Here is a 576,716-nt window from a genome sequence, read left to right as displayed (position 1 = left end):
TTGACTTACGAAATTTTAGGGAGATTAAGGTGGTACAGCTGGATCATATGGTAGTTCTATTCAATATTTAGGAATAGCCACACCAACTTCCATAGTGGCTGTACCAGTTACTCTTCCCACAGTGAATGTAGTTGTTTCTTTTTCAACATCCTCATCATATTCATTCCCATTTTATAGCTGCTCTGACTAATGTGTCATTGAATCTCAAAACAGTTTGCATTTTCTTGATGACTAAGCATGTTGAACATGTTCCACATGTAGTTTTTCTTGCTATTTATTTCTATTTTTGTTTCACTGTGATCTGACAAGATGCTGGAGATTGTTTAATTCTTTTGTATTTGGTGAAAGTTGATTTGAGGCAATGAATTTGCATCTCACTTCAGTGAAGATTTTATAGACAGCTTAGGAGATGATTCTGTGTTGGATGTAATATTCTGTAGATACCCGTAAGCCCATTTGATATTTTATAGTTTATTTCTGAGCTTTCTTTGCTGGTCTTTAGTGTGACCTATCTAGAGATGAGAGCAGGGCATTGTAATCACCCATTGTTGTCTCAGTCCCTTTCTAACATTTCAGTTTGTGTTATGAAACTGGAGGCTTCATTGTTTGTTGTGCATAGATTTACAATTGTTCTATCTCCTAGGCGAATTGCTCCATTTGTTAATATGCCATGACTTCTTTATCTCCTCTGACTGGTTTTAATTTGAAGTTTACTTTGTCAGATAACAGACTGACTGTGCCAGCTGTTTCAGTCACTTTTCACATGAAAGATTTCTTTTCCCTTTGCTTCTCAGTCTTTGGGTATTTTTATAAGTAAGATGCTGTTCTTGGAGGTAAGAGAAGATTTGGTCTACATTTTTGTTTCATTCAGACATTCCCTGCCTTTATATTGGTGAGTTTAGGCCATTTGTACTTAAGGTTGTTTAAGAAATATTTACTGATTCCCCTTATGTGCTGAATGTTTTTCTGCTTGGCTAGATTATTTTTTGTTTTTCAGTTTCTTCTTTGCTAATATCAGAAGTCTGTTGGTTAACTGTGTTGTACATGGTAGACTCATTAGCTCTTCATTGTTCCATTCCTCTTTTGAAATTTATTCTTTCTTGAGGCAATCAAGGCAATTTTTCTTTTTCTTCTGTGTATGTTATTTCTTTATGTATTTTTTTTTTTTTTGGGTGCTGGTTTGGTGATCATGGAATGCCTTATTTTTTTTGTTTGTCTTGAAATGTTCTTGTTTTCTTTTCAATTAAAAATTGAATTTAGCTATCTTGGTCAGTAGTTATTTATTTTTAGGGATTGAAATGTAGATCGTTCAATAGTTTCTAGGCTTTGAGGTTGCTGGTGAGAGATCTGATTTTTTTGATAATATTTTTTTATTTAAATTTTCAACAAGCTTGTTTTAAATGTCAATCCCAGTTCCTTCAACCTCCTCTGTCCCTCTCCCATCCCCCACCCCATCCACTATCTGCTCCCCAGAGAGGGTGAGGCCTTCCATGGGGGGAATCTTCAAAGTCTGTTATATCATTTGGAGCATGGCCTAAGCCATCCCCCACCACCAGAAAAGCCAGGAAACAAGGAGAACCCTAAGAGAGACATATATGGTCCCTGGAGAAGGGGAAAGGGACAAGATCTTCCAAGCAAATTGGGAGCATGGGGGAGGAGGGATAAGGGAGTTAGGATAAAGAGAAGGGGAGAAGAGGAGGGGAGAGGAGGACATGAGGGAGCAGGAAAATTGAGTCAGGGAAAGAATAGAGGAGAGCAAGAAAAGAGAAACCATAATAGATGGACTCATCATAGTTATAAAGAGAAATCTGGCACTGGAAATTTCGAGGAATCTACAAGGATGACCCCAACTAACAATCCAAGCAATAGTGGAGAGGCTACTTTAAATGCTCTTCCCCTATAATGAGATTGATGACTATACGCCATCCTAGAGCCTTCATCTAGTTGCTGATGGAAGCAGAAGCAGACACCCACAGCTAAACACTAAGCCGAACTCCTAGAATCCAGTTGCAGAAAATGTAGTACAACTACACACTATTCAGTAGAAAAAAAAATGGAATCTTGAAATTAGCACCATCCTGAGGAAAGTAGCTCAATCACAAAAGGACAAACATGGTATGTACTCATTCATATATGGATTTTAGACATAGAGCAAATGATCACCAGCCTACCATCCACATAGTCTGAGAGATCTGATGTCATTCTAATATTTTTGCCTTTGCTTCCCCCTCCCCTTTACAGCAGTTAGCATTGTTTCTTTGATTGTGTTTTGTTATCTTGACTGTGATATGTCATGTAGAGGTTCTTCTCTGGACATTTCTGTCTGTGGTTCTAAATGCTTCTAGTATTTGAATGTCTATTTCTTTTTTATTGTTGGGAGATATTTGTCATAATTTTGAATAGATTTTCTATGCCTTTTTTATTTACTTCAAGTACTCCAACTTATAAATTGTTAAGTTTGGTCTCTTGATTCTCAGTTGAATCACTCTCCTTGTACTCATTCCATCCTGTACCAGCCCATGCATGCCTCCACTTGCTTGTCATTTTATGTTCCAGCCCTTCTGAACTCTAGTTGCCCTCTTTGAACCTTCCTTCACCCAGAGTTAGTGGTTGGTTCAATCCTTGACCTGTGCTTATTTCCAGAGATCAGACCCTTGGGTACCTCAGGTTTTAACAATAAAATCCTTCTTTTGATGGTACCTGAGAGCTCCTCTCTAAGACAAATAGTGTGACAAATAGGTTTTTTTCTCTGTAGCTGACCTATCTGCCAGAGGAATCACTGTCACACTAAACCCAAACATTTGATTTGAGGCTTGTCAGAATTGTGTCCTTGTCTGAGGGTACAACTGCCTGGTTTTCACCTAGTTGCCTTTTTGTTCTCCTCCTCTGCCAGGGACCTGTGCTGCAGGGGCCATGTTCACTTGCTTTTTTGCACCATACATTGGCTGTTTCCCACTATCTTTTCACTCCTTTGTGGATTTCCAAAGCTTTGCCTCTGTTTCTGCCATAAGGATGAAGTGTATTTTAAGTCTTCTGAATTCTTCCTCTGCTTGATTTACAGGCAGCCTAGAGTCCACCACCTTACCTGAAAGTCCCAGTGGTTTGGTAATTTGTCAATGGATATTGAAAATAGGCCTTCAATTAGATAATTAGTGGTAAATAAAAAGTTAATTTATTAAAATACCTTAGAAGTACTTTGCTCTACCATGAGCTCAATGGCTTTTAGGATGCAACTGGGGGCTTGATCTCCCATCACTGGTAATCTCTTTGGAGATTCTGGATGCCTTATAAAGGTTATTTGGAAGTTGTCGGTATCATTGATGTGGAGTGTAGCTACTGACATTTCAATCTTCTTTAAGAGAAAAATGACATTTTACTGGGATTATAGAATAGACCATGTGGCCCATTTGTGGATTGTTTACTAACATATACTAATTCTAGTTTGTGAGTCTGCAAAAGATTATGAGATATTTTCTTTTGCTAAAACTGATAATAAGTCTGAGTGCCCATCATAATTTACTAAAATACATTTATTTATATTTAACCCAGTTTTCTGAGATCAGTTGAAAGCACAGCTTTGCAAATTCTGTCTATACATTAAATTTCCAGTATTTCAAAGAACTGTTCCTCTTAGAAATTATTCTTTTTCTTCATACTTCAACCTGGAGTTCCTTCTTAGTTTCCACCACTCTTCTTTTTTTACTTTACTGAGCAAACAGGTTTAGTTGGGCATTTTTTGAGATTCCTTTATCTTCCATCATCAACCTTCAGACAGTAATAATTAACCTGAATTTTGTGTTTATTTACTAAATGCATGCTTTATTATGCCATTGTATAAATGTATATTCACAGTGGAAGAATTAAATTTTTTATCAAGTGTGCAAACATTATATAAATGATGTATTTTATATATAATTTTTGAAACTTGTATCCGAGATTTAGCCATAAATTTGCATTAAAATAGAATTTGTTTAGTATTTAATGACCACTGTTGGCTTTATCTCCTTTTGCTGGGTTTGTACTAATTTCTGTCATGAAAAGTTTCTGTTTTTCACACTAATGCCAAAAAAAAAGAAGTTGCTAAAAGTAGAGCATCTAACGGCAATAGATACCTGAACAGAGGCTATCTTTAGAAATGGGACTGCCAGAGTTGCTTTTACAAAGCAGTCCTGAATTGGTTCCACCACAGGGATGAATGGGTAACAGTCTGGGATTATGCTCCACAAGACATACCTATATGTCTGTAACCTTAAATTTTTATGAGCCTGAAGCGAAGTCACAGGTCAGATTCAACTTTTGCAGATTTAACTAGCTTCAAGGACCTTGGGTCTGATTAGGTTCACAGGTCCTACACCCTGGCCAAGGTATCTGTTCCTACAGTCAGGCCTTCATTTGCGGTTTCAGCTGCTCCTGGTACTTCACGATCAGGACTGCCTCTTCTAAGAAGTCTTGAATAAAATTTAGGCTGCATACTGCCTTCTCTAGATGTTAATGTATGACATTGTTGTGCTAATTCACTCAACATAGTGTACCATACTTCTCACGGTATACCACTGTCTTTTCAGTTGCTGTGACAAAACACCATGGCCAAGGCAATTATACAGAAAGGATTTAATTTGGGGCTCACTGTTCTAGAGGGTTAGAGTTTGTGACCATTATGGTGGGGAGAATGACAACAGGCAGGCAGACATGGTCCTGGAGCAGTAGCTGAGCTCACACCTTGGTCTACAAGCTCTATGCAGAGAGAGCTAACTGGAAATGGTGGGGGCTTTTTGAAATTTCATAGCCCGTCCCCAGTGAAACACCTTCTCCAAGCAGTTCCATCACCTGGGGACCAAACACACTTATGAGCCTATGGGGGGACATTTATATTCAGGGGCACAACATAGATACCTTGGTTTTGAGATTTTTCACTAGTTAAGTTTGACTATGGTATATAGTGAGATATTTACTTTGTCCATACCTGTGGCACTGACCACGCCCATTGGGGGAAGGGGCCCAGAGCTGGAGTTCTCTCTCTTGCTTGCAGCATGGGGATAGAAGAGCATCCAGAGGCATCCTTGGGACCAGGAACCTGCTGGTGTTCATCTGTCTATGTTGTAAGTTATTTCTCTCTGAATAAACATTTATTCAGCCTATTTGTTTCTCCTGATCCTTATTAAACCACAATAACGGTATGAGGACAGTCAAGTCTCATGCTATTCTGTGACAAGTGTCTTGGTGCCTACAGTTAGTGCCTTGAGACTGATGGCATTGCCCAGGAAGGAATAACTTCTTGGTTGATTGGTTATTCCAAGCTCTACTCTTCTTTAGACACCACCACATACTTGGTCTTACTAATGGGGTCTCACATCATTTTTGCTTATTTTTCCTCTCAGTTCAGCTCTTCTCTTCCTGTCAGATCCTTTTCTGACAAAATACAGTGCCCAAATTCCTAAGAATAAATCCCATTAGTCTTCTGTCTTGAGTAAACACCTTCTTTTGTTTCTCTGTTTCTTCCTTCTTTCCTTCGTTCTTTCCTTTGTCCCTCCCTCCCCCCTCCCTCCCTTCCTCCCTCCCTCCCTTCCTTCCTTCCTTTTCCATTTCTTTCTGAAAATACTTGAGAAGACATGCCCAGATAGGACAAAATCAAAACTAAAGCTCTTGAGACCCCCAATTCAAATGTATCATATTACAGACACCTCCCTGAGTTTCATGAAGAATGATTTTCTGTGAATAGTCATCAACAGGGGCTTTAAAGTCTCATTAGGAGAGAAGGCTCATTAGGGAGCCCTTGTGGGTGGAGTTACTTTGTCCTCACAAGTCTGTTTTGACTTTTCACACATCTTCATAGTACCATGTGATGGAAGAGCACCTGCTTGCTAACTGTTTTAGTAATGGGAGAAGCACTGGCCCTTTAAGGCACATAGTTCTGGATGAAAACTGGCCTTCTAATTTTGTTCTTTCCTGGGTCACAATGCCAAAGACAGGCATTTCTGACTTTCTGGCACCCAGTAGAGTGTGAGAATACACTGATATAGATACTGTTCCAGAGAAGAGAATTAGGAAAGCAATTATGACTTGGGTATTGACTGTGTGGTAGATACTATCTTATGTACTACCTGTCTCTTAATGCAATGGCTCTTTGTGAAGTGTTTTCAGCCATTTGGGGACATGATGAACATATCCAGAGATTTTTTTTTTTGGTGACAGTGACTTTAGAGTGGGTGAGGTCACATGTGATAGGTCCCTGCTTGTTTTTACCAAATTGACACAAGCTAGGATCTCCTGACAAGAGGGGACCTCCATAGGATCAACCCTCATAAGAGAAGACTCTTTTTGTAGGAGATGGGTGTCAACAAAAATATCCCATACATCCGTAGATTTGTTCCTTATTCTGCCATCATCAGAGAAGCTTCCTCTTATAGCAGATGGGAACAAATACAGAAACCTACAGCCAGATATTACAAAATTCCTTGAAACATACAGATCTAAATGAGGTATCTCCATCAAATTCCTTCCCTCAGAGGTTGAGGAACCCCTTGAAAGAGGAGGCAGAAGGAGACACCAGGAGAATAAACTCTCTAAAACAATTAAGCAAAGTTCCTATGAACTCACCTGACTGAGCAAGTAATCACAGGGACTGTACGGGTCTGCATCAGGTTCCCTGAAAGTATACTATACTTTTCAGTTTAGTGCTTATATAGGACTCCTGATTGTGAGAACTGGTAGGTTTCTGATTGCTGTGAGAACATAAAGATGGGTGGGTAGGGAAGTAGGGAGAATCTGGGAAGAGTTTGGAGAGGGTAAAACATGATATATTATATTAAAAAATAGTTTTTATACTGTAATTTAACGACAGCCTTTCTCCTTTCCTTTCCCACCTACCAAACCTTCCCATAAATCTCTCCCCAGTCTCTTTCAAATTCATGACCTCCTTTTTCATGAATTGTTATTGCATGCATACATGTATTTGTATGTACTTTTGTACTCTAAAATATAACCCGGAGTTCATATGTTATTTGTATGTATGCTTTCAGGGATGATCATTTAGCACTGGACAAACAATTGGTATGTTCTTCCCTGGGAACTGCCCCCAGCGTCCCTCAGTTGCCTGTAGTTCTTTGTGTAGGCTTGCGGCCTCATGGCTTCCCCTTACAGTTTGGCATGTTCTTTGGTGTCCTACTTCCTTGTTCAGCTCATGTTTAGGCAGTCATGTTTAAAGTTTACAGGTGCAGCGTCTGCACCCATCATCTGCACCCATTATCTGACCCCTCTTGCCCAGTGTTCTCTCAGCCTTAGTCATGGGAATGTTTTGTAGCTGTATCCACTGGGACTGGGATCCACAACAGAAAGAAGGGGGGAAAAAGAATGTCTGAATTCACACTTTTGCTTTCCTGGGGCTGCTGGCTACCCTCATGGTTACATAGGGCGGCCTTCTGGTATTCAGGCAGAATGACCAGAATGAGTTTCATGAACTTACTGAGAGTCCTTCTAGGGTTCTATAGAATCCCTACTCACCTTGAAAACTGATAGTTTTGCATTCACAGCAGTATTCCTGTTACACCTCTAAGTTTGTAGAATGGGGCTCTGTTGTAGATGTTAGAGAGGCCAAAGAAACACTTTGACCAAATTTCCTCATACTGTCTCAAGCCTATATTGAAATATCAGAGAAGACAGTTTTGTTCACATATTAATATTAAAATGAGTGTCATTTTGGTATATGTGTACTAGCTGGTTTTGTGTGTCAACTTGACACAAGCTAGAGTCATCAGTGATGAAGGAACCTCAGATGAGGAAATGCCTCCATGAGCTCCAGCTGTAAGGCATTTTCTCAATTAGTGATCAGTGGGGGAGGGCCCATCTCATAGTGGGTGGTGCTATCCTTGGGCTAATGGTCCTGGGTTCTATAAGAAAGCAGGATAAGCGATCCTGAGTGAGCAAGCAATATCCCTCTATGGCTTTTGCATCAGCTCCTGTGATAGGGGATTTCCTTTTGTATATATGTTTCTCTTATTGGTTGATAACTAAAACACTATTGGCCAATAAGGCAGAAAGATAGGCAGGACTTGGAGATGAGGAGAATTCTGGGAATTCTGCCAGAAAGAGATGACATGTAGCTGCTAAAGGAGTAAGAGGTCCTGACCCTTTTCCAGTAAGATAAGTGCACGTGGAAATACTTAGATAAATAGAAATGGATTATTAATTAAGACAGAGCTAGCCAATAAGAAGCCCTAGTCTTCTGCCCACAGTTTAATAACTAATATAAGTCTTTGTGTGTTCATTTGGGGCTGAAGTGGTGGGACCTGGTGAAACAAGAGAAAAATCTGCTTCTAGAATCCTGTTTGAATTCCTGTTCTGACTTCTTTAAGTGATGAACAGCAACATGGAAGTGTAAGTTGAATAAACCCTTTCCTCCACAACTTGCTTTATGGTTATGATGTTTTGTTACAGCAATGGAAACCCTAACTTAGACAGTATGTTAAACACTTGTCTCTTCTTTCCATCTATCACCTTTCAGAATTGGAGATAATATTCGGGGCCTCACACCCAGCCTTCAAATTTGTCTTAAGCATGCTTTATTCGATCTTAAAAATAATCAAAATCAAGGAGATATTCCTCCACATGAATGATTTTTTTTTGTAGTGGGCCAAAAATTCTTGGTGTAGCTTTTGCAAGTAATGATTAAGAGAGATAGATAAGAAAAATCTGCCAGAATTGATTTATTTCATTTGGGCTTCAATCACCATACTTAACTTTCCATTTTCCCAGGGGATGCAACAGCAATGAGTGCAGTTCTAATGAGCTGGAACTTTCCTCTTGAGTTACTTTGTGGCAGGTTGTTTGCATCTAGCTTGGGGAGCTTGTAAATGAGATTAAATGAAAGAGACACAATGTCCAGAGAAATATTTAGATTAGTATATTAAAACGTACCTGCCTCTTCTGTTTTAAAATAACCACCCATGACAATTCTTGTCCTATTTGTTGACAAATTGTTCCAAAGTGATTTAGACAGGAGTCAGCAGCATGCACACTCTAATTGGCTGCTCTTGCCCCAAAGGAACATTACCAAAACCTTTTCCATGGCTCATTACCATGAACCCAACATTTCTGTGATTCTCTTCTTAATGCATTTGGCTTTGTAAGCATATTAAAAGCCATGAGATACATACATATGCTAAATGAGAGTATCTTTGCTGTTTTTGGATTGAGAAAGAAAGATGAAATAAAAATGGATTTAGAATTGAGGCAGTGGGTAATGAATGATGACTATTCAAGGCCCTTTTGTTCCTTAGTTATAATATATCAGTCCTGGACTTTGCCCTATCTAGCATCAGTTGAAGGGCCGATGATGGCCATTTGTCCTTATGCCCCCTGACAACCATTTGTTAACTTTAAAAACAAAAGTGCTAAAAATCTCTTAAGACCTGTTACCATGTTACAGATGGTTTGTATTAGTATTTGTAGTGGCCTGTCCTTGGGGTTCTGATAGGCTATGTCCTCAGCTGCTGCCACTAAGAGCACCACCTATGCATATTCACTATGTTCCCTTTTAATGGCCCTGCCCATCTTCTCTCTCTCTCTCTCTCTCTCTCTCTCTCTCTCTCTCTCTCTCTCTCTCTTTCTCTCTCTCTCTCTCTTTGTATATCTGTCCCTGGAGACTGGTTTTCCCCCCTCCCCTTTCCCTTTTTTACAATTATTTTTCCTTAATTAAAAGCCCCTCTGCTTAAATGGTATCTTTCTCTCTCGAGCCACTTTTTTAAAAAAATAAATTTTTTTAATTTAATTTATTTAAATTAAAAACAATCATTTTACATACCAAACCCCAGTTTCCTCTCCCTCCAGTCCTCTCATGCTTCCCACCAAACTTCCATCCCACCACAATCCACTCCCCAGGGAGGGTGAAGCCTTACATGGGGGATCATCAAAGTCTGATACGTCATTTGAAGCAAGATCTAGGACTTCCTCCATGTGTCTGGACTGTGAGAGTATCTATCCCTTCATAGGAAATGGGCTCCCATAGCCCATTTGTGCACTAGGGATAAATAGTTGGTCCACTGCCAGAGACCTCCCAACTAACACCCACATTCAGAGGGCCTGGTTCAGTCTTATACTGGTTTCCCAACAGTCAGACTGGGGTCAGTGAGCTCCTACTTGCTCGGGCCAGCTATTTCTGTGGGTTTTCCCAACATGGTCTTAACCCCTTTGCTCATCACTCCTCCCTCTCTACACCTGGATTCCAGGAGTTCAGGTCAGTGCTTAGCTGTGGATCTTTGCTTCTGCTTCAAACAGCAGCTACTGAATGAAGGCTCTAGGATGACATATAAGGTAATCATCAATCTCATGATCAGGGAAGTGCATTTAAGGTAGCCATCACTATTGCTCAGATTGTTAGTTGGGTCCATCCTTGTAGATCTCTGGACATTTCCCTAGTGCCAGATTTCTCTTTAAACCTATAATGGCTCCCTCTATTATGGTATCTATTTTCTTGCTCTCCTCTGTTTTTTCCCCAACTCAATCTTCCTGCTCCCTAATGTTCTCCTCTCCCCTCCTCTTCTCCCATTCTCTTTCTCCTAATTTCCTCTTCCCTTGCCCTGCTTCCAATTTGCTCAGGAGATCTTATCCCTTTCCACTTTTGTGGGGGATCATGTATGTCTCTCTTAGTGTACTCCTTGTTTCCTAGCTTCTGTGGAAGTGTGGATTATAGACTTATGATCCTTTGCTTTATGTCTAAAATCCATATATGAGTGAGTGCATACCATATTTGTCTTTTTGTGACTGAGTTGCCTCATTCAGAATGGTTTCTTATAGTTCCATCCTTTTGCCTGCAAATTTTAAGATTCCATTGATGTTTTCCTGCTCCATTGTGTAAATGTACCACATTTTCTGTATCCATTCTTCAGTTGAGGCACATCTAGGTTGCTTCCAGGTTCTGGCTATTACAAATAATACTGCCAAAAACATAGTTGAACAGATGTCTTTGTTGCATGCATGTGCATATTTTGGGTATATGTCTAAGAGTGGAATTTCCGGATCTTGTGGTAGACTGATTCCCATTTTCCTGAGGAGCTGCCATACTGATTTTCAAAGTGGCTGTACGAGTTTGCACTCCCACCAGCAGTGGAAGAGTGTGCCCTTTCTCCACACCCTCTCCAGCACAAACTGTCCTTAGTGTTTTTGATTTTACCCACTCTGACAGGAATAAGATGGTATCTCAGGGTTGTTTTGATTTGCATTTCCCTGATGGCTAAGGATTTTGAGTACTTTCTTAAGTGTCTTTAAGCTATTTTAGATTCCTCTTGAGAATTCTCTATTTAGTTCTGTACCCCATTTTTTAATTGGATCATTCAGTGTTTGTGTTTGGTGACTAGCTTCTTGAGTTCTTTGTATTTTTTGGAGATCAGGTCTCTGTCAGATATGGGGTTGGTGAAGATCTTTTCCCATTCTGTGGGCTGCCATTTTGTCTTGTTGACTGTGTCCTTTGCCTTACAGAAGCTTCTCAGTTTTAGGAGGTCCCATTTATTAATTGTTGATCTCAGTGTCTGTGCTACTAGTTTTATGTTCAGGAAGCATTCTCCTGTACCAATTTGTTTAAGGGTACCTCCCAATTTCTCTTCTAAGAGGTTCAATGTGGCTAGATTTATGTTAATGTCTTTGATCCATTTGGACTTAAGTGTTGTGCATGGCGAAAGATATGGATCTATCTGTAGTCTTCAACATACCAGCATCCAGTTATGCCAGCACCATTTGTTGAAGATGCTTTCTTTTTTTCCATTGTATAATTTTAGCTTCTTTGTCAAAAATGAGGTGTTCACAGGTGTGTGGTTAATGTCAGGGTTTTCAATTAGATTCCATTGGTCTACATGTCTATTTTTGTGCCAGTACCAACCAAGCTGCTTTCAGGACTATAGCTCTATAATAGAGCTTAAAGTCAGGAATATTAATGCCTCTGGGTTGTTTTGATTATCCTGGGCCCTTTGTTTTTCCATATAAAGTTGAATATTGTTCTTTCAAGGTCTATAAAGAATTGTGCTGTGAGTTTTATGGGGATTACTTTGAATCTGTAGATTGCTTTCGGCAAGACTGCCATTTTTACTATGTTGATCCTGCCCATCCAAGAGCATGGGAGATATTTCCATTTTCTGGTATTTTATTTTTATTTCTTTCTTGAAAGAGTCAAAGTTCTTTCTAACCAGGTCTTTCACTTATTTGGTTAGCATTACCCCAAGATATTTTATGTTGTTTGTGGCTATTGTAAAAGGTAACTTTCTCTGACTTCTTTTTCAGCCCCTTTATCATCTGCATATAGTAGGGCTACTGAGTTTTTTTTTTTAAGTTAATCTTGTATCCTGCCATTTTGCTGAAGGTGTTTATTAGCTGTAGGAGTTTTCTGGTAGCATTTTTCAGGTCACTTATGTAAACTATCATATCATCTGCAAATAGCAGGACTACTGAATTTTTTGAGTTTATTCTGCTAGTTTGCTGAAGGTGTTTATCAGCTGTAGGAGTTCCCTGGTAGAGTTTTTTGGGTTGCTTATGTAAACTATATCATATCATCTGCTAATAGAGACAGTTTGACTACTTCCTTTCCAATTTGGATCCCCTTGATCTCCTTTTTTGTCTTATTGCTTTAGCTAGAACTTCAAGTACAATATTGAAGAGATATGGAGAGAGAGGGCAGCCTTGTCTTGTTCCTGATTTTAGAGGAATCGCCTTAAGCTTCTCTCCATTCAGTTTGATGTTAGCTGTTGGTTTACTGTTTGCTTTAATTATGTTTAGGTATTTTCCTGTTATCCCTGATCTCTCCAAGACCTTTATCATGAAAGGGTGTTGAATTTGTTGAAGACCTTTTCAGTATCTAGGGAGATGATCATGAGGTTTTTCTTTTTCAGTTTGTTTAAATGGTGGATCATGTTGATAGATTTTCATAAGTTAAACCGCCCCTGCAACCCAGGGATGAAGCCTACTTGGTCATGGTGGATGATATCTCTGATGTATTCTTGAATTCGGTTTGCCAGTATTTTATTGAGTATTTTTGCATCAATGTTCATGTGGGATATTGGTCTATAGTTTTCTTTCTTAGTGTTTCTTTATGTGGCTTGTGATCTAAGGTGATTGTGGCCTCATAAAAAGAGTTTGGTAATGGTAATGAACCTTCTGTTTCTATTGTGTGGTCAATTTGAGGAGTATTGGTATTAGCTCTTCCTTGAATTTCTGGTAGAATTCTGCACTGAAGCCATCTGGCCCTGGGCTTTTTTTTTTTTTTGTTTTTCAGTAAGACAGCTTTTGATGACTGCTTCTATTTTGTTAGGGATTATAGGTGTATTTAAGTTGGGGGTCAAAGATCTGGCAGGTAGGAACTCAAGATGGTCCAGCAGGGATAGGCAGATTTCTGTCTGGGGCCCAAAACTCTGGCAGAGGACAGGCGGTGGGGGTCAGAGATCAGGCAGGCATGGACTCATGGTGGTACATCATGGATAGGCGGGTCTAGTGTGCTCAGAGCAGCTCCAGGAAGTTCCCTGAAGGTGGCAGGATTGTTGGATCCAGCCTCTGTTCCAGTGCTCAACCAAAGCAGTGGGACAGTGGGCTAGATAGGGCACAGGGTGGGGGGAGGGCAGGCTCTTCGCTGGATTGGGGGGTTGTGTATCAGAGCACCTGGAGTGCTGTAGCTGGGGACAGGACACATGAGAGAGTGAGATTCGGGGACAATCCAGGGAGTTCCCAGGGAAGGGTGTGGGGGGATTCAACCCAAAGTGGTCCCAGACTCACCTCCAGCAGAGGCCAGGCCATAATGGTCAAAGATCTGGCAGGCAGGGACTCAGAATGTACCTGTGGGGACAGGTGGATCTCTGGCCAGGGCCCCGGAGGAGGACTGGTGGTGGGGGTCAGAGATCAGGCAGGCAGGGACTCAGGCAGTTATAGTAGGTTATTAAGGAGACTATTGATGGCCTAAGATAATTGCTTCTGGTCTTGCAGCATTTTAACTTCTGCCATTGAAGTTCTTATTAGTCAATTAATCTTCACAGTCTTCTTTCCAGGAATTCTCATTCTCAACATTATAAAATTACCTGCATATATGTTTGTAAAGAGTTACATATAGTAGCAGATTCATGCATGTGCCCCATGTAGAAATGTTGCTTAGGAACAGCTCCAGGAGTCGCCTATGGCTCAGTCTTTCTCACAGTCTTCCTTGGCCTTTGTTCCTGTTCAGGGCCAGTCTGAATCTAGGGCCCCTCCAGCCTAGTCTAAGTGACATTTCCTTTTGCCTCCTTGTGTTCAACACCAAATAGTGTTTATTAGTTCAGGCTTTTCTTCCCCAGTTCTTCTATAGCTTTAGCTCCTGTCAAGATTGGCATAAAGGAAGACCTTTGAGCTGTGTTCCCTCTATAGTGCATTCATTGGTCAATGATAGTGCACAATACCTTGGTCAGCTTTGTTTGTCCATGTCATAACAAGAGTAAAATGTGTGTAGATTCTCAACTCTCAGCTGTCTTGAAGATAGCATATTAACAAGCATTCTAGGCACAAAGGAGAAAAAGTGATACATCATATGCACTAAATCCTTCTTTGTTAGATGTTCACCTTTATACATATTATACTTCTTTATTCTCACAAAATATCATGAGGAAATATATTAACCCCATCTCTAAAAATCAGAAAACAAATGAGCATGGTTATGCAGCTGCAATTCTTTAAAAGCATGTTTTGTTTCTCTCCATCATTCATGAGCATCTCCTGTCATCATACCTTTTCAGTGACACTCAGGTTTGTCCCTTCATTTCTATTCTTGCTAAAACTGCCCTGAGTTGCATCTCATTAACTTTCACCTCAGGGACTTCAGTGGCTTTTCAAGTTGATTTCTGCTCTATGCTGTTTTCCTGTTCATTCTACCTTATATCCAGAGGTATTTTTTTCACAAGTACAAAAACTAATCTTTCCACTTTAGAAGACCTTACCCTCACATCTGCCTCATTTCCTTTTTGACAATAAAGTTTGAGAAACATCAGTATGTGAGAAGCCTTCCAATATCCAATCTTCCTTCCTCCCTTCCTTCCTCCCTTCCTTCCTCCCTTCCTCCCTCCCTCCCTTCCTTCCTTCCTTCCTCCCTTCCTTCCTTCCTTCCTCCCTCCCTCCCTCCCTTCCTCCCTCCCTTCCTTCCTTCTTCCCTTCTTGCCTCCCTCCCTTCCTTTCTTCCTTCCTTCCTTCCTTCCTCCCTCCCTCCCTCATTCCCTCCCTCCCTTCCTCCTCTGTCTCTCTCTCTTTCTTACATCTTTCGCTCTCCCCCTCCTTCCTTCCTTTTTGTTTGGTTAAGTGTTGTCTTCAGGCATCTTACATAACAGCCAAACCATGCTCATTCCTCTCTAGAACACCCCTGAGCTGTCTAGCCCCTGTACCCAGCCAGTTCTCTCCTTCCTTCTTACCATATCTGCTTTAATAGACTGTCTGAATCTCTCATAGCTACCAAGAGCCTTGAGACTGTTGTTGCCTCTCACTCAAGGTACTCTATCCATTCCCAACCTCTCAGTGTTTATATTTGCATGACTTTTTTTAACATGGTCTACCTTTCATGGCAGTCACTTGTGGGCTTGTTAGTCCTTTATTAGACTATTAATAGAACCCCAGATCTCAGAGTATGGATACTGTGTCACACATTTAAACATAATGTATTACCTGTCAGTTCTCCACACATGTTGGACACCAACAGAGTGTGTTGAGTTTGCAACAACTTCATCTGAAATTAATGTATATTTAGAGAGATTTAGAGAAAAGCCTCCGAGGACTCATTTGTATTTTTAGTGACCTCCTATCAGAGACATCTCTAAATTTGTAAAGTTGGTAGATGTGACCTTTGAACCACTTTTACTGTTATGCTAAGTATAATATGGCCTAACCTTAGTGAGGATAGGAGGCCACTGAAAATGCCAACTTTATTTTTTATGTAGCTATATTATTTCTTTAACAACAGGTTTAATCTCTTAGCCTAAGACCTATTGATATCAAGTGACAGAATATACTCAAGTGAGCTTAAAAAAGGAAGAAATTTAATACAATTGTATAAGGATTATTATACAAGCCCAAAGTAGGAAGGATAGCTAGGCTACCAAAGCCTATGGAACATATCTTAACAACTTTCTCTCTTGGAATTCTGATGCCCCATTCTACTTTTTTGTGTGTATCACTTTCATCCTCTTATCTGTGGACTGGGGAGTTGCACTGTGGCATACAGGTATCATAATATCTATACATTACTTTAAGATGCATCAGTAAGTTATGGTGTCCATATGTATGTGTAAATACACATATGTGTTTACATGCACGTGCAGGCATGAAATGTGTATATGTACAAAGTTAATTTAAAACTGAAGGGCCATATATTTACATCTGAACTTTCCAGTGATGTACCCCTTCTGCATTTGGGAGTTAGTTGGCAATGTACATTTGCTTGTCAACATTTGAAAAAGCTTAACTAGAAATCCTTACTTTATTTCAGTGTTTGCTACCTCGGGTCAGCTCTAGATAGTTTGAAAATTAGCACAGTGGGCATTAGAGCTGGCTTTTTCTGGTGAAATATGTGATGTTCAGGATGTGAGATTATGTAGAAATGCATAAATAACTCTTCCTAACAAAAGATCTAGGCATATCTTTCTCTGGGGGCATTTTGTCACAGAGGTCAGTTTTGTTCTGTGTATGGATTCTATCATCCAGTTGAAAGTAGAAGTTTAGCAGAATAGTGAGGCCATTGCTTCTGTCTGTAGTGAATGGATCTCCATACTTGTGAGTGGCTGACTTATTTAGGCAGGTGTGCAGTAGGGGTGCAGCCTGGTTACTGTAAAACTGATCATACTTCAGCCTTTACGTCTGAAGGAACATAGCCATCTTAGTTTAGTCTCTGTTTTCTGGAAAAAGCATGGATTGGATTACCCTGGGCACAGTAGTCTGGTGTAATCACTGGTAGTCAGTCTCTGGGTTGTGTAGTAGTCAGCAGTGCTGAGGAAAGCCTCATAGCAAGAGGCATGGGTGTGTAAACCCTGCAGGAGGGTAAGCCTCACAGAGGTATTGACGGCAGACATGCTTTGAGAGGCCCAATGTTGGAATGTGAATTGGAATTAAAAGTTAACATGTATCTTTCATCAAAATGTGTAGTATTCCTCAAAGGTAGGAAAAGTCTTACATGCAGTAGAGTTGACTGGAAAAATAACAAAGTAGTCCTTGATTGGAATTACTTTTCTTGGAACAGTTTTATTGTAGGGGTGACTTTCTTCTTGAAGTGGGGAATGTTGAAAGGAATGTTAGCTAGGGAAGGCAGGGATATGGATTTTATTCATGGGGTAATGGGGTCTAGTGGGCAGAAAAAGGAGGTTGGGTAAGGAAAGGAGGGAACAGGATTCAGTTTACAGGCAAACTATTTCATATTTATATCCAAGGGTAGCTCTGCCTGCTTATAATTCAAACAACAAATAATACCCAATTAAAATGATGTGTTTTTTTTCCTCTATGAAGAATGCCTGTGACATGGAGTGTGACTCTGGCAAGGCCATGGAGCACAGCAAGTGTTTGTGGTGCAAAATTTGTTTTGACTAGACAAACAAGGCTGTTTCTATGGGCCATCTGCTGGGCTGTATACAGCTTGTTACTCAGAATCCTTGTTTAACCTGCATCTATGAAAACAGGGTTGCTAAGCAAATTAATAGAATAATGTTCTGTTGATTGAGACTGAAGGCCTTCAGTAAGAGACAAGTGCCTTCAAACAAAGGTTGTGCAAATTATAAGCATTGAGGCAGTGGGTGTGTTGTCATGGCTTGCTTTCCTGTGACAGTGGTCCTGAGGCTCATCAGGATCTTTTCAAAGCTAGATCTTTTAAGAGATAATCTCTTCTAAAACTTTGTCTAATGACTTTTCTCCCTTTTGACAATGATGTGTTAATAGATTTTATTACTATAAATCCAAATGTCAGCAAGGTTCAGAGATTGTACATAATGGCTGGAGGGAGGAAAGTGGGGACTTTTTAGGAAGGAAAGAAGAAGGAAGTTGGCAAAGACATTGGAAAGGGGTAAGAACAGAAAGGGGGGAGAGAGGAAAGAGATTAGAAACAATGATGGACAGTTAGAAATCATGGAAAAGACAGGCAATGAAAAAAGAATTACAGAAGGCCCAAGAAGCAAGAAGAGATAGATGAAGGGTAGTTCCAGAAGAAGGAGGCTTTTTGTAGGGCATTATGGGAGTCTATTGAGAATAGTCAAGCTAGGGAACTAGAGAGATGGCATAGCAGATAAGAGCACTGGCTGCTTTCCCAGAGGTCCTGAGTTCAATTCCCAGTAACCACATGGCAACTCACAACTATCTATAATGGGATCTGATACATTCTTCTGGTGTGCAGGCATCCATGCAGATAGAACACTCATAAATTAAAAGTAAAATAAAATTAAAAAAGAAAATCATCAAGCTATTAATCACAGGGAGGTTAAATATGAAATACACTTAAGCTCAGAGGAAAGAACATCACTTCAAATTCAGCCTTCTTTTCCACCATGTGAGGTAGGAGAATAGTATTGTGAGCGTTGTCTATACAGATATGCTCTGGCCTCCATAGATAATTTATTAGACTGTCTCTCCTCAGCATAGACTTTAGCAGCCAGACTTCTTGTAGACAAAGTAATTGGTATTGGCTGGTTTGGAACAACTTTGGGTCATGTTCCTGTATTGTTCCTTTTCCTCTCTGCAGCCTTTGTATTTTTCTGATCCTCTCTTTGTCTCCCCTAGCTCTCTCTCTCTCTCTCTCTCTCTCTCTCTCTCTCTCTGTCACACACACACACACATTGAGAGAGAGATATGCTTGATGAGACACTCAAGTCTCTACAGTTCTGCAACTTACATGCATTGCGAAAAAGCCTCCTTTTATAGTCATCTTGGGACAAAGGATATTCCCCAATTTCCATCCTGTCTGATAGCTGTGACATAAATAGCAGATATTATGTTTTTCTTAAAGTAACTATGGTTAGAGACTCAATGGCAGTTTTTACGTTATTATCCCCCCTGGACACAAAGTTGAGGACAAGGCAGAGAACAGTTCTCTTTGCCCATTAAGATTGATTTCCTGGTCACGCGTTTTCCAGGGAAACTTCTGCATTTACTTGGAAACAGGAAATAATGGCAAGCTCTCTGATTTTCTTGCCAGCCCTGAAAAGCTAGACATCTTGTTGGGTCAGGGTTATGTTAGTGGCTCCTTTTAAGACTACTCTGCATTCTGCATTCCTTGCATCCTACCTGGACTTTGGGAGCCATTATGCTAATGATGCTTATTTTCTCTCCTCACTTCCCTGTCAAAGATTTTTCCCTGAAGCAGATTTCATTATAATTTTAAAAATACCATCTGTCTGTCTAAGAGTTTTTCATCTCCCTTTCATACAGATTTATATCTGATTTCTTTCATGTGGTTCTATTGAACTTCCCCAGGTGCGAAGTAGCCACTATACGGATTCTAGCCAGAGTTGTGTTTTTGAAAGCACGGATGTGCTACTGTTGGAAGAGTTTGTCACTATTAACCTTGGGCTTTTGCTGCGGTAATTACACTCCATTAATGGTTTATCCTGAATGGTACTTGCATAATCTAAATCTCATCCTCATGGATGCACAGTTCATTGCTTTAAAACCCTGTATCTTCAGCACAGCTTATGGGAGGGATTTCAATTCTCAAAATACCTTATGGGGGTATCCTTTGTGTTGTGCATCTGTGTGCTTTGCAGCCTGTACTGTTCCTTATGTGTGTATTATGGGAACACCAATGACCTATGTATTGTTTCATTGCTTCTAGCCAATGCTCACCATGGCCCTAGACATATTGCTGATTGTCTTTTCAGCTAGTAACATGTTGGTAACAACATCATAGCAATGAGATGCTAGAAAAAAATGTCTCCAGAAGATTTTCTTTAGTCTGGTGTTTTTAAACTTTTGGTGTAATTTGTTTCCTCTTAATTTTCACTGTGTGATAATTAATTTATTCTTATTTTAATTATTTTTATAATTTCCACTTCTCTCCGACACACACACACACACACACACACACACACACACACACACACATTGTGTTGTAATGGATTAAAAAATGAAAAGCACACACTGTTACACTATTGTTTGATTTATGTTTCTGCTTTATCCTTCCATTCAGAATGTTTGTAATCCAATGAATACAGACTCATGTCTTTTCTTTCCCCACCAAATTTCATTAAGATACAACACAAATAAAAGATTTACTTTCCTGGTTTAAACAAAGCGTACTGCATGTAGATGTATGCAGGAGTCATAATAAACAGTGCACAGCATCATTTATTCACTCACAAAAATGTTTTGGAGTACCTTGTATGCCCATTACATTAAAAATAAAAGTCACAAAATTCACATAAAGATTTCTGTTATACATGGTATTGTAGAAAGGAGAAGAGACGAGAGCTTGCTAGATGGAGACTCAAACCAGTTAGTGAACATGAAGAAATCAGACTGACTTTGGTACCTGAGGGTACTCAAGTCCTGATAGATGATCAAGGGATGGGAAGCCCTTGCGACACTTAGATTAGGAAGATGGAAGGCTATTCTCCTATCCATTTCCATCCTTTAGAAAAGTTATTTGAAACTGTCCCTTGCAAATAGTATAAAAGGCCATCCAATAGCTGGTGGATACCTATGACTGTGGAGGAGTTATGATGTTTGTGAAGGGATAAGATGTCTTGTAGCATCATTTATCTCTTCACTATCTCCATTAGCTAAGAGTTTTACCTGATGAAAAGACATGACTGAGTGGTCATGGAGGGCTGATTTTTCTTTACACTGTACTAGGTTCTGGGTGCTTGATGTCTTTCTTTCAGGAGCTTAATTTCATGGATAGATCCAGAATTAGAAAAGAATAGTACATCACTCATGTGCCTTTGAAAGTGATCAACAAAACACTAGTTTTACATGCCTTGTCACTTTACTCAGTTTTCTGTCTTATTTAGAATCTCAGAAAGACCTGCTGGTTGGACTGTTGGATTGTTTCCCTCAGTGGATTCTTTATCTCTCTCAATCTCCTTTCTATGTTTATTTCCTTTTGATTTGGTTGTTTTTAAATTAGATCACAAGTTAATGATTTTCATTATGACACTTCCTTCCTTCCTTTCTTGCTCCCTCCCTCCCTTCCTCCCTCCCTCCTTTCATCCCTTCCTCCCTCCCTCCCTTCCATCCTTCCTTCCTCCTCCTTCTTCTTTTTTCTTTTTTTTAAAGTTTTTGGAGACAGTTTCTCTGTAGCTTTGGAACCTGCCCTGGAACTTGCTCTGTAGACCAGGCTGACCTTGAACTCAAAGAGATCCACCTGCCTCTGCCTCCGGAGTACTAGGACTCAAGGTGTGTACTACCACTGCTAGCTTCATTATGACGTTTTCATGCATAAATTGTTTCTGTTGATGCTCTTGTCCCATGTTTCTCCTGTCCTCTATTCCTTCCTCTGCCAAGAGCTCCCTTTTGTGCTTTTGTCTATATTCCATTTCCCTTCCTTTCTTTTTTTAATGAATGCCTTAATTTTTAATTTTCATGGTCCCCTTTCAGGTTTCATACTCTATATTCCCATACAAGTATAAATGTAAAAATTAAAAGCCAGGATACTCTTGTGAGAGAGACATGTAGTATTTGCCTGTCAGAGTCTGGGCAGTTCACCCAATATAATTTCCAGATTAATCAACTTTTCTTCAAATTTCATGATTTTATGTTTCTTACTAGCTGTGTATAATTCCATTGTGTAAATGTATGACATTTTTATTATTCATTCATTTATTGAGGGATGGCTAGGAGGCTTCCATTTCCTGGTTGTTGTGAATAGAACAGCAATAAACATAGTTGTGTAAGTATGTGATAAGTATCAGAGTCTTTCAGATGCATGCACAGGAGTGGCATTGTTGGGCCACATGTTCATGTATTTGATGAATATCTAATCTGGTTGTATATTTTTTTGTCTACTATGAATAGTACAGCAATAAATATGGATGTGACTCTGTGACATGTTGACTCAGAAACTTTTGGATATATTACTGAGTATCATATAACTAGGTTATGTTTGACTTTCTAACAGCTTCAAAGTTTTAGGTCATAATTATTGTATTTGATCTATTTTCATGCAGGGAAAGAGATAAATCTCTCTCCGGGTGAAAATCAGTTTTCCTAGTACCATTTGTAAAGAGGGTAACTTTCTACAATGGATGTTTTTGACACCTTTGTGTTGCTATGACTTCCTGATCTTATTTCTAGATCACCTTTTCTATTATGATGCTGTTCATGTTCTATAGCTCCATAATGCAGTTTGATGTAAGGAATATGGTTTTTCTACCCACTGCCGCTGGTCTTGTCCCGCCGCCGTGCCAGCCCCAATTAACACACAGAGACTCTGTATTTGAAATAATCCTGTTGGCCAGTTACTAGTTTCTTATAGGGTAGCTCTATCTTAATTATTAACCTGTTTCTATGTATTTCCATGTGGTCTTACCGAGAGCGGAGGAATGGCGGTTCTGTTCTCTCCAGACTCTCCATCTTGACCCTCCTTCCTACTTCCTATTTCCTCCTTGTCTCCTAGTCCCTCCTATCTTCCTTTCCTATTGGCCAACAGTGCTTTATTCATTAACCAGTATGAGAAACATATACAGAATGACATCTCCCATCAGTTTGATATCAAGTATTATGATTACTTCAGCATAGTTCTTTCTGCTAAGTATTGCTTTAGGTATGTGGGGCCCTTCATGCTTCCGTATGGATTTTTCTTGGTTATGTGAAGAATGGCATGGTATTTTGATGATAATTTCATTGAGTCTTCAGATTGTCTTAGCAGTAAAACCACCTTCACAATATTTTCTGCCTGTCCATGTGCAAGGGAAGCCTTTTCATTTTGAACATCCTTTCAATGTCTTAAAATTTTCACTATGGGAATTTCTCACTTCTGGTTAGATTCATTCATAAATATATATTTCCCTCTAAAACTATTTTCCCTGGTGTTTCCTGCCTGTTTTGTTTTTCAGTTAGTGTCATCTAGAAAAGCTACTGAATTTTGTGTGTTGATTTTATATCCTGCTACTTTGCTGAAATATTTATTAGGTCTATGAGTTTTCACATGGAATCTTTAAGGTGTTTTATGTATAGACTCAGGTAATGGGGATGGAGATGGGGACGGTTTAACTTCTTCCTTAGCTATTTATAACTCATAGTATTTTCTTTTTATCTTATTGCCCTAGCTAAGATTTTGAGTAAAATACTGAATAAGCAGGGATGGAGTGGGACATTCTATTCATTCTTTGTTCTCAGTTTTCCCCTACTTAGTGAAATGATAGTTATAGGTTTGTCATGTACAGCTTTTATTATGTTGAAGAATACTTAGTTTCTTTAGAAATTTTATCATATAAGGATACTGGAATCTGTAAAAGGTCTTCTGATGAATATAATCACATATTTTTGTTAATATGCTATTAAGTATTAATTCTATTTATATGCTGAATTACATATACTGATTTGAATATGCTGATCAAACTTTGCATTTCTAGAATGAAGCCAACTTGGTGATGTTTTATTGCCTTCTTAGTGTGTTGTGAGTTTGATTTGTTATTCTGTAAGGACTTTATTGTGAATTTTGCATCAATGTTCATCAGAGAAATTTGTCTATAACTTTCTTCTTTTGTTGTTCCAATGTCTAGTTTTGGTACCAAAGTATTCCTCACTTATTAAAGTGAGATTACTATTATTCCTTGCCTGTCATTATGTGGAACAGTTCAAGGAGCATTAGTGTTAAACATTTTGGTCTCTCTTTTTCTTTTTCTTTTTCTTTTTTTTAAGATAGAGTCTCACTGTGTTGTAGGCTGTCCTAGAACTATGTAGATAAGCTATCCTCAAACAGAAGAGATCTGCCTGCCTCTGTCTCACAAGTTATGGTTTTATAGGCATGGGCCAAGCCATCATATCCAGATGTGTTAAAGGTTTCTTTAAAGGTTTGATAAAATTCAGCAGTGAATTCATTTAGTTCTGTACTTTCCTTTGTTGGTGGGTGTCTGTGTCATCTTCAGTCTCCTCAGTTGTTGTGAATTGATTTTAGTTTGTTTACATATTACAGATTTAATTTTTCAGGTCACATGTTCCTAGGAAATTATTAATTTCCTTTAGATCATGCATTTCCAAAGTGTGGCTTCAGGATACCTATGGATGTAGCTACTTATTCATAAATTTATTTAAAATGCTATAGTTTTGTTTTCCAATTTGTTTTTCTAGCAACTCAATTACATGGGTCTGGAGCATGGAATTTATAGATGACATCATTGTGCTGTGGTGTTAAAAGGTTCGGAATCCCTGCTTCAGCTTTTCCAGGACTTTTAGAATATGGTTTTTCTACTCCCCAGAGAGTCTCTAATTTCTTAAGAATCTGTCATATTTTCCTGGTTTTCATCTCATTCGCTATTGAGGCATTTCTCCCTTTTGTTTAGGTAAGAGTTATCAATCTTATTTATGCTTTGAAAGAATCAACTCTGTTTGACAGATAATGTGTACTGTTCCCTTAGTCTCACTTTCATCTATAATCTTTCTTATTTCTTAACACCCTACTGCTTTTGGGTTTGGATTATTATTCTTTTGCCAGGATGTAGCAATGACTTGTTAGGCTGTTTGAGACCTATTTTTTTTTTAAATGTAAACACCCATAGCTATAAATTTTTTTCTGGGAACTAACTTGGCTGTATCTCAAGGGTTTGGGTAAGTTTTGCTTCCATTTTTTTTTATTTGACTGCAGGAACATTTTAATTGGTTCAATTGCTCAAGACAGCATTGCTCAGAAACCATATATTTGTGCGTTCCTTGCTATTGATTTCTAGTTTTATTGCACTATCATGTGAAGCTGTTAAGAATGCATGCTCTGTTTCTATTGGATGGAATAATCTGTCAAGTTAATTTGATTATGATACAGGTTAACTCTGAGGTTTATTTGTTGATTTTTATTTTGGATGTGTGATTAGAGGTGACTGTGTGTTATTGAAATGAATATTACATAATAACTTATATCTATTAGTATGTTTTTATATAGTTGAATTCATCTTCTGATGAATTGTTCCCTTTATTAATATGTAGTGGATTTTTAGATGTCTTCTAATGATTTTGGTTTGAAGTCTACTTTTTTAGGCATCAAAATAGCTATGACAGCTTGTCTTCAGTTTCCATTTACTTGACAGATTGTTTGCCATTCTTTGTCTCTTCAGTGTGTGGATATCTGTGTTGGTTCATTTTATGTCAACTTGGCATAAATCTTCTGAGAAGGGAGAACCTAATGTGAGAAAATGTCCCAACAGTTTAGCCAGAAGGCAAACCTGTGGGGTCATTTTCTTGTTTGATATTGTATGGAATGGTTTAGCCCACTTTGGGTGGTGCCATCCTTGGGCAAGTATTCCCAGGGTATATAAGAAAGCAAACTGAGATAGCCACAAGGAGCAAGCTAGTAAGCAGTACTTCTCCCTGGCTCTAGTTTCGGCCTCTGGGATCTTCCTTGAGTTCCTGCCTTGGCTTCCCTCAATAATTATGATTTGTATGCTGAAAATACAAATCTCTTTCTCCCCAAGTTCTTGTAGTCGTGAGACTGTCTTCCTTATATGTGTATAGAGATCCTTTCTAGAGCTGACTTGTTGATCATGAAATAGCTTGTATTTGTCTTAAAACGTCCTTATTTCTCATCAGTTTGAAATATTTTTACAGGATATAAATATCTAGGTATCTTAGCTGACAGTTTTTGTTGTTGTTTTGTTTTGGTATTTTAAGGATTAGAGATATATAATTGCATGCTTTCTTGCTTTGAAAGTTGCCAATGAGAGATCTGATGTTTTTGTACTGTTTCTTTCTTTGTAAGTCAGCTCTCATTTTTCCCTGTTACACTTCTAATACTGTTTCTTTGCTGTGTGTTTGTGTGTGTGTAGATGTGGTGTATGAGTATGCATGTGAGTATGTGTTTGACTGGTGTGTGTGTGTGTGTGTGTGTGTGTGTGTGTGTTTGTGCGTGTATGCCAGTGCAGGATATAAGCTATTCTGCTTTGTCACTCTCTACATTGTTTTTGGAGAGGACAGCATTACTTATTAATCTTTTGACCAGGCTGGCAACCAGCAGGCCCTTGCTATCAACCTATCTTCAGCCTCCAGCCCATAGTGCTGGGGTTACAGGCATGCGTGGCCATGCTCAGCTTTTTATGTGAGCGCTGGGGACTGATTCATATTTAGGTCCTTATGTCTGTGCAGCAAGTACTCTTACTTACCAGGCCACCTTCCTAGGCCTGGTTAAGAGTTTTGCATTGTGACTATAAATTACTGTGGAGATGAGATCAGGAGTGTTCAGGACAGATTTTTTTGATGCCTCCTGGAGGGCATCACCCTATCTGTGGAGTACATGTGGGGGGGGAATGGGATGGGAGGGTGGTCGGGAGGCATGGGAGGGTGGCAGAGAGGGAGGGAGGGTGGGAGAGGGAACTGGAATCAATATATAAAATAAGAAAAATAAATAAGTAAATAAAGTTAAAATGACTGTGAAGACTTCTCTGGTCATTTCTACTTGTGGTTTGACATGACTTCAGTGCTGATATCCTTTTTGTTTTCTCTAGGTGTGGGGAGACTTCTGCTATAATTTCATTGAACAAACCATGTGTGTATTTAGAGATCATCTGAGATCCTTCTTCTCCTGTATGAATTCTTAGGTTTTTGTCTTTTGAATATGTCCTCTGTTTGCATGTATGTACTAGCTGATTATGGATGCATGCTTCCAAGCAGTTGGCAGTCTGTCCAGTGTCATTACTCTCCAGAACAGCCTTTGACTGAATGGTACTATGTAAGATTTTCCTGAGAATGATTGCCCTAATCTAGGGTATACTGAGTGGCCCCTGGCATTTTCTTCTCCCCACTTTCTGTCTTTATGCTTCTATAAATGGTCCTAAAGATGGATCCCCAGATACACTACCCAGCAGAATTTTTCCACAGCGCCCTGGACTAGTCCCTTGTACCTACCTAATGAGAGTTCTTTATTGGACCAACTATCCGTAGACTTTCCCCTGCCAGCATGAATCAGTATGATATATGGTCCTCAGTATACATGATGCAGAAGGAATCATGTGCAAAAATTCAGATTACCAATGGCAGAGGATTAAACTATGTGCTGCTCTCTTCTAAGTGCAGGTATGTAAGACTTCACATGTGCACAGCATGAGGTGAATCTTCCCTCAGGCCTGTTGATATTTCTTTGTTATTTTTCTTACTGATTTTATTTCCCCACAGTTAAAGACCCTAATTTAATATATATGTTAAGATTACTTATTTCATTAAATGTGTTAGCTATTTTGCTTCACTGTGGCTGACATGCCCAATGTGAACCACTTAAAGCAGAAAACATCTTATTTTGGCTCATGATTTCAGAGGCTTCAGGTCCGTGGTCAGTTACTGTGCTCTGTTTCAAGGCCTGGGGTGAGGCCTAGCATCATGATGGTGTGATGTGCAAGGGATAAAAGTGAAAAACAGGAAGGGACCAGAACTTGATACCTTTAAGGGCCAGCCCTGAATGACCTACTTCCTTTAGTTAAAAGCTACCTCTTGAAGTTTTCAGAACGTCCCAAAATAGCACCACTAGCTGAGGATCAAGTGTTTAAAACATGAGCCTGGGAGAGGGGTGGTGAGCATGTCATATTCATATCCTAAATGTGTTTCTGTAATCTAATAACTTTGTCTTATTGAACCACTTTATGGTATGAACATTGAACCAGGAATGAAAGCCAGAATCTCAGATGGTGAATCATTCCAGGTGGTCATGGAAGAATTGGTAGGAGGTTTTAGAGAAACAGATTACTTTTTCTCTTGCATTACCAACTTTTATGGTTACCATTATTGTCATATATCTAGTCTTACCCCTATCTTATACCTAGCTGTGGGTTTTTTGTGTCCTCATCCACAAAGTTCACATACTGGAAGTTAAATCCTTAATATGCTAATGTTGGGAGATAGACTATTTGATGACTGGACCAGTTATTTGAGGAGTTGTTTCTCCATCTGGAGTCTGAGCCCTCCCACTCTTCTGGCATATGGCCTCATACCCTCTGCCTTATAGCATGGAATGATGTAGTAGAAATGCTTTGCTAACACAAGTTTTCCAAGCTTAGATTTTGCACATCAAATATGCAAGAAACCAGCTCCCATTCTTTATAAGTCACACAATCTTATCTTGATGCTCAATCACAACAGTGCAGACTGTACTTTAATAGTTTTTTTTTTTTGTCAGACATTGGCCACAGAGCACCTGTATTTGAAATGTTATAAAAGTGTTTGGGTTTATTCTTTTTTGTTCACCCAAAGCTGAGCACCAGATGTGATTATCTGCTCTTGTTGAAACATGGGCCTATAGTTAATTCTTCATTAAAATACTGGTTATTTAAAATATTTTTGATGATTTATTACAGGAATGTGGATCATCCTCTTATGCCTTCCCATCTACTCCTGGGGCTGTGGTAGGAAGTTCTCCTTGGATTTATGTTCTCTACCCTTCCTTTCTAATAGGTCATTTCTCCAGATCCTTGCACTAAAGTAGTGACCACGTGAATCTTGTCAGCAAAAGTAGAAATTGCAGAGTTTCATGGGCAGATTTAGATGCTTTTGCTTTTGTTCTTTTCCCACCCCACATAGGACATTTAGAGGAGCCACTTGCCAAATTAACTCTCTAGGACAGCTGTTAGCCTAGCCTCAAAAATGGTTCTAAATCTATTATAACAATATTGTTATCTTACTTCCAGAACAGTTCAGAACCTCCATGGTTATTTGTACTCTTGAAATTCATAGTTATTGACTGTGGCCAATCATACTAAATGCCTGATATCACATACAGAGAAAGACATAATTATAGAATTTTTTTTCTGAGAAGGGATCTATAATTCAACCTCTTAGGACTTACACTGGAAAACATTCAGTATCCTCTAACACCTTTAAAAAGAAGGTTATAGTCATTGGAACCTTTTATTGTATTGACCCACTTTCAGATTAAACTTGAGAAAACTTAGTTTTCTCTACCCAAGAAATAGGCTAAACAAATTCCTTATGCTTTGACACAGTTACACTCTTTCATTTATATAATAAGTTCTTTCCTACTTATTTCAGTATGTTTTGTTTTATCATTCCTGGTATAATGAGATCTTTCTGAAGGGATGACTTATTTTGATATTGTTTTATTATTGTGTTTCTTGTAAAAATATAGTTGGGAAATATTTGCTGAATAAATTAATGAATTAGGCAGGATGGTATTTTCTTAGATTTACACTAGCTGGGACATGTCCAGAGGGGAAGAGGGGCAGGTCAACCTTATTCACTGTATGGAAGGGAAAAGAAATTTCTTTGGATGGAACAGAGTCAAGGACAGAAACATTAATATGTCATTTGTGCTAGTTAATTTTCTGGTGCCAAAAGTAAAATACCACAACATGGGTAGATTTTAATGGAAAGAAGTTCATTTGGGTTTGTGGTTCTAGAGGTCAAGGTTGGGTATTACAGAAGGCAATGGCCACCTTCCTATCAGTCTCCAGAGTAAATGTAAGTTATCACAGACATCTGTATGAATGCACATTTCTTCTCATTCCCCCTCCTTTTTATATAGCCACTAAGAGTCATTCCTGAGGACTCTGGCCTCACTTATATAATCATGTCCTAGAGGCCTTTACCCCTAAATGACAGCCTAGAATAAGTTTCTACTCCTTTAATCTTCACAGTGCAGTTATACGCCAATGTATAAAGTCTTGAAAGATGCACTAAAATTATATCCAACTGAATAGTAAGGTTTATCAAAAGGACAGTGTCCCAGGAGGAAAGCTTTTGCAGATGGCAATGATATTTCAAGTATTCCCTATGCAGGTTCTTGGGCTATGCTTTATAGTGAGGTAGGTGCCATTAATTCTGAGTGAGAACTAAATGAATATAAATTAAATATCAATTGCTCTGCTACCACTAGCATTTGCAGTGAGAGAGAAGATAGCATTGTCATCTTCTGCAGGGGTTGCAGACGGCACCTATGTGATAGCACTGAGCAGTTCTGGAGGTGGGCAACATCTGCAAGGCTGCTGTGACAGTGATTCCGAGGAGTTAAAGCTCCCACGTTCTTCAATGGCATGGCTATGATGCACAGCACAAGTTCAGATGAGAGGAGAGATGGCATGGCAAGCTGAGATGATGTTCCACCCATTGACACCAAGCAGCCAGCTGACTCCCCTCCAGGTGCTCAGAAATGTGGAGTATTAGAGAATATGTACTATAGGGCATCTGTAGAAGGGAAAGGGGAACTGTTAATTGGATTGGGTTTCCCTCTTTCTGTCTATTGCTGTTCCACTTTCTCCCTTTCCCATGGACTTGTGAACATGAATTGATAAAGACATGTTTATTAGAGATGGAATTCTCTCCTTGTAGAACTAGAATTACAGTTAGACGAATCTCTGTGCTTTTAGACTAGAGATCCCACTTTATAACTTTATTCCAGAAAAATACAACAATTTACTAAAATACAACAAAATTTCTCCATTGGCCACAGTTAATAAAAATATTTTCCTGAAACTTCCACCGCCTTCCTCATTCATCCAAAGAAATACTGAACTGCCATTTTGGTTGGACATACATATATCCACATAAGGGAACCATATGACAAGGGGTTTCCATACTTTATCAGGAAACCATTTGCTTTAAATAATCTCTCCAGAGCCTTAATTTCCTCCCATCTTTCCTGCTTGAATTTGTTTGTGTTGTTAATTTTATCTAGCTCTATTCCCTCAACAATTGAGGGTCTAATCTAGATGACTTCCCTCACATCTGCCACACTATCTGAGTTTTACTTAAATGTGATTCCCCTGTAACTTTCCCTTTCCTATTCCCTATACCAGGTGTTGTAGGCCATGCAATCCAATTTTATTCTCATCAACTTTAGTTTGCTCCCAGCCCGGAGAGCTTCAGTTTTCTCACAGAGCCTGTTTCCTTGGGTATCTTAGCTGAGAATGTTAAATTCTTCCATCTCAAGGAATTGCTCAATTGTTCTGCATTCACCAGGCTTGTCAAGCCCCATCAGAGCTAGTGAATCAGAAACTAGACACGATGGACTTTATGTTACAAAAGGCACACAGCCTTGCATTCTCTGAACCTGTGTGCTGTGAATGTTTCTGGAAACAAAAGAATTTTACCTTGCAAGTGGGCATATTGATAAGCACCCAAAGTTCCCCTCTTTCTCACCTAGGATGGTTAACATACTCTGCCTACAAATGAACCAAGTTTCAAGTACCAAATTATCTTCTAGTCAATGTCTTATTTTTTTCCCTGTATGATCAATAATTTCTATCAGACATGAAGCCAATGAATCTGGCCTCCCTATTGTTAATAATTGTTTGTCATATTGAAATGCCAGATTATCAGGTAAAAGCAATGGTTCCTTCTTTAACCCCACAAATAGACCTTTTAAATTTTGAAAATATTTAGATTAGAAATCTGTTGTAGGAGGTTCTGGAAGCTTAGGCAGAAAGTGGAATCTTTTTCTTTTGTTAGCATCTACTATGGCTACAGGAGCAGACAATCCTCACTTATGACTGGCTTTTATGTGATATTGCTCAGGCTTTTCACCTGAAAAATATGAAGCACAAATAAAGTTATAAGAGTTGTATGTATATGCATACATGCATGGTATCAAATCTTATTCTTGATTCCTAGTGAGAATTAGAAGGATTGAAGATGAAATCACTTATGGGGACAATATACTCAGGTGTTTGGTCATTCTGTCCTGTTGAAGTCATGCTAGATGTAGACTTAAGACAAGCCAACCTGCCAAATAAGCTCTGTTCCATCAAGTTAGACTCAAGGTTAAGGAATGAGCCAATGAAAGAACTGTTAAATGACAAAGGTTAACCTTATAGCAATAACATATGCTTTTGTGGCCGTTATCCAAGGGAAAATATTAAACAACCCAACCTCCCTACAGCGTATGCATGCTAGAGGAGAGGGCAGGGACCTGGAAAAGTAATGAAGAAGTCATAGTTCTCAAGAGCCATGGGAAGCCTGGAGGTCTGACAGTTTCTAAAATGGAACTTTTAATGTTCCTTCAGGCCATGTATGTGCAGGGGGCACTAAGTTAGCTACTGGACAATTTCCTAACATGTAAACTGAGGAGTTTATTTCTTGTTCCCAAGTGGCCAATCCTCACTGACAAGTTGTGTTGTACTCAGTGACCTAAGAACTTTCTAGGGATGATGCCCAAGTTAACTGTAAGAGGAAACAACCAATGTTCAATCTTAATTGTGCCCCACAACAAATATTCCTCACCTAAAATCGAAACAATGTGTTCATGTGAGGACATCTTATAAGATATCCAGGGGATCTTTTCTCATCAAGTGTTTGAATTCTTACAGTGCTACTTATTCTAACTTAGTCTTTAGTATAGAGTCCACAGGTGAACGCAAAATCCCTTCTTGTCTTCAAATGTACTAATCAACCACCTCCAAAATTATATATGATTCAGTATTCAAAACAACAGCTCCTCACAACTTCTCAGCAACTTTTATGAATTTGATGTCAGTTTATAATTTTTCTTCTTGCCTGAGGAATAGAAATGATTTAGGTTTGACTGTTCCATAATTGATCTTAGTTTTAGAGTTCTACTTTACTGCCAGAAGAATAATTTCATTTTTATAGCTTTTGTAGATGTTGAGACATTTAATTTTATAGACAAAAATGTTCATTCATTATGGGTTAAGTTACATGATATCTTTATACATGTATATATATCAAAGTGTTTTTTTTTTAAAGAGAATCTTGATTATAAAATCAGTTCCAGAGTCAACTTATGCAAAAGTAACTTCTGCTGAGGAAATTCCATTTTTTTTTAATATAGTAACACAGGTTGTTTCATGTGTTCCCAAACAATTATAGGTAAGATGTGTACATCATTTCCTATCAACAGGGATGTGGGATTTCCTGAGCTGGTGTCATGGTCTGCTTTCACACTGCCACTGCAAACTCGACAAGCAGTCTGATATTTTCAATCATCTAAACATTAGTTATACCCCAATCAGCACTTTGCCTTGAAACAGGGATAGATTCTATTTTTCAATGTGTTTGACAGTATTACAGAATAGACCATTTCATTTAGTCAACTGTTGGTCCATTTGTGATTTGTAGCTTATTAATTTCTGGGAGACAACATTGCACTAAATTATTTTGTCCGTCAGTCAAACTTTCACAATTGCAAAGATGATAATTTCAATATTCAAAATCTTCTAGATTACTGATTTTTGATTCATGCTTTATGGTGTGGTAATTAAGCAAATATTTGAATGGCATTGGATAATGGAAAGACTTGTGTCTACCTGGGACTACTCCTTTATAAATCTGTAGTTAGTCAAGATTGTATACCCCAGTGTATGATCTCACGTGCATGCCATGGGTGATCAAATCTTGCAGATATTCATAATTAACTGGTCAAAGTGCTGAGTCTTGTAAACTCAGTGCTAAGCAGGCCATTCCTGTTATTCCCTTTAAGGCTCAGGGAACATTTCTGCAGAATGATGTATTAATTTTCTATAATTGTGATAAAACCCCATGACCAAAACAACTTATAAAAACAGTGTTTACCTAGGATCCTTGTTCCAGAGGAATAGAGTCCATGGTGGCAGAAGCATGGCTAAAGCATGCCTCATGTCAGCAACAGCTGAGAGCTCACATCTGCAAACACAAGCAGGAGTAGAGGACCACTGGGGATGGTGGGAAGCTTTTAACACTGCTCCCTGGTAATATTCCCCCTAACAACGTCACACCTTTTAATCCTTTCCCGAAAGTTCTATTATCTGGGGACCATATATTCAAACATATGAGCTTATGGTGTCATTCTCATTCAAAAGTAGTAGGGAGTAGAAATCTTGTAAGAATTAAGAGATAAGTAGGACTATTGTAAAAGACTATCCTTTGGACATGACAAAGCTTTTGAGTTTATGAAATCATCATAGTTATATGCACAGTCTTTCACAAGATTGGGTCCATTAACATTCCCTTATAGATGGAGGCCCAACCCCTTCTTTGTAGAGAGCAAAATGACCTTTTGAACACAGGATAAGCAAAGTAAATTAGACATGCACTTTACCTCTTCAATGAAATGAGATGCTTAGCTTCTTGGAATGCCAGGAATGATTTAGATTTGCAACCCAATGATCCTTTGCTGTCTCATGAGACAGGTTCTGGCCATGTCTCCCAGACTTTACTTATCCCAGACCCTTTTTACCTAAATCTTGAGCATTGCTTTTAGACCATAAAACACATCCTTATGAGATGTATAATTTATATTTTGCTACAGTCTAAGTGACTTTTTTGTTATCTTATAGGGCCAGGCCAATCCTGACACCCATAGTCATTATGTTTAACTCAGTCATTCTCCTTGTCTTGAGCATTGTTTCTAAGCCAACAAGAAACCATTTTACAGATGAAGCCTTATGTGTTTTATAAAGAGCTTCAATGTAACATCTCTTAAATTGTTGTGTACTTGGGACTGAGTTAATTGTTGCCTGAACAGGCTTTTCCAAAATTGAGCTATACTTAAATATGGCTAAAGTAAAATGATCTGGGACTCTAGTCCTGATCCATTGCTGGTTACAACAAAATCATGCTGAACTGAGTTTTATTCTTACCTCACCCTGATTGTTTATCCCTACCTGCTGTAAAGCCTGCAGGGAGCCATCATACTCCTTGCTATTGGCAATAACGATTTCTGGGGAAGAGGAAGTCTTTTTTTTTTTTTTTTTTTTTTTTTTTTTTGGTGGTGTAGCTGAAGGCTAGTTATTTATGCTGCAGTGAAGAACTTTCTACCCATGTTCATGTCTGGAACTTTAGTTAAGCATACCTACAAAGAGACATGGAAGTGGAAGAAGAACCTGTAGAGAAATGGTTCGGTGGAAGTGGGATAGTGGGGTGCGGGGGATGGAAAATAACAGGACACGAATAAGATCAAATATGCCATAGACACATCTGAAGTTGTCAAAATAAATATCAAATTAAAAAGCTTGCAAGCATTGTTCCCTTCCTATGTTTTGAATACTATTTTTTAAGATGAATTTTTATTCATGAGTTGTTTTTTGCTGAATTTCTGCTATGTTTTCTGTTAATGATCATGACAGTATAAGAAAAGGTATTTAATATGCTCTGTTTCTGATACATGGTCAATGAAATGATTAATTGCCTGTACTGAGATTGAGAAGACTTGTCATGTTAGCATTTTAATGCAGGGAGTTGAGCATTACACCAGGGAAAGGGAGAAAAAATATCAGCCAGCATAAGCATTGATGGGAAGGAAGCTGTGTTACAGGAGATAGAAGCATTTCGAACCACTTTTTGGTTATCTTTTTGGTCATTCACTTGGTGTTCCTCTGAGACTTTCTGGAAGCATTTTGCTGAATTATGCATTAATTTAATGTCAGAGGAACAACTACATTTTGGGTTTTGTAGCCAGATCAGAGTCATATGCTGGCAGTTTAGAAGAGGAATAGATTTAGAAGTGTCTTAGATGGGGGAAAAATTACCATGAAATATATTTAAGAAATGATTTAGTACAGCATGTAGCTGTCCTCTCCAGAATTCTTAAAGATAGCCTATTTTTGGAACTTTTCTAAGCTAGGGAAGACGGGTTATATTCAGTTCATTAGACAAGGAATTTCTTGATAGAAATGTGACTGTATGTACCAATTGGGGGATGGGAAGGATTGAGATGGAATTACTGGGCAGTCTACCTTAAGCATCAATGTTGTAGCTGGCAGAGAACTCTGCTAAGATTAACACATGCACAGTAGACTACGAAGGCACAGCTGAGGGAAAGGTCTGCAGGAAGCTGCTGTTCTGTGTGTGCTGACTCACCCAGTCATATTCCACATGGCCCCAGAGCCAAGGACTGAGCAGAGAAGCTAGGTGTAGAGTAGAGGGCAGTTGAAACATAGTATGCTGATAATATCTTACTAAAGACATTTGAAAGTAATACCGCTGCTTCACAGGTGCCTTCCAAGCATGTACAAATTTCCTCTTGTCAAGCATTAACTCAAATGTTCACATAGAACTGAACTCTGGGGAGGGCAGTTCAAAGCTTACCCAAGCGGACACAGTGAGGTCCAGCAAATCATTGCAGTTCTGAAAGATGTGTTCAGGGAAGCTATTCCCAAAGATCATGAATTTGAGCCAGCCTGGGCTCAGTTACAGTGTGGCTCATAAATTTAAGGTTAACCTGAACTGTCAAAAATAAATTTTGAAAGAAAGAAAACCTGCTAACTGTGTCCTCAGAGAGGATGGAGTGTGGTGGAAAGAATTTCAGTATTTTTTCCCACTATAATGATAACAAGGCCATGACCATATATACTTATTTTTATAGTTGTAAACCATAACAAACAATTATCCTAGTGCCTATCTAAAAGTTACTGGATAAACATATGTCAAGTGAAAATTGAGTACATTAAAAAAAAAGGTTTATTGTAATTCTAGTTATGTGTATGTGTGTTTGTATCTCTGTGTCTGTGTGGAGGCAGAAGAGGGTGTGAGATCTCCTGAGGTGTAGAGTCAGGGATTTATTTGTCACCTATTGTGGTGCTAGGACTGGAATCAGGCCCTCTGGGACAGCATCAAGTACTCTCAAACACTGAGACATCTCCTCAGCCCCATATTGAATGATTTAGAAGTTTAATTTTGGCTATTTCTGTGTTGGCATCTGCCTCAGCTCTCAGCATCATATTTACCCTGTAGTATCCTCTGTATTTCCTTTGACAGAAAATCTGAAAACCCCATTTTTAAGGATCCCTTTACTCTGCCAATGGGAAGAGATGATTAAGAGCAAAAGTTGGGAACAAAGGAAAAACGTTGTGTAAAGATGTGTCACTGTGATTGGTTTAATAAAGAGTTGAATGGTCAATAGCTAGGCAGGACTTCTGGGAAGAGAGAAAAGGAGATGAATCTAAGTGTGGGAGAGACACCAGAGGACACAGAGAAGAAACAGGAGGTACAAGATGGGAGAGGTAAAAAGTCATGAGGCAAAATGTAGATGAATAAAAATGAGTTAATTTAAGTTATAAGAGCTAGTGGGACAAGCCTAAGCTATAGGCCATGCTTTTATAATTAGCAAGTCTCTGTATTGTTTTTGTGCATTGGTAGCTGAAAAAAAATTTTGTTTACAGAAAAACGTTATTTTCTTCTTTCTTCAGCAGCTACAGGAGCAAACAACCGAGGGTGCCAGAGATAAAAGAAACTAGAAATGAGTTTTTCAAATCTTTATTTGCTCCTTTGAGATTTTCTTCTTAATTGAAAATAGATTCTTCTCTCATACAATACATCTTAATCACAGCTTTCCCTCCCTCTGCTCCTCCAAGTTTTCCCCACCTTCCCTCTCCCCAAGATCCACTCCCTATCTATTTCCTTTCAGAAAGGAGCAGGCCTCTAAGAGACAACTAAACATGACAAAACAAGGTACAATAAGACAAGACAGAATTCTTCATATCAAGACTGGATGAGGCAACCCAATTTGAGGAAAGGAGTCCCAAGAGCAGGTTTGTCTCCCACTGTTAGGCGTTCCACAAAAACACTAAGCTAACAGCCAATACACAGAACCCTGGCTGTCTCTGGTTTACTATCAGGAGGTATGTGGCCTCTCACCTTCCCTCTCAGTGACACAGTGCTCATTGGTTCTGGATAACACCATTGTCTTTTCTGTCCCTCAGCTCTGGGGATGGTAGTGGTTCCCTGTCATTTCTGACCATCCTTTCCCTTTTCTCCAAAATGTTCTCAACATTTTCATAACCGAGTGTTCCTGAAACAGATCAAATGTCTCCTTCAGGGCTGATTACTCAATCTCTCATTCTCAGCATATCTAGCATTTAGGAGTTTCTGAGTTAATTGTTGCCTAATACAAAAAGAAGATTCTCTGATCAAAGTTGAGATCAACAGAGGTGTGTTTAGCAAATGGCCCTTTAGCAAATTGACAATAATAGGTTCTAATCTAGAGCCTGTTAATTTCCCAGCTAGGGGCTTTTGAAGGTTAACAAGACCAGGGATGAATTACCCCCTGTGGAGCAGTCCTCAAATCCAACCAGAGAGCTCTTGGTTACCCTGTAACAGCCATGCCCATATTGTGTCGGTGTGTTCTTCTTACCTACTAGGTCAGGCTTATGGCATGCAGGGTTGGTCCGGTGCTGGGGAAAAGAATGTTGAGGTCTTTTTTTTTTTTTTTTTATTCTAGCAGTGTGCGTAGACCTTTTGGGCAGTATGAAAGCTAACCCAGAAGGAGGAAATTTCCTACTCTATTTAAGATTGCTTACTTTAAGCCCTACATCTTCAGCAATAGGCTATTATTGTATTACTATGGTAGGTAACTGTTTCTTTATGTTTTACATAGTTCTTAATGCACAATGCCATGTCCTTAGATGGCAGTGAAGTAAAGTTAATTAAAAGTAAGTACAATTCTTGGCTCATGCTTGAAATGTGTTTACAAACTTTCAAAATAGCAAATGAAAAATGTAACATTCTTATAGTGTAAACTGAGTAAAAGAAAATTTTATTATAACTAGAAAAAAGTGATTATAAAAATAAAAAAATTCTTTTTTCAGAGGCACCTAAAAATAGAAAAATTAAAAAGGTGACAGTTTTGCTGGGGTAGACTGGTCTCAAAATTGAGATAACCTCTTTTTTCAACTACCTCTTCCTGACCATTTATTTCATTTATATCTCCAAAGTTGCTTTGCTGCTTTAAATATGAGAAGACAATTAACCCCAGTGCAGCTGACAGCTCTTTTCCTGATGAGCCGTTCCTCCTCTTGATAGGTAAACTCTACTGGTAAATATTTTAGGCCTGAGGCTGCCATGCTTGGTCTACATGGGAAGTATCTTCCATTTTGTGGGCTTGCTGGCAAGGAATCTTTCATATGAATATGCAAAGATTGCACTCCTGGACTAAAAGAGCCTGTCTATTAAGATTATGCCTCAGATTTTAGAATAAAGCTTCCTACAGAACTAATCCTAATTTAAAACTGACCCTCAGCAATAGCAGAGACTGCGCATTCTGTTCTGCATTAAAAAGAAGATAACACCTAACAGCTTTTAGTCCTCATATTTGATATTTACTTAACTACTGAACTACTTTTTAACTCACAAAATTCAGACTCTAAAAAACAGCAGCAGCAGCAGCAGCAGCACTGGGGTTAAAGTCATGTGCCACCATGTCCAGCTTTACATTTTGTCTATTATAAATATTGCCACAATAAAATGAATGTGCAAGTATCGTTGGCCATTCTGACTTAGATTCCTTTAGGTATATTCTCAGGAGTGGAATAGTTGTTGCTCATTCTCCTTTGTCCTTTTAAAGCCAATGCTGATTTTCACAGTTGCTTGGTTAATTTATATTCCCTCAACACACTCACAAGCATTTGTTATTGTTTTATAAATATAGGCATTATGATTGGGAAGAGATGGGAAACTATGAAGTTTTGATTCACATTTCTTTGCTGGATAAGAGTGCTGGATAAACATTTTTTTTTTCATGTACTTATGGAATGCTTATTTCTTCTGAGAACTACCTATTAAATTCTTTTGTTCATTCATTTATTGGATTATTTATGAGGATTCTTTGTGTTATGTTTTGAGTTATTTTTATGTGTTTTTTTTCCACTGTCTGTTGAATAGCTGCTCAAGATTTTCTCCCATTTTTTTCTCTGTCTTCACTCTGAAGTGTAACACGAGTAATACAAACCCAGAGACAGATATTGGGGTTCAAGCTGAAGACCAGAAAAGCAGAGAACTAAACCACCAGAGAGTTTTACTTCTACTAAGGCTGGGGAGTTCCTGTCCTGAGCATGGTTGGAGACTAATTGCCACAATCTGAGACCCTGATCCTATTTTTTATTTTTTTGCTGCTTAATGCCTAACATTTAAATAATAATTTAATGAATTCCTTATAAACAATAATGAAATGCTATTTTTTTATTTTACATATTGATCCTAGTTCCTTCTCTCTCCTTCCCTCCCTCCCCCCTTCCCAGACCCTTCTCATTCCATTCCTTCCCCCCAACTCCACAAGGAGGGTGATCCCTTCCAGGAGGAATCAACAAAATCTGTCAAGTCATTTGGAGTAGGGTCTAGGCCACTCCCTCTTGCCTCTGGGCGAAGGGAGTATCCCTCCATGAGGAATGTGCTTCCAAAGTCCTTTCCTGCACCAGGGATACATCATGGTTCCACTGTCAGAGGTCCCTGGGACTGCCTAGGCCTTCTAACTGAGACCCATGTTCAGGGGGTCTGAGTCGGCCCAATGCTGGTTTCCCAGCTATCAGTCTGGGGAGTCCATGAGCTCCCCCTTGTTCAGGTTAGCTGTCTTTATGAGTTTCTGTAGCCTGGTCTTGCCCCCATTTTCTTATCACTCCTCCCTCTCTGCATCCGATTCTAGTTCTGCTCAGTGTTTAGCTGTGGGTGTCTGCTTCTGTTTTCATCAGCTACTAGATGAGGGCTCTATGATGCCAGATAAGGTAGTCATCAATCTCATTATCAGGGAAGGACATTTAAGGTATCTTGTCCACTGTTGCTCAGATTGTTAGTTGGGGTCTTCCTTGTAGGTCTCTGGACATTTCTCTAGAGTCAGTTTTCGCTTTAAACCTATAATGGCTCCCTTTTTTATGGTATCTCTCTCTCTCTCTCTCTCTCTCTCTCTCTCTCTCTCTCTCTCTCTCTCTCTCTTCCTCTCCTCTATTCCTCTCCTGACTCAATCTGATCCTATTTTATATACCTCTTGTGCTGGGATTAAAGGTATGAGCTCTGTTTCTCTTTTAGGCTGATTCACTATTGTGTAGCCCTGGGTGGCCTTGAGTTTACAGAGATCCATCTGCCTCTGTCTCCTGAGTCCTGGGATTAAAGCCAGGCCACCACTGCCTGGCTTCTATGGCTGTGGCTAGCTTTGCATTCTGATACTCAGGAAAGCTTTATTAGATCATAAACAGAATACCTCCACATTGGAGGAAACTCCTTGTTGGGTGGAAGTTATTATTTTGTGAAATCCAATTAAAAATTCTCTTTACATACAGGGGCTTTGCCTCCATTTTTGTCTGTGATCACATTTATTCAAGTGCCTGATCTCCTGGTACTGGAGTTATAGACCATTGGGAGGCACCATTCGGGCACTGGGGATTGAACCTAGATCCTCTGGAAGATCAGGAAGTGCTCTTAATAGCTGTGGGGTCACTGAGATGGAATAGTTACATGTGTTTTATGAAGGATGTTTGGAACAAATCTAGAACAGTGAGTACGTCTACAAAATGGACAGGAGATAGACCGCAGGGAGCATGTCTTATTAAAAACATTCAGGTAAAATAACTGGGCATGGTATATGGAAAGAGGAGGCTATCATATGGGGCATAGTGGAGGCAGAGTCACAGCAGGACCTGCCTTAGAATCACTGAGGGCCACAGATTTCTAAGTGTCTTCTGTGTCATGATAAAGGGACTGAACTCTAGTATAAATATCAAAGTTAAAATAATTAAAAATGCATGCCAAGTGACATGAAATTTATGAATTACCTAACCTGGTAAAACTTCAGAATGTAGAAAGTGTTAGTTGCTTCTAAGATTCCTGTCAACCCTTTGACAAAACATTTGTCTACCTTATAACATGTGACAAAAGGTAAGGTCATGCTGACTGCATCCTTACTTTAAACACTTTACAGTGACCAAATAAATACTTCTGGATTTGGTTCAGTCTTCAAAAATAGAATACTGAGAATTATATATGTCACTGCACTTTCCATTTCCTGGTGTAAATTTTTCAGCCATATGTTGAAATTTGATTACCTCTATTTTTCAGTTTGTTGAAGTTTTTCCAGAGCTTTTGATATAACAGAGATAACAATTGCTTGTTTTGATGCTTTTCTGCATTCAAAAGCAGATACCCACTATGCATGCTTTGAAATTTTTCATCAGGTTTTGAAACAGGAGCTGTTTAATGGAGGTTTCAGATTTGTATATAACAGTGTAAACCAAGCTTTTGATGGAGAGAAATGAACTGTACATGAAAGGCTGGCAAAGGACTGACTTCATTGCTTCACCTGCTGACCTCACTGAAAAAGAATCTTCTCTAAGCCAAGAATAATCATGCAGATCATTTATCTCAGCAACACTATAAGGAAAACAAAAGAGAGAACAACAAAGCCTGTGGCATCTGACAGGAGTTGCTCATCACGTTCTGGCATGCAACACCAGGCCAGATGCCTATGTCCAGCACATGCCTAAATCCTCAAAACTCAGCAGAATACAGAATTTCTCGCTTTATTAAGAGGTAATTTTTTGAAGGTTAACAAACAACTGACGCTTTACTTTTAAAATGTAAAGTTTGGGTTTTATTCTTACTTTGAATGTTACCTATAGGCAGAAGAGTGTTACACTGTTAACTGAATTTTAGGGCAAAAACTGGAAATTTTCCTTTACAGTGTACAGGAATTACATGAAGGTAAATTCAGATAATGTCAAGTTCAAAGGCTTAATTTGAATGTATTCATTAATTTAAACATAAAACTTTTATGAATATCTGATATGTGGTACTGGGTATTATTTAGGGTACAAAAATAAAAATGACAGACATATAGAAATATAGACAGAACAGAGATTCCAGAACTAAACTTCCACATCAGCAGCCCTGATCTGTGACAAGGCTGTTAAGACTATGCATGGGGAAAACAGTCATTCAACAGATGGCATTGGGACATTCAGATAGCCACATACAGATAATTGGAAACAGACCCATATCTTTTTCTGCATATGACAATTAACTCAAGTAATTGGAGACATACATTTAAATCTTGAAACAATGAAATTACAGTAAGAAAACAGAGAAAAGACTTAGGATATTAGACAGGAAACACAATTATAACAAATGGGGCTCCATGGAATTAAACAGCTTCTGCACAACAAGAGAATAATAACAGAGGGAGGAGATAATACAAGGTTAGAATAATGTTCTTTGCAACAAGGGGATGGTATTGAGATTATATGGAACTCAAACAACTCAACAGCAAAACATGAAATAATCCAATTAAAAATGGGTACCATTTCAAAGGAAGATATCTATGTAGACAATGTGTTCTTGGGGCCAAGCTTCACTGGGGAAACTAAGATCAAAGTCACTCACAATGAGCTATAATCTCACCAGTAAAAACCAGCTGCTATCTGAAAGATTAAAGGTAGAAAGCACTGCTGAGTGTGTGGAGGGGAGACTTGTATACATTGGTGGGAATGTAAACTAGTGTAGCCATAATGCCTAACAGTGTGGCAACTGCTCAATAAATAAATAAATAAATAAATAAATAAATAAATAAATAAATAAAATAGAGTTGCCAATGGCCTAGTAATCCTTCTTACATATGTATCCAAAAGAAAAGCCAGTATTTTGAAGGATCATATAAATTCAATACAGACAGTCCAATCCACAATAGCCAACCTAAGCATCTCTATCAACTAACACATGGGAATAAAACGTACTACCTATATACAAGTGAATGGTGTTCTCCAAGGATGTGAGCCTGTCACTGTGACACAATGGCTAGAAGGAGAGGCCATTGTGTTAACCTAAGACAGACACAAGTACCACATGGTGTCACTCAAATATGGAATCTAAAAATGTTGATCTTTTGGCGGTTGAGAATGAAATGTAGGTTATCAGATCCTGGGGAGTGTGGTAGGGGAACCAATGGGGTGGGATAGTTGGTGAATAACAAGTTATAGTTAGAAATGAAAAATGTTCTGTGTGTTGCTATATGTTTCTTCCTCCCAAAGTTAGAAGAAAGGATTTTTGAGGGTTTTGACCATACTGAGGTGAAAGATGTGTGAGGAGATATATAGGCTTATTTAATTTTAATATCACTAAATATACATATGAAACAAAATATCATCTTGTAACCAGTAACACATACATTTCTAGGTGTTGGTTAAAGTAATAATGAGAAAGAAGTAAATATTAATTTAAAACACTGGGAATGAGTTTTGATTTTAGAGCTTGTGTTTGGTTATGGGTTTTGCAGGTGTTAACAGGAAAAAGGTTCCATGTAGAGAATGTAACAAGGATGAAGTTTCTTTTCTTGCTAGGCAGTGCTAAAAGTATGAAGTTTATTGGATAATGGCTGACATAAAGTTCTATTTGTAGAAATACATTTTTTGTCAGTGATATAGAAATCCTGATCAATAGCAGATAAAATTTCTCTCCATAAAATACTGGAAAGTCTTTTAAAAATACAAGTTCTTCCCACCTTCTCCATGGAATCTTTGCTACTCAATTTCCTGATTATTTCTAGTTACCTTTCCTGATCCTGCCTACAGGAAGCTGACACACTCTTTGTTAAAGATAAACTGACTTGAAAATAGGACTTTTGAGCTCATGATGTTTGGGAAATGTGTGTTGGCAGGTCAAGGGTTACAGAAGAAACCTTTGCAGAGATTTTGTGGCTCAGAACTTAAGTTTAGCTTTATGAAGGTGAATAAAAACCATTGCAAAATAAGATAAGAAAATAATTTGATTTAGAATAGGTTAAGAAGAAGGAACCTAGCCTTAAGAAAAAAAATATAATCTCACCTAGACAAGGACAACTGAAGCAGTTTTTCTAATTTATATGAAAATGTGATGTGTCTTAAATGGGTTAGCATTCAATTCACTTTTACACAGTGATGACTCATTCATTTAAATTATGTCCAGAAAAGCAGCATGATGATAAGAAGTGCTTTGGGATCTTCATGGAGTTCTAGGAAAAATTCAAAATGTCACCTTTGTATATGGGCAACGAGTTGATGTGGGTCTGAATACCAGAGGAAGCAGTCACATGCCTATTTTCCTGACTTTTAGACTGTTAATTCAGTGTTTGAGCTATGAACTGCATTAGTGTTTTAAGGTATTCCTATGCAGATCTGTGGCCCACCACGTGGTGCTCTGTAACCCAGCCCAGTACCTAGCTGCTGCCTAACATGGCTGATCTGAGATCTGACTATAAGCTAGGAAAGGTCTCCATTTCACCTCACCGTGTGCAGTTATGCTGGGAGGATCATTTGTATTGGGCAGTTTATGGGTCAATGGAAAAGCCTGGCTGAACACCTTTGTTTATGCTAACTGAACACCAGTGCTTATGGGGTCAACTGATGCTCAAGTGTCCTTACTCTCAAGGATTATTTCATTTGACACAGTGATCTCTAATTATATTTGTTTTTATTATAAATGCCATGATTTTATTTTTTTTCTTTAAGGCTGTATAACATTCCATTGAGTATATGTCCCATACTGTGTTTATCCATTAGTCTGTCAATGAGAAGTAAGGTTCTACTTCCTGGCTGTTGGGAACAATGCAGCTAGATATGTAGACGTCTAAAAATGTCTGTGGTATATTGGATTTGATATCTTTGGATCTGTATTTCAGTTTCATAGCTGGGAAATATGGTAATTCTATATTTACTTTTTAAAGGAAACTACACTGATTTCCATAGTAGGAATACCAGTTTGTTTTTCTTCTGGTAGTAAATAAGGACTCCGTTTTCTGGTAGTAAATAAGGCCCACATTTATTGCCTTATGTTTCTGTGATAGACATTCTGTCTGCACAAATAGACTCTTAAAGCAGGCTTCATTTGCATTTCTGTAATGGCTAAAGATCAACAAATGAAGTTTGAGGAGGCAAAATTTATCTATGAAAGAGACCCTTATATCAAAATGCTCCAGAATGGTCAATATTAATTTCATATGGGATTACTCACCGTTTATTTAAAATACCTTATCTTACTGTGTGCTGTATGTAAGGCAGTTTGTTTAGTAGGAACCCATTTTTAAACCATTTTACACCAATTGAGGCCACACATTTTATGTCATGATCTATTACACTATAATGGATGTGAGCCCATGAGATGGTCTTTCCCTTCTTATGATGCATAGTGTCCTCTTTTACCTTTCTATTCTAGTCTCATCTATTTTGTCAAAAGCATGGCTTGGGCAGATCTTCACCTACATACAGCCTTTCTCCCTCAAAGTATCTCATTGTATCAGCTGCCAACACCTTGGGGTACCCCTTTGACTTTGAAAATCCACTCTCCTTCCCTTCCCTGTCCTCCATTTCCAATTTCCTAGGTTTGTCTTCTGCTTAGGGTCACCTGATGTGGTCTCTTAGTCTTCTCTTCTCCCCTTCTTAGGGACCTGGGACCACAGAGATGCAGCCTTCCTTCCTCCTGTGGGCCTTCCCAGACTCCTCACTCTGCCTGAGACCATCCCAATTCCTTTCTGTCAGCCCAAATTACCTAGAAACATGTTCTACCAGGGCCCCCAGTAACAGCACCTGGCAGGGACTCAGAAGCACTCCCTATCAGGAAACCAACAGCCACTATATTCTTATTATCTAGCGAAACCAATAGAAGCCAGGGAATGAAAAATTCACCAAAGTTAGACCAGATATCGACACCTAGAATTACAACCATCTCAAACTCAGGTGTGTACATAGACACTAGCATAAATACACAATAACAACTAGGGTAATATGCCTCCAGTAAAGCTTTGCAACCCTGTCATAGTCGGCTTGAGAAATACAATATAGCTGAAGCACAAGGCAAGGACTTCAAAGTAGCTATTACAAATTTGTTCAAGGACCTTAAAGAGGTTATGAGTAAAGACACTGATGAAATCTATGAAAACAAAAACAGTGGGATGGAATGAAGAAAACAGTTCAAGGTATGAGGTGGAAATTAAAGAAAACCCAAACTGAGAGGAACTTAAACAGAAACCCCCGAGGCAAGCCTCTGTGGTTATATTTCGCTTATGATCTAACAGAGCTTTCCGGAAGATCAGAGTTCAAAGGTAGCCACACTAGTTAGCCATAAAAGCTGAGCAGTGGGGGTGTATGACTTTAATTCCAGCAATAGAAAGAAATATAAGGTGGGTGGAGACAGGAGTAGGTAGTATTCAGTCTGTAGTCACAAAGAGGACAAGATCGCCCACTTTTGGTCTGAGCCTTGGTAGGAGTAAGAACTCTCTTTAGTGGTTGGCTGCTTTGCTTCACTGATCTTCAGCTTGAATCCCAATATCTGTCTCTGGGTCTTTATTATTCATGCTACAAGCTTCCCCAACAGAATACAAGTGATGGAAGAGAAGATTATCTTGGGCACTAAAGGCAAGATAAGAAGTGGATGCCACAGTCACAGAAAATCTTAACTATGAAAACATCCAGCCATAAAACATTCAGGAACTATGGGACACCATGAAAAGACCAAATCTATGAAAAATAGGAATAAAGGAAGGAGAAGAAACCCAGGTCAAAGGCACAGAAAATGTTTTCAACAAATGAAGAATTAGTTTTCTCCAATAGCGTCTCAATTTGTATACAATCCACTCTTAAAACCAGGCCCTATGCCCAGCAGTAGATGAGTAGATGGCAACACAAAATGAACTCAGTGACACATTTGGAGAGTATTTGTCCCATAATACTTTGTCAGAATCCTTCTTCTTCTTCTTTTTCTTCTTCTTTTTCTTCTTCTTCTTCTTCTTCTTCTTCTTCTTCTTCTTCTTCTTCTCCTCCTCCTCCTCCTCCTCCTCCTCCTCCTCCTCCTCCTCCTCCTCCTCCTTCTTCTTCTCCTTCTTCTCCTGCTCCTCCTCCTCCTTCTCCTCTTCATTCTCCTCCTCCTTATCTTCCCTCCTACCTCCTCTTTCCTACTCCATCCTCCTTCCTCCTCCTTCTAACCTTACAGGTCCTTTGTGTATATACTATGCTTTCCAGTTTTGTATTTTTTATTTTAATTTATTTAATTTAGAAACATATCAATTATTTTACATATCAATCCCAGTTCCCTTTCCCTCCCATCCTCCCATGCCCTCACCACCCCCATCCCACCCCCATTTACTCCCAAGGGAGGTGAGGCCTTCCATGGGAGATCATCAAAGTCTGTCCCATAATTTAGGGCAGGACCTAGGCCCTCTCCCATATATTTAGGCTGAGAGAGTATCCCTCCATGGGGGAATGGGCTCCCAAATTCCATTCATGCACCAGGGATAAATATTGGTTGAAGTGTCAGAGGCCTCACTGACTGCCCAGGCTTCCTAACTGATACCCACTTTCAAGAGGGCTTGGTTTGGTCTGATGCTGATTCCCCAGCTTTATGACTGGGGTCCGTGTGCTCTCACTTGGTCAGGTCAGCTGTTTCTGTGGGTTTCTCGAGCATGATCTTGACCCCTTTGCTCATCACTCCTCCCCATCTGCATCTGGATTCCAGGACTTTGGCTCATTGTTTAGCTGTGAGTGTCTGTTTCTGCTTCTTCTATCAGCTACTAGATGAAGGCTCTAGGATGGCATTTAAGGTAGTCATCAATCTCATTATAGGGGAAGGGCATTTAAGGTAGCCTCTCCACTGTTGCTTAGATTCTTAGTTGCAGTCATCCTTGTAGATCTCTGTATTTACCCTAGTGCCAGATTTCTTTTTAAACCTATAATATAATGGCTCCCTTTATTGATGTGTCTATTTTCTTGCTCTCCTCCATTCATCTCCCCATTCAGTTGTCCTGATCTCCCATACTTTCCTTTCTGTTCTCTTATTCCCTCCTTTCTCCTACCTCTCCCCTCCCACCATGCTTCCAATTTGCTCAGGAGTTCTTGTCCATTTTCCCTTCTCCCTGGGTCAGTGTATGTCTCTCTTAGGGTCCTCCTTGTTTCCTAGTGTTACTCAGAAGAAATCTTGAAATTTGCAGGCAAATGGATGGAACTGGAAGAAACCATCCTGAGTGAAGTAACCCAGACACAAAAAGACAAGCATGGTACGAACTCACTCATATATGGATATTAGACATAAAACAAAGGATTAATAGCCTAACAGCCTACAATACACACCTCCAGAGATGCTGGGAAACAAGGAGGACCCAGTTTTGTGTTTTTATAGAACTTTTGTGTGTAGAGTGGGACAGAAATGGATATATTGATTGAAAAAAATCAGAATTATTACAAGTTCCTCTCAGTTACTTGGATTTTTTTTTTTAATTGGAAGATTTGTTAATTCTTGGAATGGAGAAATTTTCCCAGTGTTAGTTGCAATATTTTGCTATAATCAGTAATTATGACTAAGGTGACTTAAGCATATATTCAACCTATGATAATGAAGCTGAACTTCACTTTGCAATGAAGGGGAGTCATCAAAATATTTATATTTCAAAGAATATATTTCAGAGACTTTGTACTTTAACAAAATAAAGTCAGTTAGATATTAAACTAGCATTGTGTTGATTAAAAAATATTAGTTGAAGAATGAAAATCTTTAAAATCTTCAGGTAACACATAACTTCTCCAAATTATAAGATACTCAAATATTCATCTTTTCCACTGTCTTTATAATTGTAATATTCATAGAAAATAGAGTTGAAATAATGAAGAGAATGCTAAGTCACATGGACATTGAAATAGAATGGCTATTGTCCCAAGTCTTTTGAATCTGGGTTGTCTTCTATGATATTTCATTTCTATATAGGAAGGAGCAGATTGGTATTTTTTATGGAGGGAAGATTTGCTGGGACAAGTTAGCAGACCCTGTGAAAACCTATGGTCATAAGAAAGCATTAACTCATAGTCTGTTCTACTCTTATTAAAAAATGATCCTGGAATACATTATAAAAAAATGCTAGAATAGGTAAATTTATCACTTTTCTTTCCACTTGAGTGTAATGTCTGGTTTAACAGAAACATGTTTGTGCTTCCATTACATATAACTTTAATGATGATTTTTATTATTAATGGAAGTGGGTAAGTAGATTAACTCAGGAAAGAGTTTTTGTGGTATTTAGCTTTTTTGTTTTTAAATAAGATATTTATATTTTCCTTGAGGGTGGATATCACCAATCTTTCTGAGTAGCAAAAATTGAAGAGTGTAATAGTGAAATACTGTGCCATCTATTCTTAGCTTATAACCTCATAAGAAAGTGTGTCTTTGAAAGCTGTCAGAAACTAGATTTCTTTTCAACAGCACAAATGATCTTCATTGGAATCATGATTCTGAAGTAACTGATTCTGTGGAGGAGAATATTTGGGTCATGCCCTCACTTTTAGCTATAATATGAAGCAGACAATAAAATACCCTAAGATTTTGGGGCCACCTTTTTTTTTTTTTCTTTAAACAGGGACTCAAGAAGAAAATGGTGTTTGCTTAAAATTACCATCACTAATTGTTAGGAGTAGGTTTTCTGCCAGCCTGGTCACACCACCACACCAGCCCCAATTAACACACAGCGACTCTGTATTTGATATACGGTTGGCCAGTTACTAGTTTCTTATTGGCTAGCTCTGTCTTAATTATTAACCCATTTCTATAAATCTAAGTATTTCCATGTGGTCTCATCTTACCGGAGAGAGGGTTTGGTGTTCTGCTCTCTCCAGTCTCTCCATGTTGACTCATCCCTACCACTTCTGGAATCTTCCTTGTCTCCTAGTCCTGCCTATCTTCCTTTCCTATTGACCAACAGCACTTTATTCATTGACCAATAAGAGAAACATATTTACAGAATGACATCTCCCATCATCTCCTCTTTTCTGTCTAAAATATAAAGAAAGATTTTAACTTTAACATAGCAAAATATATAACAAAAAAGTTATCAAATAAGAACCACAATTAACAATATTTAGTCTATTAACATTTAGCAATATTTAAATATTTTATCATCTATCCTATCTTTATGAGTCTAAAGTCCTATATGTAATTTATCTTTAATCCTAAATAAGGAAACCTATAACTATAACTATCTGTCTTCGACTCCACCAAAGACCACAGAAATATATATAATTTCTAGAAATGACAGAGACATCTCACTGCCTGGTCAGTCACCCGAAGTTCTTCTGTAATATTCCATCTTCAGCCTATAGGCCATACTCTTTAGCATAGCAGGGAACTTTAAACTGTCCATCTGTAGTGGCAATTTGTCAGCATTTTTCTCTGTGTCCTGCAGACTGTCTGGCAGACTCTTTCATGAAGCAGGAATCCTATAGCAATGTCCATCTTGAATCAGCAGTCATTTTTCCTGTGGGTCCTGAATGTCCAGTTTATACAGCATAAAGTCTTCAGTCCAGACAAGAGCAGTATCTTGCTCAAATGGCTAGTCTTGCCATATTGAAAGCAATCTCCATAATGCGTTTCTTTGATATCCATCTTCCTTTCTGCCGCAGGTGGTGTTGCCAGGAACAGTTGTGCTTCACTGTTAAGAAAATCCCTAAACCATTTTAAATGCCATATTCTATAGGTCTTTGAAAGGTTTGAAGAATGCCTATCTATCTCAAATATATCTCTGTATGTCTAGAAATCTTAACTAACTTAACTAATCATAGGTAATTATCTAAAATCTGTGTTAAATTATATATTATATTTTAAATGAGCTATATAAACACAGTACCTAAAAAAGACAAGAAATATACATATCCCAAAATTGACCTTTAATTGTATCACTAACTGAAAATCCATTCCAAAACAAAGTATTCATATCTATACCATATGCCCTTTTTACCTTTAAAAAGAGATTGGTTGTGGTTATTAACCATTTATAACTAACCCCATTTAAATGAAAACAAACATTTATAAACAATATTCGGGAATTTTGGCATTGTTCTTTCCAAACTGCTTCCTGCTGATAAGGGGTGCTGTCATTGGGGATCCTAAGAAGATGCAGAAATCCTGCCTGTAGTCTGCAAGGCTGCATTGTCCCATGGACATTGCTTCAGGGGGTCTTGCTTGATCAAACCATGTTAGTCTGGAAGGAATCCACAACTTTTCATTTTCTGTGGAAACAAAAATAGAAATCCTTGATGGGAGATGTCGTTCTGTATATAGTTTCTCATACTGGTTAATGAATAAAGTACTGTAGGCCAATTGGAAAGGAAAATAGGAGGAACTAGGAGACAAGGAGGAAAGAGGAAGTAGTAAGGAGGGGTCAGGATGGAGAGAAGAGAGAGAACAGAACTGCCGGCCCTGCTCTCAGGTAAGACCACATAGAAATACATAGAAATGGGTTAATAATTAAGACAGAGCTAGCTGATAAGAAACTAGTACCTGGCCAACAGCATTATATCAAATACAGAGTCTCAGTGTGTTATTTGTTGCTGGCGGGGTGGCTGGACAAGACCTGCAGTGGGTGGAAAACCTTACTCCTTACAAATCCTTTTCCTCAGTAACCTGTCTTTGAAATTAAATTTTGAAGTCAATGCATTTTTAAAATATATAAATTGAATTAATTTAGCAGCATTTATTTTAACAGTTGTTGTTATTTCCTCAGCAGTCAAAAGATACAAAGATAATATAATACTGTACAGTATCCAGATTCTCTCCATCTTTATGTGGCTTTTTTTTATTACTCTGTTTCTTTTATATTTTTATTGTTTCATTTTTTGAGACAGAGTTTCTCTGTGTAACTCTTATTTGCCCTGGAATTCACTCTGTATACCAGATTTTGAAGTCACAGAGATCTGCTTGCCTCTCTCTCCAGAGTGCTGGGATTAAAGGCCTGTGCCACCACACCCAGTTCCAATCTGTCTTTTTAAAACCATTTAATTTTTTTTCTCTCCCAAGCCTAGGTATATTTTAAAATACACTGTAAACCTTTAGCGGTTTTTCTTAATATGAATCTGTCTTTTCTGCAAATCTTTATCTTTTTGTAGCCACGAGTCTTTTATCTGGTAAACAACAATGTTGCAAAAATGAAAGCCACTGTTGTTTCAGCCACAGTCTATCCAAGATGGCAGTCGATACTTTTACTGCTAGAACTGAGAGCTGTGCTCCCTGCCTTGGTCTTCGATGCCATCCAGTAGCATGCTGCCGGCTTGGGGATGTGGTCACTGTCATTGCCAGCTCTTGTACACACCATTCAGTTGTTAGCAGAGCTCTTTAAAAGCCTTGAGGTTTTTTTTTTTTTTTTGTTTTGTTTTTTTTTTGTTTGTTTGTTTGTTTTGCCACTTATCCTTGTCAGGAAACTTCCCTTAAAGGAGCTGCACAAATCTTTGCTTGTCTCTCGCAAAACAGAATTCAACTGAGAAACATGCTGCTATCAAGAAGCCTTGCTTGTCTTTGTTCTTTTGTTTCTAAAACCATTTCTTTATCTTTCCTTAGTTTTAAGTGGAAGTTCTTATTAGCCACGTTGTGGTGCCATATGTTACGAGTAGTTTTTCCCCACCGCCCGTCCCACCACCATGTCAGCCCCAACTAACACACAACTAATGGCTGATCTGGCTGTGATGCCAACACCGGTGCTGGCTGGGAGACAGTGCAAAGGACTTTTGTGCTGAATGACACTGAGTGGAGAACTCATGGTAATGTGAGTGGCGGGTGTTTTCGGCAGCCCACAGACCTCATTAGGAACAAGTACAAACAGGGAAGTTCTCCGGTTTATGATTCCCTAAACAGGAAGAAGACAGCGTGACCAACAGCACTGTGCAGTCTATTATCAGCCAAGTATAGCAGCTTCTTTTAAGAGCCACAATTGGAACTGAAAAATGAACAGATATATATCATCCAGCAGTTTGAAAGAGGCCACTTCACAAATGTTCTCACTGAGTTGATGCTGTATTTGTCATTAACCCAGCACACCAAGGGAGAGAGAGATAGAGAGAGAGACAGAGAGAGACAGAGAGAGACAGAGAGAGACTGTTATATTAGAAAGAGCAACACTTTTGAAATAAAGCAAAACACTTTAATTTTATCCTTTGTTCCTAAGACAACACCTTACAGTCTGGATCTACCTATCTATACCACACCAGCTTCTACTTCTTGAATATTTCTCAGGAAAGGACAACTAAAATGACATTAGCCAGTCTGCTCTCTGAGTATTTAGGAAAGACATGGGGAGGAAGTTCTCAGATCAAATGAGCTTCTTATTCTCAGCAGGGTCTTGGGACCCTTTGGTCCTCTGCCAGGGCTTCATTGCCCTATACTTCTCCCACTGCACAGCTCCATCCTCCCCCTTATCCCTTGAGTTCTTGTTATCTTCAATGCCTGGGTCTGTTTCTCTTCAGCCATTTTACTAACGGTGTCCTCCTTGACTCCCTCTTGCTTGCTTGTTGAAGCACTTTCTCGAGTGCCCTGTGCCTTGGGACTACGGTCTTTTATTTATATATTTATTTATTTACTTATTATTTTACATGTCGAACCCACTTCCCTCTCCCTCCCTCCCTGTTACCCTCTCTGCCCCCTCACATGCACCCTGACCACCCTCCCTACCATCCCCCACCCCCATTCCACATGTAAGGCAATGCAATCCAGGTGGAGTCATGTAAATCTGTCAAGTCATTTGAAGTAGGAACTAGGAATTCTCCCCTGTCTCTAGGGTAAGGCAGTATCCCTCCATGAGGGATGTGTCTGCAATGTCCTTTTGTGCACCAGGTATACATCCTGGTTCCACTGTCTGAGGTCCCTTAGACTGCTCAGTCCTTCTGGTTTAGATCAATGTTTGGGGGCCTGAGTCTGTCCCATGCTGGTTTCCCAGCTATCAATCTGGGGGCCCATTAGCTTCTCCTTGTTCAGGTCAGCTTTGTCTATGTGTTTCTGCAATCTGGTCTTGTCCTCTTCCTCTGCATCTGGATTCTAGTTCGACTCAGTGTTTAGTTATGGGTGTTTGCTTCTGTTTCCAACAGGTACTAGATGAGGGCTCCATGATAGTGAGTAAGTAAGTTGTTGATCTCACTATCCGGGAAGGGCATTTATGGTAGCCTTTCTACCATTGCTCAAATTGTTAGTTGGCGGTAGTCTTGTAGTTCTTTAGACCTTTCTTTAGGTTCAGTTTTCTCTTCAAACCAACAATAGCTCCCTCTTTTGTGTTCTCTCTCTGTCTCTGTCTCTGTCTCTATCTCTCTCTCTTCTGTTTCCTATTCCTACCCTGACTCAATCTTCTAGTCACACATGCTTTCCTCTCCCCTTCCTTTCTCCTACTTTTCTCTCCACTCACTACCCCCCCCCACTTCCCATGTGCTATGGGGGAATTGTCCCTTCCCCCTTCAGTGAGGGACTTTCTATGAATCTCTTAGAATACACCTTGTATCCTAGTTCATCTGGTGGTGTGAATTATAGGCTGGTGATCCTTTGCTCTAAGTCTAAAATCCATATATGAGCGATTACATGCCATGTTCCTCTTTTTTGTGACTAGGTTACCTCATTCAGAGTGGTTTCTTCTAGTGCCATCCACTTGCTTGCAAATTTCAAGATTCCATTATTTTTTTTTCTACAGAGTAGTATTCCATTGTGTAGATGTGCCATATCTTCTTTATCTATACTTCAGTTGAGGGGCATCTAGGTTGCTTCCAGGTTCTTGTTAATAGAAATAATGCTGCTGTGAATATAGTTGAACACATGTCTTTGTTGCATGGATATGGATTATTTGGGTATATGCCTAAGAGGGACATTTCTGGGTCCAGACTGATTCCCATTTTCCTGAGGAACCGCCCTACTGATCTCCAAAATGGCTGTATGAGTTTGCACTCAAACCAGAAGTAGAGGAGTGTTCCCCTTTCTCCACATCCTCTCTAGCATAATTTGTCATTGGTGTTTCTAATTTTAGCCATTCTAGCAGGAGTAAGATGGTATCTCAAAGTTGTTTTGATTTGCATTTCCCTGATAGCTAAGGATGTGGAGCACTTTCTTAAGTGTCTTTCAACCTTTTTGATTTCCTCTATTGAGAATTCTTTCTTCAGTTCTGTACCCCATTTTTAAGTAGGGTTATTTGGTGTTTTGTTGATGAGTTTCTTGAGTTCTTTGTATATTTTGGAGATCAGCCCTCTGTCGGATGTAGGATTGGTGAAAAGCTTTTCCCAGTCTGTGGGCTGCCATTTGATCTTGTCCACTGTGTCCTTTGCCTTAACAGAAGCTTCTAAGTTTGAAGAGGACCCATTTATTAATTGTTGCTCTCAGTGTTTGTGCCCCTGGAGTTATGTTCAGGAAGCAGTCTTCTATACCAATTTGTTCAAGGGTACCTCCTACTTTCTCTTTTAAGAGGTTCAGTGTGGCTGGATTGGCTGTTGAGTTCTTTGATCCATTTGGACTTGAGTTTTGTGCATGGTGACAGACCTGGGTCTATCTGCAGTCTTCTACACACCATCATCCAATTGTGCCAGCACCATTTGTTGAAGATGCTTTCCTCGCCCCATTGTATTCTTTTAGCTGTTGTATTGAAAATCAGGTGTGCAAAAGTGTGTGGGTTTATATCAGTATTTTCAATTCAATTCCATTGGTCTACCTGTCTGTTTTTGTGCCAATACCAGGGTGTTTTTAGAACTATAGCTCTGTAGTAGAGTTTAAATCAGGGATGGTGATGCCTCCTGAATTTCTTTTATTGTATAGGATTGTTTTGGATATCCTGGGTCTTTTGTTTTTCCATATAAAATTGATTATTATCCTTTCAAGGTCAGTGAAGAATTGTGGTGGGATTTTAATGGGGATTGCATTGAATCTGTAGATTGCTTTTTTCAAGATTGCCATTTTTACTATGTTTATCCTACCTATCTAAGAACATGGAAGATCTTTCCATTTTCTTGTATCTTCTTTCTTTCTTTAGAGCCATAAAGTTCTTATTATATAGGTCTTTCATTTGTTTGGTAAGCGTTATCTCAAGTTACTTTATCTTGTTTGTGGCTATTGTAAAGGGTGATGTTTCTCTGATTTCTTTCTCAGCCTCTTTTTTGTATGAAAAAGTAGGGCTACTGATTTTTTTTTTTTTTTTTTTTACTATATCTTGTATCCTGCTAGTTTTCTAAAGGTGTTTGTTGTCAGCTGTAGGCGTTCCCTGGTAGAGTTTATTGGATCGCTTATGTTAACTATCATATCATTTGCAAATAGAGACAGTTTGACTTCTGCTTTTCCAATTTGGTTCCCCTTGATCATCTTTTGTTGTCTTATAGCTTTAGTTAGAACTTCTAGTACAATATTGAAGAGATATGGAGAGAGAGGGCAGCCTTGTCTTGTTCCTGATTTTAGAGGAATCGCCTTAAGCTTCTCTCCATTCAATTTGATGTTGGCTGTTGGTTTGTTGTATATTGCTCTTATTATGTTTAGGTATGTTCCTGTTATCCCTGATCTCTCTAAGACCTTTATCATGAAAGGGTGTTTAATTTTGTCGAAGGCTTTTTCCGCATCTAGGGAGATGATCATATGGTTTTTCTTTTTCAGTTTGTTTATGTGGTAGATATTGTTGATAGATTTTCATGTGTTAAACGATCCCTGCAATGCAGGAATGAAGCCTACTTGGTTATGGTGGATGATTTCTCTGATGTATTCTTGGAACTGGTTTGCCAGTATTTTATTGAGTATTTTTGCATCGATGTTCATCCGGGATATTGGTCTATAGTTTTCTTTCTTACTCATGTCTTTGTGAGACTTGGGTACCAAGGTTATTGTGGCCTCATAGAAAGAGTTTGGCAACAAACCTTCTGTTTCTATTGTGTGGAACAATTTGAGTAGTATTGGTATTAGTTCTTTCTTGAATTTCTGGTAGAATTCTGCACCCTGGACTTTTTTTGGTTGGAAGGCTTTTGATGACTGCTTATATTTCGTTGTGGGTTATAGGTATATTTAAGTTGTTTGTCAGTTCTTGATTTATTTTTGGTAAGTGATAGTTACCCAGAAATTTGTCCATTTCCTTTGAATTTTCAATTTTTGTGGAATACAGATTTTCAAAGTATGACCTGAATATTGTCTGGATTTCCTCTGTGTCCATTGTTATGTTCCCCTTTTCGTTTCTGATTTTTGTTAATTTTCATGTTCTTTATCTGCTTTTTCATTAGTTTGGATAAAGGTTTGTCTATATTGTTGATTTTCTCAAAAAACTAACTCTTTGTTGCATTGATTTCTTTATATTGTTTTCCTGGTTTCTATTTTGTTGATTTCATCCCTCAAATTGATTATTTCCTGGCATCTACTCCTCCGGGGTGAGGTTGCTTCTTTATGTTCTAAGGCTTTCATTTGTGCTGTTAATTCTCTTATGTGACTATCCTCTGTTTTCTTCATATGGGCACTTCATTCAATGAGCTTCCCTCATAGCACTGATTTCAAGGTGTCCCATAAGTTCAGGTATGTTGTGTCCTCATTTTCTTTGAATTTTAGAAAGTCCTTAATTTCTTTCTTTATTTCTTCTTTGACCCAGGTGTGGTGCAATTGAACATTGTTCAGTTTCCATGAGTTGGCTGGTTTTCTGCAATTTGTGTTATTGTTGAATTCCAATTTTTAAAGCATGGTGGTCTGATAAGGTACAGGGGACTATTCCATTTTTTTTTTTTTTTTTTTTTTTTTTTTTGTATCTGTTGAGTTTTGCTATGTCACCTAGTATGTGGTCGATTTTAGAGAAGGTTCCATGTGAAGCAGACAAGAAGGTAAATTCTTTTGTGTTTGGATGGAATGTTCTATAGATGTCTGTTAAACCTTGTTGAGACATAACTTCAGTTAGTTTTTTATTTCTTTGTTGAGTTTCTGATTAGTGGTCCTGTCTAGTTGTGAGAGTGGTGTGTTGAAGTCTCCCACTATAAATGTTGAGGTTTTATGTGAGGTTTGAGTTTTAGTATCATTTCTTTTATAAATGTGGGTGCCTTTGTATTTGGGGCATAGATGTTCAGAACTGAGAGTTAGTGTTGATGAATTTCTCCTACAACGAATATGAAATGACTGTCTTCATCTCTTTTGATTAATTTTGGTTTGAAGTCTAACTTGTTAGATATTAGGATAACCACACCTGCTTGCTTCTTGGTTCCATTTGATTGGAAGATCTTTTCTCAACCCTTTACCCTGAGGTAATGCTTATCTTTGAAGCTTAGTTGTGTTTCTTGTATGCAGCAGAAGGAGGGATTCTGTCTTCATATCCATTCTGTTAGCCTGTGTCTTTTTATAGGTGAGTAAGAGTGAGTAAGGACCATTGATTGTTGATGCTTGTTTGTTTTAGATTTGTTTTTTGACAGTGGTATTGTGAATATATTTGTCTTGCTTTACCCTTGGTTTTTGGTGTTGAGATTATCTGTTGCCTACACCTATGTGAGCGTAGTGAACTTCCTTGGGTTGGAGTTCTCCTTCCAAAACTTTCTGTATGGCTGGATTTGTAGATACGTATTGAGAATACTGGCTTTGTCATTAAATATCTTGTTTTCTACATCTATAGTGATTGAGAGTTTTGCTGGGTATAGTAGCCTGGGCTGGCATCCATGGACTCTTAGTACTTGTAGAACATCTATCCAGGACCTCTGGCTTTGAGGGTTTCTATGGAGAAGACAGGTGTAATTTTGATAGGTCTGCCTTTATATGTTACCTGTCCTTTTACTTCATTGCTCTAAATATTCTTTCTTTATTCTTTATGTTAGGTGTTTTGATTATTATATGTTGAGTGGCCTTTTTTCTTTGGTCCAACCTATTTGGTGTTCAGTATGCTTCTTGTACTTTCATGGGCATGTCCTTCTTCAGATTGGGAAAGTTTTCCTTGATGATTTTGTTGAATATGTTTTTGGTACCTTTGAGCTGGGCTTCCTCACCTTCCTCTGTGCCTATTATTCTTAGGTTTGGCCTTTTCATGGTGTCCCATATTTCCTGGATGTTTTGTGTTAAGGATTTGTTGGATTTACGATTTTCTTTGGTTGATGAATCTATGTCCTCTAGTTTATCTTCTGCGCCTGAAATTCTCTCTTTCATCTCATGAATTTTGTTGGTTATGCTTGTGTCTGTAGTTCCTAATCATTTGCCCAGTTTTTCTATTTCCAGCATTCCTTCAGTTTGTGTTGTCTTTATTTTCTCTGTTTCAGTGTTCATGTCTGGAACCATTTCCTTTACCTGCTTAATTGTTTTATCTTGGCTTTCTGTACTTTAAGAAATTTGTTCATTTCTTCCACTTTTTTGTTTGTTTTTTCTTCCATTTCTTTAATGGATTTTCTCACATCTTCTTTGAGGGCCTCTATAATTTTTTTTATTTTATATAACCAAGTCCATTTAAATGAAAACAAACATTTATAGATAATATTTGGGAATTTGGGCATCGTTCTTTCCAAACTACTTCCTGCTGGTAAGGGGCGCTGTCATGGGGGATTCTAAGAAGATGCAGAAATCCTGGCTGTAGTCTGTAAGGCTGCTTTGTCCAGCTGTTTTGAATGTAGGTTCACCTGGTACTCTGTTTCAGGGGGTCTGGCTTGATCAAACCACATTAGTGGAAACAAAAATAGAAATCTTTTTCCCCAGTAACTTGTCCTTGAACTTAAATTTTGGAGTCAAAGCATTTTTTTTTAAAATTTAATTTATTATTTTACATGTCGATCCCAGTTCCCTCTCCCTCCCTCCCTCCCTCCCTCCCTTCCTTCCTCTCTCCCTTCTTCCCTCCCTCCTTCCCTCCCTTTTACCCTCTCTGCCCTCTCACATGCACTCTAACCACCCTCCCCTCCCATTCCCCCACCCCAATTCCATATGTAGGGGAATGCTATCCAGTTGGGGTCATGAAGATCTGACAGGTCATGTGAAGTAGGGACTAGGGCTTCTCTCCTGTCTCTAGGATAAGGCAGTATCCCTCCATGGGGGATATGTTCGCAAAGTCCTTTTGTGCACCAGGGATACATCCTGGTTCCACTGTCTGAGGTCCCTTAGACTGCTCAGTCCTTCTGGCTGAGACCCATATTCAGGGGGGCCTGAGTCAGTCCCATGCTGGCTGGGGAGGGCCTCTATCATTTTTATGATGATAATTTTTAAGTTGTTCTCTTCTGCTTCATCTGCTTTGTTGTGTTCCAGTCTATTTGTTGTAGATTCCCTAGATTCTGGTGGTGTCATGCTTGTCTTTCTGTTGTTAGGTATTTTCTTGTATTGCCCTCTTTCCCTAGCTTCTTCCAGTAGGTGTTGGTTGGCTCTCTCCCTCTCTCTATGGTACTTCCCCAGTGGGCTTAGGTGGGTAAGAGTTTCGACATCTGTAGCTCTGGGTGGTCCAAGCTCTCTAGGAGGCATCTCCATAGGCAGGGGCCCTGCGATGGGTGTCAGTGATCAGGCTCCAGCAGACGACTGGCGATGGGGGTCAAAGATCCTGAAGGCTGGGAATCAGGATGTTCCTTGTTCCTGTAGGCAGATCTAACCTGGGCTTAGCAGGAACTCAGAGTGGTCCAGCAGAGATAGGTAGATGTCTAGGAGGGGCCAGGAACTTCAGTAGAGGACTGGCTTTGGGGGTCACAGTGCAGGCAGGTGGAGATTACGGGTTGTCCTGCGTGGATAGGCATGTCTCCTGTGTTCAGAACTCTCCGGGAAGTTCCCAGAAGTTGTCTGGATTGTTGGCTCCACCTTCTGTCCCAGTGCTCAACCAGAAAGGTGGGACATTTGGCAGGGTAGGGCACAGGGTAGGGGGAGGCCAGGCTGTTGGTGGGTGTGTGTCAGAGCTCCAAGAGGGCTCTCTATGGGGACAGGACACAGGGGCAAGGGGATCCGGGGCCAACCCAGGAAATTCCCAGAGAAGGGTGTAGGGGAGAGTCCACCTGAATTGGTCCCAGACTCACTTCTATTCAAGGCGTGGCAATAGGGGCGTCTATGGTCTTTCTAAGGCTTCTAATTTCTTCCCAGTCTCTCTGCTAAGCTCCCGTGGAACAGAAAGGAAGCAATCTGGAATGCATTCTTTTGACATTGGCCTTGGTAATCAGCATGCTTATCTAGTTCTTTCTGGAAATATTATGTTATGCCATGATGCATAGAAGACTAAAGATCGACAGTTGACACCACACACTCTGTTGTGTGGCAAAGCTTGGTCAGTCTAGGTGCCTACTCACTCTCACCAACAACTATTTTCATAGAGCATAATAATATATCTGCCCATAGTTGTTAACCAAAGAGTAAATGAGTAATACATAACTTTAATGAATAAAACTTAAACCTTCAAATTTTACTTAAAGTTAATCACAGTATACTTATTTTTAAATTTGATAAAACAGTTTTAGATTTTTCTCAGACTTAACTTTGGAACCATAGTAGTCAAAACTAATATTCACACTGAAATTTTATCTTGGTTCATATTTTATGTCTAAACTTTTTTAAAGAGTAAATATATATATATATATATATATATATATATATATATCCACAATCTAAATGTATTTGTCCTAATGTATATTTAAGTATCTATTTTTGAAGTGTGACAAAATTGGTATTGACTGAAATGTCAAGGGGAAATGACATATAGTAGAGAACTCTTCTTAGTAATTCAATATGGAGTTTTTATCTTAGGGGGGAGATATGTTGTCTAAGACAGATGAACGTTGATCTAGAGGACAGTGTATCTGTGCTAGAGGCTGAGTGAACTGTGCTTAGAAGACCCAGGAAACAGAAAATGTGACCCAGGGGTCTGAGGAAAGAAAACCAGCCTGAGACTCAGGTCTTTCAGCAGGCTGGGGCCCAGGCAGGGTGCAAGGGATGAGATGAACCATGCTGCCTTGTGCATCCTGCATGTAGCGAGGGTTGTGATGGGTCTTCCATGTGACACAGAGAGTGCAGAATTTCTCCAACACTTGAATGGTTCAGTGAAATGGCTAAACTGTCCCATAGGAAGATTTCTTTCCACCTGGCAGGAGTGGTGATTGCAGCAGACTCTTACCAATACCTATTATGTGCCAGATGGTGTTATTTTGCATAATTATTAAGACAATATTTGTTGTTTTCCAGTCTAGATCACAGACTCTGAATTAGCTTCCTTTTCTGGGGTGGGGTGTATATAAATTGGAGTACTCAAGCTTGGGTGTAGATTCTGATGTCGCTAACTGTAATTTCATCTTTCTAAACCCTGTGTAGTTACCTCCCATAATTCCAAAGGCATCTAAAATTAAAGATCAAAACAAGCAATTTTATGTCATTTTTAAATACACTTGATTAATTACATACAGTAACTCAAGAATACAAGAGGAAATTCAAAATGTTTTGAAAAGTAGGATGCCACTGTGATGAAGTTAGACCAGCACACCAGAGGAAATGAAATCTGGCAGAAGAGTGGGAGGTCTGTGTGTGTCAGAGTGCTTTTGTTTTCTAGTTGGTGTGCAGAAATAATAGCCATCTTCTATTATTACATAGATTATAAGAGATGATATAGAAACCTATGCCATAGTACTCAGATAGGCTAGTTGTTAACTGTGAGCATGAGTGTTAATCTGGAAATAATGGATGCCTTTAGAAAGTGCCCTGACAGCACTGGGGAATCACTGCAGTTTGTGACAACTATATTTAATCTTTTATGTTCAATGACAATGCAAATGCAATTTTTTTAACCCAGTGATATAAAGATTATAGGGACCAAAGCATTATACTTTTGGTTTTAGTGTGTTCATGGAAATTAAGGTATTTATTCATCATTTTTGAATCACGAGGAAAGCCTCATGAAAAGTTATCCAGAAGAGTTAAAACATGATGTACCAGAGATTATTCTGTATTAAGTAGTTATTATTTCAACACTAGTAGAACCACTTGGAAGAGCAATGAGTACCTTAAAAAGTTGATAAATGTAATAGAAGTCATGGAAAGAACTTGAGAATGTGTTCTCATAGTCACTGCAGTCAATGTGCAGTCCCAATATGTACAGTTCTTTAGTTTTACTACAAAGTGTATTGCTAAAAAAGTACACTCTGTAAGCCAGGTCTAGATAAGGGTTGTTTTAGACATGTAACTCCTTTGGGTTGTTCTTTTGTATAGGGCATTTTGTTTCATTGCTTTAACTAAAATTGCTTATAATACTGGAGGTCATAATTATTACATTTATAATGTCAATGTGCTTTCTTCCAATCACAATGCTGCAACTCCTTTGTGAGGAACAAAAGGGGCCCATATGTAAAGAAGTAGTTTGGTTAAGTGCTGTTTGGGCAATCTGGGAGTGAGGCCTATGTCCTATCTGACCAGGAGGGCTTGTTGAAGTTGAAGTCCCCACCCAGGCTGCTGCTGCACAGTACACTCAGTTACTGTGAACTACAAATGGTATATTGCAATCAACTGATGGTCCTTAGAACTGAAGATGAATACTTCATTTGTAGACTTTTCTTTCTCCTTCCTTCCTTCCTTCCTTCCTTCCTTCCTTCCTTCCTTCCTTCCTTCCTTTCTAAAGCATTGACTATTGCTCTTTGATATAACACGACAAATTTGAAGTCTGTTTTTTCTGCAAGTCACAGAGCCTGTCTTTTAAATTTTTACTCTTTTTAAAAATCAACATTTTATACATATTTTTGGAGTGTATTATGATAGCTTCAGGGATATAAATCATGTTTAATGATCATATCAAGATAATTAGGATTTCCATCTCATACGGTGATCATTTCTGTGTATTGAAATTTTTGAATTACTTTGTTGACATCCTGGATTATTGAAACTGTACTCACTCTATGGCGCTATAGAACATCATTGTTAATTTATTTGTTTAAATGTGTTGGTATCAGATAATAACCTTTATATCTCTTCTTGTTCTCCTTTCTGATCTCCACTAATCACTATTAACCCTCTTCTTCTAGAACAATTTTCTAAAGTTTCTCAAGATAAGTGAGAACATGCAGCATTTGTCTCTCTTGATTACTTTATTTTCCTTGAAATGATATCTTCTGCTTCAATCCATGTTGCTCTAAAAAGAACTCTGTTCCCTTTTTATTGTGCAATACCATTTCATTATGTTTATATATTACCTTTTCCTTATTCATTTATTCATTGATGGACACCTTGCTTAATAAGAGAGATATTGCTGTAATCATAGGATAACAATGGGTGTGGGAGTGAAGGCATCTCCTTTATATTTGAATATTTTTGTCTAGTACTATTTCTAGATTATAAAGTGTTTTCAGTTTTTTTTTTTTTTTCTGAGGAACCATCATACTGTTTTCTATACTGGATACACTAACACATTTCAAGTAACAGTGTCTGCGAATTCCCCTTCTTCCTATTCTCAATAGCTATTTTATTTTTGTCTTTTTGGTAATAGTTGTCATAACCATGTTCAATGATATTTCACTGTGGTTTGATGTGTTTTTCTGATGATTAGTTACATTAAGCATTTTTTTTTATGTACATATTGGTTGTTTGTAGTCTCTTTTCCAAAAACGTCTGTTTAGATCATGTGTCTATTTTAAAATGACATCCTTGATGTTGACCTTTTAGAGTTCTTTGGATTTTCTAGCTATTAATCCCTAGTCAGATGATGAGTTCATGAGTATTATTCTTGTGTCTTCACTCTTTTGACGGCTTCCTTTGATGTTGTACCATTTATCTACATTTGCTTGTTCCCTGTGTTTTGGAGGCTCAGCTCTGCATATTTATTGTCATGAGGTATTGATATATTTTCTCCAGGGTGTATGAGGGTTTTAGGCCTTATGTACAGAAAACAAGTCTCTGATCTGTGTAAAGTTGAGTGGTGTGATAAGAAAGAAAATGGAGTTTTAGTTCTTAGCAGCATTGTTTGCTGAAGATAGTATTTTTCAGTATGTGTTCTCACACATATCAGTCCATGAATGAAGTACCCTGTTTCCATTTCTCTCAATCTATTCCAAATGCAAGTGCATTTAATTCAGATATATGGCATATTATTGATTTGTGGCTGATTAGGTGCTTATTGTCTCATTTCTAGGTTATGAAACATTGATGGGCTATTGTGTTTGCTTTTCATATATATATTATATATTATATATAATATAATATATATATATATATATTATATAACCAAGTCCATTTAAATGAAAACAAACATTTATAGACAATATTTGGGAATTTGGGCGTCGTTCTTTCCAAACTACTTCCTGCTGGTAAGGGGCGCTGTCATGGGGGATTCTAAGAAGATGCAGAAATCCTGGCTGTAGTCTGTAAGGCTGCTTTGTCCAGCTGTTTTGAATGTAGGATCACCTGGTACACTGTTTCAGGCGGTCTAGCTTGATTGATGTGTTTGCTTTTCTTACGTTGCTAAACACCATGGATTTATAGGACAAAAAGCAGCTCCTAGAGTCAAGGCCTATAGTTATCTTTTTTAACTAAGAAGAAATTCAATTTTAAAAATAAAATTGATTTTGTAATTTGGCAATAAAAACCAAGTATATTTTGGTAGTATAATATATACACGTATATATATATACATATATATGCAGTGATTAAATTGAGCTAATTATTATGGATATCACTTCTTATGAATTTGTTATTTCCTTTCTTCTTGTTTTCTTTTTCTTTCTTTCTTTCTTTCTTTTTTTTTTTTTTTTTTTTGAGCAGAGAACACTTAAGTTAAGCTCTTAAATAACTTAAATTTTTTGCTGATAACCAAGATGTTGTAGATCTGGTTTAATGTGCTCCTCTAATCCATGTCAAGTAGTCAAAAATATTGGTAAATATTTTTCAAAAATGTATGTATTGTCACTAACTATAATCACTACTTTGTACATTATGGGCTTGTAATTCTTAATAACTGTTTATGTTACTAATGAAGGTGTGTCTTTTGTATCCACAATTCAAAAGATTTCAAACAAATCAAATCCCCGATCATTGACTACTTTGTATAATGCTCCATGTAAATTCTGGCTTGCATTCCTTAAGGGGCTATGAAAATTTTACACCCATTTATCATTATCTGTTTTAGTTATTGATTTATTTTTGTTGTTTTGTTTTAACCTTTAAATTTTGTTTTGGGTGGTTGCAAGGGAAAAGGTTAGAAGTGAGGGGATGGGGAGATGAGTACAGTCAGGATGCATGGTGTGGAATCCACAAAGAATCAATAAAATTAATGAAAATAAAAGCAGTACATGGTGTTGGAAAGAATCTATACTAAGGGATTCCAGGGGTGAACTGGAAACTTTTAAAGAATAAATAAAGCCACTATTAAAGGAGAGAGAGAGAAAAAAGAATTCATATTGTACATGTGAGATGGTTCAGTGGGTAGAGATGCTTGCGATCAAGCCTGATGAGCTGAGTTAGGTCCCCAGGATTCATAGGTGGAAGGAGACAACTGACTCCCCTGACTTCTACATGCATTCTGTAATGCTCCTAACTGCCTTTACAACACTCAACAAACACATAAACAAGTAAATAAATGTGTTTTATAAAGTTCACATTGGGTATAATTAAGGTCTGAATATAGGCCTGCTGACAGAATGCCCCCTGGTTTCATGGCTGACTGGGCACTGCCTTGATCAGGGTGTTAAGGGCTTGTGGGTTTCTCCTTTATTCTTTTCATTCACTTTTAATTAATCTTACTCATTCTTCAACAGTCTGATGTATTTTGGCTGTGTCTCCCAGCTGAGCCCCAGTGGAAAGATGAATCTGAAGTCAAATATGGATTGTGACCTTCTCAGGCACTTTCCTGAGGTGGTAGAGGCACAAGCTAAACAAAAAAAGTTACTTTCAAATTGTATTTTAATTGTTTCAAAACAGGATTTTTGCTTATTTTATTATCAGACAAATTACACTAAACCTTAGTGAGCTTTTTCTTCCTTCCTTCCTTCCTTCCTTCCTTCCTTCCTTCCTTCCTTCCTTCCTTCTTCGCTCTCTCCCTCTCTTTCTTTCTTCCCTTCCTTCTTCCCTTCTTTCCTCCTTCCTTCCTTTTTTTTTTTTTTTTTTTTTTTTTTTTTTTTTCAAGACAGGGTTTTTCTGTGTAGGTTTGGTGCCTGGCACTCACTCTGTAGTCCAGGCTGGCCTCGAACTCACAAACATACACCTGCTTCTGCCTCCCCAGTGCTGGGATTAAGGGTTTTGTTTCTTTTACAATCAATTCTAGTTCAGTGTCTTTAGTGGTTGAATATGATTTTAATCTTTCTGATTGAAATAATTTAAAATAGCACTTTGATCAGTCTTATGAAATGTAGTAGGAGCTGGAGGAGGAGATGTTGGAGGGAGTTCTAAAAACTTATCTTGAATGACAGAAACCAGTACCACAGATTGACATCACTTTTATGGTTTTAATAGTTCATTTTTGCTTTTCTGTAGGGTTATTTTTTTTTGGGGGGGGGTTGTCTCACAGCAATGCTCAGTTACCAGTAGTTCTTGCTATCAACACTCGATAGAGAACATTGACACACAATCTGACCTACTACCTCTTGGTTAATCAGCACTATCTTGTCTTTGCATTAGTTTCTTGTGCCTCATCTATTTTTATCCCATCATACACATAGGACAGGATCTTGGAAGAGTTAAGGGACAGATTATAATAAACTATACTATCTTAAATTATCAAGGAACAAACACATAAAATGAGAAAACAAAACAAAAACTTGAACAAAATATAACTTTCTGTCTTGACTGCTTGAAAAAAAAAACAAAAGAACCATGTTCTTCACAAATCAGCTGGCCTTTCTAAGGAGGTAAGTATGACACAAGTGTTTTATTTTTCTTCTTATCTTGTACCATCACAGCCCAAGCTTCTCCCCTGGGCCCAGCTCTTGCTGTGAGTTCTCTTATCCTTTATTTTTCCATGAACTGTGTTGAAGCACAACAGCCTGTTTCAGGTTGCAACACTTGAGGTGCTCTGCTGCTGGATCCTGTGGCATTTCCTCTTCTCTTCCATTGAATTTATTCCAAGACACCACTTAAACATGTAGGTTGAATGCCAAGCAGTCTTTGCTTAAATAAAAATGTTGACCAAGCTGTAGTTCTCTGAATCCTTTCTGGTATCTACAGACAAATGCCATTTCCCTCTTTTTTTGAAAACTCACTGTCAGGGGCTGGGAAGAAGGTTCAGTTGGTAAAGTGCCTGTTTTTCAAGCATAAGGACTTGAAGTGGAAAGCTCAGGTCACAAGAAAAGAAGTCTGGCACAACACTGTGTAATCCTAACTCTGGGGCGAGCAGAGATCATTCTAAATCTTATTGATCTCAAGCAGCCTAGCCAAATGGATAATCTTTGGGCTCAGTGAAAGATCCTCTCTCAAAAATCAGGGAAGGATCAAGGAAGACACCTGACGTTTGGCTTTCACTTGCACAGGGACATGAAGGCATGCACATCCACAAAAGAGGTCCAAGATGGGTTACTCAGGACACACATAAAAAGCATAACATTACAATTGCATATATTTACTGTGTATGGAATTTATCATATATACAGAACACATATCTCAAGATAATATCAGTTAATACACAAGATTGAGGCTTAGGAAAAGTAATGGAAGGACATTGGTCTCCTTCATAACACTACATGATAAATATTTGTTTAAATTTCTAGCTACCATGTATTTTGTTAGAGAAATCACTATGCTCACACTTAAGCCTTGTGTGTTACTCTAGGCAAATAACATTTACAGCCTAAGCATATGTTTGAAGAGCACAAAGTGGGCCAGCATCATTCATAATTTGGTTGCTTCATTCAGAAACAACTCTCAATGCATAATTATCCTTCATGAATATTTTAATAGGCCATAAATTACCCTTAAAATGATAAGAATATTAATTGACTTTCCCCCTCTCCTGTCACAAAACTTTAGGGATAGCATTGAGGAAAGGGGTCAGTTACTGTCATAATCATTTGCTGTGTGCAATTGAAATAAGATTTACTGTATACCATCCAGTGTTAGTTTTTTTCCCCCAAAATTTATTGTCTTTTACACACTTAGAAATTGTACACTTGTATCAGTGATAACATAGCATCTATATTCAGCTACAGGCTATGCTAAGACACCATTCCATTCATGTAATAAATGATTCATTGACTATGCTTCTCCTAATGAATTTTACATGAAGAAAATAAGGAGTTAGTTTAGAATACTCATGTTAGCTCCAGTAGACACCAAAGACACTATATATATATATATATGTAATTTTCTTATTTACATATCAATCACAGTTCCCTCTCCCTCCCTCCCATGCCCCCAATGCCCCTTCCATCCCATTCCCCCTCCCACTCCACAGGGAGGGTGATGCCTTTCAGGAGGGATCATCAAAATCTGTCAAGTCATTTGGAGTAGGGTCTAGGTCCTCCCTCCTGCCTCTAGGGCACATGGGGATGTGCTTCCACATTCCTTTTGTGCACCAGGGATTGATTCCTCTTGGTTCTACTGTCAGAGGTCCCATAGACTGCCTAGGCCATGAGACCCATGTTCAAGGAGTCTGAGTTGGTCCAATGCTGGTTCCCCAGCTATCAGTCTGAGGGGGCATTTGGTCCCCCTTGTTCAGGTCAGCTGTCTTTGTGGACTTCTGTGGCCTGGTCTTGACCCCTTTTCTTATCACTCCTCCCTCTCTGCAACTGGATTCCAGGAGTTCAGCTCAGTGTTTAGCTGTAGGTATCTGCTTCTGTTTCCATCAGCTACTAGATGAGAGCTCTATGATGGCATATGAGTTAGTTATCAATCTCATTATCAGGGAAGGGAGTTAGGAGAAAGAAGGGGAGGAGAGGAGAACATGTGGGAGTAGGAAGATTGAGTTGGGGGACGAACAGACCAAAGACACACTTTTTACAGTGATTTTCTATGGTCACCTTATTTTCTGCTCCAATCAGTTAGGGGTTCCCTTTCTCCAATGCCAATGTTTTTTAGAATAATATTTTCATTAATTATTAGAAAATATCATACCTCCTCTCCGAACTGTTCTGTATATATCTTTTCTACCATCACCTACCCACTCAACTTTCATGTTGCTTCTTTTCCCCAATCAAGTCCCATTTATATTGCTGCTTTTCCCCAATCAAGTCCCATTTATATTGCCTAAATACTCCAGAGAGTAAGATCTTCCTGCCCCAGAGTGTGGTCAACAGATCCCTTATCAAGAGAGGAGATAGAACACAGTGGTTAAGGAGTGGGGGGGGGGATGGAACAGAAAAGGTCAAGTGAGGTGAGGGGATGCAGGGCAGTATAGAGAAGGGATATAAGCTAACTTCCCAGCCTTTAAAATCTGCATTTTTGAATTATTTTATTTCTAACATTTTATTACATTGGTTTATCATTTTCAATTACTGCATTTAAGATTATTTGTTTTCAGCCAGGCATTAGTGGTGCATACATACCTTTAATCCTGTCACCTAGGTGACAGAGGTAGGCAGATCTCTGAGTTAAATGACAGTTGGCCTATATAGTGAATTCCAGGATAGCCAGGGCTACACAGAGAACCTCCTGGCCAAAAATAAAAATATTCAAAACTTCTGATAGTAGAATGTTAATCTTTAATGGCATAAGATGTCTCTTTTATCTGTTTTTTTTCCTCACACAATGTATTTTGATTGGCATTTCTAATCTTGGCACCAGTGAAGCAGAGACCTTAGGGTTCCAGAGGCCTACTATCCAGCTAGTCTGGCTGAAGTGATGCAATAAGGTAGAGCATCACTTAGGAAAACACTCAACACCAATTTCTGACCTCCACATATAACTCCACACATGTGTGCTCTCCCATATACATGTACATGCACACATGTACAAAGAGAGAGCATGAAGGTAGTATATATACATATATATATGTATATATACTACATATATATGTATATATGTATATGTATATATGTATATATATTGTTTACATTTTTTTCTATCTTTCACATTTTCTATTTTCTTGTACTTTGTGCTTTGTGTATACATTTCATCTAGGTACACAAATATTCTGGTAAATATAAAGGAAGAAAGAAACCAAGGTTTACACCTTGAATTTTGAAATTATATTTGTTTGGAAGTAAGATGTTTTAATCTTCAAATATATTTCATTTATGTTACAAAATCTACCTGGACATTTATAGTCTGAAATGGTTATGGTCATTTCTGAATCCATACTGGATGTTTAGGACATCTTTCCTTGTGTTTCTAGATAGCTTATTTTACCCTATAAAAATTAGTCTTCCTCACACTGGGGAGGGCCTATGCCCTGCCCCAAATGATGTGAGAGACTTTGATGATCCCCCCATGGAAGGCCTCACAGTTTCTATGGAGCAGAAGAAGGATGGGTTGGGGGTGGGTGGGAAACATGGTACGATGGGAGGGAGATGGAACTGGGATTGATATGTAAAAATAAGAGTGTTTCTAATTTAAACTAAAAAAAAAAAAAAAACAACTTAGTCTTCGTGTTGGGTATTGGTGACTCATGCTGCCACTAGTCCCAGCACTCAGGAAGCAGAGTCAGGTGGATCTTTTTGAGTTCAAGGCCAGACTGGTCTACAGAGTGAGTTCTAGGACAGCCAGAGCTACACATGAAAACCCAGTCTGGAAAAACAACAATGAGTCTTCAATTTTGAAATTTTTCACACTTTTAAATCATTTTGGGTAATTTTAGATGTATAAGAAAGTGATAAAAGATTAGAGTTAACATCCATTTCACACCTGGCATTGATCATTAGAATAGCAGAATATCATTAGTAATAATTTCATTGAATCTTTTTCTTCAAATCATGTTTGGTTCTAGCCTGGGTCCCTGGGCTACCCATCCTCTAGTTCCTGGCCATCCAGGCAGTGGCAGGTGTTGGCATTCTCTCATGACATGGGCCTCAAGTTAGACTAGGCATTCGTTGGGCACTTCCACAAGTATTGTATTGCTATTACCCTAGCATTTCTTTCAGGCAGGACAGATTGTAGGTCAAAGGATTTGTGGCTGTGTTGGTGTCACAGTCCCGCTGCTGAGATCTGGGAGAATTTGGGAGATGATGCGGAAACCTATTGCTGTGGAAATTCCTTGGAATCTTCTAGAGTGACCCTAGCAAAGACTTTTAGTAATTCGGAATATGAAGCCCCAATCAGCCATCTTCTCTAACCAAGCAAGCCTTTCGAGCTCTGGCTGGCCTCATATTTATATACATTTGCCCCAGCCTCCCATGACGGGCATTACCAGTGTGCACCACCACTTTCCATCTTCCACATGGTTTCCATCACTTTTTATCTGATATGTTTCTCATGATTAGACTGATTATGGATTTTTATGAGGAGAATACCAGAGATAAAATATTGCTTCAAGATCATGGTATGAATGTTCACTGACCACATGACACATGAATGATGTTGTTTATCTGAGGGAGTGACAGAGGTAGAAAACAGAGAAAAGCTAAAGCTTCCCTCTTATTCTACAATGTAAAACCATGGGAAACCTGGTTAACTTTCATTTTGACTTTTATGAAGACAGTTATAAAAATCTTAACTGGAATGTTCTTTAACTAAATTTCATGGTACATTAAAAAGGTAGTTCATTAAATTAAGTGCTGCCCATCCCACTGGTTTAGGATGTCTTGATACAAGAAATCTATCAATACCTTATATGCCATCCTAGAGCCTTCATCTAGCAGCTGATGGAAGCAGAAGCAAATACCCACAGCTAAACACTGAGCCAAACATGAATCTAGATGCAGAGAGGGAGGAATGATGAGCAAAGGGGTCAAGACCAGGCTGGAGAAACCCACAGAATCAGCTGACCTGAACAAGGGGGAGCTCATTATACCTCCCAACTTTGCTGCAGGATATTTGATCACACTGTGAACCCTGAGATTGTGTTACTGGAAAAATCTATTTCTAGTTGTGCTATGACCCAGACCTAGTACACACTTTAATCTAAAGCCATTCTGCTTGAATATTGTAAACAGGATTAAATAAAGTCAACCTTAAGTTAAGAGGAAGAGCAAGCAATCAGTTGACAGGAAGTGATCATAAAAAACCATAGAGAGTTAAGAGGGAGTCAGGAGGACAGATGGAGAGATACACAGGAAGTAGAAAGGAGAGACACTCAATCTTAGGAGTTTTATTTGAGATAGTGCAGGAGAAAGTTCTTTCTGGGACATCAATGAGGAGGAAGGGCAGTCAGGTGATTTCTCTGCCTCTCCATGCTAGTAGGTTTTCATCCTAGCATCTGGATCTGGTGTCTTTATTGGCAAAATTAAATGACTGAGCCTGGTATTGATGGCACTTGCCCTTAATTGGAGCACTCAGGTGGCAAAGGCAGATGGCTCTTTGTGAGTTTGAGAGGCCAGCATGGTTGGTCTACAGAGTGAGTTCTAGCACAATCTCCAAGCAATACAAAGAAACCCTGTCTCAAAAAACCAAAAACCAAAACCAAAAAAAAAAAAAAAAAAAAAAAAAAAAAAACTAAAACAAAACAAACCAATACACCTTTCTCCTACTGTTAGACTTCATTTCCACCAGGGAGAAACAAGAAAGCACTGGTTGTGTTAAGCTGTCACTTCAATACTCAAATTTCTTTTTAAATTAAGGCTTTGGAAATATGTTATAAAATTTGATTTATTAAAGTACAAGTCTGACATATTTACAAGAAAGAAGTTGTAAGACAATTAGTTTTCAAGTTTTAAGTCTGTCTTTTGGTGTTTTAACATATTTGAGAAACTCAAGTATATTGAGTAATTGTGATTTGAATGTCTAAAGGAATTTGATTAATTATGTATGTAAGTGGTACTAAAATGCTTTACAAAGAATATATCTGTTAAATTTCAGAATTATTCTACAATATTTAAAGAACAAGCAATTGTGAAACTTCTATTTCAGGCAAAAATTCAGGAATAAAGTAAGATTTCTTAAGTAATCTACTTGTAGGTAAAGCTGGGTTTTAAAATATATGAGTTTAATATGGAGACATAAAAGTAATAAAGAATACCTTCCTGTTATAAGAAGTTTCCCGCCAGCCTGGTCCCACAGCCACATCAGCCCCAAATAACACACAGAGACACTGTATTAGATATAAAGCTGTTGGCGTGTTACTAGCTTTTCTTATTGGCTAGCTCTGTCTTAAATATTAACCCATTTCTATCAATCTAAGTGTTTCCATGTGGTCTTATCTTACCGGAGAAAGGGCCAGGACCTCTTAAGTTCCTACATCTTGACTCCTCTCTACTACATTTTCCAGAATACTCCTTGTCTCCTAGTCCTGCCTATCTTGCCTTCCTATTTGCCAACAGTGCTTTATTCATTAATCAGTAAGAGACACATATTTACAAAATGACATCTCCCATAATCTTTCCATTTATAAAAACCTACTTTTACATCAAAATACCTTTTTATTATAGATTGTATTTCAATAATTTGGAGTTGAACTATGAAAATTGAATAACATAAGAAAATATCTTATCCCCTTTGCCTCTTAGAAATAAAAGATAAGGGAAAAATCTATTAAAATCTATTAAAATAGATAGCAAAAGCTAAGACAGTCAGACTAGTTCTGAGAGTCAGATGTCCATGGTAAAAAATAAAGCTGGAATGGACTTCACTGCCAGCAGGTATCATGGAGAGATGGAGGAACAGTTCTGAGAGTAGTCAGACTAGAAAAGCTGTGGAGGAATTGATTGTGGGTAAGAGCTGGCAATTAAAAACTTAGTTGTGGAAATAGGTTTTTGAGGTACCTGCTAGGCATCTAAACGGAAATGTCAAGCAGAGCAGTGCACATAGGACCACAGAATAAGGGTCTTTATTGGCTATGGGTGACACTGCCAGTCTTGTGAGGAGAGACTTTGTGAGCTCCACCAGGGAAAGAAAAACACAAAACAAAGCAAAGGAAAGCAAAACAAAGCAAAGTAAACCTGTTTAAAACAAAACAAAAACCTACAAAAAGCAGTGAGAAGAAAAAGAAACATCTATGTGGCTTGTTAGAGCCATGGGAAGATGATTTACAGTCTACATGACCTCCAAGTGTTTCATCTTGCTGGCTGGATTGAAATTATAATTCAATTTTTTGAGACAACACGGATTATTTTGATGTGTTGGGAAGTCTCTTTATCTAGAGACTGTTAAGCTCCTTGTGGTTGTGGACTTGTGCTGCTGTAAGTTAACTTAAGCAACTTTTATCATCTTCTGTTAGAATTAAAATGCTCTTCACACATGGAACAGCGCAGACAGACCTCAAGTTAGTTGACTCTTGCCTGAATCTTGTAAAAACATTTGAGACAAGAGTCTGTGAACCTCTTGCTTGAGAAGCTGCATGTGTAAGACCCTCAGAATGAGGAGTCTTCCAGGTTCTGTCGATACCCCAAGAACTCAATGTCCAGTCCAGTTGCTGCAAAACACAAGAGGCTTTAATGAACAGGAAACGTTTGGGCAAACGGGCTCCTCCAGCACGCAGGCTAGGGAGAAGCCCCCTCCCCCGGGCCCAGGTGTTTTTAAAGGCAAACCCACAAGCTTAGGGAGGGGGTGGGACCCTCTGTCTATTGAGTTTGTGACCCTTGGAGGCCGGATGGTCTGCTATTAGGGTCAACAGACTTTAGGGCCTGAGGATGTGCTAATTAATTTTCTCTGGCCAAACCGGAGTTGCAGCTATCTCTTTGTTTCCTAAGGACCCTATTCACCACCTGTTGACTCAAAGGAAAGGAGGGGCAGTGTGAATTCTTGTCATCTCAGGGCCTGGTGAGAGGAAGCTAGCAAATTTCAAGGAACAGATCTTGGTTAGCTTTCCAGGTCAGACCGTCCTTCATTTAACTTCACTTTTTGGTCTTTCTCATGCATGTCGGTGGAAACTCCACATGGGTGTTTATGCCTTTTATTATCCTTTCTATTGAACTAGGTGTTCTTTTATGTATCTCCATCAGGTGATTCTTGTTTTTTCCTTAAGCTTCATCCAGAATAGAAATCTGTTGAGTACTTCAGGAACATTAGTATAAGTTTTCTGATATGTGAATTTCAGGGTTTAGTGTGGTAGGCCTCAGAGTTCTAACTAGTGCTCTGTTTGCTTGTCATCATTTTCCCCAAACTATACAACTTCCCAAGTGAAACCTGGGGATCTGGATGTGGTCATAATAGTGAGTATATTTAGTCTTAATGCAATCCATTTTGTTTGGACAACAAACTTCAAAACTATATTTTGGATTGAAATGGAATGATATCATTTTATCCCATTTATTTCCTCTCTCCAGCCCCTCCCAGGTACCTTCCTTTAATCCCTCCCATGTTTCCTCCCCTTTCAAGTCAATAGCCTCTTTTCCTCTGATTATTGTTACGTACATGTGTGTATGTGTATGATCAAATGTATAAATACAATCTGCTGAGTCTGTTTTCCTTGCTTATGTCTATAGGATTTCAGGGCTGAGCTATCTATTAAAATCATTTCATGTATAAGATGCTAATCATATCAGCCCCCTCCAGAATAGTGCATCTGATTTTTAAACTTAATAATAGGGTCTTGTTCTAATCCTGTGAAGTTTAATCTTATTAGTTCAATCAAACCTATCATCTGGCAAAAAACTTTTACAGCTTGGCTATGTCCTAGTGCACAGCCAAGTTGGTACTACCTGACACCCTGAAGGCATAGCTGACATAGTGGTGAAGGTATTGTCACACATGTCTGTCACTTAACACTTACCACATCAGAGCAGTCTTCATGACAGCCCTTGCTTCCCTGCAGGCAGTGTGGTATATGAAGGACAGAAATGTGGAATTTTAATTCTTGTTCAACCATACTAGATGTGTAGGCTTGACTCTGGCTTTCTATGTTGTTTTCTTTATCTGTTAAGCAGGGATAGTGAGTAATGCCTTGTAGAATTGTCAAGGGGAAAAGTGGAACATATACCATAAACCAATCAGTGTGGTGCCTGGGTAGGGCTTGAATAAGCATTAAGATTTTAGAAATTCCTTTCTTCTGAGTAAACTGAGACCTGGGAGGTTTATTTCACTTCCCCCAGGAGATCAGAAAATGCATGAAATTTAGTTAACAGTTATGAGTAATTCCCACTCTTGGCATCATCTAGGTGGATGATGAGACAGTTATTTAAGACAATTTCACTTCAGTTTTTTTTTTTTTGTTTGTAAAAGGAGAATTTTGTATCTTCATTTAAAAATATTAGAAAATGTGTATTTTGTATAAAATTGTCCTTTCTAACTCCACAATGAAAAATTTCCTTCCTTTGCTTTGTCTTTTTTTCCTGTTTCTTGGTCTACCTCCTCCTCAAATAGAGAAACTGATTTTAAATGGACAATGTGTGTTAAGCATCTAGTTATTTAATTTGCAACCTGTGGCTTTTGGGAGGAACTTATACAGGAATTAATCCCTATATAAGAGTAACCCCAGTAATACTTTTATACTTACACATACCTATGTACCTACATATACCTATACATATATAGAGCACATATAAAATAGATGAGTGTGTCTCTTGAATAGAAAATAGTAATTTGGATAAATATCTAGAAATGAGTTATCTTGATCATATATAGATTTATTTCTGTATTTTTTCATGAACCACGGCATTGATTTTCATAGTGGCTACAAAGATTTGCAGTCTGCATTCTCATGAATAGTTCATGAGGATTCCATGTTCCTCTCATCCTTACCAGAATTCATTGTCTTTTCTTATTTTAATCTTAACCATTCTGACTTGGGTAAGATGATAAAGAAATGTATATATACATATACATGTATTTCAAATATATACATTACACACACACACGCACACACATGCGCACACACATACGTACGCACACACACACATTCTTCTGTGAGATGCTATATTCAAACTTATTGGATTGGATACCATGGGATCATTAAGCACAACAAATGCTGATGAGAAAGTAGAGGAATTATGACACCCATTCATTGTCTGTAAGAAAGTAAAGTGGTGTGGTACAAGTACTTTTGAAAATAGTTTGAGCTGGGCATTGGTGGCGCACACCTTTAATCCCAGCATTCTGGGTGCAGAGACAGGCAGATCTCTGTGAGTTTGAGGTCAGCCAAGTCTACAGAATGAGTTCCAGGACAGGACAGGCTCCAAAACAATACAGAGAAACCCTGTCTCAAAAAAATCACACACACACACACACACACACACACACACACACACACACACACACAGAGAGAGAGAGAGAGAGAGAGAGAGAGAGAGAGAGAGAGAGAGAGAGAATACTTTGGTAGTTCCCTAAGTTATGATATTACATACCATGCTATTAATCTTTTCTACCCAAAGATACCTAAGAGGTACTAAAATATTTATTTGTACCGGTATTTTTATTGACTTCATTATTAGTTTTCTATACGGCTATAAATTATAAGTGCCCGAAATGTTCATCAAAAATTGAATTAATAAATCAACAAATCATAGACAATGCTACCGAGCAATGGAAAAGAACCCATTTTGAAATATACCTATTCATATAGGATTTGAAAACATTCATGATGAGGTAAATAAGTCAGAAAAAAGGACACAGTGGATGTCAATCTGTGGGTTGTGACCTCCTTGGGATTTTTCACAGGGGTGGCCTAAGACCATCAGAAAACACAGATATTTACATTACAATTCACAACAGTAACAAAATTACAGTTATGAAGTAGCAACAAAATAATTTTATGGTTGGTGAATCACCACAACATGAGGAACTATATTAAAGGGTGGAAGCATTAGGAAGGTTGAGAACTACTGATCTAGAGACTATAAACTAATTTTTACTGATACCAGCAAGCAGTGCCTGAAGACAGGACTGGTGAAAAGACAGGAAGTCATCAGAGGGAGGGGTTGCCAATTTAAGGGATGAAGTTATAGTTAATAACTTCATTGTGTTGATGGCCTCAGAGATGTATACAATTGTGAAAGTCTGACAAATTGTATACTTGTAGTGTGTTAAGTTTACTGTGCGTTAACTATATGTCAATCTAATAGCTAGAGTAAAATTAAAATAAGTCTCTTAAGTTTAAAATGTAGAAGATAAAAGAGGATACATTGTGGTGTCTTAAACACACATGTCATTGTGTTGGTCACAAGAAGTTGGTCACAATAATGGTTAGACACAGAAAATTAAAAGAGGGAAAGGATTGACTGTGTCCTTCTAGAAGCATAAATATATTGGTAAATACTACCCATTTATGACAGCTGTGGCCAGAGAATCTGAGAGCTAACTGTAGGTAGTCAGAATCAAGTGATATGAAATTAAAGTATCCTGCTGACATTGACATGGCAATATTCACTGTATGTAGCATGTGCCATAAGAGTATTTCTTAATCCATGCAGTTCAATGGTTGTTTAAATTGTTTATATATTCTATCAATTTACATGAGTAAGATGATCACTCCACTTTATAATTTGAAGGATGCTGTGTTTGTACTGGAAGAAGTGAAATATGCCAAGAGGTAAAAAATAATCACCAACGCCCATGTCAGAGCTCTCTGGCCATAAACAAACTCTGTTTTGTTTTGTTGTTCAGTTTAATGAGTATAGTATCTGGTTACTTATTAAAAAATAACTGCCCCCCTAAATGACCTTATTCTATTTATTTGAATCTATATCATTCAAATTCACCTTTATGGGTGAAGTCTGTGGGCAGTGGACAGTGAGATAAAAGAAATAATCATTTTTTGAGGATGTAGGTAATGCTAGCTGTTATTGATGATGATCATACACTGTTACTAAGATATGAGCATCTAGGGGATAGCAATTAATACAGCAACTGGCAAATGATCAAAGTGCAGAGAATTAGTAACTGTGACTTACAGAGCCCTGAGTGAGAAATCTACATCACACTTCACTCCAAAGGCTCAGGTAGAAGAATGGATGGAAAGATTGTAAGAAACAGAGATCATGGAAGCTTGCTGTAAACTAATGCCCTCTGGACATAACTCACAATATCTGTATTCCCTGCATAATAAGATCAAGCCAGTCAGCACTCCAGTATAGAGACAGAATTGCCTCACAAGGCTCTACTCCTAACTGAAGAGCTATTGGCAGTTGATAACATCTAGTGGATAGAGAATCAGTTTCTACAACAGTGTGGTCCATGGCAGGTTGCCTATGCTCAAGCAGATGGCCCAAACTCATATGTATATAGACATCACTAATTTAATTCAGCGTAATATAAAAACAGAAAAGAGAAAGAGGAGGAATGAAGGTGGGAGAGTGTAGGAGGAGTTCAGATGGAGTGGAAGAGAGGATATGACATAAATGCTATATATATATATATATGCATATATATATATATATTATATATGAATAATTTAAAAACTGAAAAACAAAACAATAAAAAACAAAATGTTAGCATCAGGTAGTCTAAGCATTTTGACATGCTGTTCAGAATGGCAGAACTAACAGGATGCTAGCTAGTTTCTTTAGTATAGTTTGTGACTAACAAAATATTTATTTTAATTAAGTAATTAATTCTACATCCTTGACCACAGTTTCCCCTCCCTCCTATCCTTTTATTCTCTATCCCCTTCTCTCTCTGCCCCCTATCAGTCAATACACTCCTCTGTTTCTCTTCAGAAAGGGGCAGGCCTTCTATGGGTATCAACAAAGCATGCCATATCAAGTTGCTGTAAGACTAAGCATTTCCCCTTGTATTAAGGCTGGGTGAGGCAATTCACTATGAGGAATAGGTTCCCAGGAGCCAGTCAAAGTGTTAGGGACAGTCCCTTTTGCTACTGTTAGCAAATAGACCAAGCTACACAAGTACCACCTATATGTATAAGTGTATATATATGCATATATATACATATACACATATATACACAGATATATAGGTGTGTGTTTAGAGGGCTCATGTAGGTCCTATGCATGCTCCCTCGTTCAGACCCTGTTAATTCCTGTAAACCAGGTTAGTTGATTCTATGGGTTTTCTTGTGATGTTCTTTCCCCCTTCTTCCTCCTTTATAGTCTTTCTTCTCTCTCGTAAGTAGGATTCTCTGAGCTCAGCCTAATGTTTGGCTCTGGGTCTCTGCATCTGTTTCTAGCAGTTACTGGATGAAGGCTCTTTGATGAAAATAGGAGTAGTCACCAGTCTGATTACAGGAGATGACCACTTCAGGCTACATATCCACTATTGCTATGAGTCTTAGTTGGGGTCATTCTTGTAGATTTGTGGGATTTTTCCTTGCATCAGGTTTCTACTTGATCCTGAAATGCCCCCACCCAGCCCCAGCTTTCCAGTCATCTCTTTCAGATTTATTTTTGAAGTGTGTGTGTGTGTGTGTGTGTGTTGTGTGTATTTGTGTGTGTATGTTATGTGCACTTGTATGCAGGTGTCAACAAAAGTGAGAGTTGATTGGAGCACCCTGGGGCTGGAGTTTCTGGAGGTAGGATTGTGAGCTGCCTCATGTCAGTGCTGGGACTTGAGCTCATACCTACTCTGCAAGCACTGTGTACTCTTAACTGCAGAACCATTTCTCCAGCTCCAGCCCCAACTTTATGACTTTGAAAAAACTGATCCTCAGTATTGGAAAACATAATTTTCATATATGGGAAAATAGCATTAGTTAATTCTGCATCACATTTAGAAATTAAACAAATTCCAGTTTTGTTTTAAAGTGTTTGTTTGCCTGTCACTTCTCTTGTACAGTTTGCAGTAGATCACTACTTAAATTAAAAAATAGTTACTGTTAAGTAAAGTAAAATCAGAACATAACAAATCCTTACCAACACAATTTAGAAATATTAAGAAGTTCTAATTACTATATGAATAATTTAAGTGTGGATATTTTTCTTTAGACCTTATGCACTTGGCCAGAGGCATAAGTATCTTATGATATAAGTAGGTCTTGTATAATAGATGAATATTACATGTTAAAATATACAACGGAAGAATGTAGCTCTTTTCCCACCACCTACAATCCATTTCCTTTAATTGCTGAAACAGAGTCTTGGTGCAATGAAAACAATATTGTAATCCTAAAATTGAGGTACTGCTTGCCCTCTTTGAGATCTCCTGGCCTGGGGGTACTGTGGGCAGGTTGACTCATCCCAGGCAGACCAAACCAAGCAGAGTCTGCTGACATTTATCTGCTAGTCCTGCCACAACATAGGGGAGAGGTGAGCTTGGGCCCCTGTCTCAGGCCCCACTTCTGCTTACCCTCTTTGGGATCTTCTGGTCTAAGGATTGCTCCAGGCAGATCAAGACATCCAGACTCTGCTGACATCATGGTGCTAGTCAGGTCTCCACCCACTGGAAGAGGGAGTGTTTCAGGCCCATCTGCACCCATTGTGAGACTAATTAGAGTATTTGAGCTGCTTGTACCCTCTGGAAAAAAAGGAGAGGAAGAGACCCCACCTTCATCCACTGGAAGAAGGGGTGGGAAGTTGACAATATAAAAGCATATTCAACAACAGAAAAGCCAATATGATGCCACCAGAGTCTAGGTACTCTACACCAGCAATGCCTGAACATCCCAACACAAGTGAACCAGAAGATAATGACCTTAAAAGCAACTTCATGAAGATGATAGAGACCCTAAAAGAGGAAAAGACAAAATACTTTAAAGGAATGGAAGAAAAAAAAAACCAAAAAAATTTCAAGAAATGGAGGAAAAGATAAACCAAAAATTGCAAGAAACAATTCAAACAGTGCAAGGTTTGAAAGCTGAAATAGAGACAAAAAAAAAAAAAAAAAAAAACAAAAACAAAAAACAAAACAAAACAAACAAACAAAAAAAACACACACACACAGTCTGAAGGAATTATGGTAAATGACCAGGAACTATAGATGCAAGCATAACCAGAAGAATATAAGATATGGAAGAGAGAATCTCAGGCATTGAAGATACACAAGGAGAAATAGATTCATAGACCAAAAAAACTTAAGTCCAACAAATCCCTAACACAAAATATCCAGAAAATATGGGACACCTGGAAAAGGGAAAACATAAGAATAATAGAAAGAAGAAGGCGAAGAAACCCAACTCAAAGGTATAGAAAACAAATTCAACAAAATCACTAAAGAAAAGTTTCCCAACCTGAAGAAAGACATGCCAATGAAAGTAGAAGAAGCTTACAGAACACCAAAGAGAGTGGACCACAAAAAAGTCCACTCCTCACATAATAATCAAAACACCAAAATACAGAATAAAGAATTTTAAGAGCAGCAAAGGAAAAAGGTCAAGTAAAATATAAAGATAAACGTATGAGAATTACACCTGGATATCGCAGTTAAATAAGGATCAGAATAAACAAATAAGCCGAATAGATGTTTATTCAGGGAGAAATAACTTAAAACCTAGACAGATGAACACAAGGAAATTCCACCCAATGCTCTCCTGTCCGAGTTCCACCAGCAAGAGAGCTTTACCCGGCTCTTCCTCCGACCTCCTTCCACAGGTCACTTCCGCCCATGGCTCCACCCCCCAATGGGCGTGGTCAGTGCCACAGAAGGACTATCTCACTACAATTCCCCTTTTAGTCTAAAGAAAAGATTTAGGATTAATACAAAACTATATACAAAACAGTGAATAACAAGTGTGCTCTAAGAAAAGGAAAATCGAGAACAAAATGACCTACATATCTAGTCCTAGGGTGAAGGCGTAAAGGAGTTTACAATAGGTGTCCTAAGCTGGAAAACGTAAGTCTAGTACCTAATATATCTAACTAGGAAGAGAGAATAATAGTTGTGATAGTTTAATCTTCAACCTCATCAAGACCTGAGAAGGAAAATAACGATACTAGAGTAGACAGGAAGTGTGTATGGACAACTTCCAAAAGGTGCAGCAAGGACAGAAACAGCAAGCCACCTGGACAGTCACCCTAGGTCTCACAGCAACAATGGTACACCCAGTTTTGGCTAAGGCCAAGAGAACTTGACAGACCACAACAATAGCAGGGAGGTAGAATGGCTGTCTTACCCTGTCTTGGCAAGGTCCAGCAGTCTTCTATATTTGTCTCCTGCAAGCACATAGGACTGCATGTCCAAAATCAGTGGTCAAGGTGGGGGCAATTCTTTGCCCAACAGGCCATTAGCTGAGGGGAGAATGAACTCCAGCAGGAGCAACAACAGTGTCCAACATATTTTCGGGAAAGTGCACGGTGCTGTCAGGAGCAACAGTGTCTCATGTCAACGGAGTACTAATATTAAAACATTTAAATGCCATGTTCTGCATGTCTATGAATTGATTGAAGATTAAGCATCTATATCTGACTAATCTCATAGGTACAGGAAACATGAGTGAAGATAATCTGGAATACTCAGGAATTTAGGTGAAAAACTGATTAAAACTTCCCTGAGTAAAGCAGGAACAAATACTGAATCAATATAGCTATATACATACATACATACATACATACATACATACATACATACATACATATATCCCTAAAATAGAGGTAGAGTAGAAATGTCAAGACAAGAGGTAGAACTATAAAGGGCAGCATGATAAATATCCCAAATTGTATCAATATACAAAATGTCTTGAATACAAGAAAAGTATACAGAATGAGGTAACCCAGTCACAAAAAGAGGAACACAGTATGTACTCACTCATATTTGGATTTTAGACCTAGATCAAAGGATCACCAGCCTATAATTCACACCACCAGAGGAACTAAGATACAAGGTGTATTCTAAGAGATTCATATAAAGTCTCTCACAGAACTGGGAAGGGACAAGTCCCCCAGAGCTCAGGGGAAGTGGGGGGGGCAGCGAATGGAGAGAGAAGTAGGAGAAAACAAAGGGGAGGAAAGGAAAACCTGTGCGACCAGGAAGATTGAACCTGGTTAGGAATAGAAGACAGGAAAGAGAGAGAGAGACAGAGACAGAGAGTGAGAACATAAAAGAGGGATCCAATATTGGTTTGAAGATAAAATTGAACACAAATAAAGGTCTAGAGAACTACAAGACTGCACCCAAATAACAATTTGAGCTTCCGTGGAAAAGGCTATCATAAATGCCCTTCCCGGAGAGTGAGATCAACAACTAACTTATCCATGGAGCCCTCAACTAATGCCTGTTGGAACCAGGAGCAAACACCCATACATAAACACTGAGTCGAACTAGAACCCAGATGCAGATGGAGAGGACAAGACCATGGGGCAGAAACACATACAGACAGCTTACCTGAACAAGGAGGAGCTAATGGCCACTAGACTGATAGCTGGGAAGCCAGCATGGGACTGACTCAGGCCCCCCTGAATATGGGTCTCAACCAGAAGGACTGAGCAGTCTAAGGGACCTCAGACAGTGGAACCAGGATGTATCCCTGGTGCACAAAAGGACTTTGCGAACACATCCCTCATGGAGGGATAACTGCCTTAATCTAGAGACAGGAGAGAAGCCCTAGTCCCTACTTCACATGACCTGTCAGATCTACATGACCCCAACTGGATGACATTCCCCTACATATGGAATTGTGGTGGGGGGATGGGAGGGGAGGGTGGTTAGAGTGCATGTGAGAGGACAGAGAGGGTAAAAGGAAAGGAAGGAGGGAGGGAGGGAGGGAGGGAGGGAGAGGGAACTGGGATCGACATGTAAAATAATAAATTAAATTAAAAAAATGCTTTGACTCTAAAATTTAAGTTCAATGACAAGTTACTGGGGAAAAGGATTTCTATTTTTTTCCACAGAAAATGAAAAGATGTGGAATCCTTCCAGACTAATGTGGTTTGATCAAGCCAGACCACCTGAAACAGAGTACCAGGTGATCCTACATTCAAAACAGCTGGACAAAGCAGCCCTACAGACTACAGCCAGGATTTCTGAATCTTCTTCGAATCCCCCATGACAGTGCCCCTTACCAGCAGGAAATCGTTTGGAAAGAACGACGCCCAAATTCCCAAATATTGTCTATAAATGTTTGTTTTCATTTAAATGGGCTTTGTTATATAAAATAAATTAAAAAAATAAAAAAGAATATTTCATACAAGTATGTATTGTAAGTTGAACATATTCTTCTCATATTCTCCTCCCTTCCCCCTTTGCCCCTTCCACTCTTTCTAGTTACCTTTTTTGTCCCTCCTTCCACAAAGATGCACCTGCACACACATACACACACATGCATACACACACACACACACACACACACACACACACACACACACACACACACAGACGGAACTAGGGCCCATATGGGGCTGGGATGGAACTGCAATCTGGTTTGTAGAGTACTTGACCATCATGCACAAGGCCCAGGGTTCCATCCTCATGCTGTGTAAAGTCGGTGTGACAGTGAAAACCTCAGGATTAACCTCAGCTCCATAGGCAGTTTGAGGCTAGGCTGAGCTACATGAAACTCTGTTCTCTGTCCTCTCTCACTCTTCTCTCTCTCTTCTCTCTCTTCTCTTCTCTTCTCTTCTCTTCTCTTCTCTTCTCTTCTCTTCTCTTCTCTTCTCTTCTCTCTCTCTCTCTCTCTCTCTCTCTCTCTCTCTCTCTCTCTCTCTCTCTCTCACACACACACACACACACACACAGGAGAAGAGACAGACACAGAGAGAAACAGAAAGAGAAAGTGAAGTGAGAGACACAGAGACCCAAGCAAGGAAGTTGTTTCTTTGGATCATTAAAGATATTTTAAAAGTTGAAGTAGAAGACTATTGGCCAAGTTCTGAAAGTATTGGCTGAGAATCAGGAAAGTTTACACCAGGGAGACAAACAATAAGGTAGCAATATAACTTTTGTTGTACAAAATTAAATTGTATTGAATAAAAGAGTTGTGGGTTCTCAAAAACAACAACAACAACAACAAAAAAAAAACAAGAAAAGTATACATACATAAGCATAAAACATCGTAAGTGGAAAGATTTCACACAATATAACAAAATATAAACTTAATTTTACATAGCTTACCACATATAAGAATACATAACAATGTAAGCTGTAAAATACTATCTCATTCTTACTCAAATTCACAAGAAAATAGGCTAATCTACCTATATCCCATCTAAACCATACCTTTCCCAACCTTTCCCTATTCCTGTCTAAAAGATAAACACGAGTGTAAGCATCACCTTCCATACCTAACCCTAAATAACTAAAACCAACCCAAAGACGATGACTATTATCCCAAAATTCCAAGGTTAGGGAAAGGGGGCGTCGTTATCTTAAGGTTACTTCCTGTTGAAATGGGACGATGATTGCTCCAATGGATCCTGTAGGAAGAAAATTTTTAGCAACCAAATTTCTCAACAGAACTGGCTGTGACATATGTAGCTAGTCACTGTGTGGCAGAAAATTCTTGACTGTAGTTCTATTTGAAACTCTGGCCTGGGTGTAATAAGAAGTTGCACCATTACAGCTAGCTAGTCATGAGTTGTCTTGAGCAAAACAGTCTCAAACAGGTTTTAGGGTATTGTTTGTAGTTCAGATGCATCAGGTTGAGTCAAGTGGAAACGATGATTTGGGGCTCCATCTTCTTTCCAGAGAGTTCAAAGACTGCTGTTAGGAATCGTTATTATTCCTTGTGGAAAAGTTACACATCAGTATTGAAGTAAAATTTTCAAGTTTTAAGGTATGCATTAGGAAAAGACAACAATAAGCATTAAAAATATGTGAGAAAATTAGGATTTCAAAGAGAAAATTGTGTATAAGAAGTGAGTCCCCAGATTTTGTTTTCTTCTGCCTTACACCAATTGGCTTCTTGATTTAAGGCAGAAACCATGAATTTAATCTTAACAACATGCTTGAATTTAGAGAAGGAAAGCCAAATCCAACTCCAAAGCCAGCATTGGTTTACATAAATTGGGACTTCAGGAATACTAGATAGTAGAGAGAAATAGATTTCTGTATAGAAATAGTTTACTACAATTAAATATATATGTATATTTTTTACCATATATCAGATTCTGCTTCATTAAGTGATTGTTTCTGAAGAGCTGTCTTCTCTTCTGTAGGTACCTACATGTTCAGTATTTTTTGGCTGTTTTATGATAGGTTTTCTCTGTTTTCCTGTAAGAACAAGAACAGAACACTTCCCCTACCTTTGAGAGGCCTCTGCACACCTCATGGGACCTAATTTGTTGGATGACTTGTCATTTCTCTTCATTAAGATGTTTCTCTTGTTCAACTCGGATCTTGATTAACTTAGATGGTATCTATAGTTTTTCTTTTCAAAACCCCTACCCAACGTAACATATCCTGCTTTCCATTCTGAGGTCAATACATCCTTGAAGTACACTGGCTGATTTAGTTCAGAAGTTTTTTCTATTGTCCAGTGTCTTTCTGCAGCTGTTTTTCCTTTTTCATCAGCATTAAGAAAGTTTAATGTTAATAAAGCATTACGTAATCTGTGTTTGGGTGTTTTGGTTCCTCCTGCCTGTTTATGGAGCATTTCTTTTAAAGTACGATTGGATCTCTCAACCACTGCTTGTCCTGTAGGATTGTGTGGTATACCAGTTATGTGCTTTATCTTGTAATACTCAAAAAACTCTTTCAATTTGCTGGAGACATATGCTGGAGCATTGTCAGTTTTTATTTGTGCAGGTATGCCCATAATGGCCATTACCTCTAATAGGTGTGTGATAACAGAATCAGCCTTTTCAGAGCTCAGAGCAGTAGCCCATTGAAACCCTGAAAATGTATCTATAGTGTGATGTACATATTTTAATTTTCCAAATTCTGCAAAATGAAACACATCCATTTGCCATATTTCATTCCTATGTATACCTTTAGGGTTACTGCCTGGTGGTAAAGGAGTTTGGTTATAGAATGAGCAAGTAGGACATTTCCTTACTATTTCCTTGGCTTGTTCCCAAGTGATAGAAAAATCCTTTTTTAAACCTTTGCTGTTCACGTGGTGTTTCTTATGAAACTCTGAGGCTTCTAGCACACTTCCTATCAATAAATGATCAATTTCATCATTGCCTTGTGCTAGAGAACCTGGCAGACCCGTATGGGATCTAATGTGAGATATATATATATATATATATATATATATATATATATATATGTGTGTGTGTGTGTGTGTGTGTGTGTGTGTGTGTGTGTGTGTGTGTTATATATATGATGAGTCCTCTTTCTGATAGTATCTTGTAACTGTATAAATAATGAAGTTAATTCTGTATTGTCAGGAATAAATTCTGCAGTCTCAATGTGTAAAACGACTCTCTCTGCATATTGAGAGTCAGTAACTATATTGAGGGGTTCTTTAAAATCCATAAGTACCAGGAGAATGGCATACAATTCTGCCTTTTATACAGAATTTTAACGGCTTTGAACCACTTTGCTATTTTTTCCTGATTTATATCCTGCCTTACCTGATTTGTTTGCATCAGTGTAGAATGTACGAACTCCAGAAATAGGTGTTTTTCTTACAATGCGTGGAAGGATCCAAATCGTTTTCTTTATGAATTTGATTCTCTCAGTTTTGGGATAGTTGTTTCTAATCATTCCCAAAAAATTACTGCAAGCTCTCTGCCATTATTCGTTATGTTTCCATAAGGAGGAAATTTCCTCATTAGTTAAAGGTACTATAATTTCTGCTGGGTCCCTTCCTATTAGCTGACAAAGTCTTAATTTACCTTTTATAATCAAGTCAGTGATCTTTTCTATATATGTTTTTAGTTTTTTATTCTGTTTATGTGGTAGGAATGTCCATTCTAATATGATATCTTCTCTCTGCATCAAAATCCCTGAAGGATATTCTCTAGAAGGTAATATAACCAGAATAAAGTCTAGGTTTGGATCCACACGGTCCACATGTGCTTCTAGTATCCTGTTTTCTACCCATTCTAATTCCTTCTCAGTTTCAGCTGATAGTATTCGTGGACTATTCGAGTCCTTATCTCCTTTTAGGGCCATTTTCAGGTTTTTCAAATCATGCCCTTCTACTCCAATAATGGTTTGCAGTGGAGAAATCTCTCCTAGTAATTTTTGAAGATCATTAAGAGTCTGGTAGCGATCTCTTCTGATCTGTACTTTTTGTGGTCTAATTTTCTGTAGACCTATTTTATATCCTAAGTAGTTGATAGACTCTCCTTTTTGTATTTTTTTTTCAGGTGCAATTTGTAATCCCCTGCGAGGTAAAACTTCCTTTACTTTCTCAAACATTTTTTCTAATATTTCTCCTTTAGAGTCAGCTAACAATATATCATCCATGTAATGATAGATTATGGATTGTGGAAACTTTTTATGAATTATTTCTAGTGGTTTTTGTACAAAATATTGGCACAGGGTGGGGCTATTTAGCATTCCCTGTGGCAAAACCTTCCATTGATATCTCTTCACCGGTTGAGAATTATTGTAATTAGGCAAATTTCTCTTTATCTTGTTCTTGTAAAGGTATAGTGACGAAGCAATCCTTTAAAACAATAACTATAATAGGCCATTCTTTGGGTATCAAAGAAGGCAAGGGCATTCCAGGCTGTAGAGAGCCCATTGGCTGGATAACTTTATTGATGGCTCTCAGGTCTGTAAGCATTCTCCATTTACCAGATTTCTTTTTGATCACAAATACAGGAGAATTCCAAGGGCTGGTTTATTCCTCGATATGTCCATCATTTAGCTGTTCCTGAACCAGGCTTTCTAAAGCTTCTAACTTCTCGGAGGTCATAGGCCATTGTCCTACCCAGACAGGTTCCTCTGTTAGCCATTTTAAAGGTAGGGCTTTTGGTTCCTCTGTTTGTTCAGCACTTGTATTCTGTTTTTGTACAGCCTGGATATTTGGTATCTGTCTTGTATAGTACTTTATAATATTTTTTCCACAATCATGAGGTCATTTATGGTTCCTATCTTATACTGGAGGAATGTTAATCTGTGTATTCCATTGCTGTAATAGATCACGACCCCATAAATTTATCACTACATCAGCCACATATGGTCTCAACCTTCCTTTCTGTCCTTCTGGTCCTATACATTCAATCCATCTCGTGCTTTGTTTTACCTGAGACAGGGTTCCAATCCCTAAGAATTGAACATTTACCTCATGCAGGGGCCATCTTTGAAGCCAAAATTTATTAGATATGACAGTTACATATGCCCCTGTGTCCAGTAGACCGTCAAACAGTCTATTATTCATCTTAACTATCAATCTAGGCCTATGACTATTTATAGCGATTTGCCAAAATATATGTTTTTTATTTCCTTCTGTCATGTTTGATTCAACTTCCGACACTAGTTTGTCATCCAGAGCAGTATGAGTTTTTATAATAGGCACAGAATTTTCTAATTGTCCTGTGGGAGATTGTCTTCTGCTGTGACTGGGAATTTTCGGACCACCTGTGACGTGGGGGCCTTTGAGAGGCCCCCCAAGGAGTTTCCCGATGGTAAAGGGTTTCCTTGCTTGTCTCTGGTGGATCTACACTCATTTGTCCAGTGTCTGCCTTTGCCACACCTTCTACATAACCCAGGAGGCTGAGGCCTTCTGTTTGATTCATTCCTGGGAGTGTTATTTCTAGGGAAGCTTTGCCTACAATTTCTTTTTAGATGTCCTATCTCACCACTGTTATAACATCTGACATGTTGATATCTCTTCAAACCTTTGGAGATGGCTTCTCCTACCCAAGCTTCTAAGTCACTATAGTAAGGAACTCTGTTATCTTGATGTCTTCTCTGACCTTTAGATATGGCTTCTCCTATCCATGCTTCAGTCTTATTGTCATTATACTCAATGTTGCCTGTATATAGGACCCATTCATCCAAGGGTGCTGATCGCATTTTTAAAGGCCAAAGCACCTGTTTGCATTGAGTATTCACATTCTCATAAGCTAAAGATTCTATGAGTATTCGCCTAGCATCTATGTCTGCTACCTCTAATTGTACTGCCCTAGATAATCTTTCTAGAAAGACACTAAAGTGTTCTCTAGGTCCTTGCCTTATCTTGGTATAGGGTTCTATCCTCTCTCCTAATTCTCCTAATTCATGAACCTTATCCCAAGCATTCAGAGCTGCTTTACTGCATAGAGACAAGATATGTTCATCATAGGCAGCTTGGGTTTCTGGGTCAGCATAAAGACCCTCACCAAGAATTTTATCTTGGGGAGCTTTATAACCTTTCTTTAAGCCCTGAAGTTCAAGAGCTTTTGCTTCCCCTCTCCATAAAGCTGTCCATTCTAATTGAGAGGAGTTTTCAAGGACAGCTGATATTAATTGATCCCAATCCTTAGGGGTTACCTTGTTATTCCTTGCCCATGATTCTACTAATTGCTTTACAACATAAGGTGAGTGCATGCCATAAGAGACTACTGCTTCCTTTATACCTTTTAAATCTTTCATACATATTGGTTCCCACTGATATGCAACGACACCTTTTGGGTGTTTTTTTGTTGCTCATTTTTCATTAATAGATACAGGGAAATCTCCCCTGACCCTAAATGGTGTGGAAAATTTTAAGTCTTTTTCATGCCCTGTTACCTGTAGTTCTTCTGATGTATCAGACTGAAGGTCTTCTAAAGCCTGAAATCTATTCACCATTGTTTCTTTGAGTGTCTGAACTTCTTGAATCAAATAACTTTCTAGAGACTTCATTGCATCAGTTTCTTATTTTCTCCAACTACAAATGATTCCATGTTTTTAATCTTCTCATCCTTAGATATTATCTGAATGGCACGTAAACTGCCTTCCAGAAACAATGTTCTGTCTGCTAGCTTGCCATTATCCTCAGACATGGAAGAGATTCTATCATCTAGTCTTTCTATCTGATGTTCCAGTTTTTTAAACTTATTAGTAGCTTCCTCTGACCAGTAACAAGTAGTTTCTGCTAGTGTGTTTATGCATTGCATTGTTTCTGTTCTGGTTATTGAGGTATCTGACATGAAAAAATTCTGTTCTTTTACTTGGTCATTTTCATGTTCCATGGTTTGTGTTCTACCTGTCAGCTCTCGAACGCCATCTTCAATATTCTGAACCTTTCTTTCTATACTTTCTATGCTTTGAATTCTATCATTTTCAATGTTTTGAATCCTTGTTTCTATGCTTTGAATTCTATCATTCTCAATGTTTCGAATCCTTGTTACTAAGTCTCTTATGGGTTGTACAAGTTCCTTATTGTTTGCTGTAATCTCAAACAATTTCTTTAAGAATATCATGTTAATGATGAAATCCATTGCTATTACAAAATAAAAGTACATATTGGTCCAGTCATAAGTTTCTTCTGCTAAAATCCCTTCTATATATGAAGTAAAATAATTCCTAAAGTCCTGCATTATAAAAATATCTGCCATAGTTATGGAACAATTGATCTCATATATTATATCAGCTTAAATTACAAAGGAATACTTCTTACACTTGACTTCTCATGGAAACTCTGAAAGCCAGAAGGTCCTGGACAGATATTCAACAAACACTAAGGGACAACAGATGCCAACTCAGACTACTATACCCAGCAAAGCTTACAATCACTAGAGATGGACAAAACAAGATATTCCATGACAAAACCAGATTTAAAAAATACATATCCTCTAATCCAGCCCTGTAGAAAGTACTGGAAGGAAAACTCCAGCCTAAGGAAGTTAACTACACTCACAAAAGCATAGGCAATAGATAATTCCACTTTACCAAAAGCCATAAGAAAAATGTGGGGCAAATCCACACACAATACCACAACCGAATCCAAAAAAAAAACAAGAATTAACAATCAGTGGCCATTATTTTCCCTCACTACTAATGATCTTAACTCACATATAAAAAGACAAAGGTGAACAGAATGGATATGAAGGCAGAATCCGTCCTTCTGCTGTATATAAGAAACACCTCAACTTCAAAGACAGATGTTACCTCAGAGCAAAGGGTTGTGAAAAGATTTTCCAATCAAATGGACCCACGAAAGAAGCCAGTGTACTTATCATAATTTCTAACAAATTAGATTTCAAACTAAAATCAATCAAAAGAGATGAAGAAGGTCATTTCATATTCATCCCCAGAAAAATCCATCAGGATGAAGTCTTAATTCTGAATATCTATGCCCCAAATACTAAGGCACACATGTTCATAAAAGAAACATTACTAAAACTCAAATCACACATAAAACCTCACACAAGGATAGTGTGAGATTTCAATACCCCACTCTCATTAGTAGACAAGACCACCAGAGAGAAATTGAGCAAAGAAACAAAAGAACTAGCAAAAGTTGTGATCCAATTGGGTTTAACAGACATCTACAGAACATTCCATCCAAACACAAAAGAATATATCTTCTTCTCAGTACCACATGGAACTTCTCTAAAATCAACTACATACTCGGCAACATAGAAAACCTCAACAATGCTCTACCGCCAGCCCTTGGCTAGAGGTGAGTCTGAGCCCAATTTGGGCAGCCTCTTCCCTACACCCTCCCCTGAGAACTCCCTGGATTGGCCCTAGATCCCCCTGCTCCTGTGTCCTGTCCCCATCAAGAGCACTGTTGGAGCTCTGATACACCTCCATACAAGCCCACCGCTAGCCTGCCCCCCACCTGTGTCCTGCCCTGCCCAATGTCCCATCGCTCTGTTTGAGCACTGGGACAGATGGTGGAGACAACTTCGGGGAACTTCTGGGAGTGGCTCTGAACAAAGGAGATATGCTTATCCACGTGGGACCACCAGTAATTTCCACCAGCCTGGTCTCTGACCCCCACTGCAGGTCCTCTACTGGAGTCATGGGCCCCTCCCAGAGATCCGCCTATCTGTGTAGGACCACATTAAGTTCCTGCCTGCAGGATCCTTGACCCCCATAGCAGGGCCTCTGCTAAAGAAGCCTCAGCTAGAGAGTACCAGGCCCAGGCTAGATCTGCCTATAGGCACAAGGAACATCCTGAGTCTCGGCCTTCAGGATCTTAGACCCCCATCGCAAGTCTTCTATGGAGCCTGATGGCTGACCCCCATCCCTGGGCTGCTGCCTTTGGAGAGACCTCCTAGAGAGCTTGGACAACCCAGAGTTACAGACATCAAACCTTTGACCCATCTAAGCCCACCAGAGAAGTACCATAGAGAAAGGGAGAGACCTCACCAACACCCACTGGAAGAAACTATGCGAAGACAACAATACAAGAAAACACCTAACAACAGAAAGACAAGCATGACACCACCAGAATCTAGGGAATCTACACCAAGTAGAATGGAACACAACAACAAAGCAGATGAAGCAGAAGGAAACAACTTAAAAATTATCGTCATAAAAATGATAGAGGCCCTCAAAGAAGATGTGAGAAAAATCCCTTAAAGAAATGGAAGAAAAAACAAACAAAAAAGTGGAAGAAATGAACAACTTTCTTAAGGAAAGTAAAGAAAGTACAGGAAGCCAAGAAAAAACAATTAAGCAGGTGAAGGAAATGGTTCAAGACTTGAAAACTGAAATACAGAAAATAAAGGCAACACAAACTGAAGGAATGCTGGAAATAGAAAAACTGGGCAAAAAATCGGGAACTACAGACACAAGCATAACCAACAGAATACAAGAGATGGAAGAAAGAATCTCAGGCAGTGAAGATAAACTAGAGGAAATAGATTCATTACCCAAAGAAAATAGTAAATCCAACAAATCCTTAACACAAAACATCCAGGAAATGTGAGACATCATGAAAAGGCCAAACATAAGAATAATAGACATAGAGGAAGGTGAGGAAGCCCAGCTCAAAGGTGCCGAAAACATATTCAACAAAATCATCGAGGAAAACTTTCCAAATCTGAAGGACATGCCCATGAAAGTACAAGAAGCATACTGAACACCAAATAGGCTGGACCAAAGACAAAAGACCCCTTGACATATAATAATCAAAACACCTAGCATACAGAATAAAGAAAGAATATTAAGAGCAGCGAAGGAAAAAGGACAAGTAACATATAAAGGCAGACCTATCAAAATTACACCTGAGTTCTCAATGGAAGCCTTCAAAGCCAGAAGGTCCTGGATAGATGGTCTACATGTATTAATAGTCCACGGATGCCAGCACAGGCTACTATACCCAGCAAAACTCTCAATCACTATAGATGGAGAAAACAAGATGTTTAATGACAAAACCAGATTTTCCCAATACTTATCTACAAATCCAGCCCTACAGAAAGTATTGGAAGGGAAATTCCAACCCAAGGAAGTTAACTATGCCCACAAAGATATAGGGAAGAGATAATCTAACTACACCATAAAGCAAGGGTAACAGGACAATATTCACAATACCACTGTCAAAATAAATCTAAAACAAACATGCATTAACAATCAATGGTCCTTACTCACCCTCAACATTAGTGGTCTTAACTCACCTACAAAAAGACACAGGCTACCAGAATGGATATGAAGACAGAATCCATCCTTCTGCTGCATACAAGAAACACACCTAAGCTTCAAAGATAGACATTACCTCAGGATAAAGGGTTGGGAAAAGATCTTCCAATCAAATGGGACCAAGAAGCAAGCAGGTGTGGCTATCCTAATATCTAACAAGTTGGACTTCAAACCAAAGTTAATCAAAAGAGATGAAGATGGTCATTTCATGTTCATTGCAAGAGAAATCCATCATCACAAAGTCTCAGTTCTGAACATCTATGCCTCAAGTACAAAAGCACCCACATCCAAAGTAGGAACACTACTAAAATTCAAACCTCACATAAAACCTCACACACTTATAGTGGGAGACTTCAACACCACTCTCACCACTAGACAGGACCACCAGTCAAAAACTCAACAAAGAAACAAAAGAACTAACTGAATTTATGTCTCAACTGGTTTTAACACATATCTACAGAACATTCTATCCAAACACATAAGAATATAACTTCTTCTCTGCTCCACATGGAACCTACTCTAAAATCGACCACATACTAGGTGGCATAACAAACCTCAACAAATACAAGAGAATTGGAGTAGTCCCCTGTACCTTAACAGGCCAACATGCTTTAAAAATTGGAATTCAACAACAACACAAATCGCAGAAAACTTATAAACTCATGGAAAGTGAACAATGTGCAATTGCACCACACCTGGGTCAAAGAAGAACTAAAGAAAGAAATTAAGGACTTTCTAATATTCAACGAAAATGAGGAAACAACATAATCAAACTTATGGGACACCTTGAAAGCAGTGTTAAGAGGGAGGTTCATTGCACTAAGTGCCCATATGAGAATTAACAGCACAACTGAAAGCTCTAGAACAAAAAGAAGCAAACTCACCCTGTATTAGTAGACACCAGGAAATAATCAACTTGAGGGCTGAAATCAACAAAATAGAAACCAGGAGAACAAAAATCAATGCAACAAAGTGGTTGGTTTTTTGAGAAAATCAACAAGATAGACAAATCTTTATCCAAATTAATGAAAAAGCAGAGAGAGAACATGCAAATTAACAAAATCAGAAACGAAAAGGGGAACATAACAACGGACACTGAGGAAATCCAGACAATTTTCAGGTCATACTTTGAAAACATGTATTCCACAGAAATTGAAAATTCAAAGGACATGGACAAATTTCTGGATAACTATCACTTACCAAAATTAAATCAAGAATAGTCAAACAACTTAAATAGACCTGTAATCCGTAATGAAATAGAAGCAGTCATCAAAAGCCTTCCAACCAAAAAAAGCCCAGGGCAAGATGGCTTCAGTGCAGAATTCTACCAGACATTCAAGAAAGAACTAATACCGATACTACTCAAATTGTTCCACACAATAGAAACAGAAGGTTCGGTGCCAAACTCTTTTTATGAGGCCATAAAAACCTTGGTACCCAAGCCTCACAAAGACAAACTAAGAAAGAAAACTAGAGATTAATATCCCTGATGTACATTGATGCAAAAATACTCAATAAAATACTACTGGCAAACCAAATTCATGATTACATCAGAGAAATCATATACCATGACCCTGGATTGCAGGGATGGTTTAACTTATGAAAATCTATCAAGTGATCCACCATATAAACAAACTGAAAAATAAAAACCATATAATCATCACCCTAGGTTTTGAAAAAGCCTCTGAAAAAATTCAATACCCTTTCATGATAAAGATTTTGGAGAGATCAGGAATAACAGGAACATACCTAAACATAATAAGAGCAATATACAACAAACCAACAGCCAACATCAAACTGAATGGAGAGAAGCTTAAGGTGATTCCACTAAAATCGGGAACAAGACAAGGCTGTCCTCTTTCTCCATATCTCTTCAATATTGTACTTGAAGTTAGTAACTAAAGCTATAAGACAACAAAAGGAGATCAAGGGGATCCAAATTGGAAAGGAAGAAGTCAAACTGTCTCTATTTGCAGATGATATGATAGTTTACACAAGCGACCTAATAAACTCTACCAGGGAACTCCTACAGCTGAAAAACACCTTCAGCAAACCAGCAGGATACAAGATAAACTAAAAACAATCAGTAGCCCTACTTTATTCATACAAAAAAAAAGAGGCTGAGAAAGAAATCAGAGAAACATCACCCTCCACAATAGCCACAAACAACATAAAGTATCTTGGGGTAACACTTACCAAACAAATGAAAGACCTATATAATAAGAATTTTGTGGCTCTAAAGAAAGAAATAAAGAAGATACCAGAAAATGGAAAGATCTCCCATGCTCTTGGATAGGTAGGATAAACATAGTAAAATGGCAATCTTGAAAAAAAAACAATCTACAGTTTCAAGGCAATCCCCATTAAAATCCCACCACATTTCTTCACTGACCTTGAAAGGATAGTAATCAACTTTATTTGGAAAAACAAAAGATCCAGGATAGCCAAAAACAACCCTGTACAATAAAAGAACCTCAGGAGGCCTCACCATTCCTGACTTTAAGCTCTATTACATCTATAGTTCTGAAAACACCCTGTTATTGGCACAAAAATAGACAGGTAGACCAATGGAATTGAATTGAAAATACTGATACAAACCCACACACTTTTGCACACCTGATTTTCAATACAACAGCTAAAAGAATACAATGGGGTGAGGAAAGCATCTTCAACAAATGGTGCTGGCACAATTGGATGATGGTGTGTAGAAGACTGCAGATAGACCCATGTCTGTAGCCATGCACAAACTCAAGTCCAAATGGATCCAAGACCTCAACATCAATCTAGCCACACAGAACCTCTTCAAAGACAAATTGGTATAGGAGCCTGCTTCCTGAATATAACTCCAGGGGCACAGACATTGAGAGCAACAATAAATGGGACCTCTTCAAACTTAGAAGCTTCTGTTAAGGCAAAGGACACAGTGGACAATATCAAATGGCAGCCCACAGACTGGGAAAAGATTATCCCCAATTCTATATCTGTCAAAGGACTGATCTCCAAAATATATAAAGAACTGAAGAAGCTAGTCAACAAAACACCAAACCACCCTATTAAAAAATGGGGTAAAGAACTGAAGAAAGAATTCTCAATAGAACAAATCATTAGGGCCGAAAGACACTTAAAGTGCTTAACATCCTTAGCTATCAGGGAAATTCAAATCAAAACATCTTTGAGATACCATCTTACTCCTGCTAGAATGGCAATTTATGCTGGAGAGGATGTGGAGAAAGGGGAACACTCCTCCACTGCTGGTGGGAATGCAAACTCATACAGCCATTTTGGAGATCAGTATGGTGTTTCCTCAGGAAAATGGGAATTAGTTTACCACAGGACCTGGCAATCCCCCTCTTAGGCATATACTCAAATGATCCACATCCATGCAACAAAGACATCTGTTCAACTATGTACATAGCAGCACTATTTGTAATAGCAAGAACCTAGAAGCAACCTAGATGCCCCTCAATTGAAGAATGGATAAAGAAGATATGGCACATCTACACAATGGAATACTACTCTGCAGAAAAAAATAATGGAATCTTGAAATTCGCAGGCAAGTGGATGGCAGTCACAAAAAGAGGAACATGGTATGTACTTGCTCATATATGGATTTAGACCAGCCTATAATTCACACCACCAGAGGAACTAGGATATAAGGTGTATTCTAAGAGATTCATATAAAGTCCCTCACAGAAGGGGGAAGGGACAAGTCTTCCAGAGCATGGGGAAGTGGGGGGCAGTGAATAGAGAGAGAAGTAGGGGCATGAAAGGGGGAGGAGAGGATAGCACTGCGACTAGGAAGATTGAGACAGTGTAGGAATAGAAGACAGAAGAGAGAGAGATAGAGAGAGAGAGAGAGAGAGAGAGAGAGAGAGAGAGAGAACTTAAAAGAGGGAGCCATTATTGGTTTGAAGAGAAAACTGAACCTAAAGAAAGGTCTAGAGACTTACACGACTGCTGCCAACTAACAATTTGAGCTTCCGTGGAAAGGCTAGCATAAATGCCCTTCCCGGATAGTGAGATCAACAACTAACTTATCCACCATCATGGGTCCCTCATCTAGTACCTGTTGGAAACAGAAGCAAACACCCATAAGTAAACACTGAGTTGAACTAGAATCCAGATGCAGAGAAAACGGACAAGACCAGGTTGTGGAAACACATAGCTTACCTGAACTAGGAGGAGCTGACGAGTCCCCAGACTGATAGCTGGGAAGCCAGCATGGGACTGACTCAGGCCCCCCTGAATATGGGTTTCAGCCAGAAGGACTGAGTAGTCTAAGGGACCTGAGACAGTGGAACCAGGATGTATCCCTGGTGTACAAAAGGACCTTGCGAACATATCCCCCATGGAGGGATACTGCCTTATCCTAGAGACAGGAGAGCAGTCCTAGGCCCTACTTCAAATGACCTGTCAGCTCTACATGACCCCACCTGGATGACATTGCACTACATGTGGAGTTGGGGTGGGGAGATAGGAGGGGAGGGTGGTTTGGGTGCATTTGAGTGGGTAGTTAGGGTAAAAGGGAGGGAGGGAGAGGGAACTGGTATTGTCATGTAAAATAATTAAATAATAAAAAATAGAAAACTTCAACAGAAAAAAAAATAAAAATAAATCTGGAACAACCCCTTGTATCTTATCAGATCACTATGCTTTAAAGTTAGAATTCAACAGCAACACATATTACAGAAATTCTTCAAACTCATTGAAACTGAAAAATGTGCAATTTTACCATTCCTGGGCCAAGGAAGAAAAATAAAGTAATTAAAGACATCCCTGTAGTCAATGAGAATGACGAAACATACTCAAACTTATGAGACACTTTGAAAGCAGTACTAAGAGGAAAGTTCATTGCACAAAGTGCCCACCTGAAGAAACTGAAGAATAGTCACTAGATGTTGAAAAAGTCTTTGACAAAATCCAACACTCTTCATGATAAAGGTCTTGGAGAGATCAGGGGCAACAGGAACATACCTAAACATAATAAAAGCAATACACAGCAAACAAACATCCAACATAAAACTAAATGGAGAGAAATTCAATGACCTTCCTCTAAAATCAGAACAAGACAAGGCTGTCCACTCTCTCCACATCTCTTCAATATTTTATTTGACGTTCTAGCTAGAGCAGTAAGACAAGAAAGGAAGATCAAGGGGATACAAATTGGAAAGGAAGATGTCAAACTTTCAGTATTTGCAGATGATATGATAGTTTACATAAGTGACCTGAAAAACTCTACCAGGGAACTCCTACAGTTGATAAACATCTTCAGTAAAGTGTCAGGATACAAGATTAACTCAAAGGAAAAAATCAGTAGCCCTACTATATACAGAAAATGAAAAGCTCTCTCGTGCCCTTGTATAGGTAGGATCAACATTGTAAAAATGGTAATCTTTCCAAAAGCAATCTACATATTCAATGCAATCTCCATCAAAACATTCAGTTCTTCACAGACCTTGAAAGAATAACACTCAGCTTTATATGGAAAAACAAAATACCCAGTGTAGCCAATACAACTCCGGAGGCATCACCATCCCCTACTTCAAGCTCTATTAAAGAGCTGTATTCCTGAAAACATTGGCACAAAAAAAGACAGGCAGACCAATGGAATCAAATTGAAAACCCTGATGTTAACCCACACACCTACAAACACCTGATTTTTGACAAAGAAGCTAAAATTATACAATGGAAGGAGGAAAGCATCTTCAACTAATGGTTCTGGTGAAACTGGATGATGGTGTGTAGAAGACTGCAGATAGATTCATATGTATCACCAAGCACAAAACTTAAGTCCAAATTTATCAAAGACCTCAACATAAATCCAGCCACCTGAACTTCTTAGAAGAGAAAGTGTGAAGTATCCTTGAATGAATTGGTAGAGGAGACTACTTCCTGAACATAACACAAATGGAACACAGACACTGATATTAACAATCAATTAATGGACCTCCTGCAATTGAGAAGCTTCTCTATGGCAAGGGACACAGTCAACAAGATAAAACAGCAGACCACAGAATGGAAAAAGATGCTCACCAACCCCACATCTGACAGAGGGCTGCTTTCCAAAGTACACAAAGAATTCAAGAAGGAAGTCACTAAAACACCAAATAATCCAACTAAAAAGTGGGGTACAGAACTAAATAGAGAATTCTCAATGGAGGAATCTAAAATAGCTGAAAGACACTTAAAGTGCTCAACATCCTTATCCATCAGGGAAATGTAAATCAAAGCAATTCTTGTTCCTGTCAGAATAGATAAAATAAAAAACACCAAAGGCAGTTTAATGCAGGAGAAGATGTGGAGAAATGGGAACAGTCCTTCACTGATGGTGGGAGTGCAAACTTGTACATCCACTTTGGAAATCAGTATGGCGGTTCCTCAAGAAAATGGGAATCAGTCTACCACAGGATCCAGAAATAAAACTCTTAGGCACATACCCAAAGGATGTACACTCATACAACATGGACATCTGTTCATAGCAGCATTACTTGTAATAGCCAGAAACTGGAAGCAACCTGGATGCCCCTCAACTGAAGAATGGATAAAGAAAATGTGGTGCATTTACACAATGGAGTAATAATCAGTGGAATAAAAAATTGAATCTTGAAATTCACAGGCAAGTGAATGCAATGAGAAGAAACCATCCTGAGTGAGGCAGTCCAGTCATAGAAGGACAAACATGGCATGTACTCACTCATATATGAATTTTAGACATAGATTACCATCCTACAATCCACACCACTAGAGAAGCTAGGAAGCAAGGAGGACTCCAAGAGAGAAAGACATACATGGTCACTCAGAGAAGGGGAAAAGGATAAGATCTCCTGAGCCAATTGGGAGCATGGGGGTAGAGGAGAAGGAATTAAGAGGAAAAGAAGGCAGAAATATGAAGGGACAGGAGGGCATAAGGGAGCAGGAAAATTGAGTTGAGGAAAAAATGCAGGACAGCAAGAAAAGACATACCATAATAGAGGGAGCCACTACAGGTCTAAAGAGAAATCTGGCTGACAAATGTAGAGCTGGATAGCTCTCTTGGCTTTCTCCTTTAAGAGCAATCTAAACTCCCTTAAACCCATCTTCACATGGCCTCTCACCCTTTCCTACTGTCTTATTCTAATGATTGCTCTGATATCCTGCAGATAACTACTTCTGGTACCCAAATTTTCTCTATCCAGGCCTAGTTCTTTTTATTTCTCATGTTAAAGTCACATTACTTTTGAAAAGTGGTCTCATGATTTTTTTCTTGACATGATAGTATGTGTTATTCATATCATGATTATAATGTATAAATAGTTTATAGATGGTAGAATTCTAGTATATAAGCCATTATACATGGTAGCATTTCAGCAACCTACAGAAATATATATTACAAAGGACCTTGAGGAAAGTATTATGATTGATTTGTTTGTATGCATACAAGTAAGATACGTAGCAAATGTATGTGGATATAGCCTCCTACAACAAACACAAACACACATATTCTCTCTCTCTCTCTCTCTCTCTCACACACACACACACACACACACACACACACACACACACACACTCAGAGGATTTCCAGAAAAGTACAATGTTACACATACTTCAGGAAGTACTTATGGCATCAAGAGAAACTCTTACTTTCCTTTCATTTTTATTCTGTCAGAGAGTTGTTCCCATGTTACCTTATGAATGCAATAATGTGTTTGCAGACTTTACCCCAAAACAGCTATTTCAATTTAAGTTTATGATCACTGTCATTTTAACCACCATGCTTAAAACTTTCTTTGTGAAACAGGCCCCAATATTCTCAAAAGATGTAAGAGCCATACACCCTAGTGCCCAGCAGCTACTTCTTTGTCTTACTAGAACTGAAAGTCTCTATTGGATCGTCTGGGACTTTATGCAATGGAATCTTTATACTACTACGTCATTCTTGGTTAAATAGTATTTTGTTTCATGCCTGGATAATACCACTTTGACTTCTTTTGTGGTATGTCCGTCCCTTAGTCCATCAGTGCTGCTTTCATGGAGTTGACTTGGTAGTTTATAAATAAAACTTTATGTTTCAGAGTTCTGGGGACTCAGAAAACCTGAATCAAGGCATTGTGAGAATTTGTGTCTGTTGGGGGCTCTCTCCTTGCTTCAGTGACCTTGTCTGGTTGCTGTGTCTTCACATAGAGGAAGGAACAGGAGACCACTATGAACCCTCATTTATACATGTATTCCATTCACAAGAAGAATCCTCATAATTTAATCACTCCCATCTCTAATATCATCACATTGGCTGTCAGGTCTCAACATACGAAGTTGAGAAAATTGACATTGAGTACAGGGTAGCCTCCTGCTATGTGCTTATGATATACTCTATAGTTATTCCCTCAATGTAATACTTAGCTCTGTGACAGTGTCAGTTTTGATAGTTTAGTAACTGTTCTCATCTTGCTCCCTTAGGCAACTTCAGAGATAATTCTAGTGCTTAATAGGAATTTAAAAGTTCAGACATCCAGATTCTAGGACCCTTTAGGTTGGTTAACTTGGCACACTCCAGTTGTTTTGTGTATCTAACTCCTTTTCTATGTTCAAGAAGCTCTGTATTTTGGTAAATTTATCTTCTCTAGAGTGGTAAATACCCCTAGGAGGTTCTTCACTGGGACAAGGTTATAGCTTTATATCTGGTTTGTTTGTATTTAGAATGAGATCTTGAGTGTTGTACATCTGCAAGCATTCAGAGCCAATGACCTTGATGTGAAAGAAGACAAATGAATGACAAATAACCACATAAGAGGATACAACATACTCTGTGTCACTGTGAAAATGAAAAGAATAATGAGATGCCAGTAGGACCTGTTAGCAGGTCAAACACACAGCACTAAGGCTCCCAAATGCTGGTGGAGGTGTGGAAAAAGAGAAATCTTTTTCACTGTGGCTCAGAATGCAAACTTAGAAGGACTACATTAGCAGGCAGTTTGCCAGTTTCTTATGAAATGGAACAGACTTCTGATGCATGATCCAGCAATCGTGGTCCTTGTTCTTTACCCAAAGAAACCGAAAATGATGCCCATACAAAAAACATCACACAGCTGAGACTAGCTTTGTGTGTGTGTGTGTTTTCCAATACTTGGTATCAAAGAACATGGTCTCAGTACCTTAATGAACTTGTAAATTATGATACATCCAGACAATGTAAGATCCCAAACTAAAAAAGAGCTGATCCTATAAGTTATGGAGAGGCATAGGAGAAATATTAAGAGGGATAGTGATAAGTTCAGTAAGTCATTTGATAAAAGCTACATAATTCCAACTTTATGATAATCTAGAAAAACCAGTGGCTGTCAGAGGTGAGAGATTTTCAGAGATAAGCTGGAAAAGCATCATGACATCTTGGCTTTTAGGACCCTGAAGATTTCTTTATGGTATTAGAATGGCAGACACATTCATTATTCATTTGTCCAAGTCTGTAGAAGGAACCACATAAAGAGTATCCTAATGTAAACTGGATCTTGGAGGAAGGAGAGTGATGGATTAAAGTAGGTTCACTGTGACAATTGTGCTACTAAGGTAGGGATGTTGGCTGTCGGAGATTACATATGTGTTAGGGAAGAGGATGCCTTGGAATGTTCTGATTACTGCTTAATTCATTTGTGATCATAAAATTGCCTCCAAAATATGAGTGAGTTAACTACACAATAGCCTGCACAATAGCTGACCCTTTTCTGTTCTTCAGAGAAGACAAGCATTTCTGTCTTTATGTATGCTAAGGTTTTAGCCCAGAGCTCATACATGTTAGGCACACGGTACACCAACAAGCTTCATCTTCTGCTCCTGTGGTGACAACTGCAACTTTGGTTTTGGGATAGGTGTTTTTAGTATATGAATAAAATTACTTCTATATTGTCAAGACCTTGAGTTGTGTAACTTTTGCAATGTTCCTTTGTTACCACATTTTCTGCCAGATTCTGTCTCTTAGTCTGATCTGTGTTGCTCTATTTGTTCTTTGCAGAGCTGGCTGCAAATTTGGAAAATACTACTCCTCATATTTCGTACTGGCTTCTCTACTCGTCTGTCGTTTCTGCCTCTTTCATGGTTTTGCCTTTCCACATCTGCTTCTTTTATCTGTATTCTACACTTCTGCCATCCCACATTCCTAAAGACAGCTAGTTATAATTTCCATCAAGGCTCTGGCCTTGACTTTTTTCTGTTTCTCATCAAAGGCTGTGGGATCTTTTGGATTCTGAGAGGCAGCATGAGGAGACACCAAATGTAGGGTAAACTGCCTGGATCCAAAGTAGGGGAATTGTCTCTGAGCCCTGGAGCCCTCTGTGTCAGTACATACTGACAACCATGCTAGACTCTAATTTCAATGCAACAGTTGTTAACAGATATCATAGCATGTACACTGCCAATCATTCTTATAGCCACACAAATTTGGCAATAAGTATAGGCTCTGGTTGACAGAGTTGATTGGTTTTTAATAAGCACATCTATTGTTACACTACTTTTTAATATTTGGGCCATACTCTATAGGACAATTTAATACATAAAAACTGAATTTGACTTGACTTATCTTGTACAGAGGCTTTCCTGGAGCAATTAACATATGAGAGAAAACTAGAACGTCACACACTTCTTTCTATCCATTTTCTGAAATGGAATATGAAACCTAATTTGAAAAGCAACTTGAAGGAATTGCATGCTATGTCTACCTGCAGTTATACAAAAGCTTTGTCTCTCTCCTTGTTGGCTATCTCTGTTGTCATGACAACAGTCCTTTCACAGCTGACTTGGTGTATTTGCTGAGCAAAGATAGAGCCACTGTTTATGAAAATGTTTATTTAAGAACAGGTGTCACTAATACAGGACTCACTGTCAAATATTAATAAAAGCAAAATGAAATATTGTTTCATATAATATTAGGAAAGTGTTAGAATACTGTGTTTTTTTGTGGGTTAGTTGAATGTAAACATAGCAATTAATTACAGGGCACCATTGAGACTTAGTCCTGTAATAAACCTTAGAAGAATCTAGTTTAAATTCTTAAGTTTTTGTAATGGCAAAAATCCCACCCCATTCTTCATGAATGTACACATATAATTTCTTGCAGAAAACTTAATAGATATTTATGTTGTCATCATGAAAAATGGAGATCTAATATAAGTGAACATAATATTCTTTCTGATTCACAATCTTGTTAATGAAATAAATACATTTTTCTCATAATGTTTCTGTTGGGCTATATGATTTTTATGATAATGCACCCTTATATCAAGGGAGATAATCCTAGTTAAGTAAAGTAATTGAGTTTTCACCGCAATCATGTACTTGTCTGTTTATGATAACTAATTATTTACCAATGCAGATAAAAGCAAAGTTGAATTAAATAGAGCTGGTCTTCGAGGTATAAACTGAAGAGCCCTTGCTGATGATTTTTACAAGCTCTCCTATTCATCCTTAAAAGCTTCAAATAAAATTCTTCTTTCGGAATTACTTGAAAGAAAATGGCCAGAGTAGGGGCCTTCCAGTTTCAAGGGAACTCAGTCATTTATGCAAAGTGTTAATGAATAATTTGTGAGCCAGCTGCAGTGACTCTGCCCACAGTGACTCTGTCCTTGAACTCCCATGACACTTCTACTCTCACAATATGATTATTGTCAGGTTGTTCTTTCCAACACTTCCCGGGGTGAAGCCCTTCCTTCCCTAGCATTTTTAAGGCATGTCTCAACTTACCAAGCACTATTAGAGTTGGCAGTTCCACCCAGAACTCCACAATTGACTGTCAGTTGCGGTTATCAAATCCTATCTGCCGTGTCTTGCCATTATTTCCAAGCATATTTTCTTTTCTTTCATAATTGTGTATAGCTGGGTGGTGATTGTGCACACCTTTAATCCCAGATGAGACAGGTGATTCTGTGAGTTCGAGGCCAGCCTGAACAACAGAGTAAGTTCCAGGGCAGCCAGGGCTGCTACACAGAGGAATACTGTCTTGACTATAAAACAAAACAAAAAGGCTTTCATTGACTGACATTTTATACATGAACTGTAGGATCTGGTTAATTATCTCATATTAAAAAATAAGGCCCATCTTTTTCCAAAGTAGAAATGAAAAGAAAAGTATAGTGTGCAGATTTGGAAAATGGTTTTGGATCAATGGCAGTAATTTACAACAAACTTATTGAGTATAAAGAACCACTGCATTATCTGAAATTTTGCTGTGGATGGTGGTGTGGATACAAGAATTGGAAAACATTGAACTTTGGTACTGTGATGGTTGGCTTTGTTAATGTGACACAAAACTAGACATATCTGGGAAGAGGGGACCTTAGTTGAAGAATTGTTTCCATCAAATTGGCCTGTGGCAAGCCTATTGGACATTTTTCTTAATAACTACTGATGTGGGATTGCCAAGCTCACAGTGGGGTGACACCCTGGGACAGCTGGCCCTGGGTTGTATAGGAAAGTGAACTGTACAAGCCAGAAGAATAAGCCACTGTGCAGAATTCCTTCACTATCTCTGTTTCAGTCCCCACCTCTAAGTTACTGCTTGAATTGCTGTTCAGAGTTTCTTCAGTGGTGAACCAGAAGGTATAAGCAAAATAAAACCTGTTATTTCCTTAGTTGCTTTTGATGGCCATGGCTTTTACTATAACAATGGAAATAAATAAATCAATCAGTCAGTCAATCAATATATATATGTGCAATTATATGTTAAATATTTAGTTGATAGTTGAATTGTAATTCAAAACTCAATTTAGCAGATACTCTAAAAAAGCCATCAATATCTATAACCTGCGGCTATGTATCTGCCATGGTCACATCAGTATTTATCATATTTAACTTAGTAAACTCTTCTGAGATTTGAAGAAACAAAAACCAAGTGGATGTGAATATATGTATGGGAACTGTATAAAATCTAGTACTTCAAAAATGAGAGATGTAGGACTCCAAGCCCAGCTGGAATTCTCTGCTCTGAAACTTGAGGTTATTTAAATAAACTCTCTGTACCTCACTTCTGGTTGTTATTAGATAGAAACAATTCCTTCTAATGCAAAGAGCTTAATATAAACATGGTTAAAATACATTGTATTTAGTGGAAATTTAAGAATACTGTGATAACATTTTGTAAGATTAATGTATCCATGTGATGAAAATAAAATTCCATCACTAATTTTGATGTTATTAATTCAAATAGCTTATTTTTCTTTTGAGACAAGGTTCATATAGCCTAAGCCAGATCTTTATATTCTATATAGATTTTGTAACATAAACTATGTGTATTCTATTACTTACTGCCCAGTAAATCTTAAGATGACAGATGTAAATTAATATGGTCAGTAGCTACTAAAATATTTCAGATGAGGTCAATAGACTGAACTAGGGTTAAGTGAAGTGTTCCAGGGCAGTTTGGACAAAATACCTCAATAACAATCGATGATACTACTTTGGGGATGTTTCTTTTATTCTCTAGCAGAATCTCTGTTCTCATCTTCATATATATTTGTGGCAGGTGTTGATATGCTGTCAAACTAAGGAATCACAAAAACAGAACACATTTTTGTTGTGTAAATACTCATATCATTGCTGGTATCATCTATAATTGCACACATACCATCTTGCTGAACCCTGTTACAGATTTCATGTTGACCTCCTAGAAGGTTCTATTCTTATCTGTCATCATCAAATTGTTTTCCTGCTTTGTCTGCTAGATATGAGAGACATACTTAGTATGCTATCTGTGTTTCAATTTGAAAAGTAAATTTAATCTTTGAAGTTGAAGAGCCATGAAAAGAATTAATAAAATTCCTTCTAACGAAATGTCTGTGCAAATGGTTGGTACAGACTAGATGAACCGACAGTAAAGAAAAGGTCAACCGATTATATTTTAATATAAATGATCATTTGCACTTATGGAAACTAAAAAGGCAGAGACAGCATTACAAATAAGTTTTTTTTTTTTTTGCTGAGTGCTTTTGATTTTGCAGAGGATGTAATTTATTTGTATAGACTATCTCTATATACATATAATATTTATCTATTATCTACTTGTTTGTCATTTATTTATACATATTTCTGTCTCCATAATGACCTTAATAATAACTGGATTAACTATAAAGACATAACTTAACAATTAGATATATTTGGAATTATTACATTTACAATATCATTAAGTAATTTTTAGTGTGTTACATAATTTTTAGTTAAAGTATTATAATTGATGCTATTTTGAGGAATAGATTAGTACCAACTTGCATATATCTGATGAAAAAGAATGTTCATTTTAAAATGAGATGAAATGGAAATAATTGAACTTTTATTATTGTTGAATATTCCTCTTGTCTCTTTTTAGCAGTAACATTAGGTTACAGAAATAATTATTTTACACTTTGTGGTTTTGTTAAGTCTTATATTCTAAGCAGAACACTTAAAAACTTCAGTTCATTTAAAATTCTAGCATTGACTTCTACTTTTAATATTTCATTAAAAAAATTAAATTATTATTATTTTATGTGTATGGGTGCTTTGCCTCCATGTATGTCTGCAGACCACATGCCAACCTGGTGTCTAAAAGCCAAGAAGATTTTGGACCCACTGAGACTGGAACTACAAACTACTTTTAGCCACATTGTAGATGTTGGGAATTGAACCCAGGTCCCTAAACTGCTGAACCATCTCTCTAGCCCTAGAATTGGCTTTTAGATAGACACATATTTCTTTTCCTGGATGGCATAGTTGGATGGTAGGAATGTGAATTTGAATTGCTGGTAAAGAAAAATAACAGATTTTTCTTAAAGCCTAAATGGCTCCCTCTATTATGGCTTCTCTTTTCCTGCTCTCCTATATCCTTTCCCTGACTCAATCTTCCTGTTCTGTCGTACACACCTCTCCTCTCCTCCTCCTAACTCCCTCTCCCCTCCCCCAGGCTCCCAATTTGCTTGGGAAATCTTGTTCCTTTCTTAGGGTCCTCCTTGTTTCCTAGTTTTTCTGGTGGTATGGGTTGTAGGCTGGTAATCCTTTGCTCTATGTTTAAAAACCATATATGAATAAGTACATAGCGCATTTGTCTTTTTGTGACTGGGTTACCTTGCTCAGGATGGTTTCTTCTATTTCCATACATTTGCCAGCAAATTTCAAGATTCCATTTTTTTCCCCACTGAGTGGTACTCCATTGTGTAAATGTACCACATTTTCTTTATCCATTCTTCAGTTAAAGAGCATTTAGGTTGTTTCCAGGTTCTGGCTATTACAAATAATACTGCTATGAACACAGTTGAGCAGATATCTTTGGTGTATGAATGTGCATCCTTTGGGTATGTGCCTAAGAGTGGAATTACTGGATCTTGAAGTAGACTGATTCCCATTTTCCTGAGGAGCTACCATACTGATTTCCAAAGTGAAAGTGACTGTGCGAGTTTGCACTCCCACTAGCAGTGGAATTGTGTACCCCTTTCTCTATACCCTCTCCAGGATAAACTATCTTTGGTATTTTTGATTTTAGCCATTCTGACAGGAGGAAGAGTTGTTTTTATTTACATTTCTCTGATGGCTAAGGATGTTGAGCACTTTCTTAAGTGTCTATAGGCTTTAAGAGAAATCTGGCACTAGGGAAATGTACAGAGAGCTACAAGGATGACCCCAACTAAGAATCTAGTGGAAAGGCTACCTTAAATGCCTTCCCTAATAATGAGATTAATGACTACCTTATATACCATCCTAGAGCCTTCATCCAGTAGCTGATAGCAGTAGAAACAGACACCCACAGCTGAACACTGAGCCCAACTCCTGGAAACCAGTTACAGAGAGTGAGGAGTGATGAACAAAGGGGTCAAGATCAGGCTGGAGAAACCCACAGAAACAGCTGACCTGAACAAGGGTGATCTCATGGACTCCAGATTGATAGCTGGGAAACCAGCATAGGACCAACCTAGACCCCATGAACATGGGTGTCAGTTAGGAAAACTGGGCTATTTATGGTACTTCAGATAGTGGATTGGCCCATTACACATAGAGGGATACTCTCTCAGCCTAGACACATGGGGGGGCCTAGGCCCTGCTCCAAATGATATGACAGACTTTGAAGACTCCCCCTGGAAGACCTTACCCTCCCTGGGAAGCAGATAGGGAATGAGGTGGGGGTTGGTAGGGGGAAAAGGAGAGGATGGGAGGGTGCAATAACTGGGATTGACATGTAAAATAAGCTTGTTTCAAATTTAAATAAAAAATACACAAAAAAAAGAAAAGAAAAATAACAGTCTATACTTGATATCGAGGCACAGAATGAGGAGTTAGTCACTACTCACAAACCTGTATTATACATTTTGGATGGGGATTGGATGATGGCTGTGCTTGGTGTTTGCCCTGCCTCAGGAAGTTCTGAGCTAAATAAAATCCACATGCTCACAGATACATGGCTGTTGACTTGTAATCAGCTGGAGAACTTTACCCTAGCCCAGATAATCCTTTCTCTGCTAATGTTAGCAGTGACACTGGATTGGTGATGGTTAGCAGAATATGTTGAAAAGTCTTTAGGAAGGGGAAAAAATGACTTCCCTATCCAGGCATTTGTTCTGGGGACAGAAATATAAAATAGAAGAAATAAAAATTGCAATTGCATCAGTGTCCTTACCTACAACAGTGCAAAGAATTTACAGCTTTAAAGGAGGAGAGAGAATGTTAGAAAAATAAAGCATCAAGCAGCCAGAACAGAGTTAAGACTTCACCTTGGAATTCAGGTTAACTTCCCCTGGGAAAGAGCAGTTTCTACAAGTTGGTACAGGTCTCAGTGTGAGCCAAGGAAACAGCATTGTAAGAGTTCAGGCAGGGGAGAGGGTGATGGGTTCAGCCTGGCAGTTAATAGCTAGGGCAGATGAACTTAGTGCTAAGAGGCTGTGCTGTAGGAAGTGAAGACAGCTTTTCTGAAAATAGAGGTGAGGAGGATTCCAGAAAGCAAAGAAGAAAGCAACTTAGGGTATTTTTAATTTGTGTTTCTGGAGCCTAGACGTATGATACTCCTGCAGACAGAGACTTACTTAGGTCACAGTAAAGAAAACCAGAACCAAACAGGAAGTGGATCATTAAGCATTGTGCAGCCACTAAAGTTTTCTTCCTTATGTCTTCATTCTTTAGCTTATGGATTTTCATTCATGTTTTACCAAGGGCATAGCTATGTACAATAATTATAATGTACCATCACAGTCCAGAGCTTTACACTTTAGAAGAATTTTAAGATGAGATAGGTCATTTTTTTTTTCAAATACATCCTAGATTTCAACTCTGATGTGGTAATCACACAAAAGTAAACTAACAAGCAAACAAACCAACCAACCAAAACAACAACAACAACAAAACCCAAACACAATCCTAATGTACTTAAGTCTTTACAAGGCTTAAGGGGCTCTGCACAGGCTTGACTGGCTAGTAACTGGAATGTTTTCAAGATGACTGCTATGATCTAGGGAGAGGTACTGACATTATCATGCACTTACTAAAATGTAGATAATCTAGTAAACACCAGAATGTCTGAGCAACCCTGTAAACGAGGGCTGCAAAATTCCAATTGAAGAGAGTAGAAATTAATGTTTGAGAAAAGAACTAGAATATACAGCTTGTGCTTTTAATAATGGAGAATCCAGAAAGTTCTACTGCAAATGTCAGTGCTGTCCACTAGAGATGCTACAGGTGTGATTTAATGAGGCTCTTTGAAACACTATTTCATTCGGTTCTTATGATGATATATTATTTACGTTTTATTATAGCTTACCTGAGGATTCAGATAGCAAAGTCAGCCACAAACTTTAGAAGCCAGGCACACACCTTTAATCCCAACAGTCAGCAGGTGGTGGCAGGCATCTTTAATCCTAGGACTCAGGATTATGAGGTAGATGAATCTCTCTGAGTTCAAGGCCACCAAGGAATATACAAGATTGAATCAATCTGAAAGAGTACTGATCACATGCCTTTAATCTCAGCACTAGAGGGGTATAAAAAAATAGAAGCAGGGTCTTCAGTAGTCAGTAGGAGGCATTCATTCTCCAGCCACATTAAGAATTGGAATGTAAGAGCTCTCTGGTATCTTGGCTTCTTTGCTTCCCTGATCTTCAGGTTGAACCCCAATATCTATCTCTGGGTCTTTTATTAATTCGTGTTATAGGTTCTTATGATGATTCTAGGGTATAGACAGTTAATTTCATATAATTTTGTATATGTATGCATGTGTACACATGGATGTACCAGGCCTTTAGGGGTAGGGGGAGTGAACCAAACCAGCTCCCAAATCATGTCACAGAGACTTAGTATTAGTTATGAATGTCCAGCCTTAGCATATGCTTATTTCTGGCTATCTTTTTTCCTTTAACATAAATTAACCATTTCTTTTCCTCTGTGTTTTGCCTTGGGCTGTTTACCTTTCTTTCTGTATGTCCTACTCTGTGTTTGCTGCCTGGCAGCTGCCTGGCTGGCCCCAGGCCTATCCTTCATTCTCTTCTTCCCTTCTCTTGTTCTTTATTTCCCATTTTTTTCTTTCTGCTGTGCAGCTCTACCTATCCCTCTCCTCCCTAGCTATTGGCTGTTCAGAACCCATATTTCCTGGTGCTTTGGTCTTGAAGTGCCAGTTTGCAAAATTTTTTTCAACAGAGGAAGAAACAAGAGCAAGCACAAGTGGACCTTCACCCTTAACTACCGCTGTTGTTCCATTGGCCTCACTCACACTTAATATTACCTTATTATTATTATTTTACCTCTTTCTCTAGTTCCTTTCATTTGTTTCAAAAGTTTCCTCTTGAGGAATGTTCTTTTGTTTAAAATAGTCTCAGGGTGCCATCTCCCAGACATGATTTTAAAAGCTTCTCTTTAAAGTTCAGAGTCCTAGCAAGGTTACATCTTGTTCTTGGAGTCATCCCTTACTGAAGATTCAGAGCTGACTGCTCTTTCCTAGTTATGGAATGTGTTTATCTCTTGAAGAGATTGGCAGAAACCCCAAGTCCATGCAAGATGTCATTCTCATAATTTTTCTTTTTTCCTTCAACCATTTTTATAAGGCTCCATTTTCTTCATCTTCTTTCTCAAAATAATACAGCACAACATGGTGAATGCTGAAGACCATAAATTTAGTATGCTTTTTGTCCATATTTGTTTCTGTTTTAAAAAACGTATATTTATGATTATTTTAAACAAACATGCAATGTTATTTTATATAGCATTTACTTATATTAAACATAATGTAAAATGTTATTAAAAACATTGTGTGTATGTGCCTTTATGTAGGCATGTGCACATGAGTGCTGTGCCTGTAGAGGCCAAAGAGAGGGCATTGGATTCCTTGAAGATGGTGTTATAGGCAGCTGTGGGCAGCCCAGTGTAGTACCGGGAAACAAAGTTAGGCCGTAACTATGAACCACCTCTCCAGACTTTCAAACAGAAATTTAATAATAAATATCAAAGTAAGCATTTAAAAGATCTCAATTTTACTTTCTTGTAACATAGACATTGAAACATAGACTCTTATAAACAAAACCATTTGGGTATCTTCAATAAAAATATTTATTGTTATTGTTTGTATGGTGTGTGTACATGGGCATGGTGTACATGTAGTGTTAGAAGGCAACTCTGTGGGGTTGTTTCTGTTCCTCTATCTGTTATGTAGGTTCAGGGGATGAGACTTAGGTGTCAGGCTGGAGTGGCAACTCCTTTTAACCTACTGAGCTATCTCATCACATACACCCCATTTTAAAAGACAAGATTCACATAGTCCAGACTGGCCTGATCTTACTATGATCTTAAACTACTGATCCTCTCATCACCACCATCCAGGTATTAGATAATGGACATACATCACTGTATCTAGTTTCTGTGGTTTTAGGGATCAAACCCAGGACTTTGGGTGTGCTGGGCAATTTCACTTTTCATTTACTTATTTGTGTGTCTGTTCATGCATATGTGCATGTGCACCACGATGTGTGGGGAGGTCAGAGGACAACTTTCAGGAAGTATTTTTTTTTTTCCTTTAACTATGTGGGTCCTGAGGATCCAGTGTAGGTTATGATTCTTGGCAGCAATTGTCTTTACACATTGAGCAATCTTGTTGGTCCTCAAGATTGTGCTACATTTGTTTGTTTGTTTGTTTGTTTACTGTAGCATGTGTGTGTTTGGGAACACATGTGGAGGTCAGAAGACAGGTTCCAGGAGTCAGTTCTCTTCTTCCATCATGTGGATCCTGTGGATCAAACTCACATTTGAAAGTTCCACTACCAGGTGAGTCATCATCATCTTGCCAGCCTGGGGTCCTCACTATTGAAAGTCCTAAGAGTTCTTGCTAGCAAACATGGACAAAGCTCTGACATTGATCTTTTGCTCTCAGCTGATGAGAAAACATACCAGGCAGAGTTGATGAGATAAAACAAGTTTTGCAGCAACTGTTATAGTTTGGAGTTTCATCAATGATTTAAAACCCAATTTCATTTCCATCAGTGACTCATATGGTCTAATTTTTGTCCCATTTATTAGACTTCCAAATCCTTCAAAGATAAAAATAACCAGTCAAGAAATTTTAGAAATCTCAAATTCCCCAACTAATCTAATCAAATAAATTCTACCACCAAAAGTAATCAGGGAAAAAATACAAGATGTTAATTTTAGCTGTTTAATTTGGGCAATTTCTTTAAGTATGTGTAACCTTCATGTTATTACTTTGGTCTCTATAAATTAGGTTACAGATCTCATTTGAAATCAAGTCTAAAATTCATTATCTATGTATGAATTTAATATTCTTGATCTATCTCCATTCTTGTTGAATAGAGTATATATAACTGTTATTCCAGCTGGTAATTAATACCTTTATAATTAAGTTCACAAATTCATTACAAAGTTGTAGAATATTTTATAAAGAGGATCTGTGATAAATTTTTGGCATTTATCTCTTCATATTCTTTGCTGCAGACCTGGTTTAATATCCATAGCTCACACATGGAATGGAAAGTCATGTTCACATCATTGACTTTATATCCTATGATATTGCATATGTGGAACATCAGATAATGGTGAAGAGGAAGAATCTAGAATTCTAATATAGTAAGCAAATGGACTCAAGTATTATTTAAGCAATGCTAAAGATATTAATCTTGGCTGGGCCTCTTGGCCCAACAAGAGATAACATACATATATTAAGCTCCATTGTAGCTGTCAATGCTCACATAACCAGGCTGTTTACAGTGAAGTATGAATTAAAGTCCTATAAGAATCAGTGAGGGTGGACAATGACTTATGGGTTGGGCTTGAGTAGCTATATATAGTTGTATTTGTTCTCAATTAGTACACAAAGAAGAAATAAGCTCCCATGTTGGTTAGACCATCACATTGTGATCTTCCTTTGATATGGTAGTTTATCCTTTAAGCCAACTGTCCTAGTTGCTGGTGGTTTGAGTGTCAATGACCCCCACTCCTGCATTGGTTCATATAATTGGATACTTGGTCTGCAGTTGGTGGAAATATTTGGGAAGGATTAGGCAGTATGGTTTTGTTGGAAGAGGTATGCCATTCTCAATTCTGTTTGTGGATCAGGATGTAAGCGCTCTACATGCCGGCCCATATGCTGCCATGCTATTCTACCCGATGATGATGAAACTCTAAGACCCCACTAAATGCTCTTTTCTATAGGTTGCTTTGGTCATGGTGCATTTTCATAGCAATAGTAATGAAGTAATGAAATAATGAAGAAAAACTTAAATGTAAAAACATTATATTTCAATGTAACAACTCTAGGTTAAAAAATGCAGTCACTTAAAATTGTGATACAATTATAACCACTAGGCTTAGTTAAATCAGTTCTATTAAAATATTTAAAATATTCTTCATTAAATTTGTTCTTTGATAATTTCATGTATATAGATGGTGTATTCTAACCACCCTCACCTCCTACCTTCTCTTATCTCCCTCCCATCTGTGAAACAGTCCTTTCTAACCTACAAGTAAGTCCCTTTCTCATGTTCATGTCTTTTGTTTTAAACAAGGTTGTCTGTGTGGCCCTAAGTTTGGAGCTATCCATGAAGCCTGGTATGATTACCTCTGGGCTATAACTAAAGAAAATGAGTACCTTTAGTCTAGTAATCCATCAGCAGTTAATAGTTCAGCAAATTAGGGTCCCAGGAGCTCATTTTCAATCCATCATTAATTCTTGATAAGCAGCGTCCTGTGTTAAGGACTAAGTTAAAACAACCTTGCAGTTACCGTGAAATCATCTCTCTAATGGCTGTGGCACACTCTGAAGATAGTACTTTGCAGCCTTCTCTGTATCCTCTGATTCTTGTATTTTTTTTCTTTTCTGCTCCCTCTTCTGAGATGTTCCCTGAGTCTTAGAGTGGGTGATATAAATGTTTATGGTTGAGCACTCAACATCACTTCTTCTCAGTATCTTGAGCAATCAGGAGTCTCTGCATTCCACACTGTCTTCCGTAAAGAGATACTTCTCTAAGCTGGGGGTAGCATTTATCTGTGGTATAAAGATAAATCTTTAGAAGGCATTTTGCTACTGCATCAATTTATTTGAAAAACAGTAGCAATTTCTTCACTAAGGCCTACCTCCCCAGTATAGGATTTTGTCTGAGTTTATAGTAATTATGGAGTGGGCCTGAAATTCAAGCCGGGAGTGCCTGATTACTCCCACATTGTTGCGTTGCTACAGCACCAGCGGACACATATAGCTTAGAAATTTGACATTATAGTTCATAGGATTCACAGATGGCCAAGATGACTGGTGCTTTTTTGTCTGCAGAAGCCTGTGTAGCAACTTCTGCCATCATGAAAGCTGGCTAACCAGAGTGGACAAGCTTAACCAGGGGTTGCATGGGGGGCAGAGAAAGAGCATTAAACAAAATGGTGTATTAAAAAGACATATGGCAATCTACTATATTATGAAAGCTTTAAAAATGTAAGTTAAGGACCTTACAAGCTCTGGGAAGCTGGCTAGGTTTCCAGTGCCAGACATGAGTTCTCTACTGTTGAGTGGGTCTTACGTCTAATTAGACAGCTGTTGGTTACAACTGGTATGTGAGTGCCATTTATTGCACCTTTGTGCACACCATGGCATGCTGTTAACTGTCTTGGTTTGTATGTATTGTAGCTGGGCATGACTGTTTTATTGCATCTTTCTGTTGGCAGCTTAAGTTGTAGAACTATAGAAGCTAGACTACAGGGAAGAGGCTTTTAGGTTAGATCCAGCTTGAGTGATCTGAGTCCTATGTCCTAAGTCTAAAGTGCCTTCTGCCACAGGGCCTGCCCAAAGCTCCTGAAAGGCAACAAGGATAATCTACATTGTTTTGGGAGTCACTAGGACTACCCTGACTAACCATTTGAAAGGAGATTTTTACCTGCCTGGTACAAGGATTTTGTTACTCCATGGTCCTAATTGGGAGCATTGTCAATCTAGTGGCTTAACACACACACACACACACACACACACACACACACACCTTAACTTCCTTACAAACATTTCATAAGTAGGTGTCATATATTTGGCACTGGGATTTTCATTTAATATACTGGTATATAGGTGCAGCCATATAATATATCTTTAGCATTACCAGCCACAACACACACACACACACACACACACACACACACACACACATATATATATATATATATATATATATATATATCACATTCTAATGTAATATACCATCCCTAATCAAAGAAGCCCCTCTTTATAGCAAATGGAGAAAATCCCATAAAACCACAACTGGATAAAATGCAGTGATGAATGGATCATGGGGAGCCCGGCACCAGTGGATACCACAATCACAGCCCCTGTGTCTGTGATTCAGGAAACAATGTGAAAGAGGGAGCAGAAAGGTTGTAAAAGCCAGAATGTCTGCCGTGAACGTCTCTTCTAGAAAAGGCTGCACAAACAAGACCAGAATTGACAAGATCAAGGAACTGGGTTAAGGAAGGAGGAAAATTTCATTGTCTTCTACTCCTAGACAAAGACTTACAGGCAACTAGTAAGACTTAGCTTCTCCCAGAGATGAACCCTTCTTGTTTATTCAATGCATAGTGGTCAGCCTTGAATCCGTATTTACACAAACAACAAAAGAGAATAAACAGTGTGTGTGTGTTTGTACATACACATACATAACAACATTCAAGGAGAAAGAGGCTATCAACTTGAGAGTGTGGGAAGGACATGAGAAGAGCTTAAGGTTGGTTAGCTAGGAGGGACAGGAGGGAGGGATGGGAGGGAGAAAGTGATGTAAGTTCATTTCAATTAGAAGGACATTAAATAAATTAAGAATATAAGTTAAAATAGAAGGGGAATATATATAAGTATTAGCAATTGCAAATGTGTCCATTCAGAGTTATAAAAAATGAATACTTAGCAGATGAATTCAATATAAACTGCTAAAATTGGATTTAATTCTCTGTGCCTTTTATGAAATGTTTCTCTTATTCACTTTAAGAACAAAACCTTGGGTAAAAATTCCACTCAAACCCCTGTGACTCCTTTATTCCAATGCATACGCAGAGACAGAATTCTGCTACTTAAGCTCACACTGACTGCTAAGGATTCATTCTGCTTGTGGCTTCTTATTCTTTGTGAGTAGCCTGCTGTTTTTGAGCTTCATTCTTTTACAGGAGAAGAACCCTCAGGGTAAGGGGCAGAACAGGAAGATTGCTATCACTACCAATGGGAGGCCAGCTGAGTCTACATTGGGAGTTCCAGGTCAGCCAGGGTTACATAGCAAAACTCTGTCTCAAAAGCAAAATTCAATGTTGCAACCTGAGGCTGTACTTGATCTCCTTATGCCCGGATGCCCCATGAGATTACTACTGGCTAGCATCACTGTTTGTTTGCTAATTTATCCTCTCTCATGAAAACATATTGTGGGTAAGAATTTCTTATTTATCAATAGAATTGTGCACACTATAGAATTTAGCACTTTTATTAATTACTAGCTCTCAGGCACTTTCTTGTATTTCCTAATTATGTGAAATTATGTTGCCAAGTTATAAGGCTAAAGATTCAGACTAGCAGATTTTAGGATTTCAAATATCAGTAAAATTTCCCAATAAATTAATCCCAAACATTAGCATAATGTTGCATTTAAAACTCATTATAAAAACTGTGCAATGTCTGCCATCATTGAAAGGACAAAATGTTATGTCCTTTTACATGATGATCTTTTGTTTCAATACTAGAGTGGGTTTCTTTCGCATAGTGATTGGCATGGTATAAAATATGACACTGGGGGCCTAGGGAAGTAGCTGGGTGATAACGAACACATATGCTTAGTGTGCAGAGCTTTGGGATGATCCCTTGTGCTACCAAGAATTATACAGAAGCTGGACATGCTTCCATATGCCTGTAATGCAGTACTTGGTGGTGGAGGCAGGAAAAGCATGGTTCCAAGGTTTTTCTTAAACTGTGTAGGAAACTGGAGGTTTAATGAGCCATTCAAGACCCTGTCTCAAAAACCCAAACTAACCAACCAACCAAAGTAGCAAGCACATAATGTGAGACACCAAGTACTGTAATGGGTCCACTGTCACAAGGGACTGTACTCCATGGATTTTCAAGAAGTCTATTTATAAATTACTTCAGGTATTTTTTAAGCTCAGAGGTTAACTAATGGGTACTAAGTTACACTTAATCAGAACAAGATGTTTTGGGTTTCCGCTAACAGGGTAACTTTAGACTACAATAATATACCCATCTGTTACATAGAGCTAGATGAACAAATGAGAGGTGATTGAGATTTACATAATGTATATATCATAACATCATGTTTTCCTTCATTATTATAATTTTATGTGTGAGTTAATGTCTTTAAAAATCAGCTTGTCCTATCTTACACACACACAACCAATGGAGTACACTTACTTGGGTGGGACTATCCCAGATGGGCCTGTTTTGTGTTCCCTACAGCACCTTGCACTTTCTGATTTCTTACACATATCGTGACAGCCACAATTTCTTTAAGCTTTAATTCCTTTCTTCTCTCCTTAGTCCCTTCAGGGACATAACTGTAGACTGTAGATTTCACTCCTCCCTGTATTCCCAGCATTTAGCACAATGACTGTTACACAGCCAATTGTCAGGAAATACTTAATTGGATAAATTGAATTGATCATATTTAGGCCCTCAACAAATACCTCTTGGATGATTAAAACTCAATTATCTTAGAGAGAGCTCATTATTAATAAAAGACAAGGCTCACACTGAAAACAGTAATTTCAGCTGTGCTCTGGTTGAGGATTTAACTGCATCTTCCCCTGAGCTTTCCCCACAGAGCTCATGTTCATGCCTCAATCTTCCAGGCCCTTCACTTGGGAGTGCTACATGGAAAAGCAAGCTTGTGGGTTTGTTTCTGTATGTCTAAGCCACAGAACTCGCCTAAGCTAGTTATCAAGTTTTCTCACATCTCAGTTTCTCTTCTTTGAACGTATGTCACTGTGCATTGCCTGCTGGTGACCCGCAGAGTGGACACTGTTAGTCACCTGCACTTGTGTTTCCCTCTGTGGACCTGCATCTGACAGGGAAGGTGACAAACAATGGCTCCCTCCCAGTTCCAGTCTCTCCACTTTCAGTGCAGTGGGTTTTAAATTTGTCATCACAACACTGTAGCAAATATCTTAACTCAGCTTACCGCCCCCACGCTGGCCTCAGCTTATGTTGGTCACCATTTTACAAGGTGCCTGTGACTAAGCTTGCTTTTTCTCAGTCCCATCTAGGCTTTCTCAAACCCCTTTAAGTGAAAAAAGAAAGAACGCACGGGATTTCAGCATGTCTATCCCTACTTTTTCCTTTCTCCTCTTGCTGAGTCTGGATTCCTGGGCACCCTTATTCAACATACCACATCATTTTTGTTTAACTTCAAGGCACTAGGTGAGAAGCATTTCCTTTCCTGATGTCCTTGGATTCTTGCTGCTCTTAGAAAGGCATTTTTTGTCCTGCTTGCCAATGTACTCCTACACTGCTGCCCTTGGTCTATCTGCTGGTGCTCTCTGCCCCTGCGCTATTCATCACAGTATCCTTTCCCACTGCTTCCCTGAGGATCTGCCTGAGATCATGCCCATTCCTTCTCAGATCCTTCCAAGATTTTAATGTTATTTCTTCCAAATTTCCACTGATGCTGATTTCATAGGGTCAGGGATTTAAGATGAGGAATAACACTGGAGCAGATTTTACAAATGCCTCTTTTTCGGACATTCCCTCCCCACCAGTCCTTGGGTTATTGATATCAAGGGATCTGTTCCTTGATACTGTGGAGCTGGGTGAGTTAGTCCAGGGTTACAGAGGTCAGTGGTGATGTATGCATCAAATACACCATTGGGCTCTGGCTGCAGGGCAGATGCTGCAGAGAGAGAGAGAGAGAGAGAGAGAGAGAGAGAGAGAGAGAGAGAGAGAGAGAGAGAGAGAGAGAAACATAAAAGAGGGAGCCATTATTGGTTTGAAGAGAAAACTGAACCTAAAGAAAGGTCTAGAGTCTTACAAGACTGACTCCAACTAACAATTTGAGCAACCATGGAAAGGCTACCATTAATGCCCTTCCTGGATAGTGAGATTAACAACTAACTTACCCACCATCATGGAGCCCTCATCTAGTACCTGTTAGAAACAGAAGCAAACACCCATAAGTAAACACTGAGTCGAACTAGAATCCAGATGCAGAGAAAAAGGACAAGACCAGGTAACAGAAACACATAAAGAGAGCTGACCTGAACAAGGAGGAGTTAACAGGGCCCCCAGACTGATAGCTGGGAATCCAGCATGGGACTGACTCAGGCCCCCTGAATATGGGTCTCAGCTAGAAGGACTGAGAAGTCTAAGGGACCTCAGACAGTGGGACCAGGATGTATCCCTGGTGCACAAAAGGACCTTGCGGACACATCCCCCATGGAGGGATGCTCCCTTAACCTAGAGACAGGAGAGAAGTCCTAGTCCCTACTTCAATTGACTTGACATATTTACATGACCCTATCTGGATGGCATTGCCCTACTTGTGGAATTGTGGTGGGGGGATGGGAGGGGAAGGTGGTCAGGGTGCATGTGATGGGGGAGAGAGGGTAAGAGGGAGGGAGGGAGAGAGAACTGGTATCAATATGTAAAATAAAGAAATGTATATAATGTTGTAAAGTGCTGCCCTTACTAAAGATTCCCAGATGCCTGAAATGTTCATATTTTTTATACTATGAAAGAGTATAACCAAGGTTAAAAATAATCAAGTAAAGGAAAAAGATAAGGAGATGAGGAGGGCATGATGGCTCTCTCACTTAGCAGGGGAACAATGCTCTTGGGCAATACTTGGCTGACCACTCTTCTGCTTTTTCCAACATGAGTCCACAGTGGTCTTCTCTGGAGGTTGCAGGCCTCAACACATACCCAATTTACTGGTTTTTTGCTCTTAGTTTTCACCGCCTTCAGAATAGTGAAAACATAACCCTCTGTTCATCTGTTCATGTATTTACTATTTCTCTGTCTTTCTGTTTCTCTGTTTCTTCTCCTCATGCTAGGACCAAACTGAGGGCTTTGTGCATGGTAGGTAAGTGTCCTTCCACTGAAGTCCAGTACTTACTTTCAGCAGCTCCAAGGGACAAAACTCCCAGCTGGGAAAGCTCATACTAAGTGTTGTAGATCCAGTTCTCTTGTGGTAACACCCCAGTGACCTCACCAGCTACCACACAGATAGGGAAATTCCATGCATTTTTCTTCTCTGTTCTCATGGTTACTATGGCCTGTGGCCCTCACATTAGGTGATGGGCAGGTGAGAAATTGGCCTCCCAGCAACAAATGAGTCATGACTTGTACCTGTGGTCATGAAGCAGGCAAACAGTACAAAAAAAAAAAGGTTGTAACTGGTTGTAAGAGAGGGTGAGTAGGAAGGTCTCAGGTGGAGGAGCTTATCAGTGGAATTTGGCTTTCTAGAAGGGAGAATAAGGGTGCTGCCCTTCACACCTTTCTTATGTCCTATTACCTATGCCCCTCATCTGTGACCAAGGTGCTATTTCACTTACGCATAATTCTGTTATTACTATAACTACTAATATATACAGTATCAACCATGCTTCACATTTAACCTGTTTTAATATGACCCATGAAAGCGACTTAAATAAAGTTAATCAAATTGCAAAAAATATTTCCCTTTAAATATACATTAAGTTTCACTTTCTATTTATGAGACTTGACTTTTTAAAAACCCCATCCCACTCCCATGTCATCCATAGTCACATAGCTGACAACTTAAATGGAACCACATGGAATCCAGATAGAAACTTTAAAAAGAGAGGGGCTCAAGGGTGATGAAGTGAAAGCTGTCAGTACCCACAGAAAGAACTTCTGGTAGGATTTTCCAGCAACTATGGAAACAGGTGGCTAATATTTGCTAACAGAAACACTACCCTATACATGTACCCTTATTCTCTACCTGGAAATTACTTTCCCAAATAGATTCAGTTTCTTATGTGGAAATGGATCTTTCTTTGCTATTATGGCTGAGTGAGCTTATGCCTAAATTTAAGAAACACTGTGCATAATGACAGCTGAACAAAGGGGGGGGAATAGCTTTAATAAATAATAAAAAACAGTTATTTTTGCCTATAAGAAACAATTTATTGGCAGCAAAATTTGAAAATCTAGATTACATATAGGAATGACAAAATCTTGGATAATTTTTGAGATATTTGGGAAATCCTATTTAGAACAGGAAGTAGAGCAAGGAGAAAACCACAGGCTTTGTTTTATGTAACACCAAAGCTATCAAAACTTTCTAAGTTGGTGTGCTCACTATTTAGGTAATGAAATGAAAACAGGAGCAGCAATAAGTCTAAAGTAATTGTTTTAATAAGCACCAAAACTCTAAAATTAGATTTCTTTGGCTGTAGGAAATTATATAAATATTTTGAATCAAACACATCCAATATAGTAATTGGCTTTGCAATCCAAGTCTACTTTAAACAACATATGTGCCTTGTGAATGCAGTGTAAGCTCAGGGTACCCATGCTTTATACTTTCGCTACTTCCCTGGAACTCAGGCCAAGGCTTGTGTCCACCAAGGCTACAGCTAGATGACAGCAGTAGCAGCAGATTTCTTGACTGGAAGCAGGGCAGTGAACATCTGTCATTGTTATGAAGGGATAAGAGGAATAAATCTACTGAGACTGAAGGAGACTGGACCTAAAGATGAGAGGCTTAGTCTTTTCTTTCATAAAATTCTCTAGCTTTTAACAAAATAGAAACTTTTGTCTCTAACATTCTTTAGATCTTGGATTTTCAATTAGTAGAACTTACCTCCTTTTATAAAATAGAGGGGATTGTGTCCCTAAGTTGTGTCATTTTACATAATAGGACATTGATTTTTCTAGTGCTATAGATAATATATTGTCATCTGGTCCTCGGCAACAATGCCAAGAACACAAATGGAAAGGGTGGCAGCTTTAATGACTACTGTAAGGCAAACTGTACATCTGTAAATAAAAGCATGAAACTGGACTTCTGTTTTATACCAGATAATTCAGGGGATATAGACAAAGACATCAGAACTGGAATGATAAAAGTCTTCAAAGAAAATACAAGAATTGATTTTTTTTTTAGTCTCCATAATGTCTTGAATAGGTTGCCAGAAATCCAGACAACAAGGGACAAATTATCTAAAAAGTTCTACTCATCAAAGTCAACAGCCAAGGTAAAAGAGGGAAACATCTGTAAATCATGTTTCTGAAGAATGACTCATTTCCAAGGCATATAAGTAACATACAGCTCAAGAAGAAAATCAGAAAAAAATAAAAAAAGTAAAACTAGGTACAATCTGATTAAAATATAGACAAAGGACTTGAACATGCAACTCATTTAGACATATAAATGGTCGTAGATCTTTGGTTCAACATGAATGGTGACCAAGAGGACATCAGTCAACATGACATGTTGACAATAAGCCCATTAATATGTATATGTATATGTATATATTTGTTACAATCAGTTTTCCTTCCAGCCTGGTCCCACAGCCACATCAGTCCCAAATAACACACAGAGATGCTGTATAGATATAAAGCTGTTGGCCTGTTACTATCATTTCTTATTGGCTATCTCTGTCCTCTGTCTTAAATAATCCATTTCTGTCAAGCTAAGTGTTCCCACGTGATCTTATCTTACTGGAGAGTGGGTCTAGACCTCTTCGAGTGGGTCTAGACCTTTTCTCTCAAGCCCCTACATCTTGACTCTCCTCTTCTAAACACACACACACACACACACACACACACACACACACACACACAAATTTGATTACTTTTATACCACGTGAGTGTGAAATGGTGCACCCATTAGCAGAAACTTGGGCAAAGTTTCCTCAGAAATGAAAACTGGAACGCCTTCTTATCAGCAATCTCAAACTTGGGCATGTAAGCAAAAACTCAAAATTATGATCTGGAAGAAATATTTTCTCTCCTGTATTTACTGTAGCATTACTCACAATGACCTGGTTGTGTTTGTTATGCTTATTGTCCCCTGAATTATGATCGGTGGGATGTTGATTTATAAATATATGCCCACAAGCACGTATTTTCATTCATTGTGTCTGAGTATGAAAGAAATGAAGAAGGGGCTATTGCAGTATGCAAACACTTATATAACCTTTGAGAAGGCACCTCTCATATAAGGTTAGTTTCCTTAAATAAGCCTTAGTATAGGAAGGTTAACCTTCTTTCCAAGGGTTGGTGTAATGATTAATGTTAATTATCAGCTTGGCAGTATCTAGACTTTCCAGGAAGAAGGGGTTTTGGGCATGCCTCAGAGGGATTACCTTGATGAAGTTAACTGATGTGGGAATGTGTGTCTTAAGTGTGGTTAGAACCATTCCACGGGCAGGGACCCTGGACTGTATTAAACCGAGAAGGAAGCTGAATGTATACATGCAATGCTCTTTGTTCCTGACTCTGAGCAGCTGCTTCATGCTGCTGTTGATTTTACTTCCCTGCCATGATGAACTCTTCCTTAAACTGTGAGCCAGAAAAAGCCTTTTTCCCAGAAGTTGCTTTTGTCAGAGTGTTTCACATAGCAACAGGAAAGAAAGTAAGACAAATGACAACAAGGAAATGCAGCATTTATTTGTAATGCTTGACTGGTGATTGATAGACTGATCCAGATAAGCATCTGGATTTGTTGTGTTGTCTTCAGCTGTGCAGCAGAGTTCTGAGGGAATGAGTGGAGGATGCATTTAGCACAGGAGAGTGGAGTTGTGGATTGTGAGGATGGATTTATTATGACACACAGGAGGCAACAGAAAAGCAAAGAGCCCCAGAGGGACCAAGGTTAGGAAAGCTGCTTTTAGAGATGATATGTTTGAGGTAGATGGATTTTCTGTTTGATAAAAGAAACTTATGGAGTCTAGTAGATATGAGTCTGGTTGTGTACACATTGTCTGTATTGCAGAGTTCATACTCTGAAGCTTAGTTTACATGTCAGAGTTGTGAGGCAAAAGGAAAATTATTCAAATACATTTTATATGACATTCTAGGTATTGGCATAATCCTCAAATGATATCACATATTATATAGCTATTCTTATCTGTCAGAACTTTATTATGAGGCTCTATGTTACAAATGAATACTTCTGACTTGGGGCATAGGGAAAGAGACAGGGAGGGTACATGCAACTTACACAGTACCAGAGTAATCACTATACTGTGTGAAAACAGAGGTAAGTTGTTCTTTGCAGAGTGGAGGACTTAAGGAAACTAAAAACTAAACTAAAAATGTAGAAAAAACAATTGATATAGAGCTGCCAAATATGGAAGTGAAGAACTTGTGCCTGTCCCACAGGCCTCTGTGACTCCATATAATTTCTCACATGCATCCTCTTTGCCTCACTGTGACCTAATACTTGAGAGAACACCTTCAGGGATGAAAGGTTTATTTGGGCTCATGGTTTAAAGACTTTTGTCCATACAGGTTTGTCTCTATGCCTTTGGGTAGAGCATCATAGAAAAAGGAGCATGTTGGATGTGGATGAGCTTCAAGGGAACTGGGGACCAGATGAAACCGTCTATGTCACCCTCTCAGTGATTTACTCCACATAGGCACTGCTCCTTAAAGTTTCCAGCCCTGCCAAAACAGTGTCACTGGCTGGAAACCAGATAGAATGAAGCACAAGAGGCCGAGAGGGCATCATTCTGGTGCTACTATCTTACAGAGAATGCAGAACTGAACTTCCATCTACCCTGGTCCAATGATACAGTGAAATTTTGAGAATCTCTTTGGATGACAATAATAAACACTTGGGCTCCTCTGTGTTTTGATATATAAGTTATTTCTTATGTTTTCATACATTGCTTTTGATTTTTTTCAATTTCCAAGTAGTGGGTGTTTTTAGTAGGTGCTTATAATTTATATGTGAGAAATAGATATATTCATTAGACAAAGTCACAAAAGACAAAAAATGAGAGTTGAAGACAGCATTTAGAGTTTTGATAAATGGCATTGGCTTCACATTGAGAAATCTTTCAGAATGACAGATCTTTATCAGGGACTGGATCAAACTAGAGTAGATGGAGAAAATGTGCTTTACACAGCACTGAGGAAGGAATGAGCAAGAACATGTACCAGCTTTGGGGGTATGTAGGAGACAATGTGAGAAAGGAGAGTTGAACATGTGCTTGGACAACCTCCAAAGGGTACTTAAGCAGCCATCTCATCACCAGTGAAAAGACTCTGGAAACTCTGTGTTACAGAATGTCAAGCTAAGGAGGCATTTTAGAGAGGGAATAATTCAGTTTGTGCTTGCTGTAGCTTTTGTTAATGCTTAACAAAAATATAGTGCTAAGGAGTGGGGCGCTATGAAGAGACAATCATTATTCAAACATATTTTGTTTTATGAGGAAGAAGGTGAATTTTGGGTTAGCTATTTAAGAAATTCAAGGTAAGAAAGTTTTGCCTAAATCTTACAGTCCCAGAAAGAGTAAGTCGGGTGTTTAGGATACTGAGGCAGCTTATGAACCCTGCTTCCTTCTACTCTGCAGGATTGGCTTGTGTTCCAATTTCTCACAGATCTCATTGTCTTTAGAATCCTTTCAAAATATATAGGGTCTTCAGCAATCGCATAATCAGTTGCAGTATCAGCAAGATCCTTATGCCCCACTCACATCTACAGTCAGGCGTTTCTATCAGATGGCTTAAAAATTTAAGCCAGCAAAAATGCTAGTTCTGGATTTAACAACAAACAAAACAAAAAACAAAAACAAAACTACAAACAGACAAACGAAAACATTCCAAATTGTTTACCTAAAATGCAGTGATAAAATAACAGCATTTTAGAATATCCAATGTCATTTGATTCTTATCATGATTTTCTGAGACAACTGGGCAGTTGTTTCTTGGGAAAGTGAAAGTCCAGAGTGACTGTTTTCTCTCTTTACAGAGAGGAGTGGGAGCATGTCCCAAGTCTATGTGTATCAGTCTCTTCCATATGCGCTCTATTGTGTGTTGTATTTGTATATCAGTTTCAAGCTGTTTGCAAACTTCCCTTCCTTTCTTACAAAACCAAGACTCTATTTATTCTTTAAATTGGAGGTGTTACACCAATATGTAAATAATATCTACACTTAAATGAAATAATTATATGTAGGTAAATTTCACTAGTGTAGTTATCCTGAAAGGTTAACCTCAAGACGTGCTTGATGTCAGTGGCATTTAAGAGAAAGAATAGGCTTTCCTGGGGGTCTATCACATGGTACAACATATCAGGAAGAGTCTTCAATAAGGGTTGCTATAAGTGGGAACAATCTGAAAGTTCAAAACCAATTTTAGAAATTATTTTATCAAAATGTTAAAATAAGACATAATTTGCAGTACTTGAATCATTTTGCAAAGGCCTAGTGTTTTATTTAGCTGAGGGAGAAAATGGTTATTTTACATCATAATTAACCTCACACATGGCCAACTGAGATTTTATAAAGCAGTATCCTTTAAAATTTATTTTTCTCCAGGATTAGAAATATACATAGGCTTGTGAACACACACTCATATGTATGCTTAATGTCTGGCTACCTATTTGTTTTCTGTCTTCCTATCCATCTCCTTCTCTACCTGTCTTTCTGTGATAATTTGTATTTTGCACATAGATAAACACAACCTATAAAAGCTACTGCTGCAGAGTTGGCCTTTCAGGTTTAAAGGATATTTAAATATTTAATTTTACATATTTAAATTTATTTTGAGCTGATAACATTCTTGCATATTTTACCACAAATATTTGACTGATCATGAAATAACCACATATTTGTCAGATGGCAAAATTTCAAACTAAATGTTTAAAATAGACAAAACATATGGTATTATCAGAAGTGTAATGTGGTATGGTCATTTTGGAATGTTGCTTCCAGCATCTACTATGACAACATACACAAATGTTAACACACACACACACACACACACACACACACACACACACACACACACATCCAAATAAAAGTGTATATTTTGTCAAAGTATAAGAATTTTAACAGCACAATTCATAGTAGCCCCAATCTAGATTTGCCCAACTCCAACTCCCTACTAACAGAATGGATGAATAAAGTACATTATCATCTCATAATGAGATCTTATAAAGCAACAATTATGAGAAAAACTAAGAGTCCTTGCATATATTTAGACCTAATATCCAGATAGAGTATAATCTTTTGAGGTAGTTCATTTGAAGGGTGTTCTGGAGTGTCATTGTTGTCCTACTTCTTTTTAAAAATTGTTTCTATTAGTTCTTTGAGAATTCCATGCACTGTGTTTTGATCACATTCTTCCCCTTCTGCCAACTCCTCCCAGATCCTCTCAACTTCCCTACCCACCCAGCTTCATATTTTCTCTCCATTCTTCACACTACCCATGGAGTCTAGTTTTTATATAAACTTTATTTAAATTAGAAACAATCATATTTTAGATGGAGTCTAATTTTTTTTATTGGCCAACTACTCATGGGTGTGGGGCATGCACTGGAGTGTGGTGTATAACAGGTGTGACTCCATTGAAGAAAGCTGACTTTCCCTCTTCTGCAAGCAATCAAATGCCAATATCTCCTCAGCTAGAGGTGGGATTTCATGCCTACCTTCCTTCCTCTCTGGGGATTTTGTCTGTCTTGAGCCAGTACAATGCTTGTACATGCTGTCACAATCTTCATGAGCTCTCATGTGCATCTGCTCTGTTGTGCATGAAAACATTATTTCTCTGAAGTCATCTACAATCTCTGGCTCATATAATCTTTTTGAAACTCTTCTTCTGTGATAATCCTGGCCATGACTGGAAGTGTATGATATAGACATCTCATTTAGGGTTGTGTACTCTGTGATCTCTTATTCCCTGTCCAGTGAACAATTGTGAATCTGTGGGTTAACTGCCATCTACTTCAAGAATCAGACTCTCTGATGAGGATTGATAATTGACCTATGTGAATATCAATAAGTCATTAGTTTTAGTGCTCTGTTCACTTAGCTGAAAAAGAGTAGTAGGTTTTTCTTTGCAGCCAATGACAAATGTAACCCTGCATTCTTGATCTCATTTACAGAGTCAGATATGTGCTGTGGTCCTTAAATGCACTCAGAAAGTGGTGGGTTAATTCTGTAACATTCATGTAACCATGTTACCACTGTGCATATCTTCCCAGGATAGCAGAATGTAGCTCAGAGTTTCATAGCTGGGTGCAAGCCTGTAGCCACCAACTAGACAGATGATTAATTCAGTTCATTGGACATGTCTGTGTCTTTGCTATGTGGGATTAATACAGGAATATATAAACACAAGAACTACATGGCCTGAGAACTTAGCCAGCAGGATAAGGCTGTGGCCTAAAGTAAGAAAATAGAGAAAATATGCCAAATTTTTGGAAAAGAAGTCTGAGGCTTTCTGTTCACAGAAGCTGTGGAAATAGAGGAAAGTGTTACCACCTGAGAGAAGAGGTGATTTGAGAGAAAGAAATTTAAACTTCCTCATTCCTGGTTTGGAAGATTCTAGCTGGGCTTAAATGAGCCACCGATTTTGGAATGTGTCTGCTGACCTTGATAAATGGATTCTGTCAGAAATCCTTGCTTCTACTTCATATTTCTATCTCTGTTAGATGAAACCTTGAAGTACATCTTGCTCTAATACTGCTCATTTTCACCTTAGTATTACTCAAGTCCTATTTTAGCTCAGTTTTCTTCAAAGTTACACAGCCATTAGTCAATCAAAATGCACTTTCTTTTGGTTTCATACAGAAACATATAGAACTTGAAATTTTTTGACCTGAAAAGTAATTTCCCAGAGGTGAGAACTTTACCCCAAATAGGACTCAAGAATATAAATGTGATCTGAGGACTCCGTTGAATTCCTGAGGCCTCTTAAAAACACACCTTCTGCTTCTTTGTTGACTAAGTTTCACAAAAGAACTTTCACACTTCAAATGTTTTCTATTAGTATCCAAATTATCACCCAAGAAGCTTGCTTTCTCTGCTAAGGACACTGAAGGTCAGAGTGTGTGTCTGCCTGTACTTTTGAGCTCAGTGTCCCCTACAATGCCTGCCCAGTCAGGTTATGGTGACGAGATTACTTTCAGGTCAGGTATTACATGTCATGTGTTTCCTAAATATTAGGAAGTAAAAAAAGCATTAAGAATTTGGGTCAAAGAAAGACTTTTTAGAGGGAGCTTGATAGACAGTATATATTTCTTCCATCCATAATTGAGTCATATGGGGATCTGTGGTAATATATTGTTTATGATTTAAGAAAGCCACTGGAGATCAAAATGCAAAGCTAGCCACAGCCATAGAGCCAAGTGGTTGTGATACACATCTTTAATCCCAGGACTCGGGACACAGAGGCAGACAGATCTATGTTAGTTGGAACTCACATTAAGCTACATGAAATTGGTCCAGTCTAAAAGAGAAACAACTCATACAAAGGAACTCTCAGAACTTAGGGTCCCATGCCTTTAATGCCACTCTAGAGAGGTATATACAATAGGAATATGACATTCAGTATTCAGTTACAGAGATTTATTCTCCAGCCACACTGAGGACAGGACAGGTAAGAGATATTGTCTGGCTGCTTAGCTTTTCTGATCATTCAGCTTGAACTCCAATATCTGTCTATTGGTTTTTATTATTTGTACCACAGGGAGATTGCTTTCCTAAAAAAGGTTGCTGTGGATATTGTCCTTGGAGATTGTCAGTTTGTGGAGAACAACCCTCTATCTTAGCATCAATCTAGAATGTTTGGGGATTTCCATGGGATCCTCCATGCCAACAACTCAATTAACTACAACCCAGTCCTGCCACAGGAAGTCTTCCCTGGCTACAAGAGATGGCCAGTTGAGACTCTGCATGTCCCATTAGTAGAATCTTCACTGAGGTCACCCTCATAGATTACTGGAAATTTCCCCTGCACTAGGCTTCCACACCTCCCAATTGCCCCCCCCCCCAAATTCCAGTTGTCTCTCCCTGTACTCTCTCTTCCATTCTATCTCCTCTCAACCTGATTCCCTTCCTCTTCCATCTCTACCCCCCTGAGTCCTCCCATAAAATCTATTCTATTTCCCCTTCCCAGAGAGATCCATGTACCACAACTAGGCCTTTCCTCTTTAGTTAACCTCTCTACATGTATGGATTATAGCCTGGTTATTATTTACTTATAAGTGACTACATATTATATTTGTCTCTTTGTGTGGGTTATATAACTCAGGATGATATTTCCTGAAAATTATATCATGCCATTTTTTTTTAACAGCTGAGTGATACATGATTGTGTAAATGTATCATATTTTCTCTATTCTTCTTTTGAGGGACATCTAGTTAATTTTTTCAGTTTCTGACTATTATCAATAAAGCTGCAATGAACATAGTTAAGTAAATGTCCTTGCAGTATGGTGGAACATCCTGAACTTTGTGTATATGCTCAAGAGTGGTATAGCTGGGTCTTGAGATATATTGGTTCCAAATTTTCTGAGGAATTGCCATATTGATTTTCATAGTGGCTGTACAAATATGCACTACCACCAGCAATGGAAGAGTGGAGCAAGGGGAACAATATTGTCCTTTGTGAACACAAAAGCATGTATCCCATCTCATTCATGCATACCATACTGGCTGTGAATAACTGAGATGTACTAGGTACAGAGAGACATGCTCCACACACAATTTTATATAGAGTTTAAAGCTAAAGTCCTAGAAGCAGTGATTAAAACTTAAAGTGACAGCCATCAGAGGCCAAGAAGGTGTAGGTTTGAGAAGATGCTACCCAGAGGTTGCATAACATTAGTCAGGCAAAAGAAATGAGACTCTAGCAAAAATATTAATTCTTGAAAATGGCTAGGCTCATAGTTTATATATATATTACATATATATAAAATTATAGATTTTATATATAGATAGAATATATAAATATAGTCACTATAAAAATATTGTAGATACCTAGATTGACCTAGCTATCAGTAATGTACATATACCAAAAAATGTGATATATTTTATCAGCAGATTAAGATATATAAGGAACGAAATAAAAATGATTTGATTCTCGGACATAAATCATATTTCCATCAGACTGAAAACTGTGGTTCATCTATAAATAAAATGTTCTTCAGAAATTAAAATGGATATTGTCAACTATTTTCATTCTGTGCTCCTTGGAACCTCAGGGTTTCATCCGATGGTTTGGGGGAGGTTCTGTGTGAGGGGAGTGATAATAAAAGAAAAAAAAATGATTTGATTCAGTTTCAAAGGGGCCTGGTGGTTAAATTATTACCCTTGCAAGTCAATAAAACCAGGAGACAAGCTTTGTATTTTCCTGAACAATGATAGTTTGATTCTTTTAGACAAAGTGTGATTAAATGAGCAAAGAAAGAGCTTTTACAGAAAGCCATGTCTGAAAAATGCATAACACTTTTGGGGGGGGGCTTGTTTTTTCTTGCACTCAGCTAAGGTAAAACACCATTTACCAGAGACCAAGCAATACTTCATTAGCAATCTATAATAAATACATTGAGATGAGTCAGAAACAGAAACTGAATGTGAGTCTTGGGCTTTTATTTACTTATTTTTCTGATTACTGAACCATTCATAGCAAGGGATCTGAATGTCACAATAAAGAATCTGGATTTTATTTTGTAATGAGGAGTTATCGAAGGCTTTGTAGACATGAGTTAGATTTTGTCTTTTTGTATAAACAGAAGATAAAGGGAGGCAAAAAAAGGCAGGGTTCAATCTGGAACTACAGTTTGCAATATAAGGACAAGAAATACCGAAGCCCTAAGACAAGACAGTAGAAGTCAGAGCAAGAGGGAGAAGTGTGTGTGAGAGCTGCAGTGAAGACAAAGTGAGTATTGATTTAGTGTTGGCAATCAAGGGAAAGTGAACTGTGAAAGGTGCAAAAATGCTTTCAGCCTAGGGACTTGGGAGGATGGTGTCCCCACAAAATATACTTAGTTAACTTAAAGATGAGAGAGGTCAAACTTCAGTGGTAAATGGGAGTCCTAAGTATGGGAATTGTCAATATTGGGGGTGGGTACTGAAAGTTATGAACACAGATGGCTTCATAAGGGGAAATAATTAAAGTAGGAGGAAAATCCATAGACTATGTTTAGGATGGTGCCAGGAGACAGAGATCCGTGGGCACAGGAGCTGAAGAGTTTCTACTGAGCACAAATGAGAGCTTTGATGAAAGAGGCTGTTGAAAAATTGAGTGCTGTACAGGAAGATGGAGAAGAGAAAAAGCCAATTAATGGATTTGTTGGCTCACAGCACATGGCTGACCTTGAGAAAGCAGTCAGTGTATGTATGAGAATGCCTGTTGGGTTTCAGAGAAAGAGATAGGAAATACGGGAAGCTGCAGGTGTTTTTTATTTGTAAAATTTGGCAGACGAATAAAGAAGTAAAAACACTAAGGAAATGTGTTGCTTAAGAATAGCACTGCTATTAAAGTCAGGTTGGAGAAAGTCCAATGGGAGGATGTGACTCAGGAAGCAAGAGGGTGACTGAGTCCAGGTTACAGCTCAGCTAAGGCGGGAAACAGGGTCTCCAGCCTTGCTCCTCCACATGGACAACAGCAAGCCCTTTGCTTGGGCTAGGCCTTCCAGGAGCACAGAAATCAGTATTAGTACAGACACTGAAACCTTCAAACTTCAGAGAAAGTCTGATACATACATATATACATAACCTATGAAATGCAAGATTTACTTCAAGTAGAGGAATGCCAGGTTACTTTTGCCTAATGAATCCTAAGGTTTATAATAAAGAAGTCAACAGGTAAAAAATGATTTTGTGTATTCTAATTTTATGTATTTTAATTAGTTCTTTGAGAGTTGTGTACAACATATTTGGATCAGATTCACCCTGTATCTTTCTAACATTTCAGAGATCTCCCCCAACTCCTTATTCATTCAAATTTGTGTCCTTTTTAAAGCAATTGTTTGTATTTTTCCCATCATAATATTTTTTATTAATTATTTTTTGTACAACATAACCTGATTATACTAGCTTCACATTCTTTCCAGGCCCCTACCCCCAACCCTGCCTTGCCAGTGCCGAAAAAAAAAAGTAAGTCCAATTTGTATTGCCCATATATTACAGGAGCACGGTCAAACTCCCAGTGGCATCCCCTTAAAGGAAACTGAGTGGGGGCATCCCTCTACCTCCTGGCTCAGGCCCTAGTGCATACTAAAAGCCACCAACTGTGAAGAGCAACACGGGCAAATTTTCACTCTCTACAATAGCATCTTGTCTGGACTGTTTCTTTTTGTTGTTGGTTTTGGGTTTTAGGGGGGTGGGGTGGGGAGAGGTTGTCACAGAAGTCTTCAACATCTCTCCTCAGTTATGCAGTCATTGACAGCACTGCAAAAGAAGCTCCCTTTCCCAAAGCAGCCAGCATTGGCAGCACATGTTATGGACATCTACATAGTTTCTGGAGGTAGTGTGGACTGTGGCCTTCAACATGGCTTCTGGGGGCAGCATGTACCACCCTTCAAGACCAATTTGTGCTGCTTGAATATTCCTGGATAAGTGGTCCTTTACTGGAAGTTGCTTGACTTAGCAGGGGCTATACTCTTAGAGAAAACTAACTGTCTCTTCCTCTCCCAGCTGCTAACAATTGACAATAGTGCCATGGCTAGGTATGGAATTATATACCCAACTCTTCGTGTTTAGGTTTGGTCTGGTGTTGTTCATGCTGTCATAAGTGCTGTAATTGTGTATGTGCAGGTGCCCCGTTGTGTCTACAAGGTATCTCCTGAGCATGTGTAAGTCTTTTATTCACTGTACCTTGACCAGTTGAGACTTCTGTGTTAATCATCGTCCATTGCAAACAGGAGATTCTCGGATAAGGATTGAGAGACACAATGAATTGCATGCTTAATAACTTCCTTTATGATGTGTGCTATGTCAAATTTACTCACAAAACATTCTAAAAATGTGTATATTTTTTCTTTTTTAGCATTGTGGAGAAAAGCCTCTCCAAAGACAATATTTGATATTTATGATTTGAAATCATAATAACACAATATTATATATTCACAAAAACATATCATTAAAATATTTAATGTAATTAATTACATTAGCAGGAGCATGGCTTTAAAATGGGAGAATTTTCCTTTATTCCTTAAAATGACAAAGTACACAATAGAAGTTGTGAAGATTTCAGTCTCTGTACTAATAATACTCATGTTTGCTTGCCCTGGATATCTGACCCAAATGCAAAGCTTGCAATGGTTCATGCAGGGCTAGGCTGGGACACTCATTGTTCCCCCTTGTAGTTGGGTTGTGACCCAGATTTTCTGCCTATACCAGTACAATATAGGCTTTTGTAGACTATTATAAAGTGTGGACTAATGACATTTATTCAGCACTTGGGACTGGTCTGAAGTCCATGTCCTATAGAATCCATGGCATCTTATGTAGATTCTTAGTCCTTTGGTAGGGAGTCAGATACACTTTAGGAAAATAAGGGCAGTTGACCCTTCTCAGGTTCCCTGGGACCTATTCCCTTACAGCCTTTAATGACCAGTTAGCAGACTATCAAACAGAACACCACAACCAATGAGTAGAAACCTGTGTAAAGAGTATGGTTTTTCCGCCCGCCGCCTGGTCTTGTCCTGCCACCACGCCGCCAGCCCCAAATAATGCACAGAGACTCTGTATTTGATACAATGCTATTGGCCAGGTGCTAGTTTCTAATCGGCTAGCTCTGTCTTAATTATTAACCCATTTCTATGTATTTCCACATGGTCTTACCGAGAGCGGAGGAATGGCGGTTCTGTTCTCTCCAGGCTCTCCATCCTGACTCCTCCTTCCTACTTCCTATTTCCTCCTTGTCTCCTAGTCCCTCCTATCTTCCTTTCCTATTGGCCAACAGTGCTTTATTCATTAACCAGTATGAGAAACATATACAGAATGACATCTCCCATCATCTTCTCTTTTCTGTCTAAATAAAAAGAAGGGTTTTAAGCTTAACATAGCAAAATATATAACACAACAGTTATCAAATAAGAATCACAGCTAACAATATTTAGTCCATTAACATTTAGCAAGATTAAAAGAAACTATTCTGTCATCTATCCTATATTTGTGAGTCTAAAGTCATATATGTAACTTATCTTTAAGCTTAACTAAGGAAAACTATAACCATAACTATCTGTCTTCAACTCCATCAAAGACCACAGAAGGATAATATATAAACTCTAGAAATGACAGAGACAACTCACTGCCTGGTAACCCGAAGTTCTTTTGTAATCTTCCATCTTCAGCCCATAGGCCATAGTGTGTCTGGCAGATGCTTCAGCAAAGCAGGAATCTTTAAACTGTCTTCTTGTATTGGCAGTTTGTCGGTCACTTTTCTCTGTGTCTTGCAGACTGTCTGGCAGTCTCTTCCATGAAGCAGGACCATTGTAGCAATGTCCATCTTGAATCAGCAGTCACTTTTTGGTGGGTCCTGCATATCCAGTTTATACAGCATAAAGTCAAGCAGTCCAGACAAGAGCAGTATCTTGTTCAAATGGCTAGTCTTGACATATTGGAAGTAAACTCCATAACGAGTTTCTTCAATGTCCATCTTTCTTTTTGACGAAGGTGGTGTTGCCAGGAGCATTTATGTCTCATTGTCGAGAAAAACCCTAAACCATTTTAAATGCTATATTCTGTAGGTCTTTGAAAGGTTTGAAGAATTCCTATCTATCTCAAATACATCTCTGTGTATCTTGAGAACCTAACTTAACTCTAAGCTTTGACTATCATAGGTAGTTATCTATAATCTGTATGTACTACATTATACATTACATTTCTAAATGAGCTATATAACACAATACCTAAACAAGAGAAATATATATATCACAAAATTGACTTTAAATTGTATCAATAAATGAAAATCCATTCCAAAACAAAGTATTCATATCTATACCATAATTCCCTTTTTACCTTTAAAAAGATATTGGTTGTGATCATTAACCATTTATAACCAACACCATTTAAATGAAAACAAACATTTATAAACAATATTTGGGAATTTGGGCATCGTTCTTTCCAAACTACTTCCTGCTGATAGGGGGCACTGTCATGGGGGAATCCTAAGAAGATGCAGAAATCCTGGTTGTAGTCTGCAAGGCTGCTTTGTTCAGCTGTTTTGAATGTTGGATCACCAGCGACTCTGTTTCAGGGGGCCTGGCTTGATCAAACCACATTACTCTGGAAGGAATCCACAGCTTTTCATTTTCTGTGGAAACAAAAATAGAAACCCTTTTCCCCAGTAACTTGTCCTTGAACTTAAATGTTGGAGTCAAAGCATTTTTAAAATATATAAATTGAATTAATTCAGCAGCATTTGTTTTAACAGTTGTTTCCTCAGCAGTCAAACAATACAAAGACAATATAATACCATACAGTATCCAGATTCTCTCTGAGCTTTCCATCTTTAAGTGGCTTTATTATTATTCTCTTCTATTTTATTCATTTTTTTTGAGACAGGGTTTCACTGTGTAACTTTTATCGGTCCTGGAATTCACTCTGCATACTAGGTTCACTTTAAAATCACAGAGATCTGCTTGCCTCTGTCTCCTGAGTGCTGGGATTAAAGGTGTGTGTGCCACCACACCCAGCTCCTCACTCTCTTTTTAAAACCATTTTATTCCTTTTCTCTACCAAGCCTTCGTATATTTTAAAACACACTGTAAACCTTTAGAGGTTTTTCTTAATATGAATCTGTCTTTACTGTAAATCTTTATCTTTTTCTGGCCACAAGTCTTTTATCTGGTAAACAACAAAATGAAATTCATAGTTGTTTCTGCGACAGTTTATCAAACATGGCGGCGGCTATTGTACGGCCAGCAGTGAGAGCTGTGCTTACTGTCTTGGTCTGCATGCTGCTGGCTTGGAGATATGGTCACTGCCATTGTCAGCTCTGATACACACCAATAAATTATTAGCAGTGCTTTTTAAAGCCTTGCAGTTTTTGCCGCTTATGCTGAGTCAGGAACCTTCCCTTAAAGGAGCCACGACCATTTGTAAGGAGTATGGTTTTTCTGCCTGCCACCTGGTCTTGTCCCGCCACCGTGCCAGCCCCAAATAATACACAGAGACTCTGTATTTGATACAATGCTATTGGCCAGGTGCTAGTTTCTAATCGGCTAGCTCTGTCTTAATTATTAACCCATTTCTATGTATTTCCACGTGGTCTTACCGAGAGCGGAGGAATGGCGGTTCTGTTCTCTCCAGGCTCTCCATCCTGACTCCTCCTTCCTACTTCCTATTTCCTCCTTGTCTCCTAGTCCCTCCTATCTTCCTTTCCTATTGGCCAACAGTGCTTTATTCATTAACCAGTATGAGAAACATATACAGAATGACATCTCCCATCAAACCTGTGACCCATTTTGTTCAACAAAGCAAACAGAACTTCAAGGTGTGGCAGGGTGTGCAAACTACAGCATGTCTATGCTCATAGGGAATGTTATACCCTGTGGGCAAAGGTGGCCACCATGACTTCTTTAGCAAGCAGTGTGAGGCACACAAGAATGCCTCCCAGCAAATAACTAGATATGTAAGCATAGAATAAAATATGGAGCCAGTATCTACTCTGTTAACAAGAAGAATACTGACACCATTTGGAGATGATTTATGACACTTTTTAAAAAACAATCTCATCTATGCATTCAAGCAAATGCTTTGTAAGAGAGAGCCCCCATTTCCCCAATGCTCTTTAAAAATTAGATACTAAATGCTTTCCAATTTTCAGGATCTTCCATGGAATGAAAATTTGAAAATAAAGCAGAAAATTGAGAAAATTGCCCCCTCAAGCCAAAACCAAACCAACCAACCAAACAAAAAGCAATAATGATGAGACGGCATTGTCCACCAAACTATGTTCTACTATACATTTGAACTTTAGTATGTGATGGTCTATACAGATTAGATTCCCAGCTCTATAACCACTTAGTTGCCCCAGACTTGGCCCTAAAAGCACTTTCAGTACACAACTGAAGGGTGGCATGAAGTCTTAAAGTACGAAACACCAACCAGGCTTACTGACCTTGGAGAGAAACCCACCAAAGATACTATAGTAAGAATTATTCTCCACTGCAAGATTCCTGTACAAGAGTTCTCCTGGATTGAGAGATGACAGGTCTGTGCAGTGTGTCTCATGTTTATGTCTCACAATACTTGAGGATCTTGTTTAGAGATGCACACCACCAAAGCACTCACAGAGATCTCTCATGACTGAGATGATGTCAGAACATGTTTACCATTCTACAGTGAAGGTTTTATTTCATGTTTTTGTTGCCTTTAAGGTCAATCCTTAATATCTATCAAAATAATGGGAAGGATACCAAAAAATATTTTCACTCCTGTATACTGCTTACTAAAACAAAAAGTTAAATATGACCCATCTCTTTTCCTATGAAGCAGTTTTCAATGATTTCAGTGTTGAAATATTTATTCATTAATCAATCAACAAATCAGTTACCAATCAATAAATATTTATTCATTTACAAACCCATTCATTTTTTAAGTTGGGAATTAGCACATTTCCAGATCACTATACTTACCTTCTTATTAAAATTGTAAACATCAACGAATATTCAGCACCTTTCTCTTTAACATAATGCTCTGCAGGCAATGCAGTGTTCATCCTTGTTATGTGAAATTGTACCTGAGAGCTCAACAGAGCATCCTGTACCAGCTGTAGATCTCATTGCATCAGAGTGGCATGTGACACTGTGTGCCACAAAGAACACAGAGATCTGTCAAGTCGGTATTATATAAAATCAAGCTCAAATGGAAAAAATTCAACCGAACTCTGCCAAAGCCTTTAATATAGAATGCAACACTATTCTATTTTAATTTGTGCCAAGGTAAGAAGCCCATCTCAAAATCTGCAGCCTTGCAGCACAATGCCATCAAACCTAGTATGTGCTTTAACTTACACTATTTTTTCATGAGATTGATTGTTCACTTGAAGAATGGTCTAAATACTGTATTTTTTCCCATAAACACACAACTTGAAAATCCCTGGCACAATCTTACATCAGTATTTTAATATAGAAGTCTTTGTATTTTAAATAGCATTATTAGATCATAAGAGAGTAAGTCACTAACATTTTTTTATTTATTTTATATAACCAAGTCCATTTCAATGAAAACAAACATTTATAGACAATATTTGGGAATTTGGGCATCGTTCTTTCCAAACTACTTCCTGCTGGTAAGGGGCGCTATCATGGGGGATACTAAGAAGATGCAGAAATCCTGGCTGTAGTCGGTAAGGCTGCTTTGTCCAGCTGTTTTGAATGTAGGATCACCTCGTACTCTGTTTCAGGGGGTCTGGCTTGATCAAACCACATTAGTCTGGAAGGAATCCACATCTTTTCATTTTCTGTGGAAATAAAAATAGAAATCTTTTTCCCCAGTAACTTGTCCTTGAACTTAAATTTTGGAGTCAAAGCATTTTTTTAAAAATTTGATTTATTATTTTACATGTTGATCCCAGTTCCCTCTCCCTCTCTTCCTCCCTCCCTCCTTCCCTCCCTTTTACCCTCTCTGCCCTCTCACATGCACTCTAACCACCCTCCCCTCCCATCCCCCCACCACAATTCCATATGTAGGGGAATGACATTCAGTTGGGGTCATGTAGGTCTGACAGGTCATGTGAAGTAGGGACTAGGGCTTCTCTTCTGTCTCTAGATTAAGGCAGTTATCCCTCCATGGGGGATGTGTTCGCAAAGCCCTTTTGTGTACCAGGGAAACATCCTGGCTCCACTGTCTGAGGTCCCTTAGACTGCTCAGTTCTTCTGGCTGAGACCCATATTCAGGGGGGGCTGAGTCAGTCCCATGCTGGATTCCCAGCTATCAGTCTGGTGGCACATTAGCTCCTAGCTCCTCCTTGTTCAGGTAAGCTGTCTCTATGGGTTTCTGCCACCTGGTCTTGTCCTCTCCATCTGCATCTGAGTTCTACTTCAACTCAGTGTTTATGTATGGGTGTTTGCTCCTGTTTCCAACAGGCATTAGTTGAGGGCTCCAGGGATAAGTTAGTTGTTGATCTCACTCTCCTGGAAGGGCATTTATGGTAGCTTTTCCACAGAAGCTCAAATTGTTATTTGGCAGCAGTCTTGTAGTTCTCTAGACCTTTCTTTGTGTTCAAATTTAACTTCAATCCAATATTGGCTCCCTCTTTTATGTTCTCTCTCTCTTTCCTGTCTTCTATTCCTAACCAGGCTCAATCTTCCTGGCCGCACATGTTTTCCTTTCCTCCCCCTCGTTTTCTCCTACTTCTCTCTCCATTCACTGCCTCCCCACTTCCCCTGAGCTCTGAGGAACTTGTCCCTTACCAGTTCTGTGAGGGACTTTATGTGAATCTCTTAGAATACACCTTGTATCCTAGTTCCTCTGGTGGTATGAATTATAGATTGATGATTCTTTGATCTAGGTCTAAAATCCATATATGAGTGAGTACACACTGTGCTCCTCTTTTTTGTGACTGGGTTACCTCATTCAGGATGGTTTCTTCAAGTGCCATCCACTTGCCTGTGAATTTCAAGATACCATTATTTTTTTCTGCAGAGTAGTATTCCATTGTGTAGATGTGCCACATCTTCATTAACCATTCTTCAATTGAGGGACATCTAGGTTGCTTCCAGGTTCTTGCTATTACAAATAGTGCTGCTATGTACATAGTTGACCAGATGTCTTTGTTGCATGGATGTGAATCCTTTGGGTATATGCATAAGAGGGGGATTGCCGGGTCCTGTGGTAAACTAATTCCCATTTTCCTGAGGAACCACCAGACTGATCTCCAAAATGGCTTTATGAGTTTGCACTCCCACCATCAGTGGAGGAGTGTTCCCCTTTCTCCACATCCTCTCAAACATGAGTCATCATTGGTGTTTCTAATTTTAGCCATTCTGGCAGGAGTAAGATGGTATCTCAATGTTGTTTTGATTTGCATTTCCCTGATAGCTAATGATATGGAGCATTTTCTTAAGTGTCTTTCAGCCTTTTTGATTTCCTCTATTGAGAATTCTTTCTTCAGTTCTGTACCCCATTTTTTCATAGGGTCATTTGGTGTTTTGTTGACTAGTTTCTTGAGTTCTTTGTATATTTTGGAGATCAGCCCTTTGTCGGATATAGGATTGGTGAAAATCTTTTCCCAGTCTGTGGGCTGCCGTTTGGTCTTGTCCACTGTGTTGTTTGCCTTACAGAAGCTTCTAAGTTTGAAGTTGTCCCATTTATTAATTCTTCCTCTCAGTATCTGTGCCCCTGGAGTTATGTTCAGGAAGCAGTCTCCTATACCAATTTGTTCAAGGGTACCTCCTACTTTCTCTTCTAAGAGGTTCAATGTGGCTGGATTGATGTTGAGGTCTTTGATCCATTTGGACTTGAGTTTTGTGCATGGCGACAGACATGGGTCTATCTGCAGTCTTCTACACATCCTCATCCAATTGTGCCAGCACCATTTGTTGAAGATGCTTTCATCCTCTCATTGTATAATTTTAGCTGTTTGTCAACAATCAGATGTTCATAGGTGTGTGGGTTAATATCAGGATTTTCAATTCGATTCCATTGGTCTACCTGTCTATTTTTGTGCCAATACCAGGCTGTTTTCAGAACTATAGCTCTGTAGTAGAGCTTAAAGTCAGGAATGGTGATGCCTCCTGAAGTTCTTTTATTGTGTAGGGTTGTTTTGGCCACCCTGGGTCTTTTGTTTTTCCATATAATGTTGATTATTATTCTTTCAAGGTCGGTGAAGAATTGTGGTGGGATTTTAATGGGGATTGCATTGAATCTGTAGATTGCTTTTGGCAAGATTGCCATTTTTACTATTTTTATCCTACCTATCCAAGAGCATGGGAGATCTTTCCATTTTCTGGTATCTTCTTTAATTTGTTTCTTTAGAGCCACAAAGTTCTTATTATATATAGGTCTTTTACTTGTTTGGTTACACCAAGATACTTTATGCTGGTTGTGGCTATTGTAAAGGGTGATGTTTCTCTGATTTCTCTTTCTGTCTCTTTGTCGTCTGAAAAAAGTAGGGCTACTGATTTTTTTGAGTTTATCTTGTATCCTGCTAGTTGGCTGAAGGTGTTTTTCAGCTGTAGGAGTTCCCTGGTAGAGTTTATTGGGTCGCTTATGTAAACTATCATATCATCTGCAAATAGAGACAGTTTGACTTCTTCCTTTCCAATTTGGATCCCCTTGATCTCCTTTTGTTGTCTTATAGCATTACCTAGAACTTCTAGTACGATATTGAAGAGATATGGAGAGAGAGGGCAGCCTTGTGTTTTTCCTGATTTTAGAGGAATCGCCTTAAGCTTCTCTCCATTCAGTTTGATGTTGGCAGTTGGTTTGCTGTATATTGCTCTTATTATGTTTAGGTATGTTCCTGTTATCGCTGACCTCTCCAAGACCTTTATCATGAAAGGGTGTTGAATTTTGTCGAAGGCTTTTTCCACATCTAGGGAGATAATCTTATGGTTTTTTTTTCTGTTTGTGTATATGGTGGATCATGTTGATAGATTTTCGTATGTTAAACCATCCCTGCTTTCCATGGATGAAGCCTACTTGGTCATGGTGGATGATTTCTCTGATGTATTCTTGAATTCGTTTTGCCAGTATTTTATTGAGTATTTTTGCATTGATGTTCATCAGGGATATTGGTCTGTAGTTTTCTTTCTTAGTTGTGTCTTTGTGAGGCTTGGGTACCAAGGTTATTGTGGCCTCATAAAAAGAGTTTGGCAATGAACCTTCTGTTTCTATCTTGTGGAACAGTTTGAGGAGTAGTGGCATTAGTTCTTCCTTGAATGTCTGGTAGTATTCTGCATTGAGTCCATCTGGCCCTGGACTTTTTTTGGTTGGAAGGCTTTCGATGACTGCTTCTATTTCATTGTGGGTTATAGGTCTATTTAAGTTGTTTGTTCTTGATTTAATTTTGGTAAGTGATAGTTATCCAGAAATTTGTCCATTTCCTTTGAATTTTCAATTTTTGTGGAATACAGATTTTCAAAGTATGACCTGAAAGTTGTCTGGATTTCCTCTGTGTCTGTTGTTATGTTCCCCTTTTCATTTCTGATTTTTTAATTAGCATGTTCTCTCTCTGCTTTTCATTAATTTGGATAAAGGTTTGTCTATCTTGTTGATTTTCTCAAAAAATCAACTCTTCTTTGCATTGATTTTTTTGTATTGTTTTCCTGGTTTCTATTTTGTTGATTTCAGCCCTCAAGTTAATTATTTCCTGGCGTCTACTCCTACATGGTGAATTCGCTTCTCTCTGTTCTCAGGCTTTCAGTTGTCCTGTTAATTCTCTTATGTGACTATCCTCTGTTTTCTTCATATGGGCACTTAGTGCAATGAACTTCCCTTGTAGCACTGCTTTCAAGGTGTCCCATAAGTTCGGGTAAGTTGTGTCCTCATTCTCGTTGAATATTAGAAAGTCCTTAATTTCTTTCTTTACTTCTTCTTTGACCCAGGAGTGGTGCAATTGCACATTGTTCAGTTTCCATGAGTTTTCAGGTTTTCGGCTATTTGTGTTGTTGTTGAATTCCAATAACAACATATGGTCCGATAAGATGCAGGGGAGTATTCCTATTCTCTTGTATCTGTTAAGGTTTGTTATGCCACCTAGTACATGGTTGATTTTAGAGAAGTTCCATGTGGAGCAGAGAAGAAGGTATATTCTTTTGTGTTTGGATGGAATGTTCCGTACATATGTGTTAAACCCAGTTGAGACATAACTTCTGTTAGTTCTTTTGTTTCTTGGTTGAGTTTCTGATTTGTGGTCCTGTCTAGTGTTGAGAGTGGTGTATTGCAGTCTCCCACTATAAGTGCATGAGGTTTTATATGAGCTTTGAGTTTTAGTAGTGTTTCTTTTACGAATGTGGGTGACTTTTTATTAGGGGCATAGATGTTCAGAACTGAGACTTTGTGTTGATGGCTTTCTCCTGAGATGAATATGAAATGACCGTCTTAATCTCTTTTGATTAATTTTGGTTTGAAGTCTAACTTGTTAGATATTAGGATAGCTACGCCTGCTTGTTTCTTATTTCCATATGATTGGAAAATCTTTTCCCAACCCTTTACCCTGAGGTAATATCTATCTTTGAAACTTAGATGTGTTTCTTGTATGCAGCAGAAGGATGGATTGTGTCTTTGTATCCATTCTGTTAGCCTGTGTATTTTTATAGGTGAGTTAAGATCATTAATGTTGAGGATGAGTAAGGACCATTGATTGTTGATGTTTGTTTGATTTAGGTTTGTTGTTGGCAGTGGTATTGTGCATATATTAGTTCTGCTTTACTCTTTGTTTCTGGTATATTTGGATTATCTGTGTCCTACATTTTTGTGGGAGTAGTTACCTTCCTTGGGTTGGAGTTTTCCTTCCAATACTTTTTGTAGGGCTGGATTTGTAGATACGTATTGGGAAAATCTGGTTTTGTCATTAAATATCTTGTTTTCTCCATCTATAGTAATTGAGAGTTTTGCTGGATATAGTAGCCTAGGCTGGCATCCGTGTTCTCTTAATACTTTTAGAACATCTATCCAGGACCTTCTGGCCTTGAGGGTTTCCATTGAGAACTCAGGTGTAATTTTGATAGGTCTGCCTTTATATGTTACTTGTCCTTTTTCCTTCGCGGCTCTTAATATTCTTTCTTTATTCTGTATGCTAGGTGTTTTGATTATTATTTGTTGAGGGGTCTTTTTTCTTTGGTCCAGCCTATTTGGTGTTCCGTATGCTTCTTGTACTTTCATGGGCATGTCCTTCTTCAGATTTGGAAAGTTTTCCTCGATGATTTTGTTTAATATGTTTTCGGCACCTTTGAGCTGGGCTTCCTCACCTTCCTCTATGCCTATTATTCTTAGGTTTGGCCTTTTCATGGTGTCCCACATTTCCTGGATGTTTTGTGTTAAGGATTTGTTGGATTTATGATTCTCTTTGGTCGATGAATCTCTTTCTTCTAGTTTATCTTCTGCGCCTGAGATTCTCTCTTCCATCTCTTGAATTCTGTTGGTTATGCTTGTGTCTGTAGTTCCCGATTTTTCACCCAGTTTTTCTATTTCCAGCATTCCTTGTTTGTGTTGCCTTTATTTTCTGTATTTAATTTTTCAAGTCTTGAACTGTTTCCTTCACCTGCTTAATTGTTTTTTCTTGGCTTTCTGTACTTTCCTTAAGGAATGTGTTCATTTCTTCTACTTTTTGTTTGTTTTTACCTCCATTTCTTTAAGGATTTTCTCACATCTTCTTTGAGGGCCTCTATCATTTTTATGATGGTAATTTTTAAGTCATTCCCTTCTGCTTCCTCTGCTTTGTTGTTGTGTTCCGTTCTAGTTGGTGTAGATTCCCTAGATTCTGGTGGTATCATGTTTGTCTTTCTGTTTTTAGGTGTTTTCTTGTATTGCCTTCTTCCCATAGCTTCTTCCAGTATGTGTTGGTGGGGTCTTCTCTTCTCTCGATGGTACTTCCCCGGTGGGCTTATGTGGGTCTGAGATTCAATATCTGTAGCTCTTTGTGGCCCAAGCTCTCTAGGAGGTCTCTCTGAAGACAGGGAACCAGGGATGGGGTCAAGGATGAGCATCCAGTAGAAGATGCCAGCAGGAACTCACCGTTGTCCTGTAGAGATAGGCGGATCTCTGGGAAGGGCCTGGGACTCCAGCAGAGGACTGGAGGTGGGTTAAGAGAACAAGCAGGTGAAAATTACGGGTGGTCCCGCGTGGACAGTCAGGTCTCGTTTGTTCAGAGTTGCTCTGAGAAGTCTCTGAAGTAGGGTGGACTGTTGGCTCTGCCCTCTGTCCCAGTGCTCAACCAGAGTGGCAGGACCATGGGCAGGGTAGGACACAGGGTAGGAAGGGCAGGCTTGCGGTGTGGATTGGTGGGGGTGTATCAAAGCTCCAAGGGTGCTTTCGATGGGGACAGGAGACAGGAGCAGCAGGATCAGGTGCTAACCCAGGGAGTTTGGGGGTGGGGGTAGGTTGTAGGGGAGAAGCAGCCCCGATTGGGCCCAGACTCACCTCTGGCCAATAGCTGGCCGAAGAAGACAAAGGCTGAGCTTAAACTTTGGAAGGTTTTGCAGGGTAGTGTATCTCACTGGAAACTGGAACCCTCCAGCTGAGGCCTCTTTCTTTAGCAAAGTCACTAACTTTCAAGGCAAAACCCATTCATTCCTGTGGATGGAGATGTTGAAGGATCCTCGGAGGACTTTGATTTTTCCACTTGAAAGTGAGACCTTCCTAAACCTGGGCTTATCTTGTGAGTGCTTCCTTAGTCTCACCTTTTCCTACTGAAGGATTCAGGGCAATTTTAAATGGAATTAATTATCGATCCACAGCCTTGTACAAGAGAAGTTGATAGGAATCTTTCACACTTTTCACTCATAAATTACAATGTTGCTATTGAAATGTCAGGTTCAGGTGTGACTCCTTCAGTAGTAAGCACTAAGAACAAGGAACATGAGGGAGTTATATGACACTCAAGAACTCACCAGCTCCCCATATGGCCAAGACAAGAGGTGAAAGTGCTCTTAGTTGAATTAATAGTTGATTTAATTAGGTGGTTAAATGTTAGCTATTAGTTATGGATTGAAAAATTTCCCTAAACTTTAATTTCTCATATCCATTATGCATTTTATTACTTTTAAAATTTCATTTACTTTAGAAATATAGAAATAATTTTTTAAAATGTATTTTCATAATACTTGGTTTTGTTGAGCCTCCTCCTTCATACACATCTTTAATAGTGACAAACAAGAAGATGGATAGACTTCAATTTCCATTTTTTCAGATTTTTCATTAATAAATCAAATCATAATGAGTCCATTAAAGAACAATTAAATTATAATGTTTCTTTGGTTTCCCTGGCCTGTTTCCCCTTGCTTTACTGCCTTACCACCATCTCTTTTACATTTTCCTTTAATATCTTCAAGGCCCTTTAAATCCATCTGCCCTTTTTTGAACTCACAATGTGCACTCCATGGAAGTCAGCTTTGAATGTGGCTCCCAATGATCCACCTTTCTTGGTCTTCACCTCTCCAATTGTAGCAGTGCTGTTCCGTGCATTGCATGGCACAAGTAACACTGCCGTTTCTAGAATTAGCTTTAAAAAAATCCTGCAGTTTCCAAATTGAGTGCTTTTTTTCTACTTTCTTCCTGTCTCCTTTGAATGTTTTTCACAGAGGAAAGAAAGGCAGAGTGATGTGAGAAGTCTTAAGGGGAGGCTTGTGCTGTAAGGAATGGAGGTATCTACCCAATAATTAAAGAAATCCAGAGCCCAGGTAACAAACCTGATAGAGAGCTTGTGAGTAGATTCGTCAGCTTTTTTTTTTTTTTTTAGCTGATTTTTTTCCTGCCTGGTAGTTTGAGCTCAATGTTACTAAGGACAGTTTGCCAATCACAATTAATCTGTGTCAACATTTCTGATCTTCAGTCTGAGAGATGGTGAAATACCCATTGTTTTAATGACTTGTTTTTTTCACTAATTACTTGATATTAATAGATAAATGATATACTGATCCATCTCTTTATTTTCAGATTCCCAGTCTCATTGCAATAATAGCATTCTTTGCTCATTTGAATACACCAAGGTCCTTTGACTCATCCAGGGTACCATTTTGCTCATCATTCTATCATTCTGACAGTCAATTATGAAGTTCTATTATGTACTTGTTGTATATGGAGAAACTATATTTTTGTACTAGGAAACAATAAACAAAATCAAGAAAAAAATTGTAAGGGAATTTACAAAGGTTTTGTTTGGTATTAGTGATAGATGATGTGAAGAGGAAAGCACAATGAAGTCAAAAGTGGTGCTGGTTGGGGTTCATTCATGTGGAAGGGTCCAGTAAGCATGTTTGGTAAGTTGTTATTAAAAAAAACATAAATACAGGAAATCATGACACCCACAGAGATTAGTGAATAAGGGTGATCCAGACTGGGATTTATTGGAGCAAGGTCCTATAACATGAATTTGTTTGATTTGATGCTAACACATCAAGAAGACCATGTGCCTGTGGTAAAGGAGAACGAGGCGTGTGGTAGAGAGTGCCACTGATTATGGTCTTGGTTACTTTTGTATTTTGTGATAAGAAACCATGACCACACTAATATCTAGAAGAAAATTTATTTGTAACTTACAGTTTCAGGGGGTTAGAATCCACGACCATCACTGAGGCAGCATGGCAGCAGTCAGTGATGCAGGCTGCTGGAGCAGTAGCTGGGAGAGCTACAAGCACAAGACAGCGAGAGCCCACTGGGAATGTCATGGGCTTTTTAAAACCTCAAAGCTGCCCCTAGTGACATACTTCCTAGTTCTCCTCAAACAATTCCATTAACTGAGGGACCAAGTATTCAAATACGTGAGTTTATGGGGGCGGGGATTCTCAATCAAACCACCACAGAAGTAATGTGTGATGACAAAATCAGACTTAGATCATAATAGGACTATTGTGGCTGTGGTGTGAGTGTAGATTTCAGTGGAACAGAAAGGAGAAGAAAGGATTGAATCAATGGTGGTGCCAAGGATCAGAGTTATAGAACTAGCTGTGGTTCAACAAGGTACATTTTAAAGTATATTGTAACATGATAAATAAATGACACAGAGACTGATATTGGGATTCAAATTTCAAGCTGAAGATCAGAAAAGAAAAGCAACTGGGCACTAGCTTTTACTCTATCTCAGACTGAAAGGCAATCCTGGCTCCACCAAACCTCCCGCTGAATCCTCTCTTCAGCATGGCTGGAGAACCCTAAGACTTGAGTGTTTTCCTATCCTCAATGTGGCTGGAGAATGAATGCCTGATACTGACTCCTGAAGACCCTTCTCCTATCTTATATCTCCCTATTGCTGGGATTAAAAGTGTGTGATCCCAGGTGTTGAGATCTTTATGTGAACTTTTTCTTTTTAGCACTGGATGAATCTTACGTAGATCTGTGTGGCCTTAGACTCATAGAGATCCCTCTATCTCTTAATCCTGAGTCCTAGGATGAAAGGTGTGTACCCTTACCTCCTAGCTTCTGGCTGCTGGGATTAAAGGTGTGCATCACCACTGCCTGACCTCTACAGCTTGAGGCTGACTTTGCTTTTTGAAACCTCAAGCAAGCTTTAATAAATCATAAATAATGCATCACCACAGCATGTTTTGAAGGTAGCATAACCAATTAGAGACAGATTGATAGTTTGTGTCAAAGATGTCTTCCAGTGATGTCAAAATGCTCTGTTGACCCTGAGAGAAGGTTTGTATCAGTTGAGTTTGGTTCTTTTGCTTACATGGCAAGCCCACCATGCTTTTATACAGCCCATAGTATCACTCCCTTCCTGCTGAGATAGCTTTCCAGAACTCCTCAGTGGACTCTACAGAACCCATTAAAAATGACTACTCTGATAATACAGCCAGAATCCTGCTTATAATTTTTCTTTTAATCTTATGTTGACCCAGGTCATATTTTAAGTTACATTCTTTTTAGTATACTGTTAGTAATTTTAATATGTAAATGATGAGTGCTATGGTAGATCTTATGTGGTTTTTTTCTTTTCTTCTTCTTTTTTTTTAATGGGTTGCTTCTTATCCCATACTTTTTGTGGGTTACTTCTTAACTTCTCATGGCAGCCTTATAACATATTTTTTTTTATTATGACAGTTCCACAGTTAACAAAAATAAGAGTCTGAAAAGTTAGAGTATTATCCTCACATAACCATAGTTAGTATGAGGTAGGAAGAGAAGTTGTATATAGTCTTGATACTAAAAGCCTCTGTTTAGTAGAATTGCATTGAACCATTTTGTTCTTTGTTCTTTCACATATTTTGCTGAAAGTAAGATGTCCCTGCTTTATTTTTCAGTCATCTTATTGAAGTTCCATATGAGGAATAAAAATATTTATTTAATAAGGTTTCACAATAGATTACATCATTTCTACCTGCACACTAAATAATTCAAAATCCACAGTTATAAATGGTAGGAATATAAATTGATACAACAATTTGAGAAAAATATAGCTGTTCATCAAAGAATTAACAAGTAGAATTTCCATATGATATAGCAATTTCTCTTCTAGGTTTATATCCAAACATATTAAAGTAGTTCATTGCAGTGCTATTCAAGACATGGGATTAATCAGTGCATATGTAGATGAAGAAAAAGTTGTTTATTACCTGTTAGTTTGACTTTGAAAAATTCCTGTATTTAAGGACAACGAATAAGCTTGGATGATGTGAAATGAAAGAAACCAGGAACAAAAGCAGTGGATGACCTCACTTGTCTTTAGAGGTCTTTAGCTGAAAGCTAAAAGAGTGGAACTCATGAAAGTAAAGGGTGGAATGGTTATTGTCAGAGCCTAAGGTAAGATACTGCAAAGAGATAGAAAACTTACCCAGAAGGGACAAGTCCAAGGGTTAGGATAATTTCCAGATTCACTTGTTTTAACCCAGATTCCAACAAACAAACAAACAAACAAACAAACAACCGAAATACGGGTTTTCTATCACATGGTGGTCCTAGATTTTCATTTACACGTGTGCATATGTGCATGTTGGTCAGTAAGAAGGGAAAAGAATGTTTTAAGAAAGAGGCAAGGGAAAATGAATAAATGGAATACATCTGGCATGGAAGTAAAAAGAAAGGGTCCTGGGAAGGAGGACAAGAATGAGAGGGTGGTAGAAGAGTACGTGAGAGGGGAGCAAAGGGAACAAAGTGTTTGTGGCAGTGCCAGCATGGAACCCATTACATCACTTGCTCATTACACATCAAATAAAAACAGAAAAACAAAAGAGATGTACATTTTCTCACTAGAAATATGAAAAGCACTTGGAATAATAAAGATGCAAATTAGCTTGGTTTAGCCATTCCATAATGTAAAATTATTCCAAAACTTTACGTTACATATGATAAATGTGTACAATTTTGTTTGACAATAAAATAGATGGATAAAAGTCCAAATAATTCAAAAAGAAATAGGCACACGTCTTTTTGTATATATAAACATATATGCTTTTCACTGTTACAAAACTGATGGCTATGGGCCTGCAGTCATTTTAAGAAATAAAGAATCTCTTGCTCCTTATAGAAAAGAAATACCTACTGTGATGGATTAATATCCAGTAAACAACTAATAAAAATTGCTCTACTAAGTATTTATTTCCAAATAAGCTAGTTTTCATGGGGAACTGGTATGGGGCTAATCGCAAATGTCAATATTGAAATAAATGCTCCATTTATGAGTGAAGAACATTGAGTAACTGGACTGATGGGCTAATATGACATTTTCCATTGGGCTGCCCACATTCTAAGTTGTACTGTCTTAACTCCTGCTGGACTAATTTATATTATGAGCTATCAAAGCTCCAGCACCCAGGTATTTTTAATAGCAAATATAGATCAGAAGTAAAGAACATCTGTGCCTCTCTATATTTTCTTACGTGTCTGATTTTCTATTTTGAAATTTACTGGAAGTGTTATTATAGTGCACAGGTAATGACGGTAATGCCGTTATCCCATAGTTCATTTGCGTTCCCTTTGTTATGAGATGAAATTTAACAAGGACTTTATACTCCTTGGAAGAAAATCATTATTATTGTGTTGTTGTTGTTGATGATGATTGCAATGTTTTCAGTATTTTCTTCCTTTGTACAATAAAGAAAACCTGAAGAATAGATCTGTCCTCTTGTCTCTTCATGTCTGTCTGTCAGTTTGTCAGTCAGTCATATGCATTTCCATGCAGTTGAATTTGACATTGAACTTCTGATTCTCATCCTTCTTAGTGTTAGCACTCCAACAGTGCAGCCTGATGGACATTAGGACCATTGCATACTCTTTCATCACAAATTTAGAATGTGGAAGTTATGATTTTTTTATGACTTAAAAAGCAGGGAGTGTGTTGTTTCTTTTTTATATCTGATAGCTTATACTTGCATGCTTGGATTACGTGCCAGGCATTAGTCAAACTATTCTGCATATACAGACATTGTTCTGCTTTTTATACATGAACAGAGTTTTGTTTTCCATAGAACTCACTACCCTGTTTTACATATACAGACTCTGTCCCAAGCCACTAATCTGTTTTTCATATACAGTCACTGTTCTAACAGTTTAGCATAGATTAATTCACTTAAAATCTATGCCAACCTTATGAAATACATAAATATTCCAAGGACAAAGAACAAAGCTGAGGAGCACTGCCATGAGCTTGTGACCAGTAGAATCATGTAGTTTCTTCTGAGCTGAAGCAAGCTGCATTGGGTCCCACAATCTATTGTCTTGGCATTTTCAATAATTTCAAACTGGAAAATATGCAATTTTAACTTGTGTGATGACCTAGGAGATGATTACTGTAATCAAAAAGGCACAAGAGCAAAAGATAAACATCAAATCCAGCAAATTATGTAGCTGCCTAAGGCAATAAGAACTTAGACTTTTCATTGCCTCTAACAAGTGGTCTGACCACAGATTCCATGTCATTAACCCAACATTATACAGGTGATCCAGAATAATGATTCACTTTCTGAAAACATTGACCCAGTGTCAGCTGAACACTTTTATATTTAACAGAAGTAATAATTCTAGGAGGCAAAGCTGTTTCACGAACAAATGAGGAAACTAAGGAACTTGGAAGTGAAGAAACTCAAAGGTGCTCAGATCTCTAGTCTACTTTTCCAAGAAAGATTGTCTTTCTTATCAATCTTTCTATTTTCTTGGAAGTCCCATAAGACTTCCAAGTTAATCTCCATAGTTGGAGATTAACAGAGTAAGTAAAGACATATACAGTGAATATATATACATGCATATGTATATATATTTTGCTTTGGGAAACTACATTTTATAATAGACAGCTCTTAAAGTAATTAGCCATTTTTGTTACTGTTTCAGTGAAAAAGATTATCATTTTGCAATGTATAATTTTTTTTAGGTCTTTGAGAAAGCTTTGTTAATTTTCTGGATGCTATAATTTCAGATTAGAGCACTGAACACTTTCAAAGCAAACTTATTAGGAAGGAATTTGAGGTACCTTATACTTTTGTTAGCATTTTGACACAAATGGACATGATTTGATTTTTGCTGTGTGGTCATCATTGCATCATGGACTTGTCCAGGGTAATAAAATAGTTTGTTTTTCTCAACAAATAGAATCAGACTGCTTCTTGCCTTTTAATGACAAGTGAATTCTACATTATTGAAATAACTTCATTTCTACCCATTTTTATACTTAAAAATATTAGTTTACCTGCTCTTAATAATGTGACTCATTTTTTTTCTATATGCCCTATATTATTAAGATTGGCTGGTTTAATTCTATTGCATAGATTGGAATTTCTTTCCATGGCAGGCTTTGTTCCATGAGTACAGACTCAGAGATGAATCAAATCCAGACTGTGCTTTGAATAAAGTCATTGGGACACCAACATGCAAGTAAAAAGAGTGACCACACAGAAGAACATGCAAGGATTGGTATGGGGAAAAGTAAGAGGAATATGCAGGCCCAAATTTATTTCAACTGGTTGGTAATGATGGGGCTATCAAGGTTTGAGTCATAGAGAAAAACTGTTTAACTAGGCTGCAGATGCTTCCATAGTGAACATCTATGAATATTCTTGTGACCATCACAAATCATACAGATGAATTAAGTGCAAAATATTGTTACCTTTTCAGATAGACTCTTCTGTTTAAATGTGAAGAACAAAGAGGCATAGAACCAGGCTCTTCAACCTATTAAAACACATACTAGGAAAACTGGTTACCAAGTGAAAAAATGAGACGTGTTATACATGAAGTTTTTCTTGCATGTGATTATATCTATGCAACTTCAGAGGGTTTCAGTGTTCTTCCCCAGCAGAGATAGACCTACTTTTGCTGGCTGATTTTATCCAGTGTCATGCCTTTTTGTGCTCTACACCTGTGCATGTAATTCTGCATTCATATCTGAGCCAGTACTCACTTCTGGGCTGCAGAAGGAGTGTCAAACATCTCTATTAGAATGCTCATGCTTCCAGTAAAAAAATTCAGAACCTAGTCCTAAGCCATCCATCACTTAACCTTATTCCCTAGGAATAGGCAGACTCGAGAGCCTGCACAGTTGCTCATTTCAACACCACCTTGACATTCATGCCTCCTTTCCCTCTATATTGTCTTGTATTCCTTTGACGATACTAAACACCACTTTAGTTCTCCTAATGATCCTCTCCTGTATTTTCTTGCTTTCTTTTGAGTGTTACTGCAGGTTCCACCTAGTGTGACCTTATTATAATAAACACAGTTTTGCTCTTCATTTTTCCAAATCAGAATGAACTTTAAATTTCTCTAGGAGATGGAATGGGACTGTCTGTATCATGTCTTGGACTGGATCACATGCAAAGTTCATTTCTGAATCACTGAGTTTCTGTTCATCTTCTAGGACTCTGAATGTTACTGCCCTAGAGAAGTCATTCTTTACACATTGCTGTAAAGTAGATCCCCTTGATAGACTTTATCTAAGAAACCTGTGAGCTTCAAATACTGTTTATTTCTTTACTGTCAACTGTAAATAGAATTTCTGCCTTCTCAGTCCCACAGCTGTTTAGTCCCAAATAAACATATTGAGGCCTATACTAATTATAATCTGTTTTGTCAATGGCTCAGGCTGCTTATTGGGTGCCTCTCTCTTAATTATTTTCCCATGTGTATTAAATTATTTACTGCCATGAGGCTGTGGCTTATCCGTAATACTCTGGTATGTTACTCTTTTGGCAGCTACCTTGCAGCGTCTCCCTCGGGCGACTGCTGCTCTGCCTTTCCTCTTCCCAGAATTCTCCTAGTCTGATAGCCCTACCTACATTTCCTGCCTGGCTACTGATAAATCAGCATTTATTCATCAACCAATAAGAGAAACATATATTCACAGCATACAGAAGGGCATCCCCCATCCATCCACCTCTCCTCATAGGCTATAGACTTCTTGAAGATCAGGCTGTGGTCTTTGTCATTTATCTCTATCCCTAGTCCCTTGTGCAAAAGTTGATATTCAATACATAATTAATATGTGAGCTAATCAAAGCTTTAACACTGTCAGCTTGAAGCTATCATTTGCTGGACTCATCCAGCTTCTTTATCTTTCTTTGGATGCCTTGTTTTCCTCCCTTTCCTGTCCTAACACTCTCTTCCTTAGTCCTTCCACTCAATTCTGATTATCTTCTCCCTGTTCAGGGGCTGAGATAGTTTCTAGTGAAGTGCCACCACTAATGGAGCAGAAGATGGGGAGGGGAGAGGTGAGGTGTGTGGGAGCATGCATCTGAAGCTCTGCCAACATCACTGGCACGAGCCACACATGGGGTTTCTTTAACTCTCTTAACTTAAATTTGTGTCTTACTTTATACAGGCTCTATTTGTTTTACAATTAAAAGTATCTGCTAAATGTAACTTTGGGACTTGCACATAAACCCTGAAAGCTCTGATATGAGTATATCTAAATGTGAGTAGGCGGCTTTATTTGAGTCAGCTCAGATTTTTTTTAAGCAATCCTTTTCTCCCTCTGAGAAACACCTCCCTAAACACCATTAAAACACCCCCTCTTGCTCCTGACCATCTCCATGTTTTGCTCTGCTTGGCAGTGTTTCTTACTCCCATCTCAGTTCTACTTCTATAGGGGCTACCATATGCATTTCGGATGGGAAAATTCTGTATTGCTTTAGGCTGTGCTGAAGCTGTCCTCTGTACTTCCTTATATGCTGTGGAATGTGTAACATCTCTGGACCTTGCCCTCTTGCTGCTTACAATAGCATAGTCACAGGGAAAAGGTGATCCCTGGTCATTTTTCTCCTAATACCCTTCTTCAAGTGCAGAATGAGTATGTCGAAAATTTTCTGCTCCATAATAATAGGTAAATACTCCTTTTTGTTCACCAATAGCTCTATTTGTTAAATCTTCTTTGTGCCCTGCAGTGTTTTATCTGATTGTGATACATCAATGAATAGACCAATCCTTTGAAATCTATAGTGCTTTATTTTCCCTATCACCTCACTTGTTTTTCATATCTGTGTCTGAAAACAAAACAAAATAAAACCAAGATTGTTCTCATTTAATGCACTATTAAATTGCCCCCAGAATGATCAGATGCTTTCTTGTTCAAAAGTTATAAGGGCATTGCTATTTATTCCTTAGTAATAAGGAACAAACATTTCTATCTGAGAGGATAGATCAAAACATTGACCAAGATAATAAGAATATATTTTAACCTTTGCTCTCAAATCTGAGCGACCAGTGCTTAACAGATAAAATATTAGTGAAGTACTAATATCTAAAAGAGTGGCTCCATTTGCTATACAAATGTACAATTTCCCTGGGACTCCTAGAAGCAGTATTTTTTTTTTGTTTGTTTGTTTTTGATGTGTTCATCTTTCTTTTTCTTTTCTTTTCTTTTTTTTTATTTAAAATTGAAACAAGGTTGTTTTACATACCTCACCAATTCCCTCACCCTTCCCTCTTCCCCTGCCTTCCACCAAACCCCAGCCCATTCCCTTTCTGCTCCCCAGGGAGGGTGAGGCTTTCCATAGGGAGTCTTCGAAGTCTCTCATATCATTTGGGACAGGGCCTAGGCCCTCCCCCATGTGTCTAGGCTGAGAAAGTATTCCTTTATGTGGGATGGGCTCTGAAAGTCCATTCCTATACTAGGGATAAATACTGACACTTTATTAGAGGGCCCATAGACTGCCCAGTCCTCCTAACTAGCACCCACATTCAGGGGGTCTGGGTCAGTCCTATGCTAGTTTCCCAGCTATCAGACTGGGGTGCATGAGCTCTCCCTTGTTCAGGTCAGCTGATTCTATGGGTTTCTCCAACCTGGTTTTGACTCTTGAACCCATTGCTCAAGTGTAGTATCTGTTCTAATCAGTGTTTATCTTTCATTCATGTTTAGATTTACCTTATTTAAAGACATCATTAAATGCTACCAATAGCCAAAGAGAGGGTCTATCAAATTCACAAATGACATCAATCTCATTATAGGGGAAGGGCATTTAAAATAGCCTTTTTCCTATTACTTACATTCTTAGTTGGGGTCATCCTAGTATATTCCTTAGTGCCAGATTTTTCTTTAAACAGAAGCAGAGACCCTCAGCTAAGCACTTAGCTGAATTCCTGAAATCCAGTTATATATAGAGAGGAATGATAAGCAAAGGGGTCAAGGCCATTCTGGGGAAACTCACAGAAACAGCTGACTTGAACAAGTATGAGCTCACAGACCACAGACTGACAGCTTGGAAACCAGCATAGGATGGAACCAGGTCCCCTAGACAAGGGTGTTAGTTAGGAGGCCTGGAATAGCATTTATAGCTAGTGTACGAATGGACATTGGGAGTCTATTCCCCATAGAGGGATACTCTCTCAGTCTAGACACACTGGGGAGGGCCTAGGCCCTGCCTCAAATGATGTGATAGACCTTGATGATCCCCCATAGAAGGCTCTCACCCTTTCTATGGAACAGAAGTGGGATGGAATGGGGTTGGTGTGTGGCATGGGAGAATGGGAAGGAGAGGGAACTGGGATTGATGTATAAACTAACAGTTTTCTAATTTAAATTTAAAAAGGAGGAGAAAAAAAAAGAAAGCAGGTTACTTTGTTCCCCATCCACAAATGTTTTATACGCAGATTTCAGTATCTCTAGTGTCTAGAAATATAACATCTATGTACACAATAGTCTTATAAAATCTATACATTAGCTTAATTTTCAAAACAAAATGACATCATCATCATTATCATGATTGTCATTGTCCTCCATTTCTAAACGGAGGCACTGAAGCACTAGGGGCGTGATGGACTCAAATCCAGGAAGTACAGTACCTGTGTATGCAGATATATACTCTCGTAAGTAACCAAGCACTGTTTTGATTGATAAATTGCATGTTGTATTTAATGTTGCAAGAGTTATGCAATTTTCCAGTTTTTCAAGATTTTATTTATTTTATTTTTAATTGTGTGTGTGTGTGTGTGTGTGTGTGTGTGTGCATGTGTGTGCTTGGGTGAGAATGTAGCTGCCCAGCCCATGGAGGCCAAAGGTGCTGAACTCCCTTGGAGCTGGACTTACAGGTAGTTGTGAGCCACCCTGTGTGGGTTCTGAGAATCAAACTCAGGTCCTCTGCAAAAGCTGCTCATGTTCTTAACTGTCAATATTTTCAGCCCTATGGCTTTTAATGCAAAAAAAAGTCAATAAAATACTCACAAATGGAATCCAAGAACGCATCAAAAAGATTATTCACCATGATCAAGTAGGCTTCATCCCAGAGATGCAGGGATGGTTCAAAATCATATGGCTTACATCTGTCAAAGTAATCCATCATATAAACACTGAAGCAAAACAAAAGACACGATCATCTCATTAGTTGCTGACAAAAGCCTTTTGTAAAATTCAACATCCCTTCATGTTAAAAGTCTAATCTTTCCATATCTATTCAATATAGTGCTTGGAAGTTCTGGCTAGAGCAATAAGACCTAAAGAAGATCAAGGAGATACACATAAGTAAGGAAGAAGTCAAAGTACCTATATTTGTAGATGATAAGATAGTATACATAAGTGTCCCCAAAAATTATATCAGGGAACTCCTACAGCTGATAAGCATCTTCAGAAAAGTAGCTAGATACAAGATTAACTTAAAATAATAACCAGTAGCCATTCTATATACAAATGACAAATGGGCTGAGAAATCATGGAAACATACTTCACAATAGCCAAAAATAATATAAAATATCTTGGGGTAACTCTAAGCAAGCAAAAGAAAGATTTGTATGACAAGAACTTTAACTCTTTGAAGGAAGAAATTGAAGAATATATCAGAAGATGGAAAGATCTACTATGCTTATAGATTGGTAGGATTAACAGTAAAAGTGGCTATCCCACCAAAAGCAATCTATAGATGCAATAATATCTCCATCAAAATTCTAATTCTTTACAGATCTTAAAAGAACAATACTCAACTTCTTATGTAAAAACAAACAACAATAACAACAACAACAAAATAACCCCAAAACCCAGGATAGCTAAATCACTCTTGTACAATGAAAGAACTTCGACAGGTAGCATCATCCTGGGTTTCAAACTGTATTATAGAATTGTAATAATAAAAGCTGCATGATATTGCCATAAAACAGGAAGGTAGGTCAATGGAATCAAATTGAAGACCCAGATGTAAATTCAAACACCTATGGACACCTGATTTTTGAGAAGTCAGAATATAAAATGGAATAAAGACAATGTCTTCAAATATGGTGCTTGTCTAACTGGATGTTGCTATGAAGAAGAATGCAAATGGATCTCTATCTAGCACCCTCCATAAAACTTAAATCCAAGTAGATCAAAGGCATCTACATAAAATCTGATACACTTACCTGAAAAAAGAGATATTGGGAAGTAGTCTAAAATGTATTGACACGGGAGACCACTTCTGAATAGAACACCAATAGTGCAGGCACTAAGATCAACAATTAATAAATGAAACCTCATGAACATGAAAGGCTTTTGTAGGGCAAAGGACACTGTTAATAGGACAAAATAGCAGCCCACAGAATGGGTAAAGATTTTCAACAACTCCACATCTGACAGAGGCTAATATCCAAGATTTAGAAAGAACTCATGAAATTAAAAACCAAGAAACTAAATTAAAAATGGAGTATAGATCTCAACAGAATTCTCAACAGAGAAAACCAAAATTGCTGAGAAACACTTTAAAAATGTTCAACATCCTTAGTCATCAGGGAAATGCAAACCAAAATGACTCTAAGATTCCATCTTCTCCTTGCCAGAATGGCTAAGATAAAAATACAAGTAACAGCTCATGCTGGCAAGGATGTAGAGCAAGGGGAACACTCTTCCACTGCTGTCAGAATTGCAAACTTATATCAACTTTGGAAATCCATATGGCATTTTCTCCAAAAATTGGGGATCAATCTACCTCAAGACCTAGCTGGGCATATGTCCAAAAGACAATCTATCTTATCTCAAGGATACTTACTCAACTATGTTTGTAGCAGCTTTACTCATAATATCCAGAAACTAGAAATAATCTAGATGCCCTTCAACTGAAGAATGGATAAAGAAAATGTAAAAGAGGGATCCATTATTGGTTTGAAGAGAAAACTGAACCTAAAGAAAGGTCTAGAGACCTACAAGACTGCCACCAACTAACAATTTGAGCAACCTTGGAAAAGCTACCATAAATGCCCTTCCTGGAGAGTGAGATCAACAACTAACTTATCCACCATCATGGAGCCATCATTTAGTACCTGTTGGAAACAGAAGCAAACACCCATAACTAAACACTGAGTCGAACTAGAATCCAGATGGAGAGGATTGTGGAAACACATAGAGACAGATGACCCGAACAAGGAGGAGCTAACGGCCCCCAGACTGATAGCTGGGAATCCAGCACAGGATTGACTCAGATCCCTTGAATATGGGTCTCAGCTAGAAGGACTGAGCAGTCTAAAGGACCTCGACAGTGGAACGAGGATGTATTCCTGGTGCACAAAAGGACCTTGCAGACACATCCCTCATGGAGGGATACTGCCTTAACTTAGAGACAGGAGTGAATTCCTAGTCCCTACTTCAAATGACTTGATAGATTTACATAACCCCACATGGATGGAATATTGAGTTGAAGTGAGAGAGAGCCCTATTAATTCTCAAAAGAAATTAGTAAATCCAGAATGAGCTAAATTTTTACATATTTAAATATATAAATATTTATCTATATATATTTATACATATTTATATCTGCATCTCTCTATATTTAAAATATTATTAACTACATGACTTACACAATAGAATTTCATGAAGATTCCTTTCTTTGTTCGTTTTCCATTTTATTTATAATTTCACACATTATCTTTAATCCTTTTGTAGTTTTATTCTTGGCTAACATGACAATGTTCTCTAGAGACTTCAACATTAGAAGCTACAACTGAGACATAAATAAATACCTGTAATTTCCTTGCCTCATTCTAGAAAGTGATTTCATTGTGATAGATGATTTAGAATGCCCTAGAATACAAGGCCAATATGATCTGACCTAACTAGTTGATTCAGTTGCTGTTTGCCCGGCACAAACATCAACAGCGTGATCTCAACTGCAGAATTCTTCTTTTCAATTACCTTTCATTCATTTCATCATTTTGTCATCTAGTTTGCAAACAAATTCTCTAATTTGTCATCCATCCCCATTCTAAAAGCTGTTCACATAGCTTAGAGACTATCAGGTTGCCTAAAAGACAGGAATACAAAAAACAATCCTATCTTCTGGAGAATATTTTCTTTGACTGACTACACTACTGAAACAGTTAGAAAATCCTCTTGGCTTCAGCTTTTGAGAACTGGGAGTGAAAAGGTTAGAAAAACACACCCATGTTTATAGCTTCAAAATGATTGATTCTATTCATTAAGCACACACTCATGAAGGTGGTGGAAGTGATCTTACAGGCCATCACTTGAAGTATCCATTGACATGAGAGATTCCTAGATATTGTTGAAATAGATTCAACAATTCAATGCCACAAAATTATGAACTAATGTAGTCAAATTTAAATGGAACCACGCAGAATGGAAATTCCTGTTGTCTGACACTGGAGGGCTATGAGCTGCCATCCTTCTTAGAGAAATGTTTCTCCATCTCTTCCATGTTTGTTTGCCCTTCTTAGCACTGTAACCCTGTATTTTACTGTGTGTCTGTGTTTGTGTGTGTGTGTGTGTATGTGTGTGTGTGAGGGGACATAGGGGATTCTACTGAATTCCCTCTGAGCCAATAATTATTTTGTGGCATTAAAATTCTTACTAGAAAGACTATTAGTTACTTTTATATCACTGTGACCATTTGTGACAGAAGCAACTTAGGGGAGGGTTAACTTTGATTTATAGTTTCAGAGATCATATATTCCATCATGGTGGTGGTGATGGAAAATACTGTGGTATAGATCTCAGTATCAGAAGCATGTGGCAGAAGCTCCTTACCAGGTACAGACTAGGGAACAAAGAGTGTGTGGAACTAGGATCCTGCCCCTAGGGATCTACTGCTGCCAGTTGGATGCCAGAAGAGGGTTCTGAGCCCCAGGAACTGCAATTACAAATGATTGTAAGCTGCCTTATGAATGTTGAGGATTGAAGCTAGGTCCTCCGTGAGAGCAGCCAGTGCTCTTCACCACTGAGCCCTCTCTCTAAACCCAGAATTTCAATAATTTTAATGGTTCAATAAATGAATACATAAATATGTGTGTGCATATGAACATATACTAAATTTTGTTCATGTATTCATCCATTCATGGACATTTTTCCCATCATTTGGCTACTGAATAACAGTGTGCTCTCAGTTGTCCTTTGAACAACAGTGTGCAATCACCTGTTCAAGTCTCTGCTCTGTCTTCTAGTATGCATCCTCAAGTGGAATGGCTGGGTGGTAGGGTAGCTCTTTGTCTGAGTTTTGAGGAATTGAAGAACTGCTTTCCACCGTGGCCCTGTCCTTATCATTTCTACAAGCAGGACACAAGGCCTTTTGAGAGTATAATAGATTTATGTCATTATTTGTCTTCTCTCCTCCCCACCCCCATCCCCATTATAGTCCTTCTGGTTCTTTTTTCAAATTTGTTTTTTTTTTTTTTCAAATTCAGTGTTTTTATTATTTTTTCTTATTTTACATATCGATCCCGGTTCCCTCTCCCTCCCTTCCTCCCATGCCCCCCGACCACCCTCCCAACCCACCCCCCCCCACTCCACAGGGAGGATGATGCCTTTCAGGAGGGATCAACAAAATCTGTCAAGTAATTTGGAGTAGGGACTAGGTCCTCCCTCCTGCCTCTAGGTTAAGGGAGTATTCCTTTTCCATTAATTGCTGTTAAATGCACATATCTATATCATCTATCTTTGTCCCTGTTTATATATTTCTAAAGATAACCTGCTCAGTTTGCAAAGTGTTACTCATACATTATGTTTTCAAGACTGACCACTTGAATTGGATAACCAGTTGTTGTGCTCTTCCCTGAGGAAGACTGTTTCTCCCACTCTTAACATTCCCTATAGTTCTCTGTGTAGGGTTGAGGCCTTATGGGCTTCAACCAACCCACTTAAGCATGTCCACTGATGTCATTTCCCCCCCTTTATTGATAGTAGCAGTCCCAATAATGGAAGTGGTTTTCCCAATGGTTAGTTATTTCTGTGCACTATGGGCCATCACTGGAAGAGATTTTAATGTCAGACTGTAACTGGAGCTTTACTGATTCTGAGCTTTTGAAATTCAGTCTGTTCAGTGTGTTATTGTAATTTAAAGAAGTTTCCTTACTCTGTACTCCTCTTTTTGCTTAAACTAAATCACTGTGCTTCCTGTTACTTATGAACAGTGCTTCTACTTAGCCTCCAGTAGAGAGCACTGTGTTCTGTCTGGCTTTCACAAACTTCACAGTCTACTGCAATGTTTATCAACTGTCTTTGTAGCTCACATCTGCTGTATTCCTACCTTTTGTTTTCTGGGTTTTCCTGTGAAGAGTGGAAATCAAGTATGACAAAGAAAAATGTGCAAAATACTCCTGTTTGGTTAAGTATAATAAATACAAAAGTTTTAAGATTTACTTTCTTCTCCACACTGCTTCAAATATACAATATTTAAGATGCCATTTATACTTACACTATCTTCCAGGATGTCAAAGTCACAAAACTCATAGGGTGGGGAGCAGCCTATAAAGTTATGGGCAGGAAGGTGAGGAACAAAGTTGAGTTTGCTTGGGATTACACATCTCTAATTTCACCCATCTATTTGTGTTCCCATTTTAAGACCTTGTAAGACAGAGGGAGAATTAAATGATGTGGTTTCTATACAATATGCCAGCCAATGTTTAGCACTTAGTAAAATCTCACTAAAGGTTAACGATCTTTCCTCAGAGGGATATTTTTATATTTAAAATGTAAATCTCTTTTTGTTCTAGTCTGAATTTCTCCTAGCTGGTATTTAAAGAACATGAAATATAGACATTTCATTTTTTTAAAATTAATGCCTGTGTTCAGTATAATAAGATAGCTTTCTAAATGTGCAGAAATTAAACTTAAACAAATGTCACAAGAAGAACAGAGTATTGACCATGCTGTCATTTAAATGTGAAGTGAGCACAAGACAGATGCTTGGTTTTCTATGGTCGTTGTATAGGATGCAGAAAGGCCATTTTCTCTACATTTATTTTCAGGGTTTCTGAAGCAGTGTGGAATTAAAAATAAAGTCACAAGGAATTAAAAATAAACTCATAGTGCATTTCACTGACAACTCTGAAGGTCTGAGTTAATATTCTTAAAAGAGCTATAAAGTTTTCCTAAATAATAGTTCAGCATAATTAAAATGAAAATTGCAGTAATATTTTCCCTCTGAGCAAGACTCCTTTGTCTGGTCTGTCAATGCATCATTGTTTTTTCTTCTGTTATTAGAGCTATCATTCAATCATTTCCCACTCTTAGGGTTAATTACAAGCTTCAAGGCTTGCTGTCAACACCATACCCAGTGTCCAGTGTCATGAATTATCCTTGACCAGATCATGAAATTCTGACAAAGGAGTATCTATAAGGCACAACAAGTTTTTTCTCCACTGGGTTGGAAAAGAAGTGCATTAAAGGGGTTGCATACAGTTTATCAGCTATGAGAAATCACCTGACTTAGGAATCTTCGAGGCTCTCATCTTCTTTTGTACTCCATTTTAGTGTGTCTTGCATCAGAACCATCAGTATAGATCTGGAAACTGGGTTTGCCCTCAGTCAGTGGGAATGACAGCTCCAATACTCTCAGAACACTGTCAGCCACGGTTATTCCGGCTGTTTATAACCATCTAGTTTCTGAATGTGGCCCACCCTGCCATCTATGTTTGAAGTATGTGCTCTTTATTCTTTTAGCACCAGGAATAGACTTCATGAGAAGGCAGTGATTTCTCAAGGCATTGGTGTCTGCTTCTTCTATTCTCAAACACATTTAAACATTCTGTTTATAGTTGTGGCAATAGTACCAGCCAATGTCTATGAAGTTGCACCTAAAGCATGCTATAACTCTAGCTTCTGCTTTAGGGGTTTGATAGGGTGTTTCTTTGGCCTGCTGAAAACAGATGGCTATTTCTAATCTACATTGTTTCATAATCCCAGCCTTGCAAAAGCTATGATAGTTTTATTTAATTTTGAGATGAGAATTTACTGTGTCTGTACTAGACTAGCTTCAAATCCTCCATCTTCCTCCTCCAGCTTTCCCAGCTCTGGCATTGTAGGCAGGCAGCACCATGACTTGCAAGTGTTCCTTGATCGTGGAAATGACATTCCAAAGTTAGACTCAGACTTTAATTAGCACAGAGAGCAGACATTGTCTCTGTTGGAAAGGAATGCTTTCTGGATAACAACATTAGAAACTATTGTAACTTAATGATAGGATGCGCAAAAGCATTATGCTACTATCAAATCATTCCCAAAACTCCTTAAAAATAACAACTCAATGGACTCTGCCACATTTTGTTTTATGTTTTGTTTCCCTAGATACTGTATTCTTATATCTTGAAGGTATAGCAGATTTTCATAACAACATCATTATTCCTTAACACTTACTTTACCTGAAGAATAAGAATGTGTGAATGTTTTCTGGATGGAGAAGTAAGCCTTATTACTCTGTGTTTCTGCAGCAAGCTGTGCAAATCCTGGCCCTTAGTGGAGTACAGTCAATAGCTGCTGAATGGCAGAGGTTCTTATAATTTCATGCCTTGTCAAGGCTTGAACTTCCTTTTCGGGCACCATTGCTTGATGACACTTGACAATTTGTTACATTGTTTTTGTTGGGACTTGAAATTCACATAGAATACCTAGAAAGGCAAGCAAGAGGTTTGGAGAACTGAGTGGGATGACAAGGGAGTCACATGAAACATGAAAGCAGAAAGATGGATGCCTGGGGTGAAAGGTTACAAGGCTAAAATGGGGAAGAAGGGAAGGGTAGAAACAATGAAATCAATTATTTTTGGTTGAGCCATTCTTCATAATAATAAAAATAGTATTGAAAATATTGTTGTTTTTTGAAACTTAAAATCTCTTCCAGGATGATTAATATTGATTTGAAAGGGAAGTATTAAGCAGGAAAAAACAAAAGCATAGGCAATACAGTGAACCAAGTGGTCATTGAAAATGTAGAGGGGGGTTTAAGTTGATGCTTAGAAGGTAGAAATGTTGGTTCTTGTCTGCCGATCAGAAATTATGAGTTTCCAATACAGGAAAAGAAGGCAATTGAGCTTAATCACATGTTACTGAAGAACAATAAAATTTGAAGTGGGTTCTATTAATAGAAGAAAGTAACCATGTGAGGTTATGGGCAAATGTCTTTGATTTAATCATTATATATACATATATATAATGCATTTTTATATAAAATAGATTAATGTTTAAATGTTATAACCATTTCAAAAATAAAAAGGAATAAAAAGCTGATATATTTCATACTATTTTAGCCACATCCTCATGGCTGAACATAACATAAAGCCATCTTATTCTTTCAATGCATTAATTAAGACATATATTTTAAAATATAATAGTGTTTTCATTGCATATGCATGATGATGATATCCAAGTTATATTTAAAGTGGAATGGAAAATGATTGAAAATAATCAAGAAGTATACCCAAGTATATGTATTTATTTTTGTACATATATGGCAGTTAAAACAAGTTCTTTTATGTTAATAGTTAAAAACAGCTTACCAACAATGACATCCTGGTATGTAAAGGATTTATAGGGACATGCTTTCATTTTAAGAGATGCCAGGAGAACACTTTTGCTAGTTACTTTACAATCACCTTGATGAGCCCTTTGAAAGCAGATGCTGCAGGAGGCTGATTGTATTTTAATTATTGGTTCTTTGTGAAGAATGGCAGAGTATCATTATGATCCTCTATCTCTCCTGACCTCTCACTGGGCCATAAAACCAGTCTTTCTCTTTTGTCATTTTTTTATTCTCATTTCAAGGTGATTGAGTCAGGTGATTGACCTGTCTCTGAGGAAATGTGATTTTGCTCAGGAGGCTTAGATGTATTTCTTTTCTGATGGTGATTCTCTTTGAAATTTCTTTGGACTTATATTTATCATTATACATTTTACTATCCCCAAAGCCTAAAACTTCATAACTGAGACAACAGAAACATGACAAATTTTCACACTACAACCCATACATTTTTTGGCATGTATAAAATTGCTTTGGTTAATACAGTATAGCAAATGCTGTCAATGTTTTGGATACACATCCCCCTTTGAATTGTATCCTGAGTAAAGTTCTTGACTGTGATGGGTGTTTGGTAATAACCATCAGTTTAATGGTACCTAGGTAGGAATTATCATCTAGTTAGGCATTAATGATACAAGAGCCAGCAGTAATTAGCTGAAGTAAAAGAGTCAAAAGCCCTGAAAAGGCTAACAACAGAGTTACTAGGGGGAACCTGGAAATTAGAATGGGCAGTTATTTATTTCAGTTTATATCCCCCTTTTGTTGCAATGTTTGAGTATATCCATATTATTTCTAATTATCCTTGAGTGGTTTGTATATAAACACTTTTAAAGGCACACGTGTAACGATGGGCGCCATTTGTAACGAGTAAGGGTTTTTCCACCAGCCGCCTAGTCTTGTCCTGCTACTGCGCCAGCCCCAAATAACACACAGAGACTCTGTATTTGATATTATGCTGTTGGCCAGGTGCTAGTTTCTAATCGGCTAGCTCTGTCTTAATTATTAACCCATTTCTATGTATTTCCACGTGGTCTTACCAATAGTGGAGGAATGGTGGTTCTGTTCTCTCCGGGCTCTCCATCCTGACTCCTCCTCTCCACTTCCTATTTCCTCCTTGTCTCCTAGTCTCTCCTATCTTCCTTTCCTATTGGCCAACAGTGCTTTATTATTAACCAGTATGAGAAACATATACAGAATGACATCTCCCATCACACATGATATTTCCTTGTTCTGTATAAAAGAGGTTGAGTATCCTATGATATTGTAGAACTATTTCAGCTAATGAATCTATCTGTTGGTAGATCTGCATATATTTGGATTTAACTGGTACTTTTCGTGATATGCCAATAGGCACTATGGTAGTCATTTTGTCTCCTACGCCAGCAAATTTATTTTTTATCTAACATAGCCTGTTGGGGATAAGAGGAGATATGCTATCTTCTGTAACTACTTCCGGCTGAATTCAGGACATTATTGCCAGGACCCAGGAAAGCTGCTTGGATGCTAGTCAAAGGCTGGGAGGAGATTCAGGAACAGGGCATTCATCAGAAACATCTGGTTAGCTGACCTAGCTGACAGAACAGGGAGCAATCATTTTGGTTGGACTGGTTCAGGTCAGCTTTCACCAAGTCCAGGGCTTGATGTCATTTGAAGCAGCTAATTTCTGGATAGTGTCTGCCAGACAAGTGAAAAACTCCTGGGATGGATATAGAAGTTAAAATTTAGGCACTTAAAGGAAAATCTTACATTTGGAAATTTAAGGCACATGGTCCTAGTGACTAGGGGAGGGGAGGAGTCCCAAGACCAGGAGAGAGATCACATCCTCAGGAATAGGCAGGTTGAAAAACTTAAGCTGTACTAATCTGGAGTCCCTTAGACCTGTGAGAGGTGGACCCAAGTCTTATAACTCCCTTGATTAGCTGAAGCTTGCATGAATTTGTTTAGTTTACAAAAAGGTAAAAGTTTTAGATATATTAGCATTACCACTATTTATATAAAATACACATTGTACGAAAAGCAGATAACAGGTGTCTGTAAAATAGCTGGAGTAGACTCATGCCTGCAAGTCATAACAAAAGCTACAGCTTTGGATTAAAAAGCATGAACATTTTTTCTTTCCAGAGAGCCAATTATGTAGATTTGACAGACAAGTTTTTAGCCCAGTAAGAAGCATCTTTGAGCTTTTGACTGAAGAGCAAGCAGTCAATGCTCCACCCGCTCATCAGAACTCCATTGATTGATGTTAAAACTCCTAGCATTTGAAATCTTAGTGTAATAAAAATGGCAAAGAAGGGGAAAGAAATACAAAGCATTTCCCATTTTTCACATACCTTAAATAACTTTCTTATATCTTTACAACTTACATTTACACATCTGAAATCAATTTTAGACCTTTAGAACTTACTAAAGCTTTCATATCCTCAGATATGTATATACCATAGAACACTTTCTTAGATCCTTAAAACTTGCGTCGATTTCAGATTTCAACCCTTTTTCATTCTACCTAATCATTTACCAGAGGCAGAAGTAGTTATTACTGAAAACAGTCATTGTAAAGTATGTTTCTTTAGGGAAAAGTTACACCTGAAATTTGTTTAACACTTAATATGAAGCCTGTTAGCAAGGCAAACCTGTTTGTCTTTCTCAGCAGGAGACCTAGTAGTTTTAGAAAAAGACAAAGCTTGAGTTTTATATATGTGATGAATTAACAAGGTGGTTGTAGGCTTTGGGGAGAGGACCTGGTTGCCTGCTGCTGTTAAACTGACAATGATACAGTTGGCCTAGCCATCAATGTCATCAGAGATCTGAGAAGACAAATTATAGCAAGAAGTATGATCCAATTGGCCTATGCATCTGTTAAAATGACAGAGATTTGTTTATTGCCTAGATGGTCATTCCAGGCTCCTTTGATCTTCATGGCTTCTTTTGGTAGAGGTCCCAGGGAAGCATCAGTCTTCAGCCACTAGGCCCAGAAGACCTGAGAGACTTTTCCAATGGAGGAGGAACTTGGGGAACTGACCTTGTCTAGGAAAATTGGTGAAACCAACTGTCCACCATTCTGCTTTTCTACAGTTTGGGCAGGGTCCTGGTGGTGGGCAAGGCATTGGTGCAATTACTCAGAGTCTTGAAGAAGTCCCTAAGCCCCAGAACTCCCGAGTGAAAGTCCAGCTTTTAGAACTTGGATGCATAATCTGAATGGATGTTGATCCTTCTAGTTGGGACTATGATCACTACCACAATTTTGAACTAAATTTGAAGCAAACTTTAATTAGCCACTTATAAGGAGAATGGGATATGGCTAGGATCATTCTGAGGTTCCCAGGAAATGGTCATGTGTCACATTTTCAGTGTCTTAAAAAGGGCTAAACCACAGGGGCACCATATTTCCCATGAGGTTGAATCAGGAGCAATCATATAAGCTGACATATTTCCTGCCTGTTTATCTCCTGCCTACATCCAATCAGGGACAAGTGTACATCCTGATGTATTTCCTGCCTACATGTGACCAAGCTCATCCTGTGCAGTTGAGTCAAACAAACATAGAACAAATAGGAACTTATTCTTAATTGCAAACAGAACTCTTAGCGTGTAAGAGGGCACATATGTACTATAGCAAACATGCATGCACACACACGCAAAATAAATGAGCAAATGAATAAATGCAAGGTGGTGAGTTCTTTAAGGGTGCTGTCTTTGCTTAATATTAGGACCCTTTTTAGTTCCTCTGTAAGCAATCTCTCACAAAGAATAATTCCATTCATTTCCTTAGCCTCTTGTCTTGTGAATGGGTCTCTTCTGCACATACACTCTTGCCATTGTAATACCATGAATAACAAGGCTTGCTTGTTATACAAGACTTTTCTGGGGAGACGCATCACACACATTTACTCACCGCAGATAAGGAGTTCATGACAAGCTCAAAGCATAGATAACGCCAAAGTCCAATTTGGTAAAGCAATGAGTTTTACTGGGGTTCCTTACAGGAGTATGGATGAGGGAGGGGTTAGTTACAGGAGTAGAAATGACTCAAAGATAATATCACCGAAGCCCACCAGCATGACTGACAGATTACAAAACTGGGGATCTGGATCACACTTGCATAGTCTGCAAGCAGCTTAACAGTTTGGAGAATGCCCCTTTCAAGTGACTCAGTTGGTTTACACCTCTTCTAGGAAGCTCATTACCAGGGATGTTAATTTGGTGTTCAGGAAGAAAGCTTTTAGGAAATTGAGGAGATCTTGAGGATAAAGTGTATTTTGTGAAGGAAACCCGAGAAAAAAGAAAAACCATACTGAATATACACACTATTTTCATGGGAAAAGAAAATAGGTCAGTGGCAACTTTGCCTACAGCCTGTCTTTTATTATAGGAAAGAGCTTACATCAAGGTAAGTGACTTATTAAAGAAATGACTTATTTTCAGCAACTTTTCTACTGTCAATAAGTTGATGGCTGTTTTCATAGTCTTTGTAGTGTGAACTGCCACTTCCAAAGCATATTAATTGCTTCTTTAAGAAAAGAAAAGAAAAGAAAAGAAAAGAAAAGAAAAAGGGTGGGAGAGCTGGCTCAGAGTTTAAGAGCACTGACTATTCTTCTAGAGGTTCTAAGTTCAATTCCCAGCAACAACATAGTGTCTCACAACCATCTGTAATGAGATCTGGTGCCCTCCGCTGGCATGCAGACAGAATACTGTACACACAATAAACAATTCTTTAAGAAAAAACATTAATTGTATACAATTTTTTTCACTTTTCATCTGGGAACATATTGAACTACATTGATAGAATTTAATTGTCCCTGTGATAGAGCTTATTTTTAATTAATAATTAGATCATTGCTGTTCATTGTTTATACACTTAAGTCACATAAATAATAATGATAATTATTTTTTATATATATTGTCAACATATGAGACATCTTTGTTCGTATTCAACCATATTGAACTTCCCTAAAAAGCTATCATGTTCTTCTGATTTATTTCCTCGAAGACTTTGCCACTTTTGCTAATGCCTCTATTTTTTTTGTAAATGCCTGTTTCATTATTTTTACTTAAATTGGAAAAAGCCTTCAAGAATGTAATTTCCATTCTAAGTATTTGAAAGATCTGTACCAATTTCTCTTTTAATCTTCACTTCCCCTGTTTTTGAAACAGAGGCAAATGATTCCTACGCTTGTGCATATTCTGAGGACTCTATTGGAAATCAATATCCAGTGGTGAGGAAGATTGTGCCAATTCTGTTTCTGACTCAAATTAAAAATAAAGAGGAAAAGTAATATATTTAAAGCAAACTTAATGGTTTGGGGAGTGGACATAATGTTAATCAACATATTTGTGCTTTGCTAGCTATTTTTTATTGAGTAAAACATTAGGCCTGATCAGCTCTTCTTCCAATATATTGGCGCTTGTGATATTTGTCAGTGTTTTGAGAATCTTGTGTATGATAGATTAAAAAAAAAAAAAAACCCAAACTACTCAACTACTCAAAATATAAGCACCCTTCTTCATTCTACAGAACCTGATTTGAAAATGAACAAGTAACATACTGTGAATTATGTTACATTTCTCAGACACGGGATGTCGTGTAATACTTAAAATTGCCAGTGATATACACCTGGCCTTTGCAAAATGCCTTTGACAAGGTGCTTTTCCAGGAAGCTGCAAAATAAAATCCTGTGTGACATCAGACGGAAGCCAGGGACACCCTGACATTAATTAGGTACTGGATCATGATCAATACTCCTCTCTAAAAGTATTTTGGAAGAGAACTGAGAGTCTGAGTCACCTAAACACAGAACTAGACTTTATATCTTATCCACACCATTTATTCAGTTTGACTGAGTGAGCTATAATTAACATTTGAATGTGTTTTACTGAAGAAAGTTTCTGGAATTTTGGGACAAATAGACTATTTAAGTTATATACAAAAAATATGTGATTGATATATGTAAAGAACTATGGCCTGGAATATTCTCTAAAGTCATTGCTTTTCACTGAGCAAATTCTTAAAAGATGCATCACTTGGCTCTCTACCAGATGATGGAAGCTGGCTCGCAGGAGTCATTAGGGGGCTCCTTACAGCTTGACAGATGGAGCAGAGCTATCAGATCACGTCTCAGGGCGACCACACACTTCATTGTTTCCACTATTCAAATTAAACTTGACTTTTTTTCTTCTTTAAATCCCAGGTGTCTTCATGTAAAACCAATACATTCTAGGCAAATGTGCACTTTGTAGTGACTGATGGATGGTTAAAGAATGTGCAGAAATTCTCTGGAGTTGTAGCACACAGATTTCCCCAAGACCTTATGGTAGAAACTCTGCATCAGAGGACAAATGACATTGTAGGGTGTGCAGTGGTGACATTACTCATAATGTGGATAACAGCAGCAGATGGCAGTGCAGAGTTCACTGGAAAATCAGCACTGTGAAATATTGTCAGTAGTTATCCAGTTATGAGTTGTGGGCATATCAACCTACCCAGCAGTTTTTAAAGGCAGAGGCCTCCTGTGTCTATTTTCTTGCTCACATTGCCCGTTTCTTTCTGATATTCATAAAAACTAAGAAGGTGATGATCACTCAGCACAGAATCTTTGGTGCCATGTCCAGTCTATGAAGTAGGTGTTGTTTTCTTAGCTCTTTTACAAAACACAAAACATTATTATCATTATTACTTACAAATCATGTATTTAGAAAAATACACTTAGTCTTTTAAGTTTCCAATGTAGTACTTGATATATTAAAACTATTTATTAGAAGCCTTTATATCATATGTATTAATTAAAAGTGCAAACAGAAAAGCAATGTTCTCTTAGCCTTAGTAACATAAAACATTAGGACACATATTTGCATGGAGAAATAGACCTCAGAGTCCAGACAAGAAGTGTGAAGCAAATATATGGATTTGGGTTACAAATTTGGGGACCACTGTCAGGGGTATAATAATTGAATCAAATAAGAAAACTATTCCTCACCTTTCCTTACCCATATTCCAACGTAGACAGAAGCCTAAGAAGCAGGAAAGAAAACTGCAAAAGAGCTCTGAGAAAGCATGCAGAGTGCGGAGACAGAGTCTTGGGACCAGAGTATTTTCTGGAATTGGGGGTGGTAATGATGCTACACACAGAAATGTGGTCAAGAGATACATGAACTGAAAAATGTCTATGGATTGTCAAGAACCTGATCCTGGCAGGTGCAGCTCACCTGAGCTCAGGATGGATAGATCAGGGTCAAGATGTGGCTGTGGTATAGAGGCTACAAGGTGGAATGAAGGTGAACAGACGTACAAGAAGTCAGATTATTGTGTTACTTCCAACATGGATGCTGTAGTTCCTTAGATGAATGTTGGTATTTAGGGTAGGGAGAGAGTCAGGTCTGAATTTTAGTATATTACCATAAGTAATCAAGTTGTTACAAGAAATTGATGATAAGTAGTGACTAGCAAAGTAAAGCTAGGGTTTTCATGAATGTGGTAGAACGTAGTCAATGGCCTGGCTATGTTTGTTAATGTTCTGAGGAAAGCAAGCAATTTTAAACAGCTGATGAATTTTATACTTAATTATATTTATAATTTATATTTATGTTTATAGTTACATTTATATTTAATTATATTGAATATCAGGCTACTAGAAATAAAGGAGTGCTAGGGAGCAGTGTAAACAAGTTCTCTAGAATTAAGTGCATGTAATCAATCAATCCTTGCCATTCCCATGAGGCATTGGCATCTTTGACATGGCTGGGCTCATGTCAACAATATGTATTCACTCAGTCACTCAGGATTTCTTCTGTTCTCTGCAGTCCCTTCTCCTCTAAGTAACGTCTTGCCTATCTATAGTCTGTTATCACTCCATTGGTTCATCAAATTGGGTTTTGCTGCAATTGTTACTTTGATCTGTACTGAGTTCCCTATCCACTGTGAGTGTGTGTGTGTGTGTGTGTGTGTGTGTGTGTGTGTGCGCGCGCGCGCATTTCTCCAGGAAAAGTCTGCCACACAACAGTATTTCAATCTATATGGATGTGAGAGAAATAATGAAATTAACCTGTGAAGTTGTCAAAGACTTACTTCCTGGTTTTGATGGTACCAGAAGAATAATTGCTCCTCACTTACTGAATTTCAAGGAAATTGATATATACTTACATAAAATATGAGAGAGAAAGAGAGAGAGAGAGAGAGAGAGAGAGAGAGAGAGAGAGAGAGAGAGATGTTTTAGCTCTAGAAAGGTACTCCATCCAGTTATGGCAGCACTATTTGTTGAAAATGCTTTCTTTTTTCCATTGTATAATTTTAGCTTCTTTGTCAAAAATTAGGTGTTCATAGGTGTGTGAATTAATGTCAGGATCTTAGATTTGATTCCATTAATCTACCCTGTCTGTTTTTGTGCCAATGCCGTGCACTAAGGATAAATACTGGTTCCGCTGCCAGAGACTCCATAGACTGCCTATGTTTCCCAACTGACAGCCACATTCAGGGGACCTGTTTTGGTCTTATGCAGGTTCCCCAGCTGTCAATCTGGAGTCTGTGAGCTCCCACTTGCTTAGGTCAACTGCTTCTGTGGGTTTCAACAGCATGGTGTTGATCCCTTTGCTCATCATTTCTCCCTCTCTGTAACTGAATTCCAGGAGTTTGGCTCAGTGCTTAGTTGATGGATGCATGAACTCATTAGAAGTCATTCTATACTGTGTTCATTTATCCACATATTAGTAGAAGTTTCACCCCTAGGATCTGTGACCTGTGGGTTCTTGGCTTGGAAACAATGCCGGGTATGGGTTTCAACATTTGGAGTAGGCCTTCAGTCCAATTGGAAAGTGGTTACTATTATGACATTTATGCCACCACTGCACATGTGGGCATGTCTTGCCAGGCCAGCCATTGTTGTAACTTCCAGAGTTCAAAGCTGGATATGATTGTGGAAGGACATTTCTATCCCATCTGGTCCCGCAGCCATCAGTCCCAAATGAACACACAGAAGATTATATTAATTATAAACTGTTTGACCTATGGCTCAGGATCATTGTTGGCTCGCTCTCTCTTAATTATTAATCCATTTCTATAAATCTGTGTATCTCCCCATGGTCTTGGCTTACCAGTGATGCCTAAGTCTCTGGTGTTTTCAGCAGCTACACAAGAGAGAGAGTTCCTGTTTCTTTTTGCTTATATCCTATTTCTGCCCAGCTACCTCACTTCCTGTTGGTCTGTATAGACTTCCAGACCTCTATGGTTAGCTAGTGGCAAGCTCCATTCTCTGACCTTCAGGCAGGCTTTATTTGTACAGGCAAGTTATCACCACATATGATTGATTATTGCTTTCCTTCACTGGTAGTGTGCATAGCACCTTTCATCATTATGAAAAGTAACCAGTAGGGATGAAGCTTCCAGGTGTACTAGAATAATTTTCCAATATTCTGTGACTCAAGTATGTGGCATCTTCAGCAATAAGGATCTTACCATCAACTTCTGGATGGGTAATGTAAAGCACTGACAATAGCTTACAATTTTTGGGAGTCAACAGAACCTCACTAATCAATACCTCCAAAGAAGGAAACACATTCCTGTCACTGGGAATTTTCATGTTTATGTCTCTGGTACCTAGTAGGGTGCATTATGACTCCATTCTAGGGTGATTTTATTTAACTCTTGTTATTTTCACCTAAAATCAGTAAACTACAGAAAGTAAATTACTTAGATTTTTTTGTGCCCATTATTTGAAATAGATACTTTCTAGAGTACATGGGAAGATTTGAAGCATGGAGCAGAGCACTGTGACCTATCACCCTTAAAAACCAGTAGCTTTCCTCCCATACATCTTAAGAAATTCTATACATCTACACATCACAGAATAATGGAGTCCTCATTTGTGGAAAATCATATGTATAATACGCACAGGTAGATAACACTTTAACAACATCCTTATTTTGGTCCCTATTTATCTCTTATAAAGAGAGCTAGTAAAATTCTGCATATCAAGGGTCTTCAGAGATAGGGACACACAAGAATAGATGGACCAATCTTAACTGAAAGAGAAAAAAATAGCATTTTTCAGAACTCTGTATAAGGTTACAGATGGTGTTTTTATAAACATTATGATACTCAGTCCTCATGATCAACCTTGAATGTTTGCATTTTACACTTAAAGTTCAGAGAACGGCATTAGTGTCACATCAGTTTATTTGTGGCAAAACCAGGATCCAAAATAAAGTATGTGTGGATGTTCAGAAGATGCATAAGAGCCCAAACAACCCTATGCAAAACAAATTACAATGGGAGCCCTACAATACTTATTCTCAATCTTTACTATCAAGCCTACTTAAGAAAACTAGCATGGGGCTGGCACAAAAATTGACATGCAGATCAATGAAATAGAACAGAGGAGACAGAAATAAAACCACAGAACTATAGCCACTCGATTTTCAACAATAATGTCAAAAACACACCTTGTTTTGACTTCAGTAAAGCGTACTGTAAAAACTGGATATCCCCCTGTTGAAGAATGAAACTCAGTTCACTGCATTACTCTACACAGAGATCAATCCAAAATGGATCAAAGACTGGGAGGAATGTAAGACTTGAAACTTTAAAACTGCTAGAAAAAAAAAGCCTATGGAAAATACTTCAAGGCATAAGCACGGACTTTACGAAAGATGCCAAGAGCACAGGAAATAAGCTGGCAGGTGGAATCGGTGAATGGGATTCAATAAAATTACAAAAGGTTTGCACGGAAAAGGAGGCAACCAGCAGCATGAAAAGACAGCCTTCTGAAGGCAAAGAAATCTTTGCCAACTACATAACAGACAGATTTTAATATTTGACACATAAAGAACAACAAAAATTAAACACCAAAATACAGAAGAGATACCACTTGTATATATTTAGAAAAGTGTATTTCATTTCCAGCCATCAGGGAAATGCAAATTAAAACTAATGCTCTGAGATTCCTTCTCAGTCAGTCAGAATGGCTATGACGGAGAAAACAGAAGGCCACAGATGCTTATGTCTTGCTCATCGTGTGTAGGCTGGTACACCCACTATGGAAGTCAGTTCCTCAAAAAATCCATAGAAACTAGCTGTGCCACTCAGGTATACTCAGCTTACCACAGAGATTTTTACACATCCATGTTTATTCCCATACCATATCCATAATGGCTAAGATATGGAGCCAGCCTAAATGTCATATATTTTAGTTAGCCACGAAGAAAAATGAAATAATGACATTTGAAAGAAAATGGAATGAACTTTAAATCAGTATGTTAATTGAAATAGCCAGACTGAGAATAATGTTTTTTATCTTCCTCTCATATGCAGACTCTAGATTTAATTTGTATATACACACATACACGTATGAAAGGGAAGATAGGGCTATACAAGGAAATGAAGACAGCTTAAGGGAGAGGGAAAGAAATAAAATTTAAATACAAAGAGAATAATGGAATTAATGTGCCAAGAAAGCAGAAAGGGGACTATTTGGGGTGGGCTGAGATGTACAAGAGGACTGAGGGGACATTGAGCTGGGCTATGTGGAGACATGTAAAGAGATAATTAAGTATGAAAATGCCACATTGAAGCATGTTACTTTGCATGCAAATTAAAAAGTAAAATAAAATCCTCAGAGCACTGAACTACAAAGTCAGCTACTGCATTAGCTTCCTCTAAGAGTGTTATATAGAACACTTTCAATGGTAATTGTCATCATCTAAAGGAGTTTCTGCTGATTGAGATCAAGAACTTCTGCAGTAGCATGAAGCTTTCATTTTGCTTTATTAGAGTGGCCTGAACATTTTCTTATGGAGTCTTTTCTTTATGGCTTATATTGTGTGGCTTTAATACTTTTCTACAGGAGTTTTTGTTTGTTTGTTTTTGTTTTGTTTTGTTTTAAACTGTGAGCCTCTGTTCCTCAGAGCTTGGAATAACTTAAAATTTTAGTGCTGAGCTGGACATTGGTTTTCACATTTCCTACTAATTAATCAATCCCAGATTGTCTATGGATTCTGTAGATTAGAAATATGAAGATAAAATCTTTGTAGCTTCTTCATTGAATGGGAAAAATTGCTTTCCTATTTCACAGACGTGGGCTAACTTGTTGATTCCCCTGTAGAAAGTGGAATGTGGTGAAAGTATCATTATACGAGGTCTTTGCTCTCTCTTGGAACATAAAAAATAATCCATCATAGAAGAAATCTCATATTCCCTCATAAAGGGTGTCTAGCCACATGGGAGGAAATTAAGTGATCTTCCCTGATAGCAGCCACCAGCTATGTGACATAGGACTGAACACTTATTAGACCTTCAGCACAATCAGGCCTCCACATGAGCACATCCCTATGAATGAGCCTGAAGAGCTGTAATTTGGGGAAGAAAACAATATTTTTCTTTTTTACAGTTGCTAAATTTTGGGTTGGTTTACCAAAACTGAGCTATACACACCTGATACAATACCTGATAATTTATAACAATCAACATCTCCAAGTTTAAGCTACTTCCAAATTATGAGAATTGCATGTGCTTCTTTTTTAATATTAGTTACATATTTTCACTGTAATATTTTATTAATTCATTGAGAATTTTATACAGAATATTTTAACCATATTTGCCTTCCATCCTTGCCCCACTCCTCCCAGACCCACTCTCTGCTCTCTGTCCCTCCCACTTAAACTTTTGTTATTATTATTATATTTTTAGAGGACTATCCAGCAGCAGTTGTCCTTACAATCTTTATGCCTCCTCTTCCACAACATCCCTTGACACTTAGACATAGGGGTTACATTGTAGATGTATCAAGAAGGGGCAAGAACCCCACTATCAGTTGTTTCTTGTATCTCGAATAGTTCTGGCTTTCTGTAATGGTCCCAGGTCAGCTGCAAAAAAGAAGCTTCCTTGATGAGGAGTGAGAGCTACCTTTGGGTATAAAGACACATATTTAGAATGCAGTTAGAAATTACATTGGTTTAAAAAAGAAACCATCCTGAGTGAGTTAACCCAGTCACAAAAAGAGGAACATGGTATGTACCCACTCATATATGGATTTTAGACATAGAGCAAAGGATCACCAGCCTACAATTAACACAGCCAGAGAATGATACAAGGAGGAACCTAAGAGATTCATACAAGGTCCCCCAAAGAAGGGAACAAGATTTCCTGAGCATATTGGGAGCAGGGGGCAGGGACAGTGAGTGGAGAGGGAGTTAAGAGAAAGAGAAGGGGAGGAGAGGAAAACATGTGGGACCAAGATTAATTTGGGGGACCAATAGACAAGAGCAAGAAAAGAGATACCGTAATAGAATGAACCATTATGGTTTGAAGAGAAAACTGACTCTAGAGAAATGTCCAGAAACCTACAATGATGACTCCAACTAACAATCTGAGCAACAGTGGAGAGGCTGCCTTAAATGCCCATCCCTGATAATGAGATTGATAACTAACTTATATGCCATCCTAGAACCTTCATCTAGTAGCTGATGGAAACAGAAGCAGACACTCATACCTAAACACTGAGCCAGACTCCTGGAATCCAGTGGCAGAGAGGGAGGAGTGATAAGCAAAGGGGTCAAGACCAGGCTACAGAAACCCACAGAGATAGCTGACATGAACAAGGGGGACCTAATGGACCCCTAGACTGATAGTTGGGAAACCAGCATTGGACTGATCTAGATCCCCTGAGCATGGGTCTCAATTAGAAGGCCTGGGCAGTCTATGGGACCTCTGACAGTGGAACCAGGATTATCCCTGGTGCACGAAAGGACTTTGGGAGCACATTCCCCATGGAGGGATACTCCCTTAACCTAGAGACAGGAGGGAGGGCCTAGACTCTACTCCAAATGACTTGACAGATTTTGATGACCCCTCATGAAAAGCTTCACCCTCCCTGTGGAGAATGGGATGGGAGGGATGTTCAGAGGACATGGGGAGGATGGAAGGGAAAGGGACTGGGACTGATATGTAAAATAAGAAAAAAAACCATAATAATTAAAAATAAGAAAAAAAAAAAAAAGAAAGAAAGTGACAACAGGAGATTCTTATTTCTTCTCAAGATTCCTTGACCTCACCAGCCAGGAATAATTGTCTAAGTTTATAGTATGAGGCATGGATTTATACCTATTTAATGTCCCTTAAATTCAACTAGTGGCTGTTATGCATACATTTTTGACTTTATATTTAGTCTTACCATGTTTTGTGTTTTTCTGTGTGCTATTTGTCGGATGGCTCTTCATAGGAACTGCGTGTTTCAGCCTAGCTTTGGAATACTATGGCTTTTGTTTCATGAAACTGTCAAAGATATTTGCATACAGAGTATCTGGGAAGACAGAAGTCATATCTCCTGGTGGGGCAGAAGAAAAGTGTGTTTTGTTTGATTCTCAACCTTCCTAATGCTGCAACCCTTTCATATAGTTCCTCATGTTGTGATGGCCCCCAACCATAAAATTATTTTATTGCTATGTGATGACTAAATTTGTTTCTGCTAAGAATCATCATGTAAACATTTGATATACAGGATAACTTATATGCTACCCTTGTGAAAAGGTCATGTGACCTACGGGTTGAGAACCACTTGTCTAGGACAATAAAATAATGATCCTCTTCTGGCCCAAGATTAGGCAAATTTGCTTAGAAAATATTTTTTTTTAGTTCAGAATTGCCTCATTTAGTGTTTCTCAGTTGTGCTAGAGACCCACTTTGTGAGCAGGGTTTACCTTGTTTTTTCCAATACCGTATCCCCTTCCAAGACTTAGAAACTGCAAAGATCCAATGCCAGTCTGGACACCATGCTGCCTAGTGTCCAGAAGTGGAAAGTCCTTTGTCTCTGATCCAGGTACCTCATGGCGTCTATCCCCATAAATGAAGCTGAACCAGACTACTTGTCAGCTTTAGCACTTAGTATTTCAGGTTCACAACACTGACATCTATTTTGAACTTAATATAGTACATACTATACTTTGTGAAGATTATATGACCTATTGACTCTTTCTCAGGGACAGATTTCTCTGAGCCTGTATAGTCCTTTGTAAATGTGTATTGTTCATTAGAATCTACATGTGGGTTTCTCTAGAATTCAATTATTTTATTCATTACTAATTACATACTAACAATTGAGTTTATATTTTATTAGTGACTATTAATTCAGAATATTGTGTATTGTGCTATATATGGCTTGCTTTCAGTAATTATTTAATTTTTACCTTTCTTTTGATATGTTTTCTGTTTGTATATTTGTGATTTCTCTATCTTTGTATTTTTAGAATTCTCATTCCTGAATATGCTTATTGACTCTTCTGTTTTTGATCTCTGATTTGTATGTTTCAGCCTTCCTTTATCAGTCCCTTCCCACCGCTTGACCTTTACTTTAATTCCAGCATTTTGTTTTGGAAGAAATGCTTAATTTGTACATTTTTACTCTTCTCAGGAGATTAGGCTTATAAATCTTGCTCTATATTAGAGGTTCAAATACACAGTAACTGAAAAATCCTCAGTTACTGAAAAATTCTGTTTGCAATTTTTTTTTATGATAAGGGTTATGGTGATGGTTTTTCACTTTTTCTGATGGTTTTTGTTTTTACACCCCCGGGGCTATGACCAGGGAGTCCAGCTGTTTTTGCAAATAAGTTTTGTACATTTTGGAGATTTTCTCTGTGTTGAATAGATGATCAACATTTGAAACTACTTCAGAGGCCTTATAAGAATCAGTGTTTTCTGTTTTCCATGTGAAATTTTTTAATGCAGGGTTTCATACAGACTAGGATTTAAATCTATTGCCAAGGATACTACTATTCCACTTTGAATGTTCCAGTTAACACTCTTGCTGAAATTTGATCATCTTGGGAAGTAGTAATAGGTGGGAAAAGGTGGGTCCACTAAGGCATGTTAGATCATGAGGGTCCATGCTTCCTCCTCCACCCTCAATACACTCATGGTTTCATCATTAACATGTTAATGAGTTACTTCGAGAGTAGGTGTGTTATGAAAGACACTTTGGCTCCTTCCAATTGTCTTCTGGCCATATGCTGTCATGTACTTCTTTAATACTCTGAACAATGTACACCAGGAAGAAGGTCACAAGATGTGGCCAGTAGACTTTGGTTCTGGTATCATTTATAATTAGGCTAAATCAAGCTTTAATTTTAATAAACTATCTAGCTTGCTGTATTCAGTTATAGCAACAATAACAGTGAAGATTAAGCTAAACTCCTACCAGTGAGATGTACAAAATATCAAGAGTGGCCTTTGTAGCTTTCTCTTGAGTAACTTTAATACACTTTTCTTAAAAGTCTTAATCCAGGAACGCCCTGGGTTGGCACCTGATCCTGCTGCTCCTGTCTCCTGTCCCCATCGAGAACACCCTTGGAGCTCTGATACACCCCCACCCATCCCACTGCCAGCCCGCCCCCCTATCCTGTTCCCTACCCTGCCCATGGTCCTTCCACTCTGGTTGAGCACTGGGACAGAGGGCGGAGCCAACAGTCCACCCTACTTCAGAGACTTCTCAGAGCAATTCTGAACAAAGGAGACCTGACTATCCATGCAGGATCACCCGTAATTTCTACTTGCTTGGCCTCTGACCCCCACCTCCAGTCCTCTGCTGGAGTCCCAGGCCCTTCCCAGAGATCCGCCTATATCTACAGGACAACTGTGAGTTCCTGCTGGCATCTTCTACTGGATCCTTATCCTTGACCCCATCCCTGGATCCCTGTCTGCAGAGAGACATCCTAGAGAGCTTGGGCCACAAAGAGCTACAGATATTGAATCTCTGACCCACATAAGCCCATCGGGGAAATAACATAGAGAGAAGGGAAGACCCCACCAACACATACTGGAAGAAGCTTTGGGAAGAAGGCAATACAAGAAAACACCTAACAACAGAAAGACAAACATGACACCACCAGAATCTAGAGAATCTACACCAACTAGAACGGAACACAACAACAACAAAGCAGAGGAAGCAGAAGGGAACGACTTAAAAATTACCATCATAAAAATGATAGAGGCCCTCAAAGAAGATGTGAGAAAATCCCTTAAAGAAATGGAGGTAAAAACAAACAAAAAGTGGAAGAAATGAACACATTCCTTAAGGAAAGTACAGAAAGCCAAGAAAAAACAATTAAGCAGGTGAAGGAAACGGTTCAAGACTTGAAAACTAAAATACAGAAAATAAAGGTAACAAAAACTGAAGGAATGCTGGAAATAGAAAAACTGGGGAAAAAATCGGGAACTACAGACACAAGCATAACCAACAGAATTCAAGAGATGGAAGAGAGAATCTCAGGCGCAGAAGATAAACTAGAAGAAATAGATTCATCGACCAAAGAAAATCATAAAGCCAACAAATCCTTAACACAAAACATCCAGGAAATGTGGGACACCATGAAAAGGCCAAACCTAAGAATAATAGGCATAGAGGAAGGTGAGGAAGCCCTGCTCATAGGTGCTGAAAACATTCAACAAAATCATCGAGGAAAACTTTCCCAGACTGCTGCCAAATAACAATTTGAGCTTCTGATGAAAGGCTACCATAAATGCCCTTCCAGGAGAGTGAGATCAACAACTAACTTATCCATGGAGCCCTCAACTAATGCCTGTTGGAAACAGAAGCAATCACCCATACATAAACACTGAGTTTAAGTAGAATGCAGATGCAGATGGAGAGGACAAGACCAGGTGGCAGAAACACATAGAGACAGCTTACCTGAACAAGGAGGAGCTAGGAGCTAATGTGCCACCAGACTGATAGCTGGGAAACCAGCATGGGACTGATTCAGGCCCCCCTGACTATGAGTCTCAGCCAGAAGGACTGAGCAGTCTAAGGAACCTCAGACAGTGGAGCCAGGATATTTCCCTGGTGCACAAAAGGACTTTGCGAACACATCCCCCATGGAGGGATAACTGCCTTAATCGAGAGACAGGAGAGAAGCCCTAGTCCCTACTTCACAAGAACTGTCAGACCTACATCACCCCAATTGGATGGCATTCCCCTACATATGGAATTGTGGTGGGGGGATGGGAGGGGAGGGTGGTTAGAGTGCATGTGAGAGGGCAGAGAGGGTAAAAGGGAGGTAAGGAGGAAGGGAGGAAGGGAGGGAGAGGGAACTGGGATCGACATGCAAAATATTAAATTAAATTAAAAAAATGCTTTGACTCCAAAATTTAAGTTCAAGGACAAGTTACTGGGGAAAAGGATTTCTATTTTTGTTTCCACAGAAAATGAAAAGATGTGGATTCCTTCCAGACTAATGTGGTTTGATCAAGCCAGACCACCTGAAACAGAGTACCAGGTGATCCTACATTCAAAACAGCTAGACAAAGCAGCCTGACAAACTACAGCCAGGATTTCTGAATCTTCTTCGAATCCCCCATGACAGCGCCCCTTACCAGCAGGAAGCAGTTTGGAAAGAACAACGCCCAAATTTCCAAATATTGTCTATAAATGTTTGTTTTCATTTAAATGGACTTGGTTATATAAAATAAATATAAAAATATGTATTAAAAAACAAACTGAAAAAATGATGGAATAAATAAAATATAAATATTTAAATGCCTGTAGGCATTTAAAAAATGAAAAAAAAGTGTTAATCCATGAAGTTATTGTATTATTCTGGTTCTGATACTTTCCTTCTTTAATTCAAACCTAGGTAAGAGAAATGTTTAAAAAAATTCAGTTTATTTTCTGGTAACAAATTGTTTGTTATTTTAAAGGTTTTATTTTTTATTAATTTTGAAATATTTGTAGGCATGTATGTCTGTATGTGGGTATGGGCATGTGAGTGTGAGTGCCTGAGGAGACCAGAGGCACTAAACCCTTAGAGCCGCAGTTAAAATCGTTGTGATCCCCCTGACATGGATGTTGGAAAAAGAAAGTGGGTCTTGAGAATAGCAGTAGAAGTTTGTCTTAACCACTGGACATGTCTCCAGCCCTTTGATATTTTTAGAAGCCTTACTCAGTTGTCATACTCTAATTGTTTTCTCTTATAATAACTAAATAGCATCACTTCTAAGTTGATTCTTAGAACCCGAATTTCCCCATATTTTCTGTTCTTTGAGCTTGTTAATACTAGGAGTCTGGAATGAATCCTGGAACAGGAAGCAGCCTGCTAGTCCTGACTTCTGATGCCTATGATGAGTATCCACAGAGAAAATGAGTCACGGTGATGTATTTATGAGGTGACGGCAAGGCGTTTGGTCTGGAAAACCAATGAACGGCTTCCATGCTTTGCTGAATTTGATCCCCTGCAACAATCTCAACCAGTTACTTCAATTTTAAAGCAAGATAGAACTAAGGATGGGATAGGCTGGGTTGATGACAATGTCTGACAACTGGATCATGAAGAGAGCTGTGGACTGAGCTATGGGGTCCAGAAGACCATATCTGTGTCACAACACATACTTACCCCATGATGTGTGGCCCTTAACAGGACAATTTCTTTGGCTCAAAATCCACATGGAGATGTTTCAAGCTAGAGATATCTAAGTTTATATCCCAGCTTTGCTCTTTAATTTATATATCTCTGAATATGTTATATAATATGTATTATATATTATATATTATTTTTATTTACTATTGAGTCATATTATCTTAGTATATGTTTATACCGAGTCATAAAATTTTAGTCATATTATTTTAGTAGTCAGCTTATCATTATTATATATAATAAATGCTTATTATATATAAAAAATGCCCACTCTGACCCCAGACCTTACACAAGTCTTCACAAGTGTCACATTTGTGACTTTTCTTTTTGAGACCAATCGAATTTGAACAGGATCATTTGTGTTTGGAACTAATGACTAGCCTTGTGAGCTCCTCAGTGGACACACAACTAAAGACAATAACTGCCTCTCTTCCATATACCATCAGTAGTAAATAGTTAACTAGGGAGGGTGTGGTATGGTTCATAAGCTCCCCCCCCCAATCCAGGAGTGACTGTTGATAAGTCCAGTCTTGTGGAGTTTTATTGCAGACAGCCACATGCCTGTACTGTCATGTGAAGATTAATTTGGATGTATGAAGCTGGAATATTGGCATCTAATCTGAATTTGGGAATTTTGAGTAAATACTCAGGGTAGTGGGATCTTGATAATGGAGCTAATTGTAGCTAATCATAGAATCTGCTTTCTTAATTATCACTCTGTAGCTGTGGTAGTTTGAATGTAATTGCTCCCCATAAGCTTATAGGGAGTGGCGGTATAAGGAGTAGGTGTGGGCTTCTTGGAGGAAGTGTGTCAGTCACTGTGAGGATGGTCTTTGAAGTCTCTTCTGTTGCCTGTGGATCAGCATGTGTTAACTCTCTTCTCCTTCTCCAGGACCATGTCTGCTTGCATGCTGCCTTGATTCCTGCCATGATGATAAAGACTAAACATCTGAACTGTAAGTGAGCCATCCAAATTAAATATTTCTCCTTTACAAGAGTTGCTGTGGTCATGGTGTTTCTTCATAGCAATGGAAACCCTAAGACAGGGCTTTAGTGTTTAAACATAGATATCTTTGCTCAGTTGTGGCATCTTGGACAGTTCTATAGGGCAAGAAGTTATGGGGCTTCAAGCTTGTATGGCTAAGTACCAAACCCTGGTTTTTGTTTGTTTTTGTTTTTTTCTTAGCTGGCCTAGAACTGGCTATGAAGATCAGGCTGGCCTCAAACTTGGTGCAATCTCTATGCCTCTGCCTCCCTAGGGATGGAATTGAAGCCAGCCCTGTTTTACTGTTCACTTTTGCAGCATCAGCTCACTCAGCTTTGGCTTTTTTTTTTATTGAAGTAATAACATTATGACTCCTTGGACTATTGTGGGGAGTAGCTTCAGTGGAGATGACTGTTGAGTGCTAGGCAAGAGTGTAACTGAATACATTGCATGCAATCATATTTGTAAACATTCACCATTGAAGATAGTCTGTTAGATTTTAAGGAAGAAATATTGCTGGAGGGCCCAAAAGTTATTATTTCTTCTATTTTTGAATTTTTGTGATTATTATTTCAGTAAAAATCTGGAAATAAACACTCAGTTAAACTACTACATAGATCTTTTCCCCCTCCTTTATTTATTTAATTTAGAAACAATCTTATTTTGCGTATCATATCAACCCCAGTTCTCTCTCCTTCCCATCCTTCCATGCCCCCACCCTCCCCTATCCCACCTCCCAACCCCTCCCCAAGCATGGTGAGGCCTTACACGAGGGATCATCAAAGTCTGACACATCATTTGGAGGAGGGCCATTTGTGCACTATGGATAAATACTGGTTCCACTGTCAGAGGTCCCATAGCCTGCCCAGGCCCCCTAACTGATACCCACATTCAGAAGACCTGTTTCAGTCCAATGCTGGTTCCCCAGCTTTACAACTGGGTTCCCGTATGCTCTCACTTGGTCAGGTCAGCTGATTCTGTGGGTTTCTCTGACATAGTCTTGACCCCTTTGCTCATCCCTCCTTCCTCTCTACAACTGGATTCCAGGAGTATGGCTCATTGCTTAGATCTAAATGTAGAATATGACACTGAGGCCTTACACAGGCAGTTATGGATGCCTTAGAATTCAAGCATAAATATTTGTCCTAAGAAATCCAAGTCTTTACAGGAAAAGTTAAAAATAAAATGGGAAGTGTTAGGAAAAATGCAGAAAACAAGTTGCACCCCACATAGAGCTGTTGGTGATAATAGTTGTTAGTCACACAACCATTTCTGAATGCTGGTGCTCTTGGTTAGTCTTCAGCAAACTACAGAGATCTGTAGCTTGAATTAGTATGTGTAAGTGCCAGCCAGGCTGGAGAGTTCCCTTCAATAGGTCTCTGGGTCCCAGCTGTTAAACTCTCAGGATGCCTCTGGCTACTTGAATGACACAACTTAGAGGGCAGCCCCTGTTTCTGAGGATTTCAAAAACTCACCTGTTCCTTAAATAGAAGGAGCAGATTTGCGTGACACCACTTATCAAAGCCTCCCTGACCATGAGCTCCAGGGACACCTGTGTCAACACCTGTGAAATATCCTGTAGATGCTAGAAGATGAAAGTCCCCTTCCAAAGCCACTCTCCTCAGCATGACCCAAATACCCTGCCCCATTCCATCTCATCTGTTAGATGATAAAAAGTGAAAATCAGGAATAATGCAAGCCTCCACTGTAGCATACAGAAGGGGCCTCATTTGCTCCTAACAGCAAAGCCTGTGGTGTTTCTATTTAAAGGTGAGATTCAAAATCTCTGGGGAAATGACTGAGAACCTAAAGATTTTTTGTTGTTGCTGTTTGGTTTATTTGTTTGTTTTTTTTGAGGGGTGGAGCTGGCAGTTTTTGGTATCACTTTGACCATTAGATTCCTTTATATTGAAGTATTGTCAGAGAATCAGGCATTAATAATTTCTTCAAGGTCAATTTCTTTCCTTTATTAATTCTTTCTGAAAAAAAAAATATATATGACACTTTCTGTAAGAGTGCTTTCTTCCCATCAAATCAGTCTACTAATGAACTCTTGGTTTACCAAGTTCCCTGACTGCGTGTAAATCTGCAGATGCTCAGACAGTGGGCCGTGTAAAGCTGATGGAGGGACTTCATTTTAGAACAGTACTGCTATCTCTGCCAGGCAATGAGGAAGAGAACAAGGCCTTGAGCCATAGCTATGGGGTCTTACAATGTAAATTTCCTGGCTTTGAGATACATGGCCAGTTCACAACCACCCTACAAATCTTAATAAGGCCAACATTCAAAAAGGAAAGAGAGGAAAATTAAGGGGTAGTGGCAGAAAATAGAGAAGCAATTCAGTGGTACAGTGCTTGCATAGTGTTGTTGAGGTCCTGGGTATAACCACCAGCACTTTGAAGATTAAAAACATCATAGTAATTATAGTTAGATCATAAAATTGCAGAGATAGCACTGGTCCGTCTAGGAATCACAGATTTTTTTCCTGTGAGCTATGGAAAGTCAATGAAGAGTTTTACTGATGCTGTAGCTGATGTTTGGGTACCCTACTGAACACAGTGTGAAGACCATATCAGAGAAGAGAAATAAAGTAGAAAACTGAGGTGAAATTGAGTTAGACATTTCTGTTTTGAATACCTTCATAGCATTTGTGAGCAATTGGTGGCCAGCATCTTGGCTTCCACATCTAAGATGGTATTGCTGTTCATTACATGCTTTTAACATTCTGCTTCTCTTCCTTCAACCATATTCATCAGGCAGAAAATCCAATATTTTCTATCAACTTTTACAAATATAATTTAATTATAATTCTTAATCTTTACATTTCATTTTGCCACATGCATAAGACTGGAATTCAATGATTGTGTGATACAAAAGCTGCCTGTGAGGGCGGCGAAGCCACTCAGCCACTCAGCCACACATTGAGCTTTCAGGGCATAGCCTAGCAGGGGAGCCTGCTGAGTGCTACAGGCCTGGTACCCCACTCCAGCTTAGACAATTGTCTTCCCCTGATGGGAGAATGACTGTTGTAGAGCTGCTAGCTGTGCAATTCAGAAACAAAATGTTCCTTAGGTGGTTCTCCTCCTCCTCCACCTCCTCCTTCACCTTTCTTTGTCAAGCTTGCTCTGCATGCATGTCTAGAACTGAGATAGCTTTCAATACAGTTTTTTAAAAATATGTAATGCATAAAGTGTTGGTTAGCAGCAGCACTGTGCTCTGAGAGGCACCATTTCATTTGCTCCTTGGTACACCTTGTCCCCTGTTAGAAAAGTCTAAAGATTAACAACTATAGATGTTTGAAAATAGTAATTACTGAGCAATGTTTTACATATTGTACTATGTATTTGATTTAGACCTTTTAATTTCATAAGTAGCACCATAAGATAAAAGTATTCTTATTCCTACTTTTCAAAAGAAGTCCAAATAAATTAAAAAAAAAATGTATTCAGGAGAATGCAGAGATTTCTAGCAGAAGTTTTTAAAGTTATCATTTTTGTATCTTAACTGGTAGGAGAAATGTGAAATAATCTCAATTCAGAGTAAAACCTATGAAGACAACGGACTGCCTTCCAGTTAATAAGAAAGGAAGATTTCATACAACATCACTTGAGTTATTATAGAATCTCATCTTGGACAAAGGTCATTAGAGATAAAATGGAACATTATTTGCTTGGCACTACAGGAATGATTGGAGCAGATCAGCATTAGTAGTCAAAATGAAGACAGTAACTAGTTTTTGCTGACTCAGCATCCCATCTCTGTGACTTATATCCTAGCCTTCAGACATCTGGAAGGCTCTTGCCTCTGTTAGAGACCAAGGTTTTAGAGTGGCATTGCCACCTCCTTATCACCAGCTTTTGAAATGTCATCCTTTCAGTTAGTAAAGCTTAAAGTGTTTTTTCAGCCTTCCCTTTTTGTATTTGGGTGAAATTATTGCCTATGTTTACTGAGGCAGATGTTATATGTTTTACATCACTACTGCCATCAGTCTTTAGGGGCTTTGTCCCTATGATAGTATAGAAAAATATTTTTATTTGACAGTTTATGGACTCTGACCAACTGGAGGTCAAAACTATGTAATCTATTGTTTATAAAATTAATAAATAATCTTAATTTGGAATAATTTAAGCATATTATCCAGTATCAACATTGTACTTTAAATGACAACATGTGTCTACCTTCAGTTGGCCTACATTAATGAAAATACTACAGTCTGGATGACATAAACAGTAAACTCTTATTTACCACAATTTGCAGAGATACAATTCAAAACAGTCACATCCGCATGTCTTCTGTTTTGTGAGGGCAGCCCCCTAGTTTGCAGTTGCTTTCCTGTGTTCTATGGTGGAAACACAACAGTACAGGTCCTTTACCCTATTACAAACACATTTGTCTCATTTATGAGGTCTACAATATCAAGATTGAACAAATACCTCACTTTTAATCACATTCACATGTAGTGAGATAGAGTGGCACTGACCACGCCCATTGGGGGTGGAGCCATGGGCGGAGTGACCTGTGGAACCCCTCAATATAGTTACTGACTCTCAATACACAGAGAGAGTCATTTTACACATTGAGACTACAGAATTTATTCCTGACAATACAGAATTATACAGTTACAAGATACTATCAGAAAGAGGACTCATCCTATATATATAACACACATCAGATCCCATACGGGTCTGCCAGGTCCTCTAACACAAGGCAATGATAAAATTGATCATTTATTGATAGGAAATATGCTAAAAGCCTCAGAGTTTCATAATAAACACAACGTGAACAACAAATGTTTAAAAAAGGATTTTTCTATCACTTGGGAACAAGCCAAGGAAATAGTAAGGAAATGTCCTACTTGCTCATTCTATAAACAAACTCCTTTACCACCAGGCAGTAGCCCTAAAGGTATAAATAGGAATGAAATATGACAAATGGATGTGTTTCATTTTGCAGAATTTGGAAAATTAAAATATGTACATCACACTATAGATACATTTTCAGGGTTTCAATGGGCTACTGCCCTGAGCTCTAAAAAGGCTGATTCTGTTATAACACACCTATTAGAGGTAATGGCCATTATGGGCATACCTGCACAAATAAAAACTGACAATGCTCCAACATATGTCTCCAGCAAATTGAAACAATTTTTTAAATATTACAAGATAAAACACATAACTGGTATACCACACAATCCTACAGGACAAACAGTGGTTGAGAGATCCAATCGTACTTTAAAAAAAATGCTCCATAAACAGGCAGGAGGAACCAAAACACCCAAACACAGATTACATAATTCTTTACTAACATTAAACTTTCTTAATGCTGATGAAAAAGGAAAAACAGCTACAGAAAGACACTAAACAATAAAAAAAAAAAAAAACAAAACTTCTAAACTAAATCAGCCAGTACTTCAAGGATGTACTGACCTCAGAATAGAAAACAGGATATGTGTTACGTTGGGGTAGGGGTTTTGCATTTGTATCTACAGGAGAAATAAAACTATGGATACCATCTAAGTTAATCAAGATTCGAGTTGAACAAGAAAAATATCTTAATAAAGAGAAATGACAAGTCATCCAACAAATTAGGTCCCATGAGGTGTGCAGAGGCCTCTCAAAGGTAGGGGAAGTGTTCTGTTCTTGTTCTTACAGGAAAACAGAGAAAACCTATCATCAAACAGCCAAAAGACACTAAACATGTAGGTGCCTACAGAAGAGAAGACAACACTTATGGAAACAATCACTTATGGAAGCAGAATCTGATATATGGTAAAAAAAAATATTTAATTGTAGTAAACTATTTCTATACAGAAATCTATTTCTCTCTACTATCTAGTATTCCTAAAGTCCCAATTTTTGTAAACCAATGCTGGCTTTGGAGCACACTTGTTATTCACTGTTTTGTATATACTTTTGTATTAAGCCTAAATCTTTTCTTTAGACTAAAAGTGGAATTGTAGTGAGATAGTCCTTCTGTGGCACTGACCACGCCCATTGGGGGTGGAGCCATGGGCAGAAGTGACCTGTGGAAGGAAGTCGGAGGGAGAGCCGGGAAAAGCTGTCTTGCTGGTGTGACTCGGACAGGAGAGGATCGGGTTGAATTTCCTGGTGTTCATCTGTCTAGGTTTTAAGTTATTTCTCCCTGAATAAACATCTATTCGGCCTATTTGTTTATCCTGATCCTTATTTACTGCGATATTCACATAAGAGATTTAGGCTCCAACATAGGAATTCTGGGGAGGACACAAGCATCCAGTCCAAAGCAATTTTCATCACACCTTTGATATGATAGAGACCCAGTAATGCTATTACAGATTAAAACATTGAATACAACCTAGTTTATTAAGTGGTATAATAGAGGTTTTTGTATCATGAAACATTTGTAATTTCACTGTTGTTTTATGTATTGAAAGAAGGGTTAGATGACTTCCCTATGTAAATATATTAGGAGTTATATAATGTTGTTGTAAATTATTAAATCATGATAAATAATGCTTAAAATGTACAATGTATCATCACCAGTACCAACAGCAGCACCATTAGAGCATCTGTTTATTAACCTTCTTAAGTTTAGGTTTAGAATATGCTAGGGAAGATACTCATATGAGAATAGCTAATAAATAAATTTTCAAATGAATGTAATTTGAGTATGCTTTACTCCTTTTGAAGATGCACCATTGATGTTGTGATTTGAAGGCTTTCCATTAATCCTGTCTGTTTTCAAACTTGGTTAGCAGCACTAATAGAATACAGAGATTCACATGAGAGGAATCCATCATTAGCTGTGCTCAACAACAGTTTTAGTCCTACCCCTAGACCTGTAAAAGCTTTGTTAAAACATTACTCGTAATATGCAATCCTTCCTTACACAAAGGTTGGTTTGTCAAATAAATCAGAAGTGAAATGGATTGCTATTCATGCATAAATGAATGGAAATAATCACTACCATGTCATTGTCCTCTACCCCTCCTCTTCCTTTATACATATGTATTGAAAATAAGAAAGCAGTTACATACTTAGACGCAACCACTATACTCCAGTAGATTTATGATTTTGGAATAGAGGAGTACATGCACTGACATGTGTGTTTACTCTTTTCTTTATACAATAAAAAGTAGAAATAAAGTATTCAACAATGGGAATCAGTTGATATTCTCTATACAATTATACACAACCATCAAATTATGTATGAAATAATAGTTTTGTCTATATTTGTTTAATGGTTACTATATACCACTTATTGCACTGAGAAAAATGTTTAATTTTAACCTTCACAACAGTTCAGTAACCACACCTGAAAGCCAAATGTTGAGTTGATAACTGAAAGCAGTCTCAGATCCAGGTGCGACTATCTATCTGGCTCAAACCTATCAGAGTTTAGTATACTTAATTACATAGATAAATTATTAGACTGTATTGTTAATGGAAATCATAGAAGGGTCTATGCATAATATTATCATGCTAGACATCTTTATATGTGTGGAGAAGTAAAAACTAGAAGGACATCACAAAGTGAAAACACCTGTTGATGGTGAGAGTGTGTGTTTTTATAATTAATGTTTTACTTTGTTTCCTGACTTTTGTGCAATAACCATGTATTAATTTTATAGTGGAAAAAGAAAGTTTCTTCCCCAGGTCCCAAGCTTGAAATGTTAATTGTAACATTATTTCTGATATCTTTGGGGATAGTTTGAATGTCAAGCAATAGATGAATTGTTTAGTGAAACATAACTAATCAGTCCAGGGGAGTAATATAAAATAAGTGATGGCTATTAGACATTCATAACGAATAGAGATTAATATAATGTTCTTTGAAATAGGAGAGAACAGAAAATGTCACTCTAAAAAGTAGTTTGGTTAATACTCTTATTATGATGTAAATACTTGTGTACACTGAAAGCACACAGTGTATAGGATAAAAAATGAAGTGTTTGCAGGACTGGAGTGATAAGAATATTTTCTTTTGTGTTTTACGTGTGAAAAGTATTGTCAAGTACATAATCTCTATGATGTGGTAAACTACTGGATTTGTAATAGCAGAGGTATCTAAGTGAAATGCTTGGTTTACTTTGCTTTGATTCAAAGATGTGTGCTTCACAGGCAATCAGATGGGTGTGGTTTAACTTTCAATATCAGCATCATCAGAAGTGATATGTCAGGCAGGGCTCCTGGTTTCCTTCCTCACTTAGCAGACCTATTCCTCCAGATTGCTGCCATCCCAAATTAGAAACAACCTGAGTAAAAGTTCCCCAGACAGGTTGTCTTGGCCGTTTTTGACAAATGGTGCAGACTACGTCCCTAGGGTCATGGCAAATGACAGGATGTGAAAAGTGAAGAGAAAATGCATCACAAGCACTCTCTTTTCCCTGGTTTGCTGAGTAAGACAAGCAGTGCAGAAAGCCTGCAGCTTCTAACTGCAAAGTTCCAGAGGGCATCCACAAAGGCAAAATGTGTCTCCTGCCCAGGGGTGGACCTGCCAGCTCAGCATGTGTCATGCCTCTGGGGTAGTGGAAGTCTGGCTACTTGCCCAGTTTTCCTTCAGAGCCCAGATAACAGAGCCAAATATCAAGCTGCCTGTTTCTGAACTGAATGACTTACCTGTCTCCTTTCTTCTCTCTCTAATCGGCTTCCTGCACAAAGGTTGTCACTGGTAGATACAAATGAATCACATTAGTTACTCAACTGAGTGCTGTAAGGGTGACCTTAGTGAATCATTCAAAGTCAGCCAGTTCTGCTTAGTTTGTGTGTATGCTGTTTACACATTTTAGCACCCAATGCCCTTTTTTTGTTCATAAATTATAATTGAATTGTAGAAAAGTTGACCTCTTTAGCTGCTATGACAAGTCAAGGACTGATTTTTGATGATTTTATTTCTCCCAATGTGCCACACCAGCCCCAGTGGAGACAGTGTAGCAATGGCTGAGAGAAATCTCAGTGGCTACCGGTCCAGAGGTTCACACCACACTTGGTTACACCTCCTGGGGAAAAGTGGTTCAGGACCCTGCAGGTGATTGCCAGACTTACAGTCTGGAACGGGTGCTAGGTGTTTGTTGTGCTATGATAGCTTTAATGCTTTTGATCATGGATGCTTTGGCCTGTAGCTCCACTGTTAATTAAGAGAAGCCCAGAAAACACTTAGATATAGTTTCAGGGACAGAAAGAGATACAGACCAGCCCTCAGCTACAAATCCCAGGGTGCCAGTGGAGACTTCAGGTGTCAGCCCAAGGCCTAATAAATTAACATACCTAAAGCTATAGGAATTTGCCCACAAGATGGCCCTGCCTAATTAGCCCGCCCACAGTAAAGCTGTTGTGGGATTTACTACTGAGTTTTTAGGGCCCCTAAATCAATAAAACAGTACAAGAGTTCTTATCAATGCTGTTAAAAGTTTACTGACCAGAGACAATTATTATTCTCTAAACTCAGTAAATTAAATCCCTGGTAAGCTGACCACAAGCAGGCCAAAATAAACATGAGATGTATTTACCATCTCATGCTCCAAAATAATTGCTGACATTTCTATAGTATGTCTGTAAATTTTAAACTGTGGCCAAAGATCTGTTCCTTGAACTTTCTGCATAAAAACCCGATGCTCTGAAGTAAAAATCGCAGCAGTTGTAAACCTCCTCGAGTGTGTTTGTGTCTGTCTGTCAAGCCGAAGCCACTCCTGACCTGTTCATCCGAGTCTTGGTCTCCCCGCAGACCTGCCGCCCACTGAAAGGTCTGCGGCACCAAAGCAAGGAAGAAGTACACTACATGAGCCAGGTGTTGCATACTAAGAAGTGGAAATCCAGAAGTTCAAAATATTTTCATAACTAGATATTACCTAGGTGGTCATGATTTCCCATGCCTCAAGTGTCAGATGTCTGAAGTGGAAATATGGTTGCCACATATATTTTCACTGACAAGTCTTCATACTGCAAACATTGTGGGGAAATCTAATCTAAAGATATGGGTTTGACATCTAAGGAATGCTAATCCCCTGTGGCTTTAACAATGGTATTGGATTCTGTACAGTCAAACAGAAGTGCTGGTTTCCTAGGTTTGGGATTGGCATGTAATATTAAGCAAATAAACACATGAAAACAGATTTAGGAATTATGAATGGATGTTATCAATGGAAAATCCTTTATACCTGCAAAATAAAAGAGTGGCTATAATCTTTAGTGGACTCTTTAATTCCTAATCATTAAAAAGCTGGGTGGCTATAAAATCCAAACCAATTCATAATAAGCATTTTTCATTTGTCTTATTAAACTTGCTTTTTTAGTTTAAAAAAATTGCACTGTTTGACCAACAATTATTTTTTACAGTAAGGAACTGTTCTCTTTTTAAACATTCACCATTACAGGGGAGTGATATAGATCCATTTCTAACTTCACAGTTGAGTTTGACAATCCTGAAAGGAGCTACTCTAGATTGTCACAGTAACATCTCAAAAGCCAAGATGAGGCAAATGTACGAGGAGGATTTTGTTAAAGTTCTTAACAGAAGCTTCAACTTTAGATAGAGCACTATTTCTATGAACTCTTTGAGAATTAGCATGCAATGTATACTAAACACATTTGCTCCTGTCTGCCAGTTTCTCCCATATCAACCTTGAGTCCCCACAGTACATAGAGTCCAGTTTATGTTGCCCAATTACTCCTGGCTGTGGCCTCTGCCTTAGAGTGTTAACCCACAAGGGGTTGTATCACTGAAGAAAACCTTTTCTAGAAGCGTATCAAATGCTAAAAGCTACCAGCTATTGATAGCATTTTGTTCTTACTTTCTTCCCTCCATGCTAGGATTTTGTCTGGCTTAAGCCTATGCAGGTTGTGTGCACAATGTTATACTTGCTGTGAGTATTATGTGAAACTGCCATGTTGAAACTAGAAAAAGCAATTTCCTTGATGTTATCCATCACTGCTACCTCTTACAATTTCTTTGACCATTCTTCTGTGAAGGTTTCTGAGCCTTGGATGAGGGATGTGATATATATACATACATACGTATGTATGTATGTATGTATGTATGTATGTAAGCCCGCTTAGCGTGTAGAAATTTAGAATTTGTCTCTTCTTCAAGGAGGGAGAAATACTTACAATGCATAGAGCAATCTGCATCATAGTGTGTGGCAGTGGTTTTGTTAGATGGTCTTGAAATAAATGCAATTTAAGAAAAGACAGGAGATATTTTGGAAAGTTATTATATGAGTCTTTCTGAATCTGTGTGAGACTATTTTTATCTTACTTGAATGCTGTTCATCAGACTCTCACCACAGTAAACTCATTTTGACAAGAAGCTTCAGAGAAAAGGGTGTGTAATGGGAGAGTAACATAGGAAAACATTCCCAACCTCGTTACTTAGTGGAAAAAATGTAAGTTAAAACCCCAATAACTTCCTGCCAAACACCTAACAAAATGACAAATATTAAGATGGACAACTTTCTTAAAGTGGCAGATCACTTGAGAGTAACCAAGAGATGTTCTAACGCTGTGGTGGGAGTCCCAATAGTAAGTTTTTACTATGGAAAATTGTTTGGCATTAGTTATTCAAGGACTCACCATTTATTTACTATTCCGACAATTTGATATTCTGTAGTAATGAACAGGAGGAGATGACAACCACTTTTAATGACATGAATGGGAATCACAATGTGAGACAGAGAAAACACCCTGCATGAATTTATGTATGTGAAGTTTAGAAATAGGCAAAACTAATACATGATTCAAAATGAGAAGTGGTGGGGACAATGCTTAGAAGAGAACTTGTAGCTTGTTGTTAATACTTCTTTCTTGATCTGTTTGTAGTTTTGGGGCAGTTCTTATTTTATGGACAGTATTCAAATTACTTACTTTGGTGTAACTTTCTCTACATTATTTTGTTCAAAACCTTTAAACAGTAAAACATAAAATGGTATTATCTTAGAATATGATATGGTATCTTAAATTAAAAAGGCTTTAGTGATTGTAACTGATGGAAACACATGAAATGAAGGATATTATTGTGATAACCACGATAGTAATAATGAGGAAGCTCATTGGTCTTTGGCTGGCATTATGATTCCTGCTTTTCATGAACCATGCTTTGGCCTAGATAGTCAGGCCTCCCTTTCTGCTTTGGTCTGCACCAGTCAGTGTTCAAATTAGCTCCAGGAAGAGTGTGAAGAATGTGGTCAGTATTTTGAATTGGGCATCCTGCATGGCAGTTAGCTCCAGGATCTAACTTTTTTAAAGTCAGAATCCCCCCCCCACACACACAAACCCATCCAAGTTACTCCCTCCCTACAACAAATCAAAGCTAGAGAAGTGTGTCATCCAAGAGCATATGGACTGCTTTGCCATCTTAAGTATCTGACCACAGGCAACCTTATTTAGAACTGTTTTGCTTTTGGCTTTTTGAGTTACAGTCTTACTATCTAGCTCAGGGTGGCCTTTAATTCATGATGATCTACCTGCCTTAGTCTCTCAAATGCTAGGATTATAGGTATTAGTCATCATGACCAGTTTTTGAAGCTGTATTTTGATGTCATTAGTCCATAGCAGAGAGGTAGAGTTATATGGTTTGAATGTTTATATGCTAGCAGCAGAGATTCTCTTAAGACCTAAAGTACATACCCCTTACTTTTCATATTGTACCTCTGACTTTTTAAGACAACAGATAGGAAACAATTGAGATCTTGAGATGGTTACTTTCTAAGAGAATTCCTAGAAAGTGGTTGACTATTTACCTATCATACTTTATTTGTTTCATAGAATGGAGACTCTTATTTTTTACAAGTCTTCTAAAGTGCCTATAATAACATAAAATTATACCTTTGGTGTTTTGGCCAAGAAATCATTCAAGAGATAGACCCATTCATTTGGACATTGGTCATTAGGCTCTTTGACTTTGGACATGCTAATGCTATTTCTGTCTGTGTTTTAGAGAAAAGAGTGAGTTATCCTGGTTACCAAAATCATTTTAAAATCCTTTAGGTAATGGCTGGGATTAAATGGTCATTTAAAATGTCTTCACCTCCTTAGAATTTATCAAACAAAAGACTTGTAAATTCCAAACACAATAGTTAATTTTTTTTTTCTCATGGAGAGCCCCTAAAGCTTCTACTGTTTTTGTGAAGTAACATTAATCTTAAGTACACATGGAATTACAGATACATTAGTTTAGCATATAGGTTGGCACCTCAAATTTGAAGATGATAAAGCGTCTTATAACTATCATTTAATTAAGCACTCCCAGGATTTTGGAGACACTAGTAGAAAGGATAATTATCCAATTATTCTAGATCTCTCTCTCTCTCTCTCTCTCTCTCTCTCTCTCTCTCTCTCTCTTTCTCTCATCTATTCCTCCCTGCCTCAATCTTCCTAATCTCACATGATTTCCTCTCCTCCTCTTTACTTTCTCCTAGCCTCTTCTCCACTCACTGCCCAAGGTCCCTTCTGTGAAGGAGCTTGTATGGATCTCTTAGAATCCTCCTTGTATCCTACTTTCTCTGGCAATGTGAAATATAGGCTAGTGATTCTTTGTTCTATGTCTAAAATCCATATATGAGTGAATACATACTATGTTCCATTTTTTGTGTTCAGGTTACCTCATTCAGAATGGTTTCTTCAAGTTCCATGCAAATTTCAATTCCCCCCCCCCCCCCCGGACAGAGTAGAATTCTATTGTGTAAAAGTGCCATATCTTCTTTATCCAGTTGAAGGACATTTAGGTTGCTTCCAGGATCTTGCTATTACAAATAATGCTGCTATGAACATAGTTGAACAGCTGTCTTTGTGGCATGGATGTAGATCATTTGGGTATATGCCAAAGAGTGGGATTGCTGTGTCCTGTGGTAGACTGTTTCCTATTTTCCTGAGAAACTGCCATACTGATCTGTACAAGTTTTCACTCCGACCAGCAGTGGAGGAGTATTCCCCTTTCTCCACATCCTCTCCAGCATGATTTGTCATTGGTGTTTCTAATTTTAGCCATTCTGGCAGGAGTAAGATGGTATCTCAAAGTTGTTTTGATTTGCATTTCCCTGATAGTTAAGAATGTTGAGCACTTTCTTAAGTGTCTTTCAGCCTTTTTGATTTCCTCTATTGAGAATTTTCTCTTCAGTTCTGTACCCCATTTTTTAATAGGGTTATTTGGTGTTTTGTTGACTAGTTTCTTGAGTTCTTTGTATATTTTGAAGATCAGCCCTCTGTCAGATGTAGGATTGGTGAAGATCATTCCCCAGTCTGTGGGCTGGGGTTTTGGTCTTGTCAACTGTGTCCTTTGCCTTACAGAAGCTTCTCGGTTTGAGGAGGTCCCATTTATTAATTGTCGATCTCAGTGTCTGTGCCCCTGGAGTTATGTTCAGGAAGCGGTCTCCTGTACCAACTTGTTCAAGGGTACCTCCTACTTTTTCTTCTTAGAGATTCAGTGTGGCTAGATTTTATGTTGAGGTCCTTGATCCATTTGTACTTGAAATTTGTGCATGGCGATAGACATGGTCTATCTGCAGTCTTCTAAACACTATCATTCAGTTGTGCCAGCACCATTTGTTGAAGATGCTTTCATTCTCCCATTGTTTACTTTTAGCTGTTTTGTAAAAAAATCAGATGTTTGTTGGTGTGTGGGTTAATATCTGGATTTCCAATTTGATTCCATTTGTTTACCTGTCTATTTTTGTGCCAATACCAGGCTGTTTTCAAGACTATATAGCTCTATAGTAGAGCTTGAAGTCAGGGATGGTGATGCCTCCTGAAGTTCCTTTATTGTACAGGGTTGTTTTGGCTATCCTGGATCTTTTGTTTTCCCATAAAAAAGTTGATTATTATCCTTTCAAGGTCAGTGAGGCATTGTGCTGGGATTTTGATGGGGATTGCATTGAATCTGTAGATTGCTTTTGGTAAGATTGCCATTTTTACTATGTTTATTCTACCTATCCAAGAGCTAGCGATCTTTTCATTTTCTGGTATCTTTGATTTCTTTCTTTAAAAACACAAAGTTCTTGCTATATAGGTCTTTCACTTGTTTGGTTAGCATTACCTCAATATACTTTCTGTTGTTTGTGGCTATTGTAAAGGGTGATGTTTCTCTGATTTTGTTCTCAGCCCCTTTGTCGTCTGAATACACTGTAGGGCTACTGATTTTTTTTTTTTTTTTTGAGTTTATTTTGTATCCTGCTAGTTTGCTGAAGGTGTAAGAGTTCCCTGGTAGAGTTGTTTGGGTTGCTTATATAAACTATCATATCATCTGCCAATCATGACAGTTTGGCTTCTTCCTTTCCAATTTGTATCCCATTGATCTCCTTTTGTTGTCTTATTGCTTTAGCTAGAGCTTCAAGTACAATATTAAAGAGATATGGAGAGAGAGGGCAGCCTTGTCTTGTTCCTGATTTTAGAGGAATTGCCTTAAGCTTCTCTCCATTCAGATTGATGTTGGCTGTTGGTTTATTGTATATTGCTTTAATTATGTTTAGGTATGTTTCTGTTATCCCTGATCTCTCCAAGACCTTTATCATGAAAGGGTGTAGAATTTTGTCAAAAGCTTTTTCAGCATTTAATGATATGATCATGTGGTTTTTCTTTTTCAGTTTATTTATATGGTGGACCACATTGATAGATTTTCTTATGTTGAACCATCCCTGCAACCCAGGGATGAAGCCTACTTGAGCATGATGGATGATTTCTCTGATGTGTCTTTGGATTCCTTTTGCCAGTATTTTATTAAGTATTTTTGCATCAATGCTCAAGAGAGATATTGGTCTGTAGATCTCTTTCTTAGTCATGTCTTTGTGTGGCTTGGGTACCAAGGTAATTGTGACCTCAAAAAGAGTTTGGTAATGAACTTTCTGTTTCTATTGTGTGGAACAATTTGAGGAATATTGGTATTAGCTCTTCTTTGAATTTCTGGAAGAATTCTTCACTGAAGCCATCTGGCCCTGGCTATTTATTTATTTATTTATTTGGGAGGCTTTTGATGATTGCCTCTACTTCATTAGGGGTTATAGGTCTATTTAAGTTGCTTATCTAGAAAGAAAACTTAAGAAAAATTTTTAAAAGGAGAAATAGGAATCAAGAGTTTCTTAACTGTTAAAGTAATTAAATCTATGGTTTCATGCTCCCAACAAGGAACTCTCTAATCCATTATTGGCTTATTATAGTATATTCCTTCCCCTTTTTGTAATTTCCTCTTTCTTTGAAATTATAATTACATAATTTCTTTCTTCCATTTTCTCAATTCAATCTCTAGTGTACTCCTCCTTGTTCTCTTTCAAATTCATGGCCATTTTTCTTAAGTATTATAATATGAATATATGCATGCATATTACTAAATATAATATTCTCAGTCTATATAATGCTACTCCTTTGTATGCTTTCAACTCTTACCCTTTAGTATTGGATGACCAATTGGTGTGTTCTCCCCTAGAAAATATTTTCTCCCACTTTCAGCATTGCTTAGTTGCCTGTAATTCTCTGTGTGGTGTTGAGGCCTTGGGTTTTTCTGGTCCACTGTAGCATGTTCATTGTCCTAGTTCAGCTGATTTAGGCAATCATGTTGGCGAGACTTTGCAAGTGTAGCCTCTGATATTGCTAGGAGACATTATCTCATAGTAGATTACCGATCCTCTATTTCCTATAGTATTTCTGACCTTTCTTTTGCAATGTTTCCTGAGCCTCAGTTGTGGGAGTGAGTTGAGCTATATGGAAACCTACTACCATAGAAACTTCCTAAAATATATACATATATGAAGAGAATTTAAGTGGAGTCACTATATAATGGTAGAGGCAATGCCACAACAAGACATTTCTGTCTTCAAGTAAAACCTCTAGTGCTAGGTACATATAGGTTACATCTTGTTGAGTCATTGGCCAAAGAAAACTTCACAGGCTACTTCCAAGGCATTTGTTGTTCCCCATAAGCTGATTAAAGGGCCTTATTGCTGAATAAGCCACTTACTTATATCATCAAACATGGAGAAATCCAGCAGGTTCCCAATAAGAAGTTTCATTCAGTAGCATTTACTCTACATTTTTTTTGGAGGAGGTAGCTAATCATCTGTATCATCTAGCTACAAATTCTGTACTGCACAACAGTAATATGTTTACAGGAGTTTGGTGAAATAATGATACAAATATTATAGGAGTTAATGACCACTTTAAAATAAATTAGATCTAAGACACACTTCATGAGATGGAACCCATATCTGACACTACTAAAATGGCCAAGAACCTGAGACTGGATAAGTGATAGGCACAGGAGAACACCTACTGATATTATTCAGCTAAAAGAAAACAGAAATACAATGACTCCTAATCACATGTTGTTATATTTGAAGATCTGTGCATCTCTCAATCTCAGAGAAGCTTTTTCTTGCAGTAGGTAGGAACCAACACAGAGAACCATACCTGGACAATATCAGAGAGTGGGAGGCTTTGGGACACTCAGTTCTAAATAAGGTGTCCTTACTAAGCTCTCCACCTCAAGGTTCAGAATTTTCTGTGAAAGAGTAGGAAAGATGGTAAGAGCCAGGTGTAGCATATTGCTTATAGACAAACAGGACTGATGAACATTTGAACTCACAGAGACTGTGACAGCACTCATATGATCTGGTTCAAACCAGACAATTCAGTGCTGAGAAGAGAAGTGGACATAAAGTACTACCCCTAACCAAGAGACTATCTGCAATTCACATCTGCTGGAAAAAAGGAAAATCAGTTTTCTCCAATGGAGTGTTACTGAGTGTATCAGTCACATTCCAGGCAAAGCAGAAATGTGCATAAATAGTTGGCCAGTACAAATCTGATTCCATGTTTATCTATGAACTTTTAGTTTTATTTTGGTATTTTTCATCTTATTGTTGTTTTGTTCATATTGATATTTTATTTTGAGAGAGAGTGCATATATGCTGGATGAGAAAGGAGGTGAGGAGGATATAGGAGAACTGGAGCAAAGGGAAAGGATAAGGTCAAAATATATGAAATAAGTTAAATAAATAAAACTTAGAAGACACATTCAGAAAAATGAGAATCTTGGCGTTGAATTTTCTGTAGTCATAATAAAAACTAAAAACATTAGAAGGTGCTTTCCCCACTATGGCACCTATTAATTTAACCATGATTGTGTAGGTTTAACATTCACAACAATATATAAAATGTGCACTTTTATTGGCTTTATTAGATTGACTTATCTGATAGGGGCTGAGAGACAATGGGCATTTGCATGTTGGTGAGGCTGAGGACCCAATAACTTCTCAGTTCAGGAAGCTGGTTGCCTTCGTGGTCCCATTCCAGTGCTTAAAGCTTGGAAGATTCTTGGAGTGGTTTGGAAGTCTGAAGAGGCTGGAGTCTAATGATGCTGGAAGATGGCATTAGTACCAGAGGCATTAATAATAGCAATGAACAGGTATCTAGTGATCAATAACTGACCAATAAGAAGAGAGGGCAGGTAGGCAGCATTGCTTTGTACCATGGCTACCCCAGTAGGTGCCACAGATTCTTTTGAGGTTATTCTTAGTTAATCCTTTTACAAACTGTCCTGAGTTGCCCGGAGACTCATACCTTAGTTGATTCTAGAGCCAGTAAAGCTGACAGTCAAGATTAACCATCATAAGTCCATCAATTTATAGTTTGACTCATGCCACACTTTATTTCTAACTGACATCAATAACAAGGCCATAATTCTGCCTTATTCTTTTGAAAAATAGGGTTAAATAATTGCCCAAACCAATTGCAAAGTGCTATTCTACCTGAGAGGAACATTCCCCACTGTCACCCTTTCCTTTAGTTTTACTCACCATGGCTGAAGAATGCAAATGGGCAAGCCAAAGGGATACTTTGCACTTAGAGTGTTTGTCCATATAGAGTGTGGACTCACAGTTGAAAGGGCTTCTTCCTTGTCAACAATGATGAACAATTTCTTGACTTTTTAAGCCTTAATATTTTAAATCCAATCCATAGATATTCATCATAGTCCTTACTGCTGTAATTTAAGAAAAGCAGTACGCTTGAGAAAAAAGACACCATGTGAAGGAATTTAAGCAGAGAAAGCTAGGGAGAAGAGAGATTTAAAAAAAATAGGGAAAGGGATCATAAAAGGGAGAATGGGGAGACCAGCCCTCTATGGACAGGGACAGCAGGAGAGAGGAAGCAGCAGGAGCAGGAGCAGCAGCAGTGAGGGGCGTGGGGGGGGTAAATAGGGGAAAAAATGAGAAGTAACAGGGCCCTTCTTAAAGAGAACATAGTGAATACGCACAGGAGGTGCTCTTAGCAGCTGCAGCTGAGGGCATATCCTATCAGTACCCCAAGGGCAGGCCAGTATAGATGCCTGGATATTGACAATTCTCTCTTTTATTATAAAAAGATGAAGAGTTAGAAAAGAGTAACAGATGAGGTGAGGATGTGGGATATTGTGTTCTCAAGACTATTTCCTGTTGACCTGGAGGCTGTCATTCATCTTTGGGGGACCTGGGTAATCTTGGATGCTAGCCACATTCTACAGTAGCTGGCTGTGTCACTTCATTATCCAGTAACTCTGAGGTGCCTCCTGACTTGGTAAAATGCCATTCTTGGTGGATCCAAATGGACTCCCTAGGGCTTAAAGCACCTGATCCTTTCCCATCACCACAGCATCACCTGAAGGTGTTTGGTAGTCTTATACCTACAGCTATATGGCCAACAGCAACAATAGCTGATTAGGAATTGTCAGTGGATCTCCAAAAAACATCCCAATGGGAAAAAAGGAGGTATAGACAGTGATACAGCTCCTATGAGGGAGGCAGAGAAGTGAGAGCCAAGGGTCTGCAATTCCTAGCATCCCAGGAATTCAGAGAGGGTCTATCTCCAGACAGGCACAAGCCACCCAATGAGTTGTCACACAAAGGGTGGAGGCCAAGGGCTCTGAGCCCCAGAGAGATACAGTCGCCTGGTACTGTCACATCTACCTCAGCCAGCAGGAACCTTGTACATCAGCTTCTCTTCCTCCCAGCCCCAGCAAGCCCTTAAATATGCGCTCACTGCCCAATCAGCTCATGGCACCTGGCAATCCCGGATAGGCCACAGAAGGAGGAAGCACACCAGCTTCATCAAGCACTTCCAAATAAGGCTTGTTTACAGCTAAACTCGAACTACCTGGCATCCAGCCAGGCACTTGGAGCTGTGGCTTCCCACATAGTGCCAGGACTTCAAGAAAATCAGAAGTAGAGGAAAGGCCTGTGCTCTAGAAAGGACGCCTCACATCTATGGGAATGGTGAGAAGTGGATAATCCCACCAGAGACCCAATTGTTAGTATTGAATGGAAGAGAAAGCCATCACCGAATGAGAAAGCAGATTTGTTGCTGGTGGAAGAGAGTGGATCTATTCAGGGTGAAGCAGGTGGATAGGGTTCCAGCAAGAAGTGATTACAAAGTGTTGCGAAGCAGAGTTTTGGTAGGCTTATTCCCTGTGAGGCAAAACAAGATCCAATGGCTTGTTTCAAGTGAACATCCAGCGAAAAAGGCACAAGCTGCCTTGATGATTTGTTAATCAAGGGGCAGGGGCCGATGAACCTGAGGGCCTGAGAAATGAGACTGGCCCAGGCCACCCAGTGGGTCACATAAAGGGTGGGTGGGGATCAAGAGCTCAGGGCCCAAGAGAGCTGTGGTTGCCTGGTACCAGGACTTAATGAGGCCAGAAGGGAGAAATCATTATCGAGACACCAGATGAGTCCTTTTGGATGGAAGGACCCAGCGATCCGGAGAAGCAGGCTATCTTACGTGAACTGGGTTCCAGGGTCCTGGCGTCCCTCAAACTGCCTGCAGGAAGGAAGAGATGCCAGGATAGCCTTCCCAGTTAGGAAACCAATGTTGTAATTTAAGAAAAGCAGTGTATGCACAAGGGCACGAGAGAAAGACACCATGCGACAGGGTTCAGGCAGAGGGTCTTTTTTTTTTTTTTTAATTTTTGGGAAAAGGATTGAAAAAATGGGAAAGAGAAGAGGACAGACCACCTTCCATGGACAGGAGCAGAAGGAGACAGAGGAGTAAGGAAAGAATGGAGGGAGAGGAAGACAGGGAGAGAAAGAAAGAGGAGAATGGGAGTGTGGGAGGACCCTTTTAGAAGAGAAGGCAGTGAATAGGCACAGGTGGTGCTCTTAGTGTCTACAGCTGAGGGCATATCCTGTCACAACTCCAAGGACAAGTGCAGATGCCCAAAAACTAACACCTACCACAGAAAACCATGGTGAGAATTAGATGAAAATATACAAGTCTTTTATTCTTACCGTGTAGTATTTAGCAACTGCTTCAGATTTTTCTTTTCTAATATTTAATAACATTTATGCTTTCAATATTTTTACTTTTAACATTTTTTTCTTCTCACAAACATTATATCCTGACTGCAGTTTCCACTCCCTCCACTCCTTACATTCCCTCCCATACCTCCTCTCTCCCCATTCCTCCTCTATCCTCCCCCGATGCCCCCCCCCAAAGCAGGCCTCCCAGGTGTATCAACCAGAAGACATAGTCTAACAAGATACAATTAGACTGGGGACAAATACTCATATCAGGGCTGAATGAGGCAACCCAGTAAGAGGAACAGGGCTCCAAGCACAGGCAAAAGAATCAGAGACAACCCCTATTCCCATTGCTGGAGGTCCCATGAGAACGCAAAGCTACACAGCTACAAAGTATTTGCAGCAGACCTAGCTGAGACCCACACGGGATCCAAGTGTGTCGTTTCAGCCTCTCTGAACCTCCATGAGCCCTGCTTGGTTTTTCTTCTCTGAGTGAAATGACAGAACATAGGCATGTAAAATGAGCTTTGACTATTTTCTTATTGTTTTAATTTACTTGCAGGCATTCTGAATGGTAGATCCTGAAATACAGGGCTTTTATGCCTCTTAAGAATGATCTCCAAAACTGGAAGATACCCAGTGAAGAAAGAGTTCATCTTGTTTTTAATTCTGACATCACCATGAGCCCCTAGATGCCAATATGATAAGAACCTTTGAAATGAGTAGTTTAGAAGTACTTTACTGCTTTAATAAATGCTTTTCTTATTACTCCGATTTCTCATTTTGATGAGTGACACAAGAAAACACCTAGATGATACTGTCAAGCCTCATTCATCATCAAAAATGAAGCAAGCAATCTGAATAAAAATCTCTACACGCTTCCGGTAAATCCACTTCTTTAATCATGACACTGTGTTATTTTCTAGCGTCTTCAGAATTTCATGCTGACACATTCTTTGCAAGTGACAAGAATGCAGTTAGCTCTCCTAAGTGCAGGTATGGAGAGTTGTACTACTCCTCAGGCTGTTGTTAGGTGGGTGTGTCCATTAGTATCCACAGTATTCCTGAGCCCAAGGGAGACATTAGCAGCAGGAAGACTCTGAAGCTTATGATTAAAGGACTGGAAAGTTGTCAGCTGACTTTCAGCATGAATCACAAAAATCTAATCTTTCAATTTTCAGGGTTTTATAAGTGGGAGAGCAGTATTGCCTCTCAGTGTCTTAGCTACCTGCATATGCTTGTATTGACGCGGGCAAGCATTTCATTTGTTGTTTCTCTGCATGCTCATAAAAGAAGTGGCTATAAAACTAATTTTAAAAAGTGACTTTGCTCATAGAGGGAAATCTGTGTTGAGGTCCCAGTTTTTCTAGATTCTTACTAAGCGGGTGAAGCCTCAGTTTCCTCTTGGGTTCTAGGAATCAGGAACAGGCCTCAGGCTCTCAGTTCAAGTGCTAGCTAGTAAAAGGACATAGTTACCCTTCTAGCTTTTCTCTTCCATCTTCAGCCTTCCCCAAAGGTCACTTCTCACAGAGCCAGGTGAGATAGTCTTTGTAAGTGGGAGACCTTTCAGGCCTTCAAAAGGTCTTGGAATCTATGTTATTGATACCTGCAGCTAGATGTTACATAAAACTAAACCACAAGGCACTCAGATCAGAATTCAGGTATCATATGAGCTAAATTGATCTCCTATTTTACATCTTACCCCACCTTGCTTTGTGTTTCTCTTCTGAGGAAAGTACACGGAAATAATTTTGACTTTTTGGAATTCTGGTTCTTTAGAAGAGTTCTAAGGGTTTTTAAAAAATTACATTATGAATTCTAACCAGTCTTTTCTGAATTAATCAGGCTGAAAGAGGAGTGCATCTTTTTCTGTTTTCCTAGTTTGATTTAAAAACCATTATTAGTATTCTAAAGAATTGTGGACAATCCTATGACTTATTGGAAGCAACAAAAAGTTTAAACACCATGTCGTGCTTTCACTAAAAGTTCTCTTTCCTAGCAAAGAGTTGAGGTTTTTGTTTAGATTTCCAACTTTCTTGCAGCCCTAGCTACTGGTAAGTCAAAGGGTCCTTATTAATATACCAATGCAGGATCTAACTTGTCACAATGCCCATTAATTGACAGTGAATTTTATAGTATAAATGTTTAAAATTTAACTTTGCTCAGTGGCAGTACCATAGCTAAAGAAATATGTTTGAGATACAATCATCACTAATTATTGCTAATTAATATTAAAATATAAGGAATTCATTTGAGTTATATTTTACGTTAAATTTTTTTAAATTAAAGTGTGCCTGTTGGTGCAGTCAGCTCATAATTCAAACTCATGCACGCATACCCAGGCCTGAGGGAGAAATGCTGAGAAAACATTGCTAAGTGCCTTTATATCTGTGCAATATTGGCTGAAATGTAAACTCCTGCTCCTGAATGAAGCTCTAACATACAGTAAGGCATCAAGTTTACTTTTCTCATTCTTATTCCCAGAATGCCTGCTTTCCTTGTCACTCTTCCATACTACTTGATTTATGCATACAGAAAGTTTAGCAGGTCTGATGTACTTATGCAGGAATGTACACAAACATATATAATGCAGTATTGGCTGCCATTTAAAACTTCTTTGAAAAGTCTAAAAACCACTCTTAAATTGGGCTGACAAACTGTAAAATTCGTATATTTCAGTCAGCATAGGAAGGTCTTCCCTGTATGGAATGCACCCAATGAATAGTGTGCAACAGTGACAAGAGACAGTGGTCAGTAATAGATGTGCACAGGACTTCCCCCCACACTCAACATGAAACACACACCAACCTGGAACACCCAAAACATACACCTTCCATGAAAGGGTGAAATATACATACTTCTCTCATACTTAGGGAAGATTGTGAATATATGTTGTTGGTGGAGGTAAAATACATTTCTGAGAATTGGTAGCTGAAAGACAGCTCAGAGGACATTTATGGCATGGATTGATGTTGTCTTTGTGGTCTGTAGAAAAAATCATTCATTAGTTTAAGAGGATTCTGAGCTGGTTGTCCCAGAAACTGGCAAACACAAACACACAATTACTCCCAGAAGAGTCTATGTTCAACGCAGGTTTTATATCATCCCCATAGCCAAGCATAAAGATGGGAAAGTAGGACATTGTGAGTGAAACTATTGTTAAGTATGTAAACTAGTAAGTTTCCATAGATGGAATTATAAAAAATACATGGTCTCAGTAGCAAATCACAAAAAAAAAAGCAAAAGAAAGAAGAATGAAATTGATAGAGGGTTGGTATATTGACATTAAAGATGTACAGTATGTAAATTAGAGTGCATAATATATTTAAGAACAAAATGAAATGAAGGAAAAATGAAAGTATAAAACAAAAGTCTTTAAGAGATTCAGATATACTGTTTAGAAATAAAAATTATCTTAAATCTTTTTGCCTCCTCTTCCACAGGATTCTCTGAGCACAGGGGTGGGGTCGGGCTGGGATTTGAAATGGGGACTGTAAGAACCAGAGGGAGTAGAGGGCACTAGTTAAGGCACTCTGGATAAACTAAGCAAGGTAAATATGAACTCACAGAGACTGAACCAGCTAGCACAGGGCCTACATGGGCAATATAATAGGTCCTCTTTCTCTCCCTCTCTCTCTCTCCTGACTATGAGAACAAGTGGATCTCTGGCGCTTGTGCCTGCTTTTGGGACTCTTCCTTCTGTTAGGTTGCCTCATCCAACTTTAATATGTTAGTTTCTCCATCAATTTATTATATTTTATTTTGTCAAAAAATTATCTCAAATCAAAATTTAGTAGATAATTTGACTATACACACATACATGCAGAAAATGTAAAATTTGAAAACAGAAGTTGAAGTTGGTCATACATAAAAGGAAAATAAATATATCTGATCATGTATATAACAGGGGAAGTCAAGTAGAGTATAGGAACATCAGAAGGGTTTTCTTAAATGAATGAAGAACATGTATTCATTAACTCAGGAAGACCCTCAAATAGCAAGCAAGATAAATCCATAAGTAAACACATTATAGTAAAATCATAGAACATAAAAAAAGAAGAATGTAAAGTAAAAGATCGAACTTCAGCTTCGTCATAGCCTGACTGACAATGGCCTCCATCACAATACAGAAAATAGGAATGAAATAAGGTTAGTGGGTTGAAATACAAGTGTCAGTCTTGAATTTCACTCACAATGAAAATATTCTGCCAAGCACCAGGCAAAAATAACATAGGTTGGAACAAACAAACATCAAAATTGAGTTAACATAAAACTAACAGAGGGACATTAAGAAAAATTGAAATCCTTAACTGAAGGAACTAAGTTATAAAAATGAATTTAACATTATTAAATTCAAAGTAAATATTAACCTTATGAAATAAAAGCAATAATATTAGCAATAACATCTGTTTGGAGCCATGGGGGTCAAAGAGCTTTAAAGTACTTGCATTGTATGGAAAAGACAAAGAGTTTAATATGTTTATAGTTTGGTAAGTAGATTGGATAAAATATGCATTTGTAACTATGAACAGCTATATAAAGTAAAAACTATATAGGTGATTGAATACACAAATCAGTCTCCAATTAAAAGAAAGAATAATATACAGAAACAGAGAAAGTAGAAGTAAGAAAATCAACACATAGGGATAGAAAGCATTAAAACTGTTGTTAAAATGTATTAAAATTATAGTAACAGTAGTATTCAAACAGTCAGAGATCACACAACCAATACATTTGCTCCTTTTTCATAGAGGATTTGAAGATGATGTACCTGGAACGCTCAGGAGCAGAGTGGTTAGAGTATGAAAGTCAGATTTTTTCTGTGAAACACATTATTCAGGCAAGTTGAGCTGCTGAATTTTTTCACACACAATTTTTTTTCCCAAGGGCCACTCATGTATTTGATATTTTTGTTTTCACATTTTAGATGCTGATGGTGTTTCTGTTGTTTTTAGCTTCTTTTAGAATTGTGCTTGCTGTACTTCACAGGTTGATGAATTTCATTTTTTTTTTCTTAAGATATTTTTCAACTTCTGGTGTAATGTCTTCTTTGACTCAACAGTTACTTGGGAGCCTATTGTTAGTTTGCACACACTTGTTAATTCACCACGATTCTTCTTGTTTCATAAAATAGTGGTTGGAAAAGTACTTGTCAGAATTTTACAAAGAATAAAATTTCTTGATTTTATTTATTACATCTTACTTTGTGGTCTAAACAAGTGAGCTGTTCAGAGTCTGCCCCATATGCTATTGAGAAAAATACACAATCCATTGCTATTGTGTCTGTGAGGTACATTTGTTGCATTGGGACAACCTTTTGTTTTTTCATGGATTTTCATTCATTTTTCTGTCTAGTGTTGAAAGTGGGGTACTGAAATCTGTTATTATAATTGTGCTGTAGTCTGTCTTTCTTCAGGTTTCCTGCTGTATTTAGTTTCCTGCATTTAGTTGTTCTGATGTTACCCCATGCCCCATATATTCCCTCTACTACACACACATACACACACACACACATACACACACACACACACACACACACACACTTGACATGCACTGTTGATGGAGTGATACCTATAGCATCATATAATCACCTTTTTTTTTTCACTTTCTACCATTTTTTAAATCTAAGGTTCACCTTGTTGGCTCACTTGTCTCTCTTCCATTTGCCCAGGATGTCTTTTTCTACACTTACACTTTCAGGCTGTGAATTGTCTCTGAGGCAGGGAATCTCTCATAGGCAACAAAGCATTGAACTTTTCTTTTTAATCAGAATTGGTCATTCTATTTCTTTTGGTTGAAGAATTTAAATGCATGTACAGTCAAAGTAATTACTGACATGTAAGGAATACTAGTGACATTTTAATTGTTTTCTTTATTCTTTCATAGTTTGATGGCTTTCCATAGTGAAATATATCTATATTTTTTATGTATTAATTATAGGCATTTCCTTTGTGGGTAGCCTGAAGCTTGCATAGAACACAAAATGAATTTAGTATTATATTATCAGTCAAAATACACACAAAAGCATGAAACATTTCTGGGAATAAGAACAGTGATTCTTAGTAGGCAGTGCTGGGTGGGAAGGTTTAATAATTACAGGCTTGTTGAAGGAATCGAGTCACCAGATTCAGGCTTTGAGAGTTCAAAACTCAAGGCATTCCCAGTTGCCCTCGCTGCTTCAAGCTACTTGTTGAAAATGTAAGCTCCAAGTTCCTGCTCCTGCGCTTGTTGCCATGTTTTCCCACCACAATGGACTCTTATTGTCCCCCCAGATAAGCCTAAATAAACATTTTATTCTTAAAAAAAGAATAGTGATTCTTAGTAATAAAAATTCCAATCGAATATGAGTACATAGTAATCTTTCTATCCATGCTCCTGATTCATAGCATGATAATACAGAAATTCGGAACATAACAAATACAGTATTAAAGGCAAAGTTGGAATTATTATAACTTCCTGATTTTAAATTACATTGCAAGTATGTGTAATTAAAGCATTATGGTATTAAAATAAAAACATATACATAGAGCAATGAACAGCATAAATGGCCCCCAAATAAACTCTTTAAATATAGCCAAGTATTTTTTTGAAAGAGCCACCAAGAAAGCACAGTGGGAATTATATTTAATAAATGTAGTCGTTTTAAAAGATGGAGATGCATATACAAGAGAATGGAGATAGATATTTAAAAAATGAAGTCAAAGTGAACTAAAATTGAAATATCAGACTTTAAGTCATGAAACTATTTAAAGAGAACAAAAGGAAAAATATTCTGTAATATTTAGGTAGGCAGTGACATGTTTTATATGAACCTAAAAGGAAAGCAAACAAGAAAAAGAGACTTATAGCATTGCATCATTGTAATGGGATCTGTACAGCAAAGGTAATATTCTACATAATAGATAATCTGTATAACAGAATCACTATTTGCAAACCTTACACCCTCTAAGTGGTGAATCACCAAAATACCCAAAGAATCTACACAACTCAATGTCAAAGAGCCCATATACAGTAGTTTGCAAATATACAACCTATTTAATGTGTTATTTTAAATTTTAAACAAATGTTCAAGATATTCATGAGAAAATATAGTGAGACCCCACCTTATATGTGTTATACTGGCTGTTACTATAAAGAAAAGAGTATAACAAAAATAAAGAAGACTTCAAAACTATTGGGGAGTATATACATTATAGAGTTGTTAGGAAATCAAGATGGGGTTCCTCACAAATTTAAAATAGAATTATCATATAATTAAACAATCCCTCATCTGGGTTAGTACCCAAGTAAATGGAATCAGAATCTTCACTTCTGTATACAAGGTAGCATTATTTGTAGTAACAAAGATATAGAAATCTAAGTATTGAATCTAAGTATTCAAGACAAGAAGGACAGGCTGTAAGTAGTGGCACACATGTATAATCCAACCACTTAGAAAGTTGAGGCAGGTGGATGGCAAGTTTGAGGTTGGCTTGTACTGTGTAACAAGAATCTACATCAACAAAATGAAGCAAGTCAAAACAAAAGGACAAAAAAGGCAAAGATAATATTGAAAATGTGTGTAGTAGAATATTTTCAGTCTCAAAAATTAATGAATTCTCAAGTGTTCTAACACATAGACAGATGGGCTGGGGCATTATGCTAGGGGAAATAAATCAAATGCAAAAAAGATAAATGCTGTATATTTTTATTTATAAATGAACTCTAAGATATTTATCTGTAGAAGAAAAATAGTAGAATGGTTGGTATCAAAGATACAGTAGTGGGGGAATGAAAAAAAAATCACCAAAGGATATCAAGTTGAATTTTATAGGATAACACTAATGATGTAGGATACAACGCAGGGACCATAGTAACAGCATGACATTGTCTGTTGGAAATTTGCTTGATTAATACATTTTAGGTGTTTCTACCACAAATGAACATAAAATAAAGCCAGAGAAGTGTGAAACATGATGGGCATGTTGATTTGCATAGCTATAGCCATTTCTTCATTATTTACATGTATGTATCAAAACATGTCACACAACTTTTATTACTTTTGAAAAAAATGCAGAGTATTCTTCACTTTTTTGAATTAATCATTTACTGTTCATCATACTTAAGACCTCCATAGTTCACTGGCAGATCTCACCATAAAATGTAATTTTACAATTGCTTGTCACATGCTCACCTGAGACAGCTTTCTTTCAGTGTGGATTTTTTTTTTTTTTTTTAGTTAATGGCAGATAGAATGCCTTTCCCTGTCTGTGAACACGTGGTACTTTCAAAACTTTGGAACTCAAATAAAGAACTAAAGAAACCATGGAAACTGAGGAGAAAGCAGTCATTGGGATCCAGAAAATAGGTCAACCCACAGGGCTGCTTCACGTGGTGCAGATTTAACTCTCCTTGGAGAAATCAGATGACATGTAGGTAGCACATTTTCCAAGGAGATTACCTAGTAAGTGAGACAAGACAATGATGATCACTGAAATGCCACAATTCTGTGAGTTTTGGGGGCAATATGATATTGTTTTTCGAAGTGATTGGTATGGAGAACAATGGAGTATATTTTTGGCAGCCACCTCATTGTGGAAATAGGTGATAACAGAAGGAAGCTCAATAACACTTTGAAAATTGTCTCAGTTAAAGAACATGGTGGTTACTTCGATAGGAACTGGCTTGCTGGAGTATCATTGGGAAGCTGGTGACTCAGAATCATTAAAAACAGCATGTGGTGGTGAGAAGGCTTCAGGGGAAGATCATCCTCCTGCTGTCAGCTCCACTGAATTCCTGTAGATACAGTGTGAAGACTCCTGTATTTGGTGAATGGGGCTGGAGAGATACTTGTTAAAGGCTCAGGTTCATATCTTAAATATTCCTTAGTTTTGTTTTTGAGTGCATGTTTTCTCTGTAGCTTCCTGCCTCTTTCCTGTTTTCTGGAGTACTCTTTCTTTCTTAGTAAACTATCTCCCATTCTATTTCTAAGAAGATCCTATATTTTACTAAATCTAAAATTCCTTTACTCAATAGCTTACAAGCTAACATTCATAATAGAAAATGTCTTGATCTCAAAACCAAACAACTACAAACTAAAGTTTTGGAGATCTAAATGAAATAATTTAAAAATATTTGTAGTATATGTGGAACATCTTGAAATTAATGGGTCAGATTACTAAAGGAAATGAGAAAAAAGCAACATAAAAGAACATAAAAGAAATGGAAGAAAGCAAATGATCGAAACAGTACATCTCACAGAGCATCCACATAGTCTGTCATCCCTTTAGAATCTTCTCCATGTAGTAAATGGTGACTAACATAGTGACTTACAATTGGCTAATGTGCAGAGAGCAAAAGATGAAGAATTCTCAACTGTAAAGAGGACATGCATCCCACAACCCTCATCACAAGGCTCAGGAACCATTGTGCAAAGGGAGGTGGAAACAGTATAAGAACCTGAGGTGTTAGATGACACACACACACAAATGTTTTCTTCTGGAAACAGTGGGACTGTCGTACACATGAACTCACAGTGCTTGTACAAGGCTATGCAAGTCCAGCCCAAACCAAATCCCAGTGAATAAACAGGAGTTAGGTGCACAATTCCTCCCCTAGCCATAGAGCTTTTGCAATTGTTAGCTACTTGGAAAGGGAAAGACTATATTCTTTAAGAGTATAGCCCTTGGTAAGTTGCCCATGTTTCAGTGGAAGACTATTCATTCAAGGACATTTGGTCAGCACAAATTGGCCTTGGAGGATTTTTTTCCAAAGGCATAAAGTTGGTTGGAGAGGGGAGCAGGTTGAATTGGGATGACAATTGTATGAAGCCCTCAAAGAACTATTTTTAAAGGATGACAGAATAAGTGAAAATAATCTAAAACAAGCAGATCAACACACTCCATAGATTTCACTTGGAATAATTAATAAAACCAAAGCACCTTTGTCAACAGTAATCATGAAAAGACTGGAGTGTGATGAAAGGAAACAGTGTTGATAATAAAAATACAGCCCTCACAGAAATCAAAGAGGATTCAAAAGAGTTTGTATCGTGAGTAATTTCATAATAATTAAGTCTGAAAATCTTGGGAAAATTTATGAATTTCCAGACAAAATATCGTACTTAACACAAGTGACTTAGAAAATCCCACACTACTCATGTAAGAAGAGAAATGAACAAGTGAAAATATGCCCACAATGCAACTATCAGGGCCAGAGTTGTTAACTATGAATTCTACCAGAATTCAAGAAATGGCTTTAATATAGAAAAACTATTTTACAGTATAATTGAGGAAACATGAGCTTTGCTAAACTCCTCTAAAAAAGCTAGCATTATTTTGATGTGAAACCTAGTCTAGAACTGTATGAGAATGGCAATTATAAGCCAATTTTATTAACAAACACAGGCACAAAAATTAGTAAAATAATCTACTAGCAAACTGATTCTGACAGTGCATAACCTGATTATGTGTGCTGTGTAATTGCGAAGTAGTCTAGTTTTGAAGAGTTGGATTGATACTGTAATATAATTTAAACCAGTACATTAACAGGTTATAGGATGAGAAATATTGCATGATCCAATGGAGGCAAAAATAATGTCCTCAAATACATCATGTATTTATAAAAATACCCTACACTGCTAGCAATAATGTAGACTTCAACTCAGAGAGGATATTCATATAAAAGCTATGGCAAACATAATATTGTTAATAGTGAAAACATTTCATCCGAGGTGTTGATAAAGAAAAATGGGGAGCTGCATAGGTGGCTCAGAGGGTAAAACACTAGCAAAGTATATGTGATGATGACAGTTCCAATCCCAGCCCTCACAGGAATAGACATAAAACAACAATGTATTATGCTAGATATCAATGAGTACATGGCAAATTTCAACACAGAAAGACCTCTTGATCTAGATGTCTCTATAGTGTTATTGCAAACTGATCTATAGCATTAATGCAATCCCAATAAAATTCTCAACAGGTTACACAAATGTCATATATATTCAGAGTACCTAGGTCAGTCCCATGAAGGCTCCCTAATTGTCAGTCCAGTCTCTGTGAGCCCCTATGAGCCTAGGTTAGTCGATTCTGTGACTTTTCTAGTGCTGTCATTGACTCCTCTGGTTCTTAGAATTTTTTCTCCTCCTTTTAGGCAGGATTCCCTGAGCTTTGCCTGCCTAATGTTTGGCTGTGAGTCTGCATCTTTTTCCATCAGTTGCTGAATGAAGCCTCTCCGATTAGGCAGACACTAATCTATGAGTACAGTAGAATATCATTAGGCATCATTACACTGACATTGTTCTTTCTTCAGTCATATTTGCTTATATTCTAAGACTTTGGATCATCTAGCCATGGGTCTTGGTGCTCCAGGCAGTGTCAGAGGTGGGCTTACTATCCTGGCATGGGTTTTAAGCTAACCAAGTCAGTTGTGTGGCTTATTCCTCTTGTGGGACTTCTAGCAATGAGAGCAGGGCTGTCTCTGATTCTTTTGTTGGCTTTCAAGACCGCACTCCTCACACTGGTTCTCCTTGCTCAGCCATAATACATGGAGAGGAGCTTAGTTTTACTGCAACTTGATATGCCAGGTTTTGTTGTCATCTATGGATAGTCTGCCTTTTCCTGAAAAAAAAAAAAAATAGAGGAGTGGATTGGGGGATGGGGACAGAGAGGGTGTAGAGAAGGCCTGGGAGGAGAGGCAGGAGGAGAACCTGCAGCTGGCATATAAGAGTAATTAATTAAATTAATAAAAATTCTCAATAGGCTCTTTGTCAGAATTTTATCCATTAATTAAGGTATCTAGAAGTGAGAAAGTCCATAGGTGGTTAAATACCCCTAAAGAAGTCAAATTGTAAAAGCTTGTCTCTGATGAAAGAGATATTGCTGTAAACTAGGAAGAATAATTTGGTGCCACAAGAGAAAAAAAAACAAAACAAAACAACACAACAACAACTATAAGAAAACAGTGCCCGTGGTTGTATTGCCAGATAATAGGCAAACATACATGGAAGCTTGACTCAGTTAAACTAGCATAGCAGTTAAACAGAAAATAAAGACTGTGTGTATGAGTCTGTACATCCATGTGTATTTAGGTGTGTGACATTACATACATGTTCATGTTGAGGTCAGAGGACTGGCAATCTGAGTTGTTGTTCCTCAGGAGCCATCATTTGTTTCTATGGAACTTCATATTGTCAAGTAAGCTGTGCTGACTGTCTAGGGAGCCCAAGAAATCTGCTTATCTTTGTCTCCCCAGGACTGGCATTATAGGGATGTGCCATTATGTCTGAGTTTTTATGTGAACCTTGGAGATTGAACAAGGGTTGTCATGCCTGTGCAGTGAAATTTTACCAACTGAACTCTTGTTACTTCAGCCAGGAATAATTTCCAAAATGGCATTGAGGTAGTTGAGAAGAATATGAAATTTGAAAGACTTTATGTGAAAAGAAAGACTATGAAAGTTTTATACGACAAGATGGAAAACATATTTATATCCTAAGGGTAGTAAAAAGTTGCTCATACAGGGCATGAGAAGTACAAATCAGAAAGGGAATGCCAGATGAATTTCACTAAGTTGAAATTAAAAACTTCTGTTCATTAACAGATGGCTTTAAAATAAAGAGAAATGGAATCCACACATGGAAGGAAAATATTTACAAGCGTGAAATTAACAAAGAATTGTAATTCAATTCAATAACAAAAAGACAGACTAATAGAAAAATGAATAAAATATTTGCATAAACATTTCATAAAAGCACAAACGTGAATGGCAAATGAGTGTGTGAAAATGTGCTCAGCATCATTAATGAAATTCAAATCAAACAAAGAGGAGGCCGCTTGTCCTGGTGCTTTGCTAAGGCACACTCCACTGCAGAGAGAGTGGGAGAGAGCCACTCAAGTGCACATGCTTCAGGAGACAGGACCAAGAGTGTCCTAGGCAGAAAACTGAGGTATCTCTGAATCCCAAGGGCAGAGGTAGATGCAGAAATGATAACTTGGTCACACAGGGGAGTAAAGAAGAATTATAGCTATTAAGTCACAAAACTGGTGATTCTCAGGAAGATGAGGGAACATATACATGAAAACCATGTAAAAATAATACTATCATAATATATACTTGTAATAAACATGTTAATACTTTAAAGAAGAGCCATGCGATGATACTTACGAGCTTCAGGCTTCTGAGCAGAAGGATTGACTGGGAAGAAAGAGAAGAGAGTGAGTTCTCTCAAACAAGTACTCAAACCACTTTTCTTCATGATTCACACATCATTTACTAAATAGCTCCTGTATCTCATCCACTTAACAAAACAATGAAAACAAATTAAAACTGGAGAAGTATAGATGGTTATGCAAATCTTGATTTTCAGAATTGTCAGTCATGTGTAATTTCCCAAGTGCCTTGGTGCAGATGTCCTGGAGTTGATTTTGTATCAACTTCTCACATCCTCCAGGCACTGGAGCACTCCCTTCTCATATCCTCTAGGCACTGACTGGAACATTCTCTGTATCACAGAGCTACCCATCCATGTGCTCTGTTTTGGAATAACCAGGGTTTTCATCTCCCACTCAAGCATGTACAGTACTTCACGGCAAACAATTTTTATGTTATAATTTTATTTGAATTTTAACATAGAAATAGGAAAACAGCAAATAACAATATAAACAAAATACCACCAAGGACAAGTATGAAAGAAGCTAACACTATCCATGAATGACTGGCTTCACTTCCTTGTTAGTTACCCTTGTCTATACTTCACATTACGTGAATCAAAACTCTTGGCTCTTTGTTCTTTAAAAAGACCCTGAAATATAGTAAAGATGTGTTATTCCTATTTTGTAGATGGATAGTGGAGGGTCATGTTAGTCTCAAGGTCAAAAAGCTGCACAGCGGCAAAATCAGAACCACAGTCCATTTCTCATGACTCTAGAGTCAGATGAATCCTTTTCATTTCAAATTACCTTTTCCTATGATCTAAGAATGACAGCTTTGGGATAAAAGCATAACTTACAGCTCTAAACTTCCAGAGCAGGTAGGACTATTCTCATTTGGCATTGACTAATCTATTGTTAGGAAAAAATTTTAGGCCTATAACCAGAGGGGAAAAATTAGTGCCTACATAGGAGCTTGCCCACTGTAGAGCTCAGCTTCCCTAATGAGTTGTAAACAATCAGGCTGTTTTCAGCTGCCACTTAAGTTATTTCTTTTTCTCACTGTTCTAATCATTCTGAATTTGGGGAACCAATAAAAAGTCCATTATTCCTAAATCAAGAAGCATGATTATGGCTTGGTTTGGGAGGGAGAAATAAAAACAAAGTGAGAGACAGACTTTTATCATGAAAGAGTTGCTATCTCTAAGGCATGTCAATATTTTGCTGAGAAAAGTAAAAACAACATTTGAAATTAGGGTTTTGTCATTGGATATTTAATTCAAATGTGTTTTGCTTTGGAAAAAATGAAGACTTATAGCAGAAAATAATTTGACTAATAAAAATCTACATCTCTTATTGTTTGGGAGCTCTACAAGAATGTCATATTTGTTATATAAAATATACTACAGAAAATTTTCTATTTATTGAATTTAATTTCAATTTGCATCAAATGCTTAGAAATGTTCATATCCAGTTTTTTAGTGGGTGGAAATGTATAGCAATTGTTACTCATTTCTGGAAATGTATTTCTTAAAAATATTAGTACTTATACTATAATTATATCCCCTAGTTTTGATGAGATGTTTATTTGTACTTCTGTAAGAGTCACAATTTAAACCATGCTTTGAGATAAGAGTCTAAATTCACATCTCTGTTTTGTGACCTCAGATAGGTTAGCTTGCTTCCTTCAGTCTCCTTTCAAATCTATGATATAGGTGAACTTGTTTCTGTTTTTCAGTTTATTTCCCCCAATGTGAGGACTAGAAAACATCTGCAAAGAGATTGTTCTGAGAAGCTCTCACAAAAGGTTGATACCTTCATTATCATATTCTGTTATTATTACCGAAATGTGTTTCTTCTCAGTGGGATGGCCGTGTTGGTTTCAATATAAATGCCAGGGATGTGTCATCATACCTCTAGGGTCATAAAGGCTCTTCTGGTTTAGATATTTTTGACCAATAGGCTTTCAACTGTAATGTGACCCCACACTATAGAACAGGAGGTATGAGAAGTATCAGAGGCTGTGATCTGGCCACTCCTCCACTAGTCCCATTCTGAGTTTAATAGCAGCTTTTGTATTAACTGAAATGGAAGCAGCTCAAGGGATCTCTTTACTGCTAGCTTCAGTCTGGTGGTTGAGTGAAGTCCCTTTGTCTAGTCCATGTGATCTAAAAGTCACATTTCTTTTGAATTTGACTGAAGGAGCAAAACGATCATCATTATAAAATTTTTTTGGGGGGGTGATGTCTATAGTCTACTCTGTTATTATTCATTCTCAAAATAATATTTTTTTATCTGAAGCAAATGGTCTAATTTTTTAATTCTGTTAGAAAAGTGGGTTATAGGCACATCTGAGAGAGAAAGAGCATGAAAGACTATAATGAGATATATAATTGTGCTAGGAGAGTAGAGGAGGAAGCTGGGAGAGGAAAGAAGGGTAGTGTGGGGACAGAGGAATGAGAGAAAGCAGGGTAGGAGGAGATGAATTAAAACAAAGAGTGCATGAAAATGCCATTGGGTAAAATGAGCCTAACAAAGCTTTGGGAATATGTGAATACATCTTTATACACATGCCTATGTGTTAACCTATACAAAATAACCCCAATTCCTTTAATACTGTGGAGAACAATCATTCAGAATATAATAAGCACCCTTTAGATATCATTACTAAATGAGACCAGGTTATTTTACAATGATTACAAGCTAAGATTGAGGAGAGAGAACATAATACAGATGAGCACATGCAAAAAGGATGAAGGAAGAGTGGAACAGAACCCAATCCAACAGAACAAGTACTTCCTAAGTGATTACCAGAAATATGTAAATATAAAACCTTCGTTTGGACAGAGTGTAAAACAAATAATGAAAATATGAATGACCATGGCAATAATGAGAAGATGTCTGCTGCTTTACTCATCATAACTGAGGAGAGACCACAGTACAAGTGGTCAGCTGAGAGGAATGGTGGGTCCAGTCTTGTCTAAGTGTGGGTATTGAACAGCAGGTGTGGAGGGGAATCACGGAGGCATCTAAAGAACTTACAAACTAACAACTGGGTCATCTGCATATGAAAAGATTCAACCAAATGAAATCTGAGGTCCTGTTTAGTTTTAAAATATTTTTCCTGTGTAGTAGGAGAGGAAAAAGGAGAGGGTGATCACTTAATTCTGTTTAGAAAATAATTAAGCATGCATCTCTGTTGCTTAGAATTGCAATATGAATCCCGTAGCCCTTCTTTTATTAATTTACATATAAGTCTTAGACACCAAATTCAGTCTGAGTTGTGACTGAGAACTATTACAATCGAAGGCTTTCCACTATCTCCTTGGGATAATAGAAATGCTGTAATATCTGAAGTCAGACAAACCATGGTTCCCCTCTTCTTGCTGCCAATTTATTGAGGGAAATATATGAATCTCAGGTGGGGTTTGTGGACCTGTAACCATCACCTGAGAGTGTTCTTAGGGCAAAGATCAGTTTCTCGATCAGAAATTCTGCATGCAGAACATGGCAGATATTTTCCAGCCCTTCCCTGAGGTCATACCAGTATACCCTACTGTTTGGGAGTCAATACACAATATAGGATAAGTAATGTACCTTTCACTTCTTATGAAGTGATTGTTAGATTTTCATTAACCAGCACACCATTGATCCTCACCGCATAATTACTTTTTATTTAACATAAACACTGTCACTTCCATTTGGAAATAAGGACCCCAGTTTAATTTAATACTGTTTCTACTACTTTCAAATGTAAGTCTAAGCTTATTTCCTTAGCTATATTTTTTCAGCAGAATATATCATATTAGGTGGATTACATGAGTTTTTCCAAGATCTCCCAGCTGTTTTAGGCTGATCAAGATACTTTTAATCCGTTCATTGTATTGATACTCAGACCTAAGGATTTATAGAGCTCTGAACACCTAAAATATATCTGTGTGTTTTTGGTCTGCCACTTTTTGCTAAAAACATCTGAGGATTCACAATTGTTATTACTACCTGCTTATGCATTTAACCAACCCTGGAACTTTGATGAACTTTTCGATGAAGTTGGAGTTGTAATATCTCTAATGTGTGGCTGGCAATTTCATGAGATAGATATATAGGTTAATTCACTCTTTGTGAACCTGCTTTGGTTGGACATATCTACATTCATGTTCTGTAGAACAGGATCCTCATTTACTACATCCACAAATGTTAATTGAGTATCAGTTGCAGAGCAGGTTTATATTGCAGAGATATGCAGAAATTACCTTTGCAATTATTTATTTAATGTTTAGCTAATACCAGATGATCAGTCCTGAAATAATACACATATGAGTGACATTATAAAAGCAGAGAATTTTGTGTACACACATATGTGTATGTGTGTATGTAAACAAAAGAAAAAAGGACATGAATTTGAGAGAAAGCAAGATGAGATTCACAGAGGAGATTGGAGGGAGGAAAGAGAGGGGGAAATGATGTAATTATACTTTTAGTTAAAAACAAACAAACTAGCCAGGCCCTGGTGCCACACAGCTTTAATCCCAGCATCAGGAGCCAGAGGCAGGAAGATCTCTGTGAGTTTGAGGCAAGCCTGATCTGCAGAGCAAGTTCCACTGTAGGTAGGGCAACACAGAGAAACCCAGTCTTGAAAAAAAAATTAAAAAACTTAAATAAAAAAAATTATGAGAAACTGTCCTTGAGTTAAGTGATTAGAAATGTCCCCTGGACTAAGTTATGAGGAGCTGAGGCTTCTGTTGAGATAACATTGTATTCTCTCATGTGAAGCTTATTATTAAAAGGCTTAAGATTTGCTGAGATTGACAAGAAATGACAAATCACAAATATGGTATAACTTTTCAGAAAGCACTCCATCAGAATGTGTCAGGTCATTCACAGGATACATCGCTCTCCTATTAATTTCTGAAAACATTGTACAAAAACAGAAAGATAGCTGAGACATATGCATTTAATCATCATTGTATCTCAATAGCAGAAAATCAGAAATGAAGTCAATAACCTCAAGGAGCTATGTTGATGAATACAATGTCCATCGCTGGTGTCTGACATTCTGTAAACTGTTAAGCACCCTCAGAGTGGGAAAGTGAAGATCGTGTAATGGTAGATACAGGTTTAACAACTGCAATTAAAAGGGCTATATTCACAGAGCAAAGTAAGTCCCTGGATAGTGGCAAAGAAATGGTGTGAAGCATCTGTGATTGTTATTTTGTTCTTGACACTGTTTTGCATTTCCTAAAGTGAATGTGTTTTTCTTTCCTGGGCCTTGTCCTGATCCTCTCACATAGGCTGTGTGAGCACAGCATTAGCTCTTGGCTTTCTTTGGCAGCATTCACAGGCACAATCAGGTCACTTCTTAGGGATGCCAGCCACTAAGCATTCTGCAGTGGTTATTTGAATGGGATAGATTTCTTTTCATTCAGCAATTGAGGCAGTAACCCAGAGATGAGGTTACCCATTTTCACAAATGTCATCTACACATTGCAAATACAAAAGGCCCTGTAGAGCTGGGCTTCAGACAAGACAATCCTTTCTTATTTTAAAGACACAGCCACCCAAATAAATACATTAATCTTAAAAGATTGAGACACATTTTTTTTTATTTTAAATTTTACTTGTGCATGTCTGTGAGTGTATATCACATTTGTGTGTGTATGTGTGTGTGTGTGTGAGAGAGAGGGAGAGAGATAGAAAAACAAAAAGAGAGACAAAGGAACAGAGACAAAGGAAGATAAAGAGACACAAATAGAGAGATACAGAATGTATACCTTCACAAAGATTGGAAGAGGGACTTTGGTCCCCTGCTGATCTGCCTAACATAGGTGCTGGGACTCAAATGTGGGTCCCCTGGAAGAACAGTAAATGCTGAGCCATCTCTCCAGCCATTTCTAGCCCCAATTCATAAAAAGTACATTATTTATTTTTGTATTTGTGTGTGTGTGTGTGTGTGTGTGTGTAGTCAGAAGACAACATGCAGAAACTGGTTTTCTCCTACTCTGTGTGTCCTGAAGATTTATCTCTGGTCATCAGGGTTGGTGGTAAGCACTTTACCTGGTGAACCACATTGCTGGCTAAACATCAATTTTTAGTGCTCTTCAACTATAGAGTGAGGATAGTGAAAATGGTCACTTTAAAACATATCATGAATTTCAAAGTACAGGGAAGTAATGTTAGTTAAAATGGTATCACTTAGCAAATATCACTAAACATTTTGTGACTCAATTGCTAAATAAGAACGTGCATATTTTAGAGTTAGAACCATCATGATGCATACTAATGACTGAACATGTTGGGGCTGTCATCGTCTCATATTTATTTCAATTAAAATCTCCCAAGCACGTCATTTTTTTTACCTTCCAGGGATTAGTGAAGGTTTACATCATTATGGCAAAAGATGCAACACTAGCTCAAGCACAGCTAATAATTCTCTTTTTAGGCCATACTGGTCTGTGTTATGTCAGAGGTCAAGGTGCTCTGTGTATTTTCCAGGCCCGACTTCTTTCTCTTATCTTCCAAAAAGAAACAAACAAAAACAAACACACAATAAGCTCTATGGTCTTCAACACAGCCTACAATTTTTATTATTTTATGTCTTGAGGAAACCCTAGGCAGAACCCCAGAGCAACTGTGATATCTGTGAGGTCATATGGATCTTAAGAGTCACTGCTTCTTCTGGCCCTTAGAACTTTTTCTTAATGTGTCAGATGATAGTAACCCTGACTCTTTCAGCATCACTTAGGGACCATGAAACTGGTAGTATGAGTTTTAGGTTGGACACTAGTAAGCAGCTTGTATTTAAATTGTCCAGGCACTGATGTGTTTCTACATGGGAAGGAACCCATGACCAGAGTTATGGGCAGTTTTATTACAATTAAGGTTTTCCCCGCCAGTCATACTGCCATGCCAGCCCCAAATAATACATAGAGAGACTGTATTTAATATAATGCTGTTGGCCTGTTACTAGTTTCTTATGAGCTAGCTCTGTCTTAATTATTAACCCATTTCTATTACTCTAAGTATTTCCACGTGGTCTCCTCTTACTGGAGAGAGGAGCTGGTGTTCTTCTCTCTCCATCCTCCATCTTGGAACTTCTCTTACTACTTCCTCTTTCCTCCTTCTCTCCTAGTCTTGCCTATTTTGCTTTCCTATTGGCCAACAGTGTTTTATTCATTAACCAATAAGAGAAACATATTTACAGAATGACATCTCCCATCACAGTTTGGAAAGACACCTCTCTACAGTGCTCCATTACTAGGTATGAAAGAAAAAGACAAACAACCACTAACCACACAAATAATAATAATAATAATAATAATAATAATATAATAATCTGTTTCCTACATTTATCTAAAGAAGGTAGCTAATTCCTTCTTTATTCTTTATATTTATAAACAATGGTATTCAAGGGGAGACAGCATGGGGCTTGAAGGCAGCACTGAACTCTGGGCACACAGTGACCTTGAGGTACACAGTGATCTTCAAGTCAACAGTGGCATGGTTTCTACCTGAGGCCAATGTTTCAGGTCCTTCTTGTTTGAGAAACTGACCTGAATGAGTCCTTTAATCTGATTCCTTGGCTAAAAACAAGAAATACTGGCTGCATTTACAGGGCACATGAGAGGCAAAATTCAACTTTTACCCTGTTTCACAGAGGCCACACTGAGTCTGAACTGTAGGAAATAAAATTTCCTTTTCTGACCTCTCTAGAAGACATCAGAAAACCATTTTATTGCCAAGTCTCGAGGACAGTAATGATGATAGTAATGTTCATAGCGAATATTAAAGGATTCAAAGTGCTGTGGGCAGATGGTTTGCACAGTGGTAGCCATTTCCCTTGCTGCCCACTTGAGAGCCTGGCACGTTTTGCACTTCACAGTGGGAACCAGATAGCACAGGAAGGATGTTACAGCTCTCCAATGAGCAGGCTTTGGGAATGGGACTTTTTTTTCCTCATAAATAATTCCAATGAAAATAGTTAATACCCACCAACTTCCTCTTCTCACAAGATTTGCCAGCCTGTAGATTTTCATGGACACTTGAAAACTTGATACATCTTGGGGTATCTTGTTAATATCAAGTGCTGTGAAAACTCTTAAACTCTGCCTGATCAGGATTGTGCTTTCCTGGTCTTGCTCTTTTCCAGTGGTCCATTTATTGAACATCAATACATTTATTTCAACAATGCCTCCTGGATTTGCACTTCTTTGCTTTATTCTCAGTGTCCTTGAATAGCTCAGGTCACTTCTTGCTATTACACTCAGAGGAACCATACTCAAGTGGCCTGAACCAATGAGGAAAGTGTACCATACTTTTTTCACTCAGACACAATTCCCCTTGATTGTAGGAAAATACATTCTCCCAAGGGGAATAGATGTTTCTCAGAAACAAGGGATGATGCCTGCTGGGAACTACAATATAACTTTGACTTTGTTCTGTCTAAATCCTATTTGTTAGTCTTTAAAGTCTCTACATATGATCATATTGCATGGCCTTCCTGTTTCTCCCCTGAGACTTAGTGCAGCTGAGATGATGCAACATGCTGTTTGGTATACATCCTACCTGAGGCTATCTGATCTCTCTTTCACCTGCTGTATATGCCAGAGAGACACCCAGTCTCAGTCTTTCTTATGCTGCCTGCAAGTGGAAAATGTCAGGGCTCGTCATTGCTATTCTTTACCATGTTTTGGGTGGTGAGATTGTGAAAGGGATATGAAGAATAAAACTTTCTAAAAAAGATGGTCCAAATTTTTTCCTTTAGTGATGTTTACCTGTTTGCCCTCTAATTATAAGATAACAGGCAGAGATTGTTGCTCTGGGACCCTTTGTGCAGAAAAAAAAAGCATATGTTACCTGTCTAAAGAACATAAAATTTGCAATTTCAGTGACATAAATAAAAATATTATAATTTTTCTTTATTTTAGATTTATGTAGGTAATGGGCTTGTCTCAAGAAAGCATGCTACTACTTAGCACTCATTTTCAATATACAAGTTTAAGTTGTCTATAGAATATAGAAGGAAGGATAAATCAAATCCTATTGCTCTAATGTAATGCTGCAGAATTCATGGCAGGAAAATCCTGTGTTTAACAATGGTTAACCATTTTCAGTATGAGTTGCCATTTGTTATTTTTGTTTTGTTTTGTTTTCCTTTGCAACATCTAGAAACAGCCCATAGCATCTTTCTTGTGCCTGGAACCATTTGACATTGAGACCAGTAATTGACCAGATTTGAGATTATTCCCTCACATAGCAAAAATGGCACAAGATTTTACCTGGGAAGGACTCTAGTTATTTCTTAGACTACCAGTTGGTAGGGAACAACCTCCATTAATCCATTCAAAAGACAATTAGCAAACATTTACTCTGTGTGAAGTGGGTGGACTCATCACAGAGCTGGCAAACTTCATTTAGACAGTACTACTGGTATCATTGCATGAATGTTGACTCACCAGTGTCTGTTGGTCCCCATGAGAACTGCAGCTTGCTGTTGTTTGGACCTAGGATGTTCTCCATAGTTTTGGCCTGTCTTTATGATGCAGTCTTTTCTTTTATTTCAACACACCTCCTCTACTCATTGTATTTGCTGCTTAGTGGTAGAGCACTTGCCTAGAATATGAGAGTCCTGTGTTTAATCTTTTGTTTAAAAACAACAACATCATCAACTACAATAACAAACATGTATGTCAAAGACCAATGTGGCTAGATGCTGGCAAAAAAAGGCATTGTCAGTAATCCTTATAAAACATGGTTTCCACTGCAGTCTTATTGGCTTTGTCCTTGTCAACTATGTGGTTTAGCTATAACCCAGAGAAGAAGCAGCTTGAAGCAATTCTGGATATGATAATAATTATGTTTGATTTCAGATTAATTTCCTCTGTTTACTATGAGGAAAGTACAGACTTAAGCATTTTCTCACAATGACAGGATGAGTCTCAGTTCAGTGAATTCTGGCACTGTGCATATGTTGAAGTGATCATTATAGCATACCTGTGATCTTAGTAAAGATTTTGTAAATGCTTATATCTTCAGTTTCGTTATAAATTTATAAAAGCAATATTAAGTAATAGATACAATGAAGAATGATACACGTGTACACATGTTATACTTATGTATATACATATTACCTGATTTCAAATATTTTCTATGCATAACTCATGCTATTATAATCATGAACATATAATTGTGCCCATTGTTCTTTTTAATGCTATATATGCCTATTGTTTCTAGAATTGATGGGAGATGTCATTCTGTAAATATGTTTCCCTTATTGATTAATGAATAAAACACTGTTGGTTAATAGGAAAGCAAGATAGGTGGGACTAGGAGACTAGGTAGAGAGAGGAAGGAGTAGGGAGATCCAAGATGGAGGACAGAGAGAGTAGAATGCCAGCCCCTCTCTCTGGTAAGATAAGACCACATGGATATACTTAGATTAATAGAAATGGGTTAATATTTAAGAGAGAGCTAGCCAATAAGCAATGATAATAACATGCCAACAGCTTTGTATCAAATACAGAGTCTCAGTGTATTATTTGGGGCTGGCATGGCATTGGGACCAGAACAGCAGGAAAATCCCTACTCCTAACAATTAGCCTTTAATGTGGCTAATAAGAACTTCCACTTAAAACTTAACAAAAGCTTAAAAAAGTGTTTTAGAAACAAAAGAACAGAGACAAGCAAGGCTTCTTGATCGCAGCATTTTTCTCGGTTGGACTCTGTTTTGCAAGAGAAAAGTAGAGACTTGCGCGGCTCCTTTAAGGAAATTTCATGACTCAACATAAGCGGCAAAAAAACCACATGGCTTTTAAAGAGCTCTGCTAACAACAGTATGGTGTGTATGAGAGCTGGCAATGGTAGTTACCACATCTCCAAGCCAGCAGCATTCTGCTGGATGGCAGCATAGACCAAGGCAGTGATCATAGCTCTCATTTCTGGCAGTAAAATTACCTGCAGCCATCTTGGGTAGACCTCAGCTAATACAGCTTTGGCTTTCATTTTAGCAATGTTGTTGTTTACCAGATAAAGCCTCGTGGCAAATAAATAAATAAATAAATAAATATTTGTTTATATTAAAGACAGATTCAGATTAAGAAAAACCTCTAAAGGTCTACAGTATGTTTTAAAATATACGTAGGCTTAGGAGAGAAAAAGAAATAGGATACAATGGTTTTAAAAAAGAATAATAAAAGGAGAGTAGCTGAGTGTGGTGGCACATGCCTTTAATTCCAGCACTGAGGAGACAGAGGCAAGCAGATCTCTGTGATTTCAAAGTAAACCTGATATACATAGTTAATTCCAGGACAGAGAAATGTTGTACAGAGAAACCTTGTCTCAAAAAATGAAAAAATAGATGTAGAAGAAATAGAGTAATAAAAAAGCCAGGTAAAGATGGAAAGCACAGAGAGAATCTGGATACTGTTCGGTATTATACTGTCTTTGTATCATTTGACTGCTGAGGAAATAACAACTGTTAAAAGAAATGCTGCTGGATTAATTCAATTTATATATTTTAAACTTGCTTTGACTCCAAAATTTAAGTCTAAGGACAGGTTACTGGGAAAATGGATTTCTATTATTTGTTTCCACAGAAAATGAATAGCTGTGGATTCCTTCCAGACTAATATGGTCTGATTAAGCCAGACCCCCTGAAATAGTGTCCCAGGTGATCCAACATTCAAAAAAGTTGGGACAAGTCAGCCTTATAGACTACAACCAAGATTTCTTTGTCTTCTTAGGAGCCTACCAGCAGGAAGCAGTTTGAAAAAAAAAAAAAAAGATTCCCAAATTCCCAAATATTGTTTATAAATGTTTGTTTAAATTTAAATAGGATTGGTTATAAATGGTTGATGTTCACAACCAATGTCTTTTTAAAGGTAAAAAGGGGATTATGGTATAGAAATGAGTACTTTGCTTTGGAACTGATTTTCATTTAATGATACAATTTAAGGTCAATTTTATGATATGTATATTTCTTCTTTTGTTTAGGTATTGTGTTTATATAGCTCATTTAAAAGTATAATAAATAATTTAGTACAGATTATAGATAGTAACATGTAATAGTTAAAACTTATTTATAGTTAGGTGAGTTAGGTTTTCTAGATATACAGAGATGTATTTGAGATGGATAGGAATTCTTCAAACCTTTCAATGTGGCATTTAAAATGGTTTAGGGGTTTTCTTAACAGTGAGGCACAACTGCTCCTGGCAACACCACCTGTGTCAGAAAGGAAGATGGATCTTGAAGAAACACGTTTATGGAATTTGCTTTCAATATGGCAAGACTAGCCATTTGAGCAAGATGCTGCTCTTATCCAGACTGTTTGACATCATGATGTATAAACTGGACATGCAGGATCCCAGGAAAGTGACTGCTGATACATGATGGGCATTGCTATAGGGTTCCTGCTTCATAGAAGAGTCTGCCAGACATTCTGCAGGACATAGAGAAAAATGACTGACAAAATGCCAATACAGGTGGACAGTTTATAGTTTACTGCTTTGCTGAGGAGTCTGCCAGACACACTATAGGACTATAGGCTGAAGATGGAGCATTGCAAAAGAACTTTGGGTGACTGATCAGGTAGCAAGATATCTCCATCATTTCTAGAGTTTTTATATCATCCTTCTGTGGTCTTCGAAGGAGTTGAAGACAGATAGTTATGGTTATAGTTTTCCTTAGTTAGGATTAAAGTTAAGTTACATACAGGATTTTAGATTCACAAAGATAGGATAGATGATGAAATGTTTTCTTTAAATCTTGCTAAATGTTAATGGACTGAATATTGTTAACTGTAGAATATTGTTAACTGTAGTTCTTATTTGATAACTGCTTTGTTATATATTTTACTATATTAAGGTTAAAACTCACTCTTATTTTTATTTTAGACAGAAAAGAGGAGATGATGGGAGATGTCATTCTGTAAATATGTTTCTCTTATTGGTTAATGAATAAAGCGCTGTTGGCCAATAGGAAAGCAAGATAGATGGGACTAGGAGACTAAGTAGAGAGAGGAAGGAGTAGGGAGATCCAAAATGGAAGACAGAATAGAATGCCAGTCCCTCTCTCTGGTAAGAACATGTGGAAATACTTAGATTAGTAGAAATGGGTTAATATTTAAGAGAGAGCTAGCCAATAAGCAATGATAATAACATGCCAACAACTTTGTATCAAATACAGAGTCTTAGTGTGTTATTTGGGGCTGGTGTGGCTCTGGGTCCAGAATAGCGAGAATTCTCTTAACATACAGTAATTGTGTTCAATGACTGCAGCACATACTACCCCAAAAAATGAAGAGTTTTATCTGAGCTTGTTTTGCTAGAGTGCCACCATTCTCCTTCCTAATTTGAATAATTCTACAGGGAAACTTGTCCCAGATACCACTGTTTACATGTTCAGATGTGTCTTTTTTTGTGTCAATCTGTTACAATTTTACCTTTACATTTGAATCATCTGGGGACTACTATTTGAGTTTTAAATTAGAAATAATCTTGTTTTACATGTCAATCCCAGTTCCCTCTCCCGCCCCTCCTCCCATGCTCCCCACAGACCCCCCTATCCTATCCCCTTTCTGCTCCTCAGGGAGGATGAGGCCTTCCATGGAGAATCTTCAAAGTCTGTCACAACATTTGGAGCAGGGCCTAGGCCCTCCACCCTGTTTGTAGGCTGCGAGAGTATCCCTCTATGTGGAATGGGCTCTAGGGACTTCTTTTTAAAAGCTATGTTTGAGGCTTGCCATAAGGATTCTGGTTACATTTGCTTATATTAAACCCTAGTCATCAGGATTTAACAAATCTTTTGGGGGTTGTCTTAGTGATTTTCCCCTGGGGATAGGGGAAGGGGGAGAGAGGTATTGAAGGGAGCAAAGAGCCAGGGAAAGGTGTTTATTGTCAAATTGTTTCACCTTTCTCTCTTACTCTGTTGTCATTTTGTCTACCCCAAACCTGGACAAGTTGATCAACTGCTAGTGACAGGAAAGTGTGTACTTTTAAAATGTGTTAGGGCAGCAAAACTTTAGGAAAACTCACAGTCTCTTTGGTTACACTTAGGCTAAAGAATCAGACTATTTTCATTCAAATATTTGTACTACTTGTAGTACTACAACTGTCCTTGAGCTCATGTTCCACCAGGGGGATACTGATTCCACTACTACTAGTTCCAAAATAAAAAAAGTGTCTGAGTTTTATTTCCCTGGTGAAGGAGGAAGTGGAGTGATAGTATCCTCTAGGAGCCTTCCATCCACACAGACTGCTACTGCGGTTAATGAGATAGTATCTGCAACATTTTATAAAGTATAAAGCTTTATCAGCCCTATATGTTAACATAACACATCTGTAAGGATTCATTTTTGCCTAATACTTATATTCATTTAAAACTATGCAGACAGGCCCTGGTTCTTTCTTATACTGGTGACCGTGAGAGTTCAGGATTGACTGACTTGGTCTTCAGTCTTGTTTTGAAACTATAATTAATCTCAGGAAGTCCTGTGACCTGGCTGATTTGCAGTATATATATATATACTAACAGGGTCCTTCTTTACTGGAGGTTCATTTGCTACAAGCAGTTGACAAACTCATCTTTGTTCTTTAGTCCCAGGTGAATACAAATGATTTTCTTTAGTTGAAAGTTACAAGAACCATGGGAATTCAGAAGTAAAGTCTATGGAGCAAGCATTATGTGTGTTTATTCAGGCATGGACTTTAAGTCACTGTACACAAATAAAGCCCAAATATTTATTATTCTGACACCACATAGAGTTACAGCTTGTTAGGTTCATTTCTGACAAGATGAAACTCATGCATTTGATTGAAATACATCACATATTTTCCTCTATTACCCACATTTCCACATTATTTAAACCCTGCTATTTCTGGCTCTCCAAGGTATTATTACAAGGAATGAGGGGACGAATTATTACAAAGCATAGTTCCAGGGAAATTATTTGTAAGTTTATAATATATGTTACCCTTGGCACATTCACCTGATAGAAATTTACATAGCTCTGGGCTAGACAGAAGGTTATCTCTTTTTGTTCAAGAGTGTTAGGCATCTATTAGCTTCAGACAGCTTTCTGGTATTTCTCTAGCAATAGAAGATTGCCATAGGCTTCCTGGTCTGAGCCAGATGTTGGGAGGACTTCCATGCTTATATCACACGAAGGCTATAATCTGGAAAACAACAACCAGTAGAGTTGCATGACAAATTCTACTGAACTATAGTTAAAGAAAATGAAGAAGAACTCTTTCCATGTCTGGTGTTTTTAAAAAATGGCCAACAGTGCCATAGGACTGGTAGAGTATGTTTTGTCCTTAGAGAGACCTGGGTAGAATTCCTGTTTTGCCATCTCATTATAGGGGGAAGGCATTTAAGGTAACCTTTCCCCAATAACGAGTTTTTGCAGGAAGACGAGAAAGCCACATGTACAATAGGAGCGCTGAAAGGAAAGAGAATGAGTTAAGAGTGGCACCTGCTGGATGAGGTAACTTCTGCTCTGGAAGTGAGCACCATCCTGTCCTCCTCCCAGCAGCTGTGTTGTGGTTTCTGGTCCCATGAATGCTGTTGCTGTGATCTGTCAGACTTATACGAGGAAGCAGGCAATCTCTTTGTAAGTCAGAGAAAAAAAACTAAGGCTGTGATCCCAAGTCCCCTTAATGAATGTTCAATACTTCACAGAATTTACAGTGACCTGGGTAAAAACCACCCATCCCAGGAATATAATCCCAGTACATAAAATATCGTATGACAATATTCTCCTTTACCAGGAATAAATGACAATAAAGAAAGAAAAAAATCTTACTTGCTCTTGGAACTAAGTTCTCTTCAATCTAGTTGATCAAGAAAATTCTGTAAGTGCTTTTTTTTTTTTTTTTTTTTTTTTTAATCTATTATCGATCTCGGTCTGTAAAGGATCTTTTTAATTTTCAAAGGGAAGAACACATTTTGATAATTTCAATTTTTGTTTTCAGAATGAATCCTCCTGATCTTCCTATTAGCCTAATGTAATTGGCAATTATTATTGTTCATTATAATGGAAAATTACTTCCATGGTGCTGTGCAAAGTCCCTCCACATTGATGTGGATGAAGCTTTTTTAAATTTTTAAAAAAAATTTAATCTTATTTTACATATTGATCCCAGACCCCTCTCCCTCCCTTCCTCACTCTCTCCTTCCCTCTCTCCCATACCCCTGACTTCCCTCTCATCCTACACCTGCCATTCCACAGGGAGGGTGATGCCTTCCAGGAGGGATCAACAAAATCTGTCAAGCCATTTTAGGGTCTAGGCCCTCCCTCCTGCCTCTAGGTTAAGAAAATATCCCTCCATGGGGAATGTGCTCCCAAAGTCCTTTTGTGCACCAGGGATACATCCTGGTTCCACTGGCAGAGGTCCCTTAGACTGTCCAGGCCTTCTAACTGAGACCCACGTTCAGGAGTCTGAGTCAGTCCAATGCTGGTTTCCCAGCTATCAGTCTGGGTATCCATGAGCTCCCTCTTGTTCAGGTCAGCTGTCTCTGTGGGTTTCTGTACCCTGTTCTTAACCCCATTTTCTTATCATTCTCCCCTCTCTGCAGCTGGATGTGGATGAAGATTTTTTTAAAAAAAAAAATTACTAGCCGGGTGTTGGTGGCACATGCCTTTAATACCAGCATTTGGTAGGCAGAGGCAGGTGGATATCTGTGAGTTCAAGGTCAGCTGGTCTACAGAACTAGTTGTACGACAGGCTCCAAAGCAATACAGAGAACCATTGTCTCAAAAAACAACAACAAATCAAAACCAAATAAACAAAAAAGGAAAATTATTAGAGCACATTTGTTTACTAGTCTCATTTTAAGAGATGATATTTTTTTCATTTTAAATTAAATCACTTTTTAGAATAACTAAAACCAAATTCTTTTATCATGTATTACTGTATACATAAATAATAAGTATTGAAGTAGATGCTATTTAGTTATTATTTATGCATTAGAGTCTACAACTAGACTTCTGTGGAGTTTGCATATTATTTATGATATCTGTTTTCAGACTCATTTATTTACAGGTTGTTAAGTTATGATGAGATACAAATTTTGGTAAAGTACATTACATGTTTTAATAAAATCTTTAATGATTAGGCACAATCACAATTTGCTTTGATTTCTACACAAAAAGAAGATTTCATTTGGACAAATTGGTTGAATGTCTAAAGGCAATTTTTATTTATATAAGCTTAAATATATTTATTTTATAAACTCTAGACTAAGTGTTGTTTAGGAATAAAACAGAGTATGGTGAGTATGTCCTATGTCTACAATGTGCTATTAATGCTGTCAGATAAGAGTAAAGAAGATAGATGCTTGTGAACACATGTGTGCTTTATCTTTTCATTGAGATATTTATAGGCTATTTAGAAAATGCCAACATCTATGTCCACCTTATTTTAAACTAGGACCAACTGTACCAAGTGAAAAATTACAATTCTACCTCCAGTCAGAGATTGGCCCATTATAACCAGTAACACGTTTTGAGTTCTGAAATTTTCTTCTAATTTGTGCTGCAGTATACAGGGAAAGGCATGGGTTTTTATGACAATGCCTGATGTTTTCCAGCACCTTTACACGCATGGAGTGGCTCTGCTCTAGAATGTTCAGTTCTGATTAGATCCAGGTCAAGATGGATAAAACTTGAAAGTCTTTCACTGAGAACTCTTTCTACTAAATTTATGAAATGGATTTCTTCATTTATAAATCATCAAAACTAGATGTTACTAAACTAGATGATGGGAAAAATTAGGGCCAGTGACTCAAAACATTCAAAGTGGCTTTTACATTTTGACATATTTTGGGTGCATTTTTGAGACAGGGTTTTACTGTACAGTACTGGCTAACTTGCTATATACACCAACCTGGCCTTGAACTCAGAAAGATTTACATGCATCTGTCTTCTCTGTACTGAATTTAAAGCCATGCATCACCTTGCTTGGCTAGTTCAGGTCTTTAAATAGATTTTTTTTTCTTTTTTAGATAGGTGGATTTCAAAATTTGCAACAAATAAGTGGTATTTTCGATGCACTGTATGTGTTTATTCATATTAAATATAGTTAATACAAAAATAAGAATCATATGTACATTTTAGATTTATCTACTAGTGACAAGTATGGAGCATAAACTTGTGATACATTATAAGAAAACACATATGAAGAATGATAGGCCTGAGAAAGATGAATTCATTGAGTGTAATTACTACCATACTTCTATTTTGTGGAACATAATTACCAATATATCTGAGACCTCCTTTCCCCTCTCAATGGTCAATTTAACCTGACTTTCCCAGGTAGTAATGTATATGGTAAAAAAATTGCTTATGATCTAATAAAGCCACTGGAGATCTCTTTGCAAAGCTAGCCACATTAGTTAGCTATAGAAACTATGCAGTGGTGGCACACACATCTTTAATCTCAGGACTCAGGATTAAGAAGTAGATGGATCTCTCTGAGTTCAAGGGCACATAAGGCTAATGAGATTGAATCAGTCTAAAACAGTAACAGACCACATGCCTTTAATCCTAGCACTAGAGAGGTATAAAAAAGATAAGAGCAGGGTCTTCAGTAGTCAGTCACGGGATTATTCTCCAGTCATGCTCAGGAGAGACAGCAGGATCAACTCTTTCAGCCTGAGGTAGAGGTAAGAGCTAGTGGCCAGTTACTTTGCTTCTCTGATCTTCAGCTTGAAGCTTGAACCCCATAAGTCTCTGGGTCTTTTAATTTTCCTGTTATAAATGTACTCAGATCACTGTGGATCACTGTGTTTCTCATTTTTTCATATAGCTAGTATAGTCAATTACTAATTAGATATTTTCAAGTGAGTCTCATACTCCATAAGGGAAAAGCAGGAACCTGTTACACATTGCATTCCTCTTTTCCCTTTCTGATTACTAATGTCTGGAAAATAGTTACAATGGCTGGAAATTCAGCAGCCATGTTGGAACAAGTGGCCTTGAAATTGAAAGCTATGTATGCCTTGTAAAGGAAAACACAGCTTAGGTTAACATGGCCAAGAGTATCTTAACACCTTAAATGTCATGCCTCTCAAACTTTAGGTAACTTTCTTTCTGACTTTAGTTAACTTCTCTAACTTCTTTTTGTTCTCTTTGGAGAAAGAAATCTGTTGGCTGACTTCTACAAATGAAAATTAGTGAAAAAAGGGGAATGTTAACATCGTTCAACCTCTTCTCTCATCTTTTAGTTCCACTGACTCAGCACTTTATATCCTCTGGCTTCTTGTTTCACCATGCAGCAGAACAGAGGCTGGAGAGAGAGGGACATGAGGAGAAAACATGGTGAAAGCTAATCATGTGGGGAAGAAGTGATGCTATGTAGATTTCTTATGGAGGGTCAGAGTTTCATAGCCCAGAGCTTTGAGTTGTGTTTTTTTTCCACCAGCTCACTAGACCACACTGTTATCTTTAGTTGTTTCATTTTCTCAATAATCTGTCTTTAGTTCTGTTTCTGTTTCTAACCATGTATCTCTGATCAATTTTTTTTTCCTCTGAAAACTTGAGGGGTTCTACATCTCACATCTGTATTTACCACGTTAAGTCCTGGGCTCATTTTTCCTATTAGAATATCTTGGGTAATGTTTTCCTTGTTTGTTTATCCCTGACCAGTGCAATTTATCTTTGGCATCATGCAGCATTCATTGTTTGGGGAGAGCTTATCTTTACAGAAGAATGCTAATTAATAAATGAAGAAGTGGTGAGAGAATTAAACAACTAACATATTACAAACCTCAGCATAATCACTGCTTAACCAAGAATCATCAACACATGATGTGTTCCCTAGTGGAAAAGTTGCAGAGTTTCAGGGTGTTTCAGCATGGAACTAAATTAGTAGTATTCAGACCACATATTAATTGCAAAGGAACCATGTCTCATACTAACAGAGCAATCCAGTTGTCACCAATTGAACTAATTGTTATCCCATATGTCACTAAGGAATGGTTGAGCATATTCGTCTAAGTGAGATATATACCAACACCCATGGAATGTCTTGATCCAAATAACTTTCCTAAAACTAACCAGCTTTCTAGATGGATCTATCTGTTAGTTAATTAACTAATTAATTAATTTTGTATATTTGTGTGAAAACTTCTCCAACAGAAGATAGAGAGTCCTAAGTTAAAAAGTGAATATTTTTCCCTTAATATTTAAATTAGAGTGATAGTAAAATCAAGATGGGAACTTTGATTATTACTTTATACAAATTGCACAATTATGAAATAATTTCTAGTGCAAAAGAGATGTGAACTTCTCTGTTACACAGAGGATTATGGGTTTGAGTTTCTTTTATTTTCAGCTGGAATTGTTATAAACTGTAAGTTTAGAAATTTAAATCAGTGGTTCATCTAAGTCAGAGCAATTAAACTAATTCTTTTTAACACTATTAAAAAACCTCGCTCTCTGTATAAATAAGGCCAAGCTACTTCAAGGATGGATAAAAATCTACATATATACATTTAAAACAGAGCAGTCCAAAATTGGTACAAATTTGCATAGTGACCAGGTTAAAAAGCCTCATTAGTACATATGAAAATAAATTAATGAAAAAATGAGTAAATCCTTTAAAACATAAAATCTTAGAAATGTAAACAAACAGAATTAGTCCATGCTTTATTCCTACACAAGTGAAAGCTCACTAAGTTGCTTTAATTATCTTGGAACATTTTTAGCCTCTTTTATAGACTTCACATTTTCTCTAATATCCTGACTACTAGGTGAAAATGTTGGACTATATGAACAAACAAACACATAGCTTCCATCAACCCAAAGTTAGGAATGTTACCAAAAAGCACCTGAGGCCTGTAGCAAAGAGTTCCTTACTTTGTTGTAATCCACTGATCAGATACTTCCAGGAATATATTTGAAAAATGACTTTGATTTATGACTTTTGTTGTTGTGGTACTATTAAAATAATTCACGTGGCTGCCACATTGAAACGTGGAATTTGTAGTATTCTAGTTTCTTATGCTGTGACAAATGCTTTGACCAAAATAAATTGTAGGCAGGAAGGGTTTATTTCAGCATACTGATTACTTAGGGTCCACCACCAAGGAATGTTGGTCAGGAATAAAAGTAAGAAATTGAAGCAGAAACAACAGAAGAACAGTATTTGCTGTTGCTTGGGTACCCACAGTGAGTTGGACCCTCCTATGACAATTAGTAATCATGACAATCACCACAGACACGTCCATAAGCCAATCTGTTCTGAGAAGTTCCTCTGCCAGGTGACTCTAGGCTGTGTCAAGTTGACAGTCAACGCTAACTAGGACATTGAGTAACCGAAATATATGTTCTAGAACCATAGTCCACTCATATTTAATTACAGAATAAGCTGCCACTTATCATCATTGATAACAGAGCTAAGCTTCTCGCATTCCTGGTTGTCATCATGCCAGTTTCAACTCCTAAAAGTAAATATAGTTTTGTATTCACATAGGAGTGAAAAAGTGTGGTGTTCATCTTTCTAGACCTCATTTATTTCATTAAAGCAATATTCTTCAGTTTGCAGGTTTTAAAAACTGACCAGGTTTCATTCTTTTTCGATTGCCCTGCTTTCCTGTCCTGAGTGCTGAGATTGCAAGTGTCCTACAGCATGCTCAGCTTCATGGCCATAATATTTATGTTAAATATTATATGGACAGTTAAATCATTCACAACTTATTCTACAGTGTGGTGGATGGCAGTGAAGTTGTAAGAACAAAATTTAAAAGGTTAGCACATGAAGTCTTGTTAAAGAATACCCAGGAACCAGAAATAAGAGAGAAGAGTCTGAGATCTGCAAACCCGGAGTAGAAGAGTTCGTGGAAATCTGGCATGACATTCATAACTGTGATGCCAGCACTGAGAAGAGCAGAGCAGGAGCAATGTTGTGAGTTGAAGACCAGACTGGCCTACACAGTAACTTCCAAGGAAACTTGGGCGTGGAATTGTACCTTGTCTCAAAATCCAGAAAACAACCACAGAATTAGCTTGTGTAAATATCAGTGGCATCTTTCCTGAACAATTTGTGGAATAGATCATAGCATGGGTGCTACAAGTGGAGGTCCCACTGAGATCAGGAAAGAAAGGATCACCTAAGAGATCTCCCTTGAAGGCCGGCCGGCAAAAGTAAGTGAATGAGGGTGTATTGAAGGATGGGTGCCAGTAACTGTAAGGAAATGTTCAGTGGGCAATTAGTGGCCCTATTGAAAAGACAGGGCACTGGGATCAAAACAAGACAGCTAAAGAATTCATTGCCATAAAGTAAAAGAAAAATTGGCAGAGATGAATAGGACTTTTGAGGAAGTACAAGATTTAGAATCTGTGAAGTCTATCAGGGAACAAGAGGGATCCCAACTAGGAGATGATGATAGTTCTACCATAACTGATGAAGAGGAAACTTTGGAATCAGAAACTGAAGCTGATGAGCACATATGCCATCTGCCAAGGCACAACCTCTTTTGTGATTCCAATTCCTTTAATAGGGCCTCTGCACCTTGAGGGTTAGAGAAAGAAGTCAAAGATTTAATAACCAAGGTAGAAGTGTTAGAAAAGGAAAGACAAGTGTTTCCAGTGATTGAGACAGTGTACCCTCAGGATAACAGGGTTAGGCAGCATAGCCCATTAAAATTTAAGGATATAAAAAAGCTTAAAGAGGCTGTCACTGCTTATGCGCTCCATGCTCCTTTTACTCAGACAATTTTTGAGTCTTTCGCAGCATTAAATTGCACCCCTAGTGATTGGGTGCAGCTCTGTAGAGCCACACTGAGTGGGGGTGACTATTTGCTCTGGAGAGGTGAATTTCAAGAATTTTGCAAGGAAACCGCCCAAAGCAATGCTGCTGCCAAATTTCCTGCTAGGAATTTAAATATGCTCATGGGCACTGGGCAATGTGCTACCCTTGCAGCTCAAATTCTTTTTGATCCAGCAGTCTATGCACAAATTGCTGTTGCTGCTACTAGAGCTTGGAAAGCCCTGCCTAATAAGGCTGCAGGAGATTAACTATCTAAGGTATTGCAGGGATCATCTAAGCACTGTTCAGTATTTGCAGTCTGCCTCCTACAGCTGGCTGGTCACATTTTTGGTGACGTTGAAAATGCCACACCCAAAGTCCTTTTATGCACCAGGGATACATCCTGGCTTCACTGTCTAAGGTCCCTTAGACTGCTCAGTCCTTCTGGCTGAGACCCATATTCAGGGGGTCCTGAGTCAGTCCCATGCTGGTTTCCCAGCTATCAGTCTGATGGCCTGTTAGCTCCTCCTTGTTCAGGTAAGCTGTCTCTATGTGTTTCTGCCGCCTGGTCTTGTCCTCTCCATCTGCATCTGAGTTCTACTTCGACTCAGTGTTTATGTATGGGTGTTTGCTCCTGTTTCCAACAGGCTTTAGTTGAGAGCTCCATGGATAAGTTAGTTGTTGATATCACTCTTCGGGAAGGGCATTTATGGTTTCCATGGAAGCTCAACACATCCCCCATGGAGGGATAACTGCCTTAATCTAGAGACAGGAGAGAAGCCCTAGTCCCTACTTCACATGACCTGTCAGACCTACATGACCCCAACTGGATGGCATTCCCCTACATATGGAATTGGGGTGGGGGGACGGGAGGGGAGGGTGGTTAGAGTGCATGTGAGATGGCAGAGAGGGTAAAAGGGAAGGAAGGAGGGAGGGAAGGAGGAAGGGAGGGTAAGGGAGGGAGAGGGAACTGGGATCGACATGTAAAATAATAAATTAAATTTAAAAAAAAAAATGCTTTGACTCCAAAATTTAAGTTCAAGGACAAGTTACTGGGGAAAAGTATTTCTATTTTTGTTTCCACAGAAAATGAAAAGATGTGGATTCCTTCCAGATTAATGTGGTTTGATCAAGCCAGACCACCTGAAACAGAGTACCAGGTGATCCTACATTCAAAACAGCTGGACAAAGCAGCCTTGCAGACTACAGCCAGGATTTCTGAATCTTCTTCGAATCCCCCATGACAGCGCCCCTTACCAGCAGGAAGTAGTTAGGAAAGAACGACGCCCAAATTTCCAAATATTGTCTATAAATGTTTGTTTTCATTTAAATGGACTTGGTTATATAAAATAAATAAAAAAAATAAAAAAGAAAAAGAAAATGTCACACCCATAGTTAAACAATTGGCATTCAAAAATGCAGACAAGTATTGTAAAGAGGCTCTACATCCCCATAAGCCCAAAAGTCTTAATGACTATATATACATATGTTGGGACATAGATGGTCATCACATTATGAACCAAGTTATAGTTTCAGTTATGAAAGGAGTTGGGAACAATGGAGGAGCCAGGCCAAAGACTTGCTTTGGATGTGGACAAGCAGGACATTTCAAAAGGAACTTCCCCCAGAGTGTGACAACACACTTGAGTCCTAGGCTGGGGCTTTGTCCCTGTTGCAGTAAGGGTCACCATTGGATCAAGGAATATAGATCAAAAACAGACATCCTTGGTAATCTTTTACTGGCTGTGGGACAGGGGAAGTGGGGCCAGCCTCGGGCCCTTCAAGCCCAGGTGTATGGGGCAATGGATACACCTGTAGCCTGCCCAATATAGATGATCTCTCAGAGAAACCCCTTTATGTCTAGGACTTTATCAGGGGTACCCCAGGAAGCACAGGATTGGACCTTTGTCCTGCCACCTGATCAATATTAACACCACAAATGGGCACTCAAGCCTTAAGCACAGGAGTCTTTGGGCCTCTTCCCCTGGGAGCAGTAGAGCTATTGTTGGACACAGTAGTGCCCTGTTGAAAGGAATCAGAATTAATTCAGGAGTAGTAGATTCCGATTTTCAAGGAGAAATAAAAATCATGGTTAGGGCAGAAATGGGGGTATTAATGATACCACGGGGTGCTCAGATAGCACAATTGCTTCTTCTCCCTTGGGTTCACAGGCTCCATGGGTGCCACATGGGTATCAATCAAGTCTTGAACAGCGCCCATGCTCACCCTTACCATAAAAGGTAGACGATTTTCTGTAATTGGGGACACGGGAGCTGACTCCTCAGTAATAGCAAAAAAACATTGGCCACAAGCATGGCCTCTTCAGCAGGGCTCCACTCATTTACAAGGAGTAGGAACTACTGTGGCTCCAGAATGTAGTACTCAGTTTCTTAAATGGTCAGATGATGGAGGACATACAGGTCTTTTTCAACCTTTTGTGTTAAGTCATATCCCTGCTAATCTTTGAGGAAGAGATGTGCTTCAGGCCATGAGAGCAGTCTTTACTACTGAGCCTGTTAGAAATATGCTGGCTGACCATAGGTCATGTACAAGGAAGAGGACTGGGTAAATTTCTACAAGGTGACCCTCAGTCTGTTGCAACCAAAAGTTTAATTATCAAAAGAGCCAGAGATCGATCTGGTTTGGGAAATTTTCCTTAGGGGCTATTGCTGTGCAGCCTGTTCCCATTCCTATTATCTGGAAAACTAATAACCCAGTATGGGTGGAGCAATGGCCCTAACCACTGGGCAGCTTAGACCCTTATTTGATATTTTACAAGGAGATTCTGATCCCACCTCTCCACACACCTTAACACCTGCTGTGCAAGAATGCACACAGCTTGTGCAAAAATGCCTCCAATCTGCACATTTAAATTATATTGACTATTCTCAGAACTTGGTATTACTAGTTTTTGCTTCAGCATATTCCCCTACCGCAGTGTTTTGGCAAACTGGTCCTATATTGTGGGTGCATTAACATGCATCCCCAGGAAAGACAGTTAGATCTTATCCCCAGGCAATGCTTTGTATTATTCAAAGCCATCAAAATGAGTCTTCAAGTTTTTGGCAAGATGGCAGGTGTAATTGTTACTCCCTATATGCAACAACAGATACACTGGCTTTATCAGTTTGATGAGGATTGGGCACATTTCTTGTGTTCCACACCCTGCCACTTTGATAGTAATTTTCCTTCCAATAAGTTAGCTCATTTAAAAAAAAATCACCCTGTGTGTTTCCCCAAGATTATTTCCCAAAATCCTCTGAAGGGGGCCCACAATATATTTACAGATGGCTCTTCAAGTGGTTGTGCAGTAGTTGTTTCCTTTCCCATTATTAAATGCTCTACACTTAAAGTGAAATCTGCACAATTTGCTGAACTAGTTGCAGTACAATTAGCCCTTTAACATTTTTCTGATGAGCCATTTAACTTATACACTGAGAGTAAATATGTGTATCATATATTGGCTCCCTTAGAAACTGCTACTTATATAGCTCCAGTGTCTCGTGTACAAGAACATTTACTAGCCATACAAAGCCTACTATGGAGGTGCTCTCATCCAATTTTTGTAGGACATCTCTGAGCTCATTCTGATTTGCCTGGCCCTTTAAATGAAGGAAATGCCATTGCTGATTTTAATACTAAAACAGATAGTGCCATCATGATGATGAGAGAGTCTGATTATGAAACAGTCTGCAAAGCTCATACAACCTTCCATTTTAATGCAGGGTCTCTTAAATTTCATTTTAAAATTACTAGAGACCAATCTATTATAGTTAAGAATTGTCCCCTATGTGCAGAGTTCTTACCTGTTCCACACCTTGGAGTTAACCCCCGGAATGTTATGCCTAATGATATCTGGCAGATGGATGTTACCCATGTTCCTTCCTTTGGCTGACTACAATTTGTTCATGTATCTGTGGATACCCATTCTCATCTCATATTTGCCTCTGCTGGAGAAAGGCTTAAGGATGTTAAGAGCCATTGTTTGCAAGCCTTTGCTTATATGGGAATGCCAAGACAATTAAAAACTGATAATGGCCCTGCTTATACTAGTCAGGGTTTCAACTTCTTTTGCAAAATTTTTTTTATCTCACATAAGATGGGCATCCCTTATAATCGTCAGGGTCAGGCCATGGTGGAACATGCACACCACACAATTAAAGCCTATCCTCAAAAGACAAAAAGGGAATTTACAGGGTCTCCTCATAATCACCTTTCTCTTGTCCTTTATATTTTAATTTTTTAAACTATTGATGGTGCTGCTCGATCTGCAGCCGATGGGCTTTGGTGCCCTTGGTCATCTGACTATGGCTTAATTATGTGGAAGAATGTCACTACTGGACAATGGTGCTGCCTGGACCCAGTTCTAGTATGGGCCTGAGGGTCAGTTTGTGTCTTTCCACAAGATGCAGATAACCCTGTTTGGGTGCCTAAGCATCTGATTCGCCATATGGGGAGGTACCGTGATTGTAACAGCCAGAAAGAAGGTCTGATGGGTCTTCAAGAATCTACTCATTCTGATGCATGTAGGTCTGAGTAGCCATATGTGGCCCTTTTTCCTGACCACTAATTATAGTTTGGATCAAGTGGCTATAAACTTACACTTTGATCCAAAGGACAAGAATTTCACCTTCATCTCAAGCACTTGCATTCTGGTTCCCTTCTTTTTTGTTGTAACTAATGCTACTAATTTTGGAGAAAGTTTCCATTGTTCTCAGCAGGTCTGCTGACTGATTAGCTGCTGGACATATGAAGTAACAGCTGTCGTGGGCCGCGTACCCCAGGTGTGCAGCAGAGTGAAAAGGAGATTTCGGGATCACGGCTGCCAGTACCGTCTCATCCACTGAAGCCACAGTTTTTAGGATAGCCCTCTCTGTAAGTATTGCAAGCACAGTGGATCAACTATCAGGTGATTTGGCTGAAGCCTTAGCTACCCAAAACACACTTGGTTATCTAGTAAAAATTGGCATTTTTAAACTAAATCTACAAGCTAGCCTCCTATAAGAACACTTGAATTTTTGTAAGAGGCTCATATGGCTTATTTTCCTCTGCTTTATGCATCATTTTTTCTCCAGAAAGCTTGGAGTGATAAATTTTTAAATTATACACATGCTTTAGCCATGCAGACCATTAGCATCAATGAAACCTGAGTGCCACCTGCTAGTGCAGAAGACCTTTTACAAGGACTTTGCCACAGCATTAGACTGGCTCAGGACAACTTTCAAACAAGACAGATTCTATTGTCTTTGGCTCAAGAGAAAATGACTCTGCCCACGTGCGGCTGACCAACTATTCACCAGAGATGGGTAAGGCAGAGGGGGCAAATATCCAGCCTAAGACAGGAAGGTTACTGGCCTGGGTGACCTCTCCAATGATGGGTAAGGTATGCTGACATCCTGTGCCACTTAAGACAGGTGTTAGTTTATATTAAAAGAATGGGGGACCTACAGAACCCTGAAAGGACCCCCGAGGCACCTTGAGCAAGCCTGAAGCTATTGGCTGGAACTCCTTGCCCCAAGGCTGTTGTTGGTACTTTTTGTACTTGTGGAGGGATGTATTTTATCTTCTATACTTAATTAATATAAGCAAATAGTTATAGCTCAGAATTGTTTCAGAGAAGCCATGTGTGTGGTCCCTCTCATAGTACTGTGTTATGACCTTGTGAATTCTAAATGAGAAACTATAATTAATGTTGAGGAAACAGTTTCCTACAGTGAGGTTCCCAAAAGCTCAAATCTTTTCTTTCTCCTCCATTGTCTAGTAATTCAAATGCTTATTATTGGATGCCATCTATGAGAACAAGATCTCTATATTTTAAAACTTGGTTTTAACAAATAATTCCTTTTCATAAATAACATTACCAAAATTCCTTCCTTATGTATTCACAGTACGAGAATTGCATTTTTTTGGTAATGGTTTTAGAGCACTACCCTGACTCCTTATTGCTGAATGTGTAACTGTATAATTTTGTAAATTTTTCCTTATATTATTAAAAGCTCTACAGTCAAAGCAAATGGCAATTTTTAGCTTAATATAATTTATAATTTTAAATTTCCCATTGCCCTTAAAGGAATATAATTGATCTGTTTTGAGGCACATTTAGGATCTATGCAAACATGCAAACATTCTTAGATGAAATGGTGGGCATTCCAGCAGAGATGCAAATTGCAATCTCAGAAGGCAATGGTTGTCATGTCTGCTGAAGTCTTCCTCTTCTTCAATACTCTCCCATCTGCTGACATACACATGTAATGATTTTAAAGCTGAGACATTATTGGATGAAAGGTTAGCCACTGTTCTTTAAGATTAAGTCTATATTTTCATTTGCCTCAGGTGTCTTTAGAATGTGGAGACAGTCATATTTATTATATACCTCTGTGTGTGTAGGAAGTGACCTTAAGGGTTATATTCACATCATAAAACTGTAAGACCTTCACCACTTCTATGGGAACCTTCTACTAATACATAAATAAGAGAAACAAAATGGAAATTACATATATATTTGGAGAAATAATATTGTTTTAAGTTGAGAGCCAACACAAAATGTTAAACTAGATGGAGTTACATTTCTGCCTGGTCCCACAGCTGTTTAGCCTCAAATAAACTCAGAGACTTATAATAATTATAAATTGTTTGGCCAGTGGCTCAAGCTTCTTACTGGCTTTTTAAATATTAACTCATTGTGTATCTTCACGTGATTTTGTCTTGCTAGAGAATGCTCCAGTATATTACTCTTTCAAAGGCTACATCTCCCTGGTGGCTTCTCTCTGCCTTCCTCTCCCCAGAATTCTCCTCCTCTGGTGGCCCTGCCTGGCAACTGGCCAATCATAGAAATATATATATATTTATATACAAACACAGAAGGACACTATTAAACTACTTAGTTTTAACTGTTTAACCATTGCAAAAAAAATTGAACTATTTAAAACTTTTCAGATTCAATTAATATAATATACATTTACTTAATTATTTATTTTGCTGGTATTCTTAAGCTGAATAAATGACATTTATTATTCAAGGTTGGGAATCAGAGTTGCCTCTGAACATCAGCTAAAACATCAGCCCTCCCCCCGCCAAGTGAGAACACCTCTTGTTGGCATTGTGAAAAAGGCTTATGTTTATGAAATGAGAGTTCAGAAGTTAATATTGAACCCCAAATCTGATTGCAGAACTCAGTGACTGAATGATAATACACCTTTACAATACTTACCTGACTACATATGGAATTTTCTTTGGCCCAGTGCATAAATAATGACATGTAGAGTTATTTATTATGAAAGCTCAGTCTTAGCTTTGTCTTGTTCCTAACTAGTTCTTATAACTTAAATTAACCAGTATCTTTTAATCTATGTTCTTTTATATGGCATAGTTACTTTTCCTTTGTACTACCCATCCTGCTTCTTCTGTGTGTGCCTGGCAACTCTACCTTTCTTTTTCGCGACATTCTTTCTCTGGTTTTCCAACCTATCTCTCCAGCCTAGCTATTGGCTGGTCAGCTTTTTATTATATCAATCACAGCAGTGCATCTCCACGGTATACAGATATCCTACAACAGTGGATTATGGATTTGGTATTGAATCTCTAAAGTTATGGATTCTAAGAAGTTGTTAGGAGTGTGCAGTCATGGTGCTATAATGTCCTCAATATAACTGGAAGAAAAAATAACTGTACAGAAGTATTTATTATTATTATTTACTATTTAACTTATTTAAGATAGGGTTTTATACTTTTACAGAGCTCAAATGGTGTTTTGGGGGGGGCAATAAGAAAACCTTACACCAATGGTGGATGATGCTTTCATTGTTAATGGCAATAGTCAATGTAAATTACAATATAAAGTGTTGTTTTGGGGGTAAGCAGATTGGCTTGCTACATGTTTTTTCCTTTTATCAACTAGAATGGGTACAAGGCTTTTTACATATTTATACTAGCTCAAGCCTAAATTGCTCTTGCAGCACAACAGCCAATTGTGACAAATTATACTCAACTGTGTGACCACTTGCCACAAGACATGGAACTAAATTGAATTTGTTCTTGGAAGCTGCAGCCAGTGCTTAGGTCAGCCAAATATCTCTCCACACTTTGGAATAGCCACAATGCATTTATTAACTTTTTACTGTATTTTATGGGTTATGTTTCCTGCAAATGCTTCCTGATGCATGCCTCCTTATGTCAAGAACCATCTCAGTTTACACCCCAGAGGAGCTCATGCTCCAAAGGAAAGGTGATGAAGTCAAACCATGCTCCATGCAGTTAAAATCTGTAGAGAGAGACAAGATGAAAATACAGAGATACCTTTGCATGCACTTACATCTGAAATAGTTTTGGATGAGCAGGAGAATGTGATCACCCTAGCATAGCAGTCTTGTTCCCATCTAGGATAATATTTGGAGTATTCAGGTGCAGTATATAAATGGCATGCCATCTTTTTTTTTTTCATTTTTTTTATTTAATTTTATATAACAAAGTCCAATTAAATGAAAACAAACATTTATACACAATATTTGGGAATTTGGGCGTCGTTCTTTCCAAACTACTTCCTGCTGGTAAGGGGCGCTGTCATGGGGGATTCGAAGAAGATTCAGATATCCTAGCTGTAGTCTGTAGGGCTGTTTTGTCCAGCTGTTTGGAATGTGGGATCAGCTTGTACTCTGTTTCAGGCGGTCTGGTGTGATCAAACCACATTAGTCTGTAAGGAATCCACATCTTTTCATTTTCGGTGGAAACAAAAATAGAAATACTTTTCCCCAGTAACTTGTTCTTCAACTTAAATTTTGGAGTCAAAGCGTTTTTTTTTTTTTTTTTTTTTTTTTTAATTTATTATTTTACATGTCGATCCCAGTTCCCTCTCCCTCCCTCCCTCCCCTCCAGCCCTCCCTTCCTCCTTCCTTCCCTTTTGCCCTCTCTGTCCTCTCCCATGCACTCTAAACACCCTCCCCTCCCAAACCCCCACCACAATACCATATGTAGGGGAATGCCATCCAGTTGGGGTCATGTAGATCTGACAGGTCCTGTGAAGTAGGGACTAGGGCTTCTCTCCTATCTCTAGAATAAGGCAGTTATCCCTCCATGGGGGATATGTTTGCAAAGTCCTTTTGTGCACCAGGGATACATCCTGGCTCCACTGTCTGAGGTCTCTTAGACTGCTCAGACCTTCTGGCTGAGACCCATATTCAGGGGGGTCCGAGTCAGTCCCCTGTTGGCTTCCCAGCTATCAGTCTAGTGGCACTTAGCTCCTCCTTGTTCAGGTAAGCTGCCTCTATGTACTTCTACCGCATGGTCTTGTCCTCTCCATCTGCTTCTGGGTTCTAGTTCGGCTCAGTGTTTATGTATGGGTGTTTGCTCCTGTTTTCAACAGGCATTAGTTGAGGACTCCATGGAGAAGTTAGTTGTTGATCTCACTCTCCAGGAAGGGCATTTATGATAGCCTTTCCACGGGAGCTGAGATTGTTAGTTGGGAGCAGTCTTGTAGTTCCCTCGACCTTTCTTTGTGTTCAACTTTATCATCAAACCAATATTGGCTCCCTCTTTTATGTTCTCTCTCTCTGTCTCTGTCTCTGTCTCTCTCTCTCTCTCTCTCTTTCCTATTTTCCATTCCTAACCAGGCTCAATCCTCCTGGTTGCACATGCCTTCCTCTCCTCCCTCTCATTTTCTCCTACTTCTCTCTCCATTAGCTGTCTTCCCCCACTTTACCTGAGGTCTGGGGGACTTGTCCCTTCCCAGTTCTGTGAGGGACTTTATATGAATCTCTTAGAATACAACTTGTATCCTAGTTCCTCTGGTGATGTGAATTATAGGCTGGTGATCATTTGATCTAGTTCTAAAATCCATATATGAGTGAGTACATACTGTGTTTCTCTTTTTGTGACTGGGTTACCTCATTCAGGATGGTTTCTTCAAGTGCCATCCACTTGCCTGCGAATTTCAAGATACCATTATTTTTTTCTGCAGAGTAGTATTCCATTGTGTAGATGTGCCACATCTTCATTAACCATTCTTCAAATGAAGGGCATCTAGGTTGCCTCCAGGTTCTTGCTATTACAAATAGTGCTGCTATGAACATAGTTGAACAGATGTCTTTGTTGCATTGATGTGAATCCTTTGGGTATATGCCTAAGAGGGGGATTGCCGGGTCCTGTGGTAAACTAATTCCCATTTTCCTGAGGAACCGCCATACTGATCTCCAAAATGGCTGTATGAGTTTGCACTCCCACCAGCAGTGGAGGAGTGTTCCACTTTCTCCACATCCTCTCCAACATAAGTCATCACTGGTGTTTCTAATTTTAGCCATTCTGGCAGGGGTAAGATGGTATCTCAAAGTTGTTTTGATTTGCATTTCCCTGATAGCTAAGAATGTGGAGCATTTTCTTAAGTGTCTTTCAGCCTTTTTGATTTCCTCCATTGAGAATTCTTTCTTCAGTTCTGTACCCCATTTTTTAATAGGGTTATTTGGTGTTTTGTTGTCTAGTTTCTTGAGTTCTTTGTATATTTTGGAGATCAGCCCTTTGTGGGATATAGGATTAGTGAAAATCTTTTCCCAGTCAGTGGGCTGCCGTTTGGTCTTGTCAACTGTGTCCTTTGCCTTACAGAAGCTTCTAAGTTTGAAGAGGTCCCATTTATTAATTGTTTCTTTCAGTGTCTGTGCCCCTGGATTTATGTTCAAGAAGATGTCTCCTATACCAATTTGTTCAAGGGTACCTCCTACTTTCTCTTCTAAGAGGTTCAATGTGGCTGGATTGATGTTGAGGTCTTTGATCCATTTGGACTTGAGTTTTGTGCATGGCGACAGACATGGATCTATATGCAGTCTTCTACACACCCTCATCCAATTGTGCCAGCACCATTTGTTGAAGATGCTGTCTTTGCCCCATTGTATAATTTTAGCTGTTTTGTCGAAAATCAGGTGTTCATAGGTGCGTGGATTAATATCAGGATTTTCAATTTGATTCCATTGGTCTACCTGTCTATTTTTATGCCAATACCAGGCTGTTTTCAGAACTATAGCTCTGTAGTAGAGCTTGAAGTCAGGAATGGTGATGCCTCCTGAAGTTCTTTTATTGTATAGGGTTGTTTTGGCTATCCTGGACCTTTTGTTTTTCCATATAAAGTTGATTATTATCCTTTCAAGGTCGGTGAAGAATTGTGGTGGGATTTTAATGGGGATTGCATTGAATCTGTAGATTGCTTTTGGTAAGATTGCCATTTTTACTATGTTTTTCCTACCTAACCAAGAGCATGGGAGGTCTTTCCATTTTCTGGTATCTTCTTTAATTTCTTTCTTTAGAGTCACAAAGTTCTTATTATATAGATCTTTTACTGTTTGGTAAGCGTTACACCAAGATACTTTATGTTGCTTGTGGCTATTGTAAAGGGTGATGTTTCTCTGATTTCTTTCTCTGCCTCTTTGTCGTCTGAAAAAAATAGGGCTACTGATTTTTTTGAGTTTATCTTGTATCCTGCTAGTTTGCTGAAGGTGTTTATCAGCTGTAGGAGTTCCCTGGTAGAGTTTATTGGGTCACTTATGTAAACTATCATATCATCTGCAAATAGAGACAGTTTGACTTCTTCCTTTCCAATTTGGATGCCCTTGATCTCCTTTTGTTGTCTTATAGCATTAGCTAGAACTTCTAGTACGATATTGAAGAGATATGGAAAGAGAGGACAGCCTTGTCTTGTTCCTGATTTTAGAGGAATAGGCTTAAGTTTCTCTCCATTCAGTTTGATGTTGGCAGTTGGTTTGCTGTATATTGCTCTTATTATGTTTAGGTATGTTCCTGTTATCCCTGACCTCTCTAATACCTTTATCATGAAAGGGTGTTGAATTTTATCGAAGGCTTTTTCCGCATCTAGGGAGATAATCATATGGTTTTTCTTTTTCAGTTTGTTTATATGGTGGATCACGTTGATAGATTTTCGTATGTTAAACCATCCCTGCAATCCAGGTATGAAGCCTACTTGATCATGGTGGATGATTTCTCTGATGTATTTTTGAATTCGGTTTGCCATTATTTTATTGAGTATTCTTTCATCGATGTTCATCAGAGATATTGGTCTGTAGTTTTCTTTCTTAGTTGTGTCTTTGTGAGGTTTAGGTACCAAAGTTATTGTGGCCCCATAAAAAGAGTTTGGCAATAAACCTTCTGTTTCTATCTTGTGGAACAGTTTGAGGAGTAGTGGTATTAGTTCTTCCTTGAATGTCTGGTAGAATTCTGCACTGAATCCATCTGGCCCTGGACTTTTTTTCGTTGGAAGGCTTTCGATGACTGCTTCTATTTCATTGCGGGTTATAGGTCTATTTAAGTTGTTTGTCTGTTCTTGATTTAATTTTGGTAAGTGATAGTTATCCAGAAACTTGTCCATTTCCTTTGAATTTTCAATTTTTGTGGAATACAGATTTTCGAAGTATGACCTGAAAATTGACTGGATTTCCTCTGTGTCTGTTGTTATGTTCCCCATTTTGTTTCTGATTTTGTTAATTTGCATGTTCTGTCTCTGCTTTTTCGTTAATTTGGATAAAGGTTTATCTATCTTGTTGATTTTCTCAAAAAAACCAACTCTTTGTTGCATTGATTTTTTGTATTGTTTTCCTGGTTTCTATTTTGTTGATTTCAGCCCTCAAGTTGATTATTTCCTGGCATCTGCTCCTGCGGGGTGAATTCGCTTCTCTCTGTTCTAAGGTTTTCAGTTGGGCTGTTAATTCATTTATGTGACTATCCTCTGTTTTCTTCATATGGGCACTTAGTGCAATGAACTTCCCTCATTCAAATGGAAATAAGAAGCAAGCAGGCGTAGCTATCCTAATATCTAACAAGCTAGACTTCAAACCAAAACTAGTCAAAAGAGATGAAGACGGTCATTTCATATTCATCTCAGGAGAAATCCATCAACACAAAGTCTCAATTCTGAACATCTATGCCCCCAATACAAAGTCACCCACATTCGTAAAAGAAACACTACTAAAACTCAAAGCTCATATAAAACCTCACACAGTTATAGTGGGAGACTTCAATACACCACTCTCAACACTAGACAGGACCACAAATCAGAAACTCAACAAAGAAACAAAAGAATTAACAGAAGTTATGTCTCAACTGGGGCTAACAGACATCTATAGAACTTTCCATCCAAAGACAAAAGAATATACCTTCTTCTCTGCTCCACATGGAACCTTCTCTAAAATCGACCACATACTAGGAGACATAACAAACCTCAACAGATACAAGAGAATAGGAATAGTCCCCTGTATCTTATCGGACCACCATGCTTTAAAATTGGAATTCAACAACAACACAAATATCAGAAAACCTACAAACTCATGGAAACTTAACAATCTGCAATTGCACCACTCCTGGGTCAAAGAAGAAATAAAGAAAGAAATTAAAGACTTTCTAATATTCAACGAGAATGAGGATACAACATACCCGAACTTATGGGACACCTTGAAGGCATGCCATCTTTTGCAAAGGAAAATTGAAGGTAGAGGAATGAGAGGAGAGAAAGGAATGGTAAGAGGAAGAGGAGAAGGAAGAGGAAGAGGAGGAATAGAAGGAGAAGGAAGAAGAAAGAGATTTGAGATGGCCAGATGTTTTATAGATGCTATTGTAGATTAATTGCTTTGCACTCTAAATAACTTGTTCAAGAACTCTACTACCACCAAGTAAAACTGATACCTAAAGCTGTTCCCTGGGGCAGAGGGTTGGTTTACCTGAGTATTAGGATAAATTTTAAAGCACCTTTTGAAGATTCAGATGTGTTTTCCAGACTGCTGGAACATTTTGGTTCTTGGTTGAAGATCCGGTGCTCTCCTTCGAGTGTGATTTCCAGCCCTGAAAGCATTCAATGGTTTACTAGCCTGGGAACAAATTCTACTAGAGGACAATTGATTACCCACCCATGCTACCATGTTAAAATGGGAGGATCTGAATTGAGAGGCCTCGGGTTCAGGAAAATTGTGAATACAGATGCACCATCCAAAAGAAAAAAAAAATACTAGCATTACTTGATGAACAAACAATAAGCTCTATAGTGTTCTTAAAGTACATATCTTCTAGTCTTCAGAAGGAATTTGTTTCTCTGTCTCTCTCTGTTTGTCTCTGTTTGTCTCGCTGTCTCTGTCTCTGTCTCTGTCTCTCTCTCTCTCTCTCTCTCTGTGTGTGTGTGTGTGTGACATGCTTCCCAGAGCTCAAGCATCTAAGTCACATTATACAGAGCAAAGATGTTGACTTTATTTTTTTGATAGCCTTCTATTCAGTCTGGAGTGTCAGGGTCTTCAGGAATGGGAAGTTTCTTCTCATGAAAGTCTTTGCTTGTAAATGTAAAATGGTTGGCTCTGAAGCTTAAGTTTTTTCCTTCTTAATGTTTTGTTTTCTTGGTAATAAGCCCTGGGCGCAGGCTCTGCCACCTGGAATCTGGAAGCAGAAGGGACATGGTAAGGACAGCCAATCTCTACTCAGGATGTCCTGGGGAGTGACATTTTTTTTTTTTTTTACAGTGTGCTGGGACCAAAGCCTAGGTCTGAGCAAGTATGTTAGAAGAACTTTTGATTTATTGCTTTGTTTCCTTGCCAGAAAACTTGGTCTCCATGTGCTAAACCTAGATGAGGGGAACACAGAGTCAGGTTTCAATTAATTAAAATAAAATAAGCCTTGTTAGCAAAGAAAGAGAAACCATTCTGTGTTTTCCTTTGTGGTTATGCATATTTACCACTTGGGCTGCATCTGTGTTCTGCCTGGTCTCAGATGAGAGCTTCTGGGTGTGAATGCCATTGCTTCTTTATATAAGTCTTTGATATTTTTATATTTTAAATATCAAATATGCTTAAAATTGCCAGAAGCTGTTTTGAACTCTACAATTAGCTTTGTTTATATATTTTTATCACTTTATGACTATGCTATTTAACTTGCTTTACCTTTGCTGTTAGAATTTAATTGGCTTGCTTATAAAATTTAAGCTACAGTGTAACTTATTGAACATTTTATAAGTGAAAAAAATTCTACAGAAGAAGAATAATTGTTAAAATCCAGTATCTGAAGATAAGATAAATTGATTCTTGGTATACTTTGGTCTTTTTTTATTTGTTGTACACATATGCATGTGCAAGCATACATACACTTATTTCATATTAAAAGTATTACACTACATAAACAACTGTTTTGTCTTTGCTACATTGCTATTTGATTTGGTTTCATAAGCATTTATTTTTGTTTTAACTATAATAAATTACATACAATATGATTTTATTTTTTGTTGTTCATTTGTGCTTGGGTGTGGTGTCTGTGTGTGTGAGAGAGAGAGAGAGACAGTCAGACAGACAGGCAGACAGGAACTTGGACATAGTCTTGATTAGTCTAGTAATTATATATATAGTCTAGCAATATATATATATATATATATATATATATATATATATATATATATATGGCCTTGTGACAATCTTCCTACTTCAAACTCCAGACTTCCAGGATTATAGGCTTGCACTATTAACCTTGCTTATTATTTCTGAAAAACTGTTTTTGGAATTTTAATTAAATTAAGTTTCTTAAGATTTAAATTCCCTTTCCTTACTCTATTCTCTGTTATTTAAAACAAATGAAATTCCAAGCCAATCCACAGCAAATAAACATAAAACTAAACAGAAGGATGCTTTAAATTCTTGTACTATCTTGAAAATTGTTTTTATAAGTCTTAATGAAACAGTAATTCCTTCAAAATATAGCCTTTAATTAGTATAACTAAATTTTAATTTATATTTTATCCTGGAATATATACTAACAGTGAATAAAATGACAGGACCATAAAAAGTTTTCTGTGAGCTCAAAAATTTGTTGCCAAAAAAGCTGTGATTTTGTTCAGATGCTTTGTGAGATTATTCATAAATATTAAACTGTCAAGAGTATAACTAAAACATTAAAGGATAAAATTTCTAAGAAAATATTTAATGATTTATAAACTTAGAATGCACTGAAATTGATTTGCAGATTTGCAGATTTTCACTAAAATAATTTTCATTTATCAAACTCATTTGTTCTCTCAAAAATAAGTTTTTAGGTTGGAGAGATGACTCAGTGTGTACAGTGCTCACTGTCCAAGCATGAGAAGCAGTGTGCTGTTCCTAGAACCCATGATAAAAGATGATATGTGTTGTGTAAACTCAGTGTGAGGGGATGGAGAAAGTTGGGTTCTGGAGCTTTCTGTCTATCCAGTCTTGTCAATAAGTGGGTTCTAGATGCATTGAGAAACTCTATGATCAGATAAATAAAGAGGAGAACAATAAAGGCCGATAAACATATTTACTTCTAGTTTATATGTGAGTGTATACACATGCATGTGTACCCACACTCATGTACATATGCCCATAAGAACACACACACACACATATATATTCCACATAGAAATGCTATTCATATATACAAAAGAAATGTACAAAAAAAAATCCAAATGCAACTGAATGGTTATTGTAAAGTACTATTTATTGCAAGCATTAGAAATAAAGAGGAAAACAAGTGGGATTTTTTAATATATATTTTATTGTTGTTGTAGCTAGTTTTGTTCTTTTGGACCACATATTTCAGTATAGTTGGCAACCAAAACTAAGCAAGTAAGGTCAACTATATATATATTTCTTTTTCTTAAATAAGCATAACACTATAATGATATGCAGACTGAAGAGATTGAGGGTTTGAGAGGCACAGGATAAGGTGAGCCTATTTCAAGGTGTGCTTGATCATTAAATACCCATCTAAAAATGGAATGTCTGAGTGGATAGAATGTGGAAGCCATTCATAATACACACAGGCTAATTTTTCTTTCACATTTACTTTATTGAACAATATGCCTGAGAATACAGTTGCTAGTCTGTTATTCTTAAAAGTCAATCAACTAAAAATTTCTCAAATCAAAGCCTAGCATATGTCCTTAACATGCTGAGAAGAAATTCTAGACACCTGCTTATCGTGGTTTAATAAGGATCAGGAGAAATAAATAGGCCGAGTAGATGTATATTCAGGGAGAAATAACTTACAACATAGACAGATGAACACCAGCAGGTTCCTCTGGATGCTCTCCTGTCCACAAGAGAGCGCTCCTGGGATTCTCCTCAGACCTAGTTCCCCCAGGTCACTTCTGCCCCTGTTTCCACCACCAATGGGCGTAGTCAGTGCCACAGATGTGAACAAAGTGGATATCTTACTACAGTTCCCCTTTTAGTCTAAAGAAAAGATTTAGGCTTGATACAAAACTATATACAAAACAGTGAATAACAAGTGTGCTTTAAGAAAAGGAAACTCAAGAACATACAAATTTAAGACCTATATATCTAGTCCTAAGGTGAAGGCATAATGGAGTTTATAAAAGAGTTGTCCTAAGCTGGAAAGCTTAAGTCTAGTACCTAATGTATCTAACTAGGTAAAGAGAATAGTAGTTGTGATAGTCTTCAACCTCATCAAAGACTAGAAACAGGCTAACAGCTTTATATCTAATACAGCGTCTCTGTGTGTTATTTGGGGCTAGTGTGGCTCTGGGACCAGGCTGGTGGGAAAACTGATCATAACACCTGCTGATGAGTTGGGCACTCCACCCTGTTTGCTTCCAGCTTCATCTCTTGCCAGCTCCCATGGACAGTTTTGTGTGGGATGCGGGTATGTGCTTTTAAGATCTCTACATGCTCCACACACCCCTGCTCCTGTCAGTCTCTTTGGTGTATTTCTTCCTTTTCACACTTTAAGTTATAAATAATATTTTTGGGGTGGTTATTCTATAGATATTTAAGATTCCATCTCCATGCACAGAAGCCCTTTCAAACTTCTAGAGTCTACTTTCTTGAATAGTTAGTCATTACTGTTTCTTCATCCTTGATGGTAGTATATTTGCACACTAGTCACTCTCATGTCTTTGTGTCTTTCCAATTCATTCACACACACACACACATATACACACATACATATCTCCATCCACTCATCAGTGTGTTATCCTTTCATCTTTCTGTTCTTCCCAGCTCTTCTCCCATGGCTGCCATGGACTTTTTGTTTTCAACTCTTAGTTTGTTGATGGGTCATAAATTTCCACTAAGTTTTGACAGATGATTAAAAATCTTGATACCTAATGAGATGACTCTAGAGCTAGTGTTGGAGCACAAATAGAACAACATTTACTTGAGTCAATGAACATCAAGTAAAAGCTATACTGTCCCTTTTACCTTTTCATGCTTCTTTAAACCTATTTGTAACATTGTGAACAACATTCTTCAGACTATGTCAGAGACAAAATAGGGTCAAGAAGGGTATGTATAAGTCACCAGCTACAGAGGCTTTAGTGCTTGATTCCCCATTACTTGAGCCTGAGCTTTCCCTTTATGGCACTTTCCAAATAACTTTATGCATAATGATTTTTCTTGAAGAATGTCTAAGAGCAATGGGTGTGAAATGGAGGTTGGAGACTCAGCAGCTGCCGCCAATACAACCAGCTCTTCACTCATATTGTGTGTGTGCTTCTGATGAAGTGTGGCCCTGGAGAAGTGTTTCATTTTTATTTTTCTGTAAAATGAATAAAAGTAATGGGAGGCTGCACTATTGGGTGAATAATTTAAATAGAATTCTTGGGACAGTGCCTGGTATGTGGTATTGGGAAAGGGGTGGTAGTCATCACATCATTCTTGCCATTAAGTCTTTCTTTGCTCCTTGTAAGTTTGCCTTTGTGTTCTTTGATATTGATTTGCATGCTCTAGGTGATAAGCCCCTTTGTTCAAAGATTGTGTTATTTAGTCTGTCACATCACAGTGGTTGCTCAGTAAGAACTTGTGGCAATGAATCCTGTTAAATTATCTTTCTCTTTAACATCACCTACCCAGTTATAATTCCTGAAATCCCCCTTTTCTTATAGTATAATACTTAGGTATATGGGGACATTAGAATTGCCTGAAAAATAATTTTGACTGTTAATGCCATGAGGATGTAGAATGGTTTTGCTGATTATTGCATGTTTAGCTCTTAATATTGTGCCTAGACCATAGTTTTGCACATCTAGTTTGTCCCCAGTGGTTAAGAGAATGCTTATGTCAAGCGAGACAGCATGGTAACCAATTGGACCACTGAGGCTTTGTAAGATTTTTGTTAAGTGTTCTTTATAGATTATACTTCAAAATAGGTAGAGAAAAAAAGTCTGAGGTAGAGAAAATGTTGTAGCTATGTGGTGATTATGGATTTTATTCTGTGACACATTGTGACAAATTATCACAGAGAAAAGTTTTGGGCACCCAGAGGACCTGTCCATTTGATTTCATGCTAAAATTTAAAGTTATCAACAATTCTAATCAAAGCTCAGATGAATGTAAAGAAACTTAAAAATGCGTTTGCACAGTATGTACAATGTCTGTCTTCTGAGCATGCCTAATTTTTTGAAAGGAATTTTAAGGTTATATGTGACTACATAAGAATTTTCAAATTGAGTTAGTTTTTTCTTTTACTTTTTTCTCTCTTATTATTATTTAATATTTTTTTCTTATTTATATATCAATCCCAGTTCCCTCTCCCTCCCATCATTCCATGACCCCCACCAACCTCTGCATCCCATCTCCCATCCACTCTCAAGAGAGGGTGAGGCCATCCATGAGGGATCATCAAAATCTGTCAAGTCATCTGGGGTAGGGCCTAGGTCTTACCCCATGTCTCTAGGCCAAGGGAGTATCCCTCCATGGGGAATAGGTTCCTGAAGTCTGTTCTTGCACTAGGGATACATTTTGGTTCCACTGCCAGAGGTCCCATAGACTGTCCAGGCCTCCTAACTGAGATCCACATTCAGAAGTTCTGGTTTGGTCCTATGCTGGTTTCCCAGCTATCAGTCTGGGGTCCTTAATCTCCTCATTGTTCAGGTTAGCTGTTTCTGTGGATTCCTCCAGCCTGTTCTTGATCCCTTTGCCTATCACTTCTCCGTCTCTGCAACTGAGTTAGTTTTTCATCTTAAAAGTAAAGGAACTGTTGCAATTTGAAAGGAACGAAGACAGTAGTCTCTCAGGGGAAACTTCATCCCTTCTCATGGCTGAAACCAATAGTCTTCTAATCAGATACTTGACTCCCAAAGAACACTCCATATGATTCCCAGGCATGTGAGGTAGCATAACCCCTGTCCCCACATTATTTGTTTGCAAATTCATTCATAGTGTCTTCTGAAAACTGATGATATTTCATCCTACATCTTTACACTGAACAGTGCTCCCAAATTGCCTTTGGATATCCAGCTAGAGTCACACATGCCAAATCTAATTAAAAAACTCACAATTAAGTATAACATCTGGTTCTGAAATATTTGTGCTTAAAAGCATGCCATCCAAAGCTGCTGAGGGACAAAGTGACACTTTCACTGTAGAATGTTGAATGCCTGAGGGAACATCATTCTACAAGATCACTTTTGGGTACATGACATTATACATGTATGAAGACACTACTAAATGTTAAGGTGAATTCATTTGTGTGAACAATATAGGGAGTAAAAATTCTGGGAAGATTTATCTTTGTGCCCCTTTTCCCCAGGCTTTTGTTACCTTTTCAAATGAATTTTCCTAAGGGGTTTGTTCTCTTTCTCCCACAGACCAGCTTATTAGTTCTAGTTAAACAATTGTTTTCTCCTAATCCTGACTTCAGGCACTCATTATAATACCTGCCCTGCTTTTGCTGTAGGTTCTTGAGGAGGAAATAAATGAGGAACATATCTGTGATTGTGCTTCCAAAATGCTGCACAAAGTCAGCTCAGGCTCAGGTGGAACCAAGTGGGAGTTCTTTCCATCTGACTGTTAAACACCCAGGATGGGCAAGAATAGTCCTTGCTGGCATGTCTAAATTGCTTCTGCTGCCAACACTGCTTTGAAACTCATCAGATCAGCTAGGTACAAGGGCAAGCTGTGAGGGATGACTGACACACTGGTTTCCAGATTTTAGGGGCTCAAGGACTTCCAAGCAGTATGCAATATGCTTTGAGAAAGTCAAACAAGGCACAAGACCACAGTACACAGTTAGTACTCAGGAGCCCTGTGTTCTCTGTACTGCTACTGAAACACCAGATTCTATTTGGAAACTGTATATAATTGATGGACCCTACCACTCTTATTTGGAATTCTTACCTGATGGTCCATTGCTATGGAACAATCCTTCTGTATACTTTGATTATGTATGACTTTCATTGGTTAATGAAAACCTGACAGGCCAGTAGACAGGCAAGAAGTTAGGTTGGAAAGCCAAACTGAGAATGCTGGGAAGAAGGAGGGTGGAATCAGAGGAGTCCCTAGCCAGTCAGACATACAAAATGTGATAGAGGTAAAAGCCATGAACCTTGGGGAAGCATATAGATTAGTAGAAATGGGTTAAATGTTAAGAGCTAATTAGTAACAAGCCTGAGCTATTGGCCAAACATTCTATTTTATATTAAGCTCCTGAGTCAATTATTTTGGAAGCAGTTGCCATGTATTTGGGAACAGGCAGTTAGGACAGAAAAACTCTACCTATAGTCCATCTCAGAGTTTGTAATGTGTCCTAGAGATCAGATTTCAGAGCACCAAGTATATGACCAGCATGGAATATGATAATAACAGTTGGCAACATGGAGAGTTTAGACCACTCCTGGTCTCTCTTTTCTCAGCACCTGGGCTCTTGGGTAGTTGGCTGAATTGCCTAACCCTTTGTTATATGATGCAAAGCAGCTATATTAACAGTTTTAAAGGAAGAACTCCTTGAATTTAAGATGAACTAAAGTACAGTGATAGATTCTTGCAATATTTACTTCACTATTTAGATGTGTGGCCTAGAATCTGAATGAGCATAGAACATAGAGAGCAGAGCCCTAGGCATGTGTGGCTATTATTTTGGGCCAACTGTTGTGAGAACCACATCTGGTGAAAAACAAAATCCATGTTATGCCTGACGTACGCAGATGGACTGATCTTACCCGAAGAGTGAAAAACATAATAAATATACAGTATCCAATAAAAATCCCATGATATTACATATGACTTGTCCTAGGTATTTGCCAACTGAGCTCTTACCACCTAATAATTGATTATGAGGTTTGGTGATTATAGTGTTTTAAATGATTTATTCTAAACTCTAGTACCATAACTATGAATCCTGGGATATAGTTGAGACAATCATTGGTTTCAGACTCTTGAATTTGAAAAAGTAGTGAAATGCTGGGCCAGCTTCTTATAAGTATCTGAAAGTTATTTTAATTATGTTATGCATGCACAGAACACATAATAATATAATGTCTGTCACCTTCTGCTATACAGGAGGAACCATGCTTTGAACGCATGTATAATGATGCTTTTGAATTCTTTGTCTGGGAGTCCTTTCAAGTCAATTGCTCAGGTTCCATTACTATGGACTTAGTAATTTGTGGGGGAGACTAATTTTTGTTTTAATTTTCATGTTTTTGTTTCTGTGCTGTGAATTGGAAGAACTGTGTTCTATATTGTTCTGTGTTTAAAATCTCATTAAATGGACTGAAATGATCTGTTTACTAAACAATCACATTTTGTTCTAGGGGAGGGTTGAGGGAGATCAAGAATAGATAAATGGAAGTACCTGGATGCTGGGAATTTCTGTTTATTATATGTTCCCTGCTAAAACTCTTACTGAATTTAATCTCCACTTTTTAAAATTTTTATTTTGGTTTGGTTTTGAGACAAAGTCACAGTTTTTAATCTAGCTTTGATAGCTGATAGAGGTTAGATGGTGAGATTCTAGCTTGGTGGAACCATTATTTTATAAAAAAAAAAAAAAAAAAAAAAAAAAAAAAAAAGGTGCCCGAGCTACAATGTTCTCTTTCTCCCTGTGATGCCCTGTACTGCCTTGAGACTCTGGAGGGAGTCACTACTAGCAAGAATGACCTCACCTACTTGAAGTTTTCAGGACTTCAAAACCATGAGCAAATAAACCTTTAGAAAATTAATGTGTGGTGTTTAGTTGTTCCAAAAGCAGTCTAAGATAGGCATGATAAATCATAACACAGACTTCATTCTATTGGATATTCTTTTGTTCCTTGACAAATATGTTAAAATAGAACATATCAGTTATGGAATCAGTTTGCCACAACAAGAGAAATAAGTGACATGCACTGTCAGGCATCTGTGTCCCACAGTGGCATGTGGGAAGAGACTAAAACTAGATTTAACACTTACCAACTCCTAATAGCATAGCTGGGTTGTTTCCCTTGCCTTAAAACATAGCAGTGGAGGCTGGGTGTAATGATGCATACCTGTAATCTCAGCAATCAGGAAGAGAAGCAGAAAAGTTACTGTGAGGTCTGGGACATCCTAAAATACACAGTAAATTCTAGATCACTCAGAGTTATAGGGTTGGTCTTTGCCTCTAATGCAAAAAATGGTGACTAAATTTCAATAATACACCATTCCAACACTTCCCTTAGAGTAGATATGGATATCTGAGCATGTAGTTTACTCATAGCCTTACCTTTGCTCAGAGAGGACAATTATGGCATTAAATGACAATAGAATTTAATTTGCCTTTAAAATCAAGAATGACCATCCCATTCTCTCATGTTCTCCTTCCCTCTTCATCAGTTTACCATGTAGATCTCATCTAATTTCACTTCCCAGTGTGATCATTGTGTTCCTCTTAGGGTCCTCCTTGTTACCTAGTTTCTCTCGAGCTGTGAACTGTAATCTGGTTATCTTTTGCTTTGCATCTAATATCTACTTATGAGTGAATACATACTGTGTTTTTATTTCTAAGACTGGGTTACCTCACTCAGAGTGTTTTTTTGTAGTCCCATACATTTGCCTGTAATTTTCATGAGTCATCATTTTTTTTACAGCTGAGTAGTACTCCATCTTGTAAATGTACCACATTTTCCTCATTCATTCTTCAGTTGAGGAGCATCTAGGCTGTTTCCAGGTTCTGGCTATTATGAATAATGCTACTATGAACAGGAGTGAGCATATACTTTGGGTATATACCTAAGAGTGATATTACTGAATCTTGAGTGGTTGGGGGAGGGATGCAGTGGAAGAGCAATGAAAGAGATATCTTAATATAGAGATCCAATATGCAGTTAGGGAGAAAGCTGGTGCTAGGGTAATTCCCAAGAACCCATGAGGATGACCCTAGCTAAAACTCAAAATAGTGGAGAGGGTATCAGAACTGTCCTACCCCTGTAATCAGATTGGTGATTACCCCAAACATCATCACAGAGCCTTCATTCGGTAACTGATGAAACCAGGCACAGTGATCCACAACTAAGCACCAGGCTGAGCTCTAGGTATCCAGCTGAAGAGAGGGTAGAGGGAATATATGAGGAAGGGAGTTCAAGATCATGATGGAGAACTCTACAGAAACAGCTGAACCAAACTCATGGAAACTCGTGAATTCTAGACCTACAACTGTAGAGATTCCGGGGGACCTCCGTATGTGGGAGACAGTTTGAAGCTTAAACTGCCTGAGGGGCCCCTGGCAGTGGGAGCATGATACAAGCCTGGTACATGAGCTGTTTTGTTGCAGCCCATTCCCTATGGTGGGATCTCATGCTCTGCCTTAATGCATAGTAGCTGGGCTGGGCCCTGCCCCAACCTATTGTGTCAGACTTCATTGACTCCTCATGGGAGACCTTACCCATGAGGAAGAATGGACTGAGGGGAGGTAAGGGAGACAGGAGGAGATGCGGGTGGGAGAACTTGTGGTTGGATTATAAAATGAAATTTAAAAGAATAAATTATATAAAAAGATGCAAACTACAAAAAACTAAGGCAGCTTTAGAAAAATATGTCTCCCAAGCAGTTATTTCAAAGTCAGCATGTTTCCTGACTGAACTGTGCTTTCTATGTTCCATATAGACATGGTCTTTAAGACAACACCCTGCTTGGCTATAATATAAAAGTTGATTTTATTTGGTATTTTATATAATCTATTTATTTTATATATTCAATATAATAAGTATGTACAGAAATTTAATACTGTGAAAAAGATTTGTTACTGACCAGAAAATCAACTTGTCAGATGCTTGAGTAGATGGCTATGATTCTGTTGCTTTCACGATGTGAGAATTATGCATAAAGCAGGAACTTGTTCTCCATAATCAGCCCAATGACAGCAATGAGACTGCATGGTGTCAGCTTCACACAGCATCCATACTTTTCCTATTTCTGAGATGTGTGTTTGAAGATACTGACCATTTTCATAAGCAAACACACCAATTGGATGGGAGGCACAGCACATTTCTAGCTAAAGTTTATTCTCCCAGAGGATTTTAAAATGTATTATCACTTAGGCAGTACCCAATATGAAAGTAAAGCTAGGCTATTTTAGAATGTAGAATAACAGGAAAAAGTCATATACTGTTCACATAATTGGCAGCATCTCTTTGGAAAATTGTGGCATCATGTATTAAAGTTTGAAATGCATATAATGTATAAGTATATGCTCATAACTCTTCCCTCTCTGCAACTGTATTCCAGGAGTTTGGCTCAGTGTTTAGCTATGGGTGTCTGCTTCTGCTTCCATCAGCTACTGGATGAAGGCTCTAGGATGGCAAAAAAGTTAGTCACCAATCTCATTATCTGAGATGGGCATTTAAGGTAGCCTCTCCACTAGTGCTTAGATTGTTAGTTGGGGTCATCCTTGTAGATCTCTGGACAATTCCCTAGTGCCAGATTTATCTTAAAACCTATAATGGCTCCATTAACTATTCTTTAGGTCTTTTGCTCAATTTATAATATATTTGACATTATTCAATTTTAATATTTTTAATATTGTGTGCATGTGAGTGTGTGTGTTTAAGTTGGGTATAGGCACATGAGTGCAGATGCCCAGTTAGGCCAAAAGAGGAAGTTATGTACACTGGAGCTTGAGTTATGGAGGTGGTTATGAGCCCCCTGATATGGGTGTTGTGAACTGAACTCAGCCCTCTGCAAGAACAGAATGTGTTCCTCAGTGTTGAGCCAACTCTCCAGCCTCAATTTCTTGAATCAGTGAAATGTAGTGTGTTGCCTGACTCTAGCATCACATCATCTTAGATCACTGTTGTTGCTGGTTATTCACTAGGACATGGGGTACTCTTTGGTCAGACAGAGTACAACACAACAGAACACCCATTCTGATCTAGAGGCTGAAGTCTCTAACATCCTGAGGGACCAGGTCAATCATTTGGCTCATCTCAGTGCTGAAGAGATGGGCAGGATAATTTGTCCTTTAACAAGAAAACATAGGTTTCTTCCTAGAGGTTTTATCTGCAGTGAAGCCCCTACAAGCCAACATAGGATGCAGCTGGGTCTCCTGACCTTGCTTTTCTGAGGTCAGAATCAGAAAGTTTTAACTTTCTCCTTTTCTTTATTCTGGATTTTTCTTCTGGATCCTGGTTAGGGCCTGAGAATGCTTTTTCTGATACTTTGTGCTTCCTTACATTTTAAAGCTCCATGTCCCAGCATCTGACATCCATGCAAGCTTAAATGGTGTGGATTTTTCCCTCTCCTCTCTAAGCAGCTGCTGAGATTTAGAGCTTGCCTGAACTGGAGGTTTTTAGTTTGTACTCTAGTAAAACTCTCTTTAAGCGTTTAAGAACAGAATATGCTCTTCAATTACTTTATTAATGAGACTAAGAGAGGACCCATACTTTCTAGCAGTTACCAAGGGATAGCAGAGTTCCAGGAACAAAACTGTCTCCAGAAGGCATCCTATTTCTCCAAGTGGGAGCCAAGGAGAGGTGAGTACAGTAGTTACTTGTTTATTGCCCTTGTGTGCTGTCACACACAGCTGACATGTGTATCAGACTTCCCTGACCACCTAGGAAAACAAATGAGAATTAATGCTTCCATAATGACTTATGTGCCAGTTTCTGTTTGAACTCTATTAACTTCTCAAAACAGCCCATCATTAGGAAATGTTATTATACTAATATAATAGCTGCAGAAATGGAGCACAGAAAATTCTGCAGGGCTTCTAAGCCTCTGATAATTCTAAGAGACCTCTACAGATTACTACTCTGGTACACATACCCTATATTATCTGCTTCCATAGAGTATAAGAATGTTTGACTATGGTGGAGCTTCACTCGCATTATGTTATATTATATGGCAGATGAGATTTTCCTATTATTAAGTTCCCAATTTCAGTGCTGTTTGATGCAATTAACTGAAGGGTAGTTGTTATGGAGAAAAATAAATCATGTGTAAATTTTCTTATTTTGTATGGAATATATATATATATATATATATATATATATACTCACACATACATACATATATACTCACACACACACACACACAAACACACACACACACACACGAGATGCATGCCTTGCAAATGACCCATTTTCTAATCTTGCTTTTGTGCACCCTTCCATAAAACTCCTTATAAAAATAGAAGGTGATTTGGCCTTTGCTGTGCTTTTTTAAAATATGAACACTTGATGTATAATTGACTCATTTCTAATTCTGGTTTTTGAGGTGGTAATGTTTGGCCATTTGAAAGTATTTGCTTATGTGGTTTTATTCTGTTCTGTTGATTTTACTGGGCAGTCATCATGGGAAATCCATGGTATAGAATGACATTTATCTTGTGCTGTTCCACACCAGTCTGCGACAAATATGGGTTACACTATGTCCCATCCAGCTTATAAACTAGGAGTTGAGGGCACGTGGAGCCAGCTGCTGCTTCAGATGTGGCCACTGCCTGGAGTCACCACATGTGAAGGCTGAGTTTTAGTTACTCAGAATGTTCAGACATGGCATGATGCCAGAAAATACATCTGATTCACTGAAACAACATAGTCTAAAACTAGAAGGAACAAGAGCATATAGTCCTAACGTAATGTGAAATGAAGGTTGCCTCACTGTAACATAATTAGTTCTTCGTGTTATGAAACAACTGAGTTCTCTGCTGGGAAGTGGTTACCTTGAGGGACAGATGAGTCACATGGCTTTTGAAAGCATTGAGTTAGATGTGTAAGAATCTAGAACGGAACTTTAAAGTAATTATTTATAAATCATTAATTTTAATAAATTAATTTTGTAAATTGTCCTTAATTTATTTGGGTAGTTAAAACAAAATGCTTAATGGCTTAGAAACAGCAGAAATGAGTTTGTTGCCATTTTGAGGGCTAAGAAGACCAATATCAACATAGACTTAGTATCTGAGAAGAACCCACTTTCCAGCTCCCTTACAGTGCTGTTTCAGTGTATCCTCACATGGTAGAAGTGATCAAAATCTTGGGGATCTCAACATGTAAATTTGGGAGAGGGGCTCAAACTTCCACCCACAGCACAGCCACACTTTTCCTATGCTGTGTGTGTGGATTGGGTGGAGACAGAAAGCATTGTTGCTCTATTGTGCACTGTGGTTTACATTGATAGTACTGTGGTTTGTATCTATTCATAGGTTCTCCACAGGCAGGGTATCTTTTATCATTTCCCTATGAAGAAGGGTATGGCTTTGGCTATTTTCCAGTATGATCCAGGCTGTTACCCAGTTTTTCTAAAAGCAAGCTATATTTGAGAGCCTAAAATTTTTTCTTTAGTACAAGTAACCATAGGAGGCTAAGTAAATGGATGGAGCTGTACAGGAATACCATATTTGGTACTTGAATTACTAGCTTTTGAAGTAGTGCATTAAGTGAGAACTTTTTTCTATAACTGATAAGAGATTGGTCTATAATAAAATCAGTATGAGGTGTGTGTGTGTGTTTGTGTGTGTGTGTGTGTGTGTGGTTGTTGTTGTTGTTGTTCTGATTTGCTTTGTTTCGAGGACTCTGTTATTATTCAATTTCAGGAAGATTAAGAGCTAGATGTGGTCTGCTTTATTGAGTAAAGCCCACATCTGTGATAAAGCCTGAGGATGTGGAAATAAAAGAGTGAGCAGAAGTAAAGTGGGTTGTCAGGTAGGAATGATAGGCAGTATCTTGTAAGGCTGATTCCCACCCTGAGAGCCTCAGGAAATTATGACAAAGGAAATGCAGAAACATTAAAAGTTCTCTCTTGCTCAGTACAGTGAATTGAGTTTCAAGCTCTGTGTTTAGGAGCAAATTTTTGGTGCATATAATGTTGGAAAATAATGAAAATGCACCAAAATATTCCCATTCCCATTTTTTATTCATTAGTGATGCAAACCATTTACAGGGTTTTTTTTTTTTTTTTTTTTTTGTTGTTGTTTTGTTTTTTTTGGTTTGTGTGTGTGTGTGTGTGTGTGTGTGTGTGTGTGTGTGTGATGTGATAGGTTATGATGGTCAGTATGAGGTTATGTGTTTTTGACAAAATAATCAAACCCTAACCCTGATATTTGGCAAGTGTTTCTGCTAGAAATAACTGAACAGAGCAAAGGAGGCCATCAGCACAGTGCTACCTGTGTCCCTGGAACTAGCCTTAGGGGAACTGTTACAGTGGGAGGTAATTGACCACTCAAGTTCATTGCAGAGAGGCTGCCATGGGAGATGACAGAGACGGGTGGTGGGAGCATTTTAGCAATGATGGAGAGAGTATGGGTGGTGGGAGCACTTGAGCTTTGATTGGCATAAGGCTGTCAGGTGAATGGGAGTCAGAACTAAGTCAGTGTAACTTTTTAAAAAGAGTTCAGAGGGCAGTGTCACAGGTGGTCCTCTCTGGGGAGCAGGTCCTAATGCAGGACTTAGTCACAATTTTGTTATTACAGAGCTAAATGATTCCTGTTCTCTGAGCAGCGGTGGGCCGTACTGCTGGCTGGAATGTCTTTTCATAGTTCTGTTTGTCTGCTTCCTTTTGTTCATAATAGCTAAGATGACACAATTTCTGTATATCCCACCTGTACAAGCTGATTGGTTTCTGTAAAAACTACTCTGTAATAGAACAAGCCGATTAGTAATTTGGATATTTGTAAAACATGGTTCTAAATCTACATTGCTACATCAGAGGGCACATTACTAGCCTTCATGTAACAGAATTAGGAAAGCAGTAATTTAGTATTAACAGGTCACACAACTCACTAGTCATACCTGGGATCACTTTGTAACTTGTGGTTAGTAAAAGAAACAACAGGATTTTAAGATAACTTCTTTTAATTTCAATAGTACCTGAGACACAATTCACCACCTTTCTTGTGTTTTATGGAACATTAAAGTAAAAAATGCATGGGATAAATTTACCTAGCACAATAAAGATAAAAACATGATCAGCATTCAGTCCACTGGAAACAGATGACTAAGGAGGCCTTAAAAATCCGTTGATTTCTTTTTAATCATGTGTGTCTGTGAGGGTATATGCCATACATATATGTTTGATGAGGCCAAGTAGAAGGCATAAAAGGTTATAAACCACAAGACTTGGGTACTGGGAATCTAACTTGAACTCTTTAAAAGAGTAATATATGATCTTAGGCGCTGAGCCCCCTCTCTAGTTCTGACTGAGATGGTTTCAAGAGAACTGCTAACTTCTTTACAAATGATAGTAAACTTCCTCATATAACTGTGACTGGAAGGAGCTTCCTATTGAGTTTCAAGGTTTATACCACCCATAAGAGTACCAGAGATTGAGGTACACCTTGGTGCTGTCTCACAAGCAGCCAGAGAGGTTCTTTGATAATTCTTTCAGTTGGAAAAACAGTCAAGCAAACAAACAAAACAAAAGGAAAATGACCAACATTCTTTGCCATTGTGCAGAAAAGGATTTCAGGACAAAGCAGAGATTGAGTTTATTAATGGAAAGAATATAAACACTTGAGAAGTGTGGGCTTTGCAAAGAAGAATGCCTTAAATGGCTTTCCAGTAGACATATGTACCATTTTGGTTGCTCTCAAGTTATATTTCAATGAGTTGCTAAGAATTTTTCATTTTTCAAAAAATGAGATTAAAGCAGGACTTTAAAGGAATCTTGTGGATGGGGGCCCACAATCTAATAAATAAAGCCAGGGGGGGCACCTGAGTTTGCACAAAGGGATTAAATCATGTCCATTTACTGTAAACCAGGTTTCTGGTAAGACTCCCAGAAAATTGCAGGTTTGCATCTCTGAAGGGAGAAGGCTGTAGGCAATGGTTAATTGTGTTGGAATGATTGATTGTCAGCTGTGAAATGCTTAAACCAGATGCCAGAGCAAGGGCCTCTTACCCTTATCATGTTTTCTTATTTTTCCTTCTTCAATCTTGCTTCAATTCAAGGTTAATGTTTGGGAGGACGAGAAGGGTCATAGCACATCCATTATTTAACCGAAGAGTGTGTGTTTGCAAGAGGCCCTGGCCATTTCTTTCACCAGGTCGTTCTTTCTTCCTTCCTTCCTTCCTTCCTTCCTTCCTTCCTTCCTTCCTTCCTTCCTTCCTTTCCTTCTTTCTTTTTTTCTTTCTTTCTTTCTTTCTTTCTTTCTTTCTTTCTTTCTTCCTTTTTCTCTCTCTCTTCTTTCTTCTTCAGAGTAATCAAATTGGCTGTATTCTAGTCATATTGGCATGGTTCAATCTACATATGTCAATAAATGTAATTCATCACACAAATATCTGAAGCACATAAACCACATGATGGTTTTAATAGACGCAGAAAAGATCTTTGACAAAACCTACCATCCCTTCATGATAAGCCTAGAGCCACTCTCATGCTACATATAGAAAAACATCAAAACATTTCCACTAAGCTTGAGAATAAGACAAGGGTGTTCACTCACGCTAAAGCAGTAAGACAAGAGAAGGAAGTAAAAGACTAGAAATAGGAAAAAAAAGTCAAAATATCCTTATTCGTGGATGATATGATTCTATATCACCTTTAACAAATAGTGCCCACCAGGCATTTCTTGTAGGGTTTTTTTTTTTTTTTTTTTTCTGGCTGTGATTGCATACTGACAATCTCTTTAAATTCCTATTCATATCCCTCATTGATATCTTTTTCTGGATTGTTCTCATTGTTTTAGCTGAGCAGACATATTTAGAAAATCCCTAATTATTTGTTGTGCAGAAAAATATAGTACAATCTATTCCCAGGTTGCCTACTTACTAACAAACTAGACCATCCTGTAAGGAAGATACAGCTATCCTTTTCCCCATACTATCTATCAGCAGACATTATGTACTTTGATAATCCATACCAGCTATGCCAACTGTACTCTTTATTTACCTGATTCATTTTTTAAATTCTTTTTTTATTTATTTTATATAACCAAGTCCATTTAAATGAAAAAAAAAAACATTTATAGACAATATTTGGGAATTTGGGTGTCGTTCTTTCCAAACTACTTCCTGCTGGTAAGGGGCGCTGTCATGGGGGATTTGAAGAAGATTCAGAAATCCTGGCTGTAGTCTGTAAGGCTGCTTTGTCCAGCTGTTTTGAAGTAGGATCACCTGGTACTCTGTTTCAGGTGAACTGGCTTGATCAAACCACATTAATCTGGAAGGAATCCACATCTTTTCATTTTCTGTGGAAACAAAAATAGAAATCTTTTTCCCCAGTAACTTGTCCTTGAACTTAAATTTGGAGTCAAAGCATTTTTTTTAATCTTACATCTGCTCTTCAAGTAAGAGAACTTCTGTTCCCACATTCCCCTTTTTGAATAATCACTGCTGTTCTGAACCCCTCATTGTTGAAGACATATGCTAAAGGGACACTTTCTGAAATCCAGAAAGGCTACTCACCCTTCTCTGTTTCTGTTTGAGAGGAATAATTTTACATCTGAATGCCTTCATCTGGAAGCCTTTCATTTGTAGTATCTTGCTCTCAGAGACTCTAATGGAACTGGACCACAAGACAAACTCTTGTTATTCTGTTGACTCCCAGTCTGTTAGTTAGCACAGTTGGTTTTGTTTCCTTCCTCATTCTTTCCCGAGAAGACCATCCAATATTCTGGGAACAAAATCCTGAGTATACTTCCCACAACTCTAGTAATTTCTTAGCATATCCTGGAAACGACAAAGTATTGGTGGCAGTTAACCTCATACAAAAGGAAATGTGCTTGACCAATCAGGACATTTCCTTTTGTGCAAATACTTGTGGTCAACTATATCAATAATTGCTAACAACTAAGAAAATAGAGCTGTGGTACAGGGGGCTGGTGGTAGAGTGAGGTTATCTTTACAGAATTTTACGCTACAGAGTTGCTTTCTCCTTTCAGTGGATATGCTGCCATATATGGGCAGCCATTCCTTCTGCTGTGATGTGCACTGATGACATCTTGGCTGTGGGATGTCTTGGAGCCATTAACAACAAGATTCTGGCCAACACATTTTGCAATGTTTCTCTGGCAGCAACAGCTGTGTTTGCAGTCTCTTAGAAGCCTACTGTGTACAAATTGAATTTTACAACCATAGGTAACTCTGCAGCAGTCTGAATTAAAGACCTTAATGATGAAATGACACAGAAATATTCATGTTTTTCTGGGTGGTCACATTTTAAGAATACAAAAAGGACACTTCCAGTTTAGCAAGCTGGAGACATTAATTATATGTTAAAAATCATATGACCTTATTTTTTGCAATATACAGGGAACAGAAAGGATCTTGCTTATACTGAATTCATTCATGCCTGTGATATAGTCTTTTATCATATTAGACATTCTGAGTGCAAAATGTAAAAGTAGCAGTCCCTACCTATTGAGTGTATCCTTGCACCAAGTGTTGTTTGGCTTGGAGTATAAACACTGAAGGATGAAGTATTTGATGTTTCTGTCCTGGAGAAATTCACAAATGAATTCAGATTTATAAGCATAGTCTTAATTACTATACTAGGTATATGTTAGAAATGCTATAAAATACATATATAGTAGGGGAAGGCTAAAAATAGAGAACTACCTGCCTGATTGTGAGTGTCATGAATGGAAATACCATTTGATTTTGTCTAAATTACACACCCATATCCAGCACAGTGTCTGCCTCACAGTTAAACAGGTGGTGACCAAGAAACTTTTCAAAAGGGTAAAGCACCAGGCTTCCTTGTACATGATTCTATAACTTGGGACAGAATATAGATCAGTGATGTTGTATAATGGTGGGCCTTTTGACAGTAATTATCATTCTACAAATTGCTTTATTTTTGCCCAACTGTATTTCAGACACATTACTCTAAGGATATGGGAAGGGTATAAGGGGAGAATGCTTTGGCTAGATAATAGCTTAATGTGAAGAAAAGGCAAAAATTCTTATAGTACTTCAAAACAATGTATGCTCAGAAATGTCCTGGCTTAAGTTCTGTTTCTGTTCCTCCTTCAACCTGGAATTATCCAGCTTCTCTGAGCCTCAGCTCACTCATTTGCATAAAAATAAAGACAACATCGATATCAATCTTAATGAGTTACTGTAATGAATAAATGAATTCATTACTCAAAGAAATGTGTGGAGCACAGTAAATGTTTAATAATCAGTAGCTATTATTATAGAGTTCTAGAATTCCCTAGATATGTTGGTGGGAATTTAAACAATGCATTTATAGGCATTATATATAAAGTAATATGCATTTAAAAATTATAGGATATTGGAAACCCTATGGGATACAGAAGAAGACATATGGGTGGAACAGAGTTAAGGTTCCTGTAGGGAAGGAAGGAGAGAGAGAAGGAAGGAAGGAGGAAGAGAGGGTGGGAGGAAGTGCTGCATCAGGTAAAAAAGAATGCTATTTTGGTGGTATTTAAGACTTTAAATTATTCAGGTGCTCTGTGTACAAGTACCTCTTCTCTGTAATGACATCTGTAGATTCTTCAATGAAATGTCATGATATCTACTTATTTGATAAGTCTGTGCATAGGCTGTCATGCATTTTTTTAAAAATCCTCTTGAGGAAGCAGACCTCAAAATTAATATACATGTTTTTGTCAGGCTCCTGGGAGCAAGTGTGTCCTGAGTGGAAGAGATGCACACACTGAGTTACTTACAGGGCAGCAGGCCTTGGACTGATTCTCTTTGTTCTGTGGATGTGTAGCCCTACTCTTAACATGATTGTAAGTAGAAAGGCCATAATATTCTCAATGTGTTAGTAGTCATGGAAACGCTTTAACAGAGCAGTCATGGAGGTCACAGTATTGTCATCCTTGACATCTCTTTCTTCTTTGGGAATGCAGCAAAGTCTGTGGACTTCCATCCTTGTTGGAAGCCTTGCAGGATCATACAGAAGAGGATATGAGCTCAACCTTCTCCTCAAGGGAAGTAATATGCTTGTCTAATTTTCATAATAGCCACTTTCTTTCCCTACACACTCTACAGTGTATCTTATTGATGTTTTGTCCTCTTTCTATTGAATACTGTATTTTTGTACTCTTTCATATATAAAGGATGGTATATAGGCTGCATTTATTTATACATTGATTGATGGTGTGTTTTTAATTTTGTCCATGGGACTTTTGAATTCATAGATATTAAAATTTTAATATTCGTTTAAACTCCTGTGCTTTCATTTGGGGCTTCTGCATATGGTGTCATGTTTAGAAAAAACTTTCATTCCCTCTGTATACCTAAGAGCTCAGCTCTGTTATCTTCAACCTGTTCATTAAAGAGAATGGGGTCGTTTTCTTTTTACTTTTTAAAATTTCATGTTACTATTTTTCCTTCCTTGAAACTTCAGATAATTTAGTATACATAGATCCCCTATTTGTGCTCTGCTACCTGTAGGCATTAAGGTGGTATCATGTTTGCAGAATGCTAATTTTTAGATGCAAAAACCAGGTATTGAAATATCTATGTGTGCCACTTAAGCTGACTGCTTTAATGAGTTATCTATGCACTTACATTCTTTTGATCATCTAGGACTACTCTAAAAGATAGTCTTTTTATCTGATGCGTCTTTAAAATGTTCATCCTTTTGTTACCAGAGCACTGGCCACTTTCACATATTGTATGAATAAATAGAAAATTGCATTTATTTAGCATTTTGTCCAGAACTGGGGAGACATTCTCAATCTAACTTTGTCTCATCTATTACAGTATTAACAATTCATTTATTTTTAAATGAAACAAGAGCCATGAGACATTCATATGCAGATGTAGCTGTGGGTCTAAGTTTCCAGAACAGTCTTTCTCCTAGTATGTGGGGTCAGAATATTGAAGATGAATTTTTCACTTCCAGGATGCTATTTCCTATGGAATCCTAATAACTAGGGATTCCCACATTGCTATTGAGTATACATTGTATCATTAAGAAGGCAGGCCTTGGGGCTGGAGAGATGGCTTGTCAGTTAAGAGCACTGAGTGACTTTCCATAGGTCACCTGGGTTTAATTCCCAGCACCCACACGGTGGCTCACAACCCTCTGTCACTTCATGCCTAGAGGATCTGGCAACTTCCTCTGTGGGCATTACACATACATGGTGCATAGTCATAATAGCAGGATAAACATATGTACACAAAAAAAATAAAAAGAAAGAAAAGAGAAAAAAGAGGTAGACCTATGGAGAACACATCACATATAAGGATGGATGGAAGTTTCCTATGCCTGACATGCAGACATTTCCTTATCCATTTGTCTTTTTCAGTGTGGTTGTAACTGTTCAGAATTGTGATCAATAAGATGATAATCAAACATGTAAGATTCCTTCTTATATGTTCTTTCCCATACTTTCAATTTTATGAACATTTTCTGATAGTCCCAGTTAGTGGCCCTTCCTTTATTGTCCAGGTGTCACTAAGTGCTCTCCTGTCTACATTCTGAAGCAAACATAACAAGTAGGACTCAAAGTTACTCAGAAGTCAGTGGAGACTCTCAGACTCTAAAGGTTCAGAAAATGAAAAGCTGTGGATTCCTTCCAGACTAATGTGGTTTGATCAAGCCAGACCACCTGAAACAGAGTACCAGGTGATCCTACATTCAAAACAGCTGGACAAAGCAGCCTTACAGACTACAGCCAGGATTTCTGAATCTTCTTCAAATCCCCCATGACAGTGCCCCTTACCAGCAGGAAGTAGTTTGGAAAGAACGACACCCAAATTCCCAAATATTGTCTATAAATGTTTTTTTTTTCATTTAAATGGACTTGGTTATATAAAATAAATAAATAAATAAATAAAAATAAATAAATAAATAGGTTCAGCACAGCATTTGTCAAATATATTTCTATTTTCCCTGCTGCATGTATTCTGTCCTAGTCTTTCACAGCATCAGTTATCCATGGATTGAATCTCATTCATCCATACTTCTATCATCCATTTTCACCATTTTTGTCTTTGCTACTTTTCTTTGTCTTAGAGAATATCTTTTTTCTCCCAGTCATCTTTTTACATTGCATATCAGTAATTCAGTTTTTTTTTTTTTTTTTATGAAAACTTCATAGTTTGTAGATGGACACACAGGTTTTTTAATTTGTTGTTCTTTTTTTCAGTTTAAGGAAGGGTACAGTCTATCATAGTGAGGATGCTTCCAGGGTGATGGCTGAGTGAGACACTGATCTATGTTTAGCCGAATGCCATTAGAAGCCATTTTGTTGCTATGCTCCTTTAGTGTAACCATAGTCTTTGGTTTTCCCCTAGGAGGAGGGGGAAAGTTTTATATTTTCAGAAAGAATTTTGTCTTTTAGCATCATTCTTAACTCATTTAAAAATAAGTATTTTTTTCTCATCTAAGAGCTAGCCATACTATTAAGATATTAAAGTCTTGTATTATTAGTAAGGGAACTTCAGCTAAAAGAAATGACATAGTGAGAAGAATAAAAGGTTCATTCATTGTAATAATGGTCAATTTATTGTAATTATCAGTTAACAAGATGAAATCTGTTCTCAGCCCTCTTGTCGCCACGGGTACTTGACACTTCCTATTAGACATCATGCTGGTTGATGGATTTATCCTTAGAGTGACAGTATAAGTGAGCCTCTGTTGAATGTGACTCTTCAAGACTTAGGACTAATTACTAGCTGGTTATCTTGCCATGGAATTGGTGTTTATTCAGGGATGATGTAAAGGTACTTGTAGTTTTTTCTTTGTACCATTTACACAACAATTAAATGTTTGTTGGTTTCTTACCAATAGCTTTGCCTCCTGTGTTTTAATATACTAGTGCTTTCTCAGACTTTTAGCTGTATCTTGTTATATTGATCTGGCACTATTAAAAAATGATGAATAAAGGAGTAACAGTTGAAAGTGCAGAGGCTCAGGATTGAATTTTAAATAAATGCTGCTGATTTCCAGTCTGCATACAGACAGCTTTCTTTTCTTAATTTTAAAAATCATGTTGTATGTATATGTATGTCTGTGATAAGGCACATACATGCGGATGTCAAAGACAACTCACAGAAGTAAATTCCCTCCTACCAAGTGCAACCCTGGTATCAAACTCTGGCCAATGCCTTTATCCACTGAGCCAACTTGCTAGGTCAGACGTGTTTCTCCACTATGGAAATTGCAAAACCCTGTCTCTGAGAATGGGACACAAAAGACAAGCAGAGGGAAAAATTTTTCCCTCACTTTCTGACTCTAGCTGAGTCTCAGGAAGACTGTAGTAGGGTAGTTGATAATATTCATGAATCTTGAAAATGGTCAAATATTCTCAGCAGTCTGTGTCAATATCCTTCATTCTGTAGCAGTTTCATTTATATGTTAATTATTATCATTTAAAATGTGTATTAAATACCTTTTGAATCAAGGCTGGATAAAAATTATCATGAGACGATAGAAACAGATCATATTATTTTGATGCAACCTAGTGCATTGGATTGGTCAAGAAAGATACACAGTGGGGATGCTGTTTGTCAGCAGTATCAGCAGTATCAACTTCTTGTGGTTGCTCAAACACAGGCAATCTCTTGGACATTCTTGTTGGGACATTAAGCAAGTAGGGTATAATATCTTTAGCAACTCTTTTTTTTTTTCTGCCATAAATAAATACAAGCTAGCTCTATCTGTTGTGTTTCAAATAAAACTCATCCTAATTCTCAGGAATTGAACCAAATTGTTCCCTGTGTCTGTTTACCTTGCTTACTTTGAAGGAATGTGGACTTGTGGACTCCCACTTGCCATCACATTTAGATTCTCTTCTCTGACTCTGTTAGTCTCAGCAAGGAAGGGTTTGCATTGAAGTAACAGGTGTGGATTTTGTCGAAGGCTTTTTCAGCATCTAGGGAGATGATCATATGGTTTTTATTTTTCAATTAGTTATATGGTGGATCACATTGATAGAGTTTTGTATGTTAAACCATCCCTGCAAACGAGGGATGAAGCCTATTTGGTCATGGTGGATGATTCCTCTGATGTAGTCTTGGATTCGGTTTGCCAGTAATTTATTGAGTATTTTTGCAACGATGTTCATCAGGGATATTGGTCTGTAGTTTTCTTTCTTAGCTGTGTCTTTGTGTGGCTTGGGTACTCTTTCTATTGTGTGGAACAATTTGAGGAGTATTGGTATTAGTTGTTCCTTGAATGTCTGGTAGAATTCTGCACTGAAGCCATCTGGCTATGGAGATTTTTTGGTTGGAAGGCTTTTGAAGACAGCTTCTAATTCGTTGGAGGTTATAGGTCTATTTAAGTTGTCCGTTCTTGATTTAATTTTGGTAAGGGATAGTTATCCAGAAATTTATCCATTACCTTTGAATTTTCAATTTTTGTGGAATACAGGTTTTCAAAGTATGACCTGAAAAATGTCTGGATTTCCTCTGTGTCCGTTGTTATGTCCCCCTTTTCATTTCTGATTTTGTTAACTTGCATGTTCTCTCTCTGCTTTTTTGTTAGTTTGGATAAAGGTTTGTCTATCTTGTTGATTTTCTTGAAAAACCAACTCTTTGTTGCATTGATTTTTTGTATTGTTTCCCTGGTTTCTATTTTATTGATTTCAGCCCTCAATTGATTATTTCCTGGCGTCTACTCCTCCACGGTGTTCTAAGGCTTTCAGTTGTGCTGTTAATTCTCTAATGTGACTATCCTCTGTTTTTTTTTCATAGGGGCACTTAGTGCAATGGACTTCTCTCGTAACACTGCTTTCAAGGTGTCCCATAAGTTCGAGTATGTTGCATCGTCATTCTCAATGAATTTTAGGAAATCCTTAAATCTTTCTTTATTTCTTCTTTGACCCAGGTGTGGTGCAATTGCACAGTGTTCAGTTTCCATGAAGTCCATGAGTTTATAGGTTTTCTGCGATTTGTGTTGTTGATGAATTCCAATTTTTAAAGCATGGTGGTCTGATAAGATACAGGGGACTGTTCCAATTCTCTTGTATCTGTTGATGTTTGTTATGCCACCTAGTATGTGGTCTATTTTAGAGAAGGCTCCATGTGGAGCAGAGAAGGTATATTCTTTTGTGCTTGGATGGAATGTTCTATAGATGTCTGTTAAACCCAAGTGAGACATAACTTCTGTTAGTTCTTTTGTTTTTTTGTTAAGTTTCTGACTGGTGGTCCTGTCTAGTGGTGAGAGTGGCATGTTGAAGTCTTCCTGTATAAGTGTGTGAGATTTTTTTTGTGAGCTTTGAGTTTTAGTAGAGTTTCTTTTAAGAATGTGTGTGTCTTTGTATTTGGGGTATAGATGTTCAGAATTGAGACTTTATATTGATGGATTTCTCCTGCGATGAATACAAAATGACCATCTTCATATCCTTTGATTAATTTTGGTTTGAAGTCTAATTTGTTAGATATTAGGATAGCCACACCTGTTTGCTTCTTGGGTCTATTTGTATGGAAGATCTTTCCCCAGCCCTTTACCCTGAGGTAATGTCTATCTTTGAAGTTTAGATGTGTTTCTTGTATGCAACAGAAGGATGGATTCTGTCTTCATATCCATTCTGTTAGCCTGTGTCTTTTTATAGGTGAGTTAAGACCATTAATGTTGAGGGAGAGTAAGGACCATTGATTGTTAATGCTTGTTTGTTTTAGATTTGTTGTTGGCAATGGTATTGTGAATATATTTGTCCTCCTTTGCACCCACGTGGCTAGTAAGAACTTCCACTCAAAATTTAACAAAAGCTTTAAAAAGGGTTTTACAAACAAAAGAACAGAGACAAGGAAGGTTTCTTGGTAACAGCATTTTTCTTGGTTGAACTCTACTTGCGAGAGACAAGCAGATTGTGCATCTCCTTTAAGAGTGGTTTCCTGACTCAACATAAGCGGCAAAAAACTGCATGGCTTTAAAAAAGCACTGCTAACCATTTATTGGTGTGTATCAGAGCTGGCAGTGGCAGTGACCACATCTCCAAGACGGCAGCATGCAGACCAAGGCAGTGAGCACAGTTTTCAGAGCTGGCGGTAAAATAGCCGCCGCCATGTTTGATAAACTGCCGCAGAAACAACTATGAATTTCATTTTAGCAATGTTGTTGTTTACCAGATAAAAGACTTGTGGCCAGACGAAGATAAAGATTTATAGTAAAGACAGATTCATATTAAGAAAAACCTCTAAAGGTTTACAGTGTGTTTTAAAATATACGTAGACATGAAAAAAAAAATGGTTTTAAAGAGACAAAGAGGAACTGGGTGTGGTGGCACACGCCTTTAATCCCAGCACTCAAGAGACAGAGGCAAGCAGATCTCTGTGATTTTCAGAGTAAACCTGGTATGCAGAGTGAATTCCAGGACAGATAAGAGTTACACAGAGAAACCCTGTCTCAAAAAATAAAAAGTAAAAGAAACAGAGTAATAATAAAGCCACATAAAGATGAAAAGCTCAGAGAGAATCGGGTTACTGTATGCTATTGTGTTGTCTCTGCATTCTTTGACTGCTGAAAAAATAACAACAATTGATAAAGGAAATGTTGCTGGATTAAGTCAATTTATATATTTTAAAAATGCTTTGACTCAAAAATTTAAGTTCAAGGACAAGTTACTGGGGAAAAGGATTTCTATTTTTGTTTCCACAGAAATTGAAAAGCTGTGGATTCCTTCCAGACTAATGTGGTTTGAGCAAGCCAGACCCCCTGAAACAGTTCCTGATGATCCAACATTCAAAACAGCTTGGACAAGGCAGTCTTGCAGACTACAGCCAGGATTACTGCTTCTTCTTAGGATCCCCCATGACAGCGCCCCCTATCAGCAGGAAGTAGTTTGGAAAGAACGACGCCCAAATTCCCAAATATTGTTTATAAATGTTTGTTTTCATTTAAATGGACTTGGTTATAAATGGTTAATGATCACAACCAATATTCTTTTTAAAGGTAAAAAGGGAATTATGGTATTGATATGAATACTTTGTTTTGTAATGGATTTTCATTTATTGATACAATTTAAGGTCAATTTTGTGATGTATATATTTCTCCTTTTGTTTAGCTATTGTGTTTATATAGTTCATTCAGAAACATATTGTATAATGTACTACAGATTATAGATAATTACCTATGATAGTCAAAGTTTAGAGTTAAGTTAGTTAGGTTTTTCAAGATGCACAGAGATGTATTTGAGATAGATAGGCATTCTTCAAACCTTTCAAAGACCTACAGAATATGGCATTTAAAATGGTTTAGGGTTTTTCTTGACAATGAGACATAATTGTTCCTGGCAACACCACCTGCGTCAGAAAGGAAGATGAAGATGGACATTGAAGAAACTCATTATGGAGTTTACTTTCAATATGGCAAGACTAGCCATGTGGACAAGATACTCCTCTTGTCTGGACTGTTTGACTTTGTGATGTATAAACTGGACATGCAGGACCCACAGGAAAGTGACTTCTGATTCAAGATGGACATTGCTACAGAGATCCTGCTTCATGGAAGAGTCTGCGAGACAGTATGCAGGACACAGACAAAAGTGACTGACAAACTGCCAATACAAGAAGACAGTTTAAAGTTTCCTGCGTTGCTGAAGAGTCTGCTAGACACACTATGGCCTATGGGCTGAAGATGGAAGATTATAAAAGAACTTCGGGTGACCAGGCAGTGAGTTGTTTCTGTCATTTCTAGAGTTTATATACTATCCTTCTGTGGTCTTTGATGGAGTTGAAGACAAATAGTTATGGTTATAGTTTTCCTTAGTTAGGTTTAAAGATAAGTTACTTAGACTTTAGACACACAAAGATAGAATAGATGATGGAATATTTTCTTCAAATCTTGCTAAATGTTAATGGACTAAATAGTGTTAACTGTGATTCTTATTTGATAACTGTTATGTGATATATTTTGCTATGTTAAGGTTAAAACCCTTCTTTTTATTTAGACAGAAAAGAGATGATGGGAGATGTCATTCTGTATATGTTTCTCATACTGGTTAATAATAAAGCACTGTTGGCCAATAGGAAAGGAAGATAGGAGGGACTAGGAGACAAGGAGGAAATAGGAAGTAGTAAGGAGGAGTCAAGATGGAGAGTCTGAAGAAAGCAGTATGCCGCCGGCTCCCCGGTAAGAGAAATACATAGATCAGCAGAAATGGGTTAATAATTAAGGCAGAGCTAGCCGATAAGAAACAAGTAACCAGGCCAACAGCATTGTATCAAAAAAAAAAAAAAAAAAAAAAAAAAAAAAGGCACAGTGGCAGGAGAAGACCAGTGGCGGCAGGCAGAAAAACCATACTCGTTACACCTTTACCCTTGGGTTCTGGTGAAGTGGGATGATCTTCATGAGGAGTTCCTAGAGTCAATATAAGATACTAATGTCATGCTTTCAATTTGGGCAACAATACACTCTGCCCTGACATAGACATATATAAGCTGACAACCAGAGATTTCTTACCATTCTTTTATATATTATATATAAATTTTTTCTTATATTTTTATTTTCTTATTTTACATATCAATCCCAGTTCCCTTTCCCTCCTTTCTTCCCATAATCTTCCCTTTGGTATGCTTGTGAGCGCATGACTGCTAATTTTAAACATTTGACATACATTCATGACTGCAGATCCATTATTATGTTCAAGCACATATTCTTCAAACTATCCAAGTGATCTACATTCTCACCTGGCCTGGCACTTGCCAGGCTCTTGAATGATAACTCATAAACTCTTAGAGTATCCTTGTTGCTAGAAAGTTTTCTTTTGTTATTGTTGTTGTCATTGTCTAATAGTTCATACTGGGGATGTGGCATATAGTTGAGATCTTGGTACCATGCAATCTCGGTTTTTCTCCTAGCTGTATCTCTGTATCTTTGTAGTTATCACAAAAGAAAACTCCAGAATAATGGGAGTTTGTATATTTGATTAGAACTACTTCACACATATTGTAAATATTGTTACATGATCATCAAACACTCTTCATGTAGCTTTGTTTCTGTTGGACTTGGCCTGATGTAACATTCCTATTGCTGATCTTAGCCTGTACTTCCCTGCTATACTAAGCTATATCCACTCTATCTCATATACCATGATGGGCTCAAGCCACCTGTGTTCCTGTGTTTTTGTTTGTTTTTACATTGTTTCAATTCTTATTTAGTTCCCCTTCCTATTGCTTATATTAGAGTTAGAGAACTCAGTTTTGACAATTGTTTCAGGTTCTACTAAGGCATAGGGTCCTCACCTTTTCAGAGTTCCTGTGTATATCCTGGTTTTTACTTTCCCCTGTGGACAGCACAAGGGCTATATTCCTCTTCCTCCATTCTCTCTCTCTGATATGCCCCTGACCATAGCCAAGGGATAGAGAATATGATTTTTCATCTGTTTTAACCAAATAATCAGTTTCAACACATTTTTTTTTTGTCTTGACACCTTTGCAACTGAAAGTCTCTTTTGGCTTCCACAAACAAATATCTCTGCCAAGAATGTTAAAGCCCCCTGCATTTCCTTCATGCAGGTCTTTCCCTGAGGTCTAAAGAAGGAATCATCCTAGCTCCTGCCTGCAGCCTGGTGCTATAGGAGACACAAAACACTTTTCTCAAAGCAGCTAATAGGTAGCTTATCGATGGAAAGGGCTCATTAAAAACCTTCACACACAGGCACTCACTGTTCCAAGCAATACTGTGAGGGAGGCACTGAGAACACCTCTGTGTTATGAATGAGGGAAATGGCCCACAGAACAAGTGATTTGCTGATGGGTAGGCAGCTAAGAGGAACACAACTGAATTTCAAATGGAGAGATGATTTGGCCATATCCACTGTTGGTTTCACTGCTGAGACAGGGGTCTTTTAGAGAGGACCAAGAAAAGCAGGGACATCACTGAAGCAGGTGAAGCCATGATCAGCTGACTGGAATGAGCAGCAGGCATCCTCGATAGGTAGAGTGTGTTTATGTGTGTGTGATATGCCATGCAAATGAAGACAAAGAGGGAAGGCACATGGTCTCCATGTCACACTTTAATCTACAGCCACTCTGATTTCTAGAAAAACTTGTTTGCATATAATTCATAGTTAAACAAGAGATCATAATATAATAAGGAAATGCAATAAGTCCCAACGTATTCAAATTATTAGAAGCAATTTTTCTTTTTAGTAAACTTCTAGCTGTTTCAAGTGGGAAATGGCTGTATGAACATCTTCCTTCTCTTTTCCTTTCATCCTGCCCTGGCATCAACTTGCTTCCTTTAGACTATTTTTAGAAAAATGGTTGTATTGTGAATAATCGAGGAGGCCTTGAAGATCTCAGAATGAGAGAAATGTTTTTTATAGTGAAAGAAACCAGTGCATGATAGGTAAGAAAGTAACTTTATTCTTTCTGTCATCTGCAAGATATATCGGAGATGTTTAACATGTGTTTCTGGAAAACCGAGTGAAAAAATGATCAGTCTACAGGGATATACGAACCCTTATTCTAAAAGTCATAATTACATAGATGAAGAGATTTCTCAAGAAGATATGTTTCTGTCAGAGCTGTATGTGACATGAGATTGGGTAAGGTGAAGAAAACATTTGTTACTTTGGCAACTCAGAAAAAAAAAATGTGTGAGACACATTTTGGCATGGCAGATTGGGGCACTTTTCACAGAATAGACTGCCCTTCCTCCATGTCTCAGATAAAGTCATAAGGGGCCTGAGTTATGGAAGCCTAAGGTCAAAAACATGTGACTAATGTAATTAAGCCCCTTCAGTATGAATCTAAACATAACAGTCTTAAATATTTTGACTCTAGGTTGATTCAATGAATTCTGTGGTCTGCTAGTAGACAGTTAGCGAGACTCGGGCTTCCAGTTCTCCCGACAACAGTCATTGGTATATCTTGATTACCAGTCTAATTCATCGAGCCTTCCCAGGCTTCATTTGCAGTAGTCCTGATCCAAAGGGTGGATGGACCGCACTAACGAGAGAGACCCCTGAGATGAAAGCCTGGAAACAAGTTCTTGGTTCATATTAAATGCAGTAGGTAGTGCCATCCTGGAAGGGACTATAGTTTTAGGAGAAATCACTCCTGGTGCTTCTGACAAAGATAATTAAATAGCTGGTCAGGTGGGAGGTGGAGTTAAATGCAAGGAATGCTGAGGTGCTCACAGAGCCCAAGGAAGCAGCCTCCTTATCCCTAGGGCCAAAGCGATAACAAGGTGAATTACAGATGTCAGAGTCCAGTGAAAGCTGAACCATGAAGAGGGGTTTATCCACAGGACTGCAGTTGTCAAAATAAGTGCTTTGTTTTAGAGGGATTGGCTGGAAGAGGTGAGATGGAGCAGTGCAGAAATGCTGTCAGTTCTAGTTCTCCCATTCCACTCTATCTCACACCTGCGAACTTTACCTGCCTGGATGAAGCTGGCACCGCAAGAACCCGGCAGATGCTGCAAACCAGCATATCTTTTGGGCCCCCAGAAGAGGCAATGGAGAGAAAGAATAGTCTAGGTCAAGAGGTGATGAATAGTTAGAGGCAGAGCAAATGGAATGCAGAGGCCGAGCAAATGGAACGCAACCTCCTAGAGATGGATCAGTAACACAGTGACCTCTTTGTCTCCATGTGAGTCATTCTGATGATTTTATTATACAACTCAATTTTACTATTTTTGTTTACCTCTGTAATTCTGTTAGGGATAAAAGTGAAGTGGATTGTTTATTTTTATGAAGTTGTGATAAACTGAAGTACTTAGAACACATCTAGCCAGCTTCTTCCTGAGAGCAGAAGCTGGGCTGAATTCAAACTAGACTGATTTTTTCAAACCACTGCTGTTCATGGAGATGCTTGAGGCACAAGGTCGAGAAAAACCACTTCTCACTGAGCACTTGATGCACAAACAAACTCCTAAACATAAAGGTATATTCAGGCTAATCTGAACATAGTAATGTGCCTTGTCTCCATTGCTGAAATTCATTGCTATACACAAAATGCAATACCATGCCTGTTTAGAAGCTGACAGAGAAAAATCAGTGGGCCTTTCACACACTGAAACTGTGTGGTTCATATAGAATGTCTGAAGGTCAGCCATAATCATATAATCTCCTTGTGTCTTTAGTATTCATACCACAAAAATCAATAGAGAAAAACGAACCTGTGATATTTTCAACAAAAATGAAATAATGATTTAATTTCTGAGAAACACATGAGTGCTTATTTTTGTCCATGTTCTTTTCCTGAGATAATGACTGTGATTCTGACCCATAAGTGGCAGAGACTCCATATAGGAATGTGATGAATAGTGGAAGGTTGCAGAATTCCTGAAAACAAAAACAAAAAACAAACAAAAAACAAACAAACAAAAAAAACTGAAGAAACAATGTTGGGAAGCAACCATGTGAAAAGAACTAGAATCCTAGAAAAGATGTCATCAGGATGTCTGCTGCCACTCCTGGACTCTGGATATAGTGTCCATGAGGCTTCCTCTTGACTGTGTTAAACTCCATCCTCTAACGTTGTGGCAGGCCAGTGCATTTGATTAGTGGTCAGTATTCATGCCTGCACTCTTACTAGAAGGGTATAAGGCCTTGAGGGTTCTGCTTGTTTTGATACCTGTAAGAAAAGACACCTGACTCTTACTAACAATCATAAGCTCCAGAATAGCAACAAAGAGCCATCATGTAGATATTAGACTCTAATGAAACACAAGATAAAGCCTAGACTCAGTCATAAAGATGTGGAGTAAAACTTCATAGTGAAATTGAAAAGGGTTTAAATGATAGTATAAAGCATTTAGGCCAGGACAATGGGCAACTCACATTGACTATGGATTTTCAAATATGACTTATTGAGGGACTATGAGGTTTTCTTTCTAGAAGTTACATAAAATAGAACGTTACTCATTAATTTGAAAGAAAGAAATACTTGTCCTATGTTATCTATTTATGGTCTCAATATTTGATTTCATTAATCCTTCTAATTTTGATGATTGTATTAACTGTGGTGAGAAATTATAGCAGTAAACACAAATACAAAAATAAAATGATAAATGGAAAAGGGCAGGGTCAGAAGGATTTGCTGAATCATACACAAACAGTCCTTTTCCTTTTAAACAAGAGCAGCATCCTGAAGATCCAATGATATCATTGTGAATTCCTCGGGTGTTATAAAATTTAAATGTACTTTTCTAAAAATAACCAAAAGATGAAGTTAAACTTTAACACAGTCTGAATTAAATTTACCCTGAAGTTAATTTCAAAGAGATCTATGATCTATCTTTTAACACATACTATATATATATATATATATATATATATACACATACATATATATGTATACAATATATAATATATATATAATATATTATATAAGTATATATATATACATACATACTATATCTGCTGTATATATAACATAATATATGTATATATGTATATGTATGCATATATACCTACACACACATATATATATGTGTATATATGTATATACACATATATATGTGTATATGTATATATATATATATATATATATGTATATATATATTCACAGACCTACAGAGAATCTTCTTTTGCACTGAGCAATGGTCACTTCAGAGACTCATAATTGATCAGAATTTTGAGAAGATTCAAAGCTCAACTCATTATTACCAACTCCTTCTACCCCAATTATATATATATATGTATATATATATATAATTATGCATAGTTATGTTTAAATAAAATATAATATACATGCCTATTTCTCTCCTACTACCCTGTATCCCAGCCTTGCCCCTTCTAACTTCGTTTTCTTCTGTCTTTTCTTTTGTTTCCCCTTTATAAGCCACTAAGTCTAATTATTGCTGCTCATATTTACAAGACAGTGGGGCACCCACCAGAATCTGGGAAACAATAGTGGACCCATTTGCTCATCAGTAAGGCATAGGCTTAGAGATCATCCCTTTCATCTATGCAGGAATTTGGCTTGATCTCATGTAGATCTTGTATAGATAACATGGCCTTGTGTGAGCTTCTGAGTGTCCTAGCCATCCAATATTCACAAGACAATGGTTCACAGAACTTCTCCCATCCCCAGTGGCCTCCTCACCTATTGTGTTCCCCGAACTATGGGTTAGTTGCAAATAAAGATGTTATGTTTAGGGCCTGAGCACTGACTCTTCAACTCTGTCCTCACTTTGCACTAGCCATCATTAACTGCAATAAAAGAATCTCTGACCAAAGTGAGAGCTGTGTGGGGCTGTGAGTGTAAACTTAATGTTTATTTAGCAGGCAATTTGACCATTTAGCAAAGCAACAATAGTAGATTCTATGATATATGACCCCTCCGCTTTGGCCTTTGACCAAAGTTCCTTCCTTCCTGTGGAACAGTTTTCAAATCCCACTAGCTTCATGAAAGTCATGGCATTATTATCTAGTGGGTGTAACTTACCTGGTAAACAGATAATCCAACATGTGTTGGTCAGTACTGGGTAAGATCACTAATGTGTTTTCTTCCCAAGTAGCATGTACAATATCTTCCGGTACCATGGAAACTATTTGGAGGATGAAAGTTTCCTTATTGCTTTGAGACTTATTTCTCTATGTCCTTTAGTTAAAGTGTGGGATATCTTTAAACAAAAGAGTCATACCATGTGTTTGAACATGACAAATCTTGGTGTGTATTTTCACTTTTCTTTAAATGACTTTTAAATGCATTTCTTGGGTATTTATTCATGTCCCTGACACCTCAATTGTTGGAATCATGTAAAAGATGAATATGATATCATTTCTAATTTCCACACATTTTATTTCTGCAGTATGATATTGACTGACATGAATGAGGAATCTTAAATACCTAATATGGAAATTCCAAACCATGGTAGGCTAGAGAGATAAGATATGGTAAAACTGTGTTTGGAATATGTTTTAGAATATAAAAATAATCAGTATTGGGAGAAATGATGGGAAACTTAATGTAGAATGAATGGGCTTAACCTTCATTGTCTTTAAATTAAGATATTGGAAACAGGCAGAAAAAGCCTGAGAGGAGTAACACAAGACTCACATGGATTTTACCTTGCACTTTCTGGAAGCCATCTGTTGACTTCATAAGCCACAATTATTTCTATTTTCATTTGGATCAAGATGTTGATATTACTCATTACTGTCAACAAAAGGTTGATAATACTTTGGTTTATTTTGGTTATCTACTTGTAATGAATAGATGTTTGTGGTATATCTCTCCAGAAATAGTGTCTCATGCAGCATAGTGGATGGACATTATCCTGGAGAGGAGTTGCTTGGACAAATGGTCATTAATCTGTGTCTGGGTTGGCAGAGAAATCGATGGGAACATTTCTCTGCCCTGAGCTGCAGAGGTGGCAAGCTTGGAATCATTCACCTGGATACCTGTAAGGGGAGATGACATTTATGTGTCCCTTAGGGCCCTTCTCTTGACATTCTGACTTGTGATAGCATTCACCTGGGGTCAAAGTCTGATCTCTTCTTCTCTGACCCAATACTGACTTACCAAAATACTCCATAGGAAAGAAAATGCTATGTAGGGAGCCTTTACTTATAAATCAAAATTGCTTTTGCAATTAATATTTTTTCTCTCTAGAAACAAGTTGTTCTCTGTAATTCTGTTGACATTTTCCAAGTTAGTATTTCATGCAGCAGAGAAACAGATAGGAGAGGATGGAAGGTGCTCTATGAGTTAAAAATTGTTCAACATGTTCATGTGCTAAAAGAGGTTCTTATTGTTTATTGGAAAATACGTTTTTGCAGAAACATGGATATTAGTGCTATCTACACTGCTTGTGAGAATGACATTTTTGTTAAATGTTCTCACTTGAAAAATACAAACTTTTGGGAAATTCCTCATGAAGGAAGTTATTCTCTCACTCCAGGGAGCCCTTTAAGATATTTGCTGAGGAACAGAAAGCCCAACCAAGAAATATATGCTCCTTTTAGAACATAAAATTGGTGAGATTCTGCCAACTCTGGTTTTGTTCCTTCCCCCTTCCTTCTGAGGATCCTTTTATTTGCCCTTTGTTTGTAGAGGGCAACTCTGCATTTTTATTTATTTATTTATATTGATATTTTTTCAGATTAATTTAGATTGACACCTGGGGATAGTATCTCCTCTGATCAGTGTATTCATTTTTGGTTAGAGTTGCCTCCTGCAACTTGAAATATACCTTCATCTCACCAAGTGAAGTCTGATAATTGATTTCATATCATAGGCTCCTTGGTTAGTCAAGGCTAAAGGTCTAGTTTTCAATATGCAATCAAGCTTAGTTGGAAGCCAACACTTTGTAGCTAGTGATGTGTTTATCCAAAGTTGGACTTCATAAATTCCTGAGTGTTTACTTTTTCAAGTGCCTTGGATAGTGAACATTATTTAAAAGACTTTATTTGTGTTTATTCATTTATATATGAAGCCACTGTTTATGCAAAACATTTCATTAAAATTGGATTTTTGTATTTATGATGTTATTTTGTTGTTGATATTGTAGCTCAGGGTGGCCAGGGATTCACTATGTAGTCTAGTCTAGCCTCCAATTTGCAGTCCCCTGTTTCAGCCTCACTTGTGCTGGAATTACAAGAGTGTATCTCCATGCTCCATGCAGAGTTCTTAAGTATGTGCTGTAAGTCTGGATTTTTGCTTTGAACACAATTTGTATCTATTTACAATAAATGACAATAAAAGATATTACAAAAGAGTTACCCAAATTCACATTATTATATGTGATTTTTGGTTGATGAGGGTATTAGTTGCTTTGATCAAATCCCCAACTTAAGGAAGTAAAATTTAGTTTGGATCACAATTTTAAAGGTTATAGCCCACGATGGTAGGGAAGGCACGGAAGCAGATACATCCTGAAGTTGTGGTGGTGAGGATGGGGTGATGACAGTCACTTTCAGTGCAGTTCTTCCTCTCTCAGTCAATTATGTCTGGCAACGTGTTTACCAGACATACCCAAGGGCATGCTCTAATAATGTCATAGGTATTTCTTAATTCGATTGAGCTGATAAGAAAAAAATGATCATCACAATGATCCTATTTTTTTCTCCCAAATACATCTATGTGTGTATATGATACTTATTTGTCTCCCCATCCTGGGATAGTACATATTTCAGATCAGATAAGTCTTCATTAAACTCTTATTTTTAGATAATTAGATAATTTTTATATTGATAAAATTTCAAACTTAATTTACAAAGTTTCTGTGATGAACTTTAGTAGATCCTCTTATCAGAAGAAGTAGTTGTTTATATTTTCCTCATTGGTGTGCAGCATTTTATAACTTGTTCCACTATGTAGCACTGGTAAGCCAATTGGACTCTACTAAATAGGGTTGCACTCCACCACTGTGATGAAAACATGACTGTTGATAAAATAAAAATGATTACTAAAAATCTTGGTTCTTAAAATACCTTTAATGGGAAACATTAATGTAACTCTTTGTTAAAATGAATAAACCAGAGCCCAAAGAAAACACGGATGTTAAAAAGTAAGAAATTGATCACATGAAAACCTTAACCCTATGTCATAAATGATAGCAGATGATTCATCCAGTGAGTCTGGGCAAGGTAGCTCCTGGCTTATTGCACAAAGAAGAGCAGGAACAGCAGCATGGTAGCTCTAGTCCACTTGGCTCTGTGTCCTTGGGGTAGTTAATTGACCTGGAGCTCAAAGCACAAGCAAACCTGCACAGGGCAGTCAGCTATGCCATAATGGCTGTGACTGAGTTTATTGTACTGAAATATCTTGGTGCACTAAATAAAGGTGAACAGGTATGATTGGGAGTCCTGCTGCCTTTCCTGATATACAGCAAATAAACTGATCCACAGAATTGACTCTATATCGTCCCCACCATTCCATTTAGATGTTTACTATAAATTACTTGTCTCAATGCACTATTTGTGCTATAATTGGCTCTTACGTATTTTTAAAAATTTAAGCTGTGGGGGTCAGCCCTTTGCAGTACTTCCTATATATACAAACCTGTTGCTTTCTTTTCTAGATGTATGTCATAGTGTGCAGGGTTCCTTGCTTTCTTTTATAAAAATCTAAATTGTGGGGAATGGTCAGGATCTAATATTGGGCATATTTATTTATTTATTTATTTATTTATTTATTTATTTATTTAAAACTATTTCTCTTGCTCTCAGCATTCCTTAATTACCTGTCATTTTTTGTGTCAGGTTGTACATTTCTCAGTGTAGTGACATTTTTCAGTCCATGTTAGCATGTATATTTTTGTCCTTATTCACCGCATGTTTAGGCAGCTATGCTAGTGAGACTTTATGGTTATAGGTCCTGACATTTCTAGGTGACACAATCTCATAGCAAATTCCTGGTTTGTCTGGCTCTTACAACCTTTCTGCCTGCTCTTCCACCATTATTTAGAACAAAAAGGTTGCACTTATGAATTTAAACACACACACACACACACTTAATGAATAAAAGAGGCCATGATTTTCAAAGAGATCAAGGGTTATATGGGAAGGTTTGGAGGGAGGAAAGAGAAGGAGGTAATGATGCAATTATAACCTCAAAGAATAAAAAAGTTAAAAAATAATATTGTAAGAAATAAGTTAAGCTAATTGTATATTTGATGTGCCTTTCTATTGTGTCTCTTCAAAGTAATTTATCACATGCCTTACCTTTGGGGACACAAGGGAAGGTGGATAAATTGGCTAGAGAGGGGAAGGTCAGACAGTCCTGCAAGTTGTGGAATGTGTTAACTATTGCATCAAAGTGAACTTCATGCATCACAAAGCTAACTGCTTCTTCTGCCTGCTGACATAAAATGCTTATCTAACTTTCTTCCAGCCACACTGAGGGAAAACTATGGAGGATCCCCAACAGGAAAATACACTAACATGACAATCTAGCCATGTGAACATGTTTTGAGGTCATCATATCTCTGTGAGCCTTGATTTTGATGTTTGGTGATGGCTGAGTCATTCACATCTAATTGATTAGTTTGAAATATGTTTTTTTTTTTCCATATCACTGCTACTCTTCTGCCTTCCCTCATCTCAATTTATCTTGTGCATGTGCATGAGTGTGTCTTTGTGGTGTGGTATGTGAGCATGTGTCTATGTGTGCATATACAGGTTTTCGTGTGTGTGCACAAGTACATGTGTATGTATGTTCATATGTGTGCATTGTGTGTGTGCAAAAGGGCGTGTGTATGTGTGTGAACATGTGATCATGTGTTTGTGTGTACATAAGTACATGTGTATGTGTGTGAGCATGCGTGCATATGTCTGTATGTGTGTGTGTATTCTATACTTTTTTGTGGGATATAAGGTACTTATATTTCTGGGATTTTCTTCTAAAATACTTTGGCAATTTCATCTAATATTCATTTCCAGGAGTAATAAATAATCAATAATATATACTTTGGATCTCTTTTGCTATTAGGTCAGAAAGGATTACCTCCTATCTTTCATTTAAATTGTCATTTAACTCAATTTCCTCTTGCCAACCCCTGATTTCCTCTTCTGAACTTAGTCATGTTGTTCTGTTTTTTAAAATGGGTTTCTGATTGGTGTTTCTGCTGTGTTATTGTTCTGTTCTTTCCTCACTTCCCACTTACTCATCACCTTCTCCATGTAATCCTGTCTTGAAAACTTTGACTTCTTCCTTGGTACTTGACTTCAGGCAGAGGCATTGGTTCATTGAAATTTAAGTGAAGCTGGGATACATAGAGGATTTTGTGATTTAATTTGTTCATCAATTACTTTTTTCTTAATTCATAGACTCTTGTGTTGGCTCTTTGAATATTATGTGTGTTGAAATAGGACCATATTATACCTTTTATAAGAATTTTCTAGGGCTCTCCATCTGCATCTGGGTTCTAGAACGACTCAGTGTTTATGTGTGGGTGTTTGCTTCTGTTTCCAACAGGTATTAGATGAGGGCTCCATGGATAAGTTAGTTGTTGATTTCACTATCCTGGAAGGGCATTTATGGTAGCCTTTCCACGAAAGCTCAAATTGTTAGTTGGTGGAAGTCTTGTAGGTCTCTAGCCCTTTCTTTTGGTTCAATTTTCTCTTCAAACCAATATTGGCTCCCTCTTTTGTGTTCTCTCTCTCTCTTTCTCTCTCTCTCTGTCTCTCTGGGAGAGGGAACTGGGATTGACATGTAAAATAATAAATTAAATAATAAAAACAAGAATGTCAAAAAAAAAAAAAAAAAAAAAAAAGAATTTTCTAGGGCACTGTTATTACTGAGCTGGTATAGTCCAAACCTTTGATTTGAGGGGTTGTCTCAAAGAACCTTTTGCCACATCTCCTATACTTTTTATCTTTGATATCAGATGTTGTCTGTGTGCTTTGCCTAGGATGCCATCTGCTTTTAAGTGTCGGTGTGTGTGCATTTGTGTGTGTGTGTGTGTGTGTGTGTGTGTGTGTGTGTGTGCGCGCGCGCGCAATGGGTAGTTCATGTTCTTTTGGCAGCATTTATTAGGTGTGTAGTTCTCTAATTGGACAAGTTAGCAATTTAGACCCATGTATTTGTATATACTTAGCTGTTTGTTTTATATGCCCATGTGTGTGCCACAGATTGAAATGAGAATGCCTTTATCAGGGTTTTTCTATACCTTAGATCATAGTCTTTCATCACTGAACCTGAAGTTCATCATTTTGGCTAGACTTGCTAGCCAGTAAGCTTTGTGATCCACCTGTCTCTACCCATGCCCTCATTACTAGAGTTATAGAAGCACAGGGCTATTCCTGGCTTTTATGTAGGCACTGAAATTTCAACTCAGGTCTTTGTATTTGTGTACTGTGGTAGTTTGAGTGTAATTGGCCCTATAAGTTCATAGGGAGTGGCACTGCTAGAAGGTGGGGCCTTCTTGAAGCAAGTAGGTCAATGTAGGGGCAAGCTTTGAGGTCTCCTATGTTAAGCTTTTCCCGTTGTCACAGTCAACTTTCTGTTGTCAGCAAGAGGTAGGACAGTTAGCTTATTTTCCAGCACAGCATCTTCCTGCACACTGTAGTTTTCCCCACCATGGTGATAATGGACTAAACCTCTGAACTGTAAGTGAGCCACCCCAAATGAATCTTTTCCTTAAAAGAGTTGCTGTGGTCATGGTGTTTCTTCACAGCAGTAGTAACCCCAAGACATGGGCCAAATACTTTACCCACTAAACCATCTTACCTTGATGATTGACTTTATAAATATGATTTCCATTGAAATAAAACAGGCATGTTTAAAAAACGCTTCAACTGGTAAGATTTAAAATAGAAAAATGTTGCAGCAATATGCCCTCACATTTATCCCACTGTTTCTTTTCAAGGGCAAGAATTATTTCCTCTATTTACCTTCTTACCTTAATGGCAGCATGCCTCTGCTATTATTCCATAACTTTTTATTTTCCATTATTTTTTTATATCCTCTTTTTCTCAAAATCCTATGTCCAATGTATAATTTTGAGATTTACTTATTTTTCTAAATTCTTGGGTAAACATATGGTGTTGATGTTGTAATGTCTATCAGAATACTATTTAAGTGGTTGTGCAGGACATGAACGTAATTTTTATCTGAGTGTCTGATATTAAGTTTTATTTGTTTTAAAATTCATTGATCTTAATAAACCTGCTAGCAGTTCATATGAAAGCTTTCTAATGTGATTGTGAGTTGTACAATGCATTCAGATTCTCTTATAACCATTTCCTCTTTTTCCTCCTGGTGTTTCCATTGTTTGAGTCCAAAGAGAACTGGGCCCCTTACGTCTCCAATTTTCTTTATTTTGTCTACTCTCAGATTCACCAAGACATATATTCTCAGGAATTAATTGAAATGGAATATAGTGAACTGAGATTTTTGAGAGCTTATATATCTGAAAATGTCTTTGTTGTTCCTTCAATCCTCATTGATAATCTAGTTGAGTATACAATGCTGGGTTAGAAATGATTTCACTTTTGAATCCAGAAACTTTGTGCTACTCGGGTCTCTAAGTTGCTACGTATAGGTCTGGCAAAGTTTGGAGTCTCTGTCTCAGTAATTATGTGTTTTCTCATTGCTTTTAAAAACAATTTTCCCCTCAGAATTCTCATCTTCTGATGATGTTCTATTGTAACATTATGCTCAGCAGTTTCTATATTTCTGTAAGACAGACAGTCTTGAAAACATGTTTGTGTGATTTCCTGACAATTCTCTTTTCTCAGGCTAGAATTCCTCTTACTTGAAAGCTAAGCACCATTAACTGCCATCCATTTTCTTCTCTCTTTGATTTTACTTTTTATTTGATTTTAAAAAAATTTAACTTATTTCACAAACTTTTCAAAGTGGATTATGCAATAATATTTTTAACACTGATCAACACTTGTTTTCTGGATGCTTCTTTTAAAATAATGTTTACTTGAAGTTGGTAAAATAGGTACTAATTATTGTGCTTTTACTATTACATTTAATATATAATAGTTGTATATACAGTAATCTGTGTACATGTGGAAATATATACATATGTAAGATTTTATCTTTTAGAATAATTATAGATTAAGTAAAAGATGCATGATATACTGTGCTCAAAGATATCTTTTGCTTCTAACAGACTCTTTTGATTCTGACTATTGGCTATAGATTTCATATTACAGATTTTTTTGTCTCAGTTTTCAGGTGCTTCTTAGCTGTCATTTCATGTTGTGGAATGATAATCTAAGTTCTAGCTGTGCACTGTCTGGCAAGAGCAAGGCATGCAGCATCGAAACTTTTATGATGAGTTGGTTAGTGGCTGCCTAATACAGCCTCCTTTGTACTCAACACCATCTGAGTCGTCTCGTTCTCCTAAGAGGACATCATTAATCTCACACCTAGAGACACAAACCAGATTTCCAGGAACCCTGGGGCTCTCTACTTTCATCTGTCATCTTTTCCTCAACCTATCTATTGCTAGCACTAGAGCTCATGGCTCATATCCTCATCCCAGAGACAGTTTAGGTTCACCAGAGAGTAACCGTTGCCATCTCAGATTGGAAAAGAATTACATGGATATTACAAATGAGCCAAGAGTTTAACTGCACCCCATAAAGCTGTGCAGACAACCATTCTGTTTAGAAATTACACAGTATTTCTGCTTTCTGGAGAACACTAACACTTGCGCTTCTTGTATCATTGCCTGACTCGGAAACTCATACTTCCTAATTCTTGGTCTCAAACACACTCTAGCTTTTATGTAACATCTATTCTGCTTTACATAGTCAATTAGTGATGTATTATTATAGCCTCTCACTCCTCAGAATATTTTTGTCTGTGTGTGAGTGTTATTTACTCTTATTCTCTTTGCCTTTATAGAATGATATCTCATTAATTATTTCATTTTAACTGCAGCAGGATTTTAGGAAAGGTAAGTGATAAATGTGTGAATCCAGACTATTGTTTCAACAGAAAAGCTTAGTCAATATGAGAATATTTATTAAAACTAGGTCTACGTTGTTTTTTCAGGCCTGCCATGAAATAGAGAGAAACATGCATGCCCTTCTCTTTACGAGGGTGTTAGCGATCTGCTATCATTCTCAGATCAATGTGAATCTATGAAGCCTTAGAGTTTTGATGATACATAATAAAAGCAGCCTTTCTTTCATAATAGACAGCTATATATTACTATTCACCAAACTACTATGACTTACTGAATGTGAGTTGACAAATGCTTTCAGTAGTTGAAATGCTGCAGGAGGGGAGATGGCACAAGCAAGTGAGTACATAAGCTCATGCAGAGAGAGGTTTACAGCACCAGAGTACACTTCAATTACAAGATTTCACATTTCTGTCTTTTATAATGAGTAAGATTTATTTATTCTGCATGTTTTTCACATCATGTATCTTGTTCCCATTCTTTTCCCAACCCTTCACATCCACCCTCCACCCCTGCACTGCCCCCCCAATAAAATAAAATTCAAGAGAAAAAAATTGAAGAAAATAAAATGAGATTTTTTTTTTCAAATGGAAGGAATTAAAAATCTCATTATGGAAGCTCGGTCCACATATCTCTTCTTGTAGTATTCATTGCAGAGTCATTTGTCTAATTCAAGGTTCTTGGTCTCCACTACACAATCAACACTGAACCCCCACTAGGACTCTTCTTGGACATCCCACTTATACCCTGTGTTGTAGAGATCCTGCAGCTTTGGGTCTGTGGGTCAAATCCCTTCACATGCTCCAGCAGACCATAGATGGGGTGGATGTTGGGGCAAGCCAAAATAATAAACCTGGATCTGGGCCTAGGCAGCTGTCAGGTTGGTCTGCCAGATGGGAAATGGGGACAGCTTTCCCATGCTCACAATTTCCAGAGTGGCTCACCCAAATCACTCACTCTGCTGTGCTGTCCCTCCCGGTGGAGTGCAGGGCCTGCTCTCCCAAATGTTTTAGCTGGCTGGGACCAATGATAGCTCTGCAACTCTTCTGACCACAGGAGATTTCTTCTATCACCGCAGGCATCATTTCACATTTCTTAGAACTTATGATTTGTTTGTCCTTAAGATCATTCATAGACTTTAACTTAGAAGATAAATTTGCAGAACTTTATTAATATTTGTTTTTATACCTTCACAGAAAAACTCATTTTTTTTTGACTTTCACTTCATAGCTACCAATTAGAGATTTTTACATTATAATTTTACCCTCCTACAAAATCTTTTTTAGTTTATCTCATACTTATATACCTCAAGGATGATTTTAATGGTAAATTTTACTAGAAATAACATTTGTTATCTCTATTACAAATCATTAGTAAATAAAAAGAACACTTCATAAATATTAATATTAGTAAGATCCTTGAACATTACATAAATATTCAGATGTGCAAACAATCCCAGAGTCATTAAAATGTGTAAATGATAAGCTCTGCTATCAAACAAGAGTGGCAGGTTATAATTTATGTATTGGTACATACCAGTTTTTGTACATATAGAGACAAGAACTGGGTGAATTGTCATAAATTTTCCCTGTTAGACTGTGTCTGCCTCCCTAGCACTGGGGTCATTTACCTCATCAAACTCTTTTATATGTTTATTAGACTGAACTCAGATCATCATACTTGCAAGGCAAGTACATTCTGAGTTATTCCCTTAGTCCCCACCCTTTCCAAGTGTATCATTTATATATTTAAGTACCTTACATTTTGAGCATCGCCCTGCCTGGCCTCACCCCTCCCTGACCCTCTCCTCCCCTCCCCATCTCTTCCCTTCCTTTCCCTTCCCTTCCTTTCTGTTCCCTTTCTTTGCCTCCTCTTTCTTTCTTCCTTCCTCTCTTCCTCTCTTCCTCCCTTCTTTCCTCTTCCCTTCCTCTTTTCCTTCCTTCCTTCTTTCTTTTTCTTGTTGTTAGTTTTGTGGCAGCACTTCACTACTGATAGCCTGGGTTCTTGAACACACTGTGTAATCATGCTGGTCTTGAACTTGCAGTTGTCTTCCTGCCTAAGCCTTCTTAGTACTGGGATTACAAGTGTGCATCTGGATGCCTTGCTCTTTTTGATCTTCTCATAGGAAGAGACAAACCTCACACTGCTGTAGCTCTTTTTTGCCATGTGACCAGGGGGATCAGTATGTCTTTATCCATTCAAGGGCAATACCTTTATAAATTCAGATGTCTTTATAGAACTAAAATCAATGCATTGGTGGCATCTGAGTTCACAGTAATCAGAGTTCACAATCCTTTTAGGGGAATTCCCAATAATATTTATGTGTTTCTTCTTTATCTAACTTCATTACATCTTTATTTTAATAATTCATCTTTATTAATTTCTCCAAATAATCCAAAGACCTTAGTTTTCATAGGTACAGCTATATTTAGCACTCATATTTATTTGAGTCATGTTCTAATTAGAATAATGTGTGTAACTGGCATAAGCTTGTTTGCGTGAAAACATAACCTATTTCAAGATTGGTGGAAACAGAACAGCTCCAGAGAAAGTGGCCGAAGAGCTTTGGGTATTCAGGCTGCCACTATGATCAGCTGTTGTGTTTGTGGAGAAATGGGGAGCTTTGCCTTGGCTCTTGAGTCCAGTGTGCAGCGGTGTTCAAGGAGATCCGTTGCTGTGCCAGGACTATAAGCATATTTTAATAGTGATAAAGAGCTGATGGAAGTAGAACTCTGATATGATTCTGCAGAAGCAAGGAGGGTACTTTCATTCATATGCAAGTCTTACATAAATTTAAGTTTATGCATAATTTAAATTTTCCAACTAAAACAGATTAGACAAAATTATTTTATTCAAGTTATGTCATAAGCTGTTACTAATTATAAAGTATGTGTCATAAACTCTAAGAATTTGAAAAGAAATATTTCCTATGTGCTCTAATGCAGTGTGTCATTGCTTGTGTGTGCCTCTGTGTATGTTTAGTGTCTGTGAGTGGGAATACAATGACTGAATGGAAACTTACTCTATGCACATTCAAATTGTGCTTATATCCTAACTATATTGCTTGCAAATTCTCTGGGAAAGAGGATATGAAAAAGGGATATTCTGTTCCTGGAGATTTACTACTCTTTTCAAAATTTGTCTTTATTTCCTCTCTAGTCTGGTAGTTGCTGAGATGTGGAATCTCTTTAGTGTCCATTCAGTTCATATTATTCAGTTCATATTATCCATAGAAACAATGGAAAAGGAAACCGAAAGGATAGAAACCCATGCTGCCAATGTTCTTCTTATTTAAGTGGCATTAGTAGCATTTCAATACATATTTGTTAGAATGATTAACTGAAGTAATATACATAAAATACTTAGAATGGTGCCTTGCACACGGTAAACACTGTGTCTACTGCCTTTTCATTTTTTTTTTCTTTTTGTCTTTTTTTTTTTTTTTTTTTTTTTTTTTTTTGTCTACTGCCTTTTCAAGAGTATTGTTACATTGTTATTGTTACAAAATGTGCTAACCCTGTATTCACTGAGGCTCTGCTACTAGGTTTATTCTTGACAGACCCAAGTCTGGAGAATGGACAGAGCACAAACTTTGGAGTCAGACTGAGAAGACTGGGAAACCGGGCTTCAGGTTTTGCAGATATGTGCTCTTTGTAATTTTCTGTACTTAAAGGTCTTATTCTGCAAAAAAATTATTATTGTATAAGCACCACCTGAGTATTAAGAAGAAGCCTGTATGGAGTAGTGAGCAATACACAGGTACTCTGCAATGCCTGTTTATCACTCTCACTTGTTCATACCTATTAGACTCAGCGTCACTTTTCTCTGCATGACTGCATTAATCCAATTATTCCCCTCCCTTTCCTGTACACTTTCTTTTTTCTTTCATTTTCTGTTTTCTTCTTTTTTCTCTTCTTTACACCCCTCCTTCCCTTTATATCTCCCCTTTTCCTTCCCTTTCTTCCTTTCCTCCTTTATCCTTCACAGTTGGAGTCTAGATGTCAGTCCTCTGCATTTTATTTTCACAACTTATCCTATAACACACAGCTGTGATGAAATCTTCCCATTGTGATCATTATAAAATCAGAGCTTTATCTATAGAAAATAAACATCCAGAGCTATTTCTTTTTGTTCTTGCTTGATCCTCATAGATGCAAAATTAGGGCATAACTTTAATTATTCATATCTGCTTTGATGGTTCCATTCATTTTTTATGATTTGGGGGAATCATTTAAGAGAGCTAATTCACTTGCACCCAAATGAGATTTCTGTTGCTGTTATAGCACTAACAACCTTCAAATGAGTGACATGTCTTAGTGCATGTTTTCACTTGTGAAAGTGCATAGAATTCTTCAGAGCATCTAAATTATTTTTGCTTATTATTAAGTAATATAAAAGGCAAGCTAGAAAGGGAAGTTGGGGAAAATTGGTACTATTAATAGAATTTTATATATACACATACTATCAACATACTTAAACCAAATATCTGCATTTTAGATCCCATGGAAACAGTCTTCTTGACGTACATATCATGTGAATCTGATAATTTTGGCCTCAAATGTTGTCTTATATCACGTGTGTGGGGAGAACCCAGCTTTACTTTGCCTATTAACATTTACCTCGTTAAGTCCATCTTAATAAAAGAAAAATTTAACTTCAAAATAAAAAAGATGCAAATGTAAATTTATATAGACAAAGAAAAAACTTAAAATTAAGTGACCCTGTTGTGTCCCTGTTAGGGCCCTCCTTGTTGCCTTGCTGCTCTGGACCTGTGTATTATAATCTGGTTACCTTATGCTTTATATCCAATATCCACTTATGAGTGAGTACACACCATGTTTGTCTTTCTGAGTCTGGGTTAGGTCACTCAGGATGGTTTTCTAATTTAATTTAATTTTTTTTTCTAGTTACATCCACTTGCCTGAAAATTTAATGAGATCATAATTTGGTTTTTTTAACAACCGAGTAGTACTCTATTGTGCAAATATAACACATACTCCTTAGTCATCCTTCAGTTGAGGGGCATCTAGGTTGTTTCAAGATTCTGGCTATTATGAATAATGCAGCTGTGAACATTGTTGAACAAGTGTCCTTGGGGTATGATTGAACATTCTTTGGGTATATGCCCAAGAGTGGTATTACTAATTCTTGAGGTAGATTGATTCCCAATTTCTTAGAAACTGCCATACTGATTTCCAAAGTGGCTGTACAAGTTTGCACTCCCACTAGTAGCGGAGGAGAGTTTCCCTGACTTCACATGCTCTCCAATATAAGCTGTGACATGAGCAAATGGGATGGTTGAGGTGGGGAGAGATACAGTAGAAGATCAATGAAAGAAAGCCTTAAAAAAAGAGCCACTATGGGGCTCCTATAATTGGATTAATGAATACCTCAACTATGATCATAGAGCCTTCATCCAGTCATTGATGGAACCAGGTACAGAGATCCACAGCCAAGAACCAAGCCTAGATCTGGAAATCCAGTCAAAGAGAGGGAGGAGGGAATACATGAGCAAGGGAGGTCAATATCATAATGGAGAAGTCTACAGAGACGGTAGAATCAAGCTTGTAAAGCTTATGAAGTCTAGGCCAACAGTGGTAGAGACTCCAAGGGACTGAACTAAGCCCTCCCTGTGTAAGTGATGGTTGTGAAGCTTGGACTATCCAAGCAGCCCCTGGTAGTAGGACAAGCCTGGTACGTGAGCTAGATTGTTGGAGCCTGTTCCCTATGGTGGGATGCCATACTCAGCCTTAATGTATGGGATAGGGAGAAGGGCTCTGTCCTGCCACAGCCTATTTTGTCAGATGTTTTTGACTCCTCATGAGTCACTGTGAGGAGCAGTGGACTGGAGGTGGGCTATGTGAGGGAGGACAAGAGGGCACAGGGTAGGGGAGTTGGAGGGAGAACTGTGGTTGGAATGTAAAATGAAACTTAAAAGAATAAATAAATTTTAAAAAAATTAAGTGACTTTCTTACTATACAAATATTTTAAAAGCCCAGAAAAGTAATTTGCTACATTAAATAATTGACTTACAAATTTCTGCAAAATTCTCACATGCAGTTTAATGACCTCGTTATAAGACAAATTGTTCTTTTGAAGTCTATACAGACTACAGAGAGGTAATGCAGCTTTTCACTAGTAAGATGACTGAAATTTGTTAACAGATGTAGTATATTCATGTGAGGTTTTACTATAAGATAAGATATATGTATAGTATTCCTTTTGATTTTATATATGTGCCGGATTTTTTTTTTCAGTTGGACACAAAGTCATCTGAGGGGAGGGAACCTCAATTAAGAAAGTGCCTCCTAGGGTGCTAGAAGAAGGGCTCAGCAGTGAAGAGCACTGATTTCTCTTCCAAAGGACCCAGGTTCAATTCCCAGCACCCAAATGCCAGATCACAGGTGTCTATAACTGTCTGCAGTCCTGTGGGATCCGATTCCCTCTTATACTATACATACTGACATGGAGAGAAAACATTTTTTAAAAAAATAAAAGGAAATGCCTGTATAATATCAGACATAGGCAAACATGTATGACCGTTTCTTAGTTAATAATGTTGTGTGGGCTCAGCCAATTTTGGTTATTGCCACCCATGGGTTATGTGAGAAAGAAAGCAGGCTGAGCAAGTCATTGTAGCAAGATAGTACCTCTTTGATGACCTCTACACCATCTTCTGCCTCCATATTATTGATATTTAACAAGGATCAGGGAAAAAAATAGGCCAAATAGATGATTATTCAGGGAGAAACAACTCACAACATAGACAGATGAACACCAGCAGGTTCCTGGTCCCAAGGATGCCTCCAGAAGTGCTCCTGTCCCCATGCTGCAAGCAAGAGAGCTCTGCGGAGCCCCCTCCTCAGCCTTAGTTCTCCCAGGTCATGTCCGGCCCTGTCTCCACCATCCACGGGCATGGTCTATGCCACAGCTACGAACAAGGAGAATATCTCACTACAATTCCAGTTTTAGTCTAAAGAAAAGATTTGAGCTAGATACACAAACTATATACAAAATAGTGAATAACAAGTGTGCTCTAAGAAAAGGAAAATCGAGAACATACAAACTTAAGACCTAACTATCTAGTCCTAGGGTGAAGTCGAAATGGGGGTTTACAATAGAGTTGTCCTAAGCTGGAAAGCTTAAGTCTAGTAACTAATATATCTAACTAGGAAGAGAAAATAATAGTTGTGATAATTTAATCTTCAACCTCATCAAAAACCTGAGAAGAAAAATAATAATACTAGGGTAGGCAGGAACTGCGGATGGGCAACTTACAAAAGGTACAGCAAGGACAGAAACAGCAGGCTACCTGAACCATCACCCAAGGTCTCACAGCAACATTGGCACAGCCAGTTTTGGCTAAGACCAAGAATACCTGACAGACCACAACAAAGCAGAGAGGTAAAAAGGCTGTCTTACCCTGACTTGGCAGGGTTTAGCAGTCTTCTATGTTTGTCTCCTGCAAGTACATAGGCCCGCACGTCCAAATCAGTGATTGAGGTGGGGGCAGTTCTTTGCCCAAGAGGCCATTCGCTGAAGCGAGGATAAACTCAAAAGGAGCAACAACAGTGTTCAATATATTTTCAGGAAAGTGAACAGTGTTGTCGGAGTACTAATATTAAAACATTTAAATGCCATGTTCTGCTTGTCTATGAAATGACTGAAGATTAAGCATCTATGTCTGAAAAATCTCATAGTTAAAGAAAACATGGGTGAAGATAATCTGTAATACTCAGGAATTTAGCTAAAAAACAGATTAAAACTTCCTTGACTAAAGCAGGGATAAAAACCTAAACAATATAACTATGTACATATACATACATGTAAATCCTTAAAATAGAGGTAAAGTAGAAATGTCTAGACAAGAGGTAGAACTATGAAGGGCAGCAGGATAAATAATTGTACCAAATTTCAAAATGTTTTGAATATAAGAAAAAGTATACATACATAGAATGTGGTAAGAATAATATGCATAAAACATCATAAATGGAAAGATTTCACACAATATGACAAAATATAATATACAATTTTTCTGGGCAGGGAATATAAACTTAATTTTACATAGCTTACCCCAAATAAGAATATATAACAATGTAAGCTGTATAATACTATTATCTCATTCTTACTAAATAATTCATGAGATTATAGGCTAATCTACTTAATATCCCATCTAAACCATACCTTTCTCAACCACACCCTATTCCTGTCTAAAAGATAAACCCCAGTTTAAGCATCACCTTCCATACCCAACTCTAAGTAATTAAAACCAACCCAAAGAAGATGAATATTATCCCCAAATTCCAAGAGTAGGGAAAGGGGTTGTTGTTATCTTAAGATTATTTCCTGCTGAAATGGGACAATGATTGCTCCATGGGATCCTGTAGGAAGAAAATTTTTAGCAACCAAATTTCTCAACAAAACTAGCTGTGACATATGTAGTTAGTCATTGTGTGGCAGAAAATGCTTGACTGTAGTTCTATTTGAAACTCTGGCCAGGGTATAATAAGAAGGTGCACCATTACAGCTAACTAGTCATGAGTTGTCTCGAGCAAAACAGTCTCAAACTGGTTTTAGGGTGATGTTTGTAGTCCAGATACATCAGGTTGAGTCAAGTGGAAATGACGACGTGGAGCCCCATCTTCTTTCCGGAGAGTTCAAAAATTGCTTTTAGGAATTGTTATTAAACTTAAGCATCAATATTAAAGTAAAATTTTTAAGTGTTAAGGTATGCATTAGGGAAAGGCAACAATGAGCATTAAAATGTATATGAGAAAATTAGGATTTCAGAGAGAAAATTTCGTAAAAGCAAATGAGTCCCCAGATTTTGTTTTCTTTTGCCTTACATCAATTGGCTTTTTGACTTAAGGCAGAAACTGGGAGTTTAATCTTAACAACATGCATGAATTTAGAGAAGGAAAGCCAAATCCAACTCCAAAGCCAGCATTGGTTTACATGAATTAGAACTATAGGAATACTAAATTGTAATGAGAAATAGATTTCTGTATAGAAATAGTTTACTAGAATTACATATTTTTACCATATATCAGATTCCTCTTCATTAAGTGATTGTTTCTGGAGAGCTGTCTTCTCTTCTGTAGGTACCTACATGTTTAGTGTATTTTGGCTATATGAAGATAGGTGTTTTCTGTTTTCCTGTAAGAATGAGAACAGAACACTTCCCCTACCTTTAAGGGGTCTCCGCACATCTCATGGGACCTAATTTGTTGGATGACTTGGCATTTTTCTTTATTAAGATGTTTATCTTGTTCAACTCGGATCTTGATTAACTTAGATGGTACCCATAGTTTTTCTTCTCCTGTAGATACAAATACGAAATCCCTACCCCAACGTAACACGTATCCTGGTTTCCATTCTGAAGTCAATACACCCTTGAAGTACACTGGCTGATTTAGTTCAGAAGTTTTTCTATTGTCCAGTGTTTTTTTGCAGCTGTTTTTCCTTTTTCATCAGCATTAAGAAAGTTTAATGTTAATAAATCATTATGTAATCTGTGTTGGGGTGTCTTGGTTCCTCCTGCCTGTTTATGGAGCATTTCTTTTAAAGTACTATTGGATCTCTCAACTACTGCTTGTCCTGTAGGACTGAGTGGTGTACCAGTTATGTGCTTTATGTTATAATATCCTACTTCTGACACCAGATATTGATGTTTAACAAGGATCAGGAGAAACAAATAGGCCAAATAGATGTTTATTCAGGGAGAAATAACTCACAACATAGACAGATGAACACCAGCAGTTTCCTGGTCCCAAGGATGCCTCCAACAGTGCTCCTGTCCCCGAGAGCTCTCCGGAGACCCTCTTCAGCCTTTGTTCCCCCACGTCAAGTCTGGCCCTGTCTCCACTCCCATGGGCATGGTCTATTCCACAGGTTTGGACAAGGTGAATATATCACCTCACCATATTCCTGTCCTGTTTGAACTTTTGTCCAGACTTCCTCCTGTGATAGATTACAGATGTGGGATCCTAAGCCAAATGAATTAATAAATAAAATCTAGCAGGAAACTAGCAAGATACATGATAAACTAAAAAAAAAAAAAAATCAGTAGCCCTACTATATACAGATAACAAAGGGGCTGAGAAAGAACTCAGAGAAACATCACCCTTTACAATAGCCACAAATGACATAAAGTATCTTGTGGTAATACTTACCAAACAAGTGAAAGACCTATATAAAAAGAACTTTGTGTTTTTAAAGAAAAAAATTAAAGAAGATATCAAAATAAAAAAAAAAAAAGTGGAAAGATCTCCCATGTTCTTGGATAGGTAGGATAAACATAGTAAAAATGACAATCTTGGAAAAAAATGGCAATCTTGAAAAAAGCAATCTACAGATTCAATGCAATCCCCATTAAAATCCCACCACAATTCTTCACTGACCTTGAAAGGATAATAATAAACTTTTTATGGGAAAACAAATGATCCAGGATAGCCAAAACAACACTGCACAATAAAGGAACTTCAGGAGGCATCACCATCCCCAACTTTAAGCTCTATAGTCCTGAAAACAGCCTGGTATTGGCCCCAAAATAGACAGGAAGACCAATGGAATCAAATCGAAAATCTTGACATTAAGTCACATACCTATGAACTCCTGATTTTTGACAAAACAGCTAAAATAATACAATGGGGGAGAGGAAAGCATCTTCAAAAAATTCTACAGGCACAATTGGATGATGGTGTGTAAAAGACTTCAGATAGAACCATATCTATCACCATGCACAAAACTCAACATAATTTATGTTGATCATAAATCCAGCCACATTGAACCTCTTAGAAGAGAAAGTGGGAGGTACCCTTGAACAAATTGGTACAGGAGACTGCTTCCGGAACATAACTCCATTAGCACAGACACTGATATCAACAATTAATAAATGACACCTCCTCAAACCAAGAAGCTTCTGAAAGGCAACGGACACAGTTGATAAGACCAAGTGGCGGCCCACAGTCTGGGAAGAGAACTTCACCAATCCTACATCTGACAGAGGGCCGATCTCCAAAATATACAAAGAACTCAAGAAGTTAGTCAACAAAACACCAAATAACCCTATTTTAAAATGGGGTACAGAACTGAATAGAGAGTTTTCAATAGAGAAAATCAAAAAGGCTTGAAGACACTTAATACAGTGCTCAGCATCCTTAGGTATCAGGGAAATGAAAATCAAAACAACTCTGAGATACCATCTTATTCCTGCCAAAATGGCTAAAATTAGGAACACCAATGATAACATGCTGGAAAAGGTATGGAAAAAAGGGAATACTCTTTCATTGCTGGTGGAAGTGCAAACTTGAACAGCCATTTTGGAAATCAGTATGATGGTTCCTCAGGAAAATGGGAATCAGTTTACCACAGGACCCTGCAATCCCCTTCTTAGGCATATACCTAAATGATCCACATCCATGCAACAAACACATGTGTTCAACTATGTTCATAGCAGCATTATTTGTAACAGCATGAACCTGTAAGCAACTGAGATGCCCCTCAACTGAAGAATGGATAAAGAAGATGTGGTATATTTACATAATGGAATACTAGTCTGCGGGGGAAAAAAAAAACAAGGAATCTTGAAATTCGCAGGCAAGTGGATGGAACTTGAAGAAACCATCTTGAATGAGGTAACCCAGTCACAAAAAAAACCAACATGGTATATACTCACTCATATATGGATTTTAAACATAGAGCAAAATTCACACTGTCAGAAAAACTATTTTACAAGGCAGATTCTAAGAGATTCATATAAGGTCCCTCACAGAAGAGGAAAGGGAAAAGATCTCCTGAGCATATTGCAAGGGGGGGCAGTGAGTGGAGAGGGAACTAGGAGAAAGAGAACAGAAGGAGGAAGAATAGATGAAAGAAGTGTGTGTGAGAGAGAGAGAGAAAGAGAGAGAGAGAGAGAGAGTTAACATAAAAGAGGGAGCCATTATAGGTTAGAAGAGAAAACCGAATCTAGAGAAATGTCCAGAAACATACAAGACTGGCCCCAACTAACAATTTGAGCAACAGTGGAAAGGCTATCATAAATCCCCTTCCCTGATAATGATCGATGACTTACTTATCCACCATCATGGCGCCCTCATGTAGTAGCTGATGGAAACAGAAGCAGACACCCACAACTAAACACTGAGCCAAACTGGAATGTAGATGCAGAGAGGAAGCACAAGACCAGGCTGCAGAAACCCACAGAGACAGCTGACCTGAACAAGGAGGAGCTAATGGGCCCCCAAACTGATAGCTGGGAATCCAGCATGGGACTGACTCAGACCCCCTGAATATGGGTCTCAGCTAGAAGGCCTGGGCAGTCTAAGGGACCTGGGATAGTGGAACCAGGATGTATCCCTGGTGCCCAAAAGGACTTTGGAAACAAATTCCCCCATGAAGGGATACTCCCTTTATCTAGAGACTGGAGAGAAGTCCTAGTTCCTACTCCAAATGACTTGACAGATTTAGATGATGCTTCCTGTAAGGCATCATCCTTCATGTAGAGTGTGGGGGGTGGGAGCTGATGGTCATTGGGGGAGCATGGGGGCATGGGAGGGTGGTGGAGAGGGAAAGATGGAGGGAGGGAGGGAGCGGGAACTTGGAACAATATGTGAAATAAAAAATAAAACAATAAGAACTTGGCAGACCGAAAAAAAAGTGATGGAAAGCACAGAAAGACTTTAGATACTGTATGCCATTCTGTTGTCTTTATATTATTTGACTGCTGAGGAAATAGCAACAACTGTTAAAAGAAATGCTGCTAGATTAATCCAATTTATATATTTTAAAAATGCTTTGACTTCAAAATTCAAGTCCAAGGACAGATTACTGTGGAAAAGGTTTTCTATTTTTGTCTCCACAGAAAATAACAAGCTGTGGATTTCTTCCATAGTAACATAGTTTAATCAAGCAAGACCCCCTGATCCCTTGAAACAGTGTCCCAGGTGATCCAACATTCAAAACAGCTGGGACATGGCAGTACCCCCTACCAGCAGGAAGCAGTTTAGGAAGAATGATGCCCCAATTCCCAAGTATTGTTTATACATATTTGTTTTTCATCTAAATGAGGTTGGTTATAAATGTCTAATGACAATAACTAATGTCTTTTGAAAGGTAAAAAAGGGGATTTTGGTATAAAATGTATACTTTGTTTTGAAATGGATTTTCATTTATTGATACAAATTTAAGGATGATTTTGTGATATGTATATTTCTCCTCTTGCTTAGGTAGTGTGTTTACATAGCTCATTTAGATATGTAATGTATAATTTAGTACAGATTTTAGATAGTTGCCTATAACAGTCATAACTTATGGTTTAGTTAGTTTGTTTTTCTAGATATATAGAGATATATTTGAGATGAATAGGCATTCTTCAAACCTTTCAATCTACAGAATATGTCATTTAAAAATGGTTTAGGGTTTTTCTTGACAGTGAGGCACAACTGCTCCTGGCAACACCACCTGTGTCAGAAAGGAAGTTGGACATTGAAGAAACTCTTTGTGGAGTTTACTTCCAGTATAGCAAAACTAGCCATTTGGACAAGATACTGCTCTTGTCTGGACTGTTTGACTTCATGCTATATAAACTGGACATTTTGTACTCACAGAAAAATGACTGCTGAAACAAGATAGACATTGCTACTGGGTTCCTGCTTCATGGAAGAATCTGCCAGACATTCTGCAGGACACAGAGAAAATGACTGACAAATTGCCAATACTGATGGACAGATTAAAGTTCCCTGCCTTGCTGAGGAGTCTGCCAGACACGCAATGGCCTATAGGCTGAAGATGGAACATTACATAAGAACTTCAGGTGGCCGACCAGAGAGTGAGATGTCTCTGTCATTTCTAGAGTTATATATTATCCTTCTGTGGTCTTTGATGGAGTTGAAGACAGATAGTTATGGTTATAGTTTTCCTTAGTTAGGATTAAAGATAAGTTACATATAGGACTTTAGACTCACAAAGATAAATAATAATATATTTTCTTTAAATCTTGCTAAATGTTAATGGACTAAATATTAACTATGGTTCTTTTTTGATAACTGTTTTGTTATATATTTTGCTATGTTAAGGTTAAACCCTTCTTTCTATTTTAGACCGAAAAGAGATGATCAGAGATGTCATTCTGTAAATCTGTTTCTCTTATTGGTTAATGAATAAGTACTGTTGACCAATAGGAAAGCAAGATAGGCAGAACTAGGAGACAAGGAGGTTTCCAGAAAAGAGAGGAGGAGATTCAACATGGAGGAGGGAGAGAGCAGAATTCTGGTCCCGCTCTCTGAGGCTTTACCTAGTAGCTGATGGAAGCAGAAGTAGATATTCACAAGTAAACATTGAGCTGAAACTCCTGGAATCCAGCTGCAGACAGGAAGGAGTGATGAGCAAAGGGGTCAAGACCAAGCTAGAGAAAACCACAGAAACTGCTGACCTGAACAATGGAAGCTCATGGACTTTAGCCTGATAGCAGAATCCAGTATAGGATCATCCAGATCCCCTGAATGTGGGTGTTAGTTGGGAGGACTAGGAAATTTATGTGGCCTCTGGAAATGGATCAGTATTTATCCCTAGTACATGAATGAACTTTGGGAGTCCATCCCACATAGAGGAATACTCTCTCAGCCTAGACACTCAGGGGAGGAACTGTGCCCTGCTCCAAGTTATGTGACAGACTTTGAAGACTCACCATGGAAGGACTCACATCCCTGGGGAACAGAAAGGAGATAGGATGGGGTTAGTGGGGGAAACATGAGAGGACAGGAAATTGCAGGAACTGGGATTGACATGTAAAACAATCTTGTTTCAAATTTAAATGAAAAAATATTTAAAATTAAAAAAAATCATTGTATGCAGAAATGAATGAAATAAATGAAAGTGAGTAAGAAAATATGGAATCTCAAGATATATGTTAAAAGAATGTAGCAAAAATGTAATGACAAAGATCTCAATTCTTTAAGAAATTAAGAATTTTTAGCTGTGACTAAAAGATATTTGTGGCATGTTTTAACTCCTTCTTTTTCTGTAAGATTTTAAGTAAACTTTATTATAAGAAATCAATAATAAAAACTATCACACACTGAAATTAGCCATACTCAAAGCTATGTCAGTGAACTTCTATACTATTATAGTAGCCATTCTGAAGGATTGTACATGTATGGAAGCCAGAGGTCAATGTTGAATGTCTATTATTAGTCACATTATTTAAGACAGAATCTTTCATTGGACCTAGTAGGTCAAAGAATGTCTGGACGGGTTGGATAGTGATCTCTTGAAATCCACCATCAGCAATGGATTTACCATGAGCTTTTAGGTAGTTGCTGATAATCTGAACACAGGTCTTCATGCTTTCATTGCAAGCATTTGACCTATGGAACCATCTCTCTAGCCCCTGATTGGGAATTTTAAAAGATATATACTGGATAATGTTTTTTCATCTGTACCTTTTTATTCTTTTGAAGCATTACTAAAATAAAAATAAAAGTTTCTTTACTTTTTCTTTTTTGGCTGTTGGAGATTAAAGTCAGGACTATGCATATGCTAGCCACAAATAGTTTTGTCATCACTGAGAGCATACTGATCCAAAGTGCATTTTACTTTTTAGTCTTAGTTTAAAAAATTAAAATTTATTTATTGTAAAATAAATAAAAATATAAAATAATAATAAAAATAAAAAGCCCAAGTAAGTTCTAAAGTGCATTATTTGTGTCCTAAGGATTGTTGTATTTCTAAAGCACCACTTCTTGGTGGGGTATTAAAATCTGAATGCTTTCAGTAAAGTAGACAACAGGGAAGTTAGAAGAGTATGTTTTGATCTGAAAAATAAAAGGGAGAACTAGCTCAGATTGCTGAAAAAAGAAAAGTAGTATTGCAAAGCCCAGAATAAACTGACTTTAACAAGAGGTCTTCGATAAATAAAAAGCTATACAGAATATTGGTCTCCTAGGTCAGGAAACAGGTTGCTTCATAGTCAAATGGGGTTGAATGGAAGAAACTATCAACTTAGAATAACTAGAGTCTCAAGAGACTGAAGTATAGTTCAAAATGTTTAATTTAATGATTAACCTATAGCCAGAATGCCTGTGTTAGGATGACGGGACTTGTCTTCCCATATGTGAGCATCAAAGGAAAGGAAGTATGCTTGTGAAGGAGCCTGGCAAGTGTGAATAAGAGCAAGGAGCCATGTTTCTCAGTCAGTAGATGTTGAACCATCCTTTGCCATGTCTGTTGGCTAAGGTTTGTTACTCTAGATGTTGTGGCACATTGTCATGTATTTTCCTTCTGATTAACATTGTTGTTCACATATGGTTCATGGTGCAGCTATAGCTTAAAACACTGCACTAAGTTTGAGAGCAGTTTTAATCCTTTAGATGACACACATTGCCTAACACACATTGCCATTAAATAAGGATAAGGATAAACAAATAGGCCAAATACATGTTTATTCAGGGAGAAATAACTTACAACCTTGACAGATGAACACCAGCAAGTTCCACCCAATTCTCTCCTGTCTGAGTCCCACCAGCAAGAGAGCTTTCCCAGCCTCTTCCTCAGACCTCCTTCCACAGGTCACTTCCGCCCATGGCTCCACCCCCAATGGGCGTGGTCAGTCCCACAGAAGGAGACAAATATCTCACTACAAACACATATCTTATATTTAATTTTTTTACCTTTACTTATATTTAAGTTTTAATCCTTTAGATGACACTAACACATATCTTTTATTTAAAATTCTTTTACTTATATTTAAACTCTTTTATATTAATTTATTTTTTATTTTTATTTTACATATTGATCCCAGTTCCCTCTCCCTCCCTCTCTCTTCCCCTCTCTCCCACCCTCTCCATGCCTCCCAAGCACCCTTTCCTCCCACCCACCCCCCACTTCACATGTAGGGTGATGCCTTACAAGAGGGGTCATCTAAATCTGTCAAGTCATTTTGTGTAGGGACGAGGACTTCTCTCCCTTCTGAAAGTTAAGGGAGTATCCTTCCATGGGAAATGTGCTCCTAAAGTCCCTTTGGGCACCAGGGATACATCCTGGTTCCACTGTCCCAGGTCCCTTATACTGCTAAGTCCTTCTGGCTGAGACCCATATTCAGGGGGGCCTGAGTTAGTCTGATGCTGAACCCCCAGCTATCAGTCTGGGGGCCCATTAGCTCATCCTTGTTCAGGTCAGCTGTCTCTGTGGGTTTCTGCAGCCTGGTCTTGTGCTTCTTCTCTGTATCTAGATTCCAGTTTAGCTCAGTGTTTAGTTGTGGGTGTCTGCTTCTGTTTCCATCAGCTACTAGATGAGGGCTCCATGATGGTAGATAAGTTAGTTGTTGATCTCATTATTAGGGAAGGGGATTTATGATAGCCTTTCCACTGTTGCTCAAATTGTTAGTTGGGGCCAGTCTTGTATGTCTCTGGACATTTCTCTAGGTTCAGTTTTCTCTTCAAACCTTCAAACCTATAATGACTCCCTCTTTTATGGTATCTCTCGTTCTCTCTTCTCTCGTCTATTCCTCCCATACTCAATCTTCATAGTCCCAAGTGCTTTCCTCTCCTTCCCTTCTCTTTCTCATAGTTCCTGCTCTAGTCACTGCCCCCCTCCCTGCCCCATGTGCTCTGGAGATCTTGTCCCTTTTCCCTTCTGTGAGAGTCCTTATAAGAATCTCTTAGAATCTTCCTTGTATCACATTCTGTTGTGAGTTGACTGTTATGAAGAGAAGACTGTGGTGTGGAAAGATGATGGATTAATGCTTAGGAACACTTGCTGCTTTTGTGGAGGATCTGGATTCAGTTCCTAGAACTCACCTGACATACCACAGCTGACAGATCCATGGGAATGGCAGTCCTCCTCTGGCCTCTAAAGGCACTAGGTATGCATATGGTACACATGCAGGCAAAATACATATATAAAATTAATTTAAAAAAAGATAAGACAAAGATAAAGTTTTGTACCTTTTAGGACCTGTACATTTCTTTGCTCATAAACACCTGGGAAGATTCCTCAAAATGTCCCATTTGAGATGTACTTAAGCACTCTTTTGTATATGTGTCCTTCAGCTCTGAGCACAAATGCAAAAACCTGCAAGGTCAAGATAACCCATACTACTGTGGTTTTGATGTCAGGGAGACAGTGTGATGTTATTATCAATTGAACATACATCTCCACTGAGTTCAGCATAGTCACAAATAATTTCATGCTAAAATGAAACCAGAGATATAAGCGATACAGGTAATGCTTTTCCTTAACCTTCCAAATTATGAAATCTAACAAAAAAAAGCCACTATGGTTTTGCAATTACACTTCACTGAGTGCTGTCTCCCCCTTTTTGGTTAAATGCTTTTTGTCTTCTTGCTGCCTCCTGTTTTCCATGTTTGCTCTTATCAATAATCTCTCTTTTTTGCCTTATTTCATAAACTGTGATTGGAGTTGACAAAAGAGGATGACTATGGAAGTAAAACTTCTTTCTAAGTGAGTCACAGGAACTCTATATCTAACATGTTAAAAGCTAAAGCCATCGTTTTATATCCAGCCCAGCATCTCCTGTGTCTCAGGTCATCATGTTCCTGTGCCAAGGGACAGAAAGCATTCCAGTGTCCTTCCTTTACTCTCCTTGCTGCAGTAAACTTCTCTTTTGGATCCCAGGTGGCATAGGGCAGTTTCCTCTGTCTTTGTAAAGGTTGCTTTGGTTTGGACTGAGCTACTCTAAACCCTTTGACTGAGAAACTATTGATGTTTAACTGTATAGGTGTAACTAAGTCTTACACTGAAATAGAATATACTTTCTTATATTCAGATCTGATGAAATAAGTTTTTGCTCATTTTCTTAGTGTGTGTATGTGTATAAAGCCTTTCTTACATTTTCAGTTCATACATGGAAATGCCTCAAATACCAGATATTTGTGGCTTCTCATTGTATCATTGTATAGAATCTGTTTAACTCACCAAATCACTGTCTTTATGCTTAAGCTGATTAGTTTTTTTTAACTATATGCAAACCTGAGTCATATAGTAAGAAGGGATATCTATCTATTGACTCCCTCAGATTGGATTTTAAGCAATTTGGGCGGGCATAGTCTTAATTAGTGATTGATGTGGCTCACCAAGTGCTGTAAGAAAGCATACTGAACAAATCATAGGGGAGAAAGTCGGTAAGTAGCACTCCTCAATGCTCTCTGCTTCAGTTCCTATCTCCAGGTTTCTGCCTTGATTCCTGCTGCAAATTCCCTGGACAATGGACTCACTCAAACTGTAAGAAGAAATCAACCATTTCCTCCTCTAAATTGATTTTGATCAATATTTTATCACATCAGCAGAAAGCAAATAGGACAATACTCTTTATTATCCCTTTACTCCAGCAGCAGATTCTGCAAGCTATGTTACCTTTGTTTGGAATTTGTGCTTCAGGGAAAGCTAGTAGAAATTCATTGTTCTAGATGTATAATAGCAAACAGGGGGTTAGGGTACACAGATGTTACAATCCATGCCCTGGCTTATGGAAAGTTCTAGCTTGTATTTTTAGGGTTCCAACTGCTGTAAAGAGACATCATGACCATAACAATTATTTATTTTTTTTATCATTTTCACTTTATATACCAATCCCAGTTCCCATTCCCTCTCCTCATCCTGATACCTCCTCCTTCCTCCTATCCTACCCCCATCTACTCCTCAGAAAGGGTCAGGCCTACCATGGGCAATCATCAGTCTGTCACATCACTTTTGAGTCAGGGCCAAGGCCCTGCCCCCTAAATCTAGGTGGAGCAAAGTATCCTTCCAAAGGGAATGGGCTCCAAAAAGACACTTCAAGTATGAGAGATAAATCCTCCTACCTGTGGCCCCACAGACTGCCCAAGCCACACTACTGTCATCCAAATTCAGAGGGCCTAGTTTTGTCCATTGAAGGACCCCCCACTGTCAGTCCAGAGTCAGTGATCTCCCACTAGCTCAGGTCAACTGTTTTTCTGTGTATCCCTAAACTCACTCCTCTCTCTCTTCAACTAGACTTTAGGAGCTTGGCCTAGTGTTTAGCTATGGATTTCCTCATCTGCCTCCTTCAGTTGCTGGATGAAGATTCTATGATGAAAATACAGGTAGTCATCAATCTGATTATAGGAGAAAGCCAGTTCAGATACCCTCTCCTCTAATGTTTAGGGTCTTTGCTGGGGTCATCCTTGTGGATTCCTTGGAATTTCCCTAGTCTAGGTTTTTCCCTAGCCCCATAATAACTCCCTTAATCAGATTCTTCTTATTTGTTCTTCCTCCATGTCCTTTCCCCATCTCAACCATCCTGTTTCCTTGTGTTCTCCTTTCCCTCCACTTCTATACCCACCCCAGTGCTCCCAATTTTCTTAGGAGATTGTGTGTATTTCTCCTTCCCAGGGGGATCCATGCATGTCTCTCTTAAGATTCTCCTTGTTACCTAGCTTCTCTGGGGTCATGGACTCTAGGCTAGTTATCCAATTTGAGTGACTTACAATTTCAGAGATTTAGTCTATTATCATCACAGTGGGAAACATGATGCATGCACGTAGACATGGTGCTGGAAGAGCAAACTTCTACATCTTGTTCATGAACTATCTTCCACAATGGGAATAACTTGAGCATAGGAGACCTGAAAGCCCACCCCCACAGTGACATATTTCCTCCAACAAGGCCAATTCTACTCCAACAAAGCCACACCTCCTAATAGTGCTGCTTCATTTGGGGGGGGGGCATTTTCTTTCAAACTACCACAAAGTTCCTCAACACAATTTTCAGAGTAATTTAAATATGGGCAATTTAATTAGTCAACATGCCTACAAACACTAACAATGAATTGACAAGACAACAGAGTATGTCCATATGGACAAGTTCAGAGTAAATTATACTAGCCTGGAATACTATTCAGCTGTAAAAACCATAATGAAATCATGAAGTTTGCAGGTAAGTAGATGAGCCTAGATAAGATCATATTGAGTGAGTTAATCCAGATGCAGAAAGTCAAATATCTCATGTTCTCTTTCAACTGTTCTTCTAACTCCCAATCTTCAGATAAAAGTGGAGCTACCACCCCTCTTCAAAAAAATTTCTCTTTATAGTAAATGAGATGATCATAGAAAACCACATGTGGACATAATGTAGATATCAACCAATCATGATGCTTCCAAAGCCAATGTATATATCTATACCACAGTTCCTGCATTTACGGATCAAAGGACATCACAGAAGATGGAGTATAAATATTTTTAAGGGTCAGAATACCATGAAGTCTAATCTAAAACAGTCTGTCCAGATATGCTTGTATAAACCAAATCAAAACAATGGCAATACCAATAGGCATGCTAGAAGGGAGAATCTTGCCCCTAGACAGGAAAGTTTAAGCAATTGATGACTGTTGGAAGAAGAACTACCTCTTCCAGAGTTGAACCCCCTTATTGATTGTCTAATATGAAGTAGTCGGCCTTGAAACCATATACATAGAACCAAGAAATTTGGATTATATATATATATATATATATATATATATATATATATATATATGTGTGTGTGTGTGTGTGTGTGTGTGTGTGCGCGCGCACGCGCGCACATGCGCGCACGCATGCGCATAGCAAATACAATCAAAGAAAAAGAGGCTATCACCTTGATAGTGGGGGTGGGAGATGGGAGGTGCTGCATGGAGGAAAGTGAGGGGGGAAAGTTATGTAATTCTATTTTAATTAAAATGTATAAATTTTTAAAAAAATAAAATTTAGTATATGTTTTTAAATGAAAGGATGTGATGCTGTGACAACATGAGATTTAGGCAATAAGTCTATCCCTTTAAGAGATATCCCTTTAAGGACTGTTCTGCTATAGGTCCATATCACTGGGTACAGAAACACTGAATAGCATTAGTCAATAGCTCTTGAAGGTAATTAAGAAATTGGAGAACACATTTCCCATTCAGAAAGTTTGTTTTGTTTTGTTTTATGAATGAGCTTCATGATAAGATTTCAAATATCACTAGGGGAGAAAAATAAGTTGTTAGATTTAAATTCAAAACCTGGGACAAATTTATCACAATGTACTACTGTCCAAGAATACCCATGAAGATCATTATTTAGGCTTCCCAAAATGCAAAGAGGTTACAAAAACTGATGAAACATTATTTATTTCTGAATTTTCAAAGACAAAAATTAAGAAGACTCATACAGAAATTAAAGGAAGTTGTTGTCTAATTTATTCATTAATGTCAAAGAAAAAGACTATACCATCCTATCAGACAGTTATACATTATATTGAAAATACATTCAAAGAACTGGGTAGGGGACCCCATGAGAAAAGATGTATTGTCTATCCTTTAGCAAACAGGCACCAGGGAATGTTGGCATCTATAACTGAACACTAGGAACTCACAGTGAATAAGATTTCCTATCCATAAGAATGCACGATCCAGTGGGTAAAAAGAATAACAACTCTCTCTCTCTCTCTCTCTTTCTCTCTCTGACTCTCTCTCATATGTGTGAAACCATCCTTCTGAGAAGAGAAGAAAGGGATGGCTCGAAGTGCTTTTCTCCTCTGCCATATACAAATCAAAGAACATTCCTTTAGGGTTTTAGACACTGGCTTCTAAATAATTCTTCCTCTGAACCAATGAATACAGACTATTCCTACAAAGAATTTACTTTTAAAATTTCAGCCTTATAACCTGGGTAAGGTGGAGATGATGGCTATAACACAAGATTGTGTTAAAAGCAGTTTTTTTTTTTTTTTTTGGTCTGGTACTACCCTGTCTGCTCTGAGTATCTTGCTCACTCAGATCACAGTACTGGCTGATTGACACTGTATTCTTCTATGAATCATCACACTCTGAATCTTCATAGGACAATTCTGTTACATATGAATCACTTCAGCCCTTGCTCTATGCTCTAGTTGTCTAGTAAGAATCTCTGAAACTTCCCTCCACTGGCAAAAGAGGACTGTGTTTCTCATACTAATCCCCCCCCCATACCCCCTCAAAAAAGCACTCAAATTGATATGGCATATGTTGATTCTGGTTATCTTTAAATTTTTAAATACCTAGCTAATTAAGTATCTAAAATATGCAAAGGCAATGGAGAAGTGAGTCAGGGCATGTTTGTATTTTTTTTTTTTTTTATTCAACCACGGCTAATGTGTTGTTTGCAGAATATGCTGTTTTGTAGGTTTCTCTATGAACACTGTATCTCCCTCTTTGCATTAGAACTACTCTTTCCTGTGGGGGAATATTCTTCCTCATCTCTATGAATTTTGTAAAGGAGTGTCAGTGTGGACCCTCTCTGACCTGGCTGAGCTGAGCCACTAGGTTGCACTGGCTAGGTGAAATCACTCCTATGGGATTTTTACTCTAGAGAGAAATAAGTTCTCTTCCCCCAGGCTCTGCTAAAGTGAAATGAGGTGAGCCCGGGTAATTGCATACTGTTCTTTGTTACCAGTAGGCCTGCTCAGTTTTAGTCTGTGTGACAGGAGGGATGATTTATACAAGCTCATGGTTATATTCTTAGAGTGTCAAGGAGTTTATCTTCATGGGAGGAATTTTCTAGTATAACTTTACTTGGGAGAAAGATAGTTTCTACTTTGTAGAAACTTTCTGTTTCTAGAGTTTTCAAAGTCATAATTTTGCCATTTCAAAGTCCTGCCTTATCTTGTTGCTGCAGATAAATTTAGAAACTAAAACTAATTGAAATAATTATAATTGAAATAAAAACAAACAAACAAACATTTAGAAGTTTCTTCCTTTTTACACTCTTGTGATCATATCCCAAAAGCATATATGTGTGTCTGTGTGTGTGTGTGTGTATATACATATACATATGTATATATATGAATATATACACAAATACATATACATATATATATATATATATATATATATATATATATATATATATATATATGAAATCCACAAAACAATAAAAGAAATGCTTTTCCTGTTGCCTTCTGACTTGTGCTTGTAGCATGGGCCTATGCTGCACAGCCCTGAAGTTAAGAGAAATGAAGCAAGAACCTCTCTGAACTGTTTAGTTGTGCTATCTCCCAATGGCCTATAGCATGACAACAGGAGTCACTACTCTGATGCTCAAATTCATGCTTCTCCATTCTCATAAGTTAGTTTCTTCCTTTCCAACCATTAGGCACTCAGTAGACTCTTCATGACAGAGACTGGGAAGGACAAATTGGAATTAAGTATCATATTGAAGTCACCTCCTATCTAGATGTACCAAAGACTAAGAAAAGGTGATCACCATTTAGGTAACCCACCTCTCTTAGTCCTTAAAGGAATGTACTTTGACTAACACAGCTTGGACCAAGGGACCCTGACTAGGGACAGCAAGGGAAAGAAGAAAAGTCAGACGCATGGACACATGTAGAGGATGACTGATGTCAGATTGGGATATGTTCACTCTGGTGAAGTGGCATCTTACTCAAGACTTCACCCACTCATTGCTTTGTCTGCTCTCAATAAGAATGTATTTGTTGATAAAGGGAACCAAAAGCATTTTATTAAAAGTGAAGCAAGAGTTTTGGCTTATGTGATTTCATGCTATCACTTTTGTAGTCATTCATTACCTCTCTGCTTCCACAAGGGTAATTAAGTTTTGCAGTTCAATTCCCCTTGGACATAAACTCTGAGCCGGTACCTCACTTTCTAGAATTGTGACACCTCTGCAGCAATTGTCAGGCAATTTCTCAGGCAAATGAATACTGAAAGATATAAAAGGATTTTTAAATCTTGGGCCATATCAAAGCATTTCATATTTATGCTGGGATATTGAAAACCAAGTCACAAATGCTTTGACACGTCACATGATCTAGACTAAGAGATTGACACATTTTCACCTAGTGGTGAAGATTCCTTAGTTAACTAATACAAAAATAGCTATGCTTACATTTCAGCAATAATTTTAAGAAGTTTAAGTAGCAGTATAGAGATGAAATATTACAATGTCTAAAAATGTTTATGAATCTTAGCTTGGGGACTCCAGTGTAGGTCTTTATTAGTATTTACTGTATCAAAAGATACAGATTCAGAAACAAAGATACCAACCATGGGTAAAGGAAAGGCCAAGTCTTCACTAACAATGAGATGTTGTCAGAAATGATATAAAGGAAGAAACATTAAATATCTAAACTGTATTGATATTTTTAAATGCAAAGTAGAAACTATACATATTTATAGGGAATGCTATATTTTCATACCTGTATACATGTAATGATCAGATCATGTTTATTGGCATTGTTATCACCTTAGAATACTTTTTATTGTTTGCACAGGTAACATTCAAAACCCCTTCTGTGTGGTCTGTTTTGAAATGTGAATCAGTTGTGCCAATCATACTTCTTCTACATCAAATGTTTTCCTCCTAGGCACCTATTAATAGGTGCACCTCATACTCTTCTCCTCCACTCTTTTCCCATACTCTGATAACTATGTATATTTTCAAGGAAGTAAAAATTCTTATCTTTCTTTTCCAAGCTATAAAATGAAGCTATTGCTAGTAAAAGCTTATTTAAGATATTTACATATTATTAAAATGTAGGTCACACAAAGTCATTTATATGACTTGTAGTATAAATGTATGGAATCCACAAGACTATAATCTTGTTTTTAGTAGCAAAAAAGAACTTCAGATAGTAATATCAGTTTTTCTCAGCAACACTATTAATTGCTCATTGAAAAACCACTTCAGGACTATAATTATCAACAAACATACATTGAAGCATTTAGAGCTGCATATGGAGATTTATTAAGTACATATAATGCACTAAAATATGGACAAATGCCATGATTATTTTTAGCTTTATATAAGATTCTTGGAATGGTAGAAAAAGACAATAGTCTTAAAACTCTCTTTTTTTTCTGAAGTAAAATCATCTCTGGCTTAAAAATGTATTACTTATGCAAACCAGTTTAAGTGTTTACATCCTTTGAGGGAATGTATGAAACAAAAAATCTACATAATTCATTAACCACTGTGATAAATTTCTTACTTGTAAGATAATCTGATGATTTCATGGGTCATTAAAATATTGGAGAAACATACATGCTATGACTTTTGGAGTTTTTGACATACTTTTCATGAAGGGAAAATTATAGCATTTTTCTCCATTTAGTTCAAAATCAGTCTTTTTTGGAATTCTGTGTCATTCTTTACATTTGTTTATTGAAGCCCAATGGCGATGGAAAAAGAAAAACAAAACAAATAGCCATGGGAGTAAAGGGGGCTGTATGAGAAAGGAGAGAGAATCCGTGGGAGTGGGAGAGAAACACTGAAGGGCAATGAAAGGTAAAGATGATAAGAATACACATTTGTATTTATGAAAATGCCACCATGATGAGAAGGAAGCAAGGAAACTTGGGAAAATAAAAAGACAAATGAGGGAAAACAAAAGCGGTTTTATTGAAAGAATGAGACAAGAAAGAGTATGAGCAAAGTGCATCTCTAAATGGAAAAAAAAAGTACTCATTTGAATGATAAGGGCAAGAGCTTCAAGGTCAAGTGAGGCTTCAACCTTCAATGAGCATATGAAATTCTCCATCTTCCTTGTTATTTAGCAATATAAAATGGGAACAACTTGGTAAAATCCTTGAGATGGTTTATGGTATTTGCTCTAAGTCAGCTGTGGTAAGATGTCACTTCAGAAGTAACATAGATGTTCAACAGACATTCAACTTCCAGAAGCTGTGATAAGAAGGTTTCCCTTTGGAAAGGTAAGGGCAAATTACTTTAAAAATCAATAAAACATTTATTTATTTAATTAATTACTGTGGTAGTTTGATTTAAAAAAAAGGCCCCCAAGGGAATGGTAGTAATGGGAGGTGTGTCCTTGTTGGAGTACATGTGCTTTTGTTGCAGGAAGCAGGTCACTGTGGAGGTAGGCTTTGAGGTCTCATAGATGTTCCACTGCGATAATAATGGATTGAATCTCTGAACTGTAAGCAAGTTAACACAATTAAATCTTTTTTTTGAAAGGGTTGCTGTAGTCATCGTGTCTTTTTTTAGTAATAGAAGCCCTAACTAATCATTTATTTAGTTTTGTGTGTGTGTGTGTGTGTGTGTGTGTGTTATAACTATGTGCCATGGTGTGCTTGTGGTAGTCATAGAATAACTTGCAGAAATAGATGCTTTCCTTCCACCATGTGGGTCACAAATATGAAAGCAAACTTGGCATCAGACTGTTACCCCACTGAGCCATCTTGCTGATACCATAATGGCTTTTCATCTTAGTTGGTTTCTCTCATTTGCTTTATTTCCTTTAATAAAATTCCAAAGTTAGATTTAAGCAGTTACTCCCATAATGAGAATGTTGCAATAGCTTATCCTAAAATGTGAGCTTCCAAATTTTGTGTTTTTTCAGTCATTTGTAAAATAAGGCACTGTAATTAGTTTATAGTGATAAGAAAGATAGATTCCATCACAATAAAATACAGTTGCTGTAATGTGTATAAAGAGAATTGGTTTGACTTTCAAATAAGATATTCTTGTACATCAGTCATTAGAATTTTAGACATAACATGTTTCAGTTGAAAAGTTGTCTTTTGAGTGCTTCATTCCTCTGTGTAAAACTTGAACAATGCAAATCTAGGTTAGTGATGAGAAGTAGCTCCACTAGGGAGTAAGAGTTAGTCCTGCACCCAGGGGAACACTGTGACTGGCAATTTATAGATTCAAGATATAGTTCTATAACCTACAGGAGCCATACCTGTCATGAAGTCTGGAGTGATAAGTGTTTCAGTCCAGCAGATGAATTTTGGAGTGAAACCACAGCTTCCCACTTTGCTGTGAACCTTTGTTCAGTGTGCATGAATTACTTTACCCAATGAAAACCATCAAATTTTAGTTGTAAGTTTTAGGAACATACCTTTGATAACATAGAGCCTAGTAAAGGGTACTATACAAATCATAATGCTATTAAGTAAATTCTGTGGTATCAAACCATCTTAATTTTGACACATAAAAAACCCTTGTCTTGGTCTCTCTAGTTGTTCTATGGTTGGTATCTAATCATCACTGATACTATCTTTTGCTATTTTTGCACAAATAATAACCAGAAGTCAGAAAGCATTTCTTTAAAAGAATTAAAACTGCCCACCATGAAAATGTTATTAATCTGTCTGTGTTCTGGATAAAAGTTTCAATACTCCAAGGTAACTGTTATATGGGTGGTGTCTAAGTCATGCAGAGTTACAGAGTGTTTATTGCACTATCTTCACATGTTCTCTGGATTGGCTTAGTTTATTTTTCTTATTTTTCTATTTTTATTTCATTCTTTTTAAATCTCTTCTTCAACTTTCTTCATCCCAGGTAGGAAGACATTTTAATTACTATTCCAAGTTGGGAACTTTGGAAATTCCTTGGAACTGAGGTGGTTATAAGGAACATGAAAATTTAAATGGGGGCAGTTGTTAACAAGGGTGAAGGCATACAACAGCTGAGCTTCAAGGCTTCCTCTAATTTAAGCTCTTGCCATGCTAGTAGAGAATCCTTTTGAAAACCAGACTCCCTTCTTCACCTCATTCTCTGACTTCTGCCTTTATCAAGTTGCCTGTTCTAGTGCTTTAGTAGAGAAGAGAGTTTCCAGTATGGAGATAGGAGAGTTATGATGATGCCTTGGGCACCAGGCTGAACTTAGGGGTGGAGGAGAGAATAGTTCAATTATCCCAACAGCTGGTTATTTGGTGTGCTAGTTGTTAGTATTCAGACATCTGTACTGGCCTGTTTTTTGGGGTTCTGAGAGGATACAGCTTAAGTTGCAGCCACTTGTACACATTCAATATGTTTCCTTTTACAAGAGCCCTGCTCACCTCCCATCCTTCTCTCTCTCTGATTCTCTCTCTCTGATTCTCTCTTTCTCTCTCTCTCTCTCTCTCTCTCTCTCTCTCTCTCTCTCTCTCTCTCTCTCTCTCTCTCTCTCTCTCTCTCTCTTTCTGCCTCTCTTCTTTTCTGCCACTCCTATTCCCAGAGGCTGGTCTCCTCTCTTCCCTCACCTCTTTTCCCATTCACTTTTCCCCAATAAAAAAACCTTCTCCCCAAGCTCTGTCATGTGGCTTCTTTCTTTCACTTGCTGCTTTTTAAAATTACAACACTAGTTATTGTTCATGGGCAAAAACATGGGCTGCTATGATGCCTGAGACTCATTAGTAACAGAATGTAATATGTTCCCCAATTAAAGATGTACTGAAATATATCTTAGAACAGAATATTATAACAGACATTAAAGACTGAGCAGTTCCTCTCTAGAACAAACAGCAAACAATGAGAACATTTGCTTCTGTGGTTTTGTTATCTATCATAAGGTACAAATCTACAACTATGAATATATTTCGTTTCCCAATATGCTCATCATTTTCAATAGAGAAATAAAATTTAAGAAAATAAAAGTGAATGTCAAAGTAAATATTGTGATCTTAATTTCAAAGAGTCAGTGATGATTGTGTAACTTTTCTACAATGTTTACCAATCCTTACATTAATCCCTAGAGTTGTGCTAATTTTTCCAATCACATAAAACCCAGAAGTCAGAGATACACTAAACAAGCATTAGAGTCTACTCAAATGTTAGAAATCATCTTAAGAGAACTGAATATAAAGACAAAGGTTTGTCACAGGGAGTTGCAGAAGGAAAATTTGCACAGTGATCCTTGAGCTGTCATTTGTCCTGTATTTGTTTACTCCCTTGTGTTTCAAATTTTATGTGTACATTGTAGTTTTAATTGCCTTTAATTTCATTAATAAAGGAGTAGATTCACAAATATGTAAAATATGGTGGATCTATAACAATATCACAAAGATAAGCATCAATCAAAAGGGAAAATAAAAATAAAATTTAAAAGTTACCTAATTCTAGCAGTTTCAAAAGTTTCTTACAAGACATGTAATCAAACACACCTGCAACTTCATTCTGACAACAGAATATGAAATATTTGACAATTTTATAGTTGTTATTGTTCACCTATTTTTAACTTAGATCAAAATGAATGTAGAGTCAGTTGCTCAGGAGGCCTAGACAGGAAATCTGTAAGTTCAAGGCTTGCCTGGGTAGCTTGGCAAGACACTGAAAATCAAAAGTAAAGAAAGGACTGGGGAGTTGATAGCTCCACAATGGAGTGCTTAATGAGAGAAGCTGGGGGCAAGACAGGCTTTCTAAGCCCACTGTTCCAAACATTATCCAGATATACTGTAGTCATCTACTAGCAACACTAACTGGAAGCTGAGAGAAGTCTCAGTCTTCACAGCCACCAAAACGGAACTATGAAAATCACTACAGTATAGAAGAGCATACTTTCCTCATCTCCCAATCACATTCCCTCTGGTCTAAAAACAAAATGTTAATTAAAAATGTTAATTGATAATGATAGTAGAAATATTAATAAATGGGCCATTAGTGATTATTCCATTGGAAATTATTAGTCAAAACAATCAATATGTAGAATGTAAAGAGTCTTCAGACATTTGAATATTCTTAGCTGTAATTATTGGACAAAAAACTTTATAAGCAGGAGAACTTGATTTATAAAATCAGGAGAAAAACTCAACCAATAAATAATGAGCACATAGAAAATGGATAGGCTGATTTTTAAATGTTTTAAATTAGTTTCTTAGAGTTGTATAAGTTGGAAATACCTAGATCTCAATGATAGCTTTGAAGGCAGCTTTCTAGCTGGATCATCCCTTATTAGACAAGTTCCAAGGTAGGGGTTGTTTGCTTTTAGGAAAACATCTCCCAGCATAACACCATTTAGGATAGGTGCAAACACACCATCGTCTAGTCGCCTTTAGCTGTCTTCTCTCATATACCGTTATGATGATAATTAAGCTACACCAATAGTTGGGAAAGGACAAGCTGTCACAGCACTGGGTTCCTATCTAAATGAAATCAGGAAAATCTGTGCTTTGCCAGTAAGTAACTAAATTTGGTTTTGCTTCATAAACTGAATGAACATTTTAGAAAATTTATTAAATATACTTGCTGAAAAGAGATACTTATTGCAAAAGACAAACTTATAAAAATACTTGGACTGATATATATTTACATTTTAATTAAAAACATTTTAAAATTTTTTTATTTAGTAAAGTATTACAGAACTTTTCAAGTAAAGTATATTGTTACTTGCAGAAAGATTTTTTTTCACATAAAAAGTATGACATACCTTTCCAGGAAGTGGTGGCATACACATTTAATCCCAGTGCTTGGGAAAGAGGCAGGTCTCTGTGAGTTCAAACCAGCCTGTCTACAGAGTGAGTTCCAGAATGTCAGGAAGGTTACATAGAGAAATCCTTCCTAAAAACAAAACAAAACAAAACAAAACAAAAAAAACAAAAAAAACCCAAAAACAAAAAAAAAAAAACATACCAACATGTGTGGTACATACACCTTTAATGTCAGCACTTGAGATTCAGAAGAAGACAGACATCTGTGAGTTCAAGGCCACCCTGGTCTACATAGAGAGTTCCAGGCAATCCAGGGCTACACAGTCAGACCAAGACAAAACAACAAGAGGGACAAAATAACATATCAAGAAGAGTCAATTGAGAATATGAACACTTGTAACAATAATCACATAGTTTAACTCTGAACAGGATTGTGAGTAAATATTAAAACATTAAAATCATAAGATATTGCTTAAAATTGCATTTTCTACAAAGTGCATGCAACATGATATTGGAGATATATGAGATTAGAAATCTTATTTAAAAAATGGATATATGAAAAGTTATCGCTGTCCTCTTAATTTCTTACAATCAATGTGTACACTACCTTTTTTGTATGCGCATAGATACAACATAGACACATACTGATTTGTCGTGCTGTGATTTTTATGTTTAAAGCAACTTTTTTTTTTTTACAAATAGAGCCATTACTTTCTATGTGGAACTATTGTTTCCCAAAAGAACAATTAGCCTTTTAATAATAGCATTGTAGGTATACCAAGAAAAAAAATTAGTAAGCATGCGGATATGCCCATGTACATTTTAAATATATGTTTTATGAATTAGTTATTTTGTTTCTCTTTACCTTTAAAATGTTCTACATTGAGTACTATATAGTTAGTTGTAGCATGTTTGAAAGAGGTACAGCCTGGGTTTTTGTGATGATTTTCTTCTAGAACATATTAAATTACTCGCAATTATTGTGACGTTATTATCATGGCAATTTTACAATCAAGCTTCTATTTTGCCAAATTCATTTTTTATTGAACTATATGTGCAGGGATTGTGTTGTTGTTGTTTTTTTTTTTTTTTTTTTTTTTGTCTGATTTGTCTATATCTCCAGCCTTTGATGCTTGAACACATTTCTCCAATTAAAATGCGGAGATGGCAATAAAAACTGTAGGCTACAAGGCAGTAATTATTTATTTGCCTTTTAAATATCCTTGAGACTCAAAATTAATCTTGAGCAGTCATTTCCTCTTAGCATGTAAAGTAAAATCTGATGGTAGACTGCAGCAGGGTGTGGATCCTTTGAGGAAACTGGACTGTTAAAGGAGATGCCACTGGATTAAATGAAATGCCATTAAGGCAGGTTTGGGTCTGGAATAAACATCCTTGATTTTCCTTTGCAGCCATTTAATCTTCTGATGTCCCGATAGGCCAACGGTATGCACAAACAAGACATTTAATGGCATGGGACTGGTGGAGGCACTAAGCAAATAACCATAAACAATGTATGACCTCAAAGAAAGAGTGAGATTTTTTTCCTGTGTTCAATGCCTCCTGTAAAGTACTACAGATTAAGCAGCTACCTGGGATCCCCAAATATTGCCGAAGGTCTGTCACTAGGTTTTGAAAACAAATACAACAGTCAACTTCCTATTTGTAGACTGCATTCACGATCTGATTGTTGAAGGATCTTTTCTTCATAATACCTTTTGTACAACTGAAAGTAGAACAGACATGGCACATTGCAGAAGGAAAACAAACTGGCAAGTGATGACAACTACAATGTTGAATATTTAGTACCTAACACTGAAAGGATAAAGATGAAAACATAAAACTTAGGTGAAATGATCTAAAAGTTTTCCATTGGTTGTTTAATATATTTTTTTTTAAATCAAAATCTTGTGAAAACCCTGCAGGCTTATCCCTAAGGCTTGGGCTGTTTCATTTATTCATGTGCTAAAGGTGATCATGAATCAGTAAGAAAAGGTTAAATTATTCAGAATATCTTCACAATATATGGGAGGGAATATGTCAAAGTCATGGCATAAATCTGCACATGAAAGTGGCATCTATCTCTCAGCTGGAACAAACTAATGTATTTGAAACCTTCATAATGTCTTGGTAACAAATATATGTGGCTCTATTAAAAAATAGTGTATGAAATCATTGATTGTGAACAAGAAGATTACTGTTGAGGAAACAAAAACTGGTAGCAAACTTTTGTCTTACACATACACACACACACACACACATACACACACACACACACACACACACACACACATCTTTCACATGAAAGGATCTAGAAAATGATTAATCCATTATGTTAAGGATATAACCATTTCTTGAATATGTTTTCTTATTTGCAATTATCTCAATCTGCCATGTGTTAGCATTAGAGACATGTAACCACCAAGTCCAACTTTGAGAATGACTTTAATATTAGCTGGTCACATCCAGATATAAAATTTTCATTTGTTTTCTGATGTTGGCCAGTGCTATTGTATTTAGAAATTGAAGTGAAGTTATGATCCATTTTAAAGACATGGGGCTCTTGGCAAGGATGTCAGACAATTCTATATTTTTAAGGAGGGACCCCAAGAACTACAATACAGCTAGAGCAATGTTGTGATGCTTTTGGAGAGAACCTAGAAGAGGTAATACTAGCTGAGAGATAATACTAGTATCAGGTCCTAGACACTGATGCTGCTGTTGACCAACCTCAGTGTTCAAAATGTCAAGTGTCTGTCTTCAACTGCCTTGAGGCTGGCAAAAACCCTTCATTTTTATCAGACCAAACCCCCACCCCCACAGAAAACTGTCAAGTACCAGAAACTAGAATAATTTTAGACTGTTCTCTTAGTGTCTCAACAAAAGGGACATCAAGATTCTCTGTTGAGAAATACTTTGTGAATTGCCTTTTATATCTCCTAGCAGGTTTTTCAGTAACTAAATCATCATATTCATATTTCCAAGTTTATCAGACAAGTGTTGGTGAGTGGCTTAAACCAAATCACTTCGATTCTCTAATGCCATACATGCTTTTGATGCTAAAACTTCTTATCAATTAATGGGCCAAAATTGAGTATAGCCCTTAGGGGAAGGATATGAAAATATGACAGGTCTTCATTTGTAAATGTTAAGTGATGGAAATGGAATTTCACTACTTAATAAACTGTAATTTAGGCAATGAGAGAGGAAAGAGATTTATCAACTCACAGAAAAATATATTTCATATATTTAATTCATAGTTTCCCTGAACTATGTCATTAAATATGTAAACAGTTCCCTTTTACAAGGACGTTAGAGTGATAAAATAGAACAGTTTGAAAAATAGTAAAGGACAGATTAAAAATGGCAAATGTATTGAAGTCACTCTCTTTGATTTTTCTCAGTGTCTATTCTCATTCCAAATCTGAACCCCATTACTATCCTCAAGCTGGAGTCTTTGTAAATGACATGTAGCTCCTATTACAACACAACAAGTTTTGAGCATAAGTTGGCTCCAGCACATGTTTGATCTGATGCAGATGTTTTAACTGCCTACAAACGCATAACTAAATTAGTCAATATAATCTAATTTATTTTTACACTTACACTAATAAATTTGTCAGGCTAGAGTTGCCATGAACCTGATGACTTTGGTACACTATACTATAACCAGTTATGTTGTTCTGCTATATAACTAATGAAGCCAGCCCTAGGTATTTTTAATCTTGATCCCACAGAAATATCCAGATGAGAGAAGATGCCTTATATGTATGTCAACATTTCTTTACTTCTCAGTTTTGCCTTAACTTTTTATTGACAGTCCTGTTCCTGGATTTCAGACCTTCCTGATAATATTTTATTATCATGGCTGGATAGCTATCTCACTATTGTTTGTTTGCTTGCTTGTTTAGTAAAATATAATTTCATATATATGTTCTATTTTAATTTATCTTATTAGGCATACATTTTATTTATTGAAAGCTGAGTAAGAATAGAGTGAGGACAAACGAGGAAATGTTTTCAGGCATGTTCATCCTGTGCCTCTGTGCTGCAGGCATCCCAGGATACCTGTTGAATATGACCTAAAACATACATAGTTGACAACATCATGTTGAAATGTCAAAAGGTTAAATACACATTATGCTACTTAGGTTAGCTGTGGACTTAACACAGTGTAGAATTACCTGGGAGGAGTCTAAATAAGGAATTATGCAGATTAAATTGGCCTGTGGTCATGTCTGAAAGGAATAGTCTTAATTGTTAATGGAAGCATGAAGACATCCCTGAATGTTGGCAAGCAGTGTTTGATTATTCATTTCTTTCTGTTTTTGAATGTGATTGATGTTTGAGTGTCTGCCTTGACTTTCACAAAATGATGGGCTATACCTCACAATTGTAAACTGAATAAACCCTTTGTTCCCCAAAGTTGTTTTTGTTAAGGTATTTTATCATGGAGACAAAAATGAAACTAAGATATGGTCTTAGGTAGGGTTTTCTATTGCTGTGAAGAGGTACCATGACCATGGCAGCCATTAAAAGGAAACATTTAATTGGGGTGGCTCACTTATCATTTCAGAGGTTTAGTCCAATGTCACTGTGTTGGAGAGCAGGTGTCATGCGGGCAGATGTGGTGTTGGAGTTTAGAATGCTATGTCTTGCAGGCAACAAGAAGTTAACTGACTGTCACAGTGAGGGAAGCTTGAGTAAAAGAGACCTCAAAATCTACCCCCACAGTGACACACTTCCTTCAACCAAGGACCACCTCCTAATAGTGCTACTTCTTTTGGGGGCTGATGGGAGATGTTGTTCTGTATATGTTTCTCATACTGATTAATGAATAAAACACTGTTGGACAATAGGAAAGGAGATAGGAGGGACTAAGAGACAAGGAGGAAATAGGAAGTAGGAAGGAGGAGCGAAGATGGAGAGTCGGGAGAAAGCAGAACCACTGAGCCTCTGCTCTTGGTAAGACTACGTGGAAATACATAGAAATGGGTTAATAATTAAGATAGAGCTAGCCGATAAGAAACTAGCACCTGGCCAATAGCACTGTATCAAATACAGAGTCTCTGTGCATTATTTGGGGGCTGGCGGTGTGGCGACGGGACAAGACCAGGTGGTGGGCAGAAAAACCATACTCGTTACAAATGACGCCCACGTGGGTAATAAGAACTTCCACTTAAAATTTAACAAAAGCTTAAAAAAGGGTCTTAGAAACAAAAGAACAGAGACAAGCAAGGTTTCTTGGTAGCAGTATTTTTCTCGGTTGAACTCTGCTTTGCGAGAGACAAGCAGATATTCGCGCGGCTCCTTCAAGGGAAGGTTCCTGACTCAGCATAAGCGGCAAAAAACCGCAAGGCTTTTAAAAAGCACTGCTAACAATTTATTGGTGTGTATGAGAGATGGCATTGGCAGTGACCACATCTCCAATCCAGCAACCTGCTGCTAGCTGCCTGCAAACCAAGGCAGTGACCACAGATTTCATTGCTGGTGGTAAAAGTACCTACCACCATCTTTGGTAAACCTCAGCTAACACAGCTATGACTTCCATTTTAGCAATGTTGTTGTTTACTAGATAAAAGACTCATGGCCAGACAAAGATAGAGATTTACAGTAAAGACAGATTCACATTAAGAAAACCTCTAAAGATTTACAATATGTTCTAAAATATATGTAGGCTTGGGAGAGAAAGGGAAAAAAAAGGTTGAAAAAAGACAGAGAACAGCTGGGTATGGCTACACACACCTTTAATCCCAGCGCTTAGGAGATAGAGGCAAGCAGATCTTGTGATTTCAAAGTAAACCTGGTATGCAGAGTAAATTCCAGGACAGATAAGAGTTATACAGAGAAACCCTGTCTCAAAAAATAAAAAATAAAAAGTAAAAGAAACAGTAATAAAAAAGCCACAGATGGAGAGAATCTGGATACTGTATGGTATTATATTGTCTTTGTATTGTTTGACTGCTAAGGAAACAACTTTTTTTTTTATTTTATTTAATTTTATATAACAAAGTCCAATTAAATGAAAACAAACATTTATACACAATATTTGGGAATTTGGGCGTTGTTCTTTCCAAACTACTTCCTGCTGGTAAGGGGCGCTGTCATGGGGGATTCGAAGAAGATTCAGATATCCTGGCTGTAGTCTGTAGGGCTGTATTGTCCAGCTGTTTTGAATGTAGGATCACCTGGTACTCTGTTTCAGGCGGTCTGGCATGATCAAACCGCATTAGTCTGGAAGGAATCCACATCTTTTCATTTTCTGTGGAAACAAAACTAGAAATCCTTTTCCCCAGTAACTTGTCCTTGAATTTAAATTTTGGAGTCAAAGCATTTTTTTTTTTAAATTTAATTTATTATTTTACATGTCGATCCCAGTTCCCTCTCCCTCCCTTCCTCCCTTCCTCCTTCCCTCCCTTTTACCCTCTCTGCCCTCTCACATGCACTCTAACCACCCTCCCTTCCCATCCCCCCACCCCAATTCCACATGTAGGGGAATGCCATCCAGTTGGGGTCATGTAGATCTGACAGGTCCTGTGAAGTAGGGACTAGGGTTTCTCTCCTGTCTCTAGATTAAGGCAGCTATCCCTCCATGGGGGATATGTTCGCAAAGTCCTTTTGTGCACCAGGGATACATCCTGGCTCCACTGTCTCAGTCTTAGACTGCTCAGTCCTTCTGTCTGAGACCCATATTCGGGGGGCCTGAGTCAGTCCCATGCTGGCTTCCCAGCTATCATTCTAGTGGCCGTTAGCTCCTCCTTGTTCAGGTAGGCTGTCTCTATGTTTCTGCCACATGGTCCTGTCCTCTCCATCTGCATCTGGGTTCCAGTTCGACTCAGTGTTCATGTATGGGTGTTTGACCCGGTTCTCAACAGGCATTAGTTGAGGGCTCCATGGAGAAATTAGTTGTTGATCTCACTCTCCGGGAAGGGCATTTATGATAGCCTTTCCATGGAAGCTGATATTGTTAGTTGGGAGCAGTCTTGTAGTTCTCTAGACCTTTCTTTATGTTCAATTTTATCTTCAAACCAATATTGGCATCCTCTTTTATGTTCTATCTCTCTGTCTCTCTCTTTCCTATCTTCTATTCCTAACCAGGCTCAATCTTCCTGGTCGCACATGTTTTCCATTCCTCTCCCTCATTTTCTCCTACTTCTCTCTCCATTCGCTGCCCCCTCCACTTCCCCTGAGCTCTGGGGGACTTGTCCCTTCCCAGTTCTGTGAGGGAATTGAATACACCTTATATCCTAGTTCCTCTGGTGGTGTGAATTATAGGCTGGTGATCCTTTGATCTAGGTCTAAATTCCATATATGAGTGAGTACATACTGTGTTCCTCTTTTTGTGACTGGGTTACCTCATTCAGGATGATTTCTTCAAGTGTCATCCACTTGCCTGCGAAATTCAAGATACCATTATTTTTTTCTGCAGAGTAGTATTCCATTGTGTAGATGTGCCACATCTTCATTAACCATTCTTCAACTGAGGGGCATCTTCCTTGAGGGTTGCTTCCAGGTTCTTGCTATTACAAATGGTGCTGCTATGAACATAGTTGAACAGATGTCTTTGTTGCATGGATGTGAATCCTTTGGGTATATGCCTAAGAGGGGGATTGCCGGGTCGTGTGGTAAACTAATTCCCATTTTCCTGAGGAACCACCATAATGACCTCCAAAATGGCTGTATGAGTTTGCACTCCCACCAGCAGTGGAGGAGTGTTCCACTTTCTCCACATCCTCTGCAGCATAAGTTGTCATCGGTGTTTCTAATTTTAGCCATTCTGGCAGGGGTAAGATGGTATCTCAAAGTTGTTGTGATTTGCATTTCCCTGATAGCTAAGGATGTGGAGCATTTTCTTTCAGCCTTTTTGATTTCCTCCATTGAGAATTCTTTCTTTAGTTCTGTACCCCATTTTTAATAGGGTTATTTGGTGTTTTGTTGACTAGTTTCTTGAGTTCTTTGTATATTTTGGAGATCAGCCCTTTGTCAGATATAGGATTGGTGAAAATCTTTTCCCAGTCTGTGGGCTGCCATTTGGTCTTGTCCACTGTGTCCTTTGCCTTAAAGAAGCTTCTAAGTTTGTAGAGGTCCCATTTATTAATTGTTTCTTTCAGTGTCTGTGCCCCTGGAGTTATGTTTAAGAAGCGGTCTCCTATACCAATTTGTTCAAGGGTACCTCCTACTTTCTCGTCTAAGAGGTTCAATGTGGCTGGATTGATGTTGAGGTCTTTGATCCATTTGGACTTGAGTTTTGTGCATGGCGACAGACATGGGTCTATATGCAGTCTTCTATACACCATCATCCAATTGTGCCAGCACCATTTGTTGAAAATGTTGTCCTCGCCCCTTTGTATAATTTTAGCTGTTTTGTCGAAAATCAGGTGTTCATAGGTGCGTGGATTAATATCAGGATTTTCAATTCGATTCCATTGGTCTACCTGTCTATTTTTATGCCAATACCAGGCTGTTTTCAGAACTATAGCTCTGTAGTAGAGCTTAAAGTCAGGAATGGTGATGCCTCCTGAAGTTCTTTTATTGTATAGGGTTGTTTTGGTTATCCTGGGTCTTTTGTTTTTCCATATAAAGTTGATTATTATCCTTTCAAGGTCAGTGAAGAATTGTGGTGGGATTTTAATGGGGATTGCATTGAATCTGTAGATTGCTTTTTGTAAGATTGCCATTTTTACTATGTTAATCCTACCTAACCAAGATCATGGGAGATCTTTCCATTTTCTAGTATCTTCTTTAATTTCTTTCTTTAGAGTCACAAAGTTCTTATTATATAAGTCTTTTACTTGTTTGGTAAGCATTACACCAAGATACTTTATGTTGCTTGTGGCTATTGTAAAGGGTGATGTTTCTCTGATTTCTTTCTCTGTCTCTTTGTCGTCTGAAAAAAGTAGGGCTACTGATTTTTTTGAGTTTATCTTGTATCCTGCTAGTTTGCTGAAGGTGTTTATCAGCTGTAGGAGTTCCCTGGTAGAGTTTATTGGGTCACTTATGAAAAACCACATGATTATCTCCCTAGATGCGTAAAAAGCCTTCGATAAAATTCAACACCCTTTCATGATAAAGGTTTTAGAGAGGTCAGGGATAAGAGGAACATACCTAAACATAATAAGAGCAATATACAGCAAACCGACTGCCAACATCAAAGTGAATGGAGAGTAACTTAAGCCAATTCCTTAAAATCAGGAACAAGACAAGGCTGTCCTCTCTCTCCATATCTCTTCAATATTGTACTAGAAGTTCTAGCTAATGCTATAAGGCAACAAAAGGAGATCAAGGGGATCCAAATTGGAAAGGAAGAAGTCAAACTGTCTCTATTTGCAGATGATAGGAAACAACTGTTAAAGGAAATGTTGCTGGATTAATTCAATTTATATATTTTAAAAATCCTTTGACTCAAAAATTTACGTTCAAGGACACGTTACTGGGGAAAAGGATTTCTATTTTTGTTTCCACAGAAAATAAAAAGCTGTGGATTCCTTCCAGACTGATGTGGTTTGATCAAGCCAGGCCCCCTGAAACAGAGTCGCTGGTGATCTAACATTCAAAACAGCTGAACAAAGCAGCCTCGCAGAGTAAAACCAGGATTTCTGGGTCTTCTTAGGATTCCCCCATGACAGCGCCCCTTTACCAGCAGGATGTAGTTTGGAAAGAACAATGCCCTAATTCCCAAATATTGTTTATAAATGTTTGTTTTCATTTAAATGGACTTGGTTATAAATGGTTAATGATCACAACCAATATCCTTTTAAAGGTAAAAAGGGGATTATGGTATAGATATGAATACTTTGTTTTGGAATGGATTTTCATTTATTGATACAATTTAAGGTCAATAAGGTGATATGTATATTTCTCCTCTTGTTTAGGTATTGTGTTTATTGAGCTCAGTTAGAAATGTAATGTATAATGTAGTACAGATTATAGATAATTACCTATGATAGTCAAAGCTTAGTTTTTAGATTTTTCAAGATAAACAGAGATATATTTGAGGTAGATGGGCATTCTTCAAACCTTTCAAAGACCTACAGAATATGGCATTTAAAATGTTTTAGGGTTTTTCTTGACAGTGAGACATAATTGCTCTTGGCAATACTACCAGAAAGGAAGATGGACATTAAAGAAACACGTTATGGAGTTTGCCTCCAATATGGCAAGACTAGCCATGTGGACAAGATACTGCTCTTGTCTGGACTGTTTGACTTTGTGATGTATAAACTGGACATGCAGGACCCACAGGAAAGTGACTCCTGATTCAAGATGGACATTGCTACAGAGATCCTGCTTCATGGAAGAGTCTGCGAGACAGTATGCAGGACATAGAAAAAAGTGACTGACAAACTGCCAATACAAGAAGACAGTTTAAAGTTTCCTGCTTTGCTGAAGAGTCAGCTAGACACACTATGGCCTATGGGCCTATGGAAGATTACAGAAGAACTTCAGGTGACTGACAAGGCGAGATGTCTCTGTCATTTCTAGAGTTTATATACTATCCTTCTGTAGTCTTTGAAGGAGTTGAAGACAGTTATGGTTATAGTTTTCCTTAGTTAGGCTTAGAGATAAGTTACATATAGGACTTTATACTCACAAATATAGTATAGATGATAGAATAGTTTTTTAATCTTTTAAATGTTAATGGACTAAATATTGTCAACTGTGATTCTTATTTGATAACTGTTATGTTATATATTTTTTGCTATGTTAAGGTTAAAACCCTTCTTTTTATTTAGACAGAAAAGAGGAAATGATGGGAGATGTTATTCTGTATATGTTTCTCATACTGATTAATGAATAAAGCACTGTTGGCCAATAGGAAAGGAGATAGGAGGGACTAAGAGACAAGGAGGAAATAGGAAGTAGGAAGGAGGAGCGAAGATGGAGAGTCGGGAGAAAGCAGAACCACCGATCCTCTGCTCTTGGTAAGACTACGTGGAAATACATAGAAATGGGTTAATAATTAAGATAGAGCTAGCCGATAAGAAACTAGCACCTGGCCAATAGCACTGTATCAAATACAGAGTCTCTGTGCATTATTTGGGGGCTGGCGGTGTGGCGGTGGGACAAGACCAGGCTGTGGGCAGAAAAACCATACTCGTTACAGGGGGCAATTTCTTTCAAACTACCACAGATACCCCTGAAAGAGAGTATGACAACAATTCACTTCAGGCTTTCCATTATTTTAAGTGATTTATTTCTGATATGCTCATGTTTTAAAAGTTTTCTGGGACCTAGGACTTTTAAATTGCAAAAACTAGAATGGTCTTGGTAAGATATTGATTCTCATTAAAGACCCTGTTTTGATCTCAGTTCCAGTGAACAAAGTTCTAAAGCACTTTATATGTGGGGAAAGTCACTTTCAGTGACAAACTTTGACACATTGATTGCATGACTGTGTCTTCTGTAAGTATGCCCCTGAGGACATATATTCTGCTATTAATGTGATTAAAACAGTGAAAAGTATATATTATGAAGTTCAAGTGACATTTCTTTTGAAATAATTTTAATTGAACTACTTTCAATTAAATTGAAGGATCTACTAGAATATTTAAAGGACCTATTAGGGATCCAAGTAGTCATTTTTAGGGATAGTCTCATTATTCTATTCTGTATAAGTGGGTATTATACTCTCTTGAGCATATTTAACTTGGTACAGCAAGAGTAGTTAATCTGAGAGTGTGTGATTTATTCAATTTACTTCCAAAGAGAATCTGAGTTGAGCACTGGATGAAGGATTTACACAGGCCTGGTCTTTGGCTTTTTAGAAATACCCATTTGAGACATTCACATTTCTAACAGTTGAGTGCTCTATAAGTGGCTTTTCATTCCAAGGTAATCTGTCTTTACTAACAGGCTCTACATTTAATGTTGTGTGAACTACCATGTAGTGATTGCTACTAGTGCAGTTAAATGCTTTTATAATTAAATCTATAGTGGATGGATTTCTTTATCTTTCTGAGACAGTTTCCTGCTGTGTGTTTAAACTTGTGGTAATTTTGAGTATTGTCATAGAAAATGTGAAGCATGTGGCTGAAATGCAATTGCAGTTACTTCCCTTGCAGGGTAATATGCCTTTTGTTAAAAAATCAGTATGGGTTTGCATTGGTTCAGTTATGTAACCTGTCTCTCATTTATAGCTTTGAAAAGGTTGTGTCTCTTAGGAAATCTGTGAAAAATACAATTAGAAAATAACCTGACACACAATACAGAGATGTGTGTCATGCTTGCTTTTGCCATGAGAACTGTTACCTGCTTATAGGAAGCTTGGTTGGTAGAGGCTAGACACACCAACTCAAAAGTTAGCTTGAGTTAGAGTTATAGTAGCACATGTACCCTCAATATGACAGGATCATTTATCCATTGTTCATTAGCCTAAAAATTACCCAAGGGACAGTGTGATGGCATATAGTTAGTGCAATTGAATGTGCAAGTAATGTCCTACTCAGTATGGTGTTTAGTGCCTACTCAGTGCCTTTTATTATATTAATACCAGCATTTCAACAGGAAACTGAATTGCTTCTCACTTAAAAAAACTACATGGATGGACAATAATCCAAATTTTGCTTACAAAGTAGGAAATAGGTGTTCATTAAAAAATACTTTTTAATTACAAAATCCTTTTTGTTTCCTGTGCCACGCAGGTCTGTTTCATTGCCAAAACATTTAGCTGTATTAAAGTATACTGATTTAGCCATATATAATATACTGCAAAAATTATCAATTTTAGAAAGTGTTTTTGTTTAAATGCTAATTTCCTAAAAGAAATCAAAAATATAGGATAAAGCCTGTGGAATTGATACTGGAAAAAATTGAGGATCTTTTGGTGTACTTTTTAGAGTTTGGGAGAAAAATAGCACAGGAAGCAAGCTATAAATCCTGGGAGTTTCCTGGAGGAAGGAAATAGGAATTTGAAAGAGAAAATCTGGCCCTTTGTACTGAAGGTGAACAAGTAGCCACATGGAAGAAAGGGAGGGGAGACTTCAGACAAAAGTTGACAAATCCCCTAGGAAAATGTGGGTGTGTCTTTGGTTGCCAGGAGAAGTGGCAATGAAAAGAAATGCTTAGCACTGGACCACATCTGTTTCCAGGCAATATGTCCCAGTATGAAGGTTTGTACCAGAACACATAGTTAGAAACATAAATGAGAGAAAGATTATTAAGAAAAGAAATAGACATGACTGGCCATTGCATTGCACACCATTAGTCTCAGTATTCAGGAGGTAGAGGCAGGCAGAACTCTTGAGTTCAAGGCTAGCCTGGTCTACCGAGCATCAGGACAGTCAGGGCTGCACAGAAAAGCCCTGTCTCAAAAAAAAAAAAACAATGAAACATAACAAGACAAAAACACATTCTTAAGAATAGGTGTGATTTAGTTGCTCAGTGCATACTTAGATGGTAATTGCATAGAGAAATACATCTTCAATTGACCAAGAAACTCCCTGCTGAATAGCTTTCATAGTGATGGAAGTTTCTTGTGTGTGTGTGTGTCTGTGTGTCTGTATGTGTGTGTTTGTATTTGTGTATATTGTTTATGTTTTTTCAAGACAGGATTTCTCCATGTAACATTTCTGGATAGGATGTCTTGGAACTCATTCTGTAGACCAGGCTGTCCTGGAACTCAATTAGATCCACCTGCCTAGCCTCCTGGGTGCTGAGATTAAAGCCTTGGGCCACCACCACTTGGCAGTGTGCAAGTTTCTATGCAAGATGCTACAGAAGAAAGATATCAATGATCTTATCTAGCATTGGTCTTTGCATGATACAATACTGACTGTCAGTAAAGATGTAGTCACTGGTATTATAGTAGCATGGCATTTATGGTAGCAACAAACTTGTCTATTGTTTCCATTTTATTTCTGTTCCACAGGAGAGAATTCATGCCTGGCTAATATCCATAGCTACAGAAGTTACAGGACATAAAGAGAAATTTTACTGATGTTGTTTTTCTAAATGATCATGTTATTAAATTGCCTTCTAAATATTTATGTTTTTATGTGCTATTTCCAACTGTGGTCAGAAATGCTTCTTAATGCAATAGGGAGTAGTTAAAGTGCTAAGAGAAAGTGACTGTGAGAGCTGAGCCACAGATAGGATAACCCTATAATACCCTGGAAGGCTCAGGGAACATCATGGAAGATGATGGGCAGCAGTGCTGTAAAATGTGGCTGTTGATGCAATGTGGCTGTTGCATGTATGAACTCATAGTAGCTTGGGTTACCTGCACAAAATCAAACCAGTCAAAAATTCAGGCTCAAGGGTTGGAAGAAAGATGGCTCAGTGGTTAAGACCATATGCTTCTCATGGACATAAGTTTAATTGCCATCATTTGTGGTAGGTTGCTCGCAATCATACATAACTCTACCTGGGGGTTGTGATGTTAGAATAATCTGATACCTCTTACCTCTTGGAACTGAGAACCTACGCTCATATACACATAGAAACATAATTTTTAAAAAAGTCATAAAAATGAAATTCTAGAGGCTGCCTTCCAGTGCCCTGCTTGGAGGAGCCTTCTGAGGACTGGGGATTGCTCATGGGGGAATCTGTACTGGCAGATCAGCCCATCCAGAGTCTGCAAATATCCTAGTCCCACCTCCACCCACAGTAGGAGGTAAGCAGTGTTCTGTTTCCAGTCCACCTTCCAGGACCATGCTTTGAGCCTCCTGAGGTGTAGGGACTGCACACACATGCACAGGGTAACCCATCCTGGCAGATTGGCTATCCAAAGTCTGCCAGCATCCTAGTCCTGCCTCCACCAACTGGAAGAGGAGACCCGAGGAGTACTGGACCTGCTTGCACCTATGGGAAGAAAAACTTGGTACTGTATGAATCAGGACAGGGAAAGACCACACTGGTATGCACTGGAAGAAGGGATGGGTAGATGACAGTATAAGAACAAAGTCAACAAGAGAAAGATCAATATGACACCAGCAGAGTCTAGGAATTTCACATCAGCAAGATTGAACATCACAACATAGATGAAGCAGAAGAGAATGACCCTAAAATCAACTTTATTATGATGATAGAGGTAAAAGAGGTAATGAGAAAATCCCTTAAAGAAATGGAAGAAAAAAATAAAAAATTCAAGACAAAATGAAATTGCAAGAAACGTTCAAACAGTGCAAGGCTTGAAAGCTGAAATAGAGACAATTAAAAACAATCAATCAAACAAACAAAAACAGTCTGAGGGAATGCTGGAAATAGAAAAGCTACGTAAATAATCAGGAACTACAGATGCAAGCATAACCAACAGAATACAAGACATAGAAGAGAGAATCTTAGGCGTTGACGATACACTAGGTAAAATAGATTCATCGGCCAAAGAAAACCTTAAATCCAACAAATCCCTAACACAAAATATCCAGGAAATATGAGACACTATAAAAAGACCAAACCTAAGAATAATAGGTATAGAAGAAGGTGAAAAATCCACCTCAAAGGTACAGACAACATATAGAACAAAATCATAGAAGACTTTCCCAACCTAAAGAATAACATGCCAATGAAAGTGCAAGAAGCTTATGAGCACTAAATAGAGTGGACCACAAAAAAGTTCCCTTGCTACATAATGATCAAAACAACAAACATACAGAATAAAGAAAGACTATTAAGAACAGCAAAGAAAAAGGGCCAAGTAACATATAAAGACAAACTTATCAGAATTACACCTGACTTCTCCTTGGAAACTCTGAAGGCCAGAAGGTTCTGGGCAGATATTCTACCAACACTAAGAGATCATGGATGCCAGCCCAGACTACTGCAGCCCTCAAAGCTTTCAATCATTATAGATGGAGAAACCAAGATATTCCATGACAAAACCCAAAATCTAATTTAAATAATACATATCAACTATTCTAGCTCAACAGAAAGCTCTGGAAGGAAAACTCCAACTCGAGGAAGTTATCTACACCCAAATAAACATAGGCAATAAATAATCCCACTTTACCAAGAGCCAAAAGAAAAACAGGGCAGGGGGGATCAATACACAATACCACCACGAACACAAATCCAAAACAAACAAGCATATTAACAATCAATGGTTATTAATATCCCTCAACATTAATGGTCTCAACTCACCTATAAAAAGACACCAGCTAACAGAATGGATACAAAGATAGAATTCATCCTTCTGCTGCATACAAGAAACACACCTCAACTTGAAAGACAGACATTACTAGTGGGTATGGCAATCCCCATTATATCTAACAAATTCGACTTCAAACTAAACCAATCAAAAGAGATGAAGAAGGTCATTTCTTACTCATCATAGGAGAAATCCATCAAGAAGTCTCAATTCTAAACATCTATATTCCAATTACCAAGGTACCCACATCATAAAAGAAACCTAACTAAAATTCAAATCACACATAAAACCTCATATACTTACACTGGGAGATTTCAACATCCCACCCTCGACACTAGACCTAAGAACCAAACGGAAACTTAACAAAGAAACAAACGGAAGTTATGACTCAATTGGGTTTAACAGACATTTATAGAACATTCTATCCAAACACAAAAGAATATACCTTCTTCTTGGCACCACATGGAACCTTCTCTAAAATCAATTACACACTAGGCAATATAGCAAATCTCAATAGGTTAAAAAAAATGAATAATGACCTGTATCTTATCAGAACACCATGCTATAAAGTTAGAATCAACAACAATAAAAATTATAAAAACTCTACAAACTCATAGAAATTGAACAATGTGCAATTGCACCATTCCTGGGTCAAGGTAGAGATAAAGAAAGAAATTAAAGACTTCCTAGAATTCAATGAGAATGAAGCTACAACATACTCAAACTTATGGCACATTTTGAAAGCAATGTTAATAGGAAAGTTCATAGCACTAAGTGTCCACATGAAGAAACTGGGGAATAGTTACATTAGAAAATTAACATCACAGCAGAAAACGCTAGAACAAAAAGAAGCAAACTCATCCCAGAGGAGTAGACGCCAGGAAATAATCAATTTGAGGGCTGAATTAAATACAGTAAAAACTAGGAAAACAATACAAAGAATCATTGTAACAAAGAGTTGATTCTTCAAGAAAATCACCAATGAAGACAAACCTTCATCCAAAAGGCAGAGAAAGAACATGCAAATTCAGAGAAAGAACATTCAAATTAACAAAATTTGAAATGAAAAGGGGGACATTAGAGTGGACACTGAGGAAATCCAGAGACTCTTCAGGCCATATTTTGAAAATCTGTACTCCAAAAAATTAAAAAATTTAATGGAAGTGGACAATTTTCTGGATAGATGTCATTTACCAAAATTAAATCAAGAACAGATAAGCAATTTAAATAGACTTATAACCCTTAATGAAGTAGAAGCAGTCATCAAAATCTTCCAACCAATAAAAGCTCAGGGCCAGATAATTTCAGTGCAGAATTCTACCAGAAATTCAAAACAACAGCTAATACCAAAACTCTTCAAAGTTTTCCACCCATTAGAAGCAGAAAGTTCATTGCAAAATGCTATTTGTGAGGCTACAATTACCATGGTACCTAAGCCACACAAAGACACAACTAGAAAAGAGAAGTAAAGACCAATGTCTCTCATAAAAACTGATGCAAAAACACTCAACAAAATACTGGCAAATTGAATTCAAGGACAAATCAGAGAAATCATCTACCATGATTGAGTAAGATTCATTATAGGGATGCAGGCATGGTTCAACATATGAAAATCCATCAATGTAAGCCACCATATAATCAAACTGGAAAAGAAGAACCACATGATCATCTCACTAGATGATGAAAAAGCCTCTGACAAAATCCAACACCCCTTCATGATAAAGGTCTTGTAGAGATCAGGGATAATAGGAACATACCTAAACATAATAAAAGCAATGTACAGCAAACCAACAGCCAACATAAAACTAAATGGAGAGAAACTCAATGCAATTCCTTTAAAATCGGGAACAAGACAGGGTTATCCACTGTCTCCATATCTCTTCAATATGTACTTGAAATTCTATCTAGAGCAATACAACAAAAGGAGATCAAGGGGATACAAATTGCAAAGGAAGAAGTTTAACTCTCACTATTTTCAGGTGATATGATAGTTTACATAAGTGACAAGAAAAAAGTCTACCAGGGAACTCCTACAGCTGATAAACACTTTCAGCAAAGTGGCAGGATACCAGAATAACTTAAAAAAAAAAAAAAAATCAGTAGCCCTACTATATACAGAAGATAAAGGGGCTAAGAAAGAAATCAAAGAAACATCACCCCTTACAATAGCCACAAAAAACATAAAATATCTTTGGGTAATGCTAACCAAATAAATGAAAGACCTATATAATAAGAACTCAGGATCTTTAAAGAATGCAGATAGATCCAAATCTGTCACCAAACATGAAATTTTCGTCCAAATGGATCAAAATCCAGCCACAATGAAAATCCTAGAAGTGAAATTGGGAGGTACCCTTGAACAAATTTGTTCAGGAAACTGCTTCCTGAACATAACACCAGAAGCACAGACACTGAGATTTACAAATAATAAATGGTACGTCCTGATACTGAAAAGTTTATGTAAGGCAAAGGACACAGTAAACAAGGCAGAATGGCATCCCATACACTGGGAAAAGATACTCACCAACCCCACATTTGACAGAGGGCTGATTTCTAAAATATTACAAAGAACCCAAGAAGCTAGTCACAAAACACCAAACAATCCAATTTAAAAAATGGGGGTACAGAACTAAATAGAGAACTCTCAACAGAGGAATATAAAATGGCTGAAAGACACTTAAGAAAGTGCTCAACATCCTTAGCTATCAGGGAAATGCAAATCAAAACAACTCGAGATACCATCTTACTCTTTTAAGAATGGGTAAAATTCAAAAATACCAAAGACAGTCTATGCTGGAGAGAATGTGGAGAAGGGGTAATACTCCTTCACTGCTGGTGGGAATGCAAATTTGTACAGCCCCTTTGGAAATCAATGTAGTGGTTCCTCAGGAAAATGGGAATCAGTCTACCAGAAGATCCAGCATTTCCACTCTTAGGCATATACCCAGAAGATGTACATTCATATACCAAGGAAATCTGTTCACCTATGATCATAGCCACATCGTTTGTAATAGCCAGAATCTGGGAGCAACCTCTCGACTGAAGAATGGATGGAGAAAATGTGGTACATTTACATGATGGAGTACTACTACTAAAGCAAAATAAACAATGGAATCTTGAAATTCGCAGGCAAATAGATGGAACTAGAAGAAACTATCCTGTGTGAGTTAACCCAGTCACAAAAAGAGGAACATAGTATGTGTCCACTCATATATGGATTTTAGACTTAGATCAAAGGATTACCAGCCTATTAACCACCACCAGTAAAGCTAGGAAACAAAGAGGACCCAAGAGAGACTGAGAAGGGGAAAGGGAGAAGATCTCCTGAGCAAAACAGAGCATGGGGAGAAAGGGAGAAGAAGTTGGGGAAAAAAAGGAGAAAGAGGAAGAGAGAGGAAGATATGCCGGAGCAGGAAGATTGAGTCAGGGAAAGAATAGAGGAGAAAAAGAAAAGATACCTTTCACTAGAGAAATGTACAGAGATATACAAGGATGACCCCAACTAACTAAGCAATAGTGGAGAGGGTACCTTAAATGCTTTTCCCAGATAATGAGATTGATGACTGCCTTATATTCCAGTATAGAGCCTTCATTCAGTAGCTGATGGAAGCAGAATCAGACACCCACAACTAACCACTGAGCCAAACTCTTGGAATCATTTTGCAGAGGAGTGATGAGCAAAGGGGTCAAGACCAGGCTGGAGAAACCTACAGAAACAGCTGACCTAAATAAGGGGGGGAGCTCATGGACCCAAGTCTGAAAGATGGGAAACCATCATAGCACCTTCACAGAACCCCCCCAAATGTGGGTGTTAGTTAGGAGGACTGGGCTTGTGGCCAGACGAAGATAAAGATTTACAGTAAAGACAGATTCATATTAAGAAAAACCTCTAAAGGTTTACAGTGTGTTTTAAAATATACGTAGACATGAAAAAAAAATGGTTTTAAATAGACAAAGAGGAACTGGGTGTTGTAGCACACGCCTTTAATCCCAGCACTCAAGAGACAGAGGCAAGCAGATCTCTGTGATTTGCAAAGTAAACCTGGTATGCAGAGTGAATTCCAGGACAGATAAGAGTTACACAGAGAAACCCTGTCTCAAAAAATAAAAAGTAAAAGAAACAGAGTAATAATAAAGCCACGTAAAGATGAAAAGCTCACAGAGAATCTGGTTACTGTATGCTATTGTGTTATCTCTACATTGTTTGACTGCTGAGAAAATAACAACTGATAAAGGAAATGCTGCTGGATTAATTCAATTTATATATTTTAAAAATGCTTTGACTCAAAAATTTAAGTTAAAGGACAAGTTACTGGGTAAAAGGATTTCTATTTTTGTTTCCACAGAAAATGAAAAGCTGTGGATTCCTTGCAGACTAATGTGGTTTGAGCAAGCCAGACCCCCTGAAACAGAGGTCCTGATGATCCAACATTCAAAACAGCTTGGACAAGGCAGTCTTGCAGACTACAGCCAGGATTACTGTGTCTTCTTAGGATCCCCCATGACAGCGCCCCCTACCAGCAGGAAGTAGTTTAGAAAGAACGACGCCCAAATTCCCAAATATTGTTTATAAATGTTTGGTTTCATTTAAATGGACTTGGTTATAAATGGGTAATGATCACAGCCAATTATTTTTAAAGGTAAAAAGGGAATTATGGTATTGATATGATTACTTTGTTTTGGAATGGATTTTCATTTATTGATACAATTTAAGGTCAATTTTGTGATGTGTATATTTCTCCTTTTGTTTAGGTATTGTGTTTATATAGTTCATTCAGAAACGTATTGTATAATGTAGTACAGATTATAGATAATTACCTATGATAGTCAAAGCTTAGAGTTAAGTTAGTTAGGTTTTCAAGATACACAAAGATGTATTTGAGATAGATAGGCATTCTTCAAACCTTTCAAAGACCTACAGAATATGGCATTTAAAATGGTTTAGGGTTTTTGTGACAGTGAGACATAATTGCTCTTGGCAATACCACCTGCACCAGAAAGATAGATGGACATTGAAGAAACTCGTTATGGAGTTTGCTTCCAGTATGGCAAGACTAGCCATTTGGACAAGATACTGCTCTTGTCTGGACTGTTTGACTTTATGCTGTATAAACTAGACATGCAGGACCCACAGAAAAGCGATTGCTGATTCAAGGTGGACATTGCTATAGAGTTCCTGCTTCATGGAAGAGTCTGCCAGACAGTCTGCAGGACACAGAGGAAAGTGACCGACAAACTGCCAATACAAGAAGACAATTTAAAGTTTCCTGCTTTGCTGGAGAGTCTGCCAGACACACTATGACCCATGGGCTGAAGATGGAAGATTACAGAAGAACTTCAGGTGCCTGACAAGGTAAGATGTCTCTGTCATTTCTAGAGTTTATAGACTATCCTTCTGTGGTCTTTGAAGGAGTTGAAGACAGATAGTTATGGTTATAGTTTTCCTTAGTATTAAAGATAAGTTACATAGACTTTAGACACACAAAGATAGGATAGATGATGGAATATTTTCTTCAAATCTTGCTAAATGTTAATGGACTAAATAGTGTTAAGTGTGATTCTTATTTGATAACTGTTATGTGATATATTTTGCTATGTTAAGGTTAAACCCCTTCTTTTTATTTAGACAGAAAAGAGGAGATGATGGGAGATATCATTCTGTATATGTTTCTCATACTGGTTAATAATAAAGCACTGTTGGCCAATAGGAAAGGAAGATAGGAGGGTCTAGGAGACAAGGAGGAAATAGGAAGTAGGAAGGAGGAGTCAAGATGGAGAGTCAGGAGAAAGCAGTATGCCGCCGGCTCCCCGGTAAGAGAAATACATAGATCAGCAGAAATGGGTTAATAATTAAGGCAGAGCTAGCCAAAAAGAAACTAGTACCTGGTCAACAGTATTGTATCAAATACAGAGTCTCTGTGTATTATTTGGGGCCGGCGTGGCGGCAGGACAATACCAGGCAGCAGGCAGAAAAAACCGTATGCCTTACAAATGGCGCCCAACGTGGGACAAGACCAGCGGCGGCAGGCGGAAAAACCTTACTCGTTACAAATGGCGCCCACGTGGTTAATAAGAACTTCCACTTAAAATTTAACAAAAGGTTAAAAAAGGGTTTTAGAAACAAAAGAACAGAGACAAGCAAGGTTTCTTGGTAGCAGCATTTTTCTCAGTTGAACTCTGCTTTGCTAGAGACAAGCAGATATTCGCATGGCTCCTTTAAGGGAAGATTCCTGACTCAGCATAAGCGGCAAAAAACCGCACAGCTTTTAAATAACTCTGCTAACAATTTATTGGTGTGTATAAGAGATGGCAATGGCAGTGACCACATCTCCAAGCAGGCAGCATGCTTTCTGGGTGGCAGCGCAGACCAAGGCGGTGCTTTCTGGGTGGCAGCGCAGACCAAGGCGGTGAGCACAGCTTTCCGTGCTGGCGGTAAAAGTACCCGCCACCATCTTTGGTAAACCGCGGCTGACACAGCTATGACTCTCATTTTAGCAATGTTGTTGTTTACCAGATTAAAGACTTGTAACACAAGACGAAACGCGTGCAAGCCGGGCGGGTGCTGCCGGGCGGGTGCCGCTGGGCAGGTGCTGCTGAGAGGCTCTGAGCAAATGCAAAGTCCCGTGCGGAAATGGGCAAAAAATGTTAAGCAGTAAGTGCCTTCTCTGGTCTGCTTTAGTGGCAAAGATCTCCTTTGCAGTAAGGAAGAGGCAAATGTCCCAAAGCTGTGGTGAGTCCACCTGGTTAAACCCTGCCCGTTGGGGAAGGTGGGGGAGGGGGGCGGCTTCTGCCGCCTGGGGGGCAAAACCCAGGTAAATCCCGCTTCTGACACCAGATATTGCGGTAAATAAGGATCAGGATAAACAAATAGGCCGAATAGATGTTTATTCAGGGAGAAATAACTTACAACCTAGACAGATGAACACTAGGAAATTCAACCCGATCCTCTCCTGTCCGAGTCAAGCCAGAAAGAGAGAGCCTTTTCTGGCCCCCTCCGACCTCCTTCCTCAGGTCACCTCCGCCCATGGCTCCACCCCCCAATGGGCGTGGTCAGTGCTACAGAAGGACTATCTCACTACAGGGGAGCTCATGGACCCAAGTCTGAAAGATGGGAAACCATCATAGCACCTTCACAGAACCCCCCCAAATGTGGGTGTTAGTTAGGATGACTGGGAAGTCTTTGGTGCCTCTGGTAGTGGATTAGTATTTATCCCTTATATAAGAATGGATTTGGGGAGCCCATTCCACATAGAGGGATACTCCCTCAGCCTAGTGATATGGGGGAGGGCCTAGACCCTTCTCCAAGTGATATGTCAGACTTTGAAGATTCCCCACAGAAGGCCTTACCCTCTCTGAGTAACAGAAAGGGGATAGGATGGTGGTTGGGAGGGAACAGGGAAGAAGGGGAGGGAGAGGGTACTGGGATTGACATGGAATTGAAAAAAAGGGAAATTAATGAAATTTTAATGTGAATATTGGCAATTGATGGTTGCCAGGAGGATCAACTTCTCATTGGTGATGTGGCCTCTAATAGGTTCCCTATTTCCCTATGATATATATATATATATATATATATATATATATATATATATATATGTATGTATATATATATATGTATGTATGTATATATATATATATATATATTACACTTACTGGAAAAATTAATGAATAAATAAAAATGAAGAGGACATGAAATTGGATGGGATATGTGATAAGGAATTCTAGGAGAAAGGGATAAAGTGAGGGGTGTATATGATGAAGAAACATTGTATAAATGTATGAAATTTTCAAAAATAATAAAACCCCACATATTCCTCAGCTTATGAGTGCAGGAAGTGCTTTTCCCTCATAATGCTAGGTTCTGTGCCCATGAACCTTCCTAGTACATTAATATATCTCACACTTCTCACACTTCCATTTTGCAAGCTTTTCCTGTACATGTTTTGTTGTTAATAAAGTCTGAGTGAGGAAAAACTTATAATATTTGCAAAATGAGTTAATTTATATATTCATCTTGATATTTTAGTCTCCAGTCTCTACTTTGATCACAAGATGGCTCATCTGATAAAAGCCCTCATGGTTTTTGCTTTGCAAGCATGAATATCTGAGGTCAATCCCTAGAACTCAAGGGAGAAACAGATAAACTACTTCAGGAAATTGTCTGCAGACCTCCATTCACATCTTAGGGTATGCACAGCTATACTTTCATACAATGTACATGCACACACAATAATAATAATAATAATAATATGTAAAAGCTGTAGGTTAGTCTTATTAACATTAGTATGAATATTTTAATGAATATGTATGAATTTAGAAAGGTATTTCCTTCCAAAGAATAATTTAGCACAATTTATGGCAGTATTTTATAGTCATACATACATAAGTACTTGTTTCCAAAATTTATACAGAACTAGTGGTTATATAATATTTGAATGTTCAAACAACACTTATCTAGCAGTATTGGGATATAATGTGTAAACAGTTATCTGTAATTAGCTTACTCTTCAGCTTGTATCAGTAAATGTTACTTTAGTTTTCCTTTTTCCTGGACAAAGTCACATTTGTTCTTCAAAGATTGTGATAGAAAAAACTGGACTTAAGTACCTAGAGCCTGGTTTGAATGATGTGCCAGCAATGAAATAGGAATGTGACTTCTCTGGGTCATGGTTTTCTTTTTAGTAAAATAAAAATAGCAGTTTCTTCTTTGTTTCTTAAGATGTTATGAAAATGAAATCTTAGATTACTTGAAAAAGGCTTCTTAAGCTGGAAAAAGAACCTGCAGAAGAAGCTGAGCCTTTTTAAAAGTATTTTTCAAGTTTCCAATTTTTACAGAATGATTGAATATTGGTTATATTTTTTTACCTTCTCAGATTATTTTTTGTAGTCACCCAATGTTTTTTTTTCTTTCAAATAGCTGGCTGCAGTTAGGAGGGCAGTCTGTTGCCTAGCAACAGTGTCTCCTATATGCCCTCTACTGCTATATAGCTTTTGGACACATGTATACACTCTTAAACTATGCTTCCCATTCTCTAAATATACCTGTGTGATTTCTATAGGTAATCACATGAAGGACTATTTTTGTGACCATTATTGAGATCCACATCTATGTTAAGGATTCAAACAATTCTTTTTTAGAAACTGGATTTAACCTGTTTGCTAAGTGTCATTATTTTTCCAACTGACATCCACATCATTTATAACAACCTTCACTGCTTATTAATAAGAAGGAATGGCCTTGAGTTTCACTAGCATTGTGAAACACACATTGTATGTTTTCTATGTAATTGATGAGAATCTGTCCCTACCAACCCCACCCAGGGGAGCTGACCAATGCTTTGGGATTGTTTCTTGTTCTTTTCCAGATCTCTAAGACAATCATAGTATCATTTGCATAACTTATTATAATAACAGGGGTCAAAGCACAGAATTTTTATTAGAGTCAGCAAATAATTATCATTCACAGTAGACCTTGCAACAGGCTTACCATTTTGTTGTTGACTGTTGCTAATGAAAACAGTTTCAAATTGACTTTGGGCTTACTAAATGCCATATTGAACATTTCTGTTTACATATATTATGTTTAGTCCTCTCAGAATTTGGGGAAGGGTTATCAAAATTTGTAGTTTTTAGATTCTACTGAAGCAAAAATAGCACAGAGTGCCTATGGATATCACTAAGTTGTGTGGGCATTTTGAAAAATCAGATGTGTATCAGTAAGCAGCACCTAAGTTGTTCTGACAGGTCATATTAGAGCTAATTAGTTTGTGACCATATTAACTGCTGCAGAACTAACTGATTGTTGCTTTGGGATCTTTTCTTTCTTTCTTTTTTCCCCGAGTCTATGAAACAATCATAATCACTTTGATGTAATGTTGGACATACAGAAAGCCTTGAATTTTGGCATTTGCACTTTAGCATCTTAACCTGTGGCATTTACAAGATGGATGGCCCTTGGGGGCCTAAAATCCAGAATATTAACTTTATTTTCTAAAATGAAAATCCAGTTGAGAACACAACTGTCTAAGTTTGTTTTTCCTTTCATATAAACCATGAAGACTTTTTAAAAGCTAAATCTGATTATGTGTGGAGTCTTGGTTTTCACACTTGACCATATGTGTATAAGTAGTTTTTCCTACCACCTACTGTGATATTCCCTGGTGTGGTTTCAAAAACAAAACTGTTAAGAGGAGAATAGATTAGGGTACAGATGACTGAGAATGATGTTTCTTAGCATCCTTAAATATTTAATAATTGTCACATTTGTGACATTGTAACTTCTGTAAGACATGAACATCTCTTTCCAGCAAATAATGCCAGGTATGAGTTTTCACTAGAAATGTCAGTAGAAACCTATACACTGCTCTACTAACACCACATGTATTTTCTTATTTTTGAAAATGAACAAAAGTTACAAAAACAATGTTTACTTACATGCCTTTAAAAAGTATATTCTGCTATACTGTGATTAAGAATACCAAGAAAACCAGCTATGTAGTTATTTTGTAACCCACAAGTTTGACCAAAAAAAAAAAAAAAAAAAAAAAAAAAAACTAACAATATCAAGAATTCATGAGGTTTTCCCAACTAAAACCACATTCAGTTTTCTAAAAGCAGCAGCAACAATTGGGTTTTCCCACTGTTGTTGCAAAGGAGATGCCCATAATCACATCAGAGTTTACTCATAGGAAATGCACCTACTTTCGCTAGAACCGTCAGTGCTGGACATCTGCAAAATGCCTCATTAATCTACTGAAGTCACTCCTGCAACCTGGGAATAAGCTGTATGCTTATCATAAGGGGAAGAAGACAGGTAAACTACAGCACAATATTATAAATAAATAACCAGCTACCAGAAAGATTCTGTAAAAATATCAGGCTGTATAATCAGATCTCCACAGAAAAGGGAAGGATGAGATGACCCATATAAAATGAGGGTACTGTGCTTAAAGAATAAAAGGCAGGACTGAACGTATGCCCTGGGAATAAGATCCTGCCACAATTCACCAGGAAGACTTAGATTAAAAAGAAACCCAATAGGCTTTTTTTGTGAGTCCAGATAGTCATACTTAGCAATTAAAACAAAAACAGAGTTATAGATGTAATTATTAAAATGGAAGAAAAATGGGGAAATTATTCAGAATGAAGCAAAAAGAAACAAAAGCACAAGGAAAAATTTCCAAGTGCGATTGCAGTATACAATGCTCCCAGCAAACAGTTCAGCCTGTCTATAAGGATTCTAGAGTGGACGGAAAATGTAGCAAACTGGTGACATGGTGTCTTGTTTACAACAGAACTTATAAATACTTAGGTCCAGGAGGACATGATTTCCCAAGTAGGAGCATCAGAGAAACTTTCACACTTAGACAAAACATAGTAAAATCAATGAAAACAAGAGACACCAACATATGATAAAAACCCTTTAGAGAAAGAACACTGATTACCTTAAAACTAATTACTGTTAATGTCTCAACCGCTGTAGAAGCTAAAAGACAATGGTGGCAGTATCTCTCATGTGCTGAGAAGATATTCAGTTTATAAATAAGCTTCAATAGTGACATCAAAATAAAAGCAACAAATGAAATGAATTAAAAAAATGAGTGTTGAATATTAATAGACTCTCATAAAAGAAACTTTTCCATTTGGGACAAATATTGACCTAGAAACAAGACATTTTATTTATTTATTTTTGGACTTCAAAATCAAATTACAATTGAAATACTATAGAACAAGTTGGGAGGGTAGCAGGGTTAGTTAATACATTCTAAGTAGCTTACATTGTTTTTCAAGAAAACAAAGATACTGATTACTTTTGAAATATGTGCAGACTAAAATACATCTTTGAATACAAGTAGGATAACCTGGAGGAAAATAGAACAATGGAATGTGAAAAAGCAAATTCAATCCACATAAGGTAGGGAGATCAGCTATGAATAAAGGAAATAACTAATCAAAGAGAAAGCACAAAATGAGAAGCTACCATGAATACAAATCCCAACTCACCTAACAAAGAGTATTCTTTGTCAAAAATCAATTAAAACCGTTTTGCACAAGAGGCAAAGGGGCACAAATGGATGGGAAAAACTGTCAGAAATACATCAATTAACATAACACATAGAATAAAACCAATGCTTATAAAATAGACTGGAAAATACAAATATAAATATAAATACAAATATAAAAAGAAAAATAGAGACATTGCATTATTTTCAGGAAAGGTTCAATATAACCAGAAAATGTAGGTTTCAATTAATGTGTGCCTAATGATAGAGCATTAAAATGCATGAGGTAAGGTTCTGTTTCTCTTGAAGGACAAAGGCTCTTAGTTACATTTTTTTAAATCAAAAATAGATTTTAAATTCAATATATTCTTATTATGGTTTCCCCTCCTTCATAATCTTTTCTACTTTCCCACCCACCAAAATCCACTTCTTTTCTTTCCCTCAATAGGATAAAAAGTGGTGTCTAAAAAAATAATAAAATAAAATTGCATAAAATAAAAATAAATAACCCAGAATTAAAAACAACAAAGCACAAGAGATATACATACATGCAGAGACACACATTTTCACATACAGAAATTTCATAAAAATATTAAAACCAGAAGCCAAGGAACCTTTGGAAGAGGAGGCTGAAAGATTATAAGAAACAGAAGGGATGGAGGACATTAAGGAAATAAGGCCTTTGGAGCACAGAAGGACTGCTTCACATAAGAAGTCACAGACACTGTGGCAGCATTCACAGGGCCTGCACAGGTCTAGGCTTGATGAGGTCTGAGCACTGAGAGAAGTGGACATGAGCCAAATCCCTAAGCCAGAAACCATCTCCAATTGGTAACTGTTCCCAAATGAAAAATTAGTTTTCTCCAATGTAGCCTCACTATATAGAAACCACTCTTCATCATTCTTACAAAGAATTCTTACAAAAACTATAAAAAATTTATTTCAGAATTTAGGAAGAGTTTAAGATGTTAACATGAAGATGTTTGATCTATGATTATTTAAACAGTCATATACTTTACATTTTTGAGACACTGATTCATGTTTTTCTCATATATTATCTCCCAAAAATGTTTCCCCTCCCTCCTCTCCTTCCTTATCCTTCAGATTCACCCCTTTTGTTTCCTTTCAGAAAAGTGCAGGCCTCTCAGGGATACCCAACTGAATGAACATGGCATAACAATACAGTAAGACTAGGCACAAACCCTCATTTAAAAAAACAAAAATGTACTCATGTACTTTAAAACTGAATAATCAACATACTTTATAAGTTTTGCAAAACATCTACAGAAGTGAACATCTAAAACTATGTGTGCCATTGTTTAGTGCAAAAATGTTTAGAAAGGATTATCCTCTTGATGGATAGTTTCCTAAATCAGTATATAGTTGTTTTCTTTCTTCCAAATTTGGTATGAAGTCAGTTTTGTGGGAAAGTAGAATTACCATAAAAACTCCCTTTATATCTCCAGTAGCCTGAATTATCTTGGCTAATCCTTTCACCCCAAGCCTATTTGTCTTTGCCACTGAAAGTAAATTTCTTGTAGTCAACAAATAGATGGCTCTTGTTTTTGAATCAAGTCTGCTTTTCTATGTCTTTTGATGGGGAACCTGAACCTTTGACATTCACAGGTATTGCTGTCCTCATTTGTTGCTATAATTTTCAAATTTTGAAACATTTGGTTTTTTTTTTTCTAATCCTCATTTGCTTATTTAGTGTCCAGTGTTGCTCACTCTTTTCCTATTGCTTCTTGAATGTGTTTAGATTCACTTGAGTATATAGGGTTCCTTCTAGGAGCTTCTGTAGTTCTGGCTTAGTGGTCATGCATTATTGAAGAAGATTTTCCTTCCTCTTTACTTATTGAAGGGCAGACAGTTTTGACGAGTATAGTAATCTGGGTCAGCAGTGAGTTTGTTTCAGAATTTGAATTCAATGGCCCTTCCCCAGTCTTAGAATTTGTGTTGAAAAATTTGGTGTCATTCTTAGTCCACTTTTTAAAGTGACTTGGTGTTTCTCTTTTTCAGCTTTCACTCTAAAGGTCCAGTCTGTAAATTCAGCAAATTATAAAATGTTAGTCATCTGCATGCAAATTGACTAAAATGCAATTATAGATTGGACTATATGCAATCACCTTAGTACTAACATTTTAGCTATAAAAATAAAAGAACCTTATAAAACTCTTTTTTCAGATATTTAAAAGTCATATCTAATAAACTTATGAATCAAAGAAAAATAAAACAGAAAAAAAATTGAAAAACTAGAAATTTTACTTATTAAGACATATAGATGAATAGTCTAAGTAATTAGGTCTTATGTAAATTATATTACATGATTTTCTTAGTAGAAAAATGTCAACATTAAAAAAAAAACTAGAGTCTAAATAGTCAGTTTAAGACTTTAGGAGAGGAAGACCAGAATAAATGTAACATGATAAGGAGAAAATTCAAGCATCATAAAAACCTAATGAATAGTAATCAGAGACATTATCCTCCAGAGAATCAATAAAGTCAGGGCAAGATAATCTGGAAAGAATCAATAAGGCTCAGACTAGTTTCTTTTAGGATATAATAATACTATCTTCCGCTAAGAGCAATCAATTAAAAAAAAAAAAAATAAAGAGGGAAAAGTAGTGTTAGGAATAAAAAAGTGACATTTCCAGTAATGACAAAATCTTGGTTAGGGTTTCTATTGAGTTAATAAAGCACCATTGCCATAGGCAACTTGGAGAGAAGAGTTTATTTCTTCTTACAACTCTCAGGTTACACTCTTGTTACTGAAGATCTAGGGCAGGAAATTAAACAAAGGTCATGGAGGAGCACTACTTACTAGCTTTCTCCTCTGGGCTTGCTCTTTTCCTTTCTTTTACAATGCAGAACCACCTGTCTAGGGATGGCACCACCCCCTTCCCACATCAATCATTAATTAGGAGCATGCCACACAGACTTGTCTATAAATAATCTGATTAAGGCATTTTCTCATGCCTTAATCTTCTGATAATTCTGGCATGTGTCAGATTGACAAAACTCCAACCAGGACAAGCAGGTATTTAAAAACGTGACAAAGCTAGATTTATTGGAGCCATGCCAACACCAAGATGGCTTGTAGAATAGTGGTATTCAGCCACTCAGTCCATATCATTTAGTCCCTTTCATCCACTCTCATAAAATGATGTAAAGCTACTCACCTTTTCAAGGATGGGTAACTGGGACGGGTACTCAGGCACTCAAAGAATCTGGTATTTTTCTGTGCCCTTCCCCCCATTTGTCAATTTGCTGACACCAGTAAGCAAATATTGATGCCTGTAATCCCATGTATTAAGTAGCCACATACATCATCAGATTGTGGTTATGTTGGCTGTTTGTTTTGTTTTAGATATCACAGGATAATTATTGTCTTATCCAATCTCTGATCTATGTGGTTCTAGTAGGAGAAGTTGGGAAACTTTAATTACCTTTCCCAAATTTTCTAGCAACCATTTGGTTTTGATGGAGTTTCTTCCTCTGGATCATTCATGTGATGTTTAGAAGGCAGAAGGCATTACATCTTGACATCCCCCCACCCTTTGACTTTGCTGCTGTCACTTGACTCAGGTTTCAGGTGTCAGGAATAGTCTTTGTGTGGCTGAGGCTTTTGCTCTCATTTCCTAAACTTGTATGTTAACTTCAGATTTCATATTTTTCTTCTAACACTAGAGGTATTTGTAGGTGGTTTGGTAGAGACATCAGGCAAGTGTTCCATGGATTTGGTAGTCTTTTAAGAGGTCCATCCTAAAATCTGTTCCTCCCAATATCTAGGCTTCCAGTTTCCTCACTAACTTTCTTTGTTTTACAACAAAATACTTGTTGCCTGGTCCTAAACCTTTAAACAAACCTAGATGCTCTGTCTATTTATGTAGAGATTTTCAGAGGGTTGGACTATGCCTGTGTTTTTAGCCATAGAGTTGATAATGGAGCCATTGTCAGCTAATCAGTGTTGATTCATGATTTCCAAGTGGATCTTCAGGTATTAGCACAGAAAGATTTAATCGTTCAAGGCCTACAAAGAGCAATGATTTGGATTTGACAAACCTCTCTGTCAGTGTGAGTCCTGATACATTACTTTCTCTAACACTATTTCTATCTAGATTTCTCCCAGTTAGGTCTGTGAAGTACAGGTGATACCCACAGCCCCAGAAAGAGGTCTGTGTCAATGCATGTATAAGTAATACTAGGAATACTTTCCATGACTGTTCCACAGTAGAAATCTGATTATGTTTTCATAAATGAGTGAATATAATTAACCAGTATTTATGTTCATATATATTAGTATAATACATATGAATATAATAACCTGTATTATGTATGTGTGTGTATATATATATAAAATAACCAGTGTGTGTGTGTGTGTGTGTGTGTATGTATATATATATATATATATATATATATATATATATATATGATGTGCTTGCTAATTTAATCAAATAGCCGGGCGTCTGTGGCACACGCCTTTAATCCCAGCACTCAAGCAGCAGAGGAGTTCGAGGCCATCCTGGTCTACAAAGCCAGTTCCAGGACAACCTCCAAAGCTACACAGAGAAACCCAGTCTCGAAAGAAAAAAAAAAACAGATAATACTTTGTGCTAATTTAGTCAATTTATTCATGAAATCAATGAGCGATCCATTCACTTATAAGAGACAGGATTTACCCTGGGATATACTTGGATGCATCAGCAGAACTTTGACCCTAGGCTTTGTGTTATTCATTGAAAGAATCATCGGGTAGCAGGTAGTCAATTATCAAAATCTATACATCTGCCAGTTGTTTTATTCCCAATATTTTTTGAATCTTCAGTTTTAAAACATGCTCGCTATTAAACAATGTCAGAGGGTTTTAGTAGTTGTGTTGTAGACCATAGTACTTCCTATCAACTACTCTCTGCATAGAAGACAGTATCACACTTTTGTTAATTGTTAAATTGAATGATATAAGACAGATTTGTTATTACTTTATGTAATTTCTTCCACTTTAATATATTACAAGTTGTATTCTGTTTTATTACAAAGTACCTATAAAAAGCTTTCCACTCTGACAATGAGTTTATTGATGTGCATCTATGTGGTGGTCACAGTGAAACACTTGAATTAGTGAGCAGTATATATGATGCTGGTTTTCTAATAGCTATGATATCTGGACCTAAAATAATGTAAAATAACCTAAAATATTTGATAAAAATTGCATTTACAATAATGGGAGAGCTTACTCAGTAACAAACTCAAGAATATGTTTTAGATTACAAGTAATTGAAATAGTGGTGAAACAGGAGACTCTGGGACTTTGTAGCTCGAAGGGTCTTCAGGCATCAGGCATATTCAAGCCTAGAGAAGTAGGTGATGTTTCCAATTAAGTTTGCTGGTCACAGGGAGTGTTTAGGGCATATGATTCTATTTTGTGACTTCACATAGCACTAAGATTTATGTGTCATTTTTCTGGAAGTTATAACCCAGGAGCTCATAAGCTGGTATACATAAAGAGATTCCTAAACCAGAGACAGAAACATTGTGCAAAAAGTATTCTCTACATAAAAAGATATTCCCTGGACAATATCATTTCTTTCCCTTACTGTAAGAACAAGAGGTCAGATTATTTTAAAACCGATAAGATCTTAATTGTCTCTATTATTTCTTTCCCTGCTATTCTGATTATTGTTAACTCGTGGGGATTTATCACATGAGAGGTGGGAATGGGAATGGCTCCTTCCATTACTTTACTTAATAACTCACCATAATCCTTTGCTGATTAGACAATTTTAATTCAAGAAAAGCATAGCCTCTTCTGGAGATACACAATCATCTCACTTAGAACTCACATTTGAAAAGCAGAGATGATAGCTGTCTGCTTCAGGAAGTTATCACATCACCTGAGGTGTTTGCTTCAAGTTTTTATTGGAATTTATGTTGTTACTACACAATGGGTGAATCATACTGTGTCTGAAACTGAGCCATCCTTGTGGGCTGCTGGATCTGTTAATGAATGCCAGTGGGAAATGGCAGCAAGTAAAAGAGGGTGGGCAGAAACACAGGTTTCAGGTGCTTCAGGAATGACAAGGGAAGATTCCCAAAGGCACTAGCCAACTTCAAAGGGAAGAGATATGATCTTTGGAAGAGGGGAGTAGCAAATATCTGCAAAAGCTATATCGCTAACTGTGGTGATTAAAAAAAGAGAGAGAGAGAGAAATAGAGAAAGCACTATAGTTGTATCTATTGCCTTCCCTGATGTGAAAACATATGACATCACAACCTTTTACTTTTACAATTTTGTGTAGGGATTACTCTTGTGTTTAGCCTTGCAGTTTAGTGTTTGAGTTAATTGAGTTTGGTTGACCCAGTGCATGGATTTGAGGAAAACTGATGTTGCCCATACTTGCTCCTGATGATGTCATTCAGAAAAGGAAGGGATAGTCAGCCATTGGACCAAGCCTGTATGTAATCTCTTGTGCTTGGGAGGTGGGGCAGGAGGAATGTCTTGGGGGATACATATTTGGAAAAGTTTAAAAAAAAACAAAACAAAAAAACAAAAAAAAATGTGTGTGGGGGGTGTGAAGAAAGAAAAACACAGAGAGATAACAAAACTAATGACAGCTGAGACTTTGTGTCTTCTTTGTGGGAAAATATCTTGAAATTGAATATAGCTTCATTCCTGAAGGGAGATCCTGACATTGCTTTATAAAGTGTAAAGCTGTTGTTTTGTTGCCAAAGAAATGCACTGCTAATTGTTAATAGCTTTGTTTCTGTTCTAAATGACCATTCTGCACTCTGTGATCCTGAGGCTGTGCTGTATGTAACACATAGTATCCATTTTTAGCTGAATTCTTGTTAGATTTTCCCAATAGTGGTTTGTAAGGGAGTCTGGAAAATACAGATGAAATGAGCCATTTGAGTTAGCAATGTTTTTTTAAAAAGGAATATACTTGTAAATATCTGTTTGAAAATGACTAAAGCCTCTTCAATTCTCATATAAGGCCCTGTAAAAAGAGTAAAGGAGCAGAAGAGACAGCTAAGCAGTTAAGAGCACTTGTTCTTGTAGAAGACCAAGATGCAATATATAGCATATAACTCTATTTCCAGGGAATCTAGCATCTTCTGACCTCCATGAACTTATGCAGTATGTAGATACACATGTGAGCAAAATACTCATACACATAAATTAATATGAGCAAATCTATAAAAAATAAAAAGATAAATATTTGTATTTTCATTGAAACAGACTGTATCCCACAATAGTCAGAATTAAAATAATTTCCATTCTAATTTGTAGATCAATAAGTTAAATGGGGGGCATTGGTGGTTTAGTCCTGTTGTGAATGGAAGGAAGACTCTATAGCACTGAACTGTGAATTAAGGACCCTTCATTTCTTTCTCCACAATCTCTAATATTCAATGATACTTACAAGCTTAATATTGGTGGGTCAACCCTGGTCCTACAACCTTCACCCGAAACTCTGCTTTGCCATCAGAGTGCTCCACTTCAATCTTAAATACAAATATGTTATGACAGCATCAGAAACTTTCCTCATACACACAATTAGATAAAAACCCATAGTAAAGAATCTATTCTGTTCCCAATGTTATTATTAGCATTGTTTCATTTTTAATTATTTATAAAACATTGTTCTTTACTCTTGAAAGCATCAGAAGTTTTGTTTACCAGAAATACTGAAATAGTACCATAATTTAGCTTCTCTGGTTTTATTTGAAGACTATATGGTGTCAATTTTTCTTTCCTGTTGTTCTAATATATTATGCACTCCTTAGAAGGTCTTATTCCCTGGCTTGTCCCTGTTAGATAAATGGTCATTTTTGTTTAAGTATTTGAGCCTTTTTCTATTTTATGTTCACATATGTTCAGAAGCTAGTGTTTCTGACATGTATATTTGTACCTAAGAAACATAAGTTTAGAGACCCATTTTTGGCAGGCTTCCCTGTGAGCAAAATCTCACATTTCAGAGTGTAGGGACAGTCTAAGATCAACTTATTTGTGCTTTAGAAAGGAACACATTTTTGGTGCTGCTTGCTTGTTTTTGGTTTTTGTTGGTGCTGTTCACTTTGTTATTTGTTTCTAAAGTGATAAACAGTTGCTTGCACTGCATTTAATACATTAAAGTGAAAGTTTAATTGTTCCATATTTGTTATTATGTTATTACAATTCCTATATTACAATCTTTTATACTGTTTCCTCAAAGTATCAATGAGGTTTCCCCAAAGGTTGTTCATGCAGATCAATTCCTTTTCCGTTTTCTCTATTGTGAGAGGTAAGATTCCTATATAGATATAATCATGTTTTCTTTGTACTACTACAGTAGCAGTTGTGCCAAGGTATGCACAACTGTACCCTCAGAGTTATTGTTCCATGCTGGTCACTGTGGTTTATGGGTGTCATGTTGGGTAAGACTGTTGCTTCCCTCCTTTGGATGCTTGTATGGTTGCATGATGCTTTCTGGTATCATGAAAGCTAGTCCTCAGGAAAGAGGCTTTCAGGCTAGTTCCAGCTATTTATACACAGACTTATGCATATTATAGCTTTTTTAGGTAAGCGATAATAGTATGCTTCCTTATGACCTTTAGAGATATTTTTATTGTTCTTTTAATATCTTCCTTCTGTATTTATATTCCTCTCACCTCTTTAATTAGAATCCCTCCTTTTCCATTTGCCAGATTAGATCATTTGTATCCTGCTATTCCCCTCTCTAATGATATTTCACCCCATGCCCTAGCAATAGTACTTACTTATTTTACTGGTTTCTTGATATACTCCAGGATATGTACTCATATCTGAAAATTTGGAGCTAAGAGAGACTTTGATGAGAGAATACATTATGTTTTTCTAGGTCTAGGTCTGTAGTACCTCACTCAGTTTGATCATTTCTAGTTCCATCCAATTACCTGTAAAGTTCATTATTTTATTTTTCTTTACAACTGAATAGTATTCTAGGGTATTTCTAGGATATGTGTGTGTGTGTGTGTGTGTGTGTGTGTGTGTGTGTATGTATGTATATATATATATATATATATATATATATATATATATATAATTTTCATTATTCATTCATTGGTTGAAGGACACTTATGTAGTGATATTTTGTTTATGGTATCGCCTGCCCAGAGATCAGAATGTAGAGCTAAGTGAATAGTTAGCTACACACTTAGTTAAGAGTTAAGCCACTGATAGCCACACACATACTAAGCCACTAGTTAGCCACACCCCAAGGCAACTAGTGAGACATAGAGGACAGGCAATGGAGTCCACATCTTTAATCCCAGCATTTGGTAGACAGAGGCAGACAGATCTCTGTTGTTAATTCAAGGACACTCAGAGCTACACAAAATTGATCTAGTCTAAAAAAGAGAGTTCACACCTTTGATCCAAGCACTTAGGTTGAATGCCTTTAATTCCAGCAGTAGAGATGAATATAAGGTAGGAGGAGACAGGAGCAGTGCATTTTGAGGTTTGGGGAAGAGGCAGTCTGAGGAGCAATGCAGTTGGGAGCAGTCATAGGTTTGGTGGAGAGCAGTCAGTCTGAAGACAGGATCACCCTTTGGGTCTGAGGGTCTGAGCATTAGTATAGGTGAGAACTCTCTAGTGAAACCACTTTGCTTCTCTGATCTTCAGCTTTTACCCCGATATCTGTCTCTGGATTTTTTTTTTTATTAATAAAAGCAATTAGAATCCATGCTACATACAGGATATCATGTATTGTATAATAATAGATCAAATATTATTCTTTTAAACTGAGGATTATTCCAGCCATTTGGTATCATTGCATTGTACAGTCTCCCATAAAATCGATGATTTGGTAAGACATAGTAGTATAAGCTTACAAATCACATAAAGGAAAAGTGACTTTGATCCAATAGATAGGTGGTACTTATAATGGAACACTGCATTCACTGGTATGATAGACTTGGAGTGCCTCTACAGGATGTTTTGGAAGTTTCATTTTTATGATATTATATTGATGTAACTAAATTAAAATGTTTTCAAAGTTGACTAGGAAAAAACATGTCCTAAAAGACATATCAAAGAAGCAAAGGTTACTGAAAGATTTAGTACCTTCAGGCAATTTAATAATATAGAAATTGATGAAAGGGTATTTGAAGTAAAAGAAAAAGTTGCACTTTATTTTCTGTCCAGCCTAAACATTTCATTCAACTATCATTATTATAGAAAGGCAGAATAAATGAAGTGGCATACTATTGAAGTTTTGATCTAAATAAGTTGAGAGGAAGTTTAGGAGTTAATGTCCCGATAGATATCTAAGTAAGTTTATCGGTAAAGTAATATTCTCCTGCCACACAACAAAAAAGGAAAAAACTATCTGTATGTTGTTTATCTGAGATATAAGTTTCCCATGACTGGGAAAGAGGAATAGAATCAGTAGACAGAAGGAAAAGGAAGAGATAATGGGTGACTGCTGGACAGGAGACAATCATCTCATTTTCAGACAGACAAGTATAACATGATGTAGTACTCATAATTTTAGATAACTGTGGAAAAGAATACATGTCTTATTGACTTTTCACCCAAGAAACATTCCTTGATGAAAGGCATGTTTTAGACAGCAATGTTTTATGTTGATATATTGAGTCATAGCCTAAATCTATTGAAGTTTTCAGTGTCTAATCACACCAAATAACTCTTATTATACAAAATCCTGTTTCAAAACTTACAGGTTTTAACAGGCAACATTTCTAGATTCATGATTCTGTTGGCTTACAACCTAGGCTGGGATTTGGTTGGGGAGTCTTTATACTTGAATGGGGTGTTTCTCATGCCTCTGCACTCTGAAAGGCAAGAGACAGATGAGAAGATTCAAGTTGTAGGGCATTGGGCACGTACCCAGTAATGTCAAAGTCCTATTAAAATCTTCTAAAACCACTAGGATTGTTAAACCATAGTTTTTCATATCCACTTTGGTGTTTATTTCCTTGTGGATAACAAAAACAGTGTATATGGAGGAAACATGGGAATGATGGCTCCTCTATAATACACGTTTAGTGCTTGGCATTGCTAGATAGTTACATTTGTCTATTGAATGCTTGTCAACGAAACAACATTCTTACAGCAAAAAGGAGGAAATATAGTTTGCTTATGTTTTAGTTAGATTTCCCCCCTATATTCTACAGAAAAACAAAAAGTTTCCTTACAGGATTCAGTTGAATTATAATTATTTCAAACATAGTTAAGTCTATTGGCATAATTGACCACATTAACTATGGGCTATTGTTTTCCTTGACACTGAGTTTGAAAGAGGTTTAAAAATTCTTATTTAAAAACACATTTTTCTTTATTTTTAAAATTATTGCAAATTAGATTTTTGAGTGTTTCAAACAATGTGGTGTCACACTATTATGATCATGGATGTAGCTGGTAGGCTGTGTCCCAATGACACTATTTCTTTGTAGTCATCTATCATCTCTGTCTTTTGATCTCTTCTGAAAGATCCTTGATCCTTGGGAGAAAAGGACACAGTCTACATATTCCATTTAAGACTGAGCATTATGCAGTCTCTGAAACTTGGCTAGTGGTGGGTCTCTGTCTTAATCACCACCTACTAGTCATGTATAAACAGAAGTGTCTCAGATGCATTTCCCTTGATGTATGCATCATTGACATATATGCATTGATATAATAATTCATTAGGAGTCAGTTTAGTGTTATGATCATTTAACATCGTAATAGTAATCGTCTAGCCATATAGCTTTGGCTCTATAATGGATTTCATCTTCTGGAGCAAGGATTAAATCTGATCAGAAAGTAGTTGGTTATTCCTATGATGTTTGGGAATTCCACCAGCTATTTCACCATTGGGCATATCTTGTCAGGCCAGTGATCATTGTAGCTAACCAGTTTTGTAATCTGGGTTGATTGTTCCATACTATAAAAGATAGCTGGTAGGAATGAAGCTGTTCTAGGCCAGTACCAGTTTCTAAGTTTTTTGATGGTTCAAATAGAGTGATTTAAATATAGCTCTCAGAAGCACATTTTTTTTTTCAAGGATTTCCTAGAAAAAATATGGACTAACTTTCCAAGACTGTCAGTGTCATTATGTGAGTCTGAATCAGCATTCTCAACTGTCAATTTCTTTTTCATATTAAAGCATTCATTAATATTTTTGACCAACATTTTAAATTTTGCTAAAGAAAAATTTTCTTAAAAATCAATAAAAATAACTGACCCTCTTTGTTTGGGCACATGGTTTAACCACTGCATTACTTTAAAAGTCTCTTGAGTTTAATACCTTATTGAAAACAGATTTGGAACATATCAATATTGTCTACATTCCCAAATTATCTTATCAATAGCACTAGAAGAATCTAATATAAAACACTCATTCATAGAGCTGTAAAGAATGACACAGAGAACACCATGTCAATTCTTTCAGACTTTGGTGAACTTACCTTTCCCAGTGGTACCTGCAGTGAGTAAAATATTTAAAGACTTTAAATATCTTCTAAAGGCCATACAACTATTTCGATTTCATATTAAAATTATAAATAGCAATCTATGTGAAAGGTCAAGGGAATTTTCTATTTTCATAACTGTCATACAATCTTTAGATTTTATGTAGTATGCTAAGTCACTGAATTTCTCTGGGATTATCTGCCAGTTCCTGTACACCTTTGAAGACTTTTTCTAAGCATGGAAACTAACCCAGTTAGGCTACCATTGCTCTGAGGACTGACGGGATCTCAAAGAGCAGTTAGTCATGTAATGGGTACTGAATGGTTTGCCCTTTAGACATTTTCAGCTGGCTGATCAAGGCATTTGATTTGCTTTCATCCTTGTCAGTTGATATAAAAGGGGATGATTTAAAACAGAAGGATTCATAAAGCTCTCAGTTTAAATGTTCATGTCTTGTTAAGTAAATGTTCTTTCTTGTATTCCACTGGAAATCAGTGTTTTATCCACCTTACTCAAGGTTTGCTCAGGAAAAGTGAACAAGTGAAAATGAAGTCTTTTGTCAATGTGACTAGAATTGTCTTCAGAGTGTAGGTAATGACTGTCTGTGCCCATTCTCTCATGTGGGATATTTAAGCTTGTCTGGTTAGTCTGTGGTCTGCTGAGTTGGGGGCAGGAGTCCTCATCTAAGAACATGACAGATGATGGGTAAATCAGATAGGGTTCAGTGTTCTTAGAAACAAAACTAGCTAAGGCTAAACTTAGCACAAAAGAAATTTATTGAAAGTCTGCGAAATCAAGCTTAATGGAGAATGTTTATTGGGTACTTAATAGGCACAATGAGCTTGCCTCAACAATGAGATTGCCTCAATTAATCCTTATCGTAGTCCTGTGAGGTAGGTAATTATTGCCTTGTTTTATAGCTAAGGAAACAAGGGTATAGAACATTGAGTAAATTGCCAATACTATACTATACAGCTAGTATAGTAGAGACCTCAGGTTAGAAACCAAGACTGCTTTCAGGTGCTGTACATCATACCATCCAACTCAAAAGACAAGCTAGTATAAATGCACACAAGACATTTTCATATGTGTGGAAGTCTTCATTCAAAATTCAATATATTATGATGTGACCCATTGACTTAACTACAGCCCCAGTTAATGAGAACAAAGACTTTGATAGGAGTCTTATCTTAATATAGAACATAAAAGATTCTCAATTGTCCAATATAGAATGAAAATTCTCTTAAAAAATGGGAACTGATGCTTGGTATGTTAGTCTATTAGGGATATTAACAAATAGTAAAATTGAATATCGTATAAACAATAATGAAAATTGTCATAAATCTAGTGGCTGGAAATTCTACATGAAGGTGGATTGATGCCTAGTCAGAGTCGGTATCTAACCATAGTACCTTCTTATTTCCTTAGACTGTTGTGGAAAATTAGTTTAAGGTGTATTACATTCTTTTTTGCTATGGATGTGTTGCATTCTTTTATGTTGCATTTATTTAACTCTGTAAAACTGTGTTACTTTTCCTGTCTAAAACACTTGATTGGTTTAATGAATATATGAATGGAATGGCCAATAGCTAGTCAGGAGAGAGGGATAGGTGGAGCTACCAGGCAGAGAGAATAAATAGGAGGAGAAACTCAGGTTCTAGAGAAGAGATGGGAATGAGAAAAGGAGAAGGAGGACATCAGCGTATAGCCACCCAGCCACCCAGCTACCAGCTACAGAGTAAATTTATACATCATTCGCTTAAAGCGACACAGCCCTTAGCAAATACAAGTTTTTATTTTGTTTGTTTGGTTTGGTTTGGTTTTGTCTTTTAGGTTTGTGATATCACGCAGACAGACTTGGTTATTTCTTGAACCATCCTTCTTTTAAGACAGCAAAATAAAAATCCCACAGACAGTTCGGCACACTTTGGATAAATGAGTATCTATTACAATGGTGTCCTGCTCTTGGAGTTGAGTATAAACATCCCATCATTTCTTGGCAAGGTTTTGCTGTGCTTGTGTTAGCTATGGGACTTGGTAGCAGGCACTTGGAAGATGCCTCTAGAGAATGGGTATGAGATCTAGCTGCTGCTCCTCTTAACTCTCTTAGCCCCTGCTTTCTTAGAGCTGCCTGGGAGAAAAGGAAAAGGGTGAGGAGGCCCAAGAAACCAGATTTCAGGGATCCCTGGGAGAAAACTATCAGGAATGCCTCATTCAATTCAAAGAGAAATGTGCATTTCACTGTAGCTGTGATCAATCACATACATTTTAGTAAATTTTGTTTCTGAGCTCATCTGTGTGGTTATTTTATGAATTTTCATTTGCTGTATCCTAGGGTTTACAACCCTACAGATAAATTTTGGCTAACAGTAATACTAAGAAGATCTTTACTATTACTCTTAAGCTGTTCCTATGATTAAACAGCTGATATTAGACTTTTATCTTCTGATTTTGTTTTTCTTTCTGGAATGGGGCCTAGTATGTATTTTAGGGTTCCTTCAAAGTTGTGGTCTTCTTGCTTCAAGTTTCTGAATACTCACATTATCATTGAGTGTTCCCAAACATAGCTCTAGAATTTTTTAGAAAAATGATTATGATTTCTTGATTATAGATGAACACTACTAATTATTTTTTTCACAAAAAAGACCCAGTCTTGTCTCACATGCTCGAAGTCCTTTGTTCCCTTTCAGCAAGGAAAGCAAATTGTGACTGAACCTTCAATGGCTACTCTGTGGTGTAATTTATTTGCTTAAATAAATTATTTAAGAGATGTTTATTTATGTATACATTATCGCAGATGAGATATGAATGGCTTACTTGGGTAAGTGGCGTTTAATCCAGGATAATACATTCTGAACAGCCACTGAGTTTCCAACATTTTCTAAACCAATTTGCAGAAGACTATAGTTTTATATTCAGATGAAGTAATTATAAAACTTAGACCAAGTGTTCTAATATTTCAGTCTCTATATTGAATAGTATTAACTCTTTCATCTGGTCTGTTGAAAAATAAATCACATAACCTAGAAAAGAGGGTTAGGAACTGAACAGATTGTGCCTGGAAGGCAAATGGGAAGGAAGAGTGAATCCAGGTGTTGATGGAAACAGTGAAGCCATGTGCTGATGGGAAGGAAGAGTGAATCCAGGTGTTGATGGAAACAGTGAAGCCATGTGCTGATGGGAAGGAAGAGTGAATCCAGGTGTTGATGGAAACAGTGGAACCATGTCCTGGAATTGAGGAGACAGGCTTTATTAATTAATCTGTTTGCCCTTTTAAATTTGTGATGAGCCGGGTGTTGGTGGCACACACCTTTAATCCCAGCACTTGGGAGGCAGAGGCAGGCTCCAAAACAATACAGAGAAACCCTGTCTTGAAAGATAGATAAATAAATAAATAATATGTGATGATACTTTAGGATTCCTAGAAAAACAGGAGCGATCTGATCTCTTTCTTCTACAGTTGTGAGTGAATTAACCTGCTGTCCTTTCCCTTTTCAGTCAGGTTTCTTGGAGGAGCTTGCCTTCCTGTCTGCTTTTATTATCATTGGGTTTACAGGGCACCCCAGTGACAATGCTGCCTTTCAGGCCAGCAGTGTGCTTCTGTGTCATCAACAAACCAATCAGGACTTCTTTGCACACTTTCTTCTACAGTATATTAAAACCTACTCTTTTCTGAGTCTTCATTTAAAAATTCCCTTATGAAATTTTAAATTTATATAATTTTAAAGACTTATTCTATTATTTTATATTTTTTATTTATATTTTGGGGAGGATCAGATTTGAGGCAGAGTTTCTCTGTGTAGCTCAGCCTGTCTTGGAACTCCCTCTATATAGGGCAGTCTGGCCTCAAACTCACAGAAATCCACCTACATTTGCCCCCTGCCCCCTGAGTGCTGGGACTACATGCATGTGCCACCACTGACTAGCTTCTTCTATTATTTTATTGAGAATATATGTGTGCACCTGTGCTTGAGTATGTACATGTGAGTTTAGGTACCATCAGAGACCAGATTAGGGTGTCAGATCCTTGGAGCTGAAGTTACAGTTGTGAGCTGCCTATTGTAGGTGCTGGGACCTGAACCTAGGTCCTTGGCAAGAGGAGTACATGCATTTAACTGCTGACCCATTTCTCCATCCCTCAAAATTAATGTATTTTAAACTACTTCCTTAAAGTGTCATTGTGTCCAAGAGACATCATTAAAAATGAATAACATTCTTGGTCAGCATCAGAACTCTCTGGAAGCAGCAGTCTTTTCAGAGGTTTTTCCTGTACATAGTATCATAGTTGTAACTGGTATCACTGGCCTGTTTTTTGATGACTTAGCAATTTTAGTTGTTTTATTTTTCTTGTTTGTCATTTTATGTTAGGAATATTTTAGCTCATAGCTCTTCTGGTAATCATATCATTTCAATGAAATTATACAAACTGTTGGATAAAAACTTAGTGTCTCCATTACTAAAAATTTAATATTAATTTCTGTGATGAAGAGTATCAGTGATCTTATTTTCTTTCTTGTGAGCTCTTAAAAAATAATACCTCATTTATTTTATTAGAACTACTTACTCACTTCTGTAAAAGTATTTCCAGTTACAATTTTCCATGTGGGTAAGCCTTTTAAATAATTGATCAGTTCCATTACATTTTTTTTCTGGAGTTATTTTCTTTCACTCCGCAACCTGCCTTCCAGTATAAAGTATTTTTCTTTGAATAATATGTAGCATTTTTAGGAGTTCTTGCATTTGTCTTCTGTGATAATCTTAATAATTCTATAATATCTTTTTTCTTTTACCATGCTTGTACATATTTTCTAAAATTTTCTGAAAATAGAGCAATGGCTCATCAATTCACTAATATTTGTGCATTGAAGATGTCTGTCTTTATTTTCTCTAATCACTGTCAATCTGATAGGAGATGACATTCTGTAAATGTTTCTCTTATTGGTTAATGAATAAGCACTATTGGCCAATAGGAAAACAAAATAGATGGGACTAGGAGACAAGGATAATTATGGGAGATGTTGTAAAGAGGAGTCAAGATGTAGGATGTGAGGGAAGTAAGAGGTCTGAATCTTCTCTTCAGTAAGAAAAGACTATGTGGAAACACTTAGATTGATAGAAATGGGTTAATAAGAAGCTCTAGCCATTGGCCAACAGCTTTATAACCGATAGAGTCTCTGCGTGTTATTTTGGGACTGACATGGCTCTGGGACCAGGCTGGCAGAAAAGTGTTAGTGACATCAACCCTTGAAGAGAAACTAATGTACAAATTGATTAAGAAACAAAAGAATTTATTTGGGCTCATTAGGGTTGCAACTTGGAAATTGCAAATTCATATATATTGAACATGTATTCAGGATTATATACTTCAAATAGATTTTAGTGCAAAAGGATTGTGCACCATGGCATGCCTCCTCAAAGTAAAGAAATACTCAAATATGGCCTGGCCTAGGTAAAACACACTCCATTACTCCATGTGGATTGGATGGGCCAAGAAAATAAAATGACGATACAATGTTTTGCGTGTATGAAATAAAGAGGTGGGCCTGGGAGGAAGGAGAGAAAGGGAAGAACATGGTCAATATATAGTGTGAATTTTTGAAATAATGAGTAAAAACTTGTAATTTAAACATATTAATAAAATACGCTTTTAAAAAAGAGGAACTACCAACATGACTCAATACAAAAGATGTTTGCCATGATGTCTGGTAACCTGACCTGAAAGTTGTCCTCTGATCACCATGCAGACTGTGGTACCTGTGCCCTCCTCCACAAAGCATGCACAAGGACTTGTAATTCAAAGACTCACCGCAGTTCTCAGGAGGGGGCAGAGGGCCAAAGGAATGAAATTCAAGGGAAAAGGAGCTGGTGACAAGATAACCCTGGTGCCTATATGTGACTAGAATTTTATGCTTAAATGAAAACCATATCTTTTAGAGTGCCAACTGCAAGATGTAGCAAGTTTGGCCTGGAGGGGTTCCCAGGAAAAGGATGTGTGCTTTCATGTATTTGAAAATGAATTTTGAGGTGATGTGACTGAAGTCTGGTCTCTCATGTCCCTGTGGCCTAGTGTCCTGGGAGGCGTCGAATGTCTTTATCTGCTTTGCTTTCACTTGTCTAGATCAGGGAAGGTCTGCACTCAGTTTCACTCACTGTCACTAGGAATCTTGAAAGCATATCTTCACTGTCTGTCTCTTGCATCCAGTGGTGCTTTTGAAAAGATGAAGATGCATCTTTTTTATTTTACTTTTTTTCTAATGACCTCCGTTCTTTACCAGGAAGCTTTCAGAGCTTCCTTTTATCATTTTATTTTGAGATTTTCTAATAATATGTCTTAGCATAGGGTCATCTAATGTTGGACTTTTCTCACAGCTATTTGGACCCTTGAGTGGAATGGCCTTTTCTTAGAACTCAGAGGGCATTAGTGATTGAGAATATTTTCTTACTTTTTCAACAGTTCCTCTTTTCACCTTTACTTTGTTCAGGAATCCCCAAGTGGGTGGATGTTTTACACTCTTGAGCAATGTTCTTTCTTTCCTAGTTTTGTTTTTCTCTCAAATATATTTCAAACCATATATTAAGTGTATATGTTTATTGCTTACCATTATTTTCAAATAGATTTTTTTAACTTGTTTGAAATTTTTGTGTATATATGTAGCTGTGTAATGCCATGCTTCTCCTTAACTAAATATGGTTTCTATGTACTTTTACATGGAGTGTGATTATTTAAAATGGACTCAGCTGAAACCTCATGAAGAAATGTCATGAGATACCATAGGTGAGTTTGAAAGAGATTAAGGCCTTGAAGAAGTTGATACTATAACATGGAATAGTGGGGTAGGTTTAGCTTTACCTACAAGCTCAATACTGCACTTTCTGCTTAAGCATTCAGAACAAGTAACTCAGAGAACACAGATGGCAAAGTGTGCTGCTTAGCTTTTGTCAACTTCGCACAGACCTAGACACATCTAGGGGAAGAGAATCTTAATTGAGAAAATGTCTCCATAAAACTGGCCTGTAAGCAAGTGTGTAGGGCATTCTTTTGATTAATGATTGATTTGGAAGGACCCAGCTCTCTGTTGTTAGTGCCATCCCTGGGCAGATGGTCTTGATGAGGGCTGAGCTAGCTATGAGGAACAAACCAGTAAGCCTCCATAGCCTCTGCTTCAGTTCGTCTTCAAGGTTCCTGCTCTACTTGAGTTTTTGCCATGACTTCCCTCATTGGTAAGAGTAAGAGACCTGAGAGTTTAAATAACCCCTTTTATATCTGAGATGCTTTGGTCATGGTGATTTATCACAGCAATACTACCTTAAGACACAAAGACAACGTGGACATAGAACTCACATCATATGGGAAAACATTCTCAATCACTCTAAGAAAAAACAAAGGCCAGAAAGCTTAATAGTATTTTGTGAGTTTCAGAAAATATGACACTGCAAGTAATTACTGGGGAAATAACCTTTGTTGTGGGAAATGCATTGGCTAGGCCCTGCCTTTTGTCATATTTGTGTTAAACCTTGCCACCTTGACTAGCTTCCCTCTTTAGGTTTTCTCCCTAAGTTTTTCTGAGTATGTTTGTCATTTGTATTTATTTAGGAAGGTCATTGAATTTTGCATGTGAATTTTGTATCCTGCTAGTTTGCTGATGTGTACTAGCTGTTCTAGTTTCCTGCTAGAGTCTTTTATGCATAAAACTATATCATTTGTAAAGATATTTTGTCTTCCCTTGATCTCCTTCAGTTGCCTTATTGCTCTAGCTAAGATTCCAAATGCTATATTTAATAGGTATGGAGACATTGAACAACTTTGTCTTGATTCTGATTTTAGTGGAAATGCTGGGAAATCAACAACTTTTCTCATTACTGCTGTCACAGCAGCAGTAATGAGAGTATGTGCTAGAAGCCAAACACCATAGCATATTCATGATTTATGTAGATGCTAGCACAAAAAATAACTTTCATAGATATTAATCTAACACTTATTACATAATATAAAAAAGAAGCCATGACTAGGGTCTGTCTGGACTTGGGGTCCCTCTACCTTTCTCTAGCAGCCCCTTTCAGTCTTTCTTTCTAGCATTGTCAGAAATCTATCTGGTCTAGAGATTTCCCTATCATCTTGAAAATTACTGAATCTCCAAATGCCCAAACTTTGATCTCCAAACTATTGGTGATCTTCTTGTATGGTGATATTTACTGCGTTAGAAACTAAAGCAAACATTTGTTGGGAGTAGAGAGATGGGTCAGCCGTTAAGAGCACATAACTTTTGATGGTCTTGCTGAGGACCTGAATTTGGTTACCAGAGCCCACGTCAGGTGGTACCCATCCACCTGGCATGCTAGCATCAGGTGGCTGTCGTATCTCTGGCCTTGTTTGCCAATTGAACTAGTGCATATAATCCTCCACCACCATACATACACATAATAATAAATAAATACATAGTTGTTAATGATTGTAAAATTGCAACTGCTGTAATAGAACTTAACGCAAATAGCATCTTTCTTTTTTGAATGTTAAAAATTCTAAGTTTTCATTATCCTTTATTTTTTATTATATACATTAAAACTTTCTATACTTATTTGCTGTGTTTGCTCTTTGCAGACAAATTATCTTCTCTTTTTTATAACTAATGTGAGGGTATTGGATATTAATTAATGCATTGAATAAATTATTTATATTACTAGTACACTTAATGTAGATACTCAATATTAACTATGAACATATATAAATGGTGTAATGATAGACATTATTCTATCATCTTTTCTCATTTATAGTCTTTAAACTCATATTTTAATTTCTTTTTCTTATTTTTCATTCTTAAACTCATTCATTCAAACTAGCATTTGAAAAATATCGAATATTGAGTTGTTTTCTGAAAGCTATCTCTTACTTACTGAGATGTGTGTATATGTTCCTCTATGCTCTTCTAAAGTCTGTAAGTAGTTAGAGTTTTTGTGCAAATAGGCAGAAACATTAGCACATTGCTTTCCCGTCATTCTCAATTTCTCACTCTTCCATTATTTGCTAACACTTGATCTCACTTTTTTTTTCCTGGCAAAATTTCATAGTTAATGGTATAGTGTTCCAAGTTATTTGGTCCAATTCCTTTCCATTATGAATTTTAATGATTTCCTGCATTTTTTTTTTCTCTTGAAGTTCTGCTTCCCAGAATGCTTTAGAGCGTGTTTTTGTGACGAGAACTTCTAAGGCACTGAGTGCCTGCTTGCGTACGTTGTAAATACCAAAGCACTTTTCAATGCATTAATTTGCCCTTTTTCTTTAATTGTTACTCTTTAACGCCTAGAGTCAATTTGATTTTTTTTCCTTCATTTTAAAGAACACACCACTTCTTTACTTGTATTTCTATGCATAGGCTCTTTATTTTTCTTATACTCACTCATTTGCTTTGAAATCTTACACTGTTCTTCCATTCTCAGAAATTATCAGAACTGCATTAAAAATATTTTAGATAGATGTGGTGGTGCACTCTTATAATCCCAGAACTTGCTGTGGAGGTGGGACATAGGTATTAGGGTATTAGGTAAAACTTGTTTCAAGACAAGTTTTAGACTAGCCTAGGATACTGGATTTGTACTGTTTAAATAACCATGCTGTGCTCTTTGTTAGCCAGTAATCTCAATGGGAGATTAAGAGATTACCAGAAAGTCAACAAGTGTTTTTGAATTATGTGAGGCAGAAGTTCAAAAGAGTGTAAAGGTACAGGTAGATGTGATTGGCTTTTCACTATCCAAGAACACAGATGAATTGTCAATAAATAATTGTTTTTTTTCCACACTAGAATTTCAAATTAATATGATATGTGATTTTAGAAAAACTTAATATGACATCCTAATACTGAGAAGAAAAAGTTCAAGACTCAAGAATGTTGGCTAACAGTATCATAAGTCAGTCCAGGAGCCCTGTAGAGCAAAATCATTTGGAATTTGCTTTGTGGTAAATACAGTGTTGGATAAAGGACTTTGCCTCCAGGCCAACTTGGGCTGGGCAACCACTAAGGCTGCTCACCGGTCCTGTGTCTTAGAAAGTTATTTGTGTAAGTGCTTAATGGAATGGAGTCATTGTAAGCAGGGCTAGATCTGAGCAGGTAATACAGCTGTTACAAAGCAGGTTTTTAATAACCAAATCCAATTAAGTTATTGCAGATTTGGTTTAAAAGTTTTATTTTTCAGAAATAACATTCATTTTACCATTTTCATCTTATATTTCTTCTATTATTGATCATGGTTTTCTTGTTTTTATATTTATTGTTTGATTCTTGATATAGGGTCTCACTAAATAGTCCTTGGTTAGCTTGGATCTCACTAAGTAGACCAGACTGGCCTCCAACTCACAGAGATCTGCCTGTCTCAGTGATTAAGATCACTGTCTATTCTTTCAGAGTACATAGGTTCAATTCACAGCATTCCATGGCTGCTCACAACTCTCTTCAACTTCTGTCCCAGATGATCTGGCCTCTCTCTGGCCTTTGTGATTATCAAGTACACATGTGAGCACAGACTTATAGACAAATCATTCATACACATACATTAAAAAAAGAAAGAAGATATAAGATACAATGCTTTGAGACTCTTGTTGTAGCTTTGTACTATGGCATCAAGCAATGGCTATGTATTTCCTCTTGCCTTCCAGAAGCAAAATGTATCATAACATCTGAAGACTTCTTGTGAAGCCAGGCATGGTGATACACATCTGTAGTTGCATATTCATGGGTGTGACAGAGGAGAATTCTGAGTTCAAGTCCAGTCTTGGTTTCATAGGAAAACCCTGCCTGAAAAAAATGAATAAAAATAAAAATATGTAATAAATAGTTTCTTTTGTAGTTCCCTTCTGGTATTAAGTCTGGAAAGTTGTAACCTAAAATTAATACTTCAAGTAATTTGCTGCAAGATTTATGAGATACTTCAGCATGGTAAAATGCCCTTTCCTCCTGCTATGTTGCCTTGCCCATCCTCATTAGGAGACGAGGTGCCTACTCTTACTGTAATTTGATATACCATGGCTGGATGATATACATGGGAGGTCTCTTTTCTGAAGAGGAAGGAGGAGGAGTGGATGGGGGGGTGGAGGTTGGAGAGGGCCTAGGAGGAAGGGGGGGATGGGAAACTGTGATGAGGCTGGGAAATAAGTAATAAAATAAATTAAAAAAAGAAATTTACAATCACAAAAATATCAATATTAATGCAAATGAGTGTGGTACATCAGTTATAGAGATGAAATTGTTCTAGACACTTGGAAACACAAAAAAATGCTATTACTCAATTTCTTGAAAAAATCTGGGTTGGAAGACAGCTACAGTAACAGCAACACCAGAAGCTACAGCTGTTCTACTTCATCCAAGTATAAGAGTAGATTCATTTGGAGTCACAAAAAAAAAAAACTGGGAAAACTCTGCTAGGGTTAATTATCATTGCAGTTACAAGCATTAATTGGAACAACAACCAACACAATCAGATTGAGGACAAAACAGTGTAGGTAAAACAAATGATCAAATCCTCATTCATCCAATAACTATGGTGACTAAATCAGCAATGTGAAGCTTGGAATACACTACAAGTACAGTGAGAAAACAAAGTGTTCAGATAAGAATATATAAGAAATTACAAATTACAGTACTTTGTTCTGCATTTGTCTTAGAAGTATCATGCTAACATAAAACATAGCAGGGGGTGGTTTGGGGGATGCTGTATAAATCTGAAAGAAGGGTTATGGTGTTTTCACTCAAATGATACATGAGCTTGGCTATAAGGCAGACAAAAGTGAAGGTGCGGCAGCTGCCTGCAGAACCACAGAACTAGCGAGTGAGCTGGCTTTAATTGCATCCATCTTGTTAGTCTTTTCTTTTTAAGATTTTACTTTCAGTTGTTTCCTTTTCCTCGGGATTTTCTTTCCTATGGTTCAAGAAACAACATGTGTTAAGTAAAACGGTGAATTGTGATCAGTTTGGCTTTCTTTTTTGTCTTGTCCCTACTTTCTGATGATGATGTCTCTCCTTTCTTCTGTGACTGTCACACATGAAAGCATAGTCATAGGTTCCTTTCCAAGGTTCCCACTGGTGATTTGCGTCCTGGTACCCACCTAAGGAGATCATTTCCCCTTCTCATGATGCATGCCTGCACTGAGTGTCTTTGATGGTGATGTAGCTCCCATTTCTCCTCTGAAAACATGAAGTTCTCAGTCAGGAGGGAAGTTTTTGGTAGCATGGGGTTTTTCCTAGGACCTGCCTGATCATATTTGATCATAGCCAATGGGAAAGGGCAGTTCATTTTGATGATTACACAAAGGCAATAGAGAATAAGCTACCTCAACTTGCATAAATAGTTTTATTTGTATTCTACAGCATTCCAACTGACTCTCTAAACTTTCAGAAAAGAGTATTATTTTAGATTCTTTGCAGCACCCAGTAGCTTTGTTTGAAATTTAGAATAATTCAAACAGAAACTCCCTCTAGCTTCACAAGACTGAACATTTTATTAAAATTACACAAGTTGGCTACCAGGCAACTCCTTCCAGGGCTGCATGGAACATCTGCCAAAGTAAAGCCTTTAGAAGTCACAGAGAATTGAAATGTCATGCTCAGGGGGGAAGTACACACAACACAAAATTAAATAATGAGTATGAACTGGAGTGCTAAAAGTTTCAGTATTGTGGAAGCTTGTTGACTGAATGTGGGGAATCAGGAGCTGATGCGAGATGTCATTCTGTATATGTTTCTCATACTGGTTAATGAATAAAGCACTGTTGGCCAATAGGAAAGCAAGATAGGCAGGACTAGGAGAGAAGGAGGAAAGAGGAAGTAGTAAGGAGAGCCAAGATGGAGAGTGGGGAGAAAGCAGTATGCCAGCCGGCTCCCCGGTAAAAGAAATACATAGATCAGCAGAAATGGGTTAATAATTAAGGCAGAGCTAGCCGATAAGAAACAAGTAACCGGGCCAACAGCATTGTATCAAATACAGAGTCTCTGTGTATTATTTGGGGCTGGCGCTGTGGCAGGACAAGACCAGGCGGCGGGAGGAAAAAACAGTACTCGTTACAGGGAGCCACAAGACAGGGTTTGTAGGTTTCTTTCTTTGCTTCTGTTAGCCTAATAGAGTGTACTGCTATTTAGATTTAGGCACAATAGAATAACAGTTAATATAAAGATAGAAAAAAATGTATTTCATTCTAAATCTTATGTTTCAAAGTTTCAAAAATAGCTAAATTCACAACAAATATTTAAAGATAATAATGACAAATTGTCAATAAGTATTTTTAAAGACATGTGTGGCCATTTGACAAACTAAGCTAGAATGTTTCTATAAAACTAAAAAAAGAAAGTAGTGCATCAAATTGAAATCAAGTGAATAGCTGATGCTTTTTTCTTACTTTCAAGGAAAAATATTACCAATATCAGTATATACCAATATTATAATCATTATATATATATATCCAATATTATAATCCTTTAAATATTTTTAAAGTAAATCTGTACATTGCAGGACACAGGTCAAATCATGTTGGTTGTGCACTCCTGTGTCATACACTACCTTGCCAGTCATCAACAACCTAAGGAATCTCAGTGTAGGCAAGGATGTTTTGACTCAGTTTTCAAAATAACTATAGATATTACGTTTATAATATTTAAAATAATTTTGATAATATATTTAGAATAGTTTGATTCATTCTTAATACTGAAATATTGTTATTTCTGGTTTTGTACATTCAATAGAAAAGGCTGCACATAGACTTAAAATTCCAATAGCTAGGTATGGTTCAGTGGCTAAGAGTGTACACTGCTCTTTCAGAGGACTAGGAGAATTTAAAAATTAAGATAAAAAGTTTATTTTGAGAATTGCATATATGAGTACTGTATTTACATAATCTTCAACTCCCTAAATGTACCCCTACTCTGATTTATGACCTTTTTTCTTTAATTATTATTGCTACACTCACAGACACACACACACACATACATACACACACACATATGCATGCACGCACACACACACACACACACACACACATTTATAAATGCAGCCTTCTCAGTCCATTCTGTGTTTTTTGTATGTATATATCTTTTAAGGTTGATGGTGTTTGATTAGATAATCTATTAGGGGGATTGTCCCTGGATAAGAACTATCCTGCTTCCCAGTTGCTACTAATTGGCTATAGCGCTTCATTCTGTTCCTCACCCACCTTGAGATATCAACTGCTGTTTCCACAGTGCAGGTCTATTTAGATGACCATATGGTTGAGATTGCATGGGTGCAGTTCTCTGTCATACATAGAAGATATGTATTGGTTTTCTGGTTCTTACACTCTTTCTGATCTCTCGTCTGGGATTTTTTTTTCTGAGCCTTCATTGTAGGGGTTGTATTGTAGAAGTATAAGTCTGAGTTGTGCACTCCATAGCTCTTTGTTTTGACCAGTTGTGGTCCCTGTGAAATGTCTTCAAAAAGAAGCTCGATTGATGAGGGACAAGAGCTACACTACACTTAGTGGATGTGGACTTAAATATTTACATGCAGTTCTCTAACCTTCACTAGCTATGGGTAGTTGACTGGGTTTACAACAACAGGAGTGAATTCTCAGCTACTAAATGGATCTCAAGTCTGTTTATATGGTTTTCTGTTACTCCTAGTATGCAAGGGTCACTCTTACACCACTGTGAGATCTCACTATGCTGCTCATGGCTATGGCTTGTAGGCTTTAAAACTGGCTAGGACTCTTGATTGGTTTTCTGTCTTGGCATCTTGCACAGCTGGTCATAAAGGCTTCCATGCCATTTCCAGCTCAATCCCTCCAAGAAGAGGACCCCTGAGTTTGGTTCCTATAATTTCAGTTCTAGAGGATCTGATACACTCGTCTTTTATCTTTGGTACCTGCACTTACACACATGTGTATGCATACACATGTACACACATACATATACAATTAACAGAAAATATTCAGAACCAAACTTCCAATATTTATGGCAGATTTCAAAAAAGTGTAACTTTGAAATTGGAGGGCTAATACAGCAGTGAGAAAGCAGTATGAATTTTTGATCATCTGCATTGGTTGCTCATTTGTTGAAATTCATACAGCACTCCAAACGACTTGACAGATTTTGATGATTCCTCCTGGAAGGCATCACCCTGGGAGATGGGTTGGGTGGCATGGGAGGGAGGGAGAGGGAACTGTGATTGATATGTAAAATAAGAAAAATAATAAATATATAAAAAAGAAATTCATACAGCTCTTCAAAATCTGCAAAAGTAATAAAAAAAACCTTAGTTTTGCTATTATAGAGATTATAGAGATAGAAATAACCCTTAGTTATCTATTCTTAATAACAGAAATGTGTTTATTATTAATAGCTATACCAGGAAATGCTACTTTAATAAAAATGCTTACACTTGTACATGCAGAAATTCATACATTCTTGGGAGTGCTTTCCCTGTCTTAAAAAATTATTATATTTGTTGTTTGACAACTTCATAATGTATAAAATGATTTCTGGAATTTTCACTCCCCATTTCCTTCTTAACCCCTCCTTCTTCCACTGAATCTTTTCTTCTACCCAACAAGATCCCATCCTACTATCATGTCCTTTCTCTGTGTGACCAAGTAGGTTTACTAGGGTTGTCTATATGAACATAGGTGGGAGGATATTTTATTGATAGTGGACAATGTATGAGTTACTATACCACTAAAGAAAGTGATTTTCTTAACCCCATGTTTGCTAACTGTTAATAGCCCCTTAGGGAGGTCTAGGACTCTTGAACCCTGCCCTGTCCTATGATGAAATGTTGGCAGACTTAATTTTGTTCAGGTCTTCTTCAGCTACCAGAACTAGAGTGAGTTCATGAGTGCATGTCATGTCCAGAAATCATATTTGTACAAAGCACCTCTATATCCTCTAACTCTTATATTCATTCTGGGACCTCTTCTTCACTGCCTTTCCTAATGAAATATTTCTATTTCTATTTATAAATATATCCCTGTGACAGTTCATTGTCCTAAGGTATGAGAGCCTGGAAATGTATAGAAACCCTGGGACTTATCCCCTACAATAGCTACATAATTTTTTTGTCACCATGGTAGTCCATAAGAAATAAACTTTAGGACCCTGTTCTTATTTGCTAAATGAACCTTAAACTAATATTTGGAACATGTTTCTGAGTATAAGTTAGGTAAATCCAGGTTCAGGGAAAGACTAAGGAAATTAAAACTTCAACCAATGTGTTACATATGTACAAACAAAATAGAGGTCAAAATATGCTATGGTAGGTTGTAGGGTTTTTTTGTTGTTGTTGTTTTGTTTTGTTTTGTTTTTTCAAGAAGGGAAATGCATGCTAACTAAGAAACATAGGAAAGCCAAGTGCAATCATGCACAATTATTGGAGAAAACATCCCAAGTTTTTAGAGGTAAAAGATGTTTGAGTCTGTATTTGCAGCCCACATGCTTGATGCAATATAGGGGATGCTGGGGAGTGAAATGAAGGTTAGAAATGGTTCTTCCTTTCAAAGAGCTTAGAGAATAAAGAAATGGAAATGCATAATATTATTTCAAAGTGCATTATGTGCTTGTGTTTTGACTTCTTACTGACAGTGAAAGGTATAACTTCTTTTGCATAGAACATTCCCTCTACAAAACAATTCATGTAATTTTCAGGAAATAGATGTAATAAGCAATTATCATTACAATATGTCCCAAATTGCACCTAGCAATTTGAGTTAAATTGTACTTTACTAAGAATTTATAACTGCATTATAAAATGGTACTCCTTATTTGTATTAAGTGAAAAGCTGATGAAATCTGGAAGACACTAAGTACTTATTAACTTTTGACTGGGTTGATTCTTTAATGAAATTAATAAGCCTACAAATTTATATAATGTATTTGAGAAAATTCTAAAATAATATTGTAGACTAACTCCAAATAAATGATTGCATCTTAACAAGCAAATCTTTGACTATAAACCAAAAAAAAAAAAAAAAAAAAAAAGAAACACGACATCAACATTGATAATTTTGTCATTTATCTAATCTATTTAACCAACAGTAGATTTATATTCTGAGTTGATATTACTACTATTTATTTTATTGCAAACATCACTTACTGAAATGATGTTTTGACAAAAAGAAAATACACTATAACAAAGAATCCCCAAGTGAAATTTTATCTGATTGTAGAGATATCTTTTTTCTTCAAATATGGAATTCTTTTTGGAGAACATACCACTAGATAAAAATCATTGACTGAAAAATAATAATAAAAAAGCTACAAAATTTACCTTTCCATTTCTCTGAAAAGATAAAATAAGTTTTTAATTCCATATATATCTTGATCTTTTTCTGGTATGGGTACTGATGCTGGTATTATTTTTTTTAACATTCTCTCTTTTAATAGAGAATAGTATTAAGGGCAAAACTATAGCAACCAAAAGATAACATTTTTCTTTCTTCTCAAGAACCTGGAGGTAAACAAGTTGTCCTTGATGTTTTATGTTTTGTGAAATTTTAGATTCTGTGGTTGTGTGAAAAATAGTCACACTTATCTTTCAACTTGAAAATAGTAATTTATAGATAATGAAGACCATTTAAACATATTTGGGCTTGACTTTATGTATCAATGAAAAGTTATAGAGTTTAAAATGAAGAGTATATACTAGTTAACTATGGAAATCAGAGAATTGATAAAGACCCAAGGGAAAACTTCCTCATATTGTTTGTGTTTCACATGTAATTTCAAACATTTATATGCAAAAACCATTTAATTACAATTACATTGGTTAAAAGAGGTCACTTACTTCTTTAAACCTGTTGTCTTGAAACCACAAACTACACATTTTGGATTCTATCTCCATGTTCTAATAAACCGGTATGAATATCAGAGAGATTTTTTGGTACTTCCTCAAAAAAAATCATGAATTTGATGGCTGAGACATAGCTATGAAGTCCAAGGCTACTGACCTTGCTATATTTGTTACCACAGCAAGTTCTAAAGTCCTTACACATCAGTTTTCAACAGAATTTGGATCAAGAATGACACTGTTATTGTTTTCTGTATATAAGTGTATCATAAATGGAATTTAATTAACATTAAATGAATGATAATTTTATGTCTTTTATATTTTATAGAAACAAGGGATTAGTGTAGTGTATGAGATGTAAAATATACTGTCTAGAACACAAAAGAAAGAATGAGACTGGTCCTGGTATGAGTTTTTGAAACCTCAAACCCTACTCCTCCATCAAGTCCATACTCCCAATCTTTCCTAATCAGTCTGCTAACTGAGATCCAAATATTCAAATACCTTAGTCTATGGAACTATTTTTATTCAAACCACCACATCTGGTTTTATAAGCCTAACCCCAAACCCATGGCTTGGGAAGTTCAGGGATTTGGGAAAAGCCTATTGTTGCTAAATGGATTTAGTACTAGCTCTATTCTAAATACTTATCATTGCACCCATAGGTTTGGGCAGCTCCCAATTCCTTCTAGGGAAGAGTCTTTTTGCAGTGGTCAGCAGTTCATATAAACACTCATAAATGATCAAACACAAAGAATGAGTAAATATGGAGTGCTTGACTCTAAATACGACTTCTGTTATATTTTTGGTTGTGAGCCTAGCATTTATATGGCTGAGCCATCTCTCCAGCCTTTCAACTTCTCATTTACATTGTTCTATATACTTGGCACTCAGAGCTTGTGGTACATCACAGAATTGACTGCAAAGAGATGATTAAGGATGGTAGTTTGGAAAGGACAGCTGTGAAAGTATCTTCTGGACATGACCCAGCTGATGGAATCATGAACTCACAGCCATCTGTAGTTATCTGTACAAACCCTGCATGACATTGGGCCTGTTAACATTTCATCACCAAAGGAAGGTGAGCTCATAAGTACCCACCTTGATCAGAAATTCTAGGGACTATCAGCAGTAAAAGATAGCTAACAGAATGTCAATTTGCTTAGCATTGTACTCACTCATGAGTTACCTATTTTCCAATGAAACCTCCCTCCCATGCTCCTACAGGAACCTCCATTTAAATTCAATGGTCCACCCACATACACTCAAATGATATTACAAAGGAAGGAGACTTGCTTGGGGAGAAGGATTTTAGCTGGAGAAAGATGGGATGAGTTAGGGAAATAGGGGATTAAAGAGACTATATTCATTACAAAAATGTATGAAACTGTCAAATCACAAAAAATACATCCAATCTTTATACTCCTTTTAACCCCTAAAGTCTTGATTTTTATTGTTAGAAATATTTAACAAATTTTCTCTGCCATTCTATAAATTTTGGGAACATATCCATATCATGACATTGTCTATCTCTTTCTTTGATTTATTTTTCCTCCTTAGCATTGATTCTTTCTTAACACACAACACATTTATTTTCCTTGCCTTTTTATTTTCTGAGATCGTTACAATGCCAGGCACAGAAGAATGGATATCTTTGTGTATTCACTACTCTATTATCAATGTCAACACATGGGAAATCCACAAAAAATATTTGCTTAATCAATAAACTTACAAGGACATATGTGTCTTTTCAAGGAAAAGTATAATAATGAAACTGTAAGACATTCTTGTTAACTCTTATTAGCCAAATTGTCTTCATTTTGCCAAGAACATTTGCTAGTGCCTTCTTGGACAACAGAAGCTTGGGGTTCATAGCATTTAATGGGAGAAATTATAAGCCAATCAAATGTTGATGAGTAGTCTTTAATATCTAACAATTCACAAATAAATTCTTGATGACATAAAGCATCCAAACCATGAATTACTAAATAAAGCTATTGGTGAGAATGATTCCATGCAGCATATACTACTACTTTTAGCTTTCTTTCTCTACTACAGTGAGTGGGTGTGCCAACGCAAATAAATAATGAGATAATGTGGAATACAGAAAATCAAATTAAGTTGAAACTTATTGACAGTGTCCTCAGATGCCTGATATAAGCAGACAGAAATCCATGGCAAGATAAGCTCCTAGGTAAAGGCTACAGAAGACAGTAGCAATAATACATGGCAGATATATAAAAATTTAATAAAACAGCATCCGATCAAGAGAACTGCAGAGATAGGAGTACAGTTGGTGAAATTCCTCACAAGCAGCATCCCACACAGATATGTGTATTGATTTACAAGTGTATTTAGGGATCTTTTTTATTTTGATATTGATTCCTTATAAAATACTTTGCATGTCACTACAGCAGACAGATGGTTAGGTACTGAAAATCAAAAGTTTAATTGTACATATCTTGAGGATTTTTTTTCTTAGTCTGGTTTCCCTCTGTCCCCAACTGCTCCCACTGCCTCTCCCATCTGTATCTGCATTTTTTCAGTCTTTTATTAGAAAGGACTGGGCTTCTAATGATATTCTGCTGTATATACTCATAGATTGGTGCCTAGACCAATTCGTCATTGGAGAGACTTCATTCGCCAGCTGATGAAAACAGATGCAGAGATTAATACCAAACATTAGGTCAAGCTTGGAGAATCCTACTGAAGAGAGGGAAGAAGGATTGTAGGAGCCAAAGGAGTCAAGGGCAACACAAGAAAACTCACAGAATCAATTGTCCTGAACTCATAGAGACTGAACCAGCCATGAGGGAGCCTGCATGGGACTGACCTAGGACCTCTGCATATATGTGAGTTTTGTAGTTTGGTCTTCTGGCAGAACTCCTAACAATGGGAGCAGAAGCTATTTTTGACACTTTTGCTGGCTTTTGGGACTCACCTTGCCCAGCCTTAATACAAAGTGAGGTGGTTAGTCTTACTACAACTCTATATGCCTTGTTTTGTTGATATCTATGGCAGGCCTACCCTTTTCTGAATAGAAACAGTGGAGTGGATGCAAGGGTAGGTGGAGGAAGGGAAAAGGGCCTGGAAGGAGAGCAGGAAGGGGAAACTGTGATCAGAATGTAAGATAGATAGACAGTAGAAAACAAACAAACAAAAAAAAAAAAACAAAAACAAAAACAAAAAAAGACTTCTAGGAGATAGCAAAACATAACAAAATAAGAAATTAAAAATAATCATATTTATGTTGGACATCCCAAGCCAATAGAATAATAAGAGTCCAAAAGAAGGCACAAGAACCAGATACCAATTCATTTATATATTCAGGAGCCCCATAGAAGTACCAAACTGAGAGGACCTGGTGCAGACCTGTGTAGGCCCTGTTCATACTGCTTTAGTTTCTGTGAGTTCTCATATGCTTTTCTCAGTTGTTTTAGAGAGGGCCTTGTTCTCTTGGTGTCCTGGTAGAGAGTTCATTAGGACCAGTTTTGTATATTATAGGAAATTTCTACTGCACTAGAACTCCACACTGCTTTCAATTCTCCCCAAATGCTCTTTAATCCTACCTGTTTCTAACATCATTCCCTCTTTAAATCTCCCCCTTCCCACCTTATCCTCCTATTCTTGTTCCTGTCCCAGCTCCAGTCTATCGACAAAATCAATTCTATTTCCTCCTCCGATGGAGATCCAAGTGTCTCCCCTAGTCTTTTCCTCTATGCCTACCTTCTCTGAATCTATTGATTGTAATTTCATTGTCATTTATTTAATAACTAATGTCTAGATATAAGTGAATACATACCATATTTATCTTTCTAGATATGGGTTATTTCACTCAGAATAATTTTTTTTCTAGTTACATCCATTTGCTTGCAAATTTCATAGTGTCATTCCACACCCCCCGCCCCAATAATTGAGTAATACTCCATTGTGTAAATACACCACATTTTCTTTATCCATTCTTCTGTTGAGGGGTGTGTAGGTTGTTTCCAATTTCTAGTTATTATGGCTAGAGTAACAGTGAACATGGTTGAGCAAGTGTCTCTGTCATAGGATGAAGTGTCCTTTGGTAAGGTAATAAGCCCCAGAATGGTATAGCTGGTTCTTGAGATAGATCAATGCCCATGTTTCTGAGGAATAGTCACATTGATTTCCATGGAAGCTGTGAAAGTTTGCACCCCCATCAGGAATAAAGAAGTGTTTCTTTTGCTCCACATCCTTGCCAGCATGAGCTGTGGCTTGTGTTATTGATTTTGAACACTCTGACAAGTGTAAAATGAAATCTCTAAGTAGTTTTGATTTGCATTTCTTTGATGGCTAATGATGCTTAACAGTTCTGTAAGTGTCTCACACTCATTTGAGTTTCCCCCATTGAGAATTCTCTGCTTAAATCTTCACCCCATTTTGTAATTGGGTTATTTGTTTTTTGATACCAAATATCTTAAGTTCTTAAATATTTTGGATATTAGTCCTCTATTGGATGTGTAGTTGATGAAAATCTTTCCCCATTCTGTCGACTGCCACTTTGTTTGAATGATGATGTCCTTTGCCTTACAAAAGCTTTTCAGTTTCATGAGGTCCCATTTATTAATTGTCGATCTTAGTGTCTGCACTATCAGTGTTCTATTCAGAGTCTTCTGTGCCAATATGTTCAAGGGTATTTCCTACTCTCTTTTTATCAGGTTTGGGGTACCTGACTTTATGTTGAGGTCTTTGATGCATTTTGAGTTCAGTTTTGTGAGGGGTGATTAACTCAGATCTATTTGCATTCTCTCTCCCCTTCCCCACTCTGTGAGAGCTTCTAGACTATGTTAACTAAGCAGGGAAGACACACCTTAACTGTGGGCAGCTTCATTCCATGGAATGGTGATTTTAAAGGAGGGAGCTGCTAATTATGCACAGTTACCTTTGCATTTTGATTGTAGCTGCTTTATAGCCTAGCTACCAGGCCTTACTCCTGCAGACGGACTATATCCACTGCCAGTGGAAGCCTAAATAAATAATTTTTTTCTTTAAGTTGCTTGCAGTCAGGTATTTTGGTCATAGCAATGAAAGAAAGTGACAACAATAATAACAACAAGAAAGAAACTGTGCCTGACTTCTCTTACTTAGAATAATATGTTCTGTTGTCATTTTCTGTGTCTTCCTGTGTTTAAGTGATTAATTGCTTTTTTTCCTACTTTCAAAATAATCATTGACAACTTACATTTAGTCTGTTTTGATGCAAAGTTGCTTGATTATTCATGTTTGTGAGAAATTTGACTTCCTTTTATTTACTGAATGTCTGTTTTTGCTTAGATTTGGTATCTATCATTTATCTGACTATCATCTATCTGTCATCCATATTTATCTGTCTGTCTATCATCTGTCTGTCTATCATCCATATCTATCACCTATCTATCTGTCATCTTTATTAGTATCACTTAAAATGTTCTCTGTAACTTTTCTCCTTTTTTTTTTTCCTAGTGGGTTTCCTTGGCCATGTGACAAACATAACTTGGGACTTTAATATTGTTTTTCATCCCATATACATTTTTCTGCCTCTGATTTGATAATTTCATATGACTAGCCTTCAATTCAGTTTCCATATTATTGTATTGTATTCTTTGTTTTAGAGCTTCTATTTGATTCTTTTAAAGTGTCAGTATCATGGTTGATTTTCTAATTTGAGTTTCTCTTTTCCTAATTTCCCTATTTGTATGTTTGTATTCCTTTATTATTCATTGAGCCTCCTTAACATAATTATGTAGACTTCATTTTGGGGGGTGTCCCATTACCACTCTTGTTTGAGTCATATTTCTTTTATTCTTTGCAATCCTTGTAGTTTTGAGTTGTTGTGTATACATTTGCAAACAGACAGATTTCCCAATCTTTAAACACTGAAATAAATTACATCAAGTATGCCAATTACACCATGATGCATTCCAAGAAATTTTGAATTCTATTAAAATATACCTTATGGCGTTATGGGTGTGTGTTCTCTATAGTTAGAAACGTCATGGGTCGGACCTTGGAGAAATGCTATACTCTTGAGTACTATGCCTCAACCGATCTTAAAAAGCTTGGGTGGGAATAGTAGTGTGAAGTGTCAACATTACAGAATCTAGAATCACCTGACTGACAAACCTGTAGCTGTACCTAAAGAGGATTACTTTGATTCCATTAATGGTTGTGTAATGAGCCATCTTGACTGAAAGAACGTAACCATTCCTCTGGATGGGATTCATAATTACATAGAAAGGAATATGCATTCACCTCTCTTTGATTCCAATATTACATTGATATTAATAGTTATTCCTTTATTCAACATCACAAGATTTGTATACACCTTGTTGGTGTGAAGTTAAAATGGTACAAGTATTGTAAATAGTCTGGTATTACCAAAGTTCCAATCACATATGGAGCCTCATTCCAAGATTTTCAGTGGATGCCTGAAATCACATTAACCATATCTGTGCTGTGTTATCTCCTTGCAGTGATTGGCCTAATCGCCCTCATTTTAGGGAAACTTAGGCTCAACATTTTATGTGCAGCATATTGTTGCCAATCAGAACATATTGTTTGTGCTGGAGAGATGGCTCAGCTGTTAAAGGCAAGGGTCACTAACAAAAATATAAGAACGTGATAATTATGTCACCCACACATAAATCTAAAGCATACTTTAAACCACCTGAACACTTACTGCATACTGGTGATGATTTTTCAAGGGTATGATATGGCTTGAATAAGAATGATCCCCATAGGCTCATATTTCTGAATGCTTAGTCATTAGGGAGTGACACTATCTGAGAAGGATCAGGAGGTGTGGCCTTTTTGGAAGAAGTGTTACTGGGGGTGAGCTTTAAGGATTTAAAAGCCTATGCAAGGCCCAGTTCAAGCTCTCAGCCTGCTAATTTCAGTTCAGGATGTAGCTCTTAGCTATTATTTCAGCCCTATGCTTCAGTCATGCTACTATCATTATGATAATGGACTAAACCCTAGAAACTGTAAGCCAGTTCCTAGTGAATTACTTTCCTTTTATAAGATTGCCTTGGTAATGATGTCTCTTCACAGAAGTAGAACAGGTACTGTTCTACTGAATGTAACAGCAAAAGAAATGTACCACCCACATTCTTGACCATTTTGCATATGGAGATTTTATTCTTACCATGGATCTTAACAGTATCTGCATCTAGATTTTGTTTCTTTATTATAAAGTCAAAAATTTCACCTTTTCTACTAATTCTTCAAGAGTTCTACTCTGGAGCTTTTCTTTGGCATGTCTAAATATTCAGCAATATCTAGCTTAGATTTTTAGCACCAAGAATAAAATGATCATTACTTTTAACAGAAGCATAGCAATGTTGTGATATTGACCTCATTATTAAATAGCTACAAAGAATTCTTTGTTTCTGGAAATCTTCATTTAGTATTTTCATATTTTGTTTCACCATGAACAACTAAAAGTAGTGGAGGTGAAATTAAAACTTGATAGTCTCTGGCTACATGAAGAAAGCAATAAATGTACATTCAAGGGAAAACCATGCAACTATAAAGTAGGGAACTTGCATGGCTGCCTTCATAGTAACACATTTCATAGTTACAGGAATATGCATAGGCAGAGTGGATGGGTGAGCTAGTCAGAAAGATTTTAGAAATTTTCTTTAGAGAGGACAGAAAATATCAGTTTCCAGTAGCTTTGCTTTCCAAGGCTTGCAACTTTTATGGAAAAGAAAGTAGAAAAGGTACAAAGTAATGAAATATAAATTAACTAGTACTGATGATCTACATAGACATCTTTTAAAAAATTAGATTAAAATAAAGATACTACCTCAATTCATGACTCTACTGTAAACACGAAGCATGCCTAAATACATGAATTAGGGCAGTGAAGTGGCCCATATCAAGTTTTCAAAATATTTTTGTTGGGCTTATGACCAATATTTGTTAAAATAGTGAAAACATGAATATACCTAGTATACCTACAATGGAAGGGACATACAAAATGATTAATAAATTGGAAAAAAACTAAAAAAATGGTAAAAATACCCAAAACCTATCATTAGAGATATTGCTACAAATGACAGTCATAGTGATTACTGTGGTAGAGGTGTGGTGTGTGGGAGAGCATCTGTTGAATATATCATTGTTGAATATCTTGTTCCTTAGAACAAACCTATTGAAATAAGTTTCCAATAGATGATTGTTGACATCACAAATGCTACTTCTCACCTCCCCCCCCCCCACACACACACACTGACAGTTATTTTCCACTAATCTTCAAGGAGATTTTTTTTCTGTTTGTTTCCTAGGAAAGAACTTCACTACATATTCAAACTGCCCCTGAACTTGCTGTGTAGATGTGCTAACACCAAATGCATTATTTGCTTGAGTACAGGTGTATGTCGCCATCCCTGTCAGCTTTACTTATAAAAAGTTTTGCTTTAAATGACACTTTTATTATGAAAAATACTGTGATGAAATTGGGTTACCAATGTAATATTTTCCTACGTATTATTTTCTGGTATGTATGTTCTTGTGTTTGTACATACATGTGTGCAGACATATGAAGGTCATAGGACAACTTGTGGAAGCTAACTCTCTCCTTTCACCATGTGGGTTACAAGAATTGAGAAACACAGGCCTCCAGGTTTGGTGAGAAGTGGTTTTACTCACTGAACCATCTCAATGTGCCCCTAATATATTAAATTTAAGATCATATAGACCTTGAGGACACCATTAAAAATGTAAAAAATACTACACAGTATTAAGGAAAACATGGCTAGATGTATAACTCAAAGCCATTGCACATGTCACTGGATTGATATTTCTTATTGACAAATGCAGTTTCAATCTTATGCTATTTTTCTTTTTCTTATTTTTCTCTGCCATTGTTTTTCAGCATCAAAGAGAAATTGGATTATCACACTTTTCAAAAGGTTAAAATTTAAACCCAACCATGTAATTATCTAATTTGACTACTTGCTTATTCATTTTGAGGGAATAAATCTCAGGTAAGAAAGTCTGTTTTTAAATATAGGATTTCAATATTTAAGAATAACTGCTTTAGAATTTGATATGTAGACCAGGCTGGCCTTGATTTCATAGAGATCAAATTTACTTCTACCTCTTGAGTGCTGGGATTAAAAGCCTGCTCCTTCATGGCTGGCCTCAGATAAGAAATTCTATAGAAGGTAGGGTAGTTAGAAAATGAGTATTGCAAATGACAAAAGAAAAGTCTAGAATATACCTACTTCATTCTATTTTAAAAGATTATTTTGATTGTCTTTAAAATTATTTAAATGCAGAAAAACATGTTTCCTAAGATGTTAGACTTCTCATGTATTACAAGTAAACATGAAGGAATTGAAATTTAGGTTAAGCAATAATACACAACATTGAAATTTTTAAGTTTTCTTTAAAAATATCTAATTACTACTGCCACATAAAAGAAAATATATGTAACTATGTAAATGACAAAGCATATTCCTGCATAGCAGTGGAATCAAGAGTAAATTTTTAGTGATTCAGTTTCTAACATTAATAGATCACCCAAGCATGATTATGGGAACTTTTCCATTTGGTAGAACTGGAACAAAATTTGAATATTACACCAGATATTTATACAGAAGACCGACATGGCCAACAGAAAAACTTGTCATTTTGTTTGTGAAAATATCTGAAAAATTTAACAATAATAGATGTGACTAAAGAAAGAACATTGGATGAATAAAGAATTGATTTCAGTCATGATTTTATATACCTTCCATATATATATGTTTTATATATATATATATATACATATATATATATATGATATGCACACCATCATATAAAGTATGTTAAACAAAAACAATTATCATAAATTTGAAAAATCTGAAGTGCTTATTTTGTAGGTGTGACTGTTTTTCTTGGGCTGGGGATGTTGTGAGCTTATTCAGTAGATAATAAAATCAGATAAATAATGTAGCTCTTTATTGCCCCTGGTAAAATCTAAATCTGAACAATGGCAATGTGGGGGATGGGATAAAACAATACACACAGTTTTTAAGTAATACAAAACAACTTATGCCATTTTATATGTCTTGCTTTTAAGTGTTTAAACTTTCTTTTTTAAAATTTATTTTATATAACAAAGTCCAACTAAATGAAAACAAACATTTATACACAATATTTGGGAAATTGGGCGTTGTTCTTTCCAAACTACTTCCTGCTGGTAAGGGGCGCTGTCATGAGGGATTCGAAGAAGATTCAGATATCCTGGCTGTAGTCTGTAAGGCTGCTTTGTCCAGCTGTTTTGAATGTAGGATCACTTGGTACTCTGTTTCAGGCGGTCTGGCATGATCAAACCACATTAGTCTGGAAGGAATCCACATCTTTTCATTTTCTGTGGAAACAAAAATAGAAATCCTTTTCCCCAATAACTTGTCCTTCAACTTAAATTTTGGAGTCAAAGCATTTTTTTTTAAATTTAATTTGTTATTTTACATGTCGATCCCAGTTCCCCGTCCCTCCCTCCCTCCATCGTTCCGTCCCTCCCTCCTTCCCTCCCTTTTACCCTCTCTGCCCTCTCACATGCACTCTAACCACCCTCCCCTCCCATCCCCCCACCCCAATTCCATATGTATGGGAATGCCATCCAGTTGGGGTCATGTAGATCTGATAGGTCATGTGAAGTAGAGACTTGGGCTTCTCTCCTGTCTCTAGATTAAGGCAGTTATCCCTCCATGGGGGATGTGTTCGCAGTCCTTTTGTGCACCAGGGATACATCCTGGCTCCACTGTCTGAGGTCCCTTAGACTGCTCAGTCCTTCTGGCTGAGACCCATATTCAGGGGGGCCTGAGTCAGTCCCATGCTGGCTTCCCAGCTATCAGTCTGGTGGCCCGTTAGCTCCTCCTTGTTCAGGTAAGCTGTCTGTATGTGTTTATGCCGCCTGGTCTTGTCCTCTCCATCTGCATATGGGTTCTAGTTCGACTCAGTGTTTATGTATGGGTGTTTGATCCTGTTTCCCACAGGCATTAGTTGAGGGCTCCATAGATAAGTTAGTTGTTGATCTCACTCTCCGGTAAGGGCATTTATGATAGCCTTTCCACGGAAGCTCAAATTGTTAGTTGGGAACAGTCTTGTAGTTCTCTAGACCTTTCTTTGTGTTCAATTTTATCTTCAAACCAATATTGGCTCTTAAGGATAAAATATCAGCAAAGGCTATTTTGATGCCACTGTTTTTTGTTGTTGTTGTTTTGTTTTGTTTTGTTTTTGTGGGGTGTTTATTTTGTTATGCAACTGTTTTTTTCCAGCTTCAGAAAATACTGTATCATGTAACATGGAGTTTATGAGATCTTTAAATATAACACTGACTGATTATTTTTCCCAGTGTATCTAAATTTTAGACAGTAACCATAGATTCAGACATATAAGCTAGATATATTCTTTGTGCTTTCTCTTGCTGGAGTCCCATGATCTTCTGTTTTGTTTTACATTCTCAAGATTTCTTGAGTTTAGAATGCACCTTGACAATATAGAACAGATTAGTTTTCATTCTGGGTTTATGCCGAAGAAGCACTGTATTGAGTAAGAAAGGAGATGCACATTCTTGGGTGGGAAAATAAAATGACTTCTAGGGAGAATGTTCAGGTGTGCTATGGCACTAGGAAGGGAACAGAAAGAAACATTTCTCACTGAGTGAGATGGGCATGAGCACCCACCCCTGGAGAGCTTAGGGATCCAGTGCCATGGGCTTTTATGTCACTCTAAGCTTCACATAGGTATGTGGGCTTATATATTTTGATTACCCAAATACCACATTATTTTTGTCACAAAAGATAGTAGAAGAAGCCAAGGAAGCTACTTATTTATCATCTTAATTGGACATATATCTAAATCTCAAATTACATTCTCAAACACAGTAAGACAAAAATGGAGCTTGCTTCCATCCTGGGTATAAAACAGTAAGAGAACTGTGTTGCAAGCTGAGGTGGAAGATCTGGTTCATCAGACCTAAGTCCTTTTGTGCCTATGTGAGCCCACTGGAATTGAAAAAGCAGAAAAATATGTCCTGGCCTCAATGTTGCTTCTTAGCTCAACCAAATCACTGTGAGGCTGGGAGATTCACACCTGAAATATACATAAGCTTATATAAAGTAATGAATGAATCAGGCGGAGTGCAAAACTACAGGGGAGGGAGAGAGCCGCTGAGTGCATGGTTCTGTGCCTTGCCTGAGGGGGTTTCAGCTTAATTTTTCTAAAACACACTGCACTTGCCAGAGACAATTTGTGGAAGAGCCATATGCAGACTGGTCTACCTTAATCTGAAACCCAACCTTTAAAGATACTGTAGATGTCCTAGAGATCTACAGTTTGTGTGTGTGTGGGGGTGTGTGTATGTGTGTGTGTACGTGTGGGTGTGCGTGTGCATGTGCACATGCTTGTAGAATGGACAAGGTGTCAGCAATACAGAGAACAACTTTTGAACCCATTGGTATCCTCTCAGGCAGCATTCGTGTGATCCTAGATACCCCTCTGCCAACCTACTGCATTGTGAAGCCTGGTGATACCCTCAGTTTTTTCGCTCTGTTGCTGGCCTCATTCCATCACATTTTCCTGCACTCTCCCTCTGGCTCTTGAAACAAGATAATATAGGTAATTTCCCTGGGAGAACAGCAGAGGTTAAGTAAGAACACAGGCTGATTAAATCTGCAGGTAAAGGCTGGACCAAAGACTCCCATTTCCATGCCCCTCTCCATCACCGTTTTCAAACACAATTTAGTCTCTCCCCCGCCCCCATGAGCCTGATAACTTATCACTTTCTAATTGACTGAGTGTCTAGTGAGTTTAGTTTCTGTTCAGACTGAGCCTGCAGCAAAAAAGCAATAAAAGAGAAATAGAAAAACCAAAGCAGGAGCTGGAGGCAGAGGAGACCGCTGTCCTATGTAGCATCACAATGAAGCAAGAGAAGAATAATGGACTATGAAAGGACTGGTGCCTCATAATGGAGGCATTGAAATTGGGGCCAGGAAAGGGAGCAGGTGGGGAGGGATGTTTCTGTGACCAATTTCATCCTACTTTAAATACAAGGACAGGGAAGCTCCAGCTGTTTTTGATCACCATGCACCTATCATGACTTTTGTCAATTATTTTTTATTTTCTAAATTTAGCATTCCTTTTTTATGTTTTTATTCTTTTGTTTGTTTCTCTAGATAGGGTTTCTCTGTATTGACTGTCATGGAACTCGCTCTGTAGACCAGGCTGGCCTCAAACTCACAGAGATCTGCCCGCCTTTGCCTCCCGAGTCCTGCGATTACAGGCTTGCAAGACCAACGACCGGTTTATGATTTTATTCTTTACCAATGTTTAGCGTATGTTTAATGCTAAATAGAAAAATGGTGCTTTTGTAAAATGCCTGATTTTAATTGTTCATTTTAGGGAACAGGAAAGGAAGTCTGCAGACCAGGCCCCATCTTATAAAAAGAGGCCAAGCAGGTGCTTTCAAAGGTGTGTTCAATAAATGAATGGTTTGTTTTCTCCGCTGTTAAAGGAAGTGCTGTGAGGTAGACATAGAACATAATTTATTATGAGTAATCAGCTTTTCATTTAGGGACAAATACAGTGAAAACTGTTCGTTAAGCCTTGCTGACAAAGTATTTTCTGTTGTCTAGCTGTTCCTACTTTATTTCTGCTTCTTTTGTACAGGGAAGCATTGTGTTAAAAGACATTGTTTTGGGCTCTATTTCCTCGGCAGCATGAATAACACAAGCGTGGTTTTCACAGAGCATGCTTTGCCGCACCTGGGTATACTGTACTCACAGAAAAGGGAGTGGTGGTGATGTGGTTAAAAGGTGTTATTTAGCTTCTGCTAAAGGTCAGACAGGACTTCCCACATCCTAAATGCCAAGATGGTTTTAGAATATTCTTGATTTGCTTTTAGAGGGTGAGATCATAGTGAGCCTCTTTGGTTAAAGAATCTCTTAATATAAAAACTACTTGGAAAAGTATGACTCTACCCAATGAAAAACAGAGGAAAACGTGCATTTCTTTCCAAGTAAGTGATCATAGGACCTAATTTTTATGACAGTGGTGAGATCTAGTTAATGAAAAATTAAAACACACAGTGTCTCACCTAATTGTTTTTCTTTCTTCCTTTGTATTTGCTGTGCCTACCTTCACCTTGAAATTTTTCTGTCACTGGTTATCAGCTTATCAGCATTTAATTTGCTATATCTGAGATGGACCAGCACTCAGTGGTACTGAATAGCCTGATTTCTCTCTCTTTCTCTTTCTCTCTGTCTCTGTCTCTCTTTGTCTCTCTGTCTCTGTCTCTGTGTGTGTGTGTGCACGCGCACATGTGTGTGATAAAGAAAAACAGTTAAGCAGTCTTTGTAATGTGGCAATCTGATTTTAGTACTGTTAATGAGTGTGTTAGCTGTGACAAGTTTTATAAGAATGTTCACATATTTTATAAACGTAATGAAAATTGCTTTAACCTGGTTATATTTACTTTCCCCCAGATATGTGCTTCTGGGACTGTAGTATGAATATATTGAATATTCCTCTGTCTCCCTTTTCTTACCACTTTCCCTCTCATGCTGGGTCCTTGCTTGGGGGAGCTTCAACATCACACACACACACACACACACACACTTGTGCACGTGCACATACACACGTTGTTGCTTTAAATAAACATTAATATAAGAGACAGAAAGCCTTTGTCAAGATCCAGAACCCTGTGTTCACAGATGCATCTTGGGGAGAAATAATTTACCTCATCCTCATTTCCCTCACATCAGTTCTCAGGAAAGTCTCTACAGAGACACTGCAAGGAAAGGCACATCTGCTCATTAGCTGAAACTTCCACTGCTGCCCCATCCTGCAAGTTCAACAGCCTGTGTTTCTCCATGGTGTTCTTTGCGTTCTGCCCCTATAACCACCTCTAACCGTGCATTTCCTGCAACTTTCCCTTCGCTCAGTCTTTTTCAGCTTCACGGGTCTCCTCGTTGTCGCTAGATCTTAGCACCTATTATCTGCCCAAATTGCACTGAATCATTCATTCATTCATCTATTAACTCAGAGAGACCACACTAGCTAAAATTGTACTTATTTATTCCACAGATTCTGTGATCTCTCTTTCTTGTTTTATTTCCATTTTTAATATCTTCCTGGTTTATTTTCCCAATTATGGTGTATGCTTTCTGAAAGAATATAACATATACATACACACATACATACATATGTATACATATATATATATACACACACACATATATATATATGTATATATATATATATACATATATATATACATATATATATATATATACATATATATATATATATGTATATATATATATATATACATAAATCATACATCTGTTGTAACCTGAATTTTGAGGATAGTCTCCACATGAGAATAAATTATTTACTAATGAAACTAATATGTTTTTTTTTCTAATTTAAAGATATACATCCCACCAAAGGATCTAGTCTAAATGATAGATGGGGAAAACAGACTAAACCCGGGAAATGTAAATTAACAATTCAGAGTTCATTTCATATATCCAAACAGCCTGTCAAGGTAGCCATTCAGATTCCCAGTGGAAGCTTCTGCCAAGGGTGCCAGTGTTCTATTAATCACATTAGCAGTTCAGTAGTATGTACTAGAGAAAGTTCTAGTCCAAGCTACAGATGCTGAAATCTGACAGTGAATTCAGTGGGCAAGGAAACCTGTCTCCTTGAAACTTATCTTCACACTGAGGAAGACAAACAAGTGAAGCCATCAGTTAGAGCACATAATTATAAAACACGATAGTGTCATATTGATGTTTGGTATAAGTAGAAGGAAGATGTATTTTCAGCTTTAGTAAGTTACTCTGATGAAAGGAAATGCAACCCAAGTTCCTCATGGGAAGGATCGGGTAATCTGCAAAGAATCTGGGCAAAGGCTATACAATATAGAAGGGATGGATAGTATACAACTTTATAGTTGGGAGGAGCTTAGAACAGTGGAGTATTGATGTATGTTTGGAACATGACAAAAAAGACAGTATGCAATGAGACAGGCAGAATCTCATCCATATGTGGTCTTTAATGCCAAGTGACATAGGACTGAGTTTTTTTTTTTTTTTTTTAAGAAAGTGATTTTCCGCCCAGAGATCCGCCTATCTCTGTGGGTCCACTCGGAGTTCCTGCGGGCAAGATCCTTGACCCCCAAATCCGGGCCCCTGCCAAAGAACGAGGTCTCAGCTGGAGAGCGCCAGTTTCCAGTGAGATCCCACTACCCTGCAAAACCTTCTCAAGTTCAAGCTCAGCCCTCGTCCTCTTCTGCCAGTCATTGGCCAGAGCTATTGGCCAGAGGACCACTGTGAGTACCTGCTGGCATCTTCTTCTGGATCCTCATACTTGACCCCATCCCTGGATCCCTGTCTGCAGAGAAACCTCCTAGAGAGCTTGGACCACACAGAATTACAGACATTGAATCTTTGATCCACATAAGCCCATCGGGGAAGGACCATACAGAGAGGGAAGAGACACCACCAACACCTACTGGAAGAAACTATGGGAAGAAGGCAATACAAGAGAACACCTAACAACAGAAAGACAAACATGACACCACCAGAATCTAGGGAATCTACACCAACTAGAATGGAACACAACAACAAAGCAGAGGAAGCAGAAGGGTACGACTTAAAAATCACCATCATAAAAATGATAGAGGCCCTCAAAGAAGATATGAGAAAATCCCTTAAAGAAATGGAGGAAAAAAACAAACAAAAAAGTGGAAGAAATGAACAAATTCCTTAAGGAAAGTACAGAAAGCCAAGAAAAAACAATTAAGCAGGTGAAGGAAACGGTTCAAGACTTGAAAACCGAAATTGAGAAAATAAAGGCAACACAAATGGAAGGAAAGCTGGAAATTGAAAAGCTGGGCAAAAAATCTGAAACCACGGACACAAGCATAACCAATAGAATTCAAGAGATGGAAGAGAGAATCTCAGGCGCAGAAGATAAACTAGAAGAAATAGATTCATCGACCAAAGAAAACCATAATCCAACAAATCCTTAACAAACAACATCCAGGAAATGTGGGACACCATGAAAAGGCCAAACCTAAGAATAATAGGCATAGAGGAAGGTGAGGAAGCCCAGCTCAAAGGTGCCGAAAACATATTCAACAAAATCATTGAGGAAAACTTTCCAAATCTGAAGAAAGACATGCCCATGAAAGCACAAGAAGCATACCGATCCCCAAATAGGCTGGACCAAAGAAAAAAGACCCCTTGACATATAATAATCAAAACACCTAGCATACAGAATAAAGAAAGAATATTAAGAGCAGCGAAGGAAAAAGGACAGGTAACATATAAAGGCAGACCTATCAAAATTACACCTGACTTCTCCATGGAAACCCTCAAGGCCAGAAGGTCCTGGATAGATGTTCTAAAAGTATTAAGAGAACACGGATGCCAGCCTAGGCTACTATATCCAGGAAAACTCTCAGTCAATATAGATGGAGAGAAAAAGATATTCAATGACAAAACCAGATTTTCCCAATATGTATCTACAAATCCAGCCCTACAGAAAGTATTGGAAGGAAAATTCCAACCGAAGGAAGGTAACTATGCCCACAAAAATGTAGGCAACAGATAATCCAACTACACCAGAAACCTAGGGTGAAGCAGAACAAATATATTCACAATACCACTGCCAACAACAAACCTAAATCAAACAAGCATCAACAATCAATGGTCCTTACTCACCCTCAACATTAATGGTCTTAACTCACCTATAAAAAGACACAGGCTAACAGAATGGATACGAAGACAGAACCCATCCTTCTGCTGCATACAAGAAACACATCTTAGCTCCAAAGATAGACATTACCTCAGGGTAAAGGGTTGGGAAAAGATTTTCCAATCACATGGAAATAAGAAGCAAGCAGGCGTAGCTATCCTAATATCTAACAAGTTAGACTTCAAACCAAAACTAGTCAAAAGAGATGAAGACGGTCATTTCATATTCATCTCAGGAGAAATCCATCAACACAAAGTCTCAATTCTGAACATCTATGCCCCTAATACAAAGTCACCCACATTCGTAAAAGGAACACTACTAAAACTCAAAGCTCATATAAAACCTCACACACTTATAGTGGGAGACTTCAATACACCACTCTCAACACTAGACAGGACCACAAATCAGAAACTCAACAAAGAAACAAAAGAATTAACAGAAGTTATGTCTCAACTGGGGCTAACAGACATCTATAGAACATTCCATCCAAAGACAAAAGAATATACCTTCTTCTCTGCTCCACATGGAACCTTCTCTAAAATCGACCACATACTAGGTGACATAACAAACCTCAACAGATACAAGAGAATAGGAATAGTCCCCTGTATCTTATCGGACCACCATGCTTTAAAATTGGAATTCAACAACAACACAAATAGCAGAAAACCTGCAAACTCATGGAAACTTAACAATGTGCAATTGCACCACTCCTGGGTCAAAGAAGAAATAAAGAAAGAAATTAAAGACTTTCTAATATTCAACGAGAATGAGGATACAACATACCTGACCTTATGGGACACCTTGAAAGCAGTGCTACAAGGGAAGTTCATTGCACTAAGTGCCCATATGAAGAAAACAGAGGATAGTCACATAAATGAATTAACAGCCCAACTGAAAACCTTAGAACAGAGAGAAGAGAATTCACCCCGCAGGAGCAGACGCCAGGAAATAATCAACTTGAGGGCTGAAATCAACAAAATAGAATCCAGGAAAACAATACAAAAAATCAATGCAACAAAGAGTTGTTTTTTGAGAAAATCAACAAGATAGACAAACCTTTATCCACATTAACGAAAAAGCAGAGACAGAACATGCAAATTAACAAAATCAGAAACGAAATGGGGAACATAACAACAGACACAGAGGAAATCCAGACAGTTTTCAGGTTATACTTCGAAAATCTGTATTCCACAAAAATTGAAAATTCAAAGGAAATGGACAAGTTTCTGGATAACTATTACTTACCAAAATTAAATCAAGAACAGACAAACAACTTAAATAGACCTATAACCCGCAATGAAATAGAAGCAGTCATCGAAAGCCTTCCAACCAAAAAAAGTCCAGGGCCAGATGGATTCAGTGCAGAATTCTACCAGATATTCAAGGAAGAACTAATACCACTACTCCTCAAACTGTTCCACAAGATAGAAACAGAAGGTTTATTGCCAAACACTTTTTATGAGGCCACAATAACTTTGGTACCCAAACCTCACAAAGACACAACTAAGAAAGAAAACTACAGACCAATATCCCTGATGAACATCGATGCAAAAATACTCAATAAAATAATGGCAAACCGAATTCAAAAATACATCAGAGAAATCATCCACCATGATCAAGTAGGCTTCTTACCTGGATTGCAGGGATGGTTTAACATACGAAAATCTATCAACGTGATCCACCATATAAACAAACTAAAAAAGAAAAACCATATGATTGTCTCCCTAGATGCGGAAAAAGCCTTCGATAAAATTCAACACCCTTTCATGATAAAGGTATTAGAGAGGTCAGGGATAACAGGAACATACCTAAACATAATAACAGCAATATACAGCAAACCAACTGCAAACATCAAACTGAATGGAGAGAAACTTAAGCCAATTCCTCTAAAATCAGGAACAAGACAAGGCTGTCCTCTCTCTCCATATCTCTTCAATATCGTACTACAAGTTCTAGCTAATGCTATAAGACAACAAAAGCAGATCAAGGGCATCCAAAATGGAAAGGAAGAAGTCAAACTGTCTCTATTTTCAGATGATATGATAGTTTACATAAGCGACCCAATAAACTCTACCAGGGAACTCCTACAGCTGATAAACACCTTCAGCAAACTAGCAGGATACAAGATAAACTCAAAAAAATCAGTAGCCCTATTTTTTTCAGACGACAAAGAGGCAGAGAATGAAATCAGAGAAACATCACCCTTTACAATAGCCACAAGCAACATAAAGTATCTTGGTGTAACGCTTACCAAACAAGTAAAAGATCTATATAATAAGAAGTTTGTGACTCTAAAGAAAGAAATTAAAGAAGATACCAGAAAATGGAAAGACCTCCCATGGTCTTGGTTAGGTAGGATAAACATAGTAAAAATGGCAATCTAATCAAAAGCAGTCTACAGATTCAATGCAATCCCCATTAAAATCCCACCACAATTCTTCACCGACCTTGAAAGAATAATAATCAACTTTATATGGAAAAACAAAAGACCCAGAATAGCCAAAACAACCCTATACAATAAAAGAACTTCAGGAGGCATCACCATTCCTGACTTCAAGCTCTACTACAGTGCTATAGTTCTGAAAACAGCCTGGTATTGGCATAAAAATAGACGGGTAGACCAATGGAATCGAATTGAAAATCCTGATAGTAATCCATGCACCTATGATCACCTGATTTTCGACAAAACAGCTAAAATTATACAATGGGGCAAAGACAGCATCTTCAACAAATGGTGCTGGCACAATTGGATGAGGGTGTGTAGAAGACTGCATATAGACCCATGTCTGTCGCCATGCACAAAACTCAAGTCCAAATGGATCAAAGACCTCAACATCAATCCAGCCACATTGAACCTCTTAGAAGAGAAAGTAAGAGGTACCCTTGAACAAATTGGTAAAGGAGACCTCTTCTTTAACATAAATCCAGGGGCACAGACACTGAAAGAAACAATTAATAAGTGGGACCACTTCAAACTTAGAAGCTTCTGTAAGGCAAAGGACACAGTTGAAAAGACCAAACGGCAGCCCACTGACTGGGAAAAGATTTTCACTAATCCTATATCCGACAAAGGGCTGATCTCCAAAATATACAAAGAACTCAAGAAACTAGACAACAAAACACCAAATAACCCTATTAAAAAATGGGGTACAGAACTGAAGAAAGAATTCTCAATGGAGGAAATCAAAAATGCTGAAAGACACTTAAGAAAATGCTCCACATTCTTAGCTATCAGGGAAATGCAAATCAAAACAACTTTGAGATACCATCTTACCCCTGCCAGAATGGCTAAAATTAGAAACACCAGTGATGACTTATGTTGGAGAGGATGTGGAGAAAGTGGAACACTCCTCCACTGCTGGTGGGAGTGCAAACTCATACAGCCACTTTGGAGATCAGTATGGCGGTTCCTCAGGAAAATGGGAATTAGTTTACCACAGGACCCGGCAATCCCCCTCTTAGGCATATACCCAAAGGATTCACATCAATGCATCAAAGCCATCTGTTCAACTATGTTCATAGCAGCACTATTTGTAATAGCAAGAACCTGGAAGCAACCCCCTCAATTGAAGAATGGTTAATGAAGATGTGGCACATCTACACAATGGAATACTACTCTGCAGAAAAAAATAATGGTATCTTGAAATTCGCAGGCAAGTGGATGGCACTTGAAGAAACCATCCTGAATGAGGCAACCCAGTCACAAAAAGAGAAACACAGTATGTACTCACTCATATATGGATTTTAGAACTAGATCAAATGATCACCAGCCTATAATTCACATCACCAGAGGAACTAGGATACAAGTTGTATTCTAAGAGATTCATATAAAGTCCCTCACAGAACTGGGAAGGGACAAGTCCCTCAGACCTCAGGTAAAGTGGGGGAGGACAGCTAATGGAGAGAGAAGTAGGAGAAAATGAGAGGGAAGAGAGGAAGGCATGTGCGACCAGGAGGATTGACCCTGGTTAGGAATGGAAAATAGGAAAGAGAGAGAGACAGAGACAGAGAGAGAGAACATAAAAGAGGGAGCCAATATTGGTTTGACGATAAAGTTGAACACAAAGAAAGGTCGAGGGAACTACAAGACTGCTCCCAACTAACAATCTCAGCTCCCGTGGAAAGGCTATCATAAATGCCCTTCTTGGAGAGTGAGATCAACAACTAACTTCTCCATGGAGTCCTCAACTAATTCCTGTTGAAAACAGGAGCAAACACCCATACATAAACACTGAGTCAAACTAGAACCCAGAAGCAGATGGAGAGGACAAGACCATGCGGTAGAAGTACATAGAGACAGCTTACCTGAACAAGGAGGAGCTAAGGGCCACTAGACTGATAGCTGGGAAGCCAACAGGGGACTGACTCGGACCCCCCTGAATATGGGTCTCAGCCAGAAGGTCTGAGCAGTCTAAGAGACCTCAGACAGTGGAGCCAGGATGTATCCCTGGTGCACAAAAGGACTTTGCAAACATATCCCCCCATGGAGGGATAACTGCCTTATTCTAGAGATAGGAGAGAAGCCCTAGTCCCTACTTCATAGGACCTGTCAGATCTACATGACCCCAACTGGATGGCATTCCCCTACATATGGTATGGTGGTGGGGGTTTGGGAGGGGAGGGTTTTTAGAGTGCAAGGGAGAGGGCAGAGAGGGCAAAAGGGAGGGAAGGAGGGAGGGAGGTGTAGAGGGGAGGGAGGGAGAGGGAACTGGAATCGACATGTAAAATAATAAATTAAAAAAAAAAAAAAAGAACGCTTTGACTCCAAAATTTAAGTTGAAGAACTAGTTACTGGGGAAAAGTATTTCTATTTTTGTTTCCACAGAAAATGAAAAGATGTGGATTCCTTCCAGACTAATGTGGTTTGATCACACCAGACTGCCTGAAACAGAGTACAAGCTGATCCTACATTCCAAACAGCTGGACAAAACAGCCCTGCAGACTACAGCTAGGATATCTGAATCTTCTTCGAATCCCCCAAGACAGCGCCCCTAACCAGCAGGAAGTAGTTTGGAAAGAACGACGCCCAAATTCCCAAATATTGTGTATAAATGTTTGTTTTCATTTTATTGGACTTTGTTATATAAAATTAAATAAAAATAAATAAATAAATAAAAGAAGAAAAAAAAAAAAAAAAGAAAGTGATTTTCCTGATCAGACTCATTGAGCACACATCATCTCTGCTGTTTCATATCTGGGTAAAAGGATTATATTACAGTAGCCAAAGGGAATTATGATGTTGTTTTAAGAAAGATATGAAACAGTGGAGAGAGAGAAGAGTGCAGGCATCAAAGAAACAGTCTGAAGTTTGACTTGTCTGGGATTGCTAATGTACAATGAAAAAAAAGTCTAGGAAAAAATTAAAGGTGGAACTTGGATATAAGATTAAGATACTTTGAATGGTGGTGTTATGAAAAACAATGTGGATGATTTTTGGGGGAAGAAAATAAAAAGCCTCTTTTGATTATGCAAACACTGAAGTGCTTCTCTGAAGTCAGTTGTCAATGATGTTGAACTGGTTGGTGAATACGTGAGTCTGAGCTGATGGACCAATGTAATCTAAGCACCCTGAAGATACAAGGAAATCCACAAGAAGGGATCACTTAGGAAGAAAGGTTAGAAAAGATAGTGAGACAACAAGAAATGTTTGTAAATGTCTTTAAACCTAGGACCACCAGGGGATGTAAGTAAAAACTACTTTCAGATTCTATTTACTCTTGTCAGAATATTAAACATGAAGAAACATAATATCAAATGCTGGCAAGGATTTGGGTAAAGAGGAAGCCTTATTTTCTGCATGTAGAAAAGTAAATTTATGCAACTATTAAGAAGTCAGTATGGAGGGTACTCACAAATCAGAATAGACCTACCATACCATACAATGTAGCTGTACCTTGCCTGCATAGATACCCAGAGGACACTTTTAAATCTCATGACAAGGATACATGCACATTGATATTCATTGCTTCAGTATTCACAATAGCTAAAAAGTACAAGTGGCCAAGATTCTCATCAAAGACAAATGGATAATGAAAATGTGGTACTTAAACACAATGGGATTTTACTCAGCCATAAAGAAAAGTGAAATCATGACATTTGCAGGAAAACAGATACATGAGGGATTGTGACAGATGAAATAGGTCAGGGTCTTGAGAGATGGCTCAGTTGTGAAGAGCTCATGCAGAGAGTCACATCTGGGTTTCCAGAACTCATTTTGGGTAGTGTAAAGATGTCTATAATTCTAACTCCAGGAGATCCAATTCTCTGGTTTTCAGAGTCACTTGTACTTGTGTATACATATGCATAGTTAAAATAAAAAATCAATATGTTAATTTCTTAATTAAAAATGTCAGTTTCAAGGAAACAAACAGCATTTGATGTATCATGTTCTTCCCAAGATTTTAACTTTGGGGGGGGTGAATAAAGAAGTCTCAAAGAGACAGTGGTGTTAAATCAAGAATAATGGAATGTATGTAACAGTAAAGTAGAAAAAAGCTATTGTGGAGATGATATGAACCAGAAAGAACAAAATGGGGATGTGAGGGGAGTTGGGAAGTAGGACCACTAAGACAAAAAAATATAGTTGATAATGTCATAATGAAACTTATTAGTTTATATGTTAACTTCAACTAACACCAAAAAGGGAAAAAAGAGACTTCCATGGATCTGAGCATAAAGGGGTTTATATGAGTTTGGTGGGAAGAGAAGGAAGGGAGAAATTATGGAATTATCATAAAGGCTAAAAAAAAAAAAAAAAAAAAGAAAAGAAAACAAATAAAAGTAAATAAAATCAAATTGGAGAATACTGCTTTGAAAACAGGAGTCTTTGTATCCAGAGAGTAAATGTGTTCTTGTGAAAACTGAAAAAAAATGTATAGACAAATTTGAATATATTTGTGTTGTGTAGAATAAGGGAAGTAACCCCAGGCTTTTGGGAACGGATGGCTAATAAGACAACAAGTAAATATGAATCATGATGATATTAGTGTTCTCGGGAAAAAAATGGTTAACATTACTGCACATTGAGAGGTGTTCCATGGAAACATGAAGCCATTATCACTGTGTTTGGTTGACAGGGAAGTAATTAATGACCTTGATAAAAACAGTGGGAATTGGAGTGCTAAGGACAGAAATCCTAAAGCTAGAGATTTAGAGATACCACCTGAAAAACATTGATTATTAAAGTTGAAATCTGTTAATAAATCCCATGACTCTGAAAATTGTTTATGGAAACTTTTGTTTTTCTATGAAAGCTCAATGTATGTATTCATAATTCTACTTAATCATTCAAATCATTGTTTTAAAAAGCAAAGTGGCTTCCTAAAGTTGGAGAAAACATCAAATGTAAGTTAACCTATAAAATTAGACATCTAACTACATCAAATGTAAGTTAACCTATAAAATTAGACATCTAACTATTTAGTTGTAAAATTCAAAAATAAGAAGCCAGCTGCATTTGAAAGCAAATCTGATGAGAGGAAGATTTTTTTTTCTTCCTGATAGATTCTTTAGCACATATGTTGGTATGTATAATGGAATACCAAATAGTTATTTTTAAAGAAACTGTGAAGTTATAATATCTGGAGGGAAAACTTGTGATTTTATTTGGCCCATGGCAAAATTCAGTAAATAGTTGTCTTTCTTCAACAGCGTGTTTGTTTGTTTTTCAATCAAGCTCAGATTAAATTTCCATCTGCTGTGACTACAGGGTCCTTCCACTTCATATGGATGAAGACCATGGGAAGAGCATCAACAAAACACAAAGTGATGATCTGAGAGATGAATATTTACTGTTTAAGTGAAGGTAAAGATACTCAAGTTTCATGCTCATTGTGGTAGGTTAACACCTCTTTAACAAATGACAAGAAACAAGAGAAAGCTATCATGTATTAACTTAGCCTATCAAAGCCTCCCAACATTCATATGCACAATAAAACCTGCTGTATGCTATTTTTCTGCTTGCAGGGTCCCATCTATTTAAAATGGCTCTTTAAGTGTTCTAGCTGAGAAAAAGAAAATGTCAGCCCACTTTCTGAAAGTTTATTTTGGACTTTACAAACAAAACTCATTTTCTGTCTTTGTCTTTTAAACATCACAGCTTGAAAATGTTCGGAACATAGAGAAATAAAGAATAAAGTGCTTTATGGAAATGAATTATGTAGGTGGCAAAATGTCCCTGCATCGGGGGGTAGAAGGCTGCTGAGGACCAGTCAAATATTATTACCATCCATCTCTCAATTATAAATACATTATTTTTCCTCAAAGGAGGTATGTTTGTAAAGTGTTTTTTTAAATATATTAACAAACAAATCTTTTCAATAGTGAACAATGTTTTTCAAAGTGTGAATTATAGCACTAGGTATATAATACAAATTAGAGAGGAATAGACAAACTCTAATGTTCTACAAGCACAGATTGCACATGTAGTGATTTCTATACAACTTAATAAGTAGTTTCCTTTTTCTCAAAATAGAACATATAATTGTATAACAAAGTATGCTTAAGTTAATTCCAAAAAGTATCCATGTAAAACTTAGCGTTCAGTTAGCAAAGATATGTATGCAAAAGCAATTTGACCACTAAAATTTCTTTCTTTCATCCATTTAATTTCTTTTTAAAGTATGTTTTATTTTATTGTATATGAGTTACATATTCTATATGCTATATGTGTACATTTGACCACTATAATTTCTTTCTTTTTTCCATTTAATTTCTTTTTAAAATATGTTTTATTTTATTATGTATGAGTTACATATTCTATATGCTATATGTATACATTGTGAGTCTCTATGAGTGTACACATGTGTCAACAATAAGGAGGCCAAAAAGGTTTTTCAAAGAGGTCTTCAGGTATCTTCATCAATTTCCCATTTATTTCCATGAAAAAGGGGGTATGAAGTAGTTTGACTATAATTGTTTATCATAAGCTCATAGGGAATAGTGAAGCTTTGTTGGAGTAGGTAGAGCCTTTTAGAAGGAAGTTTATCCAGAGTACAAGCTGATCCTACATTCCAAACAGCTGGACAAAACAGCCCTACAGACTACAGCTAGGATATCTGAATCTTCTTCGAATCCCCCAAGACAGCGCCCCTTACCAGCAGGAAGTAGTTTGGAAAGAACGACGCCCAAATTCCCAAATATTGTGTATAAATGTTTGTTTTCATTTAATTGGACTTTGTTATATAAAATTAAATAAAAAAAAGAAATAAAGAATTTTACCCAGAGAAAAAAAAAGAAGGAAGTTTATCACCGTGGAGGTGGGCTTTGATGTCTCATATATGCTCAAGCCACACCCAGTGTCTCAGTTTACTTCCTGTTGCTTGTACAAGATGTAAAACTCTCACCTACCTTTCCAGCACCATGTCTGCCTGCACACTGTCATGTCCTACCATGATGATAATGGACTGAATCTCTGAACTGTAAGCACGTTACCACAATTAACTTTTTCCTAAATGGTGTCTTTTCACAGAAATACAAACCCTAACTAAGATAGGCTCTCACTAAACTGGATGCTTATATTTCAGTTTGTCTACTTACCCAGAAAGTATTGGAAATTGAATTGTCTGTGTACCTCAATACTGAAGTTATAGGTGTGCATAGCCATTTCCATAAAAAAAAAAACAATGTGTGTTCTGGTATTTTGAACTCAAATCCTCATGCTTGCACAAGAACTCCTACCCACTAAGCCATGTCCCCAGGCCCTCATCCACTTAATTTCTTCAAACACTTTCAGAAAGCTATTTGGTAAAACCCCACATTGTCTCTGGGCTTATTTCTACATATTACATTTAACAGATAATACAGGGAAGTTTCCTCAGAAGAGCTGTCAGTGTTTCACTGAGATCTATTATTCTTGCCAAATATGCTTATATAATGTAAAAGTTATTGCAAAAGTATACAAACTATTTCAAAGGCATTTTCAACAAGATGCGACTCTCAAGAAGGCTTTTATTTTTCTTATCCATATTCCTTTTAGTGTTTTTTTTTTCTAAGCCTCTAGCTGTGTCATTGCCTGCAATCTTATTCTCTGATCCTCTCCAGTGGAAGTACTCCAAGAGGGCCAAATAGTTAATTATATTTGTTTTCAACATGAAGTGATTCATGAAGTCACACTACTATGTCTTTTTGAAATGTTACTGTTATAAGAGAAAGAAAAGAAAAATTGTGCTTACTTTGTAAACAAGTTGCATGGTTTGGCAAAATGGACTTTACTGAGAATAATGATTCATATCAGCAAAGATAAAAGGTATCCTATGCTAAGCAGAAAAAGCAACTCTGATCCTTTCATAATGGAAAACCTATGACAATTTTCTGATAATATGAGTGTAGTATAAAATTGCATTTCCTTAATCCTAAATTTATTCCTATTTCTTTTAAACAGTTTTCCATTTGGGCATGTAATTCATATATTTGCCACTTCAAGACCAGATCTATAATTTACAAATATGCAGTACCCATGAAGTCTAGAAACTTTTGAAAATAAATTCAATAAATTTTCCATATACAACTAGATATTTTCAAAATTAATTGAATAAAATTATCATATATTGCAAAATTAAAATATAATCACAAACCTGTCATGCACACTTTCTTAATCTTTAATTAAAAATACCAATCAGATTCTAATATAAAACTCATATTTTCTCATAAAAAGAAATGATAGCTAGACTATTCTATCAAATATTAGTATATAGTTGCTGATGTAGATGGGGGATCAGGAACTGCCTGTTTATGGTGCATTTAACAGAAAGTCGGGACAACAAGAATACACATACCAAGGAGAAAATGAGTGGCTGAACAAGGGATGGATATGTGGCCCAGTGTTTTAGTTCAGATCACCAACCATCTACAATTCTAGGTTCACCTGTTCTGGCCTCCTCGGGTACCTGTACTCATGTGCACATACATAGTCTCATAAGATAAAATAATCAAGTCCTTTTTTTTGTGGCTGAACAATACAGGGGTTTATCAAAGGCAAAGTGCAAAGAAAAAAATGGAGACCCATTGATAAAGGGTCTTCAGATAGCTCAGTTGTTCTGGGCCTCTTTCAGGTCTAGCACCTGCTTCTTTCGGATAGATTGATAGCTCTCTGTTTCTTCCAGGTTACTGGGCTACTCTGCTAAACTATTCCAGCTTTGATCATCCATGTCTTTCCTTCAGTAAGCAATCCTTGCAGCTTACACTTGCTTGATCACAGAGTCTGCTAAACTATTCCAGCTTTGATCATCCTTGTCTTTCCTTCAGTAAGCAATCCTTGCAGCTTACACTTGCTTGAGCACATAGGGGCCTAGTGTATTTGGTTAGTTTCAGGGACTTCCTAAGGTCTTTGAGATGTTCAATTCCTGAGCTCAAGGAGTGTCCCTGCAGGATACAATATTTCACCTCCCGTAGAACATCCTGTTGTTTCATCCAACACCCAAAGTCTTAATGAGCTCCTCTTCAAAAGGGAAGGGTTTAACCTCAGAGAAAACTGCTATACAAAACAAAGCCAAAGGTCAGAAGGTAGATATAACTCACTCCATAAAAACCATTACATTTTTCCCTCACAGGAAAGGGAACACTTTCCTCCCAGTCTCCTCTTTCCTTCAAGGTGCTTGATACTGAATAGCATAAGGAAGAAGCAAGGCAGGTCTTTAAATAAAAGACCTCATTTTCTGACTTCCTTAAACCTCAGTATATTTGAGAGAAACCCCTTTGAAACTAACAACTGCAAGGTAGACAGCTGGACAATACATGAAACAGTTGAGAACCTTGTGGGTCCACACAGAGAAGGGAAGATTCCCCAAAGTCACTGCAGGACTTTGAGGAACTGAACCCTGACCATTCTGGGCTCAGCACCAGTTTGAACAAGAGGGAAAAGAAGTATATTCTAAACTATTAATCATGATTGTCATGTCTAGCAAAGTATCTATCAAAATTGTCACAAAAGTAAACATATCTCAAGACAAAATAGACTGAAGCAGAAACTAAAACAATTGCTGATTCCTAAGTCTTTAGATACTAAAGAAAATGTGTGATTATATGGAGATTGAGCAATACACTCAAAAACGAGCCATTGGCATTTGAAGAATCAGGGAAGAAATGTAAAATTACTTAGAACTAAATGAAAATGTAGTACAACTTTTTGGGGTCTAGCAATTGAAATTGTATCAGGCAAGTTTATAGCTATAAGATTACATTTTAAAAATTAGAAAGGTCTTTAATAAATAACCTAAATGATACAACTAATATTTCTAGAAAAATAAAAACAAGCCAAATTCCAAAGTGTTAGACATCAATAGTAAAGATTAGGTTATATATACACTTTCTTATGCATAATAGAAGCTAAAGGGAAATAAGTTAAAAACAAGAAACAGAGTTGATGAATTGAAAAATAATAATAGTATAGCCAACTTTTAGCAAACTAACCAAAAGAAAGATAGACAGGACAAAATTTAGTAAACTGGAGATAAAAAGTTGTTAGAACAAACTTCAATAAAGTTTGGATACTTTGAGCCAGGCATTGGTGGCACACACCTTTAATCCCAGCACTCGGGAGGCAGAGGCAGGTGAATCTCTGTGAGCTCAAGGTCAGTCTGGTGTACAGAGCTAGTTTCAGGACAGGCTCCAATGCAATACAAAGAAACCCTGTGTGGAAAAACAAAAACAAAAACAAAAACAAACAAAAAATTGGATACTTTGAAATCTTACCTTCAAAATATCTGAAAATCTTGAAGAGATTTCTATTCATATATGACTGATAAGAATTTACTTAGTCATACCTACATTAATGAGAAAGACTGAAGAATTCTCCAAAAAGAAAATTCAATGCAGAATTTTGCTAAATTTTGAAGGGCTTCATAAAATAAACACTTCTGAAACACTCACAAAAATAGGAAGAGAGGCAACACTGCCAAACTCATCTTCTGAAGCAATGATTATCCTATATCAAAACCAGATAAAGATACAGGAAAGAATGAAAACTGTGACCTATTACCCTTGAGTAACATAGACCTGAAATTTCTTAACAAACTACTTACAATCTCAATATAAGAGCACCTTAGAATCATACATCATGACCAATTTGATTTAGTATTGTAGATTTAAGGTTATATGTAACATATGAAAATCAAGCAAAATAATATAACAGAAGTAGATTGAAGAGAAGAAAAAAATTACCGTACCTTTTTAAAAGAAACAAAAAGGCAATTGACAACATTAAATATCCCTGCATTCAAAAATAAACTAACAAACAAAAAAAATCCCCCAAACTCTAAAGGAGCTAAGAGTAGAAGTATAAAATTAACATAGTAAAAGCTGTAGACAACATTATACTAAATAGAAACAAACAGATCATTTCCTACAAAATCTGAAGTAAGACAAAGGTGTTACTCTCTCTACTCTTACTCTACATTATGTTGATACTTTGGCTAGTAAGGTAAGAGAAACAAAGAAATAGGAAGCATACAAATATAAAACTTGTAATTATGCCTAGTTTTATATGACATGTGCTTAAGCTTAAAAGGCCCCCTGTATTCCACTGGAAATTCTATCTAATATATTTAGCAAAAATGAAAGATACAGGAAAACACAAAAAACATTGGCATTTATACATATCATTATCAAACTTTCTGAGAAAGAAAAGAATAAGTGAGAATAAAATGTTAAATTCCCATTGAAGCTCAAAAGATGCATTATTAAACAGAAAAGAACAATGTTAGAATTATCTTAATTACTATTCTCAAATCATACTATAATACCATGATGTCAAAGACAACATGGTTGTGATATAAAAGAGAGAGAGAGGTAGGTAGGGATGTAGACCAATGGATAATACTAAAGGAATCATAAAAGAAACCTAAACTATAACAGCCATCTAATCCTATTATAATTTTAAAAAAACTTAAATATGATTACATCATCATTTCCCTCAGTAGTTTTCTGCCCTTCACCTGCTTTCAAATCAATCTTACTCAAATTTCTCAAATTCATGACTCTGACTCTTTTTCTTTATTAATTATATATATATATATATTCCATAAATACACAATTTATAACTCACATAGATATATAAATGCAACTTGCTAGATTTGTTTAGTATTACTTGTATATATGTGATGTATGTGATTTCAGAGTTGATGATTTGCTATTATATAACTAGGGGTTCTCATCCTTGGGGAAAACTAATTCACCTTTTCATGGGGGCCTTTAGTTGCCTGTAGTTCTTTGTTCAAATGTGCTTGGGGTGAGCTTGAGATGTGCTCCTTTCACATAGTGTTGTAGTCACTTGTGTCTTGTTTAGACAGCTACATTGTGGTAGTATAAGTACAGTAAGTAGCTTCCTTGTCATTTCTAAGAAAAACCATCTCACAGCAGATTTCCTGATCCTCTGGTTCTTAAAAACTTTTTGTCTCCTCTTTAGTGTTCTCTGAGTTTATGTACAAGAGTTGTATATCTATTTGAGTTAGACATGTCATTAACTAATGTTCTCTGTAGTTTGACTAATTATGGTTTTCTGTGATGGTCTCTGTCTGCTACAAAGAAAAGTTTCTTTGATGAGGGTTGGGGGTTATATTTATCTGTTTGTATAAGAAGAATAAGATTTGGAATGAACTTAGGAATTATTCCAGTCTGATAAAATTGTTATGGGAGATTCCTCTCTAAGATCTGTGATGTTGCTTATTGGAGGTTGTTGGTTGGGTTCCAGGACGAGAAATAGTTCCCCTTCTATTGATCTGGCCTTGAATCCAATTATTCATGTGCTGGTTACCACCAAGATGTGGTTGTCATTATTTCAGTTTTAGGAATGTCTTTCCATGGTGGTCATTGTTGTGGTTGATAGATGTCACAACTGGGTAGGACTATTTATTGCTTCCTCACTGGGGCAACTTCACATACTACAAAAACTAGTTATCAGAGTGGACACCTTTAGGTTAAATCCAGCTTGAATCTTCTATTGCAAAAGGATATTTAAAAACCTTAAGGAAACAGTTTATATTGTATTTACTTGAAATTTCATATAACACACACACATGCACGCATGCGCGTGCATGTGCACGCGAGCACACGCGCGCGCGCGAACACACACACACCACACACACACACACACACACACACACACACACACACACACACACGAAGTTATACTACTTTGGTTTACAATATGCTCTCCACCCACCCACCCCAAGAGCTATAGGACATCTAAACAAATGCAACAGGTATGAGAAACCTCTTTTTGTGTTGTTGATCAGGGTGACTGAAAAAAACTCCCCAAACAGTGTAGGCATTGCTGCTGTACTCTGTTGTCTCTCAGAGGTCAAGGTATGTCCATACACTACAATATTAGCAATAGCAAAGATATGAAATCAGCCCCAATATTTGTGAAGAAAATGTAGTGTAAATAAACAATAGAACTTTACTCAGCATTAAGGAATAATAAAATTATGTCATTTGAAGGAATATGGATTCCGTTGTAAATTATCTTAACTGAAATAAATTAGACTCAGAAAGATAAGACTCATCTGTTTCTCATATGTAAAATACAGATCTTTTTCCATATGTATTTCTCTCTGTGTGTCTGTCTCTGTGTCTATCTCGTGTGTGTGTGTGTGTGTGTGTGTGTGTGTGTGTGTGTGTGTTGCTAAGAAGGAAACCAATGAAATATGCTAGAAGGGAAAGGATATGGAGGGAAAGGTAAATATAAACAAAGTACAATGATACATATATATGAAAACATCAAATGGAATTCATTATTTATTTATTTATTTATTTTGAATACCAATAGGGTGGAAGGATGTTAAGGATTTTTTTCATTTGTTTGCTTTGGTTTTGTGCTTTTAGTAACTTAACAGGGATCTAGAGAACTTAGAGTGTTTGGGCAGCTTCCCTTACTTTTCCTCTCCCACTCTCAAGGCAGCAGTGCCAATGCTGGGCTCATCCACTGTCCACATATCATCTATGGGTTTGGAAGACAAATTCAGAGGGAAAAAAAAAACAATGGAATCTTGAAATTTGCATGCAAATGGATGGAACTAGAAGAAATCATCCTGAGTGAGGTAACACAGTCACAAAAAGAGGAACATGGTATGTACTCACTCATATGGATTTTAGACATAGGGTAAAGGATTACCAACCTACAATCCACACTGCCAGAGAAGCTAGGAACAAGCAGGACCCTAAGAGAGACATACCTGGTCCCCTTGAAAAGGGGAAAGGTACAAGAACTACTGAGCAAATTGGGACTACAGAGGGAAGGGAGAGGTGTGGTGAGATAGTCATTCTGTGGCACTGACCACGCCCATTGGGGGGTGGAGCCATGGGCGGATGTGACCTGTGGAAGGAGGTCTGAGGAAGAGCCTGGAAAAGCTCTGTCTTGCTGGGCGGGACAGGAGAGCATCGAGTGTTCATCTATCTAGGTTTTAAGTTATTTCTCCCTGAATAAACATCTATTTGGCCTATTTGTTTATTTTGATCCTTATTTAACCGCGATAGAGAGGGAGTTAGGAGAAAGAAAAGGGGAGAAGTGGAGGGGAGAGGAGAACATGAGGGACCAGAAAGAGTGAGTCAGGGGAATAATAGAAGAGAACAAGAAAAGAGATACCTTAATAGAGGGAGCCATTATAGGTTTGAAGAGAAATATTGGCACTAGGAAAATGTCCAGAAATATACTGGGATGACCACAACTAAGAATCTAAACAATAATGAAGAGGCTATGTTAAATGCCCTTCCCCTATAATGAGACTGAAGGCTACCTTATATGCCACCCTAGAGCCTTCATCCAGTCATCCTGTAGCTGATGGAACAGAAGCAAAGACCCACGTCTAAGCACTGAACTGAATTCCTGAAATCCAGTTGTAGAGAGAGAGGTGTGTTGAGCAAAGGGGTTAAGACAATGCTGGGAAAACCCACAGAAACAGCTGACCTGAACAAGGGTGAGTTCATGGACCCCAGAATGACATCTTGGAAACCAGCATAGAATGGAAACAGGCCCCCTACACATGTCAGTTAGGGGCCCTGAGCAGTCTATGGGGCTCCTGGTAATGGAATAGCATTTATACCTAGTGTACAAATAGACATTGGAACCCCACTCCCCATAGGATATTCTTTTAGCCTAGACACATGGGGGAAGCCTAAGGCCTGCCCAAAATGATGTGACACACTCATAGAAAGCCTTACTATTTCTATGGAGTAGAAGAGGGATGGGATGAGAGTTGGTTGGTGGGGGGGCATGGGAGAATGGGAGGGAGAGGGAACTGGGATTGACATATGAAATAAGTTTGTTTCTAAAAATAAACTAAAACTAAAACAAACAAACAAAAAAAGAATAGGCTTCTGAAAGCCTAGAACTCTGAAAACTCTGAATTCAATGAATCTTCCTCATCTTCCTCAAAGATACACACAGGCATGCACACATGAGTGCATACATACATATATACATGCATATATATACACACAGTATGTGACTTAAGATAGTCACTAAAGTACAATTCAATGCACTGGGGATTTTATTATATAAAAACATGTAGTGTTTTTGAGAGCTCAACTGAATGCAAAGGGTCCCAGGAGGAGACAGTAAAACTGGATAAAAGGAAGGCTCAAACTAACTGTACCTTTTAACTTGTTCCTTTTCGTAGTCACTTCCCAAGATTATAAGTGCTGTGATTTTTCTTTGATGATTTCTATGTACTATAATCTACCTACCCATATGTAGGATTTGGCAGGGATAGAAATTTGGGAACAAATACCTAACACAGTAGGGATTTGCACTAAGCGATCTGTTTATGTTATAAAACTTCTTTTCAGGTGTTATGTTTCTAAACATACTATGACTTATCTTCTTTTGCTTTGCCTGAAAAATAAGCAATGCTGACAACAAACTTTGCTTTTGATTATGGATTTTTTTTCCAGACAAATTCTGTGAGAAATGGTAAATAGAAACAGCTCATTTCCTTTACATGTGATCTTGGGAGAAAATCGTACATAGCTATCAGAATCCTAGAAATATAGCAGTGTCTAGGTATCACTTTTCTCTTTTGCTTTTTGTATCAGTGATATCACACTATCAAAGCAATATATTATATTCATTCTGAAGGGACAGATGCTTCAGGTGGCCATAGCAATCAGAAGAAGTTCAGAGTACAAGTTTGTTCCCTGTGGGAAAGGAGGCTCTGGGTCTGCTATGCAGGACATAATGCAGTTCAGCTGTCTTGATTGAGGGGGTGGGTTCACCACACAGGAGGCAGGTTGATAATGCAATTCATAGCTTAGCTTCCATACATAGATTTATGAGGATTTAATTTTTTATCTCTGTGACTTACTACGTGGGCTGTATATTTTTGGTTTCCTGATGCAAATGAATACCCAAATAAATTTTATATTCCTAGTTTCTTACTAAAGTTATCCATTCTGATAAGCAGAATGAACAGTCATGATTTTACTTACTGTCTTCAAAAAGTGACAGTTTTTTTTTTCTCTTTTCATATAGAAGTGTCTGTGGCATGGTGAAAGAGATGCTGTAGACTTTAGAGGGTATGTCATATAGGTACTGCTGTTCCTTCTCATTCTGTGGTAAAGTGACCTTGGACTCCTTTGATATATTGAGGAAGCTCAAAACTCTAAACACAGAGGAACTGGGGTTCCTGACTGGAGACTTCTGTAGCTGGTAGCCAATGCAAACCAGCCAGGAGTTTGCATAAGTCAAATTCAAGTGACTACTTAACTTATGAGTCATAATAGGTTGTCATTGCTATTATTGAATGGAGCAACAATCAATCATTCTTTCAGGTTTATATGAGAAGTAAAGCAAAATGAGCAAGGTCATTCACCCTTCTCTCTTGCCTGGCTGCAGATTCACTGTGACAAGTTGCTTCTGTTGTTTGTATATACAAATGCAATCTGTCCAGTTCATTTGGTGTTGTGTGTATATGGCCAGGGCTGAACACTTTGTATTAGATTATCAGTTAGGTGACTCATCCTTTGCAGAGATTATATCTCTCTTCTCGGCAGTCTTTAGTTGTCTGTATTTCTTTGTCTAAGTGTGGGGTCCTATGAAATTTTCTCCTTCCATATTGGCATGTTGTTCTTGTTGGTTGTTTGTCAACTTGACATAAACTTATTGGGAAGAGGGAATCTTCATAGAGAAAATGCCTCAATTTTAAGTCATTCTCAACCACAAAATTGTCCTATAGGTAAGCCTGTAGATAATTTTTTTAATTAATGATTTATATGGGGAGGACCCATCCAATTGTGGGTTGTACTATCCCTAGTCAGGTGGTCATGGGTGTAGAAGAAAACAAACTGAGCAAGCTAGGAAAAGTAAACCAATAATTTGCACTCTTCCATAGCTTTCAACTCAGTTCCTGCCTCCAGGTTTCTGTCTCAAGTTCTTGCCCTGACTTTTTTCAAAACAGACTATGTACTATGATTCAGACATGTAAGCTGAAGTATACTTTCCTCCCATGTTGTCTTTGATCATGGAGTTTTGCCGAAGCAATAGAAATATTAAGCTCCACCTACCTCCATGCTCTTAGGACTTAGTGTCTTGGTACAGACCCAGGTTCTATCAACATAACAATCAACAAACACAAGATCAGATCTCTATACCAAGAAAACTTCAAATATCATATCTCCTGATGCCTAGATCCCAGCACAAAAACAAACATAAGCAATGAAGATAGCAACCTTGTGTGTTAGGCCTTTTGAAAGAAATTTAGTTGCAGCACAAGACAAGCATCTCAAAATATAAATTATGAATATATTCAAAAATCTTACTGGGGTGTAAATACATAATTTATTAAAGACCATGAAATAAGGAGTGAATGAACACAGTATTTAACCATGTCCTCTCACTTTTGCAAGGTTCCTGAACTTTATAATTCAGGAATTGTATTGTAGATGTATTTGTTGGGGCTCATTTCCTAATATCAGTTGATCTCTGAATTATGACCAGCTATGGTTTTCTATGATGATCTGTGTTTTCTTCAAAGAGAAGCATTTTTGATTAGCACTACACCTATCCAGCATAAATGACAAATGAACAAAATCCATGATGCCTCTTTATGCTAGCAGTACTCTTTGAAGAGAATAACCTACAAATTGCAAGGTAAAAATGATTTCTCTGTACTTTATTTCTCTCTAACATGCTTCATACTTTATCACATTTTACTTCTAAAAATCTACTAAATAGAAACTATTATTATAAAATAATTATTATTGTAGATAGAAAGTATTTTAGGTGTTAAAGTGGACATCTCATTCCTGAATGACTACTCATTGTTATTTTCATGCATTGAGTCATGTGACTGAATTGTGGGTATACATGATGATGATGTTGCCTTTCTTTTGTCAACCCCGGGGAAGATAAACTAAATTAATAAATGATTTGAAAGAAATGTATGAACACAAAGCATTTGTGTGGTGTGTGCCAGCAATGGCAATCAGTGGGAATGACACTTATGCAGAAAATCAAATTGCTACAATCTTCAGATCAATTGCTTCAAATGATTATAAGTCCTGTCTTCTTTTTGACAGGCAAAAGGGATGATTCAAACCTAATTTGACTTGAATTGTTACATAATTTTTCAGTAAAATTGATCTTGCATACTGTACTGAGGGGTGACTGTGCAGAATGAAGGAAAATTACAGCAGTGCATATCTATAGATTTCAGTGATATCCTTGGGCATCTTGAGATGGCCTGATTGATAAGAATCCCTTAATTTCAAGTGGTGATAAGTACATTTTATTTAGTCTCATGCTGAGAAATTCAGAGGTTTTTATGTTTTGTTTTGTTTTGTTTTATGTTTTTGCTTCCACCTTCTGTTCCTGTGCATTCCTGACATAGACAACATATTATACCAATACCTTGAAGTGTTCAGGTAATGTGATCATCCCATAAAAAATTGAAAAACAAAACAAAAGACAAATGAGAATTGTTCTGGCTAGTTTGTCAACTTGACACAAACTAGAGTTACCTTGGAAGAAAGAATCTCTATTAGACTTCTTGGTAGCCACACCTGTAGGGTATTTTCCCAATTGCTGGTTGATACAAGGAAATCGGCAACCCACACTGAGTCGTGCTGCCCTGGGCAAGTGGGCTTACATGAATATGAAAGGTTTCTGAGCAAGCCAGGGAGCCATCCCAGTGAGCAGCATTCCTCCATAGTCTCTCCTTCAGTTCCTAACTCCTGAGGTCCTGCCCTGGATTCTTTCTCTTAAATACTTTGATGCAGAAATGTAAGCTCAAGCAAAGCAAAACAACAACAAATCTTAATTCTTCCATGAATCATGAATAATTAAAAACCCAGAGACAGACACTGTGGTTCAAGCTGAAGGTCAGAGAAGCAAAGCAGGGAGCCAGGAGCTTTTACCTCTACCAAGTCTGAAATGGTGATCCTGTCTTTCCTATGACTGGAAACTAAATCTCACATGAGACCCTTTGCCTCTACTTTCATTTCTCCACAACTTCCTTAGAACTGTGTGAGTACCAATCTACACTGTCTTCAGAAGTTGGCTCACACTGAACTTTTCACATAAATGGAAGACAACAACATGATTTTAAGATCAGTTTCTTTGACTTAGCAAACTATGTACAAATGTTTTCTTTCACAAAGCAGAATGCATTTTGTGATAAAAGTTCCTTCAACTGTTGATTCATGGGTCATTTCTCTCTTTAACTGTTATATATAATACTGTTGTTAACATACATGTACAAATTCTGGTACTTAACTTGGAGTATTCACTTTTCTAAGCACAAATTGATTGGATTAATTGTGGCATTTCCATATTTATACAAGTTAGAGTAGTTAGATTTTTAAAGTTCATCATTTTCCTCTTTTAAAGTATTCAGTAGAGTTTTATTTTCCCAGTGTTTTCTTTAATACCCTATTTATTAATTGACTCTTTTGAAAGGCTATTTCTTATTTAAGGACTCCAGGTTTCCCATTTGTTTGAAGTATTTACTTTGAACTCATTGAAAGAGGAGATAACATCTGCTCCCCAGTTTTTGTCTGAAACTTCCACACTGATTATCTTGGGACTGAGGTCTGCAATTGTTCTTAAAATTAGTGTTTGGGTGGTTTCCCTAAACCATGTGATGTTTTTATCAAGGAGTTAATTGGAATAAAGTGATTTTATTAAAAAATAATTAGTTCAGCTCACTATTTTTTAAACATCTGGACTAATCTTAAGTGATATCTGGGATATTTAAGCATTATGACTGAAAGGTCAGCCTGCTCATATTAAAAGTGTTTGGAGAATATTTTATCACTCTCAGTGGACAATTCTGCATGTTGTGTTTAGAGTCTAAGAGCAGCCCCTTCAGTAGTTCCACATTTACCTCAGTTATCAAGGCCATTTTTTTCACTTCTATACTTGCCAGAGATGAACCTAGATCTCTCTTGTCACATCATAGGGCACAAGGGAACATTCTCATCTGGGGACAAGCTCTTTGTAGTGTCCCTTACAATGAGGATGTGGGTGTTCCTATTCCAAATCCTCTGTGCAATAAATAGAACTATCTGATTCAGCCACTTAAGTGCTCTCATAGTTATATCTGAATGAAATCTTATTTGGGTGGAGAATTGAGAAGGGAGGGGAAGGAGAGGAAGGACAGGGAATTGGAGAGAGATTTATTATTATCCTTTCATGCATTTCATCCTACAGAAGCCTCATTTTAATATCATTGCTAGTTTCCCTGGGTTTGGGACACCCATGTTACCATCAACTATTTTTACCTTACTTTTGGGACAGGACAAAAAGAAAAAAAAATTTCTTTTTTTTCCCCCCATTTACTTTAGCTTAACAGGCTTCATTCTTCTTGACGTGAAGACAAGGGATATGTGTGTGTGTGTGTGTGTGTGTGTGTGTGTGTGTGTGTGTATGTGTGTATGTGTGTGTGTGTGTGTGTGTGTGTTCATGTGTACACAGACTGCTGACTGTGCCCTTTGTGCACTGGGCTGCACTGTGATTCTCTGAGTCAAATTTGAATAAATAGAGGATAAGAGAGGAAGGTTAAAACTTTGCTTTTTTTTTTTTTTTTTTTTTTTTTTTTTTTTTTATGGGCCACTTTAAAGCATTCACTACTATCCTGTGTCTATATTTTGTGGTTAAGTTTGCAAAGTCCTTGGAGACCAACTTGCTTTTTGCACATCCTAGAGTTTTAAATTTCAGTCAGTAGGAGACATATGGTAGAGACGACTTTTTCTCTATAGACTATCATTGGATTTTCACTAAACTTGCTTCCTGATGGATAAACAAAGTTGAGTCATGAATGTAGGTAGTGTAGATAAGAGCCCTTGCCTCAATCAGCTTGTCCTACATTTTACATGTGATTAGTGGATTTCATACATTGTCTAAATATTTAAAATTTCAAATGTTTATTTCAGTTGTGTTACCAGGAAATAACTGAAAAGAAGCAAGAGAAGGCTGGTGGTACATGCTTGCCTTTGAACACTGAGAAAGCTGTGGCAGGAAGATCATGAGTTCAAGCCCAGCCTAGGCTGTGAGAGAAACTTTAAGAGAGTGAGTGGGGAAGGAGACATAGAGAGGTGGGAGAAACAGAGATAAAAATGGGTGAAAATATGTTGATATGTATTGGTTTACATCATTAAAATATGCATCTGTCATGTTTAATCAGAGGTCAAGCAGGAGGCAGATAATGTAAGGAGAGAGTAGCTATAAAAAAATGTTTAGGGAAGTTCCTCTTTTCAAACAAATAGAAAGATTAACAAGTTAAAAAAAAAACGGATGAAGATCAATGACTGAGAGCTCTTCCTATTTCTGGATATGAATGGGAAGTAGTGGAAATTATTATAATCTCCATAGCAGAGACTTTAATAGTGAGCTATTTGGTTAATAGCTACCTCCAGACACTGGTGGAGATACAGCCACTTTTACATACTTGTTGATGAAGAATTGGGGAGTAATCCTGTCTTATCTCTCATTCAGCTTTTCCAGCTCTTGCTAGTATCCAGCTTTGTGTGGACTCACCCAAATGCTAGTCAAGAAACCTTCATAGAACCTTCAATTGTTACCTCAGCATTCACAGTGCTTTGAAGATGAGTACAGAGTAGCCTCCTAAGACAGGGAAAGTAAGCATTTCTCTTTGCAGCAAGAATGATATCAATATAGTCTGTCTCATATGTTACTTTAATGTGTTAGAATCACATGTTTTTCTTAGAAAAAGTAGAAGGGGATAAATAAACAACTAATACATCATAATGTTTTACATTAATGACTTGGTCTCTATTTTTCTCATCTCTACCACTATGTTGGTCAGAGCTTTGTTTGCTTTGCTATGGTAGTTCATGGTCTAAGATGTTATCATTATTCTTTTTGTTTATTTTTATATTACTAGTTGCTACAGTTTCCCCATTAAATACTGAACATAGAAGTGATGCTAGGTGATCTTATAAGTCTTCTTCATTCCAGAAAGGGCCATTCTTAAATCTATTGTACTATATCCTTTGAATAAAACAAGTTAATCATTATCCTAATAAGTAATTTTATTTTATATCCCTCCAATGTCCACATCTGAACCTCTGGTCTTTTATAAAAATATTTTTATTACACATATGAATGCTTGCATATATACCTGTGCATCAAGTGCATGCCTGGTACTGTAGATACAGGCATCAGATCTCATGGAACTGGAGTTAGGCATCAGTGTGAGATGTCTTGGTTCTTTTAAGAACAACAAATACTCTTAACTGATGAACTTCAGCTTCAGAATCTCCAGTGTATTAATGTGATATTTGTTAGATTGTATGTAAAAGGTTTCTTTAAGGAATTAAGTTTCCCAATGATTAGATGACCATGTGATGGAGAGGTTATCCTTGTTTATCTAAGGATAATCACAAAGAATTTTGACTGTAGAGGACAGAGGTAGAGAGAAATGTGGATGATAGATAGCATCTAGAGAAATGCAACATTGCTGAGTTTGAATGTGGAAGATGAGGGCCATCAGAAAATAAATAGATAGAGCTTCTGGGAAATTATTAACATAAAAAGGAATGTTCCTTTTGTGTATCTTGATTTACCATCAAGCAAACTAAGATGGAATTCAAACTTTCAGGACTGCAAAATAATTAGCCTATGTCCCTGTTTCTCAAGACAGGGTATCCTAAACTAATAGAAAACCAGTTGGTATAGTCTCATTTCCAATAAGTAGCTGTGTTCTTCAGTAGAAACATTTGTCTTCTGAGGAATATGAACTCCAAATCCACTAGCTCTATGTTGTAAGGAAAGAATATAAATGTGTTGTACCTCTTGTTCCCAAATCCCTGCATTCTAGGTTTGAGACACTAGAGCATCTCAAAAAACGTCTGTCAGATGATCTCTCTTGAGTGTTAACTAAAATGGTTCTTTACAATCTATTATACAGTGTTTTGGCTTGTCCGTATTGTTTCCTAGCTCACAGCTGATTTCCTTGTGATTCCATTATTCTTTCAGCTATTGTTTTTAGTATTGATTCTCACATGACCAGTGAACATTGTAGTCATGAACCCATCCCCAAATTCCTCATTATAAAATTATTCTTATTGGGTCATAACTTCTCATTGTGTGAAAATAACTACATAAATATGCAAATGGTGGTATTGTCATAATGCCCTGGTGTTAAATCAAGGCACTCTCCTATACAAAACAAAACTCAGTTTCATTAGCATTCTCCTGAAGTTTTTTGTTATTTTGTTCCTGGAGTGCTTCCATAGTAGAAGCTCTATAGTGTCCTTTGTATTCAGTAGCTTTGCTGAATATTTGCACCACATACAGAGGTCAGCAGGGTCATTGGATCTGCTCTTAGTTACTTTAACCTTCTGTGAAGAGTCAGCAAGCTCATGAAAACTTACAAAAGAAAACATTTAATTTAGGTCTTCCTTGCAGCATCATAAGTGAGTCCATAGACATCATGTTGGTGAGTGGGGCAGCAGCTTTCATCTTTGCTTGTGGCTACTGATTATTCTGAGACCAAGAGGGGCATGATGGTGCTGATAAATATACAGTATGTGTGAATCACATTTTAAAACCAGTTCTTCACTGCTATCACACTATACAAATGCTTGATCCACACGTGAGGTACTGCCTGTAAGTACATGCAGACCGATACTCCAGGGAATCTCTTTAATAGCCACTCCAGATGGAACAATAAGGTAATATGTTTATGACATCGGTCACAGTTGAAGAGTAAGGTACTATTAGAGGCTGCTTTTCAAATGAAGAATACCCATGAGAAAGACATGACACTGCCTCATTCTAAAACCACAGAGTTTTATTCAATTAGGAGAACTCAAAGGTTTCATAAACACTGCTATTGGTGCTAGATGCTTTACACACCCTTCTGTCTATTCTATCTATGGTGTGGGATATGGAGTAGCTTCCCCCAGTAATCTGGAACTCATTGCCTTTATTTGCTTTATAAGTTATTCAGTAAAGTATCTCTATATGAATATTTTCTTTGTAAATTTGTTTACAGTCTGATCGATTCTTATAAAAGGATCACTGCTTCAGAGGTAGCCGTTTATGGTTGTGGAATTCTCTAACTTCTAGTTATAGTTTGATATTCCCAGATATAAGAGGCTATATTTCTAATAGATTTTATAATAAGATGTCAGTAGAGGTAATTTTTAGATTCAATAGGATTTAGAGTATGTTGCTATAACTGATATTAGAAGAAAAGTTTTCAAAATGAGAAAGAAAAATTTTTCTGTGTGTTCCTCTGTGTGTGTGTGTGTGTGTGTGTGTGTGTGTACTAGAAAGTCAACACAGACTATCTTCCCTCACCATTTTTTTAATTATTTGTTGAGAAATATTCCTTTAGCTGACTCTGGCTCTCACTGGCTAGCTAGAAGAATGTCCACTGAGAATCTTGGCATCCTCCGACCTCTTCTTTCCAACCCTGGGATTTTAGGCACTTGTCCATGCTCTGCATTTTATATGTAATCCAAACTCAGATCCTCATGTTTACACACCAGCCATTTTGCCCCCAAACAATCTCTCCAGCCCTACATTTTTGTCACATGGCTCCAGTTATAATCCCTATCTTATTACCATATCAGCCTTTCACTAGTCAGTTAATTGTCATCTTTATATTCTGTGAACTCTTGATGGAACCATTCTCTTCAGTTCCCATGGAAATGCAGTCTTGTTTTGGCCTACTATGCCAGTGATGTAGGTGAAGATGAATTCTTCAGACACCCTTCTGACTCTTCCTTTAAAAATAATCATTACTCAGTTGGTTCCAGACTCTTTCTGTCACTGAATGCATCTCTTCTCATCATGATTGTCTGGGATAACAACATCAGGAATCCCACTGTTCCACTGAACACAGACACCATCTAATTCCCATAAGCCCTGACTCTGACCTGTAGCCTTTGGTAGATCGTTGTTTTCTCTGGATATTAGAATCTGTGCAGAGCCAATATCTAATATTTCTTTAAAAGTCTTGGTTTTTACCATTCTGTAATGTTCAGTCACCTTGACAAATATCAGTTCTTTTAAGAGAAAATCCATAAGAAGCCTTGAAGGATATATATTGCAGGGCCATTCATCAAATAGACATGGCCTCTTTTTCATTAAAGGGGCTTTTGGTTTGTGAACTATAAAAAATTTCACAAGTCCTAACTATTGCAGCTAAACTTAGATTTCTGTCCTCTGAATTTATATTTGCTCCACTAATTTTTTTAAGAAATACTTTTATAGTCTAGGTTATCTGATAAGTCATTATTGAGACTTTTAGTTTTTTTATTTCAAGACAGGGTTTCTCTGTGTTGCTTTGTAGCTTGTCCTGGATCTATCTCTTATAGAACAGGCTGGTCTCTAACTCACAGATATCTGCCTGCCTCTGCCTCCCAAGTGCTGGGATTAAAGGCATGCACCATGACTGCACAGCTTGTTAAAAATTCTTATTATGAGCCACATATTGACACACCTTCAACTATTTTAACTGTTTTGAGGGCCACTTTCCCTGTATCCATGACCAATCTTTTAGTTAGTTAACAACTATTCTCTGCCATTGTAGGGCCTATTTATTTTCACTGGAAGCGTAAACTTTTTTTTAAGGGTACATTAACAAGATTTGTATCCCATAGATCTCTTCAAATATACTGGTGGTCCCTCAGTTTTATGTATCTTATTTCTTAATGTCATAGCAGGGTTAGTGTCTACATGCCCTCTAATATGGATATGGTTTAGAGAGTGGCTCATTACATTTATATAATATATCCATTCTCTTTCCAAAATCTTTGAATTCTCTCTCCTGATGTAGTGGGGAAATTGTGGCATCTAAGATAACTATGAGCTTCACTGAATTCAAGTTTCATTCATTCAACACAACAGAACAGTTTATTGACATACTGGTTTGGTTGCAATCACATAGTAAGTTCTGAGTTATAAGGGGGTGTGGTCTAATTCAATATTTGTTTTTTACTTACTTTACTATTTGAAGAATGCGTTGCTTCGCATATTCTCTATAGCTCCATTGTTTGAAATTGACAAGGCCCTGCCAATTTTCTTCTTAGGTTGTTTTCAAAGAACTTATCTTGTATATTTCTTTATGGGTTAGTGTGGTGTCAATTTCTATTTATGGGCCTGGGAGTATGGTGTAGGGAGGGAGGCTCCTGGGTAGACCAGGAATTATTTATTTTTATGACTTTCTTATTAAATTAGAAACAATACTGTTTTACATGTTAATCCCAATTCCCCCTACCTCTATTCCTCCCCTGCCCTCCCCCCACCAATCCCCTGTCTCATGCAATTTCTGCTTCCCAGGGAGGGTGAAGCATTCCATGGGGGATTTTCAAAGTCTGTTATAAAATTTGAGCAGGGCCCAGGGCCCTCCCCCATGTGTCTAGGCTGAGGGAGTATCCCTCTATGTGGAGGGGCTCCCAAAGTCCATTTGTATACTAGGGATAAATACTGACCCACTACTACTTCTTTGGATTGGAGTTTTCCTTCCAGAACTTTCCTTGGGGCTGGATTAGTGGATATGTATTGTCTAAATCTGGTTTTGTCATGAAATATATTGGTTTCTTCATCTATTGAAAGCTTTTCTTGGTATAGTAGTCTGGGTTGGCATCCGTGATCTCTTAGTCTTGGTAGAATATTATCTAGGACCTTCTGGCCTTCAGAGTTTCTGTGGAGAAGTCAGATGTAATTCTGATAGGGTTGTCTTTATGTTACTTGGCCTTTTTCCTTTACTGCTCTTAATATTCTTTCTTTATTCTGTATGTTTGGTGTTTGGATCATTATTGGCAAGGGAACATTTTTTTGTGATCTACTCTATTTGGTGTTCTGTAAGCTTCTTGTAATTCCAATTTCATGTCTTTCTTCGGGTTTGGAAAGTTTCCTTCTATGTTTTAGTTGAATATATTTTCTGCACCTTTGAGTGGGATTTCTTCACCTTTATCTATACCTATTATTCTTCAGTTTTGCCTTTTCATGGTCTCCCATATTTCCTGGATATTTTGTGTTAGGGATTTGTTTTATTTAAGATTTTCTTTGGTCGATGAATTTATTTCTCCTAGTGTATCTTAAGTGTATCTTCAATGTCTGAGATTCTCTCTTCCATCCTCTGTATTCTGTTGGTTATTCTTGCATCTGTAGTTCCTGATTGTTTGCCCATGTTTTCTATTTCCATCATTCATTCTCCAGACAGTGGTTTTTTTTTTTGTTTGTTTGTTTTTTGTTTTTGATTTTTTTTCTCTCTTTTTTTTCTTTTTTGGGTTCAGCTTTCAAGCTTTGTACTGTTTGAATTGTTTCTTGCAATTTTTGGTTTGTCTTTTCTTCCATTTCTTTAAAGGATTTTCTCATTTCCTCTTTTAGGACCTCTATCATCTTCATGAAGTTGTTTTAAGGTATTCTTTTCTGCTTCATCTGTGTTGGGATGTTCAGGTCTTGCTGGTGTAGACTCCCTAGATGCTGGTGTCATTGGTTTTCCTGTTGTTGAATGTGTTCTTATATTGTTGTCTTTCTTTCCCTTCTTCCAGATGGGTGCAGGTGGGGTCTCTTCCTCTCCTGGTGTATGTGGGTCAAATGTTCTCTTCTGGTGTGTGCAAGTAGGTCCAATACTTCAGTGGGTCTATAGGTGGGTGCAAGTGGGTCTGACACACTCTTTCCCAGTGGATAGAGGCAGGACTAGCATCAAGATGTCATGTCAGTAGACTCTGGATGGCTTGGTCTGTTGGCCTGTGTGGACATGCCCACAGTACCTAGGCCAGGAGATCCCAAAGAGGGCAAGCAGGATTTGGGCCTGTGACAGTGGCCCATGCTCACCCCTTCCTTGAGTGGGGGCAGGTTTAGCATCCTTATTTCAGCTGACCCTGGATGAGTTAGTCTGCCTGGATCAAGTAGTTCTGCCTGCAGTCCTCAGGTCATGAAATCCCAAAGAGAGCAAGCAGAAGTTGGGCCTGAAACAGGGGCCCACAGATCAGGTATTTCTTTAGAGATAAATTCTCCGGGTTAAATTAATGTATGATTTCTTCTCACTTGTGGAGCAAGAGGCATTTTCTTCAGAAAAACATGTCTTTCTTTTTCAAAGATGCATTGAAAATTAAATATTTGCTGAAATTATTCAATTCCTTTTTAGGCAACTGAACAGGATTCTTCCTGTTATTATATATATACATGGTCCTTTAAAGATGATATAGTTGCTTTTGATTTTCTTTTGAACTTTTAATTTTGAAATATGGCTTTAATAAAATGTCTCCCCTTGTGCTTTATAAAGAACAGTCATGGTGGCCAACTCACCCTATAGGATTGACATCACCATTTTGACCTCCACAAGCTACATCCCAAATGTTGCACAACTGAAAGTTTATGCATACCACTAATCCCATTTTTTCCAGAAAATAGTCACCAAGGAAAGCACTACATTTTAACAATTTTTTCTACTTAGTAAGGAGAGCATGTAGAAGGAAATGACACACTCACAGGAAATTAGAATCACACAAAGGGACAAGATGAACAAATGGTATATTATTTTTTTTTGGTTATATGATTAACACATTCTAGGGAGTTAATGCTTGCATGTGTGGCATTTGGTATGCTAAATCACATTATCATAATCATTATATGGTATATCTATATATCAAGTCACCATATAACACAACATAAATATTTTAAGTATTTTTCAACCCAGTGTTAAAAACTGAAACATACAAAAAGTAAGGAAACAAACAGAAATTAGAATTCATGTAATGGAATCCACTCAAGTCAAATGGCGAGAAGCTGGTGTGGGAGCTTAATACCTAGGAGGATTAGTAATTACAGGAAGTTTACCTTAGATGAAGGCATTCTCTTGCTGTCATGCCTCTCATTACATAACCAAAGAGATACATTCCCTAAGTTCTCCCTCTCTAACTGCTGTTCCTAGACATTCTTTTCTGAAGCACATCATAAGAAACCAGGAAAAAGAAAACCCAAACAACAAAATACACTTGGCCAAGATCTAGAAGTAGGGAGAGGTTGTATGCGGTGGGAATGAATGTTGAGCAAAGAATATGAGTTGATGAATCTCAGATGTCAAGTGAAAGGACATGAAAATGATGACATATGGAAATGGAGAAAATGAAGCTGGGCAGTGGTGGCACACACCTTTAATCCCAGCACTCAGGAGGCAGAGGAAGGCAGATTTCTGTAAGTTCGAGACCAGCCTGGTCTATAAGAGCTTGTTCCAGGAAAGCCTCCTAACAAAGCCACAGAGAAACCCTGTCTCTAAAATCCAAAAAAACAAAGGAAAAAAATGGATAAAATGTATTTATAACATGTTTTTAAAGATTAATTAAATACAGTCATAAAAATAGATAGCAAAGCAAAAAAAAAAATAGGGAGCTAAAAGAAATAGAGCAAACCCTTGAGGTAGTTATTTATTTTAATGGAACATTAAATTTAATATGTCTATGACAGCAGCAACAAATTTAGTGCTATCCTTTTAAGAAAACAGTAGGGAAAACTCATGAGTAATAAAATATTATTGATAAAATGAAGCAAACTTGTTTATCTGGATTTTGGGCCAATTTTATAAAGACTAGCATATAAATCTTTATTTTAAGCTATAATGACTCTTGCTAGAATATGAATGAAATCCATTACATAGAAATCTAAAGATGGACACTTTTTCTTTAGGAAAAGCCTGGTCTCGTCCAAAGTGAAGAAGGGGGTTCTCACACATGACTACACATTTTCATACACTTGAGATTGCTTTGTGTCTTCAGTTTTAAGTCTAGATGAAATCGAGAAGAACCTGTAATTTACACTCGAGACCTGGCTTTCGTTTTTTTCAAAATATTTCATAAGTGTATATTCATTGTACAACATGGTAGTTTTCATAAATATATTTGTATCCAAATACTTTTGCCTCATCAAATATCCACTCCTGTTTCTCCTCTTCAATCCCACAGATTTTCTTAATTTTGCTTTTCTTCCTTCCACATGATATTTGTCTCCAAATAAAAAAAGAGTAAAAACTAAGGCCTATTTTTAAATCAAAATTCAAAAGTTACTGAAAATAATTATCAATAGTATATATCAATATATCAGGTAAAGTCTGGCTAGATTTAATTAGTGAAATCAATATAAGAACTTATTTTAATAAAACTGAAGTAGTGGAAGAGTGGTATAAGCAGATTTTCAGTGCTTTACATAACCTACACCTACTAAGAGATGAGTCAAGAGATTTACTTATAAAATTCATAATCTTATGCAAGTTGGAAAAAGTACAATTTAGAAAGATGTGATTTTTCATGCCACAAAGTATTGAACTCATATGATGCTTTCTTGTTGGAAACAAATGAAACCATGGCATTTTCTTTAGCTAGAAACACAAAAGTACCTTCAGTATAAGTATTGAAATCAAATACTAATTTTAAGTTGTAATGTCTTTCACTTAAAAAATCGAACCACATATGCTCATCCATTTCCAGAATATAGTTGAACTTTATCTTTTCCATTCTATAACTCCTTTCCTGTAAAGAAACAGCTACAGAACTATATTGGCATGCCATAGTTGCTAATCAAGTAACTCAAGCAGGGTAAAACTTATGGTACATGCTCCTCAGTGCCTTGCAGATGAAGTGGTAATAATTAAGTTAGGATGTTGGAAGGCAGAATTGACACCACACACTGTTCTATATAAGGGTTCTAATAAAAGCAACCCAACTTGAATTCATGGCTAATAGCTTTTAATGTTGTTTTCTGTGGCTTATCCTACAGCTAGTCTAATATCTAGAAATTAATTTAGGTCTGAAGTCTGCCAAATCTTATGGAACATTTCTTTCCTATGCCAAAAGAGGTTATTCTATGAATGTATAGGTTTATGTGTGTCTAAGTCAGATGTTTGATATTTTTATCTATGTCTTCTAATAAACACATACTTTGTTTCACAGAGTCTATCTATAATTTTTTTATTCATCCTGACTGCAATTTCCCCTCCCTCCATTTCTCCCAACCGTCTGAACCCCCTCTCCCTTACATTCACTCCTCCTTCATTTCCCTTTAGAAAAGAGCAGGCCTTGGAGAGGTGTTGACCTAACATTACATAATAAGTTACAATAAGATTAGGCACAATTAAAACATATACAAAAACACATGGCCCTGACTTTTCATGCATGAGGCAACAATAAACATGTGTCATCTATAATTTAACCCAATCCTGAAAATATAAATTCTTTATTTTTAATATTTTTAGAGGTTTTAAAAATTGAGATTTTCAGAATTCAGAATTTTTTCTTCATTTATTATTTGATTTGGTTTTCTGTTTATACAGAAAAAAGATTAATGCTGATAATTTTGTTACTATCAGCTTCCAAATATGTTAATAGCTGCCTAATAATGATATCATGAAGTACATAGTGTGTGTGTGTGTGTGTTGTGTGTGTGTGTGTGTGTGTGTGTGTGTTGAAATTATCATTACATGACCCATCTGTAACCCAAGGTGACTCCTCAAGGTGACTTGACTCTGATGCAGCACAACTTTTTCTTATGGATTAAAGGAATTTTCTGTGATGCTTTGATCTTGATCCTCACCTCCCCAAAACCTTTCCAGACCTTCTATTCCCTCTTCTTGTCTCATGTCAACATTGCAATGCATTTGTTTGTTTTTTTAATTCCATATATGAGAGAGAACATATATGTGACTGTTTTCCTGTATCCATCTTATTCATTTTTGATAATATCTTCCAGTTCTTCTGTTCTGCTGTAAATGAAATCATTTCATCTTCTTTATAGGTGAATAATACTTCTCTGTCTATGCATATAAATAATACTTTATTGATTAATCTATTGATGCACATCTTGGATATTCATTACCTTCACTGTCATGAGTAGTGCCACAATAATTGTGGGCATTCAGATAGTTCTCTTTTACCTATTACCTTCATTTCTTTTGGCTAGATTAAGGGGTAAGTAACTAGATAATACATGGTTTGTCATTTTGTTTGTGGAGGCACATCTATACTCTTTTCCATAATAACTTGCTAGTGTACATTCTCAAAAAATGCATATAGACTTGTGCTTTCAACATCCTTGGTAGCATTTGAAGTTCACTGTTTTTGGAGTAGTAGCCATTGTAAACTGGGAAAGATGCTCTATTCATGAAATTTTTATTTGCATTTTTCTCATGATTTATGTATGGAGAATTTAAAAATATTAATTATTCATTTACACTTTTTGAGAAATGTTCTTTCAGATTATGTTTTCCATTTTAATTAGATTATTTATTTAGATCTTTTGTTGATTTTTTTTTTTTTTGCTGTTGTTGCTGTTGATATTGTTGTTCTTTTTATATTCTGAAACTTGGGTCTCTGTCAGATAATAACAACATTTTCTCCTGCTCTGTAGGTTAGATCTTTATTCTATAACAGAAGTTTAATATCTTCATTTTTTTTTACTGTTATGATATCATTTAGAATACAATTTAGATAGGCAGTCAGGATTCTCATTATTTATACAGTGATTATTTTTGTTTGTCTTTTAAGTAAACAGATAAGTAACATTCACTTTAAATATATATGTATGTATACTATTTAGACATATGTTAAATTAATATTGATACTTCAAATTTAAATTTGATATTCATTGTTACTTGAGTTCACTGTTTTTAATTTATTTCTATTAAAACATACTATTTTCTCAAGGATACATACATAATAAGTATTTATCTGTTTCACCAATATATGCATTAGACATAATGTGATTTCAAAGATATCATTATGTGGTCTTGCTTCAATGAAATTACTAAAATAATGGTTATTCTTCTAACCCTTTCTACAAGTCAAGAAGGAGTTAGTTATTGAGGCTTTCCTAGGAGAACTTTAAACCTTTGCTGTTTCCCTTGGTCTCATCTGGAAGCCATGATGACTTTGAACCTGTGAGATGGAAAAGGCAGGGCCTTGCCATGCATTCTTCCCCAGGTAACTTTTACTGTAATGTTACCATTGTTTACTGCTATATTCCTATTACTTCAACTGCTTCTTAAAATCATTCTGCCTCGGAGAGGGATTGCTGGGTCCTGTGGTAACCATGCAACAAAGACATCTGTTCAACTATGTTCATAGCAGCATTATTTGTAATAGCAAGAACCTGGAAGCAACCTAGATGCCCCTCAATTGAAGAATGGTTAATGAAGATGTGGCACATCTACACAATGGAATACTACTCTGCAGAAAAAAAAATGGCATCTTGAAATTCACAGGCAAGTGGATGGCACTTGAAGAAACCATCCTGAATGAGGCAACCCAGTCACAAAAAGAGGAACACAGTATGTACTCACTCATATATGGATTTTAGACCTAGATCAAAGTGTCACCAGCCTATAATTCACACCACCAGAGTAACTAGGATACAAGGTGTATTCAAAGTCCCTCACAGAACTGGGAAGGGACAAGTCCCCCAGAGCTCAGGGGAAGTGGGGGGGGCAGCGAATGGAGAGAGAAGTAGGAGAAAATGAGGGAGAGGAAAGGAAAACATGTGCGACCAGGAAGATTGAGCCTGGTTAGGGATAGAAGATAGGAAAGAGAGAGACAGAGACAGAGAGAGAGAACATAAAAGAGGGAGCCAATATTTGTTTGAAGATAAAATTGAACACAAAGAAAGGTCTAGAGAACTATAAGACTGCTGCCAAATAACAATTTGAGCTTTCGTGGAAAGGCTATCATAAATGCCCTTCCCAGAGAGTGAGATCAACAACTAACTTATCCATGGAATCCTCAACTAAAGCCTGTTGGAAACAGGAGCAAACACCCATACATAAACACTGAGTCGAAGTAGAACTCAGATGGAGATGGAGAGGACAAGACCAGGCAGCAGAAGCACATAGACAGCTTACCTGAACAAGGAGGAGCTAACAGGCCACCAGACTGATAGCTGGGATGCCAGCATGGGACTGACTCAGGCCCCCCCTGAATATGGGTCTCAGCCAGAAGGACTGAGCAGTCTAAGGGACCTCAGACAGTGGAGCCAGGATGTATCCCTGGTGCACAAAAGGACTTTGCGAACACATTCCCCCTGGAGGGATAACTGCCTTAATCGAGAGAGAGGAGAGAAGCCCTGGTCCCTACTTCACATGACCTGTCAGACCTACATGACCCCAACTGGATGGCATTCCCCTACATATGGAACTAGGGTGGGGGGATGGGAGGGGAGGGTGGTTAGAGTGCATGGGAGAGGGCAGAGAGGGTAAAAGTGAGGGTGGGAGGGTGGGAGGGAGAGGGAACTGGGATTGACATGTAAAATAATAAATTAAATAAAAAAACTAAAAGAAATAAAGAAAAAAATCATTCTGCCTCATTGTGTTTATCAGCCAGTTAACTGTTACCATTTTTATGGTTAAATCTATAAAAGAAAACAACTCAAATAGAGTGAAACATTAACAGCAGATTCTAATTGCTTTGCACAGGCAAAGAGAAGAAAGAGACTGTCCTGGATATTCATTAGAAAAATTTCAAGTGTTTACTATTATATTGTGGTGAATTCTGTATTAGATGAGCCATAGGAAGAAGTAGGATGTTCCTTTAAACTTAAAATAGTTATAATGGTGAAATAATATTTTTAATATGAATTCAATGCTTTTCTGCAATTAATTCTCAACCCATGGCTTCAAATCAGCCACCCCAGGCTCATTATTTCGATGTTAGGATGGTTTGTCTTTTTCGGTAGTTTTGAATTAACAATTATAAAACTGTGTAATTTTAGGGCCATCATTATGAAATTAACAATCTGTTTCACTGCTTTGCTGTTGAACACTCTGCTTCACTTCTTGAGGGAGAATATAAAATCACAGTGTCCCCAGTACTTTATTGTCTTCCACATTCTATTTTCTTTTCATGGCAAAGAATAAGTACATTAGTATAACCTTACTCAATTTTTACTTTCTTGTAATTACAAATTTAGTACTGAACTAAAATTGTCCTTTAGTATGCTTCTATTATGTTGGGTTTTCTTTATGAGACTCTGGAAACCTGGAACGATATATGACTACTGTAGGATACAGGAAAATAACATAGGTGGTCTTCTTGTTGCCACTGATGTGTCTTTTGATCTTATTTTATCAAGTAAAATTGAGCTCTAGATTTTTCTTGGCAGCAGAATGATGGAAGTAGGTTGACTTAACTGTGTGGGTAAGCTAAACTATTTCAAATATTTATATAGGTAGTGTAGCATGATGGCTGTCCTTAACCACAGTATGCTGTGTACATATCTGTGCTAAGTAGCACACACACACACACACACACACACACACACACACACACACACACACACAATTAACTAAGGGTTGCTTACAAGTAATTTATTTGTAATGATGGTAGAAGGCCAAAATTTAAAACTGTAACCTTCTATCAGATCTCAGGGAATCAGATCTCATGGTCTGCACCTCATCCTCTGTGTGTATATTATAGCTTAGCATCTTTGTGGGAACCCTTACTGTGAAAACAAGTTGGTCTCTCACTTTTTTACCTGCTCTTAGGACGTTTTTCCTCCTGTTGGCTTGCAGTGTCCAAATTCAATATGGACATTTTTGCTTCATCCTACTTTATTTTTGTCTTATTTTGGTTGCTGTCTCTCAGAAGCACATTCTTTTCAAGTGAGCGAGAGAAAGGGAGTGAACCTGTAAAGTAGGTGGTAAATAACTGGGAGGAGTAGAGACAGGGAAAACTGAAACCAGGATATACTGTGTGGGAAAAGAATCTATTTTCAATAAAAGAAAAAAATGTAAAAAGGAAAAATTAAACACACCACTAAGGGGAGAAAAAGTAGGCAATTTTTATACATAACCAGGCTACAAAGATATTAAGTCCAAATTGCCACAGTTTGGATATTGTTTGGGTTTTCTGGGATGAGCTGAGAGTGAAGGCTTGAAGTTTACTCACAGAGTATGATATACCATTATTTGAGGTTCAACTGGATGACAGCTAGAAAGCATTTGGAAAAAGTAAGATTGAAATATGTAGAGACCCTGTTGTAATTTTTTGATGCCTTATTTGGGGACAGTGTGTTCGAGGGGAATATATGTTTCTTCTTTCAGCAGATTTAATTGATTAATGCAATATTGGATTCAAGATCTAACATTCTCCAAGGAGGCCAACGCCAATATTTGGATTGGAAGTGAAACAAGAAATATCCGACTTTTATCCTCTTGGAAGTTTCTTAAGTCATCCTAAAACAATCACTGTTTGTGGAGTGAGACTCCGTAAATATTCTTTAAGCAGAGAACAAAGTTGCAATTCACAGTTAGACATTTAAAAAAACCCACCACAGAAATAATAAAAATACGATTAACATGAAAATAAAATGTACATATAAAAATAAATGTATTTTAGTCTTTCACAGCTGGACATGGAGTTTATCTGTGCTTAACCAAGAGATATTGGTGGGGCCAGAGAAGAAAAAGAGACTGGGAGATCTGTGTCTTCATATGTAGAGCTGAGTAACACAAACAGCACCTGCCAACCCCTGGATGATGTAATTAGAAATCACAGCACAATTGTTTTTTCCAAGTGATAATTATATTTGTTACTCTGAATGACTTTGTGTAACTGGATCAAAAATGGAAGCTCTCAGCAAGGACAGCCAGTGTTTTTCTCTGCCTTCCTTCTTTCCTTCCTTCTTTCCTTGTTTCTTTCCTTCCTTCCTTCCTTCTTTTATTTTGTCAAAAGTTTACCATATTCTTCAGCCTCTTCCTTACTTTTGTTAGTGCGTTATTTATTCAGAGAAATATGTGGGCATCTATGTTGCAGGCTAGTAAAATCAGACAATGATGAATCAAGGGGCTTTGGTCCCAGGTTTCTTACCATCTTTGTTTAAGGGGTTTCTAACAACATATTGGCAGACATCATCTTCTTTATCCAGACTAAGAACTTTGAGGATTCTGAAAGCTCTTTTGGGCCTCAACTGCCAGTATACAGTAATATCTTTCACTCAGGAATATTCATCCACAATGTACCCCCAAACAGATTTGCAATTTCTCTCTCGAGTTCTCTTTGGCTATAAGAGGAATGTCCCTTACTCAACAGGTGACACACTCTGCTGTGGGTCACAACAACTTTCTTCATGGGAAAATCTTGTTTGTTGTTCCCACCACTGAGTCAGGCCACACAATCTGTCTACTCTTCACTCAGTACCAGCAGCAGCTTCTGTGGCCATGTGCTTTTCATAAAAGGTACCAATTTAGCATGTATTGTTCACTTCATTAAGTTTCTGACAGTGTCTGGGAAGGGGATATTCAGCTTGATCTTGATGCATCTGATCACCTAGGAAATACCATAATAAATAAACAAACAAACAAATAAACAAACAAACAAAGAAGAATGATCTTTGGCAATTACATGTTAATACTTTTCTCCTCTTGTCTGTGTTAGGGCATCTTTTGCTTTATCTTCTTAATGTCTGTGAAATCTGTACTCAACATCATCCATGCCAGACAAGTCTCTTTCTTATATTAGGCACTATTTATTACAAATACCTTTTGTTATTTAAATTCATTCAGTTCCTTGATTTATTGGCTCTATGAAGGATATTGAGTTTATGAATTGAGGTCAGACATAATGTCTGAAACGATTTGCCTTCCTGGTTTTTATAGAATGACGATTTAGGTAAAGAAGAGTTTATCTGAGATTTTATGTTTAACTATTTGGTTCCTTTATACATATAGTTCAGATAATATGGAGTCACAGAGAATGCTTAGCCTCTTTGTCAGAAACATCCCAAAGCTCATAACACGTTTGTCACGGTGACATTACTTGAAACATTGAGCTTCAAGTTCAGTCAGGTCTTTACCAAATAAAGGCTCAAATTTAAAAGCATAAAAGTGTGCTGCCTGGATTTTCTCAGAGTGTGTAAGCACTTAGCAAGCTACATACCATCTATTTTACTGTAGCATTCCAATTCAGCTAAATGCTTAGGTCTGACTTGTGTTGTTTTCATTGAGCAGGCCACCAGGGACTAACTTCTGTTTTCTGCACTGTGGCTGCTATTTCCTTTTCCACACCCCCTGAAAACACAATGAAAATGTATTTCTGATCCAGGAAAAGAAAAGAATTCTCAGAAGGCAAGAATATAGTAAAAACTAATGTATCAAGAGAGGTTGCTGACACAATTTTAAGCCCACTCAAAGGAAATCCTCTTATCTAAAGCTAGTTTTGCATTTGCTTTTGTTTATTTTGTGTCCTAGGATTGTTAAGAGTCTTAGGTCCATCTTATCCCTAAAATTTAGACCCTTGCCTGGCATTGGTGGCACATGTCTTAAATCCCAGCGCTACGGTGGCATAGGCAGGCAGATCTCTGTGAATTCAAGGCCAACCTGGTCTACGGGTCTATAGAACTAGTTCTAGGTCAGGCTCCAAAGCAATACAGAGAAAAAAAATTAGACCCTCTACATAAATCCTCATCAAAACTAGTGGTACCCTTTTGAAATAGTCCATAAGGAATAAATGCTCTCTGTGAATATTATGGGCACATAAAGAGAAGTATAATCTCCATTGAGACAATTTAACTAGACATTGATCCCCGTGGGGTTTTGTAATCAAACCTGAGTCTTCATATTAAACTCTGAGATCATCAAAGACAAAAATCAAAATATTTTAAACATTCAGAGATGAATGTCAAGTTAAATATTAGAAACAAGCAACATTTAGATGTCTGAACTGCTTTCCAACTTTAATGATGGATCCAGAAGACTTTGGATTAGCATTTTCAATGTGTGATAATGTAAATGTTAAATTAGAACAATAAAACTGTAAAAAGGAAGCAAAGAAAGTTTCAGAGAACTCCAAACTGCATTGGATTACTACTATTAGCATTTTACCAAAAAGTATTTAATTACACATTCTAGAAGTCTGGACAACTTGTTCACGATCAATGGAAGTGCATCAGACTATTTGCTAAAGATGAATATATTTCAGCCCATCTAGATGGCTTAGAGGGTAAAGGCAATTGCCACAAACACTATTGACATGAATGCATTCCCAAGACTCATCTGAAAGAAGAAGATAACTGACTCTTGCAAATGGTCCGCCAACCTGCATATACAAGCCACACATTCATTTTCCAAAATGTAACAAAATATAAAGACTGAACCATTAATCAGTAATAAATCTCAGGAGATAGTGTCTGCAAACAAAAGAGAAAGTAAAAATAAGAAAGTAAATATGATTCATAAAGTAATAAGTAAAATACTTGATAAAATATATATAAGTTAATATTGAGATGTTACAGATAGGTAATCTGTTTTGGAATAATTAAATATACTTTTTAACACCTTATGTAAATACTAAAAATTATTTCACAGATTGCAGAGAGTTAAAATTAAACATGAAAAATCATCCTTAATAAAATGTAAGAAATGGAAAATAGAAAGACAAAATGTATAAACCTCATACTGCAATGTAGTACATTCTGTGGCTCTTCCTTGTAACAAGAATAAATAAATGACCCAGAGACTGATATTTGGGTTCAAGCTTCAAGCCAAATATCAGAATTGCAAAGCAGCTGGCTACTAGCTTCCTACCTCTCCACCAGCTATCATCAAGCCTCAGACTGTACCCTTTCCTCATAATGGCTGGAAAATGAATGCCTCTCTGAGACCTTGCTTCTTTCTTATATACTTCTCTAATGTTGGGATTAAATGTGTGAGCTATACTTTTATTTTAGACTGATTCACTCTTGTGTAGATCTGGGTGGGCTTGAATTCACAGAGATTCATCTATCTCTCAATCCTGAGTTCTAGGATTAAAAGTATGTATCACCACCTCCTAGTTTCTGGGATTAAAGGTGTCTATCACCACTGTTTGATATCTATAGCTTGAGGTTGACTTTGCTTTTCTGAATTATCAGTTAAGCATTGATAAATCATAAATAATATGTCACTACACCTCCTCTTGCTGTTAAGTGCTGTTGGGTTTTGCAACTTGGTAGGATAAATGACTTGTTAATATAGAGGTTTTCTGATTCAGGTAAGTGCCAAGAAGCCCCCTCTCCCTCTGCTGTAAGATTGACAGAGGAAGCTTCTGAGTTCTTTAAGAAAGTGTCACGGAAGACAGTAGCACCTATGATGAACAAAGGAAGAGTAAAGAAAAGGCTCCTGAGAATTCATACATTAAGAATTTCTAGAAACACAATCAAACATATATTCATTGATATAGAAAAGGCTGACATAAAATATGTGGCTAACAGCTGTACAATTGGGTAAATCATTTCACTTCTCTGAATTTTAATTTCTGTTTCTATAGGGGAAAGGCTGTATTATAGAGAAGAAAATATCCTAAGGAATTGAGGTAAAAAGGTAAATCAAGGATGTATACGAAGCAGCACAGAGGAAAACAAACTGAATTGCCTATAGCAGCCATAGTGAAGTGGGGAGAATATCAAACAAAGGATATTTACTTTTTGTTTTTATACAGTAATTTTTAGACTTGATTTTACATGTTCAATCAGAAGCCCAGCCACAAAATTCAATAAAACAAGTAACAGTGCAAAAGAAAGGGGGGGAGGGGAGGAAAAGGGAGTGGCAGAGTGGGCAGGAGAATAGAAGAGGGAAGCAAGGGGAGATGGGAAAGAGAAAGGCTGAAAGAAATAAATGAGATATCAGGAAACAGCTTTGAACTCGATGTGAAACCAATCTGGAGTAAAAAATGAACAATACCTACTTTAAGAACTTCAATTGCATTTAGGCATGGTTGGCATACTGTCTTTCAGAAATGTTAAACAAAAGAGCATGTGTGGTTATTTCAGAAAAGGAGCATATTGCCATTGGAGGGAGCTATTCTGAATGCATACAAATCTACAACCACATCAGAGTAAGTCTGTGCTAAGACAAGAACAAGTCGATATACAAGGAAAGATACCCATAAGAGATTCTCCTTTGTCATCTTTTCCTTCCTTAGAAACCTTCAGTCTTAAAGGAAGAAGTCCCACATAACCATACCATTGTTGATAATAATTTGACTTGTGGTCAACCTTAAAAACTTACCTGCTACTTGAAACAATCAACAGGCAAAAGAAAAAAAAATCAGCAACAAAAAAATCAAAAACAACAAAACAAAGCAAAACAATGGTCATTTACAAATGGATTTAGACATTCTAAACAAACCAGAAAATTGCAGAGGAAGACACAGAGAATGTATCTCTGTTTTGATAGCATTTCCCTTAGTTACTTCCCATGACCTCAGTCAACTACATACACTGCTACTTTATGGATATACTGATTCTTTTGCATATACTGATGAAGGAAGAATTGAATGGACATTGTGTTCTTTCTTTTACCAATCATAGTTTTCTCAAAGATCCCTTAAGAGGGAAAGTCATACAGTGTTTTGCTACTCACTTATTAATTCTTCCTAAATCTTTTTAACCTTGTGGGGGTCATTGAATAACTTATAATTCTTACATTGCCCAATGGAAAATACTTTCAGAAGCTGACATTTGAGATACCTCTCTAATATGAGCATTGATCAAAGCCTTGTAAAAGTCATGGCTCATTGGGTACTCTCCCAGACTTGGAATATTGATAACTTAAATTTCTATGGTGATTGGCAGAAACTGAAAGTGGAAGCTAACATTAAAATGCATAGACACATGGAAAGATAGTGTAGTTATGGTGAAGTCAGACTATTAGGATAGTTCAGTAACTCTGTTACAAATATGCTCATAAAAAAATATGAGTCAATGTCATACTCACAGGTATAGGACCTGAATACAATAAAAGCTGATATATGATTAACTTTATACACAAGACAGAAAAGTGTTTCTGGAACCTGTGTAAATGGGTTATGGAAGAGAGGAGTCATGAAAAGATACAATAGCTACAAGATCAGAGGGACTGAAACAAGAGAGTCCAGACATTCTCTCTCTCTCTGCTTCAGATTTTCTCATCACTCCTCCACTAGCTAAAATCAAATGATGTCAGAAAGGATAGATTTGATCTGGTAAGCTCAGTACTTGAAAGACACAGAGATCCAAGAGGAGTGTAAAGAATGTTGTGAAAGATGTTTATATAGGGTATTATATGTGTAGGAGTGTCTACTTCTCCTTATTGTTTACAGTTTTGAGTGAGATTGTGTATGTTAAAGTTCTCTGAAAACCATGGAAGATGTAGCAAACTCATGTGTGATTCTGACACATGCAACCAGTATCCACATGCCTTGTTTCCACAGTCATCAAAAGACAGTTGGGACCACATTTCTGTATTCCATAGGTTATTTTACTTTATTTTAGAGGATTTCTTCTTCATAGCTCTTTTTAAGATTTTTAAAACACACTTTCATAGGTAAAAATATTGAATATGGGAAGAAGAATTGGACCCAACTCAGCCTTCAAATGACCCTAACTGTAATTAGTAAATTACCACAAAATATTTATCATTAATTACATTGCATTTTCTCCATTGTGTCTCTGGATAGGATATTACCCAATAAAATAACATGATGCTACATTTTCTATTTATCCTTGTTTTAGTGGTGCTCTAAGTTCTATTCAGCTTTAAGACATTGACATTGTGTAATAGCAAGCAGAAAGGTTGGGGGAACTGTTACCATTACAGAAGAATTTTTAACCACAGAGTTCTCTCATATCAATCACTCTGCTTTTTCGGCAGAATGTGGCATGGTACATCCACTGGACACTACTTGAGCCCTAATTAGAGTCTACTCCTGTCACAACCATCTCTTGGGCTGCCTTGTAAACAATGTGGAGATCTGCAACACAGTAGGACAATGACTTGTATGCAGACTGAATGTGTCAATTTTTTTTATCCCATTCCGCATTTGAAAAAGAACAAAAGTTAACACTTTACTTAGATTTCCATAATAATTCTGTATGAGCAAACTTATTCAAGCATATAGTCAACTTATCGAAAAACATTGCCCATTCAAATATGTTTATGTCTTCTCCTCAAACTCAACCCACGGAATTAAGTTGTAAACCTTAGTCTATAACCTAATCTTGATTCCTGAAGTGCTTTTAAAATTTTATTTAAAGATTTTCTTTTGTGTACTTCAAGGGCCAGAAGGGTCAGACCTTCCTGGACCAGGAGTGGTTGATGAGATGTATTCTTCGGGAACTGAACTCAGGTCCTTTGCAAGAATAATGTGCATTCTTAACTAATGAACAGTCTTCCCATCTCCTAGATGGTACTATGTTCAAGTCATAGGAACCAGTTAAAATGCAGTCTAAGGGAATTCTGACAGTGAGACTGAAAGACCTGCAGAGGGGGTGGACCCTCACGCCCCAACTCAGGAAAGGTGCTCCCCCGCCAAAATCACTCACGAGAAGCGGTCTTGATGCAAAAGCATGAGATCTTTTATATTCCAGTGCATTGGGGTCCGTAGCCATACTCACGTGGAAGTAGGGGACTGGGTACAGGGTTTAGACAGCTTTTATAGTGTTACAACAAAGCCCGTGCATCATAAACCAATCATCTCATAGCATCCAGTGCCGACCAATTAATTTGAACTATCCAAGCCCTCACTTAGCTCAGGAGTCTGCTTTTACTAGGGTGTGTGCTCAGGAGTCTGCTTTCACTAGGGCTTGTGGATAATGTGACAAGGCTCATTTTCTGTGTCCATTCTCTCACAGGTGTTGTCGCTGCCCTGTGGTAAACTGTCAAGAATGTGACCTTTTACCTACTCACTGCTAGGGGGCAGGTCTAGGGAGATTTAGGCTAAATTTTTTCCATCCTTACAAAACCAGGATGTATCCCTGGTGCACAATAGGACTTTGGGAGTACATTCCCCATGGAGGGATACTCCCTTAGACTAGAGACAGGAGGGAGGGCCTAGTACCTACTCCAAATTACTTGACAGATTTAGATGACTCCTCCTGGAAGGCATCACCTTCCCTGTGGAGTGGGGGCAATGGGGTGGGAGGGTGGTTGGGGGACATGGGAGGGTAGGAGAAAGGGCGGGAGAAGGAATTGAGATCAATATGTAAAATAAGAAAAAGAAATATTTGGATTATAGTTAACAGGGGGGAAAATGCTTGAGGCTGAAAGTACAAATTCCCTAGTTAACAGCAGCTTAAACAACTATGTCAGACAATACATTCATGAGAAGGCAATTCTGGGGTTCACTCAATAACCCAGCAAAGTCATTAGAGATCCAAATGTTTTCTGTCTTCCTACTTTGCCATTTGTGTGAATGACAGTTCCCCTGTGTTCACAGATGGCAACAGACATTTTCAGGCAAGAAAACAATTCTCTCTTTTCTTATCAATAAGGGAAATGTATTATTCTATACACTCTTGGTTGATTTTTCCCCCCTTCGGTCTCATAGGCTAAAACTAGGGATCAGATAAGTGCCTCTACTCCATTATGGTGAGGGGTTTGTGGTTTTGAAATGAAACTCCAGATTTCCCAGTAAAGGAAATGTAAGGAAGATGGAGTGGCTCCCTGCTGAGCAGGCAGAGGGAGGTGTGAGACACCAGCACTCCTGTGATGCCCTTGTGGCTTTTTTATTGTCACGATCCCTTTGTCATGACTTTTCCCCCCACATTCTATTCTCTGGTCACACAGAACACGTACCTCCCTGGCTGTATCTCCCTGGCTGTTAAAGTGGCCTTTAACATGACAAGTGCCATCTGCTGCTCCTCGTGTTTCTGAATATAGATTCTCAGAGAGAGCAGTTGGTTGTGGAAAAGCACACAGAGAGTGAGGGAGATGAGCCTATGCTCCTCCAGGCACTAGTGAGTCCACCAGTTGGTACACACTGGGGGCTTCTTTCTTTGAATTTTCTACCTTTGTCTTCTGTGTTAGAGAGAACAATGAATTTTATTGCCATTTGCTTAAGGCTGTGAGTAATCACTGGGCATATTTCTAGTGAGCACAAATATCTGCAGACAACTTTCTGAATAGGAAGACAAAACAATCAGGCTTCTTCCTTTTACCTTCATTCTTATGCTTTGAATATACTCTGATACCAAGGCAAGGGTGCAGGTGCAGCTGGCAGCTTGCTTACATGCTGTGGGTGACAAATAGAATACGCCCCCGAGAATGTCAGTGCTTGGGACTTCTGACAAATATTAAAAGGAAATCACAGCAAACTAACAATTGTGTTGCCATTTAAGTTATTGCACAGTAGAGCATTGTTGTACATAGCTATTAATTGATATGTTAGCAATCTAGTAGTATTTGTTTCTGAGCTGGTCTTGTTTTCAGAAAACCGGTGGTTTTATTTTCAAAGCTTTGCCTATCATCATCATCCTGGGACCAGGTAAAATTACAGATAGTAGGCCATTCCTGTGCCTAAAATAATTCCAAGAATAACTCCAAGATCATTTAGTGTCTAAGGTTTCAGACTCGTGGACCACATGCTTAAGGGTCCAGATTTGCCTCTGCCTTCTCCATATTTAGGAAGCAGCAGCAGCAACCTGTGTTTTTTCTGCTGCTTTTCTAAGTTATTCTCCTTTTTGCCCAGAACATCTTTCAGTGTCTTTTATATCTGATTATTTTTCCCCATTTCTATGAGCTATCTCAGGTGATGTCTTCTATATACAAACCTTTCTGTGCCTCTAGTATATACTGCACAGTAAGTAGATGTCACATTTTCATATGTAGTTACTTCCTGGATGAGATGTAAAACTCTCTGAGGATAGATTTAACAAACATTACAGATGTTCTGTTGATAAACTACATTCTACTTTGTCATGAATTAGATGATATTACTTTGTTAGGTTCTTATTTTAGGAGGAAGACTGGAATTAATTTCCAGTGTGGAGAGATCAACTTCAAAACATTTTTTACATAAAGTTATGTAATTATGCATAATTGAGTCCATTTGGGAACATCTTTAGAATTTCATTTCCTTTGATTTTTCCAGTTACTACTGGTTTTCTATTCCAAAGTTTCTGTTCTATGTTATAAAGTGTATAGATAAATCACATCTTTTAGTCCAATAAAATAGTGGAAGCATTTTTTCTGTTTACAAATATTTTATGGGATTCCTGGTTAATGATTGCTTTGATACTTTGTCAATTGTGATTTGGATTAGTTTATTTCAGTATTGCTAAATAACCCTCAAAGATGATTGTGTTGTTGCTACTATGCTTAATGCTGTAAAAGTGACAATTTTATTTTTTTTAACTTTTGTTTGTATAAGATATATTCTTGGTAAAAAAAAAGATTATTCTTGTTAAATATAGACATGTGATTATATATATATATATATATATATATATATATATATATATATATGTTCACTGAATTTTCCAAATTAAGTTTTATACCTGCTTACAGTCTTAGCAGCACAACCTCATAACACATTCTGAAAGATCACCTAATTGTTATTGGATACTATTGTTCATGAATTTTTTTTTTCTGTCTCCAGATAGCATGTCAGACCACATAGACTTCGGTTATCATGGATTACCTATGGGTTTATGTTAAAAATGTTTGCCAAATAAGAATAGTGATTTCTTTCTCTTATTTTTATTATAGCCTGATAGAATTTAAGACCATACCTTCTGATCTGAAAGCTGTTATAAGGATATAGCATTAATGCACAAAAGTTAAAGTCTGCTTGAGGACTTTTATTACACAAATATTTACATATTTACTTTTATCTTGAAGCCAAACCACAGAGCTTGGCTGCTGATGGGATGGCCTGATTGGCATATATCCTTACTTGTGCAAGATGGAACTTTGACTGATTTCCAGTTTTCCTTATTATGTTTATTATGTACAAATGTAGCTCTGCCAAACTAGTACTTTTATGCTTTCCCAATGAACTTAGCATCAAGTAGTAGCAGCTGTACAAAGGTCAACTGGGATAAATTAATATACCTGGTCCTTTCTTCCAAGTTCAGGAACTGGCATCTTAGAGGACAATGTCAATCATCAACCTCTGCGTTCTACATCTATGAGCTGCCCAGTGAGATTCTCAGTTGTCCACCTTCCCTTTCTATTCCTCAAGGATAGAACATAGGAATAGCTGTCTACTAGCCAAAGATGGAAAACCTCCAAAACAGTTTGAAATATTCAGAAGCATGTGTCTGGTATCTGATTTGTCTTAAGAAAATTTTCTGTCATAGCATTTGAAAACTAAAAGAGAAGAAAGAAGAGAGTCATTCTCTAATAAATGATAATAAAACCAATAAAGTTTACACTTTTGATGCTGGTAAGAGCCTTTTCTTGATTGGTTTGGATACTTTAAGTGAGATTGTTAGAATATTATTTTTCTTATTCAGTTGACTAATGTGATGCATTTATCATAGATTGCACATTGTTTTGTCTCTCAGTCCCATTTCTCCTGGAAAATCTGCCATCTCTCCTCTGTGCATATCCAAGCAAGCCCACTATTTCTTAGTTCCATTATCATCGGTCAGATTGTTTTCTGTTTACAAAGGCACCTGATGTAGTGTCTTTTGACTTATATATATGAAGAACAGAGCATGGGGCAAGGAGAGGGATTTCCTCTTTGCTGCCTCCTGTTTTTATTATTTGTTCAGCACAGAAAGTGTGTTAGTGCTCTCCACCTTTCCCCACATACATACACTTAAGCTCTAATTTTTGTTCCCTATACATTAAGACTGTTTGTAAAGGCTTCTTTTGGTGATAGAAGCTATTCCACAGCTCAAATAGAGTCACTGTGTTTTTCCCCTTAAGGTTACTGCTGTAACCAAAGCATAAACTCAAACTGGATGCTTGTTTTGGGTGTTGCTGTCCCTATTAGTGGAATGGTATCCCTTATCCTTATTCAACTAGGTGTTCCTACTGGAATGATGTTTGTCCTGCCATATTTTTACTTCTTGCTTTTTTAACCTCTGAGAATACCAGAATAGAATCTTGGATCACACATTCCAGAGAGTCCTCCTTGTCATATGTGCAGCCATATTTACTAACCATCTGAAAGAATCATTAGCTATCTGAGAACAGCTACCCTCAGTTCCCCTTTCTTCTGCTGCCTACACCTACCACATGTTTTCTTCTACTAAGAACACTTTCATGATTATTATTCTATGAAATGTGAATTTCACTCCATAAACTATGCTTATTATAAATAATAATTTTACTATATTATGAATAATAACCTTTATTTAGCATACTGCATGTCCTTAAAGAAGTAGAATACTTGTGGGTGCTTGGCATTTTGTTACAACTGCTCGAGGCTTTTTAAAGTCTTTAGTTGGAACTACTTAAACAATGTATTTCTTAAGCAGGAGAAGCCAAATTTATCTTCATAGTGTTTTTCCTGTAAGGGTTAGTATGTATGGTACAGTAATCATCCTTATTCTCAGATATTTATGTTACTTTCTTATATAGGAACAAGGAGAAAGTAAACTGCATCAGTCTCTCTCTTCTCTCTGTCTCCCCACTCTCTACTCCCTTTCTCTTTTCATCTCTTGTGTATATATACAAAGATATATAAACACACACACACACACACATATTTATTTCAAAGCATAACTGCAGTAGCTTCTTTTCAAAGAGGAGGATCTTAATCAATATGTTCAGTGTGAATTATTAAATGTTTGGCCAGTAACTACAAATTATTTCATCTGTTAACAAAAGTAGTGTAATCATCAGAGCTATGCCTAAGAATCATTGTGAGTTACAAAGAGTGGTCCCAGAACAGCCACTTCTCTCTGAACCCTCCAGTCATGGTCTACTGTGTCCACTCTTGTCTGACAGGGCCAAAGGCTGACTGGCCACTCTTTTGCACACAGTGACTTAGGGGAAAAACAGCTTAATAACTCATAAATTTACTATGACAAGCAAGATGGTCATCTAGACTCACCCTCCTGTGTTATTGATGAAGTGTTCCTGAAAGGTAGAGCAACTTGCTCAAAATCATAATGAATTTAGAATAAAAAACTTAATACTGTTTTGATTTATTTTGACTTACAGATCAAGGAGCAGAAAGAAACAAAATTTTCTTTCTGTTTTTGAGACATGTTACCTGAGGTACTCATGGCAGATGTCCAGATGCTGTCCAGACAATAAGGAAGTGTTCAGCAGTTCCAGAGATGATTTCAGACCTATTGAATTCAGATGAGCATGAAAAAACATCCCTAGGAATAACACTACAGTTATAAACATGAGAAAAAGGAGACTATTCCACAAATCATGTGAGTTGTGGCCTGACTATTGCCATTATATCACCTCCTACAACTTATGTCCATTCATGTCTGTCCTACTGCTGTGATCTGAATGTTTGCATCTCCCAAACTCTGATTTTGAAACCTAGTCATCAACAGGATGGTATTAGAAGGAAAGATGTTGGAAGGAAATTAGGTCATAAAAACATCATTATATGCCTTAGTTTGTCCCCATAAGAAAGGAGAGGATGATGGGGCCGATTTTATGGGGCCCCTCAAACTTGTGACTTAAAGTTAGAGACTATATGCTCTGGTTTGTATTTTTAAAAAATGACTTTGCTTCTGAGGTAACAAAGGACTGGGAAAGCATGAGAACAAGCACAGAGATCACCTGGAGCCACAGACTTACTCTGCAGCTACTTTGGTAACCTTGGAGATGACAAGGGGTACTGAAATCCAGGTTTATCTTGGAAGAAGAAAGAAGAAATGATTGAATTTCATGGAGAGTTCATGAAAGGGGTTTTAGAGAGGCAGGTGATGAATGGCAGGGGTTGAAAGAAAATCCTGAAACTTTACTCCAGAAATCTTGTGTATAGCAGTGAATGAAATGAAGACAAGAAAGCCTTTGGGTAAGAAGGTCAGGACAGGATGCACTATTTGTGCAATGCTTGGGCTATTTATAGATTGTAGGGATGACAACTGGGCCCTTAAGAACTTCACTATAGTTTTGCTCTTAAATGCCCCCTATGGCTAATATGCTGAAGGTTTTGCCACCTATATGTGGTGCTTTTAGCAGGCGCTAAAACTGTTAGCAAATGGCATCTAGTAGAAGTAAGGTAGGTCACTGAAGGTAAGAGTATCGGGACATTAGCTCCATCATCTCTGTCTTCTTGCTTGCTAGCAGCCACCAAGTGAACAAAATTGTTGTATCTCTACCCACCCCTGCCATGATGTTCTGTTTTGCCATGAACTAAAATGCTTGAAACTGCAAGCTGTTTATATTTCAGAGATGATTTTTCCCCCTTAGGTATTTTGTTATTACTGGGAAATGAGAACAACATAAGCCAGATGTGTGGGAAAATGGGAAAAGAAATTGTCAGAAGCCATGTGGCTGAATGAGCTACGTTACAGAGCCAGTGTCACCACAAGAAACGAGGTCAAAGGTTAAGGCTAAAGGAACAAATGTAAGCAGAGAAAGCAGATGAACCCTTCACCATTAAAAGGTATCACATAGCTCAATTGGAACACAGTTTATTAAGTAGGAGACATGACCATAGATCTCTGACATTTTTTTTTCTTAAAGGAAAAGTAACCCAATATGTTTATAGCATGTTTTGGGCTATAGGCTTGTAAGGTATCAGCCATGTAGTTAATTTAATAGATGGACACTTGCAATATATTATAGACTATAAAGTGTTTTTCCAACTTAAATATGTTGAAATCTAAACCTCCTTATACCAGAGTGTCTGGTGATATCTAGAATAGTATGGTTGCTATCCTCATCTCAACAAACCAGGGCACAGATGCAAATGCCCACAGACAAAAGCCCTTTTGAGGATGGAGTGAGAAGATCTCTATCTGCAAGCAAGGGAGCAAGAACTTGGGAGAAACCAAGCCTTCTGACATGAAGATCTTGAACTACCAGTCTTTACACTGGAGGAATAAACTGTGTAGAAATTGCCTGTCTCTAGTATTTGCTATAAATGCCAGACACACTGCTATATGATTTCTGTCTTTATTTTTCCATAGTATCTGAAACCAACTATTCATTTAAAAAATGTCAAATTTTACTAGTTCAGTTATAATTTGAGATAGAGTCTTAAAATGACAAAAGTGAGGTAGAAGCTTCCTAGAGAGAAAAGTCTGCATTTGGTATAGGGACTAACTGGTTACTCCATGGTGTGGGCTGCCCACACCGGTGTTGGTGTTATCATTTTGTTCTTCTAGCTTTGGGACTTTGTTTTATTTACATGGTCTAAAAGAACCTGAGAATTGGATCTCTTGTTTCTCCAACATGGTTTAGCCTTGCTAGCCTTGAGGGAAAACAGACCAACTGACAGGATCACTTGAAAATGGAGATTCTACTACTGGAGAGAAGAGGAGAATCATTTTTCCAGAATAGCTTTATATATAGTACATAATAAATATGTGAACTTAATATTGTTGCTTTGATTTTTATCTTATTACTATCATTTCTGTACTACTAAAATGCTAGAAATACAGAAGGTCTCTATGTAAGATTATGTGTCCTATACTTTCTATTTTCTTTTTCTTGCTTAACTAATGATAATGTAGAAAACACAATAAGGCAGTTTTGTGATTTGTCTTACTTTTTCACATGTAAGATTAAAATACATGATTAGATAATTTCTTTTTTTACCCTGCATGATAAAATCTGTGTGCATCATGCTATACAACATATGTGTTAATTTTTGTATAAGTAACTGAAATGAGGTCCATAAGTGTAACTACTATGTATAATAAGCTCTGTGTTGCTTGTTTAGTCATGTAATTCATACATCACTCTCCTTTTAAAAGAAAAAAAATATCAAATGTTAGAACTGTTACAATATTTTCCAGTTTGGTCACACAAATTAAACCACAAGGTGGCAGCAGGAGAGAAAATTCTCTATATTCTTAAGATTAAAAAAGAAAGAAAGAAAAAAGAAGTATTTTTCATTCTTTAATTATCTGTTCTTATAAGGAAAGAATGACAGTGGTTCTGATTTATGTGTACTTAAATTTTAAAACAAAGAGAAAGAAGACCCCGTACGTTTGTATAATTCTAATATCAAATTTATAATATCTCAATACTATGGACATATATAAAAGGTATAAGCTGATATTTGTATAGTCATAGAAACTCAAACTTAAAACTTCCAAATAACATCACTTCTAATACTAATACTTAACACACCCTGGTAGTTTAGCAGTTCCAAACTATGTCCTTGTTCTTGCCAAATATTAAAGTTTTATAAGCAAGTGGTGAATTCAGTTATTGTTTTACCTGAGTAGGGATGATTTTCCAAACATATACACAATATTTATTACAAGTCATAGTAGCAAAATATTTTTTCATTCATAAAATTAAGACAGTGTTCTTGTTGAGATCAAAGGACAAAAGAAACTAATGTAAGTAGTCTCAAGAAGTGTATGACCAAATAGTGACAATATGAGACAACATTGACCAACTGCATTTTTTTGTGTGTGTGTTAAGTTTTACAATATGTATATGTATATATATATGTACATATATATATATATTAAAATTAAGGGGTGTTGTGCCATTACAAACCATATGAAATCAAAATAAGAGGAAGCTGATTTTTACTGATTAAAATTAATTAAAATATCCCTTGAATGAAAAAGAGTTCATTCTCTCACTCCCACAGCCTTTCTTTCCACTGCTGGAGGCAAGTATCCTTATTGAGTAAGAACTGACTTTGTGATTATGCAAAAAAATCTCCATGTGGGCCAATACCCTCACTTCCCATTCTGCTGTGCACTGGCCTTGGGTGCTAATCTCTGGACCACAGATGCTTCATTTGTTTGTTTGGCAAAGTGAGTCACTTAAGAAAGGAAGCCTGGTCAGGCAGTTTGGTTTTCCCAGAAATACACACTCTGATCACACCTGTGGTTGCCTTCACATGTAATCATGAACATGATTCCTGTTCATGATGCAAATATACTTTCCTTCACCTCACAAGTGATTTCTGATTCCCACTGAAAGGCCCTATCAAAGTCCATTATTTTGAAATGTCACACTCTGACTCTAAAAGTCACCACTTCTTTAAGGAGCTTGTTTTCAGTGTGCTTGAGAAATTATGCAACAACTCTCTCTGTAGATATCTTGCAGGAAGAACTAGTAGTTCTGGATAAACTCATTTCTTCAATCTCACATTTCTAAGGCGTGTATGTTGGGGTAAAAAGTTGGTACCTGACCAGACTTAGGGAGTTCCTGCATCAAACTCTCCCGTGAATGCCAAACATTCACTTAATTTCTTATAGCTTCTATTCCTTGGTTTCCCTAATGATAATAAATTATTTGGTTCCCTTGTAACCCAAGGGGACCCATTTCCATTCTGTCTGATATCTTTGTCCAGCATAGGCCTACTTTCTACTTCATATTAACTTTAATGGAAACTGTGCCTTTTTACTTTCTTTTGCAAGACATCCAAGTACATGAAATACATTGCTTTAGTTATCCATTATTCTATAACAAACCATTTATAGTGACATTGTCCTATGTCAGCATATCAAAGCTGCAATTGCATTTCTAATATCGTTCTGGTTGAATCATTGTCATAAAAGTTATTTACTTGAGATTGGGGAAGAGTGAATGATGGCAACCATTGTGTTGGCAAAGTTAGTATCAGTATGCATGCAGGTTACTGTTGTTTTAGACTCTTTGCTTCAGCCTCGTGCTGAGCAGCAGAGCTCAGAAACTGGCTCCTTCATGAGAGAATGTAGAGAGCATCATGATCTCCTATATTCTGCTCACATGTTAAAGGCATGAAAAATAAGAGTTTTTGAAGCAGATTTCTGACTATCTTCATAGATATCTCATTCAAAGAGATTGCTATTTGTTCTTGATCCCTTCTCCTTCATCTCTGCCCTATGTATATGTTTGCCTTTCAACTTACTCATTCTTCTCAAATGCCTTTCCTAACTTGAGGGTCTACATCTCATGTGCAGAAGTAATAAAAATGTTTGAAAACTAAACTCCCACAATAGCACAAGGCTAACCATCACAATAAACCCATTATTTTATATCACTTATAATATTTTTACATTTTGATTGAATACTGACCAATAAATAAACAGATGCAATAAAAGATTCCAGAGAAACCTAATGTTGAATATGAGCTCTCTGGATTATTATTGAACATCTGGAATTATCTCTCAGACTTAGCCAGAGTTCATTGCATATATGACATTTTTCTGATAGTAAAGTACAGTTCACTCTATGGCATGCAATGGAAAAATACACTATTCAATGACCATCTTTAGACACTGTAACTAAATGGACATACCTGTTTTATGTTAAATTTAGGATTTTAACTAAGAAGTAAAATGGTCTTGATAATTGGAATGGGGTCACATTATATTTTGATGAGGCAGACAGCCTTGAACATTTTTTAGTCTTTCTTGGCAGAAAAAAGAGAGCATTTCTTTTCAGTGTAAAAAGGATAGTCTTCTTTTACCTGGAGACATCCTTTCCTGGTGAAATATATATATGTATTCTAACTTTGAACTTCTCATTGCTTTTAAACCGATATTTATTTATCAATATAACAAAGTCCAATTAAATGAAAACAAATATTTATACACAATATTTGGGAATATGGGCGTCGTTCTTTACAAACTACTTCCTGCTGGTAAGGGGCGCTGTCTTGGGGGATTCAAAGAAGATTCAGGTAACCTAGCTGTAGTCTGTAGGGCTGTTTTGTCCAGCTGTTTGGAATGTAGGATCAGCTTGTATTCTGTTTCAGGCAGTCTGGCGTGATCAAACCACATTAGTCTGGAAGGAATCCACATCTTTTCATTTTCTGTGGAAACAAAAATAGAAATCCTTTTCCCCAGTAACTTGTTCTTCAACTTAAATTTTGGAGTCAAAGCGTTTTTTTTTTTTTTTTTTTTAATTTATTATTTTACATGTCAATCCCAGTTGCCTCTCCCTCCCACCCTCCCTCCCCTCCAGCCCTCCCTCCCTCCTTCCCTCCCTTTTGCCCTCTCTGCCCTCTCAAATGCACTCTAAAAACCCTCCCCTCCCAACCCCCCACCACAATACCATATTTGGGGAATGCCATCCAGTTGGGGTCATGTAGATCTGACAAGTCCTGTGAAGTAGGGAATAGGGCTTCTCTCCTATCTCTAGAATAAGGCAGTTATCCCTCCATGGGGCATACGTTTGAAAGACTGCTCAGACCTTCTGGCTGAGACCCATATTCAGGGGGGTCCGAGTCAGTCCCCTGTTGGCTTCCCAGCTATCAGTCTAGTGGCCCTTAGCTCCTCCTTGTTCAGGTAAGCTATCTCTATGTACTTCTACCGCATGGTCTTGTCCTCTCCATCTGCTTCTGGGTTCTAGTTCGACTCAGTGTTTATGTATGGGTGTTTGCTCCTGTTTTCAACAGGCATTAGTTGAGGACTCCATGGAGAAGTTAGTTGTTGATCTCACTCTCCAAGAAGGGCATTTATGATAGCCTTTCCACGGGAGCTGTTGGGAGCAGTCTTGTAGTTCCCTCGACCTTTCTTTGTGTTCAACTTTATCATCAAACCAATATTGGCTCCCTCTTTTATGTTCTCTCTCTCTGTCTCTGTCTCTCTCTCTCTCTCTTTCTCTCTCTCTCTCTTTCCTATTTTCCATTCCTAACCAGGCTCAATCCTCCTGGTCACACATGCCTTCCTCTCCTCCCCCTCATTTTCTCCTACTTCACTCTCCATTAGCTGTACTCCCCCACTTTACCTGAGGTCTGGGGGACTTGTCCCTTCCCAGTTCTGTGAGGGACTTTATATGAATATCTGAGAATACAACTTGTATCCTAGTTCCTCTGGTGATGTGAATTATAGGCTGGTGATCATTTGATCTAGTTCTAAAATCCATATATGAGTGAGTACATACTGTGTTTCTCTTTTTGTGACTGGGTTGCCTCATTCAGGATGGTTTCTTCAAGTGCCATCCACTTGCCTGCGAATTTCAAGATACGATTTTTTTTTCTGCAGAGTAGTATACCATTGTGTAGATGTGCCACATCTTCATTAACCATTCTTCAATTGAGGGGCATCTAGGTTGCTTCCAGGTTCTTACTATTACAAATGGTGCTGCTATGAACATAGTTGAACAGATGGCTTTGTTGCATTGATGTGAATCCTTTGGGTATATGCCTAAGAGGGGGATTGCCGGGTCCTGCAGTAAACTAATTCCCATTTTCCTGAGGAACCGCCATACTGATATCCAAAATGGCTGTATGAGTTTGTACTCCCACCAGCAGTGGAGGAGTGTTCCACTTTCTCCACATCTTCTCAGACATAAGTCATCACTGGTGTTTCTAATTTTAGCCATTCTGGCAGGGGTAAGATGGTATCTCAAAGTTGTTTTGATTTGCATTTTCCTGATAGCTAAGGATGTGGAGCATTTTCTTAAGTGTCTTTCAGCCTTTTTGATTTCCTCCATTGAGAATTCTTTCTTCAGTTCTGTACCCCATTTATTAATAGGGTTATTTGGTGTTTTGTTGACTAGTTTCTTGAGTTCTTTGTATATTTTGGAGATCAGCCCTTTGTCAGATATAGGATTAGTGAAAATCTTTTCCCAGTCAGTGGGCTGCCGTTTGGTCTTGTCAACTGTGTCCTTTGCCTTACAGAAGCTTCTAAGTTTGAAGAGGTCCCATTTATTAATTGTTTCTTTCAGTGTCTGTGCCCCTGGATTTATGTTCAAGAAGAGGTCTCCTATACCAATTTGTTCAAGGGTACCTCCTACTTTCTCTTCTAAGAGTTTCAATGTGGCTGGATTGATGTTGAGGTCTTTGATCCATTTGGACTTGAGTTTTGTGCATGGCGACAGACAAGGGTCTATCTGCAGTCTTCTACACACCCTCATCCAATTGTGCCAGCACCATTTGTTGAAGATGCTGTCTTTGCCCCATTGTATAATTTTAGCTGTTTTGTCGAAAATCAGGTGTTCATAGGTGCGTGGATTAATATCAGGATTTTCAATTCGATTCCATTGGTCTACCTGTCTATTTTTATGCCAATACCAGGCTGTTTTCAGAACTATAGCTCTGTAGTAGAGCTTAAAGTCAGGAATGGTGATGCCTCCTGAAGTTCGTTTATTGTATAGGGTTGTTTTGGCTATCCTGGACCTTTTGTTTTTCCATATAAAGTTGATTATTATCCTTTCAAGGTCGGTGAAGAATTGTGATGGGATTTTAATGGGGATTGCATTGAATCTGTAGATTGCTTTTGGTAAGATTGCCATTTTTACTATGTTTATCCTACCTAACCAAGAGCAATGGAGGTCTTTCCATTTTCTGGTATCTTCTTTAATTTCTTTCTTTAGAGTCACAAACTTCTTATTATATAGATCTTTTACTTGTTTGGTAAGCGTTACACCAAGATACTTTATGTTGCTTGTGGCTATTGTAAAGGGTGACGTTTCTCTGACTTCTTTCTCTGCCTCTTTGTCGTCTGAAAAAAATAGGGCTACTGATTTTTTTGAGTTTATCTTGTATCCTGCTAGTTTGCTGAAGGTGTTTATCAGCTGTAGGAGTTCCCTGGTAGAGTTTATTGGGTCGCTTATGTAAACTACCATATCATCTGCAAATAGAGACAGTTTGACTTCTTCCTTTCCAATATGGATGCCCTAGATCTCCTTTTGTTGTCTTATAGCATTAGCTAGAACTTTTAGTACGATATTGAAGAGATATGGAGAGAGAGGACAGCCTTGTCTTGTTCCTGATTTTAGAGGAATTGGCTTAAGTTTCTCTCCATTCAGTTTGATGTTGGCAGTTGGTTTGCTGTATATTGCTCTTATTATGTTTAGGTATGTTCCTGTTATCCCTGACCTCTCTAATACCTTTATCATGAAAGGGTGTTGAATTTTATCGAAGGCTTTTTCTGCATCTAGGGAGACAATCATATGGTTTTTCTTTTTCAGTTTGTTTATATGGTGGATCACGTTGATAGATTTTCGTATGTTAAACCATCCCTGCAATCCAGGTATGAAGCCTACTTGATCATGGTGGATGATTTCTCTGATGTATTTTTGAATTCGGTTTGCCATTATTTTATTGAGTATTTTTGCATCGATGTTCATCAGGGATATTGGTCTGTAGTTTTCTTTCTTGGTTGTGTCTTTGTGGTGTTTGGGTACCAAAGTTATTGTGGCCTCATAAAAAGAGTTTGGCAATAAACCTTCTGCTTTTATCTTGTGGAATAGTTTGAGGAGTAGTGGTATTAGTTCTTCCTTGAATGTCTGGTAGAATTCTGCACTGAATCCATCTGGCCCTGGACTTTTTTTGGTTGGAAGGCTTTCGATGACTGCTTCTATTTCATTGCGGGTTATAGGTCTATTTAAGTTGTTTGTCTGTTCTTGATTTAATTTTGGTAAGTGATAGTTATCCAGAAACTTGTCCATTTCCTTTGAATTTTCAATTTTTGTGGAATACAGATTTTCAAAGTATGACCTGAAAATTGACTGGATTTCCTCTGTGTCTGTTGTTATGTTCCCCATTTCATTTCTGATTTTGTTAATTTGCATGTTCTGTCTCTGCTTTTTCGTTAATTTGGATAAAGGTTTGTCTATCTTGTTGATTTTCTCAAAAAACCAACTCTTTGTTGCATTGATTTTTTGTATTGTTTTCCTGGTTTCTATTTTGTTGATTTCAGCCCTCAAGTTGATTATTTCCTGGCGTCTGCTCCTGCGGGGTGAATTCGCTTTTCTCTGTTCTAAGGTTTTCAGTTGGGCTGTTAATTCTTTTATGTGACTATCCTCTGTTTTCTTTATATGGACACTTAGTGCAATGAACTTCCCTTGTAGCACTGCTTTCAAGGTGTCCCATAAGTTCAGGTATGTTGTATCCTCATTCTCGTTGAATATTAGAAAGTCTTTAATTTCTTTCTTTATTTCTTCTTTGACCCAGGAGTGGTGCAATTGCACATTGTTAAGTTTCCATGAGTTTGCAGGTTTTCTGCTATTTGTGTTGTTGTTGAATTCCAATTTTAACGCACAGTGGTCCGATAAGATACAGGGGACTATTCCTATTCTCTTGTATCTGTTGAGGTTTGTTATGTCTCCTAGTATGTGGTTGATTTTAGAGAAGGTTCCATGTGGAGCAGAGAAGAAGGTATATTCTTTTGTCTTTGGATGGAATGTTCTATAGATGTCTGTTAATCCCAGTTGAGACATAACTTCTGTTAATTCTTTTGTTTCTTTGTTGAGTTTCTGATTTGTGGTCCTGTCTAGTGTTGAGAGTGGTGTATTGAAGTCTCCCACTATAAGTGTGTGAGGTTTTATATGAGCTTTGAGTTTTAGTAGTGTTCCTTTTACGAATGTGGGTGACTTTGTATTAGGGGCCTAGATGTTCAGAATTGAGACTTTGTGTTGATGGATTTCTCCTGAAATGAATATGAAATGACCATCTTCATCTCTTTTGACTAGTTTTGGTTTGAAGTCTAACTTGTTAGATATTAGGATAGCTACGCCTGTTTGCTTCTTATTTCCATTTGATTGGAAAATCTTTTCCCAACCCTTTACCCTGAAGTAATGTCTATCTTTGGAGCTAAGATGTGTTTCTTGTATGCAGCAGAAGGATGGATTCTGTCTTCGTATCCATTCTGTTAGCCTGTGTCTTTTTATAGGTGAGTTAAGACCATTAATGTTGAGGGTGAGTAAGGTCCATTGATTGTTGATGCTTGTTTGATTTAGGTTTGTTGTTGGCAGTGGTATTGTGAATATATTTGTTCTGCTTCACCCTATGTTTCTGATGTAGTTGGATTATCTGTTGCCTACATTTTTGTGGGCATAGTTACCTTCCTTCGGTTGGAATTTTCCTTCCAATACTTTCTGTAGGGCTGGATTTGTAGATACATATTGGGAAAATCTGGTTTTGTCATGGAATATCTTGTTCTCTCCATCTATATTGACTGAGAGTTTTCCTGGATATAGTAGCCTAGGCTGGCATCCGTGTTCTCTTAATACTTTTAGAACATCTATCCAGGACCTTCTGGCCTTGAGGGTTTCCATGGAGAAGTCAGGTGTGATTTTGATAGGTCTGCCTTTATATGTTACCTGTCCTTTTTCCTTCACTGCTCTTAATATTCTTTCTTTATTCTGTATGCTAGGTGTTTTGATTATTATATGTCAAGGGGTCTTTTTTCTTTGGTCCAGCCTATTTGGTGATCGGTATGCTTCTTGTACTTTCATGGGCATGTCCTTCTTCAGATTTGGAAAGTTTTCCTCAATGATTTTGTTGAATATGTTTTCGGCACCTTTGAGCTGGGCTTCCTCACCTTCCTCTATGCCTATTATTCTTAGGTTTGGCCTTTTCATGGTGTCCCACATTTCCTGGATGTTTTGTGTTAAGGATTTGTTGGATTTATGATTTTCTTTGGTCGATGAATCTATTTCTTCTAGTTTATCTTCTGCACCTGAGATTCTTTCTTCCATCTCTTGAATTCTGTTCGTTATGCTTGTGTCTGTAGTTGCCGATTTTTTGCCCAGCTTTTCTATTTCCCGCATTCCTTCAGTTTGTGTTGCCTTTATTTTCTCTATTTCAGTTTTCAAGTCTTGAACTGTTTCCTTCACCTGCTTAATTGTTTTTTCTTGGCTTTCTGTACTTTCCTTAACGAATTTGTTCATTTCTTCCACTTTTTTGTTTGTTTTTTCCCCTCTATTTCTTTAAGGGATTTTCTCACATCTTCTTTGAGGGCCTCTATCATTTTTATGATGGTAATTTTTAAGTCATACCCTTCTGCTTCCTATGCTTTGTTGTTGTGTTCCATTCTAGTTGGTGTAGATTTCCTAGATTCTGGTGGTGTCATGCTTGTCTTTCTGTTGTTAGGTGTTCTCTTGTATTGCCTTCTTCCCATAACTTCTTCCAGTAGATGTTGGTGGGGTCTCCCCCTCTCTCTATGGTACTTCCCCGATGGGCTTATGTGGATCTGAGAGTCAATATCTGTAGCTTTGTGTGGTCCAAGCTCTCTAGGAGGTTTCTCTGCAGACAGTGACCCAGGGATGGGGTCAAGGATGAGGATCCAGTAGAAGATGCCAGCAGGTACTCACAGTGGTCCTGCAAAGATAGGCAGATCTCTGGGAGGGGCCCGGGACTCCAGCAGAGGACTGGAGGTGTGGTCAGAGACCAAGCAGGTAGAAATTATGGGTGGTCCTGCATGGATCGGTAGGTCTCCTTTGTTCAGAGTTGCTCTGAGAAGCCTCTGAATTAGGGTGGACTGTTGGCTCTGCCCTCTGTCCCAGTGCTTAACCAGAGCAGCAGGCCCATGGGTAGGGTAGGGCACAGGGTAGGGAGGGCAGGCTCGTGGTGGGTATGGGCCGGGTGTATCAGATCTCCAAGGGTGCTCTCTATGGGGACAGGAGACAGGAGTAGCAGGATCAGGGGCCAACCCAGGGAGTTTGGGGGGGGGGCGCTGGAGGTATTTCTAAAATAATTCCCTACTCATATTAACAGGTATTTATTAGTTGATATACATATATAGGAAAGATGTATACATCTAGGAATGTACTTTTTAAAAAGGGAACATTTCTGAATATGCTAAGTTTAGGGCCAAAGTTCACAAAAGATGTCGCATATTTGGGTTATATTTAGCTCAAGGCCGTGCACACAATTGAAAGCTTAAAATTTCATATAAGAACACATTTGGGCACTAGATTGACTGATAAATATGGAGGACAGGAACATCTGTGTAATGCTCAAACTTCCAAATATCTTGTTTGTAAAGTATATTTGCATGTGAACTTTGATTGTGAACTATAGAAGAAAGTCAAGGTCCCTGAAGCACTTATCAGCTAGCAATACAAAGAGTGAATCATAAAGACACTCCATTCTTACCATATTCCTAGCATACTTTGCTCTTAAAATTTATCATTGCACTCTGTGAGTTTGAGGTGTTCAAATCAAAAGGAATTTGTATATAAGAGACAATGTACTTATAACCAGCATACTTTGGTATTTTTGAAGGTTCAGGTAAAAACCTTTTCTTTTAATACCAAGGCAACCTGAAATTTATGTCATCATCTCATTGAGTTTATACTATATATTTTTAAAAAAAAAACAATACATTAATTTTCCAAAAAGATATATCAAGTTTCTGTTATACATTCAATTCTAACATCTGGCCTGTTTGGATTGTTCCTCACTTCTGTCTGAGTAACAGAGAGAGTGTGAGAGAGAGAGTGAGAGAGAGAGAGAGAGAGAGAGAGAGAGAGAGAGAGAAACAGAGGGAGAGAAAGAAAGAGAGGATGTTGGGAAATAAGCAAGGCCTTTTAAAGAGGGAATGTAGTGAATGTGCACAGGTGGTGCTCTTAGTGGCTGTAGCTGATGGCTTATCCTGTCAGAACTCCAAGGACAGACTAGTACAGATGCCTGAATACTAACAATCATAAATCACTTTCTCCACTCCCCACACACACATTATCTGGCTAGATTGGTATAACATTCCCTGAATTTCATTTATATACAGCAGACCATAACAAGGTCTAACACTTCAGTTGTCTAGAATCTGTAGGGAACAAGTTCTGAAAAAAATGGACATTTAAGGAATGGAGGTCTGATGCTTTCTGCATCCCATTTGTGGATAGATGTTAATAACTTGAAAGTCTCCTTTGGCAGCAAGTGTCTTCAAGAACAGAGAAAGTCTTGATCAGGAGTAAATGAGCTTCAGCTCATTTGATTTTAGAGATGTGCCATTTTTTTCCTGCTCAGCCACAGAGAAGTTGCTGGCCTTCTCTGATGCTATTTGTATTCTTGTGTGATTGAACAGTTAGGAATATCTATACCAAAGACTTGTTTTGAGGACAAAATGACCTAAGTATCTGTTTTCAAGAGCAAGTATTTAACTTTAGCAGGCATGAAAATGTTCACGGAGATAAATTACAAGCCCACCAGTCTCTTTACCATAGAGTCTCTGTAATTTATTCTCAGCAGGTTGCTCAGTGCATCTTGTTAGTGCAATATAAAAAAATAATGTGTGACAAAATGACAGACATGGTAAAGACTACTCTCCTAAGGATCTCTGTATTTATAAATTTGAGATCTTCATAAGCCCATTTTCAGTTTTATGTTGTTGTTGTTTTTAGTTTTGTTTGTTTTTGCAGTGCCTATGAACTTTTTATTATATGGCTTCCTTCCCAATCAGCATCATTGAGAATAGGGAGAAGTGGACATGTGCAGTCATCTCAACAGTTTAACCAACTTTCACTGGTTGTAGAGGTGACATCGTTCTATTGGATTGCCTTAAGTTGGAGCAAGGAAGACATGCTGTTTTAGCCTTCAGTGTCAATTCAGTTATTGAATTTTGTTTATTCTGGGAAAGGCCATTGTCTGGATGAAGCACAATTCTCTGCTGAGATCATGATAGCAAATGATTGACAGGTAGAAGGAGGCTTGCAGATGCACAAGCTCCTTTAGCTCAGAAAGGCCCTGAACTTGTCTTTACTTTCATAACTTTCTAAATTTTAATAGTATTTGAACAAAAATGCATCCCATTTTAATTGTCATCGGAGTCCTTAAATTCTGTGCCTTGACTATCCATTGGCAGTACTACCAGTAGCTATGGTTCCAGGACTTGTTTCATTAAGTGTGTTGAATTATGTAACTATGCCTTTGTGGGAGTAGGGAGTAACATTTGATTAAGAATGTGAGCAAATAACTAATCAAATAGTACAATTAAACTAATTAGAAAGAAAGTTTAATTCTATTATAATAAATCAATCTCTGTATAATTTCCTGGCTCCTTGACACAGAAAATCTGATCTTTTAGGTTATAATAAGACTGTTTGAATTACTGTGTAGAACTTGAAACTTAAGCAAACAGAAGCAAGAAGAAAGAGTTTTGCACATCCTAGAGTCTCTGTTGGGCAGACTGTGGCCTTGAGCTACTCAGTAGTTTGGCTGAAGATCAGTACTGGAGAAAGCCAACTCTAATGTGGCAGCTTTCAAGGTTCCTGATAGGCAACCTGCTGGGAACTATTATAAATACCCAAGTATGAGAAGAATACACACAATAATAGAAATATTTCTCCTTATCAGGTAAGGGCACTTTTTCCATATTCAGCTTTGAATTGACTTTGACTTTTGATATTTTTGTTTTCCTCAGAACGATTTGCTGAAAAATGCTACTGATTTAAAGTATTAACTATGTTATTCAGCAGAAAGAAACATGGGAAAATATATTCTCCTAAACCTTTTCTCAACAAATAAATATTCTGTAACTTGGTATATAGAAATTCTACAAAAATATACAAAAGTAGAAACCATGAACTTACCTATATTTTTATAGAATTTCATATTTGGCATGTGTCAAGATCATGATGCAGAGGTTTATAATAAGAAAATATCCCTCTTTATTTATTCTAAATTCTTTATTACCATCTGTTTCACATAGATTAAAACAAATAATTTTTTAGTGTAGTGGTATACAAGTGTGTGTATATATATATATATGTATGCTTGTGTGGTCAGGTACATAAGCATATGCTGGTGAGTGTGTGTGTGAGTGTGTGTGTGTGTGTGTATGTGTGTGTGTGTGTGTGTGCATGTGGAGGGTTGATATTGGGTGTCTCCCTTGGTCACTTTTAACATTGAGTACAATTTCTCATTGAACGTAGAGGTTACCATTTTAGCTAATCAGCTACTTCAACTGGTCAGCTTGCTTTAGGACTCTGTGCCTCTGTTTTTTTTTTTTTTTGTTTGTTTGTTTGTTTTGTTTTTGTCAACTGGGGCTACAGATGGCTACCATACCAATTTGGCTTTCACATGTACTTGGGAATCAGAACTCGGGTCCATAATCTAGCCTAGTAAGCACTTAACATAGCAAGGTAAGTCATCTCCTTACCTTGAGACAAGGACAAGGTTTTAGAGAAATGTTAGTAAATAGATTGTTTTTATTCATTATTTTTATTCTCCCCTCCCCCCTCTCTCTCATACACCTGTAAAATTATGGAATATCTTTATTGTTTTACAAAATATATTTGATGTTAAATAATTACTTGTCATTTGAAAGCAAATGCTAAATAACTGGTGATATCCTGGGACACCTCAAAAGTGATCAATATAGCTGGTTAAATATAATCACATTTACAAAATTTTCCCTGAACCCAGGGTTCCATAAGTCCTGGTCTCCTAGTAAGAGGGGAGAAAGAAAGCAATAGAATCAAGTGGTAGAGCTGGCAAATGATTAGGGATAGGAGGTAAAATACAGTACCATGACATGCCCAGGAGAAAAGCAGGTCTGGACTCTAGGATCAGTATGCCCAGATTCAGATCTCAGCCTAAGGGCCCTGGGGAGATGGCAGAAAACATGCTTTCATGGGTCTGACTATGCATCCTCAACAGCCAAACAAACAAAAAAGATGGAGAGAAAGGAAGACATCTGATAATGGAGCCTAGCCTCCACATGCACACAAATAAGTAAGAACATTTCACATGTGTGTACACGTACACATGCATATACTACAGTATACCTGCATACATAAAGTTTTAAATACAAGAAATTTCAGCTCAGTCTCTCTGTGATGCTAACCATTTAATGACCCTCTTCCCCCGCCATACTTTGGTTTTCTCATTTTCAGCATAACTGAAATTTACTTCATGAATATTAAGAATATAAATTGTTATATAAACATGAAGGACTCAGAACACCTGGCATATATTTACTATATTAGAATGTAAAATATTTTCAATGGGGTTGAATGGATTAAAAAATATGCCAGTTAATTTATTCATATACTTTGTTGGTTCAATGACTGTAATACATTCATTGTTATTGTCTCTCAACACACGAGGAAACTGAGAGAATTAGGTAGGTTGACTCCAGGTGAGACCACTGCAAACCATAGCATTAATTCTTAGTGACCCCATTTGGCAAGGATAGACTCAAATGAAGTTATCTCAAGAATGATAAGCCCCACTCAAGAGTCATGGAAGAGCAGGAATAAATTATTAAATCTGCCTCCCTCTTTCTCCAGGATTTCAGGTTACATGAGGTAATTATACAGCCTTTTCATTGACATTTTGGCAACATATCATTTTTGCAAAACTGGAAAGTGAGTATGGGAGGAAGCATATGTTGATGGTACTCAGCTGTTCACATTACTTTTCATGGAAATACATGAAAAGACAGAGATGGAATAAGACCCAAAACTTGGGCTGCTGGACCAAAACCTAGGATAGCTGTCCTAGGAAGATGCTGGAAGCTTCTTTGCAAGAGCAACAAATGTGGCATCCAGATGCTAAGTTATAAATGTTACTGAAGGATAATTAGTGATTCTGTGAGAAGCCCCCCCCCCCAATGAGCTCACAATTGGTGGAACTATTAGGGAAGGATTAGGTGTTGCCTTATTAGAAGAACCTAGGATTCCTTTTGAGGTATCAAAAACATAAATCATCTTGAGTTAGCTCTCTCTGCATTGTGTTTGTGAATCAATATTTAAGGTTTCTGCTACTGATCCAGAACTATGGTTGCTTTCTTGTTTGCCTACTGCCATGTTCCTTGCCATGATGGTCACAGACTCTAATTCTCTGAAACTGTATGCCCTAAATAAGCTCTATCTCTCTAAATTGTCCTGGTTGTTGTATCTTATCACAGAAAAAGGAAAGTTACTGAGGCCTTAACTTAGCCCATTTTAACCACTATATGGAATATGATGTAGATTCACAGTTAAAATAACCTAATGCATCTTAAAATTATAGACTGTTTACACCAAATAAAGCTTAGGAACTTGGATCTGTGGTTATTCAAACACTAGTATTTCAGTATAGATATTTAGGTCTTCTAAAACTGTGTTCTAAAGAATGGAGCATGCCTTGCTCAATATAACACAATTGATAAGCAGTGGAGACATAAATTGCTAGTATATTCTAATATTCTCCCTACACATTCAGTTTAATTTCTGCCACAATCAATTGTATTTCATATCCATATTAGTTCTTTCATCCACAAGTCATGATGTTGAAAATTCTCCCTTCATAGTGTCTAATGAGTGTAAATTAAAGAGAAAAATAAACATATGATAAGCATTATATTAGGAGAGTAGGTAAGTTTGGCCATGGATTATTTATTCAGATAGATGAAATTTTGGTAACAGTGAGGCATTTGGTACAGAGTAACTCAATAATTGTGAGTTGAGCCAGAAAATACAAACATTTGCTCTAACAGGAATTTCCTCCCAGAGTCTCATGGAACAAACAGAAGCTTTGGCAACAGGAATGCAACCTAGTAGAGAGAAACTTATGTGGGGAGGGCTGTAGACCTTTCTTAACAGTAACAGGCTGAGAGTGTAGCTCAGTGAGACAATACCTGCCTGGAATTCATGTGTAAAAGGTATGAGTTGTGCAGCTTTTTCAGTTGTGACTGGCATCCTTTACTGTCAACTAATACCAAATAGTCATCCCTGGAAACACACATATAAGTAACACTACACAGACTGAGCAGAATTTGCATATAATCTGTATTTGAGGTATACATGAAAAGGTTGGGGGAAGAAAGGGAGAGAAGGAAATGATGGAATTATATTATAATAGCAAGAGAATTCTTTTTAAAAACAAGGTATTGACCATTACAGGAGTCTTTGACTACGATATCTGGGGTCCTGGGATTTATCTCTTATACACTACAAGAACAAAAGGAAAATCAAGTCACATAAGACATATGGGAGTGTCAAAATTTCACTAAATATTATTATTAATTTCAAGGTCTGATAAAAAATTAATCACCTATAATTAGTTATATAAATTCATTATAATTGGTTATTGCATGCTTATTATTGAAATTTATTACTGCATTTATTCAGAAATGTATCATTATTAGTTGTGAAAATGATGGTCTCCTTTTTTATTTCCATTTTTAATAAATTTATTTATTTATTTATTCATTTTACATGCTGGCTGCTGTTTCCCCTCCCTTCTCTTCTCTCAGTCCCTCCCCCACACACCCCTCTGTTCCCATCCCCAAATCCACTCCTCCTCCATTTCTTTTTAGGGAAGAGCAGGTCTCCCATGAGTATCAACAAAACATGGCATAACAAGTTGCAAAAAAATTTAGCACCTCCTCATATATTAATGCTGGGTAAGGTGACCCAGTATGAGGTAGGGTCCCAAAGCCAGTAAAAGAGTCAGAGACAGTCACTACTCCTGTTGTTAAGAGTCTCACAGGAGAAGCAAGCTACAAAAGTGTTCCCAATATGCATAGTGTCTTGGTAAGTCCCATGCAGACTTCTTGGTTGTCTGCCCTTGGTTGTGAGCCCCTATGAGCCCAGATTAGTTGATTCCATGAGTTTTCTTTTGGTGTCTTTGAGCCCTCTAGCACCTAGAATACTTTCTCCCCTTCTTCTGTAGGATTCCCTGAGTTCCATCTCATGTTTGGCTGTGGGTCTGCATCTGTTTCCATCACTTTCTGGATGACATCTCTATGATGACAATTGGGCAAGGCACCAATCTATGTATATAGCATAATATTGTTCAGCAACATTATATTGACAAATTTTTTTCCTCCAGTCATGTTTGGTTTTATTCTAGGTCTCTGTGTTACTCAGCCTGTGGGTTCTAGTGGTGCAGGTAGTGTCAGGGAAAGGCTTATTCTCCTAGCATGTGTTTTTAGGACAGATCAGTCATCGGTGGCTGCTCCCTTAATTTCTAGGCAACCCTTACCCCAGCACATCCCCTATGCAAAACAGACTGTAGGTCAACAGTTTTGTGACCTGGTTGGTTTCCCAATCTTCTCCACTTGAAGTCTTTCCCAATCACAAATGATGTCCAGTTAAGGCTACATATCCGCTATTGCTTGAAGTTTTAGCTGGGGTCATCCTTGTAGATTCCTGGAAGATTCCTTTGCACGAGGTTTTTACCTGACCCACAAACACTCTCCCTTTCTAGTAGACTTTTTTGGTAATATCCCCCCAATTGGAATGCTCATGTTCCTATCCCTACCCACCTTCAGTCCACTCACAAATATCTCTTCTATTTCCCCTTCTCGGGGTGATATGGATGTTTCCCCATGAACTCTCCGTGTGTGTGTGTGTGTGTGTGTGTGTGTGTGTGTGCAGTCTTGGAGAGTAAGTGCGTGAGACCCTATCACTAAGGTGCTCAGGCTTAAACCTTCTCTGTATCCCCAGGCAGATTTTATGCTTGAAATTCTCCTGCCTCAATCTCCCCCAGTAGCTGGGATTGCAACCATATGTTTAAATCTGGTAAGAAGTAGGAATTCTAACAGAAATTTTCATTTTGAATGAGATTTCATCTCATTCTATTTTTCTGTAGCTTTGAAAAAAATCTATATCCTTCCAAGAGTATTTTGACATTAATCATAGCTGATATTAAACATCTTAAAAGCAAAAGCAAGTATTTCCTTGGCCTATTTTATATTTAGTCTCAGTCTCCATATTTTTTAATTGTAAATAGGATCCATCAGCCATGAAGAAATCTTAGCATATAGCTCATTCCTATAGGTTATGACCTATATAATGAAAATATATAAAGCAATGTATGATATAGAAAGGATGTTTGTTAGCATCAACATTAATTTAAAAAAAAAAAAGAAACACGCTGTTTCATTTATGTGCCTGAAGGTGGCAGTGAAGATACTATAACTTTCTCAGCCTCTGCAGTGTGCCTGCAAGTGTTAATTTGTGAGATCTGGCTATTTCCTTTGATTCCAGGGGATACTATACTGTCCTCCAGGTGTCATCCACTAGAAGCAGAATTTGTAGAAACTGGTCTGATCTGGATTATCTGCCTCTCCATCTCAGCAGCTCCCAAAGTTTTAATTAAACTGTGTATAGTGATCTCTTGTACTTAATAAAGCAGTTATTGCATTTCTGATTTCCTCCCAAACATTTATAAACTCCTACTCCAGGCTGTACCTCAGCAACAAGAATGCTTTCATGGGAGTTTTAAAAACATGCAGAAAACTCTGGTAAGTCAGTTTAAAAAAGGAGAAGTCAACAAAAGAAATGGCTACTTTCATCTGAGCCAGGGAAAGTTTCTTTCAAACGGCCTTAGATGTCTCACATGTGTAGGCAGTACTGTATATGCTGAAAAAACTTAATAAGCCATTCAACTTCCACAAGGTGCAGTAGGATAATACAGACATACTTTACCCTCACATGAGGTCAAGTGAACAGTGAGCTGTAAGCACTGTCAATTTGACTTTGGGATTCTTAATTTGACGGTTTTTTTTTCAAAGCTGTAATACAAAATTTTTAAAGTGACTAAACAAGTAGTCAGAAATACAAAGTTAACAAAGGCAGTCAGTCCCCAATATCTTCTAAAGCTACTCCCCAAATCAGGCCAATACCTGCCAAACTTTTTCTGGAATACTTTATGGAAGAACTACTCTTTATATAGTCAATGATGTTCTCAAACTACTTAAAATCTTAAGGAAAATAGTATTTGAAATCACATTAAAACAACAACAACAAAACCTTAGCATACGGTAGAATGTATCTAAAACTCATATCACAACTTTTGTGTTTTTAGAAACACAATAAAACTAAACCTAAGAAACCACAAGGTCACTTTCCCAGGAACAGGACACTGAGTCACTAGAGAATAGGCAGTACGTTTAGCATAGTTCTTGGCACAAACAAGGTACTTAGTAATTATTCACTGAGGATGACTTACCTTGCTGAGTAATAACTTTATTGTTTGCTCATCTCTTTCAAATGAAGATGATGAGAATAAGAGAAACTAAGAAAATGGTCCAAGATTATCCAACTTATTGGCACTGGGGGGGGGGGTGTGAGGAGCACCCAGCATTGAGTTCCCTGCTTAATAAATGGCTGAGCACCAAGCACTCTGCTTCATAAACAAGAAAATGCATATGTACATTTATAGCCAGTTACTGCATACTCTGTCAGGGTTGAGGCAGTAAGACTAGACTATTTAGGTAGTCAGAATCCATAAGCAAATGCAACTTGAGTAGGTTTGGAGACTAGAGAGACTGGCTAGCTAAGGAGAAGCGTGAGGAATTTCTGCCCCTTGACCACTTCCTTGTGCTTCTTAGAAATTATATCTGGATACTGACAATTAAGTGGAAATCAAAAGCCTTTCAAGATTTTCTCTGTTCTTGTAAGTCACAACTATAATGAACACTAGGGAACAATGATTCTCATTAAGGGCAAAAAAGGACTATAGTGTTAGATGGAACAGCTACTAAGAACGCAGAGATCTTCTGGGGCTATTCCACTCCATGTGTTGTCTTCAGAGCCAGCCAGAAGGATTAGTAGGTCCAGACCTTAGCCCTACCACCCCTGTTACTGTTTTTCTTGCCTTCACAAGGATGCATTCACTCTGAGACATTATATGTCCTTCTAAATCCTGAACCTTATATGATAGCTCAATAGTTTTCAAACTTAAAGTCCATTTTTATGCCTAGAGGGATATATCTGCTTACTGAAATAAAATTATAAAAAGATTTTTTGTTACTCTGGATATTATATATATATATATATATATATATACACACACACACACACACACACAAACACACACACACACAAACTCTCTCTCTCACACACACACACATATATATATATATCAGTGAAAAAAATTTAAAATATGAGAGGCCTTAACAGCTGATGTTATGATCATCCATTTTCAGTCACTCCATTGGGTGTTTTTGCGGTAGTACCAACAAGAGAGTGAAAGCATGGACCTTAGCACCTCTGTGCTTGGGGGCAACATGACTTATTGTTTGTTTTTATTTATTATTTTTTCTTATTATACATATCAATACCAGTTCCCTCTTTCTCTCTCCCTCCCATGCCTCCTGACCCCCTTCCTGTCCCTTTCCCATTCCCCACCCACTCCACAGGGAGGGTGACTTTTACAGGGAATGGAAGCCTAATTTTGAAGAGTGAGACTTAGATAAGTTGATGTCTATGGCCTGTTGTGAATAGTGCCTGACACTTGGAAAATGTTAACAAGGTGAAGTTGTCTTTTGATTGTTTGAGAGATGGGGTTTCCTATATCCTGAGCTTCCCTTGAACTCACTCTGCACCTGAAGGTGACACTGACAGACTTCAAAAGTACAGCTTTATTTTATGTGTATGTGTGTTTTGCCTGAATGTGTATCTGTGAACTGCAATCTTGTTCCTGGACCTGGAGTTACAGATAGTTATGAGATGCCATTCGGGTGCTGGGAGTTCAACATGGGTCGTCTGGAATTGCACCCAGTTCTCTTAATCACTGGGCCATCTCTCCTGCTCTGACATTGAATTTTAAAACCTAATACATCTACCTACTAAGTGACTGATATATAGAACAAGTCACCATGTGTGCTTTATATGGCCCTGGGCCCAAGAGCTTCCTGTATGAGAGGCAAACATTCTTCCAGTTGAACTATATTTTCAGCCTCTGCTTATTAGTATTTGTTACAGGAATTCTTTCAGCCAATAGCCTCCTAGCCCTGCCTTTTTGAGGAACGGGCCCCTTTGGGTCAGCCTCAGAGGCTATTGGATGAAAGAATTCCAGTAACAAGTGTTCATCTTTTTCAGTGACATGGCAGAGCAGGAAAGACCATGTAACTATTAATATAAGAGAATTAGTCAACTATAGGTTACAGGGGAAATGAACTCAATGGCATTTCAATGATAAAGAATCCTTTCAATGAAGTATTGTTATGAGCTAGAAATACATGACAAAGATTGACAAGCAATTAGCATGTTTTCATTGAGAATGGCCATATCAATGGATGAGTCAATAGGTCAGCAGGGATCAATAAATCTTTGCAGCATGGTCAATTTATATTTGGCATTTCAGAGCATCCTCTATAAGGTATCTGTTGCACTAAAATCATTCTCGATCTCTAGTTAAAACGCTCAAGTCAGACTTAAATAATCATACCAAGCTCTACTCTTAAATTACGGTTCACTTTATTTATGGACACTCACAAGTCCTGTCACTAATTTTTTGCATGTGCCCTATTTGGGATGACCTCCATTTAGTGTCAAAAGAATGTAAAAGCTGCAATTGTTTTATTATTGTTTTGTTTTGCTTACAATGATTTTAATTGAGAATTTGGGAGGTCTACTTTTTAATAAGCACATATGATGCTAACTGTAAGTTCCTTTCCAATTCCATTTTAAAAATTCATTGTTTGGATTGAGTACATCTCAGTGGTATAGCACTCCCCTAGAGTGCACAAGGCTCTGGGTTCTAGTCCCAATACTTAAAGCAAAAAATATTCCTTTGCTTTCTTCCATAATAAAAGTTGAATGTATATTCAATGATTAAGTTTTATATGAGAGATTAGGATATGAGCAGAGTTGTGGAAGAAGGCTAGCAAATGACGGAGGGCAAAGGACGAATACAGAAATATTATAATGTGACACAAAACCAAAATCAAATACTTAATGAATAATATATTACCATAGACTTGAAAGGCAGTGTATTATGGAGTGGGGAGTGGGTCATACACTTTGAAAGCTTGTGTAAATGTTTAGGATAAGGGCAAGAGGTTTGTGCATGACAATGAGGAACAAAAAGGACACTCAGGCCATTTCCAAGCTGAGCGGTACAAAGAGATGAAAGAAACAACTCAATTTTCACTTGACTGAATTTCAGGGAACAATGTCTTCAGGAGACAGCCAGAATTCTGTCAGCAGAAAAGGGAGAGGGAAGTCTTCCAAAGACACAGAAAAGGGGAGGGGCTTTGATGGATGACTGACCTTGACTTCCTGGATGAATCTAAAAAAGTTTTAGATTAGTTGGGAAGTAAAGAAAAACACCACTGGGAGTCTGCTGGAAGTTAAGTATGCCCGGTGTTCCTGGTGTTGACCAATGATGCAGAGGCTCATCTTGAGAAGGAAGGCTAAGAGAATAGTCCTGATAAAAGAGTAGTCCAGAGCACAAAGTGTTAGTCTGTCTAGCTATGAGCAGGCAGGCTGCTTCTTCATCTCTGGCAAAGAAGACTTGAAACAGAATCATCTAAAGTAAATACATGAGTTGAAATATTGTCACCTGAATGCAGAGTGGTAAAATCACGTATTTATAAAATCACAATTTATTGTTTATGATTTCCATGACTGTAATTATTCTTCTCACCTATGGATATTAAAAGGCTGTATATGGATATAGAGTAATTTATTTAAATAGCCTCTATTGTTACAGTTCTTTCCATAAATTAAGAGTCTATAAGTTTTATACCAAAGCAATGTGTCACAGAAAATTTAAAAATAGTGCTAAGAATGCTGGGGAAGGTGCCAGTATTTACTGTCAAATTAAGTAAGTATGCACGATTTAAGACTCTTTAGAGGCAAAATGTTGAAATGAGATCTATAGAAGTCAAAGTCAGAGTGGCCAGAGGTGAGTCTGTTCTTTGACTGTGTTTTGAGCCTAATGTGCCTTTGGCTCCAAGAACAATCATTATGGAGAAAATGAATCCCCTGTTCTGTAAAGGTCAGCCAGGGTAACAAGTGAGTGCTGATGCTATGAATCAGCAGCACTGGTACCCAGAGGATCAAGACTTAAAAGCTTAGTGAGGGTCTGTTGAAAGTATTGAAATTTTGTGTCAAGGATACTTTTTTGTTATTACCCCATCACACACACGCACGCACGCACACACGCACTCGTGCGCGCGCGCGCGCGTGTACACACACACACACACACACACACACACACACACACACAAAGGGGCTGCAAATGTGTGCTGAAACCATAAGGTTTCACTATAGAACAGGAGGCATCAGTCATAGTTTTTCAGATATGTCAACTTTGGAGGATATTGGGACACATTTTTTGGCTTAGAAAGGAATTTGTGCTGTGTGGGGCATTATACTGTCTGTGAAAGTTTATACTTAAGGTTCAGTCTTACAATACTTACTCTGGACAGAAATATTTTACTATATGTGAACATGTGCTTGAGTTTGGTGAACATAAATTTTATAGATTGAGTTTGGGTTGGGCTTGATTACTATATATGTATAAAAATTTAATGTACTCAAATTTCAAAAAGTATCTTCCCTTCATATTTAATTAGTAAACCATTGGTTCTCAGCCAAGGCTGATTTTGTTTCTTTTTTCTCCAAAAGATATTTTCTAGTGTGTCTTGACATTTTTTTTTTAATCATAACTTGAGGAAGGTGCTACTGTCACAATAGTCATTTTCTGTGCAGAGGATGGGTTGCTGGATAACACAAGACAGTCCTCACAACCACAAATTGTCCAGCACCCAATGCCAACATAACTACAACTTAAAAAATCATGAAATAAGCAGAGTCAGCTGATGTACCAGTTCCTAATGTTAAGGTCATAACATACTTTTGAATATGTTAAGCATTTTTCATAAGTATATTATAAGGTAGGTGTTATGATGACACTTTCTTCCTTTAATGTATTTTATACATTATTCAATACATAATGAACCATCACTTGCAACAAATTACTGTCAGTCATGAGGAAGGAAGTTTCCCTCTCTCAAGCATCCTACTTTTACAATGTATTTTCCAGTTTGTGTAATCTATTTTTAAGACTGAGAAAGCAAAGGTATAACTCCACTACAGTTTCTAAAACATAGACTTTCTTTCTTTATTAGTAGGGTTTTCTTTCTAACTCAAAAAAAAGTGGTCATATTCACAACTGATAATATAATGCTCTCCATGAGGAAATCTTTGCTAAGAAAGTAATGGTGGAAATAGATAAGGTAGAAGAAACAGCTCACCTCTGTCTGGTAGAAAAGAAATCAGGATTATGTTAACACTCATTCTCAATTTTATTCTCCCTTCTTATGTTTTGTCTTCTTCTCTCCTTCTAGACCTCTCATTGTCCAGATTGGATGGAAATTAATGACAAGTCTGTGGCAGAAGCTCTTAGGATAAAATCTCTAAAGTATTTCATTACCTGGCCTCTGCTTTGGCTTCATCTCCTCTGGGTACCAATCTCAATTTTAAGGCAGTCATTACGAACTTCCCTTAACTTTGAGAGAGAAAATGTGTAGACATTAATGTAAAGACCCCTGAGACCATGGCTCAGATATTCTGGCTTTAGTAGAGACTATCTGTATTCATATTTTTTAAATGTACTCTCTAGGTAATTGTGGTTCAACTCCACTAGAATTTGTGACATATGGCTCAAAAAAATGGCAGACGTTCCTCTAAATCTTTTGTATTCCTGGGATCTAATTTTGTACTTTCCTCAGTACCCCTCAGTCCCTGGTCTTTGTGATCTCTGATGAAAAGATTCTGATGAGACACACAAAGTACAGAGTGGAAGATAGGTTAAGTTTATCATAGAATGATATTATCAAAGAATGATATGAAACACTCTTGGGGGTTCAGAATGGACAATGGATGGGGAGACGATTGCAAAGGATGATGCTTTCACAGGATGAGAGTGGAAACTGTCAAAGATAATATTGTACCACCGTGATTTTAAGGTAGACAGCATCTTCTGATGGGTACTCATTTTTTGTACCCAATAGGCCCATTTGAAGGAGGTTTTTTGTGGGGAGGTTCCTGAATGTTTTATTTTATTTATTTAATTTTTTCTTATATTACATATCAACCCCAGTTTCCTCTTGCTCCCTCCCTCCCACCCACCCCCGACCATCCTCCCATCCCACCCCTATCCCCCACTCCACAGGGACACAGGAAGGATGATGCTTTCCAGGAGGGATAAACAAAATCTGTCAAGTCATTTGGAGTAGGGATATTCTAGACAGTCAAATATCTGGATTTTTACCAAAACAAGGCTTTGTCTAAATAGCAATCATAAGACATTATGTGCAGTACAGAATGTTCAGTCTTCACCCAGGCCCAGAGAGAAAAAACAGATCACATCCTCTGACCAGTAATCAAAGTCTTGGGGTTTTACTTTCTCATTTTACAAGCTGCTGGTTATGAGGAAGGGGCCTTCTTTATTAAGGGACCTTAAAGCCTGCTGCTATCTGGCCTAGCACCTCCTTCATTTAGCTTGCTTTCTCTGCATGGCCAGTGCCTCTACCTTCCTTTGTGTAGACATATGCAGGCTAGTTCAGATGTTTTTATCTAGGCCTCTATATTAACACAACAGGTGCAACTTTAGTGGAACACAAATGCTAAGGATGTGAAACAATTTATGTGCCCAGCATTCTCCTGCTTAGAATTTGAGCTCCTTGGGGTGTAATAACCTCCCTCAGAATGAGGAGTCTCCCAGTTTCGGTCGGTACCCCCAAGAACTCAATGTCCAGTCCAGTTGCTGCAACATCCATGAGGCTTTAATGAACAGGAAACGTTTGCACAAACGGGCTCCTCCAGCACGTAGGCTAGAGAGAACCACCATCCCCTGGGCACAGGTGTTTTTAAAGGCAAAACTCACAAGTTTAGGGATGGGGTGGGACCCTCTGACCATTGAGTACATGACCCTTTGAGGCTGGATGGTTTCGCTATTAGGGCCTCAGGGTGTGCTAATTAATCTTGTCTGGGCAAACTGGAGGTATAGTTATCTCTTTGTTTCTTAAGGACCCTATTCACCACCTGCTGACTCACAAGAAAGGAGGGGCAGTGTGAATTCTTGGTATCTTGTTATCTCAGGACCTTGTGAGGAGAAGTTAGCAAATTCCAAGGAACAGATATTGGTCTGGGTTAGCTTTCCAGGTTAGCCTGCCCTTCATTTCAAGTAGGGGGTTTCTTTAACTTTACTTTTTTGTCTTTCAGGGGGACAAGGGGAAAACATCAATAATAAAAATATTTGAAGACACACTATCAAATATTCAGCCATTTATCAGTTATTGTGACTTTTCCTGTTTCACAAAAGTTAAGAAATCGTGAACATTAGTTAAAAGAGAATTTAAATGTATGAGGGAAAATATTATAAATATATAATAATCCATCAACAATAAAAATAAAGGGAGTTTAACATTTTACATTTATATACTCATGTTATCAATCACTGAGATAAAACTTCATTGTGAGATTACACATAAATTTCAGAAATTTCAAAGACACCATAATTATAAAAGGGCCCTTTCCTTGCCATTTGCTTAGAGATTTCTACCTTAGAAAAACAATGAGCCAAACTGGAATCCAGATGCAGAGAGGGAAGACAAGGCCAGACTACAGAAACCCACAGAGACAGCTGACCTGAACAAGGAGAAGCTAATGGGCCCCCAGACTGATAGCTGGGAATCCAGCATTGGACTGCCTCAGACTCCCTGAACATGGGTCTCAGATAGAAGGCCTGAGCATTCTAAGGGACCTCTGACAGTGGAACCAGTATGTATTTCTGGTACACAAAAGGACTTTGGGAGCACATTCCCCATGGAAGGATACTCCCTTAACCTAGAGACAGGAGGGCTGGCCTAGTCCCTACTCCAAATGACTTGACAGATTTTGTTGATCCCTCCTGAAAGGCATCACCCTCCCAGTGGAGTTGTGGGGGGAAGAGATGGAATGGGAGGGTAGTGGTGGAGGGCATGGGAGGGAAGGAGGAAAGGAGAGGGAACTGGGATCAATATGCAAAATAAGAAAGAATAATAAAAAATTATAAAAAATAAAATAAGAAAGAAAATGTGTAATTGTAAGTACTTTCCCATTGCCTTGGATGTATATAAATACTTTGACTAGTAGTTAGGACTATTTCTTTTTTTTTTTTTCAGTTTTGTGGCCCATTAAGATTTTCCTAAAGAACCAAGAGCAGCATCTCTTTGAAATGCAAATAATGTTTCTTACTCCCAGTTCTGAGGGAGTCTATCATTCCTGGGCATCAAGCTCTTACTTGCAAAGCCAGCTCTTGTCATGAAGAGATGAGAAATCCAATCTCCCTCTGGATAAAGCTAATTAGCTCACAGATGGTCACCCACACATTGCCTAGTAAAGTAGGAATGAATCATTTGTAACAAATGGCACTGTGGACTTCTCTGGTTGGGTTCTCTTGAGGACTTGAATGGGATCTTTCCTATGTCTGGTTCTATGGAAAGGTGGTTTTATCTGGTTCTGCAGTCTCTCAGCAGTTGTACTACAATGCACATATTTTTTTACTATGAGACTATTTGACAATATGATTTCTCTTCCTCACTACCTTCATGTAGAAGATCTCTAGATGTGGTATTTTGTTATTAATTACAAACAATCCTTTCAAAAGAAATACACACACATACACACACACACACACACACACACACACACACACACACACACACACACATATATATATATATATATATATATATATATATATATATTTAACTCAGGCATGCCATTCAAATTCTCAATATTCAAGGAAGTTACTTCACAAATCTAGGTAAAACTGTACATTTAATAAAAGGTATCAGGTTGACCTCCATTGAGTTGATATATTTTTGCTTACCACCAACAGGAAACAATGCACTGACTACATTATTATTATTATTATTATTATTATTATTTTATTATTTCGAGACAGGGTTTCTCTGTATTGCTTTTGAGCCTGTCCTGGAACTTGCTCTGTAGACCAAGCTGGCCTCAAGAGATCTGCCTCCCTTGTGCTGGGATTAAAGGCATGTGACTACTCTCTTAGGAACAGAGTTTTCTTGTAATTTTTAAACACTGTCAGTCTAATTTTTAAAAACACTGTGAACTGATATTGCCATAAGCTCTTTTTGCTTCTAATTTAATAATAAAGTATACCCCTAAATTGCCCAGAATTTAGTATATGCTAAGCACATTTCTAAGTACTTTGTAATTTTTTTAGAAGTTCATCTTAGGCAAGTTTTACTTTCTTTTTTATTTTAGATAAGAAAATCAAAATTAAAACATTGATTAAGGGCCCTCAAGATCCTTAGGATTAGAGAAAGAATTGAAATATAGGAATTTGACTTTAGACTTCTCTATTTTAAACTAAAAATTTAAAGTTAGCATACAAGGTTATGAGCATTGTTGTGGCTTTCCATACAATATGTCATTATTATTCTTTGTTCTCATTGGTTCATTCTCCCACTGTCTTCTTCTATGTCCCTGTCCATAGGGACATTCGTTTACTGCACCAGATAATACCACCTTCAGGTTTTGTCTCACATGTATTCTACTACCCTCTCTTTCCTAAAACTCCCTATGGTCTTCTTCTTTTGACTCATAACAAGAATCCAAACAATGGCAGGTAGAATTTGAAGATAATAATATTTTTCATAAAATTGCTTGGATTGTTGCTACAAATGGATACAAATAGTGTTCTTTAAATTAACTTAAATATATTATCTAAGAACTCACAAGCAAGAAATCTGAGACAGCATGCCCTCTGCAGAGCCAAATCCTTTCTTCCATTCACAGGGCTGGGTAAGCCACCAAGTTCACAGCAGTTTGCTACAGAAATGAGTATAATGATTGTAGCACAACTTTCTAAAGGAGGTAAGGAACGAAGCAACAAGTCAAGCCTTCATCTGGAAACAGGAATGGCAGAACACAGGTTTCATAGCTCTGGGGCCCAAGAATGCCTGATGTGACTGAGGGAGCTTTAAGGAAGCCACTGAGGCCAGAGTGCTACCCAAAGAGATGTTAGAGGATAAAACCCGGTAGGTTAGAGAACTCCAGGACTCAGTGATGATGTTCATTTTTCTCATGATGTGTTTAAGTTGTGGAAGGTTTCAGATTTGGGGATGATCAGATATATACCCCTGGCTCCAAACAACACTGTGTTTCTACTAAAAGAAGTCAGAACCATTAACTTGTGGTGTTGCAGACAAACTTTAGGGGACTTGGGGTAGGGGCACTAACAGAAGACCAAATAGGAGGCTATTGATTAGCAGTAGCTGGGGAGGCTCACTTTTAAAGAAGGTCAGTGTTCAATATCTACTATTGAGGATCAGAAAATTGGAACTATTCTGGATAACATAACTATAATATTTTACCAGGTATTAGCATAGTGTCACTCAAAGGGTTGTTAGTTTTCCCAATAGAATTTACACTATATTTTACACACGTGGGGATATGGCATTTCATCAAAAGACAACTCTAAGAACATTAGCTATCTTTCTATCAGTTCCAGAGACACTGCAAACACACATTAGAAAAGGTTTTTCTGTGGTACATTTTTAGATTTTCTAATGTATACAATGTGTATATATGTAAAGTATGGGGAAATTTATTTGCATTGATTGATACATACTTTGGTGTGGAGCTCACACCTTAGTTTGTAACATGGTGAATTCAGGGTAAGTGTCTTATCATTCACTTTTCAGCATGTCATTCAATCTGTGATTCTAATGTTGTTAGGTATCATGATATTCTGGATGGTTGTGTCACGTGATAGGTTAATACCAATTCTGCTTATTACTGGTTTAGATATTGATTTATCAAAAAATGAAGATAATAGGCAGGACATGTTCTGTAAATTCTTCCATGCTTTCTTATTTACTATTATTAACAATGGCAGAGGTAAAGAACTTAGTCTGAGTTTTGCTTTCATAAAAGCTTGTCATAGGAGAGCAGAAACCCTATATGTTCTTTTGTCCTAGCTTATGTTCAAGAAATATTTACACAAAGGCTCAAGGTGACATGCTCTTGGTGAACAAACCAACCACTGTGTCATAGAAGGTACTTTTCCCTCCAGTTCAAACAGAAAAATTCACAATTTCCTTTCTGCACCTCAATACCCAGATATTAACTAAGGCCATCTTTTAGATTATCAGAGGGTCATTTCAATCACTATCAGAATGGGTCCTCTAAAGGATATATTGTATAATATTTCAACAAAAGAGGGGTTCTTTTTTAGTAAAATATTTCCTTACACAGTAATTTATGGTAAAGAAAATATTTTAAATATTTTAGATCATCTTTCTCATCATATACAGGAGTGTGGAATTACAGAAAGAAGGAATAAATTACCAAACTTGAAAATAAATCAACACATGTTAGTAGAAAAGTATTCCTGTTGTTTATTCTTCATAGTATAAGGTCCATACTGAGTACAGACTAATAACCTAAGCACTAGTGAAATAAATGCTATTTTCAAAGTTCAAAATATGAAATCACTGAATGATTTCAGTTTCCAGAAAGGGAACTAGCAACTCCTGTTCCAGTCTCTCTGGGTAATAAATTCAGAGCTGAGATCGGAAGTGATACTGAAAGCAAAAGAAAGTCATTTCCTCATTGGCTTCTCTCACACACCCAGTGGATGCCCCTACTCATGTTTTAACTATGGATTCTTCTAATATCTAGGTTATTTTAAGTATATTTGTATTTTAATTATATGTCAAGCCAATAGTCCTAACAACAAACCCATTTAAAATATTACTACCTTTGTAGACAAAACTGTTTTATTCTCAAGGTTACCCTGAGGCTTGGTACTATTTATCCACATTAGAAAACTAAAGTTGGAACTAGATATAAAGAAGTGTTACTACAGCCAGAACCAAAGTCCTCTCGGAATTATGCCTCTGTATTTCATTTACTAAGTCCTACTCCTTGATCGTAATAACCTGAGAAGACAGAGGTTAGTTGTGTTACTGATCTGCATGTAAATAAAACAGAATACTCCATTCAGTTTCATGAGGAGTTAGTATAACAGCTTCTTCTGGAATTCTTTGAGTGACATTTCTTCCTTTGGGCCACTTAGGGCCTTAGTTTATGGTGTATGGTCTTCTTTTCTACTGTTTCAAAGCAAGCATTTTGAATAGACTTCTCTTTAATTTCTCACACCAGAACCCTTAAAAATAAAATGACTGATTAGATAGGTATGGCTCTACAGTATACTCTGGCTCATTTTATTTTCTTAAGCTGTGCTTATTTCAGAAAATGTAGTAGATAAACACATTGAATAACTTTAATCCAGTTTTTTAAAGTGGGAATTTTTATTGACTAAAGAGTATAGCTGAAGTACAAACTTTCACTTCCCTTTATTGTATATCCTCTAAAAACACCCATAGGGTAAGAAAATTGGCTTGAAAATGGTTTAGTTTCCTTTATATCATCAAGAATAGTTACGCATATGTGTTGATCTCTTTCCTAGAAAACCATCCAATATACAAAGCATAGTCTATCTCATTCATAGACTGTAAACACATAGTCTATGGCACTACTTTCTCATATACTACCTTGTAAAAATATTGAATATGTCGGTCCAATATCTTATGATTAGAATTGAGTCTCTTGACTCAGTTTATGTATAATTCTCATTGTACATAAAATGACTAAATTTGGTGTTAGATAATGAAAAAGTGAATCAAGAGGAAAGAAATGGAAGAAGACAAGTAGAAGAAAAAGTGAAATAGAAGGAAAATAAAAATATATACAAAAGTACTTGTTAACACTATATATATATATATATATATATATATATATATATATATATGATGTGTGTGTGTACTTGAGTCTGTGAGTTTGTGTGTACTCACAGAGGAATGTATGTGCAAATATGTAGATTTTTTTTGGGTGACCACCACATAGCTCTCAAGTAAATACACAGAGTCTTACTCTCATTTATGAATTCCTGGCCTTAGCTTAGCTTGTTTCTACCCTAACTTAAATTATCCTGTTTTTCTTCTTCTACATATTGCCTTTGGGATTTTTACCTTTCTTTATTCTATATGTCTTTCCTTCTTACTCCATGATTGGCTGTATGGCTGGGTGGCTGGCTTCTGGTGTCCTCCTCTCCTTTTCTTACCCCTCCATCCTTCTCTCTTCTCTTAAGCCTAGATTTCTTCTCCTATTTATTGTCTCTGTCTGGCAGCCCTACCTATCCCTCCCCTGCCAGCTATTAATTGTTCAGCTCTTTATTAGGCCATTCAGGTGTTTTAGACAGGCAAAGTAACACAGCTTTACAGAGTTAAACAAATGCAAATTATAGAATACAATGCATGTTTGCATCATAAAACAAATATTTCACAGTATAAGAATGTAACACACCTTAAACTCATATTCCACGACACAATTATGTTATATTTTAGATAAAGTGACCAGATATATGTCAATAATATTATATATTTTATATATCACATATCTATGTATGAATGTCAACACACTATACAAGGAAGCAAGGTTATCTGGAAGGCATCTGTAATTGTAAAAGGAAAAATTCTATACTAGTCACTAAATTTTCTCATCTATATTAGAGTTTCTTCCTTGTATGTTTTTCCCCGTTTTTATTTAAATTTGAAACAAAGTTGGTTTACATATCAATCCCAGTTCTTTCACACTGCCATCCTTCCCAGGGAGGGTGAGGCCTTCTATTGGGAATCTTCAAAATCTGTCAAATATTTGGGGGCAAGGCCTGGGCTCTCCCCCTTGTGGCTAGGCTGAGTAAATATCCCTCTATGTGAGGTGAGCTCCCAAAGTTCATTGCTACACTAGGGATAAATACTGACCCATTACTGGAGGCCCCATAGGCTGTCTAATCCTCCCAACACCCACATTCAGGGGTTCAGTGTTAGTCCTATGCTGGTTTCCCAGCTCTGAGACTGGAGCGCATGAGCTCTGGGAAATGCAAATCAAAACAACTCTGAGATATCATCTTACTCCTATCAGAATGGCTGAAATCAAAAACACCAAAGACACTTTATGCTGTAGAGGATGTGGAAAAAGAGGCACACTCCTCCACTGCTGGTGGGATTACAAACTCATGTAGCCACTTTGGAGATCATTATGGCAGTTTCTCAGGAAAATGGGAATTAGTCTACCTCAAAACTCCACTCTTAGGCATATACTCAAAAGATGCATATTCATCCAACAAGGACATCTGTTCAACTATGTTCATAACAGCATTATTTATAATAGCCAGAACCTGGAAGCAACCTAGATGCTCCTCAACTGAAGATTGGATGGAGAAGATGTGCAACATTTACACAAAGGAATACTACTCAGCAGAAAAACACAATGGGATCCTGAAATCTGCAGGGAAAAGGATGGAACTAGAAGAAACCATCCTGAATGAGGTAACACAGTCACAAAAAGACAAACATAGTATGTACTCACTCAAATATGGATTTTAGACACAGAGCAAATAATTACCAGCTTACAATCCACCCCGCCAGAAAATCTAGGAAACAAGGAGGACCCCAAGAGAGACATACATGATTACCTGGAGAAGGGGAAAGGGACAAGATCTCCTGACCAAATTGGGAGCCTGTAGGGAGGGGAGAGGGAGTTAGGACAAAGAGAAGGGGAGAAAAGGGGACTTGAGGAACAGGAAGATGGAGGAACAGGGAAAGAATAGAGGAGAACAGGAAAAGAGATACCATAATACAGGGAGCCATTATATATTTAAGGAGAAATCTGGCACTAGGGAAATGCCCAGAGACCTACAAGGATGAACCCAATTAACAATCTAAACATAGTGGAGAGGCTACCTTTAATGGCATTCCATGATAACTAGATTGACTTTACATGCAATCCTAGAGTCTTCATCCAGTAGCTGATGGAAACAGAAGCAGATGCCCACAGCTAAAAACCAGCCAAACTCCTGGAATCCAGTTATAGAGAGGCAGGAGTAATGAGCAAAGAGGTCAGGACTAGGCTGGAGAAACCCACAGAATCAGCTGACCAGTTTTTCCTCGTATCTGTAATATTTTTGAATAGAATAGAATGCCATTGCTGTGATTCTATTATGTTTTGTGGAAATGATAATGGGATTTTGTGACTCTATCCAATAAAATCCCAGATAATGATTTTAGTGAATCAGAAAGGAAGATCATCCTAGCTGGGCCCTAGGAAAACATCCTCTAAAATGAGGTTAAAGAAGCTGGAGAGATGCCTCAGAATATGGAGTCCTTTGTGCTCTTGCAGAGGTTCTGGGTTCAGCTTCCAACACCCATAAGGCTTCTAAAAGCCATTTGTAATTCCAATTCTTGAGGATCTAGTACCCTCTTCTGGCCTCTGAGAGCACTGAGTGTGCATAGAAAACCAACACACATTGAAAGAAAATATCTATATGAATAAAATAAAAATAGAATTTTTAAATAACAATGAGTATAGGCCATTCCTGAATAGAATAATTCTGGTTTCACAGAGATACTCTATTATGAAAGCATTTAATGGAAAGCAGCTCACAGCCTGCGATGAAGCAGTGTTCACAAGTTTATGAAATGGAGCTGAATTCTTGGAACTACTGTCTAAACCAGTGGGAAAATAACCTGTTTTAGAAGGTAACATGACCCACCTGACATCTGGTTTGCAGACTCTGGTCCTTATCAGAAATCCCACGTAGGCTGTGGCCAGACCACCGACCTGTCAGGGTAGGGAATGACTTTCTTAAGCTGTTATATTTGTAGTAACTTGTTACGAGACAATAAAAAGGACAAAATGGGACTGGATCAAAAGTAATATCTGAAACACAGAAGTTTCTTTAGAATCCAGAATGAAGTAGAAAAATCTTGGAGTCCTCTTTAATTCTATATCTTTTCGTTCAAGAGCTTCCAAGGCTCACGTCCAGCAAACTCAACAATGCCAGTTTGGGGTGGGATGGGAGGTTATGAGGTGGTCCTATAGTTAGACAGTAGTTGTCTCCCTTCCACTGCAACCACTACAAACTGTGATACCAGGAATTAAGATCCTGCTGAGGATTCTCAAGGATTCATTGACTAAGGGATTTTTACATTCTATTGCTTTGAAGTAAAACTAACAAAAGGATAGATCTTTTCTTGTAAAGAAACTAAAATTCTAACATATAAATATTTATCAAATGTGTCCTGGTATTGTTATTGTCCTAGTTACTGGGAATTATGAATTTAATAGCTTTTTAAACAGATGAATTTTTAAAAAATTAACAATACAGTGTTCATTTAAATGAATGAATCAAAGTTGTATGATCTCTTCATTAGAGAATTAGTGCTTTGTATCTGATAGAAAGTAAGTTTACTCATTTCATTTAAGGATTGCATTCATATGTCCATACATTTTGCTCAGGGATGGCTAAATTCTCAGAGCTCACTACCCACTAAAGTAATGATCATGATTCTGTAAATGAAAGAATGTTGAATAACATTTTAAACCCTCAATTGATCAGAATTTTATAATTGTATAGCAGCTTTTAAAAAATCATCTCAGTTGGAATTAGGAAGCCAATATCCTCTGGGAAACTCAATTAGCAATTATTCTATGTCCTAAAATTAATTTTATATTGTTTGGAATCAACATAAGTTAGCTGACATCTTTGACTTCTATATGTAGCCAATATGTTCAATGAAGTAATCCTAATAGGAAACTAATCATAGTGGGGATTTCTAGCTTTTCTTTCCTTTTACAAAACTGGCTTTGATAAAAGTCTGACATAACAGAAAAGCAATGTATTAGAGTTAATAACAATTTTCAAAATGTTTTGATTTGTAATCTTTAGGAATTATTACATAACTTTATTCATTTCCCAATACTTAAGTATTATATTAATAAAGATATCAGACATGAGAGCTAGGTACTCTGCATGTCAATACATAGATTTTTTTTCTTGACCTTTAAGAGATTTCTTTTACAGAATTATGTTCTTAGATTTACAGTCCCCTTACGCTGACCACCTTATAAGTTTTCTTGGTCGCTCTTTATGAAGTATGCTTGTTCTTCACAAAATGTAGTAGGACACACCATCCCCACGCTTCTACAATAGGAACATAAGATAAGAGTCCCCATGAACTAAATATATTTTATATAAAATGTATATGAATATGTGTCATATTTCTTCACTTATTCAGTTACTTGTTTTGAGAAAGAGAATAATTGAGAAGGATAAAAATAAATCCACAAATATAAACACAACATGTAAATATAGATCAATAATCAAGACAACTCAAGGAAAAAGAACAATATAGAAAAATATAGAAACAGAAAGGAACGACATGTCACAAGCACCCAGGACAAAATTCCCCACAGATACTTTGCATTCATGTTCTGGCTTCTTCTGACCCAGATGACATTAAACAAGAATTCCCTTCTACCCATAGGCTGCACAACTGTTCCCCTCAGGCAATCTCAGTTTATGACTGAGCCCTTGACTACCACTTTCTAGTTAGATTTTGGAGAATTAGCCATTTACATAGTACAAACATGTTTAAAGTGAAGTTACAAGTCCTTTACTAGAAAAACGTTGCCATAGATAGAGAAACTGCTGCCACACTGTTGCTCCCTTAGAGGGCTTCTGCCTTAATCCCGTCATTAAACCCTCAGAATTGGGGTGACTATTTGAGGCCAATATTTGTAACAAAAATTGAAGTACTGCTCATTATCATCCCATGAAAGCTTCTAAAACATAGGTATCTGGGTTGCATTAAAGGCAAAGAATCTATGGAGTTTTGAGGGTAACTCCAGGACCAGCAGTTCACAGAACATCACATTGTTCTGTTCATCAACAATCATATTTCAGTTTTGCAAGGTATCTCTTGCCTGAATGTGTATGCTCATATATCCTCTTTCTAGAAACTAAATCTTAGAGAAGGTCCCTTATCAAATCCCTTATCAAATAGGCCTTTGTAAGCATTTCAAATGCATGTGGAGGATTTAGAGTATATTTTTCAGGCAAGTTGCTGATGATGATAAAGAAAATTTTGATTCTTTTTGTTCCAAAATTTCTATATAATAATGATTATTTGAGCAGACTCAATGAAAAGGGGATAGTATCAAGCAAGTTGTGTTCTCAGTTTGGAATTGTAAATTTTTTAAAAATATCCCCCTTTACTGTAATATAGTGGCCCATGGTGCTCTTATAAACAAGGGTACAATTCCTCTAACATACCTAATACTGCTTCCAGCTGCATCATTCCTTACAGTGTAGAAACATATCATCATTTCTCCTCTGCTATAACAGAGCATTGTTTTTCTTGGGCTCACTGCTCATACTTCTCTGACATTTCCTGTATCAAATTTACTGGAAAATTACTATGTTTTAGACTCCTCTTACCATTCATTTTCTCCTGAATCCATATAGTATTTTACAATTTCACTGAAACTGTTTTTTGTTGGTCACCAGTGTGGGGCAGTTTTGCATCCAATGACCTTAGTGAGGGATCAACATTTATGAAAGATATGTCTTCTTGAAACATTTCTTCAACTGGTCCATTCCATGATTTCCCTCTCTTCTTACATCATCAACCCACCTTTTGATTCTTATCATGTCTCATGAGTTTTCTACCTCTGAATGTTGTTGTGTCCCAGGGCTCAGGACGAGGAGCCCAACCTTTTATCCTTTATTGACACTCCTTAGTCATTGCATACCATGCCTGGCATTATAAACTACCCTTCTCTTTCAGGCAGCAATGAAGTTTATGTTTCTTACACTGTCTACTCCTTGAATATCAGCAACCAGCTATGAAAATGAGATTGTAGAATGATGTCTGTCCATCCAAACTCCAATTCTCCTGTTTGCTGCTTAACATGACTGACATTCAGTGCACTAAGTATGTTTACATGGTACCTCCATTCTCATGGTGTCCCATGTTTTAAAGAAAGTAAAAACATCTTAGAATTTCCCTTGACCCCTTAAATGTTTCCCTTCTTCCACATACTATACCCACTTTGTCAGTATAAAATTCCTAACATTCCCAATACATTGATAATGTGGCTACTTAACCCATGGTCAACTGCTAAAATCCTACAAGGCATTTTACATTCTTTTTTCAGTTGATAGATAATACTTTATTTTTCCACATATAAGATGTGGACCCAAATTCCATATTTTATATTTCCATTTTCTTGAGTTAACAAAATTTTAGTAGATATATAAAACACCATATTTTACCATTGTATATTCTTGTCCCCTTAGCCTCCATGTCATTCTTCTCTGTTTCTATTTTTCTTCATGCCTATTCCGAATTTTCAAAATTCTCTTTGAAAATTTTGATCAAGACCCTGAGTTCCTGCGGGCAAGATCCTTGACCCCCAAATCTGGGCCTCTGCTAAAGGAAGAGGCCTCAGCTGGAGAGTTCTAGTTTCCACTATCCTGCAAAACCTTCCCAAGTTCCAGCTCAGCCCTTGTCCTCTTCTGCCAGCTATTGGCCAGAGGTAAGTCTGGGCCCAATCGGGGCTGCCTGTCCCCTACAACCTCTTCCCCCCTCAACTGCCCGAACTCCCTGGGTTGGCCCCTGATCCTGCTGCTCCTGTCTCAGGTCCCCATCCAGAGCACCCTTGGAGCTCTGATACACCCCACCCATCCCCACCACGAGCCTACACCCCCTAACCTGTGCCCTACCCTACCCACAGTCCTGTTGCTCTGGTTGAGCACTGGGAGCCAACAGTCCACCTTACTTCAGACACTTCTCAGAGAAACTGTGAACAAAGGAGACATGACTATCCATGCGGGACCACCCGCAATTTCCACCTGCTTGGTCTCTGACCCCAGCTCCAGTCCTCTGCTGGAGTCCCGGGCCCCTCCCAGAGATCCGCCTATCTCTACAGACCACTGTGAGTACCTGCTGGCATCTTCTACTGGATCCTCATCCTTGACGCCATCCCTGGGTCACTGTCTGCAGAGAAACCTCCTAGAGAGCTTGGACCACACAAAGCTACAGATATTGACTCTCAGACCCACATAAGCCCATCGGGGAAGTACCATAGAGAGAGGGGGAGACCCCACCAACATCTACTGGAAGAAGTTATGGGAAGAAGGCAATACAAGAGAACACCTAACAACAGAAAGACAAGCATGACACCACCAGAATCTAGGGAATCTACACCAACTAGACTGGAACACAACAACAAAGCATAGGAAGCAGAAGGGTATGACTTAAAAATTACCATCATAAAAATAATAGAGGCCCTCAAAGAAGATGTGAGAAAATCCCTTAAAGAAATAGAGGGGAAAAAACAAACAAAAAAGTGGAAGAAATGAACAAATTCGTTAAGGAAAGTACAGAAAGCCAAGAAAAAAAAATTAAGCAGGTGAAGGAAATAGTTCAAGACTTGAAAACTGAAATAGAGAAAATAAAGGCAACACAAACTGAAGGAATGCTGGAAATAGAAAAGCTGGGCAAAAAATCGGCAACTACAGAAACAAGCATAACCAACAGAATTCAAGAGATGAAAGAAAGAATCTCAGGTGCAGAAGATAAACAAGAAGAAATAGATTCATCGACCAAAGAAAATCATAAATCCAACAAATCCTTAACACAAAACATCCAGGAAATGTGGGACACCATGAAAAGGCCAAACCTAAGAATAATAGGCATAGAGGAAGGTGAGGAAGCCCAGCTCAAAGGTGCCAAAAACATATTCAACAAAATCATTGAGGAAAACTTTCCAAATCTGAAGAAAGACATGCCCATGAAAGCACAAGAAGCATACCGATCCCCAAATAGGCTGGACCAAAGAAAAAAGACCCCTTGACATATAATAATCAAAACACCTAGCATACAGAATAAAGAAAGAATATTAAGAGCAGTGAAGGAAAAAGGACAGGTAACATATAAAGGCAGACCTATCAAAATCACACCTGACTTCTCCATGGAAACCCTCAAGGCCAGAAGGTCCTGGATAGATGTTCTAAAAGTATTAAGAGAACACGGATGACAGCCTAGGCTACTATATCCAGCAAAACTCTCAATCACTATAGATGGAGAAAACAAGATATTTAATGACAAAACCAGATTTTCCCAATACATATCTACAAATCCAGCCCTACAGAAAGTATTGGAAGGAAAACTCTAACACAAGGAACGTAACTACGCCCACCAAAATGTAGGCAACAGATAATCCAACTACATCAGAAACCAAGGGTAAAGCAGAACTAATATATTCACAATACCACTGCCAACAACAAACCTAAATCAAACAAGCATCAACATTCAATGGTCCTTACTCACCCTCAACATTAATGGTCTTAACTCACCTATAAAAAGACACAGGCTAACAGATTCCATCCTTCTGCTGCATACAAGAAACGCATCTAAGCTTCAAAGATAGACATTACCTCAGGGTAAAGGGTTGGGAAAAGCTTTTCCAATCAAATGGAAATAAGAAGCAAACAGGCGTAGCTGTCCTAATATCTAACAAGTTACATTTCAAAGCAAAATTAGTCAAAAGAGATGAAGACGGTCATTTCATATTCATTGCAGGAGAAATCCATCAACAAAAAGTCTCAGTTCTGAACATCTATGCCCCCAATACAAAGTCGCCCACATTCGTAAAAGGAACACTACTAAAACTCAAAGCTCATATAAAACCTCACACACTTATAGTGGGAGACTTCAATACACCACTCTCAACACTAGACAGGACCACAAATCAGAAACTCAACAAAGAAACAAGAGAATTAATAGACGTTATGTCTCAACTGAGATTAACAGACATCTATAGAACATTCCATCCAAAGACAAAAGAATATACCTTCTTCTCTGCTCCACATGGAACCTTCTCTAAAATCGACCACATACTAGGTGACATAACAAACCTCAACAGATACAAGAGAATAGGAATAGTCCCCTGTATCTTATCGGACCACCATGCTTTAAAATTGGAATTCAACAACAAAACAAATAGCAGAAAACCTGTAAACTCATGGAAACTGAACAATGTGCAATTGCACCACTCCTGGGTCAAAGAAGAAATAAAGAAAGAAATTAAGGACTTTCTAATATTCAACGAGAATGAGGATACAACATACCGAACTTATGGGACACCTTGAAACCAGTGCTACGAGGGAAGTTCATTGCACTAAGTGCCCATATGAAGAAAATAGAGGATGGTCACATAAGAGAATTAACAGAGCAACTGAAAGCCTTAGAACAGAGAGAAGCGAAGTCACCCCGCAGGAGCAGACGCCAGGAAATAATCAACTTGAGGGCTGAAATCAACAAAATAGAAACCAGGAAAACAATACAAAAAAATCAATGCAAAGAAGAGTTGGTTTTTTGAGAAAATCAACAAGATAGACAAACCTTTATCCAAACTAACCAAAAAAGCAGAGACAGAACATGCAAATTAACAAAATCAGAAATGAAAAAAGAGAACATAACAACAGACACAGAGGAAATCCAGTCAATTTTCAGGTCATACTTTGAAAATCTGTATTCCACAAAAATTGAAAATTCAAAGGAAATGGACAAGTTTCTGGATAACTATTACTTACCAAAATTAAATCAAGAACGGACAAACAACTTAAATAGACCTATAACCCGCAATGAAATAGAAGCAGTCATCGAAAGCCTTCCAACCAAAAAAAGTCCAGGGCCAGATGGATTCAGTGCAGAATTCTACCAGACATTCAAGGAAGAACTAATACCACTACTCCTCAAACTGTTCCACAAGATAGAAACAGCATGTTCATTGCCAAACTCTTTTTATGAGGCCACAATAACTTTGGTACCCGAGCCTCACAAAGACACAACTAAGAAAGAAAACCACAGACCAATATCCCTGATGAACATCGATGCAAAAATATTCAATAAAATACTGGCAAACCGAATTCAAGAATACATCAGAGAAATCATCCACCATGACCAAGTAGGCTTCATACCTGGAATGCAGGGATGGTTTAACATACGAAAATCTATCAACGTGATCCACATATAAACAAACAGAAAAAGAAAAACCATATGATTATCTGCCTAGATGTGGAAAAAGTCTTCGACAAAATTCAACACCTTTCATGATAAAGGTCTTGGAGAGGTCAGGGATAACAGGACCTACCTAATCATAATAAGAGCAATATACAGCAAACCAACTGCCAACATCAAACTGAATGGAGAGAAAATTAAGCCAATTCCTCTAAAATCAGGAACAAGACAAGGGTGTCCTCTCTCTCCATATCTCTTCAATATCGCACTAGAAGTTCTAGCTAATGCTATAAGACAACAAAAGGAGATCAAGGGCATCCATATTGGAAAGGAAGAAGTCAAACTGTCTCTATTTGCAGATGATATGATAGTTTACATAAGCGACCCAATAAACTCTACCAGGGAACTCCTACAGCTGATAAACACCTTCAGCAAACTAGCAGGATACAAGATAAACTCAAAAAAATCAGTAGCCTAACCTTTTTCAGACCACAAAGAGACAGAGAAAGAAATCAGAGAATCATCACCCTTTACAATAGCCACAAGCAACATAAAGTATCTTGGTGTAACACTTACCAAACAAGTAAAAGACCTATATGATAAGAACTTTGTGGCTCTAAAGAAAGAAATTAAAGAAGATACCAGAAAATGGAAAGATCTCCCATGCTCTTGGCTAGGTAGGATAAACATAGTAAAAATGGCAATCTTGCCAAAAGCAATCTACAGATCCAATGCAATCCCCATTAAAATCCCACCACAATTCTTCACCGACCTTGAAAGATAATAATCAACTTTATATGAAAAGCAAAAGACACAGGTTAGCCAAAAGAACCCTATACAATAAAAGAACTTCAGGAGGCATCACCATTCCTGACTTTAAGCTCTACTACAGAGCTATAGTTCTGAAAACAGCCTGGTATTTGCATAAAAATAGACAGGTAGAACAATGGAATCGAATTGAAAATCCTGATATTAATCCACACACCTATGAACACCTGATTTTTGACAAACATCTAAAATTATACAATGAGGCGAGGACTGCATCTTCAACAAATGGTGCTGGCACAATTGGATGAGGGTGTGTAGAAGACTGCAGATAGACCCATGTCTGTCGCCATGCACAAAACTCAAGTCCAAATGGATCAAAGACCTCAACATCAATCCAGCCACTTTGAATCTCTTAGAAGAGAAAGTAGGAGGTACCCTTGAACAAATTGGTATAGGAGACTGCTTCCTGAACATAACTCCAGGGGCTCAGATACTGAGAGAAACAATTAATAAATGGGACCTCTTCAATCTTAGAAGCTTCTGTAAGGCAAAGGACACAGTCCACAAGTACAAACGGCAGCCCACTGACTGGGAAAAGATTTTCACCAATCCTATTGCCGACAAAGGGTTGATCTCCAAAATATACAAAGAACTCAAGAAATTAGTCAACAAAACACCAAATAACCCTATTAATAAATGGGGTACAGAACTGAAGAAAGAATTCTCAATAGAGGAAATCAAAAAGGCTGAAAGACACTTGGAAGATAATGCTCCAAATCCTTAGCTATCAAGGATATCAAGGATATCAAGGAAATGCAAATCAAAACAACTTTGAGATACCATCTTACCCCTGCCAGAATGGCTAAAATTAGAAAGAGCAATGATGACGCATGCTGGAGAGGGGGTGGAGAAAGGGAAAGCTCCTCCACTGCTGTTGGGAGTGGAAACTCATACAGCCATTTTGGAGATCAGTGTGGTGGTTCTTCAGGAAAATGGGAATTAGTTTACTACAGGACCAGGCAATCCCCCTCTTAGGCATATACCCAAAGGATTCACATCCATGCAACAAAGACATCTGTTCAACTATGTTCATAGCAGCACTATTTGTAATAGCAAGAACCTGGAAGCAACCTAGATGCCCCTCAATTGAAGAATGGTTAATGAAGATGTGGCACATCTATGCAATGGAATACTACTCTGCAGAAAAAAATAATGGTATCTTGAAATTCACAGGCAAGTGGATGGCACTTGAAGAAACCATCCTGAATGAGGTAACCTAGTCACAAAAAGAGGAACACAGTATGTACTCACTCATATATGGATTTTAGACCTAGATCAAAGGGTCACCAGCCTATAATTCACACCACCAGAGGAACTAGGATACAAAGTGTATTCAAAGTCCCTCCCAAAACTGGGAAGGGACAAGTCCCCCCAGAGCTCAGGGGAAGTGGGGGGGCAGCAAATGGAGAGAGAAGTAGGAGAAAGAGAGGGGGAGGAAAGGAAAACATGTGTGACCAGGAAGATTGAGACTGGTTAGGAACAGAACAGGAAAGAGAGAGAGAGAGAGACAGAGAGAGAGAGAACATAAAAGAGGGAGCCAGTATTGGTTTGAAGATAAAACTGAACACAAAGAAAGGTCTAGAGAACTATAAGACTGCTGCCAAATAACAATTTGAGCTTCCGTGGAAAGGCTACCTTAAATGCCCTTCCTGGAGAGTGAGATCAACAACTAACTTATCCATGGAGCCCTCAACTAGTGCCTGTTGGAAACAGGATCAAACACCCATACATAAACACTGAGTCGAACTAGAACCCAGATGCAGATGTAGAGGACAAAACCATGCGGCAGAAACACATAGAGACAGCTGACTTGAACAAAGAGAAGGTAATGGGTCCCCAGACTGATAGCTGGGAATCCAGCATGGGACTGACTCAGGCCCCCTGAATATGGGTCTCAGCCAGAAGGACTGAGTAGTCTAAGGGACCTCAGACAGTGGAGCCAGGATGTACCCCTGGTGCACAAAATGACTTTGCGAACACATCCCCCATGGAGGGATAAGTGCCTTAATCTACAGACAGGAGAGAAGCCCTAGTCCCTACTTCACATGACCTGTCAGATCTACATGACCCCAACTGGATGGCATTCCCCTACATATGGAATTGGGGTGGGGGAGATGGGAGGGGAGGGTGGTTAGAGTGCATGTGAGAGGGCAGAGAGGATAAAAGGGAGGGAAGGAGGGAGGGAGGGAGAGGGAACTGGGATCGACATGTAAAATAATAAATTAAATTAAAAAATGCTTTGACTCCAAAATTTAAGTTGAAGGACAAGTTTCTGGGGAAAAGGATTTCTATTTTTGTTTCTTCAGAAAATGAAAAGATGTGGATTCCTTCCAGACTCATGTGGTTTGATAAAGTCAGAAGGCCTGATACAGAGTATGAGGTGATCCTACATTCAAAACAGCTGGACAAAGCAGCCTTGCAGACTACAGCCAGGATTACTGAATCTTCTTAAAATAACCCATGACAGAGCCCCTTACCAGCAGGAAGTAGTTTGGAAAGAACGACACCCAAATTACCACATATTGTCTATAAATGTTTGTTTTCATTTAAATGGTCTTTGTTATATAAAATAAATTTAAAAAAAAAAGAAAAGGAAAAAAAGAAAAGAAAGGAAAATTTAGATCAACACACATATCTCTTTATTATTTCATACAATGAAAGCAACTATCAGATGCACTAGTCTTTCTCTTTCATATATTCCTATTGGCTCTTTGCTCTTTCCCATTGTGCCAACAATGGTTCTATTTCAAATCCTTCCTTCTACTTGTTCTTTCTTCTACCTGGATCACTCTTTCACAGAGATTAGTGTGTTTTCAATCCACATTCACTTCTCCTTTCCATTAAAACCTCTCCAGAAGCTCCATTTGCCATTGCTGATAACAAACACCTGAGAACTTCCTATCTATTTTTCTGTGTAGTAGCTCTCCTTTCCTAAATTCCACATTTCTAGTAATTATCATCTTCTGATTCATATACATCTTACTTTTTGTCATCCTCAAATGGAGTGGAAACTCAATGGGGCATTCATCTTAGTTTATTTGTATCTTATCTTCTTTATATATCATATAAACTAAATGAATGAACATTTTCTGACATTATTATAGAGATTAAAATGTTTTTGTTAATGGACTACCAAATTTATATAGCACTATTGACAATTATTTAGCATACTATTTAATATTCATTTAATAAATTAGTGTTTCCCATCCAAGTATGAGCCAGGCCCAACCCTGTTTAGTTTCCTAGATCAGAAGAGATTGTGCAAGTTCAGGTGGTATGGTTTTAGACAGGGTCAAATTGAGGTCATGAAACTTGGCAGTAAGTTACTCTATCCACTTACCTGCCTTATGAGTCCAGAATAAGATATCTTAAGACATTTACATATTAGGTGTACTAGTTGTCTGTAGAGTCTCGCTATTACCTTCATCCTTTCTTTCAAGTTACACAAAAGTGTTGGAAGTCACATAGAAATATGACAAGTGAAGCTTAAAAATGATGGTGCCATGCCTTTTGTAGTCCTTCACTTCCTGCTGTGCTTAATTTCAGAACCAGAGCTGCAATTAAACTTTTAGAGGTGTTTGTTCTTTTATATAGTGATCATGTTGTAAGGTACTTACTAATTTATTGTGTATGTAAAAAATTCTCTAAAACCTTAACATCACTGGAATCCTGTTTTTGAGAAGTTTTCTACCTTGCCTCCTGCTGTCAGCTGAGAATAGTTGGATATACGCCATGTAAGAAGCAAGCAGAATATTTTAGGTTTCACTACCTTGTTCCCAAAGATGCCTACATCTTCCCTTTACTATTTATGAAGGGACCTGGGACTCAGAGTAGATGATCCTACTGTAATGTGGTTGCTGGGGGCAGCAGGAATGCCTAGAAGCAGGTTTATCTATGTTAATTTACCAGGTGCAAGAGAATCTGTAACAAGGCTGCTGCAATCAGCATGTTCCTGCTCATTTTAATGCAGGTGAGGCTGCATTTAGGTCACAGGGAGGGTTCTGTTTTGCTTGTAGAATGAAGACGTTTATACCTGACTCTGTAAACTCATGTCACTTATTATTATGTTCAAGGGAATTCATGTGAGGTGGTAAGGTTGAAGGATGACCTTCATTACAGCTCTTAAGTGCTCAAATCAGTGACTTCCTTAAGAGCTTTGGACACTTAGTTGAATTCTATATGTTTTCTGCATGGTGAATCTAAAGAAACATATTTTTGGTAGCTTTTATGATGACTCTTTGCACATAAGTAACCCCAAACTCTGTGTAAACAGTTGCAAACTTCACATATTCAGTTACCAAAGAGGTGGGTATAATGCAACTGCCACGGTGTTGCAGTAAAGGGTGTCTGGTGCAAACATTAACAACTTTCCCGGTCTAATACTTTAAGCTTTATGACTGGAAGTCAGTGTTGAGAAAAGAACATTTTATCTTTTCAGTTTTTAAACTTGTATTTATTCTGGTAATGCACGCCACCTTATTGATACTTAAAGATGTCTTCTAGGTGGCTCAAGATAGTTAAGAGCATGGAACTTGCAGAAATTTCATGAATATTTAATAGTACTCAAAATTTATAAATTATATGAAAGTTTTAGTGTGGGGCTATTGGAATTTCACTATAAGAGAGTACGTCGTATCATCTAAGGTGGCACACATGGATATGTGTGGTTGTAAACAATCAACTGGGTATAATACCCTACCTTAGAAATGAATTCTTTTTGATAATATGGATTTAAAAAATTCTTAGGAAAAGAACAACATTTTGGTGCTGTTTGGATTATTTATGTATCATTCAGAAGATGTTCAACAATGCTTGATTTTTAGATGTGTTTCTATATTATAATACACACATTGCAACTCAAATATCTTGGAATTCATCTCAAGTTAATTTGCTTCCCTTTATGTCTCTTTCTACACCAAGTTGCTTGAGAACTTCAGAATTTTATATTTGGTAGGTTCTTTCAATTAAGACAGTGGAAAACCTACTAAATGTTCAGTTGTGCTGAAGTCCAACACAAGTGAACTTCATTATGATGGATTTCTTCTTTTGCTAAAAAATATAACTGATCTCGTCTACCCAAGACACAACACAGGAATGATAGAAGTTACAATAAATTAGAAGCAGCTCTCAGCCCATGATGGGAACCATGTAGCATGGGCTGTACCTGCTCAGAAACTGCCTCATGGAAGCATGTCTAAGAAGACAGAATAAGGACTTTTATTTGCTGTACTTTCCTCTTCCTTTAAAACTCTGCTTTGTGCTCCCCTGGGGGAGATGCACTTGCAGACAACACTGGAGAAAAGACAAAGGGGTTTCTTTGGGGCTGGGCCCTGGAGGGGTACAGGGAGCCAACAGCCCTGGAAGTAAACCATGGAAGTGGCTGAGGCCTAGCTGTTTGATGGCTCAAAAACAAAACAAAAAACATAAAACAAAAAACAAACAAACAAACAAACAAAAAACGAGTTTACCATCTATACCATCTATCTCAGAACACATACTTGCATTTTTCAGCTTTTAGAACACAAGACCAACAACCACCCATTATCTCAAGCTGCAGCATCTATTTTAGTGACTGATTCTCCTACACTACACAGACTGACTCCAAACATGGTATCCTTCTTAGTTCAGCTTCCTTCATGTTATAGAATGTGCCATCATGTCTACTTCTAAGGTTAAAAAAATGTAGTTTTAGTACATGGCACACAAATCTTTGTTGAGTTTCTTCTCTATTCCTAACTTACTCTTTGGTCTTACATTTTTTCCTCATCTAAAAATCTGAATATTCATTTTCTTACTTTTTGCCTCTTTCTTACATTCTTGTTTGATTTTAATTATTAAAACTTTAAAGTTGCTTTGATTTCTCATGTTCCAATGACTTTCCCCTCCAACATGTTTAAGTTAGATTAAGTATATTATTAACATATGATTAAGCATTATTAACTAGCCTGCTCACTTGAACTTCTTCTTTCTCCCTTGCCTCCTTGACACTACTCTTGTTTGACCTTCTTGTTCTTTCATGCAAGTCACAATCTAATCTTTAGATTTTCTCATCTCCAGTTGCTTTTAAATCACAGGCAGCAATTACTCAAGTGTTGTGGTTCTGGTCTCAATTTTAAAGAGAGAGGTGAATTTCATCACACTGAGATATTAGTTGTCACAATCTTTTCTCCTAGAATATTTAAAAATTTGGTTATAGTCTATATGTTAAGGGAGTCTTGAGTGAGCGGTAGATGTCTAGGGGTCCCACCAAATTTGTTCTGTAGGTTGAGCAAATAATTTTTTTCTGGAAAGAAGCCTCATGCAGAGAAGTCAAAGTGACAGGAATTTGAACTTGAAGTTAGAAAAACGGGACCACTGACTGAACTACAGTTACAGATCACACAGGAACTGAGAAGCACAACCCAGTGAAAACACAAACAATTATCAAACAGGTAAAAGCCTCCATCTAGTCTAGGTGACGGGAGTGTCCCCTGAAGCAGCTTCAAAGTTCTCTGGATCTGGATGAAGGGGTACTACCCTGGAAGAAGGAGCAGTCCCCCTTAAAGTGGTTGGGCCCTGTCTTCCAGATCAATCCAACTTCCCTTGAGCATCATTCATATACTCTCAGCTTTCATCCATCCTAGTTTAAAATGTGACACAACTAAAGACCAGCACTACTAATCCATAATTAATTAATTTAAACTGTTTCTCTGCATCATTAAATGGCATGTTGTAGGCTGGATAGTATACAGATTCACAGATGAAGACCTTTCTTGTTCCCAAGAAGTTTATAATACTACAGAAGAGAAATGACTATGAAAATATTCATGAAATGCTGTTAGAAAAGGAAAACAAAACAAATGAATAAAAATCTCTAGAACCATGTGACAGAGCCTTCATGAATTTGGTGCAATCTTCGGGCCTTGAAATGATATAATCTGTGAGTCTTGATTATTTTCTCTGTCAGCTAAATAATTAAATGTCAGAAAAAAAATTGAAGCACAACAGATAGTAGCAGAGAAATCTCAAGTACCTCAGACAGAATAAGTAGTGAGAGGAAGGGATGTACGGGTGTGAGGAAACACACACCAGTGGGGACTCAGGAAGTCAGGAAACTCCAGCCTATTTCCAGGTCTAAGGGTCTTAAAGCCTCTGAAGAGTTTCTCCCCCTAATTTATGGTAGGTCAGTTTGAAGAAAGATGTCTGGGATGGCTAACTCACCTGGAACTGTTGTGTCCTGAGCAGGCCCAGAATTTGTTGAGCCAGTCCATCAGCAGGAGGACTTGCAGGTAGGAGAAAAAAAAATCCTACAAAACCTTGGTTTCAAGCTTCCAGATTTTTGTCTCAAGTCAGGAAGGTGAGGAAGAAGCCTGCCATCTTGGAAATCTGGCACTTTATTAACTTACCGAGGTCCCCTTCCCTAGTTGTGTGCCTACTAGGGACTCTGTTTAACAAATTACTAGACTCCAAATACTACCTTGAGATACAAGTAAATAGCAACATGTTTACTCATTCAAACAAATCAACATTTCCCCAAGTGACAAAATATTTACCTTTGATTCTCTGAAAAGTTTCTTAAAAGTGGTTTTGACTAGAGAAAATGGTGGTGGTGGGGTTGTTGTTGTTGTTTATTTGGGTTTTGTTTGTTTGTTTTATTTTGTTTTGCTTTTGGCTGGAATACCAAATGTCTCACCATCTTGTATTGAGCTTGAAAGGTAGAACTGATGCCACTTTCTCAGAGCACACTGTGCTGTGGGGCAACTGACAAAAGAATCAAAGACAAGACTTCATCTTTGTACCTTCCCTACCTCTCCTATTGCCTTTTTTCAAAAATTTACTTTATTCTTAATTTTAAATTTTTCATCATTTCTCTTTTCCCACTCCCAACACGTTCCCTCTGACATCTGGTGATTGCTGTGGTTCATAGACATCACAGCTCCAATATGACTATTGATGGCTTTTCTCCCTTGGAAACTTGCCTATCACCTTCCAGAGTAGACCCAGTTGGAATTTGCCAAGTTTTACGTTCAAAGTGTACAGCTTGACCTTTATCTTTTGGAAGATAATCAAGGGCAACAGCTGTATTGTTTGGGGAGAATCTTGGATTTGCCTAACCAGCAACTTGAAGGCATGTTTCTCATACCTGCTGATGGGGATTTTGTGAGGTGGTTTATGGCTTTTTGGTGCAAGTTGTTTTATTAATCTTTGCCATTCTCACTGGGTTAGGGTGAAATCTCAAAGTTGTTTAATTTGCATTTACCTAATTTCGAAAGATAATGATCATTTTTCAAGGTATTTATTAGCTATTTGAATTCTCATATTGAAAACTGTTTCTATATTCATGGTATCAGTTCTCTGCCACATGTGTACCTGGCAACACTTCTAAACTGTTCTTTGGGCTTCTGCTTCACTCAGATGTTTCCTTAACTCTATAGAACATTCTTAATTTTAAGAGGTTCTACATGCCAACTGTTGTCATTAATTCCTGGGCAAACGTATTCTTATTCAGAAAATCCTTTCATACACACATTTTGCAAATATACCCTATGTTTTCTTCTTGAAATTTCAGTGTTTCATGGTCTTTGATTTATTTTCAGTTAATTTTTGTTCAGGTTGATAGATATTCTTCTACACGTGGACATCCAGTTTAATCAACACTATTTATTGAAGATTCAGTCTTTTCTATGATGTATGTTTTCCACATCTTTGCAAAATAGCAAATGCTGTAGTTAAGTGTTGTGCTGGACAGTTTTAGGTCAACTTGAATACAAGCTAAAGTCATATGAGAGAAAGAATCCTCAATTAAGAAAAGACCTCCATTAAGTCACTGTATACAAGCCTGTAGAAACCCAAGACATGTGTATTCTTATTTGGTTCTTCTATTTTTTATCTTGCCAGTACCATCCTGGTTTTATTTCAGTAGCTCTATAATATATTTGATTCTAGAATGGTAGCCCTTCTACATTGCTTTTGTGTTTATTTGATTTTGCCCAGAACTGCTTTGGCTTTCTGGAGTCTTTTATAGTTTCATATAAATTGTAGGGTTTTTTTCCTTTATGACTTTGAAGAATGGGATGGGAATTTTGATTGAGACTGCATTGACTCTCTAGATTGCTGATCATTTTTTTTGCAACTAATCCATGAGCATAGGAGGTATTTCCATTTTCTAATGTCTCTCTCTATCTCTTTCTTCAACTATTTGAAGTTTTTATTGTAGAGGTCCTTTATTTCTTTTCTTAAGCTTATTACTAGATAGTTTGTTTTCAAGTCCATTGTGAATGTTAGTATCCATGATCTATTTTTCAGAAAATCATTGTTGATATGTAGAAAGGATACAAATTTTACATGTTTAATTTTTTTGTTGAATTGTTAAAATTATTAGTAATTTCTAGGAGCTTTCTGGTAAGATTTTTTTTTATTTCTTATGTATATATCATATCATTTGCAAACAGGGAAAATTTGACTTCTTTCCCTATTTTCATTTTCCTAATTTCTTTCTCTTGCCTTGGTGTTCCAGCAAGTACATTGAACACTATTAAAAATGAATGGTGATCATGGGAAATCCTGCCTGCTTCCTTGCTGCAATGGTACTCCTTCTCTCCATATATGATAATATTCTATATTTGTCATATATAACCCTTATTACATTGTAGAATGCTCTTTTTTGTTCCACTGAATCTAGGACTTTTATAATGAAGGGATGTTGGATTTTGTCAAATATTATTTCTGCTTTTATTGAGCTGATCATGTGACTTTTGCCTTTAAGGCCATTTGCAATATATTACTTGGAGTACATTGCTTCAGTCTCTTTTTGCTACTAATGTTTCCATAAAGAAACCAATTGTTATTCTGATGGGTTTTCTTTAATACACAATTTATAATTTTTCTTTTACAGATTTCAATATCTTTCTTTGTTTTTATATTTAGTGTTTTAACTATGACATACCATGGGGAAATTCTCTTCTAGTTGTGTCTATTTGGTATTATGTGTGCTTTTTATATCTCTATGGCTATGTAATTTTTAAGTTGGGGATATTGTCTTCTATGATCTTATTGAAGATCACTAGCCAGGGATTCTCCTTCTTCACTTATCCCTATAATTAAATGATTTTGTCTTTTCACTATGTCTCACAATTATTGCATTCTCTTTTCCTGTATTTTAGAATATTTTCGTATTATTTGTTTATGTAGTATAATAATTTACTTTATCTTGGACTCCAGAAATCTTTCTTCTACTTCATGTATTCTGCTTGTGAGTTTTTCCCCTGAATTTTCTCAATGGGTTATTGAATTTTTCAGCTCCATTTTTTATTTGAACTTGAGTTATTTTTAATATTTCCATCTCTGAATTGAATTGTGTTTTCAAATCTTGTATTGTCTTCACCATTTAATCTGCTTTATATTTGTGTTTTTTGGAGCATTACTCAGCATTACTCAGTCATTTATTTTCAAATTCATCCTTTTTAAGTTCACTGAGCTATTTCTTTTTTGGCTACTTTACATACCATGATTCTTTGATGAACATTGTGATTATTGTTTTAAAATATGTATTCTGGGGTTCATTTAGTTTTTTTTCTCATTAGAGAATATTTTTATAAGACTGTGGATTTTTTACAGTATGGCTATACTGTCTAGATATTTCATACTGTTTTTGGATGACACCTGGGTATGTGAAAATCGTTTGTTAATTGTGTGCTTGATCTGGGCCCAGCACAGGATGTGCTGCCAAGCCCAAACATTAAGATTGGAAAAAGTACAAGTGGAGCTTACCAGTCTTAGCTGGAAATCTAGTTGTGGGATATGTTTGGGTTTTGGGAGTATATAGGCAGGGTAGATTCATGCAGCCATACTTACTAAGTTAGGCTGAAGCATAGATTCCTTTCTTCTTTCCTAAAACAGCCGAGAATAATTTGATAAAATAAAAGTAAAACTTCTGCTTTTTTTTTATGTTAAATCTGGCAAACATCCAAGTACAAATAAAATAAAGATAGCTTAAGTCAGAGATGTTAGTGTTGTGAAAAAGATTATAGATGGCATTAAAGTCCCTGGGAATGGATGAGATCACTTACCAATGGGTGGAGAAGAGGAGGATCAACCACCAAGAACAGAAGCTATAGACACATAGACTTCTAGAATAGCAATAGCATCAAAGATGGACACAGATGTCATTCCTGGATCTTGGAGTAGAAAAAGCTTCATGTAGGAAAGTCTTTTAGATCTAAGCCTAAAGTAATGACAGGATTTTTACAGGAATGTTCATAAAATGGATTTAAGGCAACAAAGAAGTCACTCAAAAATCTCATGGGGAGAAGGTTTGGAATGAATTTTATAAATACATAACTACCAGTCAGCTTTGAGCATGCATTACTCTCTGAAATGTGAAACCCAATACCATTCAGTGTTCATACATTTGGTTCATATAACTGGTGATATATTTGATCCTCATATTCTATTCCTTTTCTGTTCCTGGTGTTTTGGTGGCAACAGATTAGAGCTTATAAACTGTTATTTATTATAGGGGACACAGATTCCTGGTTTCTACCTTTTGGGGAAAGTTCTAGGTTTAGCCATGAAATGTCAGATGTCATGATACACAAATTATAATTCAAAACAAGTGTATCTGTGGAGAACTCAATGTAAGGTCATCAAGAAGCACTGAATGTTTTCACATAGGAACTTCCACAATTCTCTGTGATCTATTGTTCCTAGTTTATAAGCACAGACTCTTTGTATTCAATATATACTTGTCATTATCCACATCCTTAGGATGTTCACTCTAATATAAAGAATATATTATACACATCTGAAAATTGTTATTTAAAGTTGACTACACTTTAATTTGTTATGTAGCAAACCCTTTGCATTCTGTGCTGGAGGGAGGTCCCTTAAGACTCAGAAAGGAAGCAATATTACCTGGCTTAGGAGGTAAATAACCTCTAACTCCAAGAAAACTCCTGAAACGTACAAGTTTCATAAGGCCTCCTACCCAAGAATATATAACTAGTACTTCTGGGGAGATGTGACTCTACAAACCTGTAATGTTATAGGCATCTAGAGGGATGTTTCTTTCCCCAGTTATTATCCATGCTGGATTGGGTTTTTTATGATGAAGTTATTTGTCTTTACATAGTTCAGGCTCCTTTTGATAAATTTTCTCCCATAATCCCATAAGCAAACTAAATAAACTCATCAGTTTACCAAGTTTGTCTTTAGCAGGATTGTTAATGTGGTCTGCCACTAGTTTCCTAGGTGTTTTCTCAAAGAAAAGCCACATGATTCAATATGTATAGCTATTGATTAAGTTTTCTAGTACTTTTTGAACTTTAAGTACTGGTATTATGTTGGCTGAAGCATGCCTTATGCATACAAATGGAGGTACAAACCTAAATCTAGTTTATTTAGTTAAAAACCTATTATTGTTTTTTTTTAATGCATGGGCACCTTCATAACTCTCAAACCAGTTCTAGGAAACTAACCCAGGAGTATAATGTTTTTGTTTGTTTGTTTGTTTAAATTCTTGGAATCACTGGCCAGATAACTGCTTCTCATATTTAATGGCCAGGAGGCATTAAACTAGCATTGTCACCACTTACTGTATTACACTCATGTCTTTTCCTGTACACACTGTAATTTCCTGGACGATCCATTGCTGATGAGCAGAAGTCTAGATTGCTGTTACCATTTGATGATTGCTTCCTATAATGGAGCACCTACATGCCAGAATCAGCAGCAATAATGGCTTGTTTTTTTTTTTTTTTTTTTCTTTTTTTAACTCATCAGTCTTGACTTATTTCCTTCTTGAGATTTCAAGATTTATCCTCTGAATTTCATCTAATGCTTGGCAGTAAACATCATAACCCAAGTACCTAAGTAAAGGGCAAATAAAAGCTTTTAAAAGAAAAGTTGTTAGTGAATATGTACCACTGTCTTCCCAAGTTCTAGAACTATGTGGGCAGGGGTCCTCTCACTGTTTCCTGACTCAGAATACCAAAAGACTTGAGTTTTGGGAAGAAGGATTAAAATTCCATGGTGATGGGTAACCTTGCAAACTATCCCTGTGTATCCTAAGTGAGATATCCCTCTCCCTCAGTACATTGCAGAACTCAACACATTTGCTACTATATATACACAGAGACCTCCAGAGTTATCAATTAGATGTTCATGTTTCACATTTTTGCTTGGGGTTGTGTTTCCCACATGTCACTCACATTGTACCACTTCATGTGTTTCCATTTTGTTATGTGATCTGTGGAACTCAATGTAGTTATTACCATTCTTTCCTGTCACCCTCCTATGTTCTCTTCTTCTTGCCTTGTTTTAAAATTAAATAAATGTGTAGCATAAAGTCAAGCTAAACATATCTCATTAGATACTATTTTTAAATGTAGCTATGCATCAGTGTGTGTGTTTTTGTATGGCTATGTACATATAAGTGCAAAAAGTAACTGAAGTTTCTGGGCCTGAAGTCATAGGCCGCTGTGAACCATCCAACAACATAGGTGCAGTACTTGATCTTAACACTGGGCCCGCTCCACTCCCTAATTATCCTTTCTTAATGGTGAAAATGCTCAAATTTTTACCTCTAATGATTTGAAAAATCCAGAAAATTATTGCTGCACTTATTCTTCTGGGTAATAGCATTCCAGATATTATTGTTCTGACTATTACTTAGTATCATTTCTTTCTTTTTCTTTACTCTTCTCTCATACAACTTATCCTCAGATTCCCCTCTCCTCCAAGTTGCCCCCCTCCACATACCCTCTCCTCCCCCAGATCCACTGCTCCTCCATTTCCCTTCAGAAAGGATTGGGGCTTCCAGTAATGTCACACAAATATGTCATAACAAAATACCACAAGATCAGGCATAAATTCTCACATCAAGGCTGGACAAGGTAACCTAATAAGAGAAAAAGGAAATGTCTGTCTACCAACAAGCAAAGAAGTTAGAGACACCCCTACTCTCATTGATCTGGATGACTCAGAGGTTAAGGATAGAACCAAATACAACTGACAAAAGATTTTTTAAAAAGTCAATTAAATGATTCCTAATTATATTCTACTTTACATATAGGATTAAATACAGCCCAATTATCATCAGAGAGGCTTTCTCCAACAGCCGATGGGAATAGTGACAGAGACGTTCAGACAAATAGTAGGCAGAGCTTGGGGGAACCCTGATACTGGGGAATGAGGATTATAGGAAGCAGAAGGGCCAAGGACACTAGGAGATCTGCAGATCAACTGAGCAGGGCTCTTAGGGGTTCCCAGAGATTGAAGAGGCATGAATTTCCATCAGGTCTTCTGCATACATGTTGTGGTTATTTAGCTTGAGGTTTGTTGCACAATGCAGTATTACTTCCATGTTGGTATCATTTCTTAACCCTCTCCCCATCTCTCCTTTTCCACTACTATTCCCAGGCTCTGGAAACAAGTATTCTGTCCTCAAATTCTATGAGGCTGACTTTAATACGTTTTCTCTATGAATGATATTCTGTGCTATGTCATGGAATAATATTTTTGTAGACTGTGAAATCTAATTGATTTAATAAAGGATACAATAGCCAAAACCTAGGCAGGAGGGGATAGGTGGGACTTCTGGAGAAAGAGAAGACTCTAGGAAGAAGAAAGGCAGCAATACCAGAGAGACGTGTGATGAAGGGAGTTGGACATGCAGAATTAAGGAGAGGTAAAAAGTCACATAACAGAATGTAGATTAATAAAACAGGTAAATTTAAGTTATAAGAGCTAGTGGAATAAGCCTAAGCTAAAGGCCAAACTTTCATAATTAATAAGAAGTCTCCTTGCTAAATGGTATTGGTTTTTCTGTGACTGCTTTATTTTATTAAATTTAGTGATTTCTCATTCCATTTGTATTGTTATAAATAATAGAATTTCAGCCTTTGTGTGACTGAAAAGTATTCGGTTGTGTGTATAAATTTCATTTACTTTATTCATCTGTAGATGGAAAATTAATTTGTTCACATTTCTTGGCTATTGTGAATTATACTGCAGCAAACATGGGTATGTTGAGACATTTTGACAAACATTTCATTCTCTTTGGGCATATGCTGAGTAGTGAGAATTCGTAGTCATAGGGTATTCCTAATTTTATTTTATTTTGAGGAATCTACATGCTGCTCTCTCCATATTACATCCTTTTTAAAATATGAGACTTTGATACTGTCTCCAGGCTTGTAGTTTCCGTTTACATGTTGTTCATGATTAATTCTACAAAACATTTGTGTGGCTTCTAGCTAGTCATTTGTATTAGTATCTTTTGAGAAATGCTTAACTGTTCACCTCGTTTTCTCAATTCTTTCTATGGCTATTTGTGCCTTGTGTAGGCATGAAATTGTATTTTTTTTTTTTACACCATCCTTTTAGGTCATCTCTGCTGCTTTGACAATTTCTTTCATTATAAAAAAGATTTAATTTGCATGTCAGTTATTTCTCTATTTTTTCTTTGCTTCCTGTGTTCCTAATTCATTTCAACTGTCTGGAGTACCCCTCCTGCTTCTTACTTCCAACAAATGTACTAGTTTCTGGCCACTAGTCTATTTTTGATGGTTTTTAACTGTTGATACAGAGGGCTAATATCATTAATTGCTCTATGTGTGGATGCTGAGTTTTCCAGCACTGCTTGTGAGTGAAAAACCCTTTTCTATAATAAACACTTTCCCTCTTTTGTTGGTATTCAGTTGGCTGTGGAGGAATGGGTTGATTTTCATGTTTTATTTCTGTGTGTACGTGTATGTATGTGTGCGCATAGCAGATTCCAACCTTTTCTTTTTCTTTTTCATTTCTTTTTCTTTTTTTAAAACCCAGGTCCTCTGGACCCACAGTCAGTGGTCTTAACTGAGAGAAAGAGAGAGAGAGAGAGAGAGAGAGAGAGACAGAGACAGACAGACAGAGAGACAGAGAGAGAGAGAGAAGGAACATAAAACAGGGAGCTATTATTGGTTTGAAGAGAAAACTGAACCTAAAGAAAGGTCTAGAGATCCATAAAACTGCTGCCAACTAACAATTTGAACAACCGTGGAAAGGCTACCATAAATGCCCTTCCAGGAGGGTGAGATCAACAACTAACTTATCCACTATCATGGAGCCTCATCTAGTACCTGTTGGAAACAGAAGCAAACACCTATAACTAAACACTGAGTCGAACTAGAATCCGGATACAGAGAGAGAGGACAAGACCAGGTTGCAGAAACACATAGAGACAGCTGACTTGAACAAAGAGAAGGTAATGGGCCCCCAGACTGATAGCTGGGAATCCAGCATGGGACTGACTCAGGCCCCCTGAATATGGGTCTCAGCTGGAAGGACTGAGCAGTCTAAGGGACCTCAGACAGTGGAACCAGGATGTATCCCTGGTGCACAAAAGGACCTTGAGGACACATCCCCCATGGAGGGATACTGCCTTAACCTAGAGTCAGGAGAGAAGTCCTAGTCCCTACTTCAAATGACTTGACAGATTTACATGACCTCACCTGGATGGCATTGCCCTACATGTGGAATTGGGGTGTGGGGATGGGAGAGGAGGGTGGTCAGGGTGCATGTGAGGGGAGGGTGGTCAGGGTGCATGTGAGGGGGCATAGAGGATAATAGGGAAAGAGGCAGGGAAAAAGAGAGGAAGGGAAGGAGAGGAAGGAATCGACAAGTAAAATAAAAAAAGAAAAAAGAAAAAAAGAAAAAGGAAACTGAAACACAAACTACATTCTGTTATAGTAGAAATGCCTTTCCATTCTCTCAGTTTCTCAGAATAAAACTTCACCACCAGAAAAAAAAATTTAAATTTGAAACATAGTTATTTTACATGTCAATCCCAGTTCCCTCACCCTCCCATTCTCCCCTGTCACCTCTACCAACCCCAGCCCATCCCCTTTCTGCTCCCCAGGGAGGGTGAGGCCTTCTATGTGGAATCTTCAAAGTCTGTCATATCATTTGGGGCAGGGCCTAAGCCCTCCTGGATGTGTCTAGGCTGAGTAATTATCCCTCTATGTGGGATGGGCTTCCAAAGTCCATTTGTATTATAGGGATAAATACTGATCCATTACTAGAGGGTCAATAGACTTCCCAGTCCTTCTAACTAACACCCACATTCATGGGGTCTTTGTTAGTCCTATGCTTGTTTCCCAGCTGTCAGATAGAGTCCATGAACTCCCCCTTGTTCAGGTCAGCTGATTCTGTGGGTTTCTCCAGCCTGGTCTTGATCCCTTTGCTCATCATCACTCCTTGTTCTCTGTAAATGGATTCCAGGAGTTTGTCTAGTGTTTAGCTATGGGTTTCTGCTTCTGCTTCTATCAGCTACTAGGTGAAGGCTCTAGGATGGCATATAAGGTAGTCATCAATGTCATTATTGTGGAAGGGCATTAAAGGTAGCCTCCCACTACTGCTTCGATTCATCTTTGTAGATCTCTGGGTATTTCCTTAGTGACAGAATTCTCCTTAAATCTATAATGGCTCCCTCTATTACCATTTTTTGTAATAGCTAGAACCTGGAAGCAACCTAGATGCCTCTCAATGGAAGAATGGATGGAGAAAATGTGGCACATTTACACAATAGAGTACTACTTAGGGAAAACACAATGGAATCCTGAAATTCAGAGAGAAATGGATGGAACAGGAAGAAACCATCCTGAGTGAGGTAATGCAGTCACAAAAAGACAAACATGGTATGTACTCACTCATATGAATTTTCGACATAGAGCAAAGGATTACCAGCCTACAATCCACACCACCAGAAAAGCTAGGAAATCAGGAGGACCCTAAGAGAGATATACATGGTCCTCTGGAGAAGGGGGATGGGACAAATTGGGAGAACGGAAGGAGAGGAAAGGGAGTTGGGAGAAAGAGAAGGGGAGAAGAGAAGGGGAGAGTTGGGCATAAGGGAACAGGAAGATTGAGGCAGGGAAAGAATTGAGGAGAACAAGAATAGAAAACAAGAGATAACATGATAGTGGGAGCCATTATAGGTTTTATTTCTTTTATTGGCTTCTGTCTGTTTTTTATGACAAAACAGTCAGAAGCTATTAGGGTTCCTAAACTGCCATCTTGTATTTTGAAGTTAACCAGTTAAATCTCTCCTACTTCTTTCTGTATTTCTACTAAGCACTATGATTTCTTTCTTTCTTTTTATTTTTTCCTGAGAAAAATGACATATTATTTTGGGAGGGATTATATCAGATCTTTAGGTAACTTCAGTTGGCAGATACATTTTAACAACATCAAATTTTCCAGTCCATGAACACAAGATGTCTTTCCTTCGTATGCATGTGTGCAAGAATGTGGGTTTGTACTTCTATATGTATGTTATGCATGTATGAATGTGTTCATTTGTATCCATGTATGTGTGTATATCTGAGTGTGCACAAGCACATGCATGCTTTTATTCTTTGCTTTCTTTCAATAGTGCCCTATAATTTTCACCTGATCTTTTACTTCTTTAGTTAAATTTATTTCTAGAAATTTTAATGTTTTGAAACTATTGTACATGATATTCCTATTTTTATTACTATTTCAGAAAATTGTTATTAATATTTAAAGGGCTACTAATTTTTATATATTGATTTTGTATTCAGAAAACTTGTTTAATCCATTTATTATTTCTAATAGTTTAATACTGAATTCTTTGAAGGTAGGTTTCTACACATTATCACCTGCTAACTATGACAATTTTATTTTTTCTTCCAATACTTGTAAGCATTTCTAATCTTTCTTTCCTGTTGCTCTGGATAAGATTTCAAGCAATATACTAAATTAAATATAGTGAAGATTTCACCCTTGAAGTACAAAATTATGGCACTCAACATTCCATTATGATCAGAAGGAGGACTCATGATGCTGAGGAAAGACAAATCAGTCTTATTTAGGAAGAGCTCCTTGGTAGCTTACTCATGACTAAATCGTCAACCCTACACATATCCATATGATTTATCATCTATTCAACTATTATTCTTCCTATGTATGTATGTATGTATGTATGTATGTATGTATGTATCATTTATCTACCTATCTCTCATTCTTTCTGGAAGAAAGGATGTAGGGACATGGGATGAGATAGAGGAGATGAAGGAGGAGTTGATATAAGTGAAATGTACTATTATCTGAATTTTACATTTTAAATTTTAAAAACAAAAATAGTGAAAGTACAGATTCTTTTCTGTTTCCGAGCTCAACAAATTTAAGCTCTATCTCAATGTAAGACCAGCTGTTCTTTAATAAATGTAACATGTTCTATAGAAGTAGTTTCCATCTACCATAAGCTTGCTCAGTGCTTTTTATCCTGCCCTGATGCAGGGTTCTATCAAATGCTCTTTATTTATTGGTGTAAATTATTGCCTAGTTTATGCCTTTCTTCTATAGATGTGGGATGCCAGTTTGACTTGTTTGTGGTTAACCATCCTTGCATTCTACAATGAATTTGACTCAAATGTGATTCATTGCCATATTTTCTCAATTTCATTTTTCAAATTGATTTTAAGATTTTTACCTATGATCAGTCTTTGAAGGAAGACTACTCTATTTCTTTCTTTCTTTTTTTTCTTGTATCTTGTCTCATTGGCAAAGTTCACTGCATTCCTTAACTTATTTCAGTGATAGAGAACACAAAAGGGAAATGAATGTTTCAGGTTTAGATGGAGGGCATGGGACGATAGTAGGGAGAGGGAACTGGGATCGACATGTTAAAAAAAAAAAAAGATTGATTAATTTACTTTCAGATGACAAGATTCATGGTGTTGGCCGATGTACTGTCCACTGTCAGCAACAGTAATAAGTGTTCAGGAATCTCAAGAAGACAAAATCCTTAGCCACTCAAATTAGTTCCATGATGCCAACAGGAATAAATAGTGATTACTTATTTAAATTGTTAATTCATAGTAATTGCCTGATACTCTTAAATAATTTAATGTATACATGATTCTTTGGAAACTGGGTTTGGCACAGGTGAACTGGAAGCACAAAGACACTGACTAGAATGTTACGTTCTTACACTTACAAGTCATCTCCCCTGAGATGAAGCAGCAGTAGCAGAAGAGTCTGTCACTGCAGAAACTGCAGGGAAGCAGTCAGACCCCAGAGCTTGATCACATGTCACATGGCATTTGAGTCTGGGAAAGACACAAAAATGTTCACTGGGAATGTGTGTGTGTATGTGTGTGTGGGGTGTGTGTGTGTGTGTGTGTGTGTGTGTGTGTGTGTGTGTGTGATGACTACCAGGACTAAGAATACATTAATAGCATATTGTGTGCTGGGGCTGCTAACATAAATATGTGTACAGCACTTGAGTGAAAAACTGAGAGTTATATCAAATATGTTCATGAAATAAATGAACTTTAAGAAAAAAGGAGAGGGTATCTCTGCTTCCTGTGTGACTGGATCAGATCCACGAGTGCCCTGCCTCATCACCAGTGCATACTTTCAGTGTGAATTAGTCAAAACACACTGAAAACTCTATTGTGCTTGCAGACATAAACTGATGCTTCCATCATTTGCTTTCCATGATGCAGATGTTCTGTGTCCAGTGAGTAAATAACATTTACTGGTATCATTTTATTCTACTTTTTAAAAAACAATTATTTCATAATTCTATATTTTCTGTTTGCCACTATAATTTAATTTTGCTCTATGTGCATGAGTGTGTGTATGTGTGTGTATGTGTAAGAGAGAGGGAGACAGAAAGGGTCTCAACCTGCAGTTCAAACTGTCTTTAATCAAAATCATGATGCTCCCTCCTTAGGCTCCAAAGTGCTGAGATCACAGGTGTGTGCCATCTACCTGCCATACTTTCCATTTAATCTGTACACATCAGTAAGTGTATCAGTAAGTGATATTCCAGCAAAATAAAAATGGACTTATGACATTCAGCAGCTAAATTTAAATTTACTTGGCACTTTTTCTAAATGAGTATTTTAATGAGCATTTATATTTTGTAACTCTTAGGGGAAACATGGGGGATATTTACACTAAATAATTTTTTTACTATTCAAGAATTGAAAGTGTCAGTGGCACATGCCTTTAACCCTAGCACTTGGGAGGCAGAGGCAGGCATTTCTCTGTCAGTTTGAGGTCAACCTTGTCTATAGAGCAAGTTCCAGGACAGCCTCCAAAGCTACATAGAGAAACCCTGTCTCAAAAAAAAAAAAAAAAAAAAAAAGAGAATATTTTTCTCACTGCTAATGAAAACCTTAATCAATATTAGATTAGTATCAGTGGTACAAGATTCAATATAGAAAACTTGAAATAGTAAAACTGAATTTATTTTAATTTAAACACTGAAATGGCTGCTAAAAATGACAGTTTATATTTTGGTAGGGAAAATTTTCAAAGGTTTCATGAATAAGTGAGATGAAGTATTCAGATACTTCCAAAATAAACAGAAAAAATATATTTTATTAAATCATTGCAATAGAATAAACAAATCTATGTAAAATATTTTTAAAACTCACTGTATAATGTTAAGAACCTTTTATGTGTTACTAGGCCATGAGTTGAAACTTTCCTAAAAAAAAATTCTACATATATGTAAACTTAACAAAGTGGGAAATTACTGATAAATCCTAAATTAGTTAATATTTATGGTATATTTGTAGCTTGTCTCGTATAAATCAAGGCATACACCCAGTTAACTTGAGTAAAGCAGTAAATGAGAAAATACAAAATACAATTTTAATATATTTTAATATTATAATTGTGTTCCTGCAAACCATTAAATGTGTGCTCTTTGTTTTTCACCCTCAAAAAAAAAAAAAGTGCAAGTACAGATGGAGAACTTCTATATGGAAGCAGTGGTCAGTGTTACTATGTTTCCAAGGAAAGCCAGTATATCAAAATTTGGTAATAAAATAAACCTGAAACCTACTTAAAAAAAAAAAACAGAAGTTGAATGTGTTTAGTATTGTAGTAAAAACTCAGTGTACACTATTGAGATACGAATTTGGCATCTTTCTTGACATAGGAGCACCACATTCCCATGGTTCCCAGGCCATACAACCATTTCAGTAATGTTTCTAAGTCATGCTGTTGCTGCTTTTCTGAGCCAGCTTGTCTTATTTAGGGGTCATGTCCACAAAGTTCAGATAAGTTGCATATGACTCCCATTTCTGTCTTATGGCAAAATAGCATTTCATTCTAGATATTGACCACATTTTCTTTTTCTATTTAGCCTTAAATGGATTGTGTAGGTCAAATCTGCAAAAACATACTCCCAAATACTATGCACAAAATTTCCAGTTGTATATGTCAAGAGAATTGTGTCTAGTAATTTTAATTAAATGAGTTTCGGTACTCTATATTTATAGCAACTCAACGGATAAGAAAAGCTATATGAATGCAAAGCTATGAATGCAGAATGAAATACCTCAATTCGTGGCAACATTGATATTTCTTCTCCCTCTTTGGTTAAGCAAAGTCATTGGATCTCAAATTCTGCTATATTATAGAATCACAAAGAAAGATAGACAAATATCAAGGCTGTAATTGTAGCCCCACACAAGTAAACCAGTGGCTGGGATTTTTTTTTTTTTTTTTAATTCTAAACTAATTCCAAAATGTGTTACTCTTTTAGAACAAGGTGACAAGTAATTTTCTTTACTAGACACAACTAGGAATACTTACTGAGTTTACACCATCAGTTACTATTACAAAAGTAAGATGACTCCTTCTTTTCATTGTTGGAGGGGTATGTTGGCAGGTATTCAACCAGTGGTTTTCTTAGCATGTAGGCATACAAGCTCACAAAACCTCCAGGCTCCTGTACCATTATTATTGATTATGATGTCTCTCTTCGGAAAAAAGAGAGCCACTGGTGTAACAACAGATAACTTAGGGGGCTATGTTAACTTAATGAATTTAAATTATGTATTTAATCTTCATAAATACGATGATATAGCTTTAATTATTGCCCTTGTTTTGCAGATGAGAAAACTGATTCAAAGAGAAAGACATTTGGGGTGATGTTTCACTGATTCTAGAGTGTGACCAAGGCTGATAGGGCAAGGCAGAAAACAATATACTGTCTATTAAGTTAAAATATTTTCCAGTACTCCTCCTCATCCTTTCCCTTCTCCCCTTCTATTAGCCTCTTTGGCCAGTTCAAGAGGATACAGACATATTGCTGAGGTATTTCTGACTCAAGGACTCAAGAAAAATAAATTTTGAGTTATTAAAATCCACTAAATCTGTGGTAGTTTGTCATATTAACAATATGAAGCAAATATATTAGCCCACAATTTTGGAGATTAATTGAATTAATAATAAATTAATATATGATAAACAATATAACTATACTAAGTAATTAATAAATATTTACCTGGATATCAAGATATACACACTTCTAATCTTTCCAACCACTGTCAAAAACATGTGGTTGGAAAGATTATAAGCACCAATAGTGAACATATTACTATTTTAAAGAATTAAAATAATATTTGTACCTGCATGTGCCTTTTATCTACATGTATATGTACCATAAACACACATAGTTGGTCCACATAGAGGCAGAATCTAGCATGCTTTTAGCATACTTATACCACTACACTCCTAAAATCTCCAGTATTGGCAGTCTTTCTTTGTGCATATATGAAACTCAGAGATTTGAAATGATGGTGGGCATTTACTAATCAATTAATTATTATCTTAGGGGATTCTGATATCCAAGTGATTCTGTTGACCAGGTCATCGTTCTAATGTTTTCCTGATGTTACTTAATCATTTTGGGAAAATTATTCTGAGATTTAAAAAAATACAGAGAGCTTAGTATGAGCCCCTGTAATTATGGTGACTTGTAGTAAGCTTTGAAACATCTGTCTTCACTCACTTTTGGAAAGGTTACTTTCCACAAGTAAGCATGGTGTTAGCAACAAAGTAAACATGGAATTAGCAATATGAACATTGGCTGACATCTTCTTAAAAATGCAAATTACTTGGCCAAACCCAAGATCTGCTTAACTATAACAACTGTATTTTTATATCAAATAGTTTTTGTTTGAATTTATTCTTTTGGAGCCATATAAATTTAATTCAACATGGCAATAAGTACCCACCTAGGGCATAAGAACTTCTCAGAAATGGGAATTTTGTTTGTTTTTTTAGTACCAGGTATGGATTCCATCCTAGGGAGTAGACAGACCTCAAATATATTTAGAGAATGGTTATTTTCTTCCATAATAGTCATATCACTATGTCCTCAGTGGGTACATCTTAGCTGACTAGCTGGCATTATGTTGGGTTGGGTCCCTCCATCACACCAGATAGTATATTCTAGCACTGTGGAAACTAGACAAGCTACCCATCAAGGAGGATGAACCTAGCCCAGTTCCAGGTTTATTTCACTGTTTCTTAAAACAAAGATGTATGGTACCATCAATGATAGGACTGCATCATGTATCAACATGAGGCTTTTGGCCTCTTCATGACCAACAAATCTTATGGATCTTTAATGACTCTTCCATGTTATTTAGTTTTCTGTTTTACTTTTATAAGATTACCCTTGAAAATTTTATATATTTATGGATGTTACTTTCACATAAATATTTTATATGATATAAATAATGTTAATTAGCCTATCTATCGCTTTAAACATTTATCATTTTTATGTCAAGGCTGTTTTTGCTGGACTCTGATGTATAATTTAGAAGGAGAAGCAGCTCTACTAGAGTGCCAAATGAACCTGTCAGTTCTAAATCTACAGCAAGCCCTGCCAGTGATTCTCAGCCTAGAGCTCTCACTAATGTTTGTGGTCTGTATTTTCAGACATTTTCACCTTCTACCTATTTAAAAAGAATTTCTGATGTTCAATATATTTACTGTTTCCTGATTATATTGAGAAATAAATCCTTATTTAATGATTGGTAGATTCTATTATACCCTAATTTTTCTCTATAATTTCATTTTATTGTTTTGTTAAAATATAACATTATTCTAGAGGAGAATTTAAACAGCTACAGGAAATGCACGATTTTATTTATTGTTCAATTCTGTCAGTATTTTATATGAATCCTATTATTTGTCATATTATCCCATGTGTATATAACTCAGAGAAATTATATAATCATTGTTTTACATAGACAGAACTCAGCTATGTAATAATTCTGAGGTAAGATGAAGCATCTTACTGTCATGAGTCTCTTGAGCAAGCATCCTATGGTGTTTGCTCTTTTTCAGTATCATGCTGAAAAATTATACCATATGCTCTCAATGTTAGTCTAAAATAGCTAAATTAATGAATAAAGAATAAAGGTAATTTTTGATCAATAATTTAATTAATACCATTCCAAATAGATATGATAATTCAATGACAACTTTAGCTTGGAAAGAGAATCTCAGTTGTCTTCATTAGGCAAGTGTAACAATTGTCCCAAATCTTCAAAAGGCAGTCACAGCCTAGTGTAATAATGTACACCTGTAATGCCACAACTGTAGGACAGAGGAAAATGGACCAGAGATTGGAAACTTCTTCCCATTGTAGAAAAATACCAGGCCAGTATGGGCTACATGAGACCATGTCTCAAAACAAACAAACAAACAAACAAACAAAAAAGCAACAACCACAAAAGAGTAAAATGTTATCTTCAGAGTAAATATTTTGCCTAGTAAATTTCCAAACTTAAAGATAACAACCTAGAAATGAGTTATTTTAAATGACAATATGCCACAATCAAGTTAGATGTTGTCTGTAGAAATAAAGGACAACTCAATATTAGTACATCTTTTTAGCAATTCAACCTATTGATAGTATGAAGAAACTAAAACAGGCCAATATTTAATAAAATTCAACGTTTTCCCTAGTTTAAGGAAATATGTATAGTAATTGCAATGGACATACTTATCTATTAAGTTAGTAACAAACTCTCTGCTGGATTGATACTAATAGGAACTGTGTCATAAATAAGATATATGTGTGTGCATCAATATTTTAATAGTGATTGCAGCCCAACTCAACAATTTCACTACTAAAATTCTTCTTAGTGGGTTGTTATATGAAAATGTGTATATAGACTTTTATTCATTCACATACAGCTACATATAAACCTGTGTTAATATAGATGAAATTAGAGGGTAAATTATAATTTATTCTAAGAGACAAATACTATTTAGCCATTAAAAAGGTCATTCGGGCTTACATTTAAAGTTGTTATATTAAACATATGTATACTTTAAGTTGCTTAAAACGTTATGAAATAAATGTTTTATAAATAGAGCTACAAGGAGAATGTAGAGGGAAATACATCAGAGGAGAATCAGATGAAAACTAATATTTGACTGAATAAAGCACAGTGAAGTTCAATCCACTGTGACTGCAGAAGGTAATTTGTTGAGTAGTAAGCGTAACTTGCAGAATCATTGAGAAGTGACAAATGAGCACACTCTGACTGAGTGTGAAGAGGCATTGTAACACACTACCCCCTTTTTTTACCTGTTTGTAATCCCTGGTTAACTTTAAGGCATATATATTCATTAAATAGAATTTAGATACATTTTACCTAAACTCCAAAAGCTGCAACTAATCAGCAGGTTAAGTGAAATGTCCAACAGTGGAAGTTTCTACAGATGTTATCATTTAGATACACGCACATGCTGATATAGAAGACTATGATTTCTGACTGATGATAATAATCTAGGTATTGATTTTTATGGGCCACTAATAAAGAAAGCATCCAAGACATGGTATTCTACTTTGAGACAGTTTGGAAGTCCAGCAGATGCCTTTTGCTGTAGCAAAGACCACGGATACCATCATAGCTCTCAGGTGTAGCAAAGGCCAAGAGCATCAACATGGCCTCTGGGGCAATAAATGCCAAGGACACAAATACGGTCCCCAGTGGCAACCCAAATCACAGATAATGATATGGCTCAGGTGGCAGCTCAGGCCACTTGCATCAGTTGGCCCCCAGAGCAGCACAGACCATGGGCATCCTCATGGCTTTGGATAGTAACACAAGTCAAGGACATTAACAGGGTCTCCTCATGGACCCAGATATAGTCCTTATTGAGCACAGACCATGGACATCAACATGGTCTCAAGCGTTTTCTTTATTCTGCAGTCTTCAGCTTTTTTATGGTGCTTATGTCTGGATTTGGATGATGCCTCCTTTGAGTGTGATGATAAATATGATGACAGTGTTCCTATACATGCTAATGGGTATTAGGTCAATAGGTCAATGGAACACATCCCACTTCTTGCTAGTGACACAATGAATGTATTCCTTTCTGGATACTTAAACATCTAACATCAATATTGATATGACTATACACAGATCTGCTGGTATAGAGTAACCAGGATCCTGGACAGGAGCAAGGAGGGTAATCTGATCAGTATATAGTATGTTGTGAGTGAGAGTGCGAAGCTGTATATGTCTCCAAGGAAACAGCTAGACGGCACCCACAGGTGTCACATTAACCCACCATACTTTATTTTTAAAAGAGAATATTAAAATACAAAGGGCAAACAATATAAAGAAAGTTTAACTCACATGAGCACCAAACAACATTTGAGCACCTGATGACAAGTACATGCAAGCCAGCCTGTCTGTAAAGATCCCACAAAATCCTAAACCTCCCATGGCCATATAGAAAACACTAGGACTTTTTATTGTTTTCCTTCAAGTTTACACAGTATTTTGGAAAGAAATGAAGCAATTTCTAAAATGTTCCCATTGAAAATAATTTTAATCTATTGAAAATAATTTTAATTTACAATTTAATGTTTAGGTAAATTGAAATGTATGAAAATTAATAAGACACAAAGAATTCACTTTTCACCTTTTCAGTAAGCTTACCAAAATGTTCTTTATGTAGGAAAAACAGCAAAAGCACTAGAACAGAATTAAAGATTCAGAAATATCAGTTCTAGAAACAGATAAATGAGGTCCAAAGAGGACATGATTTGGAAACCAAAGAGCATCTAGTGACAATTTAAGGGCGATCACAGGTCAGGGGTCCTGGGAAGAAATGAGAAAGTGGATGTCATTTGATGTGAGTGATCACTTTGAAACTAAATATTAACTGACATGTAACATTGTAGATGGAATAGGTAGAAAAATGTGGTTAAGTAATGAGGTGGAGTGAAGTGCCTTTGGAATGTGTTGTTAGAATCACAGATTTATCAAATAACTGTGTTGTTCTGGAAAGGTTATCCTACAACAATGCAAGCATCTTTTTTTTTTTTTTTTTTTTTTTTTTTTTTTTTTTTTAGAATCACCCTTGTACATGAATTCCCAATGGTTCCAGTCTTATAACTCTTTTAGGTTCAGTTTTGTGGCTCACCCAAAACATGCCATTTGAGATCAAAGTTATTGAAATGCACATATACTGTCTCTACCCTCTGTGTTTTCCTTTTGTCCTAAGTAAATTCTCTAAAATCCAATGGGGATGATGAAGTCATCATATGGCAGGCAGTTTGACTTTCAGGGAAGTTATCTGTTAACCAATAACTCCTGCATGGACCCATTACACAAGGCTGCCACGATTGCTAACATCTCACGACAACTTGGAAGTTTCATGTTAACCTGGACTTGCTGCCTATTTTCTGTTGGGAAAGTCCAACAGATAATGGAGGGGAAGTCTCAAATGATAAACAGTTGACTGCAGGGTCCTTCAGTAGTTTTCTTTATCCACTGGAAGGAGGATCAGATTTCTGACTTCCCAATTCAAGTCCTGATAATGAGTTCACTCCACACCCAAGAGTCAGAATAATAAGTTTATAAGCCTGATAACTAAATACAATCTAAATTCCCTAGGTTATATAAAAGCACTATAAGGAAAAAATCTTTTTGTCATGAGAAAATAGCTATTAAGATAAACATTTTTAAAGTGTACAATGATAAAAAATAAGTTCATTTTGAGCACTAGAGAAAAGTTGAAGTTAAGTTTCTTGAACCAGGGATTAGCTAGACTTTTGGATATAGACAGGGAGGGCAGAAGCAGATATGGGTGCTTTGATATCATATCTGGTGATGGAAATCCATTACTTTTCAAGTCCTCACACAAGGACAGATGTTTTAAAAGCTGACAGATAGCCCCATCTCTGAGATCTTCCCTACCTTATCTGTGCCATCCTGAGGATTTGTTTTCCTGGGTTTTAGAAAAGGGTGAGGATACTAGGATATGACATCTGCATGGTGAATAAAGTCTTGAATCTAGTTTTATATCAAAGTCCATTTACCATAAAAAACTCAATGAAGTATCTGATGAGCCATATCATAATGTACAGAAGTAAATTTATTTGAGTATGTTAACCAAAAATAATTAGTTTACATGTTGATGATTCTTTCTGGCACTAAGAAAAATTCAGCAAGCTTGGCTTTAAAATCTGAGATGAGAAAATGTAACTATGATTAGAGTTGAAACATAAATATCAAAATGTATAAGCATGGCTTTATATAAAACACATGTCTTTAATCCCAGCTTTCAGGAGGCTGAGGCAGGCAGATCTCTGTGAGTTTTAGGCTAACCTAGTCTACAAAGCTACACAGAGAAGCACTGTCTCAAAAAAAAGCTGCACATAATTATGTGTGTGTATAGTTGTCCCTTGCTATCTGTTGGAACTCATTTCCCAATACCAGCAGTAGAAACCATGTATGCTCAAGTTTTCTGTATGCATGCCAGTAATATTTTCACATCTGCATGCACTCTCCCACACGGCATAAATCGCCTCCAGACTGTTTATAATATAATGCAAATATATTTGCTTAGTATACCACTGTTATACCACATTGTGTAGAAAATAGTGAAACATGGAAATGTGCTTAGCACATATACAATTTTTATGCCCAAATTATTTCCTTCTGTGTTTAGTTGAATCGGTGAAGCACAAGCTCATTTCGAGCTTTGTATGGGTACTGGAACCATACCTTAGGAACTCATACTTGTGCATAAAGCACAATATTAACTTAATCATCTTCCAAATCCAGCTCTCACCCTCTTCACCAGAGTGTATGAAAATTATCCTTCACTACTTTTGAGTTAAAATAATACATTCTAAAAATCTGTCCATATAGGCCCAATCTAAGACAAATACAGACCCCTAAACAGATCATATGTGGTTTCATTCCCATTTCTGGGATGGGTATGATGATTGACCTCATAATATACTAGGACATTCAGGGAAGATCATAATATACTGTTGGGACATTCAGGGAAGAACAATGGAACTTCTATTAAAAATACAAAGTCATAATTGAGGGGAACATTTCCTTGTGTAAAGGGTATACATTAATGGATGGAAAATACTATCAAAATCTTACCAAAATCGAAAGGAACTTTGCCAAACTTTTTAAAAAAATGATATTAGAATATCATAATTTCAAAACTAAACAAAGTAAACAACATCAGCAAAACTACAAACTATAGATATACATTGCTGATAAATATTAATGCAAAAATCCTCAATAAAATACCAGTCAACCAAACTCAATCGCACTTCAGCTCACACACCTACCAAATAGGACTCATTCCTAGCATTCAAAGATGGTTCAATATAGAACAGATTTATAGATAAAAGGCCAAAAATCATCATCATTTTGATAGGTACAAAAAAAATACAAGACTCAATCTCCCTTTGTATAAAAACGAAGTATCCCCTAACAAACGGGCTATAACAAGAACATACCTCAAAATAATATTACATACAAAATGTGTAAGCAATGCCATAATAAATGGGGATAAATTGTTCCTTTAAGAGTAAAACGATGCCAATTGCTGTTAGCATTCTTATTTAATGTTGTACTAGAAGTCTTATTGATAGCAGTTAGGCAAGAGACATAAATATTATTCAAATTGGAAATGATGACATTATGTTACTCCTAGAAACAGATGGCATATTTCTGTACACAGGAAATTATGCCATTAAATTATAGAATTTTTAAATGAAATTAATTGAGAACCAGTTTACAAAATTTATAAATAATGAAGTTACTGTTAAAAAAAAAAGAAAACATTTTCTTCACAAAAATTACAGTAAGTAAAAGTGGAAGTTTACTGTTTTGCAAAATCTAAGGCATCTCTGAAAGAAATATCAGTGGACACACATACAATAAATGGAGAGATACTCCGTTAGATTTTTGTATTCATTGTAATTTCCATGAAAACATCAATAGTTTTCTTCAAAAAAAAAATTTATATCCACATGAAAGCACAAAAGACCTAGTAGAGTCAAGGTAATTCAGAAACAACAAAATAAAACAAAAATTAGGTATCAACAGCAACAACAACAATTAATCATTATAATACCTCACTTGAGTACATAAAACAGAACGGTAGCAGGACCAAACAATGCTAGTAATTATCAGTACTTCGGAGATGGAAAAAAATGATCTTGAGTTCAAGAGCAACTCTGGGCACCTTTTAAAAATTCAAGGCCAACCCTGACTACATAATGAGATTTTGCCAAGATACTAAAAACTAGAACTGGGGCTTAGCAGCAATTTACCCAGTATGCATCTGCCCTAGTTTTGATTTTCAGCACACAGCAAGTGGAAAACAACAAAACACAGGATGGCTCTGATACAAAAACAGACAATGTAAGAGAACCCAGAGTGAAAACAGACTCATAAAATCAATCAAGCATGGATAAAACCATGAAAAACAAGTGCTGGAGAATTGATGGTCTTTTCAGTGAAAGGAAACATCATCTCATTCTGCGAACACATAAATAAATAAACTCAAAACAGATCAAAGGCGTGAATCTTATACCCCTAAGAAAGTGCTTAAGAAAACAGACTGGTAATGTTTCAGTAATCAATAAAAGTGAAAACTGTCTGAAATCATCAACAGCTTTAAGAAATAACACTCAGAAAGGAAGAAAACATTTCTAAATGTGACATCTGATAAGAGATTGGCATGTAGAACACACAAGGAAATGGAAAAGACAAATGTCAAAAAAGCACTCCAGTTTAAATAAACAGGGTGACGAAATAATCATATGCTTCCCTAGATTTATAATCAATAAACACATGAAAAATGCTTCAATTTCACAAACAATCAGAGAAATGCAAGTCAAAACTCTATTGTCTATGTCTATGTCTATGTCTATTATTAAAAACATTCCCCAAACCAAAGTCAAACAGCAAACAAGAGAAACAGCAACAACAAACACAACTCAAGCACACCAATGCTGTAAAGGATACAGAGAAATGGGAACAATGGACCTGATCGATGGCTCTTGAGTTCAGATTCTAGCACACACATGACAACTTCAATGGTCCTGCACCTGCTTCTGGACTCCTCAGACACACAAGTGGCAAATGTATGTGTAGACATGCACACAAATGCACACAAAATAAAAAGAAATAAGCTTTAGAAAAACAAAATAGGAACTGTACACTGTTTGTGGAAATATAAAGTAATACAGACATTATTGAAAACTATATAGAGTTCCTTATAGAAAAAATGAAAAGCAAGAACTAGCACATAATCCAGTAATTATATTACTATGCTTATATTCAACAGAAATGATGTCTTTATAACAATAGATAACTGTGCCCAGGTAGTTATTAATAATTACTCCTAATAGCAAAAATTAAAACTGACCAGGTAATCTTCTGCAGACAGCTGGATAAGGCAAATATAATATATTTACATAATGGAATACTACTCAGCTATAAGAAAATAAAACTGTAATTTGCAACAGAATGGATGGAACTCAAAAACATTATTTTGAGTGAAACAGGCGACATTCAAAAGCAGTATATGTCTCATTCACATATGTAAACAATAAGCTACCTCAGGAGGGATAGAATAGTGGAGGCTAGAGATAAGGAAAGGAAAAATGTAGAGAAATTAAGAGGGGCCTCCAGGAACTGTTCTGAGTGCTGGGGTAATGGCTTCTCAGGTAAAAGATGAGGAATGCATGTGACTGATGCATGCTGTACATGCTTTTGGAATTATCATGGTGAGATGGATTAATTTATATAATCAAAGTTAAAATATAAATCAAAAACCAAATTATATATGTAGAAAAATAAAGCAATAGAAACAATCACTTAAAATATAACTTTACTCATATAATATATAATATATGTAGCTGTTTAAAAGTAATTATCCAATAATTGAAAAATAAATTCTAAAAATATTCAATATTTGGGTTTGGTGAGAATTAATTCACAGCAAACTATAAAAGAACTATATGTAAAACTGTAAGATTCTTATATCTTACTATTCATATTAATATATACAAACACATATGTAAATACAAATGTGTGTGTGTGTGTGTATTTCTGTTTGAGCAAAGTACAGTGGTGACAATTTTTTTTAGAGGGAGTTGATAACAAAAAGTAACAATCCTTTGTTTATATTATTCTAGAAACTCTACAGGATAATTAGAAACTATAGTCTGAATGATTATAACCTTTGTTAAGTGAAAGAAATTTCTACTTCTAATCATTAAGATTTCACTTTATGATTAAGCATTTCCTCAGAATGGGCATTAGACAAGCTAGATATCAATCAAACCTTTTTCTACAAAGTCATTATTTTGGAATTTCTGTAGCCATAATATTCCTCAAATTTCTGTACATTAAAGTCACTATACAGATAAATACAGATAGTAATATGATGAACAAAGAAAAGATTTTATTTTATATAAAAGCCATCAAGAAATTAATAATTCTCTGAGTACAGGAGACTGTACCACTGCATTAGAAAGTTTTGAAGTATTAGGTAGCTTTAAAATTGTGAATATTGCTGGTGTTTCTACTACTGGAAGAATTTCTGTCCTTAGAGTTGCTTTTTTTTAAAATTCTGTACTTTTTAAAATTTCATAATTACAGTAATTCTCTGACCATGCCTCATGACATGACCATGCCATGCTGCATGTAGTATGGTAACTGATATAGGACTTTTTTAGGAGTTACATATATTTGGTGACAATAAACTGGAAAATAGTAGGGAATTGAACAAGTGTATGACAAGGCTGGGCTTAGGAACTGACAGAACATCTGCCTGCCTGAGACAAAGTTTTGGTTATTCCAGCTGAGGCATCCTTTGTTGCCACGACATGTCAGATGTGTCTCTGAGACCTGTCATCTAGGACCTGTCCACATGTCCAAGAAGGATGTAACTTCACTTACCATACCCCTCTAGGAGAGGAAATGATGGCTTGCTGTAGTAATCATTGGAGTGGCATCTTTCTGTATACTAAGAAGAAAAAAAAATTGCAGAGATTAAAAAATGACCCAAGATAGCTGAGGGCTATCTACTAAAGTATCTAGCACCTGGTGTGACTGAAGGTGTCCCCTTAATAAGATTGTAGTATAAAAAAAGTCATTGAATAAAATTTCCATTGTACTATGCCAAATTTCCTGTCCCTGCCTTTGCTTTATTCATTCTGGTTAAAATTTATAAATCAAAAATACATACTGTACAGAAAGTGAATTTTGGAGATGCCTATAGCTTCAGTTTTTATGTCGCTGTCAACTCAGACACAAGTCACACTAAAGTACCCTTGTCTTTAACAGGGCAATCGACCCCACAGAGAATATGTACCTATATGTTGCCTATATAATTTAAAAATTAGGTTAGATGTAAAATTGCTACAACAGAAAGACTGGAATTTTCCTAGAAAATGTGTATATGCAACTATTGTCCCTTATCCTTTGCTGAGTATGATTGGACTAGTTAAACTTACTATTTCATTTGGTTCTTGTGAAAATATATTTAATCATATTTCATTTGTTTTATTAAATTTCAAATTTAAATTCATTTACACAACATATTGATTCATACATCAAATTAAATTGTATTTGAGAAGCCTGTAACTCAATATTGACCTAAATTCTGAAGGAAGTATATTATGAATGTACATTTAATTTCTTGTAATTAATTTAACTTTAGCTTTCTTGAAAATAAATTGTGGGTATTCACAAAGGTCCCCAAAATTTTTTCAGCATGCTTATATTTTAACAATGCAAGAAGACAATCTTTCCATGCAGTCTTTTATGAAAAAGAAGAGTGTATTCTGATTACATGATGAATTTGGTACTAGCTATGTGTGTCAGACTACTAATATTAGGAGAAAGTGAAGGAAAACATTAGGGAAACAAAGTAATTCAGCATTATTAAACATTCTTAAAGAATCATGGTAAAGATAACTGTATGTGAAAGCAAGAATGCATGTGTTTATATGTGAACAAGTGTATTCTCACCTGTTTGCATAAGCGAGTAGAGATCAGAGAACTATCATGAGTACTGCTCCTCGGGTTTTATCTGCACTTTTTGTTTTTAAGACCTGGAACTTCCTAATTAGGTTAGGCGGCTTGACTAGCAAGCTCAAAGAATCCTCCATCTCTACTTCCAAAATACAAACTCATGCCACCCCAACCAGTGTTTCAAAGTGTGGTCTAGGAGACTGAACTCAGTTCCTTGTGCTTAAGCATCAAGCTTTTTACAATAGAGGTACTGCCACAGCCCAATTAACAACTTTTAAAATAAAAATAATTGAGAATTACACATCCAGGGGATGTAGAAATGGCTCATTGGTAGGAACACTTGTGCTTGTAGTGGACCTGTGTTAAGTTCTCAGGACCTACATCAGATGATTTACAAGTGTCTGTAATTCCAGCTCTAGGGTAACCCATCCTGTGCACCTGTTGCCAGAGTGAACTTGCATTTATTTTCCTACACAGACATACATGCATACAATTAATTAAAATAAATGTTTAAACATTCTATTTTTTTACTTACCATAGTTTTCCAAACCAACAATTACTTTGAGGCAATAAGAGAGACTACATTAAAAAATAAAGGAGGAGAAGAAGGATGATGAGGAGAAAGAGCAGGAGGAAAGAAGGAATAGTAGGAGGAGTAGAGTGAGGAGGAGCAGGAGGGGGAAGAAGTGAAAAATTTGGGAATAAATATGAAGGGATATCTGAAAGTTATTAGAGAGGGAAGTGGGGACCGAGTATGATTTAAATATACATTTTACCTAAATGTACTAAATAACTGTATGACACTATCAAAGAATAAAAAGAAGGAATCCAGGGTATGAGACACTAAACTAAAGACACAGATAGATAAGGCCAGTTGACTGCTTTTCTCCACTATAGTTTCATTCTATTCTTTCTCAAGTGTGAAGGAACAGCCAAATAGAAAACAGAGGTCAGTAAGTTTATCTTGTTTTGGTTTTGTCTCCTGTCAGATTTATAACCAAGAAATAAAACGATCAGCTAGACAATGGCTCTGGACAAAGCGAATCACAGAGAAGTAGACCCAGTGTTCTGTAGAAGTCTGCTAAACCTTCCAGAAGCAGAATTATCTTCAACATTTTGATAAGTGAGCCTTATGGCCAATGAGGTAGCTGACCAAGGAAGGAGTACTCTTTGAAGTCCTTCAGGTCTGTTGCAAATGGGCTTCTCATTCCTAATTCTGTCTGTCCAAATAACCCATTCTAAGTGTAGGGGAACTGATTGACAATGGTTCTTAAACTGACTTCATACCTTAACCAGTCAATGATAAATATATGCAATGTAAATTGATGTATATTTTGTTCCACCAGACTCAGGAAGATGACAATTAGTGAATCTGCTCCATAAATATTAATAATCTAGAAGGTGAGTAGACTAATCAATCCTCCATATCACAAGTGCTGGCTAGAGTAGAATTGAAGTGCAAATTTTCAATGGGGACAGTTCAGCTAAACAGCCAAGCCAGGAGTGAAAGGGCTAAACAATTGCAGCCTTCATATCCTGCTAGCTTCAGTCCCTATTCTTGCTTTTAATTTGCAGGATCAAAGCAATTGCTTCTTTTAGTCTTAGCAGAGCTTTGAGTCCTAATCATGAAATAGGGAAATTTCAGTTGTCTTTTCATCTTGGGGAAGCTTAAGATGTTTGAAATCACAAACTAATATAGATAGCTATAAGCAAATCTCAGAGGACCACTTCTACACTTTGGAATATTCCCTTCCTCTCTCTCAGTAAATACAATGCAACAGATTAAAACACACTCTTCATTCAACAGTTTCCAGTAGGACTTTGTGAATCTCAGTGATAGTTCCACGTGAAGATCAGTTAAATATTAGTGTTGCATATATGTATAGGATTTTAGGGTTGGCCATTTGATGCTGGTTAACCAATTGGGTAGCTAATCATTGAGCAATATTGACTCTCCCTCTCTCATCAGTTATTAATTGCCCATTGGCCTTGTGGGATTTCTCCCACCTATTTTAAAATGCTAACTAGTGTTTTCATTGCTCAGACCTTATTTTTATTATTATATTGCTGAGATTTCATACTTCCCACAAGCACCAGTATAGAACACAAGAAACCTCTTTTTGGGCTGTTGATCAAAGGAGTTCAAGAGAGCCCCAAAGCAATATAGGTTATTGCCATTTGCCTTGGTTATTTCCTAGAACTTGAAGTTCCTATTGCTGAAGACACTTTGGACAATGAACTTCAAGGAAACAATCAATTTCTGTAACCCAGGAGCCTTCTCCCTTGGTACTAAGTCTCCTAGTACTGGGCATTGCTATGTAAGCTTAAAACAATCAATATCCCTACTCCACGGTGATGCCTGTGAACCACAGCAATAACCAGCACAGCAAGATATACCACAATGGTGCAACAAAGGTACTAAAATCTTGGGGTAATCAAAAGTTTTCTAATTGAACCCAAGATACATTCATTCCTAAACCAGTGAAGTTTATAACTTTATTCTAAATATGTATTCCTTTCATCAAAGGTAAATGTAGTTCTCACCTTTCATGAAAGAATTGTAGTTTTGCAAAAGAGACCATTACATAATGTCATAACTTGTCAAAATACACATAACAATTGACTATGGGTACCCAGTCTCAGAAAACATTCTGGAAGATGTGATAGAAAGTTTTCAAGGACAAAAGAACCCAGATGTCTGCTGTAAGACAGACCCTTCCTTCCTTCCTCTCTCCTTCCATCCCTTCATTCCTCCCTTCCTAACTCTACTGCCCCACCTCTTCTCTGACCACCACTCCTTCCTTTTTTGTTTTGCCTTATACTCCAGGCTTGGGTGTGACTCAGCAACCTTCTTGCCTCAGCTTCCTGTAGTACTAGGATTGCAGTAGTGTGACACAGTTCCTGGCTTATTATGCACTTTTAAAATGAAAATGAAATCAAGGTAAAACTATTATTTACATTACAGGAAAGATAGAAATATGAGCTACATCACAGTATCTAATAAAGGATTTCAAGAACTTGTTGGATGACTAGAAGACACATATTTTAAAAAAAGTTTTATTATATCTAAATACAGTAGAAATATAAAATGTAGGCATTTGTACTTGAGCATCCACTGGCAACTTTTCTTCTGTACAGACTTTGCCATCTTTTGGCAGTGGTGGCAAAGGGAGAAATGCAACAAGACTTAACTCAGCCTCTTTCCAGAATACACAGAGTTAGCACAAACACACAGTACTGAATGTGGTCTGGAATTTACAAAGCGGTAACAGAAGCAGCACCCTAAATCTCTCATTTGGAAGTGTCTTTTTTTTTGTTTTTGTTAATATGAAACCTTATACCATGACAGATAATTCAGTTTAGGTAAATGTACAGATTATTATTATTATTATTATTTACTCTATTGTTCCTGCTTAATAGTCAATGATCTTTTATTTGAGAGAAATAAGCAGTACTGACTTTTTTAAAACTATATTTTCGATTTTTATATTAAAACTTGGGTGATTCCAGGTGTTGGTGGTACACACCTCTTAGTCCCAGCATTTGCGAGGCAAAGGCAGGTGGATCTCTGTAAGTTAGAGGCCAGCCTGATCTATAAAGTGAGTTCCAGGACAGGGCAGGCTCCAAAGGAATACATAGAAACCCTCCCTTGAAAAACAAAACAAAAACAAAAAAAAAAAAGAAGGAAGGAGGAAGGAAGGAAGGAAGAAGCCATTGGCATCTTAAAGTAAAATGTGAAAGCTTCTTTCGGCTTTATCTCATTTTGAAGCAATAGATACCACTACAAAGACTGTATTATGAACTTGAAATTCTTAATAGAGTTTTTTTAATCGTGTTGAAGGAAAATATGATCACCTTCTCTAGAAGTCCATAGTGACTGGTCATTATACTTTTTTGAAAGGATATAACAGTGTGACTTAGAGGACCAACGGACCATTTGAAGAATTCTCCTCTAAACAGAAGAGCAAGACCCCTGGAGAAGACCTGTGCTACTGGCAGTGTCATTGACATCATGTTACCATTGCTGCCAGACAGTTGTAACTTTTATTTTCTACTAAATGTAATTCCTTTTGCATTTTCTGCATGTCCTTTAAAAGTAACCTATATCTGAACAGACTTGTTTTATACAAGAACTTTTAGAAAGGATAAAACTAAATTTGGCCAAAGATTTAACTTTCATTAACCTATGGACATTTGATGGGATTTCTCCCTATGTAATAAAACCCAATAAAGAAAAAACATAGCATCTTTAACAAATGGTGCTGGCACAACTGGATGATGCAATAGATCCTTATCAATCCCTATGCACAAAACTCAAGCCCAAATGGTTGAAGGACCTCAACATAAATCCAGCCACATGGAACGTCTCAGAAAAGAAAGTGGGAGGTACCCTTGAAGGAATTGGCACAGAAGACTGCCTCCCAAACATAACACCAATAGCATACATAGACACTGAGATTGACAATATATGGGACCTCATGAAACTGAGAAGCTTCTGTAAGGAAAATGACACAGTCAACAATAAAAAAAAAAAAAAAATGGCAGCCCACAGAGTGGGCAAAGATATTTACTGACCCCATATCTGACAGAGGGCTTATTTCCAAAATATACAAAGAACTCAAGAAGCTAGTCACCGAAGCACCAAATAATCCAGTTAAAAAGTGGGGTACAGAACTAAATAGAAAATTCTCAATGGAGGAATCTAAAACAGCTGAAATACACTTAAAGTGTTCAACATCCTTAGACATCAGGGAAATGCAAATCAAAACAACTTTGAGATACCATCTCACTCCTGTCAGAATGGCCAAAATTAAAAACAGCAAAGACAGTTTATGCTGGAGAGGATGTGGTGAAAGGGGAAAACACCTCCACTGCTGGTGGGAGTGCAAACTTGGAGATCAGTATGGTTGCTCCTTAGGAAAATGGGAATCAGCCTAACACAAGATCCAACAATGCCACTCTTAGGCATATACCAAGAAGATGCACATTCATACAACAAGGACATCTGTTCAACTATATTCATAGCAGCATTATTTGTAATAGCCAGAACCTGTAAGCAACCTAGATGCCACTCAACTGAAGAATGGATAAAGAAGATGTGGTACATTTACGCAATGGGGCACTACTCAGTGGGGAAAAAGAAAAAAAAACAGTGGAATATTAAAATTTGAAGGCAAATGGATGGAACTAGAAGAAACCATCCTAAGTGAGGTATCTCAGTCACAAAAGGACAAACATAGTATGTATAATCACTCATTTATGGATATTAGACATAGAGCAAAGGATCACCAGCCTACAATCCACACTGCCAGAGAAACAAGGAAACAAGGACGACACTAAGAAAGACATATGTGGTCTTCCACAGAATGGGAAAGGACCAAGATCTTCTGAGGAAATTGGGAGCATGGGTGGGGGGAGGGGAGAGGGAGTTAGGAGGAAGAGAGGGAGAGAAGAGGAGTGGAAGACAACATGAAGGAGCAGGAAGTTTGAGTCAAGGGAAGAATAGAGGAGAGCATGAAAAGAGGAAGTGTCTTAATTTTATCTTCATTTAAAAACATGGCAAAGCTCAGGCAGCAACAGAGAAAATTAGAGTAATCTCAGGTCCAATATCAAGAGCCTGAAGGTGCTTTTGAATCTTCTTCAGAAGGGCAAGAGGTAGAAAATGTAGGACATGGGCTGTTTGTTTAGAGTGAATTTCATGGAGCAATGGGCAAGTTCTCAACTATGAAAGGTATGAGAATATGTGCCAGCTGTCTCCCAGAGAATTGGTTGCAAACACTGACTTTTTCCTATTGTATTTCTATTATGGAAATAAATTTTAATTTGCTTTCAATATTTAATCAGAATTTTCATCCCAGTGTTTGAAAGCGTTGAAGGTACAAATATTTTTACGCCAGGGAAATTTGTAGGCATTGATACATTGTTTTCATTAGTTTTCACACATCATTTCTTGGTTGTGGCCAGCTACCTCTGCGAGGCCTCAGAAGTGTTGATTCCAGTTAACACCAATCACAGCAAGTTTAAGGAGTCATTGGAATGGCATTTATCTGTAAGTGTTGACTTAAAATCTGACTATGCAGGGGAATTAACAGGTGCTCAAGCATTTTGGCTGTGGAAGTCATTTCTGGTCTTTATTTCCACCTATTATATCCTAAGTGTTTTTCTTCATCCTGCTGGTGAGAATTTTCCTGGGGGGAGGACAAAAGCCCCTTAATTGTATGATGTTTCACTATGCTTATACCCCTTCAATCACAGGAGAAGGGAGGTTGTTTCTTTGTGTGTGGAAATGGTAGTCCTTAGCAGGAGGAGCACTGTCAAAGAAAGCCCTTAGCATGTGGAGCACAAGCAGAGGAAGCCCTTAGCAGGGAGAGTACAGGCAGAGGATGCATGCATTTTTAATCTGGCGCAGTGCTACAGATGATGAGTTGCCTTCTTGAAGTCTCTGATTAAACATAGACTGAGTCTATTGTCTTATGTGCCTCTTCACTTCTACTGCAGGGAGAGAGGAAATGAAGACGGGAAAGAGAACCTAGCTGATTCTATCACTTTTGAGCAAAATCCAAACATTATTTGAAGGGGAAGCAGGGAAAGGTATTGTTAGGTTATGTGTAATCACTCCCATTCTTAGCACTTGAGTTAGAAAAGACACAGCTGTTATGCCATGAATATTTTAAAAATTCAGTGAGGCTCAAGAGTTCCATCCTTCCTTAGAATGTATCTGAGTGAAGGAGAATATTCAATCATTGCTTCAGTGAGGGGTGTATGTGTGTGTGTGGAGGGGGTTGTCTTTTATGGTTCCTTAATGAAAAGCAAACACACTTAGAATAATTTCTTCAATCTTCTTCATTGAAACTGCATTTTATAGATGATAAACATGTCAATGCAAATTTGTCAAAGTCTAACATGTGTTAAGGAAATCAAAACAGTTTTATAATGACAACATATCACCAAATACACCAGTGGTCCTCTACTTAAGAGACTATAATGACACTAATATCAGTATTAACACAGTAACTGTAACTTAGCTAGCAAGTAAAATTGGGGCATAATAAGTATTCAAGTTACTGTTCTCTATGAAAGTGAAAAAAGTAGAAAAACAATCTACTTAAACAATGTCATTATCATTTTTTGATATAAAACCTCCAAGCTGTGGAAAATATGTTAAACACAATAATAATTTTTACAATCAAGTTTGAAACTTTGATTTATGTAAATATCCTATCGAGTTACTTTCATATATCTGGCCAGTTTCTAAGCATGTATAGATAACAGAATGGATCACGTACAGTTTCTATTTTAAATTATTTTAGAAAGAGAAAGAAAATATAAATTCACATGTATAGTACTGAATAGTCGTATTCTATTTATATACAAATTCAGCCAGTCTCTGGAAGAGATTCCACTTTTTTAACATCCCTGACAAAGATGACAATTCTTAGGAGGTTCAGAAAAGGAACGAATTCCTTGTGTTTAATCAAGATTGCCCTGGAGAGGTGGGACAGACTGTACCTTGTGACAATTTACTTGGAGGTAAGAGCAATGAAAATGCTCTTAATAGAATATTAAAATTAAATACATGGTAGTGATATCATAGTGGGGTGCTCCAAGAATTATCTTTTTCATAAAGCAGTGAAAACATAGGAAAAAATGGTCCAAAATTAAATTTTTCAAAATTTTAGTAATAAGTAGAGTTAGAGCAATCCAGGGAATATTCAATTAAGAAATAAACTTGTAATGGGTAGTTTTGCAGCCTATAGTAACACTGATGGTCTGGTTAATATTGCTGGGTCATAATATACACAACCAATAGACATGAACCTAAGAGATAGACTTGGGAGAAGGAGGTGGTTGAGGTTGGAGGAACATGGGAAGTGAGAATGGTATGTGAAATTATAAATCACTAACAATAATAAAAATGAAAACTAAACAAAACCAGTATTTTTTTTAAGACAAACAGTTTACCAGGTAGTTTCACTGTATTTTAACCACCCTTTCCTTCAGCCCTCAGCTTCAAGGTTGCTTTGAAAACAAATAATCTATTGTTTTGGTAGCAGTCAGCAGTCTGCAAGATGTGGCATTGGGAGTCTTAGAAGCACCTTAGAGAATGGTCATCATTGAAAGTTATTTAATTCCTTAGTAAAAGTAAATACTAATATTAAAAAGTCTCAATAGTTTAATATTACAGGTTGTTTGACACACTACGTAGTGCTATAGGATATTAATAACCAATAAAGGCTTGTAAAACAAAACAACTTGACCATAAGGGGTTCACATGGGGACTGAAGGAGATACAAGCTTTCGTGGATTCTAGAGAGGCATACATGGGTGTCCAGCTCTATATATCATCATGTTTCTGTAGTGTCACTGGAAATAATAGAGTAAATGCTAAGCTTTCACTTGTAGTTAACCTTGATGGCTTGTGTAAGTGGGAAATGAAGGCAAAGGCAGGTGAAAGCAGAGCTCTAACACCAAAGACATACACCAGTGTGCATGCAGAGTTCCTTGACAAAGACTAGAAGACACTTACGATAACCCAACATCTGAGACTCAGTTATTCATTGGCCAGATGTTGGGGTCTGTTAACACAATGGAAAGTTTATTTATTACAAAGTACTAGGACTTAGATCATTCTAGCCCCTTCCCCCAGGAAATGTTAACCCAGAAATTAGTTATTACGATTTTTTTTTTAAAAAAAAGGAATATGTTTGTCAGACAAGAAAGTTGGGGTCAGGGAAAGGCTGGACAGGGAGATAGAGAAACATGACCTTAACCCTGAAGAGTCAAGAAATAACTGAAAGACTAGAGTATAATGCAAGGTTTTAATCTTTGGGCTATTTGGCTCTTTTGGGGCCTGACACCTAGCTTCCAAGTAAACACACAGAGACTTATTCTTAGTTATGAATGCCCAGCTTAGCTTGGCTTGTTTTTAGTCAGCTTTTCTTATCTTAAATTAACCAGTCTACCCTTTCCCTCTGGGCTATTTATCTTTCTCTTTTGTAAATCTTTCTTTCAGTCTTACTGTGTGGCTGGTTGGCAGTTTGGCTGTCTGCCCAGCCTCTGATGTCCCCCTCTCCCTCTTTTCTTGCTCTCCCTTCCTCAGATGTTCTTCTATTTATACTTCCCACCTATCAGTCCCAGCTATCCTTGCTCCTCCCTTCTAGTGGCCATTCAGCTTTTTATTAGACTATCAGGTGTTTTAGACAAGCAAAGAATCACAGCTTCACTGAGTTAAACAAATACTGCATAAACAAAAGTCACACACCTTAACAACAATAATCTACCAGACTACGGTTGCTGGGAAACATAGTGAAAGGCAAATCTTTGTAGACTAATTTGAACTGCTACCTGGCTTCAGTAAAATGTATGCTCCTCAGAACTAGAGGGAGACCAGCAATGCATTGCTCAGGTATATGGCCTCCAAATGAATGAGTAAAAATTAACAGCAAGCAGAGCTAGCATGATCACCCAGGTCTTCATTCAGTAACATTGCATTAATTATCTTGTGGAATTTACCACTTTTAGCTCACTGTACTTACATATCCCTTCATCAGTATCTCCCTCCCTCTCAAAAGGCATAGAGGAAATAGGATGATACGTTTAACAGGCTGAAAACAAAACCTGTCATTCCAAAGTCTTCTCTCCAGCAATACTATCTTTAAAAATGAAAGCAAAAGCTGTGTTCAGATTAAATAAAGTCTAAGAATTTATTGCAAGAAAACTTGCTTTTCAGGAAGAAAGGAAATGATTCTTGAGAGCAATTGGTCTGCAATAATGTGAACAGGTAAAATTAATTCAAGAAACATAATGAAACAAGCAGTGTTGCATATTTTACTCTTTTCCTAATTGAATTGAAAGCAAATATATAAAAGTATATTTCCATAACTATATTTTGGAGCAAGAACTTCTTATGTATTTGAATGTTATTTCCTTGTACCAATAAAATTTTGGTTTGGTACCTACTTTCCTCTTTTCTGCTATTATTATATGATAATATATTCATAAGAAGTAATGAATAAAAAAAATAGGTGTGATAGAATGGAGGTTACTACGAACAAATTGTAATGTACACTGGCTTTCCTCTCAGATTTCAATGGCTGTAAAACATACAAAATGTAAAATGCACCAATGGGTTTTTAGGATTTATAGATATGTAACAAGAACACAAAGCAAAATCAGAGAAACTCTTGACTCTTGAGTACTGTTAGCTCTCATGTAGATCTTTAAAAGTTTAGATCTGTACTGTGAGCCACAAAATGACCAATAAAAAAGTCTTGAATGATAATATTGCATATATTTAAAAATCACTCCGGAAGTGACTACTTAATGTAAAACATTCATTTTAGAAGGTATTTATATAATGGAAAAGAAGACAGGAGAGGAGACAGAGAGAACAAACAAACAATAATAATTGACCTTTTTAGAAAATTTACCCAGGAAAATTCTTTCTTCATAAGCATGAAGGCCTAAGTTTGACACATATATACCTACTCTCTAACTGCTTGCTCTCCTCTCACATAAACACACATGCAAAAGCAAATAAAAATCAAAAGAAGAAAAGCCACACATAATTGTGTTAATAATGTTAAATTCAAATTCTAAAATAACCCAATAAAAGGATAGATTAGCTTAAAACACAGTTTATGCTTACAGTGCTAAATAATTTGGGGAACATACTTTTGATTCAAATATACAGATGTGTTCAAACTAGACAACTGAGAAATTGAATATCATGTGTGCAGCAAGTACAATGGAGCTTGAATGCCTTTGCTAAAGTTCAATCAGCAGCCAAAACCTAAAAACAAATCATTTCTAACAACCAGTGAATGAATAAACAATCTGTAAGCTGTTTAAATATTGAAAGTAAACAATAAAATAGAAGGTTATCATAAGTTATTGTATATGATTCCTTTATCTCATCTGTGCAGAATTAACAAGTAATATAAACAGATAGTTGATGGGAGATGTCATTGGACTATCTCACTACAGATAGTAGACTAGAGGCTGCTTACAGAAAAAGTAATTGTTAATGTGATTAAGGCTTCTTTTGACATGATAAAAATGTTCAACAATTAGATTGCGCATTTTGGAATTATTATAAGTTTATAACTATGTCAATATATTATTTATACACTCAAAGTCAATGGTTTATACAGATTATAAATTATAGCTTGTTCTGTGTCATATTTTAGGGGAAACAAATATGCGCATCAGACAAGGAACTGATGAGAGACGAAAGTATAGAAACTACTAAAGTCCAACTTGGTGAACCATGGATTTATACAGGAAGATGGGTGAGGAGTCACAAGACAAGAATGTCAAAAAGACTACTGCATTAGGAAAAGCTTACCTTAGCATAGTTGTCAGTTCATGTGGCCTAGAGACCTTGAGAACACTGTACAACCTGCAGGCAGCTCAACAGCTTGGCGATCACCCTGTCCTTTCCAGGTTATTCAGTTGATCTGAAACACTTTTTTGGCAGCTTATCTGGTCAGTTTTAGGCACTTCCTAAAGTTCTAAGTTGTTTACTTCCTGAGCTTAATGAAGGATAGAATATTTTGTCTTGGAAGAAATTGCCACATCTCAATAAAGATTAAAACAGAAACAAAGCAAAGACAAATAAATGCAGAGATACTCTATGTTTATGAAAAGAACACTTAGTATTGTCTGTGTATCAGTTTTTCTTAACTTGGTCTGCAGGACAAGTGCAAGCCAAATAAAAATCCCAGCAAGTTACTTTGTGGTCATGGACAAACACTAAAGTTTACATGGAGAAACAAATAGCTTAGAATAGCTGTTTTTATCCTATTTTAAACTTTTAACTGCTAAACCTCTGGTTGAATAGTAGGCAGATATACACATTATAATTATGTAATTCACTAATTTTTCACTTCCTTAGTATTTTATTTGAAATTGATAAATGTTACTTTTTTGGTGACCCATTACCTCAATAGACCCTATGCTATACTCACACAATATTCAAAAATATGAATATGATTTTTACATTTCATTATGTTTTCATCTAATTATTTCTAATGATTGTATAGGCAAGTCTCTTGTGTGAGAGACTTTTCTTGGGGAAATGTAACACTCAGAGAGAGAGAGAGAGAGAGAGAGAGAGAGAGAGAGAGAGGGAGGGAGGGAGAGAGGGATGGAGGGAGAGTTTTACTTATCCTGGAATTAGATTGCTATGCCCCAAATCCAGAACTTGATCACCACCCGGAGACTGACTGCAGTGCAAAGACAAAGGGTCTTTATTTGCAGGTTAACTCAGGTCCCCCCCATCTGTCCAAATCTTCATCAGCATCAGTAACAACTATAGCAGCTACAGCAGCAGGGACCAGAGCAGGAGAGGCCTCAAGCAGCATGAGAAAGGAATTTTTATAGTGGCCAGGCAGAAGGAATGGGGCTTGGGGAATTCCAAACTTGCCTAACTACAGACTTGGGATTGGCTCAAACCCTGATGGGGAATAACAACATTATTGTCTCAGTTCTAGGGCACCTGGAATATTGTACTTGTTTCTGATTGGCCTCTCCTTGTGGGTGAGGTGTTGCTCATTTCTGATTAGGCCTCACTATGGGTTATGGTCAGGGGTAGGTTAGAGGCTGTCACCCTCACTGACTGGAAGAGGCTGCCTCCAGCTAAGGTCGGGGGAAGCCAAGGACAAGTGTTGCCTTGCTGAATGAAAGAGGCTACCTCTTGCTAAAATCAGGGGTACAGAGAGTCATCTCTAGGCCAGGGGTTACTACTTTCCTAGGCTTAAAATCTATGGGGAGATAGTGTCACCAGACTAGAGGGCACTACTTCCTTGGGCTGAGGTCTGGAAAAGGCTGTGCTTCTAGATTAGAGGTTACTATTTCCCTATTTCCCTTGGCCAGAAAATTCACATCCCTAGGCGAGGTTACTGCTTTACTGCTCAGGGATTGAATGGTTTTCCCTGTTTAGGGATTGGCTGGTTTAATGTCAGGGGCAGAGATGTCTCCTATTTCGGGTCAAACTGTGTTTCTTTCTATGGTTCCTTTCAGCTTTTTGGCTCCAATTTTTGGGCCTGGCCAAATTTCTTTTTATGGTTCTGATACTAGGGGCCAAGTGTGTTCTATTGTTGCTAGTTTCAGAGTTATGTTGTTTTTCCCCTGGCTCTGGGTTTAAGAATGAAGTGCCTCTTCCACTATCTCAGGCCCAGCCCAGAATTTAGCATTTTTTGGGGAGTGGGGGTTATTGAGGCTCCTGGCTGATGGGTTCAGGAACAGTGTAGGCACTAAGGATCAAGGATTTGCTGGGGCCTGAGTCTTAGACCATAGACTAAAATAACAATTGCATCAGAGTTCAATTTGGTAAGTCAATGGGTTTTTACTGGCATTACAAAGGAGCAGGGATGACTAGAAAGTAGTTTCATCACTGAAAAGCCCACCCAACAGTTGTCACAACTCAGGAATCCTTGCAGACAGCTCTACAGATCTCAGAAACTCTTCTCTAACTCTGTGGATCGTGGATTGGAGTCTCCTCCCCAGGAACTGTTTCCTGCTTCAACAAACAGTGAAGAGAACTGTCAAGTTTCAGCTTCCATAGCATGTGAAGTCTGTTTACTACAGCGTCTCATGAGCTGCCTACTCGCCCCCCCCCCCAGACCCCAAGGAATGTTTCTTCCCATTGAACCTGCTACACACCACGGTCATATCCCTGAAGCATGTCCTCTACTCACAGCAGCCACAAATTACCCCCAAGTACTTCAGACCATGTCATCAGACTCTCACATGTCTGTGGAGCAGATCAGTGTAGCAATCTGCTGTCGCCACAGCCACCAGGTCTGCACACCATGGTTCTTCTCTTTGCAGCTCCCCTGCAGCATGCTGACGCCCGGCGAAAATCACCGTTACACTTTGGAAGCTACCTTGAACGTTGGCCTGAATATTCCTGAACCTATCTGCTTCTTCATCTTCCAAGGTGTTTTTCTGGGACTCTGCAAACTATCTTCATGAACTCCTGATGCCCATGATTCCCACTGAACCACGTGGCCTCCCTCACGTGCAGATACTGTTTGGTATGGATTTGGGTACAGAATGCAAAATAGGTTTTGCTGAGTGGGTGTGGGTGTGTGTCATGTAGGCTTACATATTCTTGCCTGTGTTTAGGGCTAAATCTCTAGAAATGACTGCTTTGTGGTCACAGATATACTCAACTGCCATTTTCATAAGTGACTTACTGAGGCTAACACTGGACTTCAAGAAGAGCACACACAGGCTGCAATCCTGGAACACATCTGTCTGCATGCTGGAGCTGGAGCAGTGCATTGAAGGCTTCTGCCAAGAAGCTCTGCTCACTTGGAAGCTTGGCTTGAAGTTCCTTTGGTATGTTCCTAAAAAAGAGAAAGAGTTTAACATTTGGGCGAGTTTGCTCCTTGTGATCTGTATTTTAATTTCCCTGTCTGTCTGTAACCCATCCCTACAGGTTAACCTTTGAGAGATTCCACTCCTCCATCCTGTGCAGGATCATCTCTCCCCATAAACAACTTCACCCCTTGCTGTGTGACTTCTGGACTATGACGATGGCTCCAAAGGGATTGCTTTCTTTGCCAGGAAGCACTCTGGAATTATAGGTTGAGAAAAATATCACTTTTTAGCATGGAGAATAAACTTACATTGACAATCTGTTTCAGAGGGAGGATAACAAGCCTAGCAAACCAACAGACAGGTGTTCACACTGAGACTGGCTTGCGATTGCTGATTCAAGGCATATTATCTTTCCAGGGGAAGTGTCAGCATTCATAACTGCCCAAATGTTAAGTTATGTAAAAGCTGGGATAAACAATTAACATTTGTTGTTAGCATCAGTGAGTTAGAATCACGGGTGAGTTTTACTATAATGCTTCAATGTAATGCGTCAGTCCGTGCCAGCTGAAGTCATGTGTTTATGATATCACACAAAGCAGGTAATACCAGGATTAAACATTAATATATTTTGACTCCATTTATATCCCCTAGCTTTAGTGTAACAATGAATAAAACAACAACAAAATAGAAATGCTCCAAATGTTTTCCAGAAATTTTATTTGAAAATTATCTCTTTCTGTATAATTGCCATACTTTTGAATGTCCTGCATAAAATCCTTGATACAGAGAAGAGGGAGAATAGAAGTGTGCATTAAAAATGCCCATGAGAAACATAATCTTATATTTTGAAATTATGTTCCCTACTTGTAAAGTAAATTGATAACCACAGTAAAAATCCATGAAAAAATATTAATGATGGGAAGGAGTCCAGGAAGACCACTTCCAGTTGAGCCTAAGTCTAGAGTTCCAGGAAAAACAAAGTTTCTTGTTAGGAAAATAACCAAAATATGAACAAGAGATTCAGGATAATGGGCTGATTACAAAACACATGACTTCAAACCTAAAGGGAATAATGCAAACTCTCCTTGATGCTGAGTTTAAGACAACAACAGAGAGAAGCTGTGATTTGTGTGTCTGTGTGGAAAGTAGGTTGCAGCAGAAGCAAGAGAAGCTTGTGCCTAACTGCCTGTGGAGGACAGATTTGAAATAACTGGAGTTTTATGGGCCATTGAGATTGTGCTAAGTCTGGTGAATCTCTTCCCTGAGTCTGTTCTAATTTTACCTCTTTACAGAACATTTGAATCACCTTTGGACATAGATTCCAAATGCTATGATCATATATAATATTTAGGTTTCTTTGGGCAGTAACTACATTGTCTATTTCTTTTTAAAATTAGTTCAAATTATGGTATAAGGTAAGAATGCAAGTCCCCCCCATTAAATGATACCATTACCATTAGTTGAATAATCTATTCTTTCTATAATGGCATTACCACTACTACACAATGGATACATGTAGACATGCTTTTAGAATTTGTGCCCTGTATCAATGCTTGTAGACATGCTTCTAGAATTTGTGCTCTGTATCAATGCTTCTAGTACTGACCCACATTCACATTCTAATGCTTATTTTTACATTTAATCAGGCAGGACAACTTTAAACCTTTTGTGTACACTTTATAAGTTTCTGGATAAAACTTAAAATCATGTTTCAAAATTTAAATAGAAAGTTTTAACCAATGCTGATCAAAACTCCAAGATACTCAGGGGTATTCAGTAAAGATTTTTCTTCATATTTTTCCATGTAATTGTAATATTTTTGGATTCTATGATAACTCCTCAAATTAGTAAGCACTAATAGTTATGGCATATATATATAATTCCAGAGGCTTTTCTTGTACAAGAAGAATGAATTTAATAGGAATATTTGACATATAATGATATACTCATAAAAGCATTCATTTTAGTTTGTGAACAATTTTTTGTTGTTTTGGTTGTGATGCAATGTATAACCCAGAGTCCAATGAGTGCTAGGCCATTGTTCTAGTATTGCAATCCTCACGTGTTTCTAGTGCATTTTACAGATGAGATTTATTTAACCAGTCCTTTGCTGATGGAGTCTTCTTGTCTCACAGACCTGTAAGTACACAAATTATCACAAATAAGTGCAACAGTGAACTGTCTGAACAGAAATGGAGCCTTTGTATAAAGATGCAAAACTATTGTACTTGTGGTTCTGAGGAAATCACCTTCTATGTAGAGTGGTTTATTTTTAGAGTCTTTTGAAATATTATGAAATTGTATGCTTTTTTCCTGACTTAGCATCATTTTAATAGTATCAAGATTTGGCTGCTAACAGGATTGTGAGAATGGAATCATTTGTATCTCTTTTTGTAGCAAATGATGTTAGGAACCTTTTCACAGGGTTGAGTGTTGTGTGATACTATTTCTGGAGAACCTTAGGTAAAAAGGGAAGTAAAACTTGGGACTTTTGGACATAATTAAATGGGTAAGTGAGATTTCCCTGGGGAGAGGGGAGTGTGGGCAAATCAGGAAGAGGGAAAGAAGAGGTATAAATAAACTAAAAGTGGAAAAGCCATAAGGATTTATATTATTGTTCAGCTAGTTAAAATTACATTTAATATACATACATATATATATGCCTGTATTAATTGAAATTACATGAATTGGGAATGACAATGGTTGCCCCCCAAACCAAACCAAACCAAACCAAAACAAAACAAAACAAAAGCACACTGCTTAACAAAACAAAAACAAAAACAAACAACAACAATAACAAAAATAACCCAGTGCCAGTCATAGAAGCTTTCTAATTTTTGGCCAGAGGAATCCAAGATACCCCTCAAAAGAATACAGGCTATTGTTATGGCCCTTGCTCCTTTTTTTGAAAAGGAGGTAAGATCCCATTGCTTAAGATATTACACATATTAGACACATGATTTTGAGGAATCAGCCTGGATCTCACCTGGAAGTGAGTCCTCCTTACTGGGGACTAGCCCTCATAGCTTCAGAAAGAGCCATGAAAATTGTGGTCAAATATTCAGAAAGGATAAAGCAGTGAATAGTCCTATCCATCTGTAATACCAACAAGCTACAATAATGACCACTCTCACAAGATATCCTGCAAAGGGCAGTAGTGGCACTTATATCCCGGAGGTAGCCAACAGCCACTTACATTGAATTAAAACCCACTGAATAGGAGGGAAGGACTTCATGCCTCACACTGTAAATTTAGTAAATAACCTGTCATTAGTAAGTGCTTAGAACCTAGAGCAGAATCTACTACTGCCCATTCCCTAAACCAGTATCATCTATAACTGTATTCTAAATATTGTCCTTATATCATGGATAAGTGTAGCTTTCATCCTTCATCAAAGAAATTTTTTGCGACAGATGGAAACCATCTCAAAAAACACAGCTGGTCCAAAATGCAGAGATCAACCTGTAACACATAAAAATAAATAAATAAATAAATAAATAAATAAATAAATAAATAAATAAATAAAACGAAACCAGAGTCTGATATTGGGGTTCAAGCAAAGCAGCTGGCCACTTGCTTTTTACCCCTACCTCAGCTGAATGGGCTGATCCTGTCTCCAGGAGCTCTCATCAAGCCTCAGACTATATTCTCCTCAGTGTGACTGGAGAATGAATGCCTGAGACTGACTTATATATCTCTCCTGAGTCCTAGGATTAAAGGTGTGTACCACCACCTCTTAGCTTCTGGCTACAGGGGTTAAAGGTGTGTATCACCACTTTCTGATCTCTATAGCTTGAGGCTGACTTGGCTTTTCTGAATCCTCAGTCAAGCTTTAATAAATCATAAATAATACATCACTACAACATCTCACTTCACAGTGGCTGCCTCCAACTAATACATTTACAAGACAATCCCTCCACTTAAGGCTTAGGGACCATCTTGGAAAATGGAGGAGTAAGATTGTAAGAGCAAGAGGATCAAGACTGCTGTTGCAAGATTGTTTCTTCTTTTAAAAAATGAAGGGATGGAATAAGGAAGGAGGGGTGGATGTGGGAAGATTTTGGGGATGACCAAGATATATTTTATTAAATTTTCTAAGAGTTAATAAAATTATAAAAAAATATACTTTAGGAACAATGACATAATATTGCTGAAACTTTCTAATCGGGGAAACCATGTTACTGATTTTCACTTATTCAAGAGTTTTCCCTTGTCTTTAGGAGTATTTAAATATTTTCATAAAGGTTTTAGACATTTATAGTAACATTCCTTTCCTGGCAGTTTATATTTTTGTGACTATTGGAATCATATTTTTTACATTAAATCCAATTAATTATATAAAATGTATTGCTCCCTGTATACTGATTTTATGACTGCTAACTTATCAAATTTTCTTTTAAGTTATAACATCCTCAAGTAGATATAGTTTTATGTTTGTTAATTTCTTTGTAGTTTTACTATATCTTATTTTAGTTCTACTAAAAAGTCAATAATAACATTTTTTTAATTTAATTACTAAGTCTTCAAGTGTTTCTCCACTGAGGATAATGTGTCAGAATTTTAATGTATCTCTTTCTTTCTTCCTCCCCATGTGTGTGTGTGTGTGTGTGAGAGAGAGAGAGAGAGTGAGAGAGAGAGATTATTTTGTCTATGTAAAATCATTCCATACCATGTGCAGTAATATGGTAATATACCTCTCTTGTTTGCCTTCATTTTTTCTCTTGAAGTTAATTCAGTGGCATTTCTATGTGGTATGCCCTCAAAATCTTCCCATGACTTCAGTGTATTATGAGCAGTTTTCTGCTGGCCTGGTCCCACAGCTGTGCCAGCCCCAAATAACATTCAGAGATGCTGCATTTGATATAATGCTGTTGGCCTGTTACTAGCATTACTTATTGGCTAGCTCTGTCTTAAAAAAAATTTCTATTAATATAAATATTTCCACGTGGTCTTATCTTAACAGAGAGAGGGCTCAGTGTTGAATCTTCTCCCTACTCTTTCCCGCATCCTCCTTGTCTCCTAGTCCTGCCTATCTTGCTTTCCCATTAGCCAAAGTGCTTTATTCATTAACAAATAAGAGAAACATATTTACAGAATGACATCTCCCTTCATGAGGGTACTTCAATTGTCTTTCAGTGCCTCTCCAAACCATGGTATTTCAGTCATTTCCCTCTGTTTAAGCCATCTTTCCCAGATGCAGGACTTACTTCCTTAGGGTCTAGCACCTTCACAGGTCAGCTGCAAGACTGCCACCATGGAATCTCCATTCATGACCTACTCTTTAGTCTGTTTTGTTCCTTGAATGTTCTGTGTTTTGAATTCTATTAATTCTTTTCATTTGTTTTATTCTTTGAGTTTCTAAGAAAAGGGTCATTGAAGGTAGATTCTAGGGGCAGTATATGTTTGAAAGTGAGTTCTCTGCCATTCTGAATTTTTTTGTATAAATTATGTGGAGGACAAAATGCTAAGGAGGAAGTAATCTTCATTCTTTTAAAAATGCTACAGGTTTTATCAAATCAGTTTTTGCTCCTAATCTCACTACTGCATTATTCTGGTTTATTAATTCTTTTGAGTGGGCCTGGCTTTATTTTTCTTCTACATGTGAGACTGTTTCCCCCACTGTCTTGAATCTTTGATAGGTCATTTCCTGATCTTAATCCTGGTAAATTTCCTTCGTGATTCCTTTCATTATTTTATTTTCTTTCTAGAATTCTAATAATTCCTTTCACTACATTTCATTTTTCTCCTTTTAACTGTTTCCCAGAACAATATCCTGATTTAGCTGCCAGTCATTTTGCTTCCTCATTTCAGCTAACACATTTATGTCTTTCCAAAATTCTTTTTCAAAAATACTCATTCATCAAAGAGCCTTCTTGTCTCGTGGATGCACAGTTTAGAAATAATACTTTTCTAAATATACTCTTTTCTTTATTTGCTTATTTGATTGTTTATTTGTTTTGGCTCCTCTTCTTATAGCAGAGGATTTTCACAGACATTTTTCACTTGGGAGAAAAGTACTAGGGAAAGCTGAGTAAGATTTCTATGCACGGGTGGCCTTGTAGATATCATGTAGGACTTTTCTTTTCAAAATAGGTTCCTGAGAAAAAATATCTTTTCCCTCATTATCCCCAAGAAATACATAAACCTAGTAGCATTCTTCATGCAGAGAAGAAAGGTTAATTCTTTATATATGGCAGAAGTCCTAAAGTACATAGTGCTTGATCCTCCTGTGGTACTGTTTGGAATACTGATTTTACCTTAATGTATCCTTTTTGTTATTGTTGTTATTCTTGCATTAGACTGATTGCTCAGAAAATAATCTTCTGTTCAGCTATCTAGATGGTGTAAAATAGCATTCTGGGAAGGGTACACAGAGTCCATACCAAAATTTTCACAGTAAATCAGGAAAGTTTCCCTGAGGCCTGTGTTTACTAAGTGGTAGGCTCTCTCTCTGACTTTGCCAATGGTTCCCAGACTTGAGAAAACCTTCATTTAGTGTCTTAGTTGGGGTTTTGATTGCTTTTAATAAAGTCAAAGCAACCTGGGTTTTATTTCATCTGATACTTCCATGTAATAGTCCATCACTGAGGGAAATCAGGGCAGAAGTCAAGCAGGGTAAGAACCAGAATACAGGAACTAAAGCAGAAGCACAGGGGAGTACTGCATACTGGCCCGGCCCACCTGTCTGACTCAACCTGCTCTTTTATAGATTCCAGGACCACCACTTGCTCACAGGTGACAGGACTCACAATGGCTGGATATACTTATATCAGTCACTAAGAAAATGCGCCACAAACAGGCAAATCTAAGTTGGCATTTTCTCAATTGAGAGCCACTCTTCATAACTCTAACTTGTGTCCAGTTGGCAATAACATAGACAGGGCAGTCTGCTTGAAGAGTAAATCCCTATACCCCCCCTCCAGTATTCAGAAAGGAGATTTAGACAACTATTACACTTTAACCAGTTCTCTGTGTTATTGCATTCCAGAGCTACCTTGATACCCTTAGTCCTTAAGCTTCTGAACTGTACATAGTCAGAGACCCCCATTGTCTGCTTAGCATTCAGCTTTTGGAGACTGCTAACTTATTGAACTCTCATCTACTTGAAATATTTTTTCAGATTTCCTTTCTATTCCCTCTTTTCTACTCAATTTATTATTCTGAAAGAATAATAAAATAAAATAAATAGATTCTTACTGGTATTTCAAGGAGACAGTAAATAATGAAAGAAAGAATGTGTTTAGTCTGCTACTTATAAGCAGAGAGCTAATCATTAGACTTCAAATTACCATTTAGTGTTCTGCATAGATAAGAAGGCCTCCTTCTTCACTAGTATAGGAAACCATTCTTTTCTGCTAATTCTTTTCTGATGAACTCCAAAGTGGTTAAATCTCTGTGCCTATCTATCTATGTATCTGGAAGTGTGTTGAATATTTTTGCACATTTATCGAAAATACTCTTCCAAAATTATGACAAATTTTCAAGAAAATAAACATTTCACAAGCTTATGACTACCAGGAAATTTTTAGTTATTTGTTTAGGTTTCTTACATCCATGTCAAGATAGCTATACAATGTTTTAAATAACAATACAATTTTAGAAGGCATTAACTTAATTACTTTTTAACTTCATGGATAATTTTGTAGAGTATAAATAAATTTTAACTTACAAAGTTTCATTTTATAGCCTAGAAGCTAAAAATATTTTTGTTCTAATAGCTTTTGTAGATATTACTTTTATGCCTTAGCAAACAAATGCCATAAATAACAACTTTCTCACTCTTTAGAATAATCACTCTTATTTTTGAATCTCTGAACTAATCTCATTGAGCTGTTTCCTTTTTTTCAATGTCTTAATTCAGCTGCTCTTTTAATATGTTACAGCATTCAATTATTGCTTTTTTTTTAAACTCATAATGCGTAAACTTATCTTTGGTTTTGTTTAACATTGATTTCCTAGCCCACCATTTCTGTAAATAATAATTTTGTGACTTTATAACTTATCTACAGTAGTTTATTTGTATTTGAGCCATTAGTTCATAAGAATAGAATTGTTGTTTTCATCATTCTTTTATTTATTTTACATACCAACCCTACTTTCCCCTCCCTCCTCTCCTCCTGCAATGTCCCTCCTCTGTATCCACTTATATGGGGTAAGGCCTCCTATGTGAATCAATAAAGAATGGAACATCACCTTATGGAAACAGATGCAGAGATCCATGGCCAAGTACTGGGCAGAGTTCTGGGAGTCCTGCTGAAGTAAGGGTGGAGGGATTATATGAGCAAGGGGGGGGTGGGTTTCAAGATTGTGATGGAGAAACTGGCAGCGACAGCTCACCTGAGTTCTGTTTTAAAAACAATTTAGGCTACATATTTGAACCTTCATTATTACAGTTTCAAATTATGCCATGGAGTAAGTGACTTAGACCAATGGCCTCAGGGCTACATTCCACTCACAGATGTATTGTGTTTAGAATATCATGTCTACAAATAGTCACTTTAAATGCAATGTAGCTATGTAGGTGTGGAATTGATTATACCTCTAAAAACTCAGTACTACTGTGTTACCAAATTCACTTACCATGAGCAAACAAATTTCCTTTTAAGCCCTAGTTTAAGAAGTACATTTGCAATGACCACACAGTTGTCCCATATCTATTAGCAAAGCAAATAAACAGAGCTTGATCATGAAAACTCAATGCACAATCTTCAAGTTTATTTCTAAAGCAATAAAATAAAAGCCAAAATTTTATGGATTTATTGAAAAACAGCAAAACAAATACTGTTTTAATATACCTACATTTTATTTAATTATGCAAAATGAAAGAATAATAAACATTCAGACCCTGGTTTTAAATGTAAGATACAGAAGTGAATGTGTTGTTGCAGAGGTAAAAAAATGAAGGTAAAAGAGGAGATGCCACACAATTTCTGACAGCCATGTGGTCCCTATAGCAGCTACACAGTTGTGCTGTTTTGTAAAAGAAGCCACTGGAAGTCTATAAATAATTAAGCATGGCTGAAGTAAAAAAGTTTGATTCTGTTTTTAAGTGGCACACTAAAATTGGTTTATGCTTCATAGACTGCCAAACTTTGGAAGAGAGTAGTTTGTCATATGTCACCTATATAGACAGAACTTGTAAAAAACCTAAGCCTGGTTCAGAGCTTAACCATGTGTCCTCAGTTGGCTTTATCTGTGTTTCTTGAGTTGTTCCTTTCTCATAGTAATGAAGGATAGAAGGTTATCACAACATGGTTAAAATGTACTATGTATGATCAAACTTTTGTTCTGCTATTTCACTAGAACTTAGGAATCTTTAAAATTACATTTATATTTTTATATGTATAAGTATTTTGTTTACATGTATGTCTGTGCACCAGACATATGCCTAGTACACAGAAAGGCCAGAAGCTAGAGTTGGATCCCCAAAGATTAGCATTCTAGATGTCTGTGAGATTCATGTGATTCTTGGGAATTGAACTCAAATCCTCTGAAGACCAGCCAGTTCTCTTAACCATTGAGTCATCTATTCAGCCTCTTAGTGCTCTTTTCACTTTATGGTTCTAGTGAAAGAGTGATAACATTCATGTAATCTTTAATATTTCTCTTTAAATCAAGGGTAAATTAAATTAGAGTTTCTCACAGAAAATAAAAACAAATGCTCCAAATTAAAATGGGCTATAGACTTGAACCAGAGAGTTTTCAAAAGAAGAGATGATAACAAGTGTTCAACATCCTTAGAAATTAGGAAAATGCAAATTAAAACTACCTTGAAATTTTATGTTATCCCAGTCAGAATGGATAAGTTCCAGAGAAAAACTAACAACAAATGCTGTTGAGGATGAGGAGACAGTATATCCCTCATTCACCTTGTTGGTGAAATGCAGACTACTGCAGCCACTATGGAAATCAGAGTAGATAATTCTTTTAAAACAAACAAACAAAACACATATCAAGCTGTATCACTGGTTAGCATATATCCAAAGAATATGATTACCTACTGCAGAGATACTTACTCAGCCATGTTCATTGCTTCCCTATTCACAGTTGTTCTGAAATGGAAGCAGCCTAGATGTCTAACTGATAGATAGATAATGAAAATGTGGTGTGTACACATTTCCAATTCTAATCAGTCTTAAAGGAAGTAAGGTCATGAATTGGTAAATGAATAGAACTGAGAAATGTACTCAGTGAGATAATCCGGACTCAGAAAGACAACTCTGCATGTACTCTCTCATTTGTAGACAATAGAGAAAGTCCTTTGAGTATATAACATTGAGTAACTGCAGAAATCATAAAAATAGGAAGGGATGAGAGGGGAAGAAGAAGCTCTAGAAAGGAAGATAGTAGGTAATATAATAGGGGAAAGGGAAAATGAATTAACAACTGGAGAGAAGGAAGTTAGGATAATGTAAAGGAAGAGGGAGGAGAGGTAAATAACACTGAGGATGTTTGAAAAACCATCTGGAATATAATATGTATGTATGTATGTATGTATGTATGTATGTATGTATATGTATTGGATAATAATATTCCCTTCAGGAGCCATAAACTATCTAACAATAACCTTATTTTCATGCAAAGGAAAATCACCCTTTAAATTATTAGTCAGTTTAGGTTCAAGAGACACACAAAACAAAATGGACTATTGCCATTAGTTAAGTCCTAGAACTTGAAGATAAGGTTCTAACAAAGCCACACCCTTCAGACACAGAAATGAGAAGAATCAAATGGTAATGACTTGGAAACATCTTTCCCAAGTGCCAGCTCTCATAGTGTTAGGTACCACAGAAATCTATGTTATATTGAACTACTAAATACTAAGTCTGTGCACCATAACAATGACTGGCTTGACAAGATATCTGTAATAGTGCAATAATGACACTTTAATATTTGGGGGTTACCAACACCTGTCTATTAAACTTAAAGTTCACTGAATACAAGGTAACTGATAACTAGTCTGTAAACCTAGTCATCTGTGCATGGGTGGTGACGTTGTAGACCCTAGAGAAGAAACTATAACTACCATTTTCCTAAATCAGTATAATTTCAAACTGCAATTTAAATACTTATTTAATTAGTAGATAAGTGTAGTTTTTATTTATGTGTAACCAAAACAGTTATAGAAGACATCATGAATCTGAGAGAGAGAGGGGGGAGGGAGTGAGGAAAGGAGGGAGGGAAGGAGAGAAGGGGAAGAAAGGAAAGAAATGGAGGGTACCTGGGGATGGAGATGATGTAAACACAGAGTACTCACAAATGAAAACTCATATTCATGGTGATATAATGATGATGCAAATGAAGATGAGTATGAAAGCACTTTACAGGACACCTCTCTGGGAATTTTAATTCTCTTCCTTTTGTTTAATAAATTAAGTAATGAAAGTATTTTCAAGCAGGCTTTATGGTTTGTGGTGGTTTTAATGAAAATGACCCTCACAGATTCATAAAGAGTGGTAATATTTGAAAGTATGAGAACATATGACCTTAGCCTTGTTGGAAGAAGTATGTCATTGGAGGTGGGCTCAGTGCCTTCATAAGCTCAAGTTAGGCCCAGTGGCTCTCTCTATTTCAGATGCCTGCTGACGGGGATGTTGAACTCTCAGCTGCTTCTCCAGTGCTATGCCTGCCTGTAAGCTGTCATCTTTCCTGTTATGATGATAATGGATTAAATATATGAAGCTGATACATCTACAATGAATGACACTACCAATTGACACGCCAGTTTGTATAGGGAATTCCTACAAAGCCTCATTTTCCACACCTTGTTTAGATAGCCATATTACTGAGTATTAATGTGTGTAGCTTTCTTGTCATAAATAGAAAAGACTATCTCATAGCAGGTATCCTAGTTGGCTCAGTCTCTTTCTATTCCAAGATGCTTCCTAAAACCTCAGAGTAGGACCTGTTCTGCATATGTATCAGTTGGGGATGGATATCCTATGATTGGTTATTCTCTGAATATTGGCCAGCTGACAATTTCTGTCATGATCTTCATCTGCTATAAAATGAAAGTTCTTTGATAATGGTTGAGAACTATAATTATCTGTGAGCATAAGTATAAATATTTAGAATGAAGTTATATATTATACTGATATCTATTAACCACCATTATGGATTCAAAACGAGTAAATCTAGCAACCAGCTGTATACACAGCACTTATTGCAACCACTTGAGGTGTGCATACATCATAAAAAGAATATAAAAGGAAAATTACCTTTTACAATTTATGTTTACCTCAGTAACCTCTTTTCTTTCCTGTTGTCCCAATTTTAAAATGTTTTACAAACTGCCTCTATGTTGTTTCATGCTCTGTTGTTGCATATTCTAAATAAGCAGTGTGAAGACTTACACGTATCTGTCTATACAATGTGCATGAATGATGCAAGTATATATATATATATATATATATATATATATATATATATATATAAATCTTCGATTCACAAATTTGACAGTAATGTTAGCTGTCCTCACTTGTAGAATGAATGAGAACTTGTACTGAGAATTCTTTTCCCATAAAAAAATAGAGCAGAAACATTGTATTCAGATCTTCCATCTTGTAATCATGGAACTATGGAACAGTTCTTATGGTGTCACCTTTTTTAAAAAGAAAGATAACAGGGTATTTTTATTCATGAGAAATGTGAAGGTATTTAGGATTGTGACGTTGTTGTGATTATTATGGAGACTAAAGAGTATTTTCAACTTAGAATAAGTAGTAAATAGAGAAGGAGGAGGAAGGAGAATGATGAAGGGAAGGAGGATGAAGAACACACTTGGCATTGTATGTTGTTTAACTATTAACTGTGTGATGTGATTCTTTAGCATTATTTTAAAAGTCATCCACAGGTCAATTTCTAAACACAGACATTTAATTCAGTGGAAAAAATTCTAAAAGTCATTTTTGTACACTGAGGTCAAATGAAAATTTCCATTCTGCACAAATGCGCCTCTGCATCTAATGGATGTTAGCTGCTCTTTGCCTTGAACACTGAAAATAGAGTTGGAGGCTTAATTAAGAAATTCTAATGAAATATTTACAGTAATAGGAAGTAATCAAATTAGCATTATTTGTCTTGGCATTTGGTCTTTCCCATCTTAGATCTTTGACTAAGCTTTCCCCTACTTATTCTCATACCATTTGAAATGCCTCATAATGCCAAGATAAGGAAAAACCTCACTTAAGTATTACATGATATAAAGTTGTCATTTATTTTGTGATTAATGGAACCCATCATTTTATGAATCTTTCTTTCTTAACAAATTGATCTTTTGACCAAGCTTCCATTACAGAATCATGCTTAATACTTGTCCTTCATAATTAATGAGAGTTACTAAGATAATTTCTTAAAATTCAGAAGGAAACAATTGCATGTTTTGATAAGTCCTATATCTTCACTTACACATACTTAAGTAGTTTTTCTTTCCTGTCATATGTAAAAATCACAAAATGACAGAGATGGATGGGCATTTGAAAAATGAAATGAGTCTAGACCATATATTTAGTTTCACCAGACTCATGTAATAAAGAGTTTTGTGAAATTTATCTTTGAGTATTTTCCCTCAGAACATTCAGATGCATCAATTAAGGAATTATTTACAAGAGCAGGACCCTAATTATTCTTTCCACTCCACTGAATTCTACTGCTCTACCTTAAATTGTTGCTATGCATATGGTCCTGATATCAGTTATTTTTAGAAGAAAAATGCATATTCTTTCTTCTATTGTTGGGAGAGAATAATACATGATCATTCATAGGCTATCATAATGTACTTTTAAAAACTGCTGTACTTAAAATTCTTGTTCAGTTGCAAAATAGAACTCTATTCTAACTTTGGTCTTATGTTTAATATTTTAGTGACTCATTTACTTCTTTCAATGCTTCCAGACAAACCTTTATCATGAAGTACTTGCTCAACTTGGAAATTTTTAAAATATTTTATTTCCATATATAAATACATCATCACAACAGTGTGGTTATTAAGAACTTATTTATGCATTCTATTATTTATTGTTAGGTTAGTCTTGCTCCTCATTTTCATAATATATGTTTAAGCCCAGTTTAAAGAAGCATAGCAAACAACCAAAACTAAATGTATAAATTTGACTTACATGTCAATCCTGTCAAGTAAATGTGTAGTCTATAATTGAAATTTGTGGTGTGTGTATGTGTGTGTGTGTGTATACATGTGTGTGCCTGTGTACATTGTTTTAATTTGTTTAGCTCCTTTTGCTGAAACTAAAATTGTTCTGAATGTACTTAATGAGAGAGGATACAGTCTTACTAAGTGCTACAAACAGGTCTTGTCTCTTCTACTTCACTCAAAACCTATGTATAGCCAAAAATTATCTGTAGGACACATATCATAAAATAAAATACCTACGTAGGTATTTTTTGTTTCATCTAAAAAATAAAAAATCGATATTCTGAGAAAATGGAGGTTTGCCACTCATCCATGGTCACTTAATCATTAGATACAGTATATTTGTACAATAAACAATTGTTTTGACTAAAAATAAGTATTAAACTGAGATTCCACCAAGACATACTCTACTGCCCAATCCCACGAACCTGAACATCTTCATGGTAGCCAAATCTCCCCCCCCCAACCACAAGAGACTATATATACAGAGGCAAAAACTACAACAGTTGGAAAAACAGGCACAGTTAGTTAGAAACAATGAGTAAACTGGTGTAAGAATACACTCAATGTGGCACCACCAGAAACCAGTGATCCTACAAGAGTAAAATGTGAATATTCCAATGCAACTGCCACAAGGAAATGAACTTAAAAATTACTTTATGAAGATTATAGAGGCTCTTAAAGAGTAAATGAAAATTTCCCTTAAAGAAGTCAAGGAAAAGACAGACAAAAGTTGGAAAAAAAATCAATAAAACACCTAAAGAAAGCCAAGAAAAAACAAACAAACAAACAACAACAACAACAAAACAATAAAACAGATGAAGGAAATTGTTTGAGACTTGGAAAGTGAAATAGAAACAATAAAGAAAACACTAACCAAGGGAATTCTGGAAATGGAAAATCTGGGAAAACAAACAACAAACACAGAATACAAGAAATGGAAAAGAGAATCTCAGGTGTTGAAAATATGATAGGGGAAATAGATTCACCACCATTCAAAGAAAATGTCAAGTCCAATAAATTCCTAACACTAAACATCCAGGAAATCTAATATGCTGCAAAAATTCCAAACCTAAGAATAATAGGAATAAAAGAAAGAAGAATCCCAGCTCATATTCAAAGAAAATATATTCAACAAAATCATAGAAGAAAATGTTCCCAACCTAAAGGAGGACATACATATAAGGTACAAGAAGCTTATAGAATAGCAAATAGGCTGGATCAAAATACTACTACTACTACTAATAATAATAATGATAATAATGATAATAATAATTCCCTCACTACTTAATAATCAAAACACTATACAAACAGAATAAGGAAAGAATTTTAAGAGTTGCAAAGGAAAAAATACCAAGTAATATATGAAAGCAGAACTAGTGTTATTATATCCAACTTCCAACTTCTCAATGGACACTCTAAAAACCACAAGATCCTCAACAGATATTTTATTTTATTTTTATTTAAATTAGATACAGTTTTACTTTACATATCAATCCCATTTCCCTCTTTCTTCCATCCTTCCGTGCTCCCCACCAACCCCCCTATCACATTCCCCTTCTGCTTCCCAGGGATGGTGAGGCCTTTCATGGGGGATCATCAAAGTCTGTCACAACATTTGGGGCAGAGCTTAGACCCTCCTCCATGTGTCTAGGCTGAGAGACTTTCCCTCTATGGGGAATGGGCTCCAAAAATCCATTTGTACACTAGGGATAAATACTGATCCACTACCAGAAGCCCCACAGAATGCCTAGGCCTCATAACTGACACCCACATTAAGGGGGACTAGTTTGGTCTTATGCTGGCTTCCCAGCTGCCAGTCAGGGGTTCATGAGCTCCCCCTTCTTCATTT

Source organism: Phodopus roborovskii, unplaced genomic scaffold (genome assembly GCF_943737965.1).
Source record: "Phodopus roborovskii unplaced genomic scaffold, PHOROB, whole genome shotgun sequence".
Classification (NCBI taxonomy): domain Eukaryota; kingdom Metazoa; phylum Chordata; class Mammalia; order Rodentia; family Cricetidae; genus Phodopus; species Phodopus roborovskii.
The sequence above is the reverse complement of the archived record's forward strand: the minus strand, read 5'-3'. Positions refer to the sequence as shown.